The 469,361-nt window shown below is 39.6% G+C and overlaps 11 protein-coding genes across 26 annotated transcripts; 5 read left to right on the top strand and 6 right to left on the bottom strand.

The window, feature by feature from the left end:
• Positions 1-6,506: 6,506 nt before the first annotated feature.
• LOC119722963 (U3 small nucleolar RNA-associated protein 14 homolog A-like) lies at positions 6,507-73,883 on the bottom strand. Its single transcript, XM_038193395.1, has 14 exons — positions 73,646-73,883; positions 73,390-73,516; positions 60,783-60,861; positions 54,956-55,026; positions 53,506-53,573; positions 50,805-50,950; positions 49,263-49,418; positions 46,247-46,369; positions 45,580-45,674; positions 27,132-27,255; positions 19,899-19,976; positions 18,060-18,898; positions 17,521-17,620; positions 6,507-8,923 (listed from the first exon to the last, which is right to left on the bottom strand). The coding sequence occupies exons 1-14, from the start codon at positions 73,716-73,718 to the stop codon at positions 8,654-8,656; spliced, it is 2,349 nt and encodes a 782-aa protein (XP_038049323.1). The 5' UTR covers positions 73,719-73,883; the 3' UTR covers positions 6,507-8,653.
• Positions 73,884-94,554: 20,671 nt separating this feature from the next.
• On the top strand, positions 94,555-126,345 carry LOC119722962 (ubiquinone biosynthesis O-methyltransferase, mitochondrial-like). Of its 7 annotated transcripts, none has more exons than XM_038193392.1 (6): positions 94,555-94,573; positions 102,735-103,041; positions 110,922-111,156; positions 118,897-119,139; positions 123,216-123,375; positions 125,078-126,345. In XM_038193392.1, the coding sequence occupies exons 2-6, from the start codon at positions 102,824-102,826 to the stop codon at positions 125,209-125,211; spliced, it is 990 nt and encodes a 329-aa protein (XP_038049320.1). In that variant the 5' UTR covers positions 94,555-94,573; positions 102,735-102,823; the 3' UTR covers positions 125,212-126,345. The 7 variants fall into 7 exon arrangements, with proteins under 7 accessions (XP_038049320.1, XP_038049316.1, XP_038049321.1 ...); XM_038193388.1 differs by lacking the exon at positions 94,555-94,573 and adding an exon at positions 94,789-94,923; XM_038193393.1 differs by lacking the exon at positions 94,555-94,573 and adding an exon at positions 94,806-94,923 and having other exon boundaries at positions 102,930-103,041.
• Positions 126,346-134,239: 7,894 nt separating this feature from the next.
• On the bottom strand, positions 134,240-141,231 carry LOC119723236 (steryl-sulfatase-like). The gene is made up of 2 exons (XM_038193800.1): positions 140,988-141,231; positions 134,240-136,459 (listed from the first exon to the last, which is right to left on the bottom strand). The coding sequence occupies exons 1-2, from the start codon at positions 141,229-141,231 to the stop codon at positions 134,976-134,978; spliced, it is 1,728 nt and encodes a 575-aa protein (XP_038049728.1). The 3' UTR covers positions 134,240-134,975.
• Positions 141,232-146,890: 5,659 nt separating this feature from the next.
• On the top strand, positions 146,891-190,942 carry LOC119722960 (trifunctional purine biosynthetic protein adenosine-3-like). 2 transcript variants are annotated; one of them, XM_038193387.1, is made up of 18 exons: positions 146,891-147,046; positions 151,667-151,829; positions 155,378-155,651; positions 158,572-158,683; positions 160,596-160,664; positions 164,452-164,577; positions 169,945-170,032; positions 170,277-170,531; positions 170,742-170,973; positions 171,411-171,630; positions 173,210-173,408; positions 179,086-179,334; positions 182,288-182,647; positions 184,236-184,364; positions 186,285-186,421; positions 188,633-188,890; positions 189,721-189,910; positions 190,358-190,942. In XM_038193387.1, exons 2-17 carry the CDS (start codon positions 151,685-151,687, stop codon positions 189,907-189,909), a joined length of 3,042 nt encoding a protein of 1,013 aa, XP_038049315.1. In that variant the 5' UTR covers positions 146,891-147,046; positions 151,667-151,684; the 3' UTR covers position 189,910; positions 190,358-190,942. The 2 variants fall into 2 exon arrangements, with proteins under 2 accessions (XP_038049315.1, XP_038049314.1); XM_038193386.1 differs by lacking the exon at positions 146,891-147,046 and adding an exon at positions 150,722-150,930 and having other exon boundaries at positions 189,721-189,908; positions 190,356-190,942.
• A 13,859-nt stretch (positions 190,943-204,801) lies between these two features.
• On the bottom strand, positions 204,802-271,996 carry LOC119722959 (AT-rich interactive domain-containing protein 1A-like). Of its 7 annotated transcripts, none has more exons than XM_038193379.1 (18): positions 270,476-271,996; positions 259,563-259,775; positions 252,612-252,773; positions 246,859-247,008; positions 235,698-235,911; positions 233,966-234,070; positions 233,252-233,476; positions 231,059-232,039; positions 230,221-230,393; positions 224,322-224,495; positions 220,469-220,501; positions 219,700-219,876; positions 214,732-214,999; positions 211,146-211,776; positions 210,341-210,602; positions 209,893-210,124; positions 208,375-208,755; positions 204,802-208,075 (listed from the first exon to the last, which is right to left on the bottom strand). In XM_038193379.1, the coding sequence occupies exons 1-18, from the start codon at positions 271,532-271,534 to the stop codon at positions 206,094-206,096; spliced, it is 7,422 nt and encodes a 2,473-aa protein (XP_038049307.1). In that variant the 5' UTR covers positions 271,535-271,996; the 3' UTR covers positions 204,802-206,093. The 7 variants fall into 7 exon arrangements, with proteins under 7 accessions (XP_038049307.1, XP_038049309.1, XP_038049310.1 ...); XM_038193381.1 differs by having other exon boundaries at positions 224,322-224,492; XM_038193382.1 differs by having other exon boundaries at positions 246,892-247,008.
• A 5,893-nt stretch (positions 271,997-277,889) lies between these two features.
• LOC119722957 lies at positions 277,890-290,519 on the top strand. Its single transcript, XM_038193378.1, has 3 exons — positions 277,890-278,189; positions 288,755-289,072; positions 289,371-290,519. The coding sequence occupies exons 1-3, from the start codon at positions 278,052-278,054 to the stop codon at positions 289,605-289,607; spliced, it is 693 nt and encodes a 230-aa protein (XP_038049306.1). The 5' UTR covers positions 277,890-278,051; the 3' UTR covers positions 289,608-290,519.
• On the bottom strand, positions 290,104-331,014 carry LOC119722956 (SWI/SNF-related matrix-associated actin-dependent regulator of chromatin subfamily A containing DEAD/H box 1-like). The gene is made up of 21 exons (XM_038193377.1): positions 330,648-331,014; positions 328,282-328,492; positions 327,490-327,641; positions 326,526-326,878; positions 325,984-326,074; positions 325,120-325,247; positions 323,351-323,483; positions 321,504-321,658; positions 320,345-320,571; positions 316,595-316,685; positions 315,006-315,105; positions 314,191-314,326; positions 313,293-313,428; positions 312,427-312,561; positions 310,860-310,967; positions 309,471-309,725; positions 308,589-308,777; positions 305,503-305,621; positions 304,592-304,774; positions 301,676-301,788; positions 290,104-292,046 (listed from the first exon to the last, which is right to left on the bottom strand). The coding sequence occupies exons 1-21, from the start codon at positions 330,877-330,879 to the stop codon at positions 291,985-291,987; spliced, it is 3,309 nt and encodes a 1,102-aa protein (XP_038049305.1). The 5' UTR covers positions 330,880-331,014; the 3' UTR covers positions 290,104-291,984.
• Positions 331,015-340,010: 8,996 nt separating this feature from the next.
• Positions 340,011-382,246, top strand: LOC119722955 (5'-nucleotidase domain-containing protein 1-like). 2 transcript variants are annotated; one of them, XM_038193375.1, is made up of 11 exons: positions 340,011-340,293; positions 343,671-343,762; positions 345,469-345,650; positions 367,370-367,452; positions 370,521-370,593; positions 374,374-374,548; positions 375,347-375,447; positions 376,023-376,141; positions 379,795-379,968; positions 380,885-381,095; positions 381,942-382,246. In XM_038193375.1, exons 1-11 carry the CDS (start codon positions 340,048-340,050, stop codon positions 382,031-382,033), a joined length of 1,548 nt encoding a protein of 515 aa, XP_038049303.1. In that variant the 5' UTR covers positions 340,011-340,047; the 3' UTR covers positions 382,034-382,246. The 2 variants fall into 2 exon arrangements, with proteins under 2 accessions (XP_038049303.1, XP_038049304.1); XM_038193376.1 differs by lacking the exon at positions 345,469-345,650.
• A 5,367-nt stretch (positions 382,247-387,613) lies between these two features.
• LOC119722954 (kinetochore protein mis18-like) lies at positions 387,614-395,752 on the bottom strand. 2 transcript variants are annotated; one of them, XM_038193373.1, is made up of 5 exons: positions 395,513-395,752; positions 392,554-392,623; positions 391,746-391,868; positions 391,222-391,318; positions 387,614-388,433 (listed from the first exon to the last, which is right to left on the bottom strand). In XM_038193373.1, exons 1-5 carry the CDS (start codon positions 395,712-395,714, stop codon positions 388,104-388,106), a joined length of 822 nt encoding a protein of 273 aa, XP_038049301.1. In that variant the 5' UTR covers positions 395,715-395,752; the 3' UTR covers positions 387,614-388,103. The 2 variants fall into 2 exon arrangements, with proteins under 2 accessions (XP_038049301.1, XP_038049302.1); XM_038193374.1 differs by having other exon boundaries at positions 395,594-395,752.
• A 119-nt stretch (positions 395,753-395,871) lies between these two features.
• On the top strand, positions 395,872-400,899 carry LOC119722953. Its single transcript, XM_038193372.1, has 3 exons — positions 395,872-396,647; positions 398,684-398,756; positions 399,448-400,899. The coding sequence occupies exons 1-3, from the start codon at positions 395,932-395,934 to the stop codon at positions 399,643-399,645; spliced, it is 987 nt and encodes a 328-aa protein (XP_038049300.1). The 5' UTR covers positions 395,872-395,931; the 3' UTR covers positions 399,646-400,899.
• Positions 400,900-401,524: 625 nt separating this feature from the next.
• Positions 401,525-466,856, bottom strand: LOC119722952 (ribosomal protein S6 kinase alpha-3-like). The gene is made up of 21 exons (XM_038193371.1): positions 466,768-466,856; positions 466,521-466,625; positions 460,701-460,745; positions 456,861-456,977; positions 442,865-442,946; positions 441,347-441,427; positions 440,599-440,678; positions 430,616-430,722; positions 428,563-428,740; positions 427,371-427,441; positions 424,167-424,320; positions 421,213-421,315; positions 419,071-419,207; positions 418,444-418,500; positions 417,518-417,682; positions 415,850-416,008; positions 414,414-414,575; positions 412,956-413,032; positions 406,999-407,116; positions 406,749-406,886; positions 401,525-406,265 (listed from the first exon to the last, which is right to left on the bottom strand). The coding sequence occupies exons 2-21, from the start codon at positions 466,578-466,580 to the stop codon at positions 406,140-406,142; spliced, it is 2,217 nt and encodes a 738-aa protein (XP_038049299.1). The 5' UTR covers positions 466,581-466,625; positions 466,768-466,856; the 3' UTR covers positions 401,525-406,139.
• Between the last annotated feature and the right edge of the window lie 2,505 nt (positions 466,857-469,361).

The raw sequence follows: 469,361 nt of genomic DNA, 5'->3' as shown, positions 1-469,361 counted from the left end.
CTTAAAAGTATCTTTAACGCTTGAGGTGCTTTGGTTCAAGATAAACAGTTATCAATAAAATCAACATTATCAAGCAAAAGTCAGTTTGGGTATAGTTTGGGTGACTTGGGATAAACAACTTGGTTACTCATGTTACTTTTTTGGTTACTCATGTTACAAAAGTTACTCACATTACCAAAATTAGTTGCCTTTATTCTAAAATGTGTGTATTAGTATCAACAAAACACTTATATTTATACATGTATCAATGTTCATGCAAAGGAGGAAAATCCTAAATACCACAATTTAATTAATTAGAAATAGCAACCACGTTTAAAGGTAAAATTGGGTTTTCTTTCTTAATTTCACATACTTGAATGTATAATCTGTAATAAAAATGTGAAACTGGGTTAAAAAATAAAACTTTTTTTGTCTTAGCCATGTCCATCAAACCGTGGAATTGCTTGTATCTAATATAAACATCCAGGAGTCTGATTCCCTTGTAAAACAACAGAACTAATGGCAGCATCACTTGCAACAGCCTTTATGTCATATATATCTCATTTCTTGCAGGTTTTTTGGTCTTAACATTCCAGCAGGGAATAACTAGTCTTTGCAAATTTTCTCCATTTTTGACTTCTACCTCACCTTGTATTACGTCACTCCGTGACCACGTGAAATTGCACTGATTGACATGGGCGTAGCGAGGAGGGGGCAAGGGGGGCATTTGCCCCCCCCCCCCCCCCCCGGAAAACCAAAAAAAAAAAAAAGAAGAAGAAGAAGAAGAAAAAAAAGAGAAAAAAGAAAAGAGAAAGAGGCGCGAAGACTAAGTGGTGTAAATTTAATGAGTTGGGGGGGGGGGGGGCAAAATGTCCCTGCCCCCCTCTAAAACTGATAAATCGAGAATATGTATTTTTTTTCGCAAAATTTTTTTTTGCCCCCTCTAGAAAAAATCCTGGCGACGCCCATGCTGATTGAGCCTTCAGTGCGTACTCCAACTTAACAGCCTTCAGACGTGTCATTCGGTGCCATGCACCAATGCACATATTTCTTATTGAAACAACGAATTACACAGCCTAACCATGGCAGACGAGAATATTGGTATTTTTTCAGCCTAGCAACAGAGTTAGCTGAAAATACTGCAGGAAGTGCAGCAGAGAAAACATTTCCAACTTCAGTGACCGGAAAGGACACAAACTTGAATGCAGAGCCAGTCGTAAAATTAACAACTGCACAGACTCAAGACGGTAAATGGGAAGTTGCAAATACAAAAGTCACCGACAGCCGCGCTATCATTTTCTACTAAACAGGTACAAGCCAAAGCCCTTGGCCCACCCCACAAACGCCAAACTAATGGCAACCCAGATATAAAAGCATCAAACATGGCGACTTCAGTTGGCAAATCAGCCAGCGTAAAACGTGGCACACCCTCTAAAGGCATTCCAGAGACAACAGCTTAATCTGATGCAGCGTTGTCTAATACAATGGCTGCACAATTTCAATCCATGCAACAGCAGTCCATGCAAATGCTTTGCAAGGGAATTATTACAAGAGGGTTTCATGCAACTGGCGAGTTCTCTAGGAAAACCTACACTAACAACTCGGCCGGCAGTGCCGGATGTTTGGACAGCATCCACTCGTTTAACGTTTGCTGAAATGCTGTTTTCACTTATCGCCCAGCCTTCCCCGCTATCATAGACTCTGGGATGTCAGTTTGTCTTATGACACATCGAACAACATGAAGACTTGGGCAATTTACATTGAAACAGCTTACAATGAAATTAGCGACAATCATGCCGTTGCTAGTTAATCCATAGTCCATCATTTGCAGCCATCCGAAAATTAACTGGCGTAATTATTGTTGAAAAACATACTTGGTTGAAAGATAGTAAGGGGACTAAACTCCCTGTGAAATGATTCTTTCTGGCAAGCTGTCATATGAAGTAATCAACAAAAGAAGGCCTTTCCAACGGCGCATCTTAAGACACACCGTAGGAAAATTTAAATTAGTAGTTCGTTTTGTAATTTGGTGAAGCGCGCGCAAGCATTGGCACGATGCACACGCACTTGCTATAATTCGTTGGATCAGTGCGCGACATCCCGTATAGCTGCAATTGGCTCAGTGAGAACGCGTCTCGGACGCTGAATTCAAAACATGATTCAGCAACTTTTGATTTGAAATTGAGATCCTAGAATGCTGTTTTTCTTGGAATATACAGCTGAAGCTGAGCTGAAACTTCATCAGGTTAGTTGTTTAGTATCCTTCATTAGATTTTGAACACGTTTGTTGCTTTAAACGAACAAAATGCACAAATTACAAATGATGGACTATATCTTTAACAAAGCCAACAGAACTTAGCTACAATTTAATTATCTTGAATCTACAGGTTAAGCAGAATAATGCATTTATTTTATGGTTTCCAGAACCTTATTTGTTATCAGTGCTTTTATAGATGTGTAAGTATAAGTTCTTTTTGTCACTATAGAACTTAACTGTAATAACATTTTTTTGGTTTAAAGGGAAAATACAACATTTGCAAACATCAAAAAATAAAACTACCAAATCATTTTGAAATACCTTGCTGGACTGTTAGTGAATGACAGTGTAAAGCATCCTGTAAAATCATGGCACCTGGTATACTGTCATTTTCAAGAGAAGTGGTATTTTTTTATCAATTTCCAACGCTGATCGGCCGATCAGCGTTGGAAACAACTGGCTTTTTTTCAAATACTGGCCCCAAATGACCATCGCACTTGTTTGCAATCGATTACAAACCTATGAACGGGTACGAGCCAGCTAGACTGGTTCCCTGACCTTACAATTCCCCAATGTATGTTAAAGGCTCTGTTTCTTCTTATATGGAGTCAGGGAACCAGACTACAGGAAAATGATCGTTTTTCTTGGTTTTTATAGCATTTTCAAACACAAAACCTCAAAAAAGTCAGTGTAACTATATTTGCTATATATTTCCAACCCCCCAATTCCATCCATTTCTGAAAATTACAGCAAAAGCAAATGATGTATATTACCTTTAAAACCATACACCGATTAGCAGGGGTTAGTAAGACCTATTGCAACAAAAGTTATCTTTGTTAACTTCAGAATTAAAACGTTAAAAGGTGAAATTAATGCACTAGTTTACAAAATAAACAGAACTTGGCTACATTATTTTCATTTAAGTATTCTGAATCCACGGATTAGGCAGTGTGAGGCATGTAATTAATGGTTCCCAGAACCTTATTGTTATCTGTGACTTTAAAGATGCCTGATTGCATAAAGTAAACAGAAAGAGTATGAGTTCATTTATCACTATAGAACTTAACTGTAATAATGTTTTTGTTGTATAAAAAGACATTAAAAACAGTGATTTGTATTGACTTAAGCTGATAGTCTGACTTGCTGTTAATTTGATGACTTTGCATTGCTTCGGCGTCTCATTCACACATAGCTTTGAACATCTCACATGGTCACAGAGTGACATAATACAAGGTGAGGTAGAATCCTAAAATTAAACGACTTCACAGTAGTGAAGTTTGAACTGTTTGATTGGGATTCTACCGAGCCGTATTACAGCACGGAGGGATTACGTGCCCTCCCTGCTGTCAAAGGTGATGCCCACCCTGAAGGGATATCATTCCGGTAGGGTTCCTACCTATAGATATTCATAGTAAATGTGTTCACGAGACACTACACATTATCTGAAGGCTCGGTCAGCGTAATCTCACGTAATCCCTCCGTGTTCCTCCTGGCTATTCCTCTTTGCACTTATAACTTCCTTCGTCATTCCTAATTACCAACTTCACAATCCTTTTTCTTGCCTTTTCCTGTCTAATCACACCACTTTGTTCTCTGCTCCCATTGTCTGCCTTCTAGTAATTCCTTCTTTTCCTCCTTTGTGTTCTCACCCATGCATGCCTACATGCGCATGCACATGTCATTCTTGTTTCTTAGAGTTCCCATTTCATTTTGCCTGCATGGGTTGAGGATCTTCTAACTTGTTTGTTTAGTATATTTCAAATCATCAAACAAATTACAGCTTGCAACTTTTGTTAAGATCTGTTAAGATCTGTTAAGATCCGTTAAGAAGGGAGTACCCATCTTAACAAATTCTGCAAGTGCCTCTATCACAACACAATAGAGGAGGAATACTGAGGCTATGTAGCAACAGATTTCCAGTACATGTTTTTTAAGGGTCACATGACTTCATTCGTGTGACCAGGGTTGGCTGGTTTTATATCACCCCGACAGAAAGTTCATGTTATGAATTTTAAAATCTGATAACGCAGATCTTGTAACAGGTGGCTGAAGACAAAAGTGGGAAATTCCATTGTGACGTACTTTACATTAAGGGCCTAAGACCAATCTAAAACAACAAAATAAAATATTTGCAATGAAAGCAAATTTAATATATTTGGTACAACTCTAGCTCAGGCCTTAATGAACAACATGACAATTAATGTAGTGTTAGCTGAATTACTTAATGAGATGTATAAACACTATTATGGACGTAATGCTTGAAGACAAAAGTTTACTTGAAGTCTGTGAAATTTCTTGCAAGAATTTAAAGACATTACTATGTTGTGGAAAATATAGCTTCAATCTATTTTGATGTTATTGGTACATCATATTTTTGTTATGGGACGTTACATTATAACATTACAGACGTTACGGCATGTATATCAACATCATGCAAACGATAAATAAATTAGCTGAACCATGGCATTCTAAGTTCTGTCTTATTTTTTATAACATATGAATCTTTCTCTCTGCCCTAAAAAACAAAACTCACAATACCACTTACAAGTTACATATGCAAACAAGATGCCAACGTCAAGAATTTTAGCCCCCAAACCATTTTATGACCAGAAAAATACATTTAATCACATTTTATGTCATTAGCACAACACTAATGGACTTGTCCCCCTTTTTTAATACCACATTTCAGGCTGTGGTGCTTGTAGTTCTGAAGATTTCAAACATTTTCCAATTTTCAGGCATGTCAATTTTTGCATGGAATTGCCAAACTGCAGATTCACTGAAAGGTTGCGAGGAAACAGGGCTTCCTACAAGTGTTTGCAACCTTTCAGCAAAATGCGTCATTCTTAAATTGAGTGAAAAGTCCAGCTGTTTCTATTCTAAAAGAGTACAAGAGAAAATCAAATTTCTTAATAAAAAGGAACAAAATGGACTTGATAAATGTTTTTGGTAGCATTTACTCCTACAATGGAAAAACTGTGTGTGTTAAAGAATGGAAAGTTCAGATTTAACTTGTAGGATTTGTAATTCCATTCCTTTCTTTAGCCCATTCTACTCCCGCAAACTGGTTGTTTTAAGATGTAAATTCATTTAGACTGAGAGCGGGATAGGGTTTAATCAAATTTTGGGAACAAATCCCCTGATTGTCTTAAAGCATAGTATCATCGACCCTGATCACAGAATGGCCAGTCTTAAGTTTCACTAGATCAGACGAAGGCCCATTGGCGCCATGCCAAATGTGGTCAATTTTGCATTTAATCAAAATTTTGAGAACAAAAACAAAACCAGTATCATTTGATAGCTTGGAACTTATAGATTATGGAAATATAACTAAAGAGCGATTTTAGATCAGACTAAGTAACTTAAAAGCGGCCCGAAAAGTGCAGAGGGTGGGCGTGGCCGTCACTCCCTCTTTTTCCTTTTCGTTGATACCGTTGCAACGCAACGGTAGAGGAGAAAATGAAAGTAGTTTGTATTGATGCCTTAGCACTTTTGGAACATGGAAATATTACTTAAGAGGCTATTGTTAGGTCAGACTAGTTACCTTAAGACCGGCGGGAAAAGCCAGAAAGGGGTGGGGCCTCAAACCCCCACCCCCCCCCTCCGTGTACATTTTGGCTCGTATCGTCACAAAGGATTTCGTAAATCCTGCCAAGTTTCTGTGACAGTTGTTCAGATGCCTTGCGGTTATTTTGACACCAGGTTTATGAAAATGTGGCATACCTTCATCACAAAATGTCCAAACGTTATTTTTTTCCCATTGAAAAGAACATGCACATGAAAGCGTGCATCAGAGTGCCGACTAACAGATCGAATAGAAGCTGTGCAAATGTACTTCAAATTAAAAATGGGAAGATGAAACAATTTTTATTGATGCCTTGGCACATGTGGAACATGAAAATATAACATAAGAGTGATTTTTGATCAAACTAGTTGCCTTAAGATCGGTGCGAAGAGCGCGGAGGGGTGGGGCCGCAAGCCCCCTCCACGTACATTTGACCTCATATCGTCGCAATGCACTTATTCAATTCTGCCAAGTTACTCTGACAGTTGGTCCGATGTCTTGCAGTTATTTTGACACCAAGGTTATGTAAATAGGGCACACCTTCGTCACAAAATGTCCAAATATCAAAACAGGTATAGGCGCGGCTTGAATGTTAACATGACAACAGTGCACTGGCGAATTTGGTAAAAGGGTTACAAAATGTTGCTGGTTATCGCGAACGAGAAATAATGTTTCATGGTTGGGTAAAGCGCTGTGGCTACTTTCATTCCGTACAAAGAAATCAGTCACAATCTGTTGCTTTGAATTAAACACTGCGGCCCCATGCACTGCAATAACTAGAAATTTGTCTCATTAATTTTGTCAAAAACTTTCCGGGCAGTATGGCCCCCCCCCCCCCCCATCAAGCAAAACCATATGCTTATGCCTTTTGCTGCTATAGCACTATCTCACACCAAGCTTTGAATTTGGCATCTCGGTCCACAGCCTTCCATCCAGTCGTATCATTGTCGCGGCTGCCACCAGAAAAAGAGAAATAGAGGTCAGAGGGCACCCCATTGTCTTTTGGGTCTGAATTTAGAACATGAGTGAATAATAGTTGCAATGCCGTTCTTTTTCACTTTATAGTTGTGGCTTGGTTCACGAAAAATGTTGCGTTTTGAAGAATAAAAATTATATTAGTGAGAAGTTAACTAAGATATACAAAGTAATTTGACCCAGCTGAGGGCAACGGAGGTCTAAAATGCTCTTTCCACATCGGTCATTATTATTATTGGACACCAGAATATGTGTAGTACATCTGTGAAGTTTCAATTTAACCTGTTGAAACGTTTTGTTATAGTGGTCTCATATGCATGCACCCTCTGCATGTACGTTATACATGCTCTAATGGAAAAGTAAGCATTTAAGCAGCTGTTTTGGTATTTGGACATTTTGTGACGAAGGTATGCCCTATTGCCATAAACATGGTGTCAAAATAATCGCAAGGCATCTGAACAACTGTCAGAGAAACTTGGCAAGATTTTAAAAAATGCATTGCGCCGATAGGAGCCAAAATGTACACGGAGGGGGCTTGCGGCCCCGCCCCCTCCACGCCCTTTGCACCGCTCTTAAGTTAATTAGTCTGACCAAAAATCACTCTCAAATTATATTTTCATGTTCCACATGTGCCAAGGCATCAATAAAAATTGTTTCATTTTCCCATTTTTAATTTTTCCCATTTTAAATTTTTCAATGGGAAAAGTTAACATTTGAACATTTTGTGATGAAGGTACGCCACATTTTCATAAACCTGGTGTCAAAATAACCACAAGGCATCTGAACAACTGTCACAGAAACTTGGCAGGATTTACAAAATGCTTTGCGACGGTAGGGAGCCAAAATGTACATGGGGGGGGGGAGTTTGAGGCCCCACCCCTTTCTGGCTTTTCCCGCCGGTCTTAAGGTAACTAGTCTGACCTAAAAATAGCCTCTCAAGTAATATTTTCATGTTCCAGAAGTGCCAAGGCATCAATACAAACTGATTCCATTTTCTCCTCCCCCTATGCGTTGCAACGGTATCAGCGAAAAGGAAAAAGAGGGAGTGACGGCCACGCCCACCCTCCGCGCTTTTCGGGCTGCTCTGAAGTTAACTAGTCTGATCTAAATTCGCTCTTAAGTTATATTTCCATAATCTACAAGTTCCAAGCTATCAAACTAATGCAAAATTGGCCCCATTTGGCATGGCGCCAATGGGCCTTTGTCTAATCTAGCGAAACTTAAGACTGGCCATTCTGTGATCAGGGTCGATGATACTATGCTTTAAGACAATCAGGGGATTTGTTCCCAAAATTTTGATTAAACCCTATCCAGCTCTCAGTCTAATTTGGTGATATGCTTGCACTATTTTGTTATGCTGTGGTACTGTACCATTATGATGTGATGAATTTTTGATTGGACCTAAAATAAGTGAGACCTTAACTATGTCCAAAGAGAAAAAAAAGTATCATTATAATCATAATTAAAAATATAATAATCGTAAAACTTTTAATACTACCACTTCTTTTACAACTACTACTACAGCAAATAATTAATACACTCATGGGAAAGCAAGAGACACCATCTGAGAGTGAGTTATTGTAAATAGTCTATTAAAGGCCGTTTTTGCTAAATGCATTCAAATTGTTGAAACTGGCAAGTCTCAACTTGGTCTGTGCTAACTAACAGTCATTTAAGAACTTTCAATTAAAAAGTAAACTTTAAAGGGAATATACAACATTTGCTTTTGCTGTAATTTTTTTATGTTTGTAAATGTTGTATATTCCCTTTAACCCTGACCCACATCAGGTTTTTGTCAGTTGAAATGAGAACCTAGTCTATGGAATAGTCGCTTGCAAAGCAAGATTCCATGATACGGATGCAGATTCGGTGATTTATTATTTTCTTTTTTCTTTTTGGGTTCCAAATTTACGTTGTTTCTCAATACTAGAACAACGATGTGTTGGGTTGGGTGCTTTCCTCTTCCTGGCTTTTTTGAAAGCATCAGCACTACTGATTGGCTCTATAATTGCTCCCATCTTAGTTTTTACCTTTGCAACAGTGAGTTGCTTGAAAACTGATGGTGTGTTCCATGTGCTACCTACTGGTGCTCTGACACTTTGCTGGAATTGTTCCGAGGTACTGTAGGGAAAAGGTAACTGGTTCACCTACAAAATTAAAAAGAAATTACCACACAATTATACTATTAATGCATGTCTGGTAACACCGGAAGGGTCACATGCCTTTGACATTTCAGCAGACACACCTTCAGTACACTATGATGCAATATACAAAAAAGTGGTATTATACGTTATCATATTGCTGAGATATGGTGGCCACAAAATTGTCTAATTAATTATTAGGCCAAAATGATGACATAACAAAAGAACAATAGACTGCAAGGTAGTGTGTTAATGCAATATTTTTACATTTGAATGTCCACATTCATGCTAACTTTAGTTTGATTTGTTTAATTGACTTCAATGCAATGCAACATTCCCCTCATCCAGTAGACATCTGGACTCCAGTATGTAGAGAAACTGTATTTGAAATCAGTAAACTGGGATGAAAACAGCATTCATCTGCAGAACCTTTAAAAGCAAGTAACGCCATGCCTACATGTATCTTCACTTTCAGGCCTTCATATCACTGCTAAATATTGGTTCCGGTTGCCATGTGTCATGTTAGATTCCAGTTGCCTTGGTTTTTCTATTTCTTTCTTTTCAGACATACCAGATAATATGTGCTTCAACTACAAAATGTTCCGACAGTGGTTTTGAGACTGCCCTTTCATGCTGTACCAAACCCTCTTCCTGTTGATTTGCCAGTAGTCCATCAAGTATTGACAAGTTGTCGGAGAGCCTTATCCTCCACATCAGAAAGAACCACTCTCAAATCAACAGGTGCAAGCTACATGTATTTTTGATAACTTTGGCTGTCAGAATCATGTTGTTTGATGCAGTTGCGAGCCACTTAACATGTAAAAAGACAAGAATACAAAAACTAGAGATTTGCATTTGAGGAGTTACAAATGCAGAGTGATTGAGCAGACAACTATTTCATTGAACGTTGCCCAGTTATGTTGTAAATATTTTTGTCAGAACAGAAAAGGATCACGAAATTCAATCTTTGCAGTACAGCCACTTGTTTTGTTTTGAAAGTAAAATGCATCTTTTTGGAGTTATGAATTACAATACAGATATGTCTTTTTTTAAAATGTACATGTTATTTCCGGTTTGATGACGTCATCATTTAAAATGTTCAAAATGAGTACTGATTCAGTTTAGAGATGATACAAGTTAAATGAAATTTCGAAAATTTAGAAATTGTAACGATTGTTAAGTGTGCCATGTAGATGTATTACTAACACCTAACTTTTGGTCTGATGATGTCACATAATTTGGATGCCCAAGGTCAACATTGTACTGGATATCATTCACTAGTCACAGATCCAACGATGGATTTCTTAAAATCCGCCCAAGCCACACCCTTCACGCCCACTGCATGCCCCATTAAGGACCCGTAGCACAATAGCTCGTCCATTTCTTTTTTTTAAGTAATCCTCAAAAAGGGAGGGATGGTAAATAGATGTGAGTGTTTTCTTACTAGAATGGAAAATCCCTTTGGATTTTAGGAATTCCATTACAGAAAACACCTCACCTCTGTTCACCTATATGTACATTTGCAGAGTAGCACCGAAAGACTCAAGGGAGGGAAGGGACGTCACAATATAGGTCCATATTTTGAAGGCCTCTATCTCCATAAATGCAGGTTCGATAAGGTTGAAACTTGGTATGTACCTTAACCGGGATGTGTTATAGATGAAAAGTGAAGTGACGTCACGATGACGTCATCATGGATCACATGACGTCACATTAAAAATTAATAGATTTAATCTTTGAAAATCAATATAAAATCAACTGTGAGAGACCTGAACTTGACTTTTGCGGGAATGGATAGAATAATCCAGGGTCTTCATTTTTTAGATTATGTGCAAAATCACGTGACCCTTTCCTTCCGGTTGAAACCGGAAGTGCCTTGTAATTTAAAATTGGTGAAAGATGTGAACTTGCTTTCAATGATGTATGCTATGGCTAAGTTGTTACTTACAAACAAAAATATAGTTACAGATGAAAATTGGTGTGATGTCATCATGATGTCATCACGTCACATGTGACGTCATAATTCAAAGACATATGAGAATGTAATCACATTATTATATGCCACCAGTTATAAACAGAACTACACATCCTTCCTGGATGGAACTTATACTTGAAACTTTATTTGTCACATGTCACATGTCACAAAAAATAACCGAAACAGCTATGTGTTTGTCCACAAACATAAGTCTAGTTTCATGTGATTTCAGATTTTGAAAACGCATGATTTTTTTGCTGTTTCGGCAACCAGCCGAAACAGCCTTTGTTTTTTCGTTAAGATTTTTTGGCTTTTCCGCTGAACAGCAGAAAAGCCTTTGTTTTTGTTCTGATTTTTTTGGCTTTTTCGCAATTTTGCGAAAAAGCCTTTCTTTTTGTTCTGTTTTTTTTTGGCTTTTTCGCAATTTTGCGAAAAAGCCTTTGTTTTTGTTCTGGGTTTTTTTTTGTGGCTTTTCCGCAAAATGCGGAAAAGCCTTTCTTTTTGTTCTCATTTTTAATTTTTTTTTTTTGGCTTTTCCACAAAGTTGCGGAAAAGCCTTTCTTTTTGTTCTGGTTTTTTGGCTTTTCCGCAAAGTTGCGGAAAAGCCTTTCTTTTTGTTCTGGTTTTTTTTTTTCTTACTTCTTCTTCTTTTTGTTCCACTTCAAAGTCCATTGACTTTGTGCACGTTTTTTCTCAGTGCCACATTTGGCATTAATCTTTGTCATACATCATTCAAAGTTAGCATAAGCATAGTCCCTATAGCAAAGATGTGTCCCGAAGATTGACGTCATGGTGACGTCATCGACTAATTTATTATAGATTTTTGAATATTTAATTTTTCCCATAGACTTTGTACACAGAAATTTAAAAAAAATTGTCGATTTTCAAAGGGCATTTTCGACTCTTTGCCAGTAACTCATTTACACCAATCTTTGTCCAAGCAAAGACCCTAATTCAAACAACATTGTGGAATGATGACGTCATGATGACGTCATCAGGTGTTTATTTATAGGCAATTAAATTGTGACTTTTAATATTTAAAAATGCATAAGAAATCAACCGTACGCGTCCGCAGCATTCTGTTGCCGGCAAGTGGTAGAGTAGGTTGAGGTCTTTATTTCATTCAGTGTGCGTGCAATCACGTGACCCTTGCTTCCGGTCGAAAAAGGCCCAAACCGGAAGTGGCTTATTATTTGAAAGTGGTAATAGAAATGAACTTGCTTTCAACGGTGTTAGTCTCTTGGCCGATAGTATTCTTCAAATCATCTACCGATGACGTCATGCAATCTTCGAGCGCCCTCTAGCGACAGGTTGAAAATTAGCAAAAATGTATTTTGAATAGATGTCTGTGGCGAAGTTTGTCGGAATCGCCTAAATATTGGTGTATATAATGACCTTGACCACCTTAAGACGTGTGCGAAGTTTTAGGCGAATGACGTCATCAGACCCCCCGGAAGTTATAATGAAAAGACGCTTTTTCATTTGAAAATTCCTGAAAAATCAACCATGGCAGTTTTTATATTTGTTTTGACTTTAATTGTTGATTGAAGGGTAGGTCTAAAACATTTCAAAGTTTCGAGGCGATAAGCGAACTCGAACATACCCTGCGCACGCTTAAAACTTCACGTTGACAATACCTCTGCTTCAAAACAGGCACAGGACACGACGTCCACAATGTACACGTACATATACATGCACGTACGTTGTACATAGGCACATACATCATATGTCAGTCAGCCTGCAGCGCACGTGTTGCTGAGGTCAAATCCTGTCCACAGTGACCGTTTTAGCCGATTTTCGGCTAACTTTGACAGATTTTATGTTCATGCATGTGCATAGACAGTGACGTATTATAGCACTTTTGGCATTAATCTTTGTCAGATATCATTGAAAGTTGGCATAAGCATAGTCCCTATTGCCAAGATGTGTCCCGAAGAGTGTCGTCATGGTGACGTCATCAAGTGATTTATTATGGATTTATGAATAATTAATTTTTTTCATAGACTTTGTACACAGCTTTTTCCACAAGTCTTTCCCTATACAACACTGATATATTTTATTGAGTAGTTCTGAACTTCGGCTGAGAATTACTATGAGAAGGAAAAAGAAATCGTATTTTTTTACGCCTGTCATTTGATTGAAAATATTCCCAAGAGTTAGAATAGCAAGTAATATTTTATAAAAATGTTTCAGTTTAAAGGAAAATCACGCATTTAAAGGTGCAGTTTTTCTGCTGTGGGATTTTTAACCTATTGACTTTTCCCCTTTTTTAAGCCACCATTTTCATAACTTGGCGATCTGGAATCGTCATCAAAGTTACAGCCAAGGAAGACCCTCATACAAAAATTATGCCAAGACTATGACATCATGATGACGTCATCATCAAGTGATTTATTATGGATTCATGAATAATTAATTTTTCTCATAGACTTTGTACACAGCTTTTTCCACAAGTCTTTTCCTATACAACACTGATATATCTTACTGAGTAGTTCTGAACTTCGGCTGAGAATTACTATGAGAAGGAAAAAGAAATCGTATTTTTTTTACCTTTGCCATTTGATTGTAAATATTCCCAAGAGTCAGAATACCAAGTAATATTTTATAAAAATGTTTCAGTTTAAAGGCAAATCACGTATTTAAAGGTGCAGTTTTTCTGCTGTGGGATTTTTAACCCATTGACTTTGTACACGTTTTCAAGCCACCATTTTTATAACTTGGCGATCTGGAATCGTCATCAAAGTTACAGCCAAGGAAGACCCTCATACAAAAATTATGCCAAGACTATGACGTCATGATGACGTCATCACCTAATTTTTTTATTGAATTTTGAAAATATACGTACATATTGTGAAGTCTTATATCTACAGAAATGTAAGTCCGATTGGGTTGAAACTTGGTATGTGGCTATACCAGGAAGTGTTATAGATTAAAAATGAGGTGACGTCATGATGACGTCATCCTGAGATTTTATATGAATATTTATTTTTTTGGACCTTTAAGCCATATCTCCCGAACGCAACATGCAAAATGCAAAATTCTTTTTTGCATTTGGTCTTTTATGTAATAGCTATTGGCACAAAACTTGAAAAATGTGTGACGTCATCATGACGTCATCAAAATGCGATTTTTCAAAACTCATATAAGGAAAGGTCCAATTGTCATGAAACTTGATGGGTAGGTAGTTAATCATACTAGTATGCAAAGTTCGAAATGACGTCACGATGACGTCATCAAAAATTTTAAAATAATTGTTGATTTTCAAAGTGCGTTTTCGACTCTTTGCCAGTAATTTATTTAGATCACTCTTTGTCCAAGCAAAGACCTTGTACACACGCACATACATCGTATTGCCGAGGTCAAATCCTTTCCACAGTGACCGTTTTAGCCGATTTTTCGACTAACTTTGACAGATTTTATGTTCATGCATATTCAGTGAATATTATTGATTAAAAAAAATCATAATGCGGAAAAGCCCTATGTTCTGTTGCAAACAGACATAGACTTCTAGTTGGCTTCTTCTTTTTGTCGCCTAAACCCCATACACTTTGTACACGTTTTTTTTGCCCACCACTTTTGGCATTAATCTTTGTCATACATCATTCAAAGTTAGCATAAGCATAGTCCCTATAGCAAAGATGTGTCCCGAAGATTGACGTCATGGTGACGTCATCGACTAATTTATTATAGATTTTTGAATATTTAATTTTTCCCATAGACTTTGTACACAGAAATTATAAAATAATTGTCGATTTTCAAAGGGCATTTTTGACTCTTTGCCAGTAATTCATTTACACCAATCTTTGTCCAAGCAAAGACCCTAATTCAAACAACATTGTGGAATGATGACGTCATGATGACGTCATCAGGTGTTTATTTATAGGCAATTAAATTGTGACTTTTAATATTTAAAAATGCATAAGAAATCAACCGTACGCGTCCGCAGCATTCTGTTGCCGGCAAGTGGTAGAGCAGGTTGAGGTCTTCATTTCATTCAGTGTGCGTGCAATCACGTGACCCTTGCTTCCGGTCGAAAAAGGCCCAAACCGGAAGTGGCTTATTATTTGAAAATGGTAATAGAAATGAACTTGCTTTCAACGTTGTTAGTCTCTTGGCCGATAGTATTCTTCAAATCATCTACCGATGACGTCTTGCAATCTTCGAGCGCCCTCTAGCGACAGGTTGAAAATTAGCAAAAATGTATTTTGAATAGATGTCTGTGGCGAAGTTTGTCGGAATCGCCTAAATATTGGTGTATATGATGACCTTGACCCACTTAAGACATGTGCGAAGTTTTAGGCGAATGACGTCATCAGACCGGAAGTTATAATAAAAAGACCCTTTTTCATTTGAAAATTCCTGAAAAATCAACTTTGCAGTTTTTATATTTGTTTTTACTTTAATTGTCAGTTAGGAAAAGTCCCCCAGACGAAGATTAAATCAGACGGGCTACCAAACGGTTGAATAATTACCGCTGTGTCGGTACAGACAGACTGTTCAGTGAATCGCTCAGGTACAACTCATCTCCCGCCCTATTCAGACACCTTATATTGTTGATGGCAACAATTTGGACTACCCTACTGGCTCCAGCTCAGTGGGTGAAGAGCAGACTCTGCTGTCTGTGGAAAAAAGGCTCCTGCTCTGACGCTGCCAACTACCGAGGATTATCAATAGGTGCCAGTTGTGCCACTTTATCAAAAGTTCTCCCCCGCATTGTAATTACCCGGATCGAAGATATATACAATAAAATCATTTCCAACACTCAGTTTGGCTTTATGTGGAATATATCTACGACTGATGCTCTCTTCGTCCTGCGACACACAATTGATGAGGTCCGATCCCCTCTTTTTACAGCATTTATTGATCTGCGAGCTACATATGACCACATCCCTCAAGGTCTCCTCTTAAGGGTCATCACACATACAATCTAATCTGAGAAACTCTCAAATGTCCTCAAATCTCTGTACACCAACATTACCGTCATAATAGCTGGTGCGAATGAGTCTAAAGATACATCAGGTTGTTGACAAGGTCTAGAATCGTGCGTTTTGTTCAATCTCTATTTTGATTTTGTGATTAAAGTCATCATCTTCGATTACGAGAAGCTACACCCAGAGGGAATTGGTATTGACATCAAGTTCACTTCACAAAACGAGTGTACACACCGAACAAATCGACGAGACCACCCCGCCGCTGGAAGAAAAAGGCTGCAATTTCTACTCTATGCTGACGACATGGTTGTTTTCACTGACTCAGCTGTTAAACTGCAAGATTTCCTCACTACCTAATGCGACTGCTTCTCATTTCAGCCTGAATATCTCTACTTCTAAAACGGAAACGATGTCTTTCAACACCCCTCTTGAAACAATGAAATCCAAGTCGCTGTTCAACGTTCAAAATCACGTCATCAAAAATGTAACCAAGTTCAGGTATCTTGGCCAGATGGTGACCAATCAAGCTGCCATCTACCTTGATGCTCCCATCACCGCAGCCCAAGCTAAGTGGTCTGAACTAATACACATCTTTACCAATAAATACCTGAAACTCTCCCTCCGCGTCAAATACCTTGAGGCGCATGTCCCCAGTGGACTATTCTGCGGTGTCCAATCGTGGGACCTTACCCAAGGTGAAATAAACAAACTCCAGGCGATTTACACTGGTTTCCTCCACCGTATGATTCACAACAGTTTTCAGCGTGGTGGCCATGGTGGTAAAATCCATCCAATGAAATTCCAAGTATAAGGAAAAAACCTGTCCCAAACCAGTCGTGTGAACCTACTTCAGAATACGACTACTCGTATAAATATTCCAACCTTGATCTACACCGCATTGGCAAAACCTCAACCTCAGACCAATACTGTGAGGTACAAATGTTGCAATATGTCGGTTACGTCACATGAATGAGCAACGATCAGTGGATGAAAATACTGCTCTTCACCCAAAACAGATCTTGTCAGCACGACTACTGGAAAAAGTTGGAGAAAACTACTGAAGTTTACCAAATTTCTATCCAAAAGATACCCATTGTATTTCAAGAAGAAACTGGCCATGAAGAATTGCAACAATTCACAACATGGAGAATTTACGTAAGTAATACATTCACTTATATTTTCAAAATGTTCATACATTATTTTAACTTCATAATGCACATGTATCTTCTCTGAACTAAATCAGTATTTGTTTCCCCTTTTTTGACTGATGACGTCATCAAACCAGAAATAACTTAAGTGTACATAAAATGTATACTGAAATTTATCATACTTTAACAGCTGCATTTTTTTTTTAAACAAAATAATTGGTTGTACTGGAAAGGTAAAATTTTGTGATCCTTTGTTCTGGCATAAAAATATTCATAACTTAACTAGGCACAGTTTAATGAAATAGTTCTCTGCCTGACCACTCTGCATTTGTAACTCTACAAATGCGAACCTCTAGTTGTACATACATTTGGGTGCCAAAAGCAATGTTTGGTATAGCAGAATGTTTGGTGTAGTGGTTTTATTTATAGCAGCATTCTACTGTACCGAGTATGGGTGCACATTAAAAAAGAAAGAAACCGTTTCCTACTGATGTAAGCTATTCTGAATATCAAGAATTAACTACTGTGTGCTTGTATTGCACCACTTACCTGATGTACTGCTATTTTCGTATTTCTGGCCTCACTAATAAGAGCATGTTGCAAATTCTCATCACGCCGTGCTTGTCCAGGAGTTTTCTTCTTTCGAAATCTATGTCATGAAAGTAATTGTGTTACATGACAAACATTTGTGAAACTATAAATGTTTTTAAGTAATTAGAAAATTATTGTTGCCTGCCAAAATCAACTATTTTGTTCATTCAGATAAACTAGTAATTTATTTTTAATATTGGGTTGTGCACATTTTAGCTCTTTTATAATATGCAAACAACCTTTACGGAATAAGGAAACAGTCCACAATATTCCTCAGTAAATTTCTCCATGAATCTGTAGTAAATTTGAAGTGCTATTTATCTCTTATAAAGGAGCTTTTGACAGTGATGACATGTCCAGTTGCCCTTGAACCTTCAGCAGATTAATTTCCTGCAGGTTGTGCATGTGATGATTGATCTACACAACAAAAACACTTTTGATTTTGTTTCTTTGGTCCTAATGTATTGTACGCTAAATTGATAATGCATAACATGTACCTCTTAACTTTCCTCTTGGAAGGATTTACTCCAGCACTTCCCCAATCTCCCCAACCTGGCAATGACAAGTCCACATCCTTTGGTTTGTCACGATCAATATGCTCCTGTTTTTCCTCTTGAAAAACCTTGACAATGTCATCTTCAGCAAATGCCTCTTGAATGTTCAAGAGATGCTGTTTTGTTTTCTCCAGTACCTGATCTTCACAGACAATAAGATCAGGAGCAGCAGAATGAATGCCTGTTGACGTAGCTATTGGCATTTTGGCCAAATACTTATCTTTTTCTTGTTTGTGAAGGACAGGGTTTTCATGACCTCTATCAAGGGGAGACAAGTCTTTAGGATTCGTCTTAAGAGAGGCAATCCCATCAGTATGTTTAACTTTGTGCTTAGACTGAACTGTAACAACAGGCTGTCCATGATGTACATTCAATTCCAATGGATAAGACTGCTCATCCTCTTGCCTCAACTTGGGTTTTATGAAGTCTGTGAATATCTCGTCCTCATTTTTTTCACACCTGTTATCTATGCTTTCATCAGATATGTAAGAGTCATTGTCCGATTCCTTTTGTTTTTGCTTCACATGACTAGAAACAGGCTCCAAAGTAACAATCTTGGAATGATCCTCAGCGTCTTGATGGCTGCCGATGCTTCCAGTAAACCACGGATTATTGATGTCACTGCATGACATATGGGTTGTGGAATTGTCTCCACTGCTACCAACTTGACTGACATGCATGGAACCCTCCTTGCATTCATTATCTTCTTCATCATGGACGTCTGCCATTTTTGTGGTAAGTTCATAACTCTTTTGCAACTGCTTAGCTAACAGATTGCGAGCCTGTGACAAAGAAATTATGTAGATTTTCCTGGTTACTTTAACAATTCATCATACAAATTTGATGGATAGATACAAAAAATGGACAAACCAAAAACAAATTCCATTGAAAAACGTTTCAGTACCCACAGTGATCTTGAATACAAAAAAGGGTCTGATACTCATCTCAAAGTTGGCATACTTGTTGCAAAATATGATATTCCTTTGCAATGTACATTTGCTAGTGGACTTCAAGCACAGATTTTTTTGTCCCTGAAATGTGTCACAATTTAGGTATAAAGTCTGCATTGACTACAACCTACTGGAAAAAGCAAAGGGGATCCAATCAGATTTGATATTTAGCAGGGCATGCAGTGCATGAGTAACATAATGTAATTTTGTTACAAAGGGGATAGGCCATATATTTAAGTGAATTAAGGTGCTGTAACAATAACACAAGCTCCTTAAATAGACTATTCTAATATTGATAAACTGACCTCCTCATTCAATAAAAATCAATACAAATTTCCTCCAATTAAAGAAGCAATAAGACACATTCTAAAAAGTCTTGCCTGAAAAAAAAAGGATTTGTGCAAAAATCCTACAACACTGACATTTATACTGAATTCATAAACATTGCTTATTATGTAGTGACCACATGTACATGTGCAGAATTATACAAGCATACATACATGTGAATGTAACCTAAGTCTTAATATTATTTTCAACTTGTAATACAGCTAAGATATTGATATTTCAACAACACTGATTTCCAAACCAAAAGATTCCTACTTCTTCTGACCAATTTTAGGAATGGTAGGGCCTCATGCCACATGACCAAAAATGTCCCAAAGTCTCCTGAATACTTATTCATTGACACCCCAATGTTTGCAATAGCTCACTTATTTCCAGGCAAGAATGGTTTTATTTGTCAACAAAACACCTGTCATGCTAGTTAGTTATCAATTCCTTGGGAATGCATTGTTACTATATCATGTACAATAATATGCAGAAAGGAACTTACAGTATGGTCATACTTCCCAAACCGCATTAATCCTTTTGCCCACTTTCCAGTATTACGATGCTTGAGAGTCACTCGTTCCTGTAACAGAACATGTCATATGCATTGAATGTAAATTGAAACTAGAACGGCGAAGCCGCCATGGCTCGCTGTCCAAGGCAGGAAGGGAGGCTGAAGGTAGGGTTGGGGGATGGGCATGATGGAAGGGGATCAGGATTCTTGTTGATGTGCCTAGGTGTAGGGGTCAGTTTTTAAATGTCAACATAAAAAGTCAACAGATTACCTAATAAATACATGTGTATATAGGTTAGCCGTCACTGTATTATGGGGGAGTTTTCCATTGTTAGGGTAATTAGGACCCAGTTGTGGATTTTTGCAGTCCCAACAGTGTCTTCTGCTCCCCATTCTTGTATTACCATGGGAAAACTCTTGTGTAGTCGCCACAAATGCAGAACAAGAATGGGTATACACGTACATGTACATGTAGACACAGCACCATCACCACCTCCCCTAAACCTTACCCCATCCAAAAACCTTACCCCATCCCCAACCCGCCCCCTCCCCCTCCCCCACCCAACCCCCTACCCACACCCATTCCATCCTCCCCTAACCATCCCCACCCTATCACCTACACATCCAAACCCCACCCAAACTCCAATCCCTATCTCCTTCCCCCTCCCCTGACCCGTACCCTCCCCTACCCCAACCCCCTACACCCACCTACCCTATCTTCCCCTATCTGTCCTTACCCACCCTACACATCCCCACCCTAACCCTTACTCGAATTCCAATATCCCGCCCACCCCATTCCCCCACCCATACATCCCAACCTGACCCTGTGCAACCCCTACTCTGATCCCTATATACCGGGTACTGCCCCCTCCCCTTATGCAACCCCTACAACAACCCATCCCTACCCATCCCTACACATCCCCAACCCAACCCCTACTCCGATCCTATATCCCAACCCCTGCCCAACCCCCTCCTAACCCAACCCCTCCATCCATGCCAATCCTCTCCCTACCTGTCTCCCCCTACCTGTTCCCACCCCACCCCTACAAATCCCCACCCCACCCAAACCCAGTATTCCAACCCCTCTCCCCACCCCACCCCACCCCAACCCACCGCGCCCCACCCATCCTAGCTCCCCTACTCATCCTACTCACACAAACCCTAACTCCAACCCCTATTCCTCAACCCACCCCACCCCACCCCAACCCCATAAACTAAAAGATCAAACCAGAAGCTCATGCACATCCCCCAAATGCATAGTGTACATGTACATGTTATACCGGTATACACACATGTATATGTTATACAAGTATACATGTACATGTAACAATTAAAAACTTTAACATTTTCTTGAATTAAAGTTCCTCAATAAAATCATAAAATTTACTGCAATGATATGAACCTAACTGAAGTTATAGAGATGATACATGAGTCATGACAACTGCATTTAATTTTTTTCCCCAAGTTAACTAGAACCAAAAACTTCAACATTTTTATCTGAACGCGGACGGACGTTCCAGCCAGACGGAATTGTGGGGTGATAGCATTGTGTTCCCATTATCCCTTTTTCTAAAGATTCTCTTCTGGGGTGATGTTTTTCTATTGTGAAAATAGTGGGGTGATGTGTCCTGAAAGGAACATCACCCCACAAGGGGGGTATGGTCAGAACGCCCGGACGGGCGCCCGGACAGACGGACGGAAATGGGTATTACATAGGCTGGCATCTGCTTCGCAGCTCACCAAAAATGAAGCATTAAGATATTTTAATGTTTGCTGATGTATGTTTTTAATAAGGTATGGCCTATAACAACATGTGACCATTATTTGATTTGGTTAATCTATATAATAACATGCAAGTCCCTGTTTGGATGTTTAGATGTTTGTCCGGGCTTATTCTCCGAAGTGGCAGGTCGCTAGGCACTTAAACTCGTTGAGTGGGTGAGGCTTGGTCCAACTTAGATTTTTTCAATCTTTATTAAGCGATTGCGGCCCCGGGGGTCCTCTCTCTTACGTACGTACAACGTGTGTACGTGTATACATTCGCACGTACATACACGCATACCAGCACGTTTGTTCATGGTGTATCAAGGATTTTCTATTGTTCCTCTTCCCTTTTCCTTTGTTTATACTCTTAACTTTTTTGCAACAGCTCTCATTGGTTTTGTACACTTTTTTTAACCGAGGAATCCTCGATTTGGTTCCTGTCCTCAATTCATTGATAATGTTGCACATGTGTCCTCAATTTACACCATAAACAAACGCACGTACACACGCTGTGATTGCATCTGAAAAGGGAACTCCCTACATGCCAATATGACTATAGAGGTCGCCGTCCATTTGTGTCTGTATGACAAAAAGAGCACCAAATTCGGGGCCAAACAACATTTGTTAAGCGATTGCAGGGGTGTAAATCCTGGGGGGGGGATGGGGTATATACCCAACCCCCCTTCCCCCCTCACTTTTTGACCAGGGAGGGATGGGCTATTGAATTATCCCCTCCACTTTTTTGTGATGAGAAAAAAATGCGGATTTCGAGTTATTTTTTCGAACATCCCAACAACCAAAATGTATTCAAGGTAAATTTTTACGATTTCTGAATGTGGAATTTGTTTTCTACTTGGCAAAGTTTATGAGACTAGTCAAATAAATAGACAATTTTGTTTAGGACATATTCGGACCATTGGGACTATCGGGTTATTTTACGCAGCTCTCACGATGCAGTGGTGACTTCGGTAGTGTTTTTTAATGTTTCAATTGTTCCATGAATGGAAAAATGACGCCATCACGATAATATCGCGATATCCGATATTTATTTTATGATATTGGGATTTAAAAATAAATGGATATTGAACAGGCTTAGTATCAAATAAAAGATACCTTTTTGAGACTTTGATTACAGAACTCGTATCAGGAGCTTGCGACACCATCACAGTGTCTTTGTCAACTGGTGTTGTTGAGGCCCTCAAAGCCCTCCGTTACGCTGAAAACATCGATCGTAAATTGGCGAGTTGGAAAAACCACCGGCTCTTCAATATCCGGTGCCTGCGGTGTGACATCATTCCACGAAGCATTAAACTGACATCTAATGTCAATGGGGCCAAAGCAGACAAGATTCTACACACAGCAGAGAGAAAACTCTTAACTGAACGAGTCAACCAGTGTATTTTCATGCTAAAATGCCTGGAAAATCAATGTGAAAAAGAACTCAACAAAGTCACCACAGCGCTCCGGGCGGATGACGTCACTGGACTAGCAGAAGTCATGACCTATCTGCCGCAAAAACACGACGCCATGTTTGAGTCCACACGAAACAAAAACAAAAACAACAAACGGATCAAACATCTGAGGTGCATCACAAATCAACCATTAACACGGACAGATGGGTGGTTAATATTTCGTCCAGGACTCTCAAACCAGAAGAACGATCAATCCTAGGGAAAGGTTTCAAACAAGTCATCACAGAAGAGGAGAACCGCGAGACTGAACTTCACCACGTCAAAAACGCTCTCACTGCCAACGGGTACCAACCATGGGCATTCAAGATCCCTAAAAAGAAACAAACAACTGGAGCTGCCTCCAAGGCGATCACCAATGCGAAGCAACAGCCTATGGCCATTCTCCCATACATCCGAGGTTTGTCTGAACAGTTGGAGTGTGTGTTTTGTGAACACGGTGTCATGGTAGCACACAAACCGTTCAACACTCTTCGCTCCCAGTTGATCAGCCTGAAAGATAAGACTCCAGACCTCAAGAAATTTGGCCTCTTATACCAGATGTCGTGTGATGGTTGTGAAGACACATATATCGGGGAAACAGCTCGCACTCTGCAGACCCAATACAGAGAACACACCAGTAGGTCAGCCCCCCCTACAGCACTTGGTGAACATATATCCACCCCAGGATCATCGCCAGGGAGGACAACCTCTGGAAACGCAAAATGTTCATCCACACGAACTCGCCAGCGTGAAAAGTTTGACCGACTCATCAAACAAAAACAACAAACGGATCAAACATCTGGGTGCATCACAAATCGACCATTAACACGGACAGACTGGTGGTTAATATTTCGTCCAGGACTCTCAAACCAGAAGAACGATCAATCCTAGGGAAAGGTTTGAACTTTGCAGTGACACCACGTAAACTCCCAATAGAAGATTTGATCGTAAATACGGAACAGGTATGTCACAGGATTACAAACCCCAGCACCGCACAGAGTCTCAGAGCCACAGTCGTCAAAAAGATATCCAAGGCCAAGTTACCAAAACAAAACATTCCTTGAACTGAGTTCAACGCTATCCAGGATTTGAAAAAGGACAAATCAATCAAGATAGTACCAGCTGATAAAGGAGAGTGACCGTGGTGATGAACAGTGAAGACTATCACCGTAAGATCACAGGTTTATTGAGTGACAGTAACACTTATTGTAAACTAAAGAGAGATCCCACATCAAAGTTTAAATCCAAAATGATTGCAATTTTGAGGAAGTGGCAGAAAGGTTCGAACCCCCTGCCTGCGGTTCTGTACCACAAAATATACCCAACTACGGAGGAGGTACCTAAACTGTACGGCTTGCCTAAAATCCATAAAAATGGCGCCCCCCTCCGCCCCATTGTGTCATGCATTGATTGCTGATTTTGTGAACAAGATCACAGACCACGAAGTTCCACCAGGTCGCAAGATTGTGTCATACGACGTGTCTGCATTGTTCACAAGCATCCCTGTCGAAGACGCTGTCAGGGTGGTCAGACACACACTCGAAAATGACGACTCTCCCCATACCTGCACCCAAATGTCGGTTGAGCAGATCATTAAGATGCTGGTCTTCTGTTTGGACACTACATACTTTGTGTATGATGGCACTTACTACCAGCAAACTCATGGGACTGCAATGGGTTCCCCTGTATCCCCACTGGTTGCCAACCTTTACATGGAGGATTTTGAACGTCCAGCATTGTCTACTGCTCCTACCCCTCCAAACCGATGGTACCGCTATGTGGACGATACCTTTGTGGAGATATAGGAGTTAGCCATCCAAGGTTTCACCCAACATATCAACAGCATCGATCCAAACATCAGGTTTACTATGGAACCAGAGACAGATTCCAAACTTCCATTCCTAGACACCTGCGTTCACATCAAAGTGACGGATCAACCAAAGTAACCATCTACAGGAAGCCGACTCACACCGATCAATATTTGAACTTTGGGTCCAATCACCACCTGGCACACAAGAGGTCCGTGGTTCGCACTCTTTGCCACCGGATCGACCAAGTCATCACAGACAAGGAGGACCGTGAGACTGAACTTCACCACGTCAAAAACGCTCTCACTGCCAACAGGTACCAACCATGGGCATTCAAGATCCCTAAAAAGAAACAAACAACTGGAGCTGCCTCCAAGGCGATCACCAATGCGAAGCAACAGCCTATGGCCATTCTCCCATACATCCGAGATTTGTCTGAACAGCTGGAGTGTGTGTTTTGTGAACACGGTGTCATGGTAGCACACAAACCGTTTAACACTCTTCGCTCCCAGTTGATCAGCCTGAAAGATAAGACTCCAGACCTCAAGAAATTTGGCCTCGTATACCAGATGTCGTGTGATGGTTGTGAAGACACATATATCGGGGAAACAGCTCACACTCTGCAGACCCAATACAGAGAACACACCAGTAGGTCAGCCCCCCCTACAGCAGTTGGTGAACATATATCCACCCCCGACATAGCATCTTCGTGGACAATGTCAAGATTATCGCCAGGGATGACGACCTCTGGAAACGCAAAATCCGCGAGGCCGTTGAAATCCGCAGACACCACCCCCATATGAACAGAGATGGAGGGTACGTGCTGGCCGACGTTTACGACCGCCTCCTGTCGTCTGACCAAGCTTGGTCACGTGACGGGTCACGTGAGGGCCTCAACAACACCAGTTGACAAAGACACCGTGATGGTGTCGCAAGCTCCTGATACGAGTTCTGTAATCAAAGTCTCAAAAAGGTATCTTTTATTTAATTGATATAATAATGGGCCTGGAAATGAACTTTCATGCTCAAGGCTTAGTTTTGTCTAAAAAATGTCAGGGTGTCAGGACATTTACCAAAATACCTTAATGATAGCAAAGCTGAAAATTTGAAGCTACATGTAGTTTCCATATTTGAACAAATTCGGGAAAGTTGTAGACTTTTGAAGCAATCGCCACTAGAGTCCTTATTGGTTGCACTGCCCAGTCTCCTCCCTCCCCCCCCCTCCTTGATAGCTTAAATGTCATTGTATTCTCTGATATTGATAAGAACTGCTAAATCTCAACATGTTACTATTTTCACTGATAGGTCTACATTTATTCCCCATTAATTGATTTATACATTCCTTTATTTTTTTATATTTTTTTCATTTATTTATTCCTTTATTTGTCTCTTCATTTCTTCATCTTTTTCAATTTGTTGTTCTCCTTCATCAATAAAAATCACGCTCGCATTTTACATCTGATGTTGTACTTATGTAGCCTCATACGCATTTACCTACCCAACGCTAGGGGCGCCCTTCCCAATAGCCCATATTAATGACTTCATCGTATTTCATGGGTCACTGTACGAAAAGATACCTAGTGTCTGATCTTCCCTTATATACATGATATACGATATTTTGCGGGAACCAGTCTATACAACTGCTACGTATATGTTCAAAAGAACTAGGAGACCAAAAACTTTACTAAGGCCAGATGGCATTTTTACTGATAAAATGGGCAATATGGATGCATTTTTTTCATGTGCGCAACTCAACTCTCACTTCAAATTTTGCACTTAGAGAATCAATCATGTATAAATACAATTTTTATGTTTTAGTGCATCGGCATTTTGAGCGTCAACTTGCATAACGCGCATCGGCTGCGTCGTATTTCGAACACGTTTCGAGCAACAAGCACGAGTGTTTGGAACATTTTGCGCAATGCATGCTTGATTGCGTAAAATATGCAGTTGCAGTTCTCCTACAAAGATGGTCGTCATTGAACGAGCCCTATATTCAATAAAATGTCCCATTAACAGCATATCGTTTTAAGTGAAAACAGAGGATTTTTTACCCTCTTGTCACTGTCAAACTGGCACAACTGAACTCTCACAGTATTACTCTCACTGTTTTATATATTAATACTGGTTATACACATTAGCTTTGACTGCATGTGGCCGGCAGTTACACGGCAACACGGCTGGCTAGTTTAGTCAATTACCTTTGCTCTTGCTTTGTCAAAGTTTAAGAGTAGCTCATTTGCTTCTTCTGGTCCAGCTTTTACTCTCTCTCTGAGTTTACCTGCCTCTTCTTTGGTCCTGCCTTTACGTTGAATCCGGTGATACCTTTTTCAATAAAAGTAAGATTAAGAAGAATGATGCATGAATGTTTGATTTATTGAAAATCCCACACAATATGATGTCACTGACCATGCTGATTCAAAACAAGTAAAGACAGTACTTTCGATTTATAACAAGCAAGAGAGAGAGAGCTGCTGTGATAGTAAATTAGAGTTACCTTTTAACATTTCAATCAAATTGATTACATCCAACATACTTCATACCCATTTTTAAGGGGGACTTTCAGTGAGACATGAAGAGTAATGCTGGCTGAGATTAGCCTTGATATAAGAGTATGAACTTTTATTATTTAATCCTGGTCCTTAACTCACCACACATGATGTTTGATATTTGCTGTTAGGGTTTTTGGTAATATTTATGTTGTCATTTGGTTAGGTTTCCCCCCTAATTTTTCTAAAATACTAAGCTTTTCATGTGCATCTCACACTGTACGTTTCTTTTGTTTTACTTTTTTTAAGAGCAAGTATTTTAGAATCAGTGCATCCAGTGGATAATTTGCACCTGATCTCATACAAAAAATACTGACGGATCACAGTGACATCCTCGCACCAGTTTTAGCATTCATCTTCCAAAAATCTATTTCATATTGCGACATCCCTGAAGACTGGAAGAAAGCAAATAAATATTCACCATCAAATTACAGGCCTGTATCGCTTACCTCAGTGACCTGTAAGATGTTAGAACGCATCATATTCGCACAAATTATGGATCACCTTGATGACTACAACTTACTAGTCCACTACCAACATGGATTGAGGGAAAAGCACAGCTGTGACAACCAATTAACAACCACCACAGATGATCTCCACAAAAAGCTGGATTCTGGCACACAGCAAGATGTACTGATCCTTGACTTTGCAAAAGCATTTGAGAAAGTACCACATCAACAGTGCTTACAAAATTAGAACACTGCAGCACTAGGGGTCAAATGCATTGAAGGGACTAGCTCATCACTACCAGACAGCAAGCTGTAGTATTGGATGGAGAATCAATAATGGGAGTCCACAGGGAGTTCAAGTCCTTGTCTGGTGTAGGTGGTCCAGGCCTCACTGCTGTATAGCAGAGTTCTGATGACGCATGCTTGGTAGACCTGGAGTTTTGTGCACACAGTTAGGTTCTTGTTAGACCACACTCTCTTTGCCAGCCTGGCCATCACTGCGGCGGCCCTGGCAAGACGGGTGCTCAGTTCTGCGTCAAGTGACAGGTTGCTGGAGACTGTTGATCCGAGGTACGTAAAGGCGCCCACACAGTCTAGGGTCTTGTTGTCAATAGAGATGGAGGGTGGGTTTCGACATCTTGGCCCATGACATGGGCCTTCTTAATGCTGATGGTGAGGGCGAACTCCTTGTATGCATAAGAGAGCCTGTCCACCAACTGCTGGAGCCCTGTCTCTGTGTGGGATGCTAGAGCTGCATCATCTGCAAATAGCATTTCCCTCAGGAGTACACTGGTCACTTTCGTCTTGGACCTCAGGCGAGCAAGGTTGAAGAGTTTGCCATCAGCTCTTGAGTGTAGGTAGACGCCTTCAGGGGATGAGTCAAATGCAAACAACAGCAGGAGAGAGAAGAAAATTCCGAAGAGGGTCGGTGCAAGAACACAGCCCTGCTTCACTCCGCTGTGGATTGGGAAGGCCTCTGAAGTTTCTCCATCACAACAGACTGAACCCTGCATGTTGTTGTGAAATGATGTCACGATGCTGAGAAGTTTTGGAGGGCAACCAATCTTTGCAAGCAGCTTGAAGAGACTATCTCTGCTAACAAGGTCGAAGGCCTTGTGAGGTCGACAAAAGCGAGATACAAAGGTCTCCTCTGTTCACGGCATTTCTCCTGCAGTTGTCGAAGGGTGAAGATCATGTCCACCGTGGATCTTGCTGCCCTGAAGCCACACTGTGATTCAGGATAAACACGCTCCGTCAGAAGCTGGAGCCTGATAAGGGCAACGCCTGCGAAGACCTTCCCCACAGTGCTGAGCAGAGAGATGCCGTGGTAGTTGTTACAGTCGCTGCGGTCGCCCTTGTTCTTGTACAGCGTGACGATTTTGGCGTCACGCATGTCCTGGGGGACGACTCCTTCATTCAGCAAAGGCAGAGGAGGTCGTGAAGATATGGCAAAAGGGTTGGTTTCCCAAGTTGGATGATGTCAGGTGTTATCTCATCAGCATCTGGGGCCTTGCCGCAAGCGAGTCTGTCAATGGCTTTGCTGAGCTCCTCTTGCATGGGGTCCTTGTCAAGCTCCTCCATCACAGGCTGGCTTGCGATGCCATTCAGAGCCTCCTCTGACAGTGTTTTCTGTGGCATATAACTCCATGTAGTGCTCAGCCCACCTTTCCATCTGTTTGCTGCTGTCGGTGATGACTTCTCCGGACTTGGATTTGAGAGGCGCTGTTTTTTTGATGGAGGGACCTGTGGCTTGCTTGATCCCCTCGAACATGCCCCTGATGTCACCTGTGTCGGAGGCGGCTTGTATGCTGGAGGAGAGTTTGAGCCAGTAGTTGTTTGCGCAGCGTCGTGCTGTTTGCTGGGCCTTGCCCCTAGCTTTTCTAAGAGCCTCAAGGTTCCTCGTCAATGGATTATCGTTGTACTTGAGGAAGGCGGTACGCTTGGCCTCAATAACTGGCTCCATCTCCGCTCGATTGGCCTCAAACCAGTCTGCATTTTTCCTCACTTTCTTGCCATATGCTGCGAGGGCTTGGTCATAAATGGTGTCACGCAGGCAGTTCCACTTGTCCACAGCACTTTGCTGATTGGAGGAGGAGAGTGCTTGATCAAGTGAGGTGGGGAAGAGCTGGGTGACAGTTGGATTTATGGAGCGGCTGGCGTTGATACGGGGACGTGCCTTCTGCTTGGCATGGTGGATCTGCCTGGGCTGTAGCTTGACCTTACTGAGAACGAGGGAGTGGTCCGTGTCACAGTCCGCGCTATGAAAAGTGCGGGTGAAGTGGACAAAGTTGAGTGCCTCTCGTCTCGTGATGAGGTCGAGCTGGTGCCAGCGTTTGGATCTTGGGTGTCTCCAGGAGACCCTGTGCAATGGCTTAGTCTGGAAAAAGGTGTTGGTGATGCAGAACTGATAATAGCAGCACAACTCTAGCAGTCTCTGCCCATTCTCGTTCATACTCCCCACTCCGAAGTGTCCAAGGCAGTCTGGCCAGGATTCGTGGTCGGCGCCAACCCTAGCATTGAAGTCCCCCAGGAGGAACAGGTGCTCGTTCTTTGGGATGGTGCTGATGGCCGTGTCAAGCTCCTCGTAGAACTTGTCTTTTGACTCAGGGGGAGAGCAGAGGGTTGGGGCGTAAACACAATCTCGAGAGGGACACAATTTTATTATTGCGAGAGGGGTATTTGTGCTTTAGAGGGGTACTTTGTTAATGCGCAAGGCGCACTTATGTTTTTGAGGGGCAGTTTTCCGTAACAAGAGAGGAGACAATTTTATTTGTAGCGCGATCATATGCTTTCATGTGGGCGTTTGAGGGACAGTTTTGTTTTTATCTCGACGGGCACATTATAACCCCGAGAGGGGCACTTTTTTTGGCCTGGCAAAATCTTGGGGGGGGGGGGGGGGGAGAGGGGGAAGGCCGTTTTTGATGCTGTTTTTGTATTTCGGAATACAAAAAAATGATGGAATGTGATAACACTAAATAATGACCCTATATAATATTCAGCAATTTGGAAAGATATGGTGTAAAGATTGCAGCCCTTCCTGAATCTTAGTTTGTAGAACAAGGGAACTTCCAGGGCACATGTTCTTCTGGACATGTAAAGACAATGATGAAAGGTGTGAATCCAGAGAATGCATTGCTTCAGACAACTCACTGGGTAGCCTCTTAACTACAGGTATGACTAACAGGCTTATGAAGCTGTGAGCTCCATGCAAATGAGGGTATTTTGTGACATTATTCACTACATATGCACCTACCATGACTAACTCTTTCTCAACAATGAATAATTTAACAAATTGTTTGATCACATGATTTAAGATGTCCCAGAAGCTGAAAAGCTTATTTTTTTGTGGTGACTTTAATGCCAGGATAAGAGGTGATCATGCCACTTAAAGAATTTATCTAGGGAGATGTGGAAGAGCTTTGTTTATAGTCAGGTGGCTTAGACCCAATTTTTGACAAAATCATGACCGACTGGTCCAAAGCACCAAACTTGGCAGAAAGATTCTTATAGCCCCAGAGAAGATATTTAGAAGGGGTGACACCTGAAATTCTTTTGGGAAGGGTACCTGATTTGCATAAATCGTAAATACTTGCCGTGTAATATATTTGTTCCCATATTTGGGTTAACTTTTTGTGTTTTTATTTTTTGAAAAGTATATTTTGGTGATTCTACTTACACATCCTTACTTCAATAACATTTTCTAAAGCATATAAGTGACTGAATAATTATGAGGACATAGTAACAATCCAAAATGGCTTCTATTATACCCTAAAGTTGCGCGCATTTACCTTGTCTCCAAATATCAGCAAGTAGTCTTGCCAAACCTCAGTATTGATGAGCTTCAAATTCACCATGTTGCTTACTGGCAAAGTTACCCTATTAACAATTTATGGAAAATTATGAACTTCATGTGAAAAATGATAACATTGTGATATGTGATATTGTGATGTGCACAGAAAACAAAAACGGGGGAAAAAACCGAAGTGTCCGTAAATTGGTCTTAAAAGTAGCTGAAGGGTTGCCTAAAGTGGGAGACTCGAACAAGTTCCAGGAAATCCCCAAAAGTATTGGCAAGAAAACATTTTGACGTAGACGTAATTATTATAAACAACAATAATCTCTTATTTTGGGGATTTCCTTGAACTTGTTTTTAAGTCCCCCACGTTAGGCAACCCTTCGCCTAATTGTTAGCCCAATTTATGGACACCTCATTTCCCCCCCTTTTTTTTTCTCTTTTTTTTGGGGGCAAATCATCAAGATGTTATAATTTTGGAAATAATTTCCCATTTATTTTTGTTAGGGTAACTGTGCCAGTTAGTAACTTTGTGAATTTGAAGCTCATCAATACTGACGTTTGGCGAGACTACTTGATATCCGAGGAAAAGGTAAATGCGCGCAACTTTAGGGTATAGTAGTAGTCATTTTTTATCTTTATTATGTCCTCATAATTATCCAGTCACTTATACTTTAGGCAATGTTACTTAAAGGGAATATACATCATTTGCTTTTGCTGTAATTTTCAGAAATGGATGGAATTGGGGGGTTGGAAATATATAGCAAATATAGTTACACTGACTTTTTTGAGGTTTTGGGTTCGAAAATGCTATAAAAACCAAGAAAAACGATCATTTTCCTGTAGTCTGGTTCCCTGACTCCATATAAGAAGAAACAGAGCAGTTTACATACATTGGGGAATTGTAAGTTCAGGGAACCAGTCTAGCTGGCTCGTACCCGTTCATAGGTTTGTAATCGATTGCAAACAAGTGCGATGGTCAATTGGGGCCAGTATTTGAAAAAAAAGCCAGTTGTTTCCAACGCTGATCGGCCGATCAGCGTTGGAAATTGATACAAAAATACCACTTTTCTTGAAAATGACAGTATACCAGGTGCCATGATTTTACAGGATGCTTTACATTGTCATTCACTAACAGTCCAGCAAGGTATTTCAAAATGATTTGGTAGTTTTATTTTTTGATGTTTGCAAATGTTGTATTTTCCCTTTAAGAAAGGATGTGTAATTAGAATTCCCAGAATATATACTTTTCAACAACAACAACAACAAAAAAACATACCCAAATATGGGAATAAATATATTACACGGCAGTTATTAACGATTTATGCAAATCAGGCACCCTTCCCAATAGAATTTTAGGTGTCACGCCTTTTAATATCTTCTTCAGGGGTACAAGAATCTATCTGCCGTGTTTGGTGCTTTGGACCAGTGGGTCACGATTCCAACCATATGCCACCTGACCATTAACTGCTCTTCCTGAAATGCCCAGAGCACAACCAGGCAGTAATACTCTATTCCACATGTCTGAGAATGGTTCTCCACTTGGCATCAGGCTCTAGGTCAAAAGATCTTACCTCTCACACTATTTCTGGACTAACTCTTAAGGTATAGCAGATAAAACAAGCACAAGAGCGATGGCGGTATGGAATGGTCTGTGGGTTATTTTCTTGTAACTTCTTTGTGCAACTTCCACAATACATCACATTCAAGTTACAAATACAAACCAGCCTTGACACAAGGAAACTTAACACTGCTGAACTCAGTAGCACATGTCTGCAAAGCAGTCTTTGAATGAACATCATCATGTCACTTTCCAACATAAAGGGAGACACAGTTGACCAACAGTGGGAAACCTTTAAGGCTGAGACCTGCTGCCTCAATATTCATTTCAAAAACTGAAACCCAAATTATTGACTTCCTAAAATATTTCAATAACTTCCAAGTACCTACAACTTTCCATTTCCTAATAATCCTGTACTCCATGATAGAATGATCACAACTGGGCGATTCCATATTACAAAGTCAAAAATTCATACATTTTAGAAATTCTCTGATATATCTTCTGATGGGTGAAATGCATACCTAAATACTCCAGCTTCAGGGACCAAATGAGTTTGAGAACGTGATACTTTGGGTAAAATTAAAGGATTTGTGAATGTGTTTTTCAAATGCCTTTGAATTTTACCATTTGCCATTATTTGCCCTCAATTTTCAAATCACTAACTCAAACACGTTTCTAAGTATGAGAAGTTAACAGGGTACCGGTAGGTACCGGTACTTCTCTATCCACACAAAGGCCTGCATATGTGTCTTCATTTATTTTGGAACAAAAGATGATGCACGACAGTTGGCTTTCAGGTCATGTCCTGATGACATGCAAATTGCCTGAGACGTTTCTTGTCCAAGACAAAAGCCATGATGTTTTCTTTTAGTTTCATATATTTTAGATTTTAAATATTGTCCCATATGACACTTATGCCATGTCGTACAGGACATGTCACGTACAACATACCATACTTTAACTTAAGGCTTTTGAATTTATCAAAATTTGTGAATTTTTAATAATATGACTTGTGCAATAAGTACATTAAATATTGAAGACTAGTGCAAATGAATAAGATATAAGTTCTGCATTGTTACACTTGTGGAAATTGCTGACTACTATGCTCTGTACTTTATGTACGTGATACATGTACTTGTGTATATATTTATATCATGCTTCCAAGTAGTAAATATAATTGCAGAATTATCCGGATGACTACATGGATGCAGTTTCATTTTTGTGCATTATTGTTTCCAGGGATGTAAATGGACTCTTGACATTTTTGCCAGAAATTTGAGATACAACTACAAAGAAAAGAATACACACACATGTATGGTGCCAATACGTTATTTACAATTTGAAAAAAAAATGATATCAGCCAATTACAGGGAGAGCCTTGAAAAAAAGTAGGGACATTTTATGGAGTCATCCTAAGGGGCCACCTACATAAAGGTTTCCACAGACAACTAACCCTCCTGAAACAAATGAATAGACACGAGCATATGAAAGAAATTAGCTTTTTATAATTTTGAAATTAAACACCCACCATGGCTGTTGTTAATGACATTTTTTTGCCCAAAATGTACCTGAAAGTTTTTAGTTTGGATTCCTTATTGTCTTGACTTCATCGTGCTATGCTTTTCCATGTGGCGCTTGATCACTGTGAAGCCTCCATTTTCATGAATAATAAATAGTACATTCACACCTAGCCCTCAAGCTGGATGGAAATTTATAATTTTTGACTTGTTTTGACTTTTTTTAAAACTGAATAGGTATTTATGAATGGGAATAAATATGTGCTTGGCCGGTATTAAACACTCTGTTTAAGACCGTTGGAGTCTGGATGCTGATTATTACCCTCGCCGAAAAGCATCCAGACTCCAACCGGTCTTAAACAGAGAATTTAACACCTCCAAAGCACACATTTATTCCCTTTAATAATAATGATCATTTGGAAGGTGTTGTGAAAATGTAGACATGAAAGTATGGTTTCACAATATACCACACGACTGCTGGGCCTTGACCTCATTGATGTGTCACGTGTACATTTGTGTTAGTAACATGTATGTGGGCCGCTTTAAAAAAAAAAAAGAACAGGTTTAGTTTTACAGAACCACTTCCCGCCCATCAATTTTTTCTTGAGAAAAAACAAACACATATCAAAACTCAGCGATGGAAGAAAAGACACCAAACAATCCTATCACTATTTAATTGGAATCAAAAGAAAAAAAATATTTCTGTTATAAAAAAAATATCGGGAATCCGTCTAAAATCAGAGTCATAATACTTTGAAAGCACCCGAGAAGTCAATAAATATTCTGCAAGAGGAATCTACCGACGGATTTTGAGATGCATAAACTTGAACTTTTGGGTACTTTCTCAAAGTTCTAAAGCCCGGCGCACACCTTTCCAATTTTACCGGTTCAGCGGATCATCGGGCCATCATACAGAGGTGTGCTCTGAAAATTCAGACCGATCTGACCGTATACCGGGCGACCGGATGAAATCAAACATGTTTAATTTTTTTCGCATCCATTTCACCGCATCTGATTTCACCAGACGCAATATTTAACCAATCAGGTTCACAAAGGAACTCACATGGTTGTCATCATGTGACGTGTCATCATGTGACTGATCATCATGTGATCGATTTTTGGATGGAATCGGGCATGTGTATGGGGTAACATTACGGTGTAACCACAAGGGCGGATCCAGGGGGGGGGCCAACGGGGGCCATGCCCCCCCCCCCCAAAAAAAACTTCTTTTTTTTTTTAAGTGACGTTGCAATAAAGGCAGGCAATGAGTACACCACCATCTTTTCCTCAAAAAACATTATTTACGTGGTCAGTAATTGCCTCAGATCGCACCACAGCAAGCCCCGAACCCCACGCCCTAATTTTTTTGACCCACTTTTGGGGGGTCAAAAAACTTGTTTTGCCCCCCCCCCCCCCCCCAAAAAAAAATTGTGTTCTGGATCCGCCATTGTGTAACCACACGGGGAAAAAAACGTACCGGTGATTGGGTGATCCGGGAAACCGGTAAAATCAGGAGGGTGTGCGCCGGGCTTAAGTTAACGCTATGTGGATGTGACTGATCATCATGTGATCGATTTTTGGATGGAATCGGGCATGTGTATGGGGTAACGTTGCGGTGTAACCACAAGGGCGGATCGGGGGGGGGGGGGGGGGGGCCAACGGGGGCCATGCCCTCCCCCCCCAAAAAAAACCCTTTTCTTTTTTTAGCTGTTTCGGTGACACACCGAAAAAACAGAAACAGCTCTTGTTTTCGTTAAGATGGGTTTTTTTTTTCTGTTTTTGGCTTTTCCGCAAAAAAGCAGAAAAGCCTTTCTTTTTGTTCTCATTTTTGGCTTTTCCGCAAAAATGCGGAAAAGCCTTTCTTTTTGTTCTGATTTTTTGGCTTTTCCGCATAATGCGGAAAAGCCTTTGTTTTTGTTCTCATTTTTTTTTTTTTTTTGGCTTTTTCGCAATTTTGCGAAAAAACCATCTTCATCTTCTTCTTTCTTCTTTTTGTCGCCTAAACCCCATAGACTTTGTGAACGTTTTTTCTGGCCTCCACTTTTGGCATTAATCTTTGTCATACATCATTCTAAGTTTGCATAAGCATAGTCCCTATAGTAAAGATGTGTCCCGAAGATTGACGTCATGGTGACGTCATCGACTAATTTATTATAGATTTTTGAATATTTAATTTTTCCCATAGACTTTGTACACAGAAATTTAGAAAAAAATTGTCGATTTTCAAAGGGCATTTTTGACTCTTTGCCAGTAATTCATTTGCACCAATATTTGTCCAAGCAAAGACCCTAATTCAAACAACATTGTGTAATGATGACGTCATGATGACGTCATCCGGTGTGTATTTATAGGCAATTAAATTGTGACACTTTTAATATTTAAAAATGCATAAGAAATCAACCGTATGCGTCCGCAGCATTCTGTTACCGGCAAGTGGTAGAGTAGGTTGAGGTCTTTATTTCTTTCAGTATGCGTGAAATCACGTGACCCTTGCTTCCGGTCGAAAAAGGCCAAAACCGGAAGTGGCTTATTATTTGAAAATGATAATAAATATGAACTTGCTTTTAACGGTGTTAGTCTCTTGGCCGATAGTATTCTTCAAATCATCTACCAATGACGTCTTGCAATCTTCGAGCGCCCTCTAGCGACAGGTTGAAAATTTTCAAAAATGCATTTTGAATAGATGTCTGTGGCGAAGTTTGTCGGAATCGCCTAAATATTGGTGTATATGATGACCTTGACCCACTTAAGACTTGTGCGAAGTTTTAGGCAAATGACGTCATCAGACCGGAAGTTATAATAAAAAGACCCTTTTTCATTTGAAAATTCCTGAAAAATCAACCATGGCAGTTTTATGTTAGTTTTTACTTTAATTGTCGATTTAAGGGTAGGTCTAAAACATATCAAAGCTTTGAGGCAATAAGCGAACTCGGACATGCCCTGCGCACGCTTAAAACTTCAGGTTGACAATACCTCTGCTCTAAAACATGCACAGAACGTCTATATGTACATGTACATACACGTACGTTACGCACATACATAGTATGTCAGTCAGTCTGCAGCGCATGTGTTGCTGAGGTCAAATACTGTCCACAGTGACCGTTTTAGCCGATTTTCGGCTAACTTTGACAGATTTTATATTCATGCATGCGCGTAGACAGGGACGTATTATAGCACTTTTGGCATTAATCTTTGTCAGACATCATTCAAAGTTGGCATAAGCATAGTCCCTATAGCCAAGATGTGTCCCGAAGAGTGACGTCATGGTGACGACATCAAGTGATTTATTATGGATTTATGAATAATTAATTTTTCTCATAGACTTTGTACACAGCTTTCTCCACAAGTCTTTTTCTATACAACACTGATATATCTTACTGAGTAGTTCTGAACTTCGGCCGAGAATTACTATGAGAACGAAAAAGAAATCGTATTTTTTTTACGCCTGTCATTTGATTGAAAATGGAAGAGTTAGAATAGCAAGTAATATTTTATAAAAATATTTCAGTTTAAGGGCAAATCACGTATTTAAAGGTGCAGTTTTTCTGCTGTGAGATTTTTAACCTTTGTACACGTTTTCAAGCCACCATTTTTATAACTTGGCGATCTGGAATCGTCATCAATGTTACAGCCAAGGAAGACCCTCATACAAAAATTATACCAAGACTATGACGTCACAATGACGTCATCACTTATTTTTTTATTGATTTTTGAAAATTCACGTGCATATTGCAAAGTCTTATATCTACAGAAATGCAAGTCCGATTGAGTTGAAACTTGGTATGTGGCTATACCAGGATGTGTTATAGTTAAAGATGAGGTGACGTCATGATGACGTCATCCTGAGATTTTATATGAATATTTGATTTTTTTGACCTTTTAGCCATATCTCCCGAACACAACATGCAAAATGCAAAATTCTTTATTGCATTTGGTCTGTTAGGTAATAGGTATTCGCACAAAACTTGAAAAATGTGTGACGTCATCATGACGTCATCAAAATGCGATTTTTCAAAACTCATATAAGGAAAGGTCCAATTGTCATGAAACTTGGTGGGGAAGTAGATAATCGTACTAGTATGCAAAGTCCGAAGTGACGTCACGATGACGTCATCGTTTGTTTTTTTATGATTTGTTAAATATTTATAATTTTATTCTGCTTCCAAAAATTGCACACTTTCTTTTATCGGATTGATATTAAACTTGGTTCAAACCAAGACAACAATGACAAAATGTGCATTTAGAAGGGTTTTAAAGATGACGTCATTGCAGGGCATGTGACGTCATGTGATACAATTATATTTTAGGAATTATTCTAAGCATTTTGAACAACCTTTAACTGTATGAAGCACTCTGAAAAGTGACTGCAAAAGAACCAACATAACCAACATTTGTAAACTGCGAAAAAGCCCTGTGTTCTGTTTGCAAACAGACATACAGCTCTAGTTTTTTCTTTCTTCTTTTTGTCGCCTAAACCCCATAGACTTTGTACACGATTTTTCTGCCCACCACTTTTGGCATTAATCTTTGTCAGACATCATTCAAAGTTAGCATAAGCATAGTCCCTATAGCAAAGATGTGTCCCGAAGAGTGACGTCATGGTGACGTCATCGACTAATTTATTATAGATTTTTGAATATTTAATTTTTCCCATAGACTTTGTACACAGAAATTTAGAAAAAAATTGTCGATTTTCAAAGGGCATTTTTGACTCTTTGCCAGTAATTCATTTACACTAATCTTTGTCCAAGGAAAGACCCGAATTCAAACAACATTGTGTAATGATGAAGTCATGATGACGTCATCCGGTGTTTATATATGGGCAATTAAATTGTGACACTTTTAATACTTAACTAGAAATGTGTTTGTGGACAAACACAAGCTGTTTCGAATATTTGAAATACTCTGAGCACGTGATGAACAATCAGTGACGTCACTATAAATGTCATCTATTATGTACATGTCAAGTTACAACCAAATCGAACTTTTTAGTTCTGTAGATACAGACCTATAAAAGAATAAATTGCCCCTTTAAGGGACTTCACATGACATGTGATGATGATGCCACTTCAATTTCCATCTATAAAACATCCATGTGAATTTGCATACCAAGTTTTAACCCAATCAGACTTGTACTTCCGCAGTTCAGTTTGAAGAAAAACGTGTATAAAACCAGTAGGAAAACAATGCATCTTTAATGTGATGTAACCTGACACCTCATGACGCCACGATGACGAATTTCTTCTAGGACCATCTATGGGTAGTAATCTCAGTGTGTACCAAGTATAAAGTCGATCAAATTTACGAAAGTGCCAAAGTGGAGCGTTTTAAAACGTGTACAAAACCTATGGGGAAAATGTGCATCTTTAATGTGAAGTAACGTGACACCTGATGACGTCACGATCACAAATATCTTCAAGGACCATTTGTGGGTGATGGTCTAAGTGTGTACCAAGTATAAAGTCGATCACATTTACGAAAGTGCCGAAATGGAGCGTTTTAAAACATGTACAAACCCTATGAGGAAAAATGCATATTTAATGTGACGTAACCTGACTCTTGATGACGTCACGATCACGAATTTCGTCTAGGACCATCTGTGGGTGGTGGTCTAAGTATGAATTCAGTTTAAAGTCGATCGGATTTACGAAGATGCCAAACTGGAGTGTTTTAAAACGTGTACAAAACATATGGGCAAAAATGCATCTTTAATGTGACGTAACCTGACACCTGATGACGTCACAATCACAAATTTCTTCTAGGACCATCTGTGGGTGGTGGTCTAAGTATGTACCAAGTCTGAAATCAATTGGATTTTAAAAAGTGGCAAAGTGGATTGGTAGAAGAAACGTGTGTTAAACCTATGGAGAAAAAGTCTGAAAAAGGAGAAGAAAAAAAAAAAAAAGAAGAAAAAAGAAAAAAAAAAATCTTAACGAAAACAAGAGCTGTTTCGGTGTGTTACCGAAACAGCTAATAATGCATAAGAAATCAACCGTAAGCGTCCGCAGCATTCTGTTGCCGGCAAGTGGTAGAGTAGGTTGAGGTCTTTATTACATTCAGTGTGCGTGAAATCACGTGACCCTTGCTTCCGGTCGAAACCGGAAGTGGCTTATTATTTAAAAGTGGTAATAGATATGAACTTGCTTTTAACGGTGTTAGTCTCTTGGCTGATAGTATTCTTCAAATCATCTACCGATGACGTCATGCAATCTTCGAGCACCCTCTAGCGACAGGTTGAAAATTTTCAAAAATGTATTTTGAATAGATGTCTGTGGCGAAGTTTGTCGGAATCGCCTAAATATTGGTGTATATGATGACCTTGACCCACTTAAGACGTGTGCGAAGTTTTAGGGGTATGACGTCATCAGACCGGCAGTTATAATAAAAAGACTCTTTTTCATTTGAAAATTCCTGAAAAATCAACCATGGCAGTTTTTGTATTAGTTTTTACTTTAATTGTTGATTAAAGGGTAGGTCTAAAAAAAAATTCAAAGCTTCGAGGCAGTAAGCGAACTCGGACATGCCCTGCGCATGCTTAAAACTTCAGGTTGACAATACCTCGGCTTTAAAACATGCACAGGACGTCCACAATGTACATGTATATGTACATGCACGTACGTTGTACATACGCACATACATCGTATGTCAGTCAGCCCGCAGAGCACGTGTTGCCGAGGTCAAATCCTGTCCACAGTGACCGTTTTAGCCGATTTTCGGCTAACTTTGACAGATTTTATGTTCATGCATACGCATAGTCAGGAACGTATAATTGATAAAAGAAATCATAATGCAGAAAAGCCCTATGTTACGTATTTAAAGGTGCAGTTTTTCTGCAGTGGGTTTTTCCAAAAGTCTTTTCCTATATAACACTGATATCTTACCGTGTAGTTCTGAACTTCGGCCAAGAATTACTATGAGAAGGACAGAGAAATCGTATTTTTTTTCGCGCTGTCATTTGATTAAAAATATTCCCAAGAGTCAAAATATCAAGTAATATTTCATAAAAATGTTTCAGTTTAAAGGCAATCACGTGTTTAAAGGTGCAGTTTTTCTGCAGTGGGATTTTTTTATTAAGCCCATTGACTTTGTAGACGTTTTCAAGCCACCATTTTTATAACATGGCGATCTAAAATCGTCATCAAAGTTACAGCCAAGGAAGACCCTCATACAAAAATTATGCCAAGACTATGACGTCATGATGACGTCATCACCTAATTTGTTATTGATTTTTGAAAATTTAATTTTTTCCCATAGGTTTTGTACACGTTTTTTTATACTGTTATTGATCTTGCTGAGAGGTTCCTCAACTTCAGCCGGGAATTAGTATGTGAAGGAAAGAGAAATCAGACTACATTTTTCCTTTTGTTCGATTACAAATATACCCAAGAGTCAAAATATCAAGTAATATTTCATTTTTCAGGTTACACGCATATCACAGGACTTGAATTTATAGGTGCAGTTTTTCTGCATGGGATTTTTTTAGCCCGTTGACTTTGAACATGTACATGTTTTCAAGGCACCATTTTCCTCACTTAGCAATCTTGAATGGTCATCAATGTTACAGACAACAAAGACCCTGATAGAAAATTGATGCCAAATTTATGACGTTATTATGACGTCACCCTGTTATTTCTTATTAATTTTTTCCTTTACAACACTGATATATATAGTTCTGCACTTCGGCCGAGAATTACTATGAGAAGGAAAGAGAAATCGTATTTTTTTACGCTCCTGTCATGATTGAAAATATTCCCAAGAGTCAGAATATCAAGTGATATTTTATAAAAATGTTTCAGTTTAAAGGCAAATCACGTATTTAAAGGTGCAGTTTTTTCTGCAGTGGGATTTTTTAGTCCATTGACTTTGTACACGTTTTCAAGCCACCATTTTTATAACTTGGTGATCTGGAATCGTCATCAAAGTTACAGCAAAGGAAGACCCTCATACAAAAATTATGCCAAGACCTAATTTTTTATTGATTCTTGAAAATTTAAAACACTTTTAAAACACTCCACTTTGGCACCTTCGTAAATCCGATCGACTTTAGACTTGATACAAACTTAGACCACCACCCACAGACTGTCCTAGAAGAAATTCGTGATTGTGACGTCTTTAGGTGTTAGGTTACGTCACATTAAAGATGCATTTTTCCCATAGGTTTTGTACATGTTTAAAACACTCCACTTTGGGCACTTTCGTAAATCTGATCGACTTCAGACTTGGTACATACTAAGATCACCACAAACAGATTGACTTAGAAGAAGAAATTCATGATCGTGACGCCATCAGGTGTCAGGTTACATCACATTAAAGATGCATTTTTCTCCATTAGGTTTTATACACGTTTTAAAACACTCCAGTTTGGCACCTTCGTAAATCCGATCGACCTTAGACTTGAAACATACTTAGAACACCAACCACAAATGGTCCTCGAAAAAATCGTGAGCATGACATAATCAGGTGTCAGGTTACATCACATTAAAGATGCATTTTGTCCCACAGGCTTTGTACACGTTTTATAGCACAATGCTTTGGTACTTTTGTAAATCTGATCAATGCTAGACTTGGTACACACTTAGACTACCACCCACAGATGGTCTTAGAAGAAATTCGTGATCGTGACGTCATGAGGTGTTAGGTTACGTCACATTAAAGATGCATTTTTCCCCATTGGTTTTGTACACGTTTTTCTTCAAACCATACACTTTTGCACTTCTATATGTCTGATTGACTTTACATTTGTCAGACACTAGTAAGACCAGTAGCTAGTGATGCCCCTTAAAGGGGCATTTTATTCTCTGTAGGCCTATATCTACAGAACTATAATGTTCGATTAGGTTGTAACATGTACATGTACGTATTATAATATGCTGCTATAGATGACATCACTGATTGTTCATCATGTGCACAGAGTATTTCAAATATCCGAAACAGCTTGTGTTTGTCCACAAACACATTTCTAGTTTTTAAGTGACGTTGCAATAAAGGCAGGCAATGAGTACACCACCATCTTTTCCTCAAAAAACATTAGTTAAAATGGTCAGTAATTGCCTCAGATCGCACCACAGCAAGCCCCGAACCCCACCCCTAATTTTTTTTGACACACTTTTGGGGGGTCCAAACATTTGTTTTGCCCCCCCCCCAAAAAAAAATTGTGTTCTGGATCCGCCATTGTGTAACCACACGGGGAAAAAATCGTATTGGTGATTGGGTGATCCGGGAAACCGGTAAAATCAGGAGGGTGTGCGCCGGGCTTAAGTTAACGCTATGTGGATGTGGGGAAAGCGGACAGCGATTATTACAAAACAGCATCACTAAATTTATTTCTGTTGGATCAAGTCAGCCAGATATAAATTATGATAACTTGTGCAGTGCCCGTTCAAAATGTGCCTGTTTGAAACAGGCACATTGCTTGGCCTCCGGTAGACCCGCAAACGTGGCGGTATAGAGTGCAGTGCCCATATAACAGCGCGCCATATCTACACCTGACCATTATGCGATCCTCCCCTTCAAAAAATGGTCAAGGCCCACCTCATCATTGCACGATCTTCCCCCTTCAAGAAATGGTCGAGCCCATACAGCCAACCACCATTTCCACATGTATGTATACCCATGGTGCAGTATAGAGTGCAGTGCCCACTGAAAATGTGCAGCAGTGCGAGGCGCGGTCTGTATACATGTTTGTATGGTCTGGTATTGCTGCTTTTTTGCAGCTTTTTGAGAACCGCTCATCCAAACAACTTCAAATTTGACAATGTACATTCTGGGGCCCTGAGCAATACACCTGCCGATATTCAACTTCATACAAGTGCCCGGTTCTGGAAATAATCGAAATAAAGACACAGACAAACAGAGATTCTTAGAATTATAGTAAGATACTGGATGGCTTTTTTGGGGATAATAATAATATTGCACAAGTCAGAACGAGTGCATTATTACAGCCATCCAATATTATATAAATGCTTCCAAGTTATTCTGTTCATTTAAAAAATATGTTATTTTGTTCATTTTAAAAATATCATAGACAATGTGTTCATACATTTACATGTATTTCCTTGTTGTGAAACCTTGGCCTTAAGAAGCTGAGGATATAAACATGGCCTATGAAATTGCGATAGTCTGATGTGTACCACAGATGTCCGTCCTGTACAACACACGACTTTGTCCTGTGTGACAAGTAGTTTTTGCTGTACTGAGATAACATAATATGATTGGACTTGTACAGAATCAATGATCTAGATGTTCTTGAACTGCATACAACGTGACATAAAATGAAATGACTGACTAGAGCACTGTTTCAGTACAAATTATGACATTATTCAGAGATGTCCCGTACGACACATTTTGCCTGCCCCATAGGACACGTTGTCCTTAATTCTGTAAATTGTTCTTATTCTCTAAAAACATTTTGTACTTAAGAGATCCTAGTATCTGACCTTTGTTTAGACCTTTCACAATGTTTTAAAGTTGGTGACGAGAATTTGTCATTGATCAATTCACATAGTTTTTAACCCAAATTCATTGTTGAGAAAAGTGACTTTTCTGCAACAATATCCTGAAAAGTAAAATCTCAGCCAAATTAAATATTGAGCAATAATGCCTAGTGGTTATCACTCTTTTACTGTGCCCCAAGATTCTTCAGTATTCCAATACTTTCTAAACATGCTTGGAAACAATCGTGATTGTCCCGTATGACACATGGAATAGCCAGGGATGAGGGTTGATGTTTTTACCATGTTTCATTCAAAATTAATTATCCATTCAAACTAAAGAAACTTACATTTTGCTCTTAATTTTTTTCTTTCGATGACACTTGGCTTCATAGTATGACAAAAGGGCCTGTGTTTTCTGCAGCTCAGCCCGGCGCTCTTTAGCCTTCATAATTTAATGGATAAAAACAAGAAATAGTGAGTAATACCAAAGAAAATGCCTAGTTACCATAACCATTCACATGACTTGACATCACTATTTCATTGATGTCACTTAACCTTGAAAACCCGATGCACATCTTTGTTTTAAAAGGGGGGGGGGCGTTGGGTTGGACCCAAGGAACCAAACAATTTGAATTTATCAGTGATGGTACTTGATTATAAAATTTGATTAATTTTCAAAGGTATCGGTAAGCAATTAAGTAATTCAAAAAGATGTTAACTGCTGAAAATTTTTATAAAATATTGTTTAAATTGTAGAGTTGACCAATAAAACAGAATAACACAGTCCCGTTTTTGTCAAGTGTGCATGATTATCTAAAAAAAATAATTCCTCAGACATTTTTTGTCTGGCACCCACAAAAATGAAAAAGAAAACCACGTTATTGGTTCTTCAACGAACAAAGATTCCTCTTGCCATACATGTAAGTACCTGTATCTGTTAAAAGCATTCTAAGTGCATGTACATACTTGTACAAGTCTGCAAACAGTCTTTCATAGTTGCACCTATCAACTCACCCCTTCTAGAGTAATGGATGCAAGTGTTTCTTCTTCAGCAAGTGTCAGTTCCTTATTTGGTCGTTCACTGTGCTTACTGCCATGGAGTAGCTTGTAAACTTCTTGTTCCAAAGGAGTGCTTGGCTGATGATGAATATGATGAAATCAACATGATTGAATGTGCATGTTTATTTTTACCCTTAAAAGAATGGTATCATGGTTGTACGTTAAAACCATGCCTATTTCCATGACATAACACAACTCTATTAACATCAATTTACCTGGGTCACATGGAACGTTCATTGACATCGTTATTGTTTTCTTTAGGTTATATATGTAATGTATTGATGCCTATGATCCCATAATGAATTTTTGTTTTTTGCTTTTCTGTTGGGAAGTCATTGTATGTGATTTAAGCAAACTGACTGGATATTTTCAGTCTTAAGCAAGACATTTCTCAAAGGCAAATCCTTTGAGCATAATCCTTTGAGCATTTACAAGGCCTACATGGAAATAAGAATTTTTAAATAATCAAAAGAAAATATGGTTCTTTAAATAAGCTTGAGTTATCATCATGACATCATTTCTTTGGTTTTTAATAATGAAAACAGTTGGCCTATGGGGTCAACCTACGGAGATACATGTACATGTACTAGGGTGCAAGTCCCAAGTTTTAGTAATACATACATACATGTGCATGTGTTTGTTGAGAAAACTTTTTCTGTTGTTTCAATTAAAAATATGACTGTCCAAGAAAAAACGGTTGAGAAGCCACATTGATAATACAAAAAACAAGTATAAACAGTGTACAGGCCACCTAATATTTAAGTGAGAGATTACATTTGCACATGCATACTGGTTTGGTAAAAAAAACAAAATTCTAATAAAATAAAATCCTATTGTTTTAATCCTAATGACCTTGGCCTTTGTCTTATGGGGTCCAAACTTATTCACTTTCTATAAGTTATACTAGCAAGCTACCTTCATTGTATCAAGGCTCAAGACATACATGGACATACAATCCAGATATCACTGTGGAACCAAATGCACATGCACACACGCACCATTACACAGGCATAGAAGTGGGGTACTTCTTTTGTTCTCTGTACTAAAATTTTGTAAAGTCGCGCACTTATTTCAAAATGCTCTTATTTTAACCAGAATTGATTTCCTGGGCTGAAATTTGGACTTAATATCCCTTTTCTAAAACTCTTCCATTTGTAACCGATCAACCCACCTTTGAAATTCCTAGTTTTTGAATAAAATCCATATATCTATATCATGAAAAACTTGTGGGGTACCACTTTAGTACCCCACAAGGTCACATGGCCTTGTGGGGTACCTCCCATTGTTCCGGTACCCATAAGGCAGTGTTTATACACGCACAGGGACGGACAAGGCGGAAACAGTATGCCCCTTCGGCTTCGCCGGCGGGGCATAATAACAACATACATGTATGTCAAAATAGTGTCCAGCCCCGCCCCACCACCCTGCATTTGTCACAAAAAAAGCTAAAACCTCTCGTTATTAGTTATATCAGGCCTTTTTTCACTTCCACATCACATAACTTTGATACTATACCCGCTAGCATAAGATTATCCAGTATCTCAAAATCCATTCCCATCTTCTTAGTTGCTTTCAAAGTATTTTCGACATTTTTGTTTCTCGAGATTTCATTGAATTCTTTGCTTACTGAATCAAATCTTGCATCGCTGGAAGCTGTCATTTTGTTGGCAAACAATGTATGCTTCTATGCGACCATACCGCTACAATCCATTGACTGGTTGAGAATTGCGAGTTTTTATGCTCTTGATTGAGCGGGAACCAGTAAAATGCATGTCGATAAAATGAAATGCCTGGATGTCTATGCAACAATTGAAATACAATGCATACTGCAAGCAATATAGCAAAGAGTGCAGGAGCCATGACAGTTTCTGTATAACTTATGATTATTCAACCCTTTAGCGGAAATAGATCTGTATCCTAGAGTCTGAGAGGCATGATTTCTGGAATGTTAAATCTTTGACTTTTGTTCATCACCCAACCCTGTAGTTAGTACAGATTTGCCCATGAGGCGCGATCCAGGGATGTTTTTCTTATTGATATTTATGATTACATAAGGGTGTTAAAACCAAGAAAATCATCAGAAAAATGTTACTTTTGAAAATCAATTTGAAATAGTAGGAATGATTAAAATCAGAAAAGCTTGATCTTTATAAACTCTTTACTGGCAAAAAAAGATGACAACAGTAAGTTTTTGTTGCCTTTCCGTAATGTCATAAGTTTGTTTTGAAAATCGGGAGGCTTATGGCCAAATCTCTGCATAAAATACATAAAGCTTATGCTGGGGTTGTGTTGATCATGGTATGGCTTTAGATATGTGCATGTAATGGGCCAATCAGAAGATGGGAAACCAGATCCTGCCAAAACCACATGAGAAAACAAGTCAGGTGTGTTTACAAACACAAATGCCCCACAACCGTGACTGTTCCCATGACATAACACCAGCTCTTTTGACATCAACTTACATGTACATGTACTTTGGTTACATGGAACGTTCATTGACATCATTAGTGTTTTCTGTAGGTTTTATATGAATTAATCCCTATGATCTCAGAATAAACACAAGATTTCTATTGTTTTAGCCACTGTGACCTTGACCCTTCGGCCCCAAATGCAATAGGCTTCTTAGGATTACCAAGAACAATCCACAAACCAAATTTGAAGTTCATATGTTAAGTATTTCTCAAGTTATCGCGCTGACAAGATTTGTCCAGACACACACACCCACCCACCCACCCACGGAAGGACAAGGCGGAAACAGTACGCCCCTTCGGCTTCGCTCCGGGGCATAAATATTGCAGCCAGCTGAGCAGTGAATCAAAGATGATATGCTCATAGTTCACGAGAGAAAACCTCCAGAAACCACCGGCAACAACAGGATACACAGCAGTTTGATTTGAATTCCTCCCTATGACTAAAAAATGGAATGAAGGTGTCACAAGTTTAATTGGAGATAACAATTTCAAAAGCAAACCTGAAATGTTTTCACAAATTGATCTGTGGTTTGAAGACCAACTGTTGCCTGGTTCAGAGGAAAGGACATGTGTTCTGATTTCCTGTTTGTTTGTACCACCTGATCCCATCTGGATACCTCCTTTACAGCAGCTTCATAAGCCACCGATCGCTGAACCTGTGGTAAAGAAATAAAAAGGTGTGTATGTGTAAATGGAACAACTCCTAGATTAATATTCCAAATTGGTTTATGAACCTCACAAATACAACCAATGACCACTCTTTTCAACTTTTAACTCTAATGCTATGTGATTTTTGCATGAAATCATGATTTAAACTAACCATCAAGCACTTGAAATATCAACTCAAGTAGGTCTTTGGTCAGATGTCTGCCAGCATACAGCACTGTAACTAACCTGAATCTCTGATGCAGGGCTTGGAATGCACTTTTGTTCTCATCTTCTTCTTGTTTAGCCTTCTTGGGGTTTTATACTCCAATTTTTGGAAAAAGTGAACTTATCATTCTTGACCATGAGACGTTCTTTTTTAATAATGTGCCAAAAAATGGAAAAGTGCTCTCATGTATAGCAATAGTACATGTATGAGTTATAAAATTACAAAATACAACTAACATCCAGTATCATCCTGAAAAAGGGCTCTCCCATGCTTATTTTGTGTGATACCCGGAAAATTTCCCGCAAGTGAAATTTAAAGACCAACTCTAAAGATGAATGAAAATGTCTAGAATGCTGTGCTTTTTTTTTTACACCTATTGGTAAATAAAATTTAAAAAACAATAAACAAGTACAATTTTGAAAACAAATGGTCACGGGGGACAAAACCATGGTAACTTGTGTTACATTTAACAGAGATCTTCTGTAGACTTTGTGATGTTATTCTATAAAGTCAAAGCATTTAAGGTGGATTTTTCTAAATGAAGATCCCTTGAAGGTAAGACAACAAACTACAACAAAAGAGGTCAACAAAATGCATTCCTGTTGGTGTGGAATATCAATAACTTGTATTACAAAAAAGGACATGGCAAAAAATATGTGCCTTGCATTTGAACATTTCCTTATACTGTACACTTATGGAATAATCTTGTCAGTGCCCTTACATAATTATGGTTAAACTAATGACACATGTACCATAACAATTATTTAAAAAATAATCTCTAGAGAAAAATATATTTTGGTAACTCGCGTTACAGTTTGTCTGCCCATGTGGCCTATGCATCAGCTACATGAACGATCCATGATGCATGTCGGCGAATGCTTGTCGCTTAAGACGAGGTATCGGATAATACAAGATAATGTCATAAGTCCCAAGGACCTCGTATTAATGAGAGTCGACTGTACATGTATGTCTCACTTCGCTCATTTTTTCGTTGACAGGGAGGAGGTTGAAGGAAAAACTTTTACAGTACATGTATGTACGTAAAACTAAAAATACAAAATTTAGCCTAACTTCATGGTTCTAAAAGGTAAACAAAATTTGGGTCACAATAAAGCACTATTCTTGCATTTTGGTAACAGTAGCTATACAATTCTAGTTAAATACTTACTTTTTCTGCATCATGTTTGTGTAGAGGTGTGGTAAGAACTTTTTGATTTTTCTGAAAACTATTAAGCTGTTTTTTGAGCTCCGAGTGACTTGGTGTATTAGCTAGAGAACTCATCAACTCATGCATCTTCACAGGTTGGCTTCTGTCTGCAGATGTTAAAAGTGCAACATGTTCAAACAAATTAATAAAAGAACTCATTTTGTCTCCTTTGTCTTAGTTTTCAGTGCAGAATTCTCCCCAAATCTGCAGGTTTCTTTTTTATTCCATCCAAGACAATACCAACCCTCTGATTTGTTGGATACGTATTTTGCTTTACATAATCACTCTTATTCATAAAATATACGTTTAATATTGGGTTTTACCCTTCACCAACATATATTTTTACAAACACTGTATGCTCAGTGTTGTCCTGAGTGATTGTGGGAAAAAGTCCACAAACTGCTTACTAGTGCAGATGTCTTTCCACTCGACCACCGAGCTTACCGGGGTTGGCTGGCCGGTTTCAAATCTGATATAGCATCGGGAACTGCAACCAAACTACTCGTAATCACTCAAATGGTAAAAAATGCATCACGGACTGCATCCAGGGTTTACAGAGTGCATCCAGAATTTGTCCAATGTCACACATAACTGGGACAGGAAAAAAGTACTAGGCACTTGGTTGGTTCTTCTCCTAAATACTCCTCAAGTGAGTTTTAACAGGAGGCCAGAAACACCCTTCTCTTAGCGATAAGTGTTTCCGGGTTCTTTTACGTGCATTGCATTTACACAGGACCTACGGCTTTACATCCCATCCGGAAGACGAAGTAATAATGGTTAGGTGCCTTGCTTAAGGGCACAAGTGTCCAGACCCGGGCTTGAACCCACATTCTGTTGCCTCTGCAACACCAGAGCATGAGTCCGGTGTGGTGCAGCCTCGACTCCATGGGCGCGTGCGCGTTCCTTGACTAACCCCTGGCCGTGATGAACACGTAAACGACGCTGACCGGCTATTCAGAGCGTATTCAGAGCGCATTTCGAAGACTGCACGCCCTATAATGCGCTCGCTTAATTTGCTGGTCACGTCACGTACGAACTTTTTTTTTCAAAACTGCGCGATGCCTGTACGATATGGGTTATGGCAGACTCGTTTTTCGCCAAAAAAAACCTGTATATTCGGTTGTAAAGGGACGAAAGAGGTACGTACATTTAATACAAATCCTTGCTAAATAACACAACGTCGAAACCTTATGTTTGAAAGGATAGATTCTTAAAAAAAAAAAAACTTTCAACATTTTAAACATGGCGTTGCACATTAGATACATCGACTGCAGTCCTAATTTAAATGTGCTACTATTTGACACATTTAAATTAGACAATTCCAGGGGTTAAGATCGCGCAAGGCATGATGGGAAACAACATGGCGAAGCAAGATTGTACCCATGGAAACGAGGTTGGGTGTGGTGCTCTTAAACGCAAGGCCATGACACTCAACTAGGCCACGACAATCCACCCCAAATCTATTGTTGAACCCCAAATTATAGAATGACCAATATGCACACAAAATTTGACCAGTTACAGCAAAAGACCATTACGTCGCCACCACCCTACATACCCGGCAAAGTGACAAAATGCAAATGTATACTCTCCCTTTTTCCCGTTAATTGTCACCAAAAAGATAAACGGGGAGGGATTTATCGCACTTAGCGCTCTGTGCTGGGAAAAAAGGGAAGTATACATTTGTATACTTTTCCCTTTATAGGGCATTGCTTATGGTAGGTTATGGAATGGTCTTTTGTTATGCGCAGCAGCATTTGTGTGCATGCACAATGGGAATGCATTTGTGGGCATCAGAGGCAATGAATGTTACATGTAGTAGCAATAAAATGTTCTATTGTTATTAAGACTCTTGACTTCACCGGTCATTTCGTAACCGTTGTGCATATTTTTTGTGAAATGAGTTGGTAAGTAAGTTCAGTTAAGATTCTTCTTCTTTCCAAAACTTAACAGAAGTTTTTCTCAATGTTGTAGTACTCGGTACTCGTACTCAAGTACAATGCAAGTACTTGTTGAAAACATTCGTATTCACACTCATTACTCGCATTCACACTCACACTCAAATTCATGGTACTCATATTGAAGAAGCAAACTTCTTTGACTCAACTATTCGATATCATACCCCATCATCAAAGTACTTGTACTCGAGTATAAGGACTCGGGGAAAATTCGAATAAAGTTTTTGCATTCAAGAAGTTTTGCTACAAAGTAGTCCGTAACATCCATGTTGCTGAATTTGTGGTTTCAGTTTCCACTCCTTGCTTGAAATTTTGTTTTCACTGAAATATTCTGTAAAGTATTCATACTCACAGGACCTAGTACTCATACTTGCACTCGTTCCAATTACTTGTACTTATACTCGGAGGTCCACAAAACTTGAACTTGAAGGCTTGTATTTGAATGTTCAAGTACTTGGATTCGGGTACCTGTACTTTACTTTAATCGTCAAGGTAATCAGATTTGAGTTCCACTCAAAAGCTTGATACTCGGCAATACTTTGTACTCGGATAGAAGTACTCAGCTACAACACTATTTTTTTCTCTAATGGAAAAAGCAAAGTGTTGATGTTTACCATTTCTCACATCAAACATGCATCATCAAATGACAAAGAGAAATTTAATTCGTTTTTGTACCCTGTGTGTTAAGAAAAAAACATTATGCCTACCATCTCCACCAGTGAAGTTGAACTCTGAAACTTCTTGACTTGCCTCTGACCGCTCCTTTGTTTTAAGCCTATAAATCAAAACACAATCAAACATAAGACAGAATACATGCAGTGTGTTTCCCCTTTCTATTGGAGCAAGTTACCAATCCAAAAAGATGTACATAGTTTTTTTCATCAAATTACACTTCCCACCACCATTCTCAACGTTTCTTTTGGGGTTTTAGGCTGTTAGCATCAAACAAACAGTTATCGTGACATGCTTGAGAATGCAGACCTCATAAAGTGTCAAATTAAAAACAGAAACCATCAACAAAGCCAACCTTTTTTTGCTGGTCCCAGAGAGACCATCATAAAAAATCTGTATTTGTACTTTTACAGTAATAGCTCAAAAGCATGCTTTAAAATGCCTTCAGACATCACTGCCTGCATTGTGTCATAACTACTGCAGACAATGCATGAATATGCACTTCAAAAAGGATTGTGTTTCTATTGAAGACAAAATGGGATGCTGCGTAGCACTAATACACAAGTATAGGAAAATATATTAACCCTAACATACCAAAATCCAACAAAATCCACACCCCTGTTTTGGAGGATTTCAGCGGAATCAGGATACCTCCCTATTGTTGGGGGATTTTGATGGATTCAGGACAGTAAGCCTATCGGTACTGCAGGATTTTGATGGATTCAGGATACCTCTATATTGAGCAGTTGGGGGACTTTGATGGATTCAGGATTTCAACAGATTTACTCCCGGCTAACTGGTGGATTCTGATGGACTCACTGGCCACCAACATTTTTTTGCATGGCAAAATTGATGGATTTTGGCGGATTCGGGACACTTTCTGGTAAAAATACCCAAGGGGTTAGGGTTAAAGTAGTTCTTGCTGGAAAATTCAGCCAGGAATTACTGGTGAGCACTACTTCATATATTTTCCTATACTTGTCCTTCCATTGAACCCCTTGGAAGCTTAATTGACAATTTAATTTGTTCACTTACACTGACTCAAGTCTAATAACTGATAGCATAATTTAAGTACTGTGATGGAAAAAGTACAGCGCACATGGATGTAACTGGTCTTTTCCTGAAGTAATTATCGCAATGCTTGCATTTTAATAGTCAGGCCCTTCATAACCACGGCCAATTTGAGGATTGTAAAACCGTAAAATCATGGAATGCAAGTGTTGCCTGATATTGTGGGCATTTATTTTTCTTGATGGATGTTATACAATGATCCTCAAAATTTGTTCCTATTTTTGAATTTCAGTGGCTATACATGGATGTGTTTTGCAGATTTTTGGGTCGGTCGGGTGAGGGCAACAAAACTATTTTTCTTGGGGGGGGGCCCTAACGTGGAGATTACTGGCATCCATCAGTTACCATACATCACGATTTGTTTACCATACATCACGATTTGGCAATTAAATTAGGTATGTTTTAATAGTATACCTTTTTCTTGTGTCAAGGGTAGCAATGGCCTCTAAGAGTTTTGCATGGCACTTTGGTCCTCCAGATGTGACCTGTTTGTAGTAAAACAAATATTACATGTTAATTTACTAAGGCCTACCCTATTGTGACAGCCCCTACCCTAATTTTTTTATTGGAAAAATGAGAAAAAAACACCCAAAACCATCCATTTCTACCTTATCGTTTTGAGCTATTCTGAAGATAAGATGATATCCAATCAAGAGCAGTTCCAGTGATTCCACCGTGCTTGGTAAAGGTTTGTGGTTTGTCCTACTCTTAAATGATACTGGCTTACAATTGATGTGTGATCCGGCTCGTCTACTTCTGGTACGAAATATACCAAAGCTCTTAGCAACGTTGTACACAGATTCAGGTACAGTATATGGTTGCTAGCATGGGATCTCAGAGCTAGCATTTGATGTCTTGTGTACTGCATTAAACATGGGCGTTCAAGCTGATCCGATACATTGTTGCTTAACTCCATAGTAAGGCATGCCATTGTGTCTGACAATAAATTTAGAGCTGTATTCACCTCAGTGTAAGACACTGAAGCAGCAGTTACATGTAGGTGTGTACTGACATTTAACACAAGCCAAGGTACGTAGTGCAGCAAAATCATCTTGCAGATATATTTTGGAAAAATGACAATTTCCTTCCACCCAGAGATGAGGAAAATATTTTATTTACATAAAATACACCAAATTGCCGAAACCAGGGTTGGCGTTTTTTTTTTATTTTTTTTTTTTTTTTTCAAATTTCAGATTTATTTGATTTAAATCAGATTTTTTTGATTTAAATCAGATTATTATTGTCTAAATCTCCCAATCCATCCTTACACCAATCACTAAAGAGTTTAAAGGTTCCTATAATACCAATCATCCACAAAATGCAATAATTTTCAATGGTACATTAATACCGAAGACATTTTAAAGGTGCATTGCTTGATTGATACAGCTGAGATACGCTGTGTGTGGATACCATGAAGATATGAGTACAGTGTTACCAGCCCTTCATTCCTTGATTGTGATTATGTACATGATTGTGTGATAAATGTTTTTCTTTCTAAATAAATGCATTCTGTTTTTGCAAATAGACCATGATTATATTGCAAAAACAGAAAGCATTCATTTAGAAAGAAAAACATTAATCACACAACATAATCACAATCAAAGTATGAAGGGCTGGTAACAACAGTTCTCCATGGGCAAGCTGATTTCATAAAAATGCTTCTAATTTCATAACCGGCAGCACTGATCCTTGGGTAACTAAGTTAAAGTGTTTGATTGATGGTCCTTCATACAAGATGGAGAACAGAAGTCAGGTCTTGCACCTTTAAAAGGTACAAAAATGTATTAAATATATATCTCAATCTCATTTTTTATGGACAAATATTAGGAATAAGACTATCAATTGGGACTTTAATACACCTTTTGATGGTGCAGGTAAGCCTACACCAGCACAGTTGATTCACAATATGACTCTAAAAGATCAAGGGATGATTAAAGCAAACATGAGTGTGCTGTCTTTAAAATTCAAACTTTGAAGAAAAACTTTGAAATTCAGATCTTGATTTTCAATCAAAACATGATTTTGTGTAATTATACAGAACCTAAGTTGAGTCAATGCTGATGAAGTGGGGGTGTTTGAATGTGTTAACAACATCTTACACTCTGTAATTAAGTAGAATCAGTTGATTTATATGATTTAAATGACACTCAATCAATTTATTTTGCCAAAAATAAGATTTTTACAAAACAGTGATTTAAATCAGTGTTTTTTTTATAAAAATCATTTGATTTAAATCGCGATTTAAATCAGTGATTTAAATCAACGGGATTTAAATCAGCCAACCCTGGCCGAAACAGCCCTGTGTTTGTCCACAAACATAAAATCTAGGGTTTTTTTTAATTTTGTGTTACATTGATATCAATGTACCCTAATATCTTGGAAAGATCCATTTCCGATTTGAAACGGTGAAAAAGTAAAGAAAATGTTCACATGAAATAACACCCTTACACTAGAAAATGATGTGGTCCAACTGCCCTGAACACAAGAGCTGATGATGTTTGAAGTGTTTTTGTACATTGTACCGGTACATTGTAACTCATTGGTTCATGTGTCACTACATGAAACACTTTCCATAAATTTGCCATGTACAGTATGTAAAATATGCGTGATCGATATGACATGCCCCCAAAACTATTTCCTTCCCCCCCCCCATTGTCCCCCCCCCCAATTATATAATCTGGCGCCGCCACAGGACAGATACCAAGAAATATTGAATGCTTTCAGTTGGGCATGGACACTGACTAGAAAAATCTCTGACCGCAAGAGACAAGTATCTGACTTTGCCTAAAGTTACAACTGTTCCAGCACACGTATGTTTCAGCCCCATAGACCGTGCGTGCATTTAGTTGGTCTTCTCACGCATGCGTAATGGTTTTCTCTGCGTGGTCGGCTTGCAAACAGCGGTAGCAGACGACGCACTGAACGATTGTCTGGTTTTCATGTCTTAAAATGTATCCTCAGGGTTCGACCTTAGCGGTGGTCCGCTGGCCAAATGCCAGTTGAATTGCCGTCGGACCAGCTGAAACACCTTGCTAAGTGGTCCGGCTGGCCAGCTGAAAAAAATCTGTGTCAAAAAATGCTTGTTGTATTTATTTGGTTTCTTACTTACATTCGCTATTTTTTTTTGGCGCGGCGGGAACCGGTCATCGCTGCAATTAAGAAGAGGTGATGAAAATGTGGTAACTAGTCTGTGCACGGCTATGCGATCGATAGCGCTAGCAAGGCTATGCATTGTGCAGGTACATGTTCTGTCAACTGGTCGGATTCGACATCGTAAAAATGCCAAGAAAACACCGATAGAGAAAGAACATTTTTGCAAGTTAATTCACAGAATTGATCTAGCTTGTCTGTGTATGTATTTTCCGTGTTCAAGAGTTCATTTTGAGATCACTCTACTCGTATTTGATGTGATACAATGCATCGTGTTTTCCGAAATTTTCGACCATAAAAACAAGGTCTGTTGGCTGCGCCACACACTGCACAGTGCATCACACACTACGGAGTTTTGGCCAGCTTCCCGTATTGACTAGCGTTGTGCATAGGCTTTGGTGCGAACAACCTGAATTTTCCATTATTCTTTACGAATTATCAAATGTTAATATATTGACAATAAGGCCAAAAAAAAAATAGCTCTGCTTCCGGCTACCCGACCGACCCTATTTTTAGGCTGCGACCCTAAAAATTGTATCGGCAATTCCCCGACCCTAAAAATTGTATCGGCAATTCCCCCCCCCCCCAAAAAAAAAAGATTGAATAAATAAAAATAAAAGCTTGTTGTCTTTTCTGTCTTAACAAAATACCTCTCAACAACCCTTTTGCATAAAAAAAATGCTTGTATTTATTTGTTTTCTTACTTACATTCGCTTTTTTTTCAAAAGAAACCGTTTTTTTTACAAATTCGCTTCGCGATATAACTACTTCGCAATTCGATGTCACGGTGATTCCTCCATGCTATAATCACGTGGCGACGACTGGTTCCCGCCGCGCGCGCCGCGCAGGGGCCAATTTAGAAGATATGATGAAAATGCGGTAACCAGTCCATAGCGCGCTAGCAGTGCAGGCCACTATCAACTGGTCGGACTCGACATCGTAAAAATGCCAAGAAAACACCGATGGAGAAAGAACATTTTTGCAAGTTAATTTACAGAATTGATCTAGCTTGTCTGTGTATGTATTTTCTGTGTTCAAGAGGTCATTTTGAGATCGCACTACTCGTATTTGGAGTGATACATGCCGTGTGTTTCCCGAAATTTTTGACCGTAAAAACGGGTCTGTCGGCCCATGGTGGGCCGATCGCCACACACGCATGCATCACACACCTCGGAGTTTTGGCCAGCTCCCCGCGTCTTGACTAGCGTTGTGCATATGGTGCGAACGACCTGTATTTTCCATTATTTTTTGAAATTATCGAACGTAAATATATTGACAATAATTAAAGGTAGGTTTTATTCACTTTTTGTTGCCATTTCGTGTATAGCTTTCGTAGTGCAATGGAAATAGTTCAGGCTAAAACTTCGCATTATTAAAATTGAATACCCCATTCAATCTGCATAAAAAAATTGGCAAAAAAAAAAAGAATTTCCGACCGACCGACCCTATTTTTGAAAGGCATGTAATCGGAAGCAGAACTATTTTTTTTGGCCTAATTAAGGTAGGTTTTATTCACTTTTTGTGGCCATAATTTTGTGTATAGCTTTCGTAGTGCAATGAAAATAAATTTTGCTAAAACTTCGCATACTGAGGCCTAATTGAATACTCCATTCAAGCTGCATAAAAAAAATTGGCCCAAAAAAAAACCAAAAATCCGACCGACCGACCCTATTTTTAAAAGGCATGTAATCTGAGGCAGAACTATATTTTTATTTGCGGCCTCAGATCATGGAGGAAGAAAATAGAACTCTATTGCTCAGGTGACATGATGACATGGGTGTTGACTATTATACAAATAACGAATGTTTGTGAGTGCGATGGTAAGAATAATTTCATGAGGTGACAGATTGAATGTTCTATTCCACGAGGCGAAGCTGAGTGGAATAGAACATTCAATCTGTCACCGAATGAAATTATTCTTTCCATCGCACGAACGTAAAACATTAGTTATTTGCTTTATACAACACCTGAATAAATTCTCGTCATTTGATTGGTAAAATATAAACTACAATTTATTTGATTTTAAAGATGTTGAACTACCCCTTCACGAAAATGAACCCAACGCTGTAGCGCTGGCTCTTTGGAACAATACGCGCTACGCTGAACGCGCACACCAGCATGCATTTTGCACGCAAATACCGCGTCATGGAACAAGCGCAAAGTGAAACGGTATAACGCATGGGTATAACGCATGGTCGCACCGTGCATTATACCGAATAATAATATGTCACGTGATCTACAATTCACCAATCAGATGATGGGGATTTATTCAGGTGTTGTATAAATGAGTCTAATTTTTTATGTGAAACTGATTAACTGGTGGGTACACGCTGTATAAGACGGACCAGTCAAAAACCTGGCGGACCAGTCAAAATTCTAGCCGACTGGTCCGGCTGGCCAGTCAAAAAAAAAGTTAAGGGCAATCGTTTCAGTTAAACGTATACATTTCCAACGAGTCGAAAGATTACAAACGGCGCGCCGCGGCGCGTGGCTAGCCATGTTTACGGGCCAGATTCCAGGGTCTGTGTACAGGTACGTGCACACTAACGTTACATTCAACGAAAAAAAACATGTAACGTGAGACCTTACTTTTCTCATTGAAACGGTTTCCGACTTAAATGATATTTATACATCGCACTTTCCGTGGCATCCTTTACCATTTTTCAGTGAAGACAAGTTTACGAGTACTCGGCAAAACTGAAAAATTATCCCCTAAACTGTCGCCTGTTTTGAAGTTGTGACCCAATACTTTCGTACTACACGACACGGAAAAACAAAAAAATTGCATCAAATACTCTGTTTTTTTGCGCTAAGGTTTGCAAAAGTGACTTTGATTGCCTTAAATTCCTGTCCACGTTTCAGTCAATATCATCAGCCTCAAATATTTTGCCATTACTTTAAGCAAAATTGGATAATTCAACCATAACCCTCCTCAATCCTCCAAAATCCTCCAGAAAGAAAAACACAATTTACTTTTTCAGTCGATATTTATGTCAGTGAAAGGGAAATATGGCACTGAAATTCCAGGACTAGAACAAGAGCTTAGAATTTAAGGAAAAAGTGCTTCTTACAAATGAACCCTTTACTTTACCTCCAGCGATTTATCGGTACCGGTATCTTCATTGCTGCTGATGATCTTCTTGTTTTTAGGCTCCCTTTCATCAAAGAACCTGACAGGTAGAAGGTAAAGGAATGCCAGCAGGAAATTATTTGATAATTTTGATTGCTTCAAAAGGACCATAAAGTAGGTCATACATGTACATTCTCCCACACAAACCTACACTTCATTGTACTGTATTATTGAAAAACATCACAAATGCCGATACCTTTCAGCAGAAGTACATGTAAGTCCATCATTTAAAACAAAGCCTTGGTCAAGGCATTCGTCATTATTTGTCTGTACGCGGTAAATGATCGATCGGCGGCATATCCCCGTTATGCAGTGCATTAAAAATACAGCATGAACAGCGACCTCACGCTGCCACTATTTTACGCAAATCATTTGGATCCAGACAAACGCCTTGGTCCAATTGTCCATGTGAGGTTTGGGGGTGGTGCTCACAATGCCAATAGCCTAAGCTGACCTTAAAGTCGTTTTTGTAATGGTAGATAATGGAAACTTGCATATAGTTAGCGGGTGGTACTGGCGAGACATGTACTGTACAGTACCGTACATACACACACAGTGTGTGTCGATGTCTCACATTACACACAGCACCAATGCACAAAAAAATGGGGTTTCTGACAAATCCGCAAAGGGCCAATAGCTGCAAATGATTTGATGACGTCGAGATTTACAAAGGTGTGATTGGACACTCCACATACATTTGTACACATATCCATATTACCCCCCCCCCCCCCCGTGTTTTCCATATTCCAAACCACTCCCACGTTGACAAAAAAAATAGCCAAACCTACATAGTGCATATAAATATGTGGAGATTCCGCAAGGCAAAATGTTACCTTAACAATAATACATGTTAAATTCTTTGGGAGGGGGAGGGGTCGTTGCTCATAATGAGCACTGGAGTAGGAAGAGGGGTGACAGGGGGTGGGCTGTGAGATGGGTACGCCTGTTGGTGTAAATTATGAAAGCTTCACTTGCAAATTGATATCTATTTACAATTTTAATTTAGGCAAATACATGTACATGCAGAAATCAAAATCTGAATTTGGTGGCAAGGGAAGGGGCGGGGCCTAGCTGAGAGGGGAGGACTGGACATCATTTGAATAATTGTGCACTTCAATCAGAGGACAATTGATATGGCCATTATTATTCATTGCGGCTTGCAAACACATGAGTTTTGCCCATGTGACAATGATTTTACCGACAAATCCAAGTTATTGGTGGGTGGTCACACCCCACCCTCAACCCCAAGCAATGCCCCGGGGGTGGGGGAAGGGGAGGCTGTGAAAAGGAAGTCTATGTAATTTCTATTGTGTTCACTTGAATATTATTTATTTATATTTGTTTCGTTATGCAACATACAAGTTCAAAATTCGGTGGCGCAGGGGGAGTGGGCGGGGCCTAGCCAGGTGTGGGGGGAGTACACGACCTACTATTCATCCGCTGGTCTAAAAATGATACACAGTCTGATTCTGTTTGTGAAAATGTGCTAGATTCATGAACAATACCAATTATACAAGTTCTTACTCAAAACAAAGGAAAACACTGAAATGACACTTTTTAAGGTTTTTGTGAAATTTACCATTTTTGGAGCGCTACTGCACAAAGGCTATACAATAGGCCTAACCCAAAATTTTCTCACCAGGTATGAAAAGACCAATGTCTGAACTAACTATAAGCGAAGGGAAATTATTCTGAGTGCCCTGGCAAGTGCCATTTTGGAGGAATAAAAATGGGGTAAAAAGTGCAATTTTGCTAGTTGTAAAAACATGCTGTATTATAGGGCCTAAAAATAATATTAAGGAGATTTTTCAGAAGTGTTTCTATTTTTTTTCTTGTAAGGGTAAGGATGATACTTTGTCGTGATACAGTTACTTTTGTGACATTACTTTGCAGTTTGGCTTGATGACCTTTGAAAATAACGCAAAATATGAATTTTTGCAGCCTCAAAATTGCCCAAAAGTGGCCAAAACACATAATGGCCCGTAACCATGGCAACGGGCAAAATAAAAGTTTAAAAAGTCTATTTTAGTTACTTGCTCCCTAAGTCCTTCCATCCCACAAAGTTTAAACAAATTCAATTTTTTGAGCGTGGACACTTATATGAAGTATTTACACGAAATGACTCTTAATCGCTTCACAACACACATTGCCAACACATTTCTACCTGCCAGCCAGTGTGGTTTCAGGAAGTACAGCCGACATGATCTTTGCAGCCCGGCAGCTACAAGAGAAATGCAGAGAGCAGAATACCGACCTCTGCTGTGTCTTCGTCGCCTTGACAAAGGCATTCGACACCGTTTGTAGAAACGGGCTCTGGAAACTCCTGTCCAAAATTGGCTGCCCTGAAAAGTATATCGAGATGGTGAAGCAGTTTCATGATGGTATGATGGCGCGAGTAACGGACGATGGGGAGTCTTCAAAACCCTTCCCAGTATCAAATGGAGTTAAACAAGGCTGTGTCCTTGCACCAACGCTCTTCAGTGTCGTGTTTGCTAGCATGCTCCTTGATGCTTTCCGTGACATCAACATAGGCGTGAAGATGTGATTCAGGACTGATGGAAAACTCTTCAATCTGAGAAGACTTCAAGCAGAAACAAAGGTATTCCATGAATAGTTCGTGAACTCATATGTATGCTGATGACTGTGCTCTTGTCGCCCACACCCAGGAAGACTTACAACTCATCATGGACTGCTTCGCAACAGCTTGCTCACGCTTTGGACTTTCAATCAGTCTGAAAAAGATAGAAGTGATGTTTCAACCTGCTCCAAGTAAGCCATATGTTCCACCCGTTATCACCATTGGAGATCACATCCTTCATTCTGTTGACATACTTTACATACTTGGGCAGCACCCTGTCAAGAGAGGTCCACATAGACCAGGAAATCACAAATCAGATATCCAAAGCCAGCTCAGCTTTCTAAAGATGTCGTGAGCGTCTGTGGAATAGAAGAGGCATAAGCTTGAAAACAAAGCTGCGTGTGTATCAAGCTGCAGTCCTGACTTCCCTGCTGTATGCCTGTGAAACTTGGACAACCTACAGCCGCCACATCAGAAAGCTGAACCACTTCCACCTTTCCTGCATGCGCAAGATCTTGCGCATCAGATGGTAAGACAAGGTCCCTGACACTGAAGTCCTCAAGCGAGCGGAATTGCCCAGTGTAGGTGCTTTGATCATGAGAGCTCAGCTTCCCTGGTCAGGTCATGTAGTACGGATGCCCGATGATCGACTCCCCAAAAAGATCTTTTACGGTGAACTAACAACAGGCAAAAGATCGGCTGGTGGTCAATTCAAGAGATACAAAGATTGCCTTAAAGCAACCATGAAGAAATGCAACTTCAATGTGAGTAGCTGGGAAGAACATGCCCATGATCGAACGGCATGGAGAAAATTATCACACGAAGGTGCATCAAGCTTCGAAGCCCGTCGCATCAGGGAGGCTGAGCTGAAACGACAGCAACGAAAGAGATGCTTCCCTACGTGTCCAACGCGTCCAAAATGGAGAGAGCGCATGCCTTCAGCCTAGAGGGGGTACTGGTATGCTCACGATGCGTATGCGATGTATGCAGTAGGACACCCTTTTCAACACCGATGCATGCAGCAATCACGGGCCGTGCCAAACCACTTTTCACTTGACACTTCTTGGAAACCGCAGTACAGGAAGTCGATGCCAATACGTGACTTGTTGAATGCCGACTTACCCAAAGGATTTTGTAATGCGTTTTATGGAAAGGGGACTGACAGTAACACGACGACTTGAACGAAATGGCGACTTATAAAAGCCGACTTAGTTGAGTACTTACCTAGAAATCTTTGTGTGCCTATCCGCTGGTTCAGGATGTGTCATTTCGAAGAAATTTGCCAAAAATGAAGACCCATACGAATGCGTAGAAATACAATTTTAACGTTAACTGGATAAGTACCCAGGGTCAATTGCGTGCAAAATTATCGGAGCCCTCCGAGCTACCCGTCTGCTTCATGTGACACATGTGATTATGGTTGTCGCTTGGACAGATTGACGGCTGTTTCATGTCGCATCCCAGATCATGTGGGGAGGACGGCTACTACGTCTTTTTTGACCGTAAAAAGAGCTATGGACTGTCTTTTGGTGAACTTAATTAATATCCCAGTTCACCAACAAGATCAGCCAGGAGAGAGAGGAAAGGAATGGAAACTTGTCTAAAACGATGACTATCTTAGCTGCGACAGAAAAAAGCCATTGAAACATAGGAAACAAGACAGTATAATACAATGCGCATGCGTCAGTTGGGGAAAGTCCAACCTCGTCTCCTGAATAATATTCAGTTTGTGTCATGAAGGGACGATTTCACTAGGCCAAGGGCGGATCCAGGGGGGGGCCAAAGGGGGCCATGGCCGGCCCCCCCCCCTCCCAAAACGAAACCAATTTTTTTTTTTTTTATGTGACATCGCAATAAAGGCAGGCAATGAGTACACCACCATCTTTTCCTCAAAAAAACATTGGTTAAAGTGGTCAGAAATTGCCTCAGATCGCACCACAGAGCATCTAGAATCCAAATTGTTTGACCCACTTTTTTGGGGGACCAAATTTTTTTTTTGGCCCCTCCCAAAATTGTGTTCTGGATCTGCCCTTGCACTAGGCTCGAAATGGTAACGGACTGTGGCGTAGTTTACAAGCCACGTTCACGGGTCTAGGGACTACCTGACCAGCTGACGCTACTTTTTTCTTCATATATCCTTGAGTCACCATAATTGACGCTTGCAACGCGCGCGCGTTGTCCAACGCGATTTTGAACATGAGTGCGGCAAAACATATCATCGTCATTTTAGGGGGTCTGACGATATCAATTATTATCCCGAAAAGATTCCCATATCTGGGTATCAATAATTTTTCCCTTCAGTGAGCTATCAGCCTACTTCCAGAACTGTAAGGTTTTTACAAACCTCACAGAAAGACCAATTGAAGTTGCTGTAGCAGAACATTTTCAATTTTTTCTAAACTCCAAACTCTCCTGTCCGGAAATGTTCGGCCTCAAAATTTCACAAGTATCTTTATGTGGAAAGGTACCTCTAGGGTGGGTTGAAATCCCTGAAATGTCAAACAAAAATGTTAAATTTACCAGAATTTCTTTCACCTGGATCACTGGGATCTCGCACTTGGCCGTCTCTCATCATTTGCTGTCGAATGAGGACGCTTTAATTCTCTTGACCAACTACAGCGTGGCTTTCATTTCAGCGCGCGAGGCACGGAAACACTCTCTGAATGAAAGCCGCGCTGTAGTTGGTCAAGAGAATTAAAGCGCCCCCAGTTGACGACAAACAAAGACAGACGGCCGAGTGCGAGACTCTGAAGATCCTGGTGAACGAAATTCTGGTAAATTTCACATTTTGGTTTGACATTTTAGGGATTTCAACCAACCCTAGAGGTACATATCCACATCAAGATAATACTTGTGAGATATTGAGGCAGAACATTTCGGGACAGGAGCGTTTGGAGGTTTGAAAAAATTGAGAATTTTTTGCTACAGCAACTTCAATTGTTCTTTCTGTAAGGTTTGTAATTTAAACCTTACAGTTCTGGACGTACTAGGCCCCCATCAGCCACCAGAAATTGATAATATGTCCTGAAAAGTCAAATTTAGCACAGAAAATATTGAAGTATTTACTGAGAAAACACATAGAAATGTTCAGACCAGTCTCATAGGGTTTGTGCACAGAGTGACAAGTGATGGCCAACTACAGCGTAGCTTTCATTTCATTGCGAGAGGCACATGGTCCGAATGTTGAAAAGGGAACCAGCTTTAACTGGTATCCGTTTATAAAAGATGCCCTAGTTCCCGACTCCCTATTATCGTTCGAAATGCACTTGTGTTTACAAACGTGATCCAGTGATTCCAGTCTACTCATTATCATAATTGATGCATCGCGCGCGCTCGGTAACGGAATCGCACTTGGGATACAGGAACCATCGAATGTACGCTGGGCATGAAGACCACATCACGTCGTTCAAACATTAACACAAATCGGAAATTTAACGTGTTCACGATCGCCAGGGGAGCTCTCGGAATTGAACGGGAAATTTCACTTTTCATCCGGATCATAAGTAAACTTCAGTATGACCATCTTAATTATCGATGTCCACTTGTACCTCAGGTGGCATATCTAGTCATTTGGAGGCCGTTTTGAGGGTGAAATCTGATGTTTTTGTTGGGCAATGTTGGGTTTTTGGGTCAATGACAGAATTGTGGTGCTCGGCATATAAGGATTAGCTTGGACCCCACTATATCGTCAGACCATGTCTGAATGTTAAAAAGGCAATAAGTTGGGTCCAAGTTACTCGGACTACCTTAGACCCTACTATCGCCAGACCATGTCCAAATGTTAAAAAGGCGATAAGTTGGGTCCAAGTTACTCAGACGGCGATTGTGAAGTGTAGGGCCCCTGTTTTGTTTCGATAAAATTAGGGTCAAAAATGTCATATATACGAAGTTAACTCAACACCCTGTGAACAAACCCTATGAGATTGGACTGAAAAATTCTAAGTGTTTTCTAAGAAAATGCTTGTATTTTCTCACTGCTCAAATTGACTTTGATGACATGAAATTGCTATCTGGGGGTTTGTTAGTCAATACAGAGGAAAATTAGTGAACTTCTTATATGGAAATCTTTCCCAAATATCACCTTTACAATCAAAAGCAGACTCTTCTCAATTCTAAGGACACCCGTTTTGCAATTTTGAACAGTTTCTTGGGGTAGAAATCACGATTTTCCTGTGCAGTTTGTGCCTTGCGATTCAGCGCACCGTGCATGCTCACAGTACATCGCGCGGTGATCGCCATCTTTAATTTCGGGTTGTGTGTTGTAAGGCTAAAACGATACATCGATATATCGGTGCATCGCGATACATTCGTTCACGATACGATATATCGGTACAAATGTTTGATATCGATATTATTAATAATAATATAATAAATAACAGCGGCAGTGCACCGAAACAAAATTGCAAGCAACTGCGATGCATGAGAAGCACGAAATGTAAAAATAATAATGCGAAGAGTTGAAGTCTCACCTTTCCGAGCGCACGCATGTGAAAAGTTCATGCGGACTCTCCGTCATGTCCGTTTTCTTCAGGTGGTGCATGCATTTCATGTACCGTAATTTTCGGAATATAAGCCGCGGCTTATAGTTGATTTTGCCCATGAAAATGTTTACTGCGGCTTATACGCAGGGCGGCGTATACGCCAAGCCTTGAAGAACAAGTCAGGTGTGTTTACAAACACAAATGCCCCGCAACCGTGACTGTTCCCATGACATAACACCACTCTTTTAACATCAACTTACATGTACCTTGGTCACATGGAATGTTCATTGACAGCATTAGTGTCTTCTGTAGGTTTTATATGAATTAATCCCTAATCCCTATGATCTCAGAATAAATACAAGATTTCGATTGTTTTAGCCACTGTGACCTTGACCCTTGACCTTTTGGCCCCAAATGCAAAAGGCTTCTTAGGATTACCAAGGACAATCCACAAACCAAATTTGAAGTTCATATGTAAAGTATTTCTCAAGTTATCGCGCTGACAAAATTTCTATTGTTTCAGCCACTGTGACCTTGACCCTTGACCTTTCGGCCCCAAATGCAATAGGCTTCTTAGGATTACCAAGAACAATACACAAACCAAATTTGAAATTCATATGTAAAGTATTTCTCAAGTTATCGCGCTGACAAAATTTCTTTTGTTTTAGCCACTGTGACCTTGACCCTTGACCTTTCGGCCCCAAATGCAAAAGGCTTCTCAGGATTGCCAAGGACAATCCACAAAACCAAATTTGAAGTTCATATGTAAAGTATTTCTCAAGTTATCGCGTTGACAAAATTTCTATTGTTTCAGCCACTGTGACCTTGACCCTTGACCTTTCGGCCCCAAATGCAATAGGCCTCTTAGGATTGCCAAGGACAATCCACAAACCAAATTTGAAGTTCATATGTAAAGTATATCTCAAGTTATCACGCTGACAAAATTTCTTTTGTTTTAGCCACTGTGACCTTGACCCTTGACCTTTCGGCCCCAAATGCAAAAGGCTTCTCAGGATTGCCAAGGACAATCCACAAACCAAATTTGAAGTTCATATGTAAAGTATTTCTCAAGTTATCGCGCTGACAAAATTTCTATTGTTTCAGCCACTGTGACCTTGACCCTTGACCTTTCGGCCCCAAATGCAATAGGCCTCTTAGGATTACCAAGAACAATACACAGACCAAATTTGAAGTTCATATGTTAAGTATTTCTCAAGTTATCGTGCTGACAAGATTTGTCCGGACACACACACCCACCCACACACACACACACCCACACGCCCACCCACCCACCCACCCACGGAAGGACAAGGCGGAAACAGTATGCCCCTTCGGCTTCGCCGCGGGGCATAATAAAACTAAGATTCACATAGTATATGTGTGTTTAATGTACTGGTACAAGAACAGATGTGTTGCTGAAATGAATTATCAATTAATAAAGTGATTAACAAACCGAAACCAAAACCGAGCGGTAAAAAGTACGGTGAAAGCTGTCTTAGACGCTTGCGACCAGCCGTACGTGATACCATGGAGGATTCCTCCATCCTGATACTAGTGCAGCTGCTGCCATGCAGCATGCTTAATTCCCCAGCGGACCACACTATTTGTGGTAATGAAGGGGTGGTGTTCTTTCTTGGGAACAATAATTACCAATATTTCCGCTGACCGCCCTGAATCCTCCAAAATCCTTTTTGCAAATTGGAGGAATTTGCAGGATTGAGGTTACATGGACAAAGTGCATTGCTGATTTCGGAGTACGCACTGTGTCAAGGTCTTGGGCCGGACCTTGTGTTGTTTATGCTCAGCCGTGCATAAATTTAGTCCTTGATTATACTTGACATCCTCCGCACTGCTCCAGGATGTCACTGCCTCTGCCTCAGCCCATTGACAGTCATAGCCGGAGGATTTTGCAGGATTCAGGCAGTGGTCACCCCTCCATGGACCATATTCAAGAAACAACGGAGGAATTTGCAGGATTGAGGCTATATGCTATTTTTCCATGAGGCCAATTGGAGGATTTTGCAGGATTGAGGCTACATCCTAGCAAAAAGGCCTAGGGAGTTAGGGTTAAAAAAAAAAAAATGACGACTAATACTTGTTATGGTGTTCGAAATATTTCTTTTTTAGATAATAAGTTGTTCAACGTCACAATATATATATATTTTTTGAAATGTATTCAAGAAACGATATAAAACTAAAAAAGGGGACTGAATCACCCCTTGCAAAATTAATGGATTCGCCCATGAAAATGTCAGCATCGTTTCCTACGGCGCTACAGGACAAGATCTTTGGTTTTGATTTTTTGAAGAAAGTTACGATCGAAACTTGAACTTTCAATGTAACTACTCGCTAGTAATCACACAAATTTGATAAATTTTGAGGTAAAACGGGACCTGTTTAGTCTTAGGGCAAAACAAATCAGCAACTGTTTCCACAAAAGCAAGATTTGTAACGCTCCAGTCAGACAACACCCGGTGGGTTGCATACTCTCTCACGTCACGTGCAGCGGGAAAATGTTGTCATTCCCCGGCGCATGCTGCCGGGCCATGCATTAACTTTTAAGGCCGTGGACTGGACGGGGTAGCCGGCAGCAATTCCCGTATTTTATTTCTCATCATCAATTTCCTTATTTGTTTGTAAGAGTATCGATTGTAAATGATTTGATATAACTTTTGTGGCCCTTTTTATTTATAGCCCTGTAGTGTAAATGGAACTGGTTCAGAACATTTTGACTAGAATTTGGAGGCCTTACAAAATTGAAACTGCTGCGGTTGGTGCGGCTTATACGCCGATGCGGCTTATACGCCGACTTCAGATCTTAATTTGCAGATTTTTGCGTGCTGCGGCTTATACGCCGCGCGGCTTATATTCCGAAAATTACGGTAGTACCTTACTGTATTTGTGTATTATCAGAAACGAATAGAGACAGATTAAAGAGGACTTAGACCCTGATTAATTTCATCTGTTATGATTTTATTAATTTTTTTATACCAAGATATATCGCGATATATATCGTATCGTTTGATATGTATCGTGATACGTATCGTGTCGTGACACAGGCGTATCGTTTCAGCCTTAGTGTGTTGTCGCTGCGCTGTCATCGTCATTTTACCCTCAAATTTCCCTCGAAAAATCTAACCCTGCCCTCTATCTGTATGCAGTATGACATACCTGTTTATTGAGAATGTCGCCTAGTACTACTACTAGTACTAGTTTGGTTGGTCTAATAAATTTAAAGTGGATTTTGTTCCCTTACAGGAACTGGGCCCTACACTACACGATCGCCACTCGGACTAACTCTCCATAGACTTTGTATCCTCAATCCTCCATAATTTGCGCAAGTAACACTTGCAACGCGCGTGTGTTGTCACACACTGACATAGGCTAGCTTGAGTAACTCCAGCTGACATGCTCCATATTCATTCACATGTAACGCTGGAGGCATAACTTGTTCGTTAGAATGTGGTAGCAAGAGACCCTAAAAAAATGGCCTCTCAAAAATTGTTCATTTTCAACTCTAATATCCCACCCCAGAGTTCATTTACATACCTCATACATTCAGCAGTCATTTACGAAGCCTAATGATCGACTTGAAACAGACCACACAAAAAAATGTGAAAAATCTTGACGATTTCGGTGGCTTGTCCGTAAAAAAACACCAGTTCCAACGGCTGTCGTCCATTTTGTTTTGCTAATTATGAAAATGTATGGGCTGGGATATGAGAGGTGAAAATTAACAATTTTTGAGAGGCCATTTTTTTACGGTCTCTTGCTACCACATTCTAACGAACAGGTTATGCCTCCAGCGTTACATGTGAATGAAAATGGAGCATGTCAGCTGGAGTAACTCAAGCTAGACATAGGCTACAATTTACAAATTGAATGCGAGTGCGTAGAATTTCGTAGCTTTAGGGGGTCTGCCGATATATTGTTGATGTACCCTAACGTGGCGCGGCCCCCAACGCCACGCACTTTGATTTTTCGCCTTTAGCGCCTACCTAGAGCAAAGGTTTTAACTGAAATTTCACAGAAAGGGAAATTTCATCAAGTTCTAAACACTCCTGTTCATAAATTGCGAGTTTATTTACCAGCAACAAAGTTAGAAGAAAAATTTATTTGGGCGTGATTATCCAATTTATTTTCAAGTGCAAAGTGAACCCTTAGAAATGCCCCGAAAAATAAGAAAATAATTTTCTGACAAACATCTGGCTGGGTATGTAAGTAGAGATAATAATTATTTACCAGAATTTATCAAGTTTACAGAAATTCTTAAATGTTAATTTGGAATTTTCGGAGATTTATTCAAGTGCGCCACGTTAGGGAACACTCCGTCAATTTGTGCCCAATTTCCAGACGCCACCGTTTTTTAATTTCGGATTAAATTTCATGAAACCGAAATTGTTCACAGAGGTTAAATGGCAAGCATTAATAAGGCAAAAGTAATAGTATTTTACTGCATGAATTTGAGGTTTGTCAACAAAGAGGTTTGGCAACACTACACGAAGAAAGTCGGGTAAGCTTCGAAGTGCGCCACGTTAAGGAACACGACTAGGTCTAGCAATGTCTAGGTAGGGCCTACCTTAGCCCCATAAATGTGGCCTATTTACTGGACTGCCTCCGTAAACATAGGCCACACATCCACATGTACAAAAAACGTGTCGACTTTGCCAAATTTTGATTTTCACATTTAGGCTTACTTTGTAGTTTTTTTTTGCTTTAGAAGCATTCTCACCCTCTATATAGGCTAATCAGAAAGTGCTGCCTTTTTCAGATGTTTAATTTTTGTGAAATTTCATGTTGAAATTTTGATACGCAAATGTGTGCAAATGTATCTGGAAATTTCACGAACAATGGACATCTGAAAAAGGCAGCACTTTCTGATTAGCCTATATAGAGGGTGAGAATGCTTCTAAAGCAAAAAAAACGTAAAAAGTAAGCCTAAATGTGAAAATCAAAATTTGGCAAAGTCGACACGTTTTTTGTACATATGGATGTGTGGCCTATGTTTACGGAGGCAGTCCAGTAAATAGGCCACATTTATGGGGCTAGGCCTACCTATAATACCCAATCGCGGAAGTGGCGTCCAAGGGCGGATCCAGGGGGGGCCAAAGGGGGCCATGGCCCCCCCCCAAAAACGAGACCAATTTTTTTTTTTTATGTGACATCGCAATAAAGGCAGGCAATGAGTACACCACCATCTTTTCCTCAAAAAAACATTGGTTAGTGGTCAGAAATTGCCTCAGATCGCACCACAGAGCATCTAGAATCCAAAAATTTTTCGGGGCCCTTAAGCGGGCCCCGGACCCCACGCCGTAATTTTTTGGACCCACTTTTTTGGGGTCCAAAATTTTTTTTGGCCCCCCCCCCCCCAAAAATTGTGTTCTGGATTCGCCCTTGGTGGCGTCAGGGGATTGCGTCAGATTGCAACATTCTGTCCTCTTTACAACATGTTTTAAGACCTTTTTACAAACTTTGAAAAAAAATCGTGTTCCTTCAATTTTTTCATTACCTTGCTCTTGGCCCGAATGATGCCATGCCGGTTGAATTCCGATTTGTCTGGACACGTGCACGATATTCACGGGCGTGGGTATGGTATTGACTTGCAGACGTGCAGAACTCTGCGGAACTCTGCAGAACTAGGAATATAACACCAAATTAAGATTAAATACTGGCTTTAAAAGTACAGCAAGGGCCCAATCTCATTCTTAAGTCCCAAAATCCTCATAAACCTGCCCTTAAATTAGTTAAAATAAAAGATATCCCACCTGTTTGTGCCGTCGTACCATCCGTACGGTATAATAATTGTATGTAGTATTTGCAGAACAGTGCAGAACACATGCTGTAAAGGGATACATGCCGTTTACATACAAACCAGGGGTGCAGTGAAACTCAGTGCTTTGTGAAGCACGTGTATTAAACAGTTGATACTAGGGGGATGATGTGCTGCTGCAGAACGAATTCTGCAGAAGTAACATTTTTGGAATTATCGTAATGTTTTATTTGTAATGTCGACAATTGTCTGATATCCTCGACAAATCCTCTCTTTTTTTTCTTTGGACAAAAACATTAAAAAAAAAAACACGGGACGGCCCTCTGTATAGTCGTGTTCCCTAACGTGGCGCACTTCGAAGCTTACCCAAATGTCCTCATGTAGTGTTGCCAAACCTCAGTGTTGACAAACCTCAAATTCATGCAGTGAATTACTGGTACTTTTACCTTATTAATGCTTGCTGTTCAACCTCTATGAAAAATTTCGGTTTCATGAAATTTAAGCCGAAATTAAAAAACGGTGGCGTCCGGAAATTGGGCAAAATTTGGCGGAGTGTTCCCTAACGTGGCGCACTTAAATAAATCTCCGAAAATTCCAAATTAACATTTAAGAATTTCTGTAAACTTGATAAATTCTGATAAATCATTATTATCTCTACCTACATACCCAGCCAGATGTTTGTCACACAATTATTTTCTTATTTTTCGGGGCATTTTCAAAGGGTTCACTTTGCACTTAAAATCGGAAAATCACGCCAAAATAATTTTTTCTTTTAACTTTGCAGCGGGTAAATAAACTCGCGATTTATGAACGGGAGTGTTTATAACTTGATGAAATTTCACTTTCTGTGAAATTTCAGTTAAAACTTTTGCTCTAGCTAGGCGCTACAGGCGAAAAAATCAAAGTGCGCCACGTTAGGGGCCGCGCCACGTTAGGGTACATCAACAATACTAAGAGTTCCATGTTTCACCCAGGCAGCGCGATCGATGGGTACAGGCCTCAGAGAGTTCCGCGTTTTAAACAGGCAGAATGATGTACGGTATGTACAGTAATGGGTCCGATGCTGTGGGAGGGGGCATCTTTATCGCTACAGAACCAACATTAAAAATGATCACAATGTTTTAATTTTAATGTGGATAAGTGTATTATGTCCTCAACAACTCCTGTGATTTTTTTCTGTGCAAAATTCACACGGGAAGACCTTCAATAATAAGAGTTCCGCGTTTTACCAACTCAGGTTTTTGGGCAAATAGGCCTCATGCACGGTATGTACAGTATACGTGTAATGGGTCCGATGCTGTGGGAGGGGGCGTGTTTATCGCTACAGAACCAACATTAAAAATGATCACAATGTTTTAATTTTAATGTGGATAAGTGTATTATATCCTCAACAACTCGAAACCCTTACGGCGTGGGGTCCGGGCCCGCTTTTTTTTTAAACCTTCAAGTTCATGGCCCAGAAAATTCTCTTATATAGCAAAGAATTTCAGGGTACACAAATTGTGATTTGTAGGAATTTTTCGAACTATATTTTATACCGGTCTGCACCCATAAGCTGAAGCCGTAGTTGGCATTATATTTTGCCCCCCCCCCAAAAAAAGGCACAAAACACCCCCTTTACATAAAGAAAAGGCATGTTTAGGAAGTACTTTGTTATTTTGTGCAGTGTTGGAAGTTTCGAAACCGTCCACGCGTCATGTTGTAACATTAGGCCTAGAGAATTACCTTACTTCTAATAATGATACAAAAAGTTAAGCATTGATCGAATGTACTTGTATTTAGTATAAATAATATCACGGCAAACTTATTTGCGAGCGGGTTTTGTATCGATCTTTTGTAGATTTATCATGACCCTGTCAGCGTGCCGTTCTATTCTTTAAACAAAAGATTCGTAATAATTCGTAAGTATCGTAGAGTACCCCAAATTTGCGCTTACAAATATGCGCGCAACCAACTTTCTTGGCTCGTATCTTGTTTCCACGTCGTCAATATGTTATTCCCATATTCTGGTAATTAGTTTCAACTTTTTACTATTATTGTTTTTGAAAAATCTATGTTGGGGATTCAACGTACACATCCTTACTCGACATGTTATGACTTTATAAGCGACGACTTATTAGTCTGGCAGCTAGGTGGAGTTTCAATACCAATTTGAGCACAAAAGGTTTTGTGGTATGTCGGGGAGTATAGTTCTGAAATGGCCATTCTTTAGTTGCCTTAGGTCGGATCAAGTGGGTCAGTGGACTTCGGTAAAAAGTCAAACATTAAGAGTTTAATTAACATGTCGCGCACAGGTGCGCTTTTTTGGATTAAAGTGTTGAGACTCACCCCATGAGACCAAAAACGCAGCTCAAGAATGGAAGGAATCGGATAAAAAAAAAATTTAAATTAGGGTCATCGTCCACAGACCGCTGGGTCCGGGTTTCGAAACGGACGTCGTTGCATTTTTTTTGGTTTCCTATACACGCGCTCATTCAATTAGGGTTAATAAGAAATGAGAATAAAAGAAATGGAGAGGTTCCTATATTTTAATCCTAATATGAAACACACGCAATTAAAAAGAGCCGTTTCGGGGAACTTCGTTACCAAAACAGCAAATTCTGAGCGGACTACTTTTCGTAAGTTGCACTTCCAAAATAAACTGCGCGTAGGCTTGACCGTTAAACTTGAATAGCGCCCTCAATCAACTAAAAGTAATCGCGCAACCCGATCGTCATTGCACACTCACACTGTACAATTATTATGTAATCATTTACCATTCTTTCTAATCACAACAGCAAAGAACCCCTTTATCTATCTCAATCTAAATATGAACACACGTAACTAGCAGGAGCTGTTTCGGCGAGCTACGTCGCCGAAACAGCTAATTTTGCTCGAACTACTTTTCGTACTTTTACCCTAAACCAAACCTGCGTAGGCTTGACCGTTAAATTTGCATAGTGCCCTCAATTGTATTGACTGAGAGTATCACCACAAGTAATCCTCATTGAACAATGTACTCGGTAATAGAGTTCTTTCCAGTTGCTACAGTATACCAAGGAATTCGAACACACCTTACTTTCTATTTCAATATCGGGCGTTACACTATTGACAGCGCACTCTGTTCCTAATGTTTTTTTTTTAGCGCGCTCATTGTTACGCCGAATTGCCTATTCAACTTCACTCTCGATGTAGGAACCACCCCTCTCTCAAACTATTCTTCTTTTGTTTCTTTTCTCTCAATTTATTTATTTATTTATTTATTTCGTGTTATTTTACCAGGGTAGTCCCATCAGTTGTCAATGAACTGTTCTCCCTGGGGGCCCTGGATTACATAAAAACATGACAACAATAACGACAAAAATTACAAAAGACACAATAAAAGACATAATGAATACATTACTAAAAAATAATCCAAGGAGTTAAAACCACACAAATTTAAAACCGTAGATTAAAACAGACGATGTATAGATAAACAGATATAAAATGGAACATTAATCCCGAGTTAAAAATCATTGTCTTGTTTAAAAATTGACTTTCGCTTTTCCCTTGTCCATTAATTAAAAGGCAACTGTTCTTAAATTAACCATTCGTTTCACGTAGCGCGACCGTTCAGTACTGGTACTGGTCTCGCACACATTGTATAAGGCCAAATCCACAACACAGCGGTTGTTTTTTTTAGGGTGGGCCAAACATTATTTTGTTCCCCGAAAAAGTGGGTCCAAAATGTTCCGCCCCAAATTCGATATGAAAAGCAAGGGGGCACTAGGACTCTTCATGGCATCATTGCATGGTGGCTGAAATTTAATGCTGTACGTAACATGGCTGCCTTTTTTGCGACGTCACACTGACAAAAAAATTGGTAAAAACCTTGGCTCTGTCAATGAAGATGCCACAGTGAAAAGGGACATACATACGCAACGGCGGATCCAGGCGGGGGCCAACGGGGGCAATGCCCCCCCCCCCCCCCCTCTAAAAAAAAAAAGAAATTACCAATTACCCATTTCTTTTCTTTCTTTTTTACTCAGTGAGTAAAATTCCAGCAAGTTCAATATGCATGTTCTCCACTTTATAAAACTTGAGTTTGTCAACTCGCTATTACACAAAGCTGCGAAAAACGGGGGAAATTATATTTCAAGAAATAAAAAGGTCATCGTATCCACGTTTAGGTATATAAAAAGTCAGCGATCGTAATGCGGAAGAAATAAACCTATGAAGATATGAAAACTATAGTAAGATATATTAAGTTAAACATTCAGCAAAATAGATTTGTAAAAATATAGAAAATTCTTCAGGGATCAGTGGAGAGTACTATCACTCGGTTCCCTCGTATTTTTGAAGCAAAAGAAGCAGCAAATGACGGATGGAGATGAATAGCTTGCCTAGTTAGAGCGATGTACATCGAAATTCCGAGAAACAAAATTAATGGATTGAAGAGTAAGGTATTGGAATAGACCGATACTTTGCGGGGGGAAAATACGGCGAATGTACCGCATATACGAATACATAATTTCAGCCAAAGTGCATGTTCATGAAACAGGCTCGTTTTTTTTACAAGACATTTAAATCATTTGTTTATGACGGGAGTTTCGAAGTTTAGAGGGTTCTTTTTTACATACATGTATGAAGGCAAAGCGCAGACTGGAGCTGACAATCCTCTAAGTGTTTCCAACTATATATTAAGACTCTGAGTATGAAGACTGTATGTACAACAGCCTAGTGGTACCAGTCATCGTCCACAGACCGCGGGGTCCGGGGTTCGAAATGGACCGCGGTGCATTTTTTTGTTTTCAATACACGCGCTCAATCATTTACTTAAGAGTCTTAATTTCCCGTCGTCAAATACCAACCGACCTTAGCTCAATCAGTTAAGTCACCGGCTGGGACTGTCTGCGAAGTCCAGGTTATGCATCTACTCATAGGTACGGGGCTCTTTTGCTGTCTCGGCAGCAAGGCATAGGGTGTCGCCTCGTTTCCTCCCTTAACGGTGCTTGGCCCTCCGGGGTTACATGGATGGACAGGGAAGGAGGTGTGGTGGGCCGGGGAATCCGAGACCCAGGAAGAGCCCTATATGGGAGTTGGTAACCAATCGCGACCCCTGAATGCTTGGTCAACACCACATAACTTTTTGTTTTTCTTTATCTCATTATTTTTTTCATTGTCGAGGCTTTAGGCCTATAAGGTATACAGTAAACACGAAAAGGTTTTCTTCAAAAAGAAATTCGCCCTTAACATTTTTCCAGTTGGGCTACTGAAACAGACTCTTAATTTTAACAAGCCCGCATGTTTTTCTTTTAGTATCTCTTATAAACAAGATTGTACACACATGTAAAACATGGGGCTACTTTGGCTAGCGGGCCACCGCTGAAGTCGAACCCTGAACTTATGTAACAGCTGTAGGCCTACATGTACTAACATTTCAAACACAACTAGAGGTCAAGGCGTTTGTGAGTTACAAACGCAGAGTGGACACCGTTGAGGGCTTTGAACTTGATGTTAAAACAAAATGGGTGAAAGCCGTACACAGGAGTGTGAGCTCGTGTTTCTTGATATTTGCATGAAATTGGGCACAAAAGTTGTTCTATTTTGCAATGGAGCGCATATATGCATTTTGCAAAATGGCGATGGGCCACAGGACTTCTTTTTCGGAATGACATCATTTGATGGAATTTTCTCCCAAACGTTATAGGATAAATGCACAAAAATAAAACATAAAATATAAGATTATGAAATAAGCTTTGATTTGGTGGGTGTCTCAAACGCACGGTTCTGCACCTTGGAGAGTTGTGGGTAACATAGACTGATTACAGAATCTAATGTATATATATTTTTCATTTGTTACATTACCAAGAACATGGATCTAGAGGTTCTAGGTTTTTCCCCTGCATGGTTGGGAGCCTATAATTAGAGCCGGTTACAAATGAGAATAAAAGAAATGCCTCGGTTGCTATTTTGAATCCTAACACGAAATACACGCAACTAGAACTGTTTTGGCGAATGACGTTACCAAAACAGCCAATTATACGCGAACTACTTTTCGTACGTTCAACTCCCAAAACCAACTGCGCGTAGGCTTGACCGTTAAACTTGAATAGCGCCCTCAGTCAGCTAAAGGTAATCGCACAACTGATCGTCACTGTGCACTGTACAGTTATTATGTAATCACAAACAATTCTTTCTAATCACAACAACAAATAATCCCTTTATCTATCTTTAATATCAATATGAACACACGTAATTAAAAGGAGCTGTATCGGCAAACAACGTCGCCGAAACAGCTAATTATCTGCGAACTATTTTCGTACGTATAACCCCCAACCAAACCTGCGTAGGCTTGACCGTTAAACTGAAATAGTGCCCTCAATTGACTGAGAGTATAGCCACAAACATTCATCATTGAACAATGTACTCGAATTCCTTCCAATCACTAAAGTACCAAGAAATTCGATATACGCACCTTACTTTCTCTTCCAATATCGGGCGTTTACACTATTGTTACGTAATGTTTTTAGCGCGTTCATTGTGACGCCGAATTGCCTATTCAACTGCACTCTCGTTGGAGGAACCGCCCCTCACTCAAACTATTCTTCCTTTGTTTCACTTCTTGCAATCAACAATTCATTGCAATCGCGCGACCGTTCAGTCCGGTACTGCATGTATGGTCTCGCACTCACGAATGTATCAGGCCAAATCCAGGACACAGTGGGTTTTTTTTAGGGCAGGCCAAAACTTTTTGTTTGTTCCCCCGAAAAAATGTTTTTGTTTTTTTTATGTTGTACGCTGGTGGCTGCCTTTTTAAGACGTCATCTTCAAAAGATATGGTTTTGGTGATTTTCTTTTTTTTGGGGGGGGGGGGGATGGCCCCTGTTGCCCCCCCCCCATCCGCCATTGTGTACGTATGTCCCTATTCATCTGTGGCATCTTGACAAAGTCGATTGGTTGTAACCGACTTTTTTCCCATTGAGTAAAATTCCAATGCATGTATTCCACCTCATAAATCTTGAGTTTTCAACTCGTTATCAATTATGCGATCGAAGTCATCGATTCGTGTTTTACAAAATGTTTGATTCAGGAAATAAAAAGGTCATCATATTTTGGTATATAAAAAAGGAATTCATCAGCTCTTGCGGAAGTTATTAACATATCACATCCCTGTCCAGTTTATGAACTGTAGGTTGTTCGATATAAGGCGGGGCTTGGAAAAGAGTAATTGCTGGGGCGTTTCTGTTTAGTTTCAATACCGTATCTCGCTTCCAATGCAATGCATGAAGTAACTTTTCCATGGCGAACCATTGTGCATGCATTATGTGGTTTGATCCTTCGGAAACAACGCTTCGAGTCGCTCGCGCGAGACCAAAACCTCTCTGTGCAGTCTCACAACAAACCAGGTATTGTGACGACGCGCCGTACGGTGAACCGGCCCGCCACCCGCCGCCCGCCGGTGGGTTCTGCTTTCGAAATTTCTTTGGACAGACACTTAAAAGACCTTTTCGTATTCCACAGGCAACCCCCGCGGGTGTGCACGGTTTATGGGGTAAACGACATAAAAGATGACACCCGTGCTGTTTACATGCCTTTTTCATCAAGGCTAACTAGTTGTCGATGTGTTTCTTTTATTTTAACGAGAACATTTTCTTTTATTCCATTTTGGGCGTCTGCAACCCTCTGAAAAAGGAGTTTTCATTTTGCACACAAATGAACCCGACCTGCGTGAGCTGAATTAATATAGGTTTTCCCAGCTATTTTAACACTTTTATCACGCGAATTCCCTATATCGATACTTTAATTTCGTCCCCGAACATCGCCAAGCTCAATTCTCAATTTGAATTTCAAAAAGCCACCACTAGATTTCATTTAAGGTTCAGTATAATTCAAATTGTGAGCATTCCGATTCGTCCAAATCTTTGAAATTCGTCTCGTGAAGCAATCGGCGTTGAATTGAAAAAGCAAATTCGTTTTTTTTGTCATTCGTTTTAATGTTCTTGTCGTTACATTTCGTCTCTGGTGACTTAAAACGTTACGATTAAAAATGTGCCCAATCTTTGGACTTGTTTGTGCATTAATTAAATTTCAATTTTTAACAAATATTTCCTTATCAATGAAAGTATAGCTGTAAATTTTGAGTTTTCTTTGACAATAAACATTAAAATCCGAAATTGAACTTTCACAATATGCTCTTTGCTTAGCATATGGAAATTAAGCATTAAGATCAAACTCCTTCGTAATGTTGCTCTTTGATATATGTATATGAATAAAACAACAGAAATAAGGTTTGTCTATCAAAGAACAGCATTAAGAAGGTCTTTGAACTTAATGCTTAGTGCCCATGTCATTTCAGTGCAAATGTCAATTTTTACTCGAATGTTAATTGTGAAACACAGAAATAAAAATTCATGTCTTACAGCTAACTACTTTTATTTATACATATAAGGAAATATATGTTGACTTATCATTGTTTTAATTCGCATAATTCTTCAAATAAGTCTAAACATTGGGCGCATCGTATACGATTTAAGTCACCAGGGACGAAATGTAATGACAACAACATGAAAACGATTGACAAAAAAACGAATTTGCTTTGTCAATTCAACGCCGATGGCTTCATGAGACGAACTTCAAAGATTTTGGACGAATCGGAATGCTAACAATTTGAATTATACTGAACCTTAAATGAAATCTAGTGGTGGCTTTCTGAAATTCAAATTGAGAAGTGAGCTTGGCGATGTTCGGGGACGAAATTAAAGTATCAATATAGGGAATTTGTGTGATAAAAGTGTTAAAATAGTTGGGAAAACCTTTATATGACAGCCATTAATTCGAAGAAATAAGTCCGTTTCTAATCGTCAATTTTCGAGGTGAAACGCAGCGAGGGGACGCATCTTTAACAATTGAACCTGTGATATTTTCGGCTTGTACTCGCTCCCCAACAACAAAACATTTCATTGTGAAATCGCTAATTTTCTAGCATTATAAACGTTCTTCACTTTTGCATATAAGACATGATATAGGTTGGTACCCAACACCCTATTATGTTCGAGAATGGATTGGAAACCAGTTCAGTTGCTCGACAGGTCTGTTTGTTATGTGCGCAAACGCAACCTGAAATAAAACGCTACTTATTTGGACGCCCCCCTCCCATTAAAAGAATATATGTTTTCCCGGCCAATTTCACCAAGTTTTCGTTCAATGTAACGCCTGGCTCATTCGATTTAGATTGAAATTGAAAGATCATGCAGATCGGCATTCGACAATCAAAAAGAATCATTCAATTTTACTATCGGAGCATTCTATCGCCTTTTAGCTTCACTCGTCCCTATCAAAGATGCATTCATATTAAAAGTATCGCGTTGTTCATTCAATTTCGTCTAAACCATTAGTAAGGGGTTGATCGGGCATTCGTTTTCATTAATGGGTAAACATGTTTCACATTTTGTCAAACATCTTTTAAGACTTCATACGTATGTATTCCTTAGCGTAAATCATATGTAATGACTTCAAACCGTAGATTGACTTTCTTTCTTAAAGGGTATGTGCAATGAATCTTTCTCAGGAATTCTTTTTGCGCAACTCTGTGAAATGTAAGAAAACTACACATTTGACAACACTTTTTGGGTTAATCTTATTGCAAATGTGCACTTCTTTAAGCATTTAAAAGTTTCCATGTTTTTCCGGACTAACGCTGTTACTGTGATGTCATTTCAGGAAGACACTGTTCAGTTTAGGGTTTTTTTCTTTCAAATTATTTATCCAAAATTTGCTAATTGAAAACATTTGTGGGAAAGGGATGGTTATGGGATGGCTTACTACCATGTACTGACACATCATATAATCACCACATAAAAGAAATTTATGACAGCAAAATATCCAAAATTCTAGCAACTTTTTTCGCTGAAATAGCCGTGTAACATTAATCATGCTCGAAATGCCATCACAGGTTTTCTAATGAATATGAAACTTTGAATTAGCATAAAAACGGAGAAGGTACCAAAACACCCCTCAAAATGGAAAATAAACTTGCAAATACGGTTAAATGTGACACAAAGATGTATTTTCAAGGTTTGCATTGAAAAGTTTGCAAGGGCCCTGTGAATATGGTAAGTGTTCGGTCATACATACGCAAGAAAACATTTTAAAAATAACGCAAGAGAAGTGTTCCCGACGGTACAACCATTTCCAAACATATTACGTGTCCCGATGTCTTGCACGTCAAGAAATCGTCAACGTAAAAAAAGCCCCTTGATCAAACGTTTAAACAAGTAGAAAAGATCAACAGTGAAAAAGAAATTATCTTAGTCCCTTTCAATTCATTATTTCGTTACATCTTGTTTCTCTCATATCAGTTGATTTGTAACATTGTAAATTTTACAGTCATCAAGATTTTTTTTTGGGGGGGGGGAATGAACCTCGGAGAAAAATAGGAAAAAAATATCGATTAAAAAAACCTTACTAATTTAAATGATCAAACGATGAAAGCGATTGCCCATAAACGAATAAGAAACGAAAAGCATGGTTATACGTTATAAGCGCACAGATGTTCGCTAATTTGAATGCGTCAACCGTCAAAAGGTTGCAAAGACTTAATTTTAGACTGCTACAATTTAAGTCTTGAATGCACCAAAACGAAATAGGCTGCCCGAAAACGAAAAAGAACATTCACAGCAAAATCTTGGCTGCCTCAAAATGAAATTGAATGAACCCCAAATGAAAAAGAAACCCCCATTGGACCACATGTGCAAAACTCACGCGAAATTGAATGGCTGATAATGAAAATGATTAGAAAAATTCGGAAATTCGCCGGGAAAACCTATAATATATATTAATAAACATACTTTGGGGGAGGGGAGGTTGAGCAGTACTCCAAAGAAAAAAAGCGATAAAGAAAGAACTAGAAGATAGGCCTAATTGGGTACATTTAAAGAAAAAAAGGAGAAAAACATTGTCCAAAGAATAATGAAATAATAACATATACAGGGAGCGTAAATAACACATTCTTATTGCTTTAATTTTGAGCTGCAGTATTAATTTCATCAGATTTATACCCAACTTCCGATTCAACTTTGGCTCTCGTAGCAAAGCGCACATGTAAACAAAGCGTGACGTCATTATGCCTTAGGTCTTTTGGGCGACATGCAGACACTTTCGGATTTCAATACCATATCATTCTTAACATGCAACAGGCCTACACCGCCCAAACACAGGTAAATAGCCGGTATATGCCCCATTCGCTCTTGTATCACGAGAAGTTGAACATGCGAAGGCTTCCATTCACATTTCAATAACGTTTACGTTTTGAACAAAAAAGTTACGTAACGGGGGACTCGCACGAACAGTGCACTGCACCCGTCGTGAAACAAACACCGTATCTTGATCTATGAAAGCAACTCTTCCACGGTGAAACCAATGAATTGATCTCTTCAAAGAAGCTGGTGAACAATAGTATTCGGAAACAAAGCTCAGGAGTCGCTTGCGCGAGACCGAAACCTCTCCCTCGGTCTTTAAACAAACTACACTAGGAATAGACGACACATCGTGACCAACATAACCTGCTCCACACAATGCTCACACTACTCCCGTCCCTCGACTATGTGATAATACGGGCACCCGTACGATGAGCCGGGCCCGCCGCTTTCACAATGCCTTCCGAACAAGATACTTTTGCGATATGTGTTAAAAAAACCCACCGACACAAGGTCAAAGTGAAAGGACTTACCTGCATGTTCAAATGTTTCGTTATAGAAGTCAGTTCAGTTCAGTTCATTTTATTTCCAGCGTTCACAAATCAGTGTATGGGTGCACGAAAATTGCACGAAAGTCCGTTTCGAACCCCGGACCCCGCGGTCTGTGGACAAGTACCCTAACGACTAGGCTATTGTATATACAGTCTTTAAACCACCGAGTCTTAATATTTAGTTGGAAACACTTTGAGGATTGTTAGCTCAATCTGCGCTTTGTATTTATACATGCATGTAAGAAAAAACTTCTAAACTCCCGTAATAAACAAACGATTTAAATGACTTGTAAACGAACCTGTTTCATTAAGGTACTTTTTTTTTATTCGTATTCGGTACATTCGCCGTTTACAAAATTTATTCTGCTGAATTTTACTTTGATATGTGGTACTATAGTTATTTATTCCTGACATTCTTTTGTTGGCTTATAAAATTATTGATATGTACCCTTGTTTTTCTTTGCATGTAAACATTTTGCTTGATTGTCACTTAGTGTCTGAACATTAGGCCTACTTGTGTTATAGGTCCCATGCCTATATACAAGCTGTGTTTTCTTATGGATTCCTCTACAATTTTACTTGGACATGTACATGTACACCCTTACATACTGATTTGTGAACACTGGAAATAAATGAACAGAACTGACTTCTATAACGAAACATATAAGGTAAGTTCATGTTGCAGTATCCACTGACTACTCGATGTCCTAATTCCTCTTTCCTTTCACTTTAACCTTGTGTCTGCTTTTAATTTATTTTGTTGTAGAATTTTAAGCTAACATTTGTAAGACATCAGGTTCGATTTTCACCGTCGTTTTTTTTTATCACGTATAAAAAGTAAAAGTATCTTGCTAAGGCACTTTGAAAGCGGCGGGCCCGCCTCACCGTACGAGTGCCCGTATTATTATTACATAGTCTAGGGACGGTAGCTGACTATGAGCATGACTTGTGAGGAGCATGTTATGTTGGTATGGTCACGATGTGTCGTCTATTCCTAGTATAGTTTATTTTTAAGACTGCGGGGCGAGTTTCGGTCTCGTGCGAGTGACTCTTGAGCTTTGTTTCCGAATACGATTGTTCACCAGTTTCTTTGCAGAGGATCAAATCATTGGTTTCACCGTGGAGGAGTTGCGAACAGTATGCGCTGCACCCGTCGTGAAACATAGGTACTGTTCGCAGAGTCCTCCGTTACGTAATTTTTTTGTTCAAAAGGTATAGTTATTGTAATGTAATCAAGCCTTTGCCCGTTCAACTTCTGCGCTTTTGTTCCAATATCGTGATACAAGAGCGAATGGGGCATAGGCCTATACCGGCTTTTATTAACCTGTGCTTGGGCGGTGTATGCCTGTTAACTCAGTGTCTGCATGTCGCCCAAAAGACCTATAAGACATAATGACGTCACGCTTTGTTTACATGTGCGCTTTGCTATGGGAGCCAAAGTTGAATCGGATGTAGGATATGAATCTGATGAAATTAATACTACGGCAACAAAATATATTGGAATGTGTTATTTACGCTCCCTATCAATGCTGTTATTTTATGGTGTCTTAAAAACACATATTGCAAGTTCCGTCGATGGGAGCAGCTAAAAAAAAACACGTCATTTACGAGACATCTTTGGACGTGTTTGGACAATGTGTTTCTCCCTTTTTATCCCCCTGGCTGTAAGCCGGAGGGAGATATTGCGATAGGGATGTGTTGCACGGAACCCTATGGAGACATGTAAACAACAGGGAGCAAAAGATGGTACACGTCTCAAAAGAGCAATTTCTATAGGTGAATGTGTCTGCACAAGATTATCACGAATCAGTTATATGGATTTTACTCAAAAACTAGGTATTTCCAATTGAGGTGTGTTGATGTGTTGCAAATTGAAGTATTTTGTGTAGGCCTAAGGGATATTAAGTCAAAATTTCTGCTCAGGAAATTCATTCTGGTTAAAATAGGAGCATTTTGAAAGTATACTTTTAAACTCGAAAACTTTAGTACACGACAACAAAGAAATGACTCCACACGGAATGTATTCCTTCTGTGTGTGTTTCTTTAGGTATGTACAACATGTATGTCTGTATATATGCTTGCGTTTGTTTATGGTGTAAATCGAGGACACACACGTGCAACATCATCGGTGAATCGAGGACAGGAACCAAATCAAGGACCCCTCCGTTGGAAAACGTATACAAAACCAATGAGAGCTGTTGCGAAAAAGTTAGTATACAAACAAAGGTAAAGGGAAGAGGAACAAAAGGAAATCATCGATTTCCACCATAAACAAACGTGGGTGTCTGCAGTTGTGTTATGTTTTGGTTAGATTAGCTCTTGTCAGCACGATAACTTGAGAAATGCTTTACTTAGGAACTTGAAATTTGGTTTGTGGGTTGTTCTTGGTAGTCTCAAGAAGCCTATTGCTTTTGGGGCCGACGGGTCAAAGGTTAAAGTCACTATTGCTAAAACAATAGAAATCTTCCATTTTGGTTAGGGACACTGACTTTATTAAAAAAAAGAAGCTGCCAGCATGCCAGGGGATTGCGCAAGTCTCACTTGCAGTATTTGGGGACTTCCTTTGTTCTCGTGTACTAAATTTTTTTCCAACCCACCTTGGAAATTCCTAGTTTTTGAGTAAAATCCATATATCTATTTCGTGAAAAACTTGTGGGGTACCAAAACGGTACCCCGCATGTCGGTGGGCATTCCTTATGGGGTACCTCCCATTGTTCCGGCACCCCATAAGGCAGTGTTTATACGTTCACAATGGTTCACCATGGAAACGTTACTTAATACTTTCTTTTACTTTTAGGTGCAACGCACTTCTCCTGCCGTTACGTAACTTTTTTGAACGCGAAGTCGCCAGTTCAGCTAGTCCGCTTTTGTTCCAACATCGCGATACAAAGAGCGAATGGGGCACACACCACTTGACCCGATCAACCTGTATTTAGATGGTATTCGGGTCTGTTGCATTGGAAGCGAGATACAGTATTGAAACTAAAACAGAAACGCCCCGGCATGCTCTTTCCAAGCCCCTTCTAAATTACCCAACAACCTACTGTTCATTAACTGGGCAGGGATGTTATAGGTTCATAGCTTCCGCAAGAGCTTATAAAAAAAAAATTGTACCAAAATATAATGAACTTTTTATGTCCTGAAACAAAAATTCCCCAGTTAATCGCAGCTGTGTGTAGGCCCAAAAGCACGCATCAATTACTTCCATCGCATAATTATAGGGAGTTAAAAAAAACCTCAAGATTTATAAAGTGAAATAGGCCTGCATGCATTTGGAGTTTGCTAAAATTTTACTTAATGAGAAAAAAAATCGGTTAAAACCAATTGGCTCTGTCATCAAGATGCCACAGGTGACTAGGGACAATCATGTAAAAACGTTGGGCAAAATGGATTGTAGACCGATGTTGGTCCAAACATTCAACAGGTTAAACTCTTGTGCAAATTGGGGGGGGGGGGAATCCCCCCCCCCCCCAAAAAGGAAATCACCAAATCCATTTCTTTCTTTAAAAACAAAAACAAACGCAGCCACCTGCGTACAACATTAAAATTGCGCCACCATGCACCGATGACATGAATACTGCCCCCTTGCTTTTTTATATCAAATTTGGGGCGGAACATTTTTGGACCCACTTTTTTTTCGGGGGAAAAGGGCTGGCCCACTCTACTATTATAGTCACTGTGTCCTGGATTTGGCCTTACGTGGGCGCGAGACCAGTACCATGCCGGACTGAACCGTCGCGCGACATGCAACGAATTGTTGATTGCAAGAAGTGAAACAAAAGAAGAATAGTGTGAGAGAGGGGCGGTTCCTCCATCCAGAGAGAAGTTGAATAGGCGATTCGGCGTAACCATGGAGGAACTTATTCCTCCATGGCGTAACAATGAACGCGCTAAAAACATTACGTAACAGAGTGCGCTGTCAATAGTGTAACGCCTGATATTGGAAGAGAAAGTTAGGCGTGTTCGAATTCCTGGGTACTGTAAGTGATTAGAAAGAATTCTGTTACGAGTACATTGTTCAATGACGATTATTTGTGGTGACTCTCTCAGTCAATTGAGGGCAGTATTTAAGTTTAACGGTCAAGCCTACGCAGGTTTGGTTTGGGGTTAAACGTATGACAAGTAGTTCGCGCATAATTTGCCGTTTTCGGCGACGTAGTTCGCCGAAACAGCTCCTGTTAATTACATGTGTTCATATCATGATTAAAGATAGATGACGGGGTTCTTTGCTGTTGTGATCACTGAAAGAATTGTATTTGATTACATAATATTTGTACAGTGATGACTTCGAGTTTATTGAGGTCGCTATTCAAGTTTAACGGTCAAGCCTAAGCGCAGTTTGTTTTTGGTGTTAAATGTGCGAAAAGTTGTTCGCGAACAATTTTCTGTTTTGGTAACGTAGTCAAGGGCGTCAATCGCTTGATGATAATTATGTCTGCGTCAAATTATTTTTATTTACGGAGTAAATGTGTCAATATTTTCCTCCACGTTAGGCAACCCTTCGCTGAATTCGCCTATAGTATAGACCTAGTGTTTGAATGTTTGGCTTTTCCGCAAAGTTGTAGAAAAGCCTTTATTTTTGTCAAGATTTTTGCGGCCTTCACTTTGGGCCTTAATCTTGCTGGAGTGCAGCAGAGGATGCAAAAAGGCAATAGCAAGACTCCAAGTGGAGTGAAATGCAGTTGAGTCCCGGTCCTGACAAGCAGCCTTGATATAGTGTAGTGTATTTGTCCTTGGGCAAGACACTTTATATCAATATTTGCTTCCCACCAACCCAGTAGCGAATAGGGACACGTGCAGGCAGAGATGATCATTGTGATCGTGGATCATTTTCTGTTTCCACTAAAATGTTTATATAGCTGTTTCATATATTCAGGGTTCGACTTTATCGGGGACCGGCAAGACTAAGTAGCCCGGCTGGCCAGTGATTATTATTGGGCTATGGCAAAGATGAAAAGACCAGAAGAAATTAATCATTCAATTCAGAAAGCAAACCTGCATCAATTTGTGTCTTATTTTATTATTTGTTTAGTGTAAAAAAATGCTCTGTTTATTTTAATCACTGACAAAAATGTATCAGGATACATGTTTTACATGTGTGTACAATCTTGTTTATAAGAGATACTAAAAGAAAAACATGCAGGCTTGTTAAAATTAAGAGTCTGTTTCAGTAGCCCAACTGGAAAAATGTTAAGGGCGAATTTCTTTTTGAAGAAAACCTTTTCGTTTTTACTGTACCTTATAGGCCTAAATCCTCGACAATGAAAAAAAATAATGAGATAAAGAAAAACAAAAAGTTATGTGGTGTTGACCAAGCATTCAGGGGTCGCGATTGGTTACCAACTCCCATATAGGGCTCTTCCTGGGTCTCGGATTCCCCGGCCCACCACACCTCCTTCCCTGTCCATCCATGTAACCCCGGAGGGCCAAGCACCGTTAAGGGAGGAAACGAGGCGACACCCTATGCCTTGCTGCCGAGACAGCAAAAGAGCCCCGTACCTATGAGTAGATGCATAACCTGGACTTCGCAGACAGTCCCAGCCGGTGACTTAACTGATTGAGCTAAGGTCGGTTGGTATTTGACGACGGGAAATTAAGACTCTTAAAGTAAATGACTGAGCGCGTGTATTGAAAACCAAAACAATGCACCACGGTCCGTTTCGAACCCCGGACCCCGCGGTCTGTGGACGATGACTCGTACCACTATGCTATTGTACATACAGTCTTCATCCTCAGATTCTTAATATATAGTTGGAAACACTTAGAGGGTTGTCAGCTCCAGTCTGCGCTTTGCCTTCATACATGCATTGCAAAAAAAAAACATCTAAACTTCTAAACTCCGCAAGAAGGCGCTATCACGACCAACCAATATCGCCCACGGAATTGTCAGAACAACGTCTAGGGAATCCGCTGAAATCTCCCCCCCCCCCCAAAAAAAATGGGGGAAACTAATGCGCATGCGACTTCTGCAGGCAATTACGGTCAATTTTCAGTGCTATACACATACTACAGATAACAAAAGAGCTGCCCAGTGAAGTTGCACAGAGGTGCGCGCGCATTACACAACCAATACGAGTTTCCCTAGACGTTGTTAGTTCTGACAAGTCCGTGGGCGATATTGGTTAGTCGTGATAACACCCTTTCGCGGCGGCGGGTTGTCGCGGCCCCGGGTTATCAATCCCCAATCCCGGGACATACCGTTATTTCGTTTTACCGTTTTGCATTTCCTCAAATAAAAAACAGTAAACAAACCATTGACCGTTTTGTCGTTTTACAGTTTTGTAAAACGGTCAAACGGTATTAAGATACATACGGTTTCTCTGTTTTATAAGTTTAATAAAATTCATTACAGCATAACGATCAATGAGTACAGTTTTACACAAATAACTTTGAAAAACAGCAAAACGGTCAGTATTGAATTACAGACTGTTTTTTTTATATGTCAGTGTCATAGTGAGCAGTCCGTGGTGTATTTTGTGGTGCTGGGCAAGGGGGATGGAGGGGGACCATGCTTTACATGAAAAAGTGTTACCTCGGCATAATGCGTGGTGTGATTCCTGGCATGACCCTGACCCCTTCTCACGCGATTCAGTTGGTGGGGCTTAAGAGTTGCAAGCAAAAATGGCGCTGGAAAACTTCAAGGGAGCACATTACTTTTTACAATGGATACAGGATGGTAATACGTTTGAAGAAGTTGCAGATATTTGAAGAAAATTGAAGTTAGGCGCGGCTTTTCAATAGCCAGTTCGAAAACTATGTCGTGAGAACGAAATGTGAGGAGGGTAATTTGGGTCCCAGGCAATGACTCGATCCCATGAGGACGCATTAACATTCCTAGGCGCATTGCTTAATTGCCGAACTTAAATCAAAAAATGGTCGACAGGACTATTGACCGTTTTTCATTGTCATGTTCTTGAAAAACAACACTCTGAAATGAAGCAACTAACCGTTTATCGCTTTCAACAATCAAGAAAAACAACAAAAAGGTCATTGTTTTTTGTGACCTAATACCGTTTGACCGTTTTACAAAACTGAAAAACGAAAAAACGGTATGTTTGGAAATTTGCCATCCTTTTGTCTAATGCCGGTGTGGCAGGTAATTCTGTCCCCCCTGGTAAATGTGTCCCCCCGGACAGATTTACCGGGTCGTGACCCGGTAAATCTGTCCGGGGGGACACTTTTACCTAGGTAAACCTGTCCCCCTCTAGGTAAATCTGTCCCCCTGCACGATGTTAAATGTGTCCCCCCTGGTAAATGTGTCCCCGTGCAACGTCACAAGTCTAGCACCCAGACTGTATATTAGTAAAGTTATTAACTGTTTTTGCGCGGCGCCTTGCTAAATTCGGGAATGGTGCTTACGTCAAAGCACAACTCCAGTTTTGATGACGACTTCGGGAGCGAGCGATTTGCATGGTGGGCGTGCGCGCGAGTGTACCGCACCTACGGAGGGCGTGCGCGCGCTAGCGATAGGTTGAGTATTACTACGCGTGCCTTTTCTGCTTTCTTGCAGAAACATATATCGGTTGATTAACATCTAAACGTTAATTTCATTTTGATAATCATTGATGAAGGGTGGAAAAATCTAAAAATGTATACCCTGTGCGCTGAATTCATTATAATAACATCAATATAACAACTTATGCGTGCAAAACCAGGGGGGACAGAATTAACTGGAGGGGACAGAATTACCTGGAGGGGGACAGAATTAACGGGACAGGGGGGACACTTTTACCTAGGTAATTCTGTCCCCCGGACACTTTTACCGGGGACAGAATTACCGTCCACACCGGCAAGTTAAGCCACGATGGCCTTGACGAAAGGCTAAGCTGCATGCAGCTAGCTAGGCGCGCAGCGGCGCGCCTCCGCCCTCGACTCCCAACTATAGTTGGGCCAGCCTAGGCCAAGTTCGGGCAAGGACCATTAGTCGACTAGTGGTTGATTTGTGACGTACCTTACGCCTGCGCACTAATAGCAAAGTGCGAACGTCTCTAGTCGAACGCTGGTCAAAATGTCGTTGCAAAACGTCTGGATCCTGGCTCCCTGCTGTACGTTATGAACGCGCGCGGCTATGGTTACCAGCGAAGCAACCAACCCCAGTAGGTTGGTTCCAAATAGTCGACTAGCGTAGTTAACCATCGTCGGCAAGCGTTAGTCGACCAATGGTTAACTATAGTCCTTGCGCGAACTTGCCCCTAACTGCAGAACTACAGTTGGGACCGTCCCAACTATAGTTCGGACGATCCCAACTATAGTTGGACCCATTGATCTCCATGGTAAGAATAATTTCATGAGGTGACAGATTGTATACAAATATTGAATGCTTCGAGTGGTGTAGTAAAACTAGCCTCCCGAGGTGATCCATGGACATTCTATTTTCCCGAGGCGAAGCCAAGGGAAAATAGAATGGTCCATGGATCACCGAGGGAGGCTAGTTTTACTTCACCACGAGATAAAGCATTCAATATTTGTTTTATAACACTTCACCCACAGATTCTGCTTGATTTTAATATTTTACATTATTTAAATCTGAACACAGTTGAAATAAACTTCAATTTCAATACAAAATTGGTGGAAAATGTATTTCTCTCTTAAAAACTAACCCTTCACGAAATGTTTGAACCCAAGTCTGCGGCGCGCTCTCTTTGGAATAATACGCGCTACGCACAACGCGCAACGCGCGCACCAGCATGCATTTGCACACAAATACCACGCCGTGGAAATAGTACTTTGGTTGCTAATGGTATAGTACTTTGGTTGCTATGCGCATAGTACTTTTGGCCGTGCACAGAAAGATAGCAAAATTAGAAAGTAACATGTGCATGTGACTCGCTCTCGGCCAATCAAGACACAGAATCTGTGGGTGAGGTGTTATAAAATGTTCTATTCCACGAGGCGAATGGAGATCAATGGTTGGACCGATGCCATAGTTGGGGCGTAACATCATCAGTACATCCAACCTCGTCCCCAGGGTGTCGAGCAGTACGCGCCCACCACTACCTGCTCTCTCACCCCAGTCTGGTACCTGCCTGCGCGTTACATTTGCGTTTGTTTTTGTATGCGGTGTCTGGGGTAAAAACAGAATCAATTCGTCGCAGCGCCAACCTCGTCCCCAGTGCTTACTTTATTTCCAACCGCGTTTCCAATAGTAAAGCAGGTAGTGGTGGGCGCGTACTGCTCGACACCCTGGGGACGAGGTTGTCGCAGCGCGAGCATGGCGTGAGTTACGAAAACATGATTTTATTTTAATTAAACTGTTACGATCTTAACGAGACAACATGCAGTATCACATTTCATATTAATATTAACAAACTGGAAAGGAAATGAATATTTTCGAGAAGGCGTGGACGAATGATCGCGAAAACACGTACTGCACGTTGTGAATAACAACACCAAGTACACGATATAAATCCATTTCTAGCCAATTGCGGTATCGAATCAGCTGCAGGATGCAGGAAGGAAGTTTCCTATCCAGGGTTTACTAGTATAATTGGAAACAACGTTGGAAATAAAGTAAGCCCCATTTCTTCGTCTTTGACATGTGGAAATGCCAGTAGGTGCTTTCAAAGGTATTTTTGTCAAGTATTTTGCGTGATTTTTGTGGTGAACTTTGAAATGGTAACATTGACAATATTTCCGTAGTGGGACGCTAGTCATCATGGTCATGCTAGTACGACAGACCAACATCCCAAATGTCAAAAAGGGAGTTCTAGCGCCCCAGTTAGTGGGACTAGGGTCTAACTATAGCTGGGTTGATTTTCTGCTGACAAAATAATTTCGATCTTTAATTAATTTTCGGCTCCCCTAGCAATGGGATCGCTCTGCTCACAGACCGTATACGTGGCTCTGTGAGTGATATACGGAGGTAGTCCAGTATTTTATTGCTCAATAATCACCTTTACAATCAAAAGCAGACTTTTCTCAATTCTAATAATGACACCCGTTTTGCAATTTTGAACAGATTCTTGGGGTATCAACTAGCATGGGTAGAATCACGATTTTCCTGCGCGGTTTGTGCCTTGCGATTAGCGTGCCGTGCGTGCTCATGGTACATCTCGTGGTGATCGCCATCTTTATTTTCGTGTCGCGTGTTGTCGCCGCGCTGTCATTGTCATTTTACCCCCAAATTTCTCTCAAAAAATAAAAACCCTGCCCTCTATCTATGACATAGGCCTACCTGTTTATTGAGAATGTCGCCAACTACTGAACTAGTTTGGTAGGTCCAATAATTTTAAAGTGGATTTTGTTCCCTTATACTATAGGAACCGGCCCTTACACTACATGATTGCCCAAACTTCGGCGATCGTGTAGTGTAGGGCCCCCGTTTTGTTTTGATCAAATTAGAGTCAAAAATGTTTTGTATTGCTCAAAAATCACCTTTACAATCAAAAGCAGACTATTCTCAATTCTAGCAATACCCCTTTTGCAATTTTGAACAGTTTCTTGGGGTAGAAATCACTATTTTCCTGCGCATTTGTGCCTTGCGATTCAGCGCGCCGTGTGTGCTCACGGTACATTGCGCGGTGATCGCCATCTTTATTTTCGGGTTGCATGTTGTCGCCGCGCTGTCATTGTCATTTTACACTCAAATTTCCCTAAAATAATCAAAACCCTGGCCTCTGTCTATGACCAGTGATGACATACCTGTTTATTGAGAATGTTGCCAACTAGTTTGGTTGGTCTAATAATTTTAAAGTGGATTTCGTTTCCTTATACTAGGAACCGGGCCGTACACTACATGATCGCCCAAAATTCACACCCCAGTCAAGTCGCACCCGAGTCAACTCGTACCCGAGTCAAGTCGTACCCAAGTCAACTCGTACCCAAGTGAACTGGTACCCACAGCTCAAAATAGTTGACTGTTTTCAAAAAGAAAATCTGTGAAACGAACGGGAAGATGAGGGATTTTGTCGGTTGTCCGTGCAGGGCAGGGTGACTTTGTTTTGCCAGGCCTGTGCACGCACTTGCCGGTCAACGTGATCGCACCATGCACGGTGACATCATTTTTTCCGGGCGTGTGCGCGCACTCGCCGGTCAAAGTGGTTGTGCGTACACTGTGTTTTTGCCGTCACGCAGTTAATATCAAAACTTTGCCGTTTTTCAATGGCATTAGGCCTTGGTGTACTTGTAGTGGTACATTTTGAGGAAAATCTGAAGTTTTTGTTAACCATCCATTCGTACTCCCCCAAAAAGTGGGGAGTACGAGTTGACCTGGGTACGAGTTGACTCGGGTACGATTTAACTCGGGTACGAGTTGACCCAAAATCACAGAATACCCCGCCACTCAATCTATGCACCTCGTAGCCAGCTAAGGAGTCACTACTTCATTTACAGAAGCATAAGGAAAGAGGTAGTCCCACTAACTAGAGCGCTAGAACTCCTTTTTTGACATTTGGGAAGTTGGTCTGTCATACTAGCGTCCCACTGCAGAAGCATTCTCAATGTTTCAATTTCCAAATCATGAAACAGTCGTTGCTGCATTCCCCGATCTATATGCAGAGTTTGTTTTTTGACTCGGGCCATGTTCTTGTCCCCTACTCTATACGTGCATAGACAATGCATTGCAAAAAAACAGCCAAAACATTATTGAATGATTGTTATATGATGTCTGTGCTATAGTGGTTGAATTTCACAGATTTGCAACCCAAAAAATAGTCGCGAGTATCATCGAAGCCACATTACTTCATCTTTGACATGTGGAGAAGCCAGTAGGTGCTTTCAAAGGTATTTTTGTCAAGTATTTTGCATGATTTTGGGGAGTTTTATGGTGAACTTTGGAAATTGAAACATTGATTGAGAATGCTTCTGTTGGGACGCTAGTACGACAGACCAACTTCGCAAGTGTCAAAAAAGGAGTTCTAGCACCCCAGTTAGTGGGACTAGGAAAGAGGAAAAAAATGTTGCAGCCTGGGCAGTGTTTCCCCTGGCTAATGAATTGAGCGAGGTGGTAAAACTTCAAATTGATGATTGAAACAACATTTACACAGTCTGGCCAACTGAAAAGATGTACCGCTCACAAAAATGCACAATGATTCAGTCTACACATTGAAATTGTGAGTTCTTGATGCAAAAAAGTCAAGAATATGCTCATAAATTACACAAAATAAAGAGGTTTAGATCAGTATTTCCTTTTGTGCCAATCTTCACAGCGAGGTGGTGATATTGGCAAAAATTGAGCGAGGTGGTCACTGAAAGTAGCGAGGTGGGCCACCTCACGTTTGATTGGGCAGGGGAAACACTGAGCCTGGGTACATTTTGAAATGACCGCATGATGAAAAGGGCCCCTGTTTTGTTTTGATCAAATTAGAGTCAGAAATGTTTTTTATTGCTCAAAAATCACCTTTACAATCAAAAGCAGACTTTTTTCCATGCTAAAGACACCTGTTTTGCTATTTTGAACAGTTTCTTGGGGTAGAAATCGCGATTATCCTACGCGGTTTGTGCCTTGCGATTCAGCGCGCCGTGTGTGCTCACGGTACATTGCGCGGTGATAGCCATCTTTATTTTTGGGTCGCGTGTTGTCGCCGTGCTGTCATCGTCACTTTTAATTAGTTTACCCCCAAATTTCCCTCAAAAAATCAAAACCATGCCCTCTATCTATGACATACCATGCATACCTGTTTATTGAGAATGTCGCCAATTACATGTAGTTTGGTTGGCATAGTCGGTCTAATAATTTTAAAGTGGATTTTTTTCCCTTATAGGAACCGGGCCCTACACTAAACGATAGCCATTGAAAGCGCCAAAGTTTTCCAATGACGATGCGTACACAGCAACGCATGTAAAATTGCCCCGGGCGCATATTACCGTGAAACACCTTATTGTGTACAAAGTCTATGGAGAGTCTAGACATGGCTTGTAAACTACGGGTGCCGGTCAACTCGGTCCGTAACCCAACTCGGTCCGTAACCAACTCGGGAAAAATGCAACACGGTCGTCCATCGGCATTACCTTTGGAAACTGTTTCAGGTGTGAGGTTATCAATGATCGATATAATCTTGGACGTTTGGGCCCGGTTGCTGGGAAATACTTCAAAGTTTTGTTTAAGTTTTGTTTAAAAGTTTGGAATCCCTCAGAAATAGTCTTAGCCTTCATTCATTCACGGAGGAAGGAATAGTCTGCAGTGTTGTTTTACATCATCTTATTACCCCCCCTCCCCCAATTTTTTTTTGACAATTCAACTAAATATTTGTGAAATTCTTTCTTGTTAGTTTTTATTTTGAATTAAATTGGAATTGCTTATATAAATAAGAAAGAGATCGAGAATGTTGCCGCTTTTTTTCGCTGTATGATACACAGCATGATGTATCGTGTCACGTCCGCAGGCCTGCGCCTGTAGCTAGCGGCGCTGTACCCCCAGCACCGGCCGCCGCTCACCATGACCGTTGCCCAGCGCCAGCCGGTCAACGCTTGCCTGTCCTTCCACAGTCGGCCACTGTGCCGGTGACATCGTTTATGCCGTGCCTGGCCAGCTGCACAGCCGGCTGCTCAGTCCGTGATTCAGAATGTATTTTAGTTTACTGATGGATCTTTTCTTCCTTTTTTGTCAAATGTAAAAACAGTCCACCAAAACTGACATCTTGTAACCATACATACAGCGTAGCATATTCATCGCGTCAAAATGATGTACGTATTATGTACTGTTGCGTGATGCAAAGCATACAATCTCCCCTCCATCCCAAATGGCCGAGCCGAATGTAGAGTTAACCTGCTGAGGTCACGTGAAGATCAGCGCACGCGCAACGTACGTAAATACACACTTGAACATAACCGTGCATTTTTTGGATCGAAGACGTGAGGCTGGTGAGTAAAAACTCAGATTTTCCACCAAAAAAATTGTCCCACGATCCAAATGTCAATCGTGCTAAAAAGTTCAGAGTTATGGATCAAGCAAACAAAATTTGGTGTGGATTTGTGTTTCAGAAATTGGAATTCCAGACAAAGGAATTTCGTCTATCAAGGTGCCTGCCCAAAATCCAAAGCGGCTGATCCCTGAAAAGAAGCATGCCAGAAGGCTGACGAGCAGCCTTCTGATTCCAGAAGTACCATTGACCCAAAAAGCCGACATTGCCCAACAAAAACATCAGATTTCACCCTCAAAACGGCCTCCAAATAAATAGATACACCACCTGAGGTACAAGTAGACATCGATGATTAAGATCGAGGTACAAAGAGTGGTTGTTCCCACACAGGGTAGGGAGGCCATTCTATGCCAGCTCCATGAGGGCCATCCGGGGATCTCCACAAGTTCGGAGTTTCAAGAGTTCCTCCAGCGTAATGGAATCAGACATGTCCGAACAGCCCCCTACATTCCAGCATCAAATGGTTTAGCAGAACAGGCTGTGCAGACAGTAAAGGATGGATTAAGAAAAATGGAAGGTGGCACCATCGAAACAAAGCTGGTTCGGTTCTTGTTTCCGCTATCGCAACACTCCGCACTCCACTACGCACGAAATTCCATCCCAACTACTGATGGGCAGAAAGCTCACTACACACATGGATTTCCTGACACCTGATGTAGGAAAGACAGTCAGCTACAAGCAGGCCAAACAGAAAGAGCAACATGATGTGCACGCGAAAGATCGCCTGTTTGTAGAAGGGGATTTGGTGCTTGCCAAGGATGTCAACTGCCACAGTAGTGGAGCCAGGTGGAATCCGGGACGTATCATGGAGTGCAGAGGACCAGTTTCATTCATCATTCAGATGGAGGATGGGCGCGTATGGAGACGTCACCAAGATCATACGGAAGCAACACTGCCATGTTAAAACCAGTGCGGAACCACCTTTGTCTGAGCAACCACGGGATGAGGTAGATGTCCTGCCACCAATCCCACCGGTATTGGGCCCCAGGGACAACCAACCACTTCCGAAACCAGTCACAGCGGAACCAGTCACTCAGGACATTCAAGCTGTTCCTACTCCTACATGTAGGCTGACACGTGAAAGGAAACCGCCTGCCTATGTTAAAGATTATTTGGTTGGCTAATTCACATTTGGCTGCTTGACCCTTCAGTCTGCCTAAGGTCTAAGTTGTTAACAGGAGCCTGTTATTGGTAATCACACTTAACAAATAACATAAAAATTAGTTTTGGACTCGGTTATTGGTATTTGTAGTCTCATGTTTACATCTCTTGAATTAGGTTTTAAAACATGCGTCTTGAAATTTCTAGAGACAGCGTTCTTTCTTAAGGGGAAGGAATGTCATAACCTGCTGTATCGGTATTTGTATATTCATTCATTGCGGTATTCATATATCGACAGCGCCCTCTCTTGATTCTTGTTTTCATAACATGGCGCTTCTCAGTACATACATGTCATTCGTCTCGGGTGTTGAATAAATCTCCTGTTGAAGTTAGAAGACAGAATCCCTTGTGAGTGCATCCTTGAAGTTACTACACACTTCTTCAAGAAGGGATTTCTTTCCACAGGGTGTTGCCCGTGACTTTGTCTAGATACTTTTATGTCATCCGCCATGCAAAGCTTTATTTATCTTTTGCTTATAATTGTTTTTTGTTTGTTGTTGTATCATTTCAGTTTGCGGTAACACCATGTGGGGATAACTGCTGCTCAGTAGATGTTTAGTTCTGAAAAGAACCCGTCCTGCTTGTTTTTTTTCCTGTTTTTTATTATTTTTTTTTCTGCCCCGCGGCAAATCGGAAGGGGCATATGTAAAATAATAATGACTGGAAAGCCAGTTTCATAAACTACTTTTAAATGAAAAAATACTGAAATTGCATGCTCAATCCGTTAAAAAAATATCACCATTTAAACGCAATGAACCTAAAACCTGTTTTGTCCAAAACAAAGCAATTTATTGTGTGTTCTCACTGTTTGAAACAACAAAGAAAATGACAAAGAATACTTGTCAACAACTGTAGTACACAATATCTTTATTAACAACCGAGCTTAGGAAAACAATATGATTTATAAAATCAACAAGTTTTACAAGAATGGCCTTCAAAAGGACTTTGTTTAATATTTTTAACTTTTAAACTGGGGTTGTGATGTTTGAAGACAATTGTGACGACGATTCTTGAAATTGCATATTTGGACGAAAGAGATTTTAGGGTCATTGCATTTAATTGAGCAATTTCAGTAATTTTCTAAAAGTAGTTTATGAAATTGGCTTTTCAGTCATTATTTTTGGTGCTACATATTTTTATGCCCCGCGGCGAAGCCGAAGGGGCATACTGTTTCCGCCTTGTCCTTCCGTGGGTGGGTGGGTGGGTGGGTGGGTGGGTGTGTGGGTGTGGGTGTGGGTGGGTGTGTGGGTGTGTGTGTCCGGACAAATCTTGTCAGCGCGATAACTTGAGAAATACTTTACATATGAACTTCAAATTTGGTTTGTGGATTGTCCTTGGTAATCCTAAGAAGCCTTTTGCATTTGGGGCCGAAAGGTCAAGGGTCAAGGTCACAGTGGCTGAAACAATAGAAATTTTGTCAGCGCGATAACTTGAGAAATACTTTACATATGAACTTCAAATTTGGTTTGTGGATTGTCCTTGGCAATTCTAAGAAGCCTTTTGCATTTGGGGCCAAAAGGTCAAGGGTCAAGGTCACAGTGGCTGAAACAATAGAAATTTTGTCAGCGCGATAACTTGAGAAATACTTTACATATGAACTTCAATTTTGGTTTGTGGATTGTCCTTGGCAATCCTAAGAAGCCTTTTGCATTTGGGGCCAAAAGGTCAAGGGTCAAGGTCACAGTGGCAAAAACAAAAGAAATTTTGTCAGCGTGATAACTTGAGATATACTTTACATATGAATTTCAAATTTGGTTTGTGGATTGTCCTTGGCAATCCTAAGAAGCCTATCGCATTGGGGGTCGAAAGGTCAAGGGTCAAGGTCACAGTGGCTAAAACAATAGAAATCTTGTATTTATTCTGAGATCATAGGGATTAGGGATTAATTCATATAAAACCTACAGAAGACACTAATGCTGTCAATGAACGTTCCATTTGACCAAGGTACATGTAAGTTGATGTTAGAGTGGTGTTATGTCATGGAAACAGTCACGGTTGCGGGGCATTTGTGTTTGTAAACACACCTGACTTGTTTTAAATATGAAATATATTTTGGGGGGTTTGGGTTCCGCTTTTTTGACGCACCCTGTATCTTCGGTAGTGAATATGAAGCAAAAAAAACAAGGCTCCAATTCAATTTCCTTAAACAAGTTAAACACAACTTTTCCTCATATGTAGCTATCACCACTGTGTGGCTTACAATCAATGTGGAGTCCAGTATTTGAGCCACATTTATGGGGCTAAGTTACAAGCCTTGTTGATGTAGGCCACTGATCTCTATATAATTTTCCCATTGTACCTGTACGCCAGCTAGGCTTCTAATTTGTTCTAACTTCTTTCTTAATTTCTATGCGCAGATTCTCAACATCGTCATCGATGTTCATGCACTCAGAATTTCGGAAGGGTGACCACACATTTCCACTGGACATCATTGTACATGTAAAAAATGAAGTTCTTATTCATTGTGAATCGTCACTGCATTCCCCTTGTCCAAAAACGCTGCCAAAATTTAGAGTCTGCTATTGCTAGAACTCATCCGTTCTCATCTACAGCAGGAAATGTGTGTGGAGAGAGCACATTTTCTATTTTCTCTCAGCAAAAAACTGGAGGAACTGGAACTTTACCACACACTGCGAGTATTAAGACATCCATGAGAAAAAGAAGGTAGGACTAGACTTACAATTTATAACAATTAACATTAATTACTGTAAATGTACTTGCAGGGAGCCTTCTAAGTACAGATACCACACACCATTTACAAAAAGGTTTTGAAAGCCACTTTTTTTTGTACGTGTGTGTGTGTCGATTGAAAGAAGTGAATCTGAGGTTATAGCTGTTTTAATTTTCAAAATCAGATAATAGATGACTGAGATATGACCTACAATTCAGGAAACTATTTTGTTGTATGTAGTTTCATTTCAGTTATGAAAAAGTCACTGTGAAAAAGCAGAATTGACGAAATACGAGTTTAAGCTAAAAAAAACAACATATTTCTTTTATCGAAAATAAGAATCACATGAACTTGTCTAGTATGCAGCTGAAGTTGGATGTAAAATAAATGCATACACAAAGCCTTAATTTTACATCTAACCTCAGCTGTGATGTTATATTTGTGAAACAATCATCGCTGTTTGGTGCCGAATGATGTTTTCAATTGATAAAAGAATTAAAAAATCACTTGTTCAAATTCCCCTGATGACGTAACCACTTTGAAACTTTGTAATGTAATTTATTGTTTGCTGAACAGATATTTATTGGCAATTTGATACAATTTTGTAAAGTGACTTCAAACGTATAAAGTAAAAACTTCTTTGTTTGACTTGCTTCTAGAGGGTGCCTTTTCGAGTGTTAACGTCATCATGCTTGCTTTGGGTTTAACACCCCCACTAAATATTGTACTACAAGTAATTTGCTTGATGGTAGTAATATGCATCAGTATAACAATTTAAAAAAAAATCTAAATATTTGAATTCTCCCTACAGTAAATTCCAGTCTGATGCTGTTACCACTCTGCAACTTCATAAAATATTTTTTGTTCCCAAGAAATGTTTACTGTCAACTAGCCTAATTGTCTTAAATCAAGTTGGATATTTTTTAAGGCAATAAGCAGACTTTTGTCAGGGAATGTTTAGGTCCAACAATAAGTTTTTCAGAAACATTTATTTCCACATGAATAAGCACTTTAGTAAACAAAACAATTGTTACATAAAAACTACTAAGTGGAGGCATTACACAAGAAGCCGGAGCTTATAAACGGAATGCCTTAAACACAACAAAAAAATATATATACATATAAACAATACTGAAAAAAGAAGACTAAATTCAAAGACAAAACACAAAACAATGAAAACAGACAAACAAACGATGTGGACATAAACTTAATAAACTTTACAGATGGACATACGAAACATACTAGTGATACAACGACACAGTTTATAAAATGGATGATGCAAGCAAAAGAAAGCACAATTAAAGCAAACGGTATGAATGTAGAAAAACCAACAAAAGACGAAGCAAACTATGCTATATACTGGGAGATACCGTAAGATGGTCCTTGAAAGTGGTTTTAAATCGGCCAACAGAGGACTGCGATTTCATAGACTGACTGAGTCCATTCCATAGACGAGGTCCATAAAAACGAAGAGTGTTCATTACATATGATGTGCGTGCAAGAGGGATGTAGTAGTTATTATGTGATCTAGTATGGTATTGATGAATATCGTTAATTGAGGTGAAATTTGAGGAGAAAGTGAGAGGAAGAAGGTTATTAGTATATTCGTACATTGTTATACCAGTTTGAAATTTATTAGTGTCGGTGATTGTTAGTGTGTGTAATCTGGCAAACAAGGGTGCTGTGTGATCACGAGGATGGGACAGTGTGCACATACGAATAGCCCTTTTCTGTACGGTAATAAGAGATTTAAGTTTGTTAGTGCTTGTGCGTGCCCACACAATATTGCAGTAGTTCAGATAGGGGAGAATGAGAGTATTGTAAAGAGAAAATAAAGTGGTAGATGGGAGAAAGGAGCGGAGCTTAGAAAGTACACCAGTGTTACGGCTGATGACTTTGGAAACAGTAGTAATGTGGTTGGACCAGGAAAGTTTGTCATCGATGGTAACACCCAAGAATTTTGTGGAATGGACTTGACTAATGGCAGTATCATTGATTTTAACTGTTCCATTACCACAAAAATTCTGAGACCTGGAGAAGACCATGTATTTAGTTTTGCTAGAGTTAAGAGAGAGTTTGTTGGCTTGAAACCAGGAAGAAACTTTAGTAAGCTCGGTATTGAGGTTACTGACCAATGAATCAAAGTCTGTATGAGACGAAAGATTAGTAGTGTCATCAGCGAAAAGAATAAACGACAAAGTGTGAGATGAGCGGTGAAGATCATTAACATATATAAGGAAAAGAAGAGGACCAAGAATAGAACCTTGAGGCATGCCATGATGAATTATTTTAAGAGAAGAAGAAGATTGTTTGATAGTGGTGAACTGTTTGCGGTTGTTAAGATAATCAGAAAACCACTGATGACAGATGCCTCTAATGCTGTAATGTTCATGTTTAGAGAGAAGAATAGAGTGGTTGATAGTATCAAAGGCTTTAGAAAGATTGATAAAAACACCAATAGAAGATAGTTTATCAGAAAGAGAGTTGGACAGAGAATCAACAAGTTGGATCAGAGCCATATCAGTAGAGTAACTGATCAGAAAACCGAACTGCCGGTCATAAAGAAGATGAAATTGGGAAAGGAATTTGAAAAGTCGCTTTTAGACAAGCTTTTCTAAGATTTTTGAAAAACAGGGAAGAACAGAAATAGGACGATAGTAACAAAAATCATGGCGATTGCCAGCTTTGAAAACCAGGGTAACCTGAGCAATCTTAAGATTAGAAGGTACAGATCCAGTTAGAAAAGAGAGATTAAAGATGTGAGCTAGTTGATGAGAGATAAAAGGAATAGAAGATTTGACAACAGAAGGGTGGATAGCATCAAACCCATATCACGTATCACCTTTAAGATCTTGAACAATCTGAAAGATTTCATCAGAGTCGGTTGGTGTAAGGAAAAGAGAAGAATTGTTAGAGGTGTGCAAATAGTCTGTGAAGTGTACATTTGAAGGAGGGATTTTGTTAGCAAGTCTGGAACCAATATTAGAGAAGTAGTCATTAAAAGAGTCGGCAATATCTGGTAAGTTGGAAATAATCTGCTGGCCATTGATGAAGTTGTCAGGCAGATCTTCTTTCTTGTTCTTGCCAAGGATATTGTTGACCTCACGCCAAGTGCTTTTGATGTTGTTTCTTTTAGCGGAGAAACTGCTGGCATAGTGATTCTGTTTGTCCATACGAATGACTTTGGTAGGACGATTACGAAAGGCTTTGTACCTTTGTTCATTGGCCTTTGTTGGGTTTTGCAGAAATCGTCGGTAAAGCCGTTTGTAATTGCACGATTTCAATATGCCCCTAGACATCCATGGCTGGTTGTTCCTTGTGCTGCCTCTTTTCTTTGTAACAAGTGGAAAGTGGTGATTGTAAAGATCGTTGAAGTTAGTAAGGAAGGTGCTATAGGCACTTTCAGCATCAGTACATTCATAGACTTGACTCCAGTCGTTGTACTGAACATCTGCATTGAAGGCTCAAAGAGTGGTGCTGTTGATGTCTCTGGTAGTATATGTGCTGGGAGGGGGGTTATAACGAGTGAAACAGTCAGGGGTGATCTGAAAAGAGGGAAGATGATCAGAAATATCAGCGTAAAGTATTCCAGCAGTGCAAGTGTTGGTATCGTTGTTAGTAAGAATGTTGTCTATGAGAGCAGCTCTGTGTGGAGAAATACGAGTGGGTTTGTCTATCAATGGACGTAGACCATATGAATAACATGTATTTGCAAAATACTCTGTTGGTCGATGAGTAGAACACTTGTTCAAGTCAAAGTTGAAGTCTCCCATTATATAGCACAGTTTTTTCTCAGAAGCAATTTTGTTTAGGCAGCAATCAAAGGAACTATTGAAATTATCAGTTGATGTACCAGGAGCTCTGTAAATATTACCAACAATAAGATTACAACCACTGTCACGTTTGATCTCAATAAAGACACATTCAAAGTCGACACACGAAATCATGAGATCATCTCTGGTGTTGAAATTAAGATGATCACTGATAAACATGGCAACTCCTCCTTCTGTTTTGTAACTACGTGAAGAGTGAACAAGATGGTAATTGTTCAGGTGAACATAGGGAGGAGGAGTTTCATTAAACCAAGTTATCTTTCGTATACAGAGAACGAATGATTCAGTGAGCAGAGGTAATCTTGGACGCCAAAGAAATTTTTACAGAGACTCCTGGCGTTGAAGTAGTCAATTGAAAAATCAGGTAACTAAGAATTACTGAATTACAAATTATTGAAGCTGTTGGTATCAAAATAGGAGCAATTACAATCACCAAAAGAAAATAAGCCGTCATTGTCATTAGATGAACCGTTATCAATAAACATCACAACAAATAACGCACACAAATTAAGAGAATTAAATTAGGAAATAACAAAATGTATAAATGAAATTATGAGGCAAAACTGGAAGTTTAGACAAAAAACAAACAAAAAACAGTCTCAACAGATAATAGTAAACACACTGAAACTTAAGGATATATTTAACAAAACAATTACTTGAACGTAATCAACAAGAAAATCAAGGAGAACAGTAGGTCGTTATGTTTGATATTACAAACCATTTGTCTATGGGCAAAGTTTGTTCAGTTCTTTGAGGGTGGTGATTGATGTCTTTGTCTTGTTCTTCAAGAGCAAGATGATCTTACCATCTCTGGTCCAGATGGCTTCAAATCCATCACATCGTCGTCTGGCCTCTTGATACAGCTCATGTCGCCTTTTTGTCAAGTTCTCGGTGATGTGCACAGGAGACCCTTTCAGATGGCGTTTGTTGGCAAATACCAGCGAGCGTGATCTATAGCTCGTGAACTTTACGATGACGGGGCGTGGCCGTTGGGGGCACCAGAGGGGGTCGTCTATTTCCGGGGCTTGCCAAGGCGATGAGATCTATCTAGATCATGCAAGTGGAGATCTAGCTTGAGTTTATTGTTGAGTACCTCAAGAGAGATCTTGTCGGTATTTTCGTTGGGGGTCTCTGGAATACCGTGTATCAGTAGACAGTTCCGACGGCTGTATTGCTCAAGATCATCAATCTCCTGTTTCAACTTGTCGTTTTGATCGGATATTTTCCGATTTTGATTGTACATCTTTTCCAGTTGGTCTGAGTGTTTGTTGATATCCGTTGAAGTGGCCTCGTAGACATTTTGTGCGATGGTTTCTTGCACAGCCAATGCTATGGAGTCTACAAAAAGCTGACTTGCAACTAGACTATCAGCAAGCTTACCCATCATGAGACCAGAGTCGATGATCTTGTCTGCGAGGAGTGTAGCGATGGGATCAATGATAGCTTTCAGGGTAGCTGGATCGTCGATGATAGATTTAGCAATCTGTTCCCGAAGTTCAGCATTTTGTTTGGGGTTGCTGTTGGCGTCAACTGGTACAGTCTTAGTTGTTGGTTTAGAAGAGATACCTTGTTGGGTCGTCCCTTTGTGTTGTGTTATGTGAAGATGACAATTGTGCCTTTTGTCCTTGTTGTTCCAGTGAAGACACATGCTGAATGGATCCAGCTTCATGGTTACCAGTAGATTCGAGATCTGATGCATTGCTTTTGGAAGGATTTCTACCTCTTTTTGGTCTCATAACTCACTCTTGATGGTCCAGTGTAGTCCAGGTAGAATATCAGATCGAATGATGACGCCAGAAAAAGCATTTTCACAATCAGTAAATATATTTATCGAGACATTTTGGAGCTACATACTGTTGCTACATTTACGATGTGCACCCACAACGCATTTAGGAAGGAACATCGCGTGATTCGAGCCAAATTTGGCTTTGCCATCTACCATTTATCCACCCTACCACATGTGTACTCACTTGCAAGCCAAAACCAAAAATGCCGCCTGATTTATTAAAAAAAAACCCTAAAAATCAGAAATACTTCCAGGTTTGTACTCATTTCTGTATCATACTTGCCATTTCTGAAGTATTCCCTGAGATGGTTAAGCCCTTATGCAGTATGTGAAATATCAGCCTCGACTCCAGGGGCGCGTGCTCGTTCCTTAAACTAAACCCCTGGCTGTGATGATGACGTAAATGCACTGAATGGCTACTCACAGCGTACTGCGCGCGCATTTCGAAGATTGCACGCCAGGCGCCCCCATAATGCGCTCGCGTGCTTTGCACGTAACGTCACGTACAAAAAAAAAAATTAGGATTCAAAAGTCGTGATGCCTGTATGATATGGATTATCTCAGCCGCGTTTTTCGCTAAAAAAACCCCTGTATCTGTGGTTGTAAAGGCACGAAAGGGGTACGTACATTTAATACAAATCTTTGCTAATTAACACAACGTCCAAACGTTGTGTTTGAAAGGATTGATTCTTCAAAATCACAACTTTTAACATTTTAACATGGCGTCGGCACAAAAAACGGATAAACTGCAGCCCTAATTATAAGGCCAAAAAAAAAAAGTCTCCGGTTTCTGGTATGCGCGCGCGTCGCCGTAGCCATGTGCGTCGGCAAAATGAAAAAGTTTTTTTTCAATGAAAGATGATGTCTCAAAACCGCCAAACTCACTGGTTTGACTGGAATTCTGCTGCTGCGCAATTTCAACGTGTTTTTCGATGGGGTTATGATCGAGAATAAGCTTTATGTGGCCTCTCTGGACTCCCATATATTGCACTAAGTTTAGTCGGGCACCATTTACAGTCATCAGCCGACATTTGAATCAAAAAAGTCGGGTAAAAAAAAAAAAAAGCCGCGTCCCCGCACCACTTTTTGGGCAAGCTCCATACCAGAAACCGGAGACTTTTTTTTTTTGGCCTAATGTACCGTATTTTGGCACATTTAAATTACACAATTCCAGGGGTTACGATCGCGCAAGGCATGATGGGAAACAACATGGCGCTGCAAAATCGTACCCACGGGGCACGAGGTTGGTGAAATATCAATTTGAAATTGAGTACCATTTCAAGATGGAGTATTTTGACTAAAAAAGTTAGAAAATGTTTCAATTTGTTTTAGCAGTGATCTAGAGATGTATGAAAATTATGATGATGTAATACCTACATGTACATGCGCTGTGCAGGCATGCAACGTTTCCTCGGATCCGCTAATTTCCTCGTTTTTTACTTCTCAGTAACAATTACAAATTGAAAAACACAGTACTAAGTCTTGTGTGGTTTGGAATTTCCTTGTTTTTTCCAAATTCCCAGTTGCATGCCTGGCTCAGGCTGGCTGTGACTGATGCGCAGATCAATGCGTGCTGGTTCCTGTGCGGTACCGTAGCTCTTCCACTTACACTGGTGATTGTGTACCCCATATGTGCCGTGTTCCTATAAGGGAACAAAGCTCCACTTTTAGGTCAATACCAAACTACCGGTAGATATGAAGTGATGCAGTGTGACCATGCAGTTCGGCCATGGCATCTGCTATGCATGCATGTTGTTCTTAAGCCACGGAGCCACACATTATTCTCTTTATGGATATAAGCTGTAAATTTGCAGTGAATGTGTATGCTGTACTGCATTTTGTGACTGCTTGTGTAGCACAAAAAAAATCCCCATGTGTGCTGCAATGATGCAATGAATTTAGTCTATACCTTCACTGTACACTTCTGATCAATCCATTAAAACGCTCCATATAGCCAACACATTATTCAGGAAGTAATCTATGGTTATAAACCACTTTAAAATATATGTACATGTATCACAACTTTTTTGACATGCTCGAAATGTGATATTTTTAATGTTTTCCCCCAAGATTACAGGCGTTGTAAAATTTCAGTATTTTTGAATAGGCCCACATGCATACATGTCAGATGAATAGTGCCGATAATAAACATAATGTTTCCAACAAAAATAAACAGAATTCTAAAATATTTGGTTTTTATTAGAATGCACCAGTCAATCCTAAATGCATCTGTCTACTTGTCTATTAATCAAAGGTTCTTGTACACAACAGTTGATGAAAAGGAAGTTGCTAAATTCAGGAGCCTGTTTGAATCTTGGTGGGATGTGAATGGTGAATTTCAAGCACTTCATAGTCTGAATGATCTTCGTGTCCCTCTGATAAGAGATGGACTTGTCAATCAATTTGGCTCTCAGTCCCTAGTTTCATCGCAACCATTGACTGATACTGTCATCTTAGATGTTGGATGTGGTGGAGGTATTCTATCAGAGGTGAGTTACTGTGTGATTAAAATTAAGAAATGGTACAGATCCCTCTTGAGATTTGAGGGCATAATAAATTGTTAAAAAAAACTGCCCTTTCCATTGATCTCCACTTTTTAATTTTTCGCAAGGTTTCTGAAAGCTACTCGTATCCTCAATTGGCAGTGGTGTTGTTCTCGTACTCGTCGAATTTTTGTGAAAGATATTTTGTGCAGTAATTAATTTCCTGAATGGTTACTAGAGTTCTGACTTGGAAAAAGAAAAGAAAACCAAGCTCCAAAACCATAACAATGCGTTGTGAAAATCGGCATATATATCAGTATGCATAATTATTGTCAGTTTTGAAGAGCTCCCCCATTTGGAAGATGGTACCATCAACCCCCCCCCCCCAAAAAAAATGAGAAAAAAAATGTGTCTACATTTTGGCGTGGATGTGCGAATGCGGTTGCCTTCCTTGACATCAGATACGCCACTGATTGTACCTATGGAATAGACCCTGTCCACAAGCTAGGTAATAAGTATGGTAATAAAGATGTGTGCTTGTGTACGTGTTCTACATAACCCCCGAGGACCGGCACACAAAGGGAGAACAACAGATCCTTTCAGTCCTCGGGTGTTGGGTCTTTTGTTGGAAACGGTCCTCTGTAGTAAGTTTGTGTACTTAGTCTATAGGAGAGTGTTATATAACCGGGACAAAGGAAAACACAAAGCATTGTCCTTGAGAGTATAGTAAAACAAGAGAGATTGTGTTGACGTGTAGAGGCGTCCCCCCCAAAAATACAAAATACGAATACAAAATAAAACACAAAATTTGTCTAATTACAAATAGTGACTTACAGGTATATTTATCGCATACATCTTAAAGACTTGAAACATTTATCAAAGGGAATATCATGGTATAACAAGAAGATATTTGTCAGGTTTTTATATAGTCCATGGGTATTGTTTACCCTCCGGTGCAAATGATTATTATTATTACATGTATTATTATTACTGGTTTATTTTCCATCTTGTTTGGTAATGGTAGCCCAAAGGTTAAATTGCAAGGTGGATTACAATTATACCATAAAATCACATTAATTTTAAAGTACATTGATTATTTCAATATTTAAGAAAAATCCCTGACATTTTATAAAGTTAATTAAATAATTTTTAAAAATGCTAATTTAAAACCCATATTGAAAATTTACCCCCACGTAATCACTGACACCACAATGGAAAGTTTAAGTACAGGTTTAAGTTTATATTTATTCACAATCCACAAATTAGCCCAACAGTTGGTTCAGAGTTCTTGTGGGATATGGCGCTGGCCTGTTCCTAAATCTATTCGTTGAGCTAGTTTGTTCATCTATGGAGTGGCAAGATCTGAGGCATAGAGTGTGGCTCATTTTTGACACTGGAAACCACTGACTGAAATTACCTGACCTGTACCTTTCCAGAGCAAACTCTTGACACAACTTGTCAGTCTATCGCATGTGTGACAAGTGCAATACTAAAAAGTATTGGTAGTCGCGACTATCAATTTCTGAATAGTTTACTAGTCGTTATGCCATGACTACATGTTGTTGCGACTATGGCTATTGGGATTCCCAAGTCACCCACACCTTAAAATTTGTGATCCAAGTAATTAAAAAATGGCCCCAAAATATTTTTTTTTAACTAATAAGGATTTAATAGCAACAATGAGAGAACATAAATGCCATTTTCAGAGGCAGTGTATATTTTCTAATGTGATCACTCGCAACTGAGTAAATCGGGGTTATCCCCACAATGAATGATGTAGTACTCACATGACACATGTGATTCCGTCATTACGTTGCAAGCGTATCAAAGGCTTAATGCTTCATAGAACGCAGACTTTACTTTACACAATAGGTAATTATAATAATCAATTCTGTCCTAAACAATATGGAACCGTCTGATCACGACACACTGACCTCTTGTTGTTTTTTCTGCCCCACATGATTAGAAGTATTACTTGATAAATAAATAATGTTACTAGTCATGACTAGTCGACTAGTCGTGACTATTTATCCCAACTAAGTAGTAGTTCAGTTTATTTCCACAGTACCAAAAAAATATCATTGACAATGACAATCTTATAGAAAACAGCAGAAAAACATTTTGAATAAAGTCAAAGGTAAGCAAACAATAAGTATGAAAGATACTGTGGAGGGACCCATAAAGAAGCAGAGCTTGTAAGAAATGGGCACCTGAGCAAGTACGTGTGCATTGAGCCGAATATTGAGATTTTGTTTTTGTTAATTAGTTGTTTTGTTTAGTTTTGGAAGAAAACAATTGTACAAGAAAAGTAGAAAACAAGTGTGCGAGTAAATGAGTGCAGGAAAATAAGTACTCGTTATCGGACCCGTACATCAGAATATGAATGACCAGGCTCAAGGCACATGCTCTTAATTAAATAGTAACTTTAAGAGTTTTATGTTTACAAAAGAGGGGATTTGTATGTGAGTTAAAGTCGGCAAAATTGATAATACGTATAATGCCTTCTTTTGAAGAAGTAACAGCCTGTTCAATTTAGTGACCGAACTGGCCCCCCAGGCAAGTATTCCATATTTAAGATATAACTAGATTAATGAGTTATATAAAGAATCCAGAACACTTTTTGGAACAAAATATTTGATCTTATTAATTACACCAGTATTTGTAGAAACTACATGGATGGTCAATATGATTATTCCATTTTAATCCAGAGTCAATAAGCAAACCCAGAAATTTACAGCAATCGTTTTTTTTGATAACGGTGTTAAAAATGTTTTACTTCACAAGGAATTTCAATGGCAGAATTGCTGAACAACATGAAATTTGTCTTCCAAAATTAAGAGATAGCTTATTGACAGCTTATTGAATTAGCAATAGATATAAGTTCATTATTGATCTTGTTGATCAGATAATTAAGGTTACTATGAGAACAGAATATATCAGAATCATCGGCAAACAATATGAAAGAAAGTTCCTCAGAGGATTTTGTAAAATCATTAATATTCATAAATACCTCAGACAGTTTATCTATTCCTATTGGTCGAGAGCCCGTCAAGTGGCCGGTCTTAAACGGATGATAAAGACATGGCTAGCTGGTCTTAAACACTTTTCCAGTGTCACATAAAATGTGGACTCCTAAAAATCTAGTGCCTCTTACCATTTCATTGGTTGAACGTTCACAATCCTCACGTAGGCCTGCGCAACATTACCAGCGAGTCAGAATTTTATAGACATCGCGCAGAACATGCTACGCGCGCGTCAATCTCCATAAAAGGGTTGTTTACATCTTACTCGCCAGCTGAACACTCCATTATTTTGCTAGAGGGATGTTTCAAAAAGCATGAAGTGAACTTGTTGAACAAAACCGGGATTTTTTGAACGAATTATTTGATTTTTTTTTACCGAAAAGGTATATTTATGAATGGGAATAAATGTGTGCTCGGTCGGTATTTATCACTCTGTTTAAGACCGCTTAGAGTCTGGGTGCTGATAATTACCCTCGCCTCCAGCTCGGGTAATTATCAGCACCCAGACTCTAAGCGGTCTTAAACAGAGTGATAAATACCTCCGGAGCACACATTTATTCCCTTATTAAAAAAAGCAAGGGTCCCAATATTGATCCTTGGGGTATGCCATGTGTGAGAAATCTAGAATTTGAATTAGTACCGTCCATAGATACATATTGGGATCTATTTGAAAAATAACCATTAAACCACTGAAGAGAAGTTCTTCGTATTCCATAGTGAGAAAGCTTATACAATAAGATGTCATGGTCTATTGTATCAAAAGCCTTTGAGAGATCAAGAAATATTCCTAGTTGTATGCTTAGAGTCATCAATTGCTTTTGAAACCTTATCAATAAAATCTAAAAGGGCATGAGAAGTTGAATGTTTGCTACCAAAACCATATTGCGATTTTGACAAAATATTAAATTTATCCAAGAATTTGATAGTGCGTGCATATACACATTTTTCCAAAATCTTAGAAAAACACGACAGTAGTGATATACCGTAGGTCTATAATTGCTCACATAGTTGGGATCACCCTTTTTAAAAACTGGGATAACTTTAGCAATTTTCAATTGAGAAGGTACAATACAAGTCAAAAAAGAAGCATTGATTATATGTGTCAGTGGTTCACATATGGCTAAAATAAAATGTTTAATAATAAGCGTGTTAACTCTTTTAGTGCCCGCGAAATTTGAAAAGTTTAACCCTAAAGTACCCAACTTCGAGCATTTTTTTTAATTGTTCAAAATTCTGTAAAAAAAAAAAGTAAATAAGTTTTACTCACTAAATTTGGTGTTGTTGCTCCCTGGTATATCCTTGGTATATTGGAAAGTCAATAGTAGTCACGTACATAGTGATACACTCTGAAACACTGTCCTGCACACAGGGGAATTCCGAACTTTTTGCAGAAACTACGAGTGTCAGTGCTGGGCCCTCTCGCAAGAACTCAAATGAAACAAAAAAAATACAGGTTGTACCTGAATGAAAATGATATTATTAGAAAGAGCGAGAGCGCCCTCTTGTGATAACATGCTTACTCTACCTCGTACATGTACGAGGTTTGGCGATTTTAAGTATGAACATTACCTCATACATGTACGAGGTTGACACTGTCGAACTAACAAATATACCTTGTACTTTGGCACTGAAAGAGTTATTGAATCGTGTCCAGAACTCTGTTTATTTTCTAGGTTGTTGACTATGTCAATCACCTCATATTTGTTTACTGTAGTTAAAAATAATGATTTCTCATTTGGATTAGACAAGTACTCTTTAAAACCACGGGAGGACTGTGCTGGTGGGATATTACTAGCAAGATTGGGACCGATGTTGGTAAAATAATCATGGAAACAATCAGCAATTTCATTAGGATTGGAAACTAAATTCCCCTCTGAAATAATACTTGTAATAGTTTTAGAAGATTTCTGTTTATTTCTTCTCTGTTGGTGTTTTGGGTATGCGTCCAAAGCGATGGGCATTTTCGATCTCCGGTTCAAGATTACACTTTTCAGCCAGGATTTCTTTTATTTTTTTCATATGGGTATTCAGGAGGTTCGTTCTCGAGTTCTGGAATACCTCCAAATCGGAGGTTGTACCATAACTCTTTGAATATTGCTCCAGATTCAGGTTGGATTCCTCTAAGTGAAGAAGTTTACATTTTGCTGACTCCAGTTGGGACGATGTTTCAATAAGGTTGGCTGAGAGTGTCGAGTTAACTTTTTGAATGTCCTCAACAGCTTGGGAGGTGAAACTGACAGACTTCTCAAGCTCCAGGTGTTTGTTCTCAATGTTTCCCATCCTCAGTAGAAGTGATTGTTGGTTGCTAATGACTAGATCAAGTTTGTCTTGAATTCCCGACTTCATTTCATGTAGCTCTTGTCTAATTACAGATAGGAGACTGTCGGAATTAGACGCTGTCAGGAGACTGTCGGAATTAGACGCCGGCATAATGTCATCATGGTCATGTACATCATCGTCAGTTGTGACTAGACGTTTCTTGTCTTTTTTGGCGGCATTTGGGTGAATAGGATGAAATAAAGATTACCTTGACTTGTGAACGAAAGAGGCGGCAGAAGTGGCAAGGTATCTCAGCAAATCCAGTGCTAGTAAAGGTTGAAAATGGTGTTTTTTGGTTTATTCACGGAGCAGCTTTAAAAAGCGTGTCAATCCATTGGAGCGCCCTCAACTCTCAAAGTCGCGACTATTGAAATTCACTAGTCGCCCAGGCTTAAATTTGAAAATTGAATTCCCAATGAAGCCAGAGCTTTATATAACTTAGGTAATCATTAACAAGCATTATTCGGCAAATTCTCTTTTGAATTGCCTCACTTTGATCAGTTTGATGGTATGTGATACTTGAGTGCCAGACAGGGGCCGTCTATTCCATGACTGGTCTAATGTAGCCTTTATACACAACATTAAGTTCCTCAGTAGTAAGGCGATGTTTTTAGAGTTATCTTGCCATAAACAATTTCTTACTAGCTTTAGAGACCGTTTCATATACATGGGGTTTCCATTTCAAACTTTGTTGGAAGATGACATTGCTTAAACCTCGTAACAAGTTCTAGTTGAGAGTTGGATATACTTTACTGGCGGGTTTCTGTTACCAAAGTACACTTGTAAAGCTTGACACTTCAAAGGGTTTAATGTCAGCCCATTGTGATAGGCCCAAGTACTCATACGATTCAAGTTGGTTTGGATTTTGCTTTCACTGGCGTGTGATCTATTTCACCGAGGGTGAGGCCATCAACGTATCACAACTGTAGAAATACCCTGTGAATTTCCAAATTGCCGAGGGTCAATGTTCGGCTTGATTGAACTTATGACCCATTTGCTAAAAAGGATGTGAGTGAGCTTGGACACAGTTTCTGAAGTGTCGGTGGGTTAACCTTGGGAATGGGAACTACATTTGCTTGCTTCCACTGAGTTGGCCCCGGTCAGACCCTGTGAAAATGAAGTGGTTGTGGTATCGGTGATTGGGGTGCTCAACTCATATGCAAATTCTTTCAGGATTCTGGCAGTTATGTTATCAGGTCCACCCACTTTTGTAACCAGCACCATCCTCAGCTCATACCAAATTTCACATAAAAGAGAAACTACATTTACTTATGTTTGTGTACAAACATACAACTGTTTCGGTAATTTGTTATTGTATTTTTATATCATGTAAGACTGATAGGACATGTGTGGTGGAGTGATCAGGACCAATACACTTCTGTAGATATTGGTCTTCAAAATATGCACTTTTGATATGCTGTCACACGTCTCTTGATAATGTCATTGTGACGTCACTTGAATTTTCAATCCACAACACATCTTGGTCTAGTTACATACCAACTTTGAACCCAATCGAACCTGCAGTTCTGAAGATATAGGCCTGCAAAATATGTACTTATAATGTGACTTCACATTAAGTTTTCATCTATAACACAACCTGGTCTAGGTACATACTAACTTTGAACCCAATCGGACCAGTAGTTCAGGAGATATAGGCCTTCAAAATATGTACGTTTAAGCCCCTAAACCTATAAAATTCTACTGAGTAGTACTCTGTAGTATGCATTCTTTCCTTAAAAGTGTGCACAACACATGTAGTATTTCTGTAGTATTTTGTACTTGACCCTGAAACAGCCCTTTTGGGGTTAAGATTAATGTGACATCACATGTCACGTGATGAAGTCATCTTGAAATTACTTCAATTTTCATCTACATAACACATCCCAATCTAGGTACATACCAACTTTCAACCCAATCGGACCTGTAGTTCTGTAGACATGTAGGCTTTCAAAATATGCATGTTTAATGTGATGTCACACGTCAATTGATGATGTCGTGATGACGTCAATGTTCGGGACACATCTTCAGATGCTGGTCTAAGTGTGTGCCTATCAAGTATAGAGGCAATTGGATTGATTTTAGCGCCCAAAGTGCTGGTAACAAAAAATGTGTGCAAATGTGGCAAAACGACTGAATTCAAAATTACAAAAATGGGGGGAAAGAGGCTGTTTCTGCCAGTTGCTGAAACAGCCAATAACTGAAGGTGTAGGCAAGTAGGCTGGCATATTATGTACCACAATTGGTTCTTGTGCTTGAGAGACACTGGCAAGCTGTTTGTCACCCCCCCCCCCCCCCCCCCCGCCCCGCATATAAAATGCCATGCATATCATAACAGCACATGTAACAATTGTATAAGGTGTTAGCTGATCTCTTCTGCGATGTTGATTCTAATTTATCATTGCAGCCATTAGCAAGACTTGGTGCAACAGTCACTGGTATTGATGCTGCCTCTGAGAATATCAGTGTTGCTCGGGAACATGCTTCCCATGATCCCCTTCTGCAGAAGAGGCTTAAGTACATCTGTACAACAGCCGAGGAATTGTTGAGCAATGAAGAAGGAGGATTTGATGCTGTAGTTGCTTCTGAGGTACTTGAACATGTCAGCAATGTTGAGAGCCTTGTGGCAACATGTGCACAATTAACTAAGGTAAGGAATTGTGCAAGAGCTGCATTGTTCAGTTGTTAATTGCATTGTAGTTTCTACTGGTTCATTATGTATTTTATCCCCTGCTCTGATGTGGTCTACATTGTGTATACCATTATTTCTTGAATATGGTCCATTGAGGGGTGACCACTTCCTGAATCCTGCAAAATCCTGCGGCAGTGACTGTCAATATGTTGAGGCTTGGCCAATGACATCCTGGAGCAGTATGGAGGATTTCAAGCATAATCCAGGCCTATATTTATGCATGGCTGAGCAGAAACAAGACAAGGTCCAGCCCAAGACCTTGACAAAGTGCATCCTACGAAATCAGTAACGCACTTTTGCCATGTAACCTCTATCCTCCAAATTCCTCCACTTCGGCAAAGAGGATTTTGAAGGATTCAGGGCGGTTAGGGTTAAAGTATTGGTGAGATATGGTTATCGTGATGATCCCCACACAGCCAGGTTTCAGTAACTGCACGAATGTCAATACCTTGAGAAATAATGAAATCAGTGATTGAAGCTGTCTTGCATATTAGTGAGCGAACATGATTCCAAAGTGCAAAGTTACTCCATGAAGAGGTTTGGGATTTTTGTGGGGATGTGGTTATCAGATTTACTGGGTTAGCACAATTTTGGCCACGGTTAGTTTTTTCTGACTTTACAGTAAGCCAACACTGGAATGGTTTTCTTTTGTTGTTTAGTCCAAAACCTGTGTCACCATTGTGTGGGCTTGACAGCACAAATACCAAGCTCTCTGAGTCGGCGATAAGTGGCAGGTGGCAGTCTGGTTTTGTCCTTATTCAAACCCTTCAGGTCACTTGCATTGTATTTAATGAAGATGTTCAAATTCAACAATAGAAGTAACAGCCACAATGCGATGGTACATAGTCTGGAACCAGCCATGAGTGCAATGGACGCACGGTATCCACAAAGAAAATGACAAACGTAGTGAGGAGAACAAAAAGTCAAAATGGGAAATTTTACCAATTTCTTGTTCAAGCGCAATGAGCTTAGTCCAGTTGAATCCTCGGTATTCATGTAAATCATTGATTAGTTCCTCAAAATGAAGTCTCTATGATATGACAAAGAAAATGACTGACTTGACGGACATACACGTTGAGTGCAATCAATGTCCGCTGTTGATTATCCATAATCATTGTTGAATTACAGTTCTGGACCAGTTGATCCAGAGAATCACTCTAAGACCCCGTTCCCACTTGATCCACCAATTGGTGGATCTGATCCACCAATTGGTGGATCTGATCCACCTTTTGCCAAATTGCCGGATCAGATCCCCCAATTGGTGGATCAGATCCGGCAATTGTGTGTAGTGGGAACGCTAACCGTTATAAGGTGGATCAGGATCAGATCCACCTTTTCTGATCCACCTCTGGACCAGGATACAGATCCCCCAATTGGTGGATCAGATCCGGCAATTGCCGGATCACGATTAGATGGGAACGCAAAAGGTGGATCTGATCCGGCAATTTGACCTGTTAACATCCGCCCGGTGCACGAGTGGCGCGAAAATGTTGCGGTCTCATGAACGAAGAAACACGTTTTCAGGCGTGTAGCTCATGTGAACATTTCCAGCGTATACAACATGCACAATAAACAACCGCTGAACTACGGGCTAGCACCGCGCATGCAAAAGTGCACGTGGTATCCTAAAACTACACTATAGGCCTTATTTTTGTTGCGTGTTTGTCCATTACTAAACCTTTTTTATTCCTGAAATTTTACTTACTTTTCCATCCATAAATGACTCTGAGTCCGCACTCACCAAAAGACTTCACTTTGGCACAGAATCATGGAAAAGCTTACGAGTATGCGATGAGAATAGTGCCGATAACGCGGTACGTACGGAGGTGACAAATCTGAAGTATTGATTATAGAAAATTGGAAAATGATGTCGTAGTACATCATGTGACCGTTTCTAACCAATGAGAAGCTTCAGAACCAGGGAATCCCTTATCGATGCATTGGTTTCTGCCGTGATGTCACACAATGAGCGGCACTGATCTGTTTGATTTCACCTGTTAATTTATGCACGCACGGATCCTCTACGGATCCGTGATTTATGTAGGTGAATTCGCGTAATTTTTGTCGGTGAATTCTGATAGTGCTGTTTGAAAACTGACCCATCCTGGCCTAGCATGCAACCATGCAACAATGGCACTCACACAGAGCGCGCGTAATTCCGAACTCAGTGACCTTTCGGACCCAACATTTCCGTACGAAAAGGTGGATCAAGCATAAGTGGGAACGCGACTTGCGGTTTCGTTGCGGTAAGATAACGATCACACCAAAATGCCGGATCTTGATCCACCTTTTTCCAATTCAAGTGGGAACGCGGTGTTAGTGATGGGAATTGGATTAGCATTGAGCTGTTCTTTATGGCTAACTTGCCGCACTTGAGAAACTTATTGTTTAGTCATATCTAATATGAAGTGAATCAGGCTGTGGTCCCATGGCAAGACATTATCAATTTCAAAATCATGAACACAGTTTTCTGTCAAACAAGTTACCAAATCCAACGTATGTCCCTTCTCATGGATTGGGCCCTGAACATGCTGAATGAGACCAAAAGTAGTAATGAGTTCACAGAACTTTTTTATATCCTCCTTGTGAAATTTCAAAGGGACAATATGGCCTGAAATCCCCGAACATTTTGTGTTTTGGATTGTTTACTTATCTTATTTCAAAGGTGTGGTTGAAAGGAAACTAACCTAATGTCTTGCCCTTCCTAAGAAAAGAAAACAAAAATGGTTGTTTACAATTTTGTAAATTTTGTTTAGTGTTATAGTTTTATCCTCCAATTGAATGACAAAGATCTACCGGCACTTGGATGTTATATAAAACAAATAATAAATCTTTTTGCATTCGGTGAAAGATGGGATGTTCCATTCAATTCGGCTTAGCCTCGTTGAATGGGACTTTCCATCTTTCAACTCATGAAAATATTGTCATCATTGCACTAAAAAAAAATCATTATTTGTATACTGATGCATGGCATTTATAATGCTGGTGTTGACTAAGGTCACTATCTCTGCCAGAAAACACCCAATTCTTCACATTGATTCACAGGTTTGATTAGTTACTTGATCTCCCTCACAAGTCGGTGCACAGTGTCAGGGGTCACCACAGCCGAGATTCCAGTATTTCATTGACGTAACACATTTCAATGGATCCTGTGAACAGCTTTGGGGAAATCATCTTGGGTCATCTGCCTGGGTCAGTTGTCTTCAGTGCCACAGTGGCAATTGTGCATGATGGATTGTCCCTCATGTTTTCCACTTTCATGCAGTAGGCCTATGTCTTCGGATCCTTCTCAGTCTGCATCACACTAGAGAAATCTATGGCAGTGTCAATCCTTGGTGATGTTTAAGTTACTGTGGTACATCTTGCGGATGTCTCCAACCAAATCAATCTGATTCTCTTGGGTCTCAGCAGCACACCATAAAGATGTTTCATCAGGTCTTGTCTCTTTGCCCAGTAATCATTGAGAACGTGGCCTTTGTAGTTGGCGCTCTCTGTTGAATACAATCTGGACTGGAATATTCTTGCTGTCGGGTTTGAGAACTTTGTGGTGAGAAATGTAGTGGACCGGTCCCTTATACTTATTCATTTCCTCTGCCATGTGTTGGTCCATCATATCTTTGATCTGATCACTGTAGAATATAGCATTAGTAGGACTATGCCCCAGTCATCGCTGCAGTGCTTTCAAGGTTGCAAGGGCAACTTGTTGTCCTGCAAGTTGGTGGGCTGATCAGTGGATACTCTGCTTCCCAATGTCAGCCACAGAAGTTGAGATTCTGCTCAATTAGACAAGTTCCTGCTCATCCTTTAGGGTCTATCGAGCAAGTCCACTTCGCTTTGGGGTTCGAACAAGTTAGTCAGAGATCTCTATATCTTCAATGTCTGCTATAATGCGCTCGATACCATAGGTGGAAATATGCACAGTGTACCCTTACTGGTCCTGGATGCGTAGCATAAATATCAAGGGAACCAAGGCACATTGTTTTGCTTTGCTAAAACCAAATAGTTATGTAGATTTTACATTGTTTATTTAACAGCCTGGTGGATCCGTCTTCTTTACAACTATCAACAAGACATGGTTATCCTATGCCCTGGCAGTTGTTGGTGCTGAAGAAATAGCAAGAGTTGTACCATCTGGTACTCATGACTGGAATAAGTTTATACCTCCGCAAGACCTTCAAGGGTTTCTTCATGCTTGTGAGTAACATTTATTTGCAGCATTGGTCATGTTGAATAGACGTGATCATTTGCTACATGAGTTTTATAAGAGCAGTGGAAGATCATTAGTAGCTTCAGTGGTGGTTGCAGATTCAAATGTTGCCTGCATATAACAATTATTGTCTTTGTTTAACCAAGATTTAAAAAGAATGTTTTACTCAAAGTTTGTGATGTATCTTCACATGTAGACATATTTGTAATATCAATGTCAACATTTTGTCATCATCTTCTCAATTCATCGTGTGCCTGGAAGAAGGTCGTAAGAGCTAAAGATGGGTCAAAAGGTCAAATTCAGCTTTTTTTTTTAGGGTAATCAATAGAGCTTGGAAATATCTCTCATTTGATATACATATTGTCTCACGCCACTACGTCATTGTGACGTAATTAACAGTAAACAAAGGATGGAAGGAGGGTTTTCATTATTTGTGCCCGGCAAAAAGTCATAGGCATGCAATTCTAATGTAACAAAACATTTTTGAAGCACCCTAACATCCCTTTCAAGTTGGTACCCAAAGCCTATTTTGTTCCCGGCAAAAAGACGTAAGTATTTAAGATGCTGCTTAAGCGTACGTTTAAGACTTTGGAAGTCCACGGTAAAAGGACGTTAGCATAAGAGTTGGAATAACTTCAACATTAAAAAGGTTGTGGAATGCTCGAAGACATTTCTGTCATTTTTCGGGTATATGTAGCCTAAGGTGTGATGAAATGAGTACAAAAGGTACTTTTGAGAGCGTTTTTCAGGTCCTATTTCGACCCGAACATGCAATTTGTGTAAAAGTCGTCGTTGGGGGGCAGCAAACAAAACATAGTAAATCGTGACGTAATAAACAGGACTCCCGATGCAGTGTAGTATAAACGAGTCCTGTTTATTACGTCACGATTTTTCTCATTTTACGAAGAACCCGACGACTGTTGATTTCAATTATGCGCTCGCCGACCAACTAATTACTCGATGAATTTCTGCAGTTTTATAAACATATAAACGCACATTACAAAAGAATGGGACTTTGGCATTATAATATATATGGGTCTACTCTACAATAAAAAAAATATAAAAAACAAACGACTTTCAGCATTCCACAACCTCTTTAAGCAATATTTTGACATAAAAATGCGTCATATTATTTTAATTATTAACAAATGTCATCAGTCAAAATTTCAACCTTATGTGATTTTTAATCTAATAAGGCAGCACAAAAACTTTCAACTTGATTATCTCCAAAAGTGCTTTTTGCGTGCCTGGGCTGCTTACGTCCTTTTCCTTGTCATGAGACGAATTGTTTTCGTTATTGGCACTGTCTGCCAAATGCTGTAAGTGCAAGAGATGTACATGTATGCTAAATCCAAGGTTATTTTTGCAGCTGGGTTTGGGCAAGAAAACATCCCAAGGATAACAAGTCGTGGATAATTATAATACTCATAAATAGTAATCCATTCAAAACTAGAGTCCAGCGCTACCCAACACCACTAACCCCACTGCAACATGCAAGTAACATGCAGTATTATTGACACATGAAATCCAACTTTCCTGGCCAAGATATCCCCATTGTTGACAATTGGTGACCTAGGTCCTCATATCATGCATGTAAATAAATGGTACATACATGCACAGCTTACTATAGGGCATAATATTGTCAAGTTCTATCGAATTCATTATTGATATAACCTCTCTCTTGAACAGGTAATTGTCAGACAAGGTTGGTTCATGGTATGATATTCAACCCTGTTACCCAACGCTGGTTCTGGGGAACTCCTAAGGCTTGTAACTATGCCATACATGCAGTCAAGAATGAAGAAGCCACATCAAATACATAAAGCATCAAGAACAGGTGACAGAGCAATATACCAAGGTTATCGGTCAATTTTCTTAAACTTGTTCAAATTTGTGTGTGCATTCATCTAAAATTAAACAAGATGCTAATCTTCATGTGCCATTTATAATTAAAGTTCAGATTTCTTTAAATGTCAAGCTTTCAAATTTAATTTTGAGTAAAAAGTTGTTAGTTTTATGCTGTAGAGAACTCGCCACCATATTTTGTACCATCATTTAATGAATTCCCTGCAGTTCTTTTTACACGCAAGTTAAGTGTAGGTAGCACATAAAACCCAAACACCCAACATGTGTGGATAGTCGATGCAGCTCCCTGAGGTATTAGAAGTTGACAAACTAATTCCCGAGGTAAAGTCAAGGGAACTACATGTATGTGTAGTTTGTAAACTTCTAATATGCAGTTAATATCTACTACTATACCTCATGAATATTTATCAAGCAGCCGCGGCATTTCATTGGCCCATTCCAGCAACTTAACCGTGTGAAAGTTTTTACTATTTCCCCGCGTCTCTACACGCGTGCGTGACGCGCAAAAACCAGGGAGGTACTATCACACACCTGGGTCGCAGCCTTGGATTTTGTTACAGTCTAGTACTGTGTTATCTTTATACCAATGACGCCTGGGCTTTACGTGAGTACCCTGGAGATCACCGGCAAGGACAGTTGACAGTTTGAGTAGGGAACTGGAATCATGCAGGCAGTGGCTGATCGATTAGAAACTGTCTTTGCATCTCGGCAAAACTGAGTCTATCCTCTTCAGATCCAAAAAGAAACTCAGTAGTGTTGATAAATTTGATGTGTGCTGTAATAGTTCGGTGGGAAGAAGGGGGGTATCGTGCACCCTCAGAAATCAACTTCTAATCAACGTCTCTAGATAAGAAAAAATGCGTAGAAAACAATTTGCTATGTTAACAAATTCAAAAAATGTCCAACGTGTTGTTTTTATGCAAATTAGTGCCGCCATTACCAAAAAAATCTATTTTTCACTATATCTTAGCCAATATTGCTGATAACTGAACGAATTAGGTGTCTAAACCCATGTTTTCAAGGTCAGAGATCACAATAAAACTATTCTGGAAGTGACCACATGTGTCTGTAGCATGTGTCTGTGACATGTGCATGGGCGTCGCGAGGGGGGGGGGCAAGGGGGGGCCAAGGGGGGGCACTTGCCCCCCCCCTGGAGAAAAAAAAAAAAAAAAAAAAAAAAGGAAGAAAGAAAAAGAGGCGCGAAGACAAAGTGGTGTTAATTTAATGAGTTGGGGGGGGGGGCAAAATGTCCCTGCCCCCCTCTAAAACTGATAAATCGAGAATGTGTTGAGAAATACAAGCATTTTTTGGCAAATTTTTTTTTTGCCCCCCTCTAGAAAAAATTATGGCGACGCCCATGGACATGTGTCTGTGGCATAGGAATGTGGCATAGGAATATAAAAACAATATGTGGGACATTTTTTGAATTTTTTAACGTAGCAAATCGTTTTTCTACGCATTTTTTTTCTGATCTAAAGACGTCAATTAGAAGTTGATTTCTGAGGGTGCACGATCTTCTTCCCACTAAACTATAATGGAAAGATTGTTACTTCTTCAAATTCAGTTAAATATCTGGGCATAAAAGAGTCTAACTGGTGAGAACATTGCAAATTCTGTGATGAAAAAAGCTGGTGCTAGATAGTCTGTTTCCCAGACCAAAAGATTCTGACTATTCCTGATAAATCTTAGGTCAGGTAGCCTTCGGTAATACATTGTATTACAATTTACGTCACGTGACGTAAATTTTGTTGTTCCAAGAATAAAAGGGCAAGAGTGCACTACATTTTTTTTATATCGGAATTCATGAATGGAATTTACTTCCCAACAACATCAAATGTTCCAAAAATCATCCTCAATTAAAAGGGCAGTGAAGGAACATCTCTCTTCTCAGTCATTTTTTTAAGCGGCTGAGTTTTTAATGATCATTCTTTGATGATTATTCTTTGCTATTTCCTGTGTAATTTTATTGGTATACATCAAAATGGCGACCGGTGGTGTTCGCTTTGCAATTTTTAACGAGGAAGAACTGTGAAATTTTGGACGATAATAATAAATCCAGTGCTTTGTGTGAATGTTTAAGTTATTAACACGACTATTAACACTAAATGTGTTAATAACTATTAACACTAAATGTGTTAATAGTCGTCGTTTATTTAAGCGAAAATTGAAGTGTATCTTACTGGGAAAATATCAAAACGGTTGATTTGACTTAATTGAATACAGTCCATTTATATTATTTACCTTATTATTATATCCCCTCATGTTGGTTGATCTTCATGAACAATACCCTATACTGCTGTGCAGTACGTCCTCGTCTTTGTCCTAGCCCTTGTTGCTTGTGTAACTTAGTCATTATTACTTAGTGTATAGCATTCAATTTAACTATGTCTGTTTAATCTAATCCTTTAAGCTATGCACATTATGGGGGTCTCTACTCGACAAGCCCTGCTTTTTGGAGACTCCCACCACTTAATCGCCCTTCATTCTAATTGTACCCATTTTCCATGTATTGTTATTTGATTGAGTGGAAATAAAGTATTGATTGATTGATTGATTGATTAAAATAATGACACAACAATAACTTTCTATTCTGTTTGTCTCCTTAAATGAAAATAATGTTTTTGTTTATCCAAATACTGCATAATCAAAAACATGGTGGAATAGACCAATGAAATACCGCAGCTGCCTGATGAATATTTATGAGGTATAGTAAAACAATGTTTTTCACGGGGAAATAGTGAAAACAAATGATCCCTCAGTGTTGGATGAGGGTCCAACACCTTGGGGTCATTAGGTTTAATTATTTCTCCACAAACCATGTTGTATTTGTATACTATCCCCCCAAATAAACTGTTACAGTTTTGCTATACCTCGTACATTGTCCATATACACCAACATTTTGTCGAGTTATGCATCAGTTATCTAAGCAAAATGATTTTATGCTTGTGCAACAATCTCTCCACATAACTAGAGTGATGTTCAGGTGTGCACACTATTCAGCAAAACAAAAACAAATCACATAGGGATGTGTGTGAATTGTTTTCGTTTTGCTGAAAGAACGCACACCTTTTTTTGTGATCGGGGGGGGGGGGCTGTTCAAACCTGAACATCGTGCAAATGAGCGAACAATACATGGCGCTCTTCATTGCGGCACAATTACCGACTCTCGCGAAATCAAGAAAAGGGCAATTGTTAAAGGCAGCTGGTACAAAAGGGCACTTGTCTAAAAAAGGGCACTTTTTTTTTTTGGGAGGGGGGGGGGGGTTTACACGCTGGTGAAAAAAGGCAATTGAATGGAAAAAGGGCAGTCTGTACAAAATAAATAAATCCCTCCCCCGCTGGCTACTCCTCTGAAGTGGACTGGTTGGTCTTTTTTTTATCCAATCAAGGCAAAGCCAATACAAGATGGCAGAACCCCCTGGGTTTTTTGGGGGGGGGGGGGGTGAACAGGAAACTTCCTGCTATTGATTATGAATGGAGCACACCAAACAAAACAATGAGAGGAATTGTTGGTCCCATGAGGGAATCATTGCATCTCAGAAGAAATGATATCGTCTTACCTAATAAAACCAACACTGATAGGCTTCCAGTTGCTTATCAAATCTGTTACATGTATTTGGATTCTTTGGTCATTTGTTCGTTATCAATGCCCGTATTTTTGTTAAGTTTTTTTTATATTAAATATTACTTTTTCAAAATAAAATGCAAACAATAGTCATAACAAACACTTCTCATTATTTTATTCACATTGATCCTGTAGTAAATGTCAATGCTTAATACCACCCGTATATTTCAAAAGACAAACATGAAGTCCAGATAAAGAACGGTTAACCAAAAGCCGGCATCACATGACCACATCTATTTTGTAAACAGGTTTGACACCAACCTCGTCCCCAGGGTGTCGAGCAGTACGCGCCCACCACTACCTGCTCTCTCACCCTGGTATTGGATCATTTGCATGTGCAAGATTTTTGCACACGTATGCAAATGAGGAACAGTCTGGTGCCTGGATGTGCGTTACACATTAGCGTTTGTTTTTGTATGCGGTGTCTGGGGTAAAAACAGAGTCAATTCGTGGCAGCGCGAGCACGGCGTGAGTTACGAAAACACGATTTTTGAAATCAAACTGTTACGATCTTATCGAGACAACATGCAGTATCATATTTCATATTAATATGAGCAAATTGGAAAGGAAGTTAGTATTTTCGAGAAGACGTGGACGAATGATCGCGAAAACACATACTGCACGTTGTGAATATATAGCACCAAGTACACGATAAAAATCCATTACTAGCCAATTGCGGTATCCAATCAGGATACAGGAAGAAAGTTTCCTATCCAGGGTTTACTATTGGAAGCGCGGTTGGAAATAAAGTAAGCACTGGGGACGAGGTTGGTTTGACACCGATGTCTTCCAAACACAGAAGAATTGGGTTCCTAGTCACCTGATGAGTCACTCTTGGACTCATTTCAGGGCGGAGCTTTTAGGAAGTAGGTCTGCATGGAGACTTTTTTATATTCGAATGAACGTGTGCCTCTGCTATGGGGAGTCCGGGGCATGCCTCTCCCCTATTCTTAGTAAGGCAATTTGAAAATAAATGTAGGAACTTTTATTATTTTGACCCATTTTACTAGTAAGTTTTTTTTTTCAACATTGAATAAATTTGTGGTTGACAATGTCAAGAAGAATGTTGCCTTTCATCACCTTACGATGCAATAAACACAACTGTCACACAAGAAAGAAGAGAAAACCAAAAGAACCTCCAGACATTTATTTCAGGCCTTTTTTATTTTATTTGATACAATTTTATTTCAATGCTGCCATAAAGGATGATATATAATGTTACGTAATCAAATTGACAATAAACGTACAGAAATATATTTACAATTGATATAATTATAGTGAACATTAACTAAATGGCAACATCTATAGTTCCGGGACGAAGCAACAGCTTTTGTTCCCCAGCCTGTGGACAGACAGACGAGTGACAATGAAAATCCATGTACAGAGCACAAGGCCGTTATTAATTATCCCTATTACATTGCTTTAGTATGCCATTAACAACGAGTTTTTGGTTTTCTGGCGAAAATAGAGGGTGGGTAATAATTTTAAAAAGTTATCCAGACTATTCCAATATAGAGTGCCACGTTGGACAACACTATGTTTTGGACAATGAGGTTCTACTATATTAATAAAGATTTGTCCTAGTAATACTGCGGGTTTATAGGAATGGATGTTTGAAGTTAATGTAAATCGGGGGTTAAAGCAAGCAGGTAATGCACGATTCATATATTTATACATGCATTTTCCTAACTTGTACTAAAAGTAAATGGAGATGTCTATCTCTCTCTCAACTGAAATGTATGTTTTCCAGTTAAAACGTTTACGATTCGAATTTACCAACTCCTAATGTTCTTATTCGTCCAGGAAAATTGAGTAACTGTTAATCGTGATATTTTAATGTTAGTTTTAAAAACAAGGTAAAACCATGCAGAGCACAATATTTATGGAGGGCATGAACCTGGCTACATCTCTTTCAAGCGGAGCCGTATTATTCAGAAAACAAAATTGTTTTATTTCGCACAGTTGAATCATACTTTTGAAATGAACCACAAAGGGAAACTATGTGGTTTATTAGAAAAAGCCATGTCCTCTCTGGGTGATCCATGTTTCCTATTTCCCAGGTTTGCAGCATTACTAAAATGTTGCCAGAAGTGCGGGTTGGGACGTGAACCCTGGCTACATGGTTCTGACTGGCACTACTTGAATAAAACTATTGACGAAATGGGGAACCGCCAAAATAGGGCTGGATAGAGCACCGGAGCACCCATCTGGAGGTCGCAGGTTCAAAGCCCGTTAAGTCAGTTTCACCAAACTTAATAATTGTGACGTATTTAGTAGATATAGCCAATATGGAAATGACTTTCCACCTTCCGTTTATTTTCTTTTGATAACTGTTCTGTTCTTAGAGTTCAATACACCTTGTCCGATGCGAACATCACATCATACTACATTGTAACTTAACAAAAAAATTTGATATAAGACGAATTCGAAATATTGGATTTTCATAAGGAATGATAAAAGACGAAATGTATTTGAGGCAAGGGCGTAAATCCCGGGAGATGGGTTATTGGATCACCCCAACAACTTTTGTGGTGAGAACAAAATGCATATTTTAAGGTTTTCTTTCAAATTTCCAATAGTCCAAATGTAGTAAATTGTTATCAAAAAAGGAAAACAAAAATACATAGAAAAGCTTTAAATGCACAGTTTTGATGTATTAGGGGCCATTCAGAATTTTCAATGTTTTAAAATTTCGATCTTTTTTCCAAATTGTGGGTGGGTGGGTCAAGCTAAAAAATTGAAAATCGAAATTCACTTTCCATGGAAAAAAGATAAAAAACCAAAGAAAGATAGATCTTTTGACTTGCCTGAACTACGCGCAAGCGTTCCGATATCGCGATGCGTGTTTCTTTTCCAACTGCCAGGAATTTTTCGGGGGGGGGGGGGGGCCTGAAACATTTCAGGGGGGGGGGGCGTCATGTAGATCAATGATCAGTGGGGGAGGCGACTGGGGGGGGGGCGACAAGGTTTCATGGGGGGGGGGGCTGTCGCCCCCCCCCCCCCCCCCCCCCCCCGTGGCTACGCCACTGCAGGTCATACAGTTAAAGTTTATATAAACTTGTATGAAAAGACAAAGAAAAGTAACTCCCATGATCTATTTGACACCAACTTTGTGTTAACTTGCCGGTAACGCCCTAAAAAATGATCCAGACAAATATGTTTATTTTGTAACATTTTATGTTCGTCTGTCGGTCTTCTATGCTGTTATGTTTACTTTTAGGTACCTTCAAGAGCTCCCCAGTAAGTATCGCTGACGCCATTATGATTCCAAAATTTCTCACTGTGTCACACAGCGAAATAACTTAACAGCGTCGTTGTATTGTGAACACATAAAAGCATTCAAGTTGCGTTCTTGCACACTTTCTGCAAGTCGACATAGATATCCTTGAACCACTCCCCCTGCTTTGCATAACAAGTGCACATGAATGAACGATTCGACTTTTATTCAAATAAATTTCTATGTACAGTCACCAGACTCTATTCAGTAAAGTCCCCGCCAAAACGAAAGTAAACAATCCACGTGCATAACGCACGGCTACACCATCGTACAGTGTGGCAGGGACACCAACAAGTAACACAACTAAAAAAAAAAAAAAAAAAAAAGATAAATATTTTGATTGAATTTCGTTAAAAGATACTTGTTGGTGAGGTTTCACATATTCTAGCAAATTGATAAAAATGTACAATATTACAATATGCAATTTTGAGGGAAATGGGCAAAATACTGCATAAATAATTTCACTTGATCATATTCATAATACACAAACCGACAATTTTCATTTTCAGACCCAAAACGAGAAATATTGTTAACACTGGGCTTATTGTGAGGAGTTGTGCTGGGAATCCATGAAGATGTTATTTTCAACATAATTTCTAAACAGTTTAATGGGACATTCCGTGACATGAGCCTTCCAGATGAAAAGTTTATGTGTGGGAAAGTATGGTACACAAACATGACTGTGTGATTCAAAAGCAGTTGTTGATGCGATCCCTGAATTTTCAGCACTCCGTTTAAGAGTGCACACCAATACATGAATTCCCATAGGCACCAAAGATAAATACCCCAATTTAAACAAATCGGGGAACATACTCTGAACCTTCACAGGTGATCAAAATATTCATCAAATGAAAGCTGAATTAATCCTCTTCACCTTTTTGGAATTTTTTTTGGGGGGGGGGGGGGTTGACCTATGACTTTTAGGTGATTTTTCCCTCCAACGATGATCACCCCATCGCCATTTTGAAAAAAAACAAACAAACAAACAGATTCCTTCCACTCCATATCAATATAGATTCCATTCAAATGTTTTGTTCAGAAATCCAAATTCAGGAACATGGACCCTTCACTTCTACAAATACAGACCCTCAAGTGCAGGGGCCAAAATTCTTTATTATTACAGATAAACTAGTATACAAATCGTAATTTGGCCGGATTAGGTCGCGCCTATTTGGGCTGCCTCTCATATCTACTACAATTTTACACTGACGATAACATAAACATGACTGCAATAATTCCTCCCTCAGTTTTGAAAGAAAAGATTCACAACCTTCCATAGTTAAAACTTTTTCTAATTTTAACACGGTGACTTCGGAGAACATCAATGAGCGGCAATTGAACAGTTCTCTTATCTTGTAATCCATGTGTCTATCAGTTCTAAGTTTCAAGTGGTGGGGCGCAGGCAACATTTCATGGGGGGGGGGCGTCATGTAGATCAATGATAATTTTTTTAGAAACTCAAAATCTCAGTGGGGGGGTGGGGGGGGGCAACAAGGTTTCATGGGGGGGGGCTGTCGCCCCCCCCCCCCACCCCCCCCCCCCCCCCCCCCCCCCCCCCCCCCGTGGCTACGCCACTGTGTACTGTACATGTACGTCATGTAGGCCTACGTGTATCCAATCGCTATAAAAACTGGACTATTCAACCACTGGACTCCAAGACTACGAGGACCGCAGCCTGTGATGTGATGTCTGCCCAAACCTGATGTTTTCTTTCGCTCGTACCCCCTGCCCTGAAAACAGGGCGGGGGGGAGTAGGGTACGAGCGAATGTTTTTCTCAGCTACCTCACGTGACAGGCACAACCTCGTATGTCACATTTCATCCACCTCATCCAGAAAACGACAAAACCAGGTCATCTTTGTGGCTTCCAAAACTGCAACCTGTCATTCCCAACAGCATATCAGCTGGCAAAACACAAGAAAACTGAAGGTTCACCAGTGCAAAAGAGGAAGACCGACAACTTCACGCCGTCACTGAACTAGACACACATGTATACATGGTGTTCAAGTACATGTACATGCAAGTGCATGTACATGTACATGTTCAGTTTTTTATTAATCGAAATTAGGGGTGGGTGGGTGGGTCAAAATAATTTTGAAAAAAAGTCGAAATTTTAAAACATTGAAAATTCTGAATGGCCCCTGGTATAAGGGCCCCATCTCTGATCCGTTTTACCCCACATATAGGGGGTCAAGCGGAACCCCTACGGGGTAAACTGACCCTTTATGATATCTAACCAAACCTATAGTCTATATACTCCTAGATGTGCACAATATGATTTTTTTTTTTCAATATGATTGTTTGCCTTTAGCTATGTAATACATTTATTTCGCCATTATATTCTACTTCGTTTACGACAGTGGACAGTTTAAATTATAGTTCTGTACAAAATAATTAAAGGCACAATATGCCTGAAACAATAATCATGAACGGTGAAGTTATGAAAAATATCAGTATACGTAATTGTTTAGCATATGAATTAAAATTAAATATCGAATGAATTTTTTTCTTTGGAACTTACTTTTGCAACTTGCGACGAACAGCCATCCCTCAACAGAAAGGGCGTGCTTCTTTTAGCCTGTCTCATGCATGGGATATACCGGGTTTCGGACGCAACGTCGCAAGTTGCAAAATGCAAGTTCCAGAAATTAATTTGATATTTGGAAATACAGTTGTATATCGCCATTCCCGGCAATCTGGCAAAAGTTAATGACGGATGTGCATCTACGATGCAAATTCCATATGTGAATTGGACGAAATGGTGAAGCTATTAGTATTAACACAGGCTACCTGTACAGGCCTACGTATGTTATTATGTACTTAGTATTCGTTTTCTTCCAATTGTATGTCTTTGTCATCTGTGATCTCTTGGTGGCAAAATGGAAAGTTAGCGCACGGAAAGAGCCACGGCCACATCATATAGTCGTATTGAGAACCACTGTCAAATTGGTCTGATAAGCGAGTGATAAGGTGACGCTCCACAGCTTGGTTAATATCACTTATTATTTCTGAATAATTCTCGAGCTGCAATGGTCTACTCTCACCAGGATCCGCCTCAATATCGAACAGCAAAGGTGGATTAAGCTCCTCTCCATTACAGCTAATGGCAGTAGGACTGTGCATGAAGTGTGCTTTGAACCGTCCGTACGTAACGGCTGCTGGTTTATGCATGTCACAATAGTGAAATAGAAACTGATGAGGAGAGGGGAGGGACTTGTCAAACATTAAAGGAACCAGACTTTTGCCGTCCAAAACATTATTCCCTGAATAAGGAATCTCTATCAAGTCCAGAACCGTTGGCAAAATGTCCATGAGAGAAGTTGTGACGTTTATAGTGTGTGCGTTTGGTATCTTGCCAGTCCATTTGATGATACCCGGTACTCGTATACCACCTTCCCAATTATTTGTTTTATGTCCTCGTAGATAAATACTTTCTCCTTGTCCATCTACAATGACACCTGCCGACCCCCGCATCGCTGCAGGAAGAATGATTCCTATACCTGGCCTGTATATTTCTGGGCCGTTATCCGACAAAAATATGATCAAAGTGTTGTTATTTAATTGTCTTTCTGTCAAGAACTTTGTGATCTTCCCAACACTCCAGTCCATTTCCATCAAGGCGTCTTGATAGATGCCACGACCTGTAATATTCTTAAACTTAGCCGACACAAATACTGGGGGATGCATCTGATTGTAGGCCATGTACACGAAAAATGGACTTCCGGCATTCAAGCTCTGATGCATGAAAGTAAGCGCCTCCTTTGTATACCTTATAGTTAGATTTTCATATTTATAAGGCTGTTCTACAATGTTTTGATTTCTAAAAAGGATACAAGTGCTTGGATTTAGTGCCGTTAACGTGTAAAAATAAGTATACATCATTACGCATGATAGTGCTGCACTTGTTAAGAATATGACCGTTGTTTTGTTGCTGGATAATCTTGTCAACCATAAAAACAACACGCACAACATGATCGCTTTCCAAATTTTGAAACAGGTTTGAAGAAAATGTAAAAACAAAGCAAGATTTCTAAATCCAGAATAATCCGTGGTGCAGGGTTGTCCGTGAGAGAACAGTGTCCCGAAGAAGCTGTTAAATCCATGCTTGGTGGGTAGAAATCGACGATTACGCCCTAAACCAAGATGCCATTTACCAAACATAGCGGTAACGTAACCGTTGGATTGCAGTATTTCAGCAATTGTAGTCTCATCATGTGGCAGCCCTGCGTCCGACGCTGCCGACATCAATACATCAAAGGGAAGAATGTCGCCTTTCATGAGACCTTGTCGCACTGGTAGACGGCCTGCGTGGTTAAATATTATAAGAAATCAAACATCAACAGAACTAAACAGAGAAGAAGAAAAAGACTAAAATAGGTGTATACACTTATTTTGACGTCATACTTCAAGGACCAAAGCGAGGCAAAATCCGAGTCCAAAAGATTGGAACATATATTTTGAAAACTGATTTTGTAAAATCGCACGTGTAGGCTCTATTTAAATCGAATGCATTTAAAACAGAATGTATAACATCGAACGCGTGTATTTTAAAATGCTGCAGCGACTGGATATCTCTGTACAGTGTACTATGGAGCCGTTCTGGAACGGAGACCATTCAAGTGTAGGCCTACTACGTGTACTCGGCCAAAACTGAGGGGATAATTATGGTCAAAAAGATCGGATGCTTTTTCCTGATGTCGAATACATGTGCACATAATGCCAAAATTCGAATCCGTCGGATGTTATATGTCGACCAAAATTGTAAAATTTCATTCTGTGTTGGGAAATGCATTCGAATTGTATACAGACATGTTAGGTTTGTAAAAGTTTCAATCGGTTTTGGAAATAGCATTCGGGTGGTAAAAAATACACGTTCGATGTTTCGAAAATACAATCCGCTGTTCAAAATAAAACTATATGTTAATCTTTTTTTTACTCTAATTCTGCTTCGTACTTGTTGCCATCTACTAGTGATCGACTATTTGGCAATGATATAGTTTTTTTCAGCTATTTTAACAAATATCACACAAATTTCCAAAACGACACTTGAATTTCATCTTCGAACATCGTCGAGCTAAATTCCAATGTCAAACAGCATCCCATGGATTCCATTCAAATGTACATTGTACTTCAAACGTGTAGCATACTGATTCGTCCTCATTTCGTCTAATGTGGCGATTAGCGTTGTACTGAAAAAGCAAATTCGTTGTTATTAGTCTTTCAATTTGATGTTGTCATTCCTTTCTGGTAATCTGAAATGTTAATGTTACGGTTAGGAAATGTTAATTCCGATCTTATGGACTTAATTTGAAAAGTTAAGCGTATGCAGGTGTTTGTGAAATGTGTAATGTCTGCACTCGGCGTTGCAGGCTTTTGGTACATCCTGAGCAAGCTTTAGTGTGATTATCATACCATCTACACATTCCGAGCTAGTGTACCTTTGGCAGTATGTGGAGCGTTAAGAAAACGCAAAAAAATACCCAGAAATGTATATGCCTTCAATGGGCTAAGGAAATGCAAAAAAACGCACTGTCTACATTTAATTGACCAATGAGACGAATTTACAGAAATGAGGACGAACTGCTACTAATTTGCTACAATATATCACATTTAAAAAAATGTAATTTAATTCTTTTCTATTTAAATCGATTGTTTTTGTTTTAATAATCGTTTCTGTATGAGTTATCCAAACAATTATTTGTCTAAATTTGACAAGGACACACATCTGGTAAACTCTGTATATTTTACTTTATTTTATTTATGTTTAAAACTCTCAACGATTTTTTTTTCTAAATAAGCTAACATGCCTTTGCTAACATCATCACTGGCTTTAGATTATTTGAGGGACTTGTTAATGTTAATCATGGACATGGAACGTAACACTGAACATGAGTGATGAAGGCGTGTGTATTAGTGAGCTTGTTAGTACGCCAGAGGACTTTTCATCTGCCAGTAACCCCGAGGACCTGAGCACAGTCCTCGGGAGGTTTTCATGTAGTAGCCTTGGGTTTATGTTTCATGAAGTAGATTTAGGCCTATTACGTTGCGTAAAAGAGCGATTTGATTTTCTCAACCGACTTGCCTGAGTATTATTATTCCAAATTGCGGCAAGTCTAATATAGATTTTCCCGGCTATTTTAACACTTGTATCACACGAATTCCCTATATCGATACTTTAACTTCGTCCCCGAACATCGCCAAGCTCAATTCTCAATTTGAATTTCAAAAAGCCACCACTAGATTTCATTTAAGGTTCAGTATAATTCAAACTGTTAGCATTCCGATTCGTCCAAAATCTTTGAAATTCGTCTCGTGAAGCAATCGGCGTTGAATTGAAAAAGCAAATTCGTTTTTTGTCATTTATTTTAATGTTCTTGTTACATTTCGTCTCTGGTGACTTAAAACGTTACGATTAAAAATGTGCCCAATCTTTGCACTTGTTTGCGCATTAATTAATTTTAATTTTTAACAAATATTTCCTTATAAATGAAAGTATAGCTGTAAGCATTGAGTTTTTTTTTAACAATTAACATTATAATCAGAAATTGAACTTTCACAATACATATGCTCTTTGCTTATGAAAATTAAGCATTATGATCAAACACCTTCGTAATGTTGCTCTTTGATATATGTATATGAATAAAACAACAAAAATAAGGTATGTCTATCAAAGAACAACATTAAGAAGGTCTTTGAACTTAATGCTTAGTGTGCTTAGTGTCCATATCATAAGTGCATATTGTGATATGTCAATTTCTGACTCTAATGTTAATTGTGAAACACAGAAATAAAAATTCATACCTTACAGCTAACTACTTTTATTTATAAATATAAGGAAATATATGTTGAATTAAGTTATCATTGTTTTAATACGCATTATTCTTCAAATAAGTCTAAATGTTGGGCGCATTTTCTAATCGTATACGATTTAAGTCACCAGGGACGAAATGTAATGACAACAACATGAAAACGAATGACAAAAAAACGAATTTGCTTTGTCAATTCAACGCCGATTGCTTCACGAGACGAATTTCAAAGATTTTAGACGAATCGGAATGCTAACAATTTGAATTACACTGAACCTTAAATGAAATCTAGTGGTGGCTTTCGGAAATTCAAATTGAGAATTGAGCTTGGTGATGATCGGGGACGAAATTAAAGTATCGATATAGGGAATTCGTGTGATACAAGTGTTAAAATAGCCGGGAAAACCTATATCTATGTTGATATCCGACCGATATAACAAAGCTACCAGAAAATGTTATTTTAACGCGATTTTCCATTTATTTCTTACTTTGGCGCATAACTGCACACTGTGGGCACGTGTGGTCTAGCGGTGGAGCACAGGATTCATGATCGTGAGGTTGTGGGTTCCAGCCCCATCGTGGACATGCGTGTTGTGTCCTTGGGTAAGGCGCTTTACCTTAATTACTCCTCTCAACCCAGGTGTTCAATGAGTACCGGCATTATTCAATGCTGGGAAGGTAACAGACTCGCTGTGGAGGTGTGGCGATCCCCCACAGCAGCATATGAGTCTGGCCCAATTGCTAAAGGAAGAGAGATGGGCACTCCGTTCCTGTTAACACAGGTTCGCCCCCTTTACCTTCTACTTTGTTTACACACTTCAAAGTCCGTATATTTAAACTGTGCTCAAAACAAGAAATTAATTTTCTTGCTGGGGCCGGGGGTCGGGCTGTGTTTTCAGATTTTATTTATAACGTGATAGGCCCAGTATCATTTACTGCTATCTTGCTGGTACACGGTACATGTATACGCAAACCATTAATACAAGTTATTACCAGCAATATCAATATTATTTGGGAAAGGGGGACTAGATAGCGTTTAGCGACGGGTTCGCGACAAAACTCCTATTTTCATAGTGGGAGGGTTTAGGATGTGTCAACAACGGCAACACAAAACGTCCAGGTGAGTCAAGAGAAGGACAGAGGTAGGACCCAACATAACACGATTTGGTCCGACGTTCGGTTAAATGATAATGACAAAATTTATTTCACAACGAATAAAGAAAGGAATAGGTTTCATTGTTTAATATTCTCATTGTTTTTCGGAATATTTATTAATATTTTAAAGGTATGTAGACCCATTTGTGTTTTTCGTTTTTTTTTTTTCGTTTGAAGCGACCAAATAATGTTCCAAATTAACTTTTGTTTAACGAGGAACACCAGGGAATGGGGAAGGGCACAAATGCAAATGATGAAGGACACCAAGGTGCATCAGGAGGCCGGACACACAAAAACAAGCTTGAAAAAAAGCCCCCCCCCAAAAAAAAAAAAAAAAACAAACAAACAAAAACAAAACAAAACAACACGTTCTGTGCATTTATTCCGGAACCAGAGTCCGTCTTTTTTGGGCCTAATATTTCATAATTTTTCATAGGGCACGCCCCGGACACCCATATACCAGGGCGTGCCTTTGGCACGTCTTAGACTCAAGCCCCCCTCCTTTATATCATTCCCCCCGTTTCCTGACATTAAATACATTTCTGAAACGCTTGCATGACCCTCATAAATTATAGCTGGCGGGTATATATACGTGACATCTAGGTCCTCCGTGATGGGTGATCTTTCGTCAAATTAAAAAAACAAACCAAGAAGAACAACAAAAAATTGTGCACACAGGCATACTCTATTAAAAATCCACCAGCAGTATAATTGTTATCTTCAAACAATGCCATTTTCAGGCAGATCATTTTCTTAGGGTATTTGGTACCATTTCTGTCTTCGAGCAAATTTTGCTCATTACTCGGTTGGTTTCCCATACTCCTTGCCTACAAATAGGCGGACTAAAATACGAGGGATACGAAGGGCCCACCTGTTAAAAGCGATGCTCTACTAGGGGTGCATGTAGCATGGGAGTACATCCTTGTTAGACGAACTCCCTCCGCTGCCAAACGATCCACGTTGGGAGTCTTGGCTGTCTCATTGCCATAACAACCGAGGTCTCCATATCCCAGATCATCCACAAGAAACATAACGATGTTAGGAGGTGTATTTTGATGTTGCCCTTGGCAGGAGATAAGCAAACATAGGGCGATCACTGTTATCGGCGAATTCATGTTGATGTCATTAGGCCTATCGTGGCGTCTGCATGCTTCACTGTATACCAACGCTATATACTATCTGTCCTTAAAATTGAGTACAAAGTCCGACCTTTTTATCCATCGTCCGCGCGCGTATTTTTTTCTGCAGCATACATTGTATTTTAACCAATCCGTCACGTCACGCACCCTAACATGAAAATGTATCACTCGGCGTGGATGCATGGAAGACACTTAGGTTCTCGTAGTGTTTTCCCTTCAAATAAAGCTATCCCAACTAACAAAAATAATTTGATGAAAATAGGCAGGGGCTCCCGAACCAAGATCTTGCGCTTCACACTGGTCCATTCCGCTGTCCACTAGGCAACTGTGGCAGCTCGACGAAAGCCGTTCTTTGAAATGCTTTAAAGCTATAGTCCATCATTTGTAATTAGTGCATTTTGTTCGTTTGAAGCGACAAAAGTGTTCAAAATCTAATGAAGGATACTGAACAACAGTGATGAAGTTTCAGCTCAGCTTCAGCTTCAAATTCCGAGAAAAACAGCATTCTAGGATCTCAATTTAAAATCAAAAGTTGCTAAATCATGTTTCGAATTGTTTTGAATTGCAGCTTTACGCGATGTTGCGCACTGATCCAATTTTATTATAGCAACCGCGCGCGCCTGTGCGTCGTTCCAATGCTTGTGCGCGCTGCGCCGAATAACAAAACGAACAACTAATTTAAATTTTCCTACGGTGCTTCTTAAGAAGCACCGTTGGAAATGCCTTCTTTCGTTGATTTCTACAAAATGAGAGCTTGCCAGGAAGGATAATTTCACAGGGAGTTTAGTCCCCTTACTATCTTTCAACCAGTATGTTTTTCAACAATAATTACGCCGGTTACTTTTTTGGATAGCTGCAAATGATGGACTCGGGCTTTAATATGTACATGTACATGTACATGCATGACTGAGTGATATAGCAATGGTGCAACCTCATTGTTATTTTCTTATGAATAAACGTCGAACTAAGCTGAATAATCATGATCCATTGACGACGGGACGGTGTGCTAGTGCTGCAAATAAAGTCGAGTCATTTGCTCGCAGTGACTTGAGTCAGTCGAGCCATTTGCCCTTAGGGACTCGAGTCGAGTCGAGTCACCAAAAATCGTGACTCGAGTCGGACTCGAGTCGAGTCATTGACTCGAGTCATTACAACCAGTGGCGTAGCCAGGAATTTTTCAGTGGGGGGCGCTGGGGGGGGGGGGGGGGGCTGGAACATTTCATGGGGGGGGGCGTCATGTAAATCAATGATGATTTTTTTAGAAATTCAAAATCTCAGTGGGGGGGGGGGGGCGACTGGGGGGGGGGGGGGGGCGACAAGGTTTCATGGGGGGGGGGGGTTGTCGCCCCCACGCCCCCCGTGGTTACGCCACTGATTACAACTCTGAACTTACTTGCCCGCGCTGTCGTGGCCGACCGAGTCGATTCGGCCGGGTGAGCTACTCAATCTACGAAAGCCCATTAGCGCCACTGCAAGTATATATATTACGGATTATTTAATTCGTTATTACGGATTACTAAGTCGTTATAACGGATTATTTAATTCGTTATTACGGATTATTAAGTCGTTATTACGGATTATTAATTCGTTATTACGGATTATTTAATTCGTTATTACGGATTACTAATTCGTTATAACGGATTATTTAATCATACGTTCTGAGTCATTACTCGGCAAGTATGGCACAGGATCGGAGTGCGAGCGTTTCATTCGGTGCCGGTGTAAAGCAAACGTTGTATGCAAAGATAGCGCCGCCTAGCGGCGCTATATACATAGGCCCCTGGTCACGTGCTCTCCACGTGTGAGAACATCAGACTTAATTCGTAATAACGAATTAAATAATCCGTAATAACGAATTAAATAATCCGTAATAACGAATTAATAATCCGTAATAACGAATTAAATAATCCGTAATTACGAATTAATAATCCGTAATAACGAATTAGTAATCCGTTATAACGAATTAATAATCCGTAATAACGAATTAATAATCCGTAATAACGAATTAATAATCCGTAATAACGAATTAAGTAATCCGTAATAACGAATTAAAAATCCGTAATAACGAATTAATAATCCGTAATAACGAATTAATAATCCGTAATAACGAATTACATAATCTGTAACATATATACTTGCAGTGGCGCTAATGGCTTTCGTACAATCGCACCCATAATGTGGTATGTAAAAAAAAAATCTCTTCTGTATGAAAAAAATCGCAAGAGGGCGCTAGAGCGCTGGTACTACCCACCGATTATGGCGTGTCAAACGTTGCAATATTCAATGTTTTACCAAATATATGTTGGATGTTCAATATGTGTGTGTGTTATCTTTTACATTTATGTGCGATGTTCAATATAAGTGTGCGACGTTTTTCATTATGTGTCCAGTGTTTAATATATGTGTGCGATGTTTTACAATATATGTGCGATGTTCAATATAATGTGTGATGTTTTACATTTATGTGCGATTTTCAATTTATATGTGCGATGTTTGACGATATATATGATGTGCGATGCGAAATGTGTGATGTTTTTCGATACAATTTTGTGTGATGTTTTACAATATATTTGCGATATTCTCAAATATGTGAGCAATGTTTTACAAATACATGTTCGACATTTCGAGCAATACATATTTGATGTTTCATCGGTATATTTGTATTCGATCTTTTGCAATATGCATTTGATGTTTCACTTTTCATTTGATGTTTCGTTAAGAGTCGCAGTCTGGTTACCAGACCGCAAAGTCTGACTATTTTGCCTAAAGCCAGTGTATGAGACGTCAGGGGATCGCGTAAATGATTAGAGCCAGACCTAAACGGTAACAACCGGAATACCTGACGTCTCATATACTGACTTTAGGCAAAATAGTCAGACTTTTGCGGTCTAGTAACCAGACTGCGACTCTTAACGAAACATCAAATGTAAAGTGAAACATCAAATGCATATTGCAAAAGATCGAATACATATACGATGAAATATCAAATACAGAAGTAAAAACACCAAAATGTATTGCTCGAAATATCAAACATATATTTGTAAAACATCGCTCACATATTTGAGAATATCGCAAATATATTGTAAAACATCACACATAATTATATCGAAATCGTTGCACATTTAATGTATAACATCGCATACATAATTGAAAATATCGCACATATATTGTAAAACATCGCACATATATATTGAAAATCGCACATAAATGTAAAACATCGCACATATATATTGAACATCACACACAATATTGAAAAACATCGCACACATATATTGAACATCGCACACACATACTGAACATCACACATAAATGTAAAAGATAACACACAAATATAGAACATCAAACATATATATTGTGAAACATTGAATTTTGCAACGTTTGACACGCCTGGTGGGCTGTTTATTCAAGAATTACGATGAAACTGCACCCGGTACTGGTTTTTATAGCGCCATGCCAGCACTTATGTGTAAATAAAGGCTGGTTTTGGAATCGTCATGGCAGGGGCGGCGGAACCGGAGGGGGGGGGGGGCTGGGAGGGAGGGGGGGGGGCGTTTGCCCCCCCCCCCAGATTTGGCCAAGTGCCCCTTTTGCGGCCATAAATGTGCCCCCTCGAGCATTAAAGTGTCCCCTCGAGATAAATAAAAAAATGCCCTTAAAGTATCTTACTATTTCTTAGAAGTAACCATTCCCAATAATGGTAGAGATATTTTTGATCTAAACGAGGAATATGACAACCAAGTCCCAATACCCATACAAGACGCCCTAAAAATGGGCACATAATGTATGTTTAGCATATAATCATTTGTTTTGAAGAGCGCCCCCTATGTTGGAAGATGGTACCAGGCCCCCCCAAAAAAGATCAAAAACATATAAGATGAAATATCAAAATACAGAAATAATTAAACATCAAATATGTATTGCTCGAAATGTCAAACATAAATTTGTAAAACATCGCTCACATATTTGAAAATATCACAATATATTGTAAAACATCAAACACAATTATATCAAAAACATCGCACATTTAACGGTAAAACATCGCATACGTAATTGAAAATATCGCACCAAATTGTAAAACATCGCACATATATATTGAAAATCGCACATAAATGTAAAACATTGCACATACAATGTATATATTGAACATCACACACAATCTTGTAAAACATCGCACACATATATTGAACATCGCACACATATACTGAACATCACACATAAATGTAAAAGATAACACACAAATATTGAACATCGAACATACATATTATACAAATATTGAGTGGCTTAGCGTGGAATGGGAGGAATATTATCGCAAGGTAAAATCTGGAAAAGTCCAGATTTTACCGAGCGATAATATTCCTCCCATTTCACAATTGGAAGCCACTCAATATTTGTTTTAAATAACTGACATATAGATCCTTGTCATTTGATATATTTGAACTTTTTTTCAATACAAAACTGGAGGAAAATGTATTTCTTTCTTCCAAACCACCCTTTCACGAAAATGTTTGAACCCAACGCTGTAGCGCTGGCTCTTTGGAACAATACGCGCTACGCGCAACGCTGAACGCGCACACCAGCAGGCATTTGCACACAAATACCGCGTCATGATCCTAACTGTTGAATAGTATACAAATATTGAATGCTTCGAGTGGTGTAGTAAAACTAGTCTCCCGAGGTAATCCATGGACATTCTATTTTCCCGAGGCGAAGCTGAGGGAAAATAGAATGCTCCATGGATCACCGAGGGAGGCTAGTTTTACTTCACCACGAGATATAGCATTCAATATTTGTTTTATAACACTTCACCCACAGATTCTGCTTCGTTATAATATTTTAAATTATTTAAATCTCAACACAGTTGAAATAAACTTCAATTTCAATACAAAATTGGTGGAACATGTATTTCTCTCTTCCAAACTACCCCTTCGCGAAATGTTTGAATCCGACTCTGTGGCGCGCTCTCTTTGGAACGAAACGCGCTGCGTGCAACGCGCACACCAGCATGCATTTGCACACAAATGCCGCGCCGTGGAAATAGTACTTTGGTTGCTAATGGTATAGTACTTTGGTTGCTACGGGTATAGTACTTTTGGCCGTGCACAGAAAGATAGCAAAAATAGAAAGTATCATGTGACTCGCTCTCGGCCAATCAAGACACAGAATCTGCGGGTGAGGTGTTATAATATTTCCCATTCCCCATGGGCGGATAGTACTTTTTGAGCCGCGGCATGAATGGGAGCAATAACAAATGCCACGTGATGTGAGTTCCACCAATCAAATGACAAGGATCTGTATGTCGTTATATAATGTAAAATATTGAATTTTGCAACGTTTGACACGCCATAACCGATCTCTATGTCATGTCAGCCTCGACTCCAGGGGCGCGTGCTCGTTAAGATCACGCAAGGCAACATGGCGCTGCAAGATCGTACCCACGGGGCACGAGGTTGTATACATGTATACGTATAAAGACTTTATAATTATAGAGATCAGTGCTCGTACCCCCGCCCGCCCTGCAAACAGGACGGGGCCGGGGGTAGGGTACGAGCCAATCTCGTCCCCAGTGCTTACTTTATTTCCAACCGCGTTTCCAATAGTATGCAGGTAGTGATGGGCGCGTACTGTTCGACACCATGAGGACGAGGTTGTTGGCCTGCATATTTATCCATTTATCCCATCGCTTTGATGATATGCATGCCGCTGCCGCCCGCAGGATTGTACGCATGTATACCGCTCGTTCCTACTCCTACGGCCTACGTGAAAGCTGTAAATTACACAAATAACATAGTCGGTAAGCCCACTAGGCCACGAATCTTGTACTTTTACTAGGAGTGCTCAATTTTGGAAAGAATCATGGTAACGATTTAGTAACCAGACGCCCGTTCTGGTTGTGTATCGTCAGACCCCCTAAACTAGCTTCGCGGTCCTATTTCTACGCACTCGCATTCCATTTGTGTGTGACAACGCGCGCGCGTTGCAAGCGTTACCTGCGCACATTGTCCTTGCACGATGCGGACAGTCGTTCGCATTTTCAAACTCAAACTTGTTTTGTATTAATATGATGGAGGTAGAATCGAAATGTTTCTCAGTCCAAGATTCATGTGTTTTCTTCTTTTTTGCAATAGGCCTATCACTATCAGTATCAGTATCATGCCTATGGTGGTGTACCCTAACGTGGCGCACTTCGAAGCATACCCAAATTTCCTCGTGTAGTGTTGCCAAACCTCTTTGTTGACAAACCTCAAATTCATGCAGTGAAATACTGGTACTTTTACCTTATTAATGCTTGCTGTTTAACCTCTGTGAACAATTTCGGTTTCATAAAATTTAAGCCGAAATTAAAAAACGGTGGCGTCCGGAAATTGGGCACAATTTGGCGGAGTGTTCCCTAACGTGGCGCACTTAAATAAATCTCGGGGAATTCCAAATTAACATTTAAGAATTTCTGAAAACTTGATAAATTCTGATAAATCATTATTATCTCTACTTACATACCCAGCCAGATGTTTGTCACAAAATTATTTTCTTATTTTTCGGGGCATTTTCAAAGGGTTCACTTTGCACTTGAAAATAAAATCGGAAAATCAAGCCAAAATAAGTTTTTCTTTTAACTTTGTAGCGGGTAAATAAATTCGCGATTTATGAACGGGAGTGTTTATAACTTGATGAAATTTCACTTTCTGTGAAATTTCAGTTAAAACTTTTGCTCTAGCTAGGCGCTACAGGCGAAAAATCAAAGTGCGCCACGTTAGGGGGCGCGCCACGTTAGGGTACATCAACAATATCTGAGTATAGGCCCTATCTGACCTTTATTGGAAAAAAATGTTGCAACCTGACGCCACTTCTGCAATTGTGTATCCTCGAACCTCCATTATCTGCGCAGGTAACGCTAGCCGGCTTGCATACGCGCGCGTTGTCACACACAAATTGAAGGTCAATGCTTTAGGGCATGTAGTAGGGGTCTGACGATACAAAGTCTATGAAGTCCCATTGGTCCGAAGTCCCATTGGTCCGAAGTCCCATTGGTCCGAAGTCCCATTGGTCCGAAGTCCCATTGGTCCGAAGTCCCATTGGTCCGAAGTCCCATTGGTCCGAAGTCCCATTGGTCCGAAGTCCCATTGGTCCGAAGTCCCATTGGTCCGAAGTCCCATTGGTCCGAAGTCCCATTGGTCCGAAGTCCCATTGGTCCGAAGTCCCATTGGTCCGAAGTCCCATTGGTCCGAAGTCCCATTGGTCCGAAGTCCCATTGGTCCGAAGTCCCATTGGTCCGAAGTCCCATTGGTCCGAAGTCCCATTGGTCCGAAGTCCCATTGGTCCGAAGTCCCATTGGTCCGAAGTCCCATTGGTCCGAAGTCCCATTGGTCCGAAGTCCCATTGGTCCGAAGTCCCATTGGTCCGAAGTCCCATTGGTCCGAAGTCCCATTGGTCCGAAGTCCCATTGGTCCGAAGTCCCATTGGTCCGAAGTCCCATTGGTCCGAAGTCCCATTGGTCCGAAGTCCCATTGGTCCAAAGTCCCATTGGTCCAAAGTCCCATTGGTCCAAAGTCCCATTGGTCCAAAGTCCCATTGGTCCAAAGTCCCATTGGTCCAAAGTCCCATTGGTCCAAAGTCCCATTGGTCCAAAGTCCCATTGGTCCAAAGTCCCATTGGTCCAAAGTCCCATTGGTCCAAAGTCCCATTGGTCCAAAGTCCCATTGGTCCAAAGTCCCATTGGTCCAAAGTCCCATTGGTCCGACGAAACATAATACTGTGTAGGTACACTTGTTCAGGTTGATTGCCCCTAACCCTAACCCTGATCCTATTCCTATGGGGGCGTCGGACCATTGGAACTTCGGACCAATGGGACTTCGGACCAGTGGGACTTCGGACCAGTGGGACTTTGGTCCAATGGGAATTCGGACCAATGGGACGTCCGACCAATAGGATGTTTATACCAATGGAACGTAAAGAGCAATGGGCCGTCGGACCAATGGGACTTGGGACCAATGGGACTTGGGACCAGTGGGATGTTGGACTAATAGGAATTTGGACCAATGGGACTTCGGACCAATGGGACTTTGGACCAATGGGACTTTGGACCAATGGGACGTCGGATCAATGGGACTTCGGACTATAGAGACGTGCCCATTGTATCAGTATCACACAAATTTGGTCCCTAGTGTGTCACACAAATTGTCCATTTTCTCTCTAGTATTATCCCTTCCCAGATTCCAACGATTATAACGACGAGAGCCTTGACCAAGGCTATTCGACATCAAACAGAACAAGAAAAACTGAAATATGACATTTTTGGATAATTTCGGTGGCGTTTCTCCAAAACAAGTCCAGTAACGTGCACGGCTGTTGTGCATTGTATGTCATGATGTCACTGTGCACCGCTCCACGTTTTCCCCGCTACGCTACACATGTGGAGCAGGGAAAATGGGGAGCGATGGCGAAAATCATGCGACCTTTCAATACGATGCACGACAGAGAATTGGAGCTGGAGTTACTCAAGCTAGTAATAGCAGTGTACATTTAACTGGCTCCGGCTTTTTTACTTTAATTAAGCAATATTTTGCTGGATAGGCACTGAACATCATGAACATGCGCAGTGACAGACTGGGAACTTGAGTGCTGAATGGAGGGGGGGGGGGGGGGGGGCTGGCTGGCTTTAGTCTAGCCCCCCCCCCAACCCCCCCTCCCTCCCCTAAAAACAAAAATTGCGCTAGCAAAATGTAAGAATGTGACGTACATGCGAACGGTCTCCCCTAAACAAATAGTTGTGAGAAGGGTGCCTTTGTACACTTTTAGTTAATATACGTAGTGTGCCTGATTGTAGGATTTTACTTGAAAAATATGGCACGAGGTCCCCCCCCCCCACGCGTCCCTGAAAAAATTCCTGGATCCACCCCGCTAGCCCCCCCCCCCCCCAAAAAAAATACTGGCTCTAGAACCGCGCCTGGAGCCATTGGCAAGTTCACAGTAAATTATGCTTTTTACAGGTCTTCCATCGTCCATTCTTGCAACATGGCTAAACCAGCGCAACCTGTTTCTAACCAGTTTCAACTCAATATCCTCAACACCAGCTAACTCTAGGACTTCATCATTAGCAATTAATCTTTAAGATTAGCCTCAAATGTCTCTGCTGTGTAGCACGTAGTTGACGAACTTGATGGTACATGTAGTGCAGGGTCCAAGTCTCATGGTTGTAGACCATTATCTTGGTTTCTACTGTTAGACCTCTAGAATCAAACACCCTCTTTCTGAGTCTGCCAAAACAACAAGATGTGGCTTGGATTCGAGCATTGATTTTTTTTTTCATTGAGCAATTTTTGCTGTCTTGACTGCCTAAAGTCGTCGACATTTATCAACTTTACTCCATCAACATAAAAATCTGCTGGTTTTCCAATACATATACTGGTACACTCAGTTTTAGCTGTGTTAATTTTTAGACCCATTTTTTTGCTACAATGTCATGCATTTAGAAGAAGCTGCTGGTATCACTGAAGATGGCAATGTCATCGGCATACTGTGCTTCACGTGTGTAGCTGTTGAGAACTTTGGACTTGGCCTTTAGTCTTTTTTAAGTCAAAGATGTTGCCATCATAACGAAAGCGCACTTTGATGCTACATGAGTGCTTAATGTTCTTAAAGGCAAGATAGAGAAGAACAGCAGCATAAATGCCAAATAAGGTTGGTGCAAGCTTGCATCCTTGTTTAACGCCACTGTTATATTCAAAAGCTTGAGTGAGCTCACCATCAACAATGAGACGAGCATGTACATCAGTGTAAAACTTCCTAATGATCCGTACAAACTTAGCAGGTCAGCCAAGTTTGCCAAGAATGTTGACCAATTTACTGGACTACCTCTGTAAATAAAGGCCACACTTGGAACATGTACCCGAATATGTAGAACTTTGTCAAGATTTGATTTTCATATTTACACTTTGTAGTTTATTTATGCTTTAGAAGCACAGTACTCGCCCTCTGTGTAGCGATAGAAAAAGTTCAGCATTTTACAGATGTCTAATTTTTGTGTAATTTCCAGGTTTGTTTGCACACTTTTGCGTATACTAAATTCCAACACAAAATTACACAATAAATAGACATCTGAAAAATGCCAAGCTTTTTTTTCTAACACTATAAGAGGGTGAGTGTGCTTCAAAAGCATTAATAAACTACAAGCAAAGTCTAAATACGAAAATCAAATCTTGACAGAGTTCTACATTTTCTGGTACATGTTCCAAGTGTGGCTTTTATTTATGGAGGTAGTCCAGTAAATTTGCCACATTATGGGGCTTCATGCTATTCAGCACTCAAATTCCCAATCTGTCACTGCGCATGTTCATGATTTTGAATACATTCAATTATGGTAATGATTTAATTTAGATTATTTTATTAAAATATGTAATTCCTAAACACTTTTCAGACTTTGCAGATAGAAATAATGGGAGACAAAGTGCTTGTGCTAGGGAGTGGAGGACGAGAGCATGCTTTGGCCTGGAAGCTTGCCCAATCAGAGAGAGTCTCTCATATTTTTGTAGCCCCAGGTAATGCTGGCACCCATACTATTGCTAAGGTGACCAATACAAGTAAGTTATTAAAGCTGTCGATGTTGTTTTGATGATGTTAATTATAAACGTCAGTTATCCTGCAGTTTCAATCATTTTTTTGTTTAAGACGTATTTCTGTCATTTTATTTGGTGAAACTACTGCTCAATGTCAAAATCTGGCTTAACATCCAATTATTGTATGTCAGTGCACCACTGGGGAAGAATTCCATACATTGACATCTCTAAGTTTTCCCTGCAGTGACCTATCAGCCATCAGAATGCAATAACATGTCCTAAAAAGTCTAATTTAGCAGGGAAAATATTGAAGCATTAACTGAGAAAACACTTGGAATTTTTCCAGACCAGTCTCATAGGGTTTGTGCATAGGGTGTCAAGTGATGTCCAGGTATGGAACTCTTTCCCACCACTGCTTTGCCTGCCTGATCCTCTCAAATGACCCAGTGCATGGGGGGGGGGGGGGGAAGGTAGGGCACAAACAATCAAGGTTGTACTTTCAGTTGTTTAGAAATCTCATCATGTACTTTCTTGCTTTCAAAAGAAGCCAGAGAAAAGTTACTGTCGTACTTCCCAAATCAAAACGAGATTAAAACCACACATCGTTTGTATTCCCTGCAATTTATTTGAAAGCACAGAAGGAGATTAAAATGTGCTTGCCTAGGTAAAACCCCTTACCCTTCTCGATCTGCAAAATCAACAAGCCACTTGTGGATAATTGAGGCTGTATGCCTGTTAAGTGCCTGTTGATTTTGAAAAATGCATTTGTCAAGCTTATGCTTAGCCATTCATTAATGTAGGCCCAAATTATACCTGATACAGTGGAACGCTGCTATACCGAACACCGCTATACCGAACATTCGGCTATACCGAATATCATCCTTGGCTCCCGGTTTTAATGTACAAAACGTACCGAACATTGTTGTTGAAAAAAGTCAACAGATTAACCAAAAATCTACCGGTTGTACGTGTATTAAACACTATTTGGGCCAATTTTAATTCCTCGAACATCAAACGACCCATAGTTACATCATGTTCGAATGTTGAAGAGAAATAGATGGTTATTATTTCCCAAAGGAATAAAAGGGAAAACCATTGCTTAAGTTTCGTGACGACTCGTGCGGCCGCGGGATGTGAGAAATGCCATTTCACTATTGGTCAAAAGAGGGTACAGGCGGTTCAAAATCGCTATACCAAACGATGATTATTACGAACTCTTTCTGTGGATCCCACGATGTTCTTTATAGCGGCGTTCCACTTCACCAACGCTGCTTCTGGATATCATCAACACTGCCTCAACATATCAACAGTGATTGTTGGATTTTGAAGTGATTGAGGGCCTCTTGAGGCAGGGTCACCCCTCCCCTGAACAAATTCAAGAAATAACGGAGGATTTGATCGGAGGATTGAGGCTGTTTACAATTTTGTATGGAGTTTTTATGACCAGCACCCGATTTCACGAAGCGCTGCGACGCGTCGCAACTCGAGTTACGACGTGTAACACGTCGCAACTCGCGACGCGTCGTATCTTCCATTTCACGAAAGTTGCGATGTGTTGAACGCGTCGTAAGTTCCTTGACAACGGCTTTAAAACACGTCGCAACTTAAGACGTGCCTAGTGGTCGTCGCAGAATAAGAAGAGTCATTTCTAAGCCAGTTTTATGCCATAAAAATTACATTAACGAGATTATAATACCGAGGCAATGTGTGTAAAGTTGTAAGGTAGGGCACAAACAATCAAGGTTGTACTTTCAGTTGTTTAGAAATCTCATCATGTACTTTCTTGCTTTCAAAAGAAGCCAGAGAAAAGTTACTGTCGTACTTCCCAAATCAAAACGAGATTAAAACCACACATCGTTTGTATTCCCTGCAATTTATTTGAAAGCACAGAAGGAGATTAAAATGTGCTTGCCTAGGTAAAACCCCTTACCCTTCTCGATCTGCAAAATCAACAAGCCACTTGTGGATAATTGAGGCTGTATGCCTGTTAAGTGCCTGTTGATTTTGAAAAATGCATTTGTCAAGCTTATGCTTAGCCATTCATTAATGTAGGCCCAAATTATACCTGATACAGTGGAACGCTGCTATACCGAACACCGCTATACCGAACATTCGGCTATACCGAATATCATCCTTGGCTCCCGGTTTTAATGTACAAAACGTACCGAACATTGTTGTTGAAAAAAGTCAACAGATTAACCAAAAATCTACCGGTTGTACGTGTATTAAACACTATTTGGGCCAATTTTAATTCCTCGAACATCAAACGACCCATAGTTACATCATGTTCGAATGTTGAAGAGAAATAGATGGCTATTATTTCCCAAAGGAATAAAAGGGAAAACCATTGCTTAAGTTTCGTGACGACTCGTGCGGCCGCGGGATGTGAGAAATGCCATTTCACTATTGGTCAAAAGAGGGTACAGGCGGTTCAAAATCGCTATACCAAACGATGATTATTACGAACTCTTTCTGTGGATCCCACGATGTTCTTTATAGCGGCGTTCCACTTCACCAACGCTGCTTCTGGATATCATCAACACTGCCTCAACATATCAACAGTGATTGTTGGATTTTGAAGTGATTGAGGGCCTCTTGAGGCAGGGTCACCCCTCCACTGAACAAATTCAAGAAATAACGGAGGATTTGATCGGAGGATTGAGGCTGTTTACAATTTTGTATGGAGTTTTTATGACCAGCACCCGATTTCACGAAGCGCTGCGACGCGTCGCAACTCGAGTTACGACGTGTAACACGTCGCAACTCGCGACGCGTCGTATCTTCCATTTCACGAAAGTTGCGATGTGTTGAACGCGTCGTAAGTTCCTTGACAACGGCTTAAAACACGTCGCAACTTAAGACGTGCCTAGTGGTCGTCGCAGAATAAGAAGAGTCATTTCTAAGCCAGTTTTATGCCATAAAAATTACATTAACGAGATTATAATACCGAGGCAATGTGTGTAAAGTTGTAAATTGAAAATTCATTGAATAATTATGAACTAGACCGGAATATTAGAGTTGCAATTCAGTAGCTACACAGTCCACTGAGAGCTTGTTTTCCTTCAAAATTGCATCGCACGACCGCCATTTTGTTTTACGTTTTAACAAATTTCGAGCTGAGATCCGACGACTCTTTGTTGAATATATATTTCACTGTACGCTGACTAAATACATAAAACAGTCACCGAGTTGTGCTATAAATACACATACGACGCGTCGCACTTACGACGTGTTTCGTGAAATGGATCACAGGACGCGTCGCAGCTGCGACGCATCGTAGGGATACGACGCGTCGCAGCGCTGCGATGCATCGTAAGTTTCGAAGAGTTTGATGAAATCGGGTGCAGGGCTTGCAAACAAACATTTTAGAAATTTGTTCTGGTTGAGGAAGATGACAAATATTGGAAAAACATTAAAAATTGTAATGGCACAATTAAGGCACAAGTGGAGTGTCCATACTGATCATGGCTACAGTGGACATGCTAGAACAAGGGTTTCCTGAATGGAGCCAGATGTATCTCCAAGTGTCAGTGTGTTGTATCTTATTCATTTACACATTTTCCCCTTCTCAGATGATGTATCACATAGTAACTATCCTCAACTCATCACATGGTGTAAAGACAATAATATCAGCCTCGTTGTGGTTGGCCCAGAAGCACCACTGGCTGCTGGTATTACTGATGCACTGACATCATCTGGAATAGATTGTTTTGGGCCAACCAAGGCAGCTGCTGAAATTGAATCATGTAAAGAGTTCGCTAAAGATTTTATGGATAGGCATGGGATACCAACAGCCAAGTGGAAGGCATTTGATGATACAGAAGCTGCATGTGCTCACATCTTGAGGTAAGAGCGTCCAAATATTTCTTTTCAGCAGTCATCATGATAAATTGCATTCTACATGTATGTATATCAAGCATGCATGGTACTTGTACTTTTGTTGTATCTTACCAATAAGTCAAAATGATAAATGGTTGTAACTTGCTTACTATGAAAGAAATCAATTAAATCAGTGCAGTGTACCTCTTGATTACTGCAGGCTTTCCTGCCGGACATGAGACTGAGCTGTTGCGCATTGCATGTAGCTCTCAGTCACGAGTGTGTGTGCAGGTTCTACATGCGCCCGCATGGTGCACATTTTGTATGAGGTTAACCATTGTATAAAGACTGGACATGTGGCCGTTCTCTACCAATGAAATTACAGTATCCAAGCACACCAGCTATGAATATTCATCCGAGATCATATTAGCCTAGTCACTAGACATGTTGAACCCAGCATGATAATAAACACGATACACTGCGCCGACAGAAAAAATGGAACTGTCTAGTGGCTTGTCCTCAATATCGGTGACTTGAATTGACTCAAGCATAAATTTGACTCGACTGACTCGACAACACAATGTGACTAATGACTCGACTAGACTTGAGTCACTTCCTTAAATTTACTTGACTCAACATGAGTCACAAAATTAGTGACTCATTACCATGCTGGCCTACCGGACAAGTTAAAGAGCTTTTTACTAGCCTGCAGCAGCTTTTACTAGACGTTGTACGCAGGGCTAGTGCTAAGGTCAAAGCGTGTTGAAAAGCTTTCATTTTTTTCTTTTTTAAATAAAAGCCATAATTTGATCCATTGTTTTTGTGCTAATCTGATGTTTGTGCTTCAAATGATGTTTGTAGCACAAAAACGGATATCAGCTCATGTTTGGCTTCCAATTGCTATGACGTCATGAAACCAGAAGTTACATGTAATCAATACATACACTTAGTACATTCCTGTAATTTTGAGAAGGTCTTTTAACATTTTTTATGTATCCTGTCTAAACTAAATCAATTTTCATTTTGGTGTTTTTGCACATTTTTTGGGCTGATGAAGTCATAAACTGGAAGTAAGCGTGAAAAAAGGATGCACGTGTTTGATAATTTTGATAGGCATATTAGATTGGACAATTCTTTTTCTGTTTTTATATGGTATTAATAAATACCTTGGAGAGTTGATGGTTTCTGATTGGTCGAGACTCGATCACGTGGCCGGTCATTAACGGTGATAATGGACCGGCTTCAAAGATCAAGCGAATAAATGGCCCCTGAACCAGCATAGATCAAGCCCCGTTCAGCCCCATGCAAGCCAATGATTGGTCAAAATATAGTAACAGTCCTGCGGTAGCTTTTAACAATTGAGCACTGCACATGCGCTTAACCCCCATCGCGTGAGACTGACGCGCGCGTATGCAACACAGTTGCTAGGGATGCGTGCATGCGCGCACGTAAGGAAGTTTTGAAACGACATCGTACAGCAGTGCAGTATATACTGAGGATGTTTACGATGAAAGCGTAGATCTACGATTTATTTTCTTTGAAACACTTCACCCACCGACATATTTACCTTTCCTAAACCAAGCATCTTTGTAATTCCGGACACAAGGAATGTGTAAACGAGATTTCAGCTTCCTCCATCATGTAAAGATATGAAAACATTGTTGTAATTTGTTTCGCTACGGCAGCAGTTTCTGTTGAGTTTACGTCGTTATAGCTGTTAAGCTAAAATATGGCCCATGAACATGAACACAAAAATGCTGGAAATATCGCCGGAAAAAGTCACAAAATTGGAGCATTTTAACTGTTTATTTCGTTATAAAGGCATTTATTAATGGGAATAACAGTGTAATGACCGGGTGTTCGTCTCGGTCCATTAACAGCGGTCACCCCCACACCCGGTCATTATCACGCAGTGAAGACCGGCTCCTCACACTGTTATTCCCTTAATCACAACTGAACTGTGCAGCGTCCAGTGAAAAAGTATACAAGTATTGACTGCTTCGAGTGGCATAGTAAAACTATCCTCCTGAGATGATCAATGGAGCATTCGCCTTAGGAAAATAGAATGCTCCACGGATCACCGAGGAGGCTAGTTTTACTATACCACAAGTTAAAGCAGTCAATATTTGGTTTATAGCACCTCGCCCACAGATTCTGCTTGATTTTTTAATCTAAAGACGATTTAACTGTATTTTTATTTAATTAGAAATAAGTCAACAATTTAGGAACAATACGCACAACGCCTACACCTGTATGCATTTGCACACAATACCGGCCATGCATATATATGCATATTTTTTATAGATAGCAAAAATAGCAAATACCATGTGTCTTACTCTCGGCTTATCAAGATACAAAATCTGTGGGTGAGGTATTATAATTGGAAATAGTTGTATTTTTTGTAGAGTATACCTAGGCTACCTATGTACACAGTACATATATGTACATGAACATACACGTATTGGAGGACAATATTGGAGTACGAAGGTACTTTATTGCATCAAGTATTCCAGATATGGTATATTATCACTTCCAAAAAATATACTTTTATAAGAATGGAATAGAAACTTATCAACTAAAAAAAACCGAACTATCAATTGCCAACCCTACATGTATGTATGACCCCCCCCCCCAAAAAAAAACATTGGGGTTGGTGAGGTCATCAGAAGCACATTTTTTTGGGCCTTGTTTTCTATTTTTACAGAATTATTCATAACTGAACTGGACATTGTGAAATGAAATAGTGGCCAATCACCTTGCATCTTGTTTCTTTGTTTTTACCCCCAATCTTACCACATGATAATGTTGATAATAAATCTGTAATAAATATCACTTTTCAAGTGATTTCCCAAGTTTCAAGTGATAATTCTATTTTCCTTATGTACATGGTGAGTGATATTGAAGCTTGCATTACAATTTATAAGGAAACTATTATTTATTGTTGAAGTGCCCCATACCAGGCATATGTCGTGAAAGCTAGTGGTTTAGCAGCAGGCAAAGGAGTGATTGTAGCAAGCAACAAAGCTGAAGCATGCCAAGCTGTTACAGCCATCCTACAGGTAAGAGCAGGCCCATAAGCTGCACTGAATTTAAACTTGGGGCGTATTCCAAACCCTGTTGTCCAGTGACCCGTGAACAGTGTTCTCGGGTTGCCGATTACGAATGCACAAGTGCGTGTGGAGTGCAGCTGGGCGTATCAAAACGCTGAATGAGAAGAAGGGACAATTAATTGAATTAATACAAAAATAATTAAAATCTTGAAAAAGCTATAAAAATTGGCAAAGGCAAGGCTGGCAAGCTCTATAACCACGTACAATTATATTTTTTTATCGTTGCTGCTCCTGCACTGAATGAATGCTTTCAACACTATACTGTTCGCGTGTTGGTTCCCGTCATTTGGAACCCTGTTCTCGTGTTCATTCAACATGAGAACTGGGTTTGGAATACGCCCAGGATGTGTACAGGGTGTGGACATTTCCATTTGAAGCCCCTAAACCCATTAACATGTTCCCTTCCAGTATGTGATGTTGGTATATTTCTGGGACCCACGGGAGATCAGCTCTGATAAAAGGGTTGAATGGGCCACCCAGTATAAAGAAGAAATAAAAAATATATATTTGTTAATGTACTGGATTTTGTCATTACGTTGACATATACTGTAGTACTCGAAATTCAGAAAGAATTGTCATGGTGGAAAGATTGCCCAATTTAAAGTTTTCAACAATTATTTTTCCCATATGATTGCCTTCCAAAAGTTGCTTTCCCAGATAAATGTTACATTTCCTACAGTATTTTTTATTATGTAATAAGCGAAATCAAATTTTAACAAAGTATTGATATGGTCATCACATGTCTATCACAGTTTTGAGATATAGGCCTAAAAAATAAATAAATAAATAAATAAATAACTGACACAACAGAAACTACAGGTCTACTAAGAACAGAACATAGGGCTTTTCCGCAGTCCCTGACTAAGTACATGTAAAGTTTCAACCCAATCGGCCTTGTCCCTCTCTAGATATAGGCTGTTGAAAGTTGCACCTTTAAGATGACGTGACATGATATGTGATGACATCATAATGACGTCCATCTTCGCACACCATCTTTGCTTTATGGTCTTTGATTGTGTTAAATTTGATCAAGATCGAAGTCAAAGTGGCACCGAAAATGACACATGCAAAGTCTGTGGTATTTGGGTTGAAAGAACAGTAACAGTAAGAAGTAAAGAAAAAATAATCAGAAGAAAAACAAAGCCTCTTAAGCCAAAAAATCCCCAAAGACACAAAACATTGGGCGGGACCATATTTTGTCCGGGGATCATATCTGGTGACAACTTGGAGTTAGCAACTGAAATTTCACATGTGTTCATTAGAGCCACAGAAGTATCCTTTTAACACAGTTTTATCCAAAATATGAGATGGTCACCTAACCTCTAGGACAATTGGAGCAGAACAGCACCGAACTGAAATCAGGGTGAACTACCATTTTTCATAATTGCATGCACTGCACTCGCATTACACTGAACATGCTGAACTGAACAACTCAGTACAGTTTGGAAATACCATATTTGGTATGTACTTTGGTTCGGTGGTGGCTGTAGCATTACCGTGCTACCTGTGACCTAATTTGTGATTGACTAACTGAGGACTATTCATGGAAGGACATTATGTACATGTACATGCAGTCATTAAACACCTTCAACAGCAATACAGTCAATGTTACGAGCCGAGGTTTATTGTGCATGGAGAAGGCCTGCTTGCAGCATCACTAAACTACTGATGTACTAGGAACTAACAGCTGCAAGGATATACATGTATTAGTACAAGTATGAGTGCAAATGTTTACACGTATCTGCAGAATACTGTGCACTTGCAACTGTGTACCTTTGCTACTGAGTACATCTGTTGGTTTATCATTCTCTATCAAAAAGACAAAATGTAAAGAGATTATATTTTGTCTTTATTAATGCAGGATAAACTTTTTGGATCTGCAGGAGACAGGGTAGTGGTTGAGGAGCTGTTAGAGGGACAGGAATTCTCGGTAAGCATCAGATGAAATTGCATACTTAATATAATAGCCTGTCAATTAAATTAATGTTAACAAAGGTCAAACAAGTGCATTTTTATACCTAAAATTTACACATGACTTCTGGGGTGTTTTTTACTCACATGGAAAACAATAACATTTACCAACTTTGGCAATGTTTGTGCAAATGGGACTGACTATACCATAAATGTTGATGACTGTTTGGAACAAAGTGGATGATCTGTGGTTGCAGTGTGTCGGGGGGGGGGGGGGGGGGGGGGGGGGGTTGCACTGTCAGATTTCTTCCCACGAGTATCGGTTTGCAAGGCCTGACATGTCATACGTGGTTTGAATGGCAGATCCAAGGTTTCTTGACTTCAACAAGGCATACAATTACAAAATTCTCTTTTTTTTCTGAAAGATTCAGCACTTTGTACCTATTCAGCGACTTCCCAGTGTGCATTTCTTGATGTTCAGCGTGAGGCGCATACATTTTCAAGTAAAAATGTCGCAAAAAATGCAATATTCAAGGACAAATTTTGACAATTAAAAACTTATTAGCTGTTTGCCCGCACATACAACAATGAAGAATACACCCTTGTTCACTACTTTTAGGGAATAAAATGCGTTTTTTGAAATATGCCCTTTTGTGATAAGGTATCAGGAAAAAAGTTCAATTTTCATGCAAAATCATACTAAAATTCAAACTTTGATAAAACGATTTTGCAAGCTGACATTTTCAATATTTAAAAAAATATTTATCATTTCGATTAAGTCACCTTACCAATCGGGGTGCTTAGAAACCGTCAGAAGCGATGTCCTCACTGATATAGTGTAGTATAATTGGTGAGTCATCCGCACGCATAAACAAATGAATATTCATGAGTCGATAATGATCGCGCTTACGTGTGCGTAGGCCCCCATCTTTGAAACAATACGTGCGTGCGCAAACTGAGTTGAATGGAATTCGTTACATGAGTGAGTAGCATGCTTGAATAGGGGCTAAAGTTTGCCATTTCTTCATTCCAAATATAGTCATTTATCACAGGCAAATTTATCATACCAGTCTCAATAAGTTTTTGGAGAATTTTAGATTTTTAGAATAGTTTTTACAAAACATTGCTCCACTTACAGTTGGCACATTTGCAGGGGCCTAGCTAACGTTTGCACTAATATTTGCATGAGTTAAATGATTCCCATGTTTAATGTTATCACTGATTTGAGATTTGCAAAATGTAAGGTAATTCATAATACATGCTGGATATACAAGTATCAGAAATACTTAAATTGTTCAATGTTGTATGTATAAGAGGTTGCATAAAAATAAAAGAACATCATCATGATCAGACAATGGGATCTATTTTGTCGGTAAACTATTTGTATATTACTTATGAGTACTATAAAGCATATTATAGACTGTGATGCAACTAGAGAAATAGTGTTCTTATTAATGGCTGCATGTTTTCAAGTTATATTTCTAAAAGATAAGTTTTCAATTCAATTCACTTCAACTTCACATTTATTTCCATGCTTCATGAAGAGAAAAAAAATATATATATATACAAACTTTAGAGAAAAGGGTTAAACAATAAAGCAGTAAATATCAAATTAACAGCAAAATAGAGAACTGATGTCTTTTTGGTACATTGTGGTTGCAGACTGATGATTATTTTTTTGCACATGGAATTTCATTAAGGGAATAAATGTGTGTTCGGGAGGTATTATAACACTCTGTTTGAGACCGCGTTTACACTGGATCCCGCAAGGGGGATTCGAGGGGGATCCGATCCGGCAAGGAGGATCGAAGTTTGCTTAACCCCAAGTGTAAACGCGAGGTGGATCGAGCCTTGAGCTGGATCGGATCCCCCTAGCTGAATCCCCCTTTCGGGAAGGATCGGACCCGGCAATTGCGGGATCCGATCCCCCAATTGTTGAGTGTAAATGCAATTGGTGGATCGGACCCCGCAATTTGACCCAGCCACACCCTGTCAGTGTAGAAAAGTCCGCGAAAAATATGTTGTTATTGACGATCGAGTCGCCTGCATGAGGCCCGCATAAATGCTGCGATGGCTTGCAACGCGGTTCTGTGCACAGTACATATGCACGGTTGGTACTCGGCCAGAATCCATCGGTGTTTCGTCCACGTGCATGAAAGTGGAGACTGTGTATAGTCATGGGCTGTCTTTTGTAGGAGTTTCGTTTTAGTCTTTTAAATGTTTTTTTGTTCAAAATTCATTTCTGCATTAAGCAGTCTTTTTTTATTCTTTAAAGTCCATTTTTTTGGGTAGGTTTGAACATTATCCTCGGTTAGAAAATGTGATTTTCGCACGCATTTTCAGCTGATACCAACGTGGTTCAGCACGGCCGCTCGATCTACTGCTCGCCATCAACAATTTTTGTGTGTGTTGCGTTTCGTCGTCTTCCTTGCTATTTTACCTCCAAAGATTTCTTAAAAACTTCAAACCCTGGTTGTTTTTAAATATTAATTAGTAGTTGGGTGACTCCTGGATCACAGGGTTACGTTCTCTTTATTTGAACTGGGCCCTTATAACTACACAATCTCCTTGAAATCACTACCCACGACGTGTTCCCAAATCCGATCATTTTGTGTATTCATGTTTATGCCGATTTTATGTTGTTTTAGTTTCGTGATTTGATTCTCTAAATCTTTTCATATTCCTAAAAATTTTAAAAATTTTCGGAGTTGAATACCGCTAAATTCCTACTTTCATGGTATAAACAATTGCCCTGCAAAGTGGTTTGGAAGTCATGGCTTATATATGTAACGTTACTGCGATGTTATTCGTGGACTATTGTGGACAATGCGTGGAGGATGAAGCTAGCTAGATTACGACAAAAATCTGGGAACATGCGTGAGTAAAATATTAAGTAGTCATCAGTAGTCAAGCAGTGAGATAGCGATGAATGATATATCGTAATTTTTGCAGTGATTAGCGCGCGAAATTGGCCATCTTCTGCGCACACTCAATGACCTTCCTTCCGTTGTAAATGGGGGATTGGAAGGGGATCAGGATCGGGTGTAAACACGGCACTGTTTACTTGCGGTTAGCTTCCCCGTAGTTTTATGCGACCGCAGGATGCGATCCACCTTTGGAGGATCCAGTGTAAACGCGGTGTAAGACCGGTGGGTGTCTGGATGGGAGATAATTACCCGAGGCAAAGCCGAGGGTAATTATCACCCATCCAGACTGCAACCGGTCTTAAACAGAGTGTTTAATACCGACCGAACACATATTTATTCCCATTCATAAATACCTTTTCGGTCAAAAAACAAATCTTTTCGGTCCAAAAATCAAAACAAGTCAAAAAGTAGGTGTTGCCAACCATTTTGTGCAACGATTTTACTTCGTGTTTTATGAAACATCCCTCCGACTATAATACGGAATGCCCCTCCACAACTCATTACCTTATAAGGACATTGGTGTACGCGTCGCGCTTACTGCGCGATGCCGCGCAAAACGCAGCTGGGCTGAATTTCGGACCATTAAATACTGATTCACTGGTAGTATTGCGCATGCATACGTGAGGAATGTGAACGTTCAACCAATGAAACGTTAAAAGGCACCGGATTTCATTGGAGTCCAAATTTCATGTGACACTGGAAAAGTGTTTAAGACCAGCTAGCCATGTCTTTATCGTCTGTTTAAGACTGGCCACGTGATGGGCTCTCGACCATTAGGAATGCGTAAACTGTCTTAGGTATTTATGAATGTTAAATAATAACAACATAGGTATTATTTGGTTGGATAATATGTTTAGTTGTTAATTGTTTTCTTTGCAGGTACTAGCATTTTGTGATGGGACCCATTTTGCTGCAATGCCACCAGCTCAGGATCATAAGAGGGTAGGGGAGGGGGATACAGGACCTAACACAGGAGGAATGGGGGCTTACTGCCCATGCCCACAGGTAGTAAATGTATCACATAGAGCTAAATTACTAGAGCGGTAACTCATTCTTACGCGCGAAGATACATTGAACCCGTCATGGGCGCAGACGTTTTGAATTCATGTGCAGACCATAATGCAATTAGATAGAGTGAAATTTGAAAAAGTACTCTTTAGGCCAAAAAAAAAAAGTCTCCGGTTTCTGGTATGGAGCTTGTCCAAAAAGTGGTGCGGCGACGCGGCTTTTTTTTTTTTTTTACCCGACTTTTTTGCTTCAAATGTCGGCTGATGACTGCAAATGGTGCCCGACTAAACTTAGTGCAAATATATGGGAGTCCAGAGAGGCCACATAAAGCATATTCTCGATCATAACCCCATCTAAAAACACGTTGAAATTGCGCAGCAGCAGAATTCCACTCAAACCAGTGAGTTTGGCGGTTTTGAGACATCATCTTTCATTAAAAAAAAAACTTTTTCATTTTGCCGACGCGCATGGCTACGGCGACGCGCGCGCATACCAGAAACCAGAGACTTTTTTTTTTGGGCCTTATGCAACGTGCATACGCAAACAACTTAAGCAAATCATTTACTGATTGTGCGTTTTGGTTTTGGGCGTATCGGCTTTGGTAACACACCTTTACGCAGATATGTAAATAGCCGTACAAAAGCCGTACAAAATTTTGAGTTTTCCATAGGTTTGTGCACAAACATGGATGGGCCCAGCAGGCATCACTTTGTACATCAAGTCAGCGCTCTGGTAATTTAATATAGCTCTATGATCACATCACACAAATTTCCAATACAGAAAGGAAGTGAAGACTTCTTTACAATAATTTAAGTACTTCCTGGATATTTTAATGTTGAGTTTTGTCATTGAGTGGTCGGGCACAACCCGACCACTCTTTGGATTTGTTACGATTAATCGTTCTTTCTTTCTTTCTGTCTTTTTTCTGTACAGCACGTTTCCGTGGGTTTCTCCTAAATGATAGGAACTCGTAACTTTCAATATATATTGACCCTCATCCTAAGTGGTGCATATTACTCTGACGTCATTGTGACATCATTGGGTGTCAAATTACAAGCAATTTTCAGAAAAAAATTACAATCTTCTTACACCTATAACTCTTGAACAAAATGATCAATTATGTTCCAACCTTGTAATTAGATAGACCATTAATTGATAAACATTTTTTGTCATGTACATGAATTCGCTTGACCTTTACTTCCAGGTCTACCGAAAGCTTAAAGTTGAATTCAAAATGAAGACATTAGCCTGAAATCAAAACAAAGTACAATTTCTTCAGAACAGTTTACGGTATGATCAGAAAACCTAGTGTGAACTTGTACCATGTTACAAAGATGTTATAAATGTTGTTACATCATCATGACGTCTTCAGATATCAAATTACAAGCGATTTGATGGCACGATTTGACAAAATAGTTTGACCTATATCTCTTGAACTAAATAATGTATTTTGTTCATTTTTTCATGAGGTTGTAGACGGTGCCTTGAGTGACATTTCTTATTCCCGGGCACAAAACTGCTTGACCTTTACTTCCGGTGTTACCGGAAGTGCAATAGAAATTGAATCTTAAAACGGAAGCATTTTACTACGGACAAATACATTATGGAAGTGCAGACCAGTAAATCGGTCCGAAATTGCCTACACCGGCCAAATCACGATTTGCATGCCCTCAGAATCTTCAGTATTTGAGCATGCTGTGGGCCATGAACTTGAGGGTTTGTAAAAAATATGGGTGGAAGCCGTGCACAGTACTGTGAGCTTGTAGTTCCGTTCAATTTGGATGAAATTGGGGCCCTTAAAGCGCTCTATTTTGCAATGGAGTGTAGGCATCGTTTTTCAAAATGGCGATGGGCTTCAGGACTATTTTCAGAGGTGATCATCTTCTGATGGAAATTTCTCCTAAAAGTCATCAGTTGACCCCCCAAAAATTGAAAAGAAAATGAAAGATGATGGAATAAGCTTTAATTTGATGTGTGTCTCGAACACCTTGGAGAGTTGTGAGTATTTTTTCCGAATTTCAGAAGTGGGAGCATTTACCATTGGGGTCTATGGGAGTTTATTTACTGGTCTGCAACCTTAAGTGAGGAATGCCAATCGCAAAAACATAATTTTGAAGTCATCTTACGAAAGGGCGCCCTCTAACGGCACATCAAAACATCAAATGTTTAATTTTTCAAAATGTTAAAACCCTCAATCCACTATTTATGAAATTGCCCCAATATATCTTGTGAGCAACCACAAATGAATTTGCAAGGTTTCATAATCATGACGTCATCGACTGGAAGTTACTGTAGGGAGAGTTCAACAATGATCAGTTTATTTGTAATTTAAATCCATCATCCCTGTCTCATGACTTTGTTTCTTGCCGAACAAATGACATCTGTTACACTTAATATTGACCTTTTGCTTCCAAATACTGTGACGTCATCAAACCAGAAGTTGGGTGTTATTATTACATACACTTAATTTCCATATTCCCATCCGTTGTTTTTACTTAAAGATAAACAAGTGTCCTCCCTTCCCTTTTTTGACTGATGACATCATAAAACCGGAAATAACTTGTACGTGTACCTAAATGTTTACTGAAATGTACATACCCTAAAAGACGCATTCTTTTTATACAAAATAATTGGTACTGGAAATGGTAAAGTCCTTTTTCGTGACAAAAATGTATTCATAACTTATCTAGACAATGTCTAATGAAATAGTTGTCTACCCGACCACTCTGCGTTTGTAACAACAAATGTGAACCTCTAGTTCATTAATGTAATTGTTTATATAAATATTGCATGCTCAGTGCTGTCCAAGAGCTTGCCTAATTGGCCTTCTGCAAAATAGCGGAAAAGCCTTCCTTTTTGTTCTCAATTTTTCTTTATTTTCTTCCAACTTCTTTATTTGAGTGGTCGGGCACAACCCGACCACTCTTTGGAGTTGTTACGATTAATCTTTCTTTTTTTTTTTTTTCGGACAATACTTCTCCGCGGGTTTTATCCTAAACGGTATATTGTATGAACTTGTAACTTTCAGTATCTATCGACCCTCATCCGAAGTGGTGCATATTACTCTGACGTCATGATTACGTCATCAGGTGTCAAATTACAAGTGATTTTATATGAAAAAGTGACCAATTACTTTCACCTATAACCCTTGAACTCAATAATCAATGATGTTTGTATTCTGTAATCAGATAGACCATTAATTGCTAAATATTTTTGGCGTGTACGTAAACTCGCTTGACCTTTACGTCCGGGTCTACCGGAAGGTCAAAGTTAGGTGAATTCAAAATGAAGCCGTAGCCTGAAATCAAAACAAGCAAAATTTCTTTTGAACGGTTTACGGTATGATCACAAAAGCTTGTGTGAACTTGTACCATGTTACGAAGATGTTATAAATTTTGTTACGTCATCATGACGTCATCAGATATTAAATTTCAAGCGATTTAAGGGCAAATTTTCACAAAATAGTTTGCGTTATATCTTTTGAACTAAATAGAGTACATGTATCGTGTTCGTTTTTTCGTGAGGTTGTAGCCTATGCCGTGAGAAATATTTCGTGTTCCCAGACACAAAACCGCTTGACCTTTACTTGCAGTGTTACCGAAAGTGCACTAAAAACTGAATATAACTCAAAAGCGGAAGCATTTACTACAGACATATATATTATGAAAATGTTTAGTGAGGATTGCCAGACACAAAAAAAACCCAGTGTGATGACGTCATCATCTGAAAGGGCGCCCCCTTGAGGCACATAAAATAGTGTTTGCTTTTCTTTAATTTTAAAACCATAGGTTCAAAGTTTACCAAATTGCCCCTTGATATTCTTCGATTAACCACAGATAACTTGGCAAGGTTTCAAAATCATGACGTCATCAGACCGGAAATTACTTCTATGAGAATTTGCTATCATTAGAACTCTATCATTCAATCCATGTCGTATATCTTAGCCCAAATAATGATACCATTACAATGTTCACCTTTTGCTTCCAAATACTGTGACGTCATTAAACCGGAAGTTCGGTGTTATGAATACATACACTTATATTTTCCAAATTTTCATACGTTATTTAACTTCACAATGAACATCCACTCTGAACTAAATCAGTATTCACTTCCCGTTTTGACTTACATGTACGACGTTCTCAAGCCAGAAATAACTTGTATGTGTACATAGAATGTTTACTGAAATTTATCACACCGTTAAAGATGCATTTTTAAACAAATAATTGATTGTCCTGGAAAGGATTTAATTTCGTGATCCTTTGTTCTTATATCAAAAAATATTCATAACGTAACTGGACAGCGTTTCATAAAATAGTTGTCTACCCAACCACTCTGCGTTTGAATCTCTAGTTTCTTTTTTATTTTCTTTATTTTCTTCCTTGGCAGATTGGTTTAGGCCTATTTACAGGTGTGCACCCTTATTGGGGAAAGTTTACAACATTGTACATGTACATATGTAAATGCTTTCATGGAACATTGTACATGCTTTCATGGATTTTGATGGAAATTACATGCAGTGACCATTGAGTGAGAAGACACAATTCTTCATCGGATTACTGAGGTTAAAGGTCAAGTAGGGTCATTAGAGGTCATTGTTAAAATATGCTTCAAATGTTTCTTTGTCAACAGAATTTGAAGGATTTTAATGTAACTTGGATGAAGTGATCCTTGGGTGGAGGTTTATCACAACACTTCCGAAATTGGAGGTCAAAGGTCATCTAGGGGTAATTTCAGGTCGTTTTAAAAATGCACAACACTTCACTTTTTTTTTAAGAACACAAAACATATGTGACCTATTCCCACGAAACCCAAACAAGCGAGAAACATAATTGAGTTTTTGGTATTTCAAATTTTCCAGTTATTCAGCTTTCCAAAGATAATAGTTTGTATAGTTTATTCCTCCCTATAATCCCATGAGAAGTGATTCAGACCCCAGCATTACCCGACCCATAAACATTTTATTACGAGAAAACCAGTTGTTTGTGCACAGGAAGAAATCTCAACTCACACAGTGAATATACATACACACGTCAGCGCAGACACATTTGTTAATGGTGTCCTCAAATTGGTTACTGTCCTCAATTCGTCAATGATGTTGCATGTGTGTCCTCGATTTACACCATAAACATGCAAACAAGACCTTACCTTACATACCTACTGTGGACATTCCTTTGTAATCGTGTAGTTAAGAAAAAATGGAGACACAAAATAATTTTATTTGCACTGTGAACACTGTTTCATCCCTATTTGTTTATCATGATTTCCTTGAGTGTTCCTCTTCATTTTGCAGCAGGAGGGTTAATAAATAAATAATTTTGAAATGTGTTATTATTATTATCATTTTCTGTTTTATGCACATTGTAGGTTTCTCCAGATGTACTTCAACAGATCTGTGATGGTATCCTACAAAAAGCAGTGTCAGGACTAAAGTCTGAGGGAAGACCATATATAGGTATGTGTGTGTTTACTAGTCTACAACAGGTGGGATAATAATGTGATAGATCGGACATAAACATGTGGTTTAAAACCAGTCAGAGGCATGGTGACCGATAATGACCCAAGCCACAAGCAGTGGGTGAAAATTGAGGCAAACCATTTAAAACACATTAGAGAAGATCATAACTGCTTGAGTTGGATGTTCACTTCATGACATCAGAAGTACAGTTCATGTAACGTGGTTATTGCTTCATCGTTAGGTGTTCTTTATGCTGGCCTGATGCTTACTAATAACGGACCTCGCGTCTTGGAGTTCAACTGTCGCTTTGGTGACCCAGAGGTACAGGTTCTTCTACCCTTGCTTACCAGTGATCTGTATGCTACGTGTATGGCTTGCATCACTGGAAACCTATCCAGTGCTCCACCACGTTTCCATGACAACATGAGTGTAGTTGCAGTGGTGAAGGCCAGTGGAGGCTATCCTGGTTCTTACAAGAAGGGATTTGAGATCACAGGTACCCTTCTTTCATTGATCAGCAATACCGTTTTATTTTTGACGTTTAATAAAATGTTAGCCCAGTTGCATTATTATCTTTACTGTGCAGATTATAGATAAAGATCCATTTCAGCCTATATGAGAAAAAATAGGGAAAAACCGTTAGTAATGACAAAATCTCATTTTCATTTTTTAGTGCAACTGTCTTGATTAATCCATTCTGTTTTAGGTTTGGATAAAGTTCAAGAATTGGACCAGATAGTCTTCCATGCTGGTACTACTATCTGTGACAGCAAGGTTGTGACATCTGGTGGACGTGTCCTTACTAATGTTGCCATGGCAGACAGTCTACCAATAGCTGCAGCGCAGGCACAGAAAGGAGCAGAGATAGTTCAGTTTGAAGGAGGATTCCATCGCAGGGATATTGCATTCAAGGGCTGTCGATTCTTACAGAAAAACAGGTCAGGATTGAATATTTTCTATATGGATGTTTACTAGTAGATGTTCACTGTAGATGCAGCATGCAAGACAGAACATTTTAGGTTTAGTTGAATAATGAACAACTATTTTGCCATGATATAACTTGACATGTTGCTTTATTCACGAATTATTTGAGGGTTCTTTAATTGTCGAAGGAAATGTGAAAGTTTGAATTTTTCTTTTAGCTTTGAAAGACCTAGAAAACTCTTGGAAATGATATGTTATAAATTAGAATAAGACAAAAGGTCATTTTTGCCCTTCCTTTTCTGCGGGTACCCTGACCCTAATAGATGTACCGGTAAGAAGTACATTTTCATTTATTTTAAGAGCAATATACGTTTAAACTTTATTGTTGGGGAACTTGAACTGTCCTGCATTTTCTGTGAACTTTTTTTGTGATGTATTTCTTTACCACCAGGACATTTAGCCAGACTGGTTTAACCTATGCTGCATGTGGTGTAGATATTACAGCAGGTAATAGCTTAGTTGATGCTATTAAACCATTAGCTGTGTCTACATCGCGTTCAGGCTGTCATGCTTCGCTGGGTGGATTTGGAGGTCTGTTTGATATCAGAGCTGCTGGCTTCAAGGATCCTATCTTAGTATCTGGTACCGATGGCGTTGGCACCAAGTTGAAGGTTTGTCACTCTATAGCATAATAGATGCCCCTTCCAAAAAAAAAAGATGCATTATTTCGGTAACCTGGGGTTGGCATTGAATTTTGTTCATGTGTATTTTTTTCGAACTGACAAGATACTCCAAATACAAGTCTGGAATACTAAATATGCTGTGAAGTACCTTTTTACAATTTGCCTACATTTAACAATCGTTGACTGCTGTGATGGGGAATATGCCGAATATGTCATCATGATGTCAGAGTAATATGCACCACTTGGGATCAGGGTCGATATATGCTCAAAGTTATAAGTTCAGACCATAAACTGTTTAGGAGAAAATCCGCTGAGAATTATTGTCCGGAAAAAACAAACAAACAAAGAAAAGGAACTCTTACTGTTTCAAAAGGGTGATTGGGTGATCACCCTATTTTATCCATTGAGCCATTAACTGGAAGGGAAATTTCAGTTTTGTATTAGTACATTTGTATTATTTTCCTTTGTCACTTTTGTGTAATATTATTATTATTATTATGGTTTATTTATTTGAATTAAAAGCAGCCCACAGGCTGAAAACATTCAGATTTACAACAGGTATTGTACTTAAAATACAATCAATACATCTTTAAATTGTAACTTGAAAGGTACAAATCATAACGGGAGAAATTATTCATTATCAGTCAAGATAAGCAAAGTATTGTTTTAGCCGAGGAGGATGACTGGATAGATTGATGTGTTTCATAAGATGTGTTTAGGCCCCACTATTGCTCAAACAAAACTAACAGAAGTTGGTTGCACTGATTTTTGTTTCTGGACTAGAATTGATTACCTACAGGTTGTAAAAATGTAATGTCAGTCACAGTGGAATTGCCCAGATGGCCAATCTAGGGATAGTCAAAATGCAGATATTAATGGAGCCTACAAACTCTGTGCACAACCACTTCAACGCATCATAGGGATTTGTACTCACCACGTGCACTCAAACCAGTATCCCACAAATGGGTCCTGTACACAGAGCTCTCACAATGATCATGAAGTGCCTTCTACCATTCTTGCATAGAGTTCATTGCAGTGAGTGAGGGACATTACACACCATCTCACCAGTAATTGTGGGTCTCAAGATTGAAAGCTTTTCTGAGTTTTGTTGTTATTTTTATTTTATTTCTTTCCGGTAATGAAACCAAGGATCCCTCAAAAGTACCTTAGGCACTGTAGCCCGAAAGCCTGAAGAAACCTGTAGGGAGTAGACAATGAGAAGAAATAACAGTTTTAGAGGTGGGAGGAAAAGCCTAGAGGAATTTCTGAGGAAAACCCACGGAATCAGGCAGGGACTGAAAACCCAATCCACATATTGGGCCAGGTGTGATTCGAACCCGGGTCACAGTGGTGGAAGGCGAGGAAAGTACCGCTACGCCAACCTGACTGTTATTAGCGTACACAAGTTTTGTGCTTACGTGCACCTTGAAAAGGTGACAACAGATTGCCAGCATCAAACCTCTGTGTTTTGTAAAATGATATGATAAAAATACCATCGTTTTACTGTGGATTTAAGACCAACTCTCAAAATATTGATCTCATTAAAGTGTATATCTTTCCATGTCAGATTGCCCAGTCGTGCAGCCTTCATAAGACCATCGGTATTGACTTGGTTGCCATGTGTGTCAATGATGTTCTTGCCCATGGAGCAGAGGCACTCTTTTTCTTGGACTACTTTGCGTGTGGTCAGCTGGATGTTGATGTTGCTAGGGATGTAGTCAGTGGAGTAGCCGAGGGATGCAAGAGGGCTGCATGTGCTTTACTTGGTAAGCTTCATGTGCATACCTAGAATTGAAGTCATAAATGCTAGACAGTGACTTAGTGATTATACACCATTGAGACCTTTCAATGTTTACAGTATTGGGAAATTAAGCTATAAAAATGTTATCAAGAACGTATTGCACATTGCATCACTGGAATCTGGAAGGGGATGTGGTTACGTATTTCGGTAAAAGTTCAATAAATCAGAAATGACCTTTTTTTCCCCTTTTGTCTGGAGATCACCTCAATTTAGTGTTTCGTACGTGAAGCAGCCATATTTAAAAGGTCCATGTTAAAAAGGAAATCCACAATGTCTGACATTTACAGAAAAATGTTGGGAAAACCTGGGGTTTTTTTACATCTAATGCAGCCATGATATTTTTTGCCTGGCTTATACGGTATGTCTTTCCAGCAGTGAATAGAGCCAGGCAATTCCATGATGTCCAAGGTACATTTGAACAATTGAGCAGTGTGACATTATACCATTGGTGCCTGCTGTGACAGGGTAGATGGTGTTGAGATTTGCCCCCTTGGGTGTACAAAACCCATGGACCCCATCACAGCAGGCAACAATTGTTTTGTTATACCACAGTAATAGATAACAGCTGTAAATTCTGTCACTGGTGACATCTGAAACTGTGGGTCTCTTCCTGTTGTGGTGCAGAATTGGCGAACCATTCACACAGAATTTTCCGTATGTTTTTTTCGTGCTGATGCTGTCCTGTTCAAAAATCAAATTTCTGATCTCATCTGTGGAACTAGAGAGAAACCTCTTCTTTGGAGGCGACCTGCTTCATCTGCTGACATTATTACAGTGAAATTACAGCAAGATTGGCACAGTTTAAAAAAGCAGACAAACAGTGACGAACGATGTAAACAACAATGGCGGTCATAGCATACTAGCGGAAGATCAAGGTAATGTACCCCGTGGGGTACATCGCTCATGCATTTTTGTGGCATGTCATGTGATCCACTCTCCACTCTCGACCAATAAAAATTCACAACCTATTACCGTGGTATAACAAAACAAAACGTATAATCATACAGGGGATTTTAATCATAATAAAAGGTACTGATTTAAAAAAAGGAAATTATTTATCCATGTTTTGGCCAAAGTGGCAATCTGCTGCAAACACCATGGTGTCAGACAAATTGATTTAGTTGTGCACTTATTATTTAATTTTTCAGCTAAAAGTAACAGCTGAACTGTTAAACTATATTTCAATAATAATAAGCTAAATAAGCTTCAAAATGCTATAAATGATTTACGATATTTTTGTGGAATTTCCCAGCCATGAAATTTGAGCCGAACTGTCAATATATGACTGGTCAAGATGTATGACTAGGTTTAGACTTACACATTTGTCAATCCTAGCACACATGTGCACATGCAACTCGTTCAAAAGAAGCATGTCACTGGAATAACGATTAGTGCTCCGGCCCAAATAGGTGGATTTTTAAAGACCAAATTTTGTACCCAAAAATTCATTTGCGCGATAATTACACAGAAATTCAAACTTTAGTTAAGGCGTCATAAAATAAATGTTATGAAATATCAATGCCAACAATGTCCTTTATAGTGGGGCTGTTGAGTGATACGATTGTGCACTTTGTGACTAAAGCATGAAACTTTGCATGTTGGTTCTTCATGCCATGAAGAAAATGTTCAGATGTGGAGACATTTCATATTTGACCTCTGGTGACCTTTGAGAGGTCAATGACCTTTACATACACTATTTATAACAATTGTTCTTGAAAACACCACTTTCCTGTGACCCAAGTTTATGTCATACGTCTTCAGGCCATGGAAATAATGATCAGATGTGAAAAAAAATATCATGCTTGACCTCTGGTGACCATTCAGAGGTCAGTGACCTATATACAGTATTTATAGTTATTTATAAGACTAACACTTTAAACCCCAACTTTTTCAAGACCCAACGCTAAAAGTTAGGTGTTCATCATGGCATGAAGCACCAACATGCGAAGTTTCATGCTTTAGTCACAAAGTGCACAATTGTATTATATATTTGACCTTAACAGCCCCACTATTAGTTCCCGGTGTCAATTATTTTATTATTAGTTTGTGGGGTGCTGTAGCCCAATGGTGACACTGTGTTCAACTCATGTGCCGTGGTACGTGGGCTCGAACCCTGATGGTGCTTGTGTTCTTGGGCAAGGCACTTTACTACGATTGCCTCTCTCCACCCAGTGTAAATGGGTACCTGTGAAGGTAGAGACCAAATCGAGCTGCTGCAGAAAAATGATCTCATTCCTGATGAACAGGGATAATAATTGTAAAGTGCTATAGGTGCTATATAAGCACCACATTATTATTCTATATCAAATTTATGGGTTACCTGCAATGATGTACATCATGTTTTGATAAGTTCTGACAAAGTCTGGAACTGGTCCTGAGTGCATGCCATCACGTCCAGTAAGGCAGCCCTTCTTTAACCAACTCGGATTACCAAAAAAGTATTGGATTTGTAATAAAAATTAAAACATCGTCACCGAAAAGGCACTTTCATTGACCAGAGAGAAATATCTCACCTTGTGAGCATTAAAAACAAGCTTATTATTCACCTTTAAAGATTCAATCCTGTCTTTGTACTAAATGTTAGAAAAAAGAACATATATGTACTCGTACATCACGCACGGCTACAAGCATGGCTTCAAGCTCATCATTGCGCGATCATATATATACGTACATACATATTGCATGTTTGAGCATGCACAGCATGTTCCCATCACTAGAAATATCCTTAGGTAGAACTCCAGCAGAAAGGATAGGAACCAACTGCACTAGGCCGTGATGCCGATGACCAACCGGTGCACACATGTTTTAAGAAGTTTTGCAATGATATACAGTCGAGCACGATTATTACTAGCATGGTCGGGACGAGAACACGGTTAACACGAGCAGATTTCGTGAGTCCCAACCACAATTTACACACTTCTATAAAATATGTGTATTTTTTGGGAGAAAATTGGCTTAATACAAGCTGTGTTGGCACGAGAACACGAATACGACGAGTGTTTTCATCGGCCCGGTTGCGTAAAAAAGCATGGTTATCAACATCTTTACAACGAGTACAATTTGAAAACAACTTTGCAAATACTTTGCCTCTTTTCCTGCCTTAAATTTGTATCGTCATTATCACCTCGCAAACATTTGATGTCCTCAAACTGCAAGCGAAATCATCTGTCCAACAACATCAATCTCCTTGTTTAAATTTACTGTCAATAATGACTTTCCCACTTCAACATAATCCGGAAAGTAATTTAAATCGGACCCATAGTATGCCCTCTCTTGTCCATTCCCAAAAGACTGGTTCCCAAATGCAACTTTATTTCTCCTTGTGTATGTGTATTTTTTTTCCCATGTTATTTTGAGGTGTTAATGCTTGTCGCTCATGCATGACAGCACGATGTAAGCAGTGTGCAAACCAGTGACACTAACAAGACTGAAATAAACATTCACAGGTCCTCAAAGTTATATATTTGGAGGACTGGATGGGCTTGGCAGACTGGATGGGCTTGGCAGACTGGATGGACTGGATTGACTTTATACAATTTTTTTGTTCCCATGCGGCCAGCGAAACTGATGCGGGCGGGCATGATAAACTAACAACAGGGATGCCAGTTGTCTACCTATAGCTGGAATTCCGGCTTTTCATGATTTGCGAAAAAAAATCTCAGGCATTTGATCCTTTGGCAGGCCTGAAAATAAAGCTTTTTGTTGTGTTTGCATGGAGAAAAAAAAGGTTGTCCTCCAGCCAATAGGAAAAGTTGTTTTGCATTGCTGATAGTTGCTCATGAGTCAATAAGAAAATTTGTTACGCACTACGTGTTGTCAGCATGCTAGACTCAGACCGAGTGCGCTCGATCAAGTGCAACTTTTCTGCATAGACTCAACGTATTCACATTTTGTGGCGAACGATAGTTTATAAGCCAAGTGTACTCATGTGTGATTCTTGGATCAAATGCATGTGCTCTGCTTCAAGATGATCGACATGCTAGAGCGATACACAAATGTGTGTATTGTACGTTCATGTCGACAAATTACAACTGATTTTAGTTCAAAGAGTGTCCGTTTTGTTTCAACCATAATTCATGAACAAAATGAAGAATCATATTCACACTTTGTGATCCGATAGACCATGCCTTGATGACCTTTGCTTCTGGGGCTAAAGGAAGGTCAAACTTGGGTGAATAACATACCAAAAGAAGCGTCGATTTTAAAACAAACAGAGTTTCTTCCAAACTGTTCAAAGGTATGAAGTTGAAACCTTGCACAAACATTTACCCTTGTCCAAAGATGTGAAAGAAATTGTTACATCATCATGACATCATCACATATCAAATCACAAGCGATCTCTTGAACTGAATAGATTACCAGGTTCATTTGTGTGTGAGGTGGTAGAGATGGCCTTGGGCAACATTTTTTATTCCTGGGTACAAAACTGCTTGATCTTTACTCCCGAGGGTACCAGAAGTGCCATGATAAATGAATATAATTTCAAAACAGAAGCATTTTACTGCAGTAATATTTATTCAGAAAATGTTTAATGAGGGATGATAAACGAAAAAAATGTCTCAAGACATCATTGTCTAACAGGATGCCCTCTAGCGGCACCTCGAAGAAAGTTGATATTGTTTTATTAAAAATACATTTGTCAAAATATTAAAAAATTGCCCATATTACCATTCTTTGGACAATAATAATTTACCTTGCGAAGTGTCATAATGATGATGTCATCAGACCAGAAGTTATTGTAGGGAGACTTTAGAAATGAACTATGTTTTGCATTTTTAAATATACATGTAAATCTATCATTCGGTACTTATTAGGGATCATTGCTGCAAAAATAATGTCAGTTTCATTATTGACAATGAGCACCGTAATGCTGTTATCTTGTCAAACCGGAAGTCACGTGTCAATATGTATACATATACGTTCGTGTTATTTTTATATCTCCAGAATTTCTTTTTTTGCATAAACATATTTTCAACTGAGTTACACAATGTCAATTAAAATAGTTCCACGCCCCATCACCCTGCGTTTGTTACAAAGACAAATGCAAAACTTCTTTTTGTATTTGGTGGTTTTGTTCATGTTTATGCCTGAACTTGTGTCGTGAATATGGCTACATTTGTTGGACTGGCAGACATTTTATAATTCACATTAACTTTTAGAAGGTTTGATTGCTTGTTTATATTTCTGTGAACTTTACAGTTGAGAAAGTGAAATAACATTGAACATTTTTTGTTGTGGGGGGGATGAAGACACTATTTTAGTGGATGACACAACAAACATCATGTCATTGAATGTGATTTGAAGCTGTTCAAGGTGGAATGGTACAAATAATACCAATTAATAGGATTATAAATCTTGTTGTTTCAAGAGCAAGGAAATGTTTCTTGGTCTGTGAATATTACCCATGTATACACATGTAGTGGTGAGACTTTGCATGTGGACCCTTCACAGGCCCTAAGATGGGTGATTAGTCTACATTTAAGTGCTCCGTTTAACTAATTTAGCAGCAAGTCCTCACTGATTTAACAATGACAGTGTTGGCATTGCTGCATATGGACATGAATGTGTGCATGAAGTTTTTGTGTGTATTACTCCACCAGAGTGCACTGACATGTACGTGTCTGTGTGTGGTTTGTTATCAGGAGGAGAAACAGCTGAGATGCCAGGCATGTATGCAGCTGGGGAGTATGACTTGGCTGGATTCTGTGTTGGTGCCGTAGAGAGACATCAAACACTTCCTCGTACAACAGATATTACAGTTGGCGATGCTATCATTGGAATTGCATCATCAGGTATCCATAGCAATGGCTATAGCATGGTCAGGAGTATTGTGGAGAGAGTGGGCCAAGGTTATGCATCAGCCTGCCCATTTCAAGACAATATTACACTTGGTAAGAACTTAGTGTTGAGACTTCACATTGCATACTGCTTCACAATTGCAGTTGTCGTGATTGCAAATTGTGACTCTGAAAAGTTCATTATTTTCTTTAATGTATTAGTGCTCAGCCCCAATCAAAATACGTCATTGTGTTTAAAATGGGAATAAATCGTAGTTGTGATTAATGAAGTTATTTACTTACATCAGGCCTTGAATTTGGGAATTTTTAGGGCAAGGCCACTTTGGCCTTGAATGGAGCAAAATTATAGAGGGCACCAAGGCCAGTTGGGAGGGCACCAAGGCCAAACTAATATCTGCAGAAGGGGCACAGAGGCCGGCTAAAAAAAATGCGAATTTATATCGGCGATCATGTAGTTTAGGGCCCCCTTTAGTTTCGATCAAATTTGAGCCAAAGGTACTTAGTTTTATCATTCAAAAAATTACCTTTTCAACCTAAAGCAGACTTCTCTCAGCTTATATTGCACCTGTAATTTTGAACAGTTTTGGGGGATAGAAATTACGTTTTTTGTAAGCAGTTTATGGTTGGTGACGTGCGATCGCCATCTCTATTTTCGTGTTGCGTTTTTTCGTTGTCGTTTTCCCTCCAAATTCCCCTCAAAATTCGAAACCCTTCCCTCTATCTATAACCTACCTGCATGTTCTTAATGTGGATTAATAGTTGATTTTGTTCTCTTAGGGAATCATAATTAATACACGATCGCCATTTACAATGTCCGCTTTTGACAATCGGAATTCGAAACGCCATGTGCACGCTTGTTTTGACTGCGCCCGGCCCCAAGCTAGTTTGCCTCGTACACGAACATCAATGCGTTCTGTACCGCGCATGCAATTCGCAAGCACTGAGAAAAAGAAAGTCGGTTGACTGCACGTAAGATCTGCCGTACGTACTCCTGCTGGTATGTGTGTGTACGAATACAGACATATATTTTTGCGGCGGGGGTGTCGCTTCTTGAAGTATCGGCACATACAGGAACTGGAGATTCAGTTGTCGGTGTACGTACGTACGTGTGTGTACATCGTACAGTGGGGAATCACCGGCATTTGGCCGGCTGGCCACGGCCGTACTGCGCGTGTGTGATTGATTCAGCAAGATATTAAGACAACTGATCGGGCTGGCATGGCATCGAAATATATTGTCAATGTGTGGAAAAACAACTGGAATCAAGGAATGTAGTGGTTTTAATAGGCTGATGGATGTTTTTGCAAAAAGGGCACGACGGCCAAGGTAATTATGGGGCAAGGCAAAACTGGCCGTGAAGACAGGGATTTTTTGTGGGGCACCTCGGCCAGTAAGAAGGCAACGACGGCACTGGCCGTCGTGGCCGTCGTTCAATTCAAGCCCTGTTACATGTAAGTGAGGAGCATTATTGAGTGTGCGGAGCAGTAGTTATATGTACTTCATTTCCTTGAACACAGTATCTGTTGTTGTTCAAAGTGCGGAATGATTCCCCATGCTGCTTCACTCTGTGATTCATGTTCTGCCTCTTCAACCTATGATTTACCTAACCTTTAAACATAAACACCTCTTACATGCTAATCCGTTTACCAGTGTTGTAGCCCAGTCACTTCACTCGAGTCCTAGTCTTGAGTCACTTGGCTCGAGTCCGAGTCTCAAGTCATGATGTTTCAAGTCATGAGGTTTCAAGTCTTAAGTCCTAGTCATGAGTCCAAGTCCTAGTCACATTTGTACAAGTTTGACATGCATGGACCCACATACATGTAAGCGATTATGTACTGTTGCTGGAAATTGGAAGTGGTGCATTTAACAACCAACATTATTTGCAACATCACCTTCAGGCGGTGCAGTATGGTTCATGTACTTCATTTTCTTTAGTGTTGCTTTAATTTTGGAAAATTAACATCAAAATCAGATTCGTAAAAAAAAAGTTTTTTGTCACGAGTCATAGGCAATTCTATATCTTTTTAGGTGTTTTATTTTAAAGGGACACTTTTGTTCAGAATGCAGGCACCAAAACGTGTTTATCACAAAATGATAACAATTGAAGCCTGAGTCATGATGGTCAAGTCCGAGTCTGAGTCTTTTAGTGATGTGACTTAAGAGTCAAGTTCAAGTCACCAAAATTGTGACTCAACACAGACTTGAGTTCAAGTCCTGGACTCGAGTCCCACAACACTGCCATTTACCCAGTCCTCCCGGTTGGCTACCTTGGTGAGACACGGTAATGCCTTCACCAATGTCTTTGATCCTATGTTTGTTTTATTAGTTGCCTCTAAAACCTAGTTTTCATTCAATTTATGGGTGCCTCTCACCACTGTGGCCTGGGTTGGAATCCCAGCTCGGACCATGTGTGAGTAGAGTTGTTTGATGATTCTCTCCAGTGCCATGAGGGTTTTTCTCCCTTGCACGTAAAGGTGGATTAGGCAGCCGCAACACCCAGTTCGAAGTGTTAATTTCAACACTTTCAAACTCACTGTGCTCCTTGATCAGACATGGGTCATACGGCGGTTGCCTAAGGCGCCTTTACATGCCTTTGGCTCAACCACAATGTGGCTGCATCCTTCGCAATTCAGCTTTTGCTGCAAGTAAGGATGATTATCCCCCACCCCAATCTTGACACCATAAGAGATGCAAAGAACGTCACAGATGAACCCAAACTGCAACGCAGATAAATGGGAACATTGCATGGCTGACAACCATGAGTACATTTTAAATGCAGATTTCACAGATGATTGGCATAAAAACAGGTTGTCCTGTTATGATCATCAGTATTGAGTCACTAGAGTAAGCCCATGCAAATTCACATGCTGGCATGGTTGTTAGATATGTACACAGCCTTATACAATATAAAATGCCAAATTTATGGAAGAACTATCAACTTATAATACAGGAACATGATTTAGTGAGCCAAAACTAGAACACTTTCTTGTTTTTCAATTCTCTGCATCATTTAAATTTAGTATTTGGTTTTCTTCTTTATAAACAGGGGAAGCCCTTCTTACACCAACCAAAATCTATTCTAAGTCTCTACTTCCAACTATCCAGTCTGGTAAAGTCAAAGCATTTGCCCATATCACTGGAGGTGGTCTACTGGAAAACATTCCTCGTATTTTGCCTCCAAACCTTGTTGTCCAATTGGATGCGAGTAAATGGACTATACCACCAGTGTTTGGGTGGCTGTCTTCCTGTGGAGGGATTGGTGAAGTGGAGATGGCACGAACCTTCAATTGTGGAGTTGGGGGAGTTATGGTGGTAGCAGAAGGTCACATAGATGAAGTCACACAGATGGTGACAGATGCAGGGGAGACAGCATGGGATATTGGCAGAGTTGTAGATGCAGCCCCAGGTGAGATAGCGACAGTGTGCATTGTACAAAACACTTAAATGATTCCATTAATATAATTTGAATGCATATAATGCATGCTAATGCACCACATGATAACACTGGTCAACACTGTTGCCCCTACTGAAAGAGTACTAGTGTACAGAACTTGTGTACTTATTGACATTATGGATCTTTTTACTAATAAATTCATGAGTATGCACGCATGCGCATAAATGGGCCTGGTGGCCAAAAGTGAAAGCGGTCCATTGAAAATGTACAAGGATCTAAATAGTCAGGTCATTTTCTCTCAATTTGTCCAGGATTTGTCGCTTTTTTTCTTGAGAAAACCCCCTTAAATCACCATAGGCATTGCTTTCTGGCCTTTCTTGCGATTTAAGGGGTTTTTCTAAAGGAAAATAGTAACAAATCCTGGACAAATTGAGAGAAAATGACCCGACTATTTGGACCCCTGTACATTTGCAATGGACTGCTTTCGCTTTTTGCCGCCGGGCCCATTTATGCACATGCATGACTAATTATCAATTTATAAGTAACAAGTACCAAGTGGTACAACCCACGGCGGCCGGGTAACGTGTGAAGACAGCTTACGGTACTGTCCGTGTGCGCACCCCGGCTGTACCGGTACCTCGAGAGTACAGAAAAATGAAAACGAATGGGGTGTGATCTTATATGCGCAAATATGCAAACTGTCCACCAACAAACCCACCCATCCACGCAAGTGTGTATATGCCTGCAATCGGGGACCCCCTATTGTCCCTCTTTTGTTTGTAGTCTAATAACATTTTAGGAAGACCTCCTATATGTTTTGTACACATCGCCAAATTGGGGACCCTTCGGGAATTGGGGACCCTATTGTTCTCTATTGTTCATCGTTCTCTATTGAATGCAGAAACAAACTCACCCTCCCACCAACCAACATAAGCAGCTCAAGTCCACGGCGTGTTTCACACCCGCCGGCGCCGTGGGAAAAAGGTCCATTGCTTATTTACTAGCCCTGGGAATGCGGCAAGTGGGCATTACATGGCAGACAAAACATTTTTAAGATTGACATTGGTGCAATACCCATCTTTTCCCTGATGTATTTTGGTTTCCTTAAACTAAGTTATTCCTTTAATAAGGTCAAAGAACAGTATTGAAATAGTAGCAGACAGGCCTGTGTGGGGCCAGGAACTTGATACCTAAAGCACTGACAATGGCATCAGGTACCCGGTTCACTTTCAGTTCCATTACCCAAAACTGAATCAACATTTCTAAGAAATGATCAACAGTAAATTGTCTTTAATCATATGAACATATTCCTCGTTTCATTAATATACCATATCGCTGCTACATTATAAAGTGCTGAGGCTCAGTGTGTCAGTGTGTTAACCACTTGCTCAAGCAAATTAGGCTGCTAAGGTTGATCTCCTGGGCACTAGCTCGACTCAGCCATGAGGCGGGTGATATGCCCATAAAGCAGGCAATAGGCCTGCGAAAAGGCGACAGGCCCACAAAGCGAGCAACAAGCGACAAAGTCAAGCCCCCCCCCCCCCCCCGCAAAGCTGGGAAGGTAAGGCCTTGTTTCTACAATTTTTTTTTCTCAATGAAGGATGTGCAGCAGTTACTGTGTCTGGGTTAGCATCATCCCTTGCATCTTGCTACCGTGTAACTGACAAGAGCCAGCAACAAACAAATGGTACAAACAAGCTGAAAGTGGCAGTGTTGATATCAGGAACAGGTATGCATAACAGCTTCAACATTTTATCTTGTTGGAACATTTTAAAACAAAAAAGGGGCCCTACGTAAAATAATGGTGTAATGGTAAAGCAAATGCAGAGTGGACCTCAAAGTGCCTTTCCCTTTCTAGTAAAGGAATGTATAAAAATAAGTGCGTACCTTTTCTACAGGGTGTATTGTGAAAAACTGTTGATAGTTAAAAAGTATAGAGTTTCTTCCGTGGACACCATCATCTTAGGCAACATTAGAGTATGTTGTCAATTATTTTACTACATCATTGGAACACAGGGTAAGTTAAATGGATTTGAAAGAAAGTGTTTGGACACCTGCATCATTCAAAGTGGTAATTTGCTGTTGAATGTGTAGGGGTAGAAATGAACTAAATTTTGATGGTGGCCTAACGTTATTTCGAACACTGAAACGTTGTTTGCTTTGAATTTTTTTGATGTATTTCATTTAGGCGATAGTTACTTTTGCCATTATATAGGATCATTTGCATTTATCCCAAAAGTACCCCACCAAATTATTATCAAAAGGCTTACTTGGATTAAAGATCGTACATTTGCCCTCGAAGTGGGTGACCCGTGAAAGCTGGTGAGGTGTAACCTCGTACACAACTTACTTTCAGCTTATTCACGTATGTTTCAGCCGCTCATTTAGCTTGCGCGCATGCGCACTCACGTATAAAATGCCGATAATTAGCAAACATGGATGCCTACAATCGCAGTTTGACCCACTGAAGTATCGGTCAACATCACGCTCGAATAACTTTGATAAATTGTTCTTTCCATGCGGACAGGAATTTAACCCCTCAAAGTCTTTTTTTGCAAACCTTTGTGTAAAAAAAAGAGAGAATATTTGCTGCCAAATTTGTGTCTGTCCTTGTCGTGTACTACAAAAGTTTTAGGGTCACAAATTTCATCACCTTCCGCCTCGATTTTCACTCTCGCCGCGATTTTTTCTTAAAAAGTGTATTTTCCAGACAAGTTTCTCACCAAACCCACAGGCACGGTCGCTCTGATTTGCATGCAAACATTGTGCACGACATACCATGCACACTGAGCACATTGCGCTAATTCATAGTGCTAATGCATATGTTATCGTACGGTCGGGAACCATGACGAGTCAATATGGTATTGATACGACAACGCTCTAGGCACCATACAGAATTTATTATGCTAAAGCAATACGTCATCGTATAGTCGGTAACCATGACGAGTCAATGTGGTATTGATACGATAACGCGCCATACAGTGAGTGCGTGTTGTACACACTGATCTCTATAATCAGTGGTTGTACAGTACTCTTGAGTCGTGGTCGTAAAGTTTTTAAAGTTCAAAGTTTGACATCTAGGCAAGGGTAGGCCAATTGTTGCGTTGTTTGTTTGAACACTCAGTCAACTGTAAACCTAGTCTGCTATAAACTGAGGTTCATTACCCTTTCTAAATTCTCAACACAAACCCTAGGCCATTAAACAGCTGAGTGGTCTTAATATCAAGTAGTTTTCATGTTTGTTGTGTCTTCTTTTAGGTTTATCTGACATTGTCTCCTCAATTCACTTTGAATGTGAAGAAGTGGAATTTATGAAATATAAAATATAAATTCCCCTCCCGACCATTTTTTTTCAATCTTGTGTGATGAAAACCTAAAAATCAATGTCGATTGGCCTAATGAATAACAGATATGTTTGGTATGTTTTAGCCCACAGATTTTGTCTAGTACAACAAGACTTACACATTTGTGAAGTTGTTTTAATACCTCCAACATATTTTGTATTTCTGTCATAATTGTTGGTTTTTATTAAAAGAATTCCTAATGCATTCGTGTCTGTGTGATCTTGTACGTTAAAAATGAAGGGTGTATGATTCACTATATTGTGAATCACTCCCATTGACTATTGTGTGAATGACTCATTTGACAGGTACCAACCTACAGGCTCTGATAGATCACACGAAAGACCCAGCAATTAACAGCAAAGCTGAAATCGTTCTGGTTGTATCCAACAAAGATGGTGTGCTAGGATTGGCTAGAGCAAGGGAGGCTGGGATATCAACCAAGGTACAGAAACTTGTTGATGCCTCAGCAAGAAACAACTTTTGCTTTAAAAGCAGTTGGAGAAGGATACTTTGTGGCTATAAGCTTTGTTCACATTTATTGAACCATGTCAAACACGTACATGTACCTGAGATATCCATCTTCAAAGTTTGGATGTCTTCTCAAAATGTAAGGTATCTGAATGGAGTATTCCTGAAAAGATATTGTGTCTGAATCGCATCATGGTACAGGATTCAAAGATAACATGTTGGTATTTTTGTCTAGCATTTGGACCTAATGAATAGCATGACTGAAAGAGAGGTACTTAAACCAGCGGCGTAGCTGGGGGGGGGGGGTCCACTTTTTTCCACAAGCATCCTTTTTGGCAAGCTGCGAAGCAGATGCGACCCTGTGTAATACCAATTGTGGTAATGGTGGTGTGGCTACATGAATATACCATTCTTGTTCCTCATTTGTGGGGACTACACACGAGTTCTCCCATTGTAATATGGGGACCAAAGACGCTGCGGGGGCTGCAAAAAGTCCCCACAACTAGGTCCTAATTAACGTAACAATGGAAAATTTCCCCATATTTAACGCGGTGACGGCTATCCCATGTACACATGTATTTGTAAGGACATTTGTTGATTTTTTTGTTGGCATTTAAAAACTGACCCCTACACCTAGGCACATCATCCTGAATCTTGATCCCCTTCCATCATGCCCATCCCCAACCCTACCTTCAGCCTCCCTTCCTGCCTTCGACAGCGAGCCATGGCGGCTTCGCTGTTCTAGTTAAGGAGTGCCCATTTTTGGAACGTCACGCGAATGTCGACAATATTGCTGCCATGAAAAGCGCCACCTATTGTCCGATAGTGCCCATGATTGTCCGCTTTGAACAGCGCCCCATAGGAAGATGGTGCCCATCCCCACCCCCCCCCCTCCACCTTTGGTTTTATGGGAGTTGGGTGGCCGGTGAAAAAAATCTATGTACATTTCAGTAGGATGAGATGAGTGCCCTTTTCCACGTCTAAGTAACAAGACAAAGGGTGATAAAATGGTATAAAATGACATTAATGGGGGTTAATCAGCATAAATGTACTTGGCCCCCTCATTAACATGTTCAAACACTGACAAAAGGTGGCGCTGTTCGTGACGTACATTCGGTAACCCAAAAAAGAAACGGCATTATAGTCTGGTACCTGACCATACATGTACGTCTAGACACCAGATAAGCCCCGCACAGTCCCGCAGTTCACGGCGTGCGTGCAGCATGCGATCTGCGTACGTACAGCAGATTTTTTCCAGATATGACGAGTGAAGACGACAGTTCGGGGAGCTCATACTCCACAGAATCGGACGAAATTATCATAGGGTCCTACTTCGGAAGAAGATATTTCAAGTGATTGGTTCAAAACAATTCGGCTTGAGGTGGTCGCTGCATATCGTGGAGTTCGGTGTCGGGCCTGTCCACTTCGCCCGAGTCAGCCGGACTTTGGCAGTCCAAATTCGTCTATATTTTGGGTCGGTTAGAAATGTATGCATGCTTATCTTTATTGGTGTTGCTGAAACCTGCAGTAACACATCTGGCTGGCATTCTTATTTTGGATGAGAAAATTCAGAACAAATCGATTGACAACAACTTGAGTCGACTGACTGATTCTGCATCGATTGTACGCGTGGCATCATGCTGCAAGGCCGGTCGGCCGGTCGAAGAGTCCCCGAATGTACGTCACGATTAGGCAAATTTTACATGTTAATAAGCTACCATTCTAGGGTTGGGGCCGTTTCCCCAAAACACTTTATATTTTTTTTCCTCATATTTATTACTCAAAACAAAAACTGTGATATGCTGGAAATCACTCAATTAAATATTATCTTTCATTTAAACTAATAAAAATGACATTACATGGGCCCTTTAAGCTGACCCAGTTGGTCATAATAGCATCTCTTGAGAAGTGTTGATATATCACAACAAACAACTTGATGAGATGCTCAGCTTCAGCTTGTTGCTACTATTTGAGAGATTATTCATGGGTGGATTAATTTCTGTCCATTTCAACTTGTGAAAACAGATTACTTCTACATTGCAGGACTGATTTGTAATGAGAGGTTTAATTAATGTGAGGTAGAATGGCTAAAGGTACTTCACTCAACCTCATAAAATGTAATGAATTATAACATGATTGTTTGCATTGATCATTTGTATGATTGTTTTGCATTAATATTTTACAGGTACTTAATCACAAAGACTTTAAGTCAAGGGTTGACTTTGACATGGCTGTACACGAAACCCTGGTAGCATCAAGTGTAGAGTTTATTTGCCTGGCAGGGTTCATGCGAATATTGAGTGGAGAATTTGTGCAGCGATGGAACGGTCGTTTGATCAACATTCACCCATCATTACTTCCATCATTCAAAGGCATGCATGCACATGAGATGGTGCTAGAGTCTGGAGTACGACTCAGTGGTTGCACTGTTCATTATGTTGTGGTAAGTAGCATATAATCACAAGCAGTCAAGATAACTAAACAGTGGTCACCCCAAGTATTTTTCCTCACTCCGTTTCCCCATTGGCCCTAACCCTGTTTACCTAAAGGGTTGATATAAACAAAAGTGTTTTTTGGGGTGGGGGGAGGGGCAGAAGTATTTTATTTCTTGTGCTAATGATGCAACAGTATACACATACTTGTTCCGTAGTTGTGGGGACTACACACAAGTTGTCCCATGGTAATATGGGGATTGAAGACGCTGTGGGGACAGCAGAAAGTCCCCACAACTCGGTCCTAAATCGACTTAACATAATAAAAAAAAATTCCCATAACACGGGGACGGCCCGCCCATGTGTGTGTGTCATGAAAAGTGTCTCCGAGCACAGAATAGTGTTCAGTCCTCCAGCAGCCCCTTCACTTCCAAATTCCCCACTGTTGGTCAGAAAATTACTGGGGAAAAAAACATTTATTTCCACAGAAAATAGGTCTTTGCCCCTCCCCCACTTTCCCTGATAGAAATTAAGGGACAGTGTACCAGTGGCCAAGCAAGTCTTATTCTGTTGCAGGAATTAACCACTACAACTGAACTTAATCACAGTGACAGATTCTTGGACTGCAAAAGATAGAACATATAAACGAAAACACTGATTGTGGATAACGATGGGAGTTTTGGAGTCTACTTGAGATTTTAATGTTCAAGTGGCCTTTAATAATTCAGTATTAAAAAGAAATCTTTTGTTTAGAAGAGCATAAATAGTAAATTGATAAGAGATGGCAGGTGGACTTGTTTTGATGTGTGAGTTGAGTGTGATAGTATATTTATGTCGACAGGAGCAGGTAGATGCTGGAGCGATTCTTGTTCAGGAGGCTGTTCCTGTTCTGCCAGGAGACACTGTTGACACCCTTCAAGAACGAGTCAAGACAGCCGAACATAAAGCCTACCCAAAAGCCTTAGAGCTTGTAGCTGATGGCTCTGCTAAACTAGGCAATGATGGCAACGTTGAGTGGAAAATGAAATAAAATATGTGACCCGCTCTGCAAAAATGAGTCTGATGTCGCATAATTTGAATTCAAGCTTTTGCCACTTTTAAATGGAAACAGTAAACATTTGCTTAAAATTTGGACTTTTTGTTTTTGTTTTATTTTGGTTGTTTGATAGTTTTAGTTCAAATATCTTACGCAGAAATTTAAATATTGTAAGAAAAAGACTAACAAAATTGTGATTGTTGGTGCTTTTCCTGGTTAGTTACAGTGTATTTGTCATTTTTCAAACCTTTTTTTCTCCATTGAGACCTTTCTAGCTTTGCCAAACCTTGACAGAATTAAACAAGCACAACAATGCAACCAAATGTCCTGGAGAGGTCCCTGATATATCAAATGAAAGCTTATTCCATTCCCATTTTATTAATGTAGTGAACTCAAAATGTCAGTTTTGCCACAACAGACTCATTTTTGCAGAGCGGGTCACATATGTTTTGACTTCTATCTGCTTTTCACTTGCCTGGAATTCATTTGTCCCAAATCAAACCCTTAGTTTGTTATGACCTGAAATAGTTGACATTACGCTCTTTGTGTATGAATCAGACCGCTCATGACTCTTAATTAAAGTGATTTGCATTGCTTGTATTCATAACGTTTTTCATTTTCTTCCTAACAGTATATAGTTGATAAAATGGCATTTGCTTTTGATAATGCAGCTTAGGATATTCTTATTTACAATTGGGTCATCTAATGACCCATCATGGCATCATAATGCACAAGTATATTTGAAATTATGGTACTCTTGTTTTGCTGATTGCTAGGCTCAGCAGAAGGTGGGTTTCTATGTATTTTGCTGGTGACAAAGCCTTAGTTAAATGCTTTCAAAACATTGAATTTAGAAGCCCATTGTGGCGAGAGTTCAAAGAAAACCCGTACTCAAATTTTTGGGGGAAGGGGGGAGGGGAGACTATTTTGCCGTTGGTGGCGCCAATTACACCCCCATTATACTACTCGAAAACGGTCACATTCACATCACCAAGGTCAAATCCCGGGACTTAAAAAAATTACAACCTCTGGGTGGGGGGGGGGGGGGGGCTACGGCTACTCAAGCCCCCGACAAGGGCGGATCCAGAACACAATTTGGGGGGGGGGGGCAAAAAAATGTTGGTCCCCCAAAAAAGTGGGTCAACAAAATCACAGCGTTTTGGATTCTAGATGCAATTTTTTTGAGGAAAAGATGGTGGTGTATGCATTGCCTGCCTTTATTGCGACGTCGCATAAACAAAAAAAAATTGGTTTCTTTTTTTGGGGGGGGGGGGCATGGCCCCCTTTGGCCCTCTCCCCTGAAATATTTTTGCCATATTTGAAGAATAGTACCGTATAATGTTTTGTTCCCTTTAAAGGGTGTATCTAGTGTGAAATGCTATCGCCAAATGGTCTGGCGCATGGTATTAAAAATATTTTTGGGGATAAATTTGCGCATTGTGGTTTCCAGTCCAGCCTGAGGTAATATTTTGTGTGTGTCCTTGGGAAAGGTACTTTGTCACTCATTGCTTCTCCTCGCCCAGGAGTAAATGGGTACCTGTGAGGGCAGAGATGGTGTTTGCACCTACCAGTATACTGCAGCATTGTGCTGTATACCCCTCATTGAGCTGAAATAGTTGAAGGAATTGGCCCAATGAGCAGTGGAATACATAGTATCTTTAGCACCAATAGTTTAATAATAATAATAACAGAGTCTTATATAGGCACGTATCTACCAACAATTAGATGCTCAAGGCGCTGGAAATTATGTCTATTATTTAAAGAAAGGTAAATAAAGTATATGAGAAATATGAGACCCATTATGTAGCACCTTATAAGGGTTGACAATGTGCTGCGGCGCATATTGCAGCCACTGCCAGAAACACCGGGGCAAACCCCTTCTCTTAGCGCTAAGTGTCACTGGGTTCTCTAACGTGCATTACACAACACACGGGACCTACGGCTTTAAATCCCATCCGAAAGACGAAGCAATAATGGTAAAGTGCCTTGCTCAAGAGCACAAGCACCATGTTCCCACGGTCAGGATTCAAACCCATGTACCACGGCACACGAATTGAACACCGTAACCATTGGACCACAGCACCCCACTATACTATATACAGTGGTGTGTAATAAATACACATTTGTTTTGTTGTACTTTTTGTACATTGTAGGTAGTAATGAATGTGTGTTTTTTTCAGACTTTTCAGGGTCTTTAAAACGTTCTCTTTATTTTTTTGTTTTATACTTGAAGAGAAGTGTCACTTCCATTGCATTAACAGCGTTAATAGGTACAGGTATTTATGTTTCTAGTTTTTTGTCATATAATGCTTTCCAAATGAGTGTGATGGACAATACAGTCTGTTCCGAGGTATAGTACACTGTGTAAGGAATGAGAATTCCGTTGTCTGATCTGCAGGTAGAAAAGCAAAGTGATTGTTCTTTGTTGTGTTGCTTTCTATTAAATGCTACACATTACAATTACATTACAGTGAAACCTGTTGCAGTGAGAACATATGCTGTGCACTGTCATTGAAGAGGTTGCTTATTTTCATTACAGTTTAATGGCAAGATGGTGGTGGTAGTTGCCCTTTGGGGTTGTATACAATGCATTGCAATGCAGTAATAAAGTAATCCACTTTGACAACACATGTACTGGTGTGTAGGGTCACAATATTTATGATACTGTTTCATAATATAGGTTTTCCTGGACAATTTCGGAAAATGTGTACACGAATTTGTAAAAGCAGCATTCCTTTTCGTGCGAAATAGAACGAACGTTCCAAATCTCTGTTTCTATTTAACAAATGATAATTCTTTTTCCGTGAAGGTGCATTAAGTCGTAAAAAATCAGCGTACGATTTCCCGAATGTGCACTGCATTTAGTGTATTGACAATTCATTTTAGCGCGAAATCGAAGGCACATCCCCCATCCTGTTTTCCTTTTAACATATCGTCAATCTTTTTCGCTAAATGTGCAGCCGATTTCCCTCGCAGTGTTATTTAACGTATGCCTGGTCAAGCATTGGAATTCATTTATGTGTTTAAGTAACATTTGAGGAATGGTTGATTGAATGATTGAATTTTTGAATATTCATGATGATTGAGCTAAAACCAAGTGGTGTAGTCTTTTGAAACATACCAACTATTGCAATAAATCTTATATAAAAATCAAAACTGAAGAAAATCACTCTTTTTCTGCTCATCATTTGCCACAATCGCATCATATAGCCAAGTGTCTCAGTTCACATAGTCCTAAAACATCCAATAATGGCTGCAAGAGGGAGATACAGACGAATCTCGGATGTTGACTGAAATCGCCTCATCGATGCCTTTGAGGCTGACGACGCTGACTATCTGCAGGTAGCAGATAGGCTGGGCATCAAGCACTCAACTGCCAGATCAATCGTTGGCGTATATCTCCAGGATGGTCGTCGTAACAAGCTGCCGAAAGGAGGACCCATAAACCAGAAGGTTGACGATGACATGAGAGATGCCCTTCAAGAATATCTAGATGACAACCCCCTTCTAACTTTGCGTCAACTCAATACTCAACTGCATGCGAGCTGATCTTCCCGATAAGCCCTTCGTGACCACTAGTACCATCGCTAGAACTCTAGAAGGTATGCTTATAACTCTTAAACTAGCGGAAGATGTTCCAGAACAAAGGAATGAGCCACGCATATTAGATGCACGACTCATATTTGGAAATTGGTTTCTTCAGGTTGGTGTCCTTGGCCACACTGTGTACATTGATGAGACCGGGTACAACGTATGGACCCGTCGGTCTTATGGTCGCGCTCCTCATGGAGAGCCAGCAAGGCGTGTCGTCCATGGCCAGAGAGGCAAGCAAGTCAACATCACGTTTGCCATTTCTGGTGAGGTTGGACTTGTGGCTCACAGAATATCGTCAGAGACTGTGACTAGAGCGAGTTTTGAGGAGTTCTTAGCGACGACTGTATAAGAATGTGGTATGTTATTCCCGGCAGGCGAACGCATATATCTGATATATGACAACGCTCGTCCTCATATCCGAGCCCAACTACCCCCTGATGCCGGCAATTTCACCATCAAGCTGCTGCCACCAAACTCGCCATTCTTAAATCCAACGGAAATGGCGCACTCAGCTTTCAAGGCGGGAGTGAAGCGCACGCTGGTGCTTCCTGAATGGCAGTACAGATTTGGAGACCAAGACGCAAGAGTCCAAGCTGGTGTGAACCTGCAAATGAAGTTTGGAGATCCCTCCGTCTCCAGGAGGTGGCTGCACTCAACATTGGAGAGGTGACACCTGCGAAATGCACCGCCTGGTACAACCATTCTCAGACATATCTCCCTCGATGTCTTGGTAGACAGGTCATTGAAGGAAAGACAATCAAACTGATGAAACGAGAGAGAACCTTAAGAAATACATAAAGAAATTAAAATACAATTAAGGTAAAGAACCAACAAAATGTCCTCATGCAGATCCCATGTAACATGACACGTGATGTGTCCCTTTACCGTCTCAATAATATGGCTACAAGATTATTTTGATTGATTTCATATTGGTCATATTTATATCATTTTCCCATTTCATTTGCCTACATTTCACATGGGCCTTTGTGTATATAAGAACAAATACATTAATGATCAATAAGGCATACCTTGATTAATTAATGAATCAAAGTTGTGTCATGATTTGTATAGGCCTGTATAATTTATTTAAATTGAATGCAGAAAATGCGAATTTAAATTGTAACAAATGAAAAAGAATGTTCAATTCAGCCCGTGTCAAAATAGACAATCGATTTTCTGCGAATTGGATTGCACATTCGTAATAATCGGCAACGCACAAGTCAAACCGAAAACCTAATCACGTATTTGTAATCCCTTAAATGAAACGTTATGCACATTCGTTCATTTGATTGATGCAAAATGAAATCGAATGCTAGTTACCGCGAAAATGAAACCAGGATGTACGTCGTTCTCAAACTCGGCGCCAAATTGAATTTATGTTTTACAAATTCAAATGCAAATTTTCCGAAATTGTCCGGGAAAACCTATATTTCTGAGTTGGAAACTTTCGCTTGTCTCAAGCATCCACTTGGGTCGACGGAGTGAGTGAGTGGAAACATGATTATTCACTGTAGTGGAGAGATTTATGACACAAATATTCCCAAGGATTAACCGTGTTGTATTGTATAACTCCACTGGTAATATTAGTTTTATCATTGAAACCAGATGAGTAACTAGTGCTGGAATCAGGAAGACGGGAATTGTAAAAAAGATGTTTTTCCAATGGAACACAATGATTGGAATATTTGTGTCATTAATATGTCCATTGTACTCCCTTTGTATTGAAGTTGCCGCATCTTCAATCTAGAACTAGCCAAGAAATATTCCGGTTACGTCATTACACCCAGGAAGCCACCATAGAGCCGCTCGCTAGCTGGGGCACTGAATTGGTTGACACCGGGGCAGACATGAGCATCATGTGATGGCTAATCGAATGCTCTCGTGTACGTTTTGCTTACACGTGTGAGCTACTCGAATGCACCCTGAAACTAACAACCAGCTTAAAGGGTTCATGTAATGAGTTTTTTCTGAAAAAAACATTTTTGGGGCAAGTTTCTACTCCTCTTAATGTGTAAAACTATTTCACATTCCTTTTTGGTTAATTTTATTGAAAAGTGCAGTTCTTTAGACATTTAAAATTTTCCATGCTTTTCCGGACAACTGAGGGCGCTGTTGCTGTGATGTCACTTCAGGAAGACATTGTTCAATTTGTGTTTTCTGTTAAATTTGTGAATCTAAAAATTTGCTCATTGAAAACATTTGAGAAAAGTTTGCTCATTGGTTTACTGCTGTGAACAAAAATGTACTGACAAAAAAAAAAATCACCAAACAAAAGAAAATCTACAACAGCAAAATATCCAAAATCCTGGCAACTTTTGGTGCAGAAATAGCTGTTACATTGAGGTTCTGCCTGAAATGACATCACAATTTTGCTTGTGAATATGGATATTTGCATAAAAACCAAAAAGGCACCAAAAGACCCTTTGAAAATGGCAAAATGAAAATTGAAAATTGGTTTAAATGAGACACAAAAGTGCACTTTTAAGGATTGCCCTTAAAAAAAAATATTACTTAAAAAAAAATACATATGCCCTTTAAGTAAGAACTCAACCTGGTTGTTTGCTGTTGAAGAATGGGCTCATTCCATTGTGTACCTGAAATGCATGAAAAGATTTCCAGTGAATAGCCATTCTGAATCATTGACATAGAATTTTGCTCCAAGACTTACTGGGTTTGTCTTGTAAAGAAATGGCAGGAATTACAGCAAACCCATAATAATCAAATTTGTGATTTTTTTCTAATGAAGGTAGCCAAAACCCAGCAGGACAATATTGAGGAGTATTGGACTTCATATCGAACATTACCAGAATTGAAAGTTCTGCTAATGTTAAAATCGCTTTTTTTGCCAAGGGTTGTAATCTAACTTATACAGTAACACAACTGGTGTGTATTTACATACCTGTATTTAAAGCAGAAGCCTGCGTTGGGAGTTGGCCATGGCCAATGGTTGAGGTGGGTTGACCTCTTATCATTAAGCCCCGCCCATTAGTATTTTGACCAATCACAGCCGTGATTAATGTCCGACATGCATAGTGTGCATGTGTTAAGTTGCCTACGTGCACAGAGTTTAACCCTATCTGGAACCGGGCTATGTAAGGTCTTCCTAGAATCAGGGTCCTTTCAGGACCTAATTTCCATATGTGGCGGCTGATTTTCCTAAAATTTGGCAGGAATGTTGATTGGCCAAAAACTATTATATGATGTTATCTGGTAGCGCTGCATGACCACAATAGGATGCTTGACTATATTTTTGCCAACTTTTGGTCAAAAAACAGTATTTTTTATATAATTTCTACATTTCTCATTCAAATGCTTTCAAAATTGGACCATTAAACAACTTGTCACAAAAGTCACCAGTTGAGGGCGCTATATCCACTGTCAAAAAAGTACACCACAAATTTGGTGCAGAAAAGGTGAGAATTAAAAGCAGATTTTCGTGCAAATGGCGGCCATATTAGATTCGCAGCATTCATTTCAGTTGGCCACATTTTCTTTTTCTTAACAGATAAAGCACTGAAAAAAGTTGGGGGGGGGGGAGTGGGGGTGTTCGCATTTTAAAAATTAATTTCTATGGAAAAAAAAACCCCAAAAACCCAGCTTTGCCAGGATTTGTCTGATGTCACGAGGCTGGAACTTTACATTGTCCCGATATGGGTGTCATTATGGTACATCTTCAGCCTGATCGCTTCTGGATTTTGGTGCAAAATGCCAACAGAAGATGTTTAGCTTTCTCCTGAGATGTGGAAAAGGTATGTCTATCCTTCTGCGAGGTTGGGATGCCTGCATGATGACCTTTCTCTTGTATCCTGGACACATGACCACAGATTTTAGTCTTAAAGGGAATGTACATCATTGGCTTTTGCTGTAATTTTCAGAAATGAACTATTTGAGGGGTAAGTATAATAGATCAAATATTGTTACACCGACATGTTTGAAGTTTTGTGTTCGAAAATGCTGGAAAAACCAAGAAAAACAAAAATGTTCAAGTAGTCTGGTTCCTTGACTCCACTAAAGATAAAATGGATCAATTTATAGATGCCAGAAAATTGTATGGTAAGGGAACCAGTCTAGCTGGCCTGCACCCGTTCATGAACATGTAACCAATAGCAAACAAAATTTGGACTGAAAAAAGTGTTAAGTTGGAGCAGTAGTTGAAAAATAGTTAGGTTTTTCCAACGGTGGTCGGCCGACGACCGTTGGAAATGTATACAAAAATACCATTTTCTTGAAAATGACTTCACACCAGGTGCCATGATTTTACAGGATGCTTTAGACTGTCATTTACCAACATCACAGTAAGGTATTTCGTAAAAACTTGGTAGTTTTATTTTTCGATGTTTGCAAATGTTGTATATTCCCTTCAAGTGGATACTTCATAGGTTCAGGCAGAGAAAACAATTGGTTTTGACCCACAAATAGACTCATATTTCCATAACAGAAATGGACAAATTTTATTACCAGTACTAGTGTTTTTAATTTGTTGCTATGGTAAACAATGACAACATGCAGGGGTGGATCCAGGAATTTTTGCGGGGGGGGGGGGGGGGGGGGGTTTCATCAGCTAAAAAAGTCTGAACTGTAGACAGTTTTTTTTCTCCAGACACTTGGCCTCCGAAAAACAATAGGTCGTGAGGTTGGGGGGGGGGGGGGGGGGCCTCGTACCATACTTTCAATACTTTCAAATGCGACGAATATTAACACTATATTACAGAAGACCCCCTAACCAAGATGGCTCTGTCCATATTTTGTGAACAGGCGAACATAATTACCAGTATAAATTTTTCTGGATGTCACAGTGGGGGGGAGGGGGGGGGGGGGGTACTGTTATAGTACCATATTGACCCCCTGTTAATAGTTAAGAAAAAATCACAAAAATCAACGTCAATTAGCGAAAGTGTTGCATATAAACAGCAAATTTTTTTGCAAAGTGAAAAATCAGTAGAATGCTAATCAGTACCAATAACAGACTATGCAGATTGACAAAGAACATGAGATGCTAAGCAATGTTTCTGTGCATAGGCATGTGAATTTGAACCTTGTTGAACACCAGAGAAAATGTCATTAAATGTGACATTTTGGTCGGAAATCTGGTCTTGCTTATCAATTTTGTTTCTATGGTTACCACATTTCTGTGCGAAGTACCCCATACAGCAACAATAGCTGCCATTATTGAAAGTGACACATACTTTGATGTCAGGTTCATTAATTGTATCCTCTTTTAATAGATGATCAATTATGCAAGTAAGGCAGATTTAGAGGGCATGAGTCAAACTTTATTGCATTCATTGTGTTTTTAATAAAAATAACATGGAACAGCCTCACGGGTTCAAAATGCAAAATTCGAACAGCAGGCGAAGGGGGGGGGGGGGGAATGTATACCGACTGGACCTTATTCAATGCTAGGGGGCAGGGTGTTTGCCTTTTTCTTCTCTCTATTTTTATTCATATTTCACAAAAAGGGAGATGTGTACAGCTAAGGGTGTCTCTTTTGGTCGATGGTGTTGGGGGTTGTTTTTGTGACCATAACCAGAAACATGTTTGAGAACCACCACTGCCATTCACGCAAAACCACACTGTACGGCACTATACGATCTGTGAGCAGAACCAAATTTGCCCAAAACGCTCAACACACGCAACAGGTGTGACACTTTGTAGGTCTGTAGGTAGCATCAATTCAAAGCCAGTCTTCTAGTCTAGTTAAAAAAATAAAATAATGGGGAAAATAATGAAAAAAAATCAATCAATCAATCAATTTGCAGAAAAAAAATGCACAACGTGTATTACTGAAGCTAAAGACACGACAGACAAACATTAATTGACATGTTTAAATTGGTGAATGTTCACGTTCTGTTATTTACACTTTATTTCATAGACACTTGTATAGAAACCATTTTTCAGGACACTTTACAATGGTTAAGCCTAATGCTCTAGAAAAACTACAATATGAGAAACTACAGTCCAAGCACAACAAATGGGTGGTCACTTTACATCCATTTCCCCTCCGCTCAAATGCATAACTTGGTTTTTCTCCAAACATTCACCCGGCTTTCTAAATTGGATAAGCAATTATACAGATACCTCTGGAGAATAACCCCTTATATTGTCTTATGTGTACAAAAAAAACAAAAAACCACTAGACAGTAACTACATGAAAAATTCTTGCACATTAATAGTCATCAAGCAAAGAAGGTAACATTGCATGCTTGGACTCTCCCAAAAGTAAATGTTGAAAAGCAAGTGGCATTTAAAGATTTAAATAGTTGCAATAATGTGGTCACACACAGATTTGAAATTGTGGGAATCAAGCTGTTAATGTGTGTGGAATTTATTACAAGATAGAGATATACAAAATTTGTGAAAAAATGTTTTCAAGCATAAATATGTGCGACCGCAATACGGCCACAAAATGACACTAATACAATTAATATATTTTAATACTCATTTTTTTGTTTTTCTTTTATACAAAACTACACATGGGAAGTTATCATTTAATATCCCACTTATCACAGCTGTACAAATAATACTCAGGCCAATCATGTGTTGCCTTGGTACAACTTATGTTAAATTTGAAAAGTCAGTGTCTATCTTTAATATCTGTCTCTAAGTCATTTCATGAAACAAACATTAGTCACTGCTGTAGTAGGACAGTATACCTGACTTGGATATACTCAAATGAAACAACTTAAAAAACAACAACAACTGAGCACCAATTCATATCATGCCCTGGAATCAGCTACTCACTGCAGGGCTTGAGCATGGGTCCTGCACCATTGAGTTATGGCTTACATATATCTATCATTCTCCCAGCTACTACTATTAAGGCTACTAGAGTTTAGGAAAATCTTAGCAGCATCACATTGAAGTCGAACACAAATCAGCTCTCACAGTAACGTTCTCCTTGACTTCAATGATGGAATAAACTCATTCTTGATAAGTAACACCGTACACTCTGGATAAACAAAACTCAATTAATCCACTACATTCAACCATGGAGTACATCCCTTTTGGGGGATTTGTATATACTGAAAGATAGAATAATGTTACAGTACTGATTGCAATGTAATGAAGGTAAGGGGGAGTACATTGTATAAGGGAAAGGTGTGTCATCCTGATAAGAGTATCCCTGTCTAATTCCCTGCTTCTCTTTTCCGACCACCCCCATTTTTGGCTCCCGACTAAAGAACAAACAGCATTACTTAAATCCAATGACCCTGTCTGGAATGCATAACTGAACAAAAAATATGAAATAAAATAAAAAAGCAAATAATCAATTCCAGGATATCTTCATGAACAACTACATGTGTTGAGCTATCGTAGTACATAACCACATTACTGACTAGGCAATTGGGACGTGTTACATCTTGAACTCCAGACATTTCTGGCTAGGCCTACGAGTTCTTTGTGTTCATTGGGTAGACTCTGTGGTCTTGTAACCTGGGGTTACTTCTATGTACACATAGAATGAATCATCAACATGAATCTCAACTAATGCAATCTCAGAAGCTACAAGGTCACTTTCTTTCCTCACATTGGCATGAAGTCTGCTTTATGTATTACAACTGTTACAGCCCAAATGTTGTTAAAGGCAAAAAGGATCATTTGCTGTTCATGCATTTTGTCCGTTTTCATTAATAACACCACTTAAAATCCAAAGAAGAACGTTCGAAATCTAACCTGTTGAAATTTCAGCTCAGTGGATATTACACTTTTTGAGAAAACAGTGAAAAACAATGCACAACCTTTTGATCATGAAACACAATTTTGCTATAGCACTCTTTTATTTCCAATAATCTGTCAATTGATTGATCCTTGAAATCACCTAAATATCTTGATTTCTTTTAAATGACTCCAAGCCAGACAGAATCATTTCACGTGGTGTTTAGAACCAGTGTTTAGAATCTTTGATCCAAGTAAGATTTTTGAAAATCATTTGATAGGCTACTTTTGGGATAAATGCAAATGATCCTATATGCCTTTAAGCTGATGGCACAAAAATAATTAACATCAAAATCGTCAACATTGATATTTTTGGTCTCATTATAAAACCATAAACTCATTCGCAATAACAAAAAAAGACACTAACAAACGTTGGTACATTTATATTTGACCATCTACGTGGGTGTGACATGTTATTTTCAGTTTGATGATGTCATCAGTCAAAAAAAAAGGAAGGGAGGACACTTGTTAAAATAGTAAAAATAACGCATGGAAATTAAGTGTATGTAATAATAACACCCAACTTCCGGTTTGATGACGTCACAGTATTTGCAAGAAAAAGGTAAATATTAAGTGTAACAGATGTCATTTTTTGGGCAAAAAACAAAGTCATGAGACAGGGATCATAATGATGGATTTAAATTTAAAATAAAATGATCATTGTTGATTCCTCTCTACAGTAACTTCCGGTCTGATGACGTCATGATTATGAAACCTTGTAAATTAATTTGTGGTTGCGCACGGGATATATAGGGGCAATTTCATAAAAAAAATATTGAGGGTTTTAACATTTCAAAAGATTAACTGTTTTTGATATGCCGCTAGAGGGCGCCTTTTCGTGGGATGATGTCAAAGTTATGTTTTGTGTTTGGCATTCCTCACTTAACACTTCCATTATGTATTTGTCTGTAGTAAAATGCTTCCGTTTTAGAGTTAAATTCAATTTCGATTGCAGTTCCGGTAACACCGGAAGTAAAGGTCAAGCAGTTTTGTGCCCGGGAATAGGAAATGTTGCTCAAGGCACCGTCTACAACCTCACGAAAAAATGAACACGATACTCTATAAAGTTCAAGAGATATAGCTCAAACTATTTTTTCAAATCGTGCTATCAAATCGCTTGTAATTTGATACCTGATGACGTCATAATGACGTAACAAAATGTATAATATCTTCGTAACATGGTACAAGTTCACACTAGGTTTTATGATAATCCCGTAAACCGTTGGGAAGAAATTTTGCTCTGTTCTCATTTCAGGCCAATTTCTTCATTTTGATTTCACCAAACTTTGACCTTCCGGTAGACCTGGAAGTAAAGCTCAAGCAACTTCACGTACACAACAAAAAATGTTTATCAATTAATGGTCTATCTGATTACAGAATACAAACATCATTGATTACCTTGTTTAAGAGTTATAGGTGACAGTAATTGGTCATTTTTCCAGCTAAAATCGCATGTAATTTGACACCCAATGACGTCATCATGACGTCAGAGTAATATGCACCACTAGGGATGAGGGTAGATATATGTTGGAAGTTACAAGTTCATACCATATACCGTTTAGGAGAAAACCCGCGGAAACTTATTGTCCGGAAAAGAAAGAAAGAAAGAAGATTAATCGCAACAACTCCAAAGAGTGGTCGGGTTGTGCCCGACCACTCAAATTAAAAAAGAAAGAATGAGAACCATTTAATTAAAAAGGGACTCCCTAAATCTGCTGTCCAGCAGGCTGTACTTGGATTAGTCTGGCTCACTGATACAATTAATCGTTTAACCAGGAAGACATGACTTTGAATTTTCTATCAAACTTTTTTATGTCCATAATTAGCAATTGATGAAATGAGCTCAATTCTGAACAAAACACTTTTTTTGGCCAGTACTCTTCATTTTGGTGCTGATACGATTCTAGTGAGGATGGCTTTTCTTTTGCTTTCTCTGATGATGTTTCCCTGTGTTTCCTCACACTAGGGCTAATAGGACTATAACCATACTGTGCTATAACCAAGCCTGGTAATCATGTGTGGGTAAACATTTATTTGTTACTGTCAGGTGATTTCTTGAAAACCAAAAAAAAGAAAGAAAAGATCTTGAACCAACATGCAGCAAACTCAGGTTTAAACTGGTCATGCAAATCATCCCGGCTCATTTCTCAGCAGAAATATGAGATAAAGCTAGAGGTTCGCGTTTGTTCAGTTACAAACGCAGAATGGTCGGGCAGACAACTATTTCATTAGACATTGTCCAGTTAAGTTATGAATATGTTTATGTCAGAACAAAGGATCAAAAACTTTAACATTTCCAGTACAACCAATTATTTTGTAAAAAAAAAATGCATCTTGTACAAGGGCGGATCCAGGGGGGGGGCCAAAGGGGGCCATGGCCCCCCCCCAAAACGAAACCAATTTTTTTTTTTTTTAATGTGACATCGCAATAAAGGCAGACAATGAGCACACCATCATCTTTTCCTCAAAAATCATTGGTTAAAGTGGTCAGAAATTGCTTCAGATCGCACCACAGAGCATCTAGAATCCAAAAAAATTTCGGGGCCCTTAAGCGGGCCCCGAACCCCACGCCGTAATTTTTTTGACCCACTTTTTTGGGGGACCAAAATTTTTTTTATTTGTTTTATGTGACATCGCAATAAAGGCAGGCAATGAGCACACCACCATCTTTTCCTCAAAAAACATTGGTAAAGTGGTCAGAAATTGCCTCAGATCGCACCACAGAGCATCTAGAATCCAAAAAATTTTCGGGGCCCTTAAGCGGGCCCCGAACCCCACGCCGTAATTTTTTTGACCCACTTTTTGGGGTACCAAAATTTTTTTTGGCCCCCCCCAAAATTGTGTCCTGGATCCGCCCTTGATCTTGTAGGGTATAATAAATTTTCAGTATGCATTTTAGGTACATGTACAAGTTATTTCCGGTTTGATGACATCATCAGTCAAAAAAGGGAAGGGAATACTGAGTTAGTTCAAGGAGGATACCTGTTTATCATTAAAGCCCGAGTCCATCATTTGCAGCTATCCAAAAAAGTAACTGGCGCAGTTATTGTTGAAAAACATACTAGTTGAAAGATAGTAAGGGGACTAAACTCCCTGTGAAATTATCCTTTCTGGCAAGCTCTCATTTTGAAGAAATCAACAAATGAAGGCATTTCCAACGTTGCTTCTTAAGAAGCACTGTAGGAAAATTTAAATTACTTGTTCGTTTTGTTATTCGGCGCAGCGCGCACAAGCATTGGAACGACGCACAGGCGCGCGCGGTTGCTATAATTCGTTGGATCAGTGCGCGACATCGCGTAAAGCTGCAATTCAAAACAATTCGAAACATGATTTAGCAACTTTTGATTTCAAATTGAGATCCTAGAATGCTGTTTTTCTCGGAATATGAAGCTGAAGCTGAGCTGAAACTTCATCAAGTAAGTTGTTCAGTATCCTTCATTAGATTTTGAACATTTTTGTTGCTTCAAACGAACAAAATGCACTAATTACAAATGATGGACTATAGCTTTAAGTAAAATAATGCATGGAAATATGGAAATTATAAGTGTATGTAATAATAACACCCAACTTCCGGTTTAATGACGTCACAGTATTTGGAAGCAAAACGCCAACATTAAGTGTAACAGATGTCATTTTTTGGGCTAGGAACGAAGTCATGAGACAGGGATCATTTGATGGATTTGAATTAAAAACAAACTGATCATTGTTAAATTCTCCCTATGTCTGATGACGTCATTGCTATGAAACCTTGCAAATTCAGTTGTGGTTGCTCATGGAATTTATAGAGGCAATTTGGTACAATTTTGATTGAGGTTTTAACATTTGAAAAGGTTAAACTCTTTTTGATGTGCCGCTAGAGGGCCCCCTTTCGGGGATTACGTCAAAATTATGTTTTTTGTGTTAGCAGCATTCCTCACTTAACACTTCCATAATGTATTTGTCTGTAGTAAAATGCTTACGTTTTCGAGTTAGATTGAATTTCTATTGTACTTTTGGTGAGACCAGAAGTGAAGGTCAAGCGGTTTTGCACCCGGGAATAAGCAGGGCGGATCCAAGGGGGAGGGGGCCCCAACAGGGGCCATTGTCCCCTCCCTCCCCCCCCCCCCCAAAATGAACCCTATTTTTTTTTTAAGCGACGTCGCAATAAATGATTGATACTTTTTTTCAAGAGTTTTAGGTGAAAGAAGACAGTCATTTTTTTCAACGAAAATCGCTTGTAATTTGACAGCCAATGACGCCATCTATGCACCAATCGGGATGAGGGTCGATATATGTTGAAAGTTACAAGTTCATATCATATACCATTTAGCAGAAAACCGCGGAGAGTTATTGTCCAGAAAAAAGAAAAAGAAACAAAGAAGATTTATCAGAACAATTCCAAACAGTGGTCGGGTTGTGCCCGACCACTGAATGATCACTACATGACAGGGATTACAGTCGACTCTCGTTAGTACTAACACTGTTAATACACATTCTGGTTATAACAAACATAAAGCCTTGGTCCCGACTGTGCATTTATGTGCACAATGACAGGGACTGATGTTCCTCTTAATACAAAATTATGTATTAACAATTTGGCTGGGTCCGAATGAGTTTGTATCAACGAGAGGCGACTGTAAATAAGCTACATTCTGCAATTATATTGGGCCTCAATTCAATTATATATATATTAATATTACTAAAGTGCTCTTTTTACTGCTCGAGTCAACATTATGATCACTTTCATGCAGGAGCCAGAATGAGTATCCATGACTTTTTACATTAGACAGAGTACTTCCAAATGAGCTTGGTTGAATTATTAGAGTGCCTACAAGCAATATGACTCCATGTCAAAGTAGTAGTAGGAGCTCGAAGCATCTTGGTGGTCCTTATGAACTAGATATCTCATACAAGGCATCAGCTATCAGTGCTTTGACTGAGTCTGTCACCATAGGTGACATAGAAAGGTTCAACAGTCTGTGCTGGTGTTGAAGAAATAATGCTTTATTGTCAGCTACCTTGGCCAATGCTGCCAGGAGGATTGCTGTTCTGCGCATCATATCTGGGCTTGCTGGCTGTATGTCGGGGTTCTGACTTAGCTGCTTGGCATTACTTCCACTCTCCAGAGACTTGGCATACTCCGAGTCTTCAAGGTAACACAGCAAGAAGGAAATGCTAGAGTTCTGAGATGCAATAGCCCGACTGACTGTAGAATCACCCTGGGCAATGCTTGATAGAAGTACTATTGCAAATTCCCGCATAACAGGCTCCTTACGGTCACTGAGGTATTGCGTCAAGGTGGCAAAAAGCTGCTCTAAACGATGGAATGGAGGAGTGGCCAAGATCATATCCACGTTGTTTTCCTGTATGCTTAGCTTTGACAGGGCCTCAATGGCAATGCGTTTAGGTGTGAGGGGAGAGATTGCAGGTAGCGTTGGGAATGGATCCATTGCACAGGCAGACAAACAGACTGCCCAGTGAAGCAGACCATCTAGGATTGGTAGACTCACACGTTCAACAAATGCAGAGAGATCCAACTGACCAGAAATGTTAGTTAAAGTTACAAGGGCATTCTCACGTACACAATTCAAGCAATGCCACCACCATGTGTCCTTATCAGTGATAGGACAGTCAGTATCCAAATCATCGTGATCTTCTCTGTCGTATGTTTGTGGTAACTGCTTACGTTCAGCATGTCTGTGATGCAGGAGCAGTATCCTTCCCATTACAACAAGTATACCTGCATGCTTGGACAGTTCAACGTCATTGCCAGGGATAAAAGACAAGCTGCGTATGATGTTGGATATTGTGATGCAGCGTTGTGCAAGTGAATGTTGAGCATCTGTAGATGTGACCAGAGCAGTTTGATCATTGCATGTTCCTTCATCTTCCAGAAGAGACAATGCAGGATGCATCAAGTCTTCCTTATACAGGGCAATAACATCCGACCTTTTCTTTGCAGCACGGAGTTCTTCACTGCAAGATTCCAACCACGTATCATCATCAGTATTATTTCTTCCATAGTACACAGCCTCTTGCTCTACTTGGTCTTCCTCATCATCTTGCTTTTCTTCTTCGTCCTCATCCTCCATGATTTCTTCATCTTCTGTATCTTCTTTCTTCTCTTCTTGGTCTTCTCTCACGGGTGGTTCATCGGTCTGCTCACACTCATCCATATCCCCAATACTGTCACTGCTCCTGCAATTTTCCTCTTCTTCAGTCTCTTTGCGATTTTTCTTTTCAGTTCTTTTGGTCTTCTTTACCATTTGCATGATTTGGGCTCTTTCAGCTTTCCTTCTCCTGGCCTGGCGATTCAGGATCTTAGTAAGAATTCCATCACTCTCAAATACATGTACAATATGTGCCGTCATATCACCACCACCACACTGCCAATGCACCTGGTTACTCTTGAAACCCTCATGATAGTCCCAGTCTTTCTCACTGGAGTAGAACCCATCTGCGTTGTGCTCTAACCTGACTACTCTCTTCTTGTCTGCTCCTTTCAGCTTCTCTATATCAAACAAGTTCAGTGCTTCTTGAATCAACTCTTCCTCTGCTTTTTGATGGTCACATTTCACCCTGCCCTGTGAGCGTGTTCTGCAAACACAATCTTGTGGGGAGTCTCTACTCCTGCAAATATCTTCTCTGTGAGTTCTAACCTCTACATCTATCAAAGTTCCAAACACCTTAATAAGGCTTGCCCGAAAGTGGTCCACAAGGATCTCCAGAAGGCCTTTTAACTGCCCCAGGTCAAAGTAGACAATGGTGTTGTTATCATACAGCAGGATGTTGAGGACTTCTAGGGCCCAGGTGCTTTCTGCTAAGAGTCCTGACTTCAGTGCCATCATCAACTTCCACGCTTCAACAGTGCCTGCAACCAAAATAATTCAAAAAAGTTCAGCAGTAAGAACTCTATGGAGGTCTTCAGTGGTTTTACAGAAGTAGTGAAACAGTCATCGTTTGTCACCTCTTATTCCCAGGAGAAAAACTTGTCTGAGTATGGTTTTGATAATGGAAGTATTTGCTAGTTTGTACTGTGTGAACAGAGTCAAGTAAGGACAGGTGGCATATGATGTACATACTATAAGTGCCTTCCTACATGACAAGCATACACGGACAAGGATGTGTAGCAGAAGTCTGTAGTACAATAATATTTTTCAATGTACTCACCGATATCTCGGCTAGTTTTCTTCTTTGGTTTGTTAAGTGCTGGCTGGGAAGCCTCCACAGAGTCTGGTGGAAACACAATCTCCTTCTTCTGTGGTGAGGTAGTGTGGATCTGAGGTGGGGATGACTTCATCATCTTACTGGGAGGGTGTCGATCCCTATGTGCTGCCATCAATGCCTGCTGAAGGGTCCTGGGTTGACCAGCTTGACTCACAAATGGATGTGGTCCCAAAGTGTTAGTATAGGGAGGAGCTGGCTGTCGTTGTTGTATTTGCATGGTGCCCCAGGAAGGAGATGGTCCTGATCCTGATAGGTTTCTATCTCTCATCGCATACGTCTCAGATATAAAACCTCCTCCGCTTCCCCCAAGGTCATGCTTTCCACCTTTACGTGCAAAAACAATACAAGGCTTCTTAATACCTAGCAACGAGTTTGAAATTTGGAGCCACTTTCTCTATACCCATTCCAGTAACTGACAAGGCTCTTATTAATTGTTGTTGCTCAATATGGAGATAAGGCTTGGCAGAACAAAGAGAACTTTTGAGACAAGATAACAGCTTGCTGTTTGCCTGAAATTGACCAGAAACACATACACACACAAACATTGCAAACCAACTTATGCGTCTGCTTGAAAAATTCTTCCAGTCTCTCACACCTCTAAAGATACATATCCCTTATTGCTTAGGAGGGGTATCAAACTATGGATACCAATCTCCACTCCACTGGACTTGTATTTCCATTACCAAGAACTGGGGAGCAATGTCACCCTGTTTGAATGAATGATAATAATAATAATAACGGAGTCTTGTATAGCGCACGTATCTACCAACAATTAGGTACTCAAGGCGCTGGAAATTAAGTTTATTATTAAAGAAAGGTAAATAAAGTATATGAGAAAATATGCCAGTATGTAGCACCTTATAAGGACTGACAAGGGTGCTACGGCGCATATTGCAGCCACTGCCAGAAACATCGGGGCAAACCCCTTCTCTTAGCGATAAGTGTTACTGGGTTCTTTAACGTGCATAACACAACACACAGGACCTACGGCTTTACGTCCCATCCGAAGGACAAAGCAATGTGATGTACAAACCTGTATAATAATAGGCACACTGGGAATAATTCAAGTGTGAGAGACGTATCATGGTCCATTTCAGAGCCCACCCAGAACCATACCAAGGGTATTTTAGGATATACTACAAGATATTCTTTGATAAAATTATTTCAATGCTTTTTCTTTATACCCAGGTGCCATTGAAAAAAACACGAGTGAAAATAAAAAGCAAGACACTCATCATACGTAGTGACAGTCCATTTTAGCAACCTTCCAGAACCATACCTAGGATATTCTGGGATGTCACACACTTTATGATCCCACACGTCTAGCATACGGCAAATGTATTATCAATGAATGCAGGGTCTGAACTTCAATCATGCTTTAGTATAAGGTACTGATACTGATATTGTATACTTTACTTTTAAATAAGGTTTGCTAGACTAATCACAAGTCAAGATTATTACTTTGTTGTGGTCCAGGAGTAGGTCCTTGATGAGGTCTGCCTTCCCTAAAGCCAGGAGGGAATCCCCCTTGATTAGCCATGGGTCTATCTCCTCCTGCATATGCACCTTGTGGATATGGACCTTGCTGTCCAAATGATGGTGGCATTCCTCGGTAAGCATCATCAGTTCTAGCCATTGCTGGAGTTGGAGTCATCATGTCTTGTCTTTTAGAAGCTGCCCCATACATCTCACCCTGCAAATATACAAATTTTAAATCAAGTCAACAACAATCAAGTGTGAGTATTCTGGCAATTGACAGAATACAAAGTTATAGAGTGTCAGTATTGTAATACTCGTACTTCAGTACATTTCTTCGTATTCGTACTCATATTTGCCTCAATGTTGCTTGTAGTTTCTTTGTTTTTAAAATTTTTCTGTTTTAATTTCAGTTAAGGCCTTTATCACTTACAGGTCTTTTCTGTGGAAATTGTTGCCTCATCTGGTCAGTGGATAAGCCAGTAGCATGGGCTGGCTTTTGTTGATTTGCTAGTGATGTCTGACCAAAGGATTCACTTGGAGTGGCTGGTCGGGAGCTGCTATGCTGCTGGCTGAAGCGAGATGAATACATAGTTTGGTCCATGGAGTTGTTTGGATAGGGTGGGATACCTGGGTTGCCTTGTTGAGCAGGTTGACTGGGACTTGCAGCCACACGCGATCTCTGCTGATCAAACCTTCAAATTAACCCATGCGAAAAATAATGTTCAATAAAGCAATGTAACTTAGCCTTCTATTTAACCCAATTCAATCCAAACACACCTCAACTAAAAACCAAGCTTTTATAATTTAGGTGTACATTGTATAGAATACTTTAAAGCTGGGCCACTGTTAAATTGTACACCGTTCTCGGCTTAAAGTCCCAATTGTGTACTAAAAGAAAAAGTCATTAGTTAACTGCATCAAGGCACATTTTACTAGATTGAAACAAACTAAAGTGGATAGATGGTATGTATGCACATTCTCCTAACTGAATTCATCAATCTAATCCAGTTATGGAGTGACAGTGGATTGTTTTTATAAGCATCAGTGTGCCCAACAAGTCTATTTGTATCAGGCATGCTGGTTATTAGGATGATGCTAGTACTAGCATTCATTAAACAGTGTACATGTAGAAGTTACATTTGCACAGATATCTTTATCCCAACACAAGACAAATAGGCTATTCTCAGACCTCCTGAAGCCCAGGGAAACAAAAGTTATTCTTTGTATTTATTTACCTTTCTCTCTCATAAGGGGTGCCATAAGGGAACTGCGCACTGCCTCCTTGATTCATCGGCATTCCAGTTGCACGATTATTGACAGGAAAAGACTCAGCACCAGGCATGTTAGTCCTTCTATTGAAGCCATCAGGCACAGTCATAGAATCTCTTCTGCTTGATGTAAATGGATCACTGCCAGTCATGGTATTGTTTCGCATTCCAACAGGAAAAGGTTCCCCAGTGGGGTGTCCACTTGTAGGTGGAAGGGTAGCCATGTTATTAAATGCATCCCCTCCAGCTCCCATGGGGTTGTTACGATACTGACTCATGCCAGGCCCATATGTCCCATCCACTGAGTTTTGTGCCATTCCTGGTGGGAAGGCCCCTTGGCCTGGACGAGCTCCTTGGGAGTTACCAGATGACTGGAAATCAACATCTGAAAAGGGGTCTCGTACTGTCACACTATTGCTAGTGGTATCATTAGGCATAGGCATCATATTGTTAGGCATAGGTGACATACCACGACCTATGCTGTTATGCATTGGCTGAGGATATTGGTGCATCTGGTTCATAGGTTTCCCTCCTGAAAGAGGCCGTTGCTGATATATGTCACGTGGGCCTCCATGGTAGTCCTGGGGTACTGGACCTGCTGGGGGCAAGACAACACAAACTAATTCAAATGCATGATCGTTCAATAAAGCCATCATGTCACTAAGATGTTAGCATTTAAAAGCTTGGTCACGTTGTGTTGAGGCTATTTTTTTGTTATGTGCCAATCAAATGTTTTGTACTGGGACCACTAAAACTCTATTGTAGAGTGATTTATTTTGTTCATTTAACATACAATCCAGTGCTGCAAGTCTAATCTAAAGTTTAGATCCATTTTGGTTCAGACTATTTTGTCAGGAATGAATTCAACTGGAGAGGATCGGAAATTGATTGTAGGACACATCACCATGGGTGAATGAAAAGAGTTATCATCTGTCAATCATCAGCTGCAGAGGACAGATTGTTACCTTTGGGCCATCTTTAAAGGTAGAGTCCATCATTTGTAATTTGTGAATTTTTTCGTTTGAAGCAACAAAAGTGCTCAAAATCTAAAAAAGGGTGCCAAACAGCTAACCTGAAGTTTCAGCTCAGTGAATGCTGTATATTCCAAGAAAAACAATATTCTAGGATCTCGATTTTAAATCTAAAGTTGCCGAGTCGTGTTTTGAATTGCGCCTGAATTCAGCATCTGGGAAACGTTCTTATTCAGTCAATTGCAGCTATGCATGTCGCGCACTTAACCGATGAATTATGCAGTTCCTTTGTAAAAACGTCATACACATGCGCGCACCACTGATTACTAGTGCCCATTGGCTAAACACTCAAGTTGCGTTAACTTCCGGTTCCATTCATGCTATGTTACACCTTGTGAAGTACGCATGGTTAATTTGAAATGCCGTCACACTAACGAACCGGATAGCAACTACGCGAGCGCGTGTGTCGTGTCAATGCTTGCGCGCGCTTCGCTGAATTAAAAAAATGAACTTTCCAAGAATGCGTCTTTAGACTTATCGTTGGAAATGGCCTTCCTTCATTGTTGACAGCTTGCCAGACAGAATAATTTCACAGGGAGTGAAGTCCCATTACTATCTTTAAACCAAGTACGGTAATTTTATCAGTTACTTTTTGGATAGGTGCAAATGATGGGCTGTAGCTTTAACTAAGGCCAAAAAAAAAATAGTTCTGCTTCCGATTACATGCCTTTCAAAAATAGGGTCGGTCGGTCGGAATTTATTTTTTTTTTGCCAATTTTTTTTATGCAGATTGAATGGGGTATTCAATTATATGCGAAGTTTTAGCCTGAACTATTTCTATTGCACTACGAAAGCTATACACGAAATGGCAACAAATAGTGAGTAAAACCTCCCTTTAATTATTGTCAATATATTTACGTTCGATAATTTCAAAAAATAATGGAAAATTCAGGCCGTTCGCACCATATGCACAACGCTAGTCAAGACGCGGGGAGCTGGCCAAAACTCTGAGGTGTGTGGCGAGCGGCCCACCATGGGCCGACAGACCTGTTTTTAACGGTCAACAATTTCGGGAAACACGCAGCATGTATCACTCCAAATACGAGTAGTGCGATCTCAAAATGAACTCTTGAACACAGAAAATACATACACAGACAAGCTAGATCAATTCTGTAAATTAACTTGCAAAAATGTTCTCTCTCCATCGGTGTTTTCTTGGCATTTTTACGATGTCGAATCCGACCAGTTGACAGTGGCCTGCACTGTACTGAAAGCGCGCTATCGGTCGCATAGCTAGCTATGGACTGGTTACCGCATTTTCATTATGTCTTCTAAATTGGCCCCTGCGCGGCGTGGCGGGAACCAGTCATCGCCACGTGATTATAGTCACCGTGCGTGACATCGAATTGCGAAGTAGTTATATCGCGAAGCGAATTTGTAATGACGGAGGTTTCTTTTGAAAAAAGCGAATGTAAGTAAGAAAACAAATAAATACAAGCATTGTTGGATGCAAAAGGGTTGTTGAGAGGTATTTTGTGAAGACAATGTTTGTTTTTTTTTGGAATTGCCGATAAATTTTTTAGGGTCGCAGCCTAAAAATAGGGTCGGTCGGGTAACCGGAAGCAGAACTATTCTTTTTTTGGGCCTAATCCCAATTTTGCAGGTGGAATGGAGTGTTCCAACTATTAACTTGAGCCTTGGAATTTGAGATGTAATACAAGCGCATTATACCACTGTTGGTTGTGGCTGTATCAGACACGGAACAATTTCAGGAGATTTGGTAAACGGCTAAATGGGTCAGTTTAGTAAGGGTCAGTTCAAAAATAATTAAATCAATTAAGCTTCAGTTTTGCTAAGGTTCAGTCTTCACAAATAACAGTATGTCAGATGAAATTAAACGGAAAAATAAATAAATAAACTAAATACCAGGGTGTACTGTCCCATAACTATCAAAATATATGACTCAGTTTGTACTTCGGTCAATTCTTAATATTACATAACCTGTTAAGACAGTGCATGGATTTTATGAGTGAACTTTATGAATGATACAAATATTTATGTACTCTATAAATTCTGTACATTTTGACCAGAATTCATGGCATTGGGTTTGATGCCAAACATCAATTTCATACTAAACTTCAAACAGTTGGAACAACATTTGAAAACTCCTGACTAATTGGCAAGCAATGCACTTAGAGGCTACAATCCATCTCTTTGACACCTGCATGTATTTGAAGAGGTCATGTGCAATACAATTGAATGTAATGTATTTTGTATATATTTTTTATCGTTATTATTTAGTTTGTTTCCCTTTTATTTTGTCGTATTTTCCATGGTTGTAACTTGTGTATTGTTGTTGACTTAATGTTCACAGGGGCCCCCACTCGACAAGCAGTGCTTCTTGGGGGCCCCTTCCATCACCTTATATATGTATATCATCCTTACCTATGTATTGACATTGACATGGAAAATAAAGTGAAGTGAAGTGAAGTGAAAGTGAAGTGAATACAAACAATCTTTTTACAATGTAAACCAGAAAGCTCATTTGCAGTGTTCTTTTTGAATAGTCAGAGTATCTTTACCTGGCATGTTATCCAACATTGGGTTTGCTGGTGCATGGTGATGAGATGTATCACTGCTGGTGGTATTACTACTGCTGCTACTACTCTTCTTCTTACTGGTATCAATCTCAGCCATAATGACCTGTGGGTCCACCCCACCCCTGTCATGGAAGCACTCGAAGGGCAAGAGGTACCGAATGTAGTTTTTCTTCAGGGTGAAAGCGGCACTATTGGAGCTGCCAACAGTCAAATACATGGCGATCTGCTTCCACTGCTTGTTCTTAGAAACCTGAAAAAAATTGAGTTATTAGTTACATGTACGTCTTCAACGGCATGTTTTAAATGAACATACTTTTTCAAAGATAAGTGTTCAAAACGTACATGTAAGGGTAGTCTGGAATACCAATCCAAAGGGCTCAAACGTCCCAACTGAAGCTCATGGTATACCAACTGAACTTAATTATGCACATGACAACATTCCAAAGATGGGGAAACAAGATTGGATTAACTTCAACTTTACAAAGATGGGCAGAACATTGATACAATATTAAATATAATACATTTTCTAAAAGTTAAATTATTCTAATGAGGTTGCAGTACCATACATGGAATGATACTAATTCTGAACTAAGTAATGGCAGCTCCTGGACTTGTTATGTTCAAAACTGTAAATTATCCGCATGCTGTATATGTGTGTATTGTTGCAATGATGTGACAATGCTACTGCTTCTTGGGTGATCATGCTGATCCCAAATCACCGTTTTGAAATTGCTGGACTTTTTCTTTGTTTTTTTTTCTGGAAAATAATTCCCTGTGACATTTCTTTTAAATGGTATAACGTATTCACTTGAAAGTTGGAACGAACATCGACCCTGATCACGAGGTGTGCATATTACTCTGTGTAATCAGGTATCAAATTACAATCGATTTTAATTCAAAATATGACCAACTTATTATATTTCACTTATAACTCTTGAACAAAATAATCTTCATACTTTGTGCAATCTGACAGACGATACCTTGATGAATTTTATTTTTGTGTGTACGGGAAGTCGCCTGACCTTTCCTTTTGGGGTTACCGGAAAGTCAAAGTTAGGTGAATTCAAAATACAATCACAAGCCTCAAATCAAAACAAACAAAGATTTCTTCCAAACAGTTCATGAGATGACGATAAAACCTGGCTGAAACTTGAACCCGGTCCAAAGATGTGAAAAATGTCATCATGACGTCATCAAGTATCAAATTATAAACGATATAAGGTCAGAAGTTGAAAAATACATGTAGTATAACTTTTTAAATGAATGTCCAGTCAAACCTGCCTTAGCAACCCAATGTATACAATGACCACCTGTCAGTAACGACCATTTATAAATCCCCTGCTGAAAAAAAACCCCATTATTTAAATGCTGTACATAATAAACCAACTGCTTAACTGGACCAGCAACCATGCATTATGCTTCCATACAGACGCTGAAGTCTGTACACAATGACTGCAAGCCATGAAAAGCGACCACCGACTGCCCAGTTGCTTCTGTACAATGGTTGTTTACTTACTCAAAAGAAAAACAAAAATAACAGCATTGCTGTTGAAAACCTTCAGCGAGAGTCAAGTTATCATCCGGAAACCATTAACCTTTAACTCAACATGGTGACCTTGACCTTTGACCCCAGAACCAATCCCAACATGCCTGTACCAATGGGCAACCCCCTACCGAAGTTACACACCAAAATTTCATTTCTAACTAAAGTTATCATCCGGAAACCAGTTACCTTTAACTCACCATGGTGACCTTGACCTTTGGACCCCAAACCAATCCCAACTTGCCGACTCCCAAAGGCAACCCCCTACCCAAGTTAGACACCAAAATCTCATTTCTAACTCAAGTTATCATCCGGAAACCATTTACCTTTAACTCACCACGGTGACCTTAACCTTTGGACCTCAAAACAAATCCCAACTTGCCTACTCCCAGGGGCAACCCCTACCAAAGTTAGACACCAAAATCTCATTTCTAAATCAAGTTATCATCCGGAAACCATTTACCTTTAACTCACCACGGTGACCTTGACCTTTGACCTTTGGACCTCAAAACCAATCCCAACTTGCCTACTCCTAAGGGCAACCCCCTACTGAAGTTACAATCCCAAACAACATTTCTAACTCAAGTTATCATCCCGAAACTAAGCTGCCCGGACGGACGGACGGACGTCCGGTCTGGAGATGGAATTGTGGGGTGATAGCATTGTGTTCCCATTATCCCTTTTTCTAAAGATTCCCTTCTGGGGTGATGTTTTTCTATTGTGAAAAAAGTGGGGTGATGTGTCCTGAAAGGAACATCACCCCACAAGGGGGGTATGGTCAGAGCGTCCAGACATACGGACGGACGCCGTAGGCGATGACAATACCCTCGAGCCTCTCGGCTGAGGGGTAAAAAGGCCACATAAACCACTTCAGCGGATTAGTCAATCAACGACAGGATATTTCCAGGACATCTTCTACTTAATCTGGGTCTGTGGTTGCATTAACAATGCCCCTATTGTTCAGGCTACCGCAACTTCGCTTTCATACCGCATTCGTATCGATCAGCCTGCTGTATGTGCTAAGCATACACATTATGCATGACCTGTGACCTGCCAATGAAACAGTCTCGTTCACTCACATGATTCTTTTATCATTATAATTACCTAAATTTTTATTTTTATTTGCAAATTTTCTGAATAAAAAACATCCCGAAATACACCACTAGTGTTGTTTGTCAATTATATTTTTAAATCCTTTTTTTTTAAAACTCTGGATTGACCTTTGATCTCCGTTCGATCGCACATTGTGTTTACACAATGTCGCATGTGTACGTACATCACTTTCATTTTGTTATTTTGTTTCAATGTCGTTTTCAAAAAAGAAAGAATATGGCTCCAAATTCTTCACTCTTAAAGCTATAGTCCATCATTTGTAATTAGTACATTTTGTTCGTTTGAAGCAACAAAAGTGTTCAAAATCTAATGAAGGATACTGAGCAACTAACCTGATGAAGTTTCAGCTAAGCTTCAGCTGTACATTCCGAGAAAAGCAGCATTCTAAGATCTCAATTTTAAATCAAAAGTTACTGAATCATGTTTTGAATTGTTTTGAATTGCAGCTATACGTGGCGTCGCGCACTGATCCGACGAATTATAACAACCGCGCGCGCGTGTGCGTCGTTCCAATACTTGTGCGCGCTGCGCTGAATAACAAAACAAACTACTAATTTAAATTTTCCTACGGTGCTTCTTAAGAATCACCGTTGGAAATGCCTTCTTTCGTTGATTACTTCAAAATGACAGCTTCCCAGAAAGAATAATTTCACAGGGAGTTTAGTTCCCTTACTATCTTTCAACCAAGTTTCTTTTAAACAGTAATTACGCCAGTTACTTTTCGGATGGCTGCAAATGATGGACTATAGCTTTAAATCACGGAAAGATTTCTCACAATCAGCTGTCGCTGGAAATGAAAACGGAGGTGATCAGAATGCATGACAATAAGAAGATAAACTGTCGCCCTATCGTCGAGAATCTGGAAAAACGCGTATCCATAGCATCATTAAGAGAAAAAGTGATGAAGAGATCAAAGCCCTGCTGTACGAGTGGTTCAAAGATTCCACTGCAAGAATGTTCCCAGTGGCTGGACCACTTTTTCAAGAAAAGGTGCTGGAGACTGCAAAGGAGATGGGCTTTCTGACTTCAAAGCATTGAAAGGGTGGCTCAAGTCCTTCAAAAAGCGGCACATCATCGTAAATGGCAAGATGAGTGGGTGAGAGTGGTGGCGTAGGCAGCAACACTGGGGACGTTTGCGTAGCTCACCCGGGTTGACATGGGTCAGCCCCGTGCTGTTCAATTAGCTCCAACGTCAGTCTCTGGGCTCACACGGGTCAGCCACCACAGACCCTGCTCATGAGCAGGGTCAGTGGTTGAAATACGTCACACGCATGCGTTATTTATTCCAAGAAACGGACAAATATGGTGGCCGGACAGCGGAAATCTGAAGTGGACTCAAAAAGAAACTTCATTGAAGTCTAAAGGTAATTATTTATTGAGTGCATTGCGAGTTTGGAGGCTTTAAAGGGAATATACATCATTTGCTTTTGCTGTAATTTTCAGAAATGGATGGAATTGGGGGGTTGGAAATATATAGCAAATATAGTTACACTGACTTTTTTAAGGTTTTGGGTTCGAAAATGCTATAAAAACCAAGAAAAACAATAATTTTCCTGTAGTCTGGTTCCCTGACTCCATTTAAGAAGAAACAGAGCAGTTTACATATATTGGGGAATTGTAAGGTCAGGGAACCAGTCTAGCTGGCTTGCACCCGTTCATAGGTGTGTAATCGATTGCAAACAAGTGCGATGGTCAACTAGGGCCAGTATTTGAAAAAAAGCCAGTTTTTTCCAACGCTGATCGGCCGATCAGCGTTGGAAATTGATACAAAAATACCACTTTTCTTGAAAATGACAGTATACCAGGTGCCATGATTTTACAGGATGCTTTACACTGTAATTCACTAACAGTCCAGCAAGGTATTTCAAAATGATTTGGTAGTTTTAGTTTTTGATGTTTGCAAATGTTGTATTTTCCCTTTAAGTCCAGCCCAACTTTGTTATTTTTTTTCCAATTGACAGAAAAGCTGTCAATCTCAAATTAAGACCCAGTACAACCGGGCATTTTGTCAGTAACTTTACCCGTCTGCCTTTACCCAGTCGATCGGGGTGAGCTACTCGAACCCACCCAATGTTGAAGAGTGGTTGAAAAAATGTCCCGACCTTTGTGGTGGATACGACCCCCCGGGACTTCAACAACATGCATATGTTTTTGTAATGTGGTAGACATTGCCCGGGCAATAGATTCCCGGGCACAAGCCATTTGACCTTGACGTCCGGTGTAACTAGAAGTGCAATGAGAGTTGAACATACATGTGAGTTGAATATACATGTACATTGAACTTGAAGCCTTACCTTGACTACACCTCCTCTCTCCTTAACTGCATGGTACAGTTTGAATAAATCCAACGTATGTGTGCTGATCTGTGGCATGGTTCGAATAGGCTGTCCCCGATCTTCCATTAACCGAAACACAGCATCTAAGAAAGGCTTGCGGTCTGGATGGTCACACAAGTCATACAACTTCATCAGCTGCAAGTGTAAGGGGTGAGAATCCAACAATCAAATCATCACTGCCTTCTCTTATACAGTCATACGTTAGTATTCACGGCACTGCATAAGTTGTTAACATGCTAAGAAATCAACACTTCATACCGTGAGTGTATGGGAAATACTAAGCTGATTCATTTTGGACAGAGAGATTTGTTAGTAAATGCTGGACTGTTTTCAGACATAAGTACATTAGGATTGTTACTGTGCTAAATTAGAATAACAAAGTGGTATATTGTAAATATGTAAACAAGATACTCAGGCAAAAAAAGCATGCAATATTATTAATGAATTGTTCCACATTTTTTTTTTAAAATGTCCCCCACCAAAAAAAACCTTGTCCCTGAATAACAATGTCTTGCTGACTCATTTTTGATTAATAACCAAGCAAACATGTGGGATCCAGAAAGAACACATTGTTAATTAACTGTGCAAACATACAAAACCAATCAAATTATGACAACATAAACACAATGCATGAACCCACACCAATAAGAATGCTTGCCCAGCGACAGTGAGACAGAGGAAATCCAGTACAGAGACAGAATAGAATCAAATGAGTGCATGGTCGTACCTGTTCATGCACCGAAGGCTTGGTGGAAGTGGACTGAAGGAGAAAAGAAAGACAGTGTCAGTGCATTCACCCCTTGCCTCAATGCCATGCAGGACAAACCACCCTGTGCACTTCATATTACAACCATCCCAAACCATAGTATTACTATCTCTTTACATTCATCCAATAGTTTTAAAGATGAATTCTACACAGATTGGTGTGCACATGCAAGAGCCCCAGCACTTTTCTGCATTATATCAATTGTAGGTTAGTTCATAGACTTGGCCAAGTCTGGGTTGCGCTCAGTCTGTATCTAAATATGTGCGCATACGTTCACTGTACACGCCGTACCATAAGGCGCCCTCATGCGTCAAATCCAGACCAACATGTTAAAAACGTACATGTACATGTTATTTTTATGTGATGCAGCAACCCAGACTTGGTCAATCTGCCAAGCATACGCGCTGGTTTGTTCCACATTTGTACACAGTCTATGGAAATTAATTTTCGCTGTGATTGGCTTCTACCCATTTGGGTAGAAGCCAATCAGAGCACAGTTTTTCAGGTAATTAGCATTTTTATTCTTAAAAACGCGTGCAGATTGTTTTGATATTATTCCTAACACGCAATCAAACATTGTCTGCATATTCGCGCAGCCAAAGTTTTGCGGAGTACGCACACGTATTCCATGGTGGGGAGTAGAAACAGACACACGCACGTGTACATTCAAATGCTTTGAAACGGCTCTGGGTATGCACAACACGTAGCACAATCAATGGATCTCAACATCTTTTACAGGTTAACCACAATAAAAATTCCCGTTTGTTTTGAATGACATTTGAATGTGTTCTTTATAAATTCCATCCAAGGGCAGATTATCTTAGCATTATCATCCAAATATCATGTGTTTGAAATCTACAAATTAAGATTACGTTTTTAAAACTTTTGCAGGTTGTTATCCAGCCTTCCATACCTACTGAAAATAATAAACGAGTCTTCAAAAATTGGTTACTTTGATTGGCCAAGCGTCGTTGCTGCATATGCATAGGGATGGTGTTGCATATGCATCGATGCTACGTGCGCGTACACGCGAGGGGGGGGGGTGCTGATGGCAGATTGATCAAGTCAGAATTGCTAACTTTTGCACCACATGTTTGCACATGCTCTGCAATAAATGCACACTCATGTACACTGTACGTATAATACGCGTTTTGGACAATGTACGTACAGTGTGTGCGCATTGTTATACCGTTTACGGCACTGATTTGGGACACGTGCTAAAGTGTACCTTATCGTGCTTTTGGAAAGACGTAAACTGATTGATTTTTGTGACTTTTTTTTTTTAAGATACCAACTTAAAGCAATTTCGACTTAAGTCTAGTTACATGTAGTCCAAGGCACATAGCCAGGGGAGAGGTTTGGCTAATCACCTGGTTTATTTTGTCTGCTCCCCCCCTCTCTCAATTGTTTATCATGTGCATTACTTCATCACATATCGATGTCTGTATCAACCTCACATGTAGTTACTTCTATATTTCATTTCACAGGTAGATTTCTGGCTACAGGCCTGTTTGATTTCTTCCATGAAGTTAGTAATCGATTAAAAAAATTGTAAAATTAACACTGAGAAGAAAAAGTTGGCAAAATTGGCAAATTTTGCAAGAAGTGTAAATATCATTAAATGAAAATTGACCTGTCATAATTCAAATTATATAACCGACATACATATCCTTGTCATTTGATTGGTGGAACTCACATCACGTGACATTCGTTATTGCTCCCATTCACGCCGCGGCTCAAAAAGTACTATCCGCCCATGGGGAATGGGAAATACTATTCAACAGTTAGGATCATGACGCGGTATTTGTGTGCAAATGCATGCTGGTGTGCGCGTTCAGCGTTGCGCGTAGCGGGTATTGTTCCAAAGAGCCAGCGCTACAGCGTTGGGTTCAAACATTTTCGAGAAGGGGTGGTTTGGAAGAGAGAAATACATTTTCCTCCAGTTTTTATTGAAATGAAAGTTCAAATATATCAAATGACAAGGATCTCTATGTCAGTTATATAAAACAAATATTGAGTGGCTTTAAATTGTGAAATGGGAGTAATATTATTGCTCGGTAAAATCTGGACTTTTCCAGTTCACTCGGCGAAAAGTCCAGATTTAACCTTGCGATAATATTCCTCCCATTTCACTCTGAGTCTGAGCCACTCAATATGTGCATAACATCATGCATTTTGACAGGAATTTTTTTTGTTTAAAAATAATCAATTACATGTTATTGCAGTTGGCATTTATTCTGGCACTAGATATCATCGAAAAGCAACCAACAATGAGAGAGAATAGTGCACCATAGTACCTGCCGATATGTGAAATATTTGGTAGAATTTTGCCTTTGATGATAGAAGCATGAAATTTGGCATGTTGTTTTCAAAAAGTTGGTTTGCGGGTTACACACAATATGACATGTTTTGGTTGCGCCACGGTACCAACCACCTGGTACTTTTCTATATTTGCCAACTTGGGTCAAATTTGAATTTTTTTAAAATACTTTCAAATTTCGTACAAAAATTATTTGGATCACTATCCATCCAATGAACAATTTTGGCATCAAAAATGTCCACAAGAGGGCGCTATACCCACTTTTGGGTGCAAAATAATCATTTTGTTGATCTTTTCAGCCAAAATCGGCACTGATAAAGTACTTATGTAATGTAATACCTGTTGGTGCTTTGCATTTTTTTTCATGCAAGAAGTGTAAAAAAGTGCCCCAAAACAAAGAAAATTATGCAAAAAAAGGCCAAAATTATATGTGGCTTTTCACACAAATGGCAGTCATATTGGATTTCCAGCATGCACAGCAGTTGGTCAAGTGACCATTGATTTTAATCTTAAGTGGATACTTGATAGGTTTCAGCAAAAAAAACATGGGTTTGACTCACGAAAATGCTTATTTCCGTTTTTGTCTACAAACGGGCCAAATTTTATATACCAATAGAGGTATCTACCACAATAAGTCTCCTCCCACTGTGCAGTGGACTTGATGTACCATATCCATATCAAGGGCACTGATCACAGTCATATCAAATTATCAAGGAGATTTTAACCGCTAAATGTAGCAATTTCGGAAAATGGCGGCCTTTTTTGTAACCTGACAAATCTGGGGCTATAGATAGCCACTATTGCCAAAAATCCCAACAAAGTATTTAACAACTTTCACATTTCATGCTTCTGTTATCAAAGGCACAATGTGTTCACATATCTGCTGTACGTACGGTAACAGCATGCAAACATGTCAATCAGAGCACAGTGATACATATATTCCCACAGCAGATAGAGTGCTATTTCTAGGGAAGTACCAAGTAATTCACTGAACACTTCAGTCATGGTCCTACCTACATGTACATGTACACTAAGAATATGAGCTGATGATGTCAAAGGGTTAAATACATGTTGTGTGCCTCTATGACTACAATGGCATCAAGTTCGCCAATGCAGTAATTGCAGAGCACCCCTTTTTCTGGCACATGGTGTATACCAACTCTACATATAAATTATACGTAGTGCAGTAGCATGCGAATTGCTCATTCTACCATGTGCATTATCTGATTGTAAACATTTGTTTAATACAGTACATCTGTAACAGCTATATTTATCTTGAAAGCATACCAGCTGTTTTGTATATAAAATATATCATCGATGCATTTTGTTTCCATTGATCCACTGACTGTTGCTGTTAGTTCTTGATATTAGAAGCTACTCGATGACCCATCACCAAGTTAAGCTGTGAAGGGCCCTCTCCAAGCATAAAAGTCAGTTGAATACTTCAGTTGTGTCAGAACAGAGCAATGGACAGGAAGGAAATACTGTACATACCCGTTTGGGAGGTTTGTTAGCAGGGCTAGCAGGCAACTTGTTGAGTAGACTAGGTGAAGGACTTGGTGCACTCTCTTCTTGTGAGGATTTACTGATGGCTCCTGGTGAGCCAAGTGGAGATGCCCCAAGCAGGCCGAGAGGTGGAGATGAAGGCCTTGATGCTGCGTCAGACTGCTTCAATATGGAAACAAATACAAACCAAGCAGTTATACACAAGACAATCTCTTTAACTGCAGAGGATCATAAAAACAACAAAAACTAGATTTATGTTTGTGGACAAACACAGGGCTGTTTCAGTAATTTTTTTGTGACGTGTGACATGTAAAGTTTCAAGTATAAGTTCCATCAAGGAAGGATGTGTAGTTCTGTTTATAATAAATGGTGGCATATAATATGTGATTACATTCTCATAGGGCTTTGAATTATGACGTCACATGTCACGTGATGACGTCATGATGACGTCACATCAATTTTTATGTATAACCATAATTTTATAGTAAAGAACAACTTAGCCAGAGCATACATCGTTGAAAGCAAGTTCACATCTTTCACCAATTTTAAATTAGAAGGCACTTCCAGTTTCAACCGGAAGGAAGGGTCACGTGATTTTGCACATAATCTAAAAAATGAAGACCCTGGATTATTCTATCCATTCCCGCAAACGTCAAGTTCAGGTCGCTCATGGTTGATTTTATAGTGATTTACAAAGATTGAATCTAACAATCTTTAACACGACGTCACATGACCCATGATGAGGTCATCGTGACGTCACTTCAATTTTCATCTATAACACATCCCGGTCTAGGTACAGACCAACTTTAAACCAAATTGGACCTGTAGTTCTGTAGATATAGGTCTTCAAAATCTGCACTTTTAATGTGACGTCAAGTGGTGACGTCACGTGATGACGTCATCGTGACCTCACTTCCCGGTTTAGGTACATATCAAGTTTCAACCCAATCGGACTTGCAGTTCTGGAGATATAGGCCTTCAAAATATGTTTATTTTATATGACGTCATATGTCATGTGATAACGTCATCATGACGTTAAGTTAATTTTCATCTATAAGACATCCCGGTCTAGGTACATACCAACTTTCAACCCAATCGGACCTGTAGTTCTGGAGATATAGCCCAATCTGTCAGATCTAGCAGAATTCTGCTAGAAAATGGTCACATTAGAAAAATCAGATATAATGTGACATCACGTGACTCGTGATGACTTCATGATAACGTCAATGTTCCGCACACATCTTCAGATGCTGGTCTAAGTGTGTGCCAAGTATAAAGTCAATCGGATTGATTTTATTGGCCAAAGTGCCTTCCACTGTAAAAACATGTACAAATGCTATGAGGAATGGCTGAAAAAGAAGGAAAACTAGAGCTGTATGTCTGTTTGAAAACAGAACACAGGGCTTTTTCGCCTTTTACAAATGTTAATGTTTTGTTGGTCCTTTTGCCAATGTTTGCAGTCACTTTTTAGAGTGCTTCATGCAGTTAAAGGTTGTTCAAAATGCTTAGAATAATTCCTAAAATGTAATTTTATCACATGACGCTACATGCCCTGCAATGACGTCATCTTTACAATACTTGTCAATGCACATTTTCTTAGTTTGTATTAAGTTTTAAGTCAATCCGATGAAAGGAAGTGTTCAATTTTGAAAGCAGAATGAAATTGTAAATATTAAAAAAATCATATAAAATCAACCGATGACGTCATGGTGACGTCATTTCGGATTTTGCATACTAGTACCATTATCTAGTTATCCACCAAGTTTCAAGACGATCAGACTTTCTCTTATATGTGTTTTTGAAAATCGCATTTTTGACGTCATGATGACGTCACACACATTTTTCAAAATTTTGTGCATATACCTATTATCTAGCGAACCAAATACAAAAAGAATTCTGAATTTTGCATGTTGCGTTCGTGAGATATGGCTTCAAGGTCCAAATATTTAAATATTCATATAAAATCGCACAATGATGTCATCATGACGTCACCTCATTTTTTACCTACATATATAACACAACCCGGTCTATCCAATCGGACTTACAGTTCTGTAAATATAGGACTTCAAAATATGCACGTTTGTGATGACGTCACGTGACCCCTGATGACATAATCATGACGTTACTCTTCGGGACACAACTTTGCCATAAGGACAATGCATATGCTTAATTTGAATAATGTATGAAAAGTTTAATGCCAAAAGTGACGTGCACTAAAATCGTGTACAAAGTCTATGGGATTTTTGGAACAAAAAGAAGGAAAACAAAAAAACAAAATCAGAACAAAAACAAATGGCTTTTTGGCAAATTTGCGAAAAAGCCAAAAAAAGAAAGAAAAAAAACAAACTTTAATGAAAACAAAGGCTGTTTCGGCTGGTTGCCGAAACAGCCAAAAATGTCCTGCACCTGTCATGCATGTGTAAACAGACCATTTGCAGTTCATTAAGCTGTTCACAAAAAACCTACATATTTATAATATTTTGCTTCCGCCAATACCAAAAAGGAATTCTGTCCAGATTATAACCCCCTCTAAACCCTGACACCTGAACACCCTTTAGTACCAACAATCTGGTGCTCTCCATTTACACTACCCAAAATCCTGGTGAGAACGCTGCTATACTTGTTACAATTGCATAGATCTGTATTTATCTTAAACAGGCCATGTTACTGTCAGTTGCAACACTTGCTAAAAGCTTCTGCTAGAGACCCAGTTACATGTAAGTCACCATGATTTTCGGATATTTTTTTAATAGCTTATTACGTTGTTAACAATCCTTGCAACATATCTGGGAAATTTTACATGCTAAATTGACTTTTTTTCCTGTGAAACATACAGGATCTATAGCCTCACTCACAGAGTCTCTTGATTGGCCGGCAGTGGGTTACATGGTATTCACTAATTGTGTTTTACTACCGGTATATTGCTATGTATGGCCAAAACGACTACAGTCGAGTCTCGTTATAACAAATCGTTCAGACCGAGCCAAATTATTTGTTATATCAGAATTTTGTATTAAGAGGAACATCAGTCCCATTCATTGTGCACATAAATACACAGTCGGGACCAAGGCTTTTATGTTTGTTATAACCAGAATTTTGTATTAACAGAGTTTGTACTAACGAGAGTTGACTGTATAACAACTGCCACACTCTGAGAAACTACTTTAATTATGCATATCAACCAAGGGAGCAAATGGAGGTCCGTGTGTACACATGCTGTGTACATTGCATGTTTAATTGCAACGCGTGAGAGAATTGGGTTCAGATGTTTCATGGAGAGGTGGTTTCGAAATATGCAACAACAAAAAATCAGTTAATTTCATATTATAAAAGTACTTTATTTGTTGATTTTGGTTTAATTAATCCGATGTCTCAAACAAGGTGATCTGCGGATCGCGCAAGTCGCTTTTTTTCACAGTCCCTAATCGAAATATATCATCCAACAATATCATCCAAATATATCAAATTATGCAGACAAAGAAACATTCAAAGTATATTTGCACAATGACCTCTGATGACACCTACATGACCTTTGACCGCAACATTCCAACAAAGAATTGTCTTCTCACCCAAGGACCATTGCATCCAAGTTTCATCAACATCCATTAAAGCATGTACACTGTTAAACATTTCCACCCAAAAACCTAACCTAAACTTCTGTGACTTACATCATAGGCCAAGTTCGCGCAAGGACTATAGTTGACCAATGGTTAACTAACGTTTGCCCGAACTCTGTCTAGTCGACGGTGGTTGACTAGGCTAGTCGACTATTTGGAACCAACCTACTGGGGTTGGTTGCTTCGCTGGTAACCAATAGCTGCGCGCATCCATAACGCTAGCAGAGAGCCAGGATCCAGAAGTTTTGCGATGACATTTTGACCAGCGTTTGACTAGAGACGTTCGCACGTTGCTATCAGTGCGCAGGCGTAAGGTACGTCACAAATCAACCACTAGTCGACTAATGGTCCTTGCCCGAACTTGGCCATTATTGACCTCAGTTGACATGTTACCTAGGACCTTAGACCTGTAATAACCCACATTATCTTTGCTACTCATTGACCCTTGTGTCAAAGTTGTGGAATTGAGACAAATACTTGGGAAATGAGAGTAATTTCAAAAACTGTAACATGCACATGGTCATTAAAACCCGAACTCCCTTGTGTACTTTTACTCACATAATGCATTTGAACCAAATCCGCTGAAATCCACCACACCACCACCACTACTATAGGTGGATTTTGATGGACTTGGTACAGAGGGCTTGCCTACCAAAATCTCCAAAATGGATTTTGATGGATTTGGGGTGGTTAGGGTTAAGGGAAACGGTCATGCAGTATATAGGACTGGTAAGTGCCCCCCAAAACTATTTTAGGTGACACAAAAATTAAAGGAACACTGCATCCTGGAAAGCGGCCAATAGGACAATAAATTGCATTGTCACAAAACAATATTAGTTGGAAAGAGCCTTCTAAAATAGGACATATCCGTCCACACAACCATAGCTTAAAATTTGGCCGCTTTTGTATTATTCTTGTGAGAATGAATTTCTGGGGTCAAAGTGCCATTTTTCTGTGTTTATACAAGGCTCTCAATGAAGGCTACCACTTTAGATTACCGTTTTTATTGGTAATGGTTTCGGTAACTAACTATGCATACGAGTACACAATTCAAAACAACGGAATGGTTGATAACGGTTACAGATATCTAAACCTATGCGTACACGATGCAAAACCGCTTTAAAATCAAATATTTTTAATGAATGAGCAAGAAGGGAAAAGCTCTGTGTTCTGTTCGAAGACAAATGGAAAGTTAGTTTCACCTGCCTTGTCTAATTTACAGCTGGACCACATCACAGCAGACAACTGTATAATGGGAGTCACAACCAGGACAAGAATGTGAACATTTGTGTGCAACAATCATTAATTGTAAGAAGGAGACTGACACTTACATCATGACATGTTGATGCAAGTGCTAATTTGCCTTCTCTTTTTTTTTTAGCACGTACATTTAAACCACTTCATGTAAAGTCAAAAGCAGTCATAATATGTATGTGCCATGCAAAAAATTGACATGAAACATTCTTTTCCAAATGTTCAAATCTTCCGAGTTTGAAACTTGGTTTCGCGAATGGAATGTCACAACAGAATTACTGTGGGCCCAAAATGACTATTGCCATGCAAGGACAATATCTGGGCGGGGCCTATGTGCCCTTGTGTGCCCAAGTTTAATCCTCAAGGTTTCAATAAGTTCAGAGTCTTGTAGCACAGTTGTGAGTTAAGACTCCATGCACAAGCAGAAGATGGTGCTTTGTGACCACTCAAGAGAGCTCTACGTTCACTACACACTGCCTGCACACACACGTTTGCTGTGGTATACACACAATTAATTGTCATCTGAATGTGCATAAGTACTTGCATCTTCAATTCAGGCGTTTCACAATGCAGTGCACCACCAAGAATTTGCCATGGAAGTCAATTTTCAAGTTTATGGTCGACAAAACACGGCCCATTTGAACGAGTATCAGTAGACAACTGGAGCTAATTTGTTAAGGATTGGGGCATAGCATTGTTCCGCCTAACCAAAAAAAATCACATTGATAAAAAGGGCAAACAGATATTCGAATCATACGCTTACGAAACTGCTTACCGGACAAACTAACAATTTCAAATAGCCAGTGCTGTGAATTTGTCGACCATCTCCCACAATGCACTGGGAAAAATGAAATTTGCATGGCAAACTCTTGGTGGCGCACTGCATTGTGAAATGCCCGAATTGGGCACCTGGTTTACGGTAGTTAACCATCTGTCTTTGTCACTTGTGGAAGCGGGTACTTCTGCACAGAGTTCATAATGTCTGAATACTATTGAACAAAGTTAAGGGGTAATACCTTGACTGTCTTCTGAGACTGTGGTGTATCTGCTCTGACATCATCCTTAGACATCGCTGGACTGTTTTTTGGCGTGTCTAGCATGTTTGGCATATTGCCTACTCCACTTGTAGTTACTGAGGGCATGCACACTGGTGCTGTTATACTTGGAGTCACTGATGTCCCCACTGACCCTGAATGAATTAACAAACTTGAACGGTTACGTTTAGTCAAGTACTAAAAGCTTTAACAAAATACATGTACTAGGGGAAAAAATGATACTTTTCTTCCATACTGTACTTTTATTGGTCTGAAACTGTCATGTATCTTGCATCAAACACTTGTCATATCATTTGAATATTTTTGTATTTGGCAGGGTAACAGCATGGTGCCAATGTGTTTTTCTCATCCTAAACTATGCATTGTGATAAAACGGGGGATCTCTCAAACATATTAAAATTAAAGAGCTAACCCTCCTGCTATTTAAACAGTCACAGACAGTCAAAATTCACTTCCACTTCCCCTACTATACTTTTACCAAAGGCTAGTCACCAGCAGTCAGATCACGTCAAGCAAGCACTGTGTCTAGTCAACCTGGGTCAACAGACAAAGCAGGCAAGTTGTGGTCACAGCTGTTTTGTCACTCACCCCGAGTCAAAGCATAGCTGTGTCAAGTTACTTAAACAGTCCCAGCCACTCAATCCTGCTTTATGTAGGCTGGGAATTCTGAACTGTTGAAAACAGTCACTTGATTGATTTTGACTTCATAGGAGGGTTAAAAAAATACATGTACATTGCTTACATGTGAAAATGCTAATGTTTTTGCATTAGACATCACCAATTTGGCACAATAACTCACCCGGTAAACTATTTGCCATTGTAGTAGTCACTTGTCCTGAGCTGTCAGTTGACATGAAAGTATTGTTCCTTTGGGAATTTGCATTGGAGAACAGAGGCAATGCTCCAGGAACAGTTGCACCGGACATGGAGTTTGTCAGAGGCCCAGGTGATGACCCATACATTGAATTGGGTATGGAATTAGACATGGAATTAACCATGGAACTAGGTGGCATGGGACTAGCCAAAGAGTTTTGCATGGAAGCTGGCAAAGAGCTGGGCATAGGACAAGCTGAGTTTGGATATCCCTGATTATGTGGTATTTGAGGCCAATGTTGCTGTAACTGCTGTTGTGGTTGCTGCTGTTGATACGGTGGTGGGAAAGGTTGAGGTTGCTGTCGTCCCTGATTCTGAGCGCCAAGTGTTCGATGATATGCTGTTTTAGCTGAAGCCATGTTAGCAGCAGCAATGACAGCTGCTTCTGCAGCTGCCTGTGCGCCTTTATTTCCTGGTGGAAGATTGCCTGGGGTTGGGCTACATATTCCTGGTGATGTAGACCCAGCGGTAATACTTGCGTCACCAGAGGTTCCAGTTACACCAGAAGCACCTGTAACCAATCCTGGACTGCTCATTCCACTACTGCTACAACTCGTATTACTACTTGCTGGTCCCACACCATGTTGGTCTGTTTTATGTGGGTGATTGTAGCCATAGTTTGCTGCTCCAAGTCCTGGACTTTTGATACCAGAGTTCATTGCTGTTGAGCCATGGGATGGACTCATTCCAGGCCCACCATTATTAGCCATGCTTCCCGAGTTGTATCCTGAATATTGTGAGTTGCTTAATCCATCCATGCTTGAAACACTGCTACTGCTGCTAACACTGCGCATACGACCATCCATGAACATGTTGCCACTACCAGTACCGTTACCAGTAGAATGGGTGGGATAGCTGGAAGGCGTTCCCCCAAATCCCTGCACGCCAGCCTGCCTTTGGTAGTTTCCTAGGGTACACATTGATAATAGACACTTTCTATTCAAAAACACATTGACACATGCTGTTTTTGTTACTTAGTGATACATGATAAACAAGAATACAGTTTAAAACTTAACATTTTGCTAACTCGTGATTCAAAACATTCCCTTTTCACAGCTATCAGAACTAACACTTTCAATTGCACTGTGTCACATTCAACACGGTTGAACATTCATGTTCCAAGCTGCTACATGTATGCCTTCTTTCCACACTGGCGATTAAATAATTCAGAAAGATGCAGAAACATGAAGTAGTGATGTACATGTAGCTGTGTAAAGGGGGAGTAGCCTACGGTAGTAACATGAAAGAACATGTAAGGGAAAAACATAAACCATACATCTACATTAACTCTAACCTTCCCAAATCCTCCAAAATCTTCTTTGCAAAATGGAAGATTTTGCAGGATTGAGGCTACATGGCAAAAACTGCATAGCTGATTTTGCAGGATGCACTGTGTCAAGGTCTTGGGCCGGACCTGGTGTTGTTTATGCTCAGCGTGCATAAATTTAGGCCTACAATCCCGGCCAAAACTCGCTGGGCCCCCCACCCCCCGCCAATGTTGTCTCTCATTACGTGGTCTGTGCTCAAGCGCATTGTCCTCGTCTGAATGTATGGTGTGGACCGGGGAGCGGGGGCCTGGTATGCATATTGTGACGTGTCCCAACCATTTTGGCTGGGATTGTAGACTATACTTGAAATCATCCGCACTGCTCCAGGATGTCACTGGCTCTGCCTCAACATATTGACAGTGATCGCTGGAGGATTTTGCAGGATTGAGGCAGTGGTCACCCCACCAAGGACCACATTCGAGAAATTATGGAGGATTTTGCAGGATTGAGGCTTTATGCTCTTTTTACATGGAGGCAGTTGGAGGATGTTGCAGGATTGTGGCAGTGGTCACCCCTCCAAGGACCACATTCAAGAAATTATGGAGGATTTTGCAGGATTGAGGGTTTATGTTATTTTTACAAGGAGGCAGTTGGAGGATTTTGCAGGATTGAGGTTACATCCTAGCAAAAATACCTAGGGAGTTAGGGTTAAGAATTTCACAAAGTTAATACTGTGATAAATTCTGGAAATTCTGGGAAACAATGACTTTGTTTTGATTCAAATTCTGATTCATATTATAACTTATAACATATTATAACTCAAATAATGACATACAGCCAATTCTGTGTACCTTGTTGATTTAATTGGCTGGTGTTAGGTCCGTATCCCACTGGAACCCCTCCTGGGTAACCAGCACCCATCCCAGGGAACATCTGTGAGCTGCCAGGGGCATTAACCGGATGAGTTGATTGTTGCTGCCCATGGTGGTTTTTGGGGGTACCCTGTGAGCCATAGGGTGGTGGCATCTGATTGGTTCCCATCTGAGTTGCCACTGGCATCATTGGTTGGTTAAATCCTGCAAAATCAACCAAGAAAACCACACAGCAAGCTCAGATTAACAATTTGTACACATTAGATGACATTGCAGATTTTGTACTGCTACAAAACTAACAAATTTTAAATTTAAAGTAAATTTTGACAAAGTCTTTGACCCTAACAGAACTCAACCCATCAGACCCCAACACCATGTATTGTTGGAATCTGTCGGGATGGGTACAGTACCCCTAAACTGACAGTCTTTTACACTGGGTTGGCACACCTCCAGAAACAAAGTCAGAAATATGTGTGTACAGTTTCCCATATGGTGTTGGAATTTGCCAGGATGGGTATGGTTCCTAGTAAATCATGCTAGGGAGTAAGGGTTAAGGTTTTAAATCTGGGGAAAAGTCAGGGTTTCTTATACCTACTACATGTGCTAAATTGTACTCTTGGGAGATTGTTGTCTTTACATGGATAAAACAGGTTCAGTAAATTTAGTCACTGTCAGTGAAATGGCTCCACTCACCTCTGTCTTGTCCTATTGGTGACTGACTCATCTGATTATGAGAACTGGTTTCTGTCTGGCTGGAAGGTGGTGGCATGGAAGTTGGTTGAGGAGTAAGCGATCCTCCTATATTACAAACAAAACAAATAAAACTAGCATTGTTGTCTGTCCATCATGGGCAGAACCAGCTTTCCCTGGAAATGTGCTTTTATCTAATGTTGAAAGATATGCATAATGCTGTACAGTAAAATCAAATTCAAATATTAAAATAATTATAAAACAATGAGGTCATCATGACATCTCAATTTCATGACAATTGAACCTTTTTATGAATGTATATTTTTTTTTAAATCAGATAATTTATGTCACAATGGCACTATCCAATCCACATTTGTATATTTTTAATGCACATTTACAAAAATGAAGATCTTAGTCTATGCCAAGCTTCATTAAGATATGTAACCCTCCTGCACAAAACCAGTCATTTTATTTATTTTTGAAAACTGAGATTCTGGGCTCATTGGAAAGGATGATGAATAATCTTTCCAATTAGTAATAGGTATTTTCAGTTGTTTTGGTGCAATTTCTGAGTCTTTCTAAGCAATTTTGTCAGTTCTCAAGAATCAAGGGTTGATGTACATGTACTTATGGTAAGAAAATACAATTTATCTTTATTGATAGTGAAATTATTTATTATTCTAGCTTCTAATGCCTTAATTGTGCAACGTGCGACATGTGACTGGTTTTGTGCTGGAGGGTCACATATATCCCGGTTAAGTCTGTTTAATGTCAAAGGTGGCACTGAGAATGAAACATGTACAAAGTCTATGGGATTTGGGATAGAAGAAAAACAAACACTAGACATATGTGTTTCTGTCTAAAGACAGATCACACCGGAGTTTTCCGATACGTAGAACACCTTTAACCCTAACCGCCCTGAATCCTTCAAAATCCTCTTTGCCAAAATGGAGGAATTTGTAGGATTGAGGTTACATGGCAAAAGTGCGTTACTGATTTCGTAGGATGCACTTTGTCAAGGTCTTGGGCCAGACCTTGTGTTGTTTTTGCTCAGCCATGCATACATTTAGGTCTAGATTTCGCTTGAAATCCTCCGTACTGCTCCAGGATGTCACTGGCCAAGCCTCAACATATTGATAGTCACTGCCGCAGGATTTTGCAGGATTCAGGCAGTGACCACCCCTCCACAGACCATATTCAAGAAATAATGGAGGAATTTGCAGGATTGAGGCTATATGCCATTTTTCCATGAGGCCCATTGGAGGCTTTTGCAGGATTGAGGCTACATCCAAGCAAAAAGGCCTAGGGAGTTTAATTAAGATGATGTAATATGACACCTGATGAGATCATCATGACATCATACTTTGTGGACAATCTTCAGTAAAGGGTCTGTGTTCATCAACATGAGCTTCAGAAGTGACAAAGTGTCACCAAACAAGTCTATGGACTCTTGGTGCAAGGAAAACAAATCTAAACAAGAAATAAGGCTTTACTGCAAATTATGCAGAAAAGAAAAAAGGGGAGGGGGAACAAAAACAAAGGCTTTTCTGAAACACTCCCGAAAAGCCAAAACAAAACTAAAATAAACAAAATAAACAAAAACAAATAAAAAAAATTCATATAATAAAAATTAATATATCTAAAAATTAGGCAAACAATTAGTTTAGATATTGTGAGATGTAAGCCGACCATGCCACTTCCTGACATTATGATCTTCAGAAGTAGTGTCACATACCTGGTACACTCGCAGGAGAAAGTGATGAACGTGACATGTGACTAGCCGGAGAGCCTACTGGTGAGGGGGACGGTCTTAATGCAGATACCGTAGGATGCATGTGGGGGGACTGCGATGATTGCGAGTAGGAATCAGTGCTCTGGGAACTTGTAGCAACATTATTCTGAGAGAAATCGGCTCCAGTTGGCAAGTCATCCAAGGAACCAGAGAGATCCTGGGAGGGAGAAGCAGAGATAATCAAAAGGGAAATGAAGGAAATCTGGTGACTTGGCAAGTCGCTATCACAGCAAGGGAATTGCCGAGTAAAGATAGATTGAATGCGGCTGACTGAGTGGAATGAATCAAGCAAGAGGCTCACACCAAACAGCACTGACTGCCCCAGCAAAAGACAAAATCAAAAACTGCAGGCAGCAAAATTGGTATGTTCCTGTTGGGGAAGGGTGACTCAGACAGCTTGATGAAGCTATAAATTGCTGCCTGTATTTGCAATACCTGCTATGGGGCCTACTGCACAGACTGTATCAGCCAAGCTGGCCATTGCTCCATGCTGACATGCAATGCACACGCTGTTAGGATACCAGTCTGTGCCTTTCTGGGAAAATGCTGGGGTTTCTTCCTCCCCAAATGTGTTGACAAGTTGTCAGAACAGGGTTCTATAAAAATTGTATGCCCCTGTCCCACGAGAGTACATCATGAATGAAGAAAAGATGGTGTGGCTAACAGAATAAAGACAACCAGAAATAGTCAATAGATACGTGTCTGAAGATGTCCCCAAAGCAGAAAACACAATTAACAGTATTTTCAAAGTTACTCATTAAGAATTACAATATTATTTTTGACAGAAATAAACAAAACCTATGTGCGTGAAGGTGATGCTCAACATGGATTTGTACAACATTCAGAAGTACATGTACTTATCAAGTGTGAATATTTCAGATACAGCTTCAACTGACAGTCAGGGAAGGAAGTATCATTACTTTGAAATTAAAACAAATTCAATAACAAAGTTCTTTAGATAACACAGCTACATCCTCAGTTCCCACCAAATTGTACACGTTCTAAAAAATTTGGTAAGCCCAAATTCTTACTTTTTCCAATATTTGTGCCTATGCATCACTCTAATTTATTGTCATATCAGTTGATATCAGGAGGGAAAATATCGCCCACAACAAACATCAGTAGAGCCAACGCAAGAGGACACTAAAGTGAATGAAAAGTGACTTTAAAGAACTCCATCATATTTAGGTACCAAACATGTACTGTACTATTCTCGAATATTGCTTTTAAAAATAGATAGGCCTACATTTTGTTAATTCTTGTTTTTTTAGGTATACAAAAATTATTCACTTTTGAATGAAAAAATCTCCCCATGTTTACTTACCAAATGATTACATTGCAAGTTTTGCATTATTTGCAGCCCAAAAATAATTCAGTTTCCACAGGTAGACTGGTTCCCTCCCCCGCATCAGAAGGAATAAGGTGGGGACCAGGAACAAGTCTACTTGCAGGGTGCATAACAGTGCATTTTGTTTGTTTGTGGGTTTTCATTTTTTTAAATAAACAATGTGAAAATACATTGGGAGCAAAAAAGAAAAGAAAAAGGAAATAGTACATTTTATAATTTAAATTGAATTTACGTTTTTCACTATGGAAATACTACTTCTTTAAGTGTCCCTAGAAAAAACAAAATTGGGACTGATACAGTTAATAGATGATGCATGCACTGCCTCAGAGTTTGGTATAAATCTGTATGATGTCTGAAATGACATCAATTTGCCAGAACAAATTCCAAGATTCATATAGCTGATGATGTGACCAACTTTGCACATGTCAGTCCTAATTACATTTTTTTAAAACTCAAAACGCTTCTCAGTTACATGTACATATATCGACGTCTAGTTCCATATTAGGCCGGAAAAAAAACACTTCTGCTTCCGATTACATGCCTTTCAAAAATAGGGTGGGTCGGTCGGAAAATTTATTTTTTTTGTCAATTTTTTTTATGCAGATTGAATGGAGTATTCAGTTATATGCGAAGTTTTAGCCTGAACTACCGGGATTTCCATTGCACAACGAAAGCTATAGGCCCTACACAAAATGGCCACACAAAATGTGAATAAAACGTACCTTAATTATTGTCAATATACATGATCTGATACACCGTGCCCTCTGGAGACGTGTACACAATAGGGAACAAAAGATTGTATACATGTACGTCTCCACAGGACAATTTCAATGGATGAATACGTCTTCACAAGATTTTCACGAAATAGATATATGGATTTTACTCAAAAACTAGGAATTTCCAAGGTGGGTTGATCGTCGCAAATGGAAGAGTTTTAGAAAAGGGATATTAAGTCCAAATTTTAGCCAAGGAAATTAATTCTGGTTAAAATAAGAGCATTTTGAAACTTCACTTTCAAACTCGAAAACTCTACTCCACGAGAACAAAGAAATGTCTCCACAAGAATACAAATTTCAGTATGTGTGTGTATTTACATTCGATAATTCTTAAAAAATAATGAAAAATTCAGGTCGTTCGCACCATATGCACAACGCTAGTCAAGACGGGAAGCTGGCCAAAACTCTGAGGTGTGTGATGCACTGTGCATGTGTGGCGCGCGGGGTCGACCATGGGCCGACAGACCTCGTTTTTACGGTCGAAAATATCGGGAAACACGGGGCATGTATCACTCCAAATACGAGTAGTGCGATCTCAAAATGAACTCTTGGACTGGTTACCGCATTTTCATCATGTCTTCTAAATTGGCCCCTGCGCGGTGCGGCAGGAACCAGTCGTCACTGCATTGAGCTAGGTTTATCGCGAAGCGAATTTGTGAAAATAACGGAGGTTTCTTTTGAAAAAAAAAGCGAATGTAAGTAAGAAAACAAATAAATACGAGCATTTTTTGACGCAAAAGGGTTGTTGAGAGGTATTTTGTGAAGACAGAAAAGACAACAAGATTTTATTTGTATTTATTCAATCATTATTTTTTAATTTTTTTTTTGGAATTGCCGATAAAATTTTTAGGGTCGCAGCCTAAAAATAGGGTCGGTCGGGTAACCGGAAGCAGAAATATATATTTTTTTGGCCTTAGGCCAAAGGGGGGGGGGGGGGGGAGGATGTGTAGATGGGTAACCCGAACCACCAGGTATATTTGTGTGGTAAAATTGCCTACCATTAACTTTGTATTGCCACATTTGATGCAAATCGTATACCGTCGTGTGCCCAGCAGAAGGGCATATACGCGTATGCCCTTATGCAATAGCGGGTAATCAACAAAATGTTCCCAGCAAAAGGGCATATATGCAGAAAACTGTCTCTATTTTAATGAAATTTTTACTTTTTTCGTCAAAAATTAATACAGGTTGTTCCAAAACTCATGATTGATATGTGTGACAAATTTCAAAATCGTACGATTTATAATACGGCTGGGAGAACATTGGATTCATAATACATGTGGGGGAACCATAGAACCTTTCAGTGCATTTTTTTTTTTTTTTTACGATTTTTGCTTCAGAACACTCATATGTCCTTCTGCAGGGCACCCGACGATACTATGATGGCTTCCTTAAAATGGTAATTAAACAGTCACATTGGTTGAACAGTTACATTGGTTAATTAGAAACAACTAAATAAACAGAATAACATTAAACTAAAACAAAAAACTAAGTTAGTATAAAAGAACAACAGACAAACATTAAAAAAGTTACTCAATAAAGCAGTTTTCCATCCAACCTAAATGTAAGCTCAATAATTATCAGGACGTTACCATAATCACATTTTTTTTTTATTGGGCTTTGGTACTGGTACATGTTTTATGCACAGGACAACATCATCACACACAAAAAAATCCAAAAGCAAAAAGAAAGAAAAATCAGACGACGTATGGTAAACATAAGCAATACCGGTGGAGGTACAATGTAAATGTGCCATTGATTTTAAAGAGGATCCCTTTAGCTTCTTCTACCTTCCTCCTTTTATCTATCAGTGGGTTATCCTGCTTTACACCCATAGTACAAACCCAGGCCTGAGTTGTTTCATAACACAGTATGAATACACCATCCTAGACTAACACGTATCTATCTGATAAAGTGATATGATTAAGAGAGTCAGCTGGTCATTCACCTAATGCCCTATATATGCTCAAGCCCCCTTGATTTGAATCAATCTTCTTCAGACCATCTCAAGAGCACTTAGCAAAACAAAACACTGCTGTTGCCTTTACATGCATGAATGCACTGTACCAGTAGTCATGGCCTTTAAAGCCCGAGTCCATCATTTGCAGCTATCCAAAAAAGTAACTGGCGTAATTATTGTTGAAAAACATACTGGTTGAAAGATAGTAAGGGGACTAAACTCCCTGTGAAATTATTCTTTCTGGCAAGCCCTCATTTTGAAGAAATCAACGAAAGAAGGCATTTCCAACAATGCGTCTTAAGAAGCACCGTAGGAAAATTTAAATTAGTAATTCGTTTCGTTATTCAGCGCAGCGCGCACAAGCATTGGAACGACGCACAGGCGCGCGCAGTTGCTATAATTCGTCGGATCAGTGCGCGACATCGCGTAAAGCTGCAATTCAAAACAATTCGAAACATGATTTAGCAACTTTTGATTTGAAATTGAGATCCTAGAATGCTGTTTTTCTCGGAATATAAAGCTGAAGCTGAGCTGAAACTTCATCAGGTTAGTTGTTCAGCACCCTTCATTAGATTTTGAACACTTTTGTTGCTTCAAACGAACAAAATGCACTAATAACAAATGATGGACTATAGCTTTAAAGCAAGCCTACTGATGTTATACTTAAAACTAAATCCAACAAATTTACAATCAATTAAATGTTGTTTTTATAGCAAATTCAATTCTTATAATTAGCACTCATGTTACCTCAATTAATCCTAAACGTGACTGGTTTCAGTGCCAAATTTCAGTGCCATTTTGTTTGGGTTTTTTTTTTGGGGGGGGGGCCTGTCTGATCTTGAAAATGCTACGACTGATTTTTATGAAATTTCCCGCAATGAAAATTTAATACTGCACATCAATGCTTTGTCCAATTTTTACGAAATTTGTGTTAAAACATCTGAAAGACATCAGTCGATAATCTTAGAGGCTCGGCATAACAAGATTGAGACAAAATGTGCAGCCCTGGGAGGTTTCTCCCAACAGCTCTGTTAGTGCTAAATCCCAGCATAACTGCTTTCTCAGTAACTTAAACATACCTATAGTACATGTATATGTGAAACTGTCATTGTTTCTACAATATTGAGTGGCCACAATTAGCCACTCTGGGAAAACATGAGGGGAAATGAGATATTATGATACAATGAACTGGTAAGTACTGCTGTATCTGAATTACTAGTCTATTGGTAGTAGATTTAGCTGCTCACATAGGCACTTGCATTAGTTGCCGGTTGTAACCAAGTAAGTTAGAACTAGTCCAAGACTCGTTTTTAAGAAATTGCTGATTCTATGAAACCCAACTTCATGTCTTCATTTTACAGGGTTCATGGAATGATTTCAAACTTTTGTTCACACGTTGCATTATCCATGTTGTTTCATAACAAAGACACTGTTGCTGTGTTGTCACTTTAGAAACACACTCTTATGCTCAGTGCTTTTCTACACAAGTTATGAACCTAAAATGTAGCTGGATTGAATATTTTAATTTGTGCATTAAACAGTGCAAAGCTAACTTCTGGCAACTTTGATGCTGAAGCAGTAACACAGGTTTTTGCCTCAAATGACTGTTTTGCTTACGAATATGGCATGAAAAGTACTGGAAACCACTGAATAGATGTATGCATGTCATTATGAAGACTGAAAATGAAGCTTCTAGTAATTGAGGTAAAGGCTGCATGTAAGGAATTCCAGTTTAGGAATTAATTTAACAAAAAGATTCAAGAGAAAATAAATTTATGCAACAATTCTCAAAAAGTATCTTTTTTGAAAAGAAAAAAAAACCGCAAAAAACCTAAAGCAAAATTCACTTACACACCACCCCAAACCCGCTAACAAAATTAAACATCCTCCAAAACAAAACAAAAACTGAGAAAAAAAACTTGAGTCACGCACAGCAATCCAGGAAATCAGCCAGGTAGCAGTGGTAGCAGCATTAGCATAACATGGGTTGCCACCCGGGAGAGACCAGCTGAATAATGCAAGTCTAGCAGTGGATTACAATCTAGAACTACCAAGGTACCACAGAATACCCCTTTTGAAAAATAGGAAAATAGAGTCCAATATTTTGCCATTTGTTTCACTTGAAAACTGAAGGTTATGAGCCATTCAAATTTACAGGATCTGAAGAGCTAGAGGTTACAAAAACATAGAGATGGGCTTTTTCAGCTCGTCCCTTAAGGTCCAATTAAAAGGCTGTTTTTTGCCTGTATGCATACACAGTGCATATATGCCTTCCTTTCCCAGGAGGTGCACTACATGCATGCAATGCACTCAGTTCACATTATGCAGCGCCATTGTGCCCAGCAGCCTGTGTATGTACATGTACGTGTGTGCCTGCTGAATGACTAATGGCTTATTTATGAGGGCGCAGATCATTTGCATCTGAAAGTAGTTCCGGCCTTGCTGGCAGGCTTCAACAATATACAGTGCATCGGCGATAGAATCTCTATGGCTGTGTGGACTGTTAGTAGACTCTTATTTCAGCCTTTGCTGTCAATAGTTAGCGGGTGTATGAATTCTGCCTAAAGTGCAACAGCAGTAACCCGTCTTGCATTACCCATCCATCAAGGCAGCAGTGTAGCAAGTGACCTTTGGCAATCTATGCAAATAAAATGAAGGCTACTTTTGTTCTGTTTAATAGTATCAATTCATAATCAGAGTGACAAGGAATCAAATATCCCTAGATATATCTGTTATGATTTACTGGTAAAGTAAAAAATATTCCGAATGTAGAGGAAACATAATTGCCATTCATTGTCTTAAACATCTGGGGTTTAGCGAAGAGATGTTTTCTGAAAGCATTCTTGAATTTAACTAATTTTGAATGAAACAAAAAAAGTTATTTAAATTTCGAACAATTCAAATTTTCTTTTGTGTCAATCTTTCATCATGCAGACACTGTGAAAAATAGTCTATCGAACATACATGTCCACATAAATAATTCGATAATACTTTTTAAATTGTGCTCACAATGCTTCATACTCACATGGAGGAATAAGAACACATTCCTCCATGATACTCACAACTACAACACTTAGGCATACAATGTGGATATGATCCCTGACTGTATCTCTCACTGTGCCATTGTGTGAAGGTTGAGTTAGGTTTTATCAGCATACTGGGCTCAAAGGGCACAGCTTGTGTAGCTCAATGCATGCTTAGTGTAAGCCTACAGTTTTCACCACATGCAGAGGTCAGTTGTGTGACCTTATGGGATCTCGTCAACAATACCAACTACACACACTGTATTTCTAAAAAACTTGTAGTTGTATCAACTCAGGCAAATTCCGAGAAACTATTGTTTATTTATAAGCAGTTGCTGCTGTCCACGGCATTGGCTGTTATTACAAATGTACATGTTCGTTAAAACAGAAATTTCTACCATTATACAAAGTAAATCATAAAATGATATGATTAAAGTTGTCATTGCCAATGTTTTATTTGTATCGCTTGTACAGTATACATGTGCGTGTACACGCACATGTTCTACAAATTTCAGCAGGATTACAAGAGATGACAATCCTGTACATCGTGTCAGTCATGATTTATATTTTTCAACAATAGGTATTCATTAAAAGACTTAAAACAACATGGAGATTAAGCCATGCCTTTCAGAATTCTCATTCCCTGGAAACTATAGACCAATCCTGGCAAACTAGGGAAAAAAATACTTCTGCTTCCGATTACTTGGCATTCGAAAATAGGGTACCGGAAGGTACATGTAGGTAGGTAAAAAAAACAATTTGGCCATTTTTTTGTGTACGATCATATGGAGGCGTCTGTGTGTAGTCAAGGGATAAATTGATGGTTTTGGGTGTTTTTTTCCCCTCATTTTTCCCATTAAAAAATTAGGGTAGGTGCTGTCAGAATAGGGTAGTAGGTAGGGAAACCGGAAGCAGAACTATATTTTTTTCCCCTATCATTTCTATCAGGGAGGCCTCCTTAAATGGTGTAAGCATTGTGCTAGCTATTGTTCAGATAATCCATCTCGAGGCAGTTGCTTCGTACTATAGTGTGCACAATGGTTTCTGCACTAAAGGAGGCCTCGTGATCGTACAGTGATCAGGTGCCCAACTTCGTTCACACTACAAAGCCACAAATCACAGTGAAAAGTTATGATAAACTTCATGTATTTCATAGACAACAGAATAAAAATGAACAAATAAAATCTTTCTACACTAGGCTACCAGATCCATTTGACAGAGTTTGATTTCAGAGGGGGAAGATAATTCCTACAATCCCACAATCAATGCTCTATTACTTTATGCATGTTTTATGGAGACTGCCTGAAGTTTGGTTCTTTGTGGTGTTTCTTTTTTCGGGGGGGGGGGGGGGATTTGTTTTGTTGTTTTTGTTGGGTGGGTTTTGGGGTTATTTGTATGTTTGTTAGTTGGGTTGTTTGTCTGTTTGTTTGGTTTTGTTTGGGTTTGTTTTGCTCTGAACCTGAAAAAAACCTCCTGTCCTGACTCAACCAGGCCCTAACATCAATGAAAATTTTGGCCCTGATTTAGTCCCAACCCGATAATACTGGTACATGTTCTCTCCCTGGACCGTTCCAGCCCGATAGTAGTAGCCCAGGAGCAGACCGACCCAATAATACCAGCCCCAGACTTGACCGACATGATAATAATGGACGAGCTAGCATCACAAGGTACAAGTTTGGCCTCACCACTAGCCAGATAAAATTCTTGCAGTAAAATGGATGGGAATGACCAACACTTTTGTGATATTGAGCATGTGTGTACTGCTTAATACAGGGCATGCAGCTCTAATTCATTCATGAGTGAGTTCACTGTAGGACAAGAGAATTGCCATGAGCTAGGCAGACTTCTTAGAGCACACAAGGCTCCACGTTGTCTGTGGCTATGTTTACCTCCCTAGAGTCAATGACCTCCACAGCTCCTGCGCTCCTTTCTCTTTTACTGTGGCTTAAAACTGATGGTGGCTCAGAGCAAATTGCACATGTGTGATCACTGTAAAGTTTCAACAGCACGAAGGACGCTTGATAAATCATTAATTTCATAAGACTTGCCATTGAGGGCGCAGTGTACGCCTCGCCTTGACAATGCACTTGTTTCTCAAAACAATGTACTCACCTTTTTTTTCTATTAAAAAGGTTGACATTTTACTTGAAATTGCTCAAATAAATTGTTTCATTTAGTCACCCAATGCTACTTAAATAGGCCACATTAGTATGATCTATAATTTAAGAAAATGATATTAGGAATAAAATGAAACTGCATATCTGCTAAATGAACATCAATTCAGCCCATGTTTTCTAACATTGGCTTTCGTTATCCGAAAGACTTTAAGTAGGCAGTTTGACAGTGTGGGATGTTCATATTGGATAATTCATCAGTGTGCAAAATAAAACTTATAGTCTGAAGAAATGTATCAGTTAGCTACTACAATGATTTCAAAAGAGATTATTCATCCAACATTTTTTGCTGTGGTAGAAATCGGCTCGAAACACCATAGTGTTGCACGTACTCTGACAAATTGATTTTATTTTTGGGTACATTTTTCAGTTAAAAGTACATGTAACAGCTGAAATGTTGAACACTGTTAGAAATAAACTACATGTATATTTCAATAAAATTACAAACTAAGCTTCAAAATGATGTATACATGTTTCCTTCGTGGCATTAGGATTTGTTGACGTTTTTTCATTGAGGTTCATTTCCCTCCCAGAGGACTCCCCATACCCCCCTTTGTAACTAATGATATGAGGGGATACTTGCGCACAGATCCCAAAAAGGCATTCTTCCTACTAATTGTTTTTATCCTATCCTATTCTACATTACCATTTTTTGAAACTGTGAGGCCATAACACACACTTCACTTATAGAACTTCATACATGTATTGACCATAACCCTTCTCAATCCTTCAAAGTCCTCCGGGCAATTTTGGATAGTGGAGGATTGAGGGCACATGGACATATTCAGTATCGGATGATTTTGAAGGATTGAGGATCAATGGTGTTTGAAGAAGAGGAGGCTTTTGGAGGATTGAGGATGAATGCATTTTGAGAGGCAGGGCTGTTAGAGAATTGTGAAGGATGGAGGCAGTGGATATCCTTCATTTGAACCATTTAGGGGCGAGATTGGGGAAAATAAAAAATCCATGAAATAGTCCGCAGATGGTCTGTGGGTCACAAATCACGAGGCTCCGGGATTGAAGCAACATATGGTCCATGGTACAATGTATATGTTTTCATTTGCCTAAAGGCACCCTGCAAAATACCCATAAAATTTGTTCTACATTGTACATACATTTTTAGAGGTAAAATCAGTGGCGGCGCCAGACTCTAAATGTAGTGTGAATTTAGGACTATGAAATACTGACTTCATGGTAGTATTACGCATACCTTCATGTACGTGAGGATTGTGAACGTTCAACCAACAAAACGGTGCTGGCACCAGATTTCATAGGAGTCAAAATTTCATGCGACACTAGAAAAGTGTTTATCAACAGTTTAAAACCGGCCACATGACGGGCTCTCGACCAATAGGAATGGGTAAACTGTCTTAGGTATTTATGAATGTGGCTTAAAACATTAGGGTATGTTTAACCACAAATTTAAAATTATGCATCAGAGCAGAACGGTATCAATTTGTAATTAACATTATTTAATTGCTTTTATTTCTACTCGCAAGTTCCAAAAATAAACATTTTACCTTGCTTTCAATTTAATATGGCAGACTCATGAATAAAGCCTACTATATCAGTGATGGATGGAAGATTTTGAAGGATTGAGGCAGTGGTCACCCCTCCACTGAAGAAATTCAATAAATAATGGATGATTTTGGATAGAGGCTGTTTCCAATTTTTGCATGCAGGCAGTTAGAGGATTTTTAGTTAGATTTTGAAGGGGTGGGGATGCATCAGGACTAGCAAAAAGGCCTACAAACTTAAAAGCAAACAAATTAGATATCATGCAAAAATGACAAATGGTAGGTTGATTAAGATGACAAACTTACAGGCAGACTTGGTGGTCTGTTAGCAACACTCACTTCATCGGTGGTGGTTCCAGATTTGTTGTTATTGGATGTGGTCTGTTGTCCCCCTCTACTGTAGGTTGATGTGGGCTGTTGAGTCTGCTGGTAACCTGATGATGATGGGGGTTGATGCTACAATAATGACAACAAATCATCTTCATGATTATCTTTGACAAGAAATATTCTTCATAAATAAAACAAACACAAAAAGAACTCTTTTAGATGACAAGAATTTGAAGTGAATGTAGTGCTTGCTCTCGTCTGTTGCAATCATATGGTATGCTTATGCCCAATGTGTATGGCCAGCTACTACTTTGAAATTTCATTGCCATAATGTAATGTTGACAGAACTGATGCATGCACAAACAGGTACACGTACACAAGTACATGTATGTACATGTACAGTACATGTACAGCAAATAAAATAGCTACTTCTATATTTAACTGGCCTGATTATTAATAAGTCAGTAACTCTTAATTTCCTCAACTTGGGAGGAAATGTTCTAAAAAGAACATGTAAATGTCTGCCTTAAAAGTTTGTCCTTTGAGCTACATGTATGCCCCAAAATTCCCAGCTCATCAAATTCAAGTCCAATACTAATACTAGCCTCAAGCTCCTTTCCATTCAATTGTCTAAGTAAAACAATTCACATGTACTGGTGCAGGTCTCTGACCAGCCACATTTTGTCAAGTATAACTCTGTGTAACATATGAAGCGTTTTAAGACATTGGTATAAATGTGCCACGTACATGTTAGCACCACATTGTTTTTATTATTTTATAATATTATCATTAAGATCAGTTAAAATACATCTGTGAAATGCAATTGTGTGGGTTTTTTGGGAGTTTTTTTTTTGGGGGGGGGGGGTGGGTTAATAAATAACGAGCCTCCAGTCTTATTTGTTTCTTTTTTTTTCCTCAGTCATTAACAGATCATGTTCTTCAAGTGTCACTTTGACAAACATACAAAATGTAGGCTGAAGATCCACAAAGTGTATTTGGTATCGAGGTACCAGTAGATCAAATGATCAAGTGTATTGTACCCAAAAAAATGCAAGAGTTATTTTAAAGGAATGTTTGTAAATAGTCAAAGGTATGTATAAAGGTATTCTGGTAATGTCAGCTGTCATGGACCAAGCTGTCAAACAATAGCAAGGTGTCCTTGAACAAAGATTAACGACAACACTTTTTTTCATGTAGATCCAACAACCATCACATTGTTATAAAATTGAAAATTAAAAATTAGCAGCAATGGGCAGTTAGTCCTGTAAAATCATTATTAAACATGATTTCATTAGGCCAAAAAAAAAAAAGTCTCCTGTTTCTGGTATGGAGCTTGCCCAAAAAGTGGTGCGGCGACGCGGCTTTTTTTTTTTTTTTACCTGACTTTTTTGCTTCAAATGCCGTGTGATGACTGCAAATGGTGCCCGACTAAACTTAGTACAAATAGGCCTATATGGGATTGGGAGTCCAGAGAGGCCACATAAAGCTTATTTTCGACCATAACTCCATCTAAAAACATGTTAAAATTGTGCAGCAGCAGGATTCCAGTCAAACCAGTGAGTTTGGCGGTTTTGAGACATCATCTTTCATTGAAAAAAAAACTTTTCATTTTGCCGACGCGCATGGCTACAGCGACGCGCGCGCATACCAGAAACCGGAGACTTTTTTTTTTTGGGCCTTATACATGTAATACAATTATTCCTTTTAACAAGATTTTATTCAGACACTTATCCCCATCTTTTTGTCACCTGATGTCTTCATAACCTTCAAAGAAAAGCAATTACCGGTAGGTGAAATACCATTCTCAAGTACACTAAACAACGTCAATAAATTACGTTGTTACATTTAGTCAAATGAAAAACAACAACTCTTTTATTTAACAAGAAAATTGTTTAAAATGATTTTAGTGCTGCAGCTGAACCGCCGAACAGAGCTAAAAATAGCCGAACTTGGCCTTCCGAACCGAACCCGAACCGAACCGAACCCAAATGTCGGTTCGGAAAGTTCAGCAAGTATTTGTTGATAGCACTAAGAATGCTAATGCTTGCAATGAAAGGGCAAAAATAAAACGCACGGGTGATTGAATTAACTGTGTTGAAAAGTCACTGCATTCATTTTCATTATTTGCAGTGTTCTGGCCTGGCAAACAAATCAGATATCGGGCCGATACACTTTGAAAAAAATCGTACGCGCCTTGCGTTTTTCTCAATGAAAAGCGATGCTCTTTGCATTCATATCCAGCGTGCGTGGTCAGTATCATGCCCTGCGAAATGCTGCGCCGTGTTCCAGCGTGCGTGACGTAGTACGTTTGGACCAAACCAATTGCGGTGAAGGGTGTGCTTTCCTCGGCAGAATTCACCAGCATTTTCATTTTTTTCACCGTATCAAAATAAAAAAATAATTTTTATGGAGTCTGAAACCTTTCCCATGTTCAGAATAAGTTCGTAATTTTCGCAATACATTTTTTTTCCCGTAAAGAATGAATACGAAAAACGATGTAATCGCCCAAAAGAGGGTGAAACACCCCTTTACAAAATGGATCCGTCCACAGTTTTCCACAGCTGAATGAGAATTCATCATGGAGTCGCGAATCGAAAAGTTATTATTTTTTATGGTAGCTACTTGTCAGCTTTTTGCTAAAATTAATCATGATTTCATAAGTTGGGCACAGTATTAAAGGACCTGTTTGTTCTTAGAACAAAACTAATCAGCAATTATTGCCACGAGACAAGTTTTTAGTGCTCATCAGGGCATGCTCGGACGGGACGGAACTCGTCAGGAAAACACATGTGGGAAAATACAATTTTTATGGCGATCGTGTAGCGTAGGGCCCCAGTTTTGTCCAGGAACCGGGCCGGATAGGGCTGCGATATACATGTAGGTAACATTTTTCAACGTCATCAAGTCAAATTATAATGGAATTCTGTTTACACACCAAAAATAAGATTCAGCCTTCAACTTGTGTTGAATAGCATGTGGAAATTGCTGTGCTTATTTCTGTCAGACGTGCCGGGTACGCACGTGTTTGTTCATTGTAGCCCAATACATGTCATATGGACATGTACATTACGTATGCACTTCTGAAGCCGAACCGAACCGAAGTTCGGAGACAAAAATATCGAACCGCAACCGAACCGAACCGAACTGAACTTTGAGGATCAGTTGCAGCACTAAATGATTTTTACATTTTCGAATACACAATTTTACCAATAAAATACAAACCTCAAGTTTTTATGTTCAAGTTACTGGTAGTTAATCTTTGTGGGTAACATTTTAAAGCTAAGAACCATTATACTTATAGGAAAAGCACAAATGAAAATCAGTTTGAGCACCCTACACTAATCATCAGGGTGTATTGACATCAGCAATTAATCATAACATTCACATCAAAATGTCACATACATTGTAACATACAACAGATGAAGTTCATAATGAAATATTGAGAGAACGTGTTGTGTTGTTGCCTCCGTAATTAAACACCATGACATCCAACATACCGGGTAGTTTTCATCTAACATGTAAACAGTGCATTCTTTGCAAGTGCCCTGAATTGGGACTGCAATCACCATTTTACATGGAATTAAAAGTACCATTTGTACCAGTGTTTGATTTTTTTATATTTGGAAGGGTTGGGGTAAATACCGTTTTAAGTATATTTGGGGGGAGGGGTGTGGCTTTTGAGGAAATTCTCTACAGTAATGCATGCAGGGAATTCTCCACAGTAATGCATGCAGGCAATGTATCATGCAGTATTATGCTCATTCATACCAAGCACTTAAGTGATGACAGCCCTTGATAAACTCAACTTGCAAATTTTCAATGTGAAACTACACTTGATTACATGTAAAACATTTCTTTCATCTGATTAAATTGACTTTCCACTGACAGTGAATTCCAAGCAAATGAGGCACAAGCACTTTCTTAAACATGAACAAATACATGAACAATGACAGTTTCTTACACTAAACTTAGTTTTTGCAATTATGAAACTTGCAAAATTCTTGCATTTCTATTCCTATAAAGACATGTTTTGATAAACTTTTATAAGTCCATGTACATTCATAAAGAATTATTCTCAATTGACCTGATTTATTTTTCCTTTCAATATACTGCATGGACCAAGAGCAAAGCTGACAATACTTTAGGGTATACATGTATTTGGATCATATTAATTTGTACAAACTATGAAATGGAGCCGAGTATGTGCTTAACTAATGCATTCTACCAAATTGTCAACGCTTCCCTTGCTTTAAATAATAAATGAGTTCTTGGCCGGTTTTAAACAAGTCTGTGTTTGACTGGCTGGGGGAATGGACGCTGATAATAGCCCGAGCTAAAGGCGAGGGATATTATTGGCGACCAGGCCCCCACCCGCTCCATAGATAAGGGACTTGTTTATTACCAGCAAAAAAATATACATTTCCAATGATTTTGTTCACCAATTTTACTTCATGTTTTTTAAACACCCCTCTAACTATGTGCACACTGCGAGACGTTGTGCAGAGTGTCGCTGTGCTGGTGTGTAGTGTGAATTTAGGACTACATGTATGAAATACTGACTCGTTGGTAGTACTGCGCATGCGTAAGTGAGGATTGTGAACGTTCAACCAATAAAAGGGTGAAAGGGACCAGATTACATAGGAGTCCAAATTTCATAGGACACTGGAAAAGTGTTTAAAGGGAATATACAACATTTGCTTTTGCTGTAATTTTCAGAAATGGATGGATTTGGGGAAACAATATGTTATAGCACATATTGTTACACCGACTTGTTTGAAGTTTTGTGTTCGTAGATGCTGGAAAAACCAAGAAAAAAAATCATGTTCCTGTGGTCTGGTTCCATGACCCCACTTAAATTGAAATGGAGCAATTAATAGACGTCGGGGAACCTGTCTAGAAGGCTTGTACCTGTTCATAGATGTGTAATCAATTGTAACTGATTTCAGACTAAACATTGGTAACTAAATATGGTAAATTGGGGGCATTATCTGAAAAAAACCCAGTTTTTTTCAAAGGTTGGTCGGCCGACCAGTGTTGGAAATTGAAACAAACATACCACATTTTTTGAAAATGACAGCACACCAGGTGCCATGATTTTACAGGATGCTTTAGACTGTCATTCACTAACAGTCCAGTAGGTATTTCATAATAATTTGGTAGTTTTGGTTTTTGATGTTTGCAAATGTTGTATATTCCCTTTAAGAACAGCCAGCCAGTGTTTTATCAACTGTTTAAGACTGGCCACGTGATGGGTTCTCGACCAATAGGAATTAGTAGTCAGCTTGCACTTAGTGTAAGCTTGCATTTCAACTTTGCTCAAATATGGATATATTGGAATTGCTATAATGAATAGCAGCTACATGTACATGTATAACAAATAATCTTTTGTAGACCCCATGTTTGTTGCAGTGATGTTCTACTGTGTAGTATGTGGCATTTCACTATAAATTTCAGAGAGGAAACTGTACATCTTAATTCAAAATGCAAAGTGGTCTACATGTACATGTACACAATGGCAATAACTCAAAGTGTCCAACACTAAATAATGTCTAATGCAGGCACACTGAAAAACTTTGAAAAAGAATAAATTTTTAACCCAAGAAAGTCCAGCTTCAGATCCTATCAGCAGACTGATGTTACGTATTTAAACGTGTGATACACATTTAAGACTAAGAGTGTTAGTGAGTGTAGCAGTTTTCATGTACATTATCTGGTAAGCATTGCTGCTATACCTGAGATGATGGTGGAGAGTTAGTCCACATCTGTTGGTTTGACTGCATGTCTTGTTGATGTTGGTGCCATGATGGTGGTGCTTGTTGCTGCCATGACTGCTGCCATAATTGTTGCTGATTGTACTCCATGCCCTGGCCTTGCTGACCAAATTGTGAGGGCATCTGTTCATATTCAAGGAACAGTCACACTAATTAGTCTTTGATTATCTTAGGCTGCATTTTGAAAAAGAGCTTGTCTTTATTTAATCACTGGAAGTATAGTGTTCTGGCGATAGGGTAGTTTAGGAAACCTCCATCAGTTTAGTTCTTGAGTGATTTTAATCATTCAAAAAGACTCTTGCAATTGATATTTGCTTTTGTTTTTCAAATAAAGCCTTTTTTTTTTAAATACGTGGTTTACTGATTTGTTTTGGTCCCGGGAAGGGCGGCAAGTGGGAAATAAAAAAATTAAATAATTTTTTTTTAAATCCGCAAATGTGGGGACGCCCTTCAACGCCCATAATGGTGCACCCAGTATTCGGACACGGTATTCGGACACGAAAGTGCTCAAACAAAATGTCGTCATTCAGTTTTACTGCACAAAACTTATCAAAATTTGCTCGGGTAAAGTTATCAAACTTTAAAAATTAAAGGTAACAACTATATTGAGCTCTCTTTTTTGGGGGGTAGACTCCAGTATAAAAGTGAATCAAAAGCTTGTGATTTCTACTTGCAAGGCAAAATTTGTTTGTTTGTTTGTTCCTTTGGGGGGGGGGGCGTGTCATCAAAAGTGAAATTGTTGGGCGACTATTTTTTTTTATTTTTTTTTTTATTTCTGAATTTTTTTTCGGCGGCAATTCCGTAATCCAAGTAATTTTATAAAATGGCCTGAACAACATAGGGAAATTGACTAGGTGCATTATAATAATTTTAGAAGTTGAACAAGAAATTGGTGTTAAGTTTGAGCCTGCAACCTCCGGATGCTGTTCCAGTACTCAACTAACTGAGATATCCAGCCCTTAATTTACATCATAGTGATATGTTGGAGCAAGATGCAACTTTCTTGCCTGATTATCCAGTTGGTACCCTGTGCATCAACGCATTTTGTACATTCAAGATGCATTATGGTCCAATAAAACATTACAGCAATTTTTGGTCTTTTATACCGGTAGAGGCAGAGTCCTTAACTAAACTACCGCCACACTGATTATTTTCTTAGAAAAGTTTGAAATGTTAGAATAAGAATGGAAGGTTTGCAAGGTGAAGCAAACAATAAGAATAAGTTTGCGGTTGCACCATGTGATGAGAAATTTCTCTTTGTAAGTTTGTGTGGTTCCAGAAAGAACCTGGGGACACTCAACGTTTCGCAAAGTACCGGTATGCCTCGCCGGTCGTCAGGAGACTACCAAAGAGCAGTCTACTGATGGCATACTATCTGAAACATTCAGTTCCCTCGGTTCGTTTCAGATCCAAACAAACTCACACACAAACCAAAGATTTTTTTGCCACATGGTGCAACCGTAAACTTATTCTCACTGGAAAAGTCTAGTATTGTACTCTGGTCATTTAATCACAGGCACAGGAGCCTCTAACCATCATCCCCACTCCTGTACACAAATAAATGGAGTTTGTGTTTCCACAAAAAAAATTTAAAAAAATTAAGGTTTGATACAAACTAATAGTATGAAAATTGAAAAGAGTGGGAATTGATCGTGATAAATGAAGCACACTATGAAAAATGAAATCTTGAAAATATTTACAGATCACTGAATATTTTCAAATTTTCCCATGGGGTGACTCTGAGATTTAGTCATTAACCCTAACCTTCCCAACTCCATCAAAATCCATCCCCCATTTTGGGGAATTTTGGCAGGTAAGCCATGTGTACCAAGTCCATCAAAATCCACCAGCACCAGTGATGGATTTTGATGGATTTGGTCCTCTACTCAATACATTGTAAAAATAAGTAGAAAGTTAGGGTTAATGGAAACCAACCACACAGATCAGTCACTCTAATGTGGCAAACATTGACTAATTTTGACGATTATACAACATGTATATCTGAAACAATCTACAACATTGAAAACTAAATAAGGGAGTTTCAGTCACACAATAAATGTTAAGAAGCTGCCTCTTCTAATTTGGGCTCTCTTTCCTGTGTACATGTATGTTCTGTTTTCATGTATTTATTTCAAGGTCTTACTGCTCGTACTTGAAGGCCTACAGCATAGCATGTTTTCCGAAGTTTCCACTGCTGGTACACATGGCAGTCCATGCACACTGATACCGCGTGATACAGACCATGCTGGCCAGTTTCCCTTCATGACAAAATAATGTTGTGCAAACTGGTTTGCACAACTTAAATTCTGTATTATTTTGAAGTACCGCTGACCCTAGATGTTTTCCTCTTTAACTAGGGCAAACTTTTATCATTTTTCAGGAGCCAGTTTTGATAGATTTCATGGCACAAAAATAATTCGGGTTGAAAATATGGCGTTAAGGCCAAAAAAAAAAATATTCGGTCTCTGGTCAGACCAAAGTTTCGGAATTGACGTGCTGGAATTTACTACCTTACGGAGACATGCACACAATAGGGAACAAAAGATTGTACACGTCTCCACAAGAACATTTCTATAGATGTATACGTCTCCACAAGAATTTCACGAAATAGATATATGGATTTTACTCAAAAACTAGGAATTTCCAAGGTAGGTTGATCTGTCGCAAATGGAAGAGTTTTAGAAAAGGGATATTTAGTCCAAATTTCAGCCCAGGAAATTAATTCTGGTTAAAATAAGAGCATTTTGAAACTGCAATTTCAAACTCGAAAACTTTACTACACGAGAACAAAGAAATGTCTCCACAAGGATACAAATTCCAGAATGTGTGCGGCCATGCGGCTTTTTTTTTTTTTTCTTCAAGCTTGGATTGTACAGACAAGGTGGGGTACTATTTTGCTTTTTTGGTGTCCTCGTGTACATTGGTGTCCTCCATAATTTGCCTTGGTGCTTTCGATCATTTGCCTTGGTGCAATTTCCTATTCCTTGGTGCCCTTTGGTAAAAAAAATTGAGCAGGTGCGGAAATAGAGGGCGCTGTTGGAGCTACCGCGGAACATTTTGGAGAAAAAAAAAGATTGACGCGCATGATTAAAATCGACGCGCGCGCTGACCAGAGACCGACTTATTTTTGGGGGGGGCCTAATACTCCATTTAATCAGCACCCAAAAAATTAGCTAATAAACAAATTTTCCAATCTACCAACCCTATTTTGAAAAGGCGAATATTCGGAACCACAAAATATATATTTTTTTGGCCTAACTGCACCTGAAAAACCCCCACTCTCGGCCCAGTTTTGAAAAGTCCTGTGGAGAACCCTGATTGAGTCAACCCCACTCAAATTGATGACATGACACTGGTTTGTTTCTTTATTTTATTAAAAAGACCTTTTTGAGACAAATGTTTCTCCTACTCATCCAAAAGCAAAGAGGTTTTAGAAAGGGGACCAATATTAACCATCCTAGTCTTCTGCACTTCACAACCCTTCAAGATTTGCAAAACTACTTTTGCCCATTGCGTTAGCACCCACACGTCTAATTCCATTAAACCTCCTATGCAAACATACATTCTGTGCCAAGTTGTCCTTTCAGTCAAAATTAATCAAGTGCCTGTTTTCAACAGTTAAGATTCCCAGCCCACATAAAGCAGCATTGACTGGCTGCACATGACTGTTTATGTAACTTGATACAGCTTTGCTTTGACTGTTGGTAATTGATAAGCCAGCTGTGCCAACAACTTGCCTGCTTTGTCTGTTCATGGTCTGTTGACTGAGTTTGACTGGTCACAGTGCTTGCTTAACATATGATCTGACTGCTGTTGACTAGCCTGTGCTAAAAGTATAGCAGGGGAAGTGGATGGAAAGTTTGATGTCTGTGACTGTTTGTCTATGACTGTTTAAATAGCAGGAGGGTTAAGGTGATCTTCTGTGGAATATACACTTCAAATCCCTGCACAATTATTTTCTATAGTTAAGTTCAGGAGGTAGATTCGTTCACGTTTCATTGCTCGCCACAGTGCTGTTTTTTGTGCATTGACTTTCTGTGTGACCATGGTGTGACACAGTTACTTTTATACTTTATATCCCTTCACCAGGCATGCCAGTCAAATTGGAATGGGAAGCACAAAGCCAATACGGCATGTGTCCGGGAAAAGTTGGAATTCTAGATGCTCTCTGGTGCATTTTGTGCAGTTTATGACCACTTGAATTGAAATTTTAACCCTAACCCCTTGAGCACTTTTACTAGAAAGTATCCTAAATCCACCAAAATCCACCTATTTTGTCATGCCAACAAATGTTGGTGTCCTGAGTTCATCAGAATCCACTAGTGAGTCCATCAGAATCCACCACTGAGTCCATCAGAATCCACTAGTGTCCCTCAACTGCTCAATATGGAGGTATCCTGAATCCATCAAAATTCTGCAGTACCGCTAGGCTTACTGTCCTGAATTCATCAAAATCCCCCAACATTTTCAACATGGAGGTATCGTGAATCCGCCGAAATCCTCCAAAACAGGGGTGTGCATTTTGATGGATTCCAGTACTTTCCAGTGCATTCAATGGTCAGTGTTCTTCTGATTAGGCCTAAATAGTACATGTATGCCATTATGCTTGCCATGCATGTGTCTGTATACCGACGCATTCATGCATGTGAACAAATGACGGAATCAGGCTAATAGTCCAGAGTAGATAGAGGGCGCTATAGCGACACGCTCATTCATAAAAAAGGCCAAACTATATGCTGGGAAATGTGCATGGAGTCTGTGTTCTAAGCCTGATCGATATCAATATTTCACGATATTTCGATTTAATTTTCATATCGGAAATCGTATCCATCTCTTAAAAAAAATCGGCACATCATGGAATTCGATATGCCGAAAAATATCGCGATATTCTTTTGTAGTACCGCTTTTGTAACCATTAAAGTCCGGCGAACTAGATCAAATTTTTCTGCACGTATTTTCCTGACTCGTTCCGTCTCTTCCGTGGTTGTTCCCAGGCACTTACACTTGCTTAGTGCCAAAACTGTGCCAAACTTATGAAATCAGTTATTTTCAGCACCAAAAAATTTCGAAAACCAACTGTTCAATCGTGACTTTGGTTCAAAAAATTCATTACTTGAAATTGGACGGATCCATTAATTTTGTAAAGGGCTGCTTGGAGTTAACATCGTTCTTCGAATAAATTCTTTACAAAAAAAAATGTTTTGTGAGTTTGTAACGATGAAGAACTTTTTCTGAACAAGGAAATATTTGGACTCCATAAAAAAAACCTGTCATTTGTTATTTTGAAAAGGTGGAAATACTGGTACATTGTTTTCAAGGAAGCACACCCTTGACCGCAAATGGTGTGGGCTGTACACAGTCTTACCATGTGTGCATGTGGCATCAATGCCGCGTGCATTGCGTGCTATTGCTTCGTTCTTTCCTCGTGAGATATTTCTATTTTCACATTATTATCTAACATTTCAAGTTAATTTTTTCGATATTTGAATGTGGAATTTGTTTTCTACTTAATTGGCAAAGTAAATGAGACTAGTAGTCAAATAAAATTGACGATTTTGTTCCGGACATATTTGGACCATCGGGTTATTTTCACGGCAGTGGATGGTGACTTCAGTCATGTTTTTTTGTTATTCCATTGTTCCATGAATGGAAAGATGACGTCATCACGATAATATCGCGATATCAGATTTTTTTCACGATATTCCAATTTAAAAAATAAATGGATATCGAGCAGCCTTACTGTGTTCTGCATTTTTTCATGCCTTTAAAAATGCAGAGCCAGGCGATTTGTATGCTAGCGATATCGGCGCAAGATTCCGCAGCGTCACGGCATGAAACAAGCCGGGTGCGCAGCAATATCACATGTAAACATTTCAGGGACAAAATAGTCCCTGCTTTTAATCCACTAGTACATTGCATAGGATATCACATTTTGTAATAAGTATGCCAACTTTGAGATGAGCTAGAAACCAAACAAAAAAATATTTCACCTCCAGTTTTTTTATATTTTGTAGAAAACATGTTAGGGTATAATTTCCATCCAAGTTCATCTCAATTTCATGTGATCCACAAGGTCAAAGTAAAGGTTAAAAGGTCATCATACTTCAAATTGCTCCGACATGAAAATAATGGTAAATTTGGATTTCTTATGATATAACCTTTCCAAAGAAACCAAGATGAAAACTGGTGGCCACGCCCATTTTGACCAAAATTTCCAAAAATGGCTGGCGGGATCACGAAAACCGTTGGTTTGATGGCGCTAAAACCTCACATTTCGACTTTCATTTTTTTTGGGTGATTTGACATGGAATGACCCAAGAAGAAAACTGTTGTCGCTGTCAATTTATGTGTTTGAGATATTGATGCCTTGCTTGCTAAACATGGACCGTGTGGTAACAGTTACATACATTCAGTTCTATGCGGTTTGCTAGTTGCACATGTACATGTATGTCACCAGAGGTGGTGTCTTATTACTAGACATTTGGCCCAGCCACAGTAAAGACTTGTATGGAAAAATGATGCTTCCCATTTCAAACCTTGGAATAAATACAACATCCAGCCACAAAAGTTTTCTCAAAACGATTTATATCAAGAAATAGAACAACTTCTATTTCCAAGTAGATGTGTCTCAAATAAAGAATGTCAAAGCACTCTCTCAAGACATTTTAACACCAAAGAACATGGATTCATGCAGCGAGTGTAATACAATCACTGTTCCTCAGAGGGACATAATCATGTAAATATACACACACAGATTGGAAATCGCGCTTTACAGATTTCAGGCAGCTTAGGCACTTAGAGCAAATGGGTTTTTTCTCAAAATTTTGTATTTATTTTATGCATGTAATGTACTAATTAAATTAGTTGATGGCCAAGATTTTAAATCCGGAATAACTTCCTCTCTAAGCCTACCTGTTGAGGGAATGGTGTACTGTTTGAAGTCATATTAGCCATGCCCCCTTGACTCTGCACATTGTGAGTCCTAGATCCTGCCATATGACTTCCAGTATATTGAGACATGCCTGGATACTGTCTACTTCCTAGCTGGCTCTGCTGCTGGTAGGGAACCCCTGGGAAAGGACGTTTGAGTACAGGGCTGGGGCCACTGTCTGCAACACCTCCCATCTAATTACAAAACAACAAATCAATGCAAAAATTAATTATTGCAATAAAATTTACTAGGCTTGTGACGGTATTGCATTTACTATATACCGCGGTATCCAGTGACAAAAAAACACTCTTCACTAAAACCACAGTATTACGTTAAGTGGGGTATTACGTCATTATCAAGGGGAAAAAAAACAAGTAACCACTAACCACCAGGCACCACGTGCCCATTTGATAAGCCACTGGTGCAGCATAAATCACGCAAATGCTTCACGCCGCAAATCTCCAACGCTAAAGTGTTATGGTTTCATTATCAGTCCATTTGTTTTTAAAAAATATATCATTGTAACAGATTATTAAAAAAGAAAAGCTTACTTTTTGTGGTATTGTATTATTCGAATTTGTAAGTCATTGACATGACAAGGTCCACCAAAAGATAATGCAGATCATTCTAATAATCATCACATGTTACGCATGCGCAATTGTGGAGGCTGAAATATGAAGTTGTCAGTGCTGCCACTTTCATAACGAACAGACCAATCATACCCAAACATGAATGGAAAATGTTTTGAGCGCCGTTTTAGATGGCCAATCAGCTCGATCCATTCAGTGCGTGGGAAAAAGCATGTGTCACGACATGTGCTTGTGGACCCAGCAGGACGGCGTAGGGGGCAGGGGGCTTCTGTAATGTGTGATCGTACGGGTTTTTTCCCCATGATGAGAAATCATGGCTTTGATATTACGCTTTCTTTTGGAGTATTTTCTTGTCTCGATTTTTATTTGGACGGCTCAGCATCGTATGATTCAGGCGAGTCCCTTCCCTTTGCACGTCGGTACCGATAAATAATCAATGGACCAATCATACCAAAACATGAATGAAAAAAATGTTCCGAGCACGGCTTTAGATGGTCAATCAGATTCTTTTAAAAAGGGTGTTTTAGATCGATGAATGCAGTGCATGGGGGAAAAGCACGTGTTTCAACTCTCTCTGTGCTGATCCAGCATGGAATCGCAGGTATGCGTATCATGCACTGACATATACAGCCACGCACATGACTCAGGTGTATTCGGGGGCTTTCATAAACATCGTAAGTGTACGCTTCTAGATCGTACAAGAGTTCTCCCCAATTTTCATACGACACAGGCCACAGCCACGTACAGGCGCAGCACGGTGCGTTGTGGCCGGCCGGGCCAGGCGGGCGGGAAACACCATTGCCACATGACCGGCGGGCGGGGATCGCTACGAGATCACGGGCAAGCCCGTTCCAGATCCAGGGCGTGCAAAGTGCTGCTGGGCAAACGGTAAGGGTGAATTCAGCTGCAGGTCATGGGAACGCATGGAGAAACAATTATGTGACCAATAAACTTTACTATTCGAATTGAACCAAGCTGCATTTGAAGTGGAGATAGCTTTTTATTTTTATCTCGGAAACAGGGCGCCGCCATCTTTGATTGAAGGGAGTCTCCAGTGCATTATTATTTTTTTTCATGCAATATCCTCCCAAATTCGGGACATCCGAAAAAGTCCGCACACGTGTACGGACGTCGGGAGCTGGCCATGCAGGCGCTGAATGATGGACATTTTGCACATGTCAGGTTCGCGGTGACTAACGATGCGGATGACTGCTGGGAAAATTGAAAACGTAATCAGAATAATTTGCGCTATTTGTGGGGAAAAAAACGATCTGTTTCAGCAAGTTCCTGGTTGGCCAAACTTCTTACCTTTCCGTCTGTGCGTTTATATTTGGAGTATTGTGAAGATCGCTATTTAAATGTAAATTTTTTAATTTGTTGACAATTTATCGCCACATCGCCGATATTGCGGGGGGAAAAAATCGACTACAAAAAAATCAGTATCGCCAGCGTGAGGTACATGTATATTCACTGGCAATGTCCCAACTTCTAACATGTCTGAAGCTACATCCAAAAGTCCAAGAGCGGCAGAGTCGAGCCGCATCGACATCAAAAGTCTCCAGGATCCACACGCGTTATGCGTACTTCGTAGTATAAAATAAATAAATAATGTTTTTATGAATGACATGAAGTGGCTGGTACTTGGCGATCAAACGCGAATGTAGTGGTAAATCCTTTACCAGCGATCTCGGCCGTGATTACGTGACCATCAAAATTGAAAGCATGTGGAGAAGTTTGATTATTCCAATACGATTATTGCGCTGGCAAATAAAGAGTTGATCGTACATAAAAAAAAATATATGGAACTAAGGCCAAAAAAAAAAAGTCTCCGGTTTCTGGTATGCGCGCGCGTCGCCGTAGCCATGCGTGTCGGCAAAATGAAAAAGTTTTTTTTCCAATGAAAGATGATGTCTGAAAACCGCCAAACTCACTGGTCTGACTGGAATCCTGCTGCTGCACAATTTTAACGTGTTTTTAGATTGGGTTATGGTCGAGAATAAGCTTTATGTGGCCTCTCTGGACTCCCATATAATTTGCACTAAGTTTAGTCGGGCACCATTTGCAGTCATCAGCCGACATTTGAGGCAAAAAAATCAGGGGAAAAAAAAAAAAGAAGCCGCGTCGCCGCACCACTTTTTGGGCAAGCTCCATACCAGAACCAGAGACTTTTTTTTTTTGGCCTAAGGGACAGCAACAGTATTTTGTTAAGCAACCATTTTGATGGAAAATGCCAGTTTTTCAGTGAACTTTCCTCATTATTTTCAACTGTTTTAGTTGATAGCACCCAACTAAGGTCAGCTCTGATTTTAATCTTCCGTGTTTTCCGTAGGGGGAGAGAATATAAAGTTGTGGAACACGGAACATTATATTTTGTTGTGTCCCCTGCCCAAAATGTGAATTTTATATTATTTGCTAATAATAATAATAATTATAATAATTTGGGAGGCTAATACTCCTTACTCGCAGTTGGTATGCTGAATCGCGAAGGACGCGGCTACAACGTGGTCCGGCCGCTGGCACAGAAAGGCGCCTATGGCTGCCGGCCACATCGACCCATATACGTGTATGACCACGGAGCACAGCCTGAGATCAAAAGTGTTTGATTTTTCCGGAGGGAGGAAAACCGGAGGGCCCGGAGAAAAACCCACGTGGCACAGGAGAGAACCAACGCACAACTCTACTCACATGCGATCCGCGGCCAGGATTCGAACCGTGGTCACCTTGGTGAGAAGCGAGCGCTTTACGCACAAGCCACCCGTGCCACCCTATAATATAAGAGAGCGATTACACCGCATCTAAAGTGACCTCGTTATTAGCGGGTTTGATTTTAATGTTTTTGTTTCTTTTTTTATTATGTAATCAATTTCTTTTTTTTCATGACCAATTATTTAAAATCACATTGTCTGAGAAAATCAGGAAAGTACATTTGTCATTTTACTTGTGAAAAGTTACAAACAGAAATTACAAAAAAAATTATCCACAGTTCTGATAAGCGCACATGGTGATCTGTTCGGCATTCAAACATGCTGCACTGCCGGATACACTTACCATACCAATTTATTATATACATGTAATGCACTTATGTCCGTATATAGGGCATGTACATTTTAGGTACCGTAATTTCTGTAATGTTTGCAAATTTTGTCGCTTCAGTAAAGAAAACAAATGGGGAAAAATTAGGAAAAACATGGTTGGTCATTAAATAATATAATCCATACGTGATTGATTCAATAATGTCTTTTTCTGTGTGTGATGTTATTACTTTTGCATGTTAGCACTTTTGCAGAGAGAAAGAAATGATTCACACAAAAAATGTTATTAACGCCAGTGCTAAGTTACTATACTAATCTTACTTAAAAACTTACTTAAAAACTCCCAGGCTTCCAAACTGATTTCCATCCACAGTGACACTTTATTACCAGTTCTTCCAACCATTCTACCTCCATGTTCCAACCATAGACCATACTCTTAAATTTCTTCATCAAAATCTCGCACTGCTGATGGGTCTCATCGCGGCAATATTACACCAATGTGTTTGTGAATTGCTAGCTCACGATCGTCACTGCACTGCACATTACATGCACAATATACACACACAGCCACACGCGATATACAGACACGAGGTGCAAACCCATTGAAAGTAATTTTTAGTCTGGTCCTTAAGTACTCCACTGCGCACACTGCATTGATGTCTATCAGGTTTTTGACCGCATTGCTTATTAGACTTGTCACCATAGTCCATCCATTATCCTTGTAAACAAATCTACATGTACATTGTACATACATGTACCTTTCACAAACACTATGTGTTCATCAACTAAAATACATGCATACTGTATTATGTTATGTTATAAAGATTGATGCAACACTTAAATTCAATGCAAAACAAGGAAGTGAATGCTTAAAAATACAGTCTGGCAGTGCATATTGTACAATGTACTTAAACAGATTTACAGTTGTACAGGTGACATTAGGGAGGTTTCGCAAACGAACGGATACACTTACACTTACGCTTAGCTATCCGTATCCGTTTTCTACTTACGTGTAGCGAGCGAGATATGCGTGTCGTCTGCACGTTTAGCGGATAGTGAGTGGCGTATGACGTCATACGTGCAGACGACATGCATATCTCGCTCGCTACACGTAAGTAAAAAACGGATACGGATAGCTAAACGTAAGTGTAAGCGTATCCGTTCGCTTGCGAAACCTCCCTACTATGTTGTTTAACACTCTATAGTGTAGGTCACGTCTGATTGGAAGAATTTTTTTCCAAACATATTTTTAACAAGGCAAAAAAAAAACATTTCTGCTTCCAGTTACCCTACCTACCCTATTTTGACAGCCCCTACCCTAATTTTATATTGGAAAAATGAGAGAAAACTCCGAAAACCATCAATTACATGTACTACCTTTTACCCTTTACTACATGTACACGCAGACATCTCCACATGATCGTACACACACAAAAAATGACCCCCCCCAAAAAAAATCCCTACCCTACCGTTACGTATCCTACTTTCAAATATCATGTACCTGAGGCAGAATTTTTTTTGGGGGGGGGGGGGGGAATTAATGCATGGCTCTGTCAGGAACTATACCTCCGTACATAAATTTAATAACAGAAGAATTCAACATGGGATTGTCAAGAACATAAAACCAATCAATTTGTATGATTCATAATTTGTATGGCTCATATTTAAAATTAAGTAGATTTTACTTCCCATGTACTTCATGAAGTGCTTCTCATACTATCAATGTGTTTATTTTGATATTTTCACGGCAAATGGATGCATGTTCCATTACATGTAAATCAACCTGAATCGGGTCATCACTACACCATAAGCATTTAACTGAATAAATATGTGTACCACTCCAAAAAATCACGTGTATGTTATATGAATCAACACGCAGAAATCTTCTTTCCAACTACACTACTTTCCAGTCTACCACAAAGGCAAAACTTGCTTAGAAGAAAGAAATAAACGTAGACAGACAATACAGGTTTCCAATCCAATTAACTAACTGTGAAAAGGGCAAAAATGGAAACACAGACAGCATAAATGTTTTTTTGATGTCCAAAGGCTGATTGGAAGTGTTTTGGCCCAGACAGATGTGCGTTTTCTTTTAACACTTTTAAGATTTCGCAATAAAAAAAGTGTAAGGGCAAACTGAAAAAAATATGGTCGATACATACATGTACTGAAAATCACAACATTGTTTTGTTTACAATACCAAATGACAGACATATGAATAACACAATCAAAGCATCATGTCAAATCTTGTGGCTTCAACAAACACTGGTTCAAAACCTTGTGCTTATTACATGTATCCTCTCTCCCCCTGAGTGATACCACTCACTCCTAAGGATCTTCCATTTTACAGCTGACAAAGGGAAACCCCATCATTACCATAATAATGATAAGCAGTATGAATCAAAAGGGCAATCCCAACATAAGACTGTGTTTACTCAAGCAGTTCACTTTGGCAGTATGCAACTCAAAACCTGCTGCCCTGCAAATTCATCTGGGGCACTGTTCTAAAAATAGTCCAGACTATTATCTTCAAATACAGTCCTGCACAATGGGGAAAGCCTGAATTATTTAATGCCCAAGTGTAAACAGAAAATCTGTAGAGTACAGGTCACATGACTGAGGCTGGATTGTGGGGTAATCCCCTTGTGGCTGACCTCTACTGTGACTCAGACCAGGTGGCATTTACATTCCACACATTCCAATCAACCACATGGCCTTCATTCATAGATTTCCCCTCATATAGGACAGGGGTAATGTTCTGATTATATGACTATCATCAGCACACAAGCTATTATGATCATGATGATGTATCCACAATGTTACCTGTAGGGGAGGGGGGTGCCTGTAAATGTCTACTATCTGACAGTCCATACATGTACATGTACACGTAAATGTAGCTACACTGAGTACACATATCATTTGATTGTTTGTGAAACAGGGCAACACCAAACTGCTTTGCATCTTTTTGTTTTGTACAGGCATGTAAAACGATCAATTAATTTTCCATGTCAAAAAATGTAAACAGAAAAAAGGCCTTCAAAATTATTTCTCAGTTAAAGGTAAACTACTGTTTTCTAGTCAACGTTGGCATTTTCAAATAAAAAAACAAAGACCCTCAGATTTTGTAATATAATGACTAAGAATCAATGCTCAGCTGCTTCTGATCTTCAACAGCACTCTTTGTACACATTGTACGCAAAGCAGCTATTTCAACAAACAGTTTCTCAAAGTTTCTCATTTTATAGTTTTTCAAAGTTTCTCATTTACAAAATAAGACTTACAAAATGTTAACACATATAGTTGAACGTGCGCTTTGTAGGCGATCACGTGCGAAACTTGTGAACAAACACACACGTATACTCTTTGCGCTTTAACCCTAACCGCCCTGAATCCTTCAAAATCCTCTTTGCCAAAGTGGAGGAATTTGGAGGATTGAGGTTACATGGCAAAAGTGCGTTACTGATTTCGTAGGATGCACTTCGTCAAGGTCTTGGGCCAGACCTTGTGTTGTCTTTGCTCAGCCATGCATAAATATAGGCCTGGATTATGCTTGAAATCCTCCGTACTGCTCCAGGATGTCACTGGCCAAGCCTCAACATATTGACAGTCAATGCCGCAGTCACCCCTCCACGGACCATATTCAAGAAATAATGGAGGAATTTTCAGGATTGAGGCTATATATATATGCTATTTTTCCATGAGGCCAATTGGAGGCTTTTGCAGGATTGAGGCTACATCCTAGCAAAAAGGCCTAGGGAGTTAGGGTTAAAGTATAGCGGTGGCTTTAATAAGTAATAATACATTTATCTGCTGACATCATTTTGTTAGGAAATTGAGAAAAAATATAGTGCTGCAAGTGAGCCCTCAAGTTCAGTTAGGGTTCGGTTCAGGCTCGATAACAAATTGGAATGTCAAAACGAGTTGCTGCAGGAGTAGTGCTGCAGCTAAACTGCCGAACTAAACTGAAATTCGCCGAACATAGCACTCCAAACCGAACCAAACTGAATTGTTCAGTTCGGATATTTGGAAACACGATTCTTAGCAAAAATAACCAAATAACCAAATTACCAAATTTTACACCATAAAATTATCAAATTTTACTTCTAATCAGAAGAAAACAATATTTTAGGTCAACAGTACTGACTTAAAATGAGAATGATTATTGTTCAACAGTGTTGCTAATAAATAAAGATGCAAATTTCTTAAGATATTCAAAAGTTGGTCTTTCTGTGCATAAATTAGCACATATTTAATTACAAAATGTTACACACACGTGACCGATCAAAATGTCACACACGTGACCACAGAAAATTCCCATTTGGTAAAACTAAAGCAGAGGCTGTACATTTTACGCATTCTTATATCACAAAAGTACTGTGATTTATCTCGTACAAAAACCTTCTTTTGAACAATGTTTGCGTGACATTTTTACGATCCAACCCCAAAATCCAACCCCATTACCATGTGGGTAATGTAGGCCGTGTACACCCAGTGCTGTAGACCATTCTTGGCCTGTGGCTATTATAGCAATAGGAACCAGTCGACCATTACTGCAAGCAGCATGTGCTTCTGTTTCACCACTGCGACGGAAAGAAGATTCCTGCGAATCAGCGATTGTAAAGAAGCAAACGATGATTACGGGCTGCAGAAATGTTATAAGCATTTTTTTTACGCAAAAAAGCTTTTTGAGAGGCAATTTCGGTAAGACAGAATGGACAACACAAATGCAATTTATAACTTTTTTTACATAGTTTTTTTTAAACTTGCCACTAAAAAGTGTAGGGTCAATTGGTAAAATAGGGTTGGTCAGGCACCTGGTTGCAAAAGTAAAAAAATTTAGGGCTTAACAATTAGTTTCTAGAACTGAATGTTTTACAAACCTTACAGAAAGGCTATGAAGTTGCTATGGCAGAAAATTGTAAATTTTGTTTGTAATTCACTCTCGTATTAATTTTGGCCCAAGTATTTATTATCATAAACATGTAGTAGGTACCCAAGCACTGATTCAAAATCCCTAAAATGTCATACAAAATGGTGAAATTTACGAGAATTTTGCTTACAAGATCACATGAATGTCCACTTGGCTGCCATCGTTGGCTGTTGACTGAGGGCGCCTCAACTCCCTTGACCAACCACAGCAAGGCTTTCAATTAATTGCATGAGGGGAAAGAAACTCTAGTTAGATGTCTACGCAGGAAAGTCATTGCAGAAACTGTTACTCTCAGCGTGCATGCAGAGGGGATTATGGTGGCCTCAAAGTGACAAATGTTACAGTAAAATAACTTGATTACTAAACGTCAATTAACAATGATAGCAATGGAGCCATTTAACAATAACAGTTGTCACTTTGAGGCCACCACAGTGACCACACTCTCCTCTGAAGGCACGAACAGGAAAAGTTTCTCCGACAACTGTTTCCTGTGTGAACATCCAACAAGTGTTTCTTTCCCTCACGTGATCAATTGAAAGCCACGCTGTAGTTGGTCAAGAGAGTTAAGGCGCCATCAGTCGACAGCCAACGATGACATGGCGGCTGGGTATTCCTGTGATCTCGGAAAGTGAAATTCTCGTGAATTTCACCATTTTGTGTGACATTTCAGGGACTTTGAACCACCTGGCCATATCAAGATAATAACTGGAGGCTTGTGTTTGTGTTTGTAACAAACGCAGGGTGATGGGCGAGGGTGCCAAACTAACTTATTTGACATTGTATAACTCTGGTGTGGAGCGCTGTGGCCCAATGGTCATGCTGTGGCCCAATGGTTACGGTGTTCGTATCATGTGCTATGGTACGCGTGTTCAAACCCTTTGGCGGAACATGGTGCTTGTGTTCCTGGGCAAGACACTTTACTACAATTGCCCCTTTCCAACCAGGAGTATAAACTTTTGCTAGGAAAATCCTCACTCCTCCAACATTCTTCAAAATATTGCACTTAAATGTTCAAATGAAGGATACGCACTGCTTCAATTCTTTAAAATCATTTAACAGCCCTGCCTCTCAAAATGCATTCAGCCTAAATCCTCCAAAATCCCCCTCTTCTTCAAACACCATTCAGCCTCAATCCTTAAAAATCAACCGATACTGAATATGTCCATGTGCCCTCAATCCTCCACAATCCTCCAAAATTGTTGCATTCAGCCTCAATCCTTCAAATCCGCCCGGAGGACTTTGGAGGATTGAGGAAGGTCAGGGTTAATACAGCGGGAACCATTCTAGTATTAATTTACGGCAAATTACAGTATGCCGTATGTGCTTTTAGGAAAGCTTGCTGATCAGGTGAAAACAAAAGGTCCATTGACCAGAGCTATTACTGGATAAATATATGATGTGTAACTAGTCCCGCCTAGTCGCGACTTTTTTTCCTAACTACTGAAATTCACTAGTCACCCACGCCTACGCACAAGTAATTTTTGGGGGCCTGTAGTGTTGGCACCTTACAATGATCCTTTCACTATCTGGTTTTTGCCTCATCCTACCATATATAATTTCCTGCGAAGTAAATGGGTAATGCTTTCACTGGACAGTTGCATCATTCCACATGTATGCATGGGGGATTCGTATGCATGTATGTGTACATTTTGTATGAATGACATCTTAAAGTTGTTAATGCTTCCAACACAACTTTTTAGCAGGCAGTACAAGTTCAACTAAATTTCCGAATATTGGAACATTTTTATAAAGGCTCAGTGCCCCCTCTTGGTCCTGTATCCACTGCAATATGCATCTCTCTTAAAGGATGTCATTTCCTACAGACCAGCCACGTGCATCGGCATTTTGAGCGGCAACTTGCATAACGTGCATCAAACAACATTTCAAGCAACAAGTGCACGTGTTTGGAACAATTTTAACACTTCACAATGCGTGCTTGATTGCGTAAGATACGCAGTTGCAGTTCTACAGAGATGGCTGTCTTTGAGAGAGACCTACAAGTACGTGCATTATCTCGTATTCGTAACTACATACATGAATGTACATGCTGCACTTGCACTCATAATTCATATCGACCATGTTGACTGCTGCACATGTGCAGTTAACGCCGGACACTTCTGGTACAACCATGATGACAATCAACCCTTGCTCTATGAATCAACTGACAAATAAGAGCATCATGAATACAATTCATCCACACACACAAAATCAAAATTGCCTAAATTTTGCAGGAAAAAAGCAATAAAATATGGATTTATATCTGCCACCAGTCATGCCAGTGCCAGCTGGTACTCCTACTCCTAGGCCTACCAAGGGAAGAACAAATGCTGACATTTTCTAACCTGGTTTCTGCCCATGTTTTGGCCATAGCCGCTTCCACTCGTCGACTGTGGGTGAACTTGGGGCATACCGCTGCTTCTTTGTCCCCAATTTTGAGGCGACTGGTGGAATGTCCCTGACCCTTGGTTTGACATCATTCCAATTGATCCTCCTCCATCTGACCCTTTGCCCAAACTATCCCCGGGACTGGGATAACTGCTTGAATAGTTTGGCACATGTTTTTGGCCTTGAAGAAGTTGAGAGAGGGTTGGAGCAGAATTCGAAATTCGATCGCCGCCGTACGATCTCTGTTGCTGTTGGTGTGATGATCCGTAACTGGGTGGCATGGACGGGGCATTTGGACCCGACCTAACGTTAACGTTAGACCCCATTACCATTGGGGAATATCCCTGCCTGGATCCCATGTGCCCATCGTATTGGTTATACGGACTGTTGGTCATGTTTTGATTCTGATTTGGACCTAGGCCTAGATTCATGTTTAATGCAGAGTTCGGCGGTCCGTTTCCTGTCTGATGTCCGCCATGTTGGTTTTGCATGCCGTATCCAGTATTTCGATTCCCATAATAACCACCGTTGTAGCCCTCACTACCCGTCGTGTTTTGAGCAGACTTCAGACCAGAGTTTTCCACTAATTGGTTGTGCACACTGCTATTACTAGTGTTGCTCTGAAATGTTCCTCCTGGCCCCGCATATGGGTCTAAACTTCGATTTTGTGAGGGATGATGGCCCGAAGTCATACCACTTTGTCCGACATGATGGCCATCTTGCAGAATAGCAGAGTTCGAACCAGGCATGCCAGTTCCAACACTGCTAGCAGTCTTTGTTCCGATCTCAGTCCCAATATTTCCTGGCGGTTGGCCAGCCGAACTCATGGCATTATTCATACCAGTTCCTTGACTGTCAGTAGGCCCATTCGCCCCCTCCCCACCGGTGTTGTTACGGGATGAGGGCCTAAAGTCTGGTACGGCGTTGTCCATTGTGTTGTTTGCTGCTTGCTGGCCCTGCGGTCGAGAGTTAATTTCTTGATCGCAATTGACATTTCCAGCGACTTTAGCTGCCATACTGGGAACAAATTAGCCCCAGTATTCCTTCCTCCGAATAAGTGGCAGCGCGGCCGGTGCTAGTCCACAACGTATCATAGATAACCGCCTTGCGTATCTTCTGTCCGACACACGTGTTTTTTTCGAAGAGTGATTTGGAGAATAACACCGAATCTTCGTGAATCGTCGGAAAGACTTCATCACACGTATTTCTTATGGCGCACATTCTGCATGGCTGAAATGCTAGCAAAATAAAAAGGCGACATTACAAATATTTAGACCGAGAAATCCATGCGCCTGGCAAGGCGAAAAACACCCCAAAAATGTCCACCCGACACTTTTTTATCGTCCTCATAATTTTTTGACTCAATTTCAAAACTAACCCAAGTTTCCCAGGTGATAATGGGCGCGCAGGAATTACCTATTCTTCATTTATTTGAGGACTAATTCATGCTGCCTCGGTAGGACACTACATTCCTGGGCGGTGGACTGTCCCTAGCATTCTTTTCATGCTGCTTTCGATAAGGCTTTCTCATAGGCCCTCTGCGCAGACAAGAAAATGGTTGCTCGGATACTTTGATTTCAGCAATAAACTACAAAAGAATAGAAATTTAATGACAATAAATATATAAGTAAAATAATTTACAAAACCAGTTTTGATAATGAGTCGTTTTAAACACAAACGTGGCCAAAAACAAGTAGGTATCGTGCGAGAACAGAGGGAGTGAGCACACTGCCCTCAGTTCTCGAATTACCGGGCCGTAATTGAAGAGTGACGTCAGGCGAGGCTGTATTCCATTTGGCCTTTTGTTTGCAGTGGAGGCGCAGGCTAGGCAGGCACGTTTCACGGCTGGATTGAAGTTTTATCTGTTTTTTTTTTTCATTTTCGCGGGCAAACCGTGGCGAGGTTTTTGACGGACTTGAGAGTTATCTCCCTGCCCTCCTGCGACGGACCGGATTCATGCCGGTTGCAACGCTTTTTATTCTGTTAAAAGAAGTTAAATTTTAGTTTGGGAAATAGAATCAATTTTATTGGTAATGTTTTGTGTATACTTGTTTTAATTTGTTGTTTTTAAATATAAAAACAAACTTTTTTCCACTTGAAAATCAACCAAAAATTAATGCAGTTGTTTCCTTTATATACATCTAAAACGTAGTGTGAGTAGGGTAGGGTGCAGGGGTACTGCTGTGCAGGGTTTGGTATTTAATATGTTCTCGCTCCTCTCTTCCAGTCTGGTATATAGGTATATTTACTAAATAATTGGTTTGAAATACTTGTTTTCTTAATTTCCTTTGAATATCCTTATTCTTTCTTTCTTTTTAAATGTATTTACCTTACAGTCATGACAAACTTAAATTTAATAATAAGTGTAATAATAATTGAATATTTGTTATCTTTCGTAATTATTTAAACTTTTGTTTTCCTGTCAATTTTCCCTTCACTTCACATTTTAAATGGGCAGACTGTACCTTCGGGTTATGGAAATTGGTTGCCTCCACTGTCTTGCCTTCTCCACATGACCACATCTATTCTTTCTTGTGCTTATTTTTGTGTGGGTTTGTAACGTTATTGTATCTATTCATGTGGAGAGAAATAAAATATTAATAATAATGTATTTGGGCAATTCCAAGCAAACAGGGACATGGCCCCAAAAAATCAAATTCATGGCTTATAAAATGTACTACTTTATGTGCATTATCATTCGTTTTCATATTTTTCTTGGAAAAGCATTAGTCACAAACTTATTATGCAATTTAGTAGTATGACTTTATATCTTAAAAACAATAAAATAAAAAACTGCCCACGACTTTTCTTGAAGACATGTAGGTGCACAGCTGTGGACGCTTAGCCATATGAAATGCGAGTGACGAAAAGATCTCTTTTTTATTATTATTTTAAACTGGTAGTGATTATATTGCTGACAATTGATAATTTGCTTCTCCCACCAAAACCAAGTATAAACGCAACAAGTATTAAAACCAAAAACCCAGCACATTATGCCCTTGAAATTTGAATGCGAGTGACAAATGAAATGCGAGTGACAAATGAAATGCGACTGACGATATCACTTTCTATTATTAAGAATGCAGACAGAGAAACCCTTAGATGGTAATATTGAGGGAAGTGCATAGTATGCACTAAGTATGCATATTGTCTTCGACCTTTAAAAGGCAGGCATCATTTATGGTACCCATGATGCATTGTATCTCCATAAGAACAGTTCCAAGTTTTATTTCTATATGAACATTCTGACCCTACACAAATAAAACTTGTAAGTTAACTGTTGAAAGTCAATTTTGGTCAAATAATTCATGCTCCTGCTCCTAAGGTTGTGAGTTCATTCAAAAAGTACATGAATGGATGAACACAATTCATTTTCTAACAACTTAAGCATGGGACTGCAGAAAGTAGAGAGCTAGTGCCTTTGCGGCTGTGGATTATTAAATTACAGAATATTTGTAAATATTTCTGAAAACATTTTTTTTTTTCATTGTAATTAATACTTTGAGTCTTTTTAAACAACTTTGTAGGTTGTTTGAAAAGACAAAGCCAAGATTTGAAAAGAATTGTGGAGGAATTCAAAAGCTTCATTTTGTTCACAACTTTATTAATTGACAAACTGAAAGGCGAGTGACGGAAATGCGAGTGACGACATTTTCCCCCTTTACATTAAAATACTTTTTTTCATGGCAATTAGTATTTTGGGCACACTGAAACGGTTTATAAAGGTTGTTTAAAAAGAATTAGCTAAGACTTGATAAGAATTGTGGAGGAAAAGCTTCATTTTGTTCATAACTTAATGAACGGACAAACTGAAATGCGAGTGACGGAAATGCGAGTGACGGCACTTTTCCCCTCTAACTTAAATACAGTTATATTGTTGAAGATATTTCTTACCCTCATTTATACCTCAGTATGGTAGGTATAACCTTTTGGTTGTGGTACATTTGGTTTGAGGAGACGTTTCAATTAAAACCAAGACAATTTTTGGCATGTCCTTTTCACGAAATGCGAGTGACGGTTTTTCCCAACAGTGCCATGCTCATATTTAGTATCATTAAATTTTCATAATTCCATAGGGTTAAAGCCTTATATAGGCCTATTGAGTATTTTCAAACCAAAAAAGAAAGAGTAGTTCTCATTTTTGTAAGAAGTACACCACTAAGATTGAAAGAGGATGCAAAAAAGTGAAATGCGAGTGACGCTGGAATCGCCCATTTGTATGTTTTGCTGTGCTTTCCCACTTACCTATTTTTAAAGTATTTTAATATAGGCCTACTTCATGGGTAGCTACACACGTAATTACAACAGTAGAAAATCAACTACACATATACCGTCGTTTACCCTGCCCAACCAGTGTGTTCCACTCTGTCCTATCCTCTCCTTCCCCCATTACCATCAATCCTACCCGTTCTCTAGTTACTTAATGCACTGTACTGTCCAGGTTCAGTCAAAAAGAAAATGACAGACTTATGCAAACAATATTAAAAAAAATATGAGGCTTGCTCCATCCATTTCACAAAAAATATTATAGGGATAAAGTACATGTTATTGACTATATAGTATAACTGTGAAAATGTCACGTAATATGCATACTATTCCCAAGTTATGATTATTTTAATAAAAAGATCACAAAATTCAGTTGTCCACCACTGATCAATTACCGTTTCTACAAACTGATGAATACCCATTAATTACTATGAAACATGGATGTTTTCCCACCTCCATGAATGAACGAAAACTTGCATAGGAAAACAGACACTTGAAAATCGCCATCAATATTGTAGGGGAAAAGAGTTGACTTCTTCCTAATATTCAATCAAAACACAACTCTCCATCTGACAGTAAAAAGAATGTTTCAGTTTTGACTCAAATGATTAAAATCTCATTCATATTTGAATGCCTGTTTATAAGGCCGAATAAAACAAAACATGTTTCTCGTCCGGGTTTGAAAAAAAAAGGAGGACTAGGAGTGGCTTTTTTTTTTTTTTTTTTTTTTTTTAAGATGGTCGCCATTTAAAACTTTCCTGCAACCGTTGGTGCTTCCACTGTTCAAGGGCACTTTTAAAATGAAAGACAAGTTGGACAAGAAAACTGAACATACGGTCATTTAGAGTTGTATTGGTCACATATTTCGCAAGTATTTATTTTCCGATAAATTTGTGGACTTTTTCGGTGTTTTTTACTGCATTTTTCAAAAAAAAGGAAGCGGGTGGGGACGAGAAACATGTTTTTTTTTTACTTCGCCTAATCTTTATTTCTCACTCAGTGCAACATCTTCCAAGGAAAGCTATAAAAATAGGTTCTTTTAGTAAAATCGGCGCGCTGCTTAGGTCAGAGGTCACAATTGTCATACACAATGCTGCATGTTGCGGTTCGACTCACATAAAATTTACTTCTTTTTTTTTCTTTTCCCCCAGAAGTGATTTTTTTTCCGAAATTGTGTTTAATTAAGTCCTACTAAGCAAGTCCTACTGACAGATGAAATCAAAATCACTTTTGTCTGATTAATGGCTCCGGAGGATTTTTTTGAAGGGAAGTATAATGACCGTACCAAGCACCATTCCGTTACCAATTGACCTATCGCCGTTTGCGAGTAAGCCACTCCCAGCTACGGAAGTGTATTTATACGGAAGCGTATTTAGGACATGACCAAAACAAAAAAAAATCCGGCCCTCTATTTCGCCCGGGCGGATCACTAATTCGCCCGGGCGAATTATTATTTCGCCCGGGCGGATAACTAATTCGCCCGGGCGAATTACTATTTCGCCCGGGCGGACTACTATTTCGCCCGGGCGGATTACTATTTCGCCTGGGCGGATTACTAATTCGCCCGGGCGAATTACTCCCGGACGGATTACTAATTTTCCCGGGCGAGTTAGTAGTCTGCCCGGGCGAATTAGTAATCCGCCCGGGCGGAATAGTAATCCGCCCGGGCGAAATAGTAATCCGCCCGCGTGAAATAGTAATCCGCCCGCCGTGTTCACTTGTTCCGACCGTACTTAAGCTAACTCATTCGGCTCTCGCAGTGCTGGTTCGTCATACTGTGCACAAAATGAAATTCCATTTTCAGAGGGTTGCAAATGGGAATAATCCGAATAAAGTAAATTGAAAATTCGTTGGAATTAGAAGAAACAATTCAAAATTTTGAAGAGCACGATGTATGCATTTTAACGTGAACAATGCTATGCGGTGTAATGTGAAATGTTGACGCTAAGAAATACAAACTCATTGGTTATACTAGCCTTGGTCAATGCTCTCGTCGTTATTCGTCCCGTACGCGGTCAATTGTCGGCATACATGTATAGTCCTCATGCGCTATGCACATGCATGTAAAAATACAGCGCGAACAGCGACCTCACGCGGCCACTATTTTTATATGCAAATCAGTTGGGGACGATCGAGAGCCTTGGTTCAATCGTCCATGTGAGTTTTTGGGGGTGGTGCTCATTATGTTAATAGCCTTAGCTGACCTTAAATGTCGTTTTCTTATTGGTCGATCGTTGCGTGGAAACTTGCATAGTGAAACGTGGCACCGTACATAATCCAGACACGTACACGTTGTGTGTCTCTGCACACGGCACCAATGCACAAAAACTGTGATTCCTGTCACGTCCGCAAAAGGCGAATAGCTGCAAATAATTTGATGACGTCCGGATTTACCAAGGTGTGATTGGACACTCCACATATTAGCCCCGCCTACACTTATCTGTATTCGCATACGAGGTCGTGCGCTAGAAATCCAGCGCAAAATAAAGAAAAACATAAGCTTTTGCCGACGATTGAACCAAGGCTCGAGATCGTCCCAACCTGATTTGCATAAAAAATAGTGGCCGCATGAGGTCGCTGTTCGCGCTATATTTTTACATGCATGTGCATAGCGCGTGAGGATATATGCCGACGATTGACCGCGTACGGGACGAATAACGACGAGAGCATTGACCAAGGCTATGGTTATACATGGTATTACGCATGCCTAGGTGACGATAATGAGAACAGTGACAGTTCACGTTTTAGGGTAAGGTAAAACAAACACCAGATTTCATAGGAGTCCAAACTTCCGTACGACACCGGTATTGTAGTTCATTGCATGGTGGTCACGAAGCGCCATCCACATTATTCATGCACTGAATCCAGTTCCATACCAACTTTACACATGTGATGTACTCATTTATAACGTATAGGCCTACCAGCACTCAGTTACCCCATTATAACAGTCCCGAATCCTTCAATTTTGATAGGATTTTGTTCCCACACATGCCAAGGAGTCAGGATTAATTAAACGGCTTCGTTATAAATATCATAACGCGTACACGTACCGACGGCCAATAGGCCTAATAAAATCAACTCACACTCACATCTTACACTCACATCTGTTGCATGCTTCGTACGTTCTGTACTAAAATAATCGGCAGATGTGATCGATGTGGCGGCTATTAATTTGCATATTTAAAATCGATGCGCTTATATAGTTGAAAATGAAGCGTGTCATCACGAGTAATGACTGAATGAGTCGATTCCGTGGAAAGAAGAAACATGCAACTAATGGCGTTATCTCGAATCATTTGTGGGTGTCTTCTGTTGTTGTTTGTGGGATTAATCTGGATACCAATTTTGTTCGTCCACAATTCTGAAAATGACGTGGACATCACAGTGCTGGCTGCTGACGTAGTTGTGAGTATATTATGATTGTCGCGTCTCAATACCGGCAGTGTAGAACCGAAGGTTTGTTCAACGGTGGAATATTTTAATGGATAAACAAATCGTCACACAGTGACAAATTAAAGGGAACTAGGTCCTTGAACAGCCCAATTGGGCTACAAAACGCGCTTTGAACGAGATACTGTTAATCGGAAATAACATTTAAAAGTAGGATATAAACATCCTCACAACTATCCTTTCAAAACTGGGCGTTTCTGTGTTATTCCTGTATTATGCGTGCGAGAACGAATTTCGGGGTCCACTTTTTAGGACCCCGTAAATTCGAGCTGTTTGGACGCTAGTTGTGATTTCATTTGTAAAGTAAGTGTTCGCCTTTTGCGGACGTTGAAGAAACCACTATTTTTGCATTGATGGTGATTGGTCACCGCTGTTCCTGAGACACACGTGTATATCGTACACTGAGAATTAGAACGACACGAAAAACGTATTCGTGCTCCGTCATGTCCGATGTAAACAAGCGTTTTTTTCCCCGTCTTTTCTCGGGAACGGAAGACATTAGGTTGGTTTCCTTTCAACCAGATGTTTGAAATAGGCTAAGTAAACAATCCATAACATACAATTTTCGGTGATTTCAGGACCAAGTGCCCCTTTAAGTTGTTTGCGTAGTTCTACTTGCGCGTTGCATGTAGAGTACACTTTCAAAATTCAATCCATCTAATTTCATTTTGTTCTACAAACACGCACATGATTTCAAAATGTCTGCGCCCGGGACGGCTTCAAACCATAAATATAGAACTTAGTTTTTAAGTTCTATATCTATGCTTCAAACATAGATATAGAATAAAAAGACTAGATCGGCAGCGCATCCACACGCGCCCATTCACTGTGCGATAAATCTCCGCCATTTTTGTTGTCTCTCCGAGTGGACACGCAACAAATCCAGCCTCGACTCCAGAGGGGCGCGTGCTCGTTCCTTACACTAATGATCGCGCAAGGCATGATGGGAAACAACATGGCGCTGCAAAATCGTACCCACGGGGCACGAGGTTGCAACAAATCAACGTAAAGTAATGGAGCTAAATGTATCTTTCCTCCAGCACGTGACCTAGCTCAACTCGCGCGAAGCTAGAAATGCGCACCGAGTATTTACGCGTGCCGCTTTTCATTTTGGCTATGGGATAATCAGTTTATTTTCTGCAAAATAAATCTGTTTTAAGACAATTAAAGCCAAGTAGGCCCTAGTCTAGCCCGACTGCGTCTGGCCGTCCAGTACTATCGCAAGCTCTGTAGTACGGCCAGACGCCCAATGCTTCCAAAAAGACTGAATTTTTTTGGCCGCTGATGTAGCGATTTTGCTACAGATTTCGATCGAGATTATCTTTTCATCCAGGACAAAAATTTCCAAAGTTAAGGTTCTTAGTCGTAGAGCAACTCATACCTTTTCAAAAAAACGTTCTTTGGTCTCAATATTTTCATCCATCTGGCCAAAAGACGACTTTCAGTCATCATCTTCCACAAATATCGTCCCGAAAATGCTCCCCCATGGATTTCAAAATGGCGGCCGCGCTGTAATGTGTGCATTATGCGAGCGCGCTTGGGCAAGATAATGAATATGCATCATAGTTTATGACGTTTGTCGGACACTCGGCGCGGCTGGCCATACAAACACGAGGTCATGATCTAAATAATGCATATTCATTATCTTGCCCAAGCGCGCTCGCATAATGCACACATTACAGCGCGGCCGCCATTTTGAAATCGCATGGGGGAGCATTTTCGGGACGATATTTGTGGAAGATGATGACTGAAAGTCGTCTTTTGGCCAGATGGATGAAAATATTGAGACCAAAGAACGTTTTTTCGAAAAGGTATGAGTTGCTCTACGACTAAGAACCTTAACTTTGGAAATGTTTGTCCTGGATGAAAAGACAATTTCGATCGAAATCTGTAGCAAAATCGCTACATCAGCGGCCAAAAAATTTCAGTCTTTTTGGAAGCATTGGGCGTCTGGCCGTACTACAGAGCTTGCGATAGTACTGTACGGCCAGACGCAGTCGGGCTAGCCCTAGTCATAATCATAAGCATTCATGTTCAAGAGATACTGATTGCATAAGCATGGGCGTCGCCAGGATTTTTTCTAGAGGGGGGCCAAAAAATGCTTGTATTTCTCAACACATTCTCTATTCATCAGTTTTAGAGGGGGGCAGGGACATTTTGCCCCCCCCCCAACTCATTAAATTTACAACACTTTGTCTTCGCGCCTTTTTTTTTCTTCTTTTTTTTCTTTTCTTTTTCTTCCTTTTTTTTTTTTTGGCTTTTCCAGGGGGGGTGCCCCCCTTGCCCCCCCCCCCCCCCCGCGACGCCCATGTGCATAAGCAACAAGGGTAGATTGGTGCTTCAACGTTATGGGAACGGTGTCATCTTATCTATTGTGTTTTTATTAGCATTGACGGTCTCAAGTACAGTAACAGAAATAAACCGTCGCATTGTGCGCGTCAACGGCGTTGCGTTCGTCACGTCTAGCGCGCAATTTGTATCTTTCCTCCAGCACGTGACCCTCCATACAAGTCTGCGCGTGTGGACGCGCTGCCGATCTAGTCTTTTTATTCTATATCTATGGCTTCAAAGCGTCTCCGCGCGCAGCGAGGAGTTAGCGCTCTAGTAATTTAAAGATATAGTCCATCATTTGTAATTTGTGCAGTTCGTTTGAAGCAACAAACGTGTTCAAAATCTAATGAAGGATACTGAACAACTAACCTGATGAACTTTCAGCTCAGCTTCAGCTGTATATTCCGAGAAAAACAGCATTCTAGGATCTCAATTTCAAATCAAAAGTTGCTGAATCATGTTTTGAATTGTTTTGATTTTTGCAGCTATACGCGATGTCGCGCACTGATCCGACGAATTATAGCAACCGAGAGCGCCTGTGTGTCTTGCCAATGCTTGCGCGAGCGCATTATGGGCGCGCCCGGCGTGCAATCTTTGAAATGCCCGCGCAGTACGCTGTGAATAGCCATTCAGCGTCATTTACGTCATCATCACAGCCAGGGGTTAGTGTAAGGAACGAGCACGTGCCCCTGGAGTCGAGGCTGGGACGTATGCGATATACGCTAGTGATGTGATGGCTTTAATCCGCCGAAACTATGTAATAACGCCCTCTGCCGTCCAATTTCTAGTTTCGTTAACGCATTTACAAATTCGGCGATGCTCAGATCAGCGCACCCAGCTAGCTGCAGCCAAGTAGACTTGCTCAAGTCTGGGTTTCGCTTGGTCAGTGCGGGAAACGCACGCTGTAGGTTGCGTATTTGTATGGCCGTAAAAGTAACATTGATTAACCCTAGGGGGTGTGCAAAATCATATTGAAATTGGAGGATTCAGGACTGTTAGGGCTATTCAGTATCAGATACTTATAAATTGTATTATGCAAAATTTAATACTTTGTTAAGCTGCATATTCGTGTCGAAGTTTGCTATTATTTTCTCCTCTTTTTTATTTACAAATGCTTGTGTGTGTTGCTAAACATAAATACAATGTATCGTGCTTATCTCAGTACAAAAAAAATAAGCAATACTACATTGTACAAACACGTAGACGTTAAAAAAACTATTTTAAAGATATAGTTCATGGTATTGTTAAATGTTTGAATGGAGGACTTGCGAGATTTGTGTTACGATATTGTTCTTTTTGTATGGAGGAGAATAATTTAGTTGGAGTACCTTTTACATGTACAGCTATAATAATGACAAGAATAATAATTTTTCCTCAGGAAATTTTAAGATGTGTTTAAAGAATGACGTCAGTTATTGCACTGTCGGATTTTTTTGAAGGGGGATGGGGTGGGTACGGACACGCGGTTGTGATGGAGGCGGTGGTTTCATTTCGAAAAGCATTGACGCTAACATCAGGTGGCGGGGGGGAGAGGGTAGATTGCAACGGGATGGACTGATTTTAAAAGCGAAATCTAGAAGCTAATAAAAGCAAAATTGAAGTGTAGAAAAATATTCAAACGGGAAGAAAATTTGATTTTGCAACAGACAAACAAAACCATTATGGGTAAACAGTGGGATCTCAATCGCTCGATTTATAAACTGTTACCTACCCCACTTTATTTAGATCTCCCATGCATGCCGCTTCAACATTTGAGATTCTGGCGCCGTTTTGAAGAGTTTGAGTTATTAGTGTTATATAGTTTTGTATTATTAAAAAATAGGTAAATTGTAAGCGTTTTTTTTTAGAATCACCTGCCTTTAAAAAAAAAATGTTTCACTCAGGGTCTTGACAGTGTATGGAACGAAATTAGTAATTTCTAGTGTTTTTCAAAGAATTTCTATCACGGCCCACATTTTCTAATGGTTTATTCAGGGTCTTGATAGTGTATGAAAAAAACATTGGCGGTAGTGTTTTATTTAATGACGCAAATGGGGATATTGGTAGTTTCGTTGCAACGAAATTAGGAATTTCTAGTGTTTTTCTTAGAATTTCTCATCACGGCCCACATTTTCAGATGTTTCACTCAGGGTCTTGACAGTGTATGAAAGAACATTGGCAGTATAGTGTGTTATTTAATGACGCAAATGGGGATATTAGTAGTTTCGTTGCAACGAAATTAGGAATTTCTAGTGTTTTTCAAAGAGTTTCTATCACGGCCCACATTTTCAGATGTTTCACTCAGGGTCTTGACAGTGTATGAAAGAACATTGGCAGTATAGTGTGTTATTTAATGACGCAAATGGGGATATTAGTAGTTGTTGCAACGAAATTAGGAATTTCTAGTGTTTTTCTTAGAATTTCTCATCACGGCCCACATTTTCAGATGTTTCACTCAGGGTCTTGACAGTGTATGAAAGAACATTGGCAGTATAGTGTGTTATTTAATGACGCAAATGGGGATATTAGTAGTTTCGTTGCAACGAAATTAGGAATTTCTAGTGTTTTTCAAAGAGTTTCTATCACGGCCCACATTTTCAGATGTTTCACTCAGGGTCTTGACAGTGTATGAAAGAACATTGGCAGTATAGTGTGTTATTTAATGACGCAAATGGGGATATTAGTAGTTGTTGCAACGAAATTAGGAATTTCTAGTGTTTTTTTTAAGAATTTCTCATCACGGCCAACATTTTCAAATGTTTCACTCATTTTCAAATGGGGATATTGTGTTATTATGACGCGAAATTAATGGGGATATTAGTTGTTTCTTTGCAACAGAATTAGGAATTTCCATGTTTTTCTTAAAATTTATCACGCCTATATTTTCACATTAATGTCTTGACGTTGTATACAAACATTGTCAGAAGTGTGTTGAGGATGTTAAGAACTGTTATTTTTTTTAACGTAATTTCTTTTAACGTATATAATTTGTCATAGAAAATGACAAAAAAATGAACTGTGTTGTACTTAGGGTTTCCCATTCTGGCTCACGTTCAAACGTAATACTCTGCAGGTTCTTGACATTGCATTGGCAGTAATAGGGCACAAACAGGGCAACTTGTTGCAATGAAATTGCCGCAGAATTCATTCTTTTCCTTTGAAAAATGTTCAAGTTCACTCATGGTCTAGCGTTGTAGTCAACTTACCAAGGAAGTTACCGGTAGTGGATTATATCGTAGAAGAAATAAAAAGTATATTGTTAATTTTGAATTACCCGTTGGAATTACGCTGGTGTTTTCCTTCACATTGTCTATAACTGCTTGCTGAAAAAAACTGGTAAATTTCACGGAATAACACAAAAACGCCCAGTTTTTAAAGGATAGTTGTGTGGATGTTTATATCCTACTTTTAAAAATTCTTTCCGATTAACATCATTTCGTTCAAAGCGCGTTTTGTAGCCCAATTTGGCTGTTCCATCCAGGACGCTTGCTTCCCTTTAAAGGGAAAATACAACATTTGCAAACATCATAAAATAAAACTACCAAATCATTTTGAAATACCTTGCTGGACTGTTAGTGAATGACAGTGTAAAGCATCCTGTAACATCATGGCACCTGGTATACTGTCATTTTCAAGAAAAGTGGTATTTTTGTATCAATTTCCAACGCTGATCGGCCGATCAGCGTTGGAAAAAACTGGTTTTTTTTTCAAATACTGGCCCCAGTTGACCATCGCACTTGTTTGTAATCGATTACACACCTATGAACGGGTACAAGCCAGCTAGACTGGTTCCCTGACCTTTCAATTCCCCAATATATGTAAACTGCTCTGTTTCTTCTTAAATGGAGTCAGGGAACCAGACTACAGGAAAATGATTGTTTTTCTTGTTTTTTTATAGCATTTTCGAACCCAAAACCTCAAAAAAGTCAGTGTAACTACATTTGCTATATATTTCCAACCCCCCAATTCCATCCATTTCTGAAAATTACAGCAAAAGCAAATGATGTATATTCCCTTTAAACACAATTATTTTGCTATCACTTTGTAAACATTGTGTGTTCAATTCCTAAACACCATTGTTCAATGGCTAAACACTTTCCATCTTCACTCTAAACATGTTTAGTATTTAAACATGGTTGCAAACTGACAGCAAAAAGTGTTTAGAAACTGGTGTTTAATTGCTTAACACAGTTTTTGCATGTGTATGCAGCCAAATCACGATTTGCATGTCCTCGAATTCTCCGGTATTAAAACATTTTGTGGGTCATGATCTTCAGGGTTTGTAAAAAGAAGGGCGGATGCCGTGCACACTGCAAGCTAAGTTCTGTGAATGATTCGGATGAAATTGGGCCAACAAATAATATTTTGCAATGGAGCTCAGGTATCATTTTGTCGGTATCTTAAAAAAAAGTAGCAAAAATCACTTAGTTTACGTCTTTCCAGATGCCCAACAAGGTACACTTCATATTTCAGCGCGCGTTTATCCACTTCAGTGCCGTATAACAATGCGCACACACTGTTTGTACATTGTACAACACGCGTATTACCGGTACACGTACATGTACATGTACATGTACATGTGTGTGTATGTATTGCAGAGTGGGTGCATACATGTGGTGCAAAAGTAAGCAATTCCGACTTGATCAATCTGCCATCAGCACCCCCTCGCGTACGTGCACGCGCCTGTATTCATCGATGCATATGCAACACCATCTCTATGCATATGCAGCAACATCGCTTGACCAATCAAAGTAACCATTTTTTGAAGACTCGTTTATTATTTTCAGTAGGTATGGAAGGCTGGATAACAATCTGCAAAAGTTTTAAAAACGTAATCTTAATTTGTAGATTTCAAACACATTATATTTGGATGATAATGCTAAGATCAGCTGCTCTTGGATGGAATTGATAAAGAACACGACATTCAAATGTTATTCAAAACAAAAGGGATTTTTTATTGGTGTTAACCTGTAACAGATGTTGAGATCCATTGATACCAACCTCGTGCCCCCTGGGTACGATCTTGCAGCGCCATGTTGTTTCCCATCATGCCTTGCGCGATCGTAACGCCTGGAATTGTGTAATTTAAATGTACCAAAATACGGTACATTATAATTAGGGCTGCAGTTTATCCGTTTTACGTGCCGACGCCATCTTTAAAATGTTAAAAGTTGTGATTTTGAAGAATCAATACTTTCAAACACAACGTTTGGACGTTGTGTTAATTAGCAAAGATTTGTATTAAATGTATGTACCCCTTTCGTGCCTTTACAACCACAGATACAGGGTGTTTTTTTTTAGCGAAAGTCGCGGCTGACATAATTCATATCGTACAGGCATCGCGACTTTTGAATCATAATTTTTTTCGTACGTGACGTTACGTGCAATGCTAAGCACGCGAGCGCGAGCGCATTATGGGCGCGCCCGGCGGCGATATTTTTTTTTACACAACTATCTGGGGTACCCATTTTTCAGGCGACTTGAATCAAGGTTATAGGATTGTAGAGCGCCGCATAGCGGCGCTCTACAATCCTGTAACCTTTTACCTACGCGCGCGCGTATACTCTGCACATGTGTGAAAGTATATAATTTATGAATTGCAGGGTTTTTCCGAGCACTGCCGTTGCCTAGTGGTTAGTCATGCTGGCTAATGATCGGAGGTCTCGAGTTCGATTCCTCGCTTTGCTCACAAAGATCATGTAAGGGTCATTGAAGGTCATTGTTCAAAATGCTTCAAATATTTCATTGTCTACAGAATGTGATGGATTTTAATGTAACTTGGATGGAGTGATCCTTGGGTGTATGTTTATGAGAATTTCTGAAATTTGTTGTGGTCATTAGGGCCTAGGTGAAGAAAGAGAAATAGAAGACCAAGATTTTTGCAGGGTTTTCAAACTGTGTGAAAAAAAAGACTCAACCATATGTACGGGGGAAAAAAGGGCTGCGCAAGCCGTAGCTTTTGACTGCCTGGATGAGATATAAATCCTGATTTGTGCGGCTGGCTGTAAACCACCATAGGCGAACATTAAACAAATGAAAATTATGTCAGGGTTACACTGCCTAAAATTGCAAAACAAAAACAAAGAAAATTCATCAGGCCTCATAAGTGCCCCTCTTTGTCAATATAGTTTTTGTTTAAAAGAGGTTCTGAAAATCAAAATACATGTAACGGTTTTTAAAGGTGTTCCAAAAGCCAAAATATAATAGCATTACTTAATAGGTTTTTACTACGGGCCGGGGTGTCATATCTAGTCCGAGTATCACCCGTTATCCACGGAGCCAAGTCCTACATAGACTATATTTCAGCATGAGGTGGCAGAAATACAGTGAATGATACTCGTCTCAAATTCTCCACACTCGATTAAGTAAAACCAATTTGCAGGACTCCATGCAAACTGCCTAATTTTGAAACACTTGTACCAAAATTACTTTAAACATTTTCATTTATTTTTCTTTAAATGTATAGGCCTACTGGATGAAAGAACACTCTTTATGGGCTATATAGGTTACTTAAAACATAGGTTCCCAAGTTGAAATATAGGTTTTATATGTTTTGAGGCCTGCATTAGGTAAAGTTAAAAAAACTTCGGGGTACATTCGGGCCAAAAATAAAATAACGTTTTCAACTCGATATTGTGGCATTACACACAGGCCCTATGAAGCCCGGTTCATACTTCATGCGAAAGCGAATGCGAAGCGAAGTTGACGTCATGAAACATTCGCTGCGAAATTCGTCGAGTTGAAATGTGTTCAACTTTTGCGAATTCGCAGCGCGAATACTCGCCATGTCGTCACAAATTCGCGTTCGCGTCGAGTATGAACCGGGCTTTTTGTTTGTCTGCTACATTCCTACATACCTTAACTTGGTCGATCTTCGATTGGAACAAGGAAACGAGGCCTCTCCAGATGTCTCTTGCCGGCATCACTGTGCGCATCTCTGATGACGTCTTCAGACCAGTGTCTCTTTGAAGATCAATGAACGTGGTGGCCTGCTCGGTGCGAAAGCAAATATGAATTTGTGACGTTCTGAGCGCAAGTTCTCGCACTGCGAACACGCAGAAGTTTAACACATTTCAACTCCGGCGAAATTCTCAGCAAATGCTTCGCGACGTCAAATCGTATCGCACAAAGTATGAGTTCTTCAACTTTCTATGGACAAGAATATAGTCAATCTGTGTTTTTTTTGCCAGACATATCGGAGATGAAAGTTCATGCTTTTCCGTCACGGTTTTTTTTTCTGGAAAGTTGTGTTAGTTGGGCCAAAAAAAAAAATAAGTCGGTCTCTGGTCAGCGCGCGCATCGATTTTAATCATGCGCGTCAATCTTTTTTTTCCCCAAAATGTTCCGCGGTAGCTCCAACAGCGCCCTCTATTGCCGCACCTCCTCATTTTTTTTTTACCAAAGAGCACCAAGGAATGGGAAATTGCACCAAGGCAAATGATCGAGAGCACCAAGGCAAATTATGGAGGACACCAATGTACATGAGGACACCAAAAAAGCTAAATAGTACCCCACCTTGTCTGTACAATCCAAGCTTGAAGAGAGAAAAAAAAAAGGAAAAACAAAAAAGCCGCATCGCCGCGTCAATTCCGGAAGTTTGGTCTGACCAGAGACCGAAGATTTTTTTTTTTTTGGCCTTAAAGCTGGATCCATCTTTGGAGCCTTTTATGGCTCTGAAGTGTTATTATAACAGCTACTACCATTTCTTTGAGTGTTTATCAGGGAATTTGTCTCTTTAAGTCCTTATTGGATGGCCTGCGTAGACCCTGTACACAGCTGTATGGGGCTAGTTGTTTTGAAAGGCCTAATAAGCTCCAAGATTAATTAGTGTGACACAAATTTCCACCCGTAATTTTCCACTAGGGATTTTGTCGCATAAGCATCAAATGCAAGCTACAATGTACATCGAAGGTGATTGCTCCACATACTTATTCAGAGTCTGTCGCGTTTTTATAACTGGAACTTTATATTTATTTAGCACGTTAACCACACTGTACTCATGCGGTGACGTTGTATTTTATTTCCTTATCTATAATAAGTTTCAATTGCAAAACAAGTTCACGTTCTATCCAGTTTATCCTAATAATGATTAGGTCTGCATTTGAATTGTTTTTCCTTCATGACAATTGATAAATGAAAGAATCCGGTCCCATTTTCACATTCAGAAGCATGAAGGGATATTCATTCATCAATTTGCTGTTATTGCACAGGATATACGAACACTTTCAACACCAGGGGAAGGAAACTACAATCTGGAGCGTTCTGGGAAGATCTCAAAGATCCTGAAAACATTACACGAAATAAAGGACAAAGGTATCATCACCACAGACATTATAGCAACAAACACACTTGAGACAGACCAGCCTATGAATGTGGTGGATGTATCAACTACGTGGTTAAATGAGGAGTGGTCAGCACGCGACTCAGATGTTCAGCATATCGTTACAGCCAGGAGTAACCAGAGTAATGCCGAGTGGATCGAGCAGGTTAGCTACACCATGCTAAGCACGCACAATGGGACCACAACAGTGAGTACAACAGTAGTAGAATGCAAGGAAAGAATGTTGCAACCTGACACCATTTTTTTCTTCATATATCATCTCAATGAAGGTCATTCATTGCAAAAAGATGACAAGACATGAATCTGGGACTGAGAAACATTTCCAGTTTTGTTAGGAAATAAATGTTCTTGACTCTCCATAGACTTTGTACACAATCGCGGAAGTGGTGAGGTTGCAACATTCTTTCCGAATGGAAAATGTGTATGTTGGAAATTGCTTGGCAGACGGGTATTTACATCCAAATTATTTCCCCCCTCTATTACAGAGCACCTGCAACCAAATGGCATACCTTCGCAAAACAACCTTTCGCTGGATCAAAGTATTGTGTGAAGTGTTAAAAAGACAACCACCTGTTGTCAGAGTGGGTCTCCTGGCTATGGTGGTGTTAACTAGTTTAATTCTTACCATCATTGGTTATAAGTTGATGTGTCCTGGAGTGCACCACAGGGAAGGAATAGAGAGACATTACGACATGGAGGATAGTTGGCTTATGTTTGCCTAACATGAGTAATTCAAACAGCTACCAAACCTGCAGGAAGATTCAATTAATACTCTCATTCCTCTCCTTTATGTGGTAAATAGTCGTTCATACATACATGTGTTAACTTACAATCCATGTTTAAATGATCCACTTCTTAGTACTTATTACATGACAGTTGAGACTTGGACATTAAATTGGTGCGTGACATTCAAAACCATTGTCAACATTTTCCTACCACCACCCTTTCCTAATCATTCGCACAACGATTGTAGGTAGACCAAATTACAATGCAATTATATATCCACTGTGAAATTGACACAACCATATGAAGCCACTTCTCCTCTGCTCTCTGACATCATTGTCATAATCATGCTCAAGGTTTGACTCTGCTGTCCAAATAACCAAGCTAATATAGTTGTCTTTAGCGTTACACGCATTTGAAAATGTTGCTATTTGAGAATATTGGTATAAATAGAACAAAATTCAGTGGAAATGGATAGACCAAAAGGCAAACATGTTCAGTTTTAATCCTTTATAGTTTATTACACTTATAACACATGATCAAACTAATTTAATGCGGATAATAATCCATTAATAATTATTTAAATACAGAAAGGCTAGGACCAAGCTTTGTTCTTTCAAACTTTCCATAGTCATAGCAAAGGTGATTTGTGACATCAGAATTTGAAGTGTTTTATTAAAATAAATAAACAAAAATCTTGGTGGTGTGTATGGCTTACAGTCATTCAATAACTCCTGCCTAGGCTAAGGCAAGGATTCCAATAATTGAACACACACAATGACACTACAAATGATATCATTTCACAGTATTACACTTACTAAAAACAAAAACACTTTCTTCTTGTCTTCTTGAATAAAGGTGGATATGGGGAGGGGGTGGGGGCGCAACAGGGACCACACCCCCCCCCCCCCAAAAAAAAACCCAAAATGGAAAAGTGCCCTCTACCATCAAATACACCAAACACTTTCATATACATACATGTAAGATAAATTTTAAGACAACAGTAAAGTAATAAAAATGTATGTAAGGCCATGCCACAAAAATGTGAGATGACCCACATTATGTGTAAAACATACAGCTATTATGCTTACAGTGTAGATCAGGCTTATCGAGATCATATTCTGTCATTAAAAACAGTACATCAACATAAGTGAGGCAATTTTGAACTTTGTGAGGTGAAGAAAAATAAAGTGATAACACTGCTGTCAATACAGGATTGAAAAGATAAATAACAATAAATACTCTCTGCAAAAGCAGTACTTTCTTCAGCTCAATTAAATTAGCAGATATACATGTATACAGTACAGCTATCATAATAGCAACTTGCTGTACCATGTGAAGCATGTTTGATGCATTCATGTTTGTGCATGATATACACAAAGCTCAAAATATTGTATACAGTACCCTACATACGACTGTTTGCATATATCTGCTTGGAAATTTGATAAATGATGCATTAATAATTAATGAGGGAATGAGGAGTTGACACTCTAATAATAAACAAATAATGCAATGGTGAGAATATTTTCATGAGTTGAAAGATTGAATGTTCCATTCAATGAGGCGAAGCCGAATTTGAATGGAACATTCCATTTTTCAATGAATGAAAATATTCTCACCATTGCACAAATGCAAAACATTCATTATGCAAAACATTCATTATGCAAAACATTCATTAGTGTTCCATTCAACAAGGTGAAAACATTCATTATTTGTTTTATATAACATCCAAGTAGATCTTTGTCATTCGAGTGGAGGATAAAACTTTAAGAACTAACACAATTACAAATTGTATTATATCCACTACCTTTTGTTCAGCTTGTTCAAGGCTAACAAAGGTTTAAAAGTGAAACCATTAACAATATAAAAGTTAATATTGTAAGTTCTAAAACAATGCAAAAAGAAAAATCAGCAAGGCAAGTTCAGTCCATAACTGCATCCATTTCAAAGGCCAGTTTTGTACTGCTGTATAAAACGATGATGTGTTCTATATAGCACAAAGATCGTATAGTGTCACTTCACGTCTTTGCGCGGCACTACGTGGTCTAGCGTGTGCGTGCAATAGATCAAAAGGGATGGAACTAAAATGTACGGTGAACGGAACCAAAAATGCATGGTTATGACGTAGGCTGTGCAATGGTTTGATTAATGAATGCTGCGTGACCAACAATCCTCCAATCACATGACAAGGATTTACTTGGGTGTTATATAAATTAATATCGGCTTGACAATAACCAACAGATTGACCTGAAACTGACGTGCATTGATCTGCTGTAGACCCTTTGAATGTTGCAGCCATCGTGCACCTCAACAATGGCTTCAGTGCAAGGGATCTATAGACCTAACTTGTGCAAAAATGGGCAAAGCAATATCACATCAAAGCTCCAATGCTTCTTTCATCAGCCTTGCAATATCTGTAGCATTCTTGGCATCTCCATCTTAAAACAAACAAGCAAATATATATATCTCAAACAAGCTGATTACCTGATCATGATGTATTTGTGTTGGGGTTGAAAATGTGCGGGGTGCTAATGTAAATGGGGGATTTAGTTGAGAAAACATGCAGTTACAGAAATGCAAAAGATAGAAAATAAGAAAGTAATTACCTGATGAGGCAAAGAGATGATCAATATCATGTAACAGTAATTCAAATTCAATTCAAAGCTTCAGAAATTCACTTCCAAGCTTTGTTGGGAAGTGTAAATATCTGGGGAGATTGGTTTTGGAAAAGTGACTGGTGTTAAACATGAAATCTCAAGAAATGAAATAGCCCCCCCCCCCCAAGAAATAAACTTTAACCACATGAAAATAATACTTATGGACCATGGCATGTATAGCTCTCTGTAAATGTTCCTGTTGGTCTGTTAAATTGGCATTTGAGGCAGTCGCATTTGTGGGAAAACGTAGTTGAAAGATTTACCGTAGTACACAGGCGAAGGCTGATTGTACAGTTTTGACAATTAATGCAATAACATGTGAAGGTACCTTGCTCTTGCTAACTTGTCATTTGCTCTGAAAATGTTCAGTGTTACCATAAAATTACAAAGTCTGAATCATGGAGGAATTGGTCATAATTAAGTTACAGTATTGGACTCTTCAACAAACTTGAACTTCTTACAACTTTGCGAGACCTGCGAGAAAAAAGTCGATTCAACTTTTATTCAAGTTGGTTCAACCATAATAAAGCAAGGCCAAACAGCGTTACTGATGTCCGTAGTGATCGTCGTCGTTTTCTTCCAACAACCGCCAATGGATGTTATGTAAAGGATAATGCCCGAGATACACGACATTCGTGGGTAAGACTTCGCCCTCGGGCCATTCTTACCCACGAATGGCGCATTACCGAGCGGCATTATCCGACTTAAACTCCACCCGTGACGTCCCCCTATTGTTTCTAGCGCTCCATTATTTTGCACGAATGGAGCGACTTTGTTTCATACAAAGACACAAGCTTTTTTCCTGTTGCGTAACTTTAAAATGCATTCCTTTGTATATTAAAATGGAATTGTACTGAGCAACTATTCAACTGCACTGCGCATAGTTTGCTAACATGTGTTCTTATGTAACCAAAACAATGCCAAATTCTGGGTGTGCTTGGTATAAATGTTAAACCCCGCCTAGGCATCATGCATTCGTTGTTTGGGCTAGCGTGCTGATGACATGGCGTTCGTTCTCAAGACTTTGATGAATATCACTATGATGATGCCCTGATACACTGAAATTTACACCTTGCGAAATGGAATTATAGCGTGCCAGGGAACTGTCTCTGATACAAAACTAGCTCCATGGATACATCGGGTGATAGTTTACTGGCCGCTTCACTGTCCCTGGATATATACTACCATTTCAACACACCAAAGGAATATGAAGATTGCATGTATGAGTACAAGAAAGGTAAGAAGTACCCTTTTTGTCCAGTAGAAATGACAGGCTAGTAAATCACAAAATAAAATTGCATTATTTTTCGCAAACCGCAATATCGAGCACTAAAACTTAAAAAAGTACGATATTTTCGATAAAATTTAATGTAAGATAAGCTTTATTCTTTAATTTGTTGTCCGATATAGTTTACTCAGACATCGTTTTTGAACGAAAACTGTTCTAACTCGAAGCCATATGTGTTGTCACTTTGCAATTGTCAAAGCTGGCCCGTGCCTTTTACGTTGTTTTTCTTAAATTTTAGTAGATTTACAGAAATATGAACGTATGCTTCCGTCTGATTTGTTGACCCAAAAAATAATTTTCTGAGATACATTTTCATATTCTGTTTACAGACTTGTGGACAGTATCATGAAGAGGGTCAAAACTAGCGGGCAATCTCCAGTCGGACTACTTCGTCAACGGCATAGCCAATGCAACTCGAGACTATAACTACCCGTCATTAGAACAAGGAAGGACGAGCTAAAACCACTCAAAATTGCAACAACTTTCTTCAGGATGTTGAGTTCTTGCCGATCAAAAATTTCTGTGACTGCATGCTGGCATTGAAACACCGGAACAAGATTGAGATATTATTTGTACTGCGAACTTTGTCAAAATGTTTGCTTTAACTGTGTGAAAACATGTATATTGTTAAAAACATTTATATTGTTACATGTAACCACGTGCAAACATTCTACATAAGAAAAAAATGGTACTTGATTTTCACCTAAACAACTTTCAACTAAACAATTCCATTTGAGAAACGGTGTAGCATGCTGTATAAAACAAATGGTTCTTGACTTTCACGTAAACGTACGAAAATGTATAAGAAAATGCATAAAATGTCATTTGAGAAACGGTGTGGCATTCTGTATGAGAAAACAAATGGTTCTTGACTTACCTAAGCATTGTACGAAATGTATAAGAAAATGCATAAAATGTCAATTGAGAAACGGTGTAGTAAAGTAGCAAATTTGCAAAAGTAATTGTGTCAATTTTGGTGTTTCTTTCATCCCTGCTCCATTATTTTGTAGGAATGGAGTGATGGAGGCGTTATTACCTTTCAACAGAATGGAGAGGTATCGCCTCTAAGGCCCAAAAAAAAAAGGCTCCAGTTTCTGGTATGGAGCTTGCCCCAAAAGTGGTGCGGCGATGTGGCTTTTTTTTTTTTTTCACCTGTTTTTTTTTTTTTTTGGCTTCAAATGTCGGCGGATGACTGCAAATGGTGCCCGACTAAACTTAGTGCAAATATATGGGAGTCCAGAGAGGCCACATAAAGCTTATTCTCGATCATAACCCCATCTAAAAACACGTTAAAATTGTGCAGCAGCAGGATTCCAGTCAAACCAGTGAGTCTGGCGGTTTTGAGACATCATCTTGTACTGAAAAAAAACCTTTTTCATTTTGCCGACGCGCATGGCTACGGCGACGCGCGCGCATACCAGAAACCGGAAACTTTTTTTGTGTGGCCTAACGCTCCATTCGTGCAAAATAATAGAGCGTTAGGACAATAGGGTGACGTCACGGGTGGAGTTTAATATTTATGCACTCTTCGTTATTCCAACCCAACGTAGTTCAAAGAGCAATGCATCGGTCCTTCGTTGATCCCAAAACAGGCCCCAAAAATAACGCGACACTGAATTGTACGTGGCAGGCAGCGAACTCACAACATCAGCCATGATGGAAGCAACACCACTCACACGCATTGTGTATGCAACATTATATACATGTACATAACAAAGCGAGCAACCTAAAAACCCAACCTCGTTCCAGGGTTTCGAGCAGTACGCGTTGCCATTGACCGTTGCATGGATAGCCCGGAAGTGTGCAGGGTAGGCTTCCGATTGGTCAGACCACGCAAGGTATATTTATGTGTTGCCATTCTAAGAATTCATTGCTCTCGGCACAAGGGCGCAAGCAAAGCATAGCAAATAATATGGACACTGGGTGGCCACGCACCATGGACAAAAAATATTTTTCCCAAGGTCACACCATGCTACTGTTTAGTGAACACTATGCAACAACGGGCAAGTAGAACACAGAAATGGAACCCTACGTTCAAACCACTGACCACGCCAGTGCTGGACGATACGACGATAATATCACCGCGATACCATTTTTGTAAAAAAAAAAAACGGAATCGCATACGTTTTGATAAAAATTGGAATATCGCGATATCGGCGATATCAGTTTTAAATCGCCAATTTTTTTCTCTACCCGCATATTTTGAAAAAATATCGGCGATACTTTCGTTTTTTCCCCACAACTTTACTGATTACTGTCGAAAGTGCAAACTTTTACCTCATGTTGCTGCAATACATGTACGTTTGTAAGTCAAAACTAAACCAAATTCAAATCTCAGGATGGCTCCTGGCAATTTTAGAAATGTTAAACGCCAATATAGCTCTAGCCCGCCGCCGGGGAATTGTCTTTTCCCAAACTACATCGCATATCGATCATCCGCATACGTGGTTGTTTAGCGCCCTCTACAATACTTTTATGATACGTACATACGCAGGTATATAATTATTTTTCCCTCGCAATTTGTCGAGTAGAGCGATAGCTCAGTCGGTGTAAGGTCTGATTTTGCACCGCGAGGTTACGGGTTCAAATCGCCGTTTTGTACCCACATTTGTTTTCTTTTATAACCTGAGGATTCAGAGGATTTTTTTAAAAAGGGAAATAAAGTCTGAACTTCATTACGTTCGAATTCATGTTTTTTTCTAATTTTATTATTTTCTTCACATGTTTTAAGAAAAGTAAAGTCCAAAACGCCAAAGCATACACCCATATGCGGATGTCGATGCCGAGCAGCTAATATAGTACACGCATATCAAAGAACGGAATAAAAGCTCGCTGGTCCCGTTTGCACAATGTACATCATTTGATAACGACCGCGTAACACCAGGGAAATTCCAGACCATACAGTATGCTCGTCGGCAGACTCCAGCACAGCCGTTTGTGTGTGATCACGTCTCTTGATCGATGTACGTGATATAATAATGTGTTCGTAAACGTAAGCACACAATGTTTGCTGCTGTTTTGCGTCTAGTACAGGACGTAAATAATGAATATTAATGTTGTTGTCGCATGCACCAAATCGTGGATCTGGTTGAAATGGCCAGAAAATACTCATTCACAATAAAGACCTGCAGTGCATATGCACCGGTGGTAGGTGCGAGTTGCGTTATGCCATTAAAAAAAGGTAGAAGAGGTAAACAAATAAATCAAATCAAATCAAACCACACGCCATCGTAAAATTCACCGTCTGGTATATACAATTTGTACCATCCAATGCCGATTCTCTATCGTCTCTTTTGAATGTTCAATAAACTGAGTTGTCTGTATCTTGTGTGAGTGTCATTATTTTAATCAGTAAATTTGTGTTTCCCATGTTCAACAACCTTATCCTTTTTACCCCTCAGCCGAGAGGCTCGAGGGGTATTGTCATCGCCTAGGGCGTCCGTTCCTAGTCAGTATGTTCTGACCATACCCCACTTGTGGGGTGACGTTCCTTTCAGGACACATCACCCCACTATTTTCACAATAGAAAAACATCACCCCAGAAGAGAATCTTTAGAAAAAGGGATAATGGGAACACAATGCTATCAGCCCACAATTCCATCTGGCTGGAGCGTCCGTCCGTCCGGGCAGCTTAGTTTCCGGATGATAACTTCGGTAGGGGGGTAGCCCTTAGGAGTAGGCAAGTTGGGTTTGGTTTTGAGGTCAAAAAGGTCAAGGTCACCGTGGCGAGTTAAAGGTAAATGGTTTCCGGATGATAACTTGAGTTAGAAATGAGATTTTGGTGTCTTACTTTGGTAGGGGGTTGCCCTTGGGAGTAGGCAAGTTGGGATTGGTTTTGAGGTCAAAAGGTCAAAGGTCAAGGTCACCGTGGTGAGTTAAAGGTAAATGGTTTCCGGATGATAACTTGAGTTAGAAATGAGATTTTGGTGTCTTACTTTGGTAGGGGGTTGCCCTTGGGAGTAGGCAAGTTGGGATTGGTTTTGGGGTCAAAAGGTCAAGGTCACTGTGGTGAGTTCAAGGTAAATGGTTTCCAGATGATAACTTGAGTTAGAAATGAGATTTTGGTTTTTAACTTTGGTAGGGGGTTGCACCTTGGGAGTAGGCAAATTGGGATTGGTTTTGGGGTCAAAAGGTCAAAGGTCAAGGTGGTGCGTTAAAGGTACAGTAAACTCCAGCTAAACCAACATCATACAACTCGCTCAAGTCGGCCGTCTGACTAAAGTGTCGAGTGAAAAGTGGTTTCGCACGGCCTGTGATCGCTGCATACATCGGTGTCAAAAAAGGGTGTCCTACTGCATACATCGCATATGCATCGTGAGCATATCAATACCAGTACCCCCTCTAGGCTATACGCATGCGCTCTGTTCATTTTGGGGGTCGTCTTATTGAATGACTAGTACTGCAGTCAATGCGTGCGGACCATGCACGCATTTGTTTTCTTTACTGTGCACGTACATATACATGTATGGATCGTGGTCTCCACTATCAATACCCCAAACGTGATGATACAATTCGAGGATTAATTTGCTGGATTCAACTCAAGCATTAAGGAGATAATCCATGGTAAATCGAATCCAATTAGTGCAATAAATCATGTGTGCAAAAGACCATTCATGTAAGTCGGCAAAATGACGACTTACAGCAGATATCGGCATTCGCGTAAGTCGTTACAAATTCTCGGGTCCCGAGAGTGCCGGTTTAGCCGGATTTTACTGTAAATGGTTCCGGATAACTTGAGTTAGAAATGAGATTTTGGTGTCTAACTTTGGTAGGGGGTTGCCCTTGGGTACAGGCAAGTTGGGATTGGTTTTGGGGTCAAAAGGTCAAGGTCACCGTGGTGAGTTCAAGATAAATGGTTTCCGGATGATAACTTCAGTTAGAAATGAGATTTTGGTGTCTAACTTTGGAAGGGGGTTGCCCTTGGGAGTAGGCAAGTTGGGATTGGTTTTGGGGTCACAAGGTCAAAGGTCAAGGTCATCGTTGTGAGGTAAAGGTCAATGGTTTCTGGATGATATCTTGAGTTAGAAATGAAACTTTGGTGTCTAACACCGGTAGGGGGTTGCCCATTGGTACAGGCATGTTGGGATTTGTTCTGGGGTCAGAGGTCAAAGTCACCATGTTGAGTTAAAGGTTAATGGTTTCCGGATGATAACTTGACTCTGGCTGAGGGGTTTCAACAGCAATGCTGTTATTTTATATCAATGACTGCTTTTCGGTAGCGCAGCATTCCCGACAACAAGGATAAAGCACTAGATTCCACTATATCCCGCACATAAAACATCACATGATCGGGCCATGGAAAGACTTGCCAATCAAATGACAGTACGGCCTTTCAGCACAGTCAGCACGTGTTTAAGGGAATTCCCAGAGATGAGAAATAGCTCAAACCATGTGACGGCTCCTCAGTACATGTGCGCACAGGATTTTTCCCTCACTAACGCTCGTCTGGTGTTTTATAAACAACTGGTTTTAGGCATGAAATATTTAATCATGTGGCGCTTTGCAGTTAATATTTCCGATATTTAATCCTGGAATTTGTTTTTCGAAACTAGCCGATGATTCACTGCCACATGCCTTTGTTTTAGAACAACGTAAGTGCAGGATCAATGACTGTATTGGTTTTTGATGGGAATGACAATAATCAGAGACAAACTTTTTGAAAGATGATTCTGAAAGTTTTCACAATTTTTTTAATGGATTTTACAAAAACCTCAAATTTCCGGGAGCTGCATGTCGTTTCCAATCGCTGTTAAAATTCCTATACGATGATAGGAAAGCTGATTCACACAGACAAATCAGATGTTACGTCAATAACAAAATGTGAAAAAATTTGCAAAGCGGCGTGCCGGCAATGTGGACAAGAAAAGCGGCGTGCCGGCAATGTGGACAAGAATGCCGGCGCAGCAGTGTTTTTTATTATTTAAAACCATGCTAGAAAACTATTAAAATCACTGTAAATATGTTTAATTCTCTTGTCCAGTATATGTCTGTTTCATTTTTGTGTCTTTGAACAGTGTAAAAACCAACAGTTTTCGGAAATTAAAAAAAAGAATGGCAGCCATCTTGAAAATAAAAAATAAAAAGCACCGCCTCTTCCCTTGTTTCCAAAAACCTGGACGATGAATACGTTTTTTTTTTACTAGGCCTGAGTTGGACCAAATCGCAAACACGTGATGCGCGTTCAGACGTGCGTAAGCTCCCCATTCACAAGCTTGGCCAGGCGGGGATATCGTGACATGGCCGGGCCGGGATCGCTACAGGTAGTAAGCCCGTTCCAGGTAGTGCAAAGGTAAGTGTCGATGGAGGGACGTACGGTAAGGGAGAATTCAGCCGCAGGTCATGGGAACGAATTACGCGACCAATAAACTTTACTATTCGAAATGAACCAAGCTGGATTTGAAGCTGAGAAAACTTCTTGAGGGGCCAAAATAAAAAGCTATCTCGGAAACAGGGCGCCGCCATCTTTGATTGAAGGGAGACTCTAGTGCGTTTTTTTACGCTATACTCTCAGCAACTTCGGGACCAAAACGTCCGCGCACGTGTATGGACGTCGGGAGCTGGCCATGCAGCACAGTGGATCACTGAATGACGGACATTTTGCACATGTCGGGTTTGGTGACTAACGAGGCTGCCGCGGTTATGTTCCGGGAAATTAAAAACGTAATCAGAATTATCTGCACTATTTTTTATAAGGATTATGCGGGGAAAAAAACAAACGATCCGTTTCAGCAAGTTCCTAGTCAGCCAAACTTATACCTTTGCGTCTGTGCGTTTATATTTGGAGTACTATGAAGATCGCTATTTACATGTAAATTAACGCGACATTTTGATCAGTTTCTAATTTGTTGATGATTTATTGCCATATCGCCGATATTGCGGGAAAAAAATATCGACTACGAAAAAAATCAGTATCGCCAGCGCTAGACCACGCACAGCCTTCACTTGCAGAGAAGCCAACACAGAGGGCGGCCAGGCAATCAACGTGAAAGCGCACACGATGGCCATTCCTGTTAAGAAACCGCAGTTACGAAAAATCAACAAAACGGATCGCCCGTCCGGATGTGAAAATTAGGACGACCTGAAGTCTCCGAACCGGCGGAAGACACCCTCCACATTTTTCCACGGAGCGATTTTGGCGTCGCGGGAGCCAGCGGTCTCAGATCCTTTTGGGAGCAAACATTTCTCAGAGGCCGGGTAAAACTTCCTCTTATATATATAGATTAAACAAATAAAGCATGTGAAGCAACAATAGACAGGACATCCAAAAAGATCATACATTGCCTGTGCATACCGTGCCTTCACAGCGTGACCTTTAAGCACTGCACAGCTTTCCTGTGCCGCTTTACTGACATGCACTGTTTGCATTGGTTTCTTTATTAATGGAAATTTGACTTGGTTAATTAATTGAGCAGGGTTGACCTGTGTCAGTATTGGAGTTTTTGGGGAAAACTCAGAGAGATAATGGTTACTTTTGCCATTTTAAGTCCCGTGCAAACTCTGGCCCAGGAAAATTCCCTCTTGGTTACTTTTACCGGCAAAAATTTGGTCAGTAAAAGTTTCCTAGGCATGAAACAAATGAGAATATTTCTATCACCCCTGGATGGGATGCCAATCCATCGCAGGTTACTCCCAAGCTAATGCCGGTACCCAGGAATATAAATGGGTAAGTAGGGGTGAAGTGGCTTGCCCAAGGACACACATATGGCTAGCAGCTGGATTCGAACCCCTGACCACGAGTCACAAACCCTAACCACTAGGCCAGACTCTACCTGGACACCATTAGACAGTTCAATATACCATGTGACAAGGCATTATTCACCGGCATTAACAAATGTTCCATAATGTCAGATGTCATAACGAATAAGGATGTAGGACTGCTGATCGCAAGATACAAATGAGTGTTTATGCCCAGCTTGGTTACTTTAACAACAGTCCCAGTTAAAAATTGCAGAGTCAAAAGTCCAAGTGTAGAATTGGTACAGATTTCACCCATTCAAAGTTTGGACTGGACTCAAAATTTGAAAATAACCATCATCTCGCGCGGTGAGTTTTACCAAAAAAGTCCAATGCAAATATGGTTTAAAGAAATGTCGTTATTTGGATAGTTTGATATCTTTCTTACCTGAGCCATCATTAGTTGTCATTTGTTGCTCTAGTTGTAGTTTGTACTGCGCACATCTTAGCATGCCTTCCTCAATAGAGTTACTGCTGATTAGTTTAGTCACTGTTACATCCCTGCAGATTAAAGCACAAATGACGCCTTTCTGGTTTACAAGTTCAAAACAATCCAAGAACCTTGAGTCAATTTCAAGGAGCATACCTGAATTAGCCATAACCCCCAACAGGCTTTCTTTAGGTACCCTGGCAAATGCAACAAAATACAACTTGGCTGAAATAAGAACCCTGCTAAATGGAACCAAATGCAACAGTGGATACTCCTGTATCGCCTTGGCACTATGGGCAGTTACCCTGCTAAATGCAACAGAATGCAACAGAATGCAACAGAGCACAGGGACATGAGTTGGCTGCTAAATGCAACAGTATGCAACAACTTTTACCTTTGTTGCTTTCTGTTGCATCTAGCAGGGTTAGGGTTAAGTAAACTGATTGAAATTGGTTTGGTCCAGACCACATACAGATCTTACATGTGGGTCCGATTACTGGAGGGTTGAGATTTTGCTGAAAGAAGAAATAAACCTTTCCAAATTATAGTAGGAAAAGTGTGCCGACTTCAAATGTATTATTATAGCCTATACTACATGTACATACATGGAAGCTGCAAACATCGCATCATGTTTTTCAAACAAATTGTGCTGCAATGTTAGCATGCTTTTTGCCAAACTTACTGCTTACGATCTCTATGAAATGAAGGATAACTACATTATCTTACTAATGAGTTGAATGCTTGCTGCTGACATTCCATACTATTTTAAGCCCACTGTTCAAACACAGCTAATATCTGCTGCACACTAGTTGACATTAGTTAATATGGTTGGCCAACCTGAATAGGCCAACCTATGACCTCAAAGTTAGGTATAGATCCCAATGATACTATTGGGGATGCACATTCTCAGTCAATTCTGAGAAAATTTAACAACTCGAAGTACTAATCTCCTCCCAAGTCATCAGAATAAGACTCACATAGTAGAACACTAAGAGCTGTTCCCAAGTATCTATCTCTCCTTTATAACCCAATTCTTCACTTGAATTTTCACAATATTATTTCCCACCATGTAATTGTTTAAAAAAATCACAATATTTCTCACACGGTGATTCCTCATGCATTCATCCCTCATGCGGTCATTCCTCACTGTATAAAATATGTATCAAGGAGTTGTCCCTTTTAAGGACAACTTGATAATATTATGGCAAATGGAAACAATCCATTGATGTGCTGTTAGGGGCCACGATGTGAGGTAGTGATGTCATCACATGCCTTTCAAAACTTTGGCACCATCTCAATAAAACTTCATTGGCAAAGCATGAAACATTTTTCTAGTATAGTTGAGTCTCCTAATGTGGCGCACTTCCAAGTTTCCCCCAACTTTCTTCATTCAGTGTTGCGAAACCTCTTTGTTACTGCGCACTTCAAAATGCCAAAGTGAGATTTCTCTTTTAACTTCGTAACAGGTAGGTAAACTGAAAGTTAAATAACAAGGATATTTAGAGCTTGATGAAATTTGAGGTAAAACTTTGCTCTAGCAAGGCACTAGAGGTGCAAATCAAAGTGCGTCACATTAGGGGCTGCACCATGTTAGGGGGCATCAACACTACAGTGATGTATGTACATGTACCTCTGTTAAGTATTAAAATATATCTACAATATCTCCCCAGCACAGATGTCAGAATACAATGTACATATGTGGCTATAAACAGCAAACAATGTGCATGTCTAATCAATACCTTATCCTCTAGCAATATTTCACAGCAACATATTGATTTCTATGAAATAAAGCAAAACAACAATTTTTCTGCCTGTTTTGCCCTCAAAATATTGATCATTTAAGTGGCTTTTGAAGGTCTGGCATCTGTCCACATGTAGTAGCTCTATACCTTGACATGCTTTATATTCACTGAGCCAGTTCAATATTCCAGCTGTACTGTGCATGTGCACATCAACATTCAACAAGTTTCCTTTGGGACTCAACAATTTAAAGTGCACGTGGAAACTTTTAGAGGTTACATGTACATGTACCAACAAAACTGAAGGCAATTCTCTGGATGTTTTTATTTTTGGTACTATTACAATATAAACTTACAATGCAAATTGGTTGGAAATTTTCAGTTTTTTCAAATTTAGCCTGAATTAAAAAAGTTTACTGATAAAGTTGGTGTTTGGAAATTGGGCATAACATAGGGAAATTTCTCGCATACTAAAATTGGTGCATCTGAACAAATATTGAATTATTCTCAACCATTATTTTCCCTTTTGCATGTCAAAAGTTCAAGTCAGGAAATTGTTTTATTACATAGGGATTACAATACAAATTTGGAAACAGTGTCCTCTCAACATTTCATGTGCACCTTTGCAATGGGTTAGTCAATTCATAAGCGACATTCTGAACTCCCAAGAGTTTTACTTTCCTGATAAATCTACTCCTCAAACAAGATGTTTCAATGACAGTGCAGCACACTAGGTAAGCATTACGAGGTAGACTCTATTAAATGTGCGTGGCTCCGAGTCCAGACCAGAACCCCATTTCATGGCGCTGCTTAACAGTTCGCAGAAAAGTGCTAACAATAGCAGAAAAGTTGTGCTAACCTTAAGCACTATTTCAAGGCGAGGATATCCTAACGGTTGCGCGTGCATGGAGATTCCTATTGTTATGTCACTAATTTAAGCAACATTTTCCTCTGAGGTAAGCGTGCCTTTTGCTAAGCTTACTGCTTACGGTCTCCGAGAAATAGACGGAGGCTCTGTTAGCAGAAAAACATGTGCTTAACAGTGCCATGAAATTTTGCCCTGGTGAGCCGATGCGTTAATCCACTACTGAAGCCAACATAAGCTGTGTGAGGCAGAAGAAACACTTGTACATACCTCTTCTGTCCCACACGATGACATCTATCCTCAGCCTGTTTGTCATTGTAGGGATTGTAATCAATATCATGAAGGATGACATGATTGGCAGAGGTCAAGTTGATACCCAGACCACCAGCTCGTGTCGTCAGAAGAAAGACAAATATATCCTCATTGCTGTTGTACTTGTCAATCAAAGCAAGCCTGTTGCAACAAAATATGCCGTTCATAGTAAAATATTGACATATAATTAAAAAGTCAGTATTTCTTGTAAAGAAATGAACGTCTCATACAATCATGTATTCATATACAAGTCACAATTGTATCAAATGTTTTTATGCAATGCAAAAGTGCAGTAGCATATCTTATTCCTCAATTCTTTATGATCCATGCACGGCATAATGAGTCTCATCTGAACCTCAGGCCAGAGGCATTTTTTTGGATGGGGGGGGGGGGGGGGGGGGGGGAGAGAACGGGTGTCGGGGGGGGGGGGGGGCAAATACTATTTTCACTATCCAGTGTTTTTTATCCACCCATTGCACATGTAGACTCTGACAGACAGCGGCATTTTCCCTATATTTTACTTGGTACCTTTCCACACAGATCTGTTTTCAGTAAGATGGTATATTTCATTTTCAAACAGTATTTCATCTGCAAAGACATTTTTTTTAAGCATGTAGCAAAACCCAATTACTGAATTGGTTTACATCCATTTTCAGAAACTAAAGTTACTTTCTTTTTTTCTAATGAGCCCAAGGACTTCATAATTGTATTGTCCCAACCCACATATTATGTTGGCTAGTATTCTGCTCTCACAAAGCACTGAGTATACTGTGCAACTTGAGTCTGCAAAGGGCACAACACATGCATACATGTACTATTGTAATCCTGTTGTGTTTGCCAGAGGCAATAGCCATGTAATATCTGAGTACCTGTCACATACTGGTGTCTGACCATCAAGCCGGAGGTATTTGTAATGATGATGCTTCATGTAAGACTCAATGATGTCAAGGACCATCACAAACTGACTAAACATCAGCACTCGGTCTCCCTGAAAAAAAAAACCCAAAGAAACACACACATACACTCTACACAGGTTCATGAAAGGCACTATATACCGACTACAGCGTGTCCCAGAAACAGCGGGCCTGGACAAATCAGCGGCAGCATCTAATAAAACTATTCACTGTCCCCTATTCACGTCAAGACCAAATTTGGTTTTTGTTTTTCCATGCTGTTGATATTGTTTATTGTCTGTGAAGAAATAAACTGAGTTGATTCACCACTTATAAAGCTATGACTAGAAACGTAAGGGCTGTGAAAAATCAGAATATACACATTTTCAAGTCAACAATCAACAAAACATTTCATTTACAAAAATGTTAGGGCGACAGGAATAATTGCTGGCTGTTGTCTATGTTCCAGTTTTGAATCAGAGCACTCTACGGTCTGATAAACATCATAATATTTAATTTTATCAGAATCAGATTTTATTTATGAACATTACAAATAAATGTGTTATGAAATAAAGACAGTCTCTTCTTGTTTGCATGTGAAATGTGTTCGTGTGTGAACAGGTTCGTGGTCTTCATCTCTCTACTAACTTACCAGCACAAGCTAATGTCACAAACAGTGTACATTTCGATTTTATGGAGCTCTTATAGTCATGGCTTTAAAAGTTTTCAATCAGTTCAGTTTATTTTTCCACAGGCACTAAACATCATCAACAGCATGATAAAACACAAAACAAAAGTTAGTCTCACATGAATATTTGTTTAGATATGGCCGCTGGATTTGTCTGGGCCCGCTTTTGCTGGGACACGCTGTACACTGATTGATATTATGCATTCGTAATGTTAAATAGTGGTATATATTGACAAATACAAACATGATAACATTAGTGACCAGATTCAGTTTTGTATGTTTTCACATTAAAGTTGATGAGTGAGTAAAATACTCCAGAATTAATGTTCAATTTGTATACAAGTTATCGATTGTTAGTTTGATGATATTCGGATATATTTGCAACAACTTTTAAATATGGTTCACATATGCAAAACAACCCTGTCATTCTTTGAAGGTTGTCTATGGCAAAAACAGACCTGCCAACCTTTGGGATCGAAAAACTGTATTCTGAATCTCCAAAAGTTGTATTTTTCTTTAAAAAACTGTATTTTTCAAAAATATGCATAGACGGGCTATACGAACAAATAAATGTGGCTGCAATTTAATAATCTTCGTTAAAGCTACAAAAAAAAACCTACAAAAAAAAACAACCAGAGGTCTCCCTGCGGGTGGTAAACCCAATCAAACAATTTGCATGAATAAGGATATTGATCATATACCTTATTCATAAAAAACTGCTTTAAAAACTATTCAATGCAAGTCTACCTAAACATAAACTAAAGACTAGACTTCCTCATGTTTGCAATAAATAAACCTATAACGCAGGTGAAACATTCATATGACTTCCAAGTATAATCTAAACTTATTCGTGTTTTATCACGTCGCCGCCAAGTGCCAGTTTGATTCTTGAATCATAATTCACGTGCACACACTAAATGTTTTTAAAAAAATACACAGCGATCGAACAGAGTTTTATTTTAAACTTGGCTTCCCCGAAAACGAAATCAATTTCTTGCATTTGCTGGCTGATTTACCTGGTTCGGTTTGGGCCGCCCACTTTAATTGTTGATTTTTCTGATTTTTGAATTTGTTTCAGAACAAACTTTACTATTCAAAAATGTTTGACATAACGGAACACCACGTGCACGCACGTTGTGACTATGGTACACGAACGTCAAAGTGTATTCTGTGTATCGTGCGTGTACTGAGAAAAAGAAAGTCTGTTGACTGCATGTAAGATCTGCCGTACGTACTCCTACTGGTATGCGTGTGTACGAATACAGACATTTATTTCTGCGGCGGGGTGCCGCTGCTTGAAGTATCGGCACACTCCGGGAATAGACTGGTTCTAGTTTGTGGTACTGTGTACATAATGTACATCGCACAGTGGGAATCGCGAAACCAGATTCAGTTCATGCATGCAGTACATCGTTTGCTTGGCTGCTTGCAATTTATGTTGTTTCAGCCAATTTTATCCGGCAGAAATCTACACTCACAGCCGCTTTGAACTAGGATTTTTGCAGGCGTGTCAAATTGGTCAAAACCCGTATTTTATGAGGGAAAAACGTACAGTCGTATTTTCAACAAATTCCCGTATGAAATACAGCAGAATCGTACTAGTTGGCAGGTCTGCAAAAACACTTCAAACAAAAAAGGCAAGCAATGGTTTCAAACTTCAAATACAAACAATATCCCATGGTGGTCCAATGTATACCTATTTTGTACTAAAACAAAATCAGTTTTGTGTTTTCTGATGACAGTTTTGCCTCATATTGAGTAATGTACACAATACAATTGTCTACTTCATTTTTGATGATGCCCAAACAAATATTTTGATATACAGAAGTAAGGTCAGCAAATGAGGGGTTTTCCTAACTGAGGATAATAACGCAAGCAGAATCCCACCTAGTCTTGGCCCAAGACGTCAGTGATCAATAGCGATAGTTGCCTTGTTGTATCGCGCCCTTGCATAATTGTTTTTTTATTTCTCTCACTAACATCTTGGGCATTTTGTAGCAATAAATTAAAAAAAAAAAACACCCCAAAAACCGGCAGATAACTGCAGTTCTCATTAGACACCGCAGTACTCGCACGCTCGAGCGAGGGTATCACTGCATTTCATAATTAGTGATGATGTTTGATCACCGCAATAGCGCCCTTGTTTACAACCGTCGCACGAACACACGAGGCTGACTATGAACCATTTGTCAATCGTTGATTGGTTCCCTAGAAAAGCCTAGGGAGAAAATAACGAAAAGTTAAACCGCTACTACGAAATGGCCAAGCCGTTAGTGCGAGTAGGCACGCTGGTCTAATTGTTGTGCCATTAGAGGGCACACTATGCACCGTCCACTATCGATCACTAGCGTCTTGGGCCAGGACTAAATCCCACCTTTTGTTTCATCTCAGGTAACATCTTATCCAAAATCTGGAACTTTCCAGAGTTGAATACAAGATCTGATGAGAGTTTGTATGGGGTCATGATGTAATACTCATGGCATAGTCTGTGAAGCTCATAGTCACTCATGACTGACATGTCCTCAAAGATCAGATCAGGATCAGCATCATGATGGGATGGTTCCTGGTGACACAGAAATCAAGGACCAACAGAAATGCCATTATCATAATGCACTAATGACTCGAAGCTAGGTCAATGTCTAGTTTCTCTAGGAATTGAAAGATATCCTACTTACTTATACTACCCAAGGTCAATTTTGACTCTTGCCTAGAGAAAATGCAACGATAATTTACTGAATACATGTATCTGTCTACTACTCACTGTTCGCAAAGTAACACATAAATCTGACATCAGATTATGAAATAGAAGAGATGCAGCCAACACCCAGTATGAGTTCCTGCCATTTTCAACTTGACCTTGGGTATAACAAACCCTACTCGGTCATGCCATGGTCCGTTTATCGCAAGCAACATTCATTTTCCACAACACCAAAAGGGACTAAAATAACCTATACAAATAACACTAAAAGTGATTTGACTCTACTTCACAAATATTGAAAAGCGTTCAGAATTGGTTAAAGATCATGTATCAAAATGATGAGTGGGTGTTACTTTATATTCAACACAATTTCACATCAAATGGCATTAAGCGCATGATGTGAGCAACACACTGTGGGGTGTATACAATACCTCTTCCCTTACAAGTCACATGTACTGTGATTTGATCAAATTCAGGTTTGATCACGGATGTGTACGAGGTAGGTATCGTGCAGAATGTTCAGTACATTCTTGCCCAAGACAGAGTATATCTGCTCACCTTCAGCATGAGTTTGGCCATTTGTCGTAGTTTGGAGTCGTCATAATGATGTCGCATCAACATTTCATGATTAGCTGCCTTACGTAGTTGCATCATAGCACAGGATAACTTAGTCATATTCATCTTAGCTCCACCACCAAGTTTACGTAGATCTTGTGACAGCATAGCTTTGATGTTGTTGTAGCATTCCTCTTGGCTTTTGATCATTGGACATTTGACAATACTTTCACTTTTTGGGGGCAATTGATTTAAGACCTGTGTATTGAAGAGTAATGTAATAAACGTGTGAAAATTAAATAGCAACTGCAGTTTTTTCTTAATAAAACTGTAGCCTAAAGTAATCTTAATTTAAATTATGTTCTTTCTAAATTACAAGATACAAATCAATACAAGATTAAAAATTAATTTTATATGACACACTGAATTAAAAACAAAACCAATAAACAAAAACGAAAAAAAATGGGTCATTATTTTACTAAATAGGCAAACTTTGACAATTCAACAATAAAAATAAAGAATATCCATATCGAATTGTCCAATTTAATGTCCGTAGAACTAGTGTTTACCCCGTAATTGGATCAGCACATCAGATCAGGCCTTCACTGAGATATCAGATTACTGGATTGGCCAAACATCTCAGTAATAGTAGCAGAAGCACTCACTTAAACAATGTGAAAGCCGAAAGTGTCTTGGAAAAAAAAACCTACAAAAGTTGTCGCAATATATTATAGACCAAGTAAAGTTTCACAGGTCCCTTAGCTGTCTTAGTGAATTATATAAAAAACTCTTCCTCTGTTGAGTGTCTGCTTGACTTGTAATCAAGTCAGCGTAAGTCAATCACTAGCAATAAGTCAAATCACAAGATATTAAAATGAACTATGACAAATGAACCATGTTAAAATGAAACATTCCTTTGTTCACATTCCCTGTAACATGAAACATGCACAAATTGTGTAGGGACTAAATTGGGATTATTTGTGTTATTGTTTCTTGTTCTATTGTTAAGCGCTTTGAGGAATCTTTGATTCATATTGCGCTATATAAATGCTGTTTTATTATGATTATTATTTTATGGACTTGTGATTGCCTTCTTATTGACTCGATATTACTCCTGCATATAGCACTCTATCAACAGAATGTAGGACGTTTGGACATTTGGAAGGGGGGGGTGGGTTGTTTCTTATTTGACTGGAAAAAGATATTTCAATGTCATTCAATGTTTCTTGGGTTTGTACATTTACTGACAATACCATCTGATTTATGTCAACTTATGCCATGAAACTGTATATAACATGCATCTTATACTGAAGATGCAGCATTCTAACCAATCTGAAATGCCTTGTTGCATATCCCAATTCAGGCCTGCTAGGACAGCTGACTGTAACCAACCTCTGATTTCACTCTCCTGAGAATGAACGGCTGCATGATCTGCCTGGCATGGGTAATACGCTCACGTTCAAATGTACTCTGCTTCAAAGGATCATCACTCTTTTGTTTCTGAAAATCAAAAATACAAAAAGTCAAAACTGACTAGACTAACTGACAAATTTGGGTTAGAAAGATTGCATGATACATTTGATGGCAGATTGATGTCATCAGTGAAAACATGCAAAACGAATATTGGTTTAGTTTAGACAGGACACATATGAAAGGTATGGTGAAAAGACCTTCTGAAAAATTAATAGGACAATATCTTGGCATGTTAATGATTACACCTGACTACCGGTTTGATGACGCTACAGCATTAGGATACCTAACGTCAACAATTGAGCTGTTAGTATTATTGCAACGATGATCGCCACTGTGTATGAATTAACAGATGGATTGATGGGGTCAGGAACCAGTATAAAGTACTACCCGCTGAATACAATACAGCATGAAGCAAACCAAGGTGATATGTACGTTTGTCTATCTTTGATCCATTGTCAGATTGCGTGTTTAACAAATCCAGAAAAAAGTTCTTGTTTACTTTTAAGGCATTTTCCCCATCAATCTAGTATTTTTTTAAGTTGATGTTTTCTGGACACAGATCTGTCATCCAGGGAATTGAGAAGAGAAAAAGAAATGAGAAACACCGTGTCCATCTGACTGGACATGTACTTATCTAGGATTTGCATTCAGCATCATTACATTGCGTGTACATATTCACACAGTTTCTTCCTTATATCAAAGTAGGTACATGTGCTATGAATGAATGGGTGTGTACTATTATACAAATATTGAGTGGCTCAGAGTGAAATGGGAGGAATATTATCGCAAGGTAAAATCTGGACTTTTCCATTTCACGAGGTGAAGCCGAGTGAACTTGAAAAGTCCAGATTTTACCGAACGATAATATTCCTCCCATTTCACAATTTAAAGCCACTCAATATTTGTTTTATATAACTGACAAATCTTTTTCAATAGCAGGCCCCAAATTATGGAACATTCATCCTAGTCCTCTCTTGTACAGCACTTTGATCTATCTTGTAAAAGGGCTTTATAAATACTTTATTATTATTATTATTATTATTATTATTATTATAAATCCTTGTCATTTGATATATTTGAACTTTTATTTCAATACAAAATTTGTGGAAAGTGTATTTCTCTCTTCCAAACCACCCCTTCACAAAAAATGTTTGAACCCATCTCTGTAGCGCTGGCTCTTTGGCGCTACGCCCAACGCTGAACGCGCACATCAGCATGCATTTGCACACAAATACCGCATCATGATCCTAACTGTTCAATAGTATTTCCCATTCCCCATGGGCGAATGGGACTTTTTGAGCCCCGGCGTGAATGGGAGCAATAACGAATGTCACGTGATGTGAGTTCCACCAATCAAATGACAAGGATCTGTATGTCAGTTATATAATAAACAATATGGTCTTGATAAGTACAGTTGAATTCTGTCCTTATTAAATCAAGGACAAGAATAAGGAAATAAGTAATGTGCATGGGTCTGTAGACTCACAGCAAGACTGAAGATCTTCTGTAGCTCAGCTGCATTGTCACAGAACATATTAGGCATGACAAAACTGAGCAGCGACATCAGCTCCTTCAGGTTGTTTTGTAGCGGAGTACCAGTCAAAAGCAGCTTTCTCTCAGCCTGTCAATGTAAAAAAGACAAGATTATCTCTGTACAAAGGATGTGTTCTGAATCAAACACCATTATTCAAAACAAGACACTCAGGAACGACATACTTAAGAACTATGAGCGTTGGTTGGGAAAATCATTTGTGATAATGATACTGAACAAGCATGGTAAGGAAGTGGTACAAAAGATGTTGAAGTTTGGGTTGACTAAACTATTGTAACTCCAGCCACAAGGAATCTCAAGTAGATGCCAAAGAATTAAGATTTCTGAGTCTCTGACAAAAACAATCTGTAATTATTGACAATTTGGGTTTGTCGCATACACACCTGCACACATATACTTGTTCTGTAGTTGTGGGGACTACACATGAAGACGCTGAAACAGCAGAAAATCCCCACTACTCGGTCCTAATTTGCCTAAAAATAAAAAACTTCCCCATAACGCGGTGACCGCCCACCCACCCTCACCTAAGGAACCCATCTGTTTGTAATACAGGACTTCTGTTAAAGTAGAGCTGGTAGTCTGGGAACCAATATGATACCCATTTGTGCATATTTCCCAGTAACACTGAATATTACAATATTCCATGTTACCAATATTATGCAATGTATTCTCAGTGCTCTTGAGGGACAAAATCCAATATTTTTTTCCCACATCATCTCCCGCAAAGTTCTTTCCAAAACGCCATAGTTCAGACCCAGCCCACATGAGCATTGTAATGGCACAATGGAGAGTGTTCTCACCCTTATCCTCATAAGGAACTTGTAGCGTTGTGACTGCATGTTCTTGAGCATATGTGCTTCATCAAACACAACGTAGTGGATGCCCATCTTACGAAACAGACTTCGGTCATCCACATTGCTTATACACATATTATAGCTGAAACAAGAAAAGTAATGTATCAAATGACCAAAAAACATACCCGGTATGATCGTTTCTTTTTTAGTGCATTTTTTTCCCGTTTAAAGCAACAAAACTGCTCAAAATCTTAAGAAGAGTGCATAACATTTATCTGTTGAAGTTTGAGCTAAGTGGCTACTATACATTTTAAGAAAACCACCATGCATACTTTTGGAAAGCACCTTCAGGAGGACTAATTTCACAGTGTTTTTGCTACTTTCCCTATCTTCACTATGAGCATGTTTTTCTCATGAAGTCGGTTCTTCTGTGTCTGGGTTATTACCAATGTTCCTACATGCCTTTAAAAAGTAAAATATCACAGTTTGAGTAATTTTATGGAAACTGATGCTTTTCAAAGTATACGTTTCAATTGCAAATTTGAGTATATGTAATGCTGTGGTTAAAATGTTTGCAGTTTGCAGTTAATTACATCGCTTTTATGTATAAAACAGTTCTTGTTATCATCCTTTGGAAAGTGAATGAAATGTAGATGATTTGACAGTTGAAACAGTTGAAGGGTTAATTCAGTGAATTTGTATCTCAATCAGGAATGGAGTACCAAAGAGAATACGTCACACACACAAAATGTGTGTGAAAGACATTAGCGCGTGATTCAGCCCGTCAACCAACAGGCGCGCGTACTCCATTCGTTTGCGCTACACTTTCTGGTTCAATGTGTGCAATGCTGTGGTTTGCATACCAGTTGCCTGAAACCAATTCTTTGAGTATACATGTACTTACGATGTAATGATGACATTACAGGACAGATATTCATCTAGTATATTATTCCTTAGATCTCTTCTCTCTTCCATTGTTCCTGTGTATAAGATAACCTCCAGTGCTGGACACCATGTATGAAGTTCTCGTGCCCAGTTTTCTAATGAAAAAGAAAGCAAGTTGAACAGAAGTGCTTTAACAATGAACATCAAACTTGAAACATGCCTCTATTACAAAACTAATAGTCATGGCTATTCTAGCTAAATAATAAGGTCATCTTTTAATGTCTTTCTTTTCCCATTCATTTCACATGCTCGTCCATTCTGTTAAAAAAAACTTGTGCCAATTACCAAATGCAATGTACGTATTTACACGATGGGCACCTTTATATCAGTAGGGTATAAATGCCTTCTACTGATGTTTGCATTAAAATATCTCGATATGAATCAAGCTCAACCTTCAAGAAAAGTCCTAAATGATTTCACTGAGTTTGATTTGTTTCACATGTACATGTGAAAGTACATGTTGAAATTGTCTTAAGTGTTTTACTTGAGTTTTGTTTGTGTAAAAAATAACAGAAGGTATTACTGGCAATGCTAATGACCCAGAAGACAGAGGCCATGCCTTCCATTTCTTTGCTTTTGGTCTTACAAATCAATGGGCAGTCAGCTTGGTGTAGTGGTTCTTTCTTTACCCTCAGCCTCTAATGACTTCTGGTTCGATTCCTGCCAGTGTCACCATGTAGACTGGCTTGTGTAGTCCCTACATGATTGTGTGGGTATACCAAGGCGAATGCCAAGAATGCAAGTCAGGGCCTGTTACTGGCACATAGTCCATACCTAGAGTAGACGATGGGACTACAATGAGGTGAGGTCCTCCATCACCCTGCTCCATTAGATGTGCTAAGAATGCTATTGTTTGCACAGTCTTACCAAGACCCTGGATAGACAAAGAAATATCATGGTTAAAGATAATCGCAGATAACATGTTGACTGCAGTGTTGATGGAACTGCTGTGATTTGGTCATTCTGATAGGCAAGGGGGACTTCAATTGTTTTGGGAATGGATTCCATGCAGGAGACATGATTTCATGCAGAATTGACCTCAAATTTACCAAGTAAGATACTGGGCAAAAAGTGCCAATATCATTAATAAGGGAATAACAGTGTGAGGAGACGGTCTTCACTGCGTGATAATGACCGGGTGTGGGGGTGACCGCTGTTAATGGACCGAGATGAAGTCGAGGTCCATTAATGCCAAAGGGCATTAAAAGAAATGATCTCCTTCCAAATTGTGTTTAATACCACATAATATTGTTTTGAACTGTGTGGAATCTATTCTTTTGGAACAGATTCCTGACAGACTTTGTTCCTCAAAAAAACTGAGGTTATTATTCGGATTTGAAGTTTATCTGCTGTAACCCAAGGCTTTACTGTCTTACATACATGCAGGGCGATGGACTACGTTATCTGTAATGTTGTAAGATTGTTTTAAACATTAATATGTCTGAATGACTATATGCATAAAACAACAAATACAACAAATATCAACCGACCGCCAAACTGGCAAATGACCCAGAGAGAATGACCAACCAGAGGAACAATTACCCAACAATAAATGAAGGAACAAATGAATGAACAAAGAAGCACACAAAGGAAATAAAGTAAGAATCCGGCAATGAACTAGAAGAATGTACCAGCAGCTAGTTTCTGTTTGAAGATTGGCTTCAAACTGAGTTGCAGATATGAGTGGCATGTGTAGAAATAAACATTGCAATATCCACTTGCAGCTGCTTACATAGTGGAGTACCATGACGGGTGCACTTAGGACCCCCCCCCCCCAAAAAAAACCCCAATTCAACCAGGGTTCCCAAATATTGTTTTTGATGAACTTCGCATTTGTTGTTGTTACATGTACATGTACTTATAAATATTGGTACTGTTGCATAATGAAACTTGCAAGGGAAACATTCTGTACAGTTTAGGAATTCCTAAATTTAGTGAAAAACTCACAAGGTGTTGTTTGGAAATTGGGCATCAAATCAAGTGGAGGGTTGCTTAACAAATCAAAGAAATTCCCAAATGAACTTGTAAGAATTCTGATGAACCATTAACATTTCCACTCACACATCCAACTATATTTTTATAAGGAAAGAATGTTCTTCTTTTTGACACAGTTTAAAAAGCTTAACTGTGCACTTCAAAATTCAATCAAGAAATTGGGTCGAACTAACACTCCTCTTGTAAGTTTGTATTGTTGGTAAAGTCAAGATTTATGAAAATGAGTATTTAGAATTTGCTAGAAGGCACATGAGGTGATGTGCCACAATCAGGGACATCAACATAAACTTACAGCAAAACTTCAAGACCAAGGAAACTAAAAGAAAATTCTCGAGAAGAGATGACATAAGTCTTAGTAATAAACGCACCATTTCATCAGCTAGTATGCCGTTAACTCCTTGCCTATGCATGAGAGCCAGCCAGTTGAGTCCAATCATCTGATAAGGCTTGAGAATAAGTCTGGAAACAACACATACAGGTCAAAGGTCAGTATTTATCAGAGAAGCTAACATTAAATCAGTGCTGGAATTACAAATTGCTTCAGACACATTAATGCTCTACTGCATTACGCTCCAGCTTTTCTTTTACAGAATTAATTTCTTTTATTAAGTTCTGGGGCCTAGAATGATCATTTGCATAGCTGCCAACTTTTCAAAATCCCAATTAGTAATCAACCTGCGCAGTCATTTTCAACTGTATGTACCAGCTTTACCAACATCGAGTGCAGGTAAATGATTTACATGTACACATACATGTGCATACCCTTCTTGCTGTGATTAATAATGTACTGTTGGCATAGGGTAATTTAAAAAAAAAAAAAAAAAAAAAATCAATTTTTAAAATCAATTTTGTTTCACTGTCTGTATTTGTTTGTTGAAGTCAAATAAATAATAACAATAATAACATGTGCGCATATATTTTGAGATGTATGCTATCGGTGTTGAGTTTTGAGTTCGTATCATGTTTTTACACACATTTTAGGGCCATCGTATGCAATAGAAATATCCCGCCAACATCCACGAGGCACACATGCACAAATGACACACCATTGAAAAATATTTTTAGTCTGGTCCTCAAGTACTCCACTGTGCACACCGCATTGATGTCTATTAGGTGCTTGACCGCATTACTAATTAAGACTTGTCACCAGTCCATCCATTATCGTAACATTTCGCCGGAAGTTTTCGGGCAAAAACGATACTTTACAAGTATTTTTTTTTTTCGTTAGGTAGTAAATGGGAAATTCGTAATTTTTGTAGTGGCAATTCATATTTTTGTAATTTAACAAACAATTCGTAATAATTACGAAAAATTCGTAATAGTTGGCAGCTATGCATTTGATTGTATATTGGTTTTGCCCTTCACTGACTTATTTTTATAAACACTGTATACTCAGTAATGTACAAGGGCTTGCAAGAAAAAATTGAGTCCCATCTGAGTGAGCTTGTGAACTTTTCGTGCAAGACAACATTTATTAACATAAAAATACGTTGGTGAAGGGCAAACCATATACAGTCGACTCCCGTTAGTACGAAATCTGCGGGACCCGGTCAAAATGTTCATTGAAAATCTCGAGGGTTGAAGACGGAGTCATTGTATCGAACACCGTTGGAAGTGAGACAACTGGACCCCCAGAGCATAACTGTTCAACCTTAGTAAACTCTTCTGCACAAATTGTGTCGTGGAGATAGACGTTCCTAATTTATTTTTATACAATGTACCTTCCGTCTTTCAATGTTTAATGTTAATAGTCTTTCCAGCAAAAATCAAGTCCGAGAGACCTTCAGACCTTGGTTCATTTCTACATGTAATTTTCACGTCTTGATTCAAAATAATTGTTTGCTTGCTTGTACCAGCTAATGAGAAAGCACCCTCATGAGACAGTTTCCTGAGCAATGATGTCATAATGGTACATCGTGATTGGATCTTAAAGTCTGATGAAATTTTCATCACAGAGGCAACATGAGCTTATTGGCTTGCACCATATTTTACCCACAATCCTGTGCATATGGTCTGCATAATGCAGACGTGTGTTTGATCGTGATCGTGTGCTGGAGAGACCGGTTGTAACTTCCCTTGCATCAGATATCTGAGAACAGCAGATCATAGCCTTTGTGGATCCGTTTGATCCCTATGGGAAGAGAGACGGAAATTCAAATCCGTAAAATTTGGTAAATTCAGGCCGAATTCCAGCCATAAAACTGTCCCGGTCATCTTTGACATTTCCTGGCAACAGTTCGCCTCTCCAAGAAAGCTGCACAGCAAATTACCGTAAGTGTATTTATTTTGTGATTTTCCTTCCTATTATATTGAAGTACAAGTATGTCATGAATTGAGTTACAGCCTTAAGATTGGTGATAAGAATTATTAAGTTCATTGTGAAATAACGACTCTGATTTAACATTTTCGAGGAGACTTGAGTCAACCATTTTAATCAGGGAGAATTTTGATAATATGTAATTGTGAAAATCGAGTTTGACGATATAAGACAAACTAGACCATAATCTATGTAGATGTTTGAGAACTAGGAAGGTTTTGGATTTATATTTATTATAGATGGCTTTTTTGGTTGAGAGTATTCCCCTGTCGACTCTAACACCGACTGGAGAAGGAGTCTACTACTGAGGTGCTGTAGACGTAGAGTATTTACTGAGGCGTAGCCGGCCGAGTCCTGTGAGTTGTGCCCACCACGTTCCCTCAGACGCCGGGAACTCCAACGCTTTAAAGTTTGTAGAAACTGGAATTATGTACATAATTAAGAGAATTACCTCGTAGTCTAGTAACAGAGTTACATTTGGAAACAAATTGATAGTGCCTGATTGACTGAACAATGTTTTTTTAAGGATTTTGTAATTAATTGATTGAACGTACTTTTTATGATCTTGTCATTTATTGATTTAATAAGTTGGAAGTAATTCAACTGATCTGAAGTTAAATTGGGAATCTCCTTCCAAGCTTGAGAGTGTAATTTAAATTGAAGAATTTGCTTATAAGATTTTGCTGTACATAACAAGTGCTCAGAACTGATTGGAAATATCAGAAGTTTGTTCTTTCTTGTCATTTATTGTGTCTGTTGGTGTGTCCTATAGGATCCGGGGTTACCATTCCCAATTTTTAGAATTAGCCAAATTTTTGAGTGGTGACACTGGGCATCATTGCATCATGGTGTCCATCAGCACAGGCCTTTGTTTGTAACCGCAGCGAGCAATTAGTGCACATACCACAGTGTTGGCAAGATTAAATAACTGACTAAACCCATTGATGAACGTAATTATGCTGCTTGCAGATTAGGTCTGAAAGAAAAAAAAGCTTTGAAATAAAGCTTTTGTGGTTTTAGTTTTTTTTTTCCTAGTAAATGGGTCGCTAATAATGCATGCTTTTTTATACAATGGGGTCGCCAAAACCTTTTGTTGTAACAGCAATTTCATACTGTCCGTTTTCGTCTCCACATATTTCTTCCCCATAGACATGTGCACAATTTTGCCGGGTCCAAAGATATGTGTTTGTTATAACCGTAATTTCGCACTAACCGTTTTCGCTATTAAAGCTACAGTCCATCATTTGTAATTTGTGCATTTTGTTCGTTTGAAGCAACAAAAGATCTAATGAAGAATACTGAGCAACTAACCTGATGAAGTTTCAGCTAAGCTTCAGCTGTACATTCTGAGAAAAACAGCATTCTAAGATCTCAATTTCAAATCAAAAGTTACTGAATCATGTTTTGAATTGTTTTGAATTGCAGCTATACGCGACGTCGCGCACTGATCCGACGAATTATAGCAACCGCGCGCGCCTGTGCGTCGTTCCAATACTTGTGCGCGCTGCGCTAAATAACAAAACTAACTACTAATTTAAATTTTCCTACGGTGCTTCTTAAGAATCACCGTTGGAAATGCCTTTTTTCGTTGATTACTTCAAAATGACAGCTTTCCAGAAAGAATAATTTCACAGGGAGTTTAGTTCCCTTACTATCTTTCAACCAAGTTTGTTTTTCAACAATAATTACGCCAGTTACTTTTCGGATGGCTGCAAATGATGGACTCTGGCTTTAACGGGAGCCGACTGTATATAATTTACATTTTCCCAACGCAAATTCTGTCTTATAAAAAGATACTTACTTGTCTGACAGAAGAGCTGGCTGTTTAGTAACTTGTCCTTCTATCCTTCCTTCATCAGTCTCTCCATTTTGATCAGGAAGCAGGCGGCAGATAAGGGATTGGATGTTGTCACCAATCTTGGCACAATTATTCATAAGTGTTGTCATGACTTGCTGGCTCTGGAAGACCTCGTGGCAATTCCAGACTAGGCTGGTGCTAAGGCCCTTTGTGTTGTCAAACTTACTGATCTGTGGGACAATCAGTGACCTGCTTTATACTCAAATTTGGCTCAAGTCAAAGAGGACAGTAGTAGGGACTAGATGTCATTCTTAAGTTCTGGCGGTCTTACTTGGCTTTACTAAAACCTGATTCTCATTGAAAAAAGGAAGGGGGGGGGGAACACACAGCAAGTTACACAAAATCAGTTAACTGTGCTCAAACACTCATGACGGAATAGGCAGCTATTTTGGGGCAAATTTTAACTATTGACAAATAATGCCAAAATGTACCTACACAAAAAGTATGGCAGTTAGCTTTACTCAAGCTCAGAATGTCTAAATTGAAATATTTAAAACCTAACAACTCTATGTTCCTAGGCTTCGATGTTCCAAAGTGCAATAAATGTGGCATTATTTTACAGCACAATTTTGGCTTCAGAAAGCATGCTTGCAAAAACAAAATGCCCAAAGGGCCAGGGTTAATGTACTTGCATCATCCAATTACATACCTTTGACACAACCTGTATTGTGAGCGAATACAGGTTTACAGCAAACAAGCCAAGGCTGCACACACATATCTAACATGAGATTCATCAGCTAAGCTGTGTGATTGAAGCACATGATGTCTACATTTGACCAAGGGCGGATCCAGGGGGGGCCAAAGGGGGCCATGGCCCCCCCAAAAACGAAACCAATTTTTTTTTTTTTTAATGTGACATCGCAATAAAGGCAGGCAATGAGTACATCACCATCTTTTCCTCAAAAAAATTGGTTAAAGTGGTCAGAAATTGCCTCAGATCGCACCACAGAGCATCTAGAATCCAAAAAATTTTCGGGGCCCTAGCGGGCCCCGAACCCCACGCCGTAATTTTGTAGACCCACTTTTTGGGGGACCAAAATTTTTTTGGCCCCCCCCAAAATTGTGTTCTGGATCCGCCCTTGCATTTGACAGCATGACTCACCAGGTCATCATAGTCTCCATATGGTCTCAAGGCTTCAATCTTCTTGACCTTAGTCTTAGAGCATTGACTGATACTAAGCAACTCCTCCGGTGTCGCATCATTGAAGAAGGATAAGATGAGAACATTCATTTCACTTTGTTCTTTATCGTCATCACCTACAAATCAAAACAACACTTCATCAACAAATGTGATATTATAATTTCAATATTTGGAGAGGGTTCTCAGGAAACATAAAAATCTAATAATGCTACATGTAATTGAAATTTTTGAAACTATAAATTTTTGAACATACAGGGTGTTTTAAAAAAAAGGAAATCGAGCTTATTTTGTTGATTTCTCGGGTATGACTAATTATTTAGGAAAATGGTAACCACCATCTGTTACATAACCATGTCTTCTTTTTCTTGACACCACGAACTCCATTTTACCGTCACGGATAACTGAGCACCAATTGATGTAACTGACATGCCAGAAATGGCCTTGTACCACATGCACCATAAGACCAATTGACAGTTATCAGAGAGAGAGAGAGAGAGAGAGAGAGAGAGAGAGAGAGAGAGAGACGATATCAGGAATGCGTTCCCAGCAATGAGAACCAGGGCAGAGATTTGCGTTGGAAGGAATGGAGGGGGGGGGGCATGTTGAAGGACAGTGGGGTTAACGGGGACAGTGATAAGCCTTGATATGTTTTAGCAATTGAATGAATGACTTTGATAATGTACGTCCTGGATTTTGTTATTTTCAACTTGTTGAAAACTGTCAATTGGTCTTATGCATCCATGTGGTACAAGGCCATTTCTGGCATGTCAGTTACATCACTTGGTGCTCAGTCATCCGTGGCGGTAAAATGGAGTTCGTGGTGTCAAGAAAAAGAAGACATGGTTATGTAACAGATGGTGGGTACCATTTTCCGAAATAATTAGTCATACCCGAGAAATCACCAAAATAAGCTCGGTTTCCTTTTTTTTTAAAAACACCCTGTATAATAATTTAATAATGCTAATTGAAATAGTTGAAACTTGGATGGGACACACCGCATGCGTTATCCTGCATGTGCACAAAGCTAAGCAAGAGCATCTTAGCGTTGAGTGTCAAGCGTCAGCAGCGCGTGATGGGTTCAAATGTCTCTTCCGATGGTCTCTCAGACTGGGTGCTGCCCCTCATAAATATGGGTACATTCAAATACCGCAATGGGACCAGGAACCAGTCCAGGTCTCCCCAACTCTCCCTTTCTTGCCAATTGGGGGGGGGGGGGACCCCATACTTCAGCCACATGCACCGTGGTATGTTGATAGACTTTGTGCAGCAAAACAAGTGCGGCGAAAGAGTAATTGAAAATGAATGAAATCTGCATCGAATACCGAAACCTCCTTGTCACTTCAAAATCTGAGTTCCATTTCAATCAGATAGCTAGTCCCAACTGATCTCTTTTGGGTCACTGGAAAGCTCTTCTTCCCACACATGACGAGGGCCTTACCTGCCCATGTCCCACAGGAACTTGATGATAGGTTGGTTTTCTTCAATGGCAAAGTTATCAGGCTTTTAGGATGGAATTGAGTCTGTTTCTGCTCTGCCTCCAATGGTCCAAGAATTGGCGATATGCTCTAGTACCTTTGACAACTCTTCCCAAGGTCTCTCAAGAAGAGATCTGATCATCATGGTGTGTACCCAATAAATTGGTCCTGAAGACTGAATACACTTCACTTCTTAAGTTAAAGAATAATTAGGTAATGACTTTGAACTATTTAGTACCATGCAGGAGTGAATGCAATTGCCAGGTGTATGCCAACAAATTTCATGGAGAGGAATAAGCAAGCAAGGTATGAAACATAGGAAATGGAACGCACCATTAAGTTGCTGTGAGGTTTCTTCATCAGAGCTATCACTACTCAATGAGAAGGTCTCATCTTCACTACTCAACACGTCTTTATCTGGCCGTCTCTCCTTCAACTTAATCCTCTGCTGACCTGGCTTCGTTATCTTACAAAAAGTTTTAAAAAAATGTAATTACTTTTTCAAGTTTAACTTCTGTGTACATTTCTTTCCAAATATGAAGTGTGTAAATGGAAATAATTCAATTATGTAAGAAATTAGGAAAGCTATATTAACCCTAAACCCCAACAAGTTCATTTGGGGTAAAGTACCACATACTACAAAGAACAACCAAAAAAATGTATGCAGGTACCAAATACTAGAAATACTATGAGTGCTGTACCCACTTATATGCTGAAGTACTGCATACTACAGTTTACTACTAGTAATATTTGGTAGCTTTCGGTGAGGTTAGGGTAAAGAGTCTTCAAACTGGCAGCAGATATCTGCACAAATGTAGTCCACTCCCTTTAAAACAAAATCAAAATGTTACGCCTGTTCTAAATGATCCCATGCTACTGCCATGCTAAAATCAATTAAATCAACATTTTAAAATTTGCCATGGTGATAGTATTAAAGGTGTGCATTTGCGGGTAGTACAGGAATCGGGTACCAGAACGGAAAAAAACACAAACCCATGGGCACACGGGTAACCGTTAACCCTAATGATCCCCACCCAGTCAAACTCCAACACCAGGGTTTGTTGGAATATGGCAGGATGAGTACTGCACTAGTAAACTGACAGTGCTTTACACAGGGTTAGGCATCCCACAAATAAACAGAATAAGTTAATGTGACTTATGTGTACAGTTTACCATTTGGTGTTGGAATTTGCAAGGATGAGGAAATCAAGTATGGGGGTTAGGGTTAAAGAATCCCAACCCCAAAATTCAAATCTGGGAAGATGCTGTTCACATTGTTCATAAAGGTCTGCATGTTAATACTACTGCATCGGTGCGTCATATCAATGCAGCACGATACAAGTGTGCACAGAGCTCTATAACTTTATGGTGTAAATTGCATTTTTGCAAGCGTCATAAACGTACATCTGTGTTATTTTTCAATGTAGCCTGGTTTTCATTTTGAAAATTCCCCCCAACTAACATTCAAAACCTTTCTTTTCATTGTCTGAGAAATCACTAAGTAACATGTAAATTTGGTTACGGGTTCAATAATCTGGAACCGGTTCCTGACATTAGCATTCGGGTACTTGGGTACCCCGTTTGGATGCACAGCCCTAGATAGCATGGTGTTTAGAACCATTGAGTTCGGTACGGTACCGTCCTTTGACAGGGTCTGGCGTGTCATCATCATTCCAAACGGCAATGGCACGGCAATGTTCTAACACCGTGCTAAACTCAATTCAATTCAAAGTTGGGACAACCATTTTAGGGATGCGCATGCTCGCGTCCACATCACGGGGAGTGCGATTGTGCTGAAAGTGCATTGAACTGCTTCAATGTTATTTTTAACCCGGCAAGCTACTTTAGATGCATTTAGTTCTACTATTAAGCTCGGTGTTTAGAGCAACTGCACTGTGCTACAGCCGAGCTACTGCTGAGCTCACTCACATTTGAGTTTGGCACAATAGTAATTTAGAATGGGCCTTATGTCTGAAAAAAAAAAAACCCTCTAGACTCAAGACCTCGTGAAATGAACATTACCATGCATGATCAGCTGAAGTATGGCTGGAAATATGTCGGGATTCTCAGTGTGAACAACTATAGTCAAACTTTTCACCTACCTTTGGGAAATATGAAGTCATTTTGGACTTGGATAGCCACTGTTGCTTGTTTTCCTTGTCAGACGTACGCTCAATCTTGCGACGCTTTTTCCTATGTACCTGCTTTCCTTTGAATGAATTGTTGTCATCTTGGAAGAAAAAGTCAGAGTAAAGTAAGTCCATTAAGATCGCCTTCCATACCTCACAACAGCCTCACACGTGAGATAGTTTTTGCCGTTGTTGGTCCTACCTACCAGTTTCTTATCATTTGTTCAAACCACTCCTTCACTTATTATGTAGCCACAGTCTGACAGGTCCGCAGAGAAAAATGTAAAAAAGATCACCCTTCTTTTAAACCGCAGTATAGTGTTTCATCTATGATTTCAACAGTTCCTGTCTTGCCTCGGCTCAGAAAGTTGAAGGGGGGGGGGGATGGGTGTGAAGTAACAGGTGTACTAGTCAATGGTCGTCTGGGACAACCCATGGTTATTGGCACAGGAAAGGTCGCCCGTCATTCACCTAAATAGACTTATGCAGAGTTTTTTTAATTACCATGACATTGCATGTGTTATATGCGTAGAGCTATATTAAATTACTAGAGCGCTGACTCATGTACAAAGTGATGCCTGCTAGGCGCAACCATGTTTGTACACAAACCTATGGAGAACTAGAATTGTGTACGGCTTTTGTACGGCTATTTGCACATCTGCGTTTGTATTCCATACCGGTGCGTCATCGAAGCCGATATGCCCAAAACTGAAACGCACAATCAGCATATGAGTGTTTTTCAATTTTAAGGGTACCCTTGGGAAGTCACAAAATTAGGAAAGCAGTTAATCTAAGAAAAGGTTTCATGACTGTTCTATAATAGCAAAATGTTCATACCTGAATAGGTACCATCGATGTCTTTGGTAGTCATGACAGTTACTGCTTCTTCAACACACCAATCAACAGACACAAGTGTATCCTTGAGTTGCTGCAAAAAAGCAAGTGTGAATCAAAGATATTTGCCAAAGATATTTGCCAAAGATATTTGCCAAAGATAAATTACATGTAAAAAAAAATAACAAAAGGACTTCAAAGCTGACAGAGGGGCCTCGGCTGGCTATGATGGAGATGCAGAGTAGGAGGACACTTTCATATGTGAGGTATTTAAAGTTTGGCCACGTCCTTTTTGTGTAACACGAGTTAGTGACAAAAAAGTTATTGCAAAACCAACAGAAATGTATTTTGTAGGGCTTTTTTTTTGGAAGTTCAGTCACTTGACTTCAAGGGATCTTCTGTGAGAAAAATCCATCCTAAATGCTTTCACTTTTAACAGCAAAGATTTGACAGAACACCCTCTTTAAACGTAACATAAGTTACCATGAAATTGCTCATCTACATTAACCATTCCCTTTCACAAAATTACCAAATGCTAGACCAACCTGGGCTGGCCATTCAGGAAACATCTCTTGTAGTTTCCTGACATCTTCCTTCTGTCTTGTCTCTATTTTTTCTTCCTCCACACCTCCATCGATGCTCTCTTGACCCTCAGACAAAATCCGTCTTCTTTTCCTCTTTCTTCTGACTGTTGGAGGTGATGTCTCAAGCTCAGTTAAGCTAGCTTTGCTCAATGAGTGAGAATGACTGCCCATTGTGGTAGTGTCAGTATCTGATTCTGAGCTACTTGGCAGTGCTGTGTACTGAATGGGAGACTGCTTACCAGTGGAGTCAAGCTTCAGAGTTTTGTTGAATTTGAATGAATGTTTACTACCTGCTGGACCATATGCACTGGTACCTGAATGAAACAAATATATAAATAGGATTCACAAATAAACAGTTTAGGTTATATTTCACCTTGCTATGTCAATTTCAACATGAGCAAAGAGTCATTGGGTGAGTTGAAAATCAACACGATGAAATAGTTGGTCCTTTGTTAGAAACTGAAATTTGTAAAAAGCTGCAATGTTTAATAATCATAAAGTAGTAAAACTTAGTTAAGCCCATTAGATAAATTTTAGCCTCAAAATTAAAAAAAGTAACAAATTTTCATGGTATGAACATGAAACCTGGTATGATCATGAACTATGGTCCTGAGATGCACAACTCAAAATGAAATATACCTCGATCACATCATCAACCCGGAGATTTTTGTGGGGTAATTTTGAAAACGATCTTTTTCATTTACTTCCAATCTATCATTGAGTATAAACCCCAGTGATTTTATTGTGTACAAACGACTACACTTCTTGATATTAGGCATCAAAATGTTTCATGAGTTTGTTGGTGATGTTTTTGGGTTTTTTCCACAGTGACTTCACATCACTGAACTGACTCACTCACCCCGTATCTCTAGCTACAACACACATGAACATCTAGTTATGATATTTACATGGCGTAATGACATACCTGCTGATGTTAGTGGCTCAGAACGATGGCAGGATGAACTAGCACCAAAGACTGGGCTACTGGATTTGGAATCAGAGCTTACGGCTGCAGAGCTATGATCATCATCTTCTGAATCAGATGCTTCACTCCCAGTTGATACCAAGCGGAATTTCCTGCAAGACACAACACAAACATTGAAAAATCAGCAGACAAGGGAAAGTTGTATCCTCAACAATTATTGGTCTGGATCAGATTCAAGACCAGTACTGTCCAAGTCTAAATCAAGAGCACTGCCCAAGTCTAAATCAAGACCAGTACTGCCAAAGTCTGAGTAAAGACCAAGACCAGTACTGTCTGGGTCAGAGTCAAGACCAAGACCAGTACTGCCAAAGTCTGAGGAAAGACCAAGACCAGTACTGTCTGGGTCAGAGTCAAGACCAAGAACACTTCTGTCTGGGTCAGAGTAAAGACCAAGACCACTTCTGTCTGGGTCAGAGTCAGACCAAGACCACTTCTGTCTGGGTCAGAGTCAGACCAAGACCACTTCTGTCTGGGTCAGAGTCAGGACCAAAACGAGTACTACCAAAGTCCAAGTAAAGACCAAGACCACTACTGTCTGGGTCCGAGTCAAGATCACTACTGCTAAAGTCTGAGAAAAGAAGCCAACTACTGTAAAGACTAAGACCAGTAGCGTGGCACGCAGTAAACATGACAACAGTCAAACTAGTCCAACGTCTCATGGCTTGGTGATCAGGGGTAATAATTAGTGATGTGTATCCTTTGTCAAAGGTGCTTAGTAATTACACCAGTTACCTTTCTCCAAGAGGTCTAATGTTGGGTTTCCTTCTGATATTTGTCATGGTTGTCTTTGGTGTTCCACAGTCTTCAGAATCTGAGGAGATAGTGTCAGTGATGATCTTAGCATGATATCTACTAGTTAGCTGTTTGGTCTTGCTAATGATGGGACTCCTTGGGCTCGACACAATGGATGTAGGAGTTTCAGGTATACAGGTAACCTCAGAGTCTGTCGGTACAAATAAAACAGTAAACAACTTTTGAGTTTAGATATGTTCATGCCCTTACTAAGCACATGTTCTTTCAAAATATAGTTCCTGCATATTATAATATTGTCCTGTCTGTAAGCGCTACCTGTGACATCAAGTTACATGTACTGTTCTATCGCTCTATTATTTTGCACAATGATTGTATGGAACAATACCTCTCCATTGTTATTGGAGGGCAATGTTTCTACTCCTTCATTCCTAATGACTAATTATCCCTAACCCCCTAGTACTTCCTCAGGACTACCCTGCTAAATCCAACAGAGTCCAACCGAAGTTCCTGCTCAATCCACTGTGCCTTATTTTCAGTTGTCTGCTGAATCCAACGGAGTCCAACTTGTTTATAATGCGGTTCAGTTGCCTGCTGAATCCAACATTTTGTATGAAGAATGTACACAAGGGATTTACTGCTCAATGCAACAGGCTCCATCAGGTATATGATAGTTGGATCCTGATGGATTCAGCATGGTTGGGGTTATGTAATGGAGAAGGAAAATATACAAAATAAACACATGAATTATGGCAATCAATAACCTCATAAATGCCCAAATTTACAAATTGAGTACGCAGCCTGCTAAATGAAATTCCACATATACTTTGCGAGCAGACTGTCTCACGGTCTGTACATTATCGATACTGATTGTGGAGCAGGACCCAGCCTACCCGACAAGAAACCGAATTATTGTCTGGAAACCAATAATTCAAAATTGTAAAACAATAATTCAGTAACTAAACAGGGGCCAATTTTTTGGGTCATTTCTCATTCATAAGTGAATAACCTTTGTATATTGCTAGAAAATAGCAATTAAGAAAAATCTATTTTGGGGATGAAACTTGAAAATAACATGGGAATGCATCTACAACACTATGCCGCTCTTTGATGGGAATATTATGCATAAGGTTTGCCTACAACCCAATCAATTTGGTTAAAATTAACAAAGATAGTTGCTTAATATAATAGGAGGATAGATTTGATGGTAGGTGTAATGGCCGGTATCTATTTCTAAAGCCAGTTAGGGATTGTGCATCAACTAATTTAGCACTCAAGGGCACTTTGAATGCCTTTAAAAGTCAAGCAAAATTTAGGCACAAGTTGAATTTTGATGAACAAGTATGAACCTTCAGCTCACAAAGTTGGAAAATGTGTTACAAAATGATGCACATATATATAAAAGGTTTCTGTAAGCAGTGATAAAGAAGGGCGTCAATTTGTAATAATACACAACTTCAGATAAACTCATACATTAAAAAAGGCAATAAGGTGTTTCAAGGTAATATTTCTATCTTGTTCACGGGGCAAAAGGAACACGCAATGCTAGACGTATTTTTTTATTGGAATGAACGCATGATGTCTTGGAAGTGCAAAAGAGTTCAATTGCTGATGTGTACACAGCAACGTGTGTAAAATTGCCCCGCAGGCAAGATGGCGCATATTAACGTGAATACAAAAGTTACTTTTGAAAGCTGTTTTTTATGCCCCTTCAGGTCCGATGTCGGGGGTTTGGTCACATTTCTAATGCCCCAGGGTGGGCATTTTGGTTACTCAAAAACATTGTTACCACAGGCGTACTACATGGAAAGGCAGTCACTAGTGCGCCCCACGTACATGTATGTACATGTACATGATGTACATGTATGTCGGAGATTGTCACTTAAATTTTGCCCAAACCCGAGGGGTGGGGATGTGGATAGAATGTTGCAACCTGACTCTGCTTTTTTCTTCATATATCATCTCAATGACAGTCTGCCATTGCAAAAATGATAACAAGACATGATGAATCTGGGACCGAGAAATATTCTAAATTTTGTTAGGAAATATAGGGCCCGCCAAGGCCAAGAAAATTTTCTTGACTCTCCATAGACTTTGCACACAATCGTTGAAGTAGCGTCAGGTTGCAACACTCTTTCCGGGGATTTTGTCATTTCAAAAGTGACAATCCCCACATCTTGGGTGGGGCAGCCCAGGGGGTGGGGGAGGGGACAGGGTCGGGGAAACAATAATTAATGCATGGTAGGTAGGACTAGCTAGTAAGTCAAAGATTAGTAAAAAGAGTTAAAAAGAAAATTGGGGAAGTTAATCAAATATTGCTACAGTCCATCATGTATTTACGCAAATACCTTGGGACTGAACAGAAGAAGGACTTGATATTGTAAATGTTGCATGCTCATTGGCATTGTTGCCCTGATTATTGTAAGATGTTGGAGACTTTGCAGCACTGTCAAAAGTGTCATGGCTGTCGCTAGCTGATTGCGACGAACATGACGAAGGATCCAACTTAAGAAACCTCGAAGGTGCTCGTTCCTGATACCGAAACTTATCTAATAACGAAGGCAGACCTTTAACACTCATTATTTCGTATGCAAAAACTCGCTCGCTACTAAAGTACTAGTCTACTGAAACGTTTCGATGCAGCACAGCTCACGATTAGGAAATACAGCACGGAGTAAAATTCGCGGCAAGTCCACTCAAAGCAAGATCGTTATGGGGAAGATCAGACACTGGGTATCTGTTTGTACAGTAACCCATGAAACAGGAGACGTCATTAAAATATTGGGCTATGGGAAGGGCGCCCCTAGCTTTGGATAGGTATTCATAGAATTCAGCAGTACGCTCCCACTACTGTAATATTTCCCATCTTCCAAATGGGGGACGCTCTTCAAAACTGATAGTTTTTTAGATAGTAGTAGTAACATTTATTTCAATGATGTCATTCATTACAATTATGTACAAACATGTATAAATTAGAAAAAGTAAGTAGTACAACATTTGATAGTTATGTATACAGTGATTAATAATAAAGTGTGAAATTAAATGACAACCTTTAGGTATAAGGTTAAGCAGAACGCTTTTGTGCCCTTACCTATGGACAAACATACAACCAAAGTACTGTAATAAGGGACAGACAAAACACTGCGTGAGACAGACAGGACAAGTGTGAGACAAGGCCTAATTATTAATGCACAAAATGATGGAATTTCAATTTATGAATACGATTCGAGAAAGTGAGTTTTTAAATTTGTGACAAAGACAGATAGTGAGGGTAACGATTTTTCTAAACTATTCCAGTACAAGGTGCCTCTGTGAATAACAAATTGGACGAACAAATTTCCCCTAGCACAACTTCGAGTGTTATATGCATGAATGTTAGATGCTAAGGTAGAACAAGAATTAAAAATGACGGAAGTAAATTATGCATAAATTTATACATTAATTTTCCTAAATTAAGGTAATATAAGTCATTACATTGTAAAATGTTTGATTTAGCAAATAAGATAGTCACACTGCAAATTAATTGCCCATTTTCACGGCTCATTGTTATGGTTTTTGAGCAGGTTTTCTTTTTTGGGATTGATATCAAAACTCTCTAACCATTTTATTGAAATAATTGCTGAAAAAAATATTTGTCAAAAAAGAAATTCCGCCGGGGGTGCACGGTGCCCCCTGCCCCCTCTGGATATACGCCAGTGCAGAGAATGAGGAGTGCACGCGGGCCTAGTACCGTCAAGGTGATGTATTCTTATTTACAATAAATCTGGGAACGATTGGATATGGCGAGCCAAAGTAACATTTATATAGCATTAGCAAAGTCATTAAAACAATTTATTGTTATCGACGATGTCTGTTATGTATTAAAAGATATCTTTAAATGATTTAAAGATATCTCTAAAAATTTTAGAGATATCTTTAAATCATTTAAATATATCTCTAAATGTTTTAGAGATATCTCTAATCATTTCGAGATATATGTATCTTTAAATCGTGTTTTAATTTGCGCAGCATTGAGCTATTGTTAAAATGTTGGTAACACGGGCTTCAGTAAATACAATCATTTTATTGACGACCTCGAGGATGACTTTAAAAAATGGCAACACCACTCACTTCAAATGCAATACTTGAAATACAACACCGGCGATTTGATCGTGCATTCGATATGGCAACATGATTGACTTGTGCGTGCAAAGCATTGTATTTAGTGGTTCAACGGAGCCGTAACCGCTTTAGAGATATGTCTCAATATTTAAAGATATATCTTTAAATCTTGGAATGCACGAAGTAGGTGTCTTATTATTTAACACACAATTTAGAGATATCTCTAAATGATTTAGAGATATCTGTAAATGGATTTAAAGATATCTCTAAATGAATTAGAGATATCTCTAAATGAATTATGGATTTAGAGATATCTCTTAATGAATAAGAGATATCTCTAAATGGATTTAGAGATATATGATATATCTCTAATTCATTTAGAGATATCTCGAGATCCATTTAGAGATATCTCTAAAAGGATTTAGAGATATCTCTAATTCATTTAGAGATAAAGAGATATCTCTAAAACATTTAGAGATATCTCTAAATGAATTAGAGATATCTCTAAATAGATTTAGAGATATCTCTAAATGAATTAGAGATATCTCTAAATGGATTCAGAGATATCTCTAAAAGGATTTAGAGATATCTCTAATTCATTTAGAGATATCTCTAAATGTTTTAGAGATATCTCTAAATCGTGTGTAAATTGTTCAGAACACCTACGCATGTTTTCAAATATTTAGAGATATCTCTAAATATTTATCTCTAAAACATTCACAGTTCCGTCGAGGTTCACAAATTAGGAAGCGCCGCACACTCAGGCGAATGATGTTATTCAACAATGCATTTCATGTCAAACCGAAGTTGCAAATGAAAGAATTTCCATTCATTCATGTTGCCAAATAATGCACTTAAAGTCAACGTTGATGCCAACCACATTTATCATTTCAATTAAAGAAGGACGGCAATAGAAATTTTATTAAAAGACGTCATTGTGACCAATAAAAACGGTGTGTTTAAAGCAATCGTTGATGCCAACATTTAGAGATATCTCTAAATAATTTAGAGATATCTTTAAATGATTTAAAGATATATCTAAATGAATCAGAGATATCTCTAAATAATTTAAAGATATCTTTAAATCATTGACAATAAAGCTCTTTCGTGTGTCACCTATTTATCAAAATAATTTGCCTTTTAAACGATTGGGAGAAATCTTTAAGTATTAAGAGATATCTCTAAATATTTAGAGATATCTCTAAATCATTTAGAGATATCTTTAATTTGTTTTAAGACTTTGTTAATGCTATATAAATGTTACTTTGGCTCGCCATAATTGGAGGAACGATTCAATCCGTTGTGTAAGGACTTGTTCCTAATGTCAAAGTAGTGGAGCAAGCGCTGATGAGGGACATGCCTTGCTGAAATCAAGGATGGCGCCATGTCTGTGGTGGTTTGAAGCCAGGTCGTGCAGAGTTGTGATGAGCAGGGTGTCGCAAGATCGAGACCTTCTAAATGCGTGCTGTGCGTCAGAAAGGATGCTGTACGCAGATAAGAATTTACGAAAGCCCATTAGTATATATGTTGCGGATTATTTAATTCGTTATGGATTATTAATTCGTTATTACGGATTATTTAATTCGTTAATACGGATTATTAATTCGTTATTATGAATTACTCATACGTTCTGAGTCATTACTCGGCAAGTATGGCACAGGAGTGGTGCCGGTGTGGCAGGTAATTCTGTCCCCCCTGGTAAATGTGTCCCCCCGGACAGATTTACCGGGTCGTGACCCGGTAAATCTGTCCGGGGGGGACACTTTTACCTAGGTAAACCTGTCCCCCTCTAGGTAAATCTGTCCCCCTGCACGACGTTAAATGTGTCCCCCCTGGTAAATGTGTCCCCGTGCAACGTATCTGTATCTGTATCTGTATGCTACTGCACAATCGCCTATGGTGGGGCTATCACGTGCAGGTAACGCTGTCATGGTGCTGGTTGATGACTAAATTTTGAAGTGCGCATGGGTGGAGAGTTGGCCGATATTTATCTTGTCTAGTTGGGTTTTGAAGGCGTTCAGTGTGGGTTGGTTTTTAGTAGCGTCAGGTAGGAGGTTCCATTCGGGGACTGTCCATGGGTATAACGAGTGGAGATAGTTGTTTTTGTTTGACTGGATGCGTTGAAGATTTAAAGTGCTATTGGATTGTCTGGTAGTACGTCTGGTGGTTGGCTGGTCACTGCAACGTCACAAGTCTAGCACCCAGACTGTATATTAATAAAGTTCTTAACTGTTTTTGCGCGGCGCCTTGCTAAATTCGGGAATGGTGCTTACGTCAAAGCACAACTCTCGTTTTGATGACGACTTCGGGAGCAAGCGATTTGCATGGTGGGCGTGCGCGCGAGTGTACCGCACCTACGGAGGGCGTGCGCGCGCTAGCGATAGGTTGAGTATTACTACGCGTGCCTTTTCTGCTTTCTTGCAGAAACATAGATCGGTTGATTAACATCTAAACGTTAATTTCATTTTGATAATCATTGATGAAGGGTGGAAAAATCTAAAAATGTATACCCTGTGCGCTGAATTCATTATAATAACATCAATATAACAACTTATGCGTGCAAAACCAGGGGGGGGGGGGGCAGAATTAACTGGAGGGGACAGAATTACCTGGAGGGGGACAGAATTAACGGGACAGGGGGGACACTTTTACCTAGGTAATTCTGTCCCCCCGGACACTTTTACCGGGGGACAGAATTACCGTCCACACCTGTGTAAAGCAAACGTTGTATGCAAAGATAGCGCCGCCTAGCGGCGCTATATACATAGGCCCCTGGTCACGTGCTCTCTACGTGTGAGCACATCAGACTTAATTCGTAATAACGAATTAATAATCCGTAATAACGAATTAAATAATCCGTATTAACGAATTAGTAATCCGTAATAACGAATTAATAATCTGTAATAACGAATTAAATAATCCGTAATAACGAATTAATAATCCGTAATAACGAATTAATAATCCGTAATAACGAATTAATAATCCGTAATAACGAATTAAGTAATCCGTAATAACGAATTAATAATCCGTAATAACGAATTACATAATCTGTAACATATATACTTGCAGTGGCGCTAATGGGCTTTCGTAAGAATTTCATGATCTGACTGTCAATGATGTGTTCCATGAGTTTACACTGGGCCGGATTTCAAGCCTTTTTTGAAGAAGGGCGAAATATTTGCTTTTTTCCAGTCTCTTGGGGAGTTCATTCTGGTCAAAACTTCGGTCTGAAAAAAAGCTGCATGCAAGATGGGTGCGGGTACCAATAACCCTCTGTAGACGTCGCACTTTGTTTACGTGTGTGCTTTCCTATGGTGCTCAGTGGACCGTGGGCCCCCACTGCCTCCATGGGAAAGTGCACATGTAAACAAAGTGTGACGTCATTAGTACAGAGGCTTATTGGACTGAGGCAAAACGGTTCAGGGCAGCGTTTGGTATCTCATCTGGTCCAACAGCCTTGTTGACTTGGAGGAGAGTAATTTCTCTACACCGTCAGCAGTGATCTCAAGGTCTGGGATATCTGGGTAAAGACTGGGCGGCATTGAGGGAAGAACTGGATCTTCATGAGAAAACACTTTGAAACTGGTCGGTGAGCTTGTTGGCCTTGATTTGGTCGTCGCGACAATGTCTAATCACCAATTTTCAAGGGGTGGATGGATACCAACATGTCTTTCCGCCGAGATCTTATGTAGTTTTAGAATTTCTTGATGTTGTCAGAAGATGATCAGACATACTTTCGAGTTCAACTACGGAGTCCTTGAACAACAATTCGTTTTTTATTTTCTTGAACTGGTCCCAATGTTGTTGATTGCCATGTTTTAGTGGTGTGTAAACAATGGCGGGCGTTGCTTGCATTTAACTGGGGACACCGACGCTTCTTAACAAGGTTGGTGTTTTTGACGCACCATCAGTTCTTGTGAGCAGTCTTGTCTTCCGGTTTGCTCTCCAGAAATTTGTTAGGGAGGTTTTGGGCATCCTTCTTAAAAAAAAAACTTGCTCATTTAACCTGCTCAAAATATAAACGGCCATGAATGGAAGTTTGGGTCTCTATTTCAACCATAACACGGTGGTCAACAAAAGAAGTGTGAGTGGGGCACACGTTGATCACAAGTGAAGGTTTTGTTGCATTGATAAACCGAGATCAAGGGTTGGCATGCCTGTCGGTCGCCTTCCCAAAATTGTAAACTTGTCAGTCATTAAATTATTAAGAAATGAATCATAGGGGGATATAAGACCTACACATGATTCCCACCCCAAGTCCGAATCATGTACATGTACAGTTACAGTCAGCTCATTAGCAAAATCTCCATCGACAGTTTATTATTTTTTTATTCAAAATAGGCCTATGCTGAGTTCCACTGTTAGGCCTATTCAAATTCTAAACAAAAAAAATGCCCCTGAGGCTGAGCCAGATGGAATCACAGCTGATCATTTTAAAACATGGTGTAAATACCAAATTACCTGCTCTTTTGGCCAACATTTTAAATTTCAGCTAGTGTATACCAGGTTTGGCGTTAATTGTTCCCACCAATATCCTCAATTCCTCATGAGGCCGAGGGTAAATACTCTTGTACCCATCATAAACCAACGTTGACCCTTTCCAACTGAAGAACTATATTGGCCTATCATTGTTTCATTTTTGCCCAAGGTTTTTGAGTTGGGTTTTCTGGAATCGAGCACGTTTTGTGAAATTTGACCTATTGCAATTTGGTTTCATCGGCGAACGACGTCATGAATTATCAATAAGTGCTCTATTCAGACGGAGAGGGGGCATTTAATGCTATTCCCCATAATATCATCTTTGATTGAAGTTCTGTGATAACATATCGGTGATGACTGATGGAGATTATCACAGTGAAAGTTAAATGGAATAACATAATTGGCGGGAAAATCAAGATTTGTAAAGGCACCAGCCAAGGAGGGAATCATTTCCCGTCGTTTTAATTGGTTCTATAGAGTTCTTGTTTCTGGTCTTAGTGCCCTGGAATGTCGTATTGTTATTGCCCAATCCACCCATAATTTTTTTTGTTATGCTGATGATTTGTTGTTTTCCAGTATGACCGTCACTGGTCTCCAAAAGCTTAGTGATTATGCTCATGGGCGTCGTCGGATTTTTTTTCTATAGAGGGGGCAAAGCAAATTATTTCCCAAATATCTTGAACTTTTCCTAGCACATTCTCAATTCATCTCTTTTTTTTTTTAGGGTGGGCGAGGGGACATTTGCCCACCCCACCCCCATTGACATGCAGACGCCCATGTTGATAAAATGTGCATGAAATAAACAGCAATATGACGTCGCACCTCTTTTTTTTTCCTTTCTCTTTTTTTCACCCTCTCCCCCCTTTCTGTTTTCTTTCCTCTCCTTTTCCAGATGGAGGCAAGCGCCCCTTGCCCACTCCTGGCTACGCCCATGATTATGCTACACCACAATGGTCTGCAGTTCAATCCCAGTAAAACACTATTTTTTTGTGAGAACTCATTATCATCGGACCCATTCTGGGTTCTGAATGGAAGTATCACTGACTCATTACCTATTTAGGTGGTGTTCTGTCAAATGATCTGACGTCTAATTTGCATGTTGATGAAAGAGTTCGTAAATGTCAAAAGGCGTTTTATTCTCTGCAATGTATTGACATGTGTGAAAAACGGCCGTTCAGTGTGTGGTTTGGAGCACAGCTCTGACTCTGTTCTTATTGTTTCAATGCCAGGCTTTTTTCAAAATCTTGAAAAAGTAATAATACTGTAGGCCTACGTGTACGCACTACCAATGCGTGGTGCTATTAATCAGAGAATAAACTGTTTTAAAATGATTTACCCAAAGAAAAAACACGTTAGAGCTTTGCACAACCTCAAGTTTCGCTCGTACCCCCGCCCTGCAAAAAGGACGCTGGGATACTCTGATGAATTCACGCTCTGATTGGTTGGATTTTGCGTGACCAGTGACCTGCGCGTCATTAAGGTCATGACTCTGCAAGGTTTGAAACGGCCGTTAAGACTGATTTATTACTCTTTTTTCCAGTTTAGAGATGTTTTTGTCTTGTTGAAAAGTGTAATAATGTAGGAAATTCTGTAAAACTTATCTGTGTTGTAAATTTACAATTCCCGTCACTTGCTCCGTTTCAAATCACGAACGGTCGGATTGCATTAAAGCGACGCTCAAAATGTTGTCCACATGGTCCGCAATGAAACAGAAATCACATCCGGTATGGAATGTGCGCATTTCAACCTCGTCCCCAGGGTGTCGAGCAGTACGCGCCCACCACTGCCTGCTCTCTCACCCTGGTATTGGATCATTTGCATGTGCAAGATTTTTGCACACGTATGCAAATGAGGAACAGTCTGGTGCCTGGCTATGCGTTACACATTAGCGTTTGTTTTTGTATGCGGTGTCTGGGGTAAAAACAGAGTCAATTCGTAGCAGCGCGAGCACGGCGTGAGTTACGAAAACACGATTTTTGAAATCAAACTGTTACGATCTTATCGAGACAACATGCAGTGTCATATTTCATATTAATATGAGCAAATTGGAAAGGAAATTAGTATTTTCGAGAAATGAAGGCGTGGACGAATGATCGCGAAAACACGTACTGCACGTTGTGAATAATAGCACCAAGTACACGATAAAAATCCATTACTAGCCGATTGCGGTATCCAATCAGGATACAGGAAGAAAGTTTCCTATCCAGGGTTTACTATTGGAAACGCGGTTGGAAATAAATTAACCCCTGGGACGAGGTTGGTGAAGCTCATCAGAGTATCCCAGGGCGTTTTCGAATCCCTGTTCTTGACAACACGCGGGTAACACGAGAACGTATTCTCGAGCTGGTTGTTACGAACGCGCGGATGCGTGTCGCATCGATATAAAGCAATGCAAAATGGCCGACAATCGTCTGAATTTGTTCTTAGGCCTATTCCAAATGAACGAGGACGACTGTTGCAAAACCGGACATGCGGGGATGAAATTGCATACCTGCACTATAATGGTATTCTTATTCCCATCATTAGGGTATTAGCAACAAAAAAAACACCACAAAACAATTTACGAATCTGCACAGTCCGCCATTTTGTTCAAGCTGCACCTCGCCGAACCCTCCATCAACCGGGGAGTGAAAAAATCGATCCGCGAACGCCCTCTCGGGTCCGTTCGTCACGTTCGAGACCGCTGTTCTCGTGTCGGGTTAACCCGAGTGTTGTCAAGAACAGGGATTCAGGGAACAGCGAAAACCTGATCACGATTTTACCTATCCAACGCTAGGGGCGCCCTTACCCTCAGCAATCACTTCCTGTTTCCATTTTTTAGTGGAGTATCCGATCTCCGCACAACATTGTCCCGGTTATAATAAAACCGGGACGGACCAGACTCGCCTTCTATACTGTATACGTCAATGCGTACCTTACTGTTTGATGAACGGTACCCAGACTCAATATCATTAGCCGCCGCTTCAGGCCAACCTCATCCCCAGGGTGTCGAGCAGTACGCGCTTACCACACACTACTTTATTTCCAACCTTGTTGCCGATACTGCAGTCGTGGTGGGCGCGTACTGTTCGACACCCTGGGGACGAGGTTGAAAACAAGGTTGGAAATAACGTTAGCACTGGGGACGAGGCTGAGCTTACGTAACATCACGGCCCTGACACATGCCTGATGCTTCATCAGACATGTCCTTCGGCTCAGGTGATGTTCATCAGCAGGCTCTGGCAAAGTCATTGTCATCATCTTTTTCACCATAATAAAGTTCTTATTAAATATAACATCACTTTGCATGCTGTGAGCACCATGTCTGATTCAAAGAAATCCAGCAGTGCCAGTCTGAGTCTTGAAGATTTTGACTGCATTGGGCTTGATATTGACCACACGCTTTGCAAGTACAAATTGGACACTTTCTTTCCGGTGAGAAATTATTGATTATTACGGGTTTAGGTCAACTCGCCCCCAGCCCAGCCCCACTAGAGTTAGTCTGAGTACTCTACTAGTATCGCCTTTTTAAACATTTGGACATGGTTGGACAATATTGTTGATGTACCCTAACATGGCACGGCCCCTTAACGTGGCTCACTTTGATTTTTCGCCTGTAGCGAGCAAAAGTTTTTAACTGAAATTTCACAGAAAGTTAAATGTCATCAACTTCTAAACACTCCCGTTTATAAATCGCGAGTTTATTTACCTGTTACAAAGTTAAAAGTAAACTTTATTTTGGCGTGATTTTTCGATTTTATTTTTAAGTGCAACGTGAACCCTTCAAAAATGCCCCGAAAATAAGAAAATAATTTTCTGACAAACTTCTGGCTGGGTATGTTAAGTAGAGATAATAATGATTTATCAGAATTTATCAACTTTACACAAATTATTAAATGTTAATTTGTTATTTTCTGAGATTTATTCAAGTGCGCCACGTTAGGGAACACTCCACCAATTTGTAGAGATAAGTAGAGATAATAATGATTTATCAGAATTTATCAACTTTACACAAATTATTAAATGTTAATTTGTTATTTTCTGAGATTTATTCAAGTGCGCCACGTTAGGGAACACTCCACCAATTTGTGCCCAATTTCCGGACACCACCGTTTTTGAATTTCGGATTAAATTTCATGACACTGAAATTTTTCACAGAGGTTAAAATGCAAGCATTAATAAGGCCAAACAAAAAAAAGTCTCCGGTTTCTGGTATGGAGCTTGCCCCAAAAGTGGTGCGGCGACGCGGCTTTTTTTTTTTTTTACCTGTTTTTTTTTTTTTTTTTGGCTTCAAATGTCGGCTGATGACTGCAAATGGTGCCCGACTAAACTTAGTGCAAATATATGGGAGTCCAGAGAGGCCACATAAAGCTTATTCTCGATCATAACCCCATCTAAAAACACGTTAAAATTGTGCAGCAGCAGAATTCCAGTCAAACCAGTGAGTTTGGCGGTTTTGAGACATCATCTTGTATTGAAAAAAAAACTTTTTCATTTTGCCGACGCGCATGGCTACGGCGACGCGCGCGCATACCAGAAACCGGAGACTTTTTTTTTTGGCCTAAGGTAAAAGTACCAGTATTTCACTGCATGAATTTGAGGTTTGTCAACAAAGAGGTTTGGAATAAACACTAGGCCTACACGAGGAAAGTCGGGTAAACGTCGAAGTGCGCCACGTTAGGGAACACCACCATATAGTGGTGGGAGTATTAAATTGTAGAATACCCCGCCACTCGGAAATACACCCCTAATTTCTCTGGCTATGAGGTTGGAATCACTGGAAAAGAAACAATTCAAGTCCGTTGCCAGCTACGCGGATACTGAGTGGGGGTCCCCTTGAGAACGAAGCAACACAAAATGAATGGGAGTTGCTGAACAAATTCTAAGTCCAAACCAACTATCCTGTTGCCGGCTACGCGGCTACAAAGTGGGAGTCCTTATACTTATATGCTTGAGAACGAAGCAACGCAAAAGTAACGGGAGTTGCTGAAAAAATTCCAAGTCCAAACCAACTACCCTGTTGCCGGCTACGCGGATATGGACTGGGAGTGCAGTGGAGCATGACACATAGTACATACATGTAGGCTAGAGCCGAGAAGGTTTATTGAGGGCAATCAACCGTGACTCGGTAGCCGGCTACGAGGTGCATAGATCGAGTGGCGGGGTATTCTGCAATTGTGCCTAGTGGTGTTCCCTAACGTGGCGCACTTGGACATTTACCCCGACTTTCCACATCAGTGTTGCCAAACTTCTTTGTTGATGAACGTCAAATTCACTCAGTGAAATAATGGTATATTTACCTTATTAATGCTTTATTGCTTGCTATTTAACATCCTTGAACAATTTCGGTTTCATGAAATTTCATCCAAAATTCAATAGCGGTGGTGTCTGGAAATTGGGCACAAATCAGCTGACTGTTCTCCAATGTGGCGTACTTGAATAAATCATGGAAAATTCCAAATTAACATTTAAGAATTTCTGTAAAACTGATAAATTCTGATAAACCATCATTATCTTTAATTACATACCCAACTAAAAGTTTGTCAGCAAATTATTTTCTACTTTTGGGGGGGGGACATTTTCGAAGGCATCATTTGCACTTTGAAATAAAATCGGAAAATCACGCTGAAATAATTTTTCTACTAACTTTGTAACAGGAAGATAAACTCGTGATTTATGAATGGAATTGTTTAGAACTTCATGAAATTTCACTTTATGTGAAATTTCAGTTAAAACTGTGGCTTAAGCTAGGCGCTACAGGCGAAAAATCAAAGTGCGCCACGTTGGGGGCCGTGCCACGTTACGGCACATCAATAATAGTAGAGTCCTAGGTACTATCGCCCGACCATGTCCAAATGTTAAAAAAGGTGATTTGTAGAGTCCTAGTTACTCGGACTACACTAAAGTGTTGCCTTGGCTTATGTACAGAACAGTAATGAGGCACATGTACTTAGTGGGGCTACTCGCGCCCTAGCCCACTTGCCCGTCACTAAGTTAACCCATGAACGATATCATGTATAAAATACAACAATACTTCGTTCATATCTCTGGACTCTCGACAAATTTCTACAGGCTGTCAGTAGACCGTCATGCTCCATTTTCCCCCACATTTCAGAAAGATTCCCATATCTGGCCATCACTTGTCACCCTGTACACAAACCCTATGGGACTGGTCTGAAAAATTTTAATTGTTTTCTCACTCTCAGTAAAAATTTAAAATTTGTCCCTGCTAATTTTGAGTTTTTAGGACATCACTTTTTGATGGCTGATACAGTGATACGTCATTTAAGGGAAAAATGACTGATGGCCAGATATGGGAATCTTTCCCAAATTTCTTTGGAATAGAGGGTATGCACGGCCATTTCCCCAGTGAGGTCTATTTGTGTGATAGTGGAGTAACTGGGGGGGGGGGGGGGGCTTATTTGGTGAGGGCACTCCCCCCCCCCCCCCCAGTGGATGTCCATACCCCCTCCCCCTTCTGTTTTCAGTTTTATGGACATCTTCGAGCCTCTGAAAAAAGTTTTAAGCACAAAAAGTGTTTCACGAAGTAATTCATTTAAAAAAAAATGTATTTCTTACTCGTCATGTTCCTTGTATCAACCATGTTCAGGATTTTGCATGAAGAACTCTTGTTACTAGCATTTTTATGACATAAAAATCTACCTCCAAAGCTCCAAAGAACCACAGTAGCAAACCTATTTATTTCCAAATTACGTGTGGAAGGTTTGCTGGAGAATTGAAAAGAACTTTTTTTCTTCCATAATTCACAGAGGTTCATTAATAAGATGAGCGTTTGTTTGTGTTTACAACAGCTGTCCTATGATTACAGTGCCAAGATACTTGTTGAAGAGAAGGGATATGATGAACGTCTACTTCAACCATTTGAGATGCACAAAGACCTATGGTAAGTGACAAGATCAACAAATCCAAACTTGTCAAGAACGATGTGATATCCTGCTTCATTCATTCGGTCTGTAGAAGGCAGTAAAGGGTAGGCCCAATTGGCCAGATTGTGTGTTTACAGTAACACAATATTAATAATAATAAATTACCTTGGATTGGACATTTGGGAGACATTCCCATAGACTTGTGCACAAAATGTTTTCAAACTTAAATGCACTCTAACCCAATATTCCCTTGTCCTTTTTCCACGAATTTCGGTATGTTTGCTAAATAGACCGTAAGCAACAAATATAATCTAATTGCAACGATAACATTTTACCTCTAAAGGGGGGCTGTGACATTAGGGAGACATGAAAATGTTTCCTTAATGACCGCTGTCTCCCACCATTTGAAGAAATTTCGATAACATGTCTCCTTAATAGTACGTTTAGTGGAATACTACTAATACTAGCAATTCTATATAGTGCTTTTAAGCGGGGTATCAAAGCACTTTACAATTCTTATTACCCCTGTTCAATGGGCAAACACTCCTAAAGCCTCAATTCCCTGGTGAGCATACACGGCCGGTAGACAGCCATTGCGGTGCTCTTGGCCGTAATCAACCTCTCATAGTTACCAACACTGCCCTCACAGGTACCCATGTACTCCTGGGTGGAGAGAAGCAATGAGTGACAAAGTGCCTTGCCGAAGGGCACACACACCGGGACCCCAGGAAGGACTCGAACCCACAACCTGCAGAATTACCCACAGACCTAATTCAATGCCCCAAACCACTAGGGTACGCCACCGAAGGCCAAAAATTATCCAGGTACATGTACATGTAGGTGGGAGGGAAATAATTGGCTATTTCGGCAACTTGCCGAAACTTTTTGGAAATGACGTCATGTAATGTCACATTAAAGGGAAGATACAACATTTGCAAACATCAAAAAACGAAATGATCAAATTATCACGAAATATCTTACTGGATTGTTAGGGAATGATAGTCCAAAGCATCCCGTAAAATCTTGGCTCCTGGTTTGCTGACCATTTCAAGAAAACTTGTATTTTTCCAATGCTGGTCGGCCGACCAGCGTTGGAGAAAACTGGCTGTTTTCAAAAACTGCTCCTAATTTTTCATATTTAGTTAATCCCTATTTTCTTTGCAATTGATTACACACCTGTAAAGAGGTAAGCCAGCTAGACTGATTCTCTGATGTTACAATTCCCCAAAGTCTATAAATTGCTCCGTTTCATCTTAAGAGCTGTCAGGGAACCAGACTACAAGAACATTGTTGGTTTTCTTGGATTTTCCAGCATCTCCAAACCCAAGACGTGAAGCAAGTCAATTTAACAGTATTTGCTATAACATACTAATCCACCAAATCCATTTATTTCTGAAAATTGCAGCAAAATCAAATGCTTTACATTCCCTTTGAAGGTGCATTTTTCTATGGCCTACCGGTATATAAAGATTTATATGTCTGATTGGGTGGTAACTTGGTATGTACCTAAGTTTTGAAGTTGGCAAATTGGCTGCCAAACATCCAGGAAGGTTGGGCCACTGTAAACACACAATTGTTGGGGTCTTAATCAGGTCAATTGAATCAACACATTTGAATCAACACTGTGAGGCAGTTAAAACTGCTGTGGTTACTGCTTGCATTATCCTAACATACTGATCACTACAACAGTTCTTACACAAAAAGTATGCATCTTTTTCTCCAGCATCAAAGGCATGGTATTTGATTCAGCTAATGGTGACTTCCTGAAATTATCTGACTCTGGAATCATCTTACGAGCAAGTCACGGGTCTAAGATGATGTCTGATATTGAGATAGAGGCCAAGTATGGTACAGATAGACAATGGCAGCATTTCTATCAACTAGAAAGCACTCTACAGCAATCAGGTTAGTTTGGTTGGATAAGGACATTTTCATCAAAACCACAGTTTTCAACCTGTCTCTCCTTCAAAATGGTTTCTAGTTAAAGGCGCCCCCCATATTTTTTTGGGCATTTTCCACCAAAATGGTCTTAACCCTAACCTTCCCATATCCTGTAAAATCCTCTTTGCAAAATGGAGGATTTTGCAGGATGGAGGCTATATGGAAAAAGGTGTGGCAGATTTTGCAGGATGCACTGTGTCAAGGTCTTACGCCAGACCTTGTGTTGTTTATGCTAAGCCCTTCATAAATTTAGGCCTAGATTATGCTTGAAATCCTCTGCACTGCTCCAGGATGTCACGGGCTCTGCCTCAAAATATTGACAGAGACATGCTGGAAGATTTTGCAGGATTGAGGCAGTGGTCACCCCTCCAAGGACCACAGTCAAGAAATAACGGATGATTTGGGAAGATTGAGGCTGTATGCAATTTTTACATGGTGGCAGTTGGAGGATTTTGCAGGATTGAGGTTGCATCCTAGCAAAAATGCCCGGGGAGTAATACTTCACATAATACTGTTGTTTTATAGTTTCCTAAATTTTTTTATGTACAATCAAGATTTTGTTTGGCAGCATAATAATATTATCGGAATACATCAGACTTCTCCTCGAGCTTTCATTTTTGATGCATCACAATCACGTAATCACGGCCAGGATCGCAGGTAAACTAATTTACCACTGTATTCGGGATTTATCACTAAGTACCAGCCAGCCACTTCATGCCATTCATAAATAGATGACGGATCTACTACGTGCCTCGTACGGATCCTGGAAACTTTTAATAGTGTCGACGTGACTCTACCACTTGTGGACTTCTGGAAGTAGCTTCAGAAATTGAAACTTTGCCAATAAATCCCTGCTTACAAAATTTGCAGGAACATTTTGAATATTAAAAAAAAAAAATCCCGATCTTTTGCCAATCTACCAGTCTGAATATTTTTCAAGATTGTGTCGGTCAAGATTGTGTACATGTATGACTTTGTGGATTGCGATCGCATAAATAAAGGAATGAAACCACGCCCTTATTTACGACTTCGCTGTATATCCCTACATATAAAACACGATACATCATGTGATGGGACCGTGGAAAGAGTAACATTTAGACCAACTTTTCAATCAAATAACAGTATGGTCCTTCAGTCAGCACGTGCTCATCTACAAGGGAATTCCCCGAGATGAGAAATTATAAGCTTGCTTGTCACTCCACAGTACACTTGCACGCAAGATTTTTCCCTCGCTTACGCTCGTCTAGTGTTTTGCTCACAACTGTTTTTAGGTATGAAATGCTCTTATAGCAATTTGTTTTACGACTGCATTGGTTTTTGACGGGAAAGACAAAATGATATGATACAAACTTTTTGAAAGATGGATCTGAAAGTTTTCTCAATTCTTTTTGGATTTTATGAAAAGCTTTTCAAATTTTCAAGAGCTGCATACACCGTTTCCAATCTCTGTGCAAATTCCTATGATGATAGGAAACCTGATGTGAATAGACAAATCAAATGTCACATGGCCTGTCTTAAACAGATGATAAAGACATGGCTAGCTGGTCTTAAACACTTTTCCAGTGTCACATGAATTTGTACTCCCAAGAAATCCGGTGCCTTTTAACGTTTCATTGGTTGAACGACCGTTCACATTCCTCATGTATGCATAAGCAATACTACCAGTGAATCATGGTCCAAAATTCACACTACACCAGCCCAGCTGCGTTTTGCACAGTACGCGCGACACGCACGCCAATGTCCTTATAAGGTAGCAAGTTGTGGAGGGGCATTCCATATTATATTCAGAGGGGTGTTTTGTAAAACATGAAGTAAAATTGTTGAACAAAATGGTTGGCAACGTCTAGTTTTTGACTTGTTTTGATTTTTGGACCGAAAAGATTTGATTTTTGACCGAAAAGGTATTTATGAATGGGAATAAATACGTGTTTGGTCGGTATTGAACACTCTGTTTAAGACCGGTGGGAGTCTGGATGGGTGATAATTACCCATCCAGACTCACACCGGTCTTGAACAGAGTGTTATAATACCTCCCGAACACACATTTATTCCCTTAATAAAAAAGTATAAAATAAATAAACTTCCACAAATAAAATAGCTTACTTTGTGATATTTGATATGCTGTGGAGCTGTTAAAGGTTTCATCGAATTTAACTGATTTTGCAATAATCATTAGGCTAATACATTGTTTTATTATTGTGTATGACCTAAGTTGCAGGCAGAAGAAGATGGAATTACTGTGTATGGCTTTTTCCAGTTATCAAACTGGTTCTAATTGTAACTTGAAAATTTTGCACTTATGGTGAGCACAAGCTGATTTACCCGATCATAGATGGGGTAGGGCGTAGTGTTGGGGATAAAAATGTGGGGAGTTAAATGTAAATGGGGGATATAGTTGAGGAGACATGCAGTTATAGAAAAGCAATTTCTGTGGTGTGATCTGAGGCAATTTCTGACCACTAAAACCAAGTGCAGCAAAAGATCATCTTTTAAAGTTTTGAGTTTGGAGTAATTGAATCAGCTACATGTATTCTGAGCAATAGAATCATTGTTGTAGGCTACATTTTTTATTTGGGGAAGAAAAAGTGAGGGGGGAACCAAACAATGTCCCCCACTTTAAAATGGGGGGGGTTCCCCCTGTCCCCCGTAGATTTACGCACATGATAATTATGTACCATGGCAACTGTCTGTAAATGTTCCCGTTGGTCTGTTAAATTGGCATTTTGTGAGGCAGTCGCATTTGGAAAACGCAGTGAAAAGGTGAGCGTAGTACACAGGCGAAGGCTGATTGTACATTTTCGACAATGAATCATAATGCAATAAAACGTAAAGGTGTCATTTGAAATGAAAATGTTGAGTGTTAATTACCATAAAATTACAAACGGTCTGAATCATGGAGGAAGGTCATAATTAAGTTTCAGTATTGGACTCGACTGTTCAACAAACGTAAACTTGAACTTCTTACAATTTGCGAGACCGTCTGCGAGGAAAAAGTCGATTTAACTTTTATTGAATTTGGTTCAACCATCTATATAAGAGCAAGTTTTACTCGGCCTCCGAGAAATGTTTGCTCCTGAAAGGATCCGAGACCGCGGTCTCCCGCGACACCAAAATGGCTCCACGTCCGTAGAAAAATGTGGGTGTTTTCCGCCGGGTCGGACACTTTTTCGTCGATTGTTTTGTGAATGCATCGATCCTTCGTTGACCCCAAACAGGCCCCCGAAATTATAACGCGACACTGAATTATACGTGGCGGGCAGCGAACTCACAACGCTCAGCCTTGGTGGTTGAAGCGTGGAGCTGTAAACACATTATGGAAGCAACAGCACTCTATCACGCGACGTCACATGCTTGTGCTTCAAATAGCGAGCACTGTAGACCCAACCTCGTTTACAGGGTGTGGAGCAGGCTGCAGTACGCGTTGCCATTGACACTTTTGCATAGCCCGGAAATACTATGCAGTGTAGACTTTCGATTGGTCAGACCGCGCAAGGCATACTAACGTGTAGTCCTTCTGAGTATTCGTTGCACTCGGCGCAGGGGCGGCAAGCGAAGCACAGGAAACAATAGGGACACTTGGTGGCCACGCACCATGGAGAATTTTTTTTTTGCCAAGGTCACCCCATACTACCATTTGGTGAACACTTTTGCAGAACGGCCGAGTAGAACACGTAAACGAAACCCCTACGTTGACCTCGCTGACCTCGCACAGTCTAGACTTGCAGAAAAGCCAGCACAGGGAGCGGCCAGGCAGTCAACGTGAAAGCGCACACGACGGCAAATTCCTGCGCAAAACGCAGTCACGAAAAATCGACGAAACGGATCGCCGGTCCGTACGGGAAAATTAGGACGACCCGAAGTGTCCGACCCGGCGGAAGACACCCTCCGCATTTTTCCAAGGACGTGGAGCGATTTTGGTGCCGCGTGAGCCCGTGGTCTCGGATCCTTTCATGAGCAAACATCGTCTCGGGGGCGAGTAAACTTCTCTCTTATATATATAGATGTTTCATAGGTGGCAAGAAACTTTGGTTTGTATGTAACTATGCATGCTTACATCCCGGACACAAAATGGATTCTGTGCTTAGTGAAAGGATTTGCAGAGAATGTTGGTAAAAGTGCTGTAAGCCTGCATGTACAAAAGAACGGCTTTCTGGGTATAGCACATTCCTTGAATTGCATGTGCCCTGGTCTAACAACATACAAAATAGAAAGTGAAATTACATCATTTGTAAGTTTCATTTCGTTTGTGAAATTTATAGAAAATGGTGTGATATGTAAGTGATATCATGTAGTTATTGCAGTGATTATGTGAAACTGAAAGGTTTCTGTGTTTTGTTTTGCGTTCATGTTTATAATTGGACAGTGGAGAAAATTCAGTGTAGTATAAACCAACTGTTTACGAGTATGCATTGCATTAAACAAACATGATGAGGTGGAATGCGCTGACCAACATCCTGTTGACTACACTCTATGCTTGTCTAGTGCTTTCATTTGTCACACATGCCCAACAGGTAATAGGACCAGTGTTTATGGACATAAATGAGGGAGGACGAGCAGAATTCCAGTGTACAATCACTGACTATGATGGATCAAGTGTTTCATGGCTGCATGACGGGAGTAAGTTGAGAGATGAGAAGAATGTTCACATTGAGTTCTACGATAGCAAATGGCTGTGTTATGAGCAGAGTTACAGTAATGAATCAGCACTGAGTAAGCTAATTATCTATCCAGCTAGACCTGTAGATGACGGCATATACTACTGTGAAATTGCAACAGTAAACTCTCAGCCAGTTTATCTGCACATTTTGCCCTCTCCACAGTCACTATCAGTTGAACCTCACTGCTTTCCTTCTGGAGTATTTGTTGTCGCAAGTGGGTCCAGAATCAAGATTCGTTGTTGGATCCCAAACTCCCCAATCCAACCAGTTAATAACTTGACTTGGAATGATACAGCAAACAATGTGAGTTATCAGACTGATAGCACATATCATTATGCAGTGGCTTCAGTTATAGCATCGGATGATAGTACTGGTGCCATCTTTATGTGTAGGTTTGACAATGGTGTATCACAGGCTTATTGTCTCAGTGGTCCCATGCTAGTTCACCATCCATCGGACAATTTCTGCTTGGTCAGTACTGACTCTTACTTCACAACCCCTTTGCTGTATGACGTGTCCTTCATTCAACAAAGTGTTCATGTTGACCTCTACCAATGGTCATGCTATGAGAGACAGTCATACAATCAGTTTATCTCTAACACCAGCAAAATACATGTAGTACTACAATCCAAGCAAGAGAGACACTACATAATTTGTACAGCAGTGGAGAATCCAGTGAACACTATCATCAGTATCATCAGTTCAGAAACTGTGCCAGTAATCACTGGTACGGACCAAACTTCACTTAGAAGTGATCCAGAAACCATTCCAGAAACCACTTTTACAAACCAAACTCCACTTAAGAGTGATCCAGTTGAAGAAGTCCCCCACACAAGCCAACTATCGTCTACCCTTGACCTCTCTGTTCACCCTACTGATGAGGGCCAAATGCCTTCAAGGACAAACGTACCGATAGATGTCACTGACTCCGTTGTAACCGTGTCAGACATTGATAAAGTCACAGGTAATACAGGACGAGAAGTATCAGTACACAGCACTACTTCACATGTGCAGGTCAAGTCAACATTTTTCGCAGGGCTATCTGCTACAACTTCAGCACCTCATCTCCCAGATGCACACATCATGAAGAGCCTCCCGATTATTATTGGGTGTGCAGGAATTCTGACACTGGCTGTCTGCCTTAGTCTCTGTATCTTTTGGAGAAAGAGGATGGAAAGCAAAAAGAAAAGATTGGATAAGTTTAAGGACAGCATGTGGCTTTCTTCAAAGAGACCAACCATTATCGTTCCAACTGAGGAATCATCAGATGAATCGAGACCTAATCAACACCAAGAGGAGGGGCCTTACATAGCTATGACGCGCACGTCGGTATCTCAAGGTGAGGCACCCCCACCCCAAGATCTGGCTGTAGTGGAAGTCCATCAAGTTGAAGCAGAGTCTGCATCAGTGCCATGCAGCCAAGTCCAGGGGGAGGGGACTTACATGGATATGACACAAGTACATGTGTCTTCAGCAGATCAGAATGTGTTCACTTTCCCAAGAACCCATAAAACTTTACTCCTATCTAACATGGAGTTGAGTTCAAGAGATCACGACATACGCTCCAGTTCAGTGAAAATGCTGCACACATTAAAGAGACATCAGTCAATGAAGGAGATACAACGAAAGGTCTTGGAGAGAAAGTCCTCCTTGCCAAGTGTTGTCCCAGTGCCAATGCATGATTGTGACACATTACAGATGCAGGTTAATCCACTTAACTGTGCACGGAAGTGTTCCTTACCAGTCCATATGCCAGAGTTAATACGCGAGCGGGGTGAGAGCTCAGCAAGCAACCAGTATATGGATATGTCTAAACTTGACTTGACCACAATCAGAGGCCCATCTTATGTGAACACTGGCCTCTCTAGAGCAATTCATGTGACCCCTGTCCGGACAGAATCAGAAAATCTGACGGTACAACACGGTAACGATGATGCTGGAAATGAAGAGCAACATGGCATTGTACATGTACATCATACATATATGGATGCAGTGAGTCTCAAGAGACTTAAGAGCCATCAGTTCTCTGAATGCTAAACTGACACTGCTTAAGTTGTTGTTCTAGTTTACAACAGATTTGGCCTCTCAATTAAAAGTTGTAGCAACAGGTCATTTACACTTTGTTTCAGTAGTGATGTTTAAAAGGCACTATTGAACATACCACGGTCACTGTACACGTATACATGTATATATACATGTATGTACAATTTTGAACTTGGTCAGATGTCACCTGACCTTACCTCATAGTCACATAAGGTGGCCCTGATCATCATTATTTAACATAGTTCAGTGTATGTCTCACATACGTACTTTACACTACCTTTCTAAAAAAAATCAAACCTGGTACATTTAGGTTTGTTATACCACGGTAATAGATTGTGAATTGTGATTGGTCCACCATTGATCACGTGTCATGCCTCAAACACGCACGTGCAGTGATGTACGCAGCACACGTGGTACATGAGTGATGTACATTAGCCCACGGGGTACATTACCTTTTTCTTTCCTGCTGTTGAAAATGTCATTTTCAACGCGTTGTATTATAGTTGTGTGACCTTGGGGACAGTGAAGCAATATTTCTGCTATGACCGCCATTGTTGTTCAGTTTACATTGTTCGTCACAGTTGGTCTGCTTTTTTTAACTGTGCAAATTTCGCCTCCAAAGATGAGGTTCTCTTGTGTTCCAGAGACAAAATCAGATATTTGATTTTTGAACAGGATAGCATCAGCAAGAAGAAAAATACGGAAAATTCTGTGCGAAACATTCACCAAGTCTGTATTGCAGCAGGAAGAGACCCACAGTTTCAGACGTTTAATCTATTACCGTGGTATAATTAAACACTTGTTACTGCTGTGACGGGGTTCATGTGTTTTGTACACCCAAGGGGGCAAATGGCACCCTCGGCTTCGCCTCAGGTCCCATTTGCCCCCTAAGTCCTCACATTTGTTTGAGATCAGTGTGAGGGAGCGGAAGTACATACGTACAAGTACATACATTGTGTACATGTAGTTAGTTGTATACATACCATTCATGTACATACTTTGTCTGGATGGGTTGGGCGAGCAGACACCACGTTATGAGGAAGTTTTCTATTGTTAGTGAAGTTAGGACCAAGTTATGGGGACTTTCTGCTGTCCCAATACTGTTTTCAGTCCCCATAATAACTGTTGCTCAACAGTTGTGTGGTCCCCATCACAGATACCGAGCAAGATTGTGTGAGTTTCTGTGTAAACCTTTTTTTTCAGAACTGGATTTTCAAAGCTGTATGGGTTGGGTCTTAATCTCATCCTACAGACACTGTACATGTACATTACTTGCCTATGACTATTGTATAAAAAGAAGTGTGTAAACATGTAGATTACAAAAATACAGATGCAAAAACCCCACAATGATCAATTACTGCATACATGTACACACTGCATGCTTTGAAGATTCAAAGATTGAAAAAAAACTTGGTTGTGTAGTCAGTCTTGGTTTTGTGGGACAGGTTATAGATTGTGGTTTGATGTATAATGTTGAAATGTCAGCAAGACCCAAACCTTAATACTAATAATAATATGAACATTTATAAGGCGCTGGTATCCCCCAAGCAAGACGCTCATGGTGCACAATACAAAAAATACAAAACAATTACAGTTATAAATGAAGTTAAATTTGATAACAGAAAGTAGTGACAGAAGTAATGAGCACCAATTAATTAAACACAAAAACCTGAGGTAAACATATGGCTTTTCACAGAAGATTTAAATATAGACAATGATGATGACTGACAAATTTCAAGGGGTAGATTGAATACATGTTTACATCCAGATTTTAAAGTAATGATGTTGTGTAATTGTTATATTTGTAATTAATGCATCCTCTGAAGATGAAGTAAGTGTAGTCACACACCTACATAGTAGGCGTGCGTGGCTACCCGGGTGCGTGGGGGCCCCATGTCGTGGAGAACGCTTATGTTTTTCTTTATATGTATCTACCGATTTGGTAAAGAAATTGTCATGCATAATTTTTGTCATGCATTAGGCTTACATCATATTGTGAATATTGACCAATTAAAATGTAAAATTACTTGCATCTGTTTAGACGATGTGACATCACACATGCTCACAGAGAAAATGAGCAAAGCAAGATGGCAACTTCTGACAAAAGTATCAATGTGAATTTAGTCCAGAAAAGCTTAGATTTCACTGCACATAAACTCAAAATTTTGGGAAAATTTGAACCTCATCAACGCTGTGCAATGAAAAGTGTGATGGAAGGTAAAGATCTTAGAAACCTGCCCACTAGTTTCGGCAAAAGCATTGTTTTTCAAGCTGGCCGTTCCACTGTGTCACAACTTCATTCAGCAGCAGCTTGAAATATCCAGCAATAGGCTCACGACATGGGGGATTTGCCATTGGAGCTGGAACGAGGTCCCTGACTTAACCAGCTGAATTCACTTTTAGGACCGATATTTTCCATTTTCATTCAAATTTGATGTAAACACTCATCAAAGACTGGAGATATCGTTGATACAGCAGTAAACGATCAAGCTGAACCAGATAATAAGAGGTACATGTATTTTCGGTGCAACTCAGGGTGCATTTGTCTGGCCAACTGACATGACTGAGTTGTGTACGCAATAATGCCAACAATTGGTTCTTGTTGCCAGATACATACTGGTACACAAACAATCCCTGTTTTCTTAAAAGTCGCACCCCATATTACCCCAGATTGGATATACTGGTACTTTACCAAGTATTTTGTACAATAAGTATCTTAATATGTTAATAATGTAAGGTGTTTATATAAATAATAACAATTACATGTATGATAATATTAATCAAGGAAGTTGTGGAATTCATTCTAGGGATTGATATGAAGTGCTTGAACACTAGTATAATGTGCGTACATGCCCACATAAGATTATATTATTATGTATATCAAGCTTCCAGTGGTAAAAATAAATCAGTGTATTGTTTGCTTTGGTAAAAAGTATGTGGATGACTGCAATATTATGTCAATAAAGTACCCGGATGACTGCAATAATATTGATATTGCAGTCATCCGGGCATTTTGGCCGGTTCCCGCACAATTTAGTGCGTTAAAAGTCAACCAGTCAACAGAGCGTACATGTAGCGCAGAGCGCGCGGCATGCGGACACAGCGCGCAGCACTAGCAGGGTCATAACCTACTCTTCATGCCCTTTCTTGCGCAGCACTAGCAGGGTAAATGCGCATGCTGTCAACAGCCACAACGGCAGCTTTGAGCGGCACGATAATTCGACAAAATTTGAGAAATACATGCAGTGTCCTGAAAGTTATTTCTTGTGGATCAAGCTAGTCAGCCTTATGTAAATAATGTTGGATGGCTTTTTTCGGGGGATACAAGAGTATACATGTACATGTATTGCACTCGCCACAATATTCTTGTATCCCCCTCAAAGCCATCCAATGTTATAATTAATGTTATGTTTGTTTTAATACAGGTACACTTTGGTTTTTGGGGGCACTGCTACAGTCTTAACAGCTCCATTGTTTAAAGCCTGCATCAAACGTTGCATTTTTGCTGTGTCAAACTGAAACACTGTCACAAATAGTTAAATATGGCAGGAGCATGGCAGGAGCCGGGCGGTCTATGTTTTGTTTTCCTGTACATTTGCTAATTTTATTTACCTCTTGTTCCCCAAAAAATTGTACAAATAAATAAAGTGAAAAATGGGGTTAAGGTGCACTTCCTTTTGTTTATTCTGTCACTAATTACCCACCCATTTCACTCGCATTCACGACACATCCACGTTGTTGTTTGAGCAATTGCCAGCTGATTGCTGGTACACAATTCCTATCTTAAGTAATCTATGGTGGATACCAGGTTGTTTGGATGCGTACACATGTGAACCGATGCACTACACTGCTGATCTTACACCTCCACATGCTGTGACATCATCAAAGCGGACCTTAGGTGTTATTACATTCATTGTAATTTCTGTATTTTCAGACATTCTTTTCATTTCATGATGAATGTCCACCCTCTCTGATAATCAATACTCGGTTAGACAAATTGCACATGACGTCATCAAACCGGAAGTAACATGTACATGTATACTATGTGTAAATATAATGTATACTGAAATACAAAATTATTGGGCTACGGCAAAGATGAAAGGACAGAAAGAAATATATCATTTAATTCAGAAAGCAAACCTGTATCAATTTGTGTCTAATTTTACTAACTATTTAGGGTTAAATTATTTGATCTGCTTATGCACAGTGTTGTTTATAAAAGGAAACCAAGTGGGCTAGTGAAAATGCCCGCGGGCTAGTTAAGAGTCTGTTTCAGTAGCCCGGCTGGCTAGTGAAAAAAAAGTAAGGTCGAACCCTGAACATTAGTCAGATGGAAGAGGTGATTAGCCACCAAAACCACCAGCGCCCCCCCCCCCCCCAATCTGCCATCTGCATGCTGAGTATGGTACCTCAGCAGTCAGCTACAGTTGTACATGTGCCGCTTCAACAGACTGCGGGAAACAGCCCAGCATTCAACACTCGTGTACATGTCAGGGGTGTGAAATCTCAGCTTTAAAGCTGATTTCAGCTTTTTTTTGTTTTGGATTTCAGCTTTTTTCCCCTCACTTGCTGTGTACAAAAGTATAGGAGATTTCAAAGTTCAGCTTGTTTACACCTTCACTCACACCCCTGGTATGTGTTGGAGCACACACATGTACCTTACATTGATTGCCTGACATCCTCAGATGAAAAGAGGAAGTCATTGGTAGAGAAAGTGAAGGCTAATAATCACTTCATAATCGATGTACATGTATATAATCAGCTTCATGTTAAGAAAAGTTGAGGGGGAAAAATTGATGACGTCACTAGACCGGAAGTTAAAATAAAACGACCTTAAACTTTAAAATATTGCTGAAAATTCAACCACGAGAGATATAATCCACATGTTAGCTTCAAATAGCACAGTTGACATAGCTCTTGAGCTTTCTGGTTAGCTTGTCACTCAGTCAGATTAATGACTCAGTAATGGTTTCTAGATTTCGTCTTTGAAAATCAATCTAAAATCAACTGTGAGAGGTCTGATTTTTTTTTTTTTTACGGGAATCGATAGAATAATCCATGGTCTTCTTTCTTTCCTGTTGAAACTGGAATTGCCTTATTATTTGAACCTGCTTTCAACGATGTTAGCCTGTGGCAAGGGTGGGTTTTTCAAAAATCTGTCCAGTGACATCATGCATTATTCGAGCGCACTCTGGTGGCAGGTGGCAGGTGGCATATTTAAAAAATAAAATAAAGAACTGTAGGTCTGATTCCATTGAAATGTACATGCATAGCCAGGGGCGTGTAATTGATAAAAAAAAAGCATAATGCGGAAAAGCCTATATATGTTCTGTTGCAAACAGACAAAGATCTGAGTCCAGAGCCCAGTGAGGTTTAATTTGAATATCGTGCACAAAAGGTTTGATGGTGGCAGCAAGTAGGTTGGGGTGTCCAACCTTCAAAACCGTCATTCTTAAGTGTCACACCTCGTGCATTTTGGAGGGGGCACCGCTTGAAGACCCCCCCAAAATTGACTTTTTATTAGAATATTGCACACAAACACGGTTCCAACGCGAAAAGATAGTATTCGATTAACTTATCAATGACCAATAACTTAAGAACGAAAAATCCCGTGCATTCCATGCTTAAGAATGACTTAATTAGCGCTAATTTTTACAGTTAATTAGAATTTTGAGCGCACAAGAACGAAACCTTCAGTAAAAGCTAATTAACGTGACTATGAAGCAAGATCCACAACTTAAGAATGGATAATCCCGTGCATTTTGTGCTTAAGGACGAGTTAAAGTTCAATAATTAACTGATCTCTGAGGAATTAATATTGTTTGTGTTTAATTAGAATGTTGAGCACAACGATCATTTCGACACCAAACGGTAGTGTATGAGTCAGTGTTTGCAGAATTTTAACTTAAGAATGACAAATCTTGTGCAAAATCTAATTAAGAACGACTTTACTTTATAACCCGTATTACGACTGTATGGTACGGAGGCCAATTTCTACATGGCTTAAACAGTGAAAATGTAAGTGTTATCGCGAAATAACGCAAAATACTTGTTAGATAGCATAACTCTTTTGTGAAAAATAACGCAATAGCATTGAGACATACGTATCAGATTGCAAAACAACCCCCCAGAATAGCAAAAAATACTGTGGCAGTTATTTCAAAAATAAACTCAAGCACACTGTAAAATAAAAGAAATTACATAGTTTATTTATTATAGTTTAGAGGAAACTGTTTTCTTCACGTATTCAACGTGTGGGCCCCAACTTAAAGTTTCATCAAAAATAACACCTAAACATTTACAAGAGTTCTCCTTTACAACTGGACTACCAGCAATACTGACATTAAGGTCAGTACTGCAGACATTAAGGTCAGTCGCTGCCGACTAATGTTGCGCCCCCCTGAAGGTCCGCCTGGTGATGGGGAGGGCGGCTGAGTACCCTGCAGGAGGAAAAATAATACTTGTAAAGCAGTTTCTCGACACTGGCCTCAGTCCCACGAGCCTTGTGGACAGGCTCTGAGGCGAATCCCGTTAGACTGGGATTTCAGCAGTCTGCTGCAACCCATGTGTTCTGCCATCGTCAGATTCTCCAATCTGCCATGGATTCCGGAATGTGTGGGCCAAGGTGGTGGGAACCGGAGTCGCGCCTGCACCCCACCTTAATCTTTTACGCGAGTGGCTCACCTTTGCCAATCGTCATACCTCCAAGCCCAGCGGCGACAGGTGACTAGGACAGGGAAGGTGAATCCTGGAAGTCTTCAGCCTGAAACCCACACGTTGGCGGTAGGTGTGTGATGGTCGGTGGCTATGTCACCCTGTGAAGACACTGGCCACAGGCAGTTGCACCCGCAGCTGAGAAGATCTTTTTAGACGGAGCGCTGCTCAACACACACCAGGGGAAGGATCTAGAAAAGGTGATTTAAACACGCTCTTCACAACATGGCCCGGCTGGGAACCGCACCCAGTGGGCTCATCCACATGCGGTCGAACTACCGTACCAGGAAAGAAACAAATAAAGAGAAAGAGACAGAGATGAGGAAAAAGGAAAAGAAAGAGAAACACATCTGCCAACCCCTCCACGTTGCTGTGTGGAACGTGCGGACCTTAATGGACCGAGATGGCTCAGGAGGACTTGAGCGACGTACTTCTCATGTCTCAAGGAAGTTGGCCCGTTTTAATATCGACATAGCTGCCATCTGTGAAACGAGACGTCCAGATGAAGGCCAACCCACAGAATTCGGATCTGGCTACACCTTCTTCTGGAAGATGACTGTTGGACTGACCACCGCCCAGTGATGACCATCCTTCGACTGAAATTTAAACCCAAACCAAAGACCCACGCCAACCCAGCCCAGAGGCAAATCAATGTTGCATCCCTTAATGACCTGACGGTGTCATCTAACTACCGCACCGCTCTGGAACAACATCTTGATTCTCTTTCCTCGGAGATATCTGACGTTGAAGGGATGTGGTCAGTTTTGAAAGAAGCCATTGTTCTGACAGCTAAAGACAAGATCAGGTCTGCCAGCCGTCGTCACCAGGATTGGTTTGATGAGAACAATCCTGAAATCCATGACCTAATCAACGAAAAGAGACTTGCAATGTCCGCATCTAAGAAGGCCCTCTTCCGGAACAAGAAAGCTCTCACCCAACAAAGGATTCGTGAACTGAAGAACAACTGGTGGATATCAAAATCTGCTGAAATCCAAGGATATGCCGACCGCCATGAGACGAAAATTTTCTACCAAGCCATCTGTGCTGTCTACGGCCCGGCTTCTCATGCCCCTTCACATCTACAATCGTTTGATGGCTCTACCATTCTCACCGATGAAACAGATATCCTTCAACGTTGGTCGGAACATTTTAATACTCTCCTGAACCGGCCATCCTCCGATGCAGAAGATTTTATTGATGATCTTCCAGCTCATCCCAAGAGGATGTGGATGTCTGCGCCACCAACTCTGCAGCTCTGCAGTTTCTAAAATGAAACCAAACAAAGCGCCTAGTCCGGACAACATTCCTGCCAAACTCTTCCAGCATGGAGGAACTGCACTTCTCATTCGTCTCCACACCCTGATTCTCCACATCTGGGAGACAAAGACTGCTCCAAAGAATTTTCGAAATGCCAATCTTGTGACAGTCTTCAAGAAGGGTGATCGGTCTGTCTGTGGAAATTACCAAGGAATTGCCCTCCTTTCCATTGCTGGGAAAATATTCTCTCGCATCCTGCTGGCCCGACTCCAAGAGCTCAGTGAAACAATTCTCCTCGAGTCACAATATGGTTTTAGACCTAGAAGAGGAACAGGAGATATGATATTCTGTGCTCGCCTGTTGCAGGAGAAAGCCAGGGAACAACAACAGCCACTACTGATGACTTTCTTTGATATGCATAAGGCCTTTGATTCAGTCCCACGCAACCTCTTGTGGAAGATCCTCTGTCAATATGGATGCCTGGACCACTTCGTGGACTTGATCAAATGTCTCCATGATGACATGGAAGCATGTGTCAGTGTTGGAAAGGTAACTTCTCCACCCTTCCCAATTGAGACTGGAGTTAAGCATGGGTGCGTCCTTGCACCAACCCTGTTTTCGATCTTCGTTGCTGCAGTTCTCCACAAAACCACTGCTGAACAGCAACCTGGGGTTCCTGTGCACTTCAGGGTGGATTGAGGAATCTTCAATATCAGGAAGCTAAAGGTTCGATCCCATACTCACTCTGTGAGTGTCTCTGAACTCCAGTTTGCCGATGATAACATGGTCCCAGCCTCATCTGCCAGGAACCTTCAATATGCCACTGATACCTTCGTCAAGGCCTACGAGTCTGCTGGCCTTGAGGTTAACATCGACAAGACTATTAAAAGTTTCTTGCACAAGACTGCCCACTTCAACCTGCTTCCTCTCCTCAGATCACTATTCATGGAGAGCCTGTGGAGCAAGTTTCCAAATTTTGCTACCTTGGAAGCATTCTAAACGAAAAGCCAAACATCGATGATGACATCAACAATCGCATTCGGCTGGCACACTCCTCATATGGGCGACTACATCATTGAGTATTTAATAACCACTACTTGAAGACCTTTACCAAACTCCAGGCATATCGTGCTGTTGTACTCTCCACACTGCTCTATAGCTGTGAGTCGTGGGCTTTGTACCGGCGTCACGTACGTGCTCTGGAACGTTTTCATCAACAAAAACCAAGGGCCATTCTTAGGATATCATGGGAGGACCACATCCGTAACTCTGATGTTCTCCAACGTGCTGAGATGACCAGTATCGAAGCCATGATTGTGAGACATCAACTGCAATGGTTTGGACACGTGAGAAGGATGGAGGACACCGCTCTACCGAAACAACTTTTTTTGTTGAACTCAGCTCTGGCAAGCGCCCATGTGGAAGACCCAAAAGACGTTTGATGGACCTCCTCAAACTGAACCTGCACCGCTGTGGAATTCCCATTGACACCTGGGAGGACAAAGCAGCTAACCGCTCCACCTGGCGCTCCACCATCACATGTGGAGCTCAGCTTTTCGAGACCTCACGCCTGAGGACGAGAAAAGACGCCGAAGGAAAGAACGGGCGTCTCAGCCTTACTCAACCCCGTAGTTCTCCTGCTCCATCTGTGGATGACCAATACGGTCACGGCTAGGACTACATAGCCACGAACCAGTCATCAACAGCGAGGGAGACAGCAGCAAAAGTGACAACTCCTCGAATCGAGGATTGCCAGACGACGCAGACTTTTATTTTAGTTCCAATAAGCATGGATAAGTTTTGGAATTATAACAAATTATTTTTGAATTATGCATATTTTTTTCAAAAACAAATTTCACCCATTGCAGTTTGGCCCTCATTGAATTTAGCATATTGTACATTTTGGTTCTCGAAGGGCCTGCCCGTCAATACTGTTATTTTTTGTCTTTCCTTAGCAATGACATGGTAATAAGTATTTTTGATTGGAAGGGGTGGGAGTGTTCTGAAACAAGAGAGACTTTTTGGTCTCAAGTATATGGATTTGGCGTGGACATTATATTCAGAGAAAATTACAAAATTTTGAGTCCCCCAGGTGCCCCTAGTCTGAGTATCACCCATTATCCATGGAGCCAAATCCTGTGTAACGTCTGACATCTCCTGACATGCAAATTTGTGCAAGCCGCACACCAGCCAATCAGAGTCGACTTTGCTAAATCGTGACGTCATTTCATTCCCAAGTCAGGACTAAATGGTTTGATAGGTCAATTCAAATGCAGTGTTTTGTAATACAACAGCAACCGGCTCCATATCGCGTAACATGAAACAGAGCGCACACGTTTTTTTTTTTATCCATTGTCTATTTTACGCGCAACGGGTGAATAACCAAAGGCGTGATATAGAAAACGCCCGCTGGTTGGTCAAAATCTCGGAGGTCAAGAGGCGGGGTCAGTGGCGTCGCCAAGGGGGGGCCAGGGGGGGCACGTGCCCCCCCTGGAAAACCTAGTGCCCCCCCGAGTGCCCCCCCCCATCTGAGATTTGGGTTGGTAAAAAAAAATTCTGCGCGTTGTTAAAATCATTACCTCGAAAATAGCAATTTCTGGAGATATCTTCAGATCGAATTTAGCATCAAATGTGGCACCATTTTGCATCTAGCCCATCCTCCGTATGCGAAAATTTTCCAAAGGGGAGGGGGGCACCCCCTCCCCTTAGACCCCTCCCCCAGGACGGCGATCCGTATCCACCTAAGTGCCCCCCCCCATCAAATGCTGGTGCCCCCCCCCCCTGTGCCCCCCCAGACTGAAAAGTCTGGTGACGCCACTGGGCGGGGTCTTGGCTAATTAATCAGCAAATCTGTTTATACGTAATAGACCATGGCCGTGGTCAATTACATAGACTAAGGTGCCCCCAGGTAGCCGAGGAAGAGTCTTTTAAAAACATTTTGTGTGAATTATTAAAATGAATAGGATTAGACCATAAATACCCGAAATTCCGACAGCACAGCTTTATAAAATGTGAATAAATTAATACGAAAAAGGAGTGCTTGAAGCATCCATAGAGGTCCAGCCCATCCCTCTGCTTTTCAAGTTTGCAGCACTTGTGGCGGCCTAGAAAATGAGGGGAAATGATGTTGGTTTGCCCTTGGTGCTCCCTCATAAAATGCCGGTGTGTCCCCCCCTCCCTGCCACTGAAATAATTCTGATTATGCCACTGTTGCCTTGTCGGCATTGTCGGGCCCGTTCCCTGATCACAGACAGGGGGCAGAGGTGTCTTCACATCTTAATTTTAGCGTACACGTGTGCTACTCTTAAGTAGATTCTGCACAAGATTTGTCATTCTTAAGTTGAAATTCTGCAAACACTGACTCATACACTACCGTTTGGTGTCGGAACGATCGTTGTGCTCAACATTCTAATCAAACACATACAAAATTAATTGCTTAGCGGGCCGCTAATTATTGAACTTTAACTCGTTCTTAAGCACAAACTGCACAGGAATATCCATTCTTAAGTTGTGGATCTTGCATTATAGTCACGTTAATTAGCTTTTAGTGAAAGTTTCACTCTTGTGCTCAAAATTCCAATTAATGGTAAATATTAGCGCTAATTAAGTCATTCTTAAGCATGGAATGCACAGGATTTCTCGTTCTTAAGTTATTGGTCATTGATAAGTTAATCGAATACTATCTTTTGGCGTTTGAACCGTGCTTGTGCACGATAGTCTAATTCAAAATCAATTTGGGGGTCTTGAGGTGGTGCCCCCTCTCAAACGCACGGGGTGTAACACTTAAGAATGACGGTTTTGAAGGTTGGACACCCCCACCTACTCGCTGTTTCCATCAAACCTTTTGTGCACGATATTTTAATTAAACCTCACTGGGCTCTCGGACTATCTCTTGTTGAGTCTTTCACTCATTACATCATTTGAATGCAAGTCCTTTCCAGCATTTGTGTTGCAAACATGTGTCCTAGTTTAATTGTTGACCAAAATACATGTTCACATACTTAAACAGTTACATGTACATGTGAAATCTACAGTACAAAAGTTCACAATCACCTACTATCAAACAAGGTTACAGTGGATGCCATTTCAACTACTGTTTTTTTTCTCCCAAATTACTGACTTGTTAATTAGAGATCTTAATTTTTGTCCCATTGAGCCACAATACTGGGACATGAAGGTGCGTTTATTGAAATCCAATTGAGATAATATTGAGTTGAATCTGAAAAGAAAGAATCAAGTGTAGTACAAACACTCATCTATCACTGTTAAAGTAAGATTTTCCATGAAGAAAAACTTTCATTTCGCAAAATCCTTTTACAGTCAAGGTTTACGACGAAAATCATACTTTTGACCTCGAAACAAGGAAATGGTTGAGCATAAACATTTCCCGTTTGTAGCAGCTAAATTTACATTACTGAACAAATAAAGGGATAGCTTTGGTTAAAACTGAAACAATGTTAAGCAAATATTTTATTCTATCATTGTTTATTCTCCTAATAATAAGCTGTTTCCTTATTATAGTGATTCGACATTCATGTATGGTGAAATCCAACAAAAAAGAACATTAGTAGCTACACTGAGACAATGTTACTTTTTGTTTTGTCCAGCATTAAATGCATCAAAGGTTTGGATGACTCCAACATTTGTTGAATGAATTCAAAATCCCTCCAGAAGTTACAATTTCATTCCCAAATTTACCCCCCCAAAAAGCAGTGGGGAAACTTCCACTATTATTTGTACATGTACTTGCCGTAGTTATTCACTAATGCAAAGAGATTAAGAGTGTAAAATATTATATTTTATAACACCTCACCGACAGATTCTGTGTCTTGATTGGCCGAGAGCGAGTCACATGATACTTTCTATTTTTGCTATCTTTCTGTGCACGGCCAAAAGTACTATACCCGTAGCAACCAAAGTACTATACCATTAGCATCCAAAGTACTATATCTACGGCGAGGTACATTGTATTTGTGTGAAAATGCATGCTGGTGTGCGCGTTGCGCGTATTGTTCCATAGAGAGCGCGCCGCAGAGTTGGGTTCAAACATTTTGTGAAGGGGTAGTCTGGAAGAGAGAAATATATTTCCCACCAATTTTATATTGAAATTGAATTTTATTTCAACTGTGTTCAGAATTATATAATTTAAAATATTAAAACCAAGCAGAATCTGTGGGTGAAATGTTATAAAACAAATATTGAATGCTTTATCTCGTGGTGAAGTAAATCTAGCCTCCCTCTGTTTTCCCTCGGCGAAAAAACAGAAGCAGTCAATATTTGTATAATATCAGAAATTGGAAGAGCGATTGGTTTGAATATATGTACTTCTATAAAGCACATTAGTAGGAGGAGAACTAATGGTAGAAGCAGGGGCATAAATCTGGGGGGGGGGGGAGGGGATAGGGGTATATATCCCCCCCCCCCCCACTTTTTGACCAGGGGGGATTGGCTATTGGATCATCCCCCACTTTTTCGTGGTGAGAAACAAAAAAAATGAAGATTTTTAGGTATTTTTCAAACTTCTCAACAACCAAAATGTGTTCAATAGTACTGAAAAAGGGAGAAAAAGTACAAAAGCTTTAAATACGCCATTTGGTGTAAGGTTAAGCATGTTAAGGGGCGTAAGTATACATAATATGCACACGTCTGTATCATAAACAGCGCCCCCTAATGTCATGTGGCATCCAGCATACCCCACCCCCTTTCTAATATCCACAGCCTGGCAATTTATCTTATTTTCGTCATCCCTCATCCCCCAGTCCCCAGCACAGATTTTACACCACAAGTCACTATGGCCAGTGATTTATTTACAGAGCAATTCCAACAAAAAAAGAAAAAATACAACTTAACCTCAACAATGTTTATTAAGGGAATAAATGTGTGCTCCGGAGGTTTTTATCACTCGTTTAATACCGCTTAGAGTCTGGGTGCTGATAATTACCCGAGCCGGAGGCGAGGGTAATTATCAGCACCCAGACTCTAAGTGGTATTAGAGTGATAAATACCGACCGAGCACATATTTATTCCCATTCATAAATACCTTATCCGTAAAAAAATATCAAATAATTCGTTAAAAAAATCCCGATTTTGTTCAACAAGTTCACTTCATGCTTTTTGAAACATCCCTCTAGCAAAATAATGGAGTGTTCAGCTGGCGAGTAAGATGTAAACAACCCTTTTATGGAGATTGACGCGCGCGTAACATGTTCTGCGCGATGTCACGCAGAACGCACCTGGGGCGTTGCGTTTTGAATTTAGAACTATAAAATTCTGACTCGCTTGTAGTGTTGCGCATGCCTACGTGAGGATTGTGAACGTTCAACCAATGAAACGGTAAGAGGCACTGGATTTTTAGGAGTCCACATTTTATTGTGACACTGGAAAAGTTTTTAAGACCAGCTAGCCATGTCTTTATCATCCGTTTAAGACCGGCCACGTGACGGGCTCTCGACCAATAGGAATGGCTAAACTGTCTGAGGTATTTATGAATATGGTTTTAAAGTCATTTAAATTCACTGGGAATGTCAGCTACATGTATATGTGTTTAAAAATGCAGTCTTGTGTCAGCTGGAGGCCTTTAATATCAGGAAGTTACCATGTTAGCATAGCATCATGGTATACAATGAGTATCCTTTTTCTTTGAAATGGTGATATTTATGTTTGTAGTTCCTTGGACGTGTTTGTGACAGTCGTTGAGAGGACACAGATTGTTTCGCCAGGCATTTGCCATCAAAATAAAACATTGCTAAACTGCCTCCAACAGCCAAAGTGCAGAAATATCTGAGAAAAATTGTCTCATATTGTTTTCCTTTAATGATTAATTACTGGTACTTACATGTATAATGTCAAAATGAAAGTACCATACTCATTCATGTTGTCAGTATTTAATTGGAGTTGGTATTTATACATGCAGAATTTACTTGAAACTCCTTCCTTGAAGCTTCTAAAAATAGAATGAGGAAAAACCTATTTATAATGTTAGTTTTTCTTGCATTGTGTTTTGTTTTGCAGAAAAGTTTGGATATACTGAGAACTATTACGACCTCCCGTTCATGGTGCTTCTAGCTCGTATGATTGACTTACAAGAACAAAAGGTAAAATACGTGGACATCCAAAGTGCATCAAATGTACATGTATGTACATGTATGCAGTTGTATTTGCAGAGTATGAAACTGAGGTTTTACAAAACATGCAGTTACCGGTACCTATTATTTTCTGAACATCGTATATATTTTCCTTGATGACATATTGATGGAAGTGCATGCATGTAAACAGGTTTGACAAAATTGAACTGTTTGTATGTTACTCTTTGTGTTATTACTGCAAGCTTTGTGTGATGTTGCGGCAGATTCAGGGAGTATTTAAAGATCCTAAAGTACTCAAAATAAAAAAAAAAGAACATTTCTGGCTTTTTGAAAAATGCTAGAAAATGGCAAGCTGCGTTGAAATCCTGGAATGAAAGTTTAATATCGGTTAGAAATTCTAAAGTAAGACATTTTGGTTTCGGACGTGCCACATCCTACTCCAGGTCTTGTTGCTTAAAAAAAAAAAAAGTTGCACAATTTGAAAGTAACCCTTTTGATTGAAACTTGTTTCATTTCAAATCCATGTGCTGTATTGAAAATTGACCTCCTTTGTTTGTTTTTGAACGTACAAAATGAAATATTTCGCAAGTGTATGTCCGAAACCAAAAACATGGATGTCTGAAGCCATGAACATTGGTCAGTTTCACCAAAAAGCTTTTTTCTTTGGTTGTTTTCTTCAGTTTGGTCCCTCTTACATGTACAAACAAACTGCATCACTTTCTATCAGTGGCCCAAGAGCTATTTTGATAGGACCACAAAAAGGAAAAGTTTTTTTGGACCAATTACGCTTATGGAGAATGGAATCACTACATTTTTTCAGGAATTACACCAAGGATGCTTAAAAAACAAGTGTTTGACAGCATAAATACATGAGGAATTGCAAGCCCCCAAATTAAGTCTCTGAAATGTATGTTTGTATTTCTGGAATTGCCCCTGTACATCCCCTTGGACCCTTCAAAACTCTAAAAAGAACTGGATACCTACAAAAAGTTTTAAACAGTTAATGAAACCTCCACAATAAAATGTGTGTACTAGTTTTAATTATGAAACAGGACAGTCAAATAAGATTGTTAAAATGAGCTAAAACTTTATGTACACATGTACGAGGCACAATTAAAGTACAATTGATGCTTTAGTCTCAATTTACTTCAGGTATGATGAGACCACTGCACAGAAACACAAATGTCCTCCCAAACCATGCACACACTGCAAAGTCCAAGTACATGTAACATGGTCCGATGCAAGAACACCAAACTTAAACTTTTGTCAGAGGTTTGTTAACACTTACATGTATGTAACCTCCAAAACGTATAGCAGTTGTTAACAGTAACCTCCAAAACACTGAATTAGAAAAATTCCAACTCTTGGACGATTCATGGAATTGTCATGTTACCTTCACAGGTATGTGGGCGCTACTGGACACTGTCTGTACAGGGCACTAGACTTGGCCACTGTCATAGGAAAGTGTTTTAAATTTAAAAGTTGTCTGACAAATCTTGATTTTTTACTCTAAAATGTGATTCAGTATTATTTCTTTAAAAATTAACTTCAGTTTTGGGATTTCTGGTTTTTAGTTTGAAACTTAATGCTTTACAATAAAACATGCCTTAACCTACAGAAGGATTGGTGTTCTTTTTTACACAACATCATTTTGGTCTTACAGATTTACTAAATGTTGAAAATGTGTAGGAAAAATAAATTAGTTTTTCCTATGAATGGGGAAGTTTTTTATGATACATACCGGTACATCTAAGTTTCAATTACATGTATGAGTGTGTTATTCCCCCTATGTACCGGTATAATGTAACAGTGACATTCTAATATAGGTTTTCCCGCTCAAGTTTGTCAAAAAATTCATTTTTGAAAGTACATAGTCAAGCGATTTTGATCGTAGTGCCTATTCTTTGATTACTGTTCATGTTTAATACGTTCAATTTCATTTATAGACATTCAAATCTTCTTGCCAACACATCCAAATAAGAAAATGCGTTGTTCAATTAAATAGTTTCTAATCGTCATTCAATGTGGCATACTTGATTTAATGAGGTTATGACCTTCGATTCTTTTCATTCTGTTTATGTGCAATAAATTTAGCACTTTTTGCGCATTAAGAATAATTACATGCAAATCAAATAAATGGGTATCAAAAGTAAGCAAAAGTTACAATGAAATCAAAGGCTTACATTAGGATAGCTGCACTTTTCATCTTTTTTACCTTTTTTTAAATTTTCACTTTAGCTTGTCATTTTTTTTTTTCAGCATCTATTCTTTTATCATTGCTCTATATTTCTTCTGACCTATATCAACTTTTAAAATACTTTCAAATAAGAAACATTTTTTTATCTATATTTTAATTATGTGCACATATCTTCTTTGAATTATAGATATATAGTTCTTGCAATTTTCTGCGATTGTTCTCCAAAAATGGTGCTAGTGGTGTATTTGAATTCCATTTTCTAAATTATTATTATTATTATTATTAATCATTTCTGGTAATGAAACCAAGGATTCCTCAAAAGGGCTCTAGGCACTGTAGCAGGCAAGCCTGAAGAAATTGTGGAGATAAGACAATGAGAAGAAGTTGCAGTTTTAGAGGTGGGAGGAAAAGCCCAGAACGATATTCTGGGATAAACCCACAGAATCAGGTAGGGACTGAAAACCCAATCCACATGTTGGCCCAGGCGGGATTCAAACCCGGGTCACAGCGGTGGAAGGCGAGGAAAGTACCGCTACGCCAACCTGACTCCCCTTGTTGAAAATGCTTGCCCATTGATGGATTCATTAGACCACATGTTCTTGCCTCAAAGCTTGGGCGAATGTGCATGATCTTCGCTGATAATTTCAGTTTGAATGACCGCACTTTTATATTTGATTACTGAATTTTCCAGATCGCATGCTAAAAAACTGAATTGAATGTTCTTTTTATAGTAAACTCAAACACGAATTGAATGTTCTTTTTAGTTAATTAGTAAATTCAGACATGAAGTATACAACTAAGTCCAAAACTCACACGTTTTTATGTGCATACATGTATGCTGCTGTTATAAATTTGTTTGTAAACTTTGTGTTATTTTCAGAATGAAGGCTTGATTAAGCCTGAGATCTTCAAGGATTGTGTTGAAGGCTATGTCAAAGGATTTCTGTATGAAGGTACTCTAAATGATAGTACATGTACAATTGTAGTCAATTCCATAATGCTATATACATGTAAATAAGCCTGTGACATCAGATAATTGAGTGATCTTTTAAGCACCACTTCATGATGTTTTGACAAATCACATCTGTGACTGCGCAACCAAATGTGCAACCCTATCTGACAAAATGCGTGCTCTTATGCATTGCGCGTATGGTTGGAACATGTAGTGGCATGAGATGCATTCACCCACATGTGAAGTCTTCTGGGCTTGTTGTCAAGTGCGGAACTTTCCATTCTCAAAACAGTTTCATTATGCAGGTATGTACACATGTGTATAATGACTAATTAACAAAGGCCCATATGGGACTTTCACATGAACACTGGTTTTGAAAACATGAAACGGGAAACCAAATTAAAAAAGGAACACCAGGAACAAAAATATGCTTGCTTGCTTTAAAGTTTGAGTGCATCATCAGGGGTGTGAGTGGAGCTTAAAAAAAAATAGCTGAAAACAGCTGAACCTGTAAATAGCCAACCTGCAAGCGCGAAGCGCAAAGCCCTTACGGCCCGGGTCTCTTAGGCGGGCCCCAGGAAACTTTTGAAATGTAGATGCTCTGTGGTGCATTTTACAGCCTCCTGGGCCAACTACTGGGTGAGTAAAAAAAAAGAAACCCAAATGTTGGGACCATTGTTTAAGTGAAGGTCTTTCAGCAAAACGAAAACAAATCACATAGGGATGTGTGTGAATTGTTTTCGTTTTGCTGAAAGAACGCACACTTTTTTGTGTTCTTTAAAATGGTGGTTGTGTTTAAAATTCCGTAACTTGAAAAGTACATGAGTGATTTGAATGATTTTTGTACTAAAAGAAAGCTTTTGAATTGGGCTTTCATGTCCTAGATTGTGAAAGTGCTACATGCAGAACGTCAATAAATCAATGGTCCCGACATTTGGGTTTCTTTTTTTTTAACCTCCCTGTATTGGTGGAAATGTTTTGCAATTTATGCATGTTTTTAAGTTAACTTTTCCATCATATTGGCTTGAAACTGCCTAAATGGCCAACTTGTATGTGAAAACTGTGTTGAAATTGAGGTTTGTAGTGCGAGTCTACCAAAGCCCCACCCCGCAAAAATAAAATTCCTATAAAGTTTACATCTAGCTCTTACTTTAGAAAAGAATGCACATCAGACGTCCAGGCTTTTGGATTTTTCTGAGTGTTTTGCCTTATTTCTGCCCATGATTGATGAACGGTGTGTTCCATCCAAATACATTTCCATGGATTTGTAACTTGAGGATCGGTCTTGTCAATGTCGGTATCAAACTCCCAACCTCTTTGGACAATTATGCATTTGTGTTGCACTGACATCTTGCGGAATTAATAATGTTAATGAAAATATGTACCAAACGACACACTATTAAACATATGTTCATGTACGTGCAGCGGAATGCAGATGCAGTGCACACATGAACTTTGCCCCGCATGAAGCCCTCTGTCGGCGCGGCGACACTATATGAGTCTTATTTCGAGGCCTTATTTGCAATAAGACGTGTGCAAAGTGATCTTTTCGATGTTTACAGCGAGTTATTGTGGAGATCATTGTGTGTCACTACCACAATAGTCCCAACACGCTTCTTGGCGCATGTGTGAATGTTCATATTTATCTGCAGCCAATCACAGCGCAATGACTGTTGGTTCCCCGGATGCTGTTGTACACACGCAACGCGGCTTCGACCTGTAAAATGCATGCACATCCGATCGTATACGGCACATTTACAGTAAACGTACATGAATGATTGAATACTCGCTTGCATGCACCACAGAGCTATGTGAAGAGCGGATCGACTGTTTTTCGCGTGCGTTCGGCAGCCGCAGAAAATAAAATAAACGGAATAAAATCAATGCTTGTACGCGCTGGGGAAAAAGCGGGGGAAATTCTGGACCATAGGTTGAAAAAAAAAAGCGGAAAACAAAATGTGGCACGCTGAACAAAAAAGCGGAAATCCGCTAAAAAGGGGAGATTTTACACCCCTGCATAATATACCAATAATTTTGTAGCAGATATCCATTTAAGTTAGTTTGAATATAATTAAAAATTTAACTTGGTGCCTGGTACTCAATGATGATAATAATATACATGTAGATGATCATCATTATCTTCTTTTTCATGTTTGTGCTCATGTTACACATGTATTTCCTTCTTTTTAAAACATTAAAATTTGCCTCAAATATTTCAAATCACCAGCAGATATGTGGGAAATAATTGCTACTTCAATGACATGCATGCATTAAAAAAATGCCACTGCCCTTTAATAAATGAAGACAAGATTGTTAAAAACAAAAAGAATGTAAACAGGGTGCAATAATGTAAATTGTAAATCGAAAGTTATGCGCTTTGCCAATAGATCAGAGTTATTACAGGCATGAGATTTTGTCAGACTTTTGTCTGAATTCAGACTTTTTGAGTTTTGGAGAAAGATATTATCAGTATACATGTAGAAAGAAATGCATCTTTCAGACCTTGAACTCTAACAGAAATCAACCCACCAAACCCCAACAACATGTTTTGTTGGAATCTGTCAGGATGGGTACAGTACCCCTAAACTGACAGTCTTTTACATTGCGTTGGCACACCGCCATAATCAAAGTCAGAAATACATGTATGTGTGGTTAATTATGGTTAATTAATACAATTTTCAGACTTTTTTAAAAAGTTGACAATTTCATCCCTGTTCTTATCAAATAGTGTCTCTGCATGGTAATAAACATAGCAGACCATTGAAACCAGCGCCCAATTTCATGGCTCTGCTTTACCATTTGCAAAAATCCCTGCTTTATACTGTAGCAGAAAATGCCCTGCTTGCGGTAAGCGTATTTCACGCCAGGGGCGACAATCGCTTCTCAAAAAGGGGGGGGGGGGGGACATACCTTGATCAGAACTGATGCGACCGCGAAGCCCTTACGGTGTGGGGTTCAGGGCCCGCTTAAGGGCCCCGAAAAAAATTGGATTTTAGATGCTCTGTGGTGTGACCTGAAGCAATTTCTTACAACTTTTCTCCATGCTTTAACTAATATTTTCGTAGCAAAAGATATCTATTTGAACATCGTTTTTAGAGATTGGAGTCATTCAATTGGCTACCAGAATTCTGAGCTACAGGCGTGGGGTTCGGGGCCCACTTAAGGGCCCCCCCAAAAAATTTGGATTCTAAATGCTCTGTGGTGCTATCTGAGGCAATTTCTGACCACTTTAACCAATATTTTTTCAGCAAAAGATACATTGTAGTACATAATAGGGCCCTGTAAATGGGACACGAGTTCAAAAATCCGGGGGGGGGGGGGGGGGGGGGGAACATTTGATATTGTGGGGGGGGGGGGGGGGGGGAGAGGGGGGGGGGGAGAGGGGGACATGTCCCCCTGTCCCCCCCAGGATTGACGCCCATGTTTCATGCGTTAGTGAGGAATTTTGGCTTCTGCGCATGTGTACATCCCGTAACTAAGGATTCTGTGCTTACCGGGTTGGCACAGAATTTTTCTGCTAACACGGTTAGCACAAAATGGTCAGCATAAGCGCAGAATTCTTTGGACAGCATGAAATTAGGCCCAGGATCAATTCCAAAATACATCAATTAAGTTTTGAGTGGTTGGTTTTACATTGTAAGTGAAGAAATACAACTTGCAATTACAATAATGCTCTGAAGCTCAATTGAAGTCATGAGTTTGAAGTTTGCATATATAGCCCTGTCGTCACTTAACTAACAAAAACTTTTTATTTACTTTTATTTGTATTGTGTCTTGCCAGAGAAAAAAAACACCATTTTGTCAGCATGTGAAGAGGAGCCTAGCAAGTATCTAGAACAATGTAGTCAGCACTTGAAGACTTGGCTGAGAAGTCTACATGATAAGTGTCAGATGGTCTTCCTTCTTAGCAGTGCCCATCCACACTTTGCTAATTCTGCCATGAATTACATTCTGGGGTGAGCTAATCAGAATACCTTGACATACATGTAAACTGTCTCCAGCATGTACGTATGTATATTATAATACGCAACATGAATCTGTTCATTTCGTATAGTAGTGAGTAAAGTCAGAAACTTGAGTCATCTTAGAGTCACTGAGTTCTTAGATATAGTTGCTTGATGTTCATGACATTTTTTGATATTTGGTTGATGTTTGTCACTTTCTGGGATATTTTGGTTGATGTTTGTGACATTTTTGGATATATGGTTGATATTAGTGACTTTTTTTGATATTTGGTTGATGTTTGTGACATTTTTGGATATATATGGTTGATGTTTGTGACACTTTTGGATATTTGGTTGATGTTTGTGACATTTTTGGATATATGGTTGATGTTTACGACATTTTTGGATATATGGTTGATATTAGTGACTTTTTTGGATATTTGGTTGATGTTTGTGACATTTTTGGATATATATGGTTGATGTTTGTGACTTTTTTGGATATTTGGTTCATGTTTGTGACATTTTTGGATATATATATGGTTGATGTTTGTGACATTTTTGGATATATGGTTGATGTTAGTGACTTTTTTGGATATTTGGTTGATGTTTGTGACATTTTTGGATATTTGGTTGATGTCAGTGACTTTTTTGGATATATGGTTAATGTTAGTGACTTTTTTTGATATTTGGTTGATATTTGTGACTTGTCTTGATATTTGGTTGATGGTTTTGACATTTTTGGATATTTGGTTGATGTTTGTGACATTTTTGGATATTTGGTTGATGTTTGTGACATTTTTGTTTTCACAGAGAGGATTGGCGAAACTATTTCCACATCTGTCTGCTGCAGGCACGTAAGCCTGGATTCTTCAGTACACAGGATCCTAGCAAGCGACCGTTCTATACTTTAGGTAAGATTAATGTTATTGATACATTGTTTGTATGATCGCCAGGCCCTTGCTGCATGTATATATATTTGATAGTTAATAAGACTATTTGTTGTATTAAATTAAGCATTTTATATTTCACTGAATGATTCTTGTACCGGTACATGTATGTATGTTTGTTGACAGAATTGGATAGTCCCATGATTGAGGAGTTTCGACTAGATGTTGCCACATGATCGCAAAAAAAAAGGGATACTTTTTTCCTATTTCTTTTAACACAAATTTCTCCACCATATGCCCTTGTTCATACCGAAATATACTTTATGTTCTAAAAAGGTCTTTACACAGGCAGATGAGCATTTTAAGAATGTGACACAATTTGGAAGTACGTAGCACGTAATACTTTTCAATGGCAATCAGTCATTTTAAAAGGCTACTAAGTTGCACTCCTAATTAATGTACCAATCATTGCCAGCTAATGCATATCTAGCATAGTCTTTATCGTCCATGCAATTCCCTGCTGCAACTGTTATTATAGAAGCTCATTCTACAGCCATTTCATTTGTGAGCTTGTCTGTTACTATTGATTGACTGTTTAGTTGATGGTCAGAAACAGGAAGCTGTGACTGAGCTGCAGGACGGCCAGTGCTATCTAGAAGGCAATGTCCAGCTATTCAATCAGTACATCCAAACATTTACCGGCAAGGAGGACCCTAAGGTATGTATTCATCAGCCGCAACTTTTTTTCAAAAGTTAAAATAACTGTGCACCCAAATGAAATCAATTGGTCCTTTAGCAAAGTGATTGATCTGTTACAGAAAATGACTCATCTCTGTTCACCTACATTTGCATATATATATATATCAAAAGTCCCCCCTGAAAAAAGTCTCCTAAGCCACACCCTCCATGCCCATTGCATGTCCCTCAAAAGGCTCTTTCTCGTATTTTTCAGTGAAGCATAGAGTGTACATCATGTTTTATACAAAGCTAAAGGTCAGTCAACAGAGCAATGCCAGAAATTGAAACAATTCAATTCTTGCAGTACCGTTATAAGAAATGTGGAGCTGAACACCCACAGTTCGATATAACAAGCACTCCAAGGGTGATTATTTGGCAGAGACAACTGGGTCTAGTCTCTCACGTCAGCGGTGTGTTTCAGGAGCAAACCTCAGTGTTACTTCCTGTGAAATCCTGCATATACATGTATCTTGGGTAGTCTGAGTCTGCAGATCAACTTGCTTAGATGTGCAAGAAATCCTGCATACTAGGTCTGGGCAACTAGTGAATTTCAATAGTCGCGACTAGTTGCGATAAATAGTCACGACTAGTCGACTAGTCGCGACTAGTAACACATTATTTATTTTATTTGCAGTCTTCAGTTTAAAAAAAAATGCTTTCCTTGAGGGCCCTGTAAAAAATTTAAACAATTAAAGTAATTATAAGATGGAATTTTTGCGCCGGGGTGATATAAATCATATAAATCAAATTAGGTTTTGCCCTTCACCGAACGTTTTAAACACTGTATACTCAGTGTGTATACAGTGTATATATCACCCCGGCGCAAAAATTCTTATAATAGTTTATGCGGTACCCGCTGCTATGTACATCAGATTCGAACCGGCCAACCGATCCCGTTAGCTCGGTGGTCGAGTGGTAAGACATCTGCACTAGAAAGCAGGAGGTCGTGGGTTCGAGTCCCACCCGAGTGATTTTTTTCCAACTTTCACTCGGGAGGTAACACACTGAGTATACAGTGTTTAAAACATCGGTGAAGGGCAAAAACCTAATTTGAATTAAAGTAATATTAAAAAAAAATACAGAATATTAACATAAATTAATGTGAATTGTTTAAGCAAATACATAAAGCAGCAAAAAGCAATAAAAAAAATTAATAACATATATGCAGTAGAAAATTAAACAAAATCAAACAAAATATTATGACAACATGAACATTACTTACATGTACAATTATATCAAAATAGTAGAGCAGCAAATAAATGAAACAACATAACATTAGTAAGAGAGATGCAATCACATAACAGTGTAAAGTAGACCATAATATGACCAATATAAAACACATCCACTTTAAAACCAAAAAAATACAATGACCAATATAAAATGCATTGGAAACCAAATAAGTAAAATGTCCCACAATTCAAAGAAGTGAAGTAAAAACAAATGAAATGGGATGTCATTAAAATAAAACAATTAGGCACATCAGCAAATAAATGAAATAACATGACATAAGCAAGAGAGACGCAAACACATAACAGTGTAAAGTAGACCATAATATGACCAATGTAAAACATCCACTTTAACCCCCCCCCAAAAAAAATAAAATGATCAATATAAAACACATCCACTGGAAACCAAATAAATAAAATGTCCCACAATTGAAAGAAGTAAAGTAAAAAACAAAAAAAAACGGGATGTCATTAAAATAAAACAATTAGGCATATCACAAGAAGTTGATCAGATAAGGTGCAAATTTAAAGTAAATGATAAAACAAGTCTTAAAATATTACATAAAACACAGTAATTAATTGCACAGATGTTTAAACTGAGACAAAGTATATGCCTTCCTTTGAGAAGCAGTTAGCTGGTTCCATCCCAGGGTCTCAAGATATTGAAAAGAATGCTTGGCCGGGTAAGTTGTGGGAACAACAGACATGTGCAGGGAACCATTTGACATAGAGCGGGTACCAGCTGAATGACATGGCTGTATAAACAGGCTATTCAGGTAACTTGGGTTTAAGGTTATTTACACATTTAAAAACTTCATACATTCTGTTATGGTGCCAGCGATTATTTAATGTGGTCCACGAGAGAGCATCGTGTAGATCGGCAATGTGTGTTCTGGGATGTGTGCTCAGAATCATTTTGGCAAGGCGATTGTGGAGCTTACTCAGCCTGTCAAAAAGGGAATTTGAGCAGCTAGACCAAACAACATCACAATAATCAAATAGAGGCAAGACCATGGCACTACTTAAAAGTTTAAATGTGAGTTGAGGAAGGCAAGGCTTGGCAGAACGTCTGAGAGAACCAAGTATTTTGGAGATCTTGGCTGTGTGGTCAATATGGTTAGCCCATGGTAGGTGTTCGTCCAGAATAACACCAAGATATGGTACTTGTACACCTTAATGTGCTCAATTACATCACCTTTCAGTGAGATCTGAACATTATTAAAGTTAGGCAATCGAGGACACGTTCCAAATACCATGAACTTAGTTTTGTCAACATCCAGCCTAAGCTTATTTTCCATGAACCAATTAGTTACCTGATAGAGACCAGTAAGCATATCTTTATTTAAATCATCAGGCGAAGTTCCACTAAACTAAAAAGTGTATCAATTGAACTTTCTGATGTGATTAAGCACTAACCCGCTTTTAATGCTTTGTATATTAAACAAAGTTAAAGATCTACTTCATTCTTTAAAAAATAAAAGCAAAAAGTGAATGTCGGATTGCTTGAATAGAAGGTTCCATTTTTAACTTTTGCTTGGTTTAAAACGTTTGGAAAATTTGTGGCAGATAATAATTTTGTGAATGTGAAATGATTAAACTTGTCAATGTCACATCCAATAGCTAGAACCAAGTACATTGTAGCCTATCTAGGAGGGAATCACAAGTGATTGTACATCCTACTGACCATCAAGGTTAGAATCTGCAGCCCTTGAAGCACACAGATCATCAACAGCTTGGGCTCATGTACATGCAGTAGCTTGTGGCCTGCTGTAAAGACGTGTTGCAGTCAGAAGGCCTCATTGGTAGAGAAATCCTTAGAGGAAACTGCATTATTAGTAGCACGCTAAGCCTGTTAAGTTCCTTCAGAGTGACTATGTATGTACATGTACATGTAGCTCCTGGATATGTACATACAGTGTTGAACATACATTTTGGTCAATTCAACTGTGTGTATAATTGTAGTTATAATCATAGATTATAATCTGACAAACCATATCAGTTTAACTGTTATGGTTTGTCAGAATTCAAATCCACTACATGTATAGTGACTGCAATGATTTAATAAATGATTATTCATCCAACTCTTTTGCTGTAGTAGAAATAGGCTCAAAACATGGTAGTGTTGGACGTACTCAGACAACTTGATTTTTTATGCACCCATTAATTAACTTTTTCAGTTGCAAGTAACAGCTGAACTGTTGAATATTGTTAAAAATAACTATATTTCAGTAAAATACAGGTAAGAATTAAACTATATTTCAACTGTCTAACCACTCACACCCTGCCTTTGTTTTTTGTTCTGTGACCAGTGTGTAGTACATGTTCTGTGGAATATTTTAGCAGAAGCCATTTTCGCTTGGGTTCTGATCTAAATGACAATGTTCATGATATTTTGTTGGCATTGCAGGTGCTTTATATTGGAGATAGTATCCGTTCTGATATCCACCCCAGCAGTGTTTATAGTAACTGGCAGAGTGTGTTGGTGCTTGAAGAGATGGAAGTAGAGGAACTTATTCCTAATGGAACCTGCACATTAAATGGCAATGATGAAGAAACCACAGACAAGGCAAACATTAGATCAGTAAGTCGTTTACAATACCACCTGACCATGCTTTGCATGACTATTACATGTACATTGCTGCTGTTGGCAATGATGCTCCCCCTCAGCAGCTACATTGAATTAATACAGAAATAGTGTGAATAAATTTTGCATGACATGTTATTGTATGTTAAGTAAGAGAAGACCATCTTCATGAGGTGCTACTTGCAGATTCATCGAATGGTTTATGGGGGAAATGACTAAGATATCCAAGCTTTAGTGTTTAAATCAAAGGGCTTTCTGACCACCCAACATCAATATTAACACCAATTTTTCAAATGTAATTTAATAAAACCAAATATAAAAAAGGTCTCAGCAAGTTGATCTCAGTAGCTTGAAAAGTCTAATGTGCAACTGAATTAGCACAAATTTGAACTTGGCCAGTAAATAACTGACAATGACTGAAATTGACTTCTTTCCTTTTATATAAAACGTAATGAAAGTGTTACACACTCAGCATGCATGCATTGTGCAGTGCATACTAAATACATTCACCGTGACATACATTGGGCACATTACTAAAATATTAGTTTTGGTCAAAGATGTTATTGATAAAAGACTACTGCAGCATGGCCAATTTTCACAGTATGCGATAAATTGTTTCCTTAAATTTTCTTGCACAAAAAAACCCAACTTTTCTGGTGGGAGAGCCAGTAGGCCTTCGTACGTAAAATAAGCGGGATCTTGTTGCAGATTTTGGACTGTCTATGTGATTTCGTCAAAAGTGCAGAAGCTACCAAATAAAAATGCAGTGAGCCATATGTACCTTTACAGCAACCACATCAAATAACCCTTTAATTGACATTATAAAAATAACTTTTGACAGCATCACAGTCGTTTAGTGTTGCATGGATTTGTACTTTATGTTAGTGTTTTGTCTCCTGACCATTCAATCCAGGGTCCCTCTCAGCTAGAGAGAGAGTTTCTCCTGTCTGACCAGTGGGGATCATTCTTTGGAGATACCTTGCCAGTCCAACAGTCCAAGACGGTAACAAATGGATGCAACATTGCTGAAGCTAACCATTCCCCTGTGATGGTCAATACACTCTGGACACGATTGATGAGGAAGCATGCTAGCATAGCCATACCCAAGCTAGATTACATGGCTGGTAAGTGGCAGTCCTTTCAAACATCATCAATGGTTTCAAGAAGAGATGGGCGTGTCAATTTGGAAGAAAAACAGGTTTCGAGATAATTGTGAGAAGTTCTCTTATTTTACAATTGCAAAATATACCACAATGCATCTACTTAGACAGCAGTAATAATCATTGAAACTATGGTTAATTAGCAAAAATTACGAGCAAAGGTGCCTGTCTTTTCATGGAGACAAAAATGTCAGTGGACGTACTGTTACAATTTTCTGTGCAATGTGTGTTGCCATAGGGAGAGAAATGCTTATATCACATGTTTAGGTGTATGCATCTGAAATGTATAAACAAAGTCCGCCCCTTCATGAAAATGGAAATCTCACTTATTCTACTTTTACGCCCTTTTGTTCAATACATTGTGTGCACATTTTGTTAGCATCTCTTTGTGAAAAATGCAATTTTGGAGATGTCAGCTTCTTACAACATGAATGTTATTAAGACATTACACAAATTTTGCTGTAGAAGCAAGTCAGACTGGTTGAGTTCATTGTTTTAAAGCAAAAAAAGCGAAAACAAGAAGTCATTTTTGAAATGTCTGTCCCTTCATAAAAAACAGTGACAATATGAAGTCATAGTTGGGGAGTTTCCATCCTTTGATACAGAAAGCCTTACCTACTTCAGGTTCATTGGTCCAAAACAATCAAATGTGAGCAGTAGGTTCTATTGTTGAGGAAATCACATTTCTATATTTCCCCACTCTATTTTCAAAACAAAGTCAGACTTTGGAGTTTCATAATTTAATGGGACCACAATAATGGACATTCACAACTTAGATTTTTTTTTTCCTTTTTTTTTCTGTACTTCCAGATTTCCCCACATACTTCAAGTTTGAAACATTTGCAAGCAGTGACTGGAGGAAAGGTTTCCACCCCGGAATGCCCAAGAATGTCACATGTTAAGGTGCAATTGATAGACTTCAAACAGCACAGCAGCTTTATAACTTGGTTTTGGGTTCATATATGTATTAGTCTTACAGTACTTTGAGTATGTTCATTCCTTTTTTGCTTTTACATTTATTTGCACTATTTCCTGTCAGCTTAAATGTATTTTCTTATTGAATACTTAAAAAGCTCTTCGCCATAACTTTTTGTCAGAGATGATATTAAAAAGAAGACCTTAAAAAAATTGAACAGTTTTGATTTTATATTTAGTTATTTTTAAGAATTTAGAGTTGCAATACTGTTGAATGCATATCTTGTAGAATCATAGAAATATGCCTAGCTCATGATATTGATATTGGTACCCACTGCTATATCAGAAATGAACCGGCCAGCAAGCTGAGCTCAGTGGTTGAGTGTAAGAGTGGTACATGTAAGTGGAGTGCTGTGGCCTCGTGGCCTGGGACGCTGAACTAGTGGTCTGCGGGTAATTCTGCAGGTTGTGGGTTCGAGTCCAGCCTGGGGCTATGGTGCATGTGTCCTTGGGCAAGGTTCTTTGTCACTCATTGCTTCTCCCCACCCAGGAGTAAATGGGTACCTGTGAGGGCAGAGATGGTTATTGTGATTGATAGCTGCCTTGCGCCGAAATGGCAGCATCGAGCCGTATACTCCCTATGGAGCTGAGATTGTATTTGGAATGTTTCATTGGCCCAATGATCAGGGGTAGTAATAATGGACAGCGCTTTGATCTTAGATAAAAGCGCTATATAAGAACCTGTTATCAGCCCAACACCTATTGTTATTGTATGATTTTACTTTCTGGTAATGACGTCATCAAGTATCGTATGACAAGAATCCAAATTTTTCTAGATTTACTCTTTGAAAGTCAATATAAAATCAACTTTTACACATCTGTTTTTGTTTTTTATGGCAATCGATACAATATTGCAGGGTCTTCATTTTTGGTATTAAGTACAAAATCACATGACCCTTCCTTCCGGTCTACGCCGGAAGTGCCTTATAATTTGAAATTGGCAAAAGATGTGAACATGCTTTCACCGATGTGAGTCTTTGCCTAGGCTGTACTAGGGTGATGTCATAAAATGTTAGCGCGCCCTCTAGTGGCATGTTGACAAAGTCAAACATGCATTTTGAGTTGATGTGTGGGGCACAGTTAATTGCCTTTGTTGATGCGCATAGGGATGCAACTTTCAGTTACTCAGATATCATCAAGAGCATTGATATATATCACAACAGAGCTTGACATTGCGCAGCATGTCAGATGTGTTGGGCAGACCCGGTCCAACGAGAGTTAGTAGAGACTTTTGTATTGATGTCATTCTTGCAGAATAAGTCGCATCACATCCATTTATCTTGTTGGATTTTTGGAAAGATATAACAAAACAGCTGCTTATTGCTGTGAGCCTGCGATACCTTCAAGGAGACATGACACTGTTGGCTTTGCCTCATGTACCATGTGACCCTCCGGTACAAAAATGCCATGTTTCACATCACAGTGAGTCAACAAATGTTCAATATAAAGATCTGTTGATGGCACAGAATTTATATGTTGATAGATGGTTTATATATTAAATGTTTTTATGTGACCTAAATTACAAATATATTAAGGTGCTTATGTTATGCATTTTAAGATTAAAAAACAATAGCAGCTGTCCACAGGCATTTGATGATAGATTTTTATGTCAGTTTAATTGTTCATCATATATGATTAAATACATGTCAGCTAGATAAATCGGATGCAGGCTCTGATTTTAATACATCACAACCGTGAGTTTCTTTTACAACACTTCTAGTTTCTTTAATGGCATTGAAGAATCACTTTTTCTCCTGATGTTGTGAACCCCTTATACTTTATTTACAAATGTTACCATTTTTTCCCAAACAGCATGGAAACACTCATATACATGTACACAAATTGTTTTTAATTAAATAAACTACAAAGGAACATTTCTAAGAATTCAGTAATCAAAATGTAAACATGTAATCATGGATGTGCACGTATAGATTTTATCGTGTGCACTGGGAAACGGACTGGAAAAACAGATCTAAATCTTTATTTCAAGTTTTCAAGATCCTAACTTCAATAATCAGAAGTAATGGTTTCTATTCTTGGAATGAGTCCTGGCAGATTTATCTTGGAATTATTTTAAAATGCACCTACTGTAAAAGTTTTTTTAAATGTATTTGAATATGCCGTGCCAAACTGTTGTGTGGAACTAAAAGTTGAAATGTTTGAATGTATAACAAAGATATGCATTTATTTTCTTACAGATTAAACAAGCGGATTTGAATGTGTAAATGTACTAAAGTATAACCAGATGCCATCAAGATTGGTTTTGAGCAGCTGTGCAAATATAATGGAAGCAATAATTAACACCAGATTCTACGAGTCATCATTCATCTTATTGTATTCTAATAAGACATCAATGAAGTCATTCAGGAGGACCAAATCAATTTCATCATGGCTTGACTGTACATGCATAGACCAATCCATTATTAAGCACTGTGCAAATAGGCAACTACCGGTAGTGCCCCTCTCATATGCCACTTAGCATGTTCCAGCTGCAAGCCTAGAACATGCTTGCATGTTGGAATTGCATGCATGTCCGACATTAACCATGGCTGTGATTGGTCAAGACACCATTGGGTGTGGCTTAATAGTTCTTGTGCCTAATCTTAAAGTCCGATATAAACAAGGGACAATAATTTCAGCAGAATGTTTAGTCAAATCAACAAGCTTTGCATTAACACCTGAATAAAGCTGGCAATCTTTTAACTAAGTTTAAATCATTCCCAATTTACATATTTCTGTAATCTTAAAACACAATTTCCCATGAATACAGCATACAATTTTTCATCCCTTTCTGATGAAAGAAACAATTTCAGAAAATATCAAATTTCTTGTTTGTGTTTTTTAATTTTATTTTAAAGACATGAATAATGTGAGGGGAGAAAGGAATTATTTCAAGAATTGTTCATGCAAATGCAAACTTATTCAATTTTTTTTGGGGGGGGGGGGGTTAGTTTGGGATCATTCTAGATAATTTTCCAAATGGTCATTGGAACATTATCCAGATGAATAAGTGGAAGTATTTTTGGCTGTTGCTGTAATGTTTTCAAACATTGCGCATGTTAAATACATTACGCCAATTCTCCGTGATTTTTGACAAAAAACTATTTAAAAAAAAAAGTGAAAACAAGGTAAAATTGGGGAATGAGTGGAAATGATTTAAACACATTTAAGCGAAACTAAAACAAAACTAAAAAGATTGTTCCAGCAATGTAAAGATCAGCATCATGAGCAAGTACTGTGTCAACTTTCATTATAGGTGATGAGGCTTTGCTTCACCTGCTATGCAGGGGAGGGGGCTTTGCTGCCTGTCGCCCGCATTGCTGTCAAGCAACTTGTGAACAACTCCTGAGCACAGACACACACATACACGTTTGTTTATGGTGTAAATCAAGGATTTTCTATTGTTCCTCTTCCCTTTTCCTTTGTTTATACTCTAACTTTTTTGCAACAGCTCTCATTGGTTTTGCACACGTTTTCTAATCGAGGTCGTCCTCCATTTGGTTCCTGTCCTCAATTCATCGATAATGTTGCACGTGTGTGTCCTCGATTTACACCATAAACAAAGGCATGTATACACCCCTTCTTCTTTATAGTATACCCATGACGTCATCAGTACGAAGTTTCCTTTTGCATGTTACCAGGTGTGTTAATAAATATTATCAGTCAACGTGCAAAGCTCAAAGCACAGACCAATAGTCCGGTCAATTTAGAACAAAACTGAGCCTGACCTAGAACAAATTGCAATAGAATTTATTCTAATGCTATCACGCTAAGATAATATCACTATTTAACATACTAAAAATCTAATTTCATCAAAGGAGTGGAAAAGCGTTTTTATTCACTTTTTCGATACTAATTTTTCATCATCGGTAAACAGCCTTGGCGAGTGTCATGTTTTCTTTTGCGTCCATTATTCGTCAGAAAATCCGTTCACATCACGTATGAGACTTCGCGAGACATGACTGATCACAGCAGAAATGTATGGTAATATGCCAAAAAAAGTCTCTGATTTCTGGTATGGAGCTTGCCCAAAAAGTGGTGCGGCGACACGGGTTTGTTTGTTTTTTTTCCCGTTTTTTTCCTACAAATGTCGGCTGATGACTGCAAATGGTGCCCGACTAAACTTAGTGCAAATTTATGGGAGTCCAGAGAGGCCAAATAAAGCTCATTCTCGATCGTTGCCCCATCTAAAAATGTTAAAATAGTGCAGCTGCAGGATTCCAGTCAAACCAGTGAGTTTGGCGGTTTGAGACATCATCTTTCGTTGAAAAAAAACTTTTTCATTTTGCCGACGCGCATGGCTACGGCGACGCACGCGCATACCAGAAACTGTAGACTCTTTTTTTTGGCCATACACTGCCGCACAATACTATAGGATATTTTCTTGAAAAAAAATCAAGAAGTTTGAGATGTTTTTGCTGCCCGAAATATTTATGGGTTAAAACAAATCAACTTTTGCCCAATAAACCATTTGTTTCATGGAAAATCTTTGCATAAAACAGGTCTACTTGAATAAAAGGGCGGGAAATGATATTACAAAGAGATCCATTTGAATGTAAATTTCAGGGGGGGGGGGGGGCGTGCCAATGAGATAATTTTTTTTTAAAAGTAATTACAACGCGAGGTCTGTTCCATCCAAAGAATCATTTTGTCGGGACTCAAATATGCTTTTCTGGAGTAGTTCATTTCACTCTTGACTGTACAAGCAGATGTCTCAATCAATGATTATACCTCGATCAGTATCTTCTCAATTTAGCTGTTTAAAGTTATGAAAAATGTGTGAGGTGCATGGAAAGCTCATGTACAGAACTACACAATGCACATCTGTTTCTCATTAACCTCGCCCATAAACATTTATTTCTTTATGATCTTTATTTCTTTATGTATAGTGCCCTGTAAAAAATTATGATTTAAAGCAGTCGTCTGCTGCACTCGCATGGATGTGGTCATGAATCCTAACTATTAGCTTATATAGACATGTAAATCGCAGCAAGTCACCAGACGAATTGTTTGAGGACAAAATGTCCCAAATTTTAATCTAAAGAAATGCTTGAAAAAAAACACCCTTCCACTTCATAGAAACAATTAGATTTTTCACATGTTGTTTGTGTATTTATTTAAAGCTATAGTCCATCATTTGCAACTATCCAAAAAGTAACTGACGTAATTATTGTTGACAAACATACTTGGTTGAAAGAGAGTAAGGGGACTAAACTCCCTGTGAAATTATTCTCTCTGGCAAGCTGTCATTTTGAAGAAATCAACGAAAGAAGGCCTTTCCAACGGTGCGTCTTAAGATGCACCGTTGAAAATTTTTGTTAGTAGTTCGTTTTTTAATTCGGCGAAGCATTCGCACGACGCACACGCGGCTGCTATAATTCGTCGGATCGCTGCGCGACATCGCGTAGCTGCAAACGGCTCAGTGAGAACGTGTCTCGGACGCTGAATTCAGGCCCAATTCAAAACATGATTCAGCAACTTTTGATTTGAAATCGAGATCCTAGAATGCTGTTTATCTCAAAATATACAGCTGAAGCTGAGCTGAAACTTCTAAGGGTTAGTTGTTCAGCACCCTTCTTTTGTTGCCTCAAACAAACAAAATACAAATGATGGACTATACCTTTAAAGTCGTTTGACGCTTGAATGGTTTCTATTGCAATTTGTTCTAGGTCTTAACTTAAATTGACCGGACTACAATTCCAACTTTCGGCCTGAGATAACAGGGGCCACGAACCAATGATTTTCTAAACCAGGACCCACACTTAGCCCATAAGTCCAGAATATTTCAATCAATAAGCATCTGTACTGATGATGTCGCACATTGTTTACACATGTGCTTTTCTGTGGGTGGGGACAATGGTTTTGTAGCCCCATAGAGAAGCGCACATGTAAACAAAAAGTGACATCATCAGTACAGAGGCTTATTAGGCATTGATTTAGACTTGTAAACATAAAGATGAAGTTTGACAGTATATCAATATCTCAAACTCTTGTGTATCACTTGAATCGAGATCGTTTATTTCCCTGAGAGCCTGTGTGTGAAGTAGTTTCCTTAGAGCGTTTGCCAGCAGTGTATTGCCTGCCTGACTGTGTCATCCCTGAGATGTCTCTATCTGGCATGCTGCTTTCACTGTGTCCAGTAGCAGTCTTATCTTGTTGGCTGGCTAATAGGTTCTTAGTTTTAGTGTGATCATTCACAGCATCTGTGGTGTTGTAGAATCCTTCTGGGGCTGTGTTGTCAGCCTGATCATCAGCATCCTCCTTGAGTTCCAAAGCATTCTCAATGTTCAAGATGCGATTATTCAATGCACAGATCATCACTTGAATCTGATAACAAATAAACAAATGTCACACATTACTATTGATCTTGTTCTTAACCTCCCAACCATGCACGAAACTGAAGGTGAGTGTGCATAAATATCATGGTGCGTTTTGTGCATGTAGCCATTTGTTGAGTTAAGGCACATGCTCATATTTAGCATTATAACCAAGGTGGTTTTTTCCATTTACCCCAAAAAAGCTAAAAATGAAAGGATTACATTTGCAACAGCTACATGTACATGTTGCACATGAGAACACTGGCAGAAAAAATCATTCCATTGGGTGCATACCAAATTAACATAATGAGTTGCATATATGGGGGTGGGTGACTGGGGGTGGGTGACGGGGGAGGGAGGGGGGGGGAGACATGTCCCCACCCATTTTAAAGTGGGGAAGGGGGAAGGGAATACAAAGTTTTTAAAATTTTTAAAATAAATATTTAAAATAAAATTGAATAAAAAGTGTAGCCTATATTTCATTTTATAGCTCAGAGTAGCTGACTCAATGACTCTAAACATTGTTTAAATGATGATAAAGAGGCCACAAATTGCCTCAAATCGCACCACAAACAAACATGAACATTCCGGAGTAAACCCTCAAACATCCTCCACAGTGCGGAAACCTAATCGCACACTTTTATTTTGCACTTTTTGACTCGATGTGTTTTTTGGTCTCTACCTCCCTAATCCTTTAAAATTTCCAAATTCGGGTGGGTTTTGAAGAATCTGGTATGGTAAAGGCCAGTTTACTCTTGACAAATCAGCAATTTTTTTCAATTCTAAAGGGAAACAGGGATGAATGCCACAATGAAACTATATTGTTGATGCTTCACTTTCACATGGCATGTAAAATTAGAGTTTGGGGTTGAATTGTTCCTCCATTTATTTCCTTATTTCATAATATTTTACCAGGGTAGTGCCATCAGTTTCTATTATTTCCATGGGGCCTCAGGGTCAATCCGCATCAAATCACCCAATGGGTTAAACAAACTTTGATGAAACGAACTTTGATGAAAAGTATACCAACACGTTTTCTACAAAATATTCAAACATCGGGGGTATATTTTTTGTTTGGTTTCTAGCTCATGTCAAAGTTGGCATATGTGTTGCAAAATGTGACATCCCTATATGGGTCATTCCACCGGGTTGGGAAACTGCATGTTACATCCAAATATTTGGTTTTATACAACACCTGAATAAATCCCCATCATCTGATTGGTGGATCGTTGATCACATGTCATTGAATTATTCGGCGCAGCGCACAGTGTAATGGAAATTCTATTGCACGGTGAATAGAACTTCCATTGCACAGTGTCGCTGCTGCCGGTGGTGGCGCTGTTTTAAATCGAGATAAAATGAATATGATGGTTCTCAACTTGCCTGTTTAACATTAAATATGATGAACTTGTCAAACTTTTTCAACAGTTTTTAAACTGAATAAATTGGCTATTAAAAGTCAACCAATCAGATGACAAGGATTTCTTCAGGCGTTATATAAAACAAATAATGAATGTTTTCCGTTTGTGCAATGGAAAAAATATTTCCTTACATATTCATCCGTCACCTCATGAAATTATTTTTACCACTGCACTCACAAACATTCATTATTTGTATAATATTATTGAAATTTTCAATGCATTCTAAACAATTGCTCAACATAATATTTGTCATAGGGTGTTTCAATACTTGAGAAAGTTTGAAATATTTGAATGTACTTTGACAAAAATATGAGCAAAAATGTATTAATTCGGACGTTACATTGACACTGTAACTGGACGCCTAATGCACCAAGAAAAGCTTTTGTTTTGGTATAGTCAGGGTTCAAATATAGCAGAAACAATACCTTAATGTTGATGTAACGGTGTCAAAATCACTCAATGATAGTGTGACATCTGGGTTTTACACCGTGTCCATGTTACATCCACAACCAAGCTATCATTTCTGCTCCATTTGATACCTGACTACCATAAAAAAGCTTTTCTTATTGTGTTGCATTCATAGTAAGAAGTACGTAAAGTGAATTTGGGTGATGTTTCACAGAAATTTAAAAAATAACAGCATTGCTGTTGAAACCCCTAAGCCACAGTCAAGTTATCATCCGGAAACCATTAATCTTTATCTCACCACGGTGACCTTGACCTTTGACCTTTTGACCTCAAAACCAATCCTAATTTGCCTACTCCTAAGGGCAACCCCCTACCGAAGTTACAATCCCAAAGAACATTTCTAACTCAAGTTATCATCCGGAAACTAAGCTACCCGCCCGGACAGACATAAGGACTTACGGACATACGGACGGACGCTGTAGGCGATGACAATACCCCTCGAGCCTCTCGGCTGAGGGGTAAAAAAATACAAATGTTACATCTGAAATGACATTTTTGCTCATATTTTTGGCAAAATACATTGAAATGATTTAAACCTTTCTGCAGTAGTGAAACACCCAACAACAAATATGCCTTGCTAGCAACTGCTAGCAAGGCATTCATGCTTTTCTAAATATGGTCATAGGCCACACATTGTTCCCCAACCCGGTGGAATGACCACACATACATGCACATTTCTGGGCCACAACAATCCCTGCTTTAAATCCACTGGTACTCTGCAGGGACAAAAATACCTTCAGGGACAAAAAAAATACACCTGCTTTAAACTTTCAATATTTTGAGTGATTTGACATTGAATGACCCCTCAATGAGAAAGGAAAACCAAATGGAATATTGGGGGGGGGGGAGCATCCTCTGCAGATTCAATCTAGATTCAATGCTAACATGACAAACTTACAAAACTCTTACTTTTAAAATGGAATCTTTCAGTGATTTTGCTGTTGGCAGATCAAGAGTTTCTTGCAGCCCAACATCAGCTCTCTGCCCTCTGGAACCAACCTGGTAACTACAGATAAAAACATCCCAACTCGCTAACAATCTGAATAGAACACATTTGCTCAGCACTAACAGTTGCATGATATTGAAAGTGACATTTTGCAACAAACACTTTACACTTCAAACAAGAGCAGATTATAAAGAGAAGGGGGTGGGGTTTAGGGTGGCTGTCTACTTCTTACCCTTCCTTCTAAACATGTTAATTGTTCACATATTAAAACAAAATCTTGTCCTAAACTGATGCCATACAATATCCCTTATCTTGGTTTATTGCTTGTGGCATTCAGTGTCTGTGTGTTGACTAAAGGCAGCCCCTTTTTCGACTTAAACAACTAAGTCACTCCCAGTAAAACTCCCCAACCCACCACTGCTTAATATTATCAAGTTTAATGAACCATTTGAATGCTTATGGAAGTACTTATTGGGCAGTTCCTTACCTGGTAATGTGATGAATGGACAATGTATAGAGATCACGCAGACTGTCTAGTTGTCTGGATGTTGTCTTATAGATCTTCCCAACTACCTCATTGCATTGTTTACACAGCAGATGAATGTATGTGCTAAATAAATAAGATCAATACAAATAAAATGAGAATATATCAGAAGGCATTACCAAGATCACATAAATGAAGCCATTGAGGTACATGTAAGAATACTGATGTTAACTAATTGGGAAATGCCAACATATGGATGAATAGCCAAGTTTAAAAGTTGATACAAATGTATGACTCAAATGATGCCAGTAACCCTACTCAATCAACCATTCAATGTACGTGTTTGGATCAACTTGACAAGTGTCTGACTTGACTCTGGTGCTTGCCCTGGATAACACATGACTCCACTCAAATACCAGATCCTCAAGCTACACCATGTGACTTGTTGTACTTGAAAATCTCAAATCTGCATGTTCTGAACTTTTGTACACCACCTTTTTTCATGGGTTTTGTGTGGGGTTTCTTGTTTGTAATGAGCAAAGCCTGGTTTTGTGATTCTAGAAAATCATCTTTGGTGAGGTTTTAACTGTTGTTAATTTGGAAATTCACAGTGAGTGCCTGAACTGTCTAGTGCACTGTTGTGTCTTTGGGCACAACAAATTAGGCACCAAATTTCTCAGTGAGACTGTAAAGGCAGGTATCGTACACTACAATGTGTATCAATGAGCACATGAAACAAGCCATCGTAACTGGAGACACAGTGAATTCTACTGTATTAGGTAAGGTGATGGGTTAAGAGAATCTTATGTACCTTCCCAGGTCAATTCCTTCTGATGTTGATGTCATCAGCTTTTTCCCTGGTGTTACTGCGCTGGTTATACCTACATAATCAAAACGATATGGAAATTATTTATCTCATTTATGTTATTATGTGGATTTTTATTTCCCTGTATGTCTGGCGCACAGGGAAAACTAATACAGCATTTATAAGAATTTCCTCTATAAAAGAAGGATATCAAAACTACATTTTATGGTTGGAATGGGAAGGCAAATAAGAAAAGATGCAAGACACTCTGATGTCATACTTTCCACGACATCGCACCAGACGAGAAAAATTGAAACACACCTGAAAGCGGTACGGTACCCACATATATCGCGCACACTGCATGAAGGTACGGTACATGCTGACAACCAGTGCGTGGAGTGATTTCGAAAATCTATTGTGATTGCGTGACATGCTTCATTCATGATACGTACACTATTAAGTTTTGTAATAACGGAGGACTGGGAATTAGTCTGGGAACATATGCATGTCACGAAAAAAACGATGTCCAGAAGCTGCCAAAATTGTTCTTTTGGCTAGATACAATCCAGCTCTGTGGCGTAATGTATGGTGGGGGTACGGTGTGAACAATAGCAATTTAAGTGGCAAATAAATAGCACTAGCGCTATATGGGATGTCACAGTATATTCATTCTCATTCTTCACATTCTTCATTCTTAATCTTACGTCCCCTCCTTGTATTCCCCCAAATCAGAATTTTTTCCACTACACTATTATTTAATATGTGATATGTCTATTTTTCCCCATTCCCCCGAATACGTGTATACTTTCATATCCTTTAAAAATATCCGTTAAATCTTTTCCTAGGTAAGTGACCTTGCGTTGCAACAGTGTAATTGTTAAGAATCAGTGAACGAGGATGCAGTTAGACTTGCCAAGCGCAGCCGGTGCTCGGCAGCGACAAGAATGTTATCTTGTTCCGCATTCTTAAGAATGTGCGCCCAATCTGGAACATTTTTTTTTTGCGAAGATTGCGCAAGGATCCGGTTGCGCAATCATAAGAATGTGCATGCGCATTCTTATGATTGCGCAAATCATAAGAAAGCGCACAACAACACCTTTTTGAATATCAGCAGGTTTAATTTTGTAGAAAGGGGTTAAAGATCACAAACAGAAAATATATTAAAAAAGCAACAATCCTGGCCAAATCTCGCTAGGCCCCCAACCCCTGTCTCTCACTGCGTGGTGTGTGCTCCATCCGCTGGAGAGAACAACATTGACCGGGGGAGCGGGGGAGTTGGTGACCGTAGGAGGCTAAGGTTATTTCCAAGTGTCCCAACCATTTTGGCCGGGATTGTCTGAATGTACAATAGCCTTGATATTGGATTTGGATATTGCGCGTAGTACGCGCTCAAATAATAATACAGACACGCACGCGCTGGTAACATGGTCAATGCACACGATTCACCATGACGGTGCACCATGTCATTTTGGCCGATATTTTTACAAAATACAGATTGTGTTTGACGTGAAAGCTGTATTAGGATACACAAACAACGTATCATCTTCTTCAATTTGTTTTTAATCCCTCATTTAGACGAAAAATCCATCCAAACCATAGTGTAACCATGGTTCACCGCTGTAAATTATATAAGAAGCAGAGTCACTCAATTCCTTTATATTTTGGTTTGGATGGATCACCGATGGATTTTCGGCAAATTAACGGAATGAGTGAATACAAACAAATTGACAAGGATTATATATTGTTTGTGTATCATATAATGAGCCTTTCAAGTTAAACACAAACTGTATTTTGTACAGTTGTTGGCCAAAATGGCATGGTGAACCGTCATGGCGAACCGTTACGATGCACGCAACAATAAAGTTGTGATTTTAAAGAATTGGAACATTTGTATTTTTCATTTCCATTTTTGTATTACTATCAATCTTTATTATCTGGCCTAAATAGGCCTATGTGTTCTTTCATTCAACCTTCGGCCGCCATTTCATATTTTGGAAACAAAACTCAAGAAAACAGCTCCCAAAACGGCATGTCATGCATATTTTGAAAAATGAAAAAAATTCAGACAATCCTGGCCAAATCTCGCTGGGCCCCCAACCCCCGGCCTAGCCCCCGGTCAATGTTGTCTCTCATTGCGCGGTGTGTGCTCCATCCGCTGAAGAGAACAACATTGACCAGGGGAGCGGGGGAGTTGGTGACTGTTGGAGGCTAAGGTTATTTCCAAGTGTCCCAACCATTTTGGCCAGGATTGAAGATGGGGAACTGCAAAAAAAGGTAGGAAAGTCACATTTTCTTTGAAAGTGCTTTCAAAATTACAACTAACATGAGTTTATCTGAAAAAAATTGACTGCTTTAGCCTGCAAAAGTCACCATGGTCACTTTGGTACTGGACAGTCATCTGCGAAAGTCAGTTTTGAACAGAACTTGTAAAAATAGAGGTGTCCTAAAAAAAAGGATTACCGGAAAATGGACCGTTTTTGTAATGCACTGGGGATACGGTCCCGGATTTCAGGACTGTTACGATCTAGTTCTTTTGATACAGAGTTGTGCCTCCAGCTCTAATGCGATAAGCATTGATTATGCGCCTATCAAATGTTTCCCCCCCGCGCTACCCCGGGTCCGATGTCAGGATTTGGTCACGTTTTTCGTGCCCCAGGGTGGGGATTTTGGTCACTCAAATTACCTTGTTACGTTGGCGTACTAATGGAAAGGCAATCACTAGTGCGCCCCACGTACATGACGTATGCAAGTCGGGGCATGGTCGGGGATTGTCACTTTGCCAGAGGGGTGGGGATTTTGTCACTTCAAAAGTGACAATCCCCACATCTTGGGTGGGGCAGCCCGGGAGGGGAAAGGTGGGGGAAACAATTGATAGGCGCATTTAGGCTGGAGTGGCGTGACTCAAGCTAGTCCTAAATCATGAAAGTATAGGCCTACGCATATAGGCCTACACTTTCCAACTCACTGTGCAAAGTGACGGTCTTCAAATCATCATTTGCGCAAACCCAGGCCATAGAATCTCCGACTATGCTATTACAGTTCTTACACTGAAGGACCACTGGTACGTCGCTGTTGTCCTCTGCTGTTTCATCATCCTCTGTCTCCTCGTAATCATCAGTTTTTTCCTTGTGCATTGACACACCACAATCTCGATTGCGGGCCGCCATTTTTAAACTCCCGGGAAATTTTCTACGGCTTGCGTATGGCGCCCAATCGTATTCCAGTGCATTTGATCCATGACTGAAATGGATCCCTGTCTATATGCACTTTATGTATGCCCCTCTTAGTTTGGCACGTGTTTGATCGGTGGTGTAAGTCACGACTTATAGTTGGCCATCAACTTGTTAAGTTGCACAACTTACTTTGGATCCTCGAGTCCTGAACATGCAAAACATGTTTCCTAGGCTAGTTATGGGAATTTGGCAAAATGTCCGACTAAAGCAACTACATTATGTAGGCCGATTCAACAGTGCCACGAAGAAGGAAGTGTTCTCTGCTTTCAAAGGAAATCAGAGTCATCATTCTGATGTTATTTTAGTAAGCCGTCGTCGTTCGGCTTCATCAACAACAGGGACTCATGGTCTAACTGGACCCAAGCGTTTCTTCAGGTCAACTTATACCACAGAAAAACCACAGTTTGGCCAACGTGGTAGTGAAAAGAGAAACACAACATCATCTAAATGTATTACCATTTTACCAAGTTCAGTAAGGAATTCAACCCGTATGTCATACCTGACCTCATGCTGCCAAAAGCTACCTGCCACGAGGGAGCAATTACTCTACAATGTACTAAATGTAGTCTACTGTCATCAGGCTAAGAGATGCATGGCTTCCAAAGCAAGCAAAGCAGGGAAGGGAAAGAAGAAAAAGCAGAGAATATCAGACTCGGAGGACACGGATTCAGATGAGGAATCTGATGATGACATCATCAAGAGAGATGAAGATGATTTGGAGAGAGATTGGGATCCTGAGATTGATGAGAAGCTTTCAGCAGATGAGCAGGAGGCAGGGAGCTCCCCAGAATGGAAGGAGATACAACAATATGTCCCATCTCTCAGACTGGATGCAGTGCTCAGTGCTGGACTGGGTGTTTCTAGAAAGTGGGTTGGTTTTACACCCCTCCCCCAACTGCGGCCAGGATCCCAGGTCCCAACTAGCTAGGATGGAGTAGTTGGGAAATCCCAACTGTAGTATAGGTGGGACGGAATGCGGCAGGGGGTTTCATGTTGATTTTAAGGTGCATGCTTGAAGAGTTTTGGCCACCTTACGGTACCCCTAAAAAGGTGACAAGGCAGATTGTGAAAAAATGGGTTGCATGACATTATTTGTTTCCAATGATTTGTTTCCTCTTTCCATATAAGACTTATTATTTTGTTGCCTCTAAACATTATTTTGTTACCTCAATATCATTTCATTCCTTGTTAATAATATTTTTGATATCTCAAAATGACTGGTTTGCGATTTATTATTTCCTTAATCAGTAGAATATAATAATTTATTTTGCACCCTCCAAATAATAAATGAAGGAAACAAAATCATTGTGAGGGAATTAACTTCTTTTGAGGTATTTTGAAAAAAATATTACGAGGTACCAAAATAATATTCGGAGTTGTCGGAACAAAATTGGTCAGCATCATTTTTTGACAGGCTGTCCTCTCACGGGCCCCGTACACTGTGTAGCCCAATAACTGATACATTTTATTCATGTCCAGTATCCGCGTCGCCCATTACCTGCTGCATTTCGTGCCAACTGTAGTTGGGACTTCCCAACTACTCCATCCCAGTTGGGGCTGGCCCAAGTATAGTTAGGACATTGCCGTAGTTGGGGCCTAACAGGTTCACCTCCAATTTGCCCATGGAAGAGAATGTCGTGGAGGCACAATTGCAGAATACTCCGCCACTCGATCTATCCACCTCGTAGCCGCCTACAGAGTCACGGTTGATCAACTTCAGTAAACCTTCTATAAGTGCTACCAGCAAGTGTACACGTGTCACGCATCATTGCACTCGCTCTCCGTATCTCGAAAACGGCAACGATGTAGTTAGTTTGGACTTACATTTTTTTCAGCAGCCATTTTGTTTTGCATTGCTTCGTTCTCAGTGGACCTCCAATCCAGAGCCACGTAGCTGTTAATTCAGCAGTTCTGAATTTTTTCAGCAACCCTCATTCCTTTTGCAGTGTTTTGTTCTCTCAACCATGCAGTACTCAGCATCAGTGGCTGTGACAGGCGCCCTCCCTCCGCAGCACTTTACCGAAGGCTTGCGATTCTGACTGTAGCCTGATGATTTTAGAAGTATATTTCTGAATGGCAGGGTATTCTGCAATTTCTTTCACACAGACATGACAATCTGAACAATGATTAGCTCCAGTGGAGTGCCATGAGTACAGTTTTTTTTTTAAGTACCTTACGTTTTGGGACTCTATTACATAGTATTGAGAGTCCCAAATTTTCGGACTAGTGCAAGACATGGTGGGAAACCATGGCAAAGCTATATCGTATCCATGACAACAATTAAGATTAGGCAAGAACTGGGGCATGTTATAGCGGTCATAACCAACAGCTGGTTCAGTTGTTGGTCACTGGTGGATAGACTGCAAACCTTGCTAGTGAAGTATAACAAGTGAAGTACTGCACTACCCAAGATGCTAAATTAATGAGAAACAAGCAAACCACTTTTTGTTAACGACCATCAAAACATGCCTGAGATTCCATCTTAAAATTCCATCTTATAATGCCCTAGACTGGTAATGGTAATGCCCCAGATTGTTCCATTTTCTAGGAACTACATGTAGTAACCAGTTTTTGCGTGGCTTTGCTCTCATTTCTTGTTCACTGTTGCATTCGTAAGTGACTAACAAAACACCATTTTTTTGCTAAAAAAAACCACCTTTAAAATGCAGTCTTTTTGGGGGGGGGGGCTTGAAAGTTGCATAGATAGTACATCAATGTTACAAAAATGAGTTTAAAATGTTGATTGTGCTATTCTGGGCCAAATTAATTGTTGTCCTGTACCGGTGCTTATATATTGCAGCGGTGTTGACTTAGTTTTTGTCAGCCTGTGGTGTCGGTGTAAAATGCACTTTTCCAACAAATTCATATCAGGGTTGTTACTTTTTCCCCCATTTTCACGACAGGAAGATTGAAGAAGCTTATCTTGGTACAAAGTTGAGGGTAAATGGCGAGAAAGTGATCAAGAAAAGCAGACAGGTAGGCATTTGCAGATTATGGATGTGCCACTACGCGTGTACACATCATTTGATTAAAAAGGCCACTTTTTAAATGTGTAAAAATTCCTGTGATTTTCCTCAACTGAGGGCGCTGTTGCTGTGATGTCACTTCAGGAAGAACTGTTCAGTTTAGGGGGTTTCTGTTTAATTGTGAACCCAAAATGTGCTCATTGAAAACATTTGTCAGAATGTGCAATTTCTGTAGATGAATACGTCTCCACAAGGTTTTCACGAAATAGATATATGGATTTTACTCGAAAACTTGAAATTTACTGCGACTGCAAATGGAAGAGTTTTAGAAAAGGGATATGAAGTCCAAATTTCAGCCAAGGAAATTAATTCTGGTTAAAATAAGAGCATTTTTAAACTACACTTTCAAACTCGAAAACTTAAGTACACGAGAATAAAGGATTGTCTCCACAAGGATACACATTTCAGTATGTGTGAGTTGATTGTTCACGAGATGATCAACCACGAAGCGGTTGATTGCTCACGTAGTTGGCAACACGCCGCTAAGCCGCCTCCTTCACGTAGCAGGCAAGACAATTAGGCCTCATTCATTAATACGCATGTACTAGGGGCATATAACTGAAAAATTTTATGTAATTATTTGACCGGGAATGTCATTTAAATGTACAGCAAAATTTGAAGTTTGCTTTTAATTTGGACAGGTGAAGGAGGGAGACATCTTGGATATGGTCCTGGAACGAAGCACGCCCTCACAGGCCAAAGAAGATGTGAATGATGATGGATTAACTGTAATGAGACTACACATTATGGAGATATCAACAGATAGAACCAACAAAGATAGGGTTCCTGTGCTGCTAAGAAGATGGAAGAATCTTAGGTTAATCAAAGAAAAGAAGTGACGTGGACATGGTGAAAGGTTTTTGAGTGCATTTTCCACAGAGCATTTTGCATGTGAAACTTGATTTATGCCTGATGTAATGAGCTACATGTTTTTGTAATCCCAAGCAGATACACATTATGTTTGAAATTGGAAGTTATTGTTTTACATAATTAATGGCAAGATCTGTTTTGTAAGACATAAATAGCAGGCACTCAGCTTTGATGTAATGATCCAATACAGAAGTGTGCATATGATATTAAAGATGAACCTTTGCCTGCATTTTTAATTGTTCACTAATCGTAAAGGTCTTGGTCACAACAAACCCACAGAATATCTTAATTGGTCACTAGTGCATATCTAATCCCCCCTTGGGCCTGTGAATGACCACAAGAGGTTCAAGGGTATTCTGCCTTAAACGTCAGGAAATAGTGTTCAGTTTCTTTTTGTGGAGTGCCATGGTATGGAGCATTGAACTAGTGGTCTGCAGGTAATTCTGCAGGTTGTGGGTTCGAGTCCAGCCTGGGGCTATGGTGTGTGTGTCCTTGGGCAAGGCACTTTGTCACTTGTTGCTTCTCACCCAGGAGTAGATGGGTACCTGTAAGGACAGAGATGGAAATGGCGATTGATTCTAGCTGCCTTGCACCAAAATAGCTGCATCTTGGAGCTATAAAAAGCTTCATGGCTGCATCAAGCTGTATACTCCCCAGGGAACTGAGATTGTATTTGGAATGTTTCATTGGCCCAATGATCAGGGGTAATAATAATGTAAAGCACTTTAATCTCGGCTACATGTTATTATTATTTTATTATTTTGGATGCCTAACTGTGCACTGTTTTAATATGTACCTTTGTATTAAAAAAATATGAAAGACATGCAACAATGACAAAGTATGATATTCATATTAGCCTTAACAATCCCCATCCAGTCAAACTCCAACGCCAGGGGTTTGTTTGAATCTGTTGGAGTCCTATGGGGACCTATTGGTATCATTTCTGTTGGTCAAATCTCACTGGCTAAACTTTGCCTTTATATCATTCCTTGACATAAGATGAAACCCGAGCACAAGAGTTTCTACTCAACATGGAAAGGTTGATGATTGGAGTCACCTTTTGTGATGACATAAATGACATTTTACTGCATAAAACGATTTTTAGAGGGAATGTTTGCCTTGACATTTCAACAATGTTTATTAACTTATGAATGTTTATTAAATTAAGTATTACATGTATAATGATCAACTGTTTGTTGATCTATGAATGCTTTTCTTTCTTACATCTTGACTCTTTGAGCATCATTCAATCTTTATTTTCTAGAGTGTGGTGTATGGTACTGGTCAAAATGCTTGTGGTGTCATTGTGACCCATGCAACTTCCACCCACCTCTGTCAATGGATGACCTTTCCCGGGTTCACATTGCATGGTCTCTCATATGACTCGGTCTCATTCAAGGCCAAGTTTGCTTCAGTTGATGCCATATGATGTCACAAATAATTGTTTGTTTCCCGAGTATGAGAACCAGCCTTTTAGAGTTAGTGCAGAGTGTGGATTGGGTGAGAATTGGGGTTCAATGACCGTAAGGGTGGTGTGTAGTGTTCTTTTATTGATAAGGTTAAATAATGTTTGTCCTGAACCTTTCAAATTTAATACCAACACACCCATGCTCAATTCTCATCTTAACATTCAACTTAATCTTACCCTACTTCTAAACCCTTAACCTCGCCTCAAGGCTTGGGACTTACTGAACATTTAATTTGTGTCAGATGATGGACGTACATGAAGTATCGGACAACTTAAAATGGCTGATGCCTGAGTAAACAAGCACATGATGGGGAACCCTGGCCCACTGAATGGAGATCTTACATAAGGACCACTGAAATGATTCAGAGACCACTGAAGCGTAATGAGAAAATGGTAATTTATTGAGAGATTTTTATGTTGGTACAAATTTAATAAGAAAAGTACAGTGGGAATCATTGACGTTTGAAGAATTTCCAAGCCTAAAGATTCCAATCATATTATGGACACTGCACAAAGTGTAGATGGCACTTGGTGACCGCTCGTGAGTTTTTCTGTGGGAGAGACACACTGCATGCTGGCACAGGTTTGTGTGTATGAGTGCCAGGCATACAACCAGCATGGTGTTCCACAGTGCCACCTATCTTTAGTCTGCATGAGGGGATACCTGTGCACAGAGTCCATAGTCTGAATATCTTCACATATCAAATCAATCAGTTCAGTTTGTTTTAATATTTAAATACAATTCAATAATTAAGAAAAAATAATGTTATTTTATTGGTATAGTGTGCTTTTCCATAAATTTGATGAGTGGTATGCATACATCAAACAGCAACATCCCTTCGGTGAGTGCTGTACACATGAAACCATTAGAGGAACTCACGGGAGTATTTTCCGTGGTAGGGAAAGGGAGAAGGGTGTTTTATAAATGCAGCTGCAACTTTCAATGTAATAGTGAGCAGCACTGTTCAACTGATGAGAAGTTCCCCAGCCACCACTTGCAATCTCTACCCCATGATCTGATGAGGATAAAGCCTCTGTACTGATGATGTCACACTTTGTCTAAGGAGCCACGAACCTTTGGAGCTACGAACCGTCGGAGCCCCAACCAGGGTCCCCACAAAGTGTGACGTCAACAGTACAGAGGCTTATTGACCGTTCTCATGATACATTCGAATTCCACAGGTTGGCAAAGTCCATAATGCATCCAGTGTAAATAACTGGTTGGCACTGAGAACCTCCGTTAACATTGTTTCTACACATTTGTGCAAACTTTCCTGAAGGAAAACATGCATGTAAGTTTTTACCTTTTTTAATTGTGATGTTTAGAAAGTGGACTTCTAATTTCACATTTTAGTTTTACAATTTGCCAAGTCCATTATGCATTAGATTGTAACCTGCTGATTGGCACTGAATGCTTAGGTTTACCATTTCTTCTTAGTGTTTCTGCTAACTTGGCAAGAGCGCACAAAGTTGGAATATTTCATGGGAACAGCCACCTTGAATATTAACAAACATTTCATTTTGTTTTAAAACTGACCATTTTTGGCGGAACCTCAAGTACCAAAAGATACCGTTAAATACAATTGCATATGACTACATGATTACAAGATATAATTGACACCAAGGTAATGGTGTATTTTGTGAAGTGACTATGTCTAGTGGACCTTGACTGTATCATCAATGGCACACCACCTGACATTTGCTCAGTATAATGATCCCATTGAATGGTGTGACACAGTCCAATCTGCAAACATGACTCGGTCACACATGCCAGCCATTTTGCTACCTGTGACAGTGACAGCAAATGAATGTTGTGTGTGTTTTTCTAATGAGAGTTTTCACTTTCTTATTCATCAATGTTTGTGACAATGGTATTTATGTAGAAGGCTGTTACAGAGGTAAATGGCTTTCAAACAACAAGAAGCCCTTGAGCCTTCATCAAGTTACGCCACTTGTTTGTGGTGCAAATCACTTTCTCCATTCTATCCTTACACAGAAACTGACGTTAAGTATGAACACAGTGAGCAAGGAATATCTGCAGAGTACCCAGTGATTTTCTGCAGCACAATGTTTCAATGTACAAGACACAGTCCCAAGTACATATTGTCAAGTCATGTGAACTGAGGAAAAGGTCAACTCATTTCATTCAAAGGATTACAAATCAATATAACAAAAACTGAAAAAGTAAAGGAATCCTTAATATCAAAACAATCTATAGTCTGTACATAAATGCATTAACAAAAAATTCAAATACCCTCTACCAAAATAAAGGCAGTTTTATTCATTTTGTACAAAAGTTGACTTAATTTTAAATCAATATTCATAAATGTTAAATGCTTTCAATCTACCTTTTCAAGGAATGTTCTAAAAAAGTGCTACACTCTATTTATTTGAGTAGTAATATGCTTATAAAGTAAGCAAGACTACAGAATGTTTGCTAGAAAGAAAGGTAAAGAAAAACTGTACAGTTGACTGAATGCAAGGAAAGAAGAGATCCTTGATCAACATTTAACCTGTATCCATCATTAAAATGGAAACTTTAGGCACCATTATTATCACCATTACAGTGCTCATATGCTCAAGCCAGAAGTGGTGAGTTAACTATTTGAAAGCTCCCAAAAGTCAAGACAAAAGGTACTATCAACTATCACATGTTCTGCAATGTGATAGCATCTAGCCCAGCAGTAAACACACCTTTTCATACTTTAATGTACCCCAGTCCAACCTTTATTGGTCAAATCAGGGGAAATTCATGTGTACAGGTTATAAGTGTAATTATTCATCCAAGAGTGTATCTGCAGCCGTACAGTTTAAAAACAAAACTTGTCATGAAACGTATCAAGCAAAAAACCCCTAAACACATGAATCTACAGAATTTTAAGAGAGTGGTTTGTTCTTCAAATTTTAAAGTGTGGGTTGCTATTTTTCTTTCTTTGACGGACAACTGACATTTCCATTGTAGATCTACATGTAGAAATCAAGCACAGTATCTTTTCAAAAGAATATCACAAAGAAAAAGAAAGCCAAGAAGAGTTGGACTGGAAATAATTACATAATATATATATATCACTTTTAGAAAGGTAATAATGGAAGAAATGATCAATTGGAACAAGTCACAATTCAAATTAAATATTGTCACAATCAATGTATGTGTAAATTGTAACAAAATAAGTAATTGTTTTTAACTTATGACCCTGATGCCATAGAAATACTAAATAACTTGATGAGAAAACCTGTTCCCTGCAAAGTCCTGGTGGATATTCTAAATTTCAATCTAATCATGTTATGTCCTGGAACAGTGAAGACTAAGGAACACATCAATATGTGGATAACATAATAGTCCAGTACTTGATCTAAACATGGATGGTATGCATGTCATCACAATGAATGTGCCTTTGATGGAAGTCACATGATGTTATCAGGATTTGTTTATATTAAACTCATCTCACTCCCCATAGTCAGTACAATACTGAAACTATTATTTAGGCAGTTCATAAGAAGGTTTTCCTTTCACCTGACTTATACCTGCACTAGTCATAAAGACAATTGTAAACAAATGTATATCTTACAACTAAAGAAAGAATTGAACAATGTTGGCAATTTTTGTGGAAAGCAATTTTAGGTTTGAGGTGCAAATAGAACAATGATTGGCTTATTTCAGTAGGGCAACATTTGTCACTTTAATTTGGGTGCTGCTTACATGCTGCTCTGCTTTATGCCATGTGCAAGGTCATTTTCAGCAAAAATTTGCTTTATTCCTTCAAAACTGTGGCTTTACTTGTACAATAGATTGACACATTTGTCAAATGTAGTCATTTCTGAGTGGTCAAATATTGGGTCAGTATACTACAAGATTATTGAAGCAAGTTTTCGTTTTTAGTACATGAGCTAATTCTATGTCTATGACTCACTGTAAGCATGCAAAGTGGATGTGTGCTGGCAAGCACATCCCTATTGGTGGAAGTATTATGTTCGGGAAAAAAAGAATAGAAATTGTAGTAAGAAAAAATATGTACATTTTCTTACAAATTTATTTAGTAAATATTATTTAAAGTATTTTTGTTGATTTAAATGCACCAGTAGTAAATTTACAAGACATGATTTTTTATATCCAAAATTATTTTGGAAAGAAAATGTTTTTTAAACCATTCTTATTAGTTTCAACTCTAGTGATTCATAACTTCAAGATACAAAAATAAGTCTTTCATAGCTCATTTAGCTATTTAGTTCTAACACTCAACATGTCAAATGAAAATGTCATAAACTACAAGTACATTCTTAACACGAAGCCACCACAATTGGACAATGTGCTACATGTATTACCCATCACATATACACCCATACTACATTGGTCCACCACAGACACAACCAGGCAAAAGAAAGTGGAATGACAAGTCCCGATGGCATCACTGGATTCACTTCTGTGGAACAACTTACTGTCACTTTGGTGAGAAAATTATGATTGATGCCGATACAGATTGAGTCAGATTATATAATTACAACTTATATAATTCTCTGCTTGGATGTCCAACTGAAATCCCTGGATGAGATTTTCTTTCCAAAATGGTAAGGGAGATTTAGAGATTTGAGATACACTAGGCTCTCCTGAAATCTTACCCAAGTCCAGTGTCACAATGATCAGCTTTCGCAGGTCACATTCACTTTGTTAAAATGTGACAATACGATGTAAGCTTGGGTTATAAAAGTAGGGAGATGAACGATGTGTGGACACACATTCACACCTTTGAAAATAGCATCACTGTAAGCACCTTTTCCATTTCAAACAGAAAAAAAACCACATCCAGGGTTGTACTGTCTATACTGGACTCAGTAATGAAGTAGACTGACTAGAGTCCCAATCAGTATCCAATGCAAACAAGGCCTTTGTCACGAAGCTTATGAAAGCTTGTACTACCTGAGTACACTCGTCATGTGCATACTTGAGATCAATCCATCTGTCTGTGCTAGGATTCTATAGTGATGTGTGGATGTTTATCAGAGGGTAGTAGAGCTAAGCTTCTTGAGTTTCCTGCGTTGAGCTAGCATAGAGGATGTGACGGGTTCCAAGTTCTCTACCTTAGGTTGATTGTTCAGAGCCAGGTAGGTTGCCTTCATTGCTCCCTGTAATTCATAAACACACAACAGTATCAAACTCATTCGGTAATCAGTCACCACTGCTATGTTTTTTTCATTTTGTTAACGACTCGTGCTGATACTTCAAGTTGCTCTCTACCCATGATATTCAACATAATTATTCAAAATTTCTTCTAACAAATTTTCAATGATTTAAACAGAAATTTTGGACTTTTTAACCCTCTGAAAATATGCTTTTATGCCCGTAACGCACAAAAAGACGTGTCTAAATAAAACATCAATAATGGTAAAACTGAGCTAGCACTAGATGAAGTGCCCGAGGTCCAGTCTGGCACGCTGTAGTAATTGAAACCCATGTCAGCTTGATGCAACCTGAAAATTGTGCAGGTTCTGTTTGGGGTAATTATGCATATGTGTACATTTCACTCTTCCAAAAATATCCAATATTCACTGAGCTAAGTATTCCACATAGGGTTGGATGGTTGGACTGTAACTGTTGCCTGTACATACCTTGACCAGGTCATAATCCTGTGTAGTGAGTCTATTCTGTGAGAGTGACTCGCAGTGTTGCATCCATGGATGCTGCAACACTTTAGCTGCTGACGGTCTCTTGAAGGGGTCCACATGCAGCATCCAACGCACCAATTCCTAGCAAAACGCATCAAATATTCATTAACTAAAGAGCTCAACTAAAGACGGGCAATTTTCATCTAGTTATCATTTGATTTGTTTGGTGATTAGGACTCTATCAGGAATGTACCTTGGCCATTGGTGAGACATGGTCCCAGTTGCCGCCGTTCAAAGGAAACTTGCCCTCTCCAATTCTGGCCAAGATTATCTCAGCACTATCCTCTGGTCCATGTGCAAATGGTGTATACCTAAACAATCAACAAAACAAAATTGGATTCATCGTACATTTTTTTTAAAAAGAGGGTGTGACATTAACAATTGTTAGGATGAGCTGGTGTCATTGAAGTGTAACAGATTATTGGTATGATTGACAGCCCTGATCTCCATAACTGATTGTCATGCAGACACTGGTCTCTCGGTCACTAATAGGAAGCCACTAATGTATGAGAAATGAATTTGACAATGGGAATAGGAAAGACGGCAATAAGAAATTCGGGGGTGCTTAAGTTGCTTGCCACAAGATTATTGCTTTACTAACGTTCGTCCTCGACGATCGTCTCCCCCCTGGTTTGATGGATAAGTTCATTGTGCTCTCAAAGTCAAGGAACGTGCCTTTCAGAGGAAACGTCTTCATCCCACGCCGCACAACATTGCTACTTTTAAGGCGGCGAGATCCACTTTCAAGCATCTCAAAAGGAACAAATATTCCCACTACCTAGCCACAGTTACAGACGACCTTTGGGTGAATCCTAAGCATTTTTGGAGCTGGAAGGTAGCCAACATTGTTGCCGTTCATCAGAATGGGAACAGACAAAATGTTGCCAATTATCGTCCTATTTCGTTGATTCCCCTGGTTTTGAAGGTCTTCGAAAGGATTCTCTGTGAGCGACTCCAGAATCATGTGAAACCTGTCGTTGCTGAGCAACAGCATGGCTTTGTTCCGGGCAGAGATTGTTCTTCAAACCCGACATCCTTGTTGCGTACTGCTTACTGTGCTGTTGATCAGGCAAGACAGCTGGATGTTGTTTTCACAGACTTTTCGAAGGCCTTTGATCGAGTCAATCACAAACCCTTAATTCACAAGCTTTGTTCGTACAATATCCACCCTAAAGGGCCTGTCACACTGTCACGTTCTGGCATGGAGTTCGTACCGCGACCAAGAAAATAGACTAAAACGCTGTGGGAACGCTGATTGCGGCATGGGGACTCATTGATACTAGTTGAGGACTTCAGAGGGACTCCAACAACTTCGCTGAACGCCAAACTACCACGTTCGTTTTGGACATGCACAAAACAAACGCTGCGCCTCGGCGTTTTGATCAGAACGCGGTAAAGACTCTGTGCGAACTCCTCGCGAACGGCCGTGATGCACTGGCAACGTGCAGGACTACTGGAGCAACGTCGTGAGAACTTCACGAACGTGCATGCATCAGGACTGTGCGACTCCTCTGCGTTTCCTGCGTCTATGCCGTTAAAAAAATGTGAAGACTCATGATGACAATCGCCCGTTTTGGCCCGAGTATACACGCCGCGCTTCTGGCTGCTGACGTCACATGTACGTTATAAGGTCGCATCAAGCGCGCGATAAGGACTCCACGAACGTCGTACAAACTTTTTGGACACCATGAGGACGCAGCGAGGATGCAAAGGACGCAGCACAGACTTCTAATTGGTCTTCAATGAAACTCATAGAGAACGCCGCAAGGACGCTATAGAGTGCCACAGGGACGTCTTAGACTTTCGGTGGACTTCACAGAGACGCATTGCAAGCCACTAGTCTTGCGTTTTCATGGCGTTTTGTTACATTTTTAAGAATCTCAACAACGCAATATGAACGCCATGAATGGACGTGACAGTGTGACAGGCCCGTAAGCTTCTGAAGTTGTTGTGTAGTTATTTGACAGAAAGAAAGCACCGAGTTGTGATTGATGGATTTTGTTTTGGTTGGAACAATGTTCCTCAGGGCCCCCTCTTGTTTACATTGTTAATGACATCCCCTTATGTGTCAGCAACCAGTGTTTACTTTTGAGGATGATCTTAATAAGCCTGTTTGATATCCATTTATTTTTAAATCGGAATATTGTGAAAAAAATATCGGATATCGCGAGACTACTAGTCTCATTTACTTTGCCAATAATAAGTAGCAAACAAATTCCACATTCAAATATTGAAAAAAATTTACCTTGAAATGTTTGATAAAAATGTGCAAATAGAAATATCTCACGAAGAAAGAATGAAGCACTAGTATACAAATATTGAATGCTTCGAGTGGTGTAAAAATAGCCTCCCGAGATAATCAATGGACATTCTATTTTCCCGAGGCGAAGCAGAGGGAAAAAAGAATGCTCCATGGATCACTAAGGGAGGCTAGTTTTACTACACCACGACATAAAGCATTCAATATTTGTTTTATAACACAGATTCTGCTTGGTTTTAATATTTTAAACTAACTCCTCACTCTTACGCGCGGAGACGCTTTGAAGCTGTCCTGGGAGCAGGTATTTTGAATTCATGTGCGTGTTTGTAGAACATAACGAAATTAGATGGATTGAATTTTGAAAGTGTCTTCTACATGCAACGGGCAAGTAGAACATACGCAAACAACTTAAGCGCTTCATTGACGGTTAAAAAAAGTCACGGCAAAAAGCATCTGCAGCGGAGGGCAGGGACGCGCACGCATTGCGCTGTTTGCGAAGAGCAAAATGACACGCTCATTTGCTGATCGTGCGTGTTGGTTTTGGGCGTATCGGCTTCGATGACGCACCGGTATATGGAATACAAACGCAGATATGCAAATAGCTGTACAAAAGCCGTACAAAATTTGTAGTTTTCCATAGGTTTGTGCACAAACATGGATGCGCCCATCAGGCATTACTTTGTGCATCGAGTTAGCGCTCTAGTAATTTAATATAGCTCTATGCATGTGACTCGCTCTTGGCCAATCAAGACACAGAATCTGTGGGTGAGGTGTTATAACACGCAATGCACGCTGCACTGATGATGCCTCCTGCACTCACAGTCATAGTAGACTGTGTACAGCCCACACCATTTGTGGTCAAGGGTGTGCTTCCTTAAAAACAATTTACCCCTATTTCCACCTTTTCAAAATTACAAATAATATTTTTTTTTTATGGAGTCCAAAATATTTCCTTGTTCAGAAAAAGTTCTTCATTGTTACAAACTCACAAAATATTTTTTTTTCTAAAGAATTTATTCGAAAAACGATGTTAACTCCAAAAAGAGGGTGAAGCACCCCTTTACAAAATTAATGGATCCGTCCATAGATTTCAAGTGATGAAAACTGAGGGAAACGAATAATTATATACCTGCGTACGTATCATAAAAGTATCATTGAGGGCGCTAAACAAACATGTGGTATGCGGATCTCGTTTGGGAAAGCTTCCTGGCTGCACGCGCCGAAACGAAAGCAATATTTCCGATATTCACTTCTCAACGTCATAATCAACAATTATTTGCGGTGTTTTGTCTGTACAACAAAAATGAACTTCTCGTTCAACTATTTCTTCAGAGACTAGTACCTGTGCGGTATCCACCGTGATTAATTTACACAATTTTGTCTTTGCCTCTGTTCTGCCTTGCTGAACTTACGAACTTCTTTACGGAAAAAGATGTCTGCAAAATCACCCCAATCGAATCGTTTTAAGTATAAGCAGTGTTCTATATGAAACATTTCCGTCAAAACAAAACAGGCACCGTATTTTCTTTGCGAAATGTCAGAGAATTGTTTCCCTTCGGCTAACTTACACACGCACGTGATTACGTTTTCACTTGGTATGAGGGGCGAAATTGAGAAAAATCTTGTTTAAAAGTTGGTCTGGATTGTGTTGTTTGTACTGCCACGTGGAAGACGCAAAATCCAATACACGTGACGTTAGTCAGTTGGTTCCGCCCCTTAATTGGTAAGACCTTGCGGTACAATGCAGTAACAGTGAATTTGTGGTTTGCGGTTTTTCATGGGAGCGCTTTAGCGGCTCTATTTGAACTCAAGTGGTGACTTTACAAAAGCGATACTACAAAAGAATATCGCGATATTTTTCGGCATATCGAATTCCATGATGTGCCGATTTTTTTTAAGAGATCGATACGATTTCCGATATGAAAATTAAATCGAAATATCGTGAAATATCGTCATACAGAACAGGCTTAGATCTTAAGGTGTTTCGTCAAATTGATAGCGAGTCTGACTGTCTGGATTTGCAGAGTGACTTACGTAACATTTATTTGTGGAGCACTACTTGGCGTTTGTACCTGAATATGAAGAAATGTAGTGTACTTACCATTACCATTACTCTGAAGAAGAAGCCTTTTAGCTATGATTATTTTATTGATGGTTAGGCTATTGAGAGGATGCATGTTCAAAAAGATTTAGGTATTCGTATTGACAAAAAGCTGAATTTTGTTGACCATGTGGGCTCCTTGATTAAAAAAGCTGGTCGTTTGTCCGGATTAGTGTGGCGTAACTTTCCGAGTTGCAATAACATGCATATCTTGCACACACTTTATTGTACCATTATCAGACCTCACTTGGAGTACTGTACGGTTGTTTTTAATTCAATTTCCAAATCTCAAAGTGACAGGTTAGAAAGAGTGCAGCATCGTTATTTGTATTTCATGTATAGGACCCTAAACAACCTGAATTCTGACAGTGCCACTCCTAGTTACACTGAAATATGTGATTTATACAGATTGTCTACTCTTGCTGAGAGAAGAACTGTTAATGATTGCTTATTTCTGTACAAACACATTCATAGTTGTTTTAATTTGACTGACACTAATCCATTTTATCTACATGTCCCTTGCCGCCAAACTAGGTCTGCCAACCTTGCCATCTTGCATATCCCATGGAGCCGTGTTGAGGTGACCAAGCAAGGGTTTGTTACTTGGATTTCGTCAACTTACAACCGACTACATGGGAGTTGCGATGTGTTTGGGGCGACCTCAGTTCAAGTATTTTGTAGACAGCTGTACAGAGCCATCAGTAATCTCCCCGCCTAACTCTGCTGCCCCTCTTTCCTACATTACCCTTCCTATTCTGTGTATGTTCCACTGAAAGGTGTACACCTATTGGACTGTGTATTTGGATCTTTCAAGTATGAACCACAACCCTAACTTAAAACAGAATTGTTCAGTAACGAGATAGCCTTGGTCAAGGCGTTCGTCATTAGCAATCCGCACGGTAATCGGCTACCAAATATCCTCACCACACGGCTGCTAACTCGCTAGCTGTGGGCAGTGTAAAATATAGCGCAAACAGCGACCACATGTGGCCACTATTTATATGCAAATCAACAGGACCTGGACAAACGCCTTGGTCCAACCGTCCACAAAAGCTTGTGTTTTTCTTTATGTTACACTAGATTTCTAGCTCACGACCTCGTATGTGAATACAGATAAGTGTAGGCAGGGCTAATATGTGGAGAGTCCAATCACACCTTGGTTAATCCCGACGTCATCAAATTGCAGCTACTTTGCAACATTACATGCATGACAAAAATGGCGGAGATTCACGGTAGTTTGTCGCCCGAAGATCTGTGGTGCTGCTCAAATTCTCCAGCGGATAAATTAGTCCTCAAAGATGGAAGGCCTAAGAATACTTTTTTCGCGGTCAAGCCGTTTTCGTGAATTTGCTGACAGGTAATGGGAAATCCGTCATGTTTTAGGCAGTTCCATTCAGCAACACAATTCGTTGGTTTTCTATACGCAAGAATCAAGCAATGAGAAATAACTTTCAAAGGTCAGCTTAGGTTACTAGCATAATGAGCACCACCCCCAAAACCTCACTCAGACGGTTGGACCAAGGCGTTCGTCCGGGTCCAGTTGATTTGCATAAATAAAAGTTACCGCATGAGTTCGCTATTGGCGCTGTATTTTTGCAATGCACACAGCTAGCGAGCAGAATACATTTTGGCCGCTGGTTACCGTACGGACGGCTAATGACGGAACGCCTTGACCAAGGCTAGTAACAAGAGGGATTCCAAGGCAAGAAACAGATTGCTGCTACCTTCAGAATCCTGACACTGGGATATTAGCTCAAGACAAATCAATGACAAAATCAAAACAACTGACCCTGCTAGCATAGTGTAGAGCAGAACTCCAAGACTCCAGATATCACACGCTGCATCATAACCTTGCCTCTTCAATACCTACAAGCATAACATAGCAAAGAGCAAAACTTAGTATCAAACTCTGAATGGGCAGTTCTGCTATGGTACGTCCAGGCAGAAACTGTGGATGGTGATGTGTGGCATCCCCATCAGGGTCAACTAAAGACACAGCATACATGTGGGTGTTGGTGCAAATGAAATAACACTGAAAAGTTCCCTGTCATCATTTTTATCTTCAAGCTAACTTGAATCCTCGATCATGATTGGTCGATCCGTGGCAAGGAAAGTGTGATATTATCCCAAATACCACGGTCCATATCACAACCTATTCCTGCTGCACGCACGCATAATAGGATTATCGCTGAAAATGTGTGTGTAGTGTGCGTGTTCCATCTTTACTGTGCTGCAAGTATGCTTGAAGATCAAGTTTGCATTCGGCCTCATTGCATATGGCGCACAAAAGCACTACATTATTCCGAGATCCACTCGCGCTCGTGGGACATCTAATACTATCTTCACCACTGACAGTGACATTGAGTCCATAGTCACAGGCCTGGAATAGAACATTACTATGGCATCCAATGAAGAGGCCTTGGCCTTTCTTGTTCCATTTAAATGTTCTGACTTACATTTAAAAAGTTGTTGTGTCAAGTTTGTTACTTTTGGGTTTTTTATCACAAAGGTATTTATAAATAGTAGTGTGATAGAGCACTACGACAAACTTAGTATATTGCATTACTTGCAAACGATGTAACAAACTCTACATCAGAGAAACAAAGCGACGCCTCGCCGACCGATTTACTGAACATCTTTGTAGTGTGAGAATTCGGCAGCCACTCTCCGTAGCGCAACACTTCAACACACATCCTCACACTTGTGACGACATGCAGGTGTGCGTCGTAACTATGACGACATGCAGGTGTGCGTCGTAACTATGACAACAACTGGCGCACAACGCAAAGAACGAGAGTAGTGTCTCATATTCTATTTGGGGACACTCTCACCTGGTGGTTTGAACGTGGAATTCTCCGCGTTCAAAACATGCAAGAACAACACCCCATGAAGGACGGATGTCCGAAAGCTTGGGTACAACTACTAATCAGGTGAGCATTAACAATTCATTTTTCCAGTGTGATAGAGCAGTTATAAACAGTTTGGTTTAAGACTGATTAGGGGGGGGGGGGGGGGGGGGCTCTCCACCGATAATCAGCAACTAGGCCCTCAACCATCACGCAACTATTCCCTAAGCCAAAAATAAGTACTATAATATATAAAGCTCAACTCTTAGTCACTGTAGTGCTCAAAACTGCCAAAGCACTCAATGGTTTTACTGAGTACTCGGTGAATAAACACAATGAAGTACATGTGCTACTGGGTTACAATCAGGTTTTTAATTCAATTGACTAAGTACACTATTTACCTCTGGTGCAACAAAGTTGGCAGTGTAGCATGGCGTCATTAGCATGCCATTGTCTGCTCGCATCTGTTTAGCAAAACCAAAATCACTGATTCTCAGTGAACTAGGGTTTCCTGAGTCATCTGCATAGAGTATGTTACTTGGCTTCAGGTCACGGTGAACCACCTAGGATAGTGAAAAAAATTCAAATTTTAAGAATTATATTCAAGATTATTGGACATAAATTTAAAAGAATAAAAACAATTGCCATGTTTGGATTTGTTACTTTTTTCCCTTAGGCCAAAAAAAAAAAGTCTCCGGTCTCTGGTATGGAGCTTGCCCAAAAAAGTGATTCGGTGACGCGGCTTTTTTTTTTTTTTCCCCTGATTTTTTTGCTTCAAATGTGTGCTGATGACTGCAAATGGTGCCCGACTAAACTTAGTGCAAATATATGGGAGTCCAGAGAGGCCACATAAAGCTTATTCTCGACCATAACCCAAATCTAAAAACACGTTAAAATTGTGCAGCAGCAGTATTCCAGTCAAACCAGTGAGTTTGGTGGTTTTGAGACGTCATCTTTCATTGAAAAAAAAACTTTTTCATTTTGCTTACGCGCATGGCTACGGCGACGCGCGCGCATACCAGAAACCGGAGACTTTTTTTTTTTGGCCTTATATATCTATTTTTGTTATCTTGTGGTTAGATACCGTAATTTCGTTGGTCGAGAGTGGCCATCTGTCTAAGTCTATAAAATGCATGTACAATGGCTAACCTCACATACAATGCCTGTTACATGCGTGCGTGTACAACTTGCACTTGCACGCAGGACTGAGCTGCATGCAATATACATGCGCAGCCACGCTCAGTCTCATGGCAGGAAAGCCTGCAGTTATCAAGAGTTACACCACACTGATTTCATTTATGTTTTTGCACAGTATGTTCCACCCATTTATCGTTTTGAATTATTGGCACGATATAACAAAATAATTGTTGATTGCTGTGCTATGGGATATGCCATGTTTAACCCCTCGGAGCGCACAGCACCAGACGCGGAGCGCACAGCACCCGAGGCGAAGCGCCCTCGGGTGTTGAAAACGTCATATCCCACATCACGTCAGTCAATAATTGTGAAATATTATAATCATTGCCATTCTCTCCTTTGTCGTCTCTTCATGATATGAATCATGATGTAGCTGACAACTGTCAAGACATCATTTGTGGAAAATGTCCCACTGAGGTTTGTAAAATGTGCAGTATACATACACTACACAGTTGGCTTCTAAAGTGTACTTCCATTACTTCCTTCTTGTCTGGTTTGCGTCCTTGGTTCTCAGCATGTGGGTGTGGGATAACTATTGCTTCTCTGTGTAGTAATCTGACCATACCCTGAGTGATATTGACAGTCATGTACTACTGTCAAGTGACTGTAGACATTAGTGGTCATTGGATATTGCACTTACCCTTTGTTGATGGAGATAGTCCACTGTCTTGGTTACCACATGCATGATCTCACAGGCTTCTCTCTCAGACAGACATTTCTTCTTGAGGATTTTGTCTAGTAGCTCACCACCTTTCATCAATTCCATCACCATGTACACATTCTGACCGTCATCATACACCTGATATTACAATCAATCAATTAAACATTGCATATTACAGTCTACTCTTGAGCTGACTCAACTGAACATAGTAAGCATTGACTTCAAGCTGTAGACAGCACTAGGCTCTCCTGCGATAACTTGAATCATGAGTTTCTACATGTAATATCACACTCCAATCCATCAAAGTGCATACATTTTGGGGAGTGAGTACATGTATGCATGAATGAAAGCCCTATATGAAGACTCCTACTAATTATCAACAACCAGGAGGATGTATTGGTAAAAATACCATGCACAACCCCTTCTTCATGTAAGGAATAATGAGACACTTCCTTCAAAAGTCTGTGCATGAAATTAATTAACAAAAAAGAATAAGTTAATCAATTTAGTTTTGGTCCAAGACTCCTGACTTACGGAAACAGCTTATGCCCTTCGTGCATGAACATCAGATGGCACTGGTTGACACACTGCATGCGCGTACTCTTTGGTGCGCATACGGCGTGAAGTACGCACCACTAATTTGATTCTGAATGTGCAATAACCAGTAGCATCTTGGCATGAGCGTCAGATGTCATCAGCCATGCATTCCAATGTCCCTCCCAGTGGTCTCCCCCAACTCTCACTTTGTAACCATTGAGGGGGTACTTGTGCACTGAGTCCATTGCTCGCTTTAATGAAATATTATTCATTTGAAACACTGATGTTGCAGTGTGTTGTATACATAGAGCTATATTAAATTACTAGAGCGCTGACTCGATGTACAAAGTAATGCCTGCTGGGCGCATCCATGTTTGTGCACAAACCTATGGGAAAACTCGAAATTTTGAACGGCTTTTGTACGGCTATTTGCATATCTGCGTTTGTATTCCATACCGGTGCCTCATCGAAGCCAATACGCCCAAAACCTAAACGCACGATCAGCAAATGAGCGTTTCAGTTTGACGTGTGTGCGTCCCTGCCCTCCGCTGCAGATGCTTTTCGCCGTGACATTTTTTGAACCGTCATGATGCGCTTAAGTTGTTTGCGTACATTCTACTTGCGCGTTGCATTTAGAGTACACTTTTAAAATTCAATCCATCTATTTTAATTGTGTTCCACAAACACGCACATAAATTCAAAATGTCTGCACCCAGAGCGGCTTCAAAGCGTCTCCACGCGCAAGAATGAAGAGTTAGCGCTCTAGTAATTTAATATAGCTCTATGGTTGTATACCACAGAAACAAATATGTATGTGGTTGTTTTGCCTGGCAGTATGAGCGATGGCAGCACTAGGCATGATATCACATGATTGAGACAGAGTAAAGGCTGGTTCATACTTCATGCGAATGAGAATGAGAAGTGAATTTCACATCATGAAACACTTGCTGTGAAATTTGCCAGAGTTGAAATGTGTTCAATCTTTTGAAAATTTGTAGCACGACAACTTGACCCGACGTCACAAATTCACATTCGTGTTCACATTCGTGTTCACTTTGGCACTCGATTTCTCACCGAGTATGAACCAGTCTTTAAGATCAGGAATCTTACATCTCTTAATGTGATGATATTAGGATGATGCCCATATCTCAACATGACTTCTATCTCTTCCTGTACATCCTTCTTGCCTTTCTTGATAATCTTGACAGCATATTGTTGGCCTGAAGATTTATGCAGGCAACGTAGACACTTGGAGAAAGACCCTAGACCAATGACCTGTAATAGTCACAACATTGTACACACACATTAGATGCATTTCACTCAGACAAAAACCTCTCCTTATCATGCCTCATGCTTCAAGTATATGAAAGGCTCATGAAATACAATTTGTGTAAATTCAAATACAATGTTAAAATACATCTTTGTGTCCATATTTATCATGCATAATACATATTTGTATTCTAAGCATGTTTCAGGATTTATTGCTGCTTATAAAAACCTTCCATATTCATTGGCAAAACATTGATGTTGGGTGCAAAGGATTGCCATAGTCTTTGCTTCTTCCTCGGGTTATTTCTCAATTAATAAAAACAACCTGCACTGAGTACATCACAGCCTGTCAAAAATCCAAGTGAGTGTACCAGCAGCCTGATACTTGATGATCTGTCTAGTGATGTGACTTGAATGACTTGTGACTGCCTTGATTACACATACCAACTACTGCATCAGCTACATTACGAGCCCATAATTTGTATTGAAAATCCATGATCAATAACGTGAGTGTGTAAATTTTGTTTTAAGGTGAGTAGTAGCAGGACGTTTAAATCTTATTTGAAAAGCATCCCCCAAATACGGACAATCTCTGATAATTTTGACCAAAACATCTTAAACTTATGACACAGTGACTTGCTTTTGCACTGACTGCATTTTTTTCGTCGGAACGTTTCAGAGTTTCTGGAGATGGAAGCTGCAGAAAAACATGGAATGGTGTCATTTTGGACTTCAATCAGATGTAAGGGTCAGACAAAAGTACTTACATCTTGCAGTTCATATTCCTCTGCGATACTTGTCACTCTCGCATGCTTGACTGGAAGCTGTGAATGATACAAAGGAAGAACAACCATAGTCTTACAGGAATTCAGCTGCAAACATTTGAGCATTTTATTTCCATTACTTAAGGCTTTCCATAGCCCTTGTGTGTTTTGAAACCATCACGTTATTTTAATATTCATGAGCAAACAAAGTGATGTTGTGTCTCAGGCAGACGCTTCAGTGTCACAGCTGATTGGGCACAAAGGGTTGCCAACATCTTTTCACTTAGATAAATATCCTGTTTTGTGTTGACTTGTTGATTTACTACAGGGCAATTTGATGAGCAAATTTTAGTACCACAACGGAGTCCTTTTAAGTTTCTTTTTGGTACAGAGAATACATAACATAACATGAATGCCTGAAGTGACATTACAACACCCTACATGTCAAGAAAACAAAAAAGCTCTCTGAGTTTGTTATCACCGATGAATGGGCAAATATTTCTGAAACCAAAACATCATCAAAAGCATTGGGAACTGCCTTATCAACATTCATGTGAAATAAACATATGTCCCTATTTGCTCTGTGCATATATGTGCCCAGAGTACTACAATGATAACATGCCAACATACTGTTTCTTTTGCAGGTTGTGTATGTGTATTATTAGTAGCTGCCTTCATTTCATCTTCTTGCAACAGGACAGGAGCAATGTAGCTGAATCCTCTGAACAGCTGATGGGCACTTGCACTGGGGGGTAGGCCAGGGGAGTCTGCAGAAACAATGACCCATAATCATCAAGACTTTGGTTAGGACAAAATTATTCCCCCCATGTCAATTCCTCTTACAAATACAACAATCCCACTGGGCCAGCAACGTGCTTCAATAGAGAAGATATATGGAAGAAATTTTATGGAACCTTCAAGACTGGGCCAATTCATCCCTTATTTTCCACTAATTTTGCCTGTTTTAAAGACATACACACGTACTTTCCACGTTTTTAACATATTTGGAGATTAATTGGTGTATACTTGATCAATTAGAACATGACAACATTTGGATTATCAAGACAGGATACAAGTAATTATGAACAAATGTTCAGATTCATTGAAACTTTCAGAGATCAAACTGACCCTTGGAAAAACTTTAACCCAAATAGTTCGTGGTCTGGACTCTGAGGCCAAGCCCCTTCATCACAAATTCAAGGGTATAGCATCAAGATTTAGGAATTTCAATAGGATTAAAAAGCCATTATGGGAACCCAGTTCTGTCAATTACACTTTTTTTTTTAATCTACATATCCAATAATTGAAAGTTCCAAGTACAAGTATTAGGTGTTACTAATTCAAGGCACCCCCCCCCCAACCTCCTAGGGGAAGGGGGCCTTTATCTTCAGTTTGTTTAGCCATTTTGCTAGGAAGCTACTAGAAACAAGCAGTCCTAACATGGCAATAGACCTTGACATGTGTGTCATGTCACCATGTCCATAACCAATGCAAGGAAATGAATAATTGACAGTGTGTAGTAAGGAGTTCTGAGCAACACCACCTATCACCTGTCATGACAATGAATACCATCCGCTCTGGCCAGCCTCCGCTCATTCTGTCTAGCCACCCTACTCACTGCTAATCACAACAATTTCCTACATGTGTCACTCTGCTAACCTCACATCCTCGCTCACTCTAGTGCCTACCAAATCAACTTATGCAACAGCCGCATGAAAATAGTGCATTGCAAAGTACAAATGTATATTACAGAACTCTCGGGTTGGATTTAGGTCGGCAAATTGAAGAAAATTCACTTCCACTGAAATTTTGCAATCAAATATTATCATCTGGATTTTTATACTGTGTCAAGAATATCATCTGATATGCTTGATCATACAATATGGTAATAAGCATATTTGTTGATATCAGAGATAATTCAGAGTTACGGTGTAGCCACAAGATCACACATTAAATGAGAAACCACAGGCCTGTTCAACTGTTTCAAACTTGCTTAGATGAGCTGCTTAGTCTCGAGTTGGGGAGAGGCTAACAGTAACAGTTTGGAAATCATCACGTCAATCACAGCTTTTGCACGTGATCGTCAGAAAAAAACATCAGTTTCCTGATATGACAGGATACATGTATGTACATATTATTTTTTATTATTTACTATTATTATTTATTTTGCCTTTAAAAACAACAACAAATATAAAGCAATAACAGAGAGAGAGAGAGAAAAAAAATACAATTCAATACAAACACTACTCAGAAGGGACATACATGTAAGTAATACAAGAAAAACAAAATAACAGGACAAAACTAAACCCGCATGGGCAAGGGCTGGCAAAAGCAACAAGAATCACTATAGTCCTTAGACTTGCCTGCTAGCCCTCATGCAGGCAAAGGAAACGTAAAACATTTATATAAATATATATATATAATTATTTGTATCCAATGATAATATACAAATAATTATATATAAACAAATAATAAGTTTTTATACACAAATAATACAAATAATTATTTGTATATAAAAACATTAACATCTGGGCTTAGCAAGTCTATTTATCTATTTATATACAAGTAATAATTTGTATATACAAATAATAATAACTTTTTATATACAAATAATTATTTGTATATAAAAACATTAACATCTGGGATTAGCAAGTCTATTTTAATCACACCGCAGCAAAAGTGTAACTGAGTGAACACAATTACACATTTAAAAGTAGAATGGCAGACAAATTAGCTTGACCTTTCTCTCTAAACAAGCTGGTCAACCTGTACCTTTTGGGGTTCTGGATGTAAACTCTGTATCAAAGTAGAAGGTATCATCAGCATTAGACACAGCCGGCTTGAAAGGTGGTGAAATCTCTTTCCTCAATAGTTTCTGAAATCATAACAAACATGTCCAGATGATCAATACGGTATGGTGGATAGCTCTTTGATCAGAAGGATACACAGCCTCAAAGTTCATCTCAGGTAAACTGAATGCTTAAAAGTTCCAGAACTTATAAACATTTTTGATTGAACAAGTTCACAAAAAACCACCCCTAACAGGGCTTATAAAATAACACTGCATCTAGCATATCAATTTATGTTGTTTTATGAGATATTTTCCACTTGAAAAGTTACACACTCTACCTAATTTTTATCCCCTCCAAAATTAACCGGGCGGTTTTGGAGGATTTTGGATTGAGGTTGTATGCCAAAAATGTGTCAGTTGATTTTAGAGGATAGATTGTGTCAAGGTCATCAAATGTACATGTAGAGTGCGTTCTGTTCAGCCTTGTATAATTGAGGCTCACATTATACAGGATACCATTCGCACTGCTTCTGGATATCATTGGCACTGCCTCACCACATTAACAGTGATTGTTGGAGGATTTGAAGAATTGAGGCAGTGGTCCACCCCTCCAATGAACTAATGCAAGAAATAACGGATGGTGTAAGGATTTTACATGACAGCATTTGGCGAATTTTGCAGGACTGACGAAATTTTGTTGCCACGGTGTTTGTTGTTAATGATTTTTAGGATGATTGTGGTGGTTGATGTCAAGATTATAACAGAAGCAGCAGGATGGTAGTGGTTGGTGTGGTTGTATTGGTCATAATGGTGTGGGCTTCAATGATACTTCTTATGGTGATTTCTGTTGTTTTCCTGTATTTTACAAGGTTATGGTTTCTATGCTTCAAAACAACCTGAAATGAGTTTGCATGGCATGTGAGACTCCCAAAAGACTTAATTAAAGGACCCTTTCATATGGAACACATTGTTCTGGGCTCTCAAATGCGTTTCCCACACAATGACAATAGTTGGAAAGATTATGTTAAGGAGAATACACGAGAAAGTGTGGATTCGTAATTTAAGAATTCACGAGGCACAAAGCAATGGTTTAATAAGGAGTAGACTAGTGCACACAGATATACCTTGAAGATTTGCAGTATTTATGTAATTATCGCACGAAGACATTTTAGGATACAACATTTTGGTCCTCAAAAATAAAGCCATTGGAGTGCTAGGCTTGATACCAGGCATGGAAATACACAGGACTGTTCCTTCATTGTTGTAGGAACTGATTTCCCACAGTGACTTCTCACTTGCTTGGTGTGCATTATATGGGCACCAGTCTGATGTGGACAGCTTGGGCTCATCATTTAATGGCTTTATTTACTGCTTGAAACACATTTAGCAAAATATGGCAGCTGCGTCAGATGTTAACAAACAGGATTTTCCAACATGTTCTTAATAAAAGACGTAACATGGATTTTTATCGACACAGACCTTTGACATACATTACATGTAGACATTTGACAAACATTACATGTAAGGTTGGTGAACAATCTAAAACACAAAATATTGGCAATTTCCAGATGATCATTACAGTCCAACCATTGAGAGTCTAACCATATTGATCCAGGGCAACACAAATCAGAGCTGATTAAGCACAAAATTTGCTTGCACAAAAAAACCTTGTTAAGTAAAATCAGGTTACCGGCCAAAAATCCATGCGTTGTTACGCTAAGTAAATAATAGCTGAATACCTGTCACAAGCAGTGTACATCGCATGAAGTTCTGGCCGGTAACCTGATTATATATTAAGCAAGGTTTTTTGGTGCTTAAGCAAATTTGGTGCTTAAGCAGCTCTGTGAAATTGGCCCCAGCTGGGCTTAAGACTAGCAAAGAGCACACAGATTCCTTTTTGAAATATGGCAGGCACATTAGGGTGGGTGTTATTTGGATTGGCTAAATACAACAGTGCCAAATGATTCATACAAGAGTTTAGCCAAACCACATAGCATTCTCTGACACGTCCTGGTGTAGTATTATCAAATCAATGATTCTATTTGTAAGTAAACAAAGTTACTACCCATAAAATCAATACATTCTTGGCTAATTCATTGCAAATTAGAAACACAAAGGGTAAATGTACTATATGTGCCCACAGGTAAAATAGTTTCCTCACTAGCCAAACGGAGTTCACTGTATGTATATTTACATGTAACAAGCCAATTAAATATTTTGGCAAGTTCTATTTTGTTAAGTTTGTGTCAACATACTTTGATGAGACAGTGTTTCATCCAGTGACTTATCCACCTGTCTTTGGATGTGTCCAACTTGACTAGGGTGGGCACTTTGGATAACAAACGGTATCAAATGAGAGGCTTCACTGGTGTGCATGCAAAGATGCTCAGGGCTTATTCACAGTTTGATGGAATCATGGAGCTATATAGCTCCATGATGGAATTTAGTCATGTATAAATGTGCGAACCACTTCCTGCACACAGCTTATTATACTTTAAATGTATGCAATTATTTTTCCTTCACAACACAAGTGCAAACAACCCAAATCCAACATAAAACTTTTTGTCTTTGCAATGTTCCTTCACATCTTTTGCCCATTGACTTATATACATGGAGAATATTCAACAACTTAATGTTAATTTAAATTTCGGTATAAGGACAAGTGTCACATCCATATCATCATAACAAACAAACACTTGTCAAGCATGTACAATGCAGATGGTAGACGTTTACATCCTCTTTAGAAGTAATTGGATTATCCAGTAATTCTGTTAGATGGCATTTTATCACTGACCTTTCAGTTCAGCGTTACCCTGGGTGTACAGTTGCATTTGCCAAAGACTTTCTCAATGTACATGTTTATTCATATTTTTGCAGCAAGAGCTAAAATTTCTTTGAGTAAAGCCAACATCTTTGGTGTCACACCTATACTCACCTCAAAGTCAATGTGTGCAAAGAAGGCATGTTTTTTAATGTCTTCCACACCGTTTTCTGCTGCCCCTAGCCGATTGGCCGGGTTTCTCTTGAACAGTTGTCGGAGAAGACTCTGAGCCTCAGGGCTCAGGAACTGTGGCATACCCAACTTGGCTCTGAAATGAACAAGATTATATAGCACCGGCTTATTATATTATGCACATATTTGTCTTTCATACCTCCAGCAGTCTGGGGTGATTTTATTGGCTGAGAGCCCATTAATTGAGGTACATGTACAAACATGCCGTTTAACGTGCAGAAATTTATGATTGTTAGGATGTGTTTGGCACACACACAAATTTTAAATTGCGCCAAAGCACACATTAAACAGCTTTGTATTTTCTTGCATATATCTTTATTTATTAGTAAATCAAAACATAAACGGCATATAATCCCTACTCTTCTTAAAATGATATTTATCTAATTGCTGACAAAAATCTTAATTTTGATTGTAAAAATTACATAATTTGACACTCTGCATCTTGTGTGGTCTTCCCAAATATTGTTTTCATTGTGTGGTATGTGTATAGACATACGTTCCTACCTTCTGAATATTTTAAATGCCTTGATGTGTGACTTATAAATCCAAAATGTAACTACATGCCGCCTATTACTTATCATTGGTGTATATTTTGTTAGATGCTCACTGGAAAGCTCAGAAATTGAGCAATTTCACTGAAATTTATTTTCAAAGATGCCATGCACAAAAAACACAAACAGTCAAACAGTAAGGCATTATTTTGAAAAGAGTTGATTCAATTTTAAATTGTTTAAAAACCTCGGTTTAAAGAGTGAAAGACGCCTGCACAGTTTAATTAACATACATGCACAACTCTAGACCTCTTCATTCCCCCCCCAACCAATCCCTAAAACAGAAAACCTGATCCACATACATGTAACATGTATACAAGTATCAATGTACAATGTATGGCACAAGGGACTGCGTTGCATGTGAATCAACACAACCAATTATGGTTATTTCATCATACTAACAGCCAGACTGATTGATAAAGTCATTATTAGTACAAGAGAAAAAACGTTTTATTCGTTTGAATGTAATTGAAGGTTGGATGTATACAATCTCAATTTTACCTGAGCTTATTGTTAAAAAACTATGTTCATGTACAGAAGAGAAGATTTTCATCTACATTGTGCCATTTTGAACTCCCCAAATGATAATTCTCGGGTAATTGGGTTACCTTTATGACTTACAGTACTGTCAGCACTCTTGCTTGTATTGATCATATTTCACTTGACTACAAGCAATGGTTAACGCTCTCACTAGCATTGATAAATCCAACCACGTCAGTCTTGTCTGTGCCATCATCGAGTGTTTTATGAATGAATATGGAGTGCCACGTTGTCAGTTTGTGGGGGTACTCTGACACTCTGAATTCTGCTCTCAATCCTCAAGTATCCAACATCAGTTAATGTCAACTACTTTTTCAATGTTTGTCATTCATTCTTCAATTAAGCAATCACGTATATTCATAACTCTTCCTATTACCCAATCAGGAAAAGTGAGGCCTGAATCACAGACAAGGCATCAGTATTTTTATGAAGAGCTAGAAATAAAACCTTCCCCAACCTCTGGTACATGTAGGCATTTCAATATTGTGAAACAATATCCTGAGAAACACTTGTTTACCATCTAGTAAAAGTAGTAAAAAGAAATCAGTACATTGCATACTTGCAGAAAACGATAAGCTTAAGCTGGATAAGCTTAAGCTAGTGGGTATTTTGTTGAAGTATATGTGAAATTGCGGTATAATGTTACAGGCCCTAAGCCACATTTATTTATCGGATCAAGTCAGGCTGATATAATATTGGATAGGTTTTGGGGGGATACAAAAATGTATTGCACAAACTATAACAACATTGCCCGAGTCAAATGAGTCAAATTAGCCTGTGCATTATACAATCTTGTATCCTCCTCAAAGCCATGCAATATTATACAATTGTCCCTCTTTTTACACAGTATTTTATTCATATTAAAGGGAATGTACATCATTGGCTTTCGCTGTAATTTTCAGAAATGAAGTAGTTGAGGGGTTAGTATAATAGATCAAAATATTGTTACACTGACATGTTTGAAGTTTTGTGTCCGAAAATGCTGGAAAACCAAGAAAAACAAAAATGTTCAAGTAGTCTGGTTCCCTGACTGCACTAAAGATGAAATGGATCAATTTATAGATGCCGGAAAATTGTAAGGTAAGGGAACCAATCTAGCTGGCCTGCACCCATTCACAAACATGTAACCAATAGCAAACACAATTTGGACTGAAACAAATGGTAAATATGGAGCAGTAGTTGAAAAAATAGTTAGGTTTTTCCAACGGTGGTCGGCCGACCACCACTGGAAATGTATACAAAAAATACAATTTTCTTGAAAATGACTTCACACCAGGTGCCATAATTTTACAGAATGCTTTAGACTGTCATTCACCAACGTCCTAGTAAGGTATTTCGTAAAAACTTGGTAGTTTTATTTTTTCGATGTTTGCAAATGTTGTATTTTCCCTTTAAGTTTAATTTTTGAGCTAACAGCCACATTGTCTCAGACTATTGGCTGAAATTTGAGCACCTTTTTTCCTTTAACAAAATTGTTATTTTAAACTTAATGAACTTTGGATTTATTCCCATTGCCGTGATGCGTTGTGAAACTTAAAAAAGTGCCTTGATGTCTTACATTTTGACTAAATTCAAGGTAGAAAGTGCAGTCCCTCTCTGAGGTCATTGAGTGGCGGCATGCAATGACATGAATAACATCAATACTGACATATGCAATCAATTCACTATTTAGTGTCCAGCCACAGTGTGCATGTGCTTCTTGTGCCACACAAACCTTTTTTTGTGCATATGGTATACCAGCAAATTGTTCACATTCCTTTTTATCAATTCAGGATTCCGAACCCCCATCCTTGATTTTGAAAAAAAAGGGGGGGGGGAGGAAATTCCCCCCACATACATTTTCTGATGAGAGTGTTGCCCAAGACTTTTATGCCCATGTACCCTGATAAATGTTTCCAACTCATACTCACACTACAATGAAACTGTTTGACTACAACACTGTCAAACCAAATAAATGAACTGGACACGGTCCAAATAAACACACATTGAATTCCTGTTAGCTATTTCTGTAATAAATGTACTGACTTGCACTTACTTGAGGATCATGGCCATTGTTTCCTTCCTGTGTTGACCCTGGAATGGTAATGCACCTGTAAGCATCTCAAACTGGAAGAAAAACAATTTAAGCATCAACCATCACATGACAAGCAGGCACATGGGGTCATCTGCCTTAGTACCAGCATTAACAAAACAACTCCTGAAATGCAAACTCTGCTGATTTTGGTCAAGATATTTGACATACATAGGGAGAATGGCGAATGAAGACTACAAAAACAACAAGACATGTAGCATGCAGGATTTGTTATACAGCTTGTCCCACAATGAACCTAACAGGTGAAACCAATTAATATAGGTATATTGCAAGTGGGTTTTGGACTATTTTCAAATTACCTCTTAAAGTCAGATAACCAATCTACCACACAAATGTTATTTCATTCCAATTGATGCATTGGAACAAATGCTATGCTTCATCAAACTCAAGGGTTGAAAATCATCTTGGGCCACTTTCCTTGAAAGTGAGAAAGCACAGTTAGAGAAACACACAAAGGATGGTTCAAAAGTGTTAGTGCAGCTTGTCAGTTTATCGGTTGGGCAAAGGTTTTTTTTGAAGACCAGGAGATATTAATAAAAAAAAGTGGCCCAAGTGGTTTTTCAAGTCCCGTATTGTGATTGCTGTGTCTTTTGAACAAAACATCCTAATGAAACCAACAAAAAAGCATTTGGAAGACAAATTATTCTACTCAGCAAAACATTCGACACGATTTTGAATACAACCCCCACTTTTCTGAAAACTTGCCCAATCCGACTGTTAGGTTTTTTGTGGGACAACCTGTATTAATGTTCATAAAGACATACTGGTACAATGGTGTTTAGACATCATGAATTGAGCATGAACAATAATGTTTAAATGTTTGTGACCAGTAAACATTGCATGGACTGAATCGCTATACATGTACGTATGTCATAACCTTCGCACAAATAGTGTGGTCTGAATTTCATTTAGAAACTTAGTACTTTTTCTCCTTTTTTTTAAAGATGGATTGAAGGATTTTGTTTCATTTTTTATTAATGAAATCAATTTGTTGGGTACGATTTATCTCCCAAAGATATCAATGCTGATATTGAAGTGGATTTGAGTGAGGACTGTAAAAACTTAGATTTTAAAAGAGCATAATATGAATGAACAGAAAGTTGAAGTTATTCTCATTTTTATATTTCAGATATACCATTAGAACTCCGAATGACCACCAGTCAGCTGCTGTTGTATGGCCTCTACGGTTCACCACCTCTGGAGCCATGTATTCTACAGTGCCACAGAATGAATAGGTCTTGCTGTTATCTACAGACTCTTTGCTGAGACCAAAATCTGTCAGCTTGATGTGGCCTGATGCATCTAGCAAAATACTACAAGGAAAGGAAAGTGATGTGAATCAGGCAAATTGTAAACTTAGTGAAAGCATATGACAAAAGTGAAATGATTTTGCTGACAAGAACTCATATTTTGCGGGGGAAACAACAATGGAGGTTGCTACACACCCTTCCCTCACACTGTCTCTAGCTAGCAACGCACATGTATGAATTTAGATTGGCAAAAAAAGACAAATTAAAAAGTGTTAATAGCTGGCTAATACGGTATACATTCAGTAGGTTTAAGGTATAATATAACAAATACCAGTTCATTACTGTGATATAAAAATAATTAAAATCAAGTACATTATACATACCATTACATGTAAGTTTAAAGAAAGAAGGACAAGCAAAATAACAGTGACCTTTAGTCCATTCTACATCATTTTTTGTAGAACCTTTTGAGGTGGACAACTGTACAATTAACTCAGCCAATTCCCCCAGTCCAACATCCGGTAAAAAATGAAGTCAACAATTGCAAGGCAGAGAATTCAACCAAACGGTGGCTGCCTGCTGGATTGGATTACACACACGCTCATATCCATCCATCAAACCAATTGATTCATCTCACAATAGTCAAGAGAAAGTTGTGCCTGATTGCAACGGGGTATCAAATGCCCTAAATGAAGTATGTCCAAAATAATGACAAAATGAAAAATAGGGTCCAAAGATCCACTTTAGAATGCCCAAGGTCTAAGATTTATAGCTGATACATGTACATCGTATCTCTGATCAATACAATTATACATGTACTCCACAATACTCTCAAACAGGCCAAATAAATTCAATTATATCCAATGGGATATATTGTACCAACACATGTGCACATATATATCCATTGGACCTTCTTTCGACAACATTTTCATGACCCTTTTATTTATATCAACAATATTGCCAACTCTTTGAAAATGTTTGAGGGGTACATTGCAATATAACACCCTAATAAAATAAAAGGTGTCACTGAGATAACACTACAACATGTCTAAACCCACACTTGTGGCCTTTCTCTATGGTCTGATCAAGCATACAAGAACCATGTCTGGGTGAATCTTTTGGTGGTACCATTTTCCTTTTAAAGAATTTACAAGTTATTTTGGAAAGAATGTTGCAACCGGACGCCACTTTTTTCTTCATACATGTGTCTCATCTCAACAAAGGTCAGTCATTGCAAAAAATGTCAAAAAGACATGAATCTGGGACTGAGAACTATTTCCAATGTGAAACATTTTTCAATTTTGTGAGGAAAATACTTAGAAAATTTTCTTGACTCTCCATAGACTTTGTACACAACCGCTGAAAAGGCGTCTGGATACTATATTCTTTCCGTTAATTTTTTTCACATGAAGTATAAAGTCCATTGTTATGCAATATGGTTCATTTAAAAAGTTTCAGTTTGTGATAGTGTCTCCCCTATGGTGTCATCCTAAAACAAAACCTAGTAGTGTTGATAATATTCTGACCTTGATCATCAATAAGGTCCACGCAATTATCAAAAAGTCCTTAACTTTTAATCAGTTATTTTACTGAACAAAAAAGAGAACACCAAAATACATGCAACCGCTGATGAGTGTCCCTGCCATAAATCACCATGTCATAGGTGTGATACACACTACATGTAGTCACGTACTATCCATCTGATTATTCTCAATGCTTCACACATGCACACATCGTTCTCATCACCATCAGTGTCATGGCTAAATGCACATGTGCCTGACAAGAATACCACTTGCATCATTACAGTCAGAACTAATACACGAATCACACCTAATTTCTGTACCTTCCAAATGACATGCTGAACAAATAAATTGAGGTAACCTACATCCAAACATCTGCTTGGATGATAAGTGGTGTACCTGTAGTTGCTTCGCTTACTTTTCTGGTTTGAGATCTCTGTAGATAATTCCTAGGCTGTGTAAGTGATCTAAGGCCAGGGCTAGCTCAGCAAGGTAAAGCTTGACATCATCCTCTGTGAACATCACCTAATGAAGAAAGAAACAATGAAATAACATGGTTTTAAGAGCAACACAACAATATGGTACCATATTTCAATGAGGGTGCTGCTCAAAGTGGATGATCATACAAACAATCAGACCATATACATGTATGATGTTTTCAGGGAGGCACATGTGCAAAATTTCCCAAAAGGCACTCTTTACAACCGCTAGTTCAAAAAGGCACTCATTTTTTGGGAAAAAGGCCACTTGTTTAAAAAACAAAACACTTCTTTGAAACAAAAGGGCACTTGTTTAAAAAAAATGAGTGCCTTTTTGAACTAGCGGGTGTAAAGAGTGCCTTTTTGGGAATATTGTCATTGATATTGCTTGGAAAGGAAAAGACAAAAAACTGGAAGGAGTGAACTCAATGAAAAACATGTCCAGCTCTAATGGTTAAGATGTCGTTAAGCACACATACTTGTACATTGTACATGTATTGGAATGCATTCCTCTCATTGCAATATGACAACACCAACACTCCAAATCCAGTATACTGTTTCTTTACAGCATTCCAATCACCTGACAGCAACTTCTGGTGAATTCTTTCATGACAAATCCTCATGTGACTCTGCCACATAATGTGCGATGTGTATCCTATACATGTACATTGTATGTCAAAACTGTAGCACATCTATACTACAATCACGAAAATAATCGGAGGGCGCTGCCATTTTCCCGACCGGTCTCCCGTCCCGCCCGCGCCCGTTGGCCGCGGGGGGTGCGGAACGGGGCCCGACTATTTCCACCCTATTTCCCATAATTCCCTTCCCCATTGGGCCGCGCCGGCCATCTTGCGTATGGGCCGGTGTCACATGAAAATTCGACTCCTATGAAAATCGGACCCCTATTTCCCTATTATTTATTGGTTGATCCCTCGCACGTGACAGGTCACTCTCCCGAAATGATCCTAAAAATAGCATAGTATCGTTCGCACCTGACAGGTCACTATCCCGAAATGATCCTAAAAATAGCACAGTATCGTACTCACGCGTGCGCAGTACTACCAATGAGTCCACATTTCATGGAGTCGGATATTCACGCTACACCTGTCGTGCCACGTATACGTACGTATACGTTCGTATAGAGGAGCATGCGCTGCAGCGCATGCAACGGTATTCCATGCAACATGCAAAGCTAAAGGCATGGTTGCCCCACGCGCGAAGCGCGGCATCCCGCTAGTGTAAAGTATACCGGTAATAACTGCATCCTTACCATACATGCCATGAGCCCTGGGCCTTTTGGGGGGTAATCATCCTTACTCTCAGCTGAGAAGCTATATTGTGAAGGACGTGGTTACCATGTAGTCGAGCCTAAGGCATGAAAAGGCACCTCAGGTTGCCACCATATGACCCATGTACATGTCTGACCATGGAGCACAGCCAGAGATCAAAAGTGTTGATTTTTGCAGAGGGAGGAAAACTAGAGAGCCCAGAGGAAAACCGGAGAGCCCGGAAAAAATCCTCTTGGCACAGGATCAGAATCAATGTACATTCTACTCACATATGGTCCGTGCCGGGAATCGAACCCAGACCACATTGGAGAGAGGCGAGCACTTTACGCACTACCCACCCATGATTACTGTGCATACATGTACTACCACAGTGGAGTACATACATACATGTACATCAGAGTATGAGTGTACATGTATACATGTATGTCATAACTGGGGTTATGCTTTTCCTTATACATTTTCCCCCAGTGTTTTTCTGTCATTTTTAGATTAAGCATGATTGTTGTCATTCCTTCCTTACTACCCGCATATGTAAAGTAAGTATGAAAACATTAAATATTTCTAGTTGTGCATTTTCTTTAATATACAGGTATGGCATATACATGTAAAGGTCTGTGTACTGCAGCTGTGTGCCTTTGACTGTATGGCATGTATGGGTAAAACCATGCAAGACTCTTGTCAGCTACTTGTCAACCAAATCCATTCCTGTGCAGACAGTTGGCACACTTCTCAAACTGTCAAGTGTCCAACATTGAGAAATTATGTCCTGCATAATTTCTGTGGGTCAAAATTAAACAAGAGCAGAAGCACACAGGAATGGTCACAATTATCAAATTGTTAAATTCAATGGGATAGTGGCTTTAAATGGACAAAAACTAACAAAGACCTTTCCAATTCAACATGGTCTACCGGTATTTGAAAGTTGACACTTGATGGATACATGAAGGGATGTATGGTAGGCAACGGAAGCATTGATAAGGAAACCTGACGTATCTGTGACATCCTCAGGATACAGGAAACACCTCCACAATAACTTGAATCAACTTGACATTACAACTAACAAGCTACATGTATACTATAGTAGACCAGTGCTATTCATTTCAGCCTGAATGTGGTTTGTTCCGAGGGGCTGTGGTCTGTAGCTATTTTTAACTGTGGCTTATTCATGTCCAAAAGATGAGCCACCGACAGACTTGAACAAAATGCCTAGAAATAACAAACTACACATAAATCCTTTTACAGTAAATACATGTTCAACCATGTACATGAATGTGGGCATTTCCACACTAATGGGGTTCGATTTCCTACAAATTTGGGATTTGAGAGGGGGACACTGGAGGGAACAGCAAGAAATTGTGTTCGTTTTTTTCTGTACATTCATGAGGCCTCAATGATCACGTGTACAAAAAAAAGAGAGGACTTTCTCTGTACTTTAGATATTACAAAGAGGTCATCGTAAATAATTACGTAAGAAACATGGACAGAATTTTTGCTATAAATTGACAGGACACTAATTATCATGTGCATGAATTTACCCAAATGTCATCTCATTTATATTAATAACCCATTTAGGAATGCTAACAGCCAAAATAAACACGATTTTCCTGGTCTTTAAGACACTATACGTGTATACAGGGTGTATAAAAAAAGGGGAAACCTAGATGTAAATATAACTGTACCGGTATATTTAAGACTTCACAGGGTACTACAGGGTGAGTAAAAAAAAGCGGAACCCGAACCCCCCAAAATTATATTTCATATTTTAACAAATGTAGCACCAAAACCAATAATGACAGGAAAGCCACTTTCATAAGCTACTTTTAGATGAAAAAAATTACTGAAATTGCCCAATCCGCTAAACGCAATGACCCAACAAAGCCCTTAAAAAGGGCTTTGTTGAATATTTTGAACTTTAAACTGAGGTTTTATCGCTGGTGATGTTTGAAGACAATTGTGACGATGCTTCTTGAAATCGCAATTTTAGACGAAAGAGGTTTTAGAGTCATTGTGTTTAAATAGTGATATTCTTTGAACGGATTAAGCAATTTCAGCATTTTTTTTTCATCTAAAAGTAGCTTAATTGGCTTTCCAGTCATTATTACTTTTGGTGCTACATTTTTTTTTAATATGAAATACAATTTTGTGGGTTTGAGTTCTGATTTTTTTTTACTCACCCTGAGTCCTCTGTGACGTTTTAAATATACAGTAGATTGTCTTGGTAACATAGGGAGAAGAATGAAAAGGCACAATAGTTGATAAATACATTAATTGTAATTATAACTTTCTTTCAATATAAATAGTTTCTGTCCATGTTACAATATTTAAAGTTAAGCACACGTAACATTCTGAGCATACATATCTTGTAAAATTTGCCTGGAAAGTCTTAAATTCTTAGACAGCACAATCCTCAACAATGGGGTGGGAATGTACAAGTGGAAAAGAGGACTAACAACTTGATATTATTATCCTGCTTCATTTCCCAATCCCATGTCACACTTTTGTACCCCTTTAGTGGGGAAAGACCCATATCTTCTAGCACGTCTAGAGATTTGGAGGATCTTGTCCCCATTTTACCTGTATGAGTAGCAGTACAGGTGATGAGAAAAGACAAATGTAATGTAGAATTGTAGGATGTAGGAGGAAGATGACACTTGTAAATTATTGTTGTTTACTGAAATTGCAATCAAACACCTAAAGCTGTTGATTTTCTTGTTCAAACTACATGAAACTTTCTTCAATAACCATGTCACACTTCTTTAAAAAATGTCATGTTGTGGCCACATGATACAGACTATGATGAAGAACTTAAAGCAAGCCCCTCTATACAACACTGCGTGTTAATCAGTTGAAAAATGAGCGGTTTAATCAAACATTACCAATACATGAATCTGAGAGCAACAAAATGTCTCTTTGTTTGTTTAAGAATAACGAGGCTTTGCCTTGACTGCTCTGCAGGCTTCATGACCATGAAGTTTGAGAACACACATTCACATCCTTTCCGCTTTGTAGTGTAGCCTATCATTCACTGTAACCATTCAGGTGCATGCATTTTCCAGAGTGATACAATAAAATACCATCAAGGGATTACATCTAGATAGGGGATATTTAGAAAATAACCATCTTTACTTTTGTGCACATGTATGTGGTGCTAATGTGTGTATAACATAATACATCATAAGTCCCAAAGTGCTCCATCATGTTGAAAATACTCTGAAATGTAATGTTCTTTGTGTGCAATGTTGGCAAAAGTTCCACAAATCTATCTCTCAAGGAGCAACAGCTTTTAAGGAAAAAAAACCTTGCAGAGATACATGTACATGTACATGTACGGAGAAAGATTAATAATTTACATTGAGGTTTGTGTACAATAAATTATACATTGTCAGACTTACATATGCACATGTATGCTAGGACTTAACAAGTTAACTGGGATCAGTGTAATTTCCTCCTGAGCATGGAATAGCTAGTTAGGCTCCTTCCTGGCAGTATATTTCATTTTCAAATGGTAATGGGAGACAGGCAGTGATGTCACTTGAGACGTGAGCCTGTAGTATCTCAAGTGCACTGTAGCATCAAGTACAATGCAATCAGAGCACACTTCCTGCCTATCATTCACTGTACCATTCAGGTGCATGCATTTTCCACAGTGACACAATAAAATACCCCGGTACCATCAAGGGATTACATCTACTGTAGCTAGGGGATATTTAGAAAATAACCATCTTTACTTTTGTGCACATGTACATATGTATGAATACTTGTGGATGAGTATCAAATGATATTTAACAATAGTACAAATATTGACTGCTAAATTTTGAGTGGTATACATGTAGTAAACTTGCCTTCTACTCTATGATCAGCAATGGAGGCTAGTTTTATTGTAGCATGAGCTGAAGCAGTCAATAACTGTTTTATAATGCCTTACCCACAGAATGAGCTTCTTTTTTCTCTCTGATACCAAAATCTTATACAAATTTCAAGTTGAAACTCGATGAACATTTATTACACTTTTATAAATGTTCCTTCACGAACAGTTTGTACACCTCTGTATACATGCATATATGGCAAGGAACTGTTCTATGCTGTATTTAACCAGTTCGTGTCAGATGACGTGTATACACGCAAAGGTTTTGCGTTATGTTGAACAGATAAACACGCAACACACTGTCAGCTCGCAGCAAGCGAGGCCGGAAATATCAGGGATGCTACCTGCAGATGACGGGCTGAACCCGAGGTTCATGAAAAACAATCCCGCTCCTGGGTCCGGTCGATGTAAAAATATTCCCGGCGCGAACTGGTTAACTCTATAGTGCCGAACAATTTGAGCAATGCACACTTCTGTAATATGCGCAGACCTGAAGTTCTATTTTGTTATATTTGGACAGTACCGGTTCATGTACTTTTCAACTGTGCATGGTAAAATGATACAAATAATGAAGACCATGTGACATGCTCTCGGCCAATCAAGAGTCAGATTGCCTGTATGTGGGTGAGGTGTTATGATAACGTTGACAGTATAGGTATGGAGAATCATTAATTAATGCCGATACATGTACAATGTATTTCTCATCATGTCTACTTTGTTCCATGCCTATGGCAAATGTTTTCCAAATATGTACATATGTATACACAGCTGAATATTATGGAATACAGAGGAACAGAGTCCAGTGTACAAGCCAATAAATTCACTAGTATTAATCACTCATTAAGAATGTACATGTATGTACAGTAAGAAGTATATTCACATGTACTTGAACTGTTCTTGACACGCTTACGGTACGTGTAGGATCTCATGCAGCAATTATGATAGAAATGAGATTTGACTGAACCACAGATTGAGGGAAGACTCTCTGAATGGAATGCAAGCAATGAGTCAAGGCCATGTCAAGTACAGGTGCAATGTACATGTGCAGACTGCAGAGTCTGTAATTTGGAATATGAGGGAACAAAATGAAAAACTGAATACATTATTCAACAGTATTCATTTAATTTGATCTTTGTTCAAAGAACTGAAAAATCTTGAGTTGGCAGAACATGTGCACCTGTTCCACAATGCACATGTTCCACAATGTGCTTGATCAGCTCTTTCTACAAAGATGCACATTTGTACATTTGTATATCTCTTCATATGAACATGTTCCTCCATATATTCCAGCAGTACCTGACAAATCACAACTGAAAACAGCGACTTGGACAAAACCAGATCCAATATCACATTTCCTTTCAGCCAAGGTTTGAATGGGTTCATGGTTAGGCTATTCAGCACTTCCTTTGACTTTGACCCATCTCTCAAGTGATATAGCATTCAAGTCTCTTCATTTTCAAGCATTACTGACGCCACTAGGTGAATCCTAGGCTCATCTGTAGTTACTGCAATGAACAGGATGTACATGTACAGTAGAACACATGTACACGTATAGGATACCTAGGATCCAAATGGAGACATAAAAAAATGTATGAGTGTACAATGTACATGTAGTATATCGATACATACATGTCCAAGTATCTATATCTGTGACATTCAAGTACAGGTATACTAGTACCAGACTATCATGTACATGTACATGAACATACATTGTACATTTAAGCTCATTTTCTGGCACCATAAAAAAATACTTTGAGTCAGCTCATGAGTCAGCTCATGCTCATGTGTCAGCTCATGAGTCAGCTCATGAGTCAGGTGTGAGTAGCAGGAGATGAACAATGAAGACTGCCTTTGACACAGTTCATTTGATGGTTTGGTCTGTTTGTTACTTGACTTCAGACTGTTTTGTGTTGCAGTGTGACTTTATGATCGACTCGTGGTGACTTACCTCCAGGGCTTGAATTGAACGACGGCCACGACGGCCAGTGCAGTCATTGCCTTATTACTGGCCGAGGGTGCCCCCCAAAACGTCCACGTCTTCATGGCCAGTTTTGCCTTGCCCCATATTTACCTTGGCTGTCGTGCCCTTTTTTTGCAAAAACATCCATAAGCCTATAACAGCAACTACATATCCTTGATATCAGTTGTTTTTACACACATTGACATTGTATTTCGACGTCGTGCCAGCCCGATCGGTTGTCTTAAAATCTCACTGAATCAATCACACACAATGTATGTAATTGTACACACAAACTGAACCTGGCTTTACGATTCCCGATGCACTGTACGTATGTATGCACGATGTACGTGTACATACCGGTACATGTGCTGATACTTCAAGTAGCAACACCCCCGCTGCAAATATAAATGTCTGTATTCGTACACACACATACCAGAAGGAGTACGTAAAGCAGATCTTATGTGTAAGTCAACCAACTTTCTTTTTCTAAGTGCTTGCACGTGTGGTACACAATACGCATTCCTGTTCGTGTACGAGACAAACAAGGATAGTCACAGCACACTTCGCTCATACCCCCCGCCCTTTTTGCAGGGTGGGGGATACGAGCAAAGCAACACGCGTGCACGTGGTGTTCTGATTGTCATAAGATATAATGTTGATCGTGTATTTACCGGTTGGTGCCCTATAATAAGAGAACAAAATCCAATTTTAATCTATTTGGCGACTTTAAGAACATGCACACATGTGTACATGTAGGTCATAGATAGAGGGCAGGGTTAGGGAACTGTTGGGGCAAAATGATGATGACAACAACAAAACGCAACACAAAAATAAAGATGGTGATCGCACGGCACCAACCATAAAACCGTGTACAAAAAGCGTAATTTTTACCCCAAGAAACTGTTCACAATTACAAAAAAGTGTCATTTGAATTGAGAGATGTCTGTTTTAGGTTGGAAAGGTAATTTTCCAATGATAAAACACCCTTGACTCTAATTTGAGTGATTTTTTCCAACTTTCACTCGGGAGGTAACACACTGAGTAGGCCTATACAGTGTTTATACGTCGGTGAAGGGCAAAACCTAATTTGATGAATATATATGTCTTCCAGTGTAATGCATGCCTGCCAATTGAGAAACCACATCCAAATTCTTTGTTTTTCAAGGGTAGATATTGGTACAATTATTGTACACAGACGCACAATCAAGTAGTAACAGCTGGATACTGTATGATTAGCACTCAGAAGAGTGCTAGCAATATACTGGAAGTTACAGGATAAAAGCAACATATTTCTCCCTCATTTTTGTATTTGATCAGGTACACAATAAACTCTACTGAAGTGCAGACAACCCTTACATGTGCACTTTCAATGGACACAGGTGCAGGAAAGAGTCCCTTCCTGCTTCCTCCTAAATAATCATTGCTTTTGCCACCACATACACACATGTACATGTACATGTTGGTCCTACAGAAAAATAATTATACAAAATAATCATCCGCCTGTTTGCCAATCAGTGAGATTAGCTGTTTTCTAAATATAGTGATATTATAATGCTTTGCTATAAACGGACTAACACAATTTACATACACATTGTACTGTACAAGAACATGTACCGGTACATTGCACAAGTTCATGCCTTTGTTTAATAATTTGGATTACGGATCCATCGCCTAAAAATATATAAAATAACAATTAATTTACAAGCTTTTGATTCACGATTAAATATGCAATGCCACCTTCAAACCAAAGACAGAGAGAGCAATACTTGCTCATACGCAACGCTACATGCTCAATCATGTTCTCGTGCGGTACAGTAATGGTATTCTGGTTCCCACCACCAAAGATATCACTGGCAGAAAGATAGCAGAGGGGATGGAAACCAGCTGCACTGGGCCACAATGCTGATGGCCAATTCCCCAATGTCTGCAATGTCATATGCGATAGATGCATACGGCTGTTAGAACTTTGGCAAAGGAAACATTGTTTGAAAGGATAATACGTACATGTAAAAATGAAGATTTTGCTATCACTGTGTATGCATTTTTCAATGTTTTTGTATTATGTTCTTATATTTGAAATGCCATTTGATGGCCTGGCCCATCCCACTATGGTGCCTGCAGTACAGGTCATGTTGGCCATGTTGGCCATGTTGGCTGTGCAAAATTTGCCTGCAATATAAATTAATATCTTAATCAAAGCAGTTTTGAAATTCTATGGGGCATAGTTTGAAAAGTTTTGTCCAGTTAAATAAATATTTCAGTTGGGTACTTCAGTGACCAAAAAATCTGTGCCCCTACACGTTGGATGTTTTCTCCCGCTACCTGCCCGATCTTGGGACCTGAACAATTGGTAATCCAAGTAATTATGGGCTCTGTGCATTAGTACATACATGTACATGATGTACATGTACAAATGCATCCTGAGGATCTTGTGCAGCATGCGTGTCCAGGTTGGAACATGTTTCTGCTAAGATGTGTTGGAATATTGACTTAAATGGAGGTGTGTGGAGTGCAGAAATGTCAAATCATGCTTGTAACACTGCAGTGACAGACTCAACATTCACACACAAGTTGTTCCATTATGTCGCTGGGTGCCAAACCCTCCCAGGTGTGCTGAAAGATCCTGTCATCTACAGCATGTACAGCATTAGTTATCTGTATTCAGTATCGATCCCGGGAATATACATTTACCCTGCTTAGCAGTATCTGACAGGTGTCAAGTGCATGTTACCATCTATTGATGGCCATAGATTGTCAAACACCTGTAAGTGACAGTTAATTCCTATGGCAAATGGAATGACTTACCTCCTTAGAGAGTCTGGTAAAAAGATCACCACCTCGGAGGAAGTCCAGGATGAGATACAGCTTGCCTTCAGTCTGGAATGCTGCATATAGGAGTAAGAATATGATAACATCAAATATAAGGAGCTCATGGTAAGTGACAGGGATAACAGATGTGATATAAATTTACAATGTTGTATTTGAATACATTTTGATAAGTACCAGACCTGTAATTGAATACACGCATTCCAACTGTGACAACATAAAACTGTCAAGCAAACACTGTTGCAAACTAACATAAAGGTTTCTACAAGTTATTTCACAAATCTTGATCTTTCATTTCAGTGTGTGTAATTCCATAGCTACTATACTTTGTTTTTGTAAGGCCGAATAAAACAACAAACCATGTTTCTCGTCCGGGTTTTGAAAAAAAGGAGGACGAGGGGCTTTTTATTTTGTATTTTTTTCAAGATGGCCGCCAATTTAAAATTTCCTGCAACCGTTGGTGTTCCCACTGTTCAAAGACACTTTTAAAATGAAAGACAAGTTGGACAAGAGAACTGAACATATTTACAGTGTCATTTAGAGTTGTATTGGTCACATATTTTGCAAGTATTTATTTTCCGATGAATTTGTAGACATTTTCGGTGTTTTTTTAACTGCATTTTTCAAAAAAAAAAAAAAAATAAATAAATCCAGGGGCCTCCAAAAAGGAAGTGGGCGGGGACGAGAAACTTTTTATTTTTCTACTTTGCCTAATGAATACCCTTACCATAGTGCAGCTTGACGATGAATGGATGATTGACATCTACCAGAATATTTCGTTCCATCTTGGTTCGCATACGATCACGCACTGGCAAGAGAAAACACACCATCAACCAGTCATGCACACTTTTTCAGGAAACAAGGTATTTTATAAGATCCCAAGTTCAACTAAGACCAAGCAATGGACCCTCATCTCTTGAGTGTCATAGAATACTTTGTGAAAGGGGAAAAGTGGGATTAGACTTACGTTGTACTGTTCATACTTGATTTAATGGACTTGATTTAATAAAATTTAACTAAAATGATAGTAACATGAACATGGAAATAGGTAAGATCTTATCAGTGTCTGCACTTGGATGTTTGAATGGAGAACATGTTACTCAGACCAAGGATAAAGCAACCAAGCTGGTGAAAATACACATCTGCTATCACGTCTCATATCCACATCTGTAGTAATGTATATTAAAACCTTATGGCATGTTGTTTACCAAATGCAGAATGGTGTGACTGTCAATGCAATCTGCCATGACTTCCATAAAAATAATATACTGTCTATGAAAGGAAAACGTACATGATTAAACAATAGACAGGCCAGCCTGCACTTGGTAGCTGCACTGGTCGCACTTAAATTGACCTGCACCCGATTTCATCAAACTCTTCGTAACTTACGATGCATCGCAGCGCTGCAAAGCGTCGTATCCCTACGACGCGTCGCAGCTGCGACGCGTCCTGCGATCCATTTCACGAAACACGTCTCAAGTGCGACGCATGGTATGTGTATTTATAGCACAACTCGGTGACTGTTTTATGTATTTAGTCAGCGTACAGTAAATAGTCGTCTGATATTCAACAAAGAGTCGTCGGATCTCAGCTCGAAATTTGTTAAAACAAAATGGCGGTCGTGCGATGCAATTTTGAAGGAAAACAAGCTCTCAGTGGACTGTGTAGCTACTTTGAAATTTCAACTTTAATATTCCGGTCTAATTCATAATTATTCAATGAATTTTCCATTTACAACTTTACACACATTGCCTCGGTATTATAATCTCGTTAATGTAATTTTTATGGCGTAAAACTGGCTTAGAAATGACTCTTCTTATTTTGCGATGACCACTAGACACGTCTTAATTTGCGACGTGTTTTAAGCTGTTGTCAAGGAACTTACGACGCGTTCAACACATTGCAACTTTCGTGAAATGGAAGATACGACGCGTCGCGAGTTGTGATGTGTTACACGTCGTAACTTGAGTTGCGACGCGTTGCAGCGTTTCGTGAAATCGGGTGCAGGTCCATTTGACTAGGCAGAGAATGACACGTAAAAGTAACCAAGAAGTTGCCAGGTTGGTTGCACTAGACTTTGGATTTGTTGTATAACTGCAACAATTCTTGCATAGTCAGTTGAGAAACATGGAAGTATTACCAATCCTACTTCATTATCATTATATTGCTGCATATTCTGGACTTTGGTTGTGATTCAAAGTTCCTATCTGCTTTGAACTGGGGTAACGCTGATCCTTTGATTTACCTTTCAATGTTGCTTTTTTCAGAACTTTCATGGCATACAAAGTACCACTGTCCTCACCAAACACCTTTCGTACAAGAAACACCTGTTGGAGAGATAAAAATACATGTAAATGTATATATTGAAACAATAGGTTCCACAAGACAAACAACGTCAATGACCAATGGCTGAATAAGAAATACACGTTTTCAGTTGATTGGCCACTTGATACACGTACCTGTTCTTGCACCACAATTTACCTATCGCCGTTTTAGACCACGCCCCTTAGACAACCCTACAGAATTGTGTACGTTAATTTTTGTTTGTCTCAGATTTTGCACATTCCACGTCCAATTGCATTATGTAATTGGATAATGACCCAATTCTACCGCGATAGGTTAATACCATGCATACTTGGGGTCAAGTTGTTGAAATGTCTAATATGTACCTGTCAAGTCTAAATGACAGATCTGAAGTTTGATTTGTGTACGTGTAGATGTATCCACAATGTACATGAGGTGATTTCCAAGAATCTAAAATGCAGCGGCAGAACCAATGATTCACACGATGTCTATGAACTACACTGCCATTCACATATAAACATCTACAATTTATCGTTTAATACCTATTAGAAGTACAGAATTTGTCCATATAATTTGTAGTATACAAATAATGTATAAAATGTATGTACCGTAGGACTGGATACAGCGTTATTGAATGAGGCGAGGCAGTTATGTAAAGTCTGTAAGTCTGTAATTATTGTTATTTAACAAAATCATGTTTAGTTCCTTCAAGTTGTGAAAATAATTATTCAAAATGAAAATGGACAATGTATAACATACCACAAACCAATTGATGATAATCTACATGTACAATGTATGGTAAAGTTTCGAACATTTTGTTATTCACTGTGCGTACATTTTATTAACATTCGTTCAATTCCAACTTTAGCAATTTTGGGATACTTGCCAAGAATTGTGTTCAGTCATGTACATGTACATACCGGTATATCCATCCAAAAATATACAGATTCTGCAGACAATGATATGAGGATATAATTTCATAGCTGAAACACTGCTTTGACACACGTGTACTCCCACGCACACACACACCGGTACCTATATTGTGTACATACATGTATGCACATTGTACACAACAAACCTTAGCATTTTAATCTTAGCTTTGAACCAACTAACTTGATAAGTTCAATTATGGCAGGCAAATTAATCAATTAGAATACAGGTCTATTTTGGATAATGTACGGTATAATGTAGAGCAGTCACCATACTACAAATGTACATTACCTATATGTCCGTATAACATTCCAGTTCTCATGTTCATTACTTAAGGCGAAAATAAAGAATAGTTCTGCTTCCGGTTACCCGACCGACCCTATTTTTAGGTTGCGACCCTACAAATTTTATCGGCAATTCCAAAAAAAAAAAAAAAAAAAAAAAAAATGAAAAAATACAAATAAAATCTGTCTTTTCTGTCTTCACAAAATACCTCTCAAAAACCCTTATGCATCCAAAAATGCTTGTATTTATTTGTTTTCTTACTTACATTCGCTTTTTTTCAAAAGAAACCTCTGTTATTACAAATTCGCTTCCCGATATAACTACTTCGCAATTCGATGTCACGCACGGTGACTATAATCACGTGGCGACGACTGGTTCCCGCCGCGCCGCGCAGGGGCCAATTTAGAAGACATAATGAAAATGCGGTAACCAGTCCATAGCTAGCTATGTGACCGATAGCGTGCTATCAGTACAGTGCAGGCGCGCCACTGTCAACTGGTCGGATTCGACATCGTAAAAATGCCAAGAAAACACCGATGGAGAAAGAACATTTTTGCAAGTTAATTTACAGAATTGATCTAGCTTGTCTGTGTATATATTTTCTGTGTTCAAGAGTTCATTTTGAGATCGCACTACTCGTATTTGGAGTGATACATGCCGCGTGTTTCCTGAAATTGTTGACCGCAAAAACAGGTCTGTCGGCCCATGGTGGGCCGCTCGCCACACACGCACGCATCACACACCTCGGAGTTTTGGCCAGCTCCCCGCGTCTTGACTAGCATTGTGCATATGGTGTGAACGGCCTGAATTTTCCATTATTTTTGAAATTATCGAACGTAAATATATTGACAATAATTAAAGGTAGGTTTTACTCACTTTTTGTTGCCATTTCGTGTATAGCTTTCGTAGTGCAATAGAAATAGTTCAGGCTAAAACTTCACATATAATTGAATACCTCATTCAATCTGCATAAAAAAAAATTGGCCCAAAAAAAAAAATTCCGACCGACCAACCCTATTTTTGAAAGGCATGTAATCGGAAGCAGAACTATTTTTTTTTTGGCCTAATCATCCTTGTAATAAATGTATGTTTTACATGTATGGGCAAAAAGGATTTATTAATTTTCATAAGTTCTTAAGTGGTATAACTGTTAATAAACATGTTCATGTTGGACGGGTTAGGGTACAATGTACGTAGTGGTACATGTTCATGTTCCTGCAATTGCACTGAATTCAACATGCACTGAATTCAACATGTAAAACAAACCTGGCGCCCCGCCATATTTTCTGCGGCGCCCGCCAATGTAGAAGTCACCACCAAGCTTTAAAATCCAGCCGCCAGGTTTAATTTGTTTGACTCTACAGTGTTCATTTACAACTAAAAGAATTTAGAAACAAGAATGACCACTTCTTTTTCGAATAAAATTGAATGACTTCCCGCTGAACCCTAGCCTCGGCCAAGTTCGCGATGCGCGCGGATCATAACTCACTTTATTTCTATGATCGATGCAGTTAAGTCTGGTTCTGACTATTCCGTTCTCTTCTATCATCATATTATTCGGGGGATCGTCTGGTAACCACATGCACCATTTTTCCATGCACATAATGCTACATGACCTACGTACTGTACGTATACGTAAACACGTGTACTGCTGCTGGACTGCAGGCCTAGCCTGAGCATGCGACGTGCGTATACGTTTGCGGAATTTGCAGCAGGCATTGGCGTGCATCATCTTTAATAGTTTTAAACATAGACTTCGAGGCCAAGGCTAACTTTTATTGCATGTTGTATTCCATGAACTTCAGTTGTAGATTATGAGGCCTATATTTTCAAAAGAAACTTCCGTTATTTTTACAAATTCGCTTTGTGATATAACTACTTCGCAATTCGATGTCACGGTGACTATAATCATGTGCGTAAACCCAGCCCAATGCGGCGATGACTGGTTCCTGCCGCGCCAATTTAGAAGACATGATGAAAATGCGGTAACTAGTCTGTGAACGGCTACGCGATCGATAGCGCTAGCATGGCTCTGCATTGCAAGTATGTGCACTGTCAACTGGTTGGATCCGACATTGTAAAAATGCCATGAAAACACATGGTTAATTGCAAGTTAATTCACAGAATTGATCTAGGTTGTCTGTGTATGTATTTTCCGTGTTCAAGAGTTCATTTTGAGATCGCACTACTCGTAATTGGAGTGAAACAATGCAGCGTGTTTCGCAAAATTTTCGACCGTTAAACAGGGTCTGTTGGCCGCGAGCCACACATGCACAGTGCATCACACACTTCGGAGTTTTGGCCAGCTTCCCGTCTTGACTAGCGTTGTGCATATGATACGAACGACCTGAATTTTCCATTATTTTTTAAAGAATTATCGAACGTAAATATATTGACAATAATTAAGGTAGGTTTTATTCACTTTTTGTGGCCATTTTGTGTATAGCTTTTGTAGTGCAATGGAAATAGTTCAGGCTAAAACTATTATGTCCAGTAATAACTATCACCCCCATACCGTGGTTGTTAACTTTGAGAAAATAATAAACTTTATAAGAGCAATAGTAAACCAATGAAATGGAATTCTCCTTAAAATCTTTAAAACTTCTGCTAAAAAAATCAGGGTAATTGGCCTGGAATCGCCTCAGATTGCACCACAGAGCATCTAGAATCCAAAATTTTCCCGGGGCCCTTAAGCGGGCCCCGGACCCCACGCCGTAAGGGCTTCGCGCTCCGCGCTCGCAGGAGTCCCCGCACCCCAGCACCAACCTTTCATTTTCAAAGTTGGAGAACACTGAAATTGTATACCGGCACATGTAGTTTGTGTGATGTCATCAATGAAACAGCCCTGGTTTGTCAAGTTAAATATATGGAAATACAAAGAAAAGTTAAATTTTATCGCTGAAGTCATGTGCATGCCCATGTACATGTACATACTGTATGATGAACTGTATCGTATGTTTAATTGTGACTGCAAGTTAATCATGGGTTACACTTCATCTCTGGTAAGCACCAGAGTATGCCTACATGTACAATCATTTTTGACAATAAACAGTGTACCTGTTTTGCCTTTAAATCACATACATGTGTACATGTAGATGGGTTTACATGTTTATGCCCGAAGAATTAGAAATCCCACAATGATTGTACATGTACCGGTATGTAGAACACTACATGTATGTGTACTACATTGTACATGCATCTTTGCACTTCAAGTTATTTCCATTTATTTACATTTTGTTATTTCCATTTATTTACATTTTGTACGTGTACATGTACACTGTACATGTAAATCACCATGTCCAAATGGACCTACATGTAGTTATCTCTGCCATGGATGCATTGCTGTTCATTCATACCAGATGGCATCCCAACTCGATTTAATATTTCATGCATTAAACATCTTCAATGGCCAGGCAAAAATGGCCAAGCAGCTTGTTTACCTCAGCTACATATCCACATACATAGTACATGTAGACATTTGTTATACCATGGTAATAGATTGTGATTTTTATTGGTCCATCATTAATCGCGTGTCATGCCACAAACACGCATGTACAGCGATGTACGCCGTGCGCGCGCGGTACATGAGTAAATTGTGATGTACCTGTATCCCACAGGGTACATTACCTTTTTCTTTCCCCCTGTTAAAAGTGTTGTTTCCACCGCGTTGTATTATATTTCTGTGACCTGGCACTACGTAAATCAATGTTTGTTTTTACGAGATGTACCATGGGGGACAGTGCAGCAATATTTCTGCTATGACCACTATTGTTGTTTACATCCTTCATCACTGTTTGTCTGCTAATTCTACCTCCATGATTTAACTGTGCAAATTTTGTCGTAATTTTACCGTAATAATGTCGGCAGATGACAACACTTCACCTCCAATTAAAGAAGAGATTTCTCTCTTGTTCCAAAGACGAGATCAGAAATTCAGCACGAAGAACAATATGGAAAATTCTGTGCTAAAAGTACGCCAATTCTATACCACAACAGGAGTCTCACAGTTCAGATGTTGGTATTCTATTAAGTGGTTAACAAAACAGTTGTTCTCTTTTATGCTGTGCACAAAGCCAATGGGAACCACCAACGTGAATACACAACCAACGGCCGGAGATTCTGGGAAAGCTTGACGATTCATCCCGTCATCTGCACCTGTGAATATTATTGCAAGATCGTAACTGCACATCCTACTGCATTAACTAGTTAAAATGCAACAGGCATATTCATTGTCATACATATTATATAAGGGGTGTTATATCATATAAAACAGTTAGGTATCAAAGCCCACGCATTGGCACATGTGTGAAAACAGTGCTAGAAATCAGTGCATGCTGTGCTGAGTGCTTCTCATTGAATATACGTGTAGTAGGCCAGCCAAATGTGAAAAAGTTATCTAGATAATAATTTCACGGCTTTTCTAGGTAATAGCTGGCATCCATGCTAGATTAATGAGCTTTGAACCATAACAAACAAGATGTGGGTGGATGCCCTCATTAATTTTGACTCTAAATATACCTAATCTGCATAAATCATTAGTCCCTGCCGTGTAATATATTTGTTCCCCATATTTGGGTATATTTTGTATTTTTTTTATTTTTGAAAATTTTATTTTGGTGATTCTACTCACACATCCTTACTTCACTGACATTTCCTAAAGCATATAAGTGACTGAATATTATTATGAGGACATAGTAACGATCCAAAATGGCTACTATTACACCCAAAGTTTCGCGCATTTACCTTGTCTCCAGATATAGTCCAAGTAGTCTTGCCAAACATCAGTATATGAGCTTCAAATTCACCAAGTTGCTTACTGGCACAGTTACCCTATTTAAAACCTTATGGAAAAGCATGCAAACAATGATAACGATGTGATATTTAGCCCAGCAAACAGAAACGGGGAAAACGAGGTGTCTGTTAATTGGCCTAATTAGTGAAGGATTGCCTAATGTGGGAGACTTGAACAAGTTTAAGGAAGTTCCCAAAATAATTGGAAAGAAAATTAATGGACAGAAAACATACTGGCAATGACATAATTATTGGAAACATTTTTATTTTTTTGGGGGGGGGGGAGATTTCCTTGAACTATATTAAAGTCTCCCGCGTTAGGCGACCCTTCGCCTAATTTTAAGCCCAGTTTACAGACAGCCAGCTCGTTTGTCCGTTTTTGTTTGCTGAGCTAAATATCATAATGGTATTATTGTTCACATGATTTTTCCATAAAGTTTTAATAGGGCAACTGTGCAAATAAGCAACCTGATGAATTTGATGCTCATCAATACTACGGTTTGACAAGACTACTTGTCATTGCTTGTTGAGATCTGGAGACAAGGTAAATGCGTGCAATTTTTGGGTATAATAGTAGCCATTTTGGATGAATTAAAATCATGCTCTGGTACTTAAAGGTGAACTGTACATTCTGCTTCAATTGACCCGTCCGATCCCCAGCCTTAAAAGTTAGCGCATGGCCCAGCAGCCTGCGCCAGCGAATGACAAAATTTTCCCGCAGCACTTGAGAGAGTATACAACCCACCATTTTTGTCGTCTGACTTGAGGCCTGGAGCGCTACAAATCTTGCTTTGTGGCAACAGATGCTGATTTGTTTTGTCCTTGTAGAAGAAATAACAAGTCCGTTTTTACAACAGAACCTATCAAATTGTTGTGATTACTAACGAGTAGCAACATAGAAAATTCAAGTTTCGATCGTAACTTTCTTTGAAAACAGTCAACACGATGCTGACATTTTTATGGATGAATCCATTAATTTCGTATGGGGCGATTTATCCCCTGTTTTGAGTTTTGCATACATTGTACATGCAGCACAAGTATCACTTACGGCCGGTCGCAAGCATCGAAGAGACCGTGAGCTTTCACGTACGCTGGCGCGAGGCCGGCTGGCCTGCCGTACTTTTCACCGCTCGCTCGGTACCTTTTCGTTGGACGTGCTTTCGGTTTGTTTATGACTTTCTTAATTGATAATTCATTTCAGCGAAAGATCTTTTCTTATACCAGTACATTAAACACACATCTGAATCTCATTTTTATTCTTCAAGGCTCGGCGTATAAGCCGCCCAGTGTATAAGCCGCAGTAATCATTTTCATGGGCAAATTCAACTTACAAGCCGCGGCTTATATTCCGAAAATTACGGTATACTGATACATGTACTTTGATACATGCAGTAGTCCCACTATGTTCTTTCACTGCTGATGTCAGGAGCCTGTAGTTCTTAGCATAATCATGAGGGTATTATTAGACCCAAATCTCCAGTGACATTAAAATCATGCTCTGGTACTTAAAGGTGAACTGTACATTCTGCTTCAATTGACCCTAACGTCGTCCGCTGGTAATAGTGTTACGGATTTAAAAAGAGTACATGTATCGCCATAAACTAGTGGCAATGCAATTGCTTGTATTCTTGGGCAGATCAGATACTGATTTCCATTTTTTTAAATTCAGCCTACACATTGAGTAAGCCTTCACACAAATTAGTCGTAACAAAAACTTCACTGTCCAGTGTATGATTATCATGAATTCGTAAATACCTACCAGTATTTTTACCCATTCCCATTGGTCGATAGCCCGTTATGTGGCTGGTCTTAAACGGATGATAAAGACGTGGCTGGCCGGGTTTTAAACACTTTTCCAGTGTCACATGAAAGTGGGAATACTTTTTTTGGGACCAATTTTTTTTGTGCTTATTGCATGGGGTATTCAATTATATGCAAATTTCAGCCTGAACTATTTCCATTGCACTACCGGTACGAAAGCTATACAAGAAAATGGCAGGAAAAATGTTGCAACCTGACGCCACTTCTGGGATTGCGTACAAAGTCTATGGAGAGTCGAGACAATTTTTAATAATTTCCCAACAAAATTGGAAATGTTTTTCCGTCCCAGATTCATGTCTTATCATCATTTTTGAAATGAATGACCTTCACTGAGATGAAAGTGGCATCAGGTTGCAATATTCTTTCCAAAATGGCCAGAAAAAGTGTGTGTGTGGCGGGCCAAGAACCCAGTTTTTACGATAGGAAATTTTGGGGAAACAAGCTACATCGTATCAATCCAAATATGAGTACAACCTCGAAATAAATTCATGAACACGGAAAATACATTCACAGACAAGAGAGATAAAGTTCTGTGAATAACTTGCAAAAATGTTCTTTTTCCATCGGTGTTTCCTTGGCATTTTTACGATGTCTAATCCGACCTGCAACTGTAGTGCACTGCAGCCATGCATAGACTGGTTACGCATTTCCATCATGCCTTCTTTGGCCCTTTTAGTGTGCGGCGCGGCCGGAACCAGTCATCACTGCATTGAGCATTAAGCACGTGTACGTGTTTTTATATCGTCACCGAGACATCGAATCGAGAACTAGATATCGCGAAGCGAACTAGTAAGAACAATGGAGATTTCTTACAAATAAAAAAAGAGATGTTAAACCACAATCTTAAATTGCCTCATATGCATGAGCTCATGAATATCGTTACGCTGGCATTTAAACCAATGGGGGGAAGTGCGCTGTTTTTCCGGCCATTTAATGAATATTAAATGAATGTCTAAATTCGTCGTCACCATTCATAAATATTGAAACTAGAATCACAGAGCCTTATAAGGGATGGTTAATTTGCATGTGAATGCTTTCAGATAGCTCCATGATGCCAAGTCTCAAAAGTCAGGTCAGTGATCATCAAAAAGGGATGTCCAGGCCTGCCAATGAGAGAGGTGTGTCTGTGGGGAATAAAAAGACGCAGTAGCACTTTCTGTGCAAGCACGGGGTCTGAATTGCTTTGGCATATCAGCAGGCGTCGGTGACTTGCAGCGTGCTGGCTGATCGAGGCATAGTGGAGTAGTTTCGCTGACACAGTCCGCGAGCATTCTGCCAATCTCTTCTAACAATTGTTAGATCATGGTTTGATTGGCGGGAAGTCCCATTTTAGCAGGGAAATGCCAAATTTTATATAAAATTTGGAATTCAGCAGGGGTAGCCTAGAAAAGTCTGTTGACTTTTTCCAGTATAGTCCTTGGTTGAAGATGAAGGCTGTAACAGTTTGAGGTACCGATAGGAAGAAACTCCCCTAATGACATAGGAAACCCAATCAGGAAGGGAGTGAAAACTAAATCCACACAATGGTCCAGAACGGGATTCAAACCTCCAGACATAAAAAGTACCGCAGTCCTTCATTTTTAAGGAGCGCGATCGCGTAGGCGCTCCTACTGCGCTCCTCGACTGTCTCGAAGGAGCGCAAAAAATAGCGCTCCTCAGAAATCCAAAAGAGGTCTCGTCAAACACGGGAAGTTTAAAAATAAGAAGTGATAAAAATGCAAAGGATTTTAAGTCTTAAGCTACACGTATTTTTCGTTGGTATAATGCCCAAACTCACGTTAATATGCCGCTGGACATCGCTAAAAATGAACGAACACCGAGCTTGTACGTACTGTATAAGATCGTGTGTGTACAGCGGTTGTATACTGTGCGTGCACAATCTGCATTTATCGCATAGAGCTGCATGAAAACACGTGGGCCCGTACGTGCGAGTGCAGCAATGACTGGTTCCCGCTTCGCTGCGCACTAAGTCCCAATGAAGGCATGATGAAAATGCGGTAACCAGTCAATGTAATAGTCGCGCGCGGTGCAATGCACTGCCGTACAGTGTTTTGCGTGCAGGCCAGACGGAATAGATATCGTAAAAATGCCAAGAAAACAACGATTGAGAAGGACGATCTTTGCAAGCTTATTCACAGAACTTGATCTCTCTTGTCTGTTTATGTATTTCCCGTGTTCATGAATTTATTTTGAGGAAGTTCTACTGGTATGTGAAGTGAAACGATGCAGCGTGTTTCACCGAAATCCTATACCGTAAAACGAGTCTCACTGCCGGCCCACCTCACACAGTGCATCACAAACGCTCGTACTAGTGCGAAGTTCAGACGTTGTTAGCCAGTTTCTCGTCATGACTAGCATTGTGTATATGGCATACTTGACCTGCATTTTCCATTCTTTTTAAGATTATCGATGGCAGATATTTTCGATAAAACTTAAGGCAAGTTTGTGTCATTTTGAGGCCCTTTTTGTATAGCTTTCGTAGAGCAATTGAAATAGTTCAGGCTGAAAATATCATATAATTTTAACGAATCTGAAAGCAAATATTCAGTTGCTTTATGTGCCGTTTATTAACTCTCCATTTTCCAAGTATAATCAAGTGATGAACCAACTGACAACCAGTGTTCTCCAACATGTAGAACAAACCTGGCGCCCCGCCATGCTTTCTGCGGCGTCCGCCATGTTTAAGAAGTCCCCGCCAAGCTTTAAAATCCTGCCGCCAGGTTTAATTTTTTTGACTCTACAGTGTACATTTACAACTAAAATAATTGATTTCAGTTGTTTTTCCACACATTAACAATGTTTTTTCGATGTCATCCCAGCCCGATCGGGGTTGTCTTAAAATCTCGCTGAATCAATCACACGCACGGCCGGCCGTGCAAACACCAGCGATTCCCCATGCACCCGTACGTACTAGTACGCGCGATGTACACACACACTGACAACTGAATCCCCAGTTCCGGAGTGTGCCGATACTTCAAGTCGCGACAACCCCGCCGCAAAAATATATATCTGTATTAGTACACACACACACCAGCAGGAGTACGTACGGCAGATCTTACGTGCAGCCAACCGACTTTCTTTTTCTCAGTGCTTGCACGCGCGGTACACAATATAATACGCATTGATGTGTACGAGGCAAACGAGCTCGAGGCCAAAACACGCGTGCACATGATTGTGTTCCGATCATGCCGATTGTCAAAAGTTATAAATGGCGATCGTGTATGGGCCCGGTTCCCTAAGAGAACAAAATCCACTTTTAATTTATTTGACTTACCAAACTAGTTGGCGACATTTAAGAACATACAGGTTAATACAGGTAGGTCATAAATAGAGGGAAATTTGGGGGGAAAATGACGATGACAACGACAAAACACAACATGAAAATAAAGATGACGATCGCATGCATGGCACCGGCACCACCCATAAAATCGCGTTAAAAAAAACCGTAATTTGTATCCCATTTTGTTTTTCAACATTACAAAAAGGTGTCATTTGATCTTGGAGAAGTCTGTTTTAGGTTGAAAAGGAAATTTTTGAATGCTAAAAAAATCGGGGGAACTGGCCTGGAGAATCGCCTCAGATTGCACCACAGAGCATCTAGAATCCAAAATTTTCCCGGGGCCCTTAAGCGGGCCCGGACCCCACGCCGTAAGGGCTTCGCGCTCCGCGCTCGCAGGAGTCCCCGCCGACCCCAGCGCCAACCTTTGATTTTCAAAGTTGGAGAACACTGGACAACTGTATTAAAAATAACAGCGTTGCTGTTGAAACCCCTCAGCCAGAGTCAAGTTATCATCCGGAAACCATTAACCTTTAACTCAACGTGGTGACCTTGACCTTTGGCCTTTGACCCCAGAACCAGTCCCAACATGCCTGTACCAATGGGAAACCCCCTACCGAAGTTAGACACCAACATTTCATTTCTAACTCAAGGTATCATTCGGAACCATTTACATTGAACTCACCACGGTGACCTTGACCTTTGACCTTTTGACCCCAAAACCAATCCCAACTTGCCTGTACCCAAGGGCAAACCCCTACCTCAGTCAGACACCAAAATCTCATTTCTAACTCAAGTTATCATCCGGAAACCATTTACCTTTAACTCACCATGCTGACCTTGACCTTTGACCTTTTGACCCCAAAACCAATCCCAACTTGCCTTCTCCCAAGGGGAACCCTCTTCCAAAGTTAGACACCAAAATCGCATTTCTAACTCAAGTTATCATCCGGAAACCATTTACCTTTAACTCACAATGGTGACCTTGACCTTTGACCTTTTGACCCCAAAACCAATCCCAACTTGCCTACTCCCAAGGGCAACCCTCTACCAAAGTTAGACACCAAAATCTCATTTCTAACTCAAGTTATCATCCGGAAACCATTTACATTTAACTCACCACGGTGACCTTGACCTTTGACCTTTTGACCCCAAAACCAATCCCAACTTGCCTACTCCCAAGGGCAACCCCCTATCAAAGTTAGACACCAAAATCTCATTTCTAACTCAAGTTATCATCCGGAAACCATTTACATTTAACTCACCACGGTGACCTTGACCTTTGACCTTTTGACCCCAAAACCAATCCCAACTTGCCTTCTCCCAAGGGGAACCCTCTTCCAAAGTTAGACACCAAAATCGCATTTCTAACTCAAGTTATCATCCGGAAACCATTTACCTTTAACTCACAATGGTGACCTTGACCTTTGACCTTTTGACCCCAAAACCAATCCCAACTTGCCTACTCCCAAGGGCAACCCTCTACCAAAGTTAGACACCAAAATCTCATTTCTAACTCAAGTTATCATCCTGAAACCATTTACATTTAACTCACCACGGTGACCTTGACCTTTGACCTTTTGACCCCAAAACCAATCCCAACTTGCCTACTCCCAAGGGCAACCCCCTATCAAAGTTAGACACCAAAATCTTATTTCTAACTCAAGTTATCATCCGGAAACCATTTACCTTTATCTCACCATGCTGACCTTGACCTTTGACCTTTTGACCCCAAAACCAATCCCAACTTGCCTACTCCCAAGGGCAACCCTCTACCAAAGTTAGACACCAAAATCTCATTTCTAACTGAAGTTATCATCCGGAAACCATTTACATTTAACTCACCACGGTGACCTTGACCTTTGACCTTTTGACCTCAAAACCAATCCCAACTTGCCTACTCCCAAGGGCAACCCCCTACCGAAGTTACAACCCCAAACAACATTTCTAACTCAAGTTATCATCCGGAAACTAAGCTGCCCGGACGGACGGACGGACGGACAGACACACATACATCCGGACGGACGGACGCCCTAGGCGATGACAATACCCCTCGAGCCTCTCGGCTGAGGGGTAAAAAATGAAAGCCTAAGCAGTAGTCAAACCTTTTATTAATCTCCATTTAGTTAGTTTTTTAAAATAAATTTTTCCTTGTCTTACAGTTACAAAAACGGAAAAAGTAACGCAACTTGAGCATATGTTATTATGCAAAAACTAATAATAATGCAGCCCCTTGAATAAATCCTTATATTAAAAATAAAACAAAAAACAATGGTAACCCGTCGTTTTACCACTGTTTATCCGTGAATTTTAAGGAGAGCGTTTTGCTCTCCTCAAATATTTGAGGAGAGCGATTTATAGCTCTCCTGGATTTTCTTTAAATGAAGGACTGGTACCGCTTCATCTACATGTACATTTACCTGATCCTTAACCCTTACCCCTTGGGTATTTTTACTAGAAAATATTCTGAATCCGCCAAAATCCATCAATTTTGCCATGCAATAAAATGTTGGTTGGTAGTGAGTCCATCAGAATCCGCCAGTAAGGGAGTAAATCTGTTGAGATCCTCAATCCGCCAAAGTCCTCCAACTGCTCAATATGGAGGTGTCCAGAATCCATCAAAATCCTGCAGAACCACTAGGCTTACTGTCCTGAATCCATCAAAATCCCCCAACTTTTTCAATATGGAGGTATCCTGATTCCGTCGAAATCCTCCAAAACAGGGATGTGGATTTTGATGGATTCAGGTACGTTAGGGTTAAAAAAGGACATTTGGTTTAGGACAATAGTTTTTGTTTCAGTTCCAAAGTAGGACAATGAGGTAAATACCAACCTTTCCAAATGAGCCCTGACCTAAGACCTTGAGGAGTTCAAACTGAGATGGGTCTGACTTCTGCAGGCCTTCTGCAGCCATGCTGGTGATGTTGATCTCTCTCATCTCTTGGTCTTCCTACATGAAGACAGAAAATACAACAGCATTTTCATTAACAATTGCACGCCTACATGTAACTGTAATACACCCTTGTACATGTACACGTGTTGATATGCATAGGTCATAAACCCTTTTCAATTCCTCAACACTTTTATTTAAAGTTTACCCCCAAAAAAGGCACATTTCATATTGAACATTTTTTAACGAGTGCTACACATGTATGTATTCAAACCATGAGCTACCAGTAGCTACAAAGCAAGGACACAACTAGTTTAAATTACTGTTTAAAACCACACACACTGTTTTTGTGAACTAAAATGCACCACAGTTAGCATATACTATAAATGCACCATTGTGTGCATACATGTACATGTATGTTTAACAATATGTTCATGTACAAAATCCCGGTACTGTACATGTACATTGTACATGTACGTACAATGTTGTCAACATTCATCTCTTTTGCTTGTGGACATGTTAACCAGTTCGCTCTGGGTTTATTTTGACATTGGTGCGGCGCGGGATATGTAACACTTGCCTCACTACATGCACTTGATCATGTTTGTCAAGTTTACAATGTCCATTGTCAAAGAGATTATTGAAAGTGTAGTGTATACAGGCACAATATGAACTACATGTATGTACATGTATCATGTGAAATATATCTGTAGTATAGCCATAGAGCTACCGGGGTATAATTATTAAATTACTAGAGCGCTAACTCCTCATTATTGTGCATGGAGATGCTTTGAAGCCGTCCTGGGCGCAGACATTTTGAATTCATGTGTGTGTTTGTAGAACATAATGAAATTAGATGGATTAAATTTTGAAAGTGTACTCTAAATGCAATGTGCAAGTAGAACGTACCGGCACGCAAACTTCTTACGCGTGTTACAGTTTAAAAAAAAACACTGTTAATCAAGGCTGCAGCGGATACGCACACGCGTTGCGCTCATTTGCTGATCATGCATTTCGGTTTTTGGCATATTGGCTTCGATGACGCACCGCCGGTATGGAAGATATGCAAATAGACGTACAAAATACGTACAAAAATTTCTAGTTCTCCATAGGTTTGTGTACAAACATGGATGCGCCCAGCAGGCATCACTTTGTAGATGAGCTGGCGCTCTAGTAATTTAATATAGCTCTATGAGTATAGCAGACTACCAGGCTAGCTCCATGTACTGTATAGGTAAATACATTTGAAACTTATTGGTACCAACTTACATACATGTACATGAATATTAATTATATTTTCTCATGGAAAAAGGACACAATCATCTTTGGGTTGCTTGGTTTCCTCTGTGACTTTTTTTCTTCCCGCAATAAGTGGGATGTGACAAAGCTGTAATGCAAGTTATTTCTAAAAAAAAAAAAGGCTCATGCACACGCATGTGTAGGTATGCATACCGTGTACAGTTAACTACGATGTTCAATAATCAATAAACTTTCCCTAGTCTGCTGATGATGACAAGGACACTTTCCATCGATGTACACCATGGGTATGGAAATGACAACAAAGCCAGACAATAGAAAGTTACCTGGTGAGGTCAATCAAGGACGTGTACTCACACAGACCTTGTGAAGTTGTGAATAATACATGTATCTGTGGCTGTACACAGCATATAGTTTGTTACATCATGTTAACCATGCACAAAATAATGAACACAAATTGAAAGTTCCTAAATTTTGGATCCAGGAGTCATATCAGATATGGACTTATTAAGTACCCTAATCCAGATTCACTACCTCCCTGTATTCCAACTGCGCAACATGTGCAAAACAAAAAGTTTCAACAATTTTACTTTGGGATATATGTGGCAGATAAATGCATACAAGTCTAGGGGGGGGGGGGCTTGGTAACCAGGTCTGCATTCTACAATTTGTCCACACACAAAAAAGCAATGGAAGCTTCCGTTCGCACAAAAGTTGGGCCATCAAATGTATTACAATATGCCTAAAAACTCTTTGCTGGCCCAAATTTTTTTGAATTTTGTGCTTACTTCAGAACAAGACAATTTCTTGAATTTTCCTGTCTAATACCCAGCTATGATTTTGCAAGCATTAGGCAACTTGTTTGTCCATGAGCTGAAGAAATTAATCTTGATGTGTACATGTACATATGCGTAGTTGGATTACTGGACTGGCTTAAATGGTAATACATGTAGCACACCTCTCATGAATGTCATTCATTTTACTTTTTAGCTTCTTTTTGTTTTTCAATTACAATGTATGTATTTAATTTATGATACATGTAAACAAAGGCTGCTAAACAGGCTAAACTAAAATTGACCTCTTTGAACAACTTGCAATGTACAAAAACATGTTCAGCATAATTCACATCACATACTGTATGTATTCAATGGTGCATGAATTTGGCATTTGATCACACAGGTGTATCAGTCTTGATAAGATTGGGGTGGGGTCAAATAAAACAGAGGTGTGTAGGTGGGGGGGGGGGGGGGGGTACTGTTCCCCCTTCCCTTTTCCCTTCCAGAAACATGCCTACTGGTAGGTCATGCCTCAAGTCAGGGTGTTAAAAACATTACAATGCTGTCAATGGCAACTTCACTTCAGATCATTTGGGGAGGGCGCATGACTGGCTGGGAGTGTGCACATGATGAGCAGCAGCAAACAGCAAACTGACAAAGAGACTACTTGGTCAGTATTGAGGAGGAACATATGCACAGAATCCATAAGAAATGGACTGACTTGCAGACTACCATGTATACTGACTCATGTATGTACTGCATAAATGTATTTTGCTGTAACTGCTAAACCTCTACCCAATTAATTTCTTTGTCTTTCTGTGATACCACCTATACATGATACATGTACGTACAGTGTAGTTGAAATGAAAGCTTTTTACTTTTCATTTTCTGACAACAATCACAGTTTTCCCTTTACATGTATGTGTTCCCAACTGGAAGAGAGGCAAACTTGCCTGATGTCATGTTGGACAGGTAAGTATTACATGACAAGACAACAACCCCTTGATAATGCATCACACAGCACTTGTAATGCATGCACACCCAGGGGCGGATCCAGGAATTTTTGCAGGGGGGGGGGTGGTGGTTTCATAAGCAAATCAATGCAAAATGTAGACAGTTTTTTTTGGGGGGGGGGGGGGGTGTCGAGCCATACATTTGTACAATTTACAAATACCCCCGCTCTGTCCATACATGTATGTCATGTATGTTGCGCTCTGTCCATACATGTCATGTATGTTGGGCACAGGCATAACACGTAATAATTTTTGGGCGTCAAAACAGGAGGGGGGGGGGAGAAGTTGATAGAATTTTTTTATGAATTTCTATGGAAAAAAACCAAAATTGTTACGTGCTGATCCGTGCCTCACACAACTGACTTTTTATTTTTTAATATTACTAGGATGAGAACAATGCCGGTTGGGCATCAGATTTAAAAAGGGAAAAAGTTTGTTTATCATCCTCCTTCATGTTCATGTTCAAACAAGAACTGTATACAAATACATGCTTCACTGTTCCGACACCCAATTTGTTGGGAAAAAGATGGCATTACATTAACCTCTTGATAAACAGTACAATTTCAACTGACCATAGGGTACACGTAGGTTTTTTCCTTAATTTACCATCTGGTTCTCTGTGTAAAATATACATTACCATCTAAAAAATATACCGAGAGTTTCTGATTTCCTTTGAGACACATGTACCCTTTCCATGACAACAACCAAGTATCCATTAGAAAATGAGTTGTACTCACCGTTTCATTTGTGCTGTCAACTAGCATCTCCTCACTGCTCTTTCCCTGTAGGAGAATATGGAACAGGTGTGCATATTACTTTATATACCGGTACTTTCAATATTTTATAGTGTTGTACTCAAATTAATTTCCTATACGCAGTACTCTAGCAGATGCACACATCTGTTACAAACAATTTTCTTGAAAAAAACTAATACTCAGGTTCAAAAAAATTGGCAGAATTTTGAAAAATCTATCTTCATACAGTACATGTTCCTATGCACAAAGCCTGGGCTCAATTTTACGGTTCTGCTTAACGTCAGCCTTTTGGATAATATGCAAAGTATGCATAAATACCATAAACATAGATTCTGTGCTGAAAGGGTTAGCACCAGGGCTCGAATTTCATGAAAAAAAGCACTAGACAGCAGGTCTAGTAACTGAAGAATCTTACTGGACCTGAACTTTTTTTACAAGACCTGTGTCATAAATAAGAAAAAAACCCAACTTTTTGCACTATGTGACAGGAATACAACAAAATTGCTATTTACGAGTCACCCGTTTCATGTGTCCATTTGGCTAGTTCCCCTGAAAAATAAGTCTAATTTTCTTGCCAGTGGGCACAGTCTTTTCCTTCGTAAAAGTCTGGGAACTAGACTGTACAACTAATGCCCATGCAGTACAGGGATTCTGCTTATCTGCCCGCAGTGAACCTGGACGTTTAATAGCGAGATACAGCAGTAATACAAATATAACGTATTGCTACCAATCAAAGTTGTGGTTGCGTGACATCGCGACATCGTACCAACGGAGCATCAACGTAATGTACTGTATGTACGTACGTATGTCTGCAACTGGCATGACTGGCGCATTGGCCAGGCAGCTTCGTTACGTTTCAGCATGGCACAGGGAGTTTTTTGGTCGGTTATTTTAATCAATTAAGTAATGAACTCAAAGCATGCTATGAATCAGACCTCAACTGCTAGTATATTTGGGCGTCATTTTGTGCAAGAAAAAAAAAACACTAGACAACCAGACTAGTGTAGTCATACACAACACTAGACCGACACTGAAATCACTAGACATGGTCCACGGTCCAGTGGGTATTTCGAGCTCTGGTTAGCACAGTAGTATCTTTTGTTAGCACTATAGGCTCCATGTGCCAACTTAGAGGGCGTGTTTTTACCACTTTTGAGAGCCCCTTGGACGTGACACCACGTGTGCGTACTTTACTGGAACGCCACGCACTTCCCTCGGGTAAATACATGTACAAGCGAAATCATTCTGTCTTTTGATCCGCTACATATTACCATGTATAATTTTACCCATAGGTAAATTACTTACTTGTTAGGTTTCCTGTGAATTTACGCGAATGTTGGATCTGTCATTGCCAAGAAATTTGATGTAAAGTACGGCACAACTTTGTCACAACGAACGTTTTCAAAATGATCAGAAAATCGAAGACAGGCATGACACTCTGGTACCCCGAGTTCCGCATGCGCAAAACGGTACGAGTCCTACCAGTGGGTACCTGACTAACCGTCTTACATGGCAGGATGACCGTAATGCACTTGTCAATTGTAAGACGTACTCTCGGACCCCCGGGGCATGTGCGTCAATGTCCACAGGACAGTCAAACTTTGGGGTCCAATGATGCACCCTTGCGTCTTGTTCATGACGAACCATTCACGCATTTTGACACTATTTATAACAAATTTTTGATGCACCATTTCTGGATAACAACTCACCAATGACGCACGTATGACGGACATAATAATCGACGAATGAATCTCGATAGCACAGCATGGAACACGCACACTTTGTGGACATGACTTGTGTGGCTACCGTATTGTAATAACGATGTTTAATTTCCATTGCGACCCATGGGCACCAGTGGGGCCTGGGAGATGCGTCCGAGCGCATGCACTTCCAGCTGAGTTGAGAAGAGGAAACCAGCGAACCAATCGTGGCGATGGCTACATGTGCACCACAACTCCGCAAGCGCTGCCAGGGCGAAATTGCGAATTGAGTTGCGATGCTGAAACTGGATGATCGTTGGAAGCATTTTTGAATGATTTGTTCCCTCTTCTGACTAATATTCTAATATAAATATAGTAACTAGAAATCCTGGAGCTAAACAAATATTTTGTTTGCAATATTTTGTACAGCGAAAAAATGGGATGTTAGCCGGGCCTTTATGATCATGGTCTATGGGTTGGCCATAGGGTTAGGAACATACATGACGTTGGCCAATGAAAATTTTCGCTTCGGGGGAAACAAAACAATGTTATTCAGCTCGTGACTTTTCGGGACAAAGTTTAGAATATTGTTTAATTTTGAAAACTTATTTAATTGGCAACAATTAAAATAGAAAATGTTAATATTTTTGGCTCACACTAATGAAATGAATAGATAAATGGAGATAAAAAAAGAAAAGAAAAAAATACGATCAGCCTTGGCAAGTCGGCTAGGATTCCAGGAGGGTCTTGACGATTGCGAGCCGAGAGGTGGGTATTTTCATGTTATGCACAAATAGTGCATACATGCCATTTGTGTTTCTTTCAGGTTGTTTCTTCCTCGTCATGGAAAATCAAAGATGTGCTTGCAAATTTTTGACCGAGTCGGAAATACATTCCAAACATCGGACGTAATAAATCTTGCCAAATTTCCGAAATTCAAAAAGGGAACCTAGCTACATTGTATATGTATATACATGTATTCGGACCAATTTATTCAAAAAATCTGACATCAGTTCCATTCTTGAAATCAACAACAGTAAAGGTTTCTTTCAAGCAGGCCGCATTAATGTCATGTCCAGTGAGTGCATGAATCCGGAGGCTTCGAAAATCATGGTCGCAAAATCCTAACCCACTGCGATTAATGGCTGCTATTTATGTCCAAAAAAATTTCCTCAGGACAGCAACAACATGAACAACATTTCTCATGTATCAATCAACGTAACATGAGCCTAACTGGCACTGCATTGACAAACCCTCAAAACGCTACTGAAATCCCCGCGAGCCAGCAAGCACTCTGCTGTGTCCGGAAACTGGACGAAGCTATATTCATAAATGCATCCGGTGTTCTTTGTTAAAATATAGCGAGTTGGAAAATGAGGCCATATATACATGTATTTATCAGCAGCAATGTGAACAAGCTGAAGGTTATCGAAGATTTGGGGTGAAAAGAGTTGAAAATAGCCAGCAAAAAATAAAAGACAAATGCGAATGGTTCCAGCTTGCCAAGGATTTGTCCGCACGTAGGCCTAAGGGCCACGTGCTCAATCCCAGGTTGTCAGTAGTGTGCATATAATGCCGCATGCATGCATTGGCCTGCAGCTCTAGATCCTACTCAAAAGGCGGGTGCATGCCATGTACACACTGAACGATGTGATCAACGGCATATCAAGCTGTATACCGTACCGATGTATAATGTGTATATTCATCGGAACGGTAAGTCTTTTCCCGGGCGATCGGCTTAATACTGGATTTAAGATTTAATTACTAGGCCTATAAGAAAGCAACACAAGTACACGTCTGCACTCAGCTGTTTGTTTTATTCAACAAAACATCATTATCTGGGCTAATAGCTTTATTTAAAAATGGGCCTATAAAATGTTGCCAGCTGAGTGCGTTGCAATTGCATGGTGACGAAACATGACGCACCCCTACGCATCTCACGATGTGTTTGCGTCGCACCAAAGTCGTACTTGACGCACCCCCTTCGTCGCGATTTGACTGACCATTTTAGAGACATGACGCACATGCCCCGGGGGTCCGAGGGTGCGTCTTACAATTGACAAGTGCATAATACCATGTAAAATTCTGCTGAATCCACTTCGAAAGTCTGCCAAATCACCCAGTATGTATTGTTGTTCCATTGTGCAAGGGTTTGTTTCGGGGATCTTTCAAAAAAATGAAAGTTTTTCAAACCAAATGTGCCATATTTCTCAAATCTTTTTCATTTTCTTTCATCTTCACAATTCTGCCGAAAAAAAATAATCTGCTGGATTTTCTGTACAACTCATTTTTGTATGCGAATATTCTGTCAAATGTAGCCGAAATTTGGCTAGAACGGTCACTCCATCTTAGTAACTGCGGATCACAATAGAGTGTTTTTACTATAGATTGAAGCGTGGCTATGTATATAGCCACGTTCACGGGTCTAGAGAGTAGAGTTACTCTAGCCTCATAAATGTGGCCAATTTACTGGACTACCTCTGTAAATAAAGGCCACACTTCCACCATGTACAAAAACATGTCGAACCTTGTCAAATTTTGATTTTCACATTTAGGCTTAGTTTGTAGTTTATTTTTGCTTTAGAAGCATACCCACCCTCTTTATAGGCTAATCAGAAAGTGCTGCCTTTTTCAGATGTCTATTTTTTGTGAAATTTCCAGATACGTTTGCACACGTTTGGGTATCAAAATTTCAACATGAAATTTCCTGAAAATTAGACATCTGAAAAAGGCAGCACTTTTTGATCAGCCTATAAAGAGGGCGAGTATGTTTCTAAAGCAAAAATAAACTACAAAAAAAGCCTAATAGTACTAATAGTAAATGTGAAAATCAAAATTTGACAAAGTTCGACATGTTTTTGTACATGGTGGAAGTGTGGCCTTTATTTACGGAGGTAGTCCAGTAAATTGGCCACATTTATGGGGCTAGAGTTATAGAAAAATATAGGCTACTCAAGCTAATTTTTTTTCCAACATTTTTAAATATCCGCCTTGTGAATATCAAGTGGAAAAAAAAAACAGTCTCGATTTTGATTTTCTCAAAATCAACTTTTCCCCACACATAGCTTTCACCACTGTGTGGCTCACAGTGGGAAGTCCAGTCATGCCAGTATTTGAGCCACATTCATTTATGGTCGCACTCGCAACTGACATGTAGGCCTACCTTAGCCCGACTGCGTCTGGCCGTACAGTACTATCGCAAGCTCTGTAGTACGGCCAGACGCTGAATGCTTCCAAAAAGACTGAATTTTTTTGGCCGCTGATGTAGCGATTTTGCTACATCTTTTGATCGAGATTATCTTTTCATCCAGGACAAACATTTCCAAAGTTAAGGTTCTTAGTCGTAGAGCAACTCATACCTTTTCGAAAAAAATGTTCTCTGGTCTCAATATTTTCATCCATCTGGCCAAGACGACTTTCAGTCATCATCTTCCACAAATATCGTCCCGAAAATGCTCCCCCATGCGATTTCAAAATGGCGGCCGCGCTGTAACTCATGAATATGCATGAAAAGTCTGTGACGTATGACCTCGTGTTTTTGGACGTGCGTGCGGCGGCGCCGTACGTTCATGTACGTATATGTACATTACTTGTAGACAACAGCCCAGTACGTGCATGCACACGTACGTCCGCGCGGCGGTGTGCATGCACGTACTGGGCTGTTGTCTACAAGTAATGTACATGTACATATACGTACGGCGCCGCCGCACGCACGTCCAAAAACACGAGGTCATACGTCACAGACTTTTCATGCATATTCATGAGTTACAGCGCGGCCGCCATTTTGAAATCGCAGGGGGGAGCATTTTCGGGACGATATTTGTGGAAGATGATGACTGAAAGTCGTCTTTTGGCCAGATGGATGAAAATATTGAGACCAGAGAACGTTTTTTTCGAAAAGGTATGAGTTGCTCTACGACTAAGAACCTTAACTTTGGAAATGTTTGTCCTGGATGAAAAGATAATCTCGATCAAAAGATGTAGCAAAATCGCTACATCAGCGGCCAAAAAAATTCAGTCTTTTTGGAAGCATTCAGCGTCTGGCCGTACTACAGAGCTTGCGATAGTACTGTACGGCCAGACGCAGTCGGGCTAGGCCTACCTCTGCCTGCTCTTTGACGGCGACCTTCTGCCACGGGTCGGCTAGTTGATGCAACGGCATCTTGGAATGTACTCCCAGAAAAATCTTGGCAGATTAAACCTTGTCCTGTCACAGTAGAAAAGTGCAGGAAATATTCCCCGTAAGATATGACGCAGATTAAACCAAAATACACGACAATATCAAAATAATCTTAACATCACAGCAGTCATGTATTTCGTCCACCAGGCCGTTCACATACATGACATACTCAAAATGGATGAAATCGCGAAAACTGAGCGTGTTGCGATGGCCTACATGTACCGCACAGGAAACTAGACCGGGTATGCACTGTACGCATTCGACGAAATTAGTTGGTTCCCAGATGTTAATTTGTTTGGTAGCACTTTTCCCAAGTACCAGCTAATAGCAGCACTCGAGGGCGCCCTATCCTACCTGGCGCGGCCGGCCGGCAAAATTTTTATTTACGAAGGCCATCAATCTTTTTTTTGTGGAACATGACCAAGAAGAACTTTGTGCATCATTCAGAAAAGCCAAACACTAACTTGGTCCATATATAATTATCTGCGACCCTTTTTTTGGGGGGGGGGGGGGGGGAGGGGGGGTGAAAGGTTAATGCTGCCAAATAAGAAAAACAAAGTTGCAAATATAAAAAAGGACTCTATTTAGTTGGGAGTGTTCCAAAATAGTACGGACAGTACATAGTTAAGGCCTGCAACCGCCAAAAGACTTAAAATTAACGCTCCGACATACTTCAAGGCTATTAAAATGTTTTCTTGTCATAATGACAATTCGGGAAACTTTTGTTCATTTGGAAACTTTATACGCGTCCGTACGTGCAAGGGGAGGGTTTGAAATTAAAACATTTGACAGTTTGGCGCACACTGCACACACTTGATTACTACACAAGTCATGAAATTGGTCATTTCCAGAAGTCGAGTACAAATTCATGTAATTTCAGGTGAAATTTTGAGATTAAAAACAAGTTGCATTATTTTGGTTGTCACATTTACAGAAACGCATCATGGTTACCGCCTGAGTGTTGTAAGGCTGATGCCTAATCTGCTATACCACCGCTAGATTGGAGTTTCACTCCGAAGATAGATATTTTTTTTCTAAATTGATAATTTTTCCGGCAATACAAAAGTTTTTTTACTTTTGAATGAGACATCGAACAGAAAAATTAATCTATATTTAGTGGGAAACTTAACCTTACAAATTTCGATTTTTTGCAACCCTACAAGTACAACTGAATAATTCGCGGAAGACTGGTTCGCGCCCTATTAAGTACAGCGATAATGTAGGGAACGGCGACCAGTCTACTACTCGCGGGGCCCGGCGGGTCTGCTATTGTGCATGGAGGAAGGAATTTGTGCACGAAAGCATCCAAACTATTTTTTTCGGAAGGCTATATACTAAAGACGATATAATATAAATTTTGAAGTAAAATTTAAAATACAAGTCGAACATTTGTCAGGAGAAGAATGTTTTTTTTGAAGAACGAACACTAATGATCTTGTCCAACGGATGGTATAGCAACCTTAACAAACTGACCTCTTGTGAGTTTACATTTGTCAAGATGAGTTCATCTGCATCATGTAAACAACACTGGTAATGTTATCAAATGACAAAAATAATAGCAAATCTGTAATAGAATTATATTGCAGTGAATGTACGGCACAGCCGATGAGGTCCGCCAACCAAGCCATACAACGTGACGTACTAGACTGGGAGCTAGGTTGAGTTTAATTAACAATTTGAGTACAAAATGTTTGATGGTATACCAATCGAAAAAGGGGTGCACAAAATCCAGAAAACTGTATTATGTGCTGCAATCAGTGCTCTTAAATGGGCGTAGCATATGAAATAAAAACATTTTAACGTTAAACCAATTGTATATCCATTTGTTGAGCGTGGCTTAAATTCTAGGCGATTTATGGAAGCACCTAGCCTTGATTCAAACGAGGCCCAAATCGTCATTTTGGTGGTAAAAACACAAATTCTGTATTCGTTAACTATATTTTTACAATACAATATAAAGACAATATTAAAGGTAACAGGCATTTCGAGCCCCCTATTAAGCAACATGTTAAAGTAGGGGGTTAATATTCGATAGCATTTCATCAATCGTCCAGTTTGATTGTACTTTCATGCATACCGTTTCATATTCATCCATTTCATTTGTGTGTACTTTTGTTCCCGACTGTTTTTGTTGTTCATGTTTATTTGTTTATTTCTCTGCGCATTGAGCATCTAATCAAAATGGATTTGGCGCATTATAAATGCCCTTTATTATTATTATTATTGTTATTTTTGTACTGGCTCAATGTGCTTTAATAGTGATTCGTCATTCAAATATTTCATATTAAAGGCTTCAAGCTAATGTAGCCTATGTGTACATCTTAATCAACTGTCAAGAGCCAAAGATCATTCTTAAAGGCGTGTAGGAACATTTGCATTTATTAAAAAGAGTAGCTATCGATGAACGACACATTCTTTGCCCAAATTAAGTTTGGGACCTGCTGTATGAAAGTGTTACGCCTGAACTTGTATAATAGAAGTGAGAAAACGTTGAAGGTGGTTTTAGAAAATTTTCCCACGTGCTGTTTTTACAGAGCTATCCAACAAAATAATGTTGGCGGTATCCAAATTTGTCAATGTCTTTTTTTCAATCAGAAGGCGCTTGTTAGAAGCCATAAACGATGCCATATAGCGAGGATCACGCCCAAAGTCACTACAAATTATCAAATAAACCACAACGGGAAACTGACTGCATTTACGTAGACTGTTGACAGGTGATGTAATGTAAATATACTGCTACAGGATACTAGAAGCCCTAAATCA

The sequence above is a fragment of the Patiria miniata genome, unplaced genomic scaffold (assembly GCF_015706575.1).
Source record: "Patiria miniata isolate m_02_andy unplaced genomic scaffold, ASM1570657v1 HiC_scaffold_16, whole genome shotgun sequence".
Lineage (NCBI taxonomy): Eukaryota > Metazoa > Echinodermata > Asteroidea > Valvatida > Asterinidae > Patiria > Patiria miniata.
This window is presented reverse-complemented; position numbering and strand designations above follow the sequence as displayed.

Coding starts and splice junctions, on each gene's coding strand:
- LOC119722963 (XM_038193395.1), bottom strand. CDS start 73,718: ATGTGTTCTGCACTGTTCTGCAAATACTACATACAATTATTATACCGT. Junction 19,977..27,131: donor TTGACAAAGCAAGAGCAAAG/GTAATTGACTAA, acceptor GTTCTGTTACAG/GAACGAGTGACTCTCAAGCA. Junction 8,924..17,520: donor CGAAAATAGCAGTACATCAG/GTAAGTGGTGCA, acceptor TTAATTTTGTAG/GTGAACCAGTTACCTTTTCC.
- LOC119722962 (XM_038193392.1), top strand. CDS start 102,824: ATGAAGTTCTTATTCATTGTGAATCGTCACTGCATTCCCCTTGTCCAA. Junction 103,042..110,921: donor ACATCCATGAGAAAAAGAAG/GTAGGACTAGAC, acceptor TATTAATCAAAG/GTTCTTGTACACAACAGTTG. Junction 123,376..125,077: donor TCAAGGGTTTCTTCATGCTT/GTGAGTAACATT, acceptor TCTCTTGAACAG/GTAATTGTCAGACAAGGTTG.
- LOC119723236 (XM_038193800.1), bottom strand. CDS start 141,231: ATGAATTCGCCGATAACAGTGATCGCCCTATGTTTGCTTATCTCCTGC. Junction 136,460..140,987: donor TAGAGCATCGCTTTTAACAG/GTGGGCCCTTCG, acceptor TTAACCACGCAG/GCCGTCTACCAGTGCGACAA.
- LOC119722960 (XM_038193386.1), top strand. Junction 160,665..164,451: donor TAGAGGGACAGGAATTCTCG/GTAAGCATCAGA, acceptor TTTTCTTTGCAG/GTACTAGCATTTTGTGATGG. Junction 164,578..169,944: donor CTTACTGCCCATGCCCACAG/GTAGTAAATGTA, acceptor TGCACATTGTAG/GTTTCTCCAGATGTACTTCA.
- LOC119722959 (XM_038193379.1), bottom strand. CDS start 271,534: ATGGCAGCTAAAGTCGCTGGAAATGTCAATTGCGATCAAGAAATTAAC. Junction 247,009..252,611: donor ACTCTCCACCATCATCTCAG/GTATAGCAGCAA, acceptor TCATTATTGTAG/CATCAACCCCCATCATCATC. Junction 233,477..233,965: donor ACCAATAGGACAAGACAGAG/GTGAGTGGAGCC, acceptor TTGATTTTGCAG/GATTTAACCAACCAATGATG.
- LOC119722957 (XM_038193378.1), top strand. CDS start 278,052: ATGCAACTAATGGCGTTATCTCGAATCATTTGTGGGTGTCTTCTGTTG. Junction 278,190..288,754: donor TGCTGGCTGCTGACGTAGTT/GTGAGTATATTA, acceptor GTTATTGCACAG/GATATACGAACACTTTCAAC. Junction 289,073..289,370: donor CGCACAATGGGACCACAACA/GTGAGTACAACA, acceptor CCTCTATTACAG/AGCACCTGCAACCAAATGGC.
- LOC119722956 (XM_038193377.1), bottom strand. CDS start 330,879: ATGAGTGTTAAAGGTCTGCCTTCGTTATTAGATAAGTTTCGGTATCAG. Junction 323,484..325,119: donor TGACTTCATATTTCCCAAAG/GTAGGTGAAAAG, acceptor ACTTTTTGTAAG/ATAACGAAGCCAGGTCAGCA. Junction 301,789..304,591: donor CATCGTGTGGGACAGAAGAG/GTATGTACAAGT, acceptor TTTAATCTGCAG/GGATGTAACAGTGACTAAAC.
- LOC119722955 (XM_038193375.1), top strand. CDS start 340,048: ATGCTTCATCAGACATGTCCTTCGGCTCAGGTGATGTTCATCAGCAGG. Junction 374,549..375,346: donor GCCATGAATTACATTCTGGG/GTGAGCTAATCA, acceptor TTGTTTTCACAG/AGAGGATTGGCGAAACTATT. Junction 376,142..379,794: donor CCGGCAAGGAGGACCCTAAG/GTATGTATTCAT, acceptor TTGGCATTGCAG/GTGCTTTATATTGGAGATAG.
- LOC119722954 (XM_038193373.1), bottom strand. CDS start 395,714: ATGGCGGCCCGCAATCGAGATTGTGGTGTGTCAATGCACAAGGAAAAA. Junction 392,624..395,512: donor GAAGACCGTCACTTTGCACA/GTGAGTTGGAAA, acceptor TTGATTATGTAG/GTATAACCAGCGCAGTAACA. Junction 388,434..391,221: donor TGAAAGATTCCATTTTAAAA/GTAAGAGTTTTG, acceptor ATTTGTTATCAG/ATTCAAGTGATGATCTGTGC.
- LOC119722953 (XM_038193372.1), top strand. CDS start 395,932: ATGCAAAACATGTTTCCTAGGCTAGTTATGGGAATTTGGCAAAATGTC. Junction 396,648..398,683: donor GGACTGGGTGTTTCTAGAAA/GTGGGTTGGTTT, acceptor TTTTCACGACAG/GAAGATTGAAGAAGCTTATC. Junction 398,757..399,447: donor TGATCAAGAAAAGCAGACAG/GTAGGCATTTGC, acceptor TAATTTGGACAG/GTGAAGGAGGGAGACATCTT.
- LOC119722952 (XM_038193371.1), bottom strand. CDS start 466,580: ATGCCGTTGCATCAACTAGCCGACCCGTGGCAGAAGGTCGCCGTCAAA. Junction 417,683..418,443: donor AGGAATATGAACTGCAAGAT/GTAAGTACTTTT, acceptor TGACTATTACAG/GTCATTGGTCTAGGGTCTTT. Junction 406,887..406,998: donor ATGTCTCACCAATGGCCAAG/GTACATTCCTGA, acceptor GCGTTTTGCTAG/GAATTGGTGCGTTGGATGCT.